The 566,870-nt window shown below is 40.5% G+C and overlaps 1 protein-coding gene across 1 annotated transcript; it reads right to left on the reverse strand.

Annotated features, from left to right (window-relative positions):
- Positions 1–61,545: 61,545 nt before the first annotated feature.
- Positions 61,546–414,175, reverse strand: DCHS2 (dachsous cadherin-related 2). Its single transcript, XM_063458543.1, has 20 exons — positions 411,139–414,175; positions 198,241–198,432; positions 178,841–179,072; positions 141,210–141,446; positions 132,123–133,133; positions 129,382–129,569; positions 128,046–128,142; positions 126,571–126,728; positions 124,016–124,853; positions 119,370–119,609; positions 107,434–107,568; positions 106,189–106,398; positions 104,519–105,379; positions 103,713–103,826; positions 96,022–96,233; positions 92,570–92,721; positions 86,094–86,224; positions 79,855–80,141; positions 68,655–68,793; positions 61,546–66,251 (listed from the first exon to the last, which is right to left on the reverse strand). Exons 1-20 carry the CDS (start codon positions 413,869–413,871, stop codon positions 63,634–63,636), a joined length of 10,785 nt encoding a protein of 3,594 aa, XP_063314613.1. The 5' UTR covers positions 413,872–414,175; the 3' UTR covers positions 61,546–63,633.
- Positions 414,176–566,870: the final 152,695 nt, after the last annotated feature.

Consider the following 566,870-nt stretch of genomic DNA (forward strand, 5'->3'; position numbering starts at 1 on the left):
ATCGAATGGTAAAGCACACCTCCACTGAATCCTGGAGCAGTGGAAACATGTTCTATGGAGTGACAAATCATGCTATTCTTGTTGACAGTCTGATGGGAGAGTCTCAGTTTGGTGTATGTAATTGTAAAGTTTAGTAGAGGAAGGATAATAGTATGAGGTTGTTTTTCAGGGGTTGGACTAGGTCCCTTACTTCCAGTAAAAGGAAATCTTCAGCACACCAAGACATTTTGGAGTTTTGAGAAGGACCTTTTCTATCCCAGCATGATTGTGCTCCAATGCATAAAGCAAGGACCATAAATACAAGGGGGGGTGAGTTGGGGAAGAACTTGACTGGCCCACACACAGCCTGGACCTCAACCCCATCTAACACCTTGCAATAAGCTGGAATGGAGATTGCGAGCCAGGCCTTCTTGTCCAACATCAGTGCCTAACCTCACAAATGCTTTACTGGATGATTGGGCAAACATTCCCACAGAAACACTCCAAATTATGGCGCAAAAAAAAAAAGTGTTTTTTTTTTCCTTTTAGAGCTAGATAGCAGCTACTATAACAAAGAAGCAGTGTGGGTATGAGCATCAAACCTATTAGAAGTACTTAGCATTTGTTGGTGCCCATAGAATGCCATAAAAAGCCTAATAAAAACAAGAAAAATTGACACATTTAAAGGGATATTTGCAACATAATGGCTGCTTAAAAAATTACAATTTCATTTTAACAAGGAGTATTTATACCCCATATGGCATGAATACAAGGCCAAAGTGGTTGGCATGGCTGTTTCATCCAATCACGTGCTCTTTTACTTTTCTATTGATTACTATGCACTTCATATTATTATTATTTTTAAAGGCCATCGTGCCATATATGGATATAGGGAGAACATCACCTGGCTGTCATCCACTGTAGCAAGGGCTTGGACCCTTCTGTATGGGTTTATAATTAATTTCTATTAATTCAGATAAATATGTGCTGACATATCAATCAAATTAAACACTTTTGTCCATGTCCCTCAGTTTAGACTAATTTAGACTACATTAGGTGTATATAACAAGTTAGCACTATGTGAATAGTTGAAACCAAAGTCCTACCCAGTATCTAAAATAACGCTGTCACAGGAAAATAACTTCTAGTTAATGAATAACTTCTAGAAAATGAATTCTTCTAGTCCTGTGTTTTAAAACATACAATGAAAACTAAAACAAGTATATTAAAAATGTTGTAAAAAAAAATGCTCCAAAACTGTCCCAGACTCCATTATTAGCTTCAATCTTGTTACTTCTATAGTTGGATTCCACAACTATCCTACCGTGTGATTGGTCAGTCAACCATTGTAGCTCCACTCCCACAACAACTGAAATTAGCCTCACACCAGTCCCACAACAGTGTAACGCTGTCTCCTTCCAGCCCCAGAACTTTGTTACTTCACCTCCCCAGCCTTCCCTTATCTGCCTCTGCTCCCTCCTTCCAAGATAATGCCTGCAATTCATAAACTGCCAGCCTCTTCTGTTCTGCGTGTGTGTCTATTCTCTGTGTCTACTCCACCTCCTATTACAAACCTCATATTCAGCCTCTTAAATATTTTTTCATGGACCATATTGGCTGTGAGCAGCCCAATTAAGGCTGTTTAAGAGAACAAACAGCTATTGTATGCAATGAAATAAATCTTTGGGAGGATGAATATAGGGGTTGCAACTGGGGTGAATGATCTTGGAAAGAGGGGACAGGGCAGTGAGTGGAAAGCTGGGGAGGCACAGTTACAAATTCATTGTGTGTTTCAAAACACAGAACAAGAATGCATTTTCTGAATATTCTTTGGGGGGGTGAAAGATTGGTTTGACTACACTAACGATAACCACCAGTGTCACACTGCTTATGTGAATGCCAATGTTGCATAGGTAAGCAAGAGAAAGTTAAACTCAAATCAATGACCCAGGAATTCTTCCACTCCCACACATGTACAGCAAGGGTAAAACACACAGTACTACTGCTGGCTGGAAGAATCCTGCTTGGAAGTATAGATTGTTTTCAGGCTTCTCCTTTTTACCTTTATTGGTCAGTTGCCAATAGATGTCTCAAGAAAATTAACATTTGGTGGCTGTCCTCTAACCATCAATCATCTTTTTGTTTTACCTTTTCATTTTACAGGTGATACAGTCCATATGATTGGGCAAACCTTGTGTCCATCATAGCAAACTAAGCTGCCTATTTGCCGCCACCCAACAAAATAAATAAATTACAGCTTCTTCTCCATTCCACTCTCTTTTTTTTTCTGACAAATGGAATGCCACCCTAAATTACTAATCAAAACTAGCATGTTTGGGCTTGCATGAGTCAGCTTCCCAAATTTCTGGCACGTGATCGATGGTCGGAATTTCAGCCGATCATCTGATCAGCCCAAATTCAGCCGAATTGCAGTTCGGTGCAAAATGAATCTCCAGTATATTGTGGCTAGTCTACTATTTCTTAAATCCTACTGCAATTGATACAGCATTAGTACATCTGCACTGTGTTTTTCTTGGTATGAAAAACACTATTCATAAATCTTACACTTATTAAATGGTACTGAAAAAAACAGACTATATGTGCTGAGTTTGCATTTGTGGCCAAATGATGATGATGCAGTGGCCCACACAGATTTTACAATGTCTGCAAACACATGACTGGAAAGCTCAGTTGTTGGTCAATCTGTACATTTCCTACAGTTCATATGGGGAAAATAAATCAAACAAATAGGACCCTGATTTAACCACTTAGCTGACAGATGACCCAATTGCTGAATACACAAATCTTTATAGTTTTTGCATAACATTTGTAAATGTTTTGCAGAATGTTGCACCATAAGCCTGCCTCTTTAGCCACACACCCTCACTCTAGAAAAATACTTCCTTATCAAATGTATGCACACAGCTCAGCCACTGACAGCACTACAAACTAACCTCCATTAGAAGAAGAGGATACCCAGTCAGGCATATAGTAAGGATACAGCATGTAGTTTTTCTAACTATCTGCAGCCAAGTTGTGACTTAAAAGACATTCACTCAGTGATGTTGGTGCTAAAAACTGTGTGTATGTGTGCATACTTCTGATATAGAGAGGCATGGTTAAGGAGGAAAACTTATTACGCAGAATACTGCAAAACATTTTGTTGTGCAAAAACTATATAGCTTTGAGCATGGAAAAAAATTATAAAATCAGCATATCAATGAGGTCAAAATGTATCAAATTATTATATCTTTATTATCATTATAGTTGGTGCACAGAGTGTCCCTTTAAGAAAGGTATTTTAATATTTAGAAACATATGATTCATTTATTTTCTATTCCTATGTCTGATTTGACCACTATATAGGAGGATCTCAAAGCAGTAATATTGATAAATTAATTAACGTCCATGAAATTAATGCATAGTTGTCAAGTTGACAATAATTTGTTAAACATGCATTTGGTTACTAAACAGCATTGTTTAAACAATTGACAGTCTGAAATACAATTATATATATCAAAATCTGCGATATATAATGTAATTGAGTTAAAAGAGAGGATAAAGTAATCCATTGGGATTCTCTTTGGGAATTATGTATTTACTATGAATTAATTATCCCAGGATTGGTATACATAACTAATCGGGAAGTAATAAATATTGGACACTTAATAGATTTTGCAGGGAATATTGCAAATAGTGCATCCTATTTTTAATTATATTTCTTACTTATGTGACATGTGCATGCTGAAGATTGTGCAGACCTAGAAAACTTGGTCTGTACTCATGCAGAAGTAACGTCACTGTGCGGAATGCATGGGAATGAAACAGATGCTTTAATTACAGTAGAATCTGTTAAATTGCAATATGTCTCACAGAGTAGTGACACACCGTACAATTCCATCTTTACTAACTCCAATAGCTACACTAAATGAAATAAACAAAGTTAAGTGTAAATACATATTCCACACATTGACATTTGTGACAGTTTTTCCGATACATTTAAAATGTGAAAATTAACATATATTCAACCAATAAAATCATTGATGCGTTATATCAAAGGATTATAATTGTATTATTAAGATTTCAATTATGTGCTGGAGAAACTCATGCTTGGATAAAGTCTTTATAGAGGAGTATGGCCTTCCATTGGACATTTTATATCAAAATTAGGAGGAAAGCTTGAAAATATAGTAAGTGGGTTATTTTTTTGAATAGCAGGTTTATTTGTACTCATTATGATTACTGTTGGTAATATTGTGTATTAGTGTATTATTGTATTCACATATTACTTGTAAAAATGTAGAGTAGATACATTTTTTAAGGTATATAAAATAGTGATTGATAAAATTGCTAAACAATCGGCATAATCTTTCTTAATTTTCTGACTTTATCTGTTCCTAAGTAATGCATGATTCAATTTGCTTTTTATGATTTTATTGTAAAAATAATATTTTTTTTTAAAATATATACAAAATTGCAATTCTATATCCTATCTACATGATTTTATGAAAACTGTTGATCCTGATTGGACTTTCCAATACAACACAATTTATCATGAATTATACATATTTTACTGCAATGGATTTTTTGGACTATGAACTACAACTTTAAATCTCTAGTGACAAATGATGTTCGCACTAATGTGTTTTCGCACTAATATTATTCAATTTGTTTTCCTGCTAAAATAGATATTTTGTTAAGTGACCTCTTCTTTGATTAGATTAATGAAGATTCTGGTATCTATCGGGAAGGGTGGGGTTATTGACATTTACGTATAAAATGGATCATTTGAGTATAAACATTGTTTGCAGAAGTGCTTTTGGGGTGTGGAGTATCATAGTTTAACCCCAGTTTTTAAAAGTGCTGATTTCTTTGACAAATCAGCAATTTTATAAATTAACTAGGCAACACCACCCCGGCTGTCAATCAAACAGCCAAGGAGGATTCCTTCCTACTTCCATTAGCTCACCAGAGCTAATGAAAATAGCAGGCACACTCTACTTGAGCACACGTGCCTTTTGTCCCTCACAGACAGTGGTGTATCCTGGTTTTGTGCTGCCCTAGGCAGGACAAAACCTATTGCTTTGGTCTTTTAAAACAGTTGCCTTAATTCCAAGAACTAAGAATCTTCCCGTCCTCTGTCAGTGTTACACGTTGCCCCCCTCCTGCTTGCGTTATCCATGGATCCTCTTCTAATTTCTAATTTGAACTCATCCAGCTACAAAGGGTTTTGCCATCAGTGTTGACACCTACATATTGTCAGCCCATCCTGATGATGTCCTAGTGACCCTATGAAGTCATTTTTTCCATTGTTTAAGCTGTTTGCTAATTTCGTTACCCTTTCAGGATATACTGGATAGAAAATTATCCAAAAGAAGATGACTGTTACGCCCATGAATATGCCTGCCAGGACACAGTATAGTTACAGTACCATTTCTTTTAAAGGGACACTCCCCACACACAACGTACTTCAGCTTGCTGAACTATCTATGTCAGAAACGTCTCCTCTTAATTGCAGTTTATCAATGCAGTGATTTTAATTTGAAATCTGCACTTTTCTAACTTATTGCAGAAACACACCACTGGCTATCAATCAGACAACCTGGGTGTTTATCTTCCCGTTCCAAAACATTATTTTTGTGGCACAAATCAGCACATATACACACACACACACACACACACACATATATATGTATATATATATATATATATATATATTATGAAATGTCTCCAAAACCAAACTGCCAGATATTTTCTTTTTGTGATGCACGAATCAGAACAGACGCAACACAAACAAATTTATATATATGTTTTATTCACGTTTTAAAACACAGGGTGCCAACTTCACACAGTTGTAAACTGAGCATATTTTTTATGGTCTTTCAAAGCTATGTTTTGCAGGGGATCCCCTGTTAATTTTGGCTTTCCACATTTTTCATTCTTCGATTTCATTTCTTGGGTTCTTATAGCCTTATGTCTTACTTGGTACCATCCTTCAGTGTAAGCCTACTGGTGCTTTGAGAACCTGTTGTTTTTCTCTTTATAATTTGGGTATAACACCTGTATGTTTCTTACCTTTTATGAAAATGCATACTTTTTCATAAAACTAAATAAAGATTTTGAGAAAAAAAAAAGTCCTGTGTACTATCCCAACTGTAATGGAACTCCTGCGCTTGTGACATCACAGGAAGCGGAACACTAATGAGCTGTACATTGAGGTTCTTGGCCACTTTTAGTTGTGCGGGCTTGGTAATCTCAGTTGTTACTATGGCTCTTTCTGCAGAAACATATGGTTGTGAACCAGAGGAGGTAAATTCACCAACATCTTCAGAACCTGTGACTGTGCAGTATGTTCCTGAATTTTTGTTTGGATACATGTTTATGCAAACATCACAGGCAACTAAAAAGAATATAGACAGTGATGGACCACCCACGGTCAGCATCTTCGATGATCCACTTTATATTCAGACAACATTGAAGAAAAGAAAATCCTTACTTTCTACTGACCACTTGGGTCCCTTCAGCAAGCAGGTCAGCATCTTCGATGATCCACATTATGATCCAACACCATTAAAGAAAAGAAAACCCTGTCTTTCTACTGACCACCTGCATCCTTTCAGCAAGCAGGTCAGCTTCTTCGATGATCCATCTTATGATCCAACACCATTAAAGAAAACAAAATCCTTACTTTCTACTGACCACCTGAGTCCCTTCAGCAACCAGGCTAAAACACAGGTACTGGAGGACACTTGGGGAAAAGTATCTGACCCCACAGGAGTTGTAAATATTAAAGGAAAAGATAGTGCTCCTAAGACCAGAATGCGCAGGCTTGCTGCAGGTTACAGAGCCTCCACCTGTCCATACAGTGTCAAGCAACAGCCACAGATTTGCAAAGAAGGCATCCTCGCAAGGGTGATTACATACCTGTTCCAATTGTAAAAGTTTAGTACATTGTTTAATTAAAATATACACGTGTATTCTTCGTACTGTTTTGGGCGTTTTTCTCACATAAGTGTAGTATGGTATTTAAGATGTTTCCTGCCCTTAGCCCTGAGAAGCTTAGCCCCCACCCTGTTAAATTTAGTAGTTGTATATCCATATAAATATATATGATACGTGTGTGAATGTATGCATGTGTATATATATATGTGCCTCATTCCAGGCCACTATTTAACTTTGCACTGCAGAGAGCCCCAGGAGGAAGTGTAAATCTCATAATAGCAGGCAGGTATAGCGTTGGTAAATATTACATAATACAATTTTTACTCTAAAATGCAATTTGATATGTACCTATTATTTCCCAGATTAAACTATATATGGAGTCTCACTGAGAAATGCTGATTGTTAGAGGATCCCACTAAATTCTGAGCTAATTCCAGAATTCTTTGAGAGTGCATTCAAGCATTGTTCTGTTAGTATTATTGTTTTTTGTTTTTTTTAACCGGTAACATAATGTGCATGCTCCAAACTCACTTAGCTTGGACATTGAAGTTGGTAAAACTATGATTAAGCCTAGACTTGGATCATGAAAGCAAACGTTTGTAGGTCAGATGTTTATGAACTACCCATGATGCCCAGCAAACCTTAAACGCAAATATTTAACCATAACCACCTCAGCAATGTAGATGTTTGATTTACAACATATGAAAATGTAATTCACAAACTCCTGCAGCCTGCATGCAGGCCTTACATCCCCAAGTACAATGCCAAGCATTGGATCGAATGGTAAAGCACACCTCCACTGAATCCTGGAGCAGTGGAAACATGTTCTATGGAGTGACAAATCATGCTATTCTTGTTGACAGTCTGATGGGAGAGTCTCAGTTTGGTGTATGTAATTGTAAAGTTTAGTAGAGGAAGGATAATAGTATGAGGTTGTTTTTCAGGGGTTGGACTAGGTCCCTTACTTCCAGTAAAAGGAAATCTTCAGCACACCAAGACATTTTGGAGTTTTGAGAAGGACCTTTTCTATCCCAGCATGATTGTGCTCCAATGCATAAAGCAAGGACCATAAATACAAGGGGGGGTGAGTTGGGGAAGAACTTGACTGGCCCACACACAGCCTGGACCTCAACCCCATCTAACACCTTGCAATAAGCTGGAATGGAGATTGCGAGCCAGGCCTTCTTGTCCAACATCAGTGCCTAACCTCACAAATGCTTTACTGGATGATTGGGCAAACATTCCCACAGAAACACTCCAAATTATGGCGCAAAAAAAAAAAGTGTTTTTTTTTTCCTTTTAGAGCTAGATAGCAGCTACTATAACAAAGAAGCAGTGTGGGTATGAGCATCAAACCTATTAGAAGTACTTAGCATTTGTTGGTGCCCATAGAATGCCATAAAAAGCCTAATAAAAACAAGAAAAATTGACACATTTAAAGGGATATTTGCAACATAATGGCTGCTTAAAAAATTACAATTTCATTTTAACAAGGAGTATTTATACCCCATATGGCATGAATACAAGGCCAAAGTGGTTGGCATGGCTGTTTCATCCAATCACGTGCTCTTTTACTTTTCTATTGATTACTATGCACTTCATATTATTATTATTTTTAAAGGCCATCGTGCCATATATGGATATAGGGAGAACATCACCTGGCTGTCATCCACTGTAGCAAGGGCTTGGACCCTTCTGTATGGGTTTATAATTAATTTCTATTAATTCAGATAAATATGTGCTGACATATCAATCAAATTAAACACTTTTGTCCATGTCCCTCAGTTTAGACTAATTTAGACTACATTAGGTGTATATAACAAGTTAGCACTATGTGAATAGTTGAAACCAAAGTCCTACCCAGTATCTAAAATAACGCTGTCACAGGAAAATAACTTCTAGTTAATGAATAACTTCTAGAAAATGAATTCTTCTAGTCCTGTGTTTTAAAACATACAATGAAAACTAAAACAAGTATATTAAAAATGTTGTAAAAAAAAATGCTCCAAAACTGTCCCAGACTCCATTATTAGCTTCAATCTTGTTACTTCTATAGTTGGATTCCACAACTATCCTACCGTGTGATTGGTCAGTCAACCATTGTAGCTCCACTCCCACAACAACTGAAATTAGCCTCACACCAGTCCCACAACAGTGTAACGCTGTCTCCTTCCAGCCCCAGAACTTTGTTACTTCACCTCCCCAGCCTTCCCTTATCTGCCTCTGCTCCCTCCTTCCAAGATAATGCCTGCAATTCATAAACTGCCAGCCTCTTCTGTTCTGCGTGTGTGTCTATTCTCTGTGTCTACTCCACCTCCTATTACAAACCTCATATTCAGCCTCTTAAATATTTTTTCATGGACCATATTGGCTGTGAGCAGCCCAATTAAGGCTGTTTAAGAGAACAAACAGCTATTGTATGCAATGAAATAAATCTTTGGGAGGATGAATATAGGGGTTGCAACTGGGGTGAATGATCTTGGAAAGAGGGGACAGGGCAGTGAGTGGAAAGCTGGGGAGGCACAGTTACAAATTCATTGTGTGTTTCAAAACACAGAACAAGAATGCATTTTCTGAATATTCTTTGGGGGGGGTGAAAGATTGGTTTGACTACACTAACGATAACCACCAGTGTCACACTGCTTATGTGAATGCCAATGTTGCATAGGTAAGCAAGAGAAAGTTAAACTCAAATCAATGACCCAGGAATTCTTCCACTCCCACACATGTACAGCAAGGGTAAAACACACAGTACTACTGCTGGCTGGAAGAATCCTGCTTGGAAGTATAGATTGTTTTCAGGCTTCTCCTTTTTACCTTTATTGGTCAGTTGCCAATAGATGTCTCAAGAAAATTAACATTTGGTGGCTGTCCTCTAACCATCAATCATCTTTTTGTTTTACCTTTTCATTTTACAGGTGATACAGTCCATATGATTGGGCAAACCTTGTGTCCATCATAGCAAACTAAGCTGCCTATTTGCCGCCACCCAACAAAATAAATAAATTACAGCTTCTTCTCCATTCCACTCTCTTTTTTTTTCTGACAAATGGAATGCCACCCTAAATTACTAATCAAAACTAGCATGTTTGGGCTTGCATGAGTCAGCTTCCCAAATTTCTGGCACGTGATCGATGGTCGGAATTTCAGCCGATCATCTGATCAGCCCAAATTCAGCCGAATTGCAGTTCGGTGCAAAATGAATCTCCAGTATATTGTGGCTAGTCTACTATTTCTTAAATCCTACTGCAATTGATACAGCATTAGTACATCTGCACTGTGTTTTTCTTGGTATGAAAAACACTATTCATAAATCTTACACTTATTAAATGGTACTGAAAAAATCAGACTATATGTGCTGAGTTTGCATTTGTGGCCAAATGATGATGATGCAGTGGCCCACACAGATTTTACAATGTCTGCAAACACATGACTGGAAAGCTCAGTTGTTGGTCAATCTGTACATTTCCTACAGTTCATATGGGGAAAATAAATCAAACAAATAGGACCCTGATTTAACCACTTAGCTGACAGATGACCCAATTGCTGAATACACAAATCTTTATAGTTTTTGCATAACATTTGTAAATGTTTTGCAGAATGTTGCACCATAAGCCTGCCTCTTTAGCCACACACCCTCACTCTAGAAAAATACTTCCTTATCAAATGTATGCACACAGCTCAGCCACTGACAGCACTACAAACTAACCTCCATTAGAAGAAGAGGATACCCAGTCAGGCATATAGTAAGGATACAGCATGTAGTTTTTCTAACTATCTGCAGCCAAGTTGTGACTTAAAAGACATTCACTCAGTGATGTTGGTGCTAAAAACTGTGTGTATGTGTGCATACTTCTGATATAGAGAGGCATGGTTAAGGAGGCAAACTTATTACGCAGAATACTGCAAAACATTTTGTTGTGCAAAAACTATATAGCTTTGAGCATGGAAAAAAATTATAAAATCAGCATATCAATGAGGTCAAAATGTATCAAATTATTATATCATTATTATCATTATAGTTGGTGCACAGAGTGTCCCTTTAAGAAAGGTATTTTAATATTTAGAAACATATGATTCATTTATTTTCTATTCCTATGTCTGATTTGACCACTATATAGGAGGATCTCAAAGCAGTAATATTGATAAATTAATTAACGTCCATGAAATTAATGCATAGTTGTCAAGTTGACAATAATTTGTTAAACATGCATTTGGTTACTAAACAGCATTGTTTAAACAATTGACAGTCTGAAATACAATTATATATATCAAAATCTGCGATATATAATGTAATTGAGTTAAAAGAGAGGATAAAGTAATCCATTGGGATTCTCTTTGGGAATTATGTATTTACTATGAATTCATTATCCCAGGATTGGTATACATAACTAATCGGGAAGTAATAAATATTGGACACTTAATAGATTTTGCAGGGAATATTGCAAATAGTGCATCCTATTTTTAATTATATTTCTTACTTATGTGACATGTGCATGCTGAAGATTGTGCAGACCTAGAAAACTTGGTCTGTACTCATGCAGAAGTAACGTCACTGTGCGGAATGCATGGGAATGAAACAGATGCTTTAATTACAGTAGAATCTGTTAAATTGCAATATGTCTCACAGAGTAGTGACACACCGTACAATTCCATCTTTACTAACTCCAATAGCTACACTAAATGAAATAAACAAAGTTAAGTGTAAATACATATTCCACACATTGACATTTGTGACAGTTTTTCCGATACATTTAAAATGTGAAAATTAACATATATTCAACCAATAAAATCATTGATGCGTTATATCAAAGGATTATAATTGTATTATTAAGATTTCAATTATGTGCTGGAGAAACTCATGCTTGGATAAAGTCTTTATAGAGGAGTATGGCCTTCCATTGGACATTTTATATCAAAATTAGGAGGAAAGCTTGAAAATATAGTAAGTGGGTTATTTTTTTGAATAGCAGGTTTATTTGTACTCATTATGATTACTGTTGGTAATATTGTGTATTAGTGTATTATTGTATTCACATATTACTTGTAAAAATGTAGAGTAGATACATTTTTTAAGGTATATAAAATAGTGATTGATAAAATTGCTAAACAATCGGCATAATCTTTCTTAATTTTCTGACTTTATCTGTTCCTAAGTAATGCATGATTCAATTTGCTTTTTATGATTTTATTGTAAAAATAATATTTTTTTTTAAAATATATACAAAATTGCAATTCTATATCCTATCTACATGATTTTATGAAAACTGTTGATCCTGATTGGACTTTCCAATACAACACAATTTATCATGAATTATACATATTTTACTGCAATGGATTTTTTGGACTATGAACTACAACTTTAAATCTCTAGTGACAAATGATGTTCGCACTAATGTGTTTTCGCACTAATATTATTCAATTTGTTTTCCTGCTAAAATAGATATTTTGTTAAGTGACCTCTTCTTTGATTAGATTAATGAAGATTCTGGTATCTATCGGGAAGGGTGGGGTTATTGACATTTACGTATAAAATGGATCATTTGAGTATAAACATTGTTTGCAGAAGTGCTTTTGGGGTGTGGAGTATCATAGTTTAACCCCAGTTTTTAAAAGTGCTGATTTCTTTGACAAATCAGCAATTTTATAAATTAACTAGGCAACACCACCCCGGCTGTCAATCAAACAGCCAAGGAGGATTCCTTCCTACTTCCATTAGCTCACCAGAGCTAATGAAAATAGCAGGCACACTCTACTTGAGCACACGTGCCTTTTGTCCCTCACAGACAGTGGTGTATCCTGGTTTTGTGCTGCCCTAGGCAGGACAAAACCTATTGCTTTGGTCTTTTAAAACAGTTGCCTTAATTCCAAGAACTAAGAATCTTCCCGTCCTCTGTCAGTGTTACACGTTGCCCCCCTCCTGCTTGCGTTATCCATGGATCCTCTTCTAATTTCTAATTTGAACTCATCCAGCTACAAAGGGTTTTGCCATCAGTGTTGACACCTACATATTGGCAGCCCATCCTGATGATGTCCTAGTGACCCTATGAAGTCATTTTTTCCATTGTTTAAGCTGTTTGCTAATTTCGTTACCCTTTCAGGATATACTGGATAGAAAATTATCCAAAAGAAGATGACTGTTACGCCCATGAATATGCCTGCCAGGACACAGTATAGTTACAGTACCATTTCTTTTAAAGGGACACTCCCCACACACAACGTACTTCAGCTTGCTGAACTATCTATGTCAGAAACGTCTCCTCTTAATTGCAGTTTATCAATGCAGTGATTTTAATTTGAAATCTGCACTTTTCTAACTTATTGCAGAATCACACCACTGGCTATCAATCAGACAACCTGGGTGTTTATCTTCCCGTTCCAAAACATTATTTTTGTGGCACAAATCAGCACATATACACACACACACACACACACATATATATGTATATATATATATATATATATATATATTATGAAATGTCTCCAAAACCAAACTGCCAGATATTTTCTTTTTGTGATGCACGAATCAGAACAGACGCAACACAAACAAATTTATATATATGTTTTATTCACGTTTTAAAACACAGGGTGCCAACTTCACACAGTTGTAAACTGAGCATATTTTTATGGTCTTTCAAAGCTATGTTTTGCAGGGGATCCCCTGTTAATTTTGGCTTTCCACATTTTTCATTCTTCGATTTCATTTCTTGGGTTCTTATAGCCTTATGTCTTACTTGGTACCATCCTTCAGTGTAAGCCTACTGGTGCTTTGAGAACCTGTTGTTTTTCTCTTTATAATTTGGGTATAACACCTGTATGTTTCTTACCTTTTATGAAAATGCATACTTTTTCATAAAACTAAATAAAGATTTTGAGAAAAAAAAAAGTCCTGTGTACTATCCCAACTGTAATGGAACTCCTGCGCTTGTGACATCACAGGAAGCGGAACACTAATGAGCTGTACATTGAGGTTCTTGGCCACTTTTAGTTGTGCGGGCTTGGTAATCTCAGTTGTTACTATGGCTCTTTCTGCAGAAACATATGGTTGTGAACCAGAGGAGGTAAATTCACCAACATCTTCAGAACCTGTGACTGTGCAGTATGTTCCTGAATTTTTGTTTGGATACATGTTTATGCAAACATCACAGGCAACTAAAAAGAATATAGACAGTGATGGACCACCCACGGTCAGCATCTTCGATGATCCACTTTATATTCAGACAACATTGAAGAAAAGAAAATCCTTACTTTCTACTGACCACTTGGGTCCCTTCAGCAAGCAGGTCAGCATCTTCGATGATCCACATTATGATCCAACACCATTAAAGAAAAGAAAACCCTGTCTTTCTACTGACCACCTGCATCCTTTCAGCAAGCAGGTCAGCTTCTTCGATGATCCATCTTATGATCCAACACCATTAAAGAAAACAAAATCCTTACTTTCTACTGACCACCTGAGTCCCTTCAGCAACCAGGCTAAAACACAGGTACTGGAGGACACTTGGGGAAAAGTATCTGACCCCACAGGAGTTGTAAATATTAAAGGAAAAGATAGTGCTCCTAAGACCAGAATGCGCAGGCTTGCTGCAGGTTACAGAGCCTCCACCTGTCCATACAGTGTCAAGCAACAGCCACAGATTTGCAAAGAAGGCATCCTCGCAAGGGTGATTACATACCTGTTCCAATTGTAAAAGTTTAGTACATTGTTTAATTAAAATATACACGTGTATTCTTCGTACTGTTTTGGGCGTTTTTCTCACATAAGTGTAGTATGGTATTTAAGATGTTTCCTGCCCTTAGCCCTGAGAAGCTTAGCCCCCACCCTGTTAAATTTAGTAGTTGTATATCCATATAAATATATATGATACGTGTGTGAATGTATGCATGTGTATATATATATGTGCCTCATTCCAGGCCACTATTTAACTTTGCACTGCAGAGAGCCCCAGGAGGAAGTGTAAATCTCATAATAGCAGGCAGGTATAGCGTTGGTAAATATTACATAATACAATTTTTACTCTAAAATGCAATTTGATATGTACCTATTATTTCCCAGATTAAACTATATATGGAGTCTCACTGAGAAATGCTGATTGTTAGAGGATCCCACTAAATTCTGAGCTAATTCCAGAATTCTTTGAGAGTGCATTCAAGCATTGTTCTGTTAGTATTATTGTTTTTTGGTTTTTTTAACCGGTAACATAATGTGCATGCTCCAAACTCACTTAGCTTGGACATTGAAGTTGGTAAAACTATGATTAAGCCTAGACTTGGATCATGAAAGCAAACGTTTGTAGGTCAGATGTTTATGAACTACCCATGATGCCCAGCAAACCTTAAACGCAAATATTTAACCATAACCACCTCAGCAATGTAGATGTTTGATTTACAACATATGAAAATGTAATTCACAAACTCCTGCAGCCTGCATGCAGGCCTTACATCCCCAAGTACAATGCCAAGCATTGGATCGAATGGTAAAGCACACCTCCACTGAATCCTGGAGCAGTGGAAACATGTTCTATGGAGTGACAAATCATGCTATTCTTGTTGACAGTCTGATGGGAGAGTCTCAGTTTGGTGTATGTAATTGTAAAGTTTAGTAGAGGAAGGATAATAGTATGAGGTTGTTTTTCAGGGGTTGGACTAGGTCCCTTACTTCCAGTAAAAGGAAATCTTCAGCACACCAAGACATTTTGGAGTTTTGAGAAGGACCTTTTCTATCCCAGCATGATTGTGCTCCAATGCATAAAGCAAGGACCATAAATACAAGGGGGGGTGAGTTGGGGAAGAACTTGACTGGCCCACACACAGCCTGGACCTCAACCCCATCTAACACCTTGCAATAAGCTGGAATGGAGATTGCGAGCCAGGCCTTCTTGTCCAACATCAGTGCCTAACCTCACAAATGCTTTACTGGATGATTGGGCAAACATTCCCACAGAAACACTCCAAATTATGGCGCAAAAAAAAATAAGTGTTTTTTTTTTCCTTTTAGAGCTAGATAGCAGCTACTATAACAAAGAAGCAGTGTGGGTATGAGCATCAAACCTATTAGAAGTACTTAGCATTTGTTGGTGCCCATAGAATGCCATAAAAAGCCTAATAAAAACAAGAAAAATTGACACATTTAAAGGGATATTTGCAACATAATGGCTGCTTAAAAAATTACAATTTCATTTTAACAAGGAGTATTTATACCCCATATGGCATGAATACAAGGCCAAAGTGGTTGGCATGGCTGTTTCATCCAATCACGTGCTCTTTTACTTTTCTATTGATTACTATGCACTTCATATTATTATTATTTTTAAAGGCCATCGTGCCATATATGGATATAGGGAGAACATCACCTGGCTGTCATCCACTGTAGCAAGGGCTTGGACCCTTCTGTATGGGTTTATAATTAATTTCTATTAATTCAGATAAATATGTGCTGACATATCAATCAAATTAAACACTTTTGTCCATGTCCCTCAGTTTAGACTAATTTAGACTACATTAGGTGTATATAACAAGTTAGCACTATGTGAATAGTTGAAACCAAAGTCCTACCCAGTATCTAAAATAACGCTGTCACAGGAAAATAACTTCTAGTTAATGAATAACTTCTAGAAAATGAATTCTTCTAGTCCTGTGTTTTAAAACATACAATGAAAACTAAAACAAGTATATTAAAAATGTTGTAAAAAAAAATGCTCCAAAACTGTCCCAGACTCCATTATTAGCTTCAATCTTGTTACTTCTATAGTTGGATTCCACAACTATCCTACCGTGTGATTGGTCAGTCAACCATTGTAGCTCCACTCCCACAACAACTGAAATTAGCCTCACACCAGTCCCACAACAGTGTAACGCTGTCTCCTTCCAGCCCCAGAACTTTGTTACTTCACCTCCCCAGCCTTCCCTTATCTGCCTCTGCTCCCTCCTTCCAAGATAATGCCTGCAATTCATAAACTGCCAGCCTCTTCTGTTCTGCGTGTGTGTCTATTCTCTGTGTCTACTCCACCTCCTATTACAAACCTCATATTCAGCCTCTTAAATATTTTTTCATGGACCATATTGGCTGTGAGCAGCCCAATTAAGGCTGTTTAAGAGAACAAACAGCTATTGTATGCAATGAAATAAATCTTTGGGAGGATGAATATAGGGGTTGCAACTGGGGTGAATGATCTTGGAAAGAGGGGACAGGGCAGTGAGTGGAAAGCTGGGGAGGCACAGTTACAAATTCATTGTGTGTTTCAAAACACAGAACAAGAATGCATTTTCTGAATATTCTTTGGGGGGGTGAAAGATTGGTTTGACTACACTAACGATAACCACCAGTGTCACACTGCTTATGTGAATGCCAATGTTGCATAGGTAAGCAAGAGAAAGTTAAACTCAAATCAATGACCCAGGAATTCTTCCACTCCCACACATGTACAGCAAGGGTAAAACACACAGTACTACTGCTGGCTGGAAGAATCCTGCTTGGAAGTATAGATTGTTTTCAGGCTTCTCCTTTTTACCTTTATTGGTCAGTTGCCAATAGATGTCTCAAGAAAATTAACATTTGGTGGCTGTCCTCTAACCATCAATCATCTTTTTGTTTTACCTTTTCATTTTACAGGTGATACAGTCCATATGATTGGGCAAACCTTGTGTCCATCATAGCAAACTAAGCTGCCTATTTGCCGCCACCCAACAAAATAAATAAATTACAGCTTCTTCTCCATTCCACTCTCTTTTTTTTTCTGACAAATGGAATGCCACCCTAAATTACTAATCAAAACTAGCATGTTTGGGCTTGCATGAGTCAGCTTCCCAAATTTCTGGCACGTGATCGATGGTCGGAATTTCAGCCGATCATCTGATCAGCCCAAATTCAGCCGAATTGCAGTTCGGTGCAAAATGAATCTCCAGTATATTGTGGCTAGTCTACTATTTCTTAAATCCTACTGCAATTGATACAGCATTAGTACATCTGCACTGTGTTTTTCTTGGTATGAAAAACACTATTCATAAATCTTACACTTATTAAATGGTACTGAAAAAAACAGACAATATGTGCTGAGTTTGCATTTGTGGCCAAATGATGATGATGCAGTGGCCCACACAGATTTTACAATGTCTGCAAACACATGACTGGAAAGCTCAGTTGTTGGTCAATCTGTACATTTCCTACAGTTCATATGGGGAAAATAAATCAAACAAATAGGACCCTGATTTAACCACTTAGCTGACAGATGACCCAATTGCTGAATAAACAAATCTTTATAGTTTTTGCATAACATTTGTAAATGTTTTGCAGAATGTTGCACCATAAGCCTGCCTCTTTAGCCACACACCCTCACTCTAGAAAAATACTTCCTTATCAAATGTATGCACACAGCTCAGCCACTGACAGCACTACAAACTAACCTCCATTAGAAGAAGAGGATACCCAGTCAGGCATATAGTAAGGATACAGCATGTAGTTTTTCTAACTATCTGCAGCCAAGTTGTGACTTAAAAGACATTCACTCAGTGATGTTGGTGCTAAAAACTGTGTGTATGTGTGCATACTTCTGATATAGAGAGGCATGGTTAAGGAGGCAAACTTATTACGCAGAATACTGCAAAACATTTTGTTGTGCAAAAACTATATAGCTTTGAGCATGGAAAAAAATTATAAAATCAGCATATCAATGAGGTCAAAATGTATCAAATTATTATATCATTATTATCATTATAGTTGGTGCACAGAGTGTCCCTTTAAGAAAGGTATTTTAATATTTAGAAACATATGATTCATTTATTTTCTATTCCTATGTCTGATTTGACCACTATATAGGAGGATCTCAAAGCAGTAATATTGATAAATTAATTAACGTCCATGAAATTAATGCATAGTTGTCAAGTTGACAATAATTTGTTAAACATGCATTTGGTTACTAAACAGCATTGTTTAAACAATTGACAGTCTGAAATACAATTATATATATCAAAATCTGCGATATATAATGTAATTGAGTTAAAAGAGAGGATAAAGTAATCCATTGGGATTCTCTTTGGGAATTATGTATTTACTATGAATTCATTATCCCAGGATTGGTATACATAACTAATCGGGAAGTAATAAATATTGGACACTTAATAGATTTTGCAGGGAATATTGCAAATAGTGCATCCTATTTTTAATTATATTTCTTACTTATGTGACATGTGCATGCTGAAGATTGTGCAGACCTAGAAAACTTGGTCTGTACTCATGCAGAAGTAACGTCACTGTGCGGAATGCATGGGAATGAAACAGATGCTTTAATTACAGTAGAATCTGTTAAATTGCAATATGTCTCACAGAGTAGTGACACACCGTACAATTCCATCTTTACTAACTCCAATAGCTACACTAAATGAAATAAACAAAGTTAAGTGTAAATACATATTCCACACATTGACATTTGTGACAGTTTTTCCGATACATTTAAAATGTGAAAATTAACATATATTCAACCAATAAAATCATTGATGCGTTATATCAAAGGATTATAATTGTATTATTAAGATTTCAATTATGTGCTGGAGAAACTCATGCTTGGATAAAGTCTTTATAGAGGAGTATGGCCTTCCATTGGACATTTTATATCAAAATTAGGAGGAAAGCTTGAAAATATAGTAAGTGGGTTATATTTTTGAATAGCAGGTTTATTTGTACTCATTATGATTACTGTTGGTAATATTGTGTATTAGTGTATTATTGTATTCACATATTACTTGTAAAAACGTAGAGTAGATACATTTTTTAAGGTATATAAAATAGTGATTGATAAAATTGCTAAACAATCGGCATAATCTTTCTTAATTTTCTGACTTTATCTGTTCCTAAGTAATGCATGATTCAATTTGCTTTTTATGATTTTATTGTAAAAATAATATTTTTTTTTTAAATATATACAAAATTGCAATTCTATATCCTATCTACATGATTTTATGAAAACTGTTGATCCTGATTGGACTTTCCAATACAACACAATTTATCATGAATTATACATATTTTACTGCAATGGATTTTTTGGACTATGAACTACAACTTTAAATCTCTAGTGACAAATGATGTTCGCACTAATGTGTTTTCGCACTAATATTATTCAATTTGTTTTCCTGCTAAAATAGATATTTTGTTAAGTGACCTCTTCTTTGATTAGATTAATGAAGATTCTGGTATCTATCGGGAAGGGTGGGTTTGCAGAAGTGCTTTTGGGGTGTGGAGTATCATAGTTTAACCCCAGTTTTTAAAAGTGCTGATTTCTTTGACAAATCAGCAATTTTATAAATTAACTAGGCAACACCACCCCGGCTGTCAATCAAACAGCCAAGGAGGATTCCTTCCTACTTCCATTAGCTCACCAGAGCTAATGAAAATAGCAGGCACACTCTACTTGAGCACACGTGCCTTTTGTCCCTCACAGACAGTGGTGTATCCTGGTTTTGTGCTGCCCTAGGCAGGACAAAACCTATTGCTTTGGTCTTTTAAAACAGTTGCCTTAATTCCAAGAACTAAGAATCTTCCCGTCCTCTGTCAGTGTTACACGTTGCCCCCCTCCTGCTTGCGTTATCCATGGATCCTCTTCTAATTTCTAATTTGAACTCATCCAGCTACAAAGGGTTTTGCCATCAGTGTTGACACCTACATATTGTCAGCCCATCCTGATGATGTCCTAGTGACCCTATGAAGTCATTTTTTCCATTGTTTAAGCTGTTTGCTAATTTCGTTACCCTTTCAGGATATACTGGATAGAAAATTATCCAAAAGAAGATGACTGTTACGCCCATGAATATGCCTGCCAGGACACAGTATAGTTACAGTACCATTTCTTTTAAAGGGACACTCCCCACACACAACGTACTTCAGCTTGCTGAACTATCTATGTCAGAAACGTCTCCTCTTAATTGCAGTTTATCAATGCAGTGATTTTAATTTGAAATCTGCACTTTTCTAACTTATTGCAGAAACACACCACTGGCTATCAATCAGACAACCTGGGTGTTTATCTTCCCGTTCCAAAACATTATTTTTGTGGCACAAATCAGCACATATACACACACACACACACACACATATATATGTATATATATATATATATATATATATATATATATTATGAAATGTCTCCAAAACCAAACTGCCAGATATTTTCTTTTTGTGATGCACGAATCAGAACAGACGCAACACAAACAAATTTATATATATGTTTTATTCACGTTTTAAAACACAGGGTGCCAACTTCACACAGTTGTAAACTGAGCATATTTTTTATGGTCTTTCAAAGCTATGTTTTGCAGGGGATCCCCTGTTAATTTTGGCTTTCCACATTTTTCATTCTTCGATTTCATTTCTTGGGTTCTTATAGCCTTATGTCTTACTTGGTACCATCCTTCAGTGTAAGCCTACTGGTGCTTTGAGAACCTGTTGTTTTTCTCTTTATAATTTGGGTATAACACCTGTATGTTTCTTACCTTTTATGAAAATGCATACTTTTTCATAAAACTAAATAAAGATTTTGAGAAAAAAAAAAGTCCTGTGTACTATCCCAACTGTAATGGAACTCCTGCGCTTGTGACATCACAGGAAGCGGAACACTAATGAGCTGTACATTGAGGTTCTTGGCCACTTTTAGTTGTGCGGGCTTGGTAATCTCAGTTGTTACTATGGCTCTTTCTGCAGAAACATATGGTTGTGAACCAGAGGAGGTAAATTCACCAACATCTTCAGAACCTGTGACTGTGCAGTATGTTCCTGAATTTTTGTTTGGATACATGTTTATGCAAACATCACAGGCAACTAAAAAGAATATAGACAGTGATGGACCACCCACGGTCAGCATCTTCGATGATCCACTTTATATTCAGACAACATTGAAGAAAAGAAAATCCTTACTTTCTACTGACCACTTGGGTCCCTTCAGCAAGCAGGTCAGCATCTTCGATGATCCACATTATGATCCAACACCATTAAAGAAAAGAAAACCCTGTCTTTCTACTGACCACCTGCATCCTTTCAGCAAGCAGGTCAGCTTCTTCGATGATCCATCTTATGATCCAACACCATTAAAGAAAACAAAATCCTTACTTTCTACTGACCACCTGAGTCCCTTCAGCAACCAGGCTAAAACACAGGTACTGGAGGACACTTGGGGAAAAGTATCTGACCCCACAGGAGTTGTAAATATTAAAGGAAAAGATAGTGCTCCTAAGACCAGAATGCGCAGGCTTGCTGCAGGTTACAGAGCCTCCACCTGTCCATACAGTGTCAAGCAACAGCCACAGATTTGCAAAGAAGGCATCCTCGCAAGGGTGATTACATACCTGTTCCAATTGTAAAAGTTTAGTACATTGTTTAATTAAAATATACACGTGTATTCTTCGTACTGTTTTGGGCGTTTTTCTCACATAAGTGTAGTATGGTATTTAAGATGTTTCCTGCCCTTAGCCCTGAGAAGCTTAGCCCCCACCCTGTTAAATTTAGTAGTTGTATATCCATATAAATATATATGATACGTGTGTGAATGTATGCATGTGTATATATATATGTGCCTCATTCCAGGCCACTATTTAACTTTGCACTGCAGAGAGCCCCAGGAGGAAGTGTAAATCTCATAATAGCAGGCAGGTATAGCGTTGGTAAATATTACATAATACAATTTTTACTCTAAAATGCAATTTGATATGTACCTATTATTTCCCAGATTAAACTATATATGGAGTCTCACTGAGAAATGCTGATTGTTAGAGGATCCCACTAAATTCTGAGCTAATTCCAGAATTCTTTGAGAGTGCATTCAAGCATTGTTCTGTTAGTATTATTGTTTTTTGTTTTTTTTAACCGGTAACATAATGTGCATGCTCCAAACTCACTTAGCTTGGACATTGAAGTTGGTAAAACTATGATTAAGCCTAGACTTGGATCATGAAAGCAAACGTTTGTAGGTCAGATGTTTATGAACTACCCATGATGCCCAGCAAACCTTAAACGCAAATATTTAACCATAACCACCTCAGCAATGTAGATGTTTGATTTACAACATATGAAAATGTAATTCACAAACTCCTGCAGCCTGCATGCAGGCCTTACATCCCCAAGTACAATGCCAAGCATTGGATCGAATGGTAAAGCACACCTCCACTGAATCCTGGAGCAGTGGAAACATGTTCTATGGAGTGACAAATCATGCTATTCTTGTTGACAGTCTGATGGGAGAGTCTCAGTTTGGTGTATGTAATTGTAAAGTTTAGTAGAGGAAGGATAATAGTATGAGGTTGTTTTTCAGGGGTTGGACTAGGTCCCTTACTTCCAGTAAAAGGAAATCTTCAGCACACCAAGACATTTTGGAGTTTTGAGAAGGACCTTTTCTATCCCAGCATGATTGTGCTCCAATGCATAAAGCAAGGACCATAAATACAAGGGGGGGTGAGTTGGGGAAGAACTTGACTGGCCCACACACAGCCTGGACCTCAACCCCATCTAACACCTTGCAATAAGCTGGAATGGAGATTGCGAGCCAGGCCTTCTTGTCCAACATCAGTGCCTAACCTCACAAATGCTTTACTGGATGATTGGGCAAACATTCCCACAGAAACACTCCAAATTATGGCGCAAAAAAAAAAAAGTGTTTTTTTTTTCCTTTTAGAGCTAGATAGCAGCTACTATAACAAAGAAGCAGTGTGGGTATGAGCATCAAACCTATTAGAAGTACTTAGCATTTGTTGGTGCCCATAGAATGCCATAAAAAGCCTAATAAAAACAAGAAAAATTGACACATTTAAAGGGATATTTGCAACATAATGGCTGCTTAAAAAATTACAATTTCATTTTAACAAGGAGTATTTATACCCCATATGGCATGAATACAAGGCCAAAGTGGTTGGCATGGCTGTTTCATCCAATCACGTGCTCTTTTACTTTTCTATTGATTACTATGCACTTCATATTATTATTATTTTTAAAGGCCATCGTGCCATATATGGATATAGGGAGAACATCACCTGGCTGTCATCCACTGTAGCAAGGGCTTGGACCCTTCTGTATGGGTTTATAATTAATTTCTATTAATTCAGATAAATATGTGCTGACATATCAATCAAATTAAACACTTTTGTCCATGTCCCTCAGTTTAGACTAATTTAGACTACATTAGGTGTATATAACAAGTTAGCACTATGTGAATAGTTGAAACCAAAGTCCTACCCAGTATCTAAAATAACGCTGTCACAGGAAAATAACTTCTAGTTAATGAATAACTTCTAGAAAATGAATTCTTCTAGTCCTGTGTTTTAAAACATACAATGAAAACTAAAACAAGTATATTAAAAATGTTGTAAAAAAAAATGCTCCAAAACTGTCCCAGACTCCATTATTAGCTTCAATCTTGTTACTTCTATAGTTGGATTCCACAACTATCCTACCGTGTGATTGGTCAGTCAACCATTGTAGCTCCACTCCCACAACAACTGAAATTAGCCTCACACCAGTCCCACAACAGTGTAACGCTGTCTCCTTCCAGCCCCAGAACTTTGTTACTTCACCTCCCCAGCCTTCCCTTATCTGCCTCTGCTCCCTCCTTCCAAGATAATGCCTGCAATTCATAAACTGCCAGCCTCTTCTGTTCTGCGTGTGTGTCTATTCTCTGTGTCTACTCCACCTCCTATTACAAACCTCATATTCAGCCTCTTAAATATTTTTTCATGGACCATATTGGCTGTGAGCAGCCCAATTAAGGCTGTTTAAGAGAACAAACAGCTATTGTATGCAATGAAATAAATCTTTGGGAGGATGAATATAGGGGTTGCAACTGGGGTGAATGATCTTGGAAAGAGGGGACAGGGCAGTGAGTGGAAAGCTGGGGAGGCACAGTTACAAATTCATTGTGTGTTTCAAAACACAGAACAAGAATGCATTTTCTGAATATTCTTTGGGGGGGGTGAAAGATTGGTTTGACTACACTAACGATAACCACCAGTGTCACACTGCTTATGTGAATGCCAATGTTGCATAGGTAAGCAAGAGAAAGTTAAACTCAAATCAATGACCCAGGAATTCTTCCACTCCCACACATGTACAGCAAGGGTAAAACACACAGTACTACTGCTGGCTGGAAGAATCCTGCTTGGAAGTATAGATTGTTTTCAGGCTTCTCCTTTTTACCTTTATTGGTCAGTTGCCAATAGATGTCTCAAGAAAATTAACATTTGGTGGCTGTCCTCTAACCATCAATCATCTTTTTGTTTTACCTTTTCATTTTACAGGTGATACAGTCCATATGATTGGGCAAACCTTGTGTCCATCATAGCAAACTAAGCTGACTATTTGCCGCCACCCAACAAAAAAAATAAATTACAGCTTCTTCTCCATTCCACTCTCTTTTTTTTTCTGACAAATGGAATGCCACCCTAAATTACTAATCAAAACTAGCATGTTTGGGCTTGCATGAGTCAGCTTCCCAAATTTCTGGCACGTGATCGATGGTCGGAATTTCAGCCGATCATCTGATCAGCCCAAATTCAGCCGAATTGCAGTTCGGTGCAAAATGAATCTCCAGTATATTGTGGCTAGTCTACTATTTCTTAAATCCTACTGCAATTGATACAGCATTAGTACATCTGCACTGTGTTTTTCTTGGTATGAAAAACACTATTCATAAATCTTACACTTATTAAATGGTACTGAAAAAATCAGACTATATGTGCTGAGTTTGCATTTGTGGCCAAATGATGATGATGCAGTGGCCCACACAGATTTTACAATGTCTGCAAACACATGACTGGAAAGCTCAGTTGTTGGTCAATCTGTACATTTCCTACAGTTCATATGGGGGAAATAAATCAAACAAATAGGACCCTGATTTAACCACTTAGCTGACAGATGACCCAATTGCTGAATACACAAATCTTTATAGTTTTTGCATAACATTTGTAAATGTTTTGCAGAATGTTGCACCATAAGCCTGCCTCTTTAGCCACACACCCTCACTCTAGAAAAATACTTCCTTATCAAATGTATGCACACAGCTCAGCCACTGACAGCACTACAAACTAACCTCCATTAGAAGAAGAGGATACCCAGTCAGGCATATAGTAAGGATACAGCATGTAGTTTTTCTAACTATCTGCAGCCAAGTTGTGACTTAAAAGACATTCACTCAGTGATGTTGGTGCTAAAAACTGTGTGTATGTGTGCATACTTCTGATATAGAGAGGCATGGTTAAGGAGGCAAACTTATTACGCAGAATACTGCAAAACATTTTGTTGTGCAAAAACTATATAGCTTTGAGCATGGAAAAAAATTATAAAATCAGCATATCAATGAGGTCAAAATGTATCAAATTATTATATCATTATTATCATTATAGTTGGTGCACAGAGTGTCCCTTTAAGAAAGGTATTTTAATATTTAGAAACATATGATTCATTTATTTTCTATTCCTATGTCTGATTTGACCACTATATAGGAGGATCTCAAAGCAGTAATATTGATAAATTAATTAACGTCCATGAAATTAATGCATAGTTGTCAAGTTGACAATAATTTGTTAAACATGCATTTGGTTACTAAACAGCATTGTTTAAACAATTGACAGTCTGAAATACAATTATATATATCAAAATCTGCGATATATAATGTAATTGAGTTAAAAGAGAGGATAAAGTAATCCATTGGGATTCTCTTTGGGAATTATGTATTTACTATGAATTCATTATCCCAGGATTGGTATACATAACTAATCGGGAAGTAATAAATATTGGACACTTAATAGATTTTGCAGGGAATATTGCAAATAGTGCATCCTATTTTTAATTATATTTCTTACTTATGTGACATGTGCATGCTGAAGATTGTGCAGACCTAGAAAACTTGGTCTGTACTCATGCAGAAGTAACGTCACTGTGCGGAATGCATGGGAATGAAACAGATGCTTTAATTACAGTAGAATCTGTTAAATTGCAATATGTCTCACAGAGTAGTGACACACCGTACAATTCCATCTTTACTAACTCCAATAGCTACACTAAATGAAATAAACAAAGTTAAGTGTAAATACATATTCCACACATTGACATTTGTGACAGTTTTTCCGATACATTTAAAATGTGAAAATTAACATATATTCAACCAATAAAATCATTGATGCGTTATATCAAAGGATTATAATTGTATTATTAAGATTTCAATTATGTGCTGGAGAAACTCATGCTTGGATAAAGTCTTTATAGAGGAGTATGGCCTTCCATTGGACATTTTATATCAAAATTAGGAGGAAAGCTTGAAAATATAGTAAGTGGGTTATTTTTTTGAATAGCAGGTTTATTTGTACTCATTATGATTACTGTTGGTAATATTGTGTATTAGTGTATTATTGTATTCACATATTACTTGTAAAAATGTAGAGTAGATACATTTTTTAAGGTATATAAAATAGTGATTGATAAAATTGCTAAACAATCGGCATAATCTTTCTTAATTTTCTGACTTTATCTGTTCCTAAGTAATGCATGATTCAATTTGCTTTTTATGATTTTATTGTAAAAATAATATTTTTTTTTAAAATATATACAAAATTGCAATTCTATATCCTATCTACATGATTTTATGAAAACTGTTGATCCTGATTGGACTTTCCAATACAACACAATTTATCATGAATTATACATATTTTACTGCAATGGATTTTTTGGACTATGAACTACAACTTTAAATCTCTAGTGACAAATGATGTTCGCACTAATGTGTTTTCGCACTAATATTATTCAATTTGTTTTCCTGCTAAAATAGATATTTTGTTAAGTGACCTCTTCTTTGATTAGATTAATGAAGATTCTGGTATCTATCGGGAAGGGTGGGGTTATTGACATTTACGTATAAAATGGATCATTTGAGTATAAACATTGTTTGCAGAAGTGCTTTTGGGGTGTGGAGTATCATAGTTTAACCCCAGTTTTTAAAAGTGCTGATTTCTTTGACAAATCAGCAATTTTATAAATTAACTAGGCAACACCACCCCGGCTGTCAATCAAACAGCCAAGGAGGATTCCTTCCTACTTCCATTAGCTCACCAGAGCTAATGAAAATAGCAGGCACACTCTACTTGAGCACACGTGCCTTTTGTCCCTCACAGACAGTGGTGTATCCTGGTTTTGTGCTGCCCTAGGCAGGACAAAACCTATTGCTTTGGTCTTTTAAAACAGTTGCCTTAATTCCAAGAACTAAGAATCTTCCCGTCCTCTGTCAGTGTTACACGTTGCCCCCCTCCTGCTTGCGTTATCCATGGATCCTCTTCTAATTTCTAATTTGAACTCATCCAGCTACAAAGGGTTTTGCCATCAGTGTTGACACCTACATATTGTCAGCCCATCCTGATGATGTCCTAGTGACCCTATGAAGTCATTTTTTCCATTGTTTAAGCTGTTTGCTAATTTCGTTACCCTTTCAGGATATACTGGATAGAAAATTATCCAAAAGAAGATGACTGTTACGCCCATGAATATGCCTGCCAGGACACAGTATAGTTACAGTACCATTTCTTTTAAAGGGACACTCCCCACACACAACGTACTTCAGCTTGCTGAACTATCTATGTCAGAAACGTCTCCTCTTAATTGCAGTTTATCAATGCAGTGATTTTAATTTGAAATCTGCACTTTTCTAACTTATTGCAGAAACACACCACTGGCTATCAATCAGACAACCTGGGTGTTTATCTTCCCGTTCCAAAACATTATTTTTGTGGCACAAATCAGCACATATACACACACACACACACACACATATATATGTATATATATATATATATATATATATATATTATGAAATGTCTCCAAAACCAAACTGCCAGATATTTTCTTTTTGTGATGCACGAATCAGAACAGACGCAACACAAACAAATTTATATATATGTTTTATTCACGTTTTAAAACACAGGGTGCCAACTTCACACAGTTGTAAACTGAGCATATTTTTTATGGTCTTTCAAAGCTATGTTTTGCAGGGGATCCCCTGTTAATTTTGGCTTTCCACATTTTTCATTCTTCGATTTCATTTCTTGGGTTCTTATAGCCTTATGTCTTACTTGGTACCATCCTTCAGTGTAAGCCTACTGGTGCTTTGAGAACCTGTTGTTTTTCTCTTTATAATTTGGGTATAACACCTGTATGTTTCTTACCTTTTATGAAAATGCATACTTTTTCATAAAACTAAATAAAGATTTTGAGAAAAAAAAAAGTCCTGTGTACTATCCCAACTGTAATGGAACTCCTGCGCTTGTGACATCACAGGAAGCGGAACACTAATGAGCTGTACATTGAGGTTCTTGGCCACTTTTAGTTGTGCGGGCTTGGTAATCTCAGTTGTTACTATGGCTCTTTCTGCAGAAACATATGGTTGTGAACCAGAGGAGGTAAATTCACCAACATCTTCAGAACCTGTGACTGTGCAGTATGTTCCTGAATTTTTGTTTGGATACATGTTTATGCAAACATCACAGGCAACTAAAAAGAATATAGACAGTGATGGACCACCCACGGTCAGCATCTTCGATGATCCACTTTATATTCAGACAACATTGAAGAAAAGAAAATCCTTACTTTCTACTGACCACTTGGGTCCCTTCAGCAAGCAGGTCAGCATCTTCGATGATCCACATTATGATCCAACACCATTAAAGAAAAGAAAACCCTGTCTTTCTACTGACCACCTGCATCCTTTCAGCAAGCAGGTCAGCTTCTTCGATGATCCATCTTATGATCCAACACCATTAAAGAAAACAAAATCCTTACTTTCTACTGACCACCTGAGTCCCTTCAGCAACCAGGCTAAAACACAGGTACTGGAGGACACTTGGGGAAAAGTATCTGACCCCACAGGAGTTGTAAATATTAAAGGAAAAGATAGTGCTCCTAAGACCAGAATGCGCAGGCTTGCTGCAGGTTACAGAGCCTCCACCTGTCCATACAGTGTCAAGCAACAGCCACAGATTTGCAAAGAAGGCATCCTCGCAAGGGTGATTACATACCTGTTCCAATTGTAAAAGTTTAGTACATTGTTTAATTAAAATATACACGTGTATTCTTCGTACTGTTTTGGGCGTTTTTCTCACATAAGTGTAGTATGGTATTTAAGATGTTTCCTGCCCTTAGCCCTGAGAAGCTTAGCCCCCACCCTGTTAAATTTAGTAGTTGTATATCCATATAAATATATATGATACGTGTGTGAATGTATGCATGTGTATATATATATGTGCCTCATTCCAGGCCACTATTTAACTTTGCACTGCAGAGAGCCCCAGGAGGAAGTGTAAATCTCATAATAGCAGGCAGGTATAGCGTTGGTAAATATTACATAATACAATTTTTACTCTAAAATGCAATTTGATATGTACCTATTATTTCCCAGATTAAACTATATATGGAGTCTCACTGAGAAATGCTGATTGTTAGAGGATCCCACTAAATTCTGAGCTAATTCCAGAATTCTTTGAGAGTGCATTCAAGCATTGTTCTGTTAGTATTATTGTTTTTTGTTTTTTTTAACCGGTAACATAATGTGCATGCTCCAAACTCACTTAGCTTGGACATTGAAGTTGGTAAAACTATGATTAAGCCTAGACTTGGATCATGAAAGCAAACGTTTGTAGGTCAGATGTTTATGAACTACCCATGATGCCCAGCAAACCTTAAACGCAAATATTTAACCATAACCACCTCAGCAATGTAGATGTTTGATTTACAACATATGAAAATGTAATTCACAAACTCCTGCAGCCTGCATGCAGGCCTTACATCCCCAAGTACAATGCCAAGCATTGGATCGAATGGTAAAGCACACCTCCACTGAATCCTGGAGCAGTGGAAACATGTTCTATGGAGTGACAAATCATGCTATTCTTGTTGACAGTCTGATGGGAGAGTCTCAGTTTGGTGTATGTAATTGTAAAGTTTAGTAGAGGAAGGATAATAGTATGAGGTTGTTTTTCAGGGGTTGGACTAGGTCCCTTACTTCCAGTAAAAGGAAATCTTCAGCACACCAAGACATTTTGGAGTTTTGAGAAGGACCTTTTCTATCCCAGCATGATTGTGCTCCAATGCATAAAGCAAGGACCATAAATACAAGGGGGGGTGAGTTGGGGAAGAACTTGACTGGCCCACACACAGCCTGGACCTCAACCCCATCTAACACCTTGCAATAAGCTGGAATGGAGATTGCGAGCCAGGCCTTCTTGTCCAACATCAGTGCCTAACCTCACAAATGCTTTACTGGATGATTGGGCAAACATTCCCACAGAAACACTCCAAATTATGGCGCAAAAAAAAAAAAGTGTTTTTTTTTTCCTTTTAGAGCTAGATAGCAGCTACTATAACAAAGAAGCAGTGTGGGTATGAGCATCAAACCTATTAGAAGTACTTAGCATTTGTTGGTGCCCATAGAATGCCATAAAAAGCCTAATAAAAACAAGAAAAATTGACACATTTAAAGGGATATTTGCAACATAATGGCTGCTTAAAAAATTACAATTTCATTTTAACAAGGAGTATTTATACCCCATATGGCATGAATACAAGGCCAAAGTGGTTGGCATGGCTGTTTCATCCAATCACGTGCTCTTTTACTTTTCTATTGATTACTATGCACTTCATATTATTATTATTTTTAAAGGCCATCGTGCCATATATGGATATAGGGAGAACATCACCTGGCTGTCATCCACTGTAGCAAGGGCTTGGACCCTTCTGTATGGGTTTATAATTAATTTCTATTAATTCAGATAAATATGTGCTGACATATCAATCAAATTAAACACTTTTGTCCATGTCCCTCAGTTTAGACTAATTTAGACTACATTAGGTGTATATAACAAGTTAGCACTATGTGAATAGTTGAAACCAAAGTCCTACCCAGTATCTAAAATAACGCTGTCACAGGAAAATAACTTCTAGTTAATGAATAACTTCTAGAAAATGAATTCTTCTAGTCCTGTGTTTTAAAACATACAATGAAAACTAAAACAAGTATATTAAAAATGTTGTAAAAAAAAATGCTCCAAAACTGTCCCAGACTCCATTATTAGCTTCAATCTTGTTACTTCTATAGTTGGATTCCACAACTATCCTACCGTGTGATTGGTCAGTCAACCATTGTAGCTCCACTCCCACAACAACTGAAATTAGCCTCACACCAGTCCCACAACAGTGTAACGCTGTCTCCTTCCAGCCCCAGAACTTTGTTACTTCACCTCCCCAGCCTTCCCTTATCTGCCTCTGCTCCCTCCTTCCAAGATAATGCCTGCAATTCATAAACTGCCAGCCTCTTCTGTTCTGCGTGTGTGTCTATTCTCTGTGTCTACTCCACCTCCTATTACAAACCTCATATTCAGCCTCTTAAATATTTTTTCATGGACCATATTGGCTGTGAGCAGCCCAATTAAGGCTGTTTAAGAGAACAAACAGCTATTGTATGCAATGAAATAAATCTTTGGGAGGATGAATATAGGGGTTGCAACTGGGGTGAATGATCTTGGAAAGAGGGGACAGGGCAGTGAGTGGAAAGCTGGGGAGGCACAGTTACAAATTCATTGTGTGTTTCAAAACACAGAACAAGAATGCATTTTCTGAATATTCTTTGGGGGGGGTGAAAGATTGGTTTGACTACACTAACGATAACCACCAGCGTCACACTGCTTATGTGAATGCCAATGTTGCATAGGTAAGCAAGAGTAAGTTAAACTCAAATCAATGACCCAGGAATTCTTCCACTCCCACACATGTACAGCAAGGGTAAAACACACAGTACTACTGCTGGCTGGAAGAATCCTGCTTGGAAGTATAGATTGTTTTCAGGCTTCTCCTTTTTACCTTTATTGGTCAGTTGCCAATAGATGTCTCAAGAAAATTAACATTTGGTGGCTGTCCTCTAACCATCAATCATCTTTTTGTTTTACCTTTTCATTTTACAGGTGATACAGTCCATATGATTGGGCAAACCTTGTGTCCATCATAGCAAACTAAGCTGCCTATTTGCCGCCACCCAACAAAATAAATAAATTACAGCTTCTTCTCCATTCCACTCTCTTTTTTTTTCTGACAAATGGAATGCCACCCTAAATTACTAATCAAAACTAGCATGTTTGGGCTTGCATGAGTCAGCTTCCCAAATTTCTGGCACGTGATCGATGATCGGAATTTCAGCCGATCATCTGATCAGCCCAAATTCAGCCGAATTGCAGTTCGGTGCAAAATGAATCTCCAGTATATTGTGGCTAGTCTACTATTTCTTAAATCCTACTGCAATTGATACAGCATTAGTACATCTGCACTGTGTTTTTCTTGGTATGAAAAACACTATTCATAAATCTTACACTTATTAAATGGTACTGAAAAAAACAGACTATATGTGCTGAGTTTGCATTTGTGGCCAAATGATGATGATGCAGTGGCCCACACAGATTTTACAATGTCTGCAAACACATGACTGGAAAGCTCAGTTGTTGGTCAATCTGTACATTTCCTACAGTTCATATGGGGAAAATAAATCAAACAAATAGGACCCTGATTTAACCACTTAGCTGACAGATGACCCAATTGCTGAATACACAAATCTTTATAGTTTTTGCATAACATTTGTAAATGTTTTGCAGAATGTTGCACCATAAGCCTGCCTCTTTAGCCACACACCCTCACTCTAGAAAAATACTTCCTTATCAAATGTATGCACACAGCTCAGCCACTGACAGCACTACAAACTAACCTCCATTAGAAGAAGAGGATACCCAGTCAGGCATATAGTAAGGATACAGCATATAGTTTTTCTAACTATCTGCAGCCAAGTTGTGACTTAAAAGACATTCACTCAGTGATGTTGGTGCTAAAAACTGTGTGTATGTGTGCATACTTCTGATATAGAGAGGCATGGTTAAGGAGGCAAACTTATTACGCAGAATACTGCAAAACATTTTGTTGTGCAAAAACTATATAGCTTTGAGCATGGAAAAAAATTATAAAATCAGCATATCAATGAGGTCAAAATGTATCAAATTATTATATCATTATTATCATTATAGTTGGTGCACAGAGTGTCCCTTTAAGAAAGGTATTTTAATATTTAGAAACATATGATTCATTTATTTTCTATTCCTATGTCTGATTTGACCACTATATAGGAGGATCTCAAAGCAGTAATATTGATAAATTAATTAACGTCCATGAAATTAATGCATAGTTGTCAAGTTGACAATAATTTGTTAAACATGCATTTGGTTACTAAACAGCATTGTTTAAACAATTGACAGTCTGAAATACAATTATATATATCAAAATCTGCGATATATAATGTAATTGAGTTAAAAGAGAGGATAAAGTAATCCATTGGGATTCTCTTTGGGAATTATGTATTTACTATGAATTCATTATCCCAGGATTGGTATACATAACTAATCGGGAAGTAATAAATATTGGACACTTAATAGATTTTGCAGGGAATATTGCAAATAGTGCATCCTATTTTTAATTATATTTCTTACTTATGTGACATGTGCATGCTGAAGATTGTGCAGACCTAGAAAACTTGGTCTGTACTCATGCAGAAGTAACGTCACTGTGCGGAATGCATGGGAATGAAACAGATGCTTTAATTACAGTAGAATCTGTTAAATTGCAATATGTCTCACAGAGTAGTGACACACCGTACAATTCCATCTTTACTAACTCCAATAGCTACACTAAATGAAATAAACAAAGTTAAGTGTAAATACATATTCCACACATTGACATTTGTGACAGTTTTTCCGATACATTTAAAATGTGAAAATTAACATATATTCAACCAATAAAATCATTGATGCGTTATATCAAAGGATTATAATTGTATTATTAAGATTTCAATTATGTGCTGGAGAAACTCATGCTTGGATAAAGTCTTTATAGAGGAGTATGGCCTTCCATTGGACATTTTATATCAAAATTAGGAGGAAAGCTTGAAAATATAGTAAGTGGGTTATTTTTTTGAATAGCAGGTTTATTTGTACTCATTATGATTACTGTTGGTAATATTGTGTATTAGTGTATTATTGTATTCACATATTACTTGTAAAAATGTAGAGTAGATACATTTTTTAAGGTATATAAAATAGTGATTGATAAAATTGCTAAACAATCGGCATAATCTTTCTTAATTTTCTGACTTTATCTGTTCCTAAGTAATGCATGATTCAATTTGCTTTTTATGATTTTATTGTAAAAATAATATTTTTTTTTAAAATATATACAAAATTGCAATTCTATATCCTATCTACATGATTTTATGAAAACTGTTGATCCTGATTGGACTTTCCAATACAACACAATTTATCATGAATTATACATATTTTACTGCAATGGATTTTTTGGACTATGAACTACAACTTTAAATCTCTAGTGACAAATGATGTTCGCACTAATGTGTTTTCGCACTAATATTATTCAATTTGTTTTCCTGCTAAAATAGATATTTTGTTAAGTGACCTCTTCTTTGATTAGATTAATGAAGATTCTGGTATCTATCGGGAAGGGTGGGGTTATTGACATTTACGTATAAAATGGATCATTTGAGTATAAACATTGTTTGCAGAAGTGCTTTTGGGGTGTGGAGTATCATAGTTTAACCCCAGTTTTTAAAAGTGCTGATTTCTTTGACAAATCAGCAATTTTATAAATTAACTAGGCAACACCACCCCGGCTGTCAATCAAACAGCCAAGGAGGATTCCTTCCTACTTCCATTAGCTCACCAGAGCTAATGAAAATAGCAGGCACACTCTACTTGAGCACACGTGCCTTTTGTCCCTCACAGACAGTGGTGTATCCTGGTTTTGTGCTGCCCTAGGCAGGACAAAACCTATTGCTTTGGTCTTTTAAAACAGTTGCCTTAATTCCAAGAACTAAGAATCTTCCCGTCCTCTGTCAGTGTTACACGTTGCCCCCCTCCTGCTTGCGTTATCCATGGATCCTCTTCTAATTTCTAATTTGAACTCATCCAGCTACAAAGGGTTTTGCCATCAGTGTTGACACCTACATATTGTCAGCCCATCCTGATGATGTCCTAGTGACCCTATGAAGTCATTTTTTCCATTGTTTAAGCTGTTTGCTAATTTCGTTACCCTTTCAGGATATACTGGATAGAAAATTATCCAAAAGAAGATGACTGTTACGCCCATGAATATGCCTGCCAGGACACAGTATAGTTACAGTACCATTTCTTTTAAAGGGACACTCCCCACACACAACGTACTTCAGCTTGCTGAACTATCTATGTCAGAAACGTCTCCTCTTAATTGCAGTTTATCAATGCAGTGATTTTAATTTGAAATCTGCACTTTTCTAACTTATTGCAGAATCACACCACTGGCTATCAATCAGACAACCTGGGTGTTTATCTTCCCGTTCCAAAACATTATTTTTGTGGCACAAATCAGCACATATACACACACACACACACACACATATATATGTATATATATATATATATATATATATTATGAAATGTCTCCAAAACCAAACTGCCAGATATTTTCTTTTTGTGATGCACGAATCAGAACAGACGCAACACAAACAAATTTATATATATGTTTTATTCACGTTTTAAAACACAGGGTGCCAACTTCACACAGTTGTAAACTGAGCATATTTTTTATGGTCTTTCAAAGCTATGTTTTGCAGGGGATCCCCTGTTAATTTTGGCTTTCCACATTTTTCATTCTTCGATTTCATTTCTTGGGTTCTTATAGCCTTATGTCTTACTTGGTACCATCCTTCAGTGTAAGCCTACTGGTGCTTTGAGAACCTGTTGTTTTTCTCTTTATAATTTGGGTATAACACCTGTATGTTTCTTACCTTTTATGAAAATGCATACTTTTTCATAAAACTAAATAAAGATTTTGAGAAAAAAAAAAGTCCTGTGTACTATCCCAACTGTAATGGAACTCCTGCGCTTGTGACATCACAGGAAGCGGAACACTAATGAGCTGTACATTGAGGTTCTTGGCCACTTTTAGTTGTGCGGGCTTGGTAATCTCAGTTGTTACTATGGCTCTTTCTGCAGAAACATATGGTTGTGAACCAGAGGAGGTAAATTCACCAACATCTTCAGAACCTGTGACTGTGCAGTATGTTCCTGAATTTTTGTTTGGATACATGTTTATGCAAACATCACAGGCAACTAAAAAGAATATAGACAGTGATGGACCACCCACGGTCAGCATCTTCGATGATCCACTTTATATTCAGACAACATTGAAGAAAAGAAAATCCTTACTTTCTACTGACCACTTGGGTCCCTTCAGCAAGCAGGTCAGCATCTTCGATGATCCACATTATGATCCAACACCATTAAAGAAAAGAAAACCCTGTCTTTCTACTGACCACCTGCATCCTTTCAGCAAGCAGGTCAGCTTCTTCGATGATCCATCTTATGATCCAACACCATTAAAGAAAACAAAATCCTTACTTTCTACTGACCACCTGAGTCCCTTCAGCAACCAGGCTAAAACACAGGTACTGGAGGACACTTGGGGAAAAGTATCTGACCCCACAGGAGTTGTAAATATTAAAGGAAAAGATAGTGCTCCTAAGACCAGAATGCGCAGGCTTGCTGCAGGTTACAGAGCCTCCACCTGTCCATACAGTGTCAAGCAACAGCCACAGATTTGCAAAGAAGGCATCCTCGCAAGGGTGATTACATACCTGTTCCAATTGTAAAAGTTTAGTACATTGTTTAATTAAAATATACACGTGTATTCTTCGTACTGTTTTGGGCGTTTTTCTCACATAAGTGTAGTATGGTATTTAAGATGTTTCCTGCCCTTAGCCCTGAGAAGCTTAGCCCCCACCCTGTTAAATTTAGTAGTTGTATATCCATATAAATATATATGATACGTGTGTGAATGTATGCATGTGTATATATATATGTGCCTCATTCCAGGCCACTATTTAACTTTGCACTGCAGAGAGCCCCAGGAGGAAGTGTAAATCTCATAATGGCAGGCAGGTATAGCGTTGGTAAATATTACATAATACAATTTTTACTCTAAAATGCAATTTGATATGTACCTATTATTTCCCAGATTAAACTATATATGGAGTCTCACTGAGAAATGCTGATTGTTAGAGGATCCCACTAAATTCTGAGCTAATTCCAGAATTCTTTGAGAGTGCATTCAAGCATTGTTCTGTTAGTATTATTGTTTTTTTGTTTTTTTTAACCGGTAACATAATGTGCATGCTCCAAACTCACTTAGCTTGGACATTGAAGTTGGTAAAACTATGATTAAGCCTAGACTTGGATCATGAAAGCAAACGTTTGTAGGTCAGATGTTTATGAACTACCCATGATGCCCAGCAAACCTTAAACGCAAATATTTAACCATAACCACCTCAGCAATGTAGATGTTTGATTTACAACATATGAAAATGTAATTCACAAACTCCTGCAGCCTGCATGCAGGCCTTACATCCCCAAGTACAATGCCAAGCATTGGATCGAATGGTAAAGCACACCTCCACTGAATCCTGGAGCAGTGGAAACATGTTCTATGGAGTGACAAATCATGCTATTCTTGTTGACAGTCTGATGGGAGAGTCTCAGTTTGGTGTATGTAATTGTAAAGTTTAGTAGAGGAAGGATAATAGTATGAGGTTGTTTTTCAGGGGTTGGACTAGGTCCCTTACTTCCAGTAAAAGGAAATCTTCAGCACACCAAGACATTTTGGAGTTTTGAGAAGGACCTTTTCTATCCCAGCATGATTGTGCTCCAATGCATAAAGCAAGGACCATAAATACAAGGGGGGGTGAGTTGGGGAAGAACTTGACTGGCCCACACACAGCCTGGACCTCAACCCCATCTAACACCTTGCAATAAGCTGGAATGGAGATTGCGAGCCAGGCCTTCTTGTCCAACATCAGTGCCTAACCTCACAAATGCTTTACTGGATGATTGGGCAAACATTCCCACAGAAACACTCCAAATTATGGCGCAAAAAAAAAAAAGTGTTTTTTTTTTCCTTTTAGAGCTAGATAGCAGCTACTATAACAAAGAAGCAGTGTGGGTATGAGCATCAAACCTATTAGAAGTACTTAGCATTTGTTGGTGCCCATAGAATGCCATAAAAAGCCTAATAAAAACAAGAAAAATTGACACATTTAAAGGGATATTTGCAACATAATGGCTGCTTAAAAAATTACAATTTCATTTTAACAAGGAGTATTTATACCCCATATGGCATGAATACAAGGCCAAAGTGGTTGGCATGGCTGTTTCATCCAATCACGTGCTCTTTTACTTTTCTATTGATTACTATGCACTTCATATTATTATTATTTTTAAAGGCCATCGTGCCATATATGGATATAGGGAGAACATCACCTGGCTGTCATCCACTGTAGCAAGGGCTTGGACCCTTCTGTATGGGTTTATAATTAATTTCTATTAATTCAGATAAATATGTGCTGACATATCAATCAAATTAAACACTTTTGTCCATGTCCCTCAGTTTAGACTAATTTAGACTACATTAGGTGTATATAACAAGTTAGCACTATGTGAATAGTTGAAACCAAAGTCCTACCCAGTATCTAAAATAACGCTGTCACAGGAAAATAACTTCTAGTTAATGAATAACTTCTAGAAAATGAATTCTTCTAGTCCTGTGTTTTAAAACATACAATGAAAACTAAAACAAGTATATTAAAAATGTTGTAAAAAAAAATGCTCCAAAACTGTCCCAGACTCCATTATTAGCTTCAATCTTGTTACTTCTATAGTTGGATTCCACAACTATCCTACCGTGTGATTGGTCAGTCAACCATTGTAGCTCCACTCCCACAACAACTGAAATTAGCCTCACACCAGTCCCACAACAGTGTAACGCTGTCTCCTTCCAGCCCCAGAACTTTGTTACTTCACCTCCCCAGCCTTCCCTTATCTGCCTCTGCTCCCTCCTTCCAAGATAATGCCTGCAATTCATAAACTGCCAGCCTCTTCTGTTCTGCGTGTGTGTCTATTCTCTGTGTCTACTCCACCTCCTATTACAAACCTCATATTCAGCCTCTTAAATATTTTTTCATGGACCATATTGGCTGTGAGCAGCCCAATTAAGGCTGTTTAAGAGAACAAACAGCTATTGTATGCAATGAAATAAATCTTTGGGAGGATGAATATAGGGGTTGCAACTGGGGTGAATGATCTTGGAAAGAGGGGACAGGGCAGTGAGTGGAAAGCTGGGGAGGCACAGTTACAAATTCATTGTGTGTTTCAAAACACAGAACAAGAATGCATTTTCTGAATATTCTTTGGGGGGGTGAAAGATTGGTTTGACTACACTAACGATAACCACCAGTGTCACACTGCTTATGTGAATGCCAATGTTGCATAGGTAAGCAAGAGAAAGTTAAACTCAAATCAATGACCCAGGAATTCTTCCACTCCCACACATGTACAGCAAGGGTAAAACACACAGTACTACTGCTGGCTGGAAGAATCCTGCTTGGAAGTATAGATTGTTTTCAGGCTTCTCCTTTTTACCTTTATTGGTCAGTTGCCAATAGATGTCTCAAGAAAATTAACATTTGGTGGCTGTCCTCTAACCATCAATCATCTTTTTGTTTTACCTTTTCATTTTACAGGTGATACAGTCCATATGATTGGGCAAACCTTGTGTCCATCATAGCAAACTAAGCTGCCTATTTGCCGCCACCCAACAAAATAAATAAATTACAGCTTCTTCTCCATTCCACTCTCTTTTTTTTTCTGACAAATGGAATGCCACCCTAAATTACTAATCAAAACTAGCATGTTTGGGCTTGCATGAGTCAGCTTCCCAAATTTCTGGCACGTGATCGATGGTCGGAATTTCAGCCGATCATCTGATCAGCCCAAATTCAGCCGAATTGCAGTTCGGTGCAAAATGAATCTCCAGTATATTGTGGCTAGTCTACTATTTCTTAAATCCTACTGCAATTGATACAGCATTAGTACATCTGCACTGTGTTTTTCTTGGTATGAAAAACACTATTCATAAATCTTACACTTATTAAATGGTACTGAAAAAAACAGACTATATGTGCTGAGTTTGCATTTGTGGCCAAATGATGATGATGCAGTGGCCCACACAGATTTTACAATGTCTGCAAACACATGACTGGAAAGCTCAGTTGTTGGTCAATCTGTACATTTCCTACAGTTCATATGGGGAAAATAAATCAAACAAATAGGACCCTGATTTAACCACTTAGCTGACAGATGACCCAATTGCTGAATACACAAATCTTTATAGTTTTTGCATAACATTTGTAAATGTTTTGCAGAATGTTGCACCATAAGCCTGCCTCTTTAGCCACACACCCTCACTCTAGAAAAATACTTCCTTATCAAATGTATGCACACAGCTCAGCCACTGACAGCACTACAAACTAACCTCCATTAGAAGAAGAGGATACCCAGTCAGGCATATAGTAAGGATACAGCATGTAGTTTTTCTAACTATCTGCAGCCAAGTTGTGACTTAAAAGACATTCACTCAGTGATGTTGGTGCTAAAAACTGTGTGTATGTGTGCATACTTCTGATATAGAGAGGCATGGTTAAGGAGGCAAACTTATTACGCAGAATACTGCAAAACATTTTGTTGTGCAAAAACTATATAGCTTTGAGCATGGAAAAAAATTATAAAATCAGCATATCAATGAGGTCAAAATGTATCAAATTATTATATCATTATTATCATTATAGTTGGTGCACAGAGTGTCCCTTTAAGAAAGGTATTTTAATATTTAGAAACATATGATTCATTTATTTTCTATTCCTATGTCTGATTTGACCACTATATAGGAGGATCTCAAAGCAGTAATATTGATAAATTAATTAACGTCCATGAAATTAATGCATAGTTGTCAAGTTGACAATAATTTGTTAAACATGCATTTGGTTACTAAACAGCATTGTTTAAACAATTGACAGTCTGAAATACAATTATATATATCAAAATCTGCGATATATAATGTAATTGAGTTAAAAGAGAGGATAAAGTAATCCATTGGGATTCTCTTTGGGAATTATGTATTTACTATGAATTCATTATCCCAGGATTGGTATACATAACTAATCGGGAAGTAATAAATATTGGACACTTAATAGATTTTGCAGGGAATATTGCAAATAGTGCATCCTATTTTTAATTATATTTCTTACTTATGTGACATGTGCATGCTGAAGATTGTGCAGACCTAGAAAACTTGGTCTGTACTCATGCAGAAGCAACGTCACTGTGCGGAATGCATGGGAATGAAACAGATGCTTTAATTACAGTAGAATCTGTTAAATTGCAATATGTCTCACAGAGTAGTGACACACCGTACAATTCCATCTTTACTAACTCCAATAGCTACACTAAATGAAATAAACAAAGTTAAGTGTAAATACATATTCCACACATTGACATTTGTGACAGTTTTTCCGATACATTTAAAATGTGAAAATTAACATATATTCAACCAATAAAATCATTGATGCGTTATATCAAAGGATTATAATTGTATTATTAAGATTTCAATTATGTGCTGGAGAAACTCATGCTTGGATAAAGTCTTTATAGAGGAGTATGGCCTTCCATTGGACATTTTATATCAAAATTAGGAGGAAAGCTTGAAAATATAGTAAGTGGGTTATTTTTTTGAATAGCAGGTTTATTTGTACTCATTATGATTACTGTTGGTAATATTGTGTATTAGTGTATTATTGTATTCACATATTACTTGTAAAAATGTAGAGTAGATACATTTTTTAAGGTATATAAAATAGTGATTGATAAAATTGCTAAACAATCGGCATAATCTTTCTTAATTTTCTGACTTTATCTGTTCCTAAGTAATGCATGATTCAATTTGCTTTTTATGATTTTATTGTAAAAATAATATTTTTTTTTAAAATATATACAAAATTGCAATTCTATATCCTATCTACATGATTTTATGAAAACTGTTGATCCTGATTGGACTTTCCAATACAACACAATTTATCATGAATTATACATATTTTACTGCAATGGATTTTTTGGACTATGAACTACAACTTTAAATCTCTAGTGACAAATGATGTTCGCACTAATGTGTTTTCGCACTAATATTATTCAATTTGTTTTCCTGCTAAAATAGATATTTTGTTAAGTGACCTCTTCTTTGATTAGATTAATGAAGATTCTGGTATCTATCGGGAAGGGTGGGGTTATTGACATTTACGTATAAAATGGATCATTTGAGTATAAACATTGTTTGCAGAAGTGCTTTTGGGGTGTGGAGTATCATAGTTTAACCCCAGTTTTTAAAAGTGCTGATTTCTTTGACAAATCAGCAATTTTATAAATTAACTAGGCAACACCACCCCGGCTGTCAATCAAACAGCCAAGGAGGATTCCTTCCTACTTCCATTAGCTCACCAGAGCTAATGAAAATAGCAGGCACACTCTACTTGAGCACACGTGCCTTTTGTCCCTCACAGACAGTGGTGTATCCTGGTTTTGTGCTGCCCTAGGCAGGACAAAACCTATTGCTTTGGTCTTTTAAAACAGTTGCCTTAATTCCAAGAACTAAGAATCTTCCCGTCCTCTGTCAGTGTTACACGTTGCCCCCCTCCTGCTTGCGTTATCCATGGATCCTCTTCTAATTTCTAATTTGAACTCATCCAGCTACAAAGGGTTTTGCCATCAGTGTTGACACCTACATATTGTCAGCCCATCCTGATGATGTCCTAGTGACCCTATGAAGTCATTTTTTCCATTGTTTAAGCTGTTTGCTAATTTCGTTACCCTTTCAGGATATACTGGATAGAAAATTATCCAAAAGAAGATGACTGTTACGCCCATGAATATGCCTGCCAGGACACAGTATAGTTACAGTACCATTTCTTTTAAAGGGACACTCCCCACACACAACGTACTTCAGCTTGCTGAACTATCTATGTCAGAAACGTCTCCTCTTAATTGCAGTTTATCAATGCAGTGATTTTAATTTGAAATCTGCACTTTTCTAACTTATTGCAGAAACACACCACTGGCTATCAATCAGACAACCTGGGTGTTTATCTTCCCGTTCCAAAACATTATTTTTGTGGCACAAATCAGCACATATACACACACACACACACATATATATGTATATATATATATATATATATATATTATGAAATGTCTCCAAAACCAAACTGCCAGATATTTTCTTTTTGTGATGCACGAATCAGAACAGACGCAACACAAACAAATTTATATATATGTTTTATTCACGTTTTAAAACACAGGGTGCCAACTTCACACAGTTGTAAACTGAGCATATTTTTTATGGTCTTTCAAAGCTATGTTTTGCAGGGGATCCCCTGTTAATTTTGGCTTTCCACATTTTTCATTCTTCGATTTCATTTCTTGGGTTCTTATAGCCTTATGTCTTACTTGGTACCATCCTTCAGTGTAAGCCTACTGGTGCTTTGAGAACCTGTTGTTTTTCTCTTTATAATTTGGGTATAACACCTGTATGTTTCTTACCTTTTATGAAAATGCATACTTTTTCATAAAACTAAATAAAGATTTTGAGAAAAAAAAAAGTCCTGTGTACTATCCCAACTGTAATGGAACTCCTGCGCTTGTGACATCACAGGAAGCGGAACACTAATGAGCTGTACATTGAGGTTCTTGGCCACTTTTAGTTGTGCGGGCTTGGTAATCTCAGTTGTTACTATGGCTCTTTCTGCAGAAACATATGGTTGTGAACCAGAGGAGGTAAATTCACCAACATCTTCAGAACCTGTGACTGTGCAGTATGTTCCTGAATTTTTGTTTGGTTACATGTTTATGCAAACATCACAGGCAACTAAAAAGAATATAGACAGTGATGGACCACCCACGGTCAGCATCTTCGATGATCCACTTTATATTCAGACAACATTGAAGAAAAGAAAATCCTTACTTTCTACTGACCACTTGGGTCCCTTCAGCAAGCAGGTCAGCATCTTCGATGATCCACATTATGATCCAACACCATTAAAGAAAAGAAAACCCTGTCTTTCTACTGACCACCTGCATCCTTTCAGCAAGCAGGTCAGCTTCTTCGATGATCCATCTTATGATCCAACACCATTAAAGAAAACAAAATCCTTACTTTCTACTGACCACCTGAGTCCCTTCAGCAACCAGGCTAAAACACAGGTACTGGAGGACACTTGGGGAAAAGTATCTGACCCCACAGGAGTTGTAAATATTAAAGGAAAAGATAGTGCTCCTAAGACCAGAATGCGCAGGCTTGCTGCAGGTTACAGAGCCTCCACCTGTCCATACAGTGTCAAGCAACAGCCACAGATTTGCAAAGAAGGCATCCTCGCAAGGGTGATTACATACCTGTTCCAATTGTAAAAGTTTAGTACATTGTTTAATTAAAATATACACGTGTATTCTTCGTACTGTTTTGGGCGTTTTTCTCACATAAGTGTAGTATGGTATTTAAGATGTTTCCTGCCCTTAGCCCTGAGAAGCTTAGCCCCCACCCTGTTAAATTTAGTAGTTGTATATCCATATAAATATATATGATACGTGTGTGAATGTATGCATGTGTATATATATATGTGCCTCATTCCAGGCCACTATTTAACTTTGCACTGCAGAGAGCCCCAGGAGGAAGTGTAAATCTCATAATAGCAGGCAGGTATAGCGTTGGTAAATATTACATAATACAATTTTTACTCTAAAATGCAATTTGATATGTACCTATTATTTCCCAGATTAAACTATATATGGAGTCTCACTGAGAAATGCTGATTGTTAGAGGATCCCACTAAATTCTGAGCTAATTCCAGAATTCTTTGAGAGTGCATTCAAGCATTGTTCTGTTAGTATTATTGTTTTTTGTTTTTTTTAACCGGTAACATAATGTGCATGCTCCAAACTCACTTAGCTTGGACATTGAAGTTGGTAAAACTATGATTAAGCCTAGACTTGGATCATGAAAGCAAACGTTTGTAGGTCAGATGTTTATGAACTACCCATGATGCCCAGCAAACCTTAAACGCAAATATTTAACCATAACCACCTCAGCAATGTAGATGTTTGATTTACAACATATGAAAATGTAATTCACAAACTCCTGCAGCCTGCATGCAGGCCTTACATCCCCAAGTACAATGCCAAGCATTGGATCGAATGGTAAAGCACACCTCCACTGAATCCTGGAGCAGTGGAAACATGTTCTATGGAGTGACAAATCATGCTATTCTTGTTGACAGTCTGATGGGAGAGTCTCAGTTTGGTGTATGTAATTGTAAAGTTTAGTAGAGGAAGGATAATAGTATGAGGTTGTTTTTCAGGGGTTGGACTAGGTCCCTTACTTCCAGTAAAAGGAAATCTTCAGCACACCAAGACATTTTGGAGTTTTGAGAAGGACCTTTTCTATCCCAGCATGATTGTGCTCCAATGCATAAAGCAAGGACCATAAATACAAGGGGGGGTGAGTTGGGGAAGAACTTGACTGGCCCACACACAGCCTGGACCTCAACCCCATCTAACACCTTGCAATAAGCTGGAATGGAGATTGCGAGCCAGGCCTTCTTGTCCAACATCAGTGCCTAACCTCACAAATGCTTTACTGGATGATTGGGCAAACATTCCCACAGAAACACTCCAAATTATGGCGCAAAAAAAATAAGTGTTTTTTTTTTCCTTTTAGAGCTAGATAGCAGCTACTATAACAAAGAAGCAGTGTGGGTATGAGCATCAAACCTATTAGAAGTACTTAGCATTTGTTGGTGCCCATAGAATGCCATAAAAAGCCTAATAAAAACAAGAAAAATTGACACATTTAAAGGGATATTTGCAACATAATGGCTGCTTAAAAAATTACAATTTCATTTTAACAAGGAGTATTTATACCCCATATGGCATGAATACAAGGCCAAAGTGGTTGGCATGGCTGTTTCATCCAATCACGTGCTCTTTTACTTTTCTATTGATTACTATGCACTTCATATTATTATTATTTTTAAAGGCCATCGTGCCATATATGGATATAGGGAGAACATCACCTGGCTGTCATCCACTGTAGCAAGGGCTTGGACCCTTCTGTATGGGTTTATAATTAATTTCTATTAATTCAGATAAATATGTGCTGACATATCAATCAAATTAAACACTTTTGTCCATGTCCCTCAGTTTAGACTAATTTAGACTACATTAGGTGTATATAACAAGTTAGCACTATGTGAATAGTTGAAACCAAAGTCCTACCCAGTATCTAAAATAACGCTGTCACAGGAAAATAACTTCTAGTTAATGAATAACTTCTAGAAAATGAATTCTTCTAGTCCTGTGTTTTAAAACATACAATGAAAACTAAAACAAGTATATTAAAAATGTTGTAAAAAAAAATGCTCCAAAACTGTCCCAGACTCCATTATTAGCTTCAATCTTGTTACTTCTATAGTTGGATTCCACAACTATCCTACCGTGTGATTGGTCAGTCAACCATTGTAGCTCCACTCCCACAACAACTGAAATTAGCCTCACACCAGTCCCACAACAGTGTAACGCTGTCTCCTTCCAGCCCCAGAACTTTGTTACTTCACCTCCCCAGCCTTCCCTTATCTGCCTCTGCTCCCTCCTTCCAAGATAATGCCTGCAATTCATAAACTGCCAGCCTCTTCTGTTCTGCGTGTGTGTCTATTCTCTGTGTCTACTCCACCTCCTATTACAAACCTCATATTCAGCCTCTTAAATATTTTTTCATGGACCATATTGGCTGTGAGCAGCCCAATTAAGGCTGTTTAAGAGAACAAACAGCTATTGTATGCAATGAAATAAATCTTTGGGAGGATGAATATAGGGGTTGCAACTGGGGTGAATGATCTTGGAAAGAGGGGACAGGGCAGTGAGTGGAAAGCTGGGGAGGCACAGTTACAAATTCATTGTGTGTTTCAAAACACAGAACAAGAATGCATTTTCTGAATATTCTTTGGGGGGGTGAAAGATTGGTTTGACTACACTAACGATAACCACCAGCGTCACACTGCTTATGTGAATGCCAATGTTGCATAGGTAAGCAAGAGAAAGTTAAACTCAAATCAATGACCCAGGAATTCTTCCACTCCCACACATGTACAGCAAGGGTAAAACACACAGTACTACTGCTGGCTGGAAGAATCCTGCTTGGAAGTATAGATTGTTTTCAGGCTTCTCCTTTTTACCTTTATTGGTCAGTTGCCAATAGATGTCTCAAGAAAATTAACATTTGGTGGCTGTCCTCTAACCATCAATCATCTTTTTGTTTTACCTTTTCATTTTACAGGTGATACAGTCCATATGATTGGGCAAACCTTGTGTCCATCATAGCAAACTAAGCTGCCTATTTGCCGCCACCCAACAAAATAAATAAATTACAGCTTCTTCTCCATTCCACTCTCTTTTTTTTTCTGACAAATGGAATGCCACCCTAAATTACTAATCAAAACTAGCATGTTTGGGCTTGCATGAGTCAGCTTCCCAAATTTCTGGCACGTGATCGATGGTCGGAATTTCAGCCGATCATCTGATCAGCCCAAATTCAGCCGAATTGCAGTTCGGTGCAAAATGAATCTCCAGTATATTGTGGCTAGTCTACTATTTCTTAAATCCTACTGCAATTGATACAGCATTAGTACATCTGCACTGTGTTTTTCTTGGTATGAAAAACACTATTCATAAATCTTACACTTATTAAATGGTACTGAAAAAAACAGACTATATGTGCTGAGTTTGCATTTGTGGCCAAATGATGATGATGCAGTGGCCCACACAGATTTTACAATGTCTGCAAACACATGACTGGAAAGCTCAGTTGTTGGTCAATCTGTACATTTCCTACAGTTCATATGGGGAAAATAAATCAAACAAATAGGACCCTGATTTAACCACTTAGCTGACAGATGACCCAATTGCTGAATACACAAATCTTTATAGTTTTTGCATAACATTTGTAAATGTTTTGCAGAATGTTGCACCATAAGCCTGCCTCTTTAGCCACACACCCTCACTCTAGAAAAATACTTCCTTATCAAATGTATGCACACAGCTCAGCCACTGACAGCACTACAAACTAACCTCCATTAGAAGAAGAGGATACCCAGTCAGGCATATAGTAAGGATACAGCATGTAGTTTTTCTAACTATCTGCAGCCAAGTTGTGACTTAAAAGACATTCACTCAGTGATGTTGGTGCTAAAAACTGTGTGTATGTGTGCATACTTCTGATATAGAGAGGCATGGTTAAGGAGGCAAACTTATTACGCAGAATACTGCAAAACATTTTGTTGTGCAAAAACTATATAGCTTTGAGCATGGAAAAAAATTATAAAATCAGCATATCAATGAGGTCAAAATGTATCAAATTATTATATCATTATTATCATTATAGTTGGTGCACAGAGTGTCCCTTTAAGAAAGGTATTTTAATATTTAGAAACATATGATTCATTTATTTTCTATTCCTATGTCTGATTTGACCACTATATAGGAGGATCTCAAAGCAGTAATATTGATAAATTAATTAACGTCCATGAAATTAATGCATAGTTGTCAAGTTGACAATAATTTGTTAAACATGCATTTGGTTACTAAACAGCATTGTTTAAACAATTGACAGTCTGAAATACAATTATATATATCAAAATCTGCGATATATAATGTAATTGAGTTAAAAGAGAGGATAAAGTAATCCATTGGGATTCTCTTTGGGAATTATGTATTTACTATGAATTCATTATCCCAGGATTGGTATACATAACTAATCGGGAAGTAATAAATATTGGCCACTTAATAGATTTTGCAGGGAATATTGCAAATAGTGCATCCTATTTTTAATTATATTTCTTACTTATGTGACATGTGCATGCTGAAGATTGTGCAGACCTAGAAAACTTGGTCTGTACTCATGCAGAAGTAACGTCACTGTGCGGAATGCATGGGAATGAAACAGATGCTTTAATTACAGTAGAATCTGTTAAATTGCAATATGTCTCACAGAGTAGTGACACACCGTACAATTCCATCTTTACTAACTCCAATAGCTACACTAAATGAAATAAACAAAGTTAAGTGTAAATACATATTCCACACATTGACATTTGTGACAGTTTTTCCGATACATTTAAAATGTGAAAATTAACATATATTCAACCAATAAAATCATTGATGCGTTATATCAAAGGATTATAATTGTATTATTAAGATTTCAATTATGTGCTGGAGAAACTCATGCTTGGATAAAGTCTTTATAGAGGAGTATGGCCTTCCATTGGACATTTTATATCAAAATTAGGAGGAAAGCTTGAAAATATAGTAAGTGGGTTATTTTTTTGAATAGCAGGTTTATTTGTACTCATTATGATTACTGTTGGTAATATTGTGTATTAGTGTATTATTGTATTCACATATTACTTGTAAAAATGTAGAGTAGATACATTTTTTAAGGTATATAAAATAGTGATTGATAAAATTGCTAAACAATCGGCATAATCTTTCTTAATTTTCTGACTTTATCTGTTCCTAAGTAATGCATGATTCAATTTGCTTTTTATGATTTTATTGTAAAAATAATATTTTTTTTTAAAATATATACAAAATTGCAATTCTATATCCTATCTACATGATTTTATGAAAACTGTTGATCCTGATTGGACTTTCCAATACAACACAATTTATCATGAATTATACATATTTTACTGCAATGGATTTTTTGGACTATGAACTACAACTTTAAATCTCTAGTGACAAATGATGTTCGCACTAATGTGTTTTCGCACTAATATTATTCAATTTGTTTTCCTGCTAAAATAGATATTTTGTTAAGTGACCTCTTCTTTGATTAGATTAATGAAGATTCTGGTATCTATCGGGAAGGGTGGGGTTATTGACATTTACGTATAAAATGGATCATTTGAGTATAAACATTGTTTGCAGAAGTGCTTTTGGGGTGTGGAGTATCATAGTTTAACCCCAGTTTTTAAAAGTGCTGATTTCTTTGACAAATCAGCAATTTTATAAATTAACTAGGCAACACCACCCCGGCTGTCAATCAAACAGCCAAGGAGGATTCCTTCCTACTTCCATTAGCTCACCAGAGCTAATGAAAATAGCAGGCACACTCTACTTGAGCACACGTGCCTTTTGTCCCTCACAGACAGTGGTGTATCCTGGTTTTGTGCTGCCCTAGGCAGGACAAAACCTATTGCTTTGGTCTTTTAAAACAGTTGCCTTAATTCCAAGAACTAAGAATCTTCCCGTCCTCTGTCAGTGTTACACGTTGCCCCCCTCCTGCTTGCGTTATCCATGGATCCTCTTCTAATTTCTAATTTGAACTCATCCAGCTACAAAGGGTTTTGCCATCAGTGTTGACACCTACATATTGTCAGCCCATCCTGATGATGTCCTAGTGACCCTATGAAGTCATTTTTTCCATTGTTTAAGCTGTTTGCTAATTTCGTTACCCTTTCAGGATATACTGGATAGAAAATTATCCAAAAGAAGATGACTGTTACGCCCATGAATATGCCTGCCAGGACACAGTATAGTTACAGTACCATTTCTTTTAAAGGGACACTCCCCACACACAACGTACTTCAGCTTGCTGAACTATCTATGTCAGAAACGTCTCCTCTTAATTGCAGTTTATCAATGCAGTGATTTTAATTTGAAATCTGCACTTTTCTAACTTATTGCAGAAACACACCACTGGCTATCAATCAGACAACCTGGGTGTTTATCTTCCCGTTCCAAAACATTATTTTTGTGGCACAAATCAGCACATATACACACACACACACACACACATATATATGTATATATATATATATATATATATATATATATTATGAAATGTCTCCAAAACCAAACTGCCAGATATTTTCTTTTTGTGATGCACGAATCAGAACAGACGCAACACAAACAAATTTATATATATGTTTTATTCACGTTTTAAAACACAGGGTGCCAACTTCACACAGTTGTAAACTGAGCATATTTTTTATGGTCTTTCAAAGCTATGTTTTGCAGGGGATCCCCTGTTAATTTTGGCTTTCCACATTTTTCATTCTTCGATTTCATTTCTTGGGTTCTTATAGCCTTATGTCTTACTTGGTACCATCCTTCAGTGTAAGCCTACTGGTGCTTTGAGAACCTGTTGTTTTTCTCTTTATAATTTGGGTATAACACCTGTATGTTTCTTACCTTTTATGAAAATGCATACTTTTTCATAAAACTAAATAAAGATTTTGAGAAAAAAAAAAGTCCTGTGTACTATCCCAACTGTAATGGAACTCCTGCGCTTGTGACATCACAGGAAGCGGAACACTAATGAGCTGTACATTGAGGTTCTTGGCCACTTTTAGTTGTGCGGGCTTGGTTATCTCAGTTGTTACTATGGCTCTTTCTGCAGAAACATATGGTTGTGAACCAGAGGAGGTAAATTCACCAACATCTTCAGAACCTGTGACTGTGCAGTATGTTCCTGAATTTTTGTTTGGATACATGTTTATGCAAACATCACAGGCAACTAAAAAGAATATAGACAGTGATGGACCACCCACGGTCAGCATCTTCGATGATCCACTTTATATTCAGACAACATTGAAGAAAAGAAAATCCTTACTTTCTACTGACCACTTGGGTCCCTTCAGCAAGCAGGTCAGCATCTTCGATGATCCACATTATGATCCAACACCATTAAAGAAAAGAAAACCCTGTCTTTCTACTGACCACCTGCATCCTTTCAGCAAGCAGGTCAGCTTCTTCGATGATCCATCTTATGATCCAACACCATTAAAGAAAACAAAATCCTTACTTTCTACTGACCACCTGAGTCCCTTCAGCAACCAGGCTAAAACACAGGTACTGGAGGACACTTGGGGAAAAGTATCTGACCCCACAGGAGTTGTAAATATTAAAGGAAAAGATAGTGCTCCTAAGACCAGAATGCGCAGGCTTGCTGCAGGTTACAGAGCCTCCACCTGTCCATACAGTGTCAAGCAACAGCCACAGATTTGCAAAGAAGGCATCCTCGCAAGGGTGATTACATACCTGTTCCAATTGTAAAAGTTTAGTACATTGTTTAATTAAAATATACACGTGTATTCTTCGTACTGTTTTGGGCGTTTTTCTCACATAAGTGTAGTATGGTATTTAAGATGTTTCCTGCCCTTAGCCCTGAGAAGCTTAGCCCCCACCCTGTTAAATTTAGTAGTTGTATATCCATATAAATATATATGATACGTGTGTGAATGTATGCATGTGTATATATATATGTGCCTCATTCCAGGCCACTATTTAACTTTGCACTGCAGAGAGCCCCAGGAGGAAGTGTAAATCTCATAATAGCAGGCAGGTATAGCGTTGGTAAATATTACATAATACAATTTTTACTCTAAAATGCAATTTGATATGTACCTATTATTTCCCAGATTAAACTATATATGGAGTCTCACTGAGAAATGCTGATTGTTAGAGGATCCCACTAAATTCTGAGCTAATTCCAGAATTCTTTGTGAGTGCATTCAAGCATTGTTCTGTTAGTATTATTGTTTTTTGTTTTTTTTTAACCGGTAACATAATGTGCATGCTCCAAACTCACTTAGCTTGGACATTGAAGTTGGTAAAACTATGATTAAGCCTAGACTTGGATCATGAAAGCAAACGTTTGTAGGTCAGATGTTTATGAACTACCCATGATGCCCAGCAAACCTTAAACGCAAATATTTAACCATAACCACCTCAGCAATGTAGATGTTTGATTTACAACATATGAAAATGTAATTCACAAACTCCTGCAGCCTGCATGCAGGCCTTACATCCCCAAGTACAATGCCAAGCATTGGATCGAATGGTAAAGCACACCTCCACTGAATCCTGGAGCAGTGGAAACATGTTCTATGGAGTGACAAATCATGCTATTCTTGTTGACAGTCTGATGGGAGAGTCTCAGTTTGGTGTATGTAATTGTAAAGTTTAGTAGAGGAAGGATAATAGTATGAGGTTGTTTTTCAGGGGTTGGACTAGGTCCCTTACTTCCAGTAAAAGGAAATCTTCAGCACACCAAGACATTTTGGCGTTTTGAGAAGGACCTTTTCTATCCCAGCATGATTGTGCTCCAATGCATAAAGCAAGGACCATAAATACAAGGGGGGGTGAGTTGGGGAAGAACTTGACTGGCCCACACACAGCCTGGACCTCAACCCCATCTAACACCTTGCAATAAGCTGGAATGGAGATTGCGAGCCAGGCCTTCTCGTCCAACATCAGTGCCTAACCTCACAAATGCTTTACTGGATGATTGGGCAAACATTCCCACAGAAACACTCCAAATTATGGCGCAAAAAAAAAAAGTGTTTTTTTTTCCTTTTAGAGCTAGATAGCAGCTACTATAACAAAGAAGCAGTGTGGATATGAGCATCAAACCTATTAGAAGTACTTAGCATTTGTTGGTGCTCATAGAATGCCATAAAAAGCCTAATAAAAACAAGAAAAATTGACACATTTAAAGGGATATTTGCAACATAATGGCTGCTTAAAAAATTACAATTTGGGGGCGGGGCCGGGCCGCCGAGCTGGACGGTCACGAGCAGACGCAGCTCCTGCAAGAAATATATGATTTCACCACTAAAATACATCTTTCCCCAAAAAACAGACCTGCAGTGAGGGTGCCCAGGGCAAGGGGACTGCTGGACCCAGGGAGAGGCTGGCTGTCGAGCTTCAGTCCCCTGGGGGAGAGGCTCCCGTCTTCCAAACTGGGGCCTTCTTCGGCAGTGAGTGGGGCGGACGGCCGCTGCCCCACTATCCTGCACCACGGAACCCTACCAGGGGCACAATCTTGGGTGGACCCGGCCCTGTAACCCCCCCCTATGGACCGGGGGGGTGATCCCGGTCCTCACCTCATGGCCTGGAACAAGACCCGAGCGCTATACCCAAAATGGCGGGCGCCATGTGCGCAAGAAGCAGGGGGTCGACCTGCTCCCTCCCCGCAATCAAGGTTGGCAAAGTGGCTCTTGCCCCCCGACCCAGCAATAAATCGCAATGAGGACACGCTCACCTCACCTGAGCATGAAGCTAAGTGGGAGAAACTACTTCACCAGCGCCCTCCACCCAGCCTGTACCAAGCAGTAAACCCACGTGGGTAGCATGAAGCTTACCACTATAGCTGACTTCAACCTCCAGACGGACGAAAGAAGCAGAGCCTACACATCGTGGCTGCAGCTCAGGGGATTCCAACGACGACCTCACTACAAAGCCACAATGGATTATGCCTGGTGACCTGCTAAGCAAGCCCTGCCGGACACACACTCCTATACCACACAGAAACAGCAGAGCAGATGTCGGATGACACTGGGAACCCTCAGGTGGTGTAACCGCAGGACCGCCAAGAAGACACTCTCGCAAAGGGACAGCCCGGGTATTCCCGACCATCAGGGGTGACATTTCTCTTAAAGCGACTTGAAAGTAACCTTATAATTCACAAATCTACTACACATATTAGAGATGTACCCAGATGATGAGACCCCTGCCTGCGTGACAATCTACTAGCTTGACTAATTTGTATTCACTGCATATGCATAGTACTAAAGTCGGCACACAATGTATAGCTAAACTCAAAACGAGCAACATATACTCAGCAGTCTCAGCAACGTTAGGCCTAATGCACCTGTACCTGTACCATGTATGTTTTATACTTAACTATTCAACCTGTAATTACTACTGCACACATGACATTTTGAATAAGCATAATTACAGTTAAACTTAACCAATATACAAGCACGCATACGTAGCCTAATTACGCTCTTATAGTCCTGCTCAAGTATTCCTAGCCTGTTTACTCTCATAAATATAAAAATGTGCTGTTTTACTCTGCTATGACACTGTTTGCTATTGAAATGCCTGTACTAGCTGTCGTGGCGCTACAGGTTCATCTGTTATGTTTTCTTATGCACAAGAAAAATAAAGAATTTTAAAAAAATTACAATTTAATTTTAACAAGGAGTATTTATACCCCATATGGCATGAATACAAGGCCAAAGTGGTTGGCATGGCTGTTTCATCCAATCACGTGCTCTTTTACTTTTCTATTGATTACTATGCACTTCATATTATTATTATTTTTATTTATTATTTTTAAAGGCCATCGTGCCATATATGGATATAGGGAGAACATCACCTGGCTGTCATCCACTGTAGCAAGGGCTTGGACCCTTCTGTATGGGTTTATAATTAATTTCTATTAATTCAGATAAATATGTGCTGACATATCAATCAAATTAAACACTTTTGTCCATGTCCTTCAGTTTAGACTAATTTAGACTACATTAGGTGTATATAACAAGTTAGCACTATGTGAATAGTTGAAACCAAAGTCCTACCCAGTATCTAAAATAACGCTGTCACAGGAAAATAACTTCTAGTTAATGAATAACTTCTAGAAAATGAATTCTTCTAGTCCTGTGTTTTAAAACATACAATGAAAACTAAACCAAGTATATTAAAAATGTTGTAAAAAAAATGCTCCAAAACTGTCCCAGACTCCATTATTAGCTTCAATCTTGTTACTTCTATAGTTGGATTCCACAACTATCCTACCGTGTGATTGGTCAGTCAACCATTGTAGCTCCACTCCCACAACAACTGAAATTAGCCTCACACCAGTCCCACAACAGTGTAACGCTGTCTCCTTCCAGCCCCAGAACTTTGTTACTTCACCTCCCCAGCCTTCCCTTATCTGCCTCTGCTCCCTCCTTCCAAGATAATGCCTGCAATTCATAAACTGCCAGCCTCTTCTGTTCTGCGTGTGTGTCTATTCTCTGTGTCTACTCCACCTCCTGTTACAAACCTCATATTCAGCCTCTTAAATATTTTTTCATGGACCATATTGGCTGTGAGCAGCCCAATTAAGGCTGTTTAAGAGAACAAACAGCTATTGTATGCAATGAAATAAATCTTTGGGAGGATGAATATAGGGGTTGCAACTGGGGTGAATGATCTTGGAAAGAGGGGACAGGGCAGTGAGTGGAAAGCTGGGGAGGCACAGTTACAAATTCATTGTGTGTTTCAAAACACAGAACAAGAATGCATTTTCTGAATATTCTTTGGGGGGGGTGAAAGTTTGGTTTGACTACACTAACGATAACCACCAGTGTCACACTGCTTATGTGAATGCCAATGTTGCATAGGTAAGCAAGAGAAAGTTAAACTCAAATCAATGACCCAGGAATTCTTCCACTCCCACACATGTACAGCAAGGGTAAAACACACAGTACTACTGCTGGCTGGAAGAATCCTGCTTGGAAGTATAGATTGTTTTCAGGCTTCTCCTTTTTACCTTTATTGGTCAGTTGCCAATATATGTCTCAAGAAAATTAACATTTGGTGGCTGTCCTCTAACCATCAATCATCTTTTTGTTTTACCTTTTCATTTTACAGGTGATACAGTCCATATGATTGGGCAAACCTTGTGTCCATCATAGCAAACTAAGCTGCCTATTTGCCGCCACCCAACAAAATAAATAAATTACAGCTTCTTCTCCATTCCACTCTCTTTTTTTTCTGACAAATGGAATGCCACCCTAAATTACTAATCAAAACTAGCATGTTTGGGCTTGCATGAGTCAGCTTCCCAAATTTCTGGCACGTGATCGATGGTCGGAATTTCAGCCGATCATCTGATCAGCCCAAATTCAGCCGAATTGCAGTTCGGTGCAAAATGAATCTCCAGTATATTGTGGCTAGTCTACTATTTCTTAAATCCTACTGCAATTGATACAGCATTAGTACATCTGCACTGTGTTTTTCTTGGTATGAAAAACACTATTCATAAATCTTACACTTATTAAATGGTACTGAAAAAAACAGACTATATGTGCTGAGTTTGCATTTGTGGCCAAATGATGATGATGCAGTGGCCCACACAGATTTTACAATGTCTGCAAACACATGACTGGAAAGCTCAGTTGTTGGTCAATCTGTACATTTCCTACAGTTCATATGGGGAAAATAAATCAAACAAATACGACCCTGATTTAACCACTTAGCTGACAGATGACCCAATTGCTGAATACACTGGAGAACATGCTTTTAGCTATTTTCTTTAATATATAAATACTATTAAACTAAATATTAAGAGATGCCTGTCCCAATAACCTTGTCTTGTTTTTTTAAACAGATGGGTTTCATTAAACGGTGGAAAACCAATTTCGACCAAGGAACATACACACAGTCTCCTGCCAGTGCCCATCCCAAAATTTTACAATAACTAGCATGATTCTTACCTTGGCCCACCTGAGCCAAAAAAAGTGAGATCCTCGAATTCCCTGAGCTATTTTTTTGTGTGTCTGAATCAAATTTCTTTTAGAAAAACCACAGTGGAATATGCGTACCATGACAAATAGCTGTTCATATTGAAATACAGCCATCTTAAAATATGCCTGTAATTCAGCAGTGGCAAATATTTATTTTTTAAAATATATATATATTTATTTAATAATAATTGCCTTTTTATTTCAGTTTCACTGTGCCTTATATGCAAATGTTTACTTTTAATTTGAATGGCTTTGGATATTATACTGGTTTAACACTAAAGCGTTAATATGTTTTACTTACCTTTTTTCCAGCACCAAGATTCCATCAGCACTGCTTACCTCTTCTCCTCCTTTAATGTCACTCCATGACCTCCTCCACAATGGTCCAATACTTGTTAGGGAACATTGTGGGCCTAATGAACCAATGCTAACCTATGGGGGCTTCTATGCCATGTGACCATGAGTTGCTTGATCACTGCAGTGGAAGAGTCTGTAGTTGCTGGCATACTTTCAGCCACCAGAGATGGACTTAACCCTGCAACATAAACACTGCAGTTTCTACAAAACAGCAATGTTTTCCATTGCATGATTAAAATGACAGGGACATTGCATTTAGGCCATTTCATTAAGATTAAGTGGTTTTGGTGGCTACAGTGTCCCTTTAAAGGGCATTACATTCATATGAAAGTTAGATGTAGGTATCTTTATGAAATATGTAGTACCTTCTGTCTCTATTCTATTGAAAAAAAAGTGTAGATACACATGAGGAGCATCTATAAATCCCCACCCATCATGCCAGTCACCAACAGCTACTTGTTAAAACTTACTTACAGAATCTCAATTCTATATCCCTGGGCACATGTCAACCAGCATTGGTTCTTCATTGCCAAAAAAGTGATAGAAAATAACTTGACTCAGATTGTTTACAAGATGCTTATCTACAAGACAGTATATTGAACTGTTTGTTTGCTGTGTGGAGAATAGTTAATTATTGTTTTTAAGGTGTTTTTTTCTGGACAAGTGAGCTTGACAAGTTATAATGTTATGAGATTTTTCTATTCCTTTGTCATTCTACAAATATGTCCTAACCACGAGAGTAAGAATAGGTAGATGTTTTTTTTTTTGCTTTGTTTTTTTTTACCAAATATACACACACACACACATATATATATATATATATATATATATATATATATATATATATAAAAATCACAATTAATGGCACTCACCCTTACTCCTATAAATAAGTAGAAATGCCCTGGTGCAATCCAATGCTGATAGATAATTATATAGAAAAAAGATGCACTCTTGGGTCTTTTTTGTAAATACTGACGATCTTTAATCCATGTACGGTTTACAAGTTGCTTGATCAATGTTTCGACCCATTCAGGTCTTCCTCCTGAGGAAGACCCGAATGGGCCGAAACGTTGATCAAGCAAACTTTTAAACCAATAAATATCCAATAATCTCTCTCTCTCTCTCTCTCTCTCTCTCTCTCTATATATATATATATATATATATATATATATACACACACATATATGGTTGTGTTTATGCAATTTTTCAGACAGTAAGATTATAGTAATCCGTAATTTAGCATGCAAGAGTTGTGAATTTTAATGTCCTATAATGGCTGCCAATTACAGCTGGGAGAGATAAGTACAAGTAACCTGGGCCAGTTAGTGCTGTAGTGTCCAGTCAGCCTCTTAAACCTGATTGCAGAGCTGTCTGAACAGCTAAAGAGAATGTAAAACTCTGCATTGTTTCAGCTCCTCTAGTGTCTGTGTGTGAGGATGGACATAAAGTGGAAAGGATCACTTCTCATCTTTCCACTAACATTCTCTCACATAGGAAATGCTTAGCAAGAGAAACAGGGGAATCTCTGAGTGATGCACACGGTTTGAAAGCTCATGCAGCTCTTCTATCAAACATTAAACTTTAACACATTCCAAACCCAAACAAACTCTTCCCTTAGCCCCAAATGTAAGCACTCAAAGCCTAAACCTAAAAAACAAAACAAAAAAAAAATCTTTTATTTAAGCCATAGGTTTAACTCCTCCTAAAAACTACCCCTCGTGTACCCAGTATGGAATTTATCTTAACTTTAACGTTCAACTCAGTAATCCTCAACACACCCCCTACCAAAATACTAAATGTAACCCTACTCTAACACTAAACTCCATAATTCCAAACGCGTATACCACAACTTTAACCCATCTCAAGATTTGAATCCTCTTAACACTAAATACCCTCTCTCACTTTAACTTCCCATTTACCCTAAAGACTTTTAAAATTATCTGTAACACTGCATGCAACTACTCAGCAGCATACACTCACATATACTCTCACAGATTCAAATCCAGTGCCTAACAAACAAAAATATGCACACGCTTACAAAACATATGCAGTTGTCAAATTGAATGTTTTATACCTGTCCAGGTATCAAGTTACTCAAACTCGATTTGATCAGACTTTTCTTTTTTTTTCTTTTTTGGTGAGGGGAGCAGCAGGGAGTGCCTTAGAATGTCGTGATATTTTAAAAATACTATAAATCTTCCACTAATATGGTTTAAAATTATATTTATAATTTCAGACTACATAGAATATTTAACAGAATATGTCATTAATAAAGTAGTCTAGAATAATTGGTGTATGCAATCTGATGTCATTGTCGTTTTTAAAGACAAAACACATAGCTTGGTTAATAGGATAATTTATACAACCATCATTTATGAAATCTGTTACCTTATCTTGCCCTTCCCTCTTTGTTTTTGTTTTGTTTTTTCTTTATCCAAATTATTGCTTTGTATTTACATGATTACTGCAAGGTTTCAGTATATGTTTGTTTACTTTATATTTTGTATTCTCCTTTCTCCTATTAAAAAAGGATTTTTAAAAGACGGTGTGGATTTAATGAATTTTTAAGTGATCAGTAAAGCAAACCACAGTTTTTTTTAATGCTAACCTTGATATAATAAAATACTTCCAGTACCCATCTGGTATAATAGTTTTAGTGAATGCATCTGGTCAGGAAGGATAACCGTAACTTAAGTGCATAACTATGTATCAATACATTTCACATGGCATATAGTATTCTTGCATGTTTGCTCTGCACAGTCTGTCTTGCAAATAAATAAAATCACATTCCTCCAATACTTAAAGAATATATATTTTCTTGATCATGTGTACACATTAAAAATATAAACGTTTTATACAAATTATTTATTTTGGTTTAAAAGAAAAGTTGCATTGTAAACACATTAGCAAATCGACACTTTTTTATTCACTCAGAATCATTTTTTTTTCCATATTTTTTCATTGGTAAAATTGTTGTTATAGTTTTATGAATGTACTGCAATTATAAAGTATAAAATAATAATGTTCAGTAAACATCACTGAAAGTCAATTTTGCAGCTTTTAATAATCCCTCCGATTTAACACAATAAAATACAACTGCATGGAGCGGGATAGGACAATATTATTTTTACAAAGTTATAGGCATTTGTATAAGCACCATATAAAAGAAATATGGCCACTCTGCCAAAGTATCCATTCTAAAAATACTACACTTTAATTTATATTTATTTAAAAGTCAACCAAGGAGAACATGATATAATTTGTTGTTTTAATTGCTCATGTTCACTTTTTCGAAGCTATTATAACTTGAATTTAGAAACCTTCCCTTTACCATATTCACCCCTAAAAATCACATTTAAATTGCTGCATTGCTGCTTTGTCCTTTATTAATCCTGGACATCATGTCTTTCACATGAACATATAGAAAGTCATTCCATATCAGGTTTTTAGCTTGATACTATGAAACTAACAATAACAAGTTGACCGTACTGGTGTATTGAGTGGTGCAAAAGAACATTCAAACATGTTTGTCTGCAAATCATTTGGACTTGATAAGATATGTTCAAACTATGCTAGTGAACTCTGATGTTAACCAAAGATAAGATTACATTTGTCTTAAGCAGGGATAGGCAACTTTTGGCACTGCAGATGTTCTGGACTGCGGACTGCATCTCCCGTGATGCTTTGCAAGTGTTATGACTGTAAGAGCATTATAGGAAATTTAGTCCACATCTGGAGTGCAGATGGTTGCCTATCCCTTGTCTAAAGCTTTCTTCTTAGAGGCACACCACCTGGAAATAAGGCCCTGTATGTGGCTAGCTTTGTAAGCCAAGGTATCAAAAATATAACCAACAAACAATTGGACAACTATAACTGAACTACTGTCCACAATAAGACATTTTATAACATTAGACAAGACACAAAACAATGGATTCTCAAACTGTGTATTACTAGTTTCTGCACCAATCAGGTCTGTCTCATTCCGGTCTACCGGATACACTGCATTTTTATTTAGTGATTTAATTAGTATTTACTATCCTATGAAAGGTTTTCAGGAAACCTGGTGCACATTGAGATAATACGATTGAACACTTTGTGGAATCTTGCTTCCAAGTTGACAGACATCTAAACTACATATCTGAAACCTCATAAAAATATACAAAGTTGAAAAATATCTAAAGTTTGGCTATTGTGGCCTAGAAACTACATTTGCATGGTCAATTTCCCAACAATTTCTATTAAGTGAGTAACTCTAAGAATGTTTACTTCTTAAAACAGGGGGCTTAATATTAATCTCTTTCTATTACATTATATGCAAGGCATGGAATAGATAAATTGTGATAGTTATAGTAATAACTTTAATTCTAATCAATTTACATTATAAAAGTATGAGTACTTTAGTCATTTTACAATGTGTTTTTCCCAGATAGAAGCTACTTATCTGTGATCTTTGGTGTCTTACTAGTTCTAAATGGTTCATATTAAAACAGTACATCCTTACACGTCTTTATATTGGCTTGTTCTCTGTGTATCAGAATTCTCTGCATACATTTACATTGAACGTGAAACATTATTTTACTCATTGTAATTTACATGGGGATGACATTCTGCATAGGCTATATACAACATATTCATGTGACATTTTAAATTTAACAGTATTAGTTTGTTACATAAATAAATGCTGGTAAATACTGGCCTTTTTACCGCTTGATTTTCTATTGAGCAATGTGCATGCATTTCAGGAGATGATAAATGGGTGTTCAATATTAAAAACTGGTTTGTTTGTGGTTGACACATAAAGGTTTCCATAATGTAAATAACTAGAGCCATAACTGATCGCCATCTCTTTGACTGGGTACAATATCATCTGCACTAATCCATTTAGCTAGTAAGAATATCACACACAAACTGCAAGTCAAATGTATTACTTTACACATGCATCATTTGGTCCCAAGTGATGTCCATTATACGTGTCATGTCTTGCATTTTACACTTGAAACTCTTGTTGTATTAAGAGTTCTTCAGATAAAGTAGGTGCAGATGTTCCTGAAATGATCGTGTCTGGTGGTGATGTTGATGGAGTGTGCACTGTGAGCATAGACAGAGAAGGAGAAAATGTTGGGCTCATTGTTGAGGACTGGCATGCAAGATTGGTGAAGAAAGGGGAACGGGGATATTTTAGAAATGGTTGTCCAGACAATATAGTTGGCATTCGTGGTGGAACTGCCCTTATGCCAGGCTGTGCTACTGATGTAATGAGTGGAGGTGGAAAAATTAAAGGTTTTTTTTGTTTGGGCATGCCATGCCTGTTCATCTTTTCATCTTTTAGCTTTCCAATATCACAGAACACAGAAGAAAGTGTTTGGAACCTGGGTTCCCAACTTAGTAGGTAATCCCAATTATAACTTCCTCTCAGGTCCTCATCAGAGGCTACCAAAGATGCTAGAGATCCATACCTTGAATCATAGGAAGTAGGGATATAGATATAGTCCTGTTTAGTGTCTGGGATTGTGGTATTGTCTTTTTCCAATCTTTCACTATTTAGATGTGCTTTAGGTAATTCCTTTTCACAACTAAATTGTCTGTTGTGTTCCTCTTCTTCGTTTTCATCTTTTATATTCACTATACTCTCTGTGCTTTCGGTTCCAATCACCACATCTGTTTCATCCGACTCACACGACAGTAAATCAGATTCTCTTGGAATACCAGAGTCTGGCACTCGGGATGCTCTTTCACTCAACACAGAGCTGGATTCCTTCCGAAGAGGATATTCGTTGATCATTTGGATTTCTTCATCTTCAGCAGTTTCCCCTTCAGTGGAGCCATGGCCACTTGAGTCTGAATTCCTACATTTGTTTCCTGTATCTTTCTTTTCTCTGATGCCAACTAATCCCAACCACTCTGATGTATCTGGAGCTACAATGCTCTTAATATTTTCATATTTTGGACCCTCATCTGAGATGCAGTCTTTCCCATTGGAATTGGGAAGTGCAGGAATGTCAGTGTCTTTTATTCCACAAGCATTTACAACATCTTTTCGCTTATATCTTAAAATAATTCCAATAAAACTTATAGCCAAAAGCAAGAAAACCACAAAGGAAATGCTGAAACTAATGGAAAGTATGTTTGCTGACATGCCAGGGTAGGTTTCAAGAGCTGAGGAAATGTTGACTTGCACATTGCAGGTTGTTGTCTTAGAGTCAAACTTTGGACTTCGAGCTTGCACAAATAACTCAATAACTTCATCATTTTTCTTTATGCTACTTCTTTGCTTGTGTACACTTCTAGTTAAGTATATTATCCCATTTGTTATGTTAACTGAAAAAAACTGTGAGGGTCTATCAAGGAAATATTCAATTATCCCGTCAAGTCCACTATCATCATCTGATGCTTCGACTTTGCCTACTTCTTGCCCAGGATTATTTTCCTTTGGTAAGTCAAACATATATTGATTTTTGTAGAATACAGGTTGGTATTCATCCTCCCCTTCAATATCAACATACACTAATACAGAAGAAGTGGATTCACTTTTATCTTTCACCTGAACTACAAGACAGTATTTTTTCTGTGTTTCATAGTCAATGCTGTGCTTTGTATAAATATTGCCTGTTAATGAGTCTATGAAAAATGTTTCTTGATTTGTGTGATCATTCAAACATACAGTTTGAATTGAATAACTCAGTACACCAAAAGGCCCTGAATCCAAGTCAATGGCATAAACTGAGCATACAGGTGTGAAGGAAGGCACATTTTCACGTAGACTGCAGCTTAAGCTATGAAAAGGGAACTTTGGAGGAAAATCATTGTCATCTAATACATCGATGAAGAGTTCAGAAAAGGCTACATTTCTTCGGTTTCCCCATCCATCAGTGGCCTGAACAGTTAAGGTAAATCTCATAATTTCTTCATAGTCTAAATCTCTTAATAAAATAATGGTACCATCTTGCTCTCGAATTGTGAAGTAGCCCTCATCATTTCCAGATGCTATGCTGTATGTAATAACTCCATTGTCTCCAGTGTCACAGTCAGTTGCAATAATGGAGGTCACATCACTATTAACTGGATGGTGTTCTCTTATACTAACGTGATGCTCCATGTTGCCAAATATTGGTGGATTGTCATTGGAATCAATAATGGATATAAATACAGTAACACTGGAATTTAATGACGGGAAGCCCTGGTCTGAGGCAACTAAGACCAGTTTGTGATTGGGTGCTATTTCATAGTCCAGAACATTATTTATAATAAGTTTCCCGACCACTACAAAAGGGGTTCTGGAATAAACTCCACTGCTTTCCACGTAAAACAAGTTTTGTGTATTTCCGCTAATAATAGAATAATCAATATATGCATTCTCATGTGTCCAGTCTAGGTCTGTAGCTGTGAAAGTGAGCACTGCATCTCCTACTGGTGTGTCTTCAGTGACACTAATCCGGTAAACCTCTTCAGAAAACTTTGGGGCATAGTTATTCACATCGTGGATCAATATTTCAAGACTTGCAGTGGAAGCCAAAGGGGGATTCCCACTATCTTCAGCTTCTATGAGAATATGAAGCACTGTTCTTTTATCCTTGATTTCCACTGGCATGTTAGTGTGTATAGAACCTTTAAGAAATAAAAAAAAACACAAACTGAAATTAATTATTGCCTTATGTTTGCTTATTTCTATACATATGATATAAATATACTGTTTTAATTTTCAGTTGACTACTTTTGCAGACTCGCTAATTAATTGAGATCTATTTAGATGACTATGTTTAATTTTCAGTCATTTGATAATTTGTTCTCTTAAAATTGGAGTTTACCGTCCTGTACTAAATGGCTAGTCAGATGTCTAGATATGAGATATGTTTCTATTTTTCTCACTATTTATTCTTTAATTACTTGACAGTGTAGTTTGACCTTATAATGACATTGTGCACCAAGGAAATGGAGGGAGGAGTTTAAGATTGCCAACATAACTTTTCTTTTTAAATAACATAAAAAGGCCTCATAAAGCCTTATAAAAAATGACAACACTCATTAAATTATCCAACAGCAACTTAGACTATTTTTTTTGAGTCAAACATTTGCTATTAATCTAAGACCTTCATTTAATATTGTTAGATAAGCTTTCCAAATGATGTACTATTTTAGGATAAACGATTAAAATGTTTTTACAAAATATTAAATTATCAAAAATACATCATTTATGAATAAAATATATAAATATATATAAAAAATTCACAATATTATATTATAACATTATATATAATTATGTTATGTAGTTTAATATTGTTATATTAAATTAAAATATTTTTCATAATATTAAATTATTTTAAAAGTTTATCCAAAAATATTAAATAAATTAGAAAGTTTATCAAGCAATATTAAATAGAGGCCAAAGTTGGTTATCACTTAGATATCGCTCAAAAAAAAAAAAATTAAACTCCCTGAAATGTAGTGCCTTTTGTGCACCTATAGAGTTCTCTGATACCCTTTTTTGCTTAAACTTCTTAAGTAAATAGAAGATAAAATTACAATACTAACTAAAGGGTAGTACGTCTATGTATGCTAGTATAGTGTAAAACCAGTGTAAAAAGATAAAGCTCGAGGAAGAAGGAAAGATGGAACAAAACCACATTGTTCCCTAGTCTACCCTAGTCTCTCAGAATAACTGGCTTGTCCCTGTATGGGGAGGAAAGAAATTAAGCAAAAGGTGAAGCACTCAATGTGTGTTTCACCCGTTACTTGACATCATTAGGATGTATAATCTCATTGTATTTAATTATGATGGATGAGGAAGTAGCTAAAACTTAATATTTATTAATGTCCTTCTAAAAAGTTGTATGTATAAAATAACATGAGAAATAAATCAAAGTATACACATCATATAAAGTAATTGAAAAGAGAAATGAAATAAAAATTGTAAAGATGGAGATTCTTAACAAAAAAATCACCATTAGATATTAGTTACTACCTGTGGGAACACAGTAGAAAATGATTTTATTTCCAAAATTCCAAACAAGGAGTTTGAATATTCTATTGACTCAAATCAACTAGAGTAACCTGTTATTGGTTAAATTATAGCCATTCACTGCAAATATATTGTTACAAGTTTTAAAAAAAAATCATTTAAAAACATTCTATAAACATCATAAAGACTATCTATGTCCCCTGAGGAGCTTTTTAGAAGCAAAATGCACATGGGGAACAGACATGGTGTTTTGATGCATTTAGCATAAAGGCCCTTCAAGTTCTGGATCTCATATGCAATATGTTCAATTATTACTTTTTTGTATACTGCACTATTAAATAGGAGAATTACAAATCAAGCTGTGCTTTTGCTACTTTTATAAATTAGAAACCACAAGAAAATAAACACTTTAACAAGAAAACACACACACACACACACACACACACAGATTCTCAGAATGCATTCCTATTTATTGTGTCTTCTATTGGATCAGGTGTGGTAACCAAGAATGCTACTCCATAGCGGTTACCAAGACAGCTTCTGCTATGCAAGTTCTATGAGTCTCTCCTTAGACATGCAATGAGATATGAACATTTGCAGTAAATTGTGAATTGTAATCCAAGATATAAAACATTTTAAAATATGTAGCTGTTTTGCATTCCACATCTGACAGTTAAAACCTCAAGTTGGGGCAAGTAAACCCACGTTGTGCTAATTGTCCATGTAGATTTAGACTGCATCTCATGTTCTAATGATTAGGCCCACCATTATAGCATGGGATACCTCACTGCACAATAATTGCCCTGCTCTATTTTGAATGTGGCTTAGTTAAAGCAGTGCATTAATGGCGTGCCCAATTTTAAGGTTGATACTTTTACATTGACTGGGTTAAGTAAAGTGTAATTGCGTCAAATAAGTTGACACTTTTACATTGACTGGGTTAAGGAAACTGTCCATAAGTAAATAAACTTCCACTGTACACTGTTAAAAAAATGTTCATAGTGAATCACTTGCCTAGAGGTATTTATTAACACATAAAAATGAAAACTCACCACTTGTTGGATGAATTGTAAATCCCTTTGAGGGTGCAAGAATTCTGTAGGAAATGGGACCAACGAGCATGGAGTCCTTGTCTGTAGCTGATACAGAGATAATAAATGTACCTGGGGCTGTCAATTCAGGCACCGTGACCTTCCATAAAAGAGAAAGATTAAAAGTCAAATGAGGATTCAGCATTCTGAAAATCACTACCCCATTATGGTTTGAGAATGTTTAAACAAAATATACATTATACTTTAAAAATATATTCAAATCCTAGCATGTCTTCGAGATAGATATATGCGTGGTAGGAAAAGACACTTGAAACTGATCCAACACACAGGGTACATTGAGTTTTATTAATATTTCAGTTTGAATAGCAGCATGTTCATAACAGTCTTATGATACTGAGAGTCCCTCGGTGTAACTTTACACTAATAGAACCAATACTTTACACACTATCCTTGCCTATATTGGCTTCCTGGAGAACGAGCTGACAAGCCATTGTAAATACACTAAGTGTTCTAACATCTCAGATACGTTTGACTGACTCTGTACTTATTTATACAGAGGGATTTATGTTGCCTTAAAAGCCCAAATGATGTGCATTGCATTCGATATCGCAAATGAGCTGAATGAATCTCTTTATGGAAACTGGATAAGAGATTTTAATCAGCTAACAGTTTTGCACTTAAAAAACATGAAAATCCAAATACTGAATACATTAGACCCTCTGAGAATATATAGTAAAAAAAATGTTAAACTACTTTTATTAATACAGAGGCTATGGTAGTAATTACCGCAGAGCTATCTATATATCATATATAAAGTGTGTCTTTTACAAAAAATAACATTGGATTGATAAATAAGGCAAAGTTCAACTTCATTTTAAAGCAGATAACATCTGCATCCTTATGTGAACTAGTAAATTATTACTGCTGTGTCTCCATTTCTTTATCTAGTGTGAGGATATCTATTTTTTATAATCTGAACATTTTTCAATATCACTACAGCCCCTTATTTTAAAAGTCAGTCTCAGTTTTGTTTTGTTTTGTTGTTTTTTCTTACTTGTATATGTAATTTGTTTTTGTTTTTTTTATTCTTTATTTTTGGTCACACGGCATAGTATGAGCACCTATACATTGAGGATAATAATAGCACATATATTTGAGGCCCACATGGGCAAAAGGTTATCATGAAAAATGGTATATGCCGTGTAAATTTAGTAAAAGAAAATTATAATAAAACCTAAACATCAATAACTAGCTTGTTTCCCCACTAGAGCATCTATCTATGATACATTGGTTTTGTCACATATTCATCCGCTTATAGAAATGTAGTTAATGACATTTACTGTCCACAAGGGAAACCACGACAGGGCACTGAGCAGGATGAGAACTGGGCCTAAATACTCCTTTAGTTCTGATAGGCTGTAACCGGCCTTTGACCCCAAAGTCAGTTACCAGGTTTCATTTGCATAATTGCTGCTCAGCATTAACCCTTCTGTGGATTAGGTTGCTGCTCGGCACAACTTTTCCTGTGTGGACAGTAAATGTCATTAACCACATTTCGATAAGCGGATGAATATGTGACAGGTTTGTACTTAAGGAGATAGTGATGTTCTTCTGGGGGTTTACCACCCTCCCTGGGACCAAGTTACTTAGGCACTTGCACTGCAAGAGGGACGGAGGTGTGTTATGACAGCTTGGGCATGCAATTCTATCTGAGATGTCTCTAGATGTAGAAAAAACCCTTCGGGATGTAGGACTGCCATGTCTATATTTCGTATAGTGTGTCATTCTACTTCCCCCACTATGTGTGCTTTTCAAGCTGAAGTATAGTAATAAAAATAAGAAACCATAAGGAAACAATACATCTCAACAGGAGGAACATTGGAAACTGATTTAGGCGTAATTAGGAGCATTAGCCAAAAGTGGTTCAGTTCAGAGCTTCAGTTTATGCGACTTCTCCGTTCCAATTATAACAGCATGCGTGCATTGCCCCAACGGCATTCCTTACACTGAATCACAACATTTTCAACATTGGGGTGTTCAGGATTATGTGCACATATTTTTATAGTAATTATGACAAAGGTACTTTTGTTTAAATCATGCGGTTTGCTTGTGGCACAGCTAGTTGTAATTTCAGAAAAAATAATAATTTTTAAATACTTAAGATCGCCAAACTTCCTGGTAATACTGCATATATTAAAAAAAACTATTAAAATCTACTAAAATATTGAAAAATAATCAGCAGCAGAAAAAGGCTTTTTGGAAAGAGAAACAGGTAGAAGGATATCAGTCATTTTAAAAATATACAAACTGCAATTTGGCTTATTGGGTGATCAACCTATTTTTGTAACTCTTACCCACCAAATGGCAGAATCACAAGAGAAACAATTCACTTCCTGCACCCTATCAGACTTCAAGCTACACTGCAAGTCCCACAATGTCAAATCAAAACAACTCTCAACATTCTACAAACTTTCCAAACAGACTATGCCAACCCCTTACCCTCATCATGGAGTCTTGGGTCACAAACCTCAATAAACAACTCCATACATTGCAATGGAAAATAGTTTTTACGCAATACACAAGGCCTCAATCTGCAGCAATGTACAGGAAAGTGGTTATAAAAGAATCTCCAGGTGGTATTACTCCCCATCCAGGCTACACAACCTATTGTCAACACACCAGACGCTTCAAACAAATCAAAACCAAAGAGTCAACGCTATATATGATATGATCAGTTTGAACACCAGACACTTGTTGGTGCTCCCAACCTGGGGCATCCTTAGCACACACCTGGTGGCACTGCCCGCAAATTCAGACTTACTCGACCAACATGGTAAAAATGACCAAAATAATGATGGAATTCAACTCCTGATTTTTCCCGACACCCTCCCCAAGCCACAATGTATTCTTCTTACTCACCTCCTCAGAGCCGCCAACTTACTCATTCTCGTAAAATGGAAGAATTCCAACGCTCCATCCACTGTACCAAGAGGTATGGGAGCGTTTGGTAATATTCATGACAGAGAAAAAAAAATATCTTCCTTGCCTACGATACCATCTGTGCCATACCACCCTCTGACAGGCCTTGAGTCATACAGACTCCCTTCTCCACCGGTCTCCCTGCTGCCTCCTCCTCTTTACCTGCTCCTCCTGCCTGCTTCCTCCTGCCTGCTTCCTCTCATCTACTGGTCTCCCTGATGTCGTGTGGACCACTGTCATCAGAAGCAGTCGTGTTAATCTCGTCGGTGACCAGGGTTGGGGGTCCACCACAACTCACCCTAACGATATGCCATGCATTTAATAAACTCACACCCAACACCAGCGCTGGCTCTTCTACTCCTATACTCCCTATTTACTGTTCCCTGTTTTATAGTTCCAGTGCTCACCTACTGACTTATATTGTTATAACAATAGCATAACAATGATCTAAATATATTCACCCATTAGTGGGCTAAGGCCATCAGCTGAACCCAACCATGAACAATATCCCCACTGCACATTCAGGTACATATGTTCCCCAAATCCACTCAAGGGCTACATATGACATGATACACTAAAACTATGTACAAACTGAAAATGAAAGGTACTTGACTGAATACTAGATGTACTACCCTTTCTGTAATGTAACACCCTACTGTGTAACTATTCTTCATCTATTGTTGACATGTGTCACAAAAATCGAGCCTGCATGACTTGAAAATTTGCCATGGTATTTTACAACTTTTAATTAAAATAAAGCTTTTTTAAAAAAAGAAACAACTCACATAATGAACAAACATGCTCATATTGATTTGTGATTAGCAGTTCTCTTCCTCGAAAGGGAATGAAAAAAAGACAAGAGGTCTGCCCAATCATTTTGGCTGTATCTATTGTCGAAGCAAGTGGTGGAAACAAAGATGATTTATGGTTAGATGGAAGCCACTAAATGTTCTTTTTATTCACAGATCAAGTGACAACTGACCAATATTAGGAAGGAGCAGTAAACAATCTATATGTCCAAGTAAGATTAATTCAGGCACTTTGACTTCAGCTGTTGAGGGAGGCATACCATCAGTGATTGTGTCTGTTTTGCCATTGCTGTGTCTGGGTGGGAGATGGAGATTTCCCATGTCATTGTTCCCAGTATGAGACTATGTTTAGGTTATTGTTTTACCTACTTAGCTAGCTACTGTCAGTGATACTTAAAACAACTTTGATGGAAAATGGGAGATAGCCTGTTTCAGTAATCCTAGTGTGAGACTGTCATTTATGTTAGTGTTGTGTCTACTTCTAGCAATCACTGCCACTTAACACCAACTTTGGTCTTCTTTTGATAAGTGTTTTTAGAAATAACATTATTTTTGGTGAGCGAACCAATAAATCTCACACATCTAGTAAAAACTTAAAAGAAAGAAACATTCCTCTTGCCAAGCTACTACCACAGTAGCACACACACAGACTTTGAGTGAGAGATAGCCTGTATCATTCATCCAAGTGTGAGACTGGTGGTTAAGGTTACTGCTGTGAGTAATGCCAGTAGCCACTACCGCTTAACACAAACTTGGAATCACCAATTTACAGTTTGACAGACTCTTGTTTTTAAGTGTTTGCAGAAAAAAAAATAATTTTGACCTTTTTTTCTGTGTGTGTTCAGTCAAGTGTTTGCTGAGCTAGTTTGTGAGCACTGTGCAGTGCACTGTGTGCTGTGTGCAGTGTCTGGCTTCTTAAAGTCAAACACAATAACATTACAGTTATAAATCCACCAAGCACCAACCCATTTTGCCTAAGAAACAACTATTGTTTTCTGAAGAAAGTTGTATTTGTTTACATAACACACAATTCATATGCTAAATGTATTGTAATTAAAAAAAGAAAAGAAACACCATCATCAATATTACATCCTAATCCCTAAAAGCAATTTAGAGAGGATAGTGGTCAAGTTCCTCAATCAACCATCATCAATAGTGCCAAAGCCTCTGGGAGTCTGAACACCTCTTTGTCAGGAAATTCTGGGATCCTACATGCAGAGCATAATAGAAAAGTAAAGTTTACCAGATGTTAGAATGGCTGTGTTGGCGTCACAAGGACAGAGAATAAACAGGTACAAACCGAGGTCAGGAGAGCCAGAAATCAAGAACAATGAGGGTACACAAGCCGAGTCAAAGGGTAATAGAAATAAGGGTAGTCAAAAAAGCCAAATTTAAAACCAAGAATACATTACTAGAGTACAATGCACTATTGGGACTATAAGAACCACAACAGGGCATTGAGTCATGTCCTGAAGTTCCCTTTTATACTGTGCTTGTTTAATTGGTAGCCACACTCCGAAAATGGTTGAATTTGAACGTTTTAGCAGGCCATGACGGTATCAGCATCATGACGTCAGCGTGCATGCTCCACGTCATAAAAGGAGCAGGGCTTTTGCGGCTGTCGCAAGAATCGTTGGAAACCTTAGGAGGACTTTTTGACAGGTCCTTAACCTCCTGTAAGATGACATTAGTGTGTGGCACAGCCTGTGCCCACACATAAGGTACCCTGACGCTCTTCCTCAGTCGTGCCTTCTCAACCACCACTATTATTAGTATTCAGCCTCAGGATTGTGGGGTTAGCAGAATGTCTGTTACATCAGCAAGGGCAATTGTTTGTTTTTTTCCTTTTCATGTTGCAATAACTTGTGCTTGCACTTCCTGTTGCACTGCAGCTCCTCCTTCAGTGTATGGGACCCACAATGTTTGTCATTATGCCAATATCAATAGTTAAAAACACATTTTTGTGTGACCTTTTATAATCTGTCTGTGTGCAATACCGATTTAGCCCTGTTCATGCTAAATCTCTCTACAGCCTCGAATTCCACTATAGAATGAAAGGTATTCTAACTTTACAGTACAGGTAGAGGATTTTGTATGATAATAAAAACAGGAGCATTATTTAACATAATTTAGAATACTGTTACTTTACAATGTGTAGCACATTGGTAAATCATTGCAAAAAGGTTGCTCTTTTCTTTGCACAAGATAAGAAAATCATGTCTCGTTGAAATATTTCCATTGCACTGGGGAACTTCTGTATTCAATTAAATCATCAAAAGATTATTTAAATACTTGTGTAAAATGCTCTTGAATGACCCATTAGTCAAAGCATGAGGTCTATATGAGTCAGCAAAACGTGCTGTGTATGCCAGACAAGAGAGGGCTAGAACGTGAAATAACACACAATCAAACAAAAGATATTGATGGACATAACATTAAGTTTCAAACTGGGTTCAGGGGTAAAGATAAGCCCTTTCCTTACAATTTAAATATGGTGTTGATTTTATATTGGAAAACCAAACAGATGCAATTCCAAATGTATTGAATGAAGTTTTAATTACTTACTGCTCTGTTCCACTGTCATATTTCCTCACACTCACCCCCTCATACAGTGCTGCATTCTAACAGCCAGCAAATGAGAAGAACAGGGATGTACTCTTGGCAGACCATAGACCTTACTTGCAAGTATTCTATATAGAGTTCAGATGCCTGGTTTTAGACAGACAACTTTATTTGCTATGTACAGACATTTTTACATTCTGCAGATATTATGGGGAATGAGAATTCCTTAAAATGCCAACAGGTTGCTTACCAATACACTTAAAGGGCCACTATAGGGACCCAGAAAACTTAATCACATTGAAGTGCCCCTGTTCTCTTCTGGAGAAGCTGCATTATTTATATTAAAGGGTTAAGACTGCCACTAGTGGCAATGAAATAGTATTTTCCTATAACCTCTCATTCGTAACAGTGTATCTATATTATTATTATTGAACATATTATAGTATGTTTTGCTATTTTATTAATAGAATGACTCACAAATAAAAATTAAACAAAAATACACTAGGCAAAAAAAAAACCCTGCCAAAATTAGCTGTTTAGAATTCTTAGAGAATTTAAAAATACAGACCAAACAGCTAAACTGAAAACAGCCATTTAAGATTAGCCCCTTCCCGACCGGTGACGGAAATTTTCCGTCAACCTTGTCCTTCAGTTAAGGACCGTTGACGGAAAATTTCCGTCATTTACTAAAGTTAACCCCAGATCGCCGCAATCGTGGCGATCGCGGGGTTAACGGTGCTCCGGTCTGCCTCTGCATTAGAGGCAGACCGGGAGCACCCGATCGGGCTGCCCCAGCTCATGTGCCCGCTCTGACAGCATGTCAGAGCGAGCACATGTGCTCAATGTACTTACCTTCCGCCTCCCTGCATTTCCGGGTTCTGTGTGAAGTGCAGGGAGCCGGATCTTCAATGATCCTGCCCCCTAGTGTAAAAAAAAAAAAAAATAAAGTGAAATCCCTCCCCCCCTTTCCCCTGTTTTAATAAAATTAACCCCTTCCCTGCCAATTGATCACTGACTACAGTGATCAATTGGCAGGGTATACATTTTAATGTCATATGATTTTTTTTTTAACCCCTGAGGGTTAATTATTATTTTTTTAACCCTCAGGGGCTACATTTATTGTATTAATTAATTTAAATATTTAAAAAAATTATATATTTAGGTGGCTGGGATGGGTGGAAGTTAGTGGGGAATTGGGGAATTTGGTGTTAGGCTAACTAGGGGTTAACGTTAAATTTTTTTAAAATAAGCTTTAACCCCTTAAGGACCAAACGTCTGGAATAAAAGGGAATCATGACATGTCACACATGTCATGTGTCCTTAAGGGGTTAAAAAGGTCTACAGTGATCAACATACCGATCGCAGTATTATACTGTGATCTAATTTTTTTTAACCCCTGAGGATTAACTTTTATTTATTTTTTTAACCCTCAGGGGTTCAATTTATTTAATTAATTCATTTAAATATTTTATAATTATATATTTTGCTAGCTGGGGTGGGTGGGAGTTATGGGAAAATGGGGAATTTACTGCTGCTTACTGCTAGTTAGGGGTTAACGGTAAAAGAAAAGTTTAGAAAAAAATGTAAAAGTGTAAAAAAAGTTAAGAAAATTTAAAACATTTAATAAGTAAAAAAAAAAGTTTAAAAACGGGTTTTACAAAGTAAAAAACGTTTTACAAAGTAAGAAAAGATTTACAAAGTAAAAAAATACATTAAAAAATGCTCATTACCACTACACTTGGTAAAAGGTAGCGGAAAAATGATCCCACGCTAAGGTTCAAAATATGCCTTTTGAATTACCCTGGGATGTCTTCTTTAAGAAATGGTATGCCTTTATGGAGTAATTGGATTATATAGCCTTGTAAAATACTCTAAAATGGGACATGGACACAGCGTAAAAATTCAAAGTTTGAAAAAAACTGGAATAGCTGTGTCTCACATGTGCCCCTTCAATGTCCACATATACCTGGCAAAGGTACATACGGGGATATTGCTGTACTCAGCCGACATAGCTGAGCAACATATTAAGTATTATACAGTCGTAGTACACATAAGGTTTGAAAAATATACTGCGCAAACTCACTTTGTGTGTCAAAAAGGCAGAAAAAAATGCTTTTTACCACTATACTTGGTACAAGCTAGCGGAAAAAAATTCCCACGCTAAGGTTCAAAAAAATGCCTTTTGAATTGCCCTGGGATGTCTTCTTTAAAGTGCCTTTATAGTGTAGTTGTAATATGTAGCCTGCTCAAGTGCTCCAAAGTGGGACACGGACGCATCAAAACCCTCCATGAAAATTCACACTTAAAAAACTTAACTTGTTATGTCTCTTTTACAGCAGTGTAACTTCACAAAATAGTGTCTAGGTCATACATTGGGCATATTGTTTTACTCAGAAGGCTTAGCTGAGCATAATTTGGGGGGTTTGAACTTAGTGGCCCATATGAAATGTACAAAATGCCCAGCAAAAATGTAATCCATATGTAAAAAATGCCCAAAATTACATTTTACCACATACTTTAGCATATATTGGTGAAAAAATGGGGGCATGTTAAAGCACAATATGCACCATATGAGATACCCTGAGGTGTCTACTTTTACAAATGGTAGGTGTGGCGAAACCGACCTCGCCACGTGTCCTTGGAGGGGGCTGCTTGCCCGCCTCTTGCCTTTGGACTATGGACCAGACTTTATGTGAATGTGTTAACCCAGATAGCTATGCCATGGAGCCTATTCATATAATGAAAGACTAGGGGAAAGACTTTAGCTCCATGGCAATGGAGAATGAATAGGATCTGCGCGCTATTCGGTAGTTTTGTGCGCTCAGATCCCAGCTATCTGGGGATATGTGAAATGTCTGTGTGTTATGTGTAAAAGGTGACTTTCTGTATTTTAAAGTGTTTTATGTCTTTCTGTAACCATGTGGTTAATGGAGTCTGCTTCTAGCCCTGGATAATTTGATTACTTTCCTCTTTGTCTCCAGGATAGAGGCCTATGTAAAACCTGTCTAAACCGGTTTGCCATGCGGCTAGTAAGGGGCAAAATATACTTTTAATAACTTTTGAACCCCTGGTCTGATCCATGCCATTTTTTAATATGTTGTTCCCTTGAATGGATTGATTGTGGATATGTAATTTTGTGTGAATGTGATGTATGGTTTTGAAGTTATAAATATTGTGTAAAAAGTATATTTTAAACTGTATGAATAATGGGATTATGTGTCACACTAAGGGGAGGGGATGTGTGGGAGGTAACATCTATGTCATTGGTTATTTTATGCCTCCCCCTGGGTGTGGCCTGTATGTGTACTCTTGTAATAAAAGCCAGGCTGGATGTGCCAGACCTGAGTTCCTGTTTAACCCTCAAAGTGAAGTGTCGTCTCATTATTGGGGGAGGATTTATTGTATGCTGTTCCAGTTTGACTGCTAGGAGTGCAGACCTATTCGTATGGTTCCTATTCAACTGTCTACAGCATTCAGAGGCTTGAGAGGATTCATATGCTTCTCTGATACGGTGATTGTGGTGTCTGCCAGAGTGCTTGGAGTCCTCAGGAAGCGCTAGGAGCATCCTTCGACGGAGGTACCCAGTCGGGGTGCCAGGCGATCTGTTACAGTAGGCCTTTGTGAGGAATTTTTGAACAGTCAAACTGCTATAATACCCCAAATTGAAGCATAGGCCCATTAAATCCGCCTTTCAAAATTCTACTGTAAATGTTGAAACGGACAGGTCTCCTATATGGCACTGTAGCTTCACGAAATAGTGCCAAAGACATACAATGGGGGTACCGTTGTACTCAGCAGAAGTAACTGAACACATAATAAAACCTTGTACAGGAATAGCACACACCAACTTTACAAAATACACATGAGAAGTTCTTTGTTATAAGTTTGTGTGCCAAAAACCCCAAAATACAAAATTTTACTCCAATATTTAGCAGAGATTGGCAGTGAAATGGCTACTTAGAAAGTGTCAAAACAACCTTAGGACAATAGCCTGTGATGTCTAATTTATATAAATATATACTTTTGTGTGGCAATTTTGTTTTCTTTTATGGCTATTAAGCTTACAAGACAAACATACCAAATTCTAAAATCGCTCCATATTAAAAGTGTATTTTACTGCTTGTGCTTTGTGACCTGTAACTACCAAAAAAAACTGAAAATCCCAGACACATTATATATTCTGTAAATCAGAACAACTAAATGAATTTATTTTTAATTACTTTCTTTAACCTGCACTAATTAGGCACACATTATTATTGCAAAAACTGTACAAAAAACACAAAATGTTTCTTTTTTTTTGCATTTTTCTGCATTTTTTTAATAATAAATAAGCATTTATATATATATATATATATATATATATATATATATATATATATATATATATATATATATGTTACATCAAATTAAAGCCCTTTCTGTCCTCTAAAAAAACAGTATATAATATGCGTCGGTGCAATAAACGAGAGAGATGCAAATTGAAGTTGAACGCATACAGCAAGAAAATGCAAAAATTGCTTGTGTCATTAAGCGTAAGACAAGCTTCTGAAGCTGTGTCCTTAAGGGGTTAAAAGATGAAATGTACACATTTATGAACAACTACTGTGTTACTGTTATGGTTAACTGTGCTTTGATTTTATATACCATGCATTCCTGTACAATATATTTTCAACATGGGTATAGGTGGGATGTTTGGGTTGGGTGGGATTATAGGTGGGATGGGTGGGAAAGGAGGGAGTCCGAAAGGGAAAAGTAAAGAGAGCAAAACAAAAGAAAAATAGGGGGTGATTTTCATAATAGAATCAAAGAACAGAGAACGTTAAATCAGATCCATGGTTAGTAATAGTTACCTTATATGAATCTTGTGTAAATACTGGTGGATTGTCATTTACATCCAAAACCTTGATAGTGAGCTCAGCTTCTGACTGGTGTATCAAATCTGAAGTCTGAATCCTTAGATTATACTGAGATGTTTCCTCATAATCCAACGGATCAATAAGTGTTACCACCCCGGTGTGTCTATCAATAGCAAATTTCTGTCCAGGATTGCCATCTTTTGTAAAACTGTATAGTAACACAGGCTGTAGATCCACATCATTAGCTGACACACGAGTTACAGTGTATCCGGGAGCAACATCTGTGAAATAATATAAATAATAAAAAGACAATAACAGCAGAACATCTGCAATTTTCTTATATTTTCATATAAATAGGTTTAAGCAGCACCTTTAATTACATATTTAAAAATCTTAAATTTAACCAAACTCTAGTTAGAATTCTCATTTAGTGTTGTTTGTGCGGCTGATAGTCTGGCTTACATAGGCCTTGATGTAATAAGCTTTTCAAATCATTCAATACTGTTAGAAAAAAAAATCTGTGTTGGTGTTTGAATGCAAGCATGCATCTATGTGTAGTTTTTTGGGTTTTTTTAATGCTGGGATGTGTTTAGATATATTTTTGGTGTTTAACACAAAGGTGCATTTGTATGTATTGTTGACGTTTAAATGCAGGACTGTGTTTGTATGTAATTCTGAAGTTTGAATGCAGGGGTGTACTTGTGTGTAGTGTTGGCGATTTGAATGATGATGAGATGTATGCATATGCACACATACACTGCCACACACACTGTGATACACATACACACACTGAAACACATGCAGATACACAGATGTAAATACTGACACTCACACTAACACACAGGCATATACAGACTGACAGATACACACACTAACACATACAGACACACAGATACACAACCTGAAACACATACATAGACATATATACAAATACTGACACATATGGATACTCAGACACACTGATGCATTTACGGACACACATGCAGATACACAGATAAAAACACTGACTATATAAAGATGCACACACAGATATATACATGCAGGTACACACACTGACAACATACAGATACACAAATACATACAATGATAACATACAGATACACACATACAGACACGCAGATACACAACCTGACACATCTGCAGATACAGATACACACAGACCACATAGAGAAACATAGATATACTAAATACAGATACACAGATATACACACTGACATAGTGACACACACTGATGCACACACACACTGACAGACATACTGACACGCACAGAGACATACTGACACACACAGAGACACACAGACAAAGTGACACACAGACACCCTGACAGACATAATGACACACACACAGACATAGTGACACACACCGACAGACGCACACACGCACAGACATACTGACACGCACAGAGACATACAGACATAGTAATACACAGACACCCTGACAGACACACACACACACACACAGACAGACATACTGATAAACACAGACAGACATACGGCCACACTGATAAACACAGACAGACATACTACCACACTGACAGACATACTGACACACACACAGACACACCAAGACAGACACAGATATACCAAGACACACACAAACACACACATACATACTGACACACACGCAAAGTTTACATTTTTGGATACAGCCCTACTTTATGGATACAGGAGGGTGGTTTCCTGGGGTCCAGTTGCAGGCTGAGGTAGTTGGGAGTGTAAGGCTCTGACAGCCCCCTCCTGACTGCCTCCTCCTCCTTCCTCCCGCGCGGCTTCACTCTATCTGGGAAGAAGTGAGTCACGGCAGTCACTTCCTCCCAGCCTTCTGCCGTAAAACAAGGGGGCCCGGCCGCGCTTTTAAGAGGCCACAGCGCCCGACTGGGTCCTCTTAGCGTGTGGGCTCCTGGTGCAGCCACAGCACCAGCGGGCCCACGGGGCAAATAAAAATAGCTGCTTTGGACCCCTCAGAAGTAACTGGGCCCGGGGCAGCTGCCCCATTTGCCCCGCTTTAAAGACGGCCCTGCCTGATCGGCATGACATCTTGGGAGGCGGGGAGCCAGCCAGCACCAAGGGAGCCTCAATGCTGGAAATCGGTAAATGTTATAAGGGTTTTTAACCTTTTATTCTATGGTGGTGGACCTAGAGAAATAGGGACAGGGACATTATAGCGTGAGGAATACACATTTGTATTCCTAACACTATGGCATTCCTTTACAGGTGCCCATAGCTAAACTGAAGATGTCTTTCACTAGATACTTTCTAATTGCTGCTAATACCATGTTGCACTGGATCTCCAGGATCAAATATATGTATGGTATGAAAACCATCACAGCTTTCCTTGCTTACCAATCAGAAGCCTTCATTGAGACATGAAGACTTTTGTGAGATGGTGGCACATAAAAAGAGTCTGGGTCATAGATAACAAATAGACTTCCCCCCACCCACTTTTTAAAAAATCATTATGAATAATTCTTACACTACAACTTCCTAGATCCAACTGCAAAGTCAATAGTTATACTCAGACAACAAAAGCATTCAGTATGACTGCATATCAAAAGGTTATAGTCAATTTGCTTCACTTATCAGTATATTCTATTAAATGGACTAATGAGATATGTCATTATAGTTCTTTAATTTTACACAGAATAGCTGTGAGTGACTACTCTTTGGATAGGAAAGACACACACACACACACACACACACTGTATATTTCTACACATGTACAAGTGTCAGCACTAACACTGTGGATAAAATACAGTGGTCTGGTCACTTAATCCACTGGGAAGAAACTACCATGTACAGATAATAGCATGTAAGTCAGAAACACAAGGCTGGGGAAATAGACAGGACATGATGGAAAATGAAGCAAAATGCTTACTTTTGTACACATGGCTTGAGTTAATTACTCTTTCAATAGCACATAATATTAAAAATGAGTGTTGATGGACTAAGGATTCACAGGCCAGGAATAGGTTGTTCTAGTCTAATCATCTCAAATGATTTACTGGAATTTCCTCTTACGAATATCTCAATTAGAAAAATGATCTACCCTTTTCTTCAACAAATAGCATCCCAACTATTCTAACTATGTGTTTCCATTGTTATAACATCCATATAAAACAAAATATTAACAATAGGAAAATATGTGAAATGGGTGTGATTCTGGATGGTATGAAAGGCATTTGGACTGAACCAAATAGCCTTAATTTGACTTTGTGCTAGTTACAGTTCTATTTTCTTTCTTTTATTAGACATGCATTCATATGAGAACATTTACTTTTTACTAGATATAGTAAAATAAATAAATACACGTTATATCCTTTGTGTTCTATGTAACATTTGTACCACAGTACCACAAACAAATATACTGATTGCAAGTCTAAAATGATCGCGTTGTTGATCATTTTCATAAATCTCAATAATTATTCTAGGTCTTTCATGCTACACCATAATATTTTATCAACGTAAAATTGCAGTTTATTTTGAGACATTTTGGTACCTTACCAATTTTAATTTCTTTACAATAACCTTACATTTCCCTTCTGATTACTAAATTTCCTCTTTTCTCTTTCGTATTCGTCCTGTTTTGTACCACTTTGTTTACAGACATGTTGGATTATTCTTGTGCAGGCCATTCTGGAGCTGGTTTCGATTATCACAGAAAGCTCAGCTATGGTGACTGAATATGAATATTTTCATTGTACATGGATATAATCCAGCTACCAGAGATTAATGCATCCCTCGTGACTGAATCCAGACATGGTTCTGGTAAGGAAGTGAATCTCTTCCCTAATGATCGAGACATGTGAGTGGAGATCTGTGCCTCTGAAGCAGTGCTCTCTCTCCCAGTGTGCAAATTAATGAGCCTGCTGGGTTGTGACATCATTGACATTTAAAATAATTGATTTCTTATAGTTTCAAAACAGAAAAATAAAGTTAAGGATGTTAGTCCGCTGCCCAAACAGTGGTCGCGAGACAAAGACCTTAGGAGGTCACCTGAAACTGTTTTTCCAGAAAAAAGGGGGTAACCCTGGTTCAATTAAAGGATACGAAAAAGAACAAGTCTGAAGAGACAGAAAACCTTAAAGGAGGGAAAGCTGTAGTAACAATATTAAAATACCCTTTATTAAATATAGGGGTTAGGGGTACCAATAAGCCTTAGAAAAATGTACCCAAAGACCCAGGGGAGATGGAGGTCCCAAAGAAACTATAATACTAATCCACTTGTAAACAGGGTAGCTACAAGCCACCAGGAAACCTTGTATTAATAAGGACAAGACAAGGGGAAAAGGGGAGATATGGTACCCAACAGGGAGGTAACAGGTATATGATAATCAGTGGTCAGCCCTCTAATTCATTCTTAAAGGGTATAAGAATAGCAATAAACTCTCTCTAGTTCTCTGATTTGTAAACCCATATAGGTCACCATAAGGTAGATAAACCCCTAAAAATGTTGAACATGCCTAGAGTATGGCCCTACCAGAGAGGTCAAGCCATGGAGGACAGAGCAAATAGAACAAAATAAAAAAAGGAGGTCAAGAAAAAGGGGGGGGGGGCAAGGAGAGGACCAAAAAGCAAATACACAGACTATCCCTTGATACCTCAGGAACGTGGTGCCTACCTAAACCATCTAACCATCAGCGCTACGGAATTTGCTGGCGCTATATAAATAATAAAATAATAATAATTAATAATAACAGCTAGTGCTGTTCTAACTCACTTCGTGTGTATTTATCACTAGGGGTAGCACTTTTTTGTTTTGTTGTTAGTTTTAGTTTTATTAGTGACCCTAGGGTTAGATGGTTTAGGTAGGCACTACCTGTTTCTAGGTTTTCTTTCTCTTAAGACTCCTTGTTATTTTTTGTTTCCTTTTCTTATAGTTTCAGTTTGTATTGCTTCCAATCAATGTGTATAATTGATACACATGTTACACTATATAAGGGATACACATTTAATAAAATGTTTAAAAAATGTATTACAATTATGGAGATACTTTATATATGCTTAATTATTCAGCAAATAATGGAATATTATTGGCTATTTATTTGATATTTATCAATGCATTCACAGCTTCTGACAAGCCGTTAATGATGTTGAAGTGATCATAAGAGTTATTATACTTTAACAGAAACTTGAACGCTTTGAAAACACTTTTCTGACAATTATCCAATACCTTAAAATAGTGTTTGGGCATGAGAAAAATTAACACCTAAATCGCATACTCTAGCTTCATGACATGTGCAGTGTATGTAAACTCACCTTAAAGAAACACTAAAGTGCTAGGAATACAGGTTTATTTTCCAAACCCTTTAGAGTCCCTGTCTCTAGGTATATAGGTCCTCCCCCTCCGTGGGTCTCATAAAAGGTAAAAAAACAAACAAAGATTTAAAAGCTCTAGTTTCTTAACTGTTACCCTTATGATATCAGTATATCAAACTCAACATTGTGAAATGACTGTGTATCACAAATTAGGCCCTCTTTAACTTTATCATTTTTAAAAAATGTTTAAAGGACCACTCTAGTGCCAGGAAAACACTCGTTTTCCTGGCACTAGAGTGCCCTGAGGGTGCCCCCACCCTCAGGGACCCCCTCCCGCCCGGCTCTGGAAAGGGGAAAGTGTTTAAAACGTACCTTTTCCAGCGGTGGGCGGAGAGCTCTCCTCCTCCGATCCTCCTCTTCTCCTCCCCGTCGACTGAATGCGCACGCGCGGCAAGAGCTGCGCGCGCATTCAGCCGGTCACATAGGAAAGCATTCATAATGCTTTCCTATGGACGCTTGCATGCTCTCACTGTGATTTTCACAGTGAGAATCACGCAAGCGCCTCTAGCGGCTGTCAATGAGACAGCCACTAGAGGATTTGGGGGAAAGCTTAACCAATTTATAAACATAGCAGTTTCTCTGAAACTGCTATGTTTATGAAAAAATGGGTTAACCCTAGAAGGACCTGGCACCCAGACCACCTCATTAAGCTGAAGTGGTCTGGGTGCCTAGAGTGGTCCTTTAAGTCAGCTGTAAAATGGTCCATGAACTTTTGATTGTTATCTCTTTTTCCTGTACAACATTCTTTGCAATTTCATCCAAATAACACAATGTGTTATAGATTGGTTTTAAAATTACCCCAAAGAACCAAACCATGTTTGTCATTTTAACCTTTTGGGGTCAAAAGAAAGCACAAGCTGCAATTTGTTTAAGCAAATATATGTCATCAAGCTCAAAACATTTGATAATGTTGCTTACCTTCAGCAACTGACACAGTTTCTAAAGGTGGAATTGTTGGAGCATTATCATTAATATCCGAAACTAGTACTAACACTTCACTTGTTGCAGAAAGACTAGGAGACCCTCGGTCAGATGCCTGAAGACCTAACCTGTTAGAAAAAAAATGGTCAGTGCATGTATACAAAAGCATGAATACGACAAGAAACCATCATTTTGTTAATTTAAGTATCAGTTTTTTTATTATTATTAAGAGGCAAACCTATTTGGCATTGTCCTCTGATTCTTCAGTCTTCATCTCTGCTTAAAGAAAATGGCAATATTTATTTGTAAGTCCTTACGGCACAAAATCTGTGTGGATGAATGGCAATATTTATTTGTAAGTCCTTACGGCACAGAATCTGTGTGGATGAATTAAAACTCAAGCACCCGTGTTGTGTTTCATGAGCAGATGAATAATTGCAATATAAAAGCATTAACACTGTCTCAGTTTCAGTGAAACTAAAGGGACACTGTAGGCACCCAGACCACTTCAGCTAATTGGGTGCTGTGACCTCCAGTGTCAGATTTTCCCCATAGGAAAGCATTGAATAATGCTATCCTATGGGGAGGTCTAATGCGCGCGTGGCCATTGCCGCGCATGCACATTCGGTCTCCTCTGTCAATTGACATCAGTGGGGGAGCAGTGTGGGTGGAGCCTGACCCAGCACTGAGAGATATCGGCACTGAATTCAGGTGAGCATCTGAAGGGATTTTAACCCTTTTTTAGTGACGTGGGGTGGGGGGTGGGGGGGCACACCAGGAGCCTATAATGCCAGGAAAACGGGTTTGTTTTAATCCTTTTAATCTAATACAAGAAATCCTCTCCTCTGGCACCTATAGCATTCAATGCCTTCTAAGGTGACACTTGTTATCTGCCAACAAGTTATCCAGCCATCAATCATGAAGCCTCCCAGGAATGCTTTTTACTAAATTTTTATGTCGCAAAATATCACTACAGAAACACATCAGCCCAGGTGACAGCTTTTACCAGCAAATTTAGCAGCAGTTCTAGTACCTTAGAGCGCAGTTCTTCCAGAGCAAGAATAGCAAAAAAGACAGGATGGGAAATTGAGGACATTGAGATAAAAAAAGGGAAAGAGGGGGACTGGAATTAGAGAAAGTTGGCAAAGAAGGGGACTGGAGATTCTCAGATAAGTTAATTAGTTTACTGCAGAAAATTGTCTAGTCAAGTTCAACAGCGAGTTATCAGAGATAAATCTTCCCTCTACCTCTTTAACTGGACACAGTGCATGATGACCAACATAATACGCGCAAGTAATTTTATTTTTTTATTTTCTGATCAGGTTTTGATTAAAAAAATATGTAACTGAACAATAATATGTGTAGACGTTTATGCACTATTTTTTTTCACAAAGCTCATAAACTGTTTTAAAACATATGCTAGCATCTGAATGCCTTATTTAAGATTATTTTGCCAATTATTTATTTGGAAGATGATTGGGAGCTTAATAGAAAAATGTTTCTTCCATTTTATTGCCAAGGGACATATTCAAATTTCTGGGAAACAACATTAATACCTGACAGTTTTCTACAGCTGGAAGTGAGAGGTCACATCAGAACAAATGTTCACCCACTAGTGGGTATCAATATGAAGATCATCCTTGCCAAATTTTATCAACACCAGCTTTCTTTATGTCCCCATTGCCTGCTCTTAAAAATACTTGCATCTCAGTTTGAAACAGAGTCCTGAAAGCAATCTGTGTTCTGTAAAGTAAAAACCCAACACTTGAACATCTTTCTTCCAAAAATAGCTCAGTGTTGTGATTGACGGGCTGCTAACACTAATGGTGCAAAATGTTGTAGTCTAAACCTTGGTGGGAACAATTGATCTTTCATGGAACCCAATCAACAAGAAAATGTGGAAACTTTAGTGTAAAACAACTAGGCTTTAAGACCGTGGTTAGTGGTGCTAACTCATTCTTTAAGTCAGGAACATGCTTTTGTTCTAAAACTTTACTTATGATTTATTGTTATAGCACTGTATGAATATGGATGGAGGCCAAAATGAAGGATCCAATGCTCTCTTAAGTGTTTTTTGAGCACAATAATTAATGACTTGTTATTTCTAGAACAGCACCTCTGAATTTTAAACACATTTCAAAAAATAACAAATGTTGGACAATTTAGTAACGGTTACTAATGGACTGTTGCACATCTTGCAAAGTGTTCATGCTCCCCTTGTGATGAATGGCTGAAGATCCCTTGCTATATTATACATATAATGCTTTCACTTGTAAGCTTTCCTTAATGTTTAAAATGGAGAGTACTGGGAACCAAAGACATATGAACATGATATATCCAAAGCCTTGGTTTGTTTAATTTGTATTTTCTTAAGACATTGGAATACTTTTTATAATCATAAACCTTTTTTTCATATCCTATATTACATTTCTAGTTTGTTCTGGCCATTTGAACACAAGTATGTAACTAGTGTTTATGTAATACATAAAAAGTAAACCCAAAATTGACCCTTTGTTAAGTGTGGTTTTATGTTCCTGACACATATATAGTACATTTAGCCACACAAATTGGGTAACGTTAGTCTTACTATCTATTAAAGTAGGTTATTTGAGGTTATCACAAGATTCCATCATGTAGTTTGGGACAAATATATGTTTAAATTAGGGACAAAAAAAAAACCCCTATAACCTCAGGATTACAAACTAAAGTACAAAAGTGGTGCTTATTAGCAATTTTGCTTGAAATAACCAAATTTCAAACAGATTTTCCATTCACATATTTCCTAGAAACCAATCTGTTTGGAATTCTGTAATTTACACCAAAGTATCATCAAAGGAATATCTCATTCAGGTCCATCCAGTGACTATTTTAACAACAATAATTATCACATGAAAATAAATTCATATATAGGATTTGTATATTTATCAAACAACAAATCTCAAAAGCATTCAGTCTGAACAAAACCAGTACAAATCAAATTCACAAAATAAATTATTCTGCTTTCCAGATTTGTCTCCAAAAATATGCAACATTTACCAATTGTCAAGCAACTAGCTGAAAAATGTTTTAAATAAAACATTGTAAAATAATATACATTTCATAAATAAATTAATAAATACAATTGTGTGAATTTCAGCTTTTTAATGATAGATTGTTTTTAATAGCATTGGAAATTGACTATCTGCAAATTTAATCCAACCAAATGTCCATCATTTCTGGATTTTAGCTGTTTGTTTGCAAAAGGCAGGGTGGAATGAACTTAATTTTTATATTGTTTTGGTAATGTTAAAATATTTTGATAATGTTAAAATAGAAGTACCTCTGTGCACATGCATACTGTAGCTTATTGTGTGCAACTGAACTAGTGCACTGTGTCCTATAATTCACACCTGTGCAAAATCAATGCGTCGTACTGTGCACATCTGCATATGATCAGTATGTTCTATTATGCACCCCTGTACATGCACAATGTGTCTTATTATATACAGAGAGTTATGCCAGTTAAACACAAACAGGCAATTTTTTGTAAGAAGTCCAAGGTGATCAGAACAGTTTTTCCATTATTTAGCAATACATTGAGATGCTACACAGGTATGTCAGATACCTCTATTATAATGTTGTCACAGAAGCAGAGCCAGACTCAGATCTAAGGAACCTGCAGGCGCCTAATTCTTACAAAATATATGTTTGTGTGTACTATGGCAATATGTGTGTATTTAGGTGATACGTTACCATGGTTACCACGTGGACTTCAGTTCGGCTCTTCCCACCCAAATTTTTTTCCAGTACTCACCTTCAGCCACGAGATTCAACTGCTCCGGGCTAACAGCTGACTCTAACGGCATCGGAGTCTCATTTCCGGTCCGATTCCAGCTTCCTGTTTCGCGGTCTTCTCAGCTAACGAGAGGCTTTCTCCCGTACGCCCGCTGTTGGGGTTCTTGCTATTTCGGATCCATACATACCGTGTTCAGCTTATCATAAGAGCTTTTGTGCCTTTATCGGCGTTTTGCTGTAACCAGGCTTTCGTATTACTTTGTATGGTCTCCATATGTTCTAGCAACCGAACGTTCGCATAACTTAATTTACCGAGTATAATTGTTCAGCACTTGGCCGTTAAATTTTGTATGTTTCACAAACTGCTCTGCATTCGCTTGAATTACAGTTAGTCATGTTTCATGTTCAGTTGGCTGGTATTTCATTTGTTCTCCTTGATATTCGAGTGTTTAAACTCTGGTCAATGAGAATTATAGACTGTACCCGGAATATTTACCATTTGGTACTTTATGTCATCTAAGTTCCTCCTGAACGTTCTCACTGCAAGGAATCCCTCTGACTATGGCTAAATTCATATTCTACATCAAAACACTACTACTAAGATTGTGTTTCAACCCGTGCTCTTTTTCAGGTCATTCAATTAGAATAGGGGCAGCTTAAGCCTCTTCCAGCACTGATACTCCAGTGCATATCATTAAAAGATTGGGGAGATGAAAATCCTCAGTCTACAATCTTTCTATACCTCATCCCGAAAAAGAAATGAGGAGAGCTTTTAAAAGTTTGGCATTGTAAATTTGATGCAATAAAGTGTGTTCTACTCTGGTACCTTTTTGCCCTCTTTTATTACAGGCCTACCCTGGTTACGGCACACCCCAACCAACTTTGCATTAACCTGATTTACATATATTACTAATATGTTTCCGACCACAAGTCTTAAGGCCATAGGACTGTATTTGTGGGAGGAGTTTGAATCTATCTTATCCTATAAAAACCCTAATTACCCTCTAATCAGGGCCATTCTCATTCAGGTCATCCCACCCACCTCACACCACATGCTTTACTTATTAATACCTTTATTAACACCTTTTATTACAGGCCTACCCGTACGTTGTCTAGGCCCACCTCAACCAATTTTGCATTAACCCGATATACATATATTACTAATATGTTTCTGACCACAAATATATATATATATATTTAAATTATTCAGTGAGATGAATGTGAATGTGCGTACAGTGTGTCAATGGGTGTATAGGTACACATTTGCTTTTAGTTTTAACATATTTCTAAATGCATGAGTGTACTGTGCAAGTGCATAAATACAGTGTGTACATGCATATACACAGAGTATACAGGCATATATAGTGACATACATTTTGTTTGTGGATGTAGCCTGTTCATTGTCAGTTAATGTTTGTGGTGTGTGAATGCATGTGAAGTGTGGTTTATTTTGTTTTTTATTTCCCCATCCTTTACATGCCAGTTGGATATTCAGCTCTAGATTTCGCCTACAAAAAATAATAAAAAATGAGGCTGCCAAATTTGAGCCGTATGGCAGTTTTGCTCATCTTCATTTTTCTTTAAAAAATAATGATTAAGAAAACAAATCAAACAAACCAGTGTGAAAATGGGTCAATCAGTTATACATATGTTTTGAAGTACAGTGACAGTCTATTCAAGTCTTTCATATAAAATATTAGGTGTTAACCTAATGAATACTTTAATTTCTATTTCTGTAAGCCTCTAATGTTAGATATCAGATTTGTCCTAAACAGACAAACACAAAAATATTTACCAAATAATACAAATGCACCTTTAAATAAATACTAAAGTTTCATTTTGCCAAATAATATAATTTTAAAAGTCTCCGATTAAACAATAAGACTCTTTGTTCTAGAGTTCCTCAGTATGATTCATGCCTTTTGAATTGTCCATTCACACAGAAATCATACTATATTCACTTTTTGAAAATCTAGACTAGCTTTGTGAAATGTGTAAAATGTGTCATTTTCAAGATAGTGGTTCATAAATAATGTACACACTGAGATCCACATGTCATACCTGTAGGCACAAAATCAGAGTAAAGCAATGGCTAATAATCAATAATGACTCAAGGATGTCCCTAAAACATGTTCTGTTTGTCCACTGTGGGAAAATGATCTGGAAAATCTGGATTAAAATATAATAAAATGAATACTAATTTAAATGAACACTCAATTAAAACAAAATCAGCTTTTAATTATACCTTTCAAAGAAAATATGCACTTGATTTGTTTTGAATGTTTTTATTGGGGAATATAACATCTTGGCTATCAGTAGCTGCTGATCTGGTATCTGCAGCTATCACAAGCAGTTCCCTTCTTCCCTACAGTTTGTGTTGCTGTCCAATCACAGACCTCTTGATGTGCTGTATTACAGCTCATTGAGAAGTCTTTGGAAAGCAGGTGCTCTGGGCTCAATAGAGTTAAGCTACCAGGAAGTAAAAGGGCCGGCTATCTGACTGACAGCCGACTGATAGGGAGGTGTAACAACAAGGCTAATTTATAGTACTGATTTCTATTTATATTATCACTTTTATAAAAATGAAAAAAGAAGGTGCACTTTTCTTACATAAAGTACTTGAACAACCTGCAGAGCTCTATATGTCTGAAGTGCTCAATGTATGCAAATATAAATATACAACACATGTTTTGACTTACCTGTAGGAGGATTTAATTTCTCGATCAAGAATTGCATTTGTTGAGAGAATGCCATGCTGTGGATCAATAACGAAAGCTGTATTTTCATTGCCTCCTATGATTGAGTAATCTATCTGTCCATTTATTCCACTGTCTGCGTCTGCAGCAAAAACCTCAAATGGATAAAAACAGATTAAGTTATATCACAATTTAGAATCATTCTAGGAGTATATTTGCCAACACTTGTACACAAATCACAAGAAAGCATACTTAGTGGAATGTATTAGTATATGTTTAATGCATTTGCAAATGCACCAAGGCAGCAGAGTGCATATTGTATCTGAGATTTCAAGCTTTTGAAAGTGATTGTATTGTAACCACACTTTTTTTTTATAATGGTTTGCTCTTTCTGGAAATATATAAATATAAAAGAGAAATTAATAAGTTATCATGTAGTTTAAAACTCAGAGCATTCATAACATTTCTGCCCTTCTAATTCTATAAAACTAGATGTTCTCTGAAATTTATTGGGAACATTTATTTAAAGAACAGTAGTTTATATTTCATCACTTAATAAACGTGAACGTTAAATGTGTATTGAATAAAATAAGCACTGCTCTCTCCAAGAAGCTGGTTAAGAAATAAAGTTTGAGAACAAAGGGAGAGGTAGAAAGGAAGAACGAATTAGAGGGGAAAAAAATAAAACAGAGAGAAATATATTGGAAATAGAGCTGTGAATTGCATATCAGTCCAGGATAATGAGACCATCTTTAGTAAATTGTTTAACCTCTTCTGATGGAAACAGGGTTCATTCATGTAAGTGAACTGAATTCAACTGAAAATTTTTGTCTAAAATAGCAAAGCTACCATACTGACAAAGCTGAAATGTTTTCCAAATCAGTTGTTGCCTAAATCTTAATATTATGTTTTCAGCTCCCTACACTTCTGTGCTTAGTGAATAAAAGCCAGAGAGAGAGGGAGAAATTTATTTAGTCATGTTGATACATGAGAATATTGCCCGTCCATAGCAAGACACAATAAAAATGTGATGTACTGGGTGTACTTTATGTAATATATGTATATAAATATAAGTAAATTAGAAATGTAGGCTGCACTCACGGTCTTTAAATTCAATGGTGTTTTATTCAAATAACAGATCAACCTTCCGGACCGAAACGTCGATCTGCTATTTGAATAAAACACCATTGAATTTAAAGACCGTGAGTGCAGCCTACATTTCTAATTTACTTACATGAATATCCCTACAAGGACTGGCACCCGGCGAGCCTATAGGCTATTTCACAAAGAACATTGAGCTTGAGTGCAAGGAAAGTTGTTCTAAATATATATATATATATATATATATATATATAGAGAGAGAGAGAGAGAGAGAGAGAGAGAGAGAGTTTTCAAGTTTTAGTGAAACACTTTATTTATTTATGAATTTCATATATGTTTCATTAAATGACCACTATAGGCACCCAGACAACTTCAGCTCAATGAAGTGGTCTAGGTGCCAAGTCCATCTAGGATTAACCCTTTCTGCTGTAAACATAGCTATGAGAAACTGCTATGTTTACCTATGGGTTAATACAGCCTCTAGTGGCTGTCTCATTGACAGCCGCTAGAGGCGCTTCCACGCTTCTCACTGTGATTTTCACTGTGATTGAGAATGCTTTCCTAGGAACTGGCTGAATGCGCGAACGGATCTTGCCGCGCATACGCATTCAGCCGATGACGGGCAAAGGAGGCGGAGAGTCCCCACCGCCGAGAAGCCAGGAAAGCATGTTGTGTGAAACATGGTGTGTTTTTTTTTAAATCTCTCATCAGCTGTACAGAAGGTGATGGTGGGAAAGCTGCTGGCCTGGTGGCCTAACCTATAGCACGCAGCTAAGGAGACGTTACATGTTGTTCTACTAAACATAAGATATCCTCCAATAAAAAGGATTTTTATGGCTGGGAAAAATCATCTGTGCAATAGCATTGTGCCTTTTGTGGTTTCCTATGGAGAGTTTTTTCTGCTGACAGGTAACTGGTCAGATATACCAGATGGTACATGTTATTTTGGAGTAGTATTTCTGCGAAAAGCTTCCATTTTATTAAAGGACCACTCTAGTGCCAGGAAAACATACTCGTTTTCCTGGCACTAGAGTGCCCTGAGGTTGCCCCCACCCTCAGGGACCCACTCCCGCCGGGCTCTGGAAAGGGGAAAGTGTTTAAAACTTACCTTTTTCCAGCGGTGGGCGGAGAGCTGTCCTCCTCCGATCCTCCTCTTCTCCTCCCCGTCGGCTGAATGCGCACGCGCGGCACGAGCTGTGCGCGCATTCAGCCGGTCACATAGGAAAGCATTCATAATGCTTTCCTATGGACGCTTGCGTGCTCTCACTGTGAAAATCACAGTGAGAATCACGCAAGCGCCTCTAGCGGCTGTCAATGTGACAGCCACTAGAGGAAATAGGGGAAGGCTTAACCTATTCACAAACATAGCAGTTTCTCTGAAACTGCTATGTTTATGAAAAAATTGGTTAATCCTAGAAGGACCAGGCACCCAGACCACTTCATTAAGCTGAAGTGGTCTGGGTGCCTAGAGTGGTCCTTTAAGCTTAATGTTGAACAAATCAATGTTGTATATGCCCACATACTATGATGTCAGTGCTGGTACTTTCCTACTGGTCAGTTAGCGTTTCTAATACTGATGTCAATGACAGGATGATACTACAATTTTTAAAACTCAGCAACAGTACATTTTAATTTTTTTTTTTTCAGATTTTGATATTGTTTCCGATTTAAATAACATTTAAAAAATATATATTAGTAAAATAAAAAATAATAAGATATAAAACAATGCTCCCAACATGCTGGTACACTCAATCTAAATGCCGTTAGATAAATACAAATTCATCTTAGCTGAAATATAGAAAATTAATATTTAGGTTTATTAATCAAACAATTACAAAACAAACTGCAAATTTCAGGCCAAAATGGCAGCACTGGAAAACTATTTCCAACTCAACTACATTTCTGTCTTGCTATTTCGGCCAATAATTAGCAATTTACCAAAAATCACTGTTTCGTGATGTAACCAAATGTTGCAAGAATGTAGAATTCACTACATGGTTTAGCTAAGGAGAGAAAAATGAGGTAGGGGTCCAAGATAAGAAGTCAAACTGTTCTAAAATGTTTTGGCCATTTAAAATGGGGTTTACTACTGTCACCTTAACCACTTCAGCACAGTAAAATGGTTATGGCATTTCCAGTGTCCCTTTAATCCACAAAACAATTGTGTGAGGCTGCACCCCACAAACCATATATGCTAGTGGCCTAGAGGGCAATTAACACTTGCTCCCATTATAATGTATTCCTCAAACAAAAAACCAAATGACATGAAATATTACAATGTTTTTCTCATTATGGAATGGATATCTTTGAAATACTGTAAAATCAATTCTTAAAATAAAAGCAACAGTTATTACCTGGGTTATAAATATGTTGTATGCTTGGCCTTCCAGCACTGATACTATGTGATGGCTTTTTTCAAATACCGGTGGACTGTCATTAATGTCCTGAATGGAAATTCTCACTCTGCAGTAAGTCACAAATGTACTCGTTTCAGCTGAGACAACCAGATTAATTTTGTTTCTGACTTCAAAGTCAAGAGATGATGGCTCTTTTACCGTTAGTTCCCCTGTTCAAACAACAAAAAAGAATGAAAGATTACATTTATTAGTTGTTTTATAGACAAGATAATGTGCGGTCAGTAGATGAACTCAATTAAAAGTGCAGTATAGTTAAAGTTCACTTTCCTTGTATATATACACACTCTCCGACACACACTTCATTCTCCCCTTAAAGAATTTTAATATATGATGCTTGTTACTTTTATATATTGTTTAGCAATTCCTTGATAATGAACTCCTTTACTTCTAGTGATTTATTGAAAATGGGAATTTTACCACTAAGTAAGCATACTAAAATACTTGATCAGTGAAACATGTTCACGTATTTCTAGCAATGTCCTCAAGTTAATATTTTTGAAAAAAGCTTTTCAAATGATCATAACCTTTTAAAAAAACAAGAGATTTCAAAATGATTTAGCTACAATCACCATTACAGTTTCTGAAAATGTTTGTAGATAAATAATTTTAAACGTCTGTTTTTTTAAACAGATTAGAATAATTTCTGGTGGTGGTTTAAACATATTAAATTGATACTATTATTAGATATTTATTTAGTGTTATATATATATATATATATATATATATAAACTAAATAAATATCCAATAATCTCTCTCTCTTGCTCTCTCTCTCTCTCTCTCTCTCTCTCTCTCTCTCTATATATATATATATATATATATATATATATATATTTAGTTATATGTATTAAGGCAATTTTGCCTGGATTTGTGGGAGGTGCTGGATTGCTACGCCTAGCCTACTTAAAGGACCACTCTAGGCACCCAGACGACTTCAGCTTAATGAAGTGGTCTGGGTGCCAGGTCCCTCTAGGATTAACCCTTTTTTTTATAAACATAGCAGTTTCAGAGAAACTGCTATGTTTATAATGAGGGTTAATCCAGCCTCCAAATCCTCTAGTGGCTGTCTCATTGACAGCCGCTAGAGGCGCTTGCGTGCTTCTCACTGTGAAAATCACAGTGAGAGCACGCAAGCGTCCATAGGAAAGCATTGTAAATGCTTTCCTATGCGACCGGCTGAATGCGAGCGCGGCTCCTGCCGCGCATGCGCATTCAGCCGATGACGTCGCGATCAAGATGGAGAGGAGGAGGAAAGCTCCCCGCCCGGTGCTGGAAAAAGAGGTAAGTTTAACCCCTTCCTCTCTCCAGAGCCCGGCGGGAGGGGGTCCCTGAGGGTGGGGGCACCCTCAGGGTACTCTAGTGCCAGGAAAACGAGTATGTTTTCCTGGCACTAGAGTGGTCCTTTAAGGCACTCCCCTTACCTTGCTCCTTACCGTTCGAGGTCAGCGTTGAATGACCCTCCCACCACACCACATTTTAACATTTATTTATTTCTATCTTTCTATGTCATAATAATATTACAAGTCAAAATGAACATGTCAATAATTATAAAAATATGTCAGAAAGAGATGATTGATGTCTAATGTTCTCTTCCCACACCGCCCATTCATGCTTCAGAAGAGATATATTATCAGAGGGTATGAAGAGTGCTAGCTCACAATTATTACAAAGACTGATTTAAGAACTTTGCTAATAGTTGGTATGGTAGTTGACTTCCAGTGTCAGGGAATTTCAGAGGTGGCAGATATGAGTAGGTGGCCAAACATGATAGTCTTATTTTTTGACAGGTAATCAGGGAATTTCTTAAATATACACAGTTCCGGTGATAGGGGTACAATATGGTTGATTATAGAAATAACCAGTTGATGGATTTCCTTCAAACATTTTTTAGTTTGGGACAGTACCAAAAAATATGATGGAGTGTGCCTACCTGACCTCATTTCCTCCAGCATGCATTAGTATTTGCCAATTTTAGTTTAAACAGTATAGATAGAGTTAAATACCATCTGTAAATTAATTTGAAATGTGATTCCAAATTATTAATACATTGTGTAATCCCTTTCAATGACATTAGAAAATCATGCAATTCCTTGACTGTATATACCCCACCCAATTCACTCTCCCACTTCAACATATAGTCAATTGTAGCACCTCTCTCACCAGCCAGAAAAGGCCTAACACCAGGAGACGTTGCCTTTTCTGCCAGGATCTGAAAGATATAGTTTTTCCAAATTTGATATATCCAATTTTCTTAAATTCAGATTCTGGTCAGAAAACCCCAAATGCTTGCTAATCAACAGCACCATCTCCTTGTGCATGTGGGCATCAGAAATTCTTAACTTAAATTTGTTTTTCAATTGGTCAAAGGCCATAAAATTAGTAGATAAAAATAGGTTATTAATGTGTGTGATTAAATGTGAAGACCAATAATCGACATCCAGCTCAGGTAATGAGGGTTGCAATACTGATAAGGGAGTAGCCCTGGACCAGATAGCAGAAGGACGAATATTCTTATAAAGAATATCCCATGATTTAACAGCCACTTTGGTGGATGGGTACATATCCAAAACCCGCAGTCGTCAAGAAGGGGGCAGCCATAAAATATCTTTAATAGAGTGAGGAGTAATCTTAGCTGCCTCCATCTCGAGCCACAGGGGGCAATCACAATCCAGGTTGAATTTAAGTGTCATTGCCGCATTTGTTGCATGATAGTAATAGACAAAGTTTGGCAAACCCATACCCCCACACCTTCTGAGCTTTTGTAGAATGAGTATTTTGATTCTACATGGCTTTATATTCCAAATAAATGCCAACAGGGCAGAATGGACCTTTCTAAAAAAAGATAAAGGCATAGTAAGGGGGATCGCTCTAATGAAATATAATATTTTGGGAAGGAGAGACATTTTAATCGAATTGATCCTACCTAGCCAAGAAATTGCGAGGCCACGCCACCTTTCTAAGTCGGCTCTAAACTTGGGCCAGACCTTAGCCAGGTTATAAGTATGCATCTTTGACAGGTTCTTGCATAAGTTGATGCCCAAATAGGATATATAAGAATCTCTCAAGTCAAAGTCCAACCGTTCTTTCCAAATATCTAAGTCATGCCACTGAAGAAAAAAAAGACAGAGTCTGAGTTTTGTTAGCGTTTAGTTTATAAAATGAAATTTCTCAGAATTCTTGCAAGATAGACATCAGCGGATCAATGGAGGTTGCAGGATTTTTCAAAGAAAGCAACTGCAAATCGGCCTATTTTGTGTTCTTTATCTCCTATTGCTATGCTCTCGATATCAGTACACTGGCGTATCATTTCTGCCAGGGGCTCCATTGCCAACACAAATAAAAGTGGCAACAACAGGCAACCCTTTCTAGTCCCATTAGACAACATGAAATCTTCAGATACAAATCCAGTCGCTTATACTCTTACAGTTGGATGACTGTACAGAGCAAACACAGCCCTGATGAAAGGATCGGGTATACTAAATCTCAACAAGACCTCCCTCAGGAACTCCCAGTAAATTCTATAAAACGCCTTGTTCTATACGGGGCCTGACAATTCACAACAAAACCCACCTGGTCATTATTAATTAGCAATGGAAGAATTTGAGCAGCCAATATTTTGGAATACATTTTTGTGTCATTATTAATCAAGGAAAGCATTCAACGCTTTACCAGGTTTGGGCAGGTTTGGGCAAAGTAATAATTTGGGCACTAAGGGTTTCCCTCGGCATCTCTCTCGTATTCCAATAATGGTTAAATAGTTGAAACAAATGGTGAGTAAGGATACCCGAGAAAGACTTATAATATGACATTGTGAAACCATCACGTCCTGGAGCCTTACCGGCAGGAATCACCTTAATGGCGTCTAAAATTTCATTTTGGGAAATAGGAGACTTTAGAGTATTCAATTTAATAGGCAAAATTTGTTTTAATGGGACCCTGTCAAGAAACACGCATATTTTTTCAGATGTAGTCTGTACAGTAGTAGGGTCAAAAGCCAAATTATATAACTTCTTATTGTAAGTGGCAAACATGTTACTAGTTTTAACACGGTGGGTAACTTTCACGCCATCATCACCAATTAGATGCTCGATTTTAGCTCAGGACAGCCCATGTCGCAACTTAGAAGCCAACAAAGATGAGGCCCTATTGCCGTTAGCATAAAAAGATTATTTTAGTCTCTTTAACATCAGGGCTGTGTACTCCAACTGAAGAACATTCATTTTATTTTTAATGTCAGAAATCATAGCAGCAAGTGATGAAGAAGGCTACATTTATTTGCCAAATTTAAATTATATAATTATTTTTCCAATTCTTTTAAATATTTAGATCTAATTTTTTTCAAATATGAAGCCTGCTGTATAATATGACCTCGCAAAACAGCTTTGTGGGCATTCCACATTGAACTAATTTGCATATTTGGAGTCAAATTATCACTAAAATAGTTATTTAGAGTAGACTCAGCAAGTGTCTTATTCTCTAGCTCAGTAACCAAGTCATCACTGAGATGCCATAACCTATTTGCATTTGACTGCAAAAAAAGATTCCTCTAGATACATCACCACTGGGGCGTGATCAGATCAATTAATATCTAAAATGTCAGACCTGACATTTTAGATATTAAATCAGGAACCTGTCAATACTAGAATACATATTATAAATGGTCGAATGATAGGTGTGATCTCTCTCTCCTTCATGTTGAATGCGCCAACAGTCAAATAAGCCTTGTGAGAAAATACATTTTGAACTCAAATTAGCCAATTGTTCACCTTGATCATTTTTAACAACGCTAGTAGTTTCTCTAAATATATCCATATCACTATCCAACACAAAATTTGTATCACTCCCTATCACCAACCTGCAGGGACGTATTAGCCGCGAGGCAAACAAGGCATTTGCCTTGGGCGGCAATTTCCAGGGGGTGGCAAAAAACACCGCCCCCAAATGCCTGTAGCAAATGCCTGCACGCCGCAGAGTGATGGCGGGAGCTGGAATATGACGCCATATTCCGGCTCCCGGCATCACTCTGCGGCCAGCAAGGGAGCAGAGCAGAGAGCTCACTAATCACTGCTCCCTCACCAGTGCCGCCCGCCTGCATCCCTTCCTGTGAAAAGCCCCACTGGACCCCAGGTAAAAAAAAATCCACACAGCACTCCCAAAGGTAGGGAGGCTGGGTGGATTTAAACAAAAAAAATAATAATAAAAGTAACCGGTTAATGTTTGGGGAGGGGAAGGGGGCTGTCAGTGCGTGTATGTCTGAGTGATTGTGAGTGTCTGGCTGTCAGTGTGTGTATGTCTGTCAGTGTGTATGTCTGGCTGTCAGTGTGTATGTCTGAGTGATTGTGTGTGTCTGGCTGTCAGTGTGTGTATATATGTCTGTCAGTGTGTATGTGAATGATTGTGTATGTATGTCTGCCAGTGTGTATGTGAGTGATTGTGTGTGTCTTGCTGTCAGTTTGTATGTAAGTGATTGTGTATGTATGTCTGTCAGTGTGTATGTGAGTGATTGTGTGTGTCTGGCTGTCTGTGAGTGAATGTGCGTGTGTCTGTGAGTGAATGTGAGTGTGTATGTGTCGGTCAGTGAGTGCGTGCATTTGTCAGTGTGTGTTCAAGTAACAGTGCGTGTGTGTATGTCATTGTTTGTCAGTGTATATGAGAGTGTGTCTGTCAATGAGTGTATGCGTCTGTCAGTGAGTGAGCGTCTGTCAAAGTGTGGCCTTCACAGGAAGGGGTGGGGAAAATTTAAATTGGGGTGGGGGGGAGGATGCCCGAGCACCGTCCTGCCTAGGGCAGCCCAAATCCTAAATACACCACTGCCAACCTGCCCTTGACATTTGTCAATACTTTATTAACCATTTGTTTCAAAAATGTAAATTGCCCAGAGTTAGGAAAGTATATGTTTGCCAAGGTATAATCCACACTATTTAAAGGACCCTTTCAAATTATACATCTGCCATCATGGTCAGAAAACACATCATTAGTGTTGCAAGCAACATCTTTATGAAAAAAATTGAGACACTTCTTGGCCCAAAACAAAAAGTAGAGTGGAATTGAGTGGGGTAAAGCTTTTGTCTTGTGTTCGGCACTTTATCAGTCTTGAAGTGTGTTTCCTGTATAAACAGGACATCTGACTTAGAACCTTTAGCCTCTCTGAATAATAATCTTCGCTTATGCGGTATGTGGGAAGATGATAAATTAATTTTAATCTGCACTGTTTTATGTCCTATCCCTATGACCAGACAAACAGACAAACAGTTTTACATTTCTGTATTTTCTCTCATTTTCTCACAGTCGTCATCATGAAACTATCCATAGCTATTCTCAAAGTTTTTGGATAATTGATAGATTAGATATAATAATTTATTGAATAAAATAAAATGAGCCAATTTTACATAACTTAGGGTTTTGTGATAAATCTACAGCATAAAAAAGCAGTTCACATGTAATTGCTATGGGCAAACTATAAAAATGGAGAAAGGTTCAGAAATAGATGAGAAATAAGGTCCTTTACTGTAGAGCTATATATGTTGTTAAGGAAACCTAACTGTCATATTAAGAAAAAGAACATTTATTTGAGGTAGTATGGTATGTGGCATCACTTAGGCTTTTTGATTTGTTTTTCTTTTGACTGAATTGATACATTCTTGGAAAAGAGTGGTGTATATGGATGTTAATGTGATATTAATGGTGTAGAAAACCCTAGATGCAATATTAGTGATGTGTGTGGGTGATGATAGTAGTTCGAGTGGTGCAGTAAGATATTGTATCTGGTATTCTCTAGATGCTAGATGTAATATTAGGGCCATATAGCCACTGAGTGCTATTTGGCTGCTGGATGTGATGTGGAGATATTGTAGGGGATAAGTGTGTATTATGAATGACTGATGTGAAGCTATGGTACCATATGGGATGCAATGTCTGACCAGGAGGACGATCCATTCTACACCAAAGTGTCCACTTTTACACCTGATTGAAAAACGTTGAAAAGCATTGGATTATTGTATCCTAAAATGTATCAAGCCCTGACATTGAAATGACTGTCATGTTGTTGACACAATAAGATCAGGAATTATCCAGTGAATGTTGATCTGAATCTTGATCTGAATGTACAGGACTATTTCATAGGTGGAAATAATATCTCTTAGGAGCTAATCTTAGCTAGTACTGGGATACATTTGCTTTTTGTTTTCTTTTTGTAACCATATTTTCATTTTTCCAGGAAGCAGATTGACCTTTGTAACTTAATTTCCTGTTATGTGATTGGCATCAGTCCAAAACATACAGCCGTTCATTTCTCTGTCATCTTACGTAATTACTGAAGTAAAATCGCTACCACTCACTCAGCAGGCCTAACAAGCTACGCTAGCCCCAGGATATATTTGAAAAAAATAAAATAATAATTCATTTTGGAATGGGCAGATTATGCAACAATGAGAAATGAACACAAGCATTTCACTTGATTTTTAAGTCAACCGAATAAAGAGACAAACCTAACTAACAAACATAACAAAATATATGACAGGCACTTAGGTTTGGACAAATAAGGCTATTTATACATTGAGAGTCTGGTACCAAAAGTCATTATTGATTATAACAAGTAGAGTTAAACACATATAAAACAAATCAATATTTACCTGTTACATTATTCAATCTAAATGCTTCTTCTTCATTTCCACTTAAAATGTAGTAATGTATGGCTTCTCCTTTTGGCTTATAATGTTGTGCCCAGACAGTCAGAACTGATGTACCTGTTTAGAAGAGCAAATGATAGGCCTTTGTAACATATTTTACATATTATATTCACAAGTGGCATATTAGGCCTGACACATTGTTTTCTGTCATCACACATCATATTCATGGCCCTCCCTGTAGTCTGGCATTGTGTGTAACGTTTTAGTATACGGGGAAAGCCCAAATATTAAACCATACCCTGGCCATTTTACAATACAATGGTTATGCGTCTAGTATCAAATCACAAAGGAGCCATTATTAGAGTATTTTCTTTTGCAAACCAGGACCTCGGCTAGATCACCATGCATACGTTGTCAGTTGGGGATTTAACATTCATATAGTTAATACTCCTGGTTAGAGATGCCCTACCTAAAACGCAGTCAAACTATTTGCATTACTGAGAAATTACAGTATATAGGTACATGTAAAATATTTGAAAATGAAATTCTCATAGCAAAGACAAAATAATGCATAACTGCATAATCATTAATATAGCACCAAACAACCCAGAGAATGACATGTGCTTTAATACATGTTGTATGTTTTAATATGTTTCTAGACAATGTATATTAAGTCCCACAGCTTAGCCCACTCCATGATAAATATATAGTAATAAACTATTTGCATCTTATGACATAAACATATTTTAATACATTGACTCTGCAACAGATAAACTAGTATAATATGTGCATGAACCTTCAGGACTAACCTGGTACACTGTTCTCAAGTATTGTGGCTTTGTAGAGATTATGACCAAAAACTATTTCCTGTTCCAGGTCTTGTATGTCAATAATTACAAGGCATGTAGCCATCCTTGCTGGGGTTCCTAAATCAGAAGCCTCCACTTTGAGAGCTACACTCTTGAAAGAGTCAGATGGCAAAGGCATTTGAAGTATTATATCTCCAGTTTCTCTGTTAATGTGAAATAAGGAATCCTCTTCTACCAAATTATATACAACTGTTCCATTCAAACCAAGGTCGACATCACTTGCATGTACAGTAGCTACTGTTTGATTGACCAGAATTTCGGGAGAAACAAAAACATGGACAAGGTCATCAGAAAACAAAGGACTGTTATCATTTACATCTTCAACATTTACCAGAACTTTAACAGTAGTACTTTTTGGTCCATGTGTACTGCAGTCACTTGCGACCACCCTAAAGGCAAATTGTTGTTTAAGTTCTCGATCTAAAGCCTTTGTGGTTACAATACTACCAGTGGTACAATTAATAGTAAAGACTCCTTGAGTGTCATCAATTAAAGAGTATATGATTTCACCATTTAAACCTTCATCTATATCTGAAGCTGAAAGGTTGAGAACATATGATCCAATAGTTAAGTCCTCTTTCACAGATGTGCGGTACTGGCTCTTAGAAAATGTAGGTGGATTGTCATTTTGGTCCAAGATTTTAATTTGGAGTTTGGCTGTAGAGCTTCTCTGGGGGCTGCCCAGGTCATAGCACTCCAAGATGATGGTAAAATTGCTGACATCTTCTCTATCTAAACTGCGGGTGGCCCAAAGCTCCCCTGAAGTGTTATTCATAACAAAATATTCACCCGTGTTTCCACCTTCAAAGGAAAATAGAGAGGAATAAAATGTGAGGTGTCCATCGAAAAACATGCAGATGGAAATATATAGCTTGGTAACACCGTATGAAAAATTTGTTAATTCTAATAACATGAAATGTTTCTGCTTGTACAGCTCAAGTGCTTAAGTGCCCTTGGCAAATGATTGCTTTCTGTTTCAATTAAGAGCTGTATTTCATTTAAATCAGTGGGTGGCATGGACAGTAAATACAGAATGTCTTGTCCGTGAAAGAGGAATGACTTTGCCAGATGTGAGCATGTCTTTGAAATCTGCACACCCAATAAAACCAGGCATATCTGAATGTTCCTGTTGCATCTATAAATCTCTGCTACATACATATACTACATGATAAAGACAAGAAATAAATGAGTGCATTGTCTACAGACATTATTACCTTTTATTAAGTATAAAGGTAGCATTGTATACATAACCTTTGACTTCTGACTGACTTATAATTTCAGACTGTTTAATACTAGAGCACATAAGTAGACAATATTTGAGTCTGCAGCTGTTGACGAACTACAGTTCCCAAGATTCTCCAGACAGGCAGAGGATCCTGGGAAATATGATTTGTCAACATCTGGAGAACAGCAAGACGCCTGGTCACAGAGTAGAGCTGGACGCTAAATCTGTTTAAATCTGCTGTGTATACCAAAACAAAAAGTATTTGCTGTGCAGTGTTCCTGGCTCTCTAAATGTATAAACAGACTCACCACAATGCTGGCATTAAAATTAATGTGATGTCGATATAAACAGCTGTTCAGACAGTTTAACAAGCATCAATAATTACCAATTATTTGGAAGTGGACTATCCCATTGTTGCCAGAATCTTTGTCCAGAGCCAAAGATTTGTGAATGATTCCCAGTTCCTGGTTTTCTGGTATATGAATCTCAACACTAGGATGCAAAAACTCTGGGGTAATGTCATTCTCATCCAAGACAGTGCACATAATGGTTGCTGTACTAGATAACGAAGGAGCTCCACCATCTGTCACCACAACTTGAGTTAAAGAAACAACAGTAATAATAAGATATGGGTTATTAATTAAACTCTTATACAAGTAATTTACCACAAAAGTAGTAGAAATATTAGAAATTATTATATTCTTATTTTATGCATTGTTTAAATATATCAGTATAAAATAATAAGAAGATTTCATTTGGTTTGATCCCTATGGCACAGTGTATTTCAGAACATTCTAAGACTTGTCATAATTAGTAGCCTAATCAGTCAATTTATAATTAATGGAGTGATTCTATTCCTTTCCTCCTCATTTTCGTTTTTATTTTATTTTTGGCTGATTAGTATTATTTTGTGCTGCAGTGTGGGTAACAGTATGTGTGTGTGTGTAACAGTGTCCGCAGCAATGTGAGTAGCAGTGCTTGTGTTCATGTAGCACTGTTGGCAGTAGTGTGCATGTAACAGTGTTGGCAGCAATATGAGCAGTTGTGTGTGATTGTACCTGTCATTTCTGAGTAGTAGACCCCAGTCCTCTACCCTCTCTCTCCAGAAAAACACTGTGTTCATTGGGGGCATGGCCAATCACAAATCAGGCTCCCTTGGATTGAACACAGCGATTCCAAAGTCCTGAATCATCAGTTCTGGTCAGCAAACACCAGCAGGAGGTAGGGAGGGGGTTTTAACAGGCAGAGTAGGTGGTCCCCATCAGGCATGCACCTATATGTGTTTAATTTCTCCAATAAAAGTGGAGAATGGGCTTAATAAAATGTATACAAACTCTCTCACTAAATACAAAGAAAATGTAATAAATACAAGACATATATTTGGAAAGAAAACTGAGGGTGAATGTATTGCTAACACCACATATAAAATTAATAAAATTACTCAGAATCCACAGCTCGCAAATGAGAAGTGTCTCAACAAGATGTACAAGCCCTATCTGTAAGCAAAGGTGCAAAGAGGAAAATTGTACCATGACAATGATGTCAACTGTACATTAACTCTCCAAATCTGTTAAAAAGCCATAACAATCATAACGAAGGATTACAGCTATGTTACATAGCTAGAACTTACCTTTAAGGAAGATGTGCTCCTGTTTCTCTCTGTCAAATATTGCAGCTGTTACCAGTTCTCCAGTATGTGGATTTAACCTGAAAAGTCCATGTGCAGGGCCTGGGACAATCTGATATGCCAGCATAGAATTTATCCCTAAAATGTTAGAAAACATTATACATGTTAGATACATTATAAGATTAAAAAATGTGGACTGTGAGTTACAGTCAGAGGCGTAACTAGAAACCACGGGAACCCGGTGTGAAAATTGCCCTGCCCCCCCATATGTCTTCCTCCCGCCACACCCCTATACATCTATCCTTCCCCTCCCATACGTTTCCTCCCCGCCACCCTCCATAAATCTATCCTCCCCCTCCGATACGTTCCCCCCCACACATGCATACAAACAGATACACATGCAGACACACACACACATATACAGAGACACACACACAGACACACAGACACAAACATACAGGCCCACATACATACAGACACACATATACAAACACACACACAGAGACAAACATATAATGACACACAGACAGGCATACACACACATACACACACACACACACACAGACACACATACATACAGAAGCACGTACACACACACAGACATACACACACACACATACACAAACACACACACATACATACAAACACATATACAAAATGTTTTAGTCACCTTCCTGTTTTCTACCTATTAGATGCAGGAGGGTGACTTCCCTGTGGTCCAGTGGTGGCTCAGGCTGATGGGAGTCACTGATCAATTGCTGCCCCATTTTTAAAAGGTTATTCCAACCACAATGACCACTTCAGTGATTTGAAGTGGTCATCATGTTGGTTGGAGTATGTATGTGCAGTGTTTCTGATCGCAACACTGCTCATATGGAATTATTTGACCCTCTCCTTCCTCTGGCGCGGCTCCCAGTAATTGCTGGGGGGAGGTGACCAGGGCAGTCACTTACTCCCAGCATCTGATGTCATCATAGGGGGCCCGGGGCTGCATTACTTAGCCAGTGCGCAACATGGTCGCAGGGGTCCGCAGGGCGGGCGGCCCCCTGGAGTGACGGGCCCGGTTGCAGCTGCGACCCCAGCGCAGCTGCAAACAATATGCAACACGGGTTATTAAATTGAAGATTTTAGTCAACTTATTTATTTTAACCTACATGTAAGTTAGCCTACATGTTATTTTAGCCTACACGTAAGTTATAACAACTCACGGGCTACCACAGTAAAAATAATAAAATAGAGGATTAGAGAAAATCTCCAGAATAAGGAAAAGTGACAGTCAGGTAAGCCAGTTTGAAATATCCAAAAAAAAAAAAATATATATATATATATAAGATACTGCAACATTTCACTATTTTGCAACTCCTTCAATAGGCTTATGCTGCTGCTTAAGAAATGTAATAGTAGAAAAAGATCTACTGATTATACACCAATCATGGGCCTTGATTTAATATTTTTGGACAAGCTTTTCAAATTATTTAATACTTTTGGATACACTCTTCAAATTATTTAATATATTAAAAAAATATTTTGATATATTTTTATATCTGATTTGTTTAATATTTTGAAGAAAAAAAATATTTTACGAATTTATCCAAAAATATTAAATTGGCAATCCACTGCCCAAATACAAACTCAATACAATCCACTGCTTAGTAGATATACCACAATGAAAAAAGTAATATATTTAATGGGGGGATATATACATCTTCCTATCTTCCAGCATAGACTTTCTGTTGCGGTCTAACCACAGACTTCCCTATGCAGCTCAATGAGAAGTCTTTGCAAGGTAGGTGCACTGAGCAATTGCTGTCCCATTTTTAAAAGGTTACTCCAACCACAATGACCACTTCAGCGATTTGAAGTGGTCATCATGTTGGTTGGAGTATGTATTTGCAGTGTTTCTGATGGCAACACTGCTCATATGGAATTATTTGCACTTGTGTGCTGGGTCAAGTAGCATTCCCACCACACGTGTCTTAGGCAGTCCAGAACTCTGTTCTGGCCTGCCTTTTGTCACTTCTGTGCATTACAAATGTCTGTCGTCAACGCACACTACAAGCTGGTAACAGGTGCAGGCAGATTGCATTCAAGGGGAATATATATCTCCCCTCCTACCCACATTGAGTTCCATCCCTTTTCCCTCCATTGAAGTAATGGCAAAAATCCTCCCTCCTTCTGCCCACTCCCCCGCGCTCTGAGATCTGAGCCGGCAAAACAGTCAGATCACATGATTCTCTATGAAAATTGTGATTTTACCTCTCGCAGTTACCCAAACATAAAAAAGAGTTGTGAAAACAACACCAGGAATTTCACCCGTTATTGAATTCAAGGTAAGTAAAACTTCTTTTAAAATGATTTATTAGTGGGTTTTTTTGGGGGGGACTATATAATAGTCAAATAGGACATTATTCACAGATTGAAAAAATGGTTAGAGAAACCCTTTAACTCTACTGAGCAAAACAACAAGTAATAGCCAAGAGGTGTGACAAGATTAATTGATAAAAGTGCCAATTTCTGTTGAAATCTACACTTTTTATAAAATGAAAAAAAAAAGGACACACTCTTCGCACATGACAGTCGAATGTGCTTTAGGGGTCTGAAGTGTCCCTTTAAATCACTTGAAAATGTATCCAAAAATATGAAATCGAGGACATGGGGAGAATAGGCAGACAAATTAGAAAGCTAAAGATAAATAATAATTGAAGCATATGCATTATTGCCAGTCAAATTAACAATAACCAAATATTACTGATAAAGAAATAATACAGTCTGATAGAATCTGCTGTATATTAAAAAAAAAAAGTGTTACAATAAAAGGTAAGAGTAATGGAGTGAGGGAGTTTTACACTACAATATACACAGAGCAAGGTCCACAGACAAAACCACCATAACCACTACATTTCTTATTGGTTAGTTATTGCTGCATAAATTTTGCGATTAATATGTCTCTCTAAGGGCAGAATATAACCCTGCCTTTAAAATAAACATACAGTGAAAATAACAAAGTGCAATCTAAACTGATTCATATATTAAAGAATATATGTTAATTAGGAGGAATTTAGACTTTCAGACACAGCAATTAAGAAGATAACAGACATACTTTACTTGAAGTTCCTGGTAGAAAGGTTTTCAGAATTGCATTGCAGATATTTGTCAAATGGGGCAACAGTGGCCCATAGTGGATAAAACTGATATTACCATTTACATTATCTTTGGCAAGGACATATGAGAAAGTCTGAGATATTTGACTGTAAGTCTAGGTAATAAATACTTTTCAAGCTTACATAAACAAACAGTATACAAAACAACAGCGTCGTTTTAGTTATGTTCTATATACTTTAGTTAGGTTAGATATACTTAAAACTTAAAAAGAGTTGTTTCCTCTCCAAGTACCTCGAAGGGTGATCAAATCAATAACCATGTAACCTTTATAGTAAATTACTTTTTGTTTATTGCAATTAATTTCTTCTCCAAGATATTATTGCTAGAACATATAAGATGTACAAAAATGTTTTTGGAACTTGATGTTCAAGTTTGTCGTGTAAGTTTGCATAATTTAAATTTTTCATTTTTCAATCCATTACTTGCAAACATTTTGGGAATGGCGTGACTATATATTATTATTAATATTATTATTATAAAAATAACTGATTACATTATCAGTTTTTTTTCTGTTAGTCCAATAAAAAAGGTATTTTACATCTACATCACTGGACTAATACGGCTACAATATCTACTATTATTATTATTATTATTATTTATAAAGCGCCAACAAATTTTACAGCTCTTTACAATGGGTGGACTAACAGACACGTAATCGTAAGCAGAAGAGTTGAACATACAGGAACAGAGGGAGTGAGGGCTCTGCTCAATGAGCTTTCATGCTAGAGGGAGTAGGGTATAGTGACACAAAAGGTAAGGGTAGGGTAGAAAAGTAGGTTGCTAGGATAGTATTCATTGAGGGCTTAGTGTTTTGTTTGATGACAATTGCAGGAGAGGAATCAGAATGCGGGGAGGGAAAGCTGTTCACAGTTTAATTGATATGCTTTTCTAAAGAAGTACGTTTTCAAAGATTTTTGGAAGGAGTGGTGAATCGGTGAAAGTCTAACAGAGAGGGGAAGGCTGTTCCATAGGGGGTGCAGCCCTAGAGAAGTCTTTAAGGCAAGCATCAGAGGTAGGAATACAAACAGAGGTTAGGCCTAGGTCTCCAGCAGAGCGTAGGGGCCTAGACGGGACATATTTGTATATTAGTGAAGATAAGTAGGTTGGAGCTGCATTGTGTAGAGATTTGTAAGCAAGTATCAGGATATTAAATTGAGTCCTATATCTTACAGGAAGCCAATGTAGGGACTGACAGAAGGGGGAGGCGTGGGACTGGAAGATAAGCCTCGCCGCTGCATTCATTATAGACTGTAACGGGGAAGAAAATGGATTACAGTAGTCAATGTGAGAGAGGACAGCGGCATGGACAAGCACCTTTGCCGTATTAGGCGTTAAATAGGGTCAGATGCGCGCTATGTTTTTGAGATTGATGGACACATAGAATACACAGCACAATTTTTTTTTTTTTAAATGAGCAAATACTATCTAAGTATTTGTAAGATCTCTTAGGAATGAAAGAACAAACTCCATAATTGAAGGAGTATATATAAGATCAGAAGTCAATGATCAAATGTAATACTTTATTTTAACTAACTAAAAAAAAAAACAAAAAAAAAAACACTCTAAAAGAGATATGGTGTTAGATAACTGTTATTTGTACCTAATACAGCCTAGTAAAGGGTCTAATATAAATCATGAGGCATTTATAATCTTCTATGTTTGAAACGTCCATATTAGATCCAAGATAATTACCCTACTATAAGCAGACAAGGAATTTATTCAATCTAATTAAATGTTAAACCTAAAGGGACCTGGAAGAGCTTTAGCGTCATTTGGCACTATGGTAATATCATAGGGTAGGGTTACAAAGTTGGAAGTTTGCGGCTGAGAAACACAGATTAATAAGAATCCCTTGGTTATTTTTAGAATAATATTTTTTTTTCACCGCTCAACTCTCTGCTGACTTTTTTGAAGATCTTTAAGAATGTCTACAAAATGCAGCGGCTAACTTTCAATAGATGACCTACCCAACCCTGCTTCAGGCAAATCTAAACACTATTATCTTCCAAAAGCTCCTGAACTATTAGCTTGCATGTTCGCAGTGTACTGCTGTACCAAACACATGTTCTGGTGCAGACATGTATATTCACCAGTGACCAAATAAATAATGCCAAAGCATTTTTAAGGAATGTAAAATCCCCCAAATTACAGCAAAACACAAAAATTATGAATGCGTACAGGCTCACATACAGTTAATACCGTTCTATTTAAAAAAAAAAAATATCCAAGCTGTTACAGCCTAAATTACTGTTCTAATAGATATAGTGCTGGCAACCCCCATTTCAATTAGCCACATTTTCTCATTTAATATAGGTAAAGGGGATGTGGAGGCCTTGGTTATCAAACTGTTTAAAGTAACCACCAGTGGGTGTCACCAACTTTCAAGTCACCCAACTCGCAAAATTAACCATATACCTACCTAGTCCCCTCCAACTATTAGGGAGGGTTTCCAGTTAATCACAGTTCACTGTTTGTTGCATTATATATTGAGACTATACCATAGCTAGCTCTGTGGCTATTCTTCACTTCCCAGATTCTCATTCTTTGGCTGGAATCCTAGCTTTTAGGATCAGCTTGCATCACTTCATACTAATGGAACTCTTATGAGGATCAAGTTGTCTTTGAACTTCCATCTATATAAATTGCATTTATATGTTCTTCCATCAGTCATCTTACTGTTTAAATATATGTATCAAACACCTTGCTTGAAGCTATCCTTGAAGTGACCTCTCTAACTTCTCTATGTTATTTGAAAGGTCTACAAGAGCAAGTAACCACGTCCCAAGTTTATGTTCTCATGTAGGACAAGGTGTAAAGTACACGTGAACTGAAGAATATAAAACACTGCAGTCGTAACAATATTTTTATCCTATAGAAGCTTGAATAAATATTCTCAAGTCAAATTTGTTGTCATATATAGATATAATTTCAGAGACATATATTGATCGATACAAACAGGTATAATTTTAGGGCAAATGCAAAATAATGCTATGGTTACCATAGTAACCAATATAATGCTCTCCATGATTAGCACTTTGCTCTGGAGTTGCTCCAGTTTTGCCTTGGTGCAAATGGCACGTACTACTGTAAAATCAGGCTCTGATAAATTGCGAGTAAGCTGTAACCCAGAGCATTAGTAAGGGAGATAGGATAACACTGCAGCATAGCTGGTAAATCACTAAATAGTATGTGTGAAGGGCATGCAGATTTTCATGGCTATATAAAATATTAATTATTTAGGCATTTATCATGCAGTAGCAGTGTATAATGTGCACACTATGAATTATAGCACAAAATAAATTCAGGAGACACGTAGAAAATTAAGCAGTAAATAAGAAAGCTTAATGTGTATAATTTCATTGTATGTATTTGTCTTCCTCTGAAGATGCAAAAACAATGATATGCAAAGATTTTGTACATGATTCTAGTAGTAAAAGCCCTTTTTTTTGTATCTTTCCACTTTTTTTTGCATAGCATCAGTTTAGTCTAGTAGTCTAGATATATTTCCATCGGTTTTCAGAAAAACTAACGCAGCATAAAAACAAATGACACAATAAAATACAATTTAGTCATACGCTGATTCCTAAAAAGAGTAATTGAGCACCTGAAATGCATCGTACTTGACACTAAAAATGTAAACGACAACTGACATAAAAAAAATCTATAAAATGTACTTTTACTTGTGACAGGAGTGGTGTTGGTGTGTATGTATGTAAACACTGATCAGCCACAACATTAACCCCTTCAGGACCGGCCTGTTTTTGCGATGTTTGTACGTTAAGGACCAGAGCAGTTTTAACACTTTTGTGGTGTTTGTGTTTAGCTGTAATTTTCCGCTCTCTCATTTACGGTTCCCATACAAGTTATATATTGTTTTTTTCAGGACAAAAGGGACTTTCTTTACATACCATTATTTGTATTATGTCCAATATTGTATTTAAAAAAAATAATAAAATATGGTGAAAAATTAAAAAAAAAACATGTTTTGGGACTTTTACTTGAAAAATCTTTTACTTATCTACAAAAGCTAATGAAAAAAACTGCTAAATAGATTCAAAATTTTGTCCCGAGTTTAAAAACACCCAGTGTTTACATGCTTTATTGCTTTTTTTTGCAAGTTATAGGCCTATAAATACAAGTAGGAAATTGCTGTTTCAATATATATATATTTTAAATGTATCAATAGTGACCTTGTAACACCGTTATCTGTCATAAATCCCTGAAACACACCTAACATGTACATATTTTTTTAAAGTAGACAACCCAGGGTATTCAAAATTGGGTATGTCCAGTTTTTTTTAGTAGCCACTTAGTCACAAACACTGGCCAAAGTTAGCATTTATATTTGTTTGTGTGTTAAAAATGCAAGAAACGCTAACTTTGGCCGGTGTTTGTGACTAAGTGGCTACTAAAAAAGGCTGAACATACCCCATTTGCAATACCTTGGGTTGTCTTCTTTTGCAAATGGTATGCCATCATGGGGCTAATTCTCATTCCTTGGCTACCATACACTCTCAAAGGCAACCTAACCAATCCGACAAATTTCAATAAAAAAAAAAAGTAAAATCAAGCCTTATATTTGACCCTGTAACTTTCACAAACACTATAAAACCTCTACATGTGGGGTACTGTTATACTCAGGAGACTTCGCTGAACACAAATATTAGTGTATCAGAACAGTAAAATGTATCACAGCAATAATATCCTCAGTGAAAGTGCTGTTTGTGTGTGAAAAATGCAAAAAACTTCACTTTCACTGACAATATCATCGCTGTGATATGTTTTACTGTTTTGAAACACTAATATTTGTGTTCAGCGAAGTCTCCCGAGTAAAACAGTACCCCCATGTACAGGTTTTAGGGTGTCATAGAAAGTTACAGGGTTAAACACAGTGCTAGCAAATTAAATTATCTGGACTTTCGGCCTGGGTTGGCAGGCAGGTCCCTCAAATTGCAATCATTAAAATTACTTAATTAGGTAAAAATATTACATAAATACACATGTAGAATTTTAATATATATACATATTTATATATTTGACGTCTACGTGTATATTTATGAAATTATTTATGTAATTATGTATATGGACATATGTATATTTCGTATTGTTTTTATTTATTTATTTATACATAGATATATATATCATTATATTCTAAGTATATTTTGATATAAATATATATATATATATATATATATCAAAATACTGTTAGAATAAAATTGCATATATAAATATTTTTTTATAATTATTAAAAAAATTTTTTATTTTTTGTTATTTATTTTTATTAACACATTATTTGTATTTTATAATAATATATATATACCATATACCGTATTTTTCGCTCCATAAGACGCACTTTTTTTCCCCTCAAAAGTGAGGGGAAATGTCTGTGCGTCTTATGGAACGAATATGAAGCTTTACTTACCTGTCTTGTAGCGTTGGCCGGCAGCACAGGGCGCACCGCGGTAGTGGAACTTGAATTTCATGTTCCGGTTTCCGGCGGGACTGAAAGGAAGTGTGCACAAGCTGAGTGCGCACTTCCTTTCAGTCCCGCCGGAAACCGGAACATGAAATTCAAGTTCCACTACCGCGGTGCGCCCTGTGCTGCCGGCCAACGCTGCAAGACAGGTAAGTAATTATGGGACAAGGGGAGGGGGACAGTATGGGAGAGAAGAATATGGGGGGGGGAGAGAAGAATATGGGGGGGATGAAGTCTATGGGGAGGGGGGGATGAAGTCTATGGGGAGGGGGGGATGAAGTCTATGGGGAGGGGAGGAGATGAAGTATATGGGGAGGGGGGGAGATGAAGTCTATGGGGAGGGGGGGGAGATGAAGTCTATGGGGAGGGGGGGAGATGAAGTCTATGGGGAGGGGGGGGAGATGAAGTCTATGGGGAGGGGGGGAGATGAAGTCTATGGGGAGGGGGGGGATGAAGTCTATGGGGAGGGGGGATGAAGTCTATGGGGAGGGGGGGAGATGAAGTATATGGGGAGGGGGGGAGATGAAGTCTATGGGGAGGGGGGGGAGATGAAGTCTATGGGGAGGGGGGGGAGATGAAGTCTATGGGGAGGGGGGGAGATGAAGTCTATGGGGAGGGGGGAGATGAAGTCTATGGGGAGGGGGGAGATGAAGTCTATGGGGAGGGGGGGATATGAAGTCTATGGGGAGGGGGGGAGATGAAGTCTATGGGGAGGGGGGAGATGAAGTCTATGGGGAGGGGGGGGAGATGAAGTCTATGGGGAGGGGGGGGGATGAAGTCTATGGGGAGGGGGGGAGATGAAGTCTATGGGGAGGGGGGGAGATGAAGTCTATGGGGAGGGGGGGATGAAGTCTATGGGGAGGGGGGGATGAAGTCTATGGGGAGGGGGGGGATGAAGTCTATGGGGAGGGGGGGAGATGAAGTCTATGGGGAGGGGGGGGAGATGAAGTCTATGGGGAGGGGGGGAGATGAAGTCTATGGGGAGGGGGGAGATGAAGTCTATGGGGAGGGGGGAGATGAAGTCTATGGGGAGGGGGGGAGATGAAGTCTATGGGGAGGGGGGGAGATGAAGTCTATGGGGAGGGGGGGAGATGAAGTCTATGGGGAGGGGGGGAGATGAAGTCTATGGGGAGGGGGGAGATGAAGTCTATGGGGAGGGGGGGAGATGAAGTCTATGGGGATAGTGGGGAGGGGGTGAGTGAAGACTATGGGAGAGAGGAGAAGACTATGGGAGGGGGGGACACTATGGGACAGGGGAGAAAAAAAGATTCTGTACAAACTGTCCTATAGTAAGAAACACTATGGGACAGTTTGTTCAGAATATTTTTTTCTGGGTTTCTTCCTCTAAAAACTAGGTGCGTCTTATGGTGAGGTGCGTCTTATGGAGCGAAAAATACGGTATATAGCAATTATATATATATTGTATATATTCGTGTGTAATTTAAATATAAGTGTATTTTTATATTAATATACGTATATATAAATATAAAAATACACTTATATGACATTATATATATGATACATATACATATATTATATATAGATATAATACATGTATATATATCATATATATATATACACATATTATTTATTTTTTTTTACACTGATTTTACACTGTTTTTTTTTTTTACTTTATTTTTTGGACAGTCCCCCTGCAGGCAGATACACAGACACCTATTGCGGTCATGTGATCGAGTGATCACATGGCCGTGGGGTCCTGATCTGCCGAGGGGGGACTGCCCGGGCAGACAGGCAACCCCCCTGGACCGGGTAGAGCACTGATCGCCGCCGTGGGACCGACGGCGATCAGGTAAGTAGCCCCAGACCGTTATGACGGTTCAGGACCGTCAGCGGTCCAAACGCACGTTTTACCGCTGACGGTCCTGAACCGTCAGCGGTCCTGAAAGGGTTAAAACCACGGACAGGTGAAGTTCATAATGTTGATGAGATCATTACAGTGGCACCTGCCATGTGGTGGGATATATTAAGGAAGTTCTTGAATTCCATGTGTTGGAAACTGGAAAAATGGACAAGCGAAAATATCTCAGTAACTCTGACAAGGACCAAATAATGATGGCTAGATAACTGCGGGTCAGAGCATCCCCAAAACACCAAGTCTTGTGGGGTGTTCCTGGTATGCAGTGGTTAATACTTACCAAAAGTGTTGCAAGGAAGGGCAACTGGTGAGCCAGCGTTATGACCGTTGGCACTCACAGATGTATGTGAAAAGCAAAGGATAGCCTGTCTGATCCGACAGAAGGGCTACTGTAGCATAATTTTCTGAAAAACTTAATACAGTGCATCAAAGTTATCTGTGTATAGGGCTGCGTCTTGTCCACCAGCAAAAGCACCTTCAATGGTGAGGTGATCGTCAGAATCATGGAGCAATAGAAGAAGGTTGCCTGGTCTGATGAATACATTTTCTTTTTGATCAGATGAATGACCGTGTGTGTGTGCATTCTTTACCTGTGGAAGAGATAGCAGCAAGATGCACTATCGAAGAAGGCAGACTGGCGGAGGCAGTGTTATGCTATGGGCAATGCTCTGCAGTAAGACATTGAGTCCTGGTATTCATGGGGATCTTACTTTGACACATACCACCTACCTAGAGATTGTTGCAGACAATGTACACCCTTTCATGGCAATGGTGTTCACTGATGACAATGACCTCTTTCAGGAAGATAATCCACCCTGCCACACTGCAAAAATAGTTCGGGAATTGTTTGAGGAATATGATGGAGAGTTCAAGGTGTTGCCTTGACCTCTAAATTCTCCAGATCTCAATCCCATTGAGCATCTTTGAAATGTGCTGGAACAACAAATCTGATTCATGGAGGCCCTTGCGACCTGCAGGAATTAAAGGATCTGCTGCTAATGACTTGGTGCCAGATACCACCATTCCTTTTTGTGGAGTCCATGCCATGTATAAGAGTTTTGGCAGCAAGAGGAGGACCTACATGATATTACGCAGGTGGTTTTAATGCTGTGGCAGATCAGTGTATCTGTGATCTGTATTATCTGTATTTGGTATGTGCTACCAGAGTGCAGAAATATACATGTTTAAACATGATTGACTCACACACTGGGAATAACTTGCCATGAAAAGTCATTCCATGGCATATTATTATCAATGTATTTAATCAGGAAGCACATATTCAGCTTTTAAGTTTGTTCTCTTCTAGGTGTTAGTGTCAATAGTACACATATTATCTACCTTGGAAGGGTTGAAAACTGAATTGCCAACCTGACATACATTAGCTAGTGACCTCAAATCCCACTCTGAGTGAGCTATTTGAATCACCTGAATCAGAGTCCACTGCGTCTATTCTCATTACATAAAATCCAGGTTCTCGGTTTTCAGGCACTGTAGCTTCATACAAGGGTTTTAGGAATTTTGGAGACTCATCGTTTACATCAATGACTGTGACGGTCATAGTCTGAGTTGTGGAGAGTACTGGAGATCCATCATCGAAAGCAAGAATGGTCAAAACATAAAGGCTTTGCAATTCCCGGTCTATTGGGGAGCATAATGTCAACCATCCTGTCAAAGGCAAAAAGAGAGGACAATCATATATACTTTTCAATACTGATTTGAACTATTAACAATTTAAAGAACATTTCTAGGACATACCCTAACAATCTGGTCCTTAAAGATTCTACTCATTTTAAGTAAGGCATTATTAAGTAAAAATAGTAAATATGTAGGGCATACTATGTTGATGGAATTTACTTCAAGAACCAGGGAAGACCTTGAAGGGACACTGTGCGCAATGTACATGCTTCATTTAACCTCTTAAGGACCAAACTTCTGGACTAAAAGGGAATCATGACATGTCACACATGTCATGTGTCCTTAAGGGGTTAATCAGCTTAATGTAGTTGTTCTGGTGAATATAGTCAGTCCCTGTAGACAATTCCATGTAAACACAGTGTTTACATTATCCCCTAGGGGCACTTCCAGTGGCCAATCCTTGGATGGCCACTGGAGGTGCTTCCTGTGGCAGCGTTGCACAGTTTGCAGCACTGCTGTTCAGCATCTCCACACGCTGCATGGAGACATTGAACTTTCCTCATAGAGATGCATTGATTAATTTGGCCCCGCCCCATCGACAATCTCAGCCAATCCAATGTTTTCCCTATGGGAAAGCATTGGTTTGGCTAAAATCATCAATTTTGTTGATGTTAGCCACCAAGAAGGCGGATCAGGGAGACCAGCCACCAAGAAATAAAGTGAGTTTTTATCACCTTCTAAGGGAGAAAAGGGGAGGCAAGATACCTAAATTGTGGTTTTAACAATATAGGGTCAGGAATACATGTTTGTTATCCTGACCCTATAGTGTTCCTTTAAAGCGAATATTGCATCAGGAGTCCCATGGTGTCTTCCTTCCATTCAGCGTTAAACCATTTTTTATGTTTTAATTATAAATGACAGTCTCCAGCAGTCCATCCTCTATGTGCTGATTGTACATAAGGGAGCATTAGGCTGAGAAACAATGGGCAGCTGTGATTGCCAGCTAGCCACTTTCAGCCTATCACAGCGCCCATTGCTTGTATGTAAAGGTATGGCTAGGTAGAATCGTGTAAACTCTACCTGGGTCAAACCTACTTTAGGGGACAAGGTATGGATGGGCAGGGACCTTATTTTTTGTTAAACTACTCTAAAAAGGTTTAACAATGAAAAGAGCGACAGTACCAGAGGACTCCGGGCACTATAACCAGTTCATTGTCCCTACAGTGTTCATTTTAGTACAATGTAATAAGGGCCAGAATGGTCTTTAATTAGCAAATTGTGTCATGGGATGTAATTTTCCTTCATGGGTTAACAACAGGGAAGATGGACATTTACTAACTATCCTACAATATAAAAAAAGTGTGGCATTGTTAAATACAGTGGATAACTATAAATACTTTAAAAAGCAGGCACTTTTGTACATGTACATATATACATGTAAAAATGCTTTAGACTTGAGAAAGGGAGGTTCTCCAGAAAGCTTGGCATTAAAAAATGCTGTTAGTCCAATAAAAAAGGTATTGCAAGATACTAATTTTATCTGTTTTTTTTTACACACACAGAGTTGTGGTGGGGGAAAACGTGTGGATGAAAACCCCTTCCATCCCTTCCACCTGAAGTTAGTGGATAGTTAATACATTGCTAAACACAAATTCACACACCAGTCAAGCCATAAGACTTGCTTTTCCCACGGAAATCTCACTTCAACAGTGCTCTTACTACTGCATGGGATTCTGGGTAGGCGTATGCAAATGAGCTAAAAAAAACCACATTTTTGCCTCATAATTCCACTTTATAGATGGATTCCTTGGCGTATGTGTCTCTTTTGGTATGTACTTTACAAGTAACGCCACGCCTCCATAGCAAGCCAGTAACCAACCTCATGCTGATGAGTTGCATTAACAATGATCTATAGAATATAGAATGCACACTATAACAATCTCAAAAAACTTAACTTTATTATGTACAAAAAGTACCAAAGTAAAAACATACAAGAAGAATAAACACAATGGCAGAAGCAAGGGCAAATACAATAAAGCAATGGTAAATTACCAAAACAATTCTTACAAGCCACAAGACAGAAACACGAGTCACCAAACCCCCCAATGTTTCGGCACCAACTGGCTGCCTTTATCAAGGGTACCCTTGATAAAGGCAGCCAGTTGGTGCCGAAACGTTGGGGAGTTTGATAAAGGCAGCCAGTTGGTGCCGAAACGTTGGGGGGTTTGGTGACTCGTGTTTCTGTCTTGTGGCTTGTAAGAATTGTTTTGGTAATTTACCATTGCTTTATTGTATTTGCCCTTGCTTCTGTCATTGTGTTTATTCTTCTTGTATGTTTTTACTTTGGTACTTTTTGTACATAATAAAGTTAAGTTTTTTGAGATTGTTATAGTGTGCATTCTATATTCTATAGATATTTGGATATTTGAAACATATGAGGGAGTGTTTATATGGTTTGCACCTGGCTATTGTTATACTATTTTGTCTCTCCATGTGCTGTTGTTTTGCATTAACAATGAAACAGCTGTCCATGAGTGGTTCACTGGCTTTGTTCCTCTTACTGAGTTGTGTTTCAAAGCTGTTGTATGCAGCAGACACATACTCCAAGGAATCCATGTATAAAGTGGAATTATGAGGCAAAACTGTGGTTCTTTGTTGAGCTCATTTGCATACGCCTACCCAGAATCCCTTGCAGTATTGAGAGCACTGTTAAAGTGAGATTTATGTGGGAAAAGCAAGTCTTATGGCTTGCCTGGTATGTGTATTTGTGTTTAGCAATGTACTAACTATTCTAATATTGATTCTAGATCTCTTTGTTAAACGCATGCTTTGGAGTATTTGGTTTGGAAATGCTACACTCATGAGCAAAACATGAATAAAAATGTAACGGCTTGATATTTTAGAATACAATTTTGCCATTATACAATGGTCCCCTGTGACTAGATGACCCGGGAGTCATAACTATTTTTTATCCAAACTATACTTTTTGTGTTATGTTCCAAATTATTGTACTTTTAATCAGGATTTCCAACTCTGAGATCACTTTAAGTATTATCTCTTGAGTCATGCTGTATGTGTTGTTTGGTTTGTTTCTATCTACATTAGAATGGACAGTTACCTGCTGCCCTTAGAACGCATGCTATTCTCTTGTTAACATTGTTAAGTTTAAGGTCTGTTTAAGTGACTTATTATAGTTAAATGTTTCTGCCCTCAGGTCGGATGATGTTAAAGATTATAGATGATGGCTTGCTTATTTGGGCAGATGATTAAGCTTGACATCCTTTATACAGATGATTTGCACATCTGCATTAGACTGTGGCACATCATGGATTGCTCACATTTAAACTTGGAATCCAAATAACTCTCTAGTGATATATTGACTTCAGTTTGCTAGATGACACACTTCCTTTTTGCTGCATTGTATGCATAACTTTTTTATTGTATAGTTAATTTTAACTAAGTCCATTGCCAAGTTAGTGCAATAAGCAGACCGGAAATAATAGACATTCGTTTAGCAGAAATACATTCCTATATTAATACATCAAAAACAGTTATGTACATAGATCCACTCATAGTCAATAATACACAAATCTATAAACACAAATTGCAGTGGAATTATTGTAACACTGTGAAGTTTGATGTATTGATGTCAATGTTCTAACTGCTTCTTGAGCCTACGTAAAGTCCTTCATATCTGGTTCAGCAGCAAACTTAATGACTATTTACAAAAAAAAAAAAGAAAAAAACAGAAACAAAGCAAAAAAAAAAAAAAAAAGACACCACTCATTGCATAAAACATCATAAATATATGTTACAGCACCCCACTTAAGTCTGTTTAATTTAGTAAATAAATCCTATAATGTCATCGTTATTTTACATTTATTTTAAGCACCTAGTTAAATTTTTAAAACTCACAATGAAGAAATCACCGTAAAGACTTTGTGTGTGTCTTTTGTAAAAGAGCAATATATTTCCGTTAAATATTTGCATCTAAGGAATAATTATTACAATAATGACATGAAATAGTTATACATTTATATAGGACATATTATTAGAATTAAAAATGCTAGGAGAAAAAAAAAGAAAGCAACAATTTCTGATCTATTATTCAAAATCAGTAAATTTTATATAACTGACATATTGACAGGTTAAGTATTTTATGTCCATGTAATCTTGGTAAAGCCATGATTTGTCATAGATATAAATCACACTGAGATCCATGTGTTTTATGTGTATATATACATAAATAGCTATACCCTGGTTTTGATAACTCAAACAGAGATGTGAAGAATATTGTTTTTAAATCATGATATACTATAGTGTCTTGGTAAAATCTACTACAAGCGGAAATGAGAAGAGATTTAGAAAAAACATGCACTTTTTTACTGGACTTAGAATGAACGAGTTAAAATGTTGGGAGGCAAATAACAAAATACCTGTTGTTTCATCCAACCAAAATGCTTGTTTTGAATTCCCGTCTAGTATACGAAAAGTAATTTTTCCATTCCTTCCATTATCTGGATCCTCAGCTGCTATGTGATGTATAAGGGAGCCAATTTCAGCATCTTCCATAACAGAGGCAACCGGCAAAGATACAAAGTATGGACTGTTGTCATTGACGTCTTGAATGACAATCCTTGCTGTCAGTGAGCCCAGCCTGCGATGAGTTATGTTTGTAACCTGGTCTGTTGCGATAACTGTGAGAACAAAAGAGTCCATTGTTTCTCTATCTAGCTCTTTGGCTGTAATCAAGGTGCCATCCCATTCATCAATAATAAAAGGATTTATGGAGATCTCATCAGCATTTAACAAATATTTTACTTTGCTGTTCTGTAAACTACCATCACCATCCTTGGCTTTAAATGTATATACATGTGTTCCAACAGGTATATCTTCACGGACACCTATAACTATGAAACTGTCATGAAATAATGGGGAATGATCATTTGTGTCTACAATGTCAAGTTTAATGAAAGATGATTGATTTTGAGGTGGAGACTCGTTGTTGTCCTGTATGCTGATGCTTAAGAAATACTGAGACTTGGTTTCATAATCCAGTTGTTTTGTTAGGTATATATCTCCTGTAGAACTTTCCATAAGAAAATGGCCATGGTCTTCATCATTTATGTGGTAATGCAGTTTCCTGTTAAGTGAGAATGTATGATCATATGGTTTTAAAGAGGCAATTATTTGTCCAGGTTTAACATTTTCTGGGACCTTGTAGGTCTGTAGTTCTGGAAAAAGTTGAGATCTTTCTTTAATGCTTGGAATAACCTAAAATAAAAACATATTATCAGTTATATTAATGATGTAAAAACAAACAAACTATAAAGTCAATCCATGCACCTTTACCCATCTGTCAGAAAAAAAACAGTGTGTTAAATAAATAGATAGCCGATGTTATATAAAGGGACACTGTAAGCACTCTTATTAAAATGGGTTATAGTACATGGAATCCCTTTGCAACATCTGTCAGTTCAATGTTAAACTGTTTTTCATATTTTAATAGCAAACAAAAGCCCCAGCAGCCCATTCACTGTGTGCTGCTTGGGCTAAGGAGGAAGCATTAGTCTGAGCAGTAATGGGTGGCGGTGACTGATGAAGTTGTGGATGGCCTCTTTCAGCCAATCAAAGCTTCACATTGCTGGTATGAATTGGTATGGCAAATGAAGAGTGTAATCTTTGCTTTATCCATAACTACAGTGGAGGCTGGGTCAGTGAGTAGCCAGACAGCCTCATTCCATGCTATTCCACTCAAAACATTTACAAAAGTTTACACTAATCAAGGAACTGTGCCTCAGTGAGGGATTCCAGCAGTATGGTGATGCGAAATAGTTATAGTGACTATATTGTACCTTTACCCAAACACTAGTGATATATAAGCCAAATTGTCAAAGCTGGAAAATAAATTCAGCATGGGTGAATTGGACTTAGTATCCAGCTTGGTTATTTTGGCTATTTTATGTTTCTCAGATTGTTTCATCACAACTCATTATTATTATTTTTTAAGTTTAGCGATTGAACCTATTATGTCATTGCTTACCTACAAAATCTGGTCATATGATTGTGTCTGACAATCAGACGTAACTTACATGTTATTGCCATATGGTGTTAGAAGAACATAATAAGGCATTTGCTTAGATTTCCAGTCCAGGCACAAGAGCAGTAAATGTGATACTTCAATACAAAATTATATTTTAATTATTTATCTATGCTTTTTAAATAAAAGATTGTGACTTTCAAAGATTTGTAATGTTATGTTTTTGAATCCCCTATATTTAACAAATATGTGTTTGTGAGATTTGAGGTATCAAATTAAATGTAGAAATCATTGTGACTGTATCTAGTTCTTTTCTGCCTCCAGCTTGGGTACCTGACAATCACCGTCATAAGCTTTACCCTATCCAATCATTTGACATAGTATGTAGAGGAGAACAGAAACAATGAGTCTGATTATCCTATTCTAGTGTAATGTCTGTGCCTGTGCTGAGCTAAATTGTGGTGTCGATTAATACATCCTTATTATACAATTAAAAGAAGCAGAGCACAGTGGAAAATAAACATATAGATAACATATTTCACAGTTTTAATTAGCAGTGTAATTACCATAAAATGAACAATTCCTCTCTAGCATATGGGTCCAGAGCTACACTTGGACTCCATCCTATTTCTTTTGTGTTCCCATTGGATAGAACAAGCAGATCATATTTCTCAGGCTTTAGGTAATTGCTGACAGTAACTTGCTCATTGAGTAAGTTACCATGGGCAGTTGCCTAAAGCCTGACAGATATAATCTGTCATTTCCACTAATGTAAAACATTACTATAAAATCACAGAGTAATTCTACCTTCATTATTTTTATCCTTGCCAAATAGGGTTACTTTAGAGTAAAACCCTTTAGAGTAAAACATTTCTTCACCTTCATATCCACTATTTTGCTAAATAATACATATAGTTTCCTGATTGTTAAGGTGGCATAATTTCCCTTTACCTCAATATTAAGAATGGCATAATCCTGTAAAGGAGGAGTTCCTAGATCAGTCGCTGTGACCGTCACTTGATAATATGATCTCATGTTCACGGAAAGAGCCTGGGCGGTCCGTATTTCACCACTAGTAGAATTAATAATGAATTGGCCAGAATGGTTGTCTGCAGAATATACATATAATAATAATGATGCATTAACATATTTCTATAACATTAGGGGTAGGCAACCTTTAGCACTCCAGGTGATGTGGACTACATATCCCATAATGCTCTTAAATCCATAATGCTGGCAAAGCATCAGGGGAGATGTAGTCCACAACATCTGGAGTGTTGAAGGTTACCTACGCCTGCCAAATTAAATATATGAACAAAATGCAAAATGTATAGAATGTGTATACATATATATATATATATATATAAATTAACTCTGCACATATCAATCAGCAGATGCCTGTGCAATGGATTTAGCTGCACAATTTATAAACAAACAATGTCAAGTTTTAGAATGCATGCATTCTATTAAACACCATACATAATTTACTCATTCATTTGACTGAGAAGCAATTTTAAGAAGAGCATACTTGGAAAATGAAGACTCTTAACTTAACTGGTAAATGGTAGTCCACAGTGCTTGGGTTCATGGGTAACCTTTATCGGCTTATTTACTAAAGTGAAATGTGTCAGGAATTCAAAGTGACTTTCAAAATAGCTGAATTGGGAAAATCTCAAGCATGCAAAATACAAAGTCAGCTATGCTTCCAGTTTAGCCATTTAGGTCTAAAATATGAAATTAATTTTGAATTCATGACACTTTTCACTGTAGCGGATAACCCTGTTAGTTTCCCTGATAGAAATCTGTGTGAGGTCTAAAAATGGCCGAGTAATGCCACCCATTTCTTGTGAGAAGATACAGTATATCAGTGACAATTAATTAAGTAAAGATATTTCCTCTGTGTGTTTTTGTAGTCATAACATGGTATTACTAAATTAGTTTTTAGTTTTTCACTCAGTGGAATGCCAGTTCTTCCAGTGCAATGTTATATTTACAAAAGAGTACAATTAACTTTGTTTTTCTTTTTTTATAATTTATTATTTTTGTAGTGCATTGATAGGTAAATAACCAAATAAAGACATGGCATTAATAGTTATTTTTTTACAATTTATTATTTTTGTAGTGCATTGATAGGTAAATAAGCAAATAAAGACATGGCATTAATAGTTAATTTTTTTATAATTTAGTATTTTTGTAGTGCATAGATAGGTAAATAAGCAAATAAAGACATGGCATTAATAGGCAATTTCTAATTTAAACTGCAGGTACATCATAGGTCATGGTGTGAGACTTGCACTTTTTGGTTTAAGTCAATCAAGAGTAAACAAATCCTGACTTGAGCAAGAAATGAAACAAAAACAATAGCAAACGTGTTTTATGCATGTCGAGGAGACAATTAACTTTTTTACTGTATTGTTGTTCCTCACCTGAAGTTAATGCATGTACAACTGTCCCATTTCTGCCATCATCAGGATCCTTTGCAAACATATTAGCCACTACTTGTTCTGATTCAGTCTCAAAAACCTTTAAATGAGACACATAATTTCATAAAACACCAATCAGTTAAATGCCTCGATCTCTCTGGTGATCAGTAACATGCTATCATTTACATACTCCACCATACAGATCACATTCCCGGAAAACAGTGAGATTTCTTTCATTTATAGTATTTTTATTTAGAGTGAATCATATGTCATCCTTTACCATTTGAATGGTGCTCTATTAATTTCAAATAATGCAATAGCAATAACACTCACAGTAATGTGTCTTTAAATTACAAAAATGTGTTTGGAAACCAGTCTGTTTTTGTTCTAAATTGCATTTTAGTTACATACATTTTTATTAGTTAGTTGCAAATCATTTCTCAGAACAGCCCCACCAACTGGCCAACCGCACGATTGAAGTTTCCCTTGTTGCACATCTAATATGTTCAGCTTTTACCTGTTGGTAGACTATTGGTTGCTTTGATTGATATAAAATATTTGTAAAGCCTTGTCACTTTATATATATATATATAAAGCCTTGTCACTTTATATATATATATATATATATATATATATATATATATATATATATATAAAGTGACAAGGCTTTACAAATATTTTATATCAATCAAAGCAACCAATAGTCTATATATATATATCTATATATATATATATATTGTGACTTGCAATTTATTGTTTATATTGAACTGGTGTAAACCCTCAATTATAATTATAATAAGAGTGTTTGGTAATTGAGGGAGTAATTTTTTGAGGGTTGCACCCTTGTCTGCAATTTTTGATTTGCTGGCTAGTGTGCCCCTTCACTGTGAGTTGTAGTAGGCATGGCTTCTCCACCAATATTTACATCTATAAAACATGGTAGTAAAACATAAAGTTGCTGAGACTACCCAATTTGTGGTGACGTGAGGTTGAGCATTTTTATTATAATGTCAAGTCAAAATATTTTTCATAAAAGACTTCTACAACATTTCATGATTTACCTACCAAACTATAACGATGACTGACAAAATATAACTCAAACAAGTAGAGCTAAAAATATATATTTAATTCAAAATGTTTTTTAGCTTATCTTAATTGTTTAGTTAATAAAGCCTGCATCATATTTAGTTGTTAATGAAGCCTGTCTGGTATTTAGTTTTTTTTTTTTTTTTTTTAAATATTGAATAAATACAGTTTGTCACTAGATGGCAGTAATGTGTCAAACAGGAAGATAAAAAATTATATTCATAGTTCGCAGATGGCCTAATTGAGAGCAGACCTTGATTCTGAGCTGTTTTCCTGAAGTCACTTGTGGAAAATATGGCTTGTTATCATTAAGATCAGTGACTCTGATGTAGACAATGGTCGTGGCGTTACGGCGTGGACTACCATGGTCAGTCACAAGCACAGTAAGCTGATGATAGCTTTTTTGCTCACGATCTAGTGCAGCACAATTTATAATTTCACCTGTACATGCAAAACAAAAAAAAAAGAAATTAGAATACAGTGTATAACCATAATAAAAAAAAAAAAACACAGCCAATTAAAAAACATTTTTTAAATCTCAGTGCATCCACTGTAAATATTAAAACACCTTTTCTGGGATTGTTAAACAAAGGTTTTCAAAAAAGCTATATTATTTAGATGTTACTGTCACTGAATGGTGATATGGATAGTTTATTACAATTAGCCAAGCTGTGATATGCTTCCTTTCCATATGCTACATATTTGCAGTGATAAACTGCTCATATTAATAGGCTTACGGTTATCATAGATCATGCAGGTCATTTAACTGCACAGTATATTAAATGAAAACTTGCTGGTTACAGCCTGATATCTGTTAAATCTGTGAGCATAAACAGATTGGCAATAATGAAGTGGAGCAGAGTAATTGACATGCCACGGTCTCAAATCAATGCACATTACTCAATATACGCGCGTGTCAATTTTATCTGTACAATTACGGAACGTTGTGTTGAAACGACAATTACAAAACGTATCACAGATTCTAGTCTCACAAAAATTGAAATCAGAGCTGCAGTGATATGCTGATGCAATGTACGGTAATTGAATTGTCCATTATTTTTGTTTACTAAGTCAGTTGTTTAAAATTTTTATGAGATTTAAAGTTTGTTTGGAACTGAATGTGCTATATTTTGTATGTTGTATTAGCTGGTCAAGCAGCATAAATTATGCATGTTTGGGTGAGTTTTCTCTTCTATATATTTGATTTTTAGTGATCTTGGATTGGAATCATCCATTATCCGACCCAAGATCACTCTGGCATACCTGGCTACTACATCCCCTGTAATTGCACTGCAAACAGCCAGGTGGCTTTCACATCAGCCTTTACTTCTCTCAGCTGAATATATGGTACCCACGGCTATTCAGCTTCTACAATGCGTTGCAAAGAATTATGCTGTGATGCCTTTCTTATGCTTCTCTAGACACGTTTGTATTTGTCCGACTGAAATTGTTTTGATTAATCTAGTTTTTCATTATATTTTTATTCACCAGTCTGAGCACTTAGATATCATTTTCTGGCAATTTTGATAGGAAGGGTCACAATATAATTATTACTATTCTACAAAAATGAACATGCATTCTTTTCATTCACCCCCCACTCGTACCTGTCTCCCTATTCATCCATTCCCCCACTTGTGACACAGAAAATAACAGAGAAAGGGCTGCGCCAAGAGGTAGATAGTAATGATAAAATTAATAATAATTCATGTTTTCATCCTGTGTTTATATTCTCTTATTCTATTGGCTGCTGATCTATGAGTTTTTTTTTTTTGGGGGAGGGGGGGTTTTGATGGGGGGCACCAATTTTAGGTAATTAGATTCCTCTATAAACTCAGAATAGCCAGGTCTTAAATCCTATCCTATTTGAAAAAGCCCTGGTGGCGAAACGCGTTATGGTTATTTTAATTGTGTAATTTTCTTAATAAAAAGCTTTTTGGTTACAAGGTTGTGCCAATCTTTTTAATTACACATTTTCAAATTTAAAAAAAAAAAGTTTTTTTTGCCTGGCTTACTCTTACCTGCTTTTACCTTCATGTGACTCCAAGTATATCCTGAGGTGGGGATCATACCACCAACGCTGATACCATAGTGCAGTTTGCCTGCACTCCACTTGTGAGTACATTTTTATTTATGTTCATTGCATATTTTATTCTACTGAGAGCACTATTAGTTGTATTTTATATATCCCTCTTCTGAGTGTTGGACACCACCCCTCTGGAGGACTCCCATCGCATATCCTTCAAAGTGGGGATTATACCGCTGTACGCACTTCACACCAGAGCTGGATATAACTCTTTAAAATGTGAGTTGACTACATAAATCCGTTTATTTTATCTTCACTTGCCTGTACATACTGCACCATTGTTTTTTCTGATTCTTGTTTTACATACGAGCAAGGATGTTGGACCACTAAATAAATTGAGGACACTACACCCAAAATAAGCACCGTATAAAGAAATTGACATCTGAGACCCAATCTTTGAATCTTATTTTATTTTTTGTTTATCTTATTTTTTGGTGATTTTATTAGAACTTTAGTCCCACTGGTTCAGTGAGACCACACATATTGTATTGTCCTAAAAGTAATGTGAATATAATTTTTTTTATTATTACTATCTACCTCTTGGCGCAGCCCTTTCTCTGTTATTTTCTGTGTCACATGTTTTTTCTTCAGAGGGTCACCCTTTGCTGGGCCGCTGCCTATATTCTATTTTATATTAGCGCTGACCCTTCTTTCATTGTTTTCATTACTATTCCGCCACTTGTGTCCATCTAAACTCTCCCAATTTCCCCCCTTTCTCTATTTATGTAATTGTTGGCCCTCCCCAGCTCTCCTTCTTAGCCCTGAACTTGCTCCCTGCTCTAGACTCTGAAATTCAGAGTGTATTTTAAAAGTATTTGTGATATAATATTGCTATTTTTGCATGTTTATATAATACTTCATGAATGACTGATTGTAATGTAGGAAAATGTTAATATGATGTTTTACATTACCTGTTGTGGAACTAATCAAGAAATTAGATCCTTCAGATAAAAGAAAATATGACAATTGTCCATTTTTTCCTGAGTCCATGTCAAATGCACTGATTGTGCCAATCACGCCTTGTGGAACAGGATTTTCCTCAACAGTAAAGAAATGAAAATCTTGGTGAAACGTAGGTGAATTGTCATTTTCATCCAATACGTTGATAATCACAGAAGTAGTTGCAGTTAGCTCTTCACCATGTTCAAAACACTTTGCAAACACTTTAAGATTGTATGTTTTAGTAGTTTCGTAATCCAGCGACCTGCGAAGGAATATCCACCCGGTACTCCTATGCATTCCAAATGTAACTGAATTAATAACGGGGTTTAGTGTGTAAACTATTTTAGAGGAAAGACTTTGGAATCCTTGGATATAGGCTTTGACTTGAATGATTCTGGAATTCACTGGGGATCCTTCATTGACCTCTATGTGATGCACCATGTTCCCGAAGGTTAACACTTTAACCTCCTCCAGTTGTTCCACGCTAATTGTTAAGGTAAGATGAGACCTTAGAGTAGGGTGACCGCTATCCTCAGCCTGTATTAGAAGAATGTGTTCACAGATCATCATTAAAGTGGAGTTGAGATACAGAATCCCAAGGCTTGGGTCAATGCTAAACATGTCTTGCTTTTCACTTGCAATGCTGTACGAAATTAATCCATTAAGTTCACTGTCAGGGTCTTTTGCCTGAGCAACGTATAAAGCAGTGCCTGGTTGGCTATGTTGGTATATGATAATTCTTTCATTCTCCACAGGGAAATGTGGTGCGTTATCATTTACATCAGTTATGCTGATGTTGACTTGAGTGTTGCTGAAGACCGAGGCATTTCCCATTTGAGACTGGACAATAAGAACAACCAGGGGTTGAGTTTCATGGTCTAGCTCCTGTTTGGTTTTGATGATACCAAACTGAGAGGTAATGCTAAACAGCTCATTCAGATTGCCAGATAATATCTTGTATGAAACTGGTTCCACGTAATCTAAAATGTATTAAAACAGAGCCATTTAGTTTCAATAAGTTTATCAGCAGAGAAACATTAAATATTGTAACACAATAAAGTATAAGCTATCACTTTAAAAGAAAACCAAAATTTTTGGAGGGAATAAACCCTAGGTTATAAATAAATAATAAAACAAACATTTTATTTAAATTGGGTATTATAAAAATATATTTTAAAACAAGGGAAAAATATGTAAGTGAATATGACCATGTGTTCTGTGTGAAAGTGCAATGCAATTTTAAAAAAAAAACTAATTTTCCTGTTACATTTTTATAAAAGTAACATTTTAGATATTTTGCTTCATTGTGCGTGTGCCACCAATCTTTTTCTAGCAAGCAAGAAAAAATATTTTCCCTGTGCCACACATATATAACGTTCTCAGTCAGGGCCGTAGGAATTAGAACTGTGCAGACCAGATGATACTGTCAAATTCAGAATTGCAGATTTCAGCTCTGTCAGTCTATGCAAATGTACAGAATAGGAACAACTTACAAGTGACATTAAAAAAATCTATAAAATGTACTTGTACGTGACAGGGGTGGTGTCGGTGTGTGTGTATGTAAACACTGATAAGACACAACATTAAAACCACTGACAAGTGAAGTGAATAACATTGATTATGTTGTTAAAATGGCACCTGTCAAGGGGTTGGATATATTAGGCAGCATGTGAGCAGTCGGTTCTTGGGCAAGCGAAGAGATATGACAAGGGCCAAATAGTGAAGGCTAGACGACTGGGTCAGAGCATCTCCAAAACAGCAAGTCTTGTGGAGTGATCCTGGAATGCAGTAGTTAGTACCTACAAAAAGTGGTGCAAGGAAAGACAACTGGTGAGGCACGGCTGCCCGAGGCTCAGTGATGCAGATGGAGAGTAAAGGCTAGCCCGTGTGGTCCCATCACACAGAAGAGATACTGCAGCTCAAATTACTGAAAAACGTATAGAACGCTGGCCATGATAAAAAAAAGTGTCAGAACATACAGTGCAGTTTGCTGTGTATGGGACTGCGCAGCCACAGACCGGTCAGAGTCTGATTGAGCATGTATGGAATATGCTGGAACAACAAAACTGATCCATGGACAACCCATCTTATAAATTGTAGGACTTAAACAATCTGCTGCTAATGTCTTGGTGCCAGATACCACAAACACTTGTAGACTACATCCCTTGAAGCTGTTTTGGCAGCACAAAGGAGGCCTACACGATATTAGGCAGGTGGTTTTAATGTTGTGGAGCTGATCCGTGTATATCAGCTTCCATGATTACATACTTGTCTCTTGCTCTCTCCTAAAGGGCAGCACTCTACTCTCTCCTCCAGCTCGGCTTCACTCCCACCTTATTTGATTGCGAATTCCTGTCCTATTGTGTTTTACACCCCACCTCCTATAGAATGTAAGCTCGTTTGAGCAGGGTCCTCTTAAACTTATCATTCCTGTAAGTTTTCTTGTCCTATTTATAGTTAAATCCCCCCTCTAATAATATTGTAAAGCAGTACGGAATATGTTGCCACTACATAAATGGCAATAATAATAATATAAGCATCATGGGAGTTGTAGTTCTACAACATTTGAGGATCTACCTTTTGGGCACACCTGGTGTATGTAAACCAATATATTTGGTATAGAAATGGTCTATAAAATCTTTTAAAGCTGTTCATATTCGACATATATCACTTGTATTTTAAAAATCCAGTTAATTAGATAAAATGTTAGAAACAGAGATCTCAAGATCTCTTTCACAGGCATATTGTACATTGGACCCTCCATTACCAGACTTTGTACAAAACATAGAAAGATTCTAAGGACCACAAAATCTTATGTTTGATGCAATATGTACTGGATTATCCATTAAATTGTGAATTATTGAGAAATGGCTAGAAGTGTAAACATTTTAGGCTAAAATAGAGCACAGAACAATTCTCCAACTAAGCTGTTTTACCAGCTCAACTATTTTGGATAAAATTCCAATTCCGATGTCAATAATCTTGAGTTCCTAAGTTCAAAAGTTAATAAAGAAGTATTGCTATGGCCTGGGGGAATGTAAGCTGTGGCTTAAAAAGAGGAATAAAAAGACGCAAAGTGGGAAAACATATTATTGGGGTATATTTCTACATTAGCAGCTTTCAGAGACATGGGCAAAAGTCTGATATGATAGGAAATGGGATAGGTCTCTATTGGAGAGGAAACCAAACATTGCCTTGGGGATTGAAAATGGTAAAAAAGGGCCAGCCATTTTAAAAAATATTTACTACTACATTACTTATGAAGTGCCTTTGCTATATAGATCATGCCCCTGCAGTCAAACTGTTCAATCCTCTGCCGTTTAGAAGTTAAATCACTTTGTTTATACAATAGCCACCTCTCCCCAGTTGTAATACATACAGAATTTCTACACACTACAAACTTCCCTTATTGCACAGTGTTTTTACAATTTACAAGACAGTGATATAAATTCCTGCTCTGTTGATTTACTGTTAGAGCCTACAACAGGACTCCTGTGTGTGAGTAAAGTTCAGTTAGATGAAATCTTCTAAAGTAACATACTGTGCTGTAAAAAATAAACCTTTATTCATGGAGGCTGTGTGAGTCACAGTCAGGCTACAGATGCATATGCAAGGTGATTTAACTTCTAAATGACAGATAACTGAGAAGAGTGACTGCAATGGCATGATCTATACATCAAAACTGCTTTATTATACTAAAGATGTTTTGGTTCTAAGTGTACCTATTTAAGAGGTCACACAATGCTATGGCAACAAGTCTGTTAAAAAAAAAAATAATAATGCTACATAATGAACTTGGTCTTCATTTTTATGTTTACACAACTCTATTACCTACTCAAATCAGGAAGCCATGACATACATTGTATCTATTTATTTATGTTTTCCAGCAATAGTTTTATATTTTCAATGCATAGACTTGCAAACAGGGACAAAGATTGTACCTTACATTGTTCTCTAAATAGACTCTGTACATAAATTGACATAGTCCTATGGAATTTGCAAATATTATTATCTGTACATTGTGCAATAGATATATTATAAAATATTTGATTCCAGTATGGCTTTGGAGTGGACGTTGCCACAGGATGCACTGTGCATGCTGGGACCTCATTGGTTATCCCCTCCAACCTACCTTAGAATACTTTGTTTGGTAGGTTGTTTCAGAGTGGAACCAATCTAAATATCATGTAGGGGTTCTTCTCTACCAGAAGACTAAGAAGGTGTATTTTCCTGATGACCACAGCAGTATGGGCTATTGTATAAATGCCTGTATGGTACTTACAGTGTTAATAAGTCAGAACAGCAAGTACTTGCCATCATTTCTCTATGTTGTCTTCTAGTTTCAAAATAGTAAACTTTTAATGCACATCTGTCTTTTTGTATTTGCTATTCCATCTTTTCTTATTATCATTGAATCTCTCAGCACATGGAATTATTGGAGAAACCTTCCCACAGACATGCCGTATATCTAGATTTAATTATTCAAATGTTGTTTTTGCAGGGCATTAATCTGATATATTGCTTCCATGCTATGAAAACCATTTATCCTTTATGCACTTTGCTGTGTGAGGAAATTATCTTTTTTCAGGAATATATATTTTATTCAAGTTTTTGATTGATGAATATCTTAGGTTGAAAAACACTGATTGTTTTTAATGTTGAGAAAAACAAGATCTTTTATATTCTCTTTATATTCTTTGTATATTCTCTGTGTATGAGTGTCTAAAAAGATAAAAGGTTTTGGGGGCGGAGCTTGCCTGCTGACCGTATCAGACGTGCTCTATCTGAGCTCCAGCATCTGTGTCCGAAAACCGGGGCTAGCTGCGAGCCACATGCTGACACCGACCCACATTGGTGACCTACTTACCAAGCTGCCGACGGTGTACACAGGGATACCTTACATGACCCCATACGGTATCGCAGTAATCCAATCGAGGCCTGAGGCCTACCTGAGCTTGAGCTGGGGTGAGACGGACACTCTCCTAGTTCTGCGACCTGCGCGTATTGCTTCCCTCACCCTCCCCTGGACCGGTCGGGGTTATCCTGGTCCCCACAAGGCGACCGCCTATGACTACAGCTGCACTCAAGCACCCGCATTGCCGCAAATTACAGGCCGTGCAGTTTACCTCAAGATGGCTGACAATCAACAGCCTTGTGCACAGCATCCTGCCGAGACAACGCAGAGCGCAAGTGAGCTCATATTCCAGCACTTGGCTAAGACGTTCAACAGCTTCTGGGCCAAGTTATCTGCCCAACTCGGGACACCAAAGGCTCCGACTGCAGAGGGTAAGTGGAGGGAAGAGAGGCAGGAGAAGAGCGCCCCCCCCCCTTGAGTGCTGCTTCCACATCAGTGTTGCAGACTACCACGATGTGCGTACCCAGGCTGAAGACCAACAGGGATATACTCTCAGTGCATCGGTCACCGACGCGGAGGATCCAACGCCGCAGGGGGCGAATGTCCATCAGGATCCAATGCCGTCCCCTACAAGGGAAGAACTCGGCCTCTCATCTGAGCAACCAAGTTCGTGGTCCATAGATGCAGGCTTTCACGATGGCCTGGGTCTGTGGGCAGTGGTGTATTTTGAATTTGTTCTGCCCTAGGCAGGAAAGTGCTCGGGCACCCCCTCCATATTTACATTTTTCCCACCCCTTCCTGTTAAGGCCGAACTTTCACTGACAGACACTTTCTTACTGATGCATTCAATGACATACACTCACTAAAAGATACAGTCATTGGCACACATACTGTTTAACCAACACACACTTTCACTGACAGACAGACACACACACACTCACTGATAGACACACACTCTCATATACACTGACAAAAAATGACATACACACAGAATCACTGATTTGACACACTCTGACAGACACACACTATTAATCAGACACTCACTGACAGACTCACACTCACTGACAGATGCACACACTGACGGGCGCACACATTTACTGATAGATGTACACACTCACTGACAGACACAGACACGCCCATTGACACATACACACTCACTGACAGACACTCACTGACAGACACACACACATTCACTCACAGACACATACACACATTTCCCCCAACACTCACAAATTATTATTTTATTATTTATTTATTTTTAAATTTAAATCCACCCAGCTTCCCTGGGAGAGCTGGAGTGGATTACTTTTCTGCGGTCCAGTGGGGCTGCTGCATGGGCAGGCATGGGGTGGACAGACAGAGTAGGCAGCGAGGGAGCTCAGATCCCTCTCGCGCCGCTTAGTGATGCCGGAAGCCGGAGTGATGTCATATTCCGGCTCCAGGCTTCATTAAGCGGTGAGCGAGGGAGCTGAGCAGGAAGAGCTCAGGTGAGCATGCTCCCTCGCCGCCTGCTGCGATAGAAGCTGCCATCTGCCTGAGTTGGCTCAAAAGTGGCCAGCCAGCCAGCTTTTGAGCCCCCTAGGACACAAGACAAACAAGGCATCCGCCTGGGCGTTTGGGGCGGTATTTTTTGACGTCCCCTGTAAAGTGCCGCCCAAGGCAAATGCCTTGTTTGCCTTGTGTAAGATACATTGCTGGCTGTGGGTAAGATTTACTCAGACTCTGCCTCTTGAAGTCACGCTACCCCCCCAAGTCTGCCACCAAGCTGAGGCATAGGCTGATTCAGGACTTTCCCCCCTTAAGCACTCAGATAGCCGGCGGTATAGCCCATACGCTCGACTACCCTACTGCTTATAGCACGCAGACCTGCATCTACATTCTTACACATGGTTTCACTCACAGCGAGCACCGTTATCTTTGATTTGATTATTTTGTATGTCCATATGTTATAACTCACCTTATGTTGTACGCTTGTAATTAATAGAAGCAGCTTGCCTACACACAATCTATAAGTTAGTCGCTATGACACTGCCTAATATAGCACAGAGTGCTATACATACCCAAGGCGCACACCTGGCACTAACATACACCAGCTATGACAGACACGTCCAAACACGAAGCACCCACCATCATACCCATCTTGGGAGGAAAGTGCCCGACTCATACAAAGTGCAACCATCCACTAAGAGGTGGAGCCAGTGGTTTGACAAGCCAGTAACTCTAACATGATGTTTATGCGATTATAATACTCTCAAGTATATCTAGCCTGAAACACTCTGTTTTGCTTTTGTACATGCCACCGTAATCTACTCATGAATACCTAGCCTGATATATCATGTTTTTAGCATGGCTACTTTACAACAATCCATTCATGAATATCTAGCCTGATAAAACGTGTCTTCTTACTATTATAAAAAAGTAAAACAGGAAAAAAGAGTAAGTGCTAAATAACAAGTGGGCAGCAACCCTATAAGGGAATCCCTCAAACACCCTTAAAGTATAACAAAAGAAAAAGAATAGGGAATAAGGGCTGCGCCAGAGAGACTTAATATAAAATATTAATAATAAATAGTCCAAATAAAAAAGAGTCTTATCTAGAATGCTCTTATTGGAGACACAGAGTCTTTAGATGCTTGGTCAGGAATAAATGTCCTCGCTGTTCTCCTCCGTGTAGATTCACTCATATGCAAGAGATAAAACAAATAGAGAACCAAATAGTGCAATAAGTCCAATAATAGAATAAATAAAATATAAAAAGCTGGTATAAAACTCACATTTGCAAGAGCTACAACTTGCTCTAGTGTAAAAGGCGTACAGCGGTACAATCCCCGCTTATGGGATATAGGGTGAACTTCCTCCGTCAATGGTATGTTCAACACTCAAAATGAAAGAGAGACAACCAATAGTGCTCACTGGATAAAATACTGGAAATAAAATATATAAAATGGTAATCACAAGGAAGGAGCAGACCAACTGCTCCTTGAAGATAGCGCTGGTGGTATTATCCCCACCTAGGATTACTTGGAGTCCAGGATGATAAAAATATCAGGTAAAAAACAATCTAAAGTGTATCAAAAGATAAATGGCACAAATAAAAAGTGACCAAATAATCTTCAATATATAAAATACACAATAAAATATCCACAAACGCGTTTCGCCAATTCGGCTTTATTGTGTCTCCAATAAGAGCATTCTAGATAAGACTCTTTTTTATTTGGACTATTTATTATTAATATTTTATATTAAGTCTCTCTGGCGCAGCCCTTATTCCCTATTCTTTTTTCTTTTATTATAAAAAAGTGGCTGCCTGGCTTAGGAGTTTCATCTGTTATACGATGATACATCTGTCATAAGCCATTTAACTTACTTAATATTCTGTAAAATGGGATGCAAATGCCACCAAAAAAAAGAAATATTGATCATAAACAAAAAAAATGTAGTCTATAATTGCAAAGTTCCAAATCTGCACTTTTTGCCTAATTTTCACAATTAGTTTTTTGGTTCACAACTATTTATATTGCAGTCACAAAATTTGTTTGAAACTTTCTGTCCACATCACTTTTTACCAACACTCTGTGCTTTAATATGAAGCAGGAAACCGCAAAGGCCTTTTGAACCATCTCAGTTTATACAAAAGATTATTTCACAGCTGAAAACACAGTTTTAAAAGTAGCATTTTATACTAATAAGAAGACTACACTCACATTCTTCCAATATAGTGTTCAATTTATTAAAGTAACATATGGTCCATGGTGATCAACGTGAATGAGGAATATATTCCATCCAGGGGGGGTGAGAATATCATTTTTTTTAAATGTACATATATATTGGAGGGTAAAGGGCACCTCTAGTATTTCCACCATCAGGTATGTAGTATTGTATTTCTTCTGCTATGGCACAACAAATAAAAAAATAAAAAAAGATTGTGGAAAGAGGGAAAATGAGTATGAGAAAGCAATGAGCAAAGTTGTGAAGAGAATGGCAAACTGATTAGAAATGGAGAGAAACTGGAAGTTGGGAGAAACGAATAGAGGTGGGAAGAGCACTGTAAAGGGAAGGGAGAGTGCAGAAAATATATGGAGATAAAGCAGGTTTGACTCTTGGGTGCAATTATGAGAAGGGGACAGTAAGAGGTCATTGGCATTGGCAAGACTAGGTTGGAACATTTCTGCTGATGAACATTTTAATTTGTGATACTTACTTGCAGGCTCCCTGGCCTTTACTGTCCCAACAGCACTACCTTTAGGTGCATCTTCGGCAATAAAAAATGTGTAACGATTCTTTTCAAATATTGCTGGTGCTACAGCAGTCTTAAGGATATTTATTGTCACAGAGGCATTCACAGTAGAGGTAAGACCACCTTTGTCCCGTGCAGAAACAGACAGGAAAATCCTTGCATCTTCCAAGTGGTTGAGTGTGGAGATTAAGTAAATAATACCTAGAAATAATTTTAAAAAGTATTTATTATATAACAAAAAAAACTAACAAATAAAATAAAAGACAGGAGGTGCAATTTTTAATAGCTGATACTAAGTCTAACAAAAGGAATAAACTGATCAGCCACAACATTAAAGTGCCTGTCTAATACCATGTAGGTCCCCCGCATGCTGCCAAAACAGCTTTACAAGTCCATGTTTCTGTGGTATCATGCACCAAGACATTAGCAGAAGATACCTGAAGTCCTGCAAGGTATGAGGTGGGGCCTCCATGGTAACAGCGCATCCTTAAGATGATTAAACGGATTGAAATTTGGTGAATTTGGAGGCCAACACAACATCTTGAAATCTTTTTAATGTTCCTTACACCTCTCCAGAACAATTTTTGCAGTGTGGTAGGGTGCATTATCCTGCTGATAGAGGCCACTGCCATCAGGGAAAACTACTGCCATGAAGGGGTATACGTGGCCTGCAACAAGCTCTAGGTAGGTGGTATGTGTTAAAGTAACAACCACATGAATACCAAGACCCAAGGATTCCTAGCAGAGCATTGCCAGGGTATAACACTGCTTTCGTTGACTCCCTTTCTTCCTATAGTGCATCCTGTTGCCATCTCTTCCCCAGGTTATCAATGCACATACACCCGGTCATCCACCTGATTTAAAAGAAAACTTGATTTATCACCAGGCAACTTTATTCCATGCTCCATGGTCCAATTCTGATGATCTTGCCCCCATTGAAAGCTATTTGGTGGTGTACAGGGGTCATCATGGGGACTCTGACTGGTCTGTGGCTACACAGCCCCATACACTGCAAACTGTGATCCACTGTGTGTTCTCACAACTTTCTATCATGGTGAGCATTTCAGCAATTTGAGCTACAGTAGCTCTTCTATGTGATCAGACCAGGCTGGCTAGCCTTTTATCACCACATTTATCAAAGAGCCGTGGGCACTAATGACCCTGATGCTGGTTTATTGGTTGTCCTTCCTTGCACCACTTTTAGTAGGTACTAACTACTGCATAGAGGGAACACCATACACGACTTGCCATTTTGGAGATGCTTTGACCCATTTATCTAGCTATCACTATTTGTCAAAGTCAGTCGGATCTTTACTCTTGCCCTTTTATCCTGCTCCCAACACATGCAATTCAAGATCTGGCTGTTCACTTGCTGCCCAGTATATCCCACCTATTGACAGGTGCCATTGCAATGATGTAATCAATGTTGTTTATTTAATCTGTCAGTGGATTGAATATTGTGGCTGATCAATGTAAGTGCTAAAAGTTAATTTGATGTAACAAACATCTATAAAGTTATTCTATATCGCACATAATCAGAAAAGTTACTTCTACTGTTTTGTAGATGATCGAAACACGTTAAGGGCCGTGGGTGTGCCAGGGCGATTGATTATGATTTCATGAATTACAAGAATGGTCAAGAGTTTTAGATCCAACATGTAATGCCTAGAGAACCTACATTATGTATTTTAATACTTCAGAAACGGAATATACTTTGGGTTATAATCAATGCAGAATTAATTTAAGAATATGTTAAGTCACTAAGGCTTTAAATTAACAGAACAAAATAGAAGGTAGTATTTTAGAGAAAAGATTTATTACTGTATTGACCAATTTATAATTGACATCACACTGAGCAGGTAAAAAAAAATCAAATATTTTTAGAAAATTACATATCAAATGTATCAAGTTTCAAGTATCTTTCTACCATGGGAAAGTTGATTTTTTTTTTTTATATCAAAGCATAAAAGTAGGCATGTTAGCATTTTGTGTTGTTTTAAAGTAAACCTCTGAACCCATTGACTTAAACTGGGGCCTATAAGTGCTAGCCTCAGATTTCTTCTCGATCCTTGGACCAGCTTCAGGAAGCTGGGATCAGTTGTGTTAAGTTAGCCATTAAGCTAATATTTCTCCACTCACTCTGATCTCTAGTATGGCTAGAAGGGACATAAACTAATTTAAAACTGAGGTACTACTGGGGGGCGGGGCCGGACCGCCGAGCTGAGCGGTCGCAAGTTTGAGCAGCTCCTGAAACTCACCAACTTCTCAAGCCCAAAAACATGAAACCCGAACCAACAGTAGACCGACAGCACTGGCCCTCAATGCTAAGGGCACACTGGATCCAGGGTGAGGCCGGCTCTTCGAGTTTCAGTCCCCTGGAGGTGAGGTCTTCGATGTCCCAGTTGGGGCCCTCGCCGGCGGTGAGTGGGGCGGACGGCCGCTGCCCCGCTATCCTGCCTGACAGCGCCCAGCCAGAGGCCCAACACCAGGTGGATCCGGCCCTGTTCCCCCCCCTTTGGACCGGTGGGGGTGATCCCGGTCCTCACCCAGTGGCAAAGCAAAGCAGGCCCAACGACCCCATCGCCCCGATTGGGGGTGCGGGTGCAGCACACAAGATGGCGGACGCCATGTGCGCCGAAGCAGATGCGAACGGCTGCTCTCCCACAGAGCCCACAGCACTCAGTGAGGCTTCTGAACACCCTACAAAGCAGCCCAACCTTACCTGTCCCATCAACGAGTCAAGCAAACCGAGGCACAGCCGAGCCGTCGACAGCCAGGGCACTAGACGGTCAGAACACCGCAAAGCGACTACTCCCGCCAGGGACTTACGACTATGCCGCCAAGCAAAGTATTCTCACAGCGGGTCCGACCACACACCCACCGTACACACGTCCTGCGGTGCAGCAGCCTCAGAGAGGGGCCCCACGTGGAAACCGGCAACAAGCTTTCCTAGAGCTAAGCTCACTACTCCGACAGACCCTATCCTCCTGATGACCAGAATTGGCTGTCTTGGTCCAACGCGACTTTGGCCCACAGGAAGCCAGCAAATGGACTTCGCCCGGATCCCAACCCTGGTGGACAATCGTTCCCTGCCATACTGAAACGATCAGCTAACCGCAAGTCAGTTCATATCGGCGAGATATCACGCCCGCCATATAAAGGACTCTCAAAGCCTGTACCAGAACGTGCATATTAGCCAGCCAGGGTGACATGCCACAAGCAGCTTACTATTCAGACCCAGCATGCTAACACTTAAAGCTTAGGGGCGTACTATACCAGCATTATCTCTTACCACACACATTAGGCACATCAGGCATATAAGCAGTTAAACTGGTTACCAACAATTGTTTATTGACACAACTTACAAGCTATTAATCTGTGCACATGTGCAAAATGTCAGCCAGCACTGGTTGCTTTTCATGCCTAGCTCTTAGTGTGCCCCACTTTACTTTCCTACATGATACCTAATCTATGAAAAAAAAAAAAAAATGTGTAATGTTTTCTCAATGCCATATCAGAATTGTTGTATGTTTGTATATGTGCTTGCACCAGCTGTTGTGGCAGTGCAGACACAGATGTTCATTTCATGCACAAATAAAATAAAGAATTAAAACTGAGGTACTACTGATGATTGAGGTGTCCATTGAAAGTATAAGCATGCTATTGTTGGCAATTTAAAATATATCTGCGAAGATCAGACCTCCTTCATACTTAAAGTTTAGTAGAGTCTAGCAACGTTAGGCATTAGAGATAATATGATAAAAAGGTTTGAGGATGCATATTTTTGTTTACAAAAAAGAAAAGAAAAAAGATTCATTGGAAAAAAAAGAAAAAGTACGTCATTATTTCCATTAAACATAAAGAGGGAAGTCATTTAAGCATGGCATATCAACAGAAAGCAACAGAAATACAAATTGAATAAAACACATGATAAAAAGACGTGCAATATAACTTTAAATAAAACAGTAGTATTATTATAGCATTCATACCATTCCCCAACTCAAACCTCAAAACCTTTTTATAAAAAGTACTTTTTTGAATGCCATAATAAAATTTAAAAAAACAACACCCTTCCAGACAAATGGGGTCATTAATATGTGTTTAAGAATTTTACACTAATATTGCATTATAATGAAGACCGAAAAAAAACCACATTGTGCAGAATGCTTAAACGATATCCTGTGACGTGGATATATCACTTTTTATTCACTTTATCACTATTTATTCCTACATGTTAGACTTTCATTTTATTATAATAAAGCTACTTTACATTAATGTAATTGTTACGAATTTTGTGTTCCATTTTGTTTAGTTACATTTGAAACTGCTATCATATTGAGTGATACTATTGTCTCTGAAGATTCTGGCTTTAATACGGCATGTGGTGTGGGCTACTTTTCTGATATATATATAACACTGCGTAGCGTGTATCATTCTATTTTCATTATAGATATGTCTTTTCATTATTCTAAATATGAGGGTAACATTTTATTTTATAGTAAAAACAAAGAGAACATTACCTGCACTCTGGCCTAAATCCCTATGTACATTTAAACAAAATGGAGACACTTTAGTTTTATTCCAATGGCCATTTGAATATAAGCTCACCTGCCGCATCAGTTTTATTTTATGTTGTGTGCAAATTCACTTTATTTACTTTTCCAATGTGCTATACTGCTTAAAAGTTTAACCCCTTCATTACCAGGAACTTTTTTGATTGAAAAACATATTTATTTGAAACATGGAAGGTAGCAAACATACAGTAAAACAGCAAATATACATAATTATTGCTGCTCAGACTAACATCAGCATTAAAAGTATGCAAATAGACTTCATTATTATAAGAGATTAAGAGATGGATAAATATTGAGCCGATCATATTGAATCACTTGTGTTTGCCTTCTTTCTGAATTTTAGTATAGACTCCATCAATCAAAGGTTGCCACGGTAATGAGGCACACAGCTTTGTACATACTGTACAGCCCCCCTGACAGCTTTCAAATAGACAATGAGCAGATGGTCAATGGGAGCAATCAGTTCATCACCTAAACTAACCTTAAAATCTAACAGACAAATTATAAAAAAAGTCTTTAAGACAGGACTAAACATCCCAGGCTTAGCAAGCTTATAAATCAGCATATTAATTCATTTGAAACAGTGTTTGCCTTAACACGTATGAAGGTCAAATAAAGTCTTCTACACAAAATTAAAAAAAAAAAACTGTGATATTGTCATATCTAACAGTAAGAAATGTCATATCTAGTTTCAAAAGAAAACTGTGTAAGAATTTATACTTTTATTTAACTTCAGACTTTTTTTTGAGCATATATAGTCCATATCATTGTAGCCTCCTATATGTCTGAGACTTCTTTATATAATATTGCATTGTTATTACTTAGATGTTAAAGAATAATTTCTTTAAACCTAAAAGACACAACTAAGCTGGAAGACAGCAGATAGCATGGTTATTCAGAATTCATATACATTGGAGCTAGATGCACTAAATCTTGCACATTATCAATATATATATGTCCAGAATCTTGCAACAAAGCAGATTTGTATCATATATATATATACAGAGCCGTGGTATTTCTTAATCTACATTTGAAATCCTTTGGGTTTCATTCTTGTTATGTGGATCTCCAATGGTGGTCCTTTGATGTATTGCTGGTCAGCACACTCAGACCTTTTGAAGGGACACAGGGGAACAGTGTTGAGAATTTTTATATAGTAACAATATTCTATATTTTGAAAAGTTAGCCTTTAATGTAACACAACCTTAGGAATAATTGAGAGTGAACAGAGACTAGAAGGCTTTTTTTAGCTCATATATTTCACAGGAGTTTTTTTTTATGTAACAAATCAATTGAATAGTGGTTTATTCCTGCATTATTAACTTTTTTTCTCCTCTTCAACGTGTGTTTTTTTATGGGCATTTCTTATATATTCTTATAATGTTTGAGATTTTACTAATATAGTCTTTATTTTAATTATTATGCAATTGTGTAATTGTAAGTGTTAATGAGTTGCAATAATTGTTTATGTTTTTTAATAATGTTTTTTAGAAGTGTGATGTTTTTAATATTTACTGCAAATGTTTTCTATGAATTGCTGTTCATCTTAAGTGGTATTTGAGTTTTGGGGATTTACATACGTTTAAACAATAGAAGATTTGATAAAAAAAAAAAAAAAAAAAAAAAAAGAGCAGAAAAAAATGGCAGCCTTATCTTGAAAAAACCCATATAACAGGGTAAAACATGTAGATGAAGGAGGCTGCTATGTGCTTGGGGTTACGTAGTTCAGGTGAGGGACTGGTGTCCTGTTGAATTTTATTGTTTGCTCCCAGTTTACATTTGCTGTGATTACATTCAATTTAGAGCAGTTTTTTTATGGTGTATGTGCTTTATTGCTCTTGTGTTCATTTTATGAGATTTTAGACAAATTGTGATTGGGATAAATATTCACTAGGAATTTGTCACCCAAACCGCACTTTCAAAACTGGCTTGGAAAAAAAAACATACCTTTTCCAAGCAAGTTTGTGAATTAGGAGTCACTGAAAGTGAAATTTTAGAAGACGGATGACACCTTGGGGGGAGCTGAGGCCAGCACTGGAGGCAACTTTAGGGTTACACCATTTGAAAACGGTTTAACTTCTGAAGGTAAGAATTCACCCGGGGCCCTCCAGGCACCATAACAATTTAATTTAGGTGAAGTTGTTATGGTGCCCTATGCAGCCTAAACTGTCCCTTTAATTGTAATATAAAGATACATTAAGGTTTTATTGCTGTTGAGCTCAGTTATACACTCAATCACACTATCACACATTTAGAGCTCATAGGAAAAAAAGAGACCATCTCTTCTAGAGGCAAAACATTTATCAGGTTTGTATCATGCAACATGGAAACCACATGTCTTTACACTGTGATATGTTAGTCACTTCTCAACAGTTAATGCAGCTTTGTATATATCATGAATAGTGAGCCAAGCTGAAAATATCCGTTTTACATCATAACCCAGACTGAGAGGAGTTCTGCACAACCATTTCATATTAATTACAGTAAACATTTCTGAAACGTACATTGAATTTGGATCTCTGTTTTTGTAGACATGTAAGCATGGTATCTGTTTACCACATCTGTTAGTGTAAAGACTAAAAGCAGTCCAGATTTTTTAAACACAGCGAGCTTTCCATTTTATAACTATAAGACTTATTATTAAGCTAGAGTTTTAATATACTGACAGGTTAGATAAATAGCTAGATAGACAGCATATTTTCATCATATATTCATATATATACATATATTCATCATCAATCCTGTATAGTAGAGGTGCAAGCTTCCAAGGCTAAAGAATGAAGAAGCCGCAAACAAAGATTTATTCCACCATAAAGTGGACTTAACAACATTTCAACATATACATGGTCTCTGCCAAGCTTGACAATACACTGCATGTGTTGAAACGTTGCTGGGTCCACTTTATGGTGGAAAAAATCTTCATTTGATTAACTTAGTTGAGACACTTAAACTGTGTCAGTATTACAGCGGTACAGTATTACATATCTCTGGGATTGTACAAAATGAGACAGTGTGGTTGAATATGGAAAAATAGGTAATCATCCACTCAATTTTAAATTGTGTTTATTAACTTGTTTATTCAGGGCCATTGCACAGATTGGGCACATTAACTTCAGGGACCAACACCTTACTGGAGAAGTACACAGATACATGTTTTAGCACTCCACTATTAATGGATAATGATGGCTGTTATAGAGTGACTGAGCCAGACTAGGGATAAAAAGCCTGCCTTGGAATAATTTCATAAGTGCCCATTCTCCCCCCAACCTGGCAGATTGCCACCAGGTTTCAGTGGTTTTCTGGTTATTGTCCTAGACCAGGGTTAAGCAAACTTTTAGTAATATTGTGCCAAAACAAGACCCTTGGTGTGCTGGTCCTACTTTTTTTTTTAAATTGAGGTGTGTGTGTGTTGCTGTATTGTGCTTGTGTTATTTATGGCTGCTGCATTTGCTTTGTAATGTTGTATTTGTGTGTATGTGGGCTGTTATAGTGTATATGTCTATGAGGAGTTTGTGGTATTGTGTATGATACCTATGAATGGGGGTTGTGTATGGAGGCTTCTTGTGGAATTGTGTGTTTGTGTGGCTATGTCACGTAGTGTTTGGTGGTGTATGTGTGTGTGGGGGCTACTTTTTGAATTGCACTTGAGAGGCTGCTTGTAGAGTTGTGCACATCTTCCTCTCATCATAAAACTAAAACGTAATCATGTGTTACTAAACAAAGGTATTTAAAAATATATATATATTAGGGTAATTTGTTTTGGATCAATATTCCCATCTATTAAATTTTGAGATAACCGAGAGAAACAGGTAGAAAGCACAAAAAATGTATTAAAAGTCTACAAGCCAAGTCCAGCAGCTGCAAAAAAAAAAAATTCTGTTACAGCAAAAAAATATATATAATTTTCTGTCACCATAAAAAATTACTATAATAAACAGAGTTCATAGAAAATGATTTCCGCAAATTATGTTATAATTAAAACTTTTTTTTTACTTTGTTAAATAGGCGAAGGCTTATTAGAATCATTCCAATGTTCCCTTACTTGCATTAATTAAGACGTTTACTTATGGCAGCTTTTTAATCAGATGTACACACTGATGTAAAAAGCTTCTCCTAATTCAACAATCATGATTACATAGATTATGTTAAGTAAGGTAGCTGAAATTGGAGTGTTGATGTTTCCAAGTACTCAGGGGTACTTGCTTTTATTCTGTGATATCCATTTACCAATCGCTATGCAATAAAAAGATAATTTTACCAAGTAAACAAATATTGTCTCTAATTCTTGTGAAATATTTGTGATGGAAAAAAAAAAACTGGAATGGTTAAAGTGGTACTCTAATCCTTTCTAAAAAAAAAATCACTTAACGGGGCATTCCACTGCCAAAAAAGTTATAAAAGCAGAAATCACTGTTTAGTAGATATACCGACAATGAAAAATGCGTGCATTATTTGCAGTTCTTTTGACCTGCAGTTCTTTGCAAGCTCTCTCTTTTTTCCCCTGAAGAAAACCGTCTCTTCACAGGGAAATCGCCCAACAAAGGCTTGTTATTGAGCATGATTGTGCGTGCGTGCATGCGTGTATGAATGCCTGCTGTGCTCACGCACGCACTTCACAATGCTCTAATCTGAGGTCTGAATAAGAGCTATGCAAGGGGGAAGCAGGGGAGCAATAGGAAAACTCACAAACTTACCTGAAATTTAGTGCCAGGCCATGGCTCTTCTTAAGTGACCCAGGGCCTTGCGTGGTCCAGTCAAAGGATTGCACCATTTTTACAACTTAAAGTGCATGTGTGCACTCTGAGCTGGCAAGAGGAGGGAAGGAGAGAGGGTATTTATTTAAAGAACACCTCCACACATATCAAGCACTTCGGCTTACTGAGGTGCATTATTGGTGAGGAGTATCCTATTAAAAAAGGCACCTTACAAAAGTGCCGATCTCTATGAGAAATTTGCACTTTTATTATGAAGTAAGGGAACATCCCCTGGCTGTCCGTCTAACAGCCAGAGACAATTCCTTCCTACTTCCCCTAAACTAATGGTAGTGCCTCCCCTCGCATTCCTGTTCTCAGACCTCAGATCAGACAAGCATTCTCTTTGAACACTGTGTGCGCACATAAGCCGGCACGTGAACAAGAGCCGACGCGTGCTATCACACATGAAGATAGCTTCAGAAGTTTCTCAATGGTTATTTACTGAAGTGGTCATGGTGGTTGGAGTAACCATTTAAGTACAGCAAACAAATAAATACAGTTTATTTATTCCTTTTGATAAATTAATAACAAAAATAATGTTTTTGGCACAAAGAACTGCAACCAATAAAGGCATGCTGTTATCCTGTGACGTTTTCAGCTGGTTTTGATTAAATACATCATAATTTGCCTAATGGAAAAACAAGCAAGATCAAGGACTAAATGCTGAAGTTAAGTTTAGCTTCAAAAAATTTCCACCACAAAGGTTTATAAATAACTCAAATATTTAAATATGTCATGCTGTGCCAAGGAATCCTATTATAGAATACCATTACCAAAAGTAAAATAAATAAAAAAAGAAGTGGATATGTTTGTTCCAAGATGTTTTTATGCATACAAAGTACAAAACACAACCGGTAATTTTTCCAAAATGGCTTTCCCAAGGTTGGGAACCCAAGTCAGAGGTTTCTGAGTTCAAATCAGATTCTGCTAAAACAGTGATCTAAATTAAATTATTTAATCCCTAAAGGAACACTCAATTTAAAAACTAATAAATAGATTTAACAAAAATAAAAAAAATAAAATTGGAGTGTTCCTTCAAATGTTTTGATTTCTGCCCCCTAATTTCTGAACTAAAGCGGTTAAATTCAATTAAATTCAGCTTTCCAGCATCAGGCAAGTCTCTACAGTAGTGGTTTCCAAACCAGGACTTGGCACTTTGATACATCTACTTAGTCAAACAGACAACAATGAGTGTTTCCTTCTTCACTTGCTTTGGACTATTCAAATCAGAAGTGAGTGCCTCTCTATAAGAAGCATGGTTGGCTTGTCCCAATGCTTCTCACCGTAATGATGCTTTCACAGAAGGAGAGTCTGAATTGTACTGTAGAGCAGTGGTTTCCAAAACCAGTCCCCAAGGCACGCCTACCAGTCCAGAATTTAAGGATTACCCAGTTGTTTTTAGAAAACAAAAAATAAATAAATAAATAAATAAATAACACCTTGACACAAGTGGGTAATCCCTTAATCCTGGACTGGTAGGCATGCCTTGAGGACGGGTTTTGGAAACCACTTCTCTACAGTGCAATTCAGACTCTCCTTCTAGGGCCTAGGGCAGGGGTTGGCAACCTATTGCACGTGTGCCATGCACGGCACTCAATGCTGCTACAGCAAAACAGGCTCTGGCCTATCAGGAGTCCCAGCGAAACTTCAGATATCTGCTAATACGAAAAGGTGGCGAAGGACAGTCCTCAAATTATGCATTGCACCACATAAAGAAAGTTGTAGCAGACTCCATTTCCTTATGTTCGGTTGTCCGTACCCCCTTTTTTCATCTCCCGAATGACTAGTGTGTGGTCCTTTGTTATGCCCCAGTGTACATCGACCTCTCCTTGCTGTTAACCACAAATTAACAACTTTACACCTTCTCTTGAATGCTTTCACTGGGTGGCCACCATTTTGTCTCCCAAACGCAGGCAGAGGTACTTGGTCGTCGAATGCCTGGAACTGTTTTTGGCCCCGCTTCTCCTTGAACCCGGGCAAAGATGGTACCGCTGTCCATTCAATTTCCCGACCATCTAGACCAGGCTTCCCCAAACTCAGGCCTTCCAGATGTTGCTGAACTACAACTCCCATGATTCTATGAATGAATAGATAGGCTGAGAAACATGAAAGTTGTAGTTCAGCAACATCTGGAGGGCCGGAGTTTGGGGAAGCCTGATCTAGACGAACAACATTTGGGAAATTTGATCTATGGAACAGGGTGAGTGCTCACTTCATAGCAGCCAGGGAAACCCCCAAAAGCTGCCCGGCCATCCTTCCCAATTCCCTGGAACTGTTTTGGGCTATCACCTTGTGGCCGGTCGGTCAAAACTTTGTTTTAACGTAACTTTTGTTTTATGAAACTGAGCTGAGCTCTTTTTGGAAATGTTGTGTGCTCAGATCGGGGCAATTCGGTAATATGAATTGTGTGGGGTTCCTGTACTGTTTTCATGTAGTTTTTTGATATGTTAAAATTATATGTAAGTTTTTGTATTTGAGAGATATTGAGTTATCCTAATTTAAAGAAAGAAACCTTTGTGTTTTTGACTTGGAAACCCCATGCTAGGGGCAATGCATAAAAGCCGTGTGTGGCAAAATAAAGTTAGTTGCACTCCCAGAACTGTGTGTCGTCCAGTTGCTGTGGAGGAGGTGGGCTATTTACTTGACATTTTTTTGTTCCTGATTCTACTCTAGGTGATCCAGCGGAGGAAAGTCCCTGTTAGGACTACGGCTCTGCTACCGAGGTGATCTCAGATCACTTCCTCCGAGCACTTGTGAATGGGAATCCACACTGTTGTAGAGCAGCCCATAGCAACTGTTGTAGCTCCTGTCCTTGAGCAGTACCTAGCCAGCCTGGTCCCCACTGCAACCCACCCTCATTGCTAGATATACACAGAAGTGCAGAAAAACCCTCCCCTCATACAAATAATACGAAAAGCCCACACACAAACATATACATAACCCCCACAAACTCAACACCACTGACAATCCACATACATGCACACAACCCCAACATGCAGCCTCTCACATACAATACCCCAAACAGCCCGTCACACTACCAAATAGACAATGTGACATATCCATCCACACACACAATTCCATAAGCAGCCCCCATACACAGCCCACATTCATAAGTACACAATACCACAAACTACTCATGAACATATACAATATAATAGCTCATATACGCACAAATACAACGATACAAAGCAACTGCAGTATCAATAACACAAGCAGAATACAGCAACATACACACCTCAATTTAAAAAAATAGGACCGGCACACAGTGCTGCTAAAAGGTTGCATATCCCTGGCCAAGGGCGTCGGACTGCTGGGGGCGCCAACCGGGTTGTCTTGAGCAACCCCCTTATCCCCCCCCAGCACCGGGTCGATCCTCCAGGCGCCCGAATGTGGGAGCGCTGAGAGGAGCACTGTCACACCTTAGGGCACCTGGCAAACTCGGGGTACCCCCCCAGGCTGTCCTTTTTAGGTATGGCAGTACCTGCTTACCTTGATGGCAGTTGCTCTTCCGATAAATGCCAAGGGAGAAGGCAGGTGGTGAGAGAGGCTGTTCTTGCAGTGTCTCACTTCTCCCTCGCGCACCCTCTGTGATGCCGGGAACCAGAATATGACTCCATACAAAACAGCGGGTGAGAGGAGTGATGAGTTGCTCCACACTGGACCCCAGGGAGGTAGGGAGGCTAAATGGGCCTAAAAAAAAATTGTGTGAGTGTCTGTGTCAGTGAGTGTGTGAGTGTTTGACTGTTAGTGAGTGTGTGTCTGTCTGTCTGTCAGTAAGTGAGTGTATGTATGTCAGTGAGTGTCTGTCTGTGTGTGTGTGTCTGTCTGTCTGTCAGTGAGTGAGTGTATGTCTGTCAGTGAGTGTATATCTGTCAGTAAGTGTGTGTCTGTGAGTGTTTGTGTCTGACAGTGAGTGTGTGTATGTGTGTCTGTCACTCCGTGAGTGTGTGTGTCTGTCAGTGTGTGTGCTCATCTGTCAGTGTGTGTGCTCGTCTGCCAGTGTGTGTGCTCGTCTGCCAGTGTGTGTGCTCACCTGTGCCAGTCTTATTATAAATTAAATTCACCAAATGCATTGAATACATAATTTATCACAGCAATAAATTAAGTATTCAATGTACAATGTGTGTATTAGGCAGTATATGTGTATGGATGTAGATATTAGACAGTGTGCGTGTAAGGATGCATGTATTAGGCAGTGTGTTTATGGATGTAGGTATTGGTCATTATGTGTGTATGGATGCATGTATTAGACAGTATGTACGCATTAAACAGTATGTGTATATGGATGCATGTATTAGACAGTATGTGTGTATGGATGCACGTGTTAGGCAGTATGTGTGTAAGGATGTAGGTATTAACCCCTTAATGACGAGTGACGGACGAGGTCCGTCACTCAGGGGATTGCCATAACGACGATTGACGGACTTTGTCTGTCACCCGTTAAAATTAACCCCAGATCGCCGCAACCCGATAGTGCTGCCCCAGCACATGTGCGAGCTCTGACAGCATGTCAGAGCGAGCACATGTGCTCTGTATACTCACCTTCCGCCTCCCTGCACTTCCGGGTTCACTGTGAAGTGCAGGGAGACGGATCTTCACTGATCCTGCCCCGTGTAAAAATAAAATAAAGTCAAATTTAAAATCCCACCCCCCTTTACCCAGTTTAATAAAAAAAATTAACCCCTTCCCTGCCAATTGATCACTGACTACAGTGATCAATTGGCAGGGATTGCATTTTACTATGATCTGACTTTTTTTAACCCCTGAGGGTTAATTCTTTTTTTTTTAACCCTCAGGGGTTAAATTTATTTAATTAACTAATTTAAATATTTTAAAATTATAAATTTAGCTAGCTGGGGAGGGTGGAAGTTAGTGGGGAATTGGGGGGAATTGGGGGATTTAGTGTTAAGCTAACTAGGGGTTAACGTTAAAAAAAGTTTTAAAATAAGCTTTAAAAAGTTAAAAAAATTAAGTTAAAAAAAGTTTTAATAACGTTTAAGTCAAAAATACAAAAAACACTCCCCTTTACCCAGTCAAAATAAAAATTAACCCCTTCCCTGCCAGTCGAACACTGCCTACAGTGATCAAAATACAGATCACAGTATTATACTGTGATCTCATTTTTTTTAACCTCCGATGATTAACTTTTATTTATTTTTTAACCCTCAGGGGTTAAATTTATTGAATTAACTAATTTTAAATATTGTATAATTAAATATTTTGCTAGCTGGGGTGGGTGGGAGTTATGGAAAAATGGGGAATTTACTGTTAGTGCTGCTTACTTTTAGTTAAGGGTTAATTGTGAAAAAAATCTTAGAAAAATGTTAAATATGTAAAAAAAAGTTTTAAGAAAGTTTAGGAAACTTTAAAAAAATTAATAAGCAAAACAAAAGTTTAAAAAATAGTTTTAAAAACGCTCATTACCACTACACCTGGAACAAACTAGAGAAAAAAATGATCCCACGCCAAGGTTCAAAATATGCCTTTTGAATTACCCCAGGGTGTATTCTTTAATAAATAGTATGTGTTTGTGGGGAAGTTGCAATAACCAACCATCTAAACTAATCCAAATTGGAACATGGACACAGCATAAAACTTCAAAATTAGAAAAAAACGGAATGGCTGTGTCTCAAATGTGCCCCTTCAACATCCAAATATACCTGGCAAAGGTACATACGGGGGTATTGCTGTACTCAGACCACATAGCTGAGCAACATATGAAGTATTATACAGTGGTAGCACACATAAGGTTTGCAAAATATACTGTGCAAACTCACTTTGTGTGTCAAAAAGGCAGAAAAAACGCTTATTACCACTACACCTGGTACAAGCGAGCGAAAAAATGATCCCACGCTAAGGTTCAAAATATGCCTTTTGAAATACCCTGGGATGTCTTCTTTAAGAAATGATGTGGCTTTATGGGGTATTTGGATTATATAGCCTGGTAAAATACTCTAAAATGGGACATGGGCACAGCGTAAAAATTTAAAGTTTGAAAAAAAAATGGAATGGCTGTGTCCCAAATGTGCCCCTCCGATGTCCATATATACCTGGCAAAGGTACATACGGGGGTATTTTTGTACTCAGCAGACATAGCTGAGCAACATATGAAGTATTATACAGTGGTTGCAAAATATACTGTGCAAACTCACTTTGTGTGTCAAAAAGGCAGAAAAAACGCTTATTACCACTACACTTGGTACAAGCTAGCGGAAAAATGATCCCATGCTAAGGTTCAAAATATGCCTGGGGTGTCTACTTTAAGAAATGGTAGGCCTTTGTGGGGTAGTTTGAATTTAAAACCTGTGAAGATGCTTGGAAATTGCACACAGGCCCAGCGTCAAAATTCAAAGTTCGGTAAAAACTGATATGGCTTGGTCTCCTATATGGCACTGTAGCTTCACAAAATAGTGCCAAAGACATTCATTGGGGGTGTCTTTTTACTCAGAAGACTTAGCTGAGCATAATTTGGTGGGTTTGAACTTATTGGCACATATGAAATATACAAAATGCCCAGCAAAAATGCAATCTGTATGTAAAAAATGCACAAAATTATTTTTTATCACATACTTTGGCATATATTGGTGAAATAATGGGGGCATGTTAAGGCACAATACGCACCTTATGAGATACCCTGGAGTGTCTACCTTTACAAATGGTAGGCCTTTGTGGGGGTTTTTTGAACAGTCAAACTACTATAATACCCCAAATGGAAGCATAGGCTCATTAATTCCGTCTCTCATAATTCGACTGTGAATACTAAAAAGGACAGGTCTCCTATATGGCACTGTAGCTTCACAAAATAGTGCCAAAGACATACAATGGGGGTGTCATTTTACTCAGCATATGTAACTGAATACAAAATAAAACTTTGTACAGGAATAGCACACACCAACTTTACAAAATACACATGAGAAGTTCTTTGTTATAAGTTTGTGTGCCAAAACCCCCAAAAAACTAAATGTTACTCCAATATTTAGCAGAGGTTGGCGGTGAAATGGCTACGTAGAAAGTGTCAAAACAACCTTAGGTAAATAGCCTGTGGTGTCTACTTTATATAAATATATACTTTTGTGTGGCAATTTTGTTTTCTTTTATGGCTATTAAGCTTACATGACAAACATACCAAATTCTAAAATCGCTCCACATTAAAAGTTTATTTTACTCCTTGTGCTTTGGGACCTGTAACTACCAAAAAAAAACCTTAAAATCCCAGACACATTATATATTCTGTAAATCAGAACAACTAAATTAATTTATTTTTAAATTCCTCTTGGTGCAGAGCTGAGGTCTCCCCCCTTCGTAGCAAGTTGTCCTGGGAAACCTGTGCTGTTCTTTTTGATTGTGCCGCAAGCTACTGTATCAAAACAGTACAGTAGCTTGAACAAAGGGACACTTGTATAAAAATTTCAGTATACAAGTGGTACCCTTTGTTCATCAGGGGGAATATCAGGTCCCAGACAATCTTGCCACTGGTTCCCATATGTTCTGGGCAACTTGCAGGGTCAAGGTGGCTATCCTTTCCCTCGTACACCCGGAAGGCCTGAGTATACCCAGTCTCGCTATCACAGAGCTTATACATCTTTACACCATACTTAGAGCGCTTGGAAGGAACATACTGCTTGAATCTCAGCCTTCCCTTATACTTCATCACGGATTCATCCACGCATATATATTCCTTTCAGGTGTATAAGCCTCTGCAAACCTGGCAGCGAAGTGGATAATCAGGGGGCGGATTTTATACAGCCTGTCAAACTGGGGATGCTCCCTAGGGGGACACAGGCTGTTGTCGCTGAAGTGCATGAAATACAGAATCATTTCATACCTCTTCCTCGACATACATTGGGAGTAAATGGGGGTAGAGCAGATGGGGCTACTGCTCCAGTATGAGCGGATGGAGGGCTTCTTATAGATGCCCATCAGCATAGTCAATGTCTTTTTGTCAGTATGTATGTGTATGTATGTATGTCAGTATCTATGTATGTATGTCAGTATGTCAGTATGTATGTATGTCTGTGTGTATGCATTTCACTCTGTATGTATGCATGTCTGTGTGTGTGTGTGTGTGTGTGTGTATGCATGTCTGTGTGTATGTATGTGTATTTGACAGAATGTATGTCTGTGTGTATGTATCTGTATGCATGTATGTATGTATGTATGTTAGTCTGTGTGTGTGTGTGTATGTCAGTATGTATCTGTCTGTGTGTATGTATGTGTATGTCTGTGTCTGTCTGTTTATGTATGTATGTCAGTATGTATGTGTGTATTTATGTCCTTATGCGTGTGTGTGTGCAGTGTGCATAGGAATTAGTTAATATTTTTTATAGTCCAGCCCCCAACAGTGTCTGACGGATCGTGAACTGACCCCCTGTTTAAAAAGTTTGAGGACCTCTGGATTAAAGCATATCTATTACATTCATACCACATTCATACTGACACAGGGAGAGCAGATCTGAGTTTTCATTATCTTAACTGACATAGGGGGAAGATTCCCAAAGTGACCACATATTTGAGTAGGAGTCTAACTGGTTAAATAATAGATAGTAACCCTTCCCCATTCTAAATGGATAGTTGATTTGATTCTTTATCTCGAACAACTCTGGTTTACCTTGCTGTTTCCAATTCCTTGCTATACTAATTTTAAAGGCCATCAATAATTGAATCAAAAGATTAAGAAGAGGATTAGTCCACTCTGTTAGGTCCATATGACGAAGGAGGAGCTGGGGGGCTCAAATTCACCGGTCGGGCAAAAATCTTCTCCAGTCGTATAGTAAAATTTAGTTTAAACCTCCACAACTTCCACGATACCTTAACCCCTCCACCCTACCCCACCTCACCCTTTGACGCCCTGACCTCACATTGACTACGACACATGGGACACCCTGAGACCACCCATACCACAGAGACTTTAGACACAGACACCCACACAGTACCTACCAATAGCGAACTGACCCGACGACATGACGCTGCCCCCCGCCCCTCTGCATATTATTACGATAAACGCAAAAGGTCTAAACAAACCAGAGAAGACATCGGGAGCACTGAGAGACTTCCATAAACAAAAGGCCTCCAAAGTCATGCTACAGGAAACACACTTTAAGAAAGGAGCCAGACCCAAATTGACTAACCAACACTACACGCAAGGATACTACAGTGACTTCCAAGGGGGAAAGGCCAGGGGGACAGCAATACTTTTCCATAAGTGGGTGCCGTTCCAGGAGGGGGGATGCCTATCGGACGATGAAGGCAGATATCTCTTCCTCAAGGGGAAGATTGCAGATCGTCAGTACACGTTCGCAACCATATACGCCCCTAACACACGGCACTATCGCTTCATTAAACAGACACTTTGCAAACTCCAGGAGTTCAGGGAAGGAACCCTCATACTGGGGGGGGGGGCGTTAATGTCGCAATAGACCCATCATGGAACACTTCAACAGGCGCCTCCCATATCCCAAACCAACAACTCCAGAGCATTAAATCCCTACTCCGCGACCAACGCCTGGTCGATTGCTGGAGGGCCCATCACCCAGACGTCAGAGACTTCACCTTCTTCTCCCACCCGCACAACTCATACTCCCGAATAGACCACATATACACCACACACTACGACCTCCCACTAGTGACCGACGTAACAATCGGCACAGCCACGTGGTCAGATCACGCCCCAGTATCTCTTAAACTTAAATCACAGCTCTTCCGCCCCACATCTCCGAAATGGAGACTCAACGAATACCTACTCTCCAACCCGGAGGTCACGACCCCCATAGGCGAGAAAATTAGGGAATACCTAACTACCAACAATGCGGAGCAGACATCCCCGACAATTCGGTGGGAAGCACACAAAAGCGTGATGCGGGGTCACTATATACAACAGGGGGCGAGACTAAAGAAACAAACTGAAGCCCGACTGGCAGGCCTCCTGGATGACATACACAAGACGGACAAACAAAACAAATGAGACCCAGACCACACACACCAAGCCCAACTCCTGCAACTGAGGAGGGACCTAGCAACACTGCTACACTCCAAACACCATAGAGACGCACTGAGACATAAGGCCTTCTTCACCCTGCATGGGAACAAGAGTGGCAAGTTCCTTGCCACGATGCTGAAGAAACAGAGACAACACACATACATCGACAAGATTAGAGTTAAGCAGGGGACCCTACACCGTCTCCCGACTGATATCATGAGAACGATTCGCGCTTACTACACAGAGCAATACACACTCCCACAACCAAAAACCCAACTGGCGAAGGCACACCTCCGTAACTCGGTCCGAGAATACCTGACAAAGCACCCGATACCGACCCTAGACGCAGAAGTCGCAGAACTAATCGACGAACCTATCACAATTGAGGAACTAGCGCTGGTGGTCAAACTCACTAAACCAGGCAAAAGCCCAGGGCCGGATGGCCTACCGGCAAAATACTATAAAACCTATGCCGAGGACCTATACCCACCCATGGTGGAAGCATTCAACGCGATAAGAGACGGGAACCACATCCCCACACAAGCCCTAACAGCCCACATCCCCATCATACCCAAAGACGGCAAAGACAGGGAACACTGCGGGAACTACAGGCCAATTTCGCTTATTAATTGCAACATTAAGCTACTGGCCAAGATCCTGGCAACGCGTCTCAAAAAACATATCCAGTCCCTGGTCCACCCTGACCAGGTGGGATTTGTGACGGGACGCGAGGCACGTGACAACACCATCAGGGCGCTCACCCTCATGCACGGAGGTGGGAACACAGGCGGAGGCCTTCTCTTGCTGTCCACGGACGCAGAGAAGGCCTTCGATAGAGTATGCTGGGTGTACCTCTTCGAAACACTAGCTCACGTGGGGCTGGGGCCTCACATACGACATTGGATAGAGCGCTATACCGAGAACCAACAGCCCAGATGCTGGTCAATGGGGCGTTAACTGACGCCTTTACCATACACAACGGCACGAGACAGGGGTGCCCCCTATCCCCGCTCCTGTTTGCTCTCGCTCTGGAAACGTTCCTCACACACATCTGACACAACCCAGACATAACCGGCCTAACGACAGGCCAAGTAAACCACAAAGTAGCAGCGTACGCGGTGACCAACCCCAAAATCACCCTCCCGAACATCCAGAAAGACCTGCGGATATTTGGAGACATATATAACCTGAAAATTAACTACAGTAAATCATACATTCTTAACGTTAGCGTCCCCACCGCGCGCGCGGACCCCGTACGGCGTAGATTCCCCTTTCAATGGGCCGAACACAAAATTAGATACTTAGGACTCTGGCTGACCAAGCAGAGTAGAGACCTGTTTAGAGACAATTTCGCCCACATACTACAAACGTTCCAAAAAGATCTGAGGGAATGGTCATACCCGCACATCTCGTGGCTTGGGAGAGTTCAGGTCATAAAAATGAACTTCCTCCCACGCCTGTTATACCTCCTCCAGGCCATTCCCATCGAGATTCCAGGCACCTTCTTTAACTCACTCAGAAAAGAAATGACTAGATACGTATGGAACAGGGGGAGACCTAGGGTGAAATACTCCACATTAACACGACCGAAAGACAGAGGGGGACTAGCCCTCCCAGACTTCCACCTGTACTACGTGGCCACACACCTACAAAGAGTAATGGAATGGTCTAAGGACAGGGTGCACAAACTATGGAAGGCAGTGGAGGAGACAGAGGCAGGCAGACCGGTCTCAGGACTTCCCTGGGGCCGAGACACGGCCGAATGGGGCGAAATGTCCATATATACGAGACACACCCTGAGAGTGTGGAGGAGGGCCGCGAGGAAAGGGAACATGTCACCATACCCCTCCCCCCTCCTACCATTGACGCACAATGAGGACTTTCCCCCGGGACTAGACCCAAGAGCCCTCAAACACATCCTCCCAGACACGTCCCCACACCTACAACACATCCTTCAAAGAGGAAAATGTAAAACGCTAACAGATATGATAGGGGAAACACCCCCTGACCTTCATGCACCACTTTCGATACGCCCAACTAACCAACTTTGTCCACTCCCTGCCACAGTGACCGGCACTCACCAGAGACCGGACCACAATAGAGGTGGTCAGCTCACACCCGGACCCACTCCCACATGGAGTGTCCTTCCTATACTCCATGCTACAATCAGAAACCCCACCCGAGACGCCCCTGTTCATGGGAAAATGGGAGGCCGCCCTCGGCAACATGCTTACAGAGGCAGAATGGGAATCCATCTGCTACCTCACACACCATTGCTCCACACACAGTAAAACACAGGAAACAGCCTATAAGCTGCTAACACACTGGTATAGGACACCACATCTCCTCCACCACGTAAACCCAGACCACTCCGGGCTATGCTGGAGATGCGAACGAGAAGTAGGCACTATGAAACACATTTGGTGGGATTGCGCTATGATCCAGCCATACTGGAAGAGGATACACAAAATGCTAGAGAAAATCACGGACATGCCCCCCCCCCCCCCCCCCGGAACCAGCAGCGATGCTCCAGCACCACACAACAGTCCCCCACTGTAGGTACAAAAAGTCCATGACTATTAGAATACTTAATGTGGCCAAACGAGTGATCCCCCAATTCTGGAAACAAACCGTGACACCCCCGCTCTTGACCTGGTTTAGCCAAATGGAGGAACTCAGGACAATAGCGGAGCTGACCATGACGGCCAATAATACCACTACGACCTACATGAGCATATGGACGTACTGGATCCTAGAGACAGCAAAGGAGGGATTCCAACTAGAACTCAGAACCAACTCTGACGATTACCACAACACAGACAGATAGGACTCAGAACACACACTACAGACGACAGAAGATGACCGACAGATGACAGGAAAAGAACCCCCCCCCCCCAAAACACACACCCCCTTCCCTAACAACCTGAGTTATACCACTGCCCGAACCCACTCTACCGCACCCACCACAACGAGGGATAGCCGTACCCCGAACGAAAACACTCATAGAACTACACGAACTCCCCCAATCTACAAATGATAGACTATCCACTAGACTTGGGTGCTACCAAAATTTGGTTTTGCCCAAACTGAATTTTGTATTTATGTTCATTCGTTTTCATACAAGATTCAGGCATTATTTTTGTTTCAGAATTTAATTTGGACAAATAAAATTTCTGATCTGTGCCGTGGCTGCATCTTGCAGCTGTTTAGCAAATAACTTCCTAAATTGGTACCCTTGTGGGATTGCCATATATAAGGGTATGAAATTCGATAGCTCCTTTTTGGTATCCTAATGGCTATCCACAAGGATTAGGGAGACATCTTTACTAATACTAAGCAACAAATACTTAGAACAGGTAAATAAGCAAGATGAAATGCTCCCTCCTGCAGCTTACCGCTGGTAGGGTAATGTCTAGTAAACAGCAAGCAGCCACTGGCTGCTCGCTGTCATAAAAAAAGACTAGTGGCTAATACAATAAAGGGGGGCCTGGCAAATGTCCCCCATATCAACATGGTGGGGAAAATAAACTATTAAAAAATGGGGGGGGGGGGGCATAATGTCCCCACCATCTATTTCAACTTATAAAGGCTTTTCCATGCTGTGCCATTTGAGTCAGAGAACTCTGATTGTTTGTTCTCTGACAGGTAAATATTGAGACTTAACTTCTATGAAATATTACAATAAGAGAGCCATCATTAACTTCAGAGGAATACCAATGGACAAGATTAGGTTATATTCTTTGTGAAGTACTTGTATTATCTTGTATGATAACATAAATGATCTCTTTCACATGGGATCTTGGGATATCCTGAAGACCCAGCTCTAATCTGATTCTCCTTAAAAAATAATTGGGATTAGTTTTACCTAACCTTTCAGTGTAGCCATCAATACTCCTTATAAATTATCTCTCTACATCCAATCCTGATATGTATAACCTAATTCTCGATTTAATTCTAAGCCATCTATGTAGCAAAGATTGAATCCAACAGTAAATTGCAAGTTCATAAAATATTAATTACTATTTACAAGGTGTTTTACATTATACACATGATACACACAATGCTACATTTGTCTTTGGAAAGACAGAGCAAATAAACATTCTGTACTTACTGCTATTTTTTTACAGAATGGTACAAGGCCAAACCTGTTAATTTGTTGGAGCTAGATATGTACATTAATATTATATTTTCTTAGGTTGAAAACAAGGCTACAGAGTGAAAATGAGATAAACAGCTAATAAGAGATGTTCTGCTGGGCAATATAAGCCACTCCAAATGATAGAATACATTACAGATGACAGGAATCAAGACGTTAAAGACCCACATGTATGATAGACCTTCATAGGTTCACATAGGTTGGCCTGCACAACTGTCCTGAAATAAGCAGGACAGCCCCAATTTCAAGCTCCTGTCCCATCATTCAGGGTCCCCAGAAAGAATTGCGAGCACTCGGCACACTTGCTTTTACTAAGGGAACAAGAACCATACATAGAGCACTCTAACATGCTCAGCACTTAGTTGGGCCACTATCGACTTTGGGTGGTATCACTGACACAGGTCCATCACTGTCCCACCCTTTTGTCCCACCCTTTCTTCGTAAGAAGTATTTGCAGGGAACCTTGTTGCTATCCCTTAATGAAAGTACAAATTCAAATATTTAAAATCTACTTCTGATTTATCCACCTAAATATCATTCTAAAAAACTGCCAACAGCTTTCCTGATTCATGTACTCTATGTTATGAAAAATGTTCCCACAAAGCTTCTCAAAGCTTGTCCAACTGTCTGGTAAAAGTTGTCATTCACTTCACTGATACCTGAACAACTACAATATGAAAATCCCTACAGTTTTGCAACAGTACCACAAAGTAAGCCATATACATGACCTGATTTCTAAGTTTCACAATTTTCACATGGATGGATCCATAAAAAAGTATTTAAACACACTATTTCACTTTAGGGGCAGAGATAAACAAAACTCTTCAACTGGTTCTAGAGGCCTTATTTTTTTATGTTCTTCTAAGGGTACTTGGCACACAAAAAAAACAAAATGTTTCCGCACGGCACCTGTGAGTGTTATAATGGTGAAATCCATTGCATACCAAAAAGTTCTCTCACTTTACTCTTAAATATATTGGTTTCTGGGTGTAATAGCTCCCTGTTGGAAGATATAATTCAAGCACGATTTAATACACATCTGACATACCATACTTGGGACAAGAATACTTTTGACTCTAGCAAATATAAGTAGCTATTACTCGCTAAGTTTACTTATTATTAGTATTTTTTATTTTATATATATATTTAAATTATTCTAATGAGGTGCAGACAGAGCCTTTAATATAATTTAACATAAATTTCCAAAATTCCCATGACTCTTACACCATCAACAAGACATATTCCCAAAACCAATAGTAGGATACATTTTCTTTGTAGTCTACAACGTTTTGAATAACTTTTTATGTGAATCTCCATAAAGGGATACAATAGGCACTCAAGCCTCTTCATCTCATTGAAGTGGTATGGGTGCAGTGTCCCTGGTCCTTTAACCCTGTAATGTAAAACATTGCAGTTTAGAGAAACCTTGAGTGTTTTTTAGCAGTGTTTACCTCTGTGAAACATCCATAAGGATGTCTAATGTTTTCCACTCCCCCATAAAGCATTGATATAATGTATTTCTATGCGGAAACTCTAATGCGAATGAAGCAATTGCCGCACAAAATCATTACGTTTCCCCACTGACGTGACATCGCGGGAGTTGGAGATCGAGCCACCGTCTATAGACTTCAGCACTGGAAAGATGTATGTGTTAAAGGGGTTTTTAACCCTCTCAACACCAAGGGGGGTGGACCTACAGAAATAGGGATAGAGACACTATAGCAGGCATAGGCAACCTTAGGCACTGCAGATGTTTTGGACGACACCTCCCATGATGCTTTGCCAGCATTATGGGTGTAAGAGCATTATGGGGGGTGTAGTCCACAACATCTGGAGTGCCAAAGGTTGCCTACCCCTGCACTATAGTGTAAAGAATACAGTTTAATGTTCCTTTAAAATCAAGTTGAGCTCATTTCTCCATAAAATTTGATCTTTAGAAAACTAACAAGACTTGCATAAAGAAAATATACATGTTGATCAATGTGACAGTATGCATTACCTGGCTTAGATGGAATAATAACAAATTATATCTATGTCTGTTTCCTATTTGACAAAACATTTTATAGAGCAATAATGGACTCTGGAAAAGATATGCTGTAAAACATCAAAACCGGAACGTGACAGTTCCTCTTTAAGCGCAAAATGAATTGAAGCAGCTTGGATTCTTCACTTTGTAGTTGCTTTGCCTTTTTTTTTTAACTGCACATTTTAAAAACATCTTTATATGTTCAAACAAACTATTCAAAGTACAACTGCTGTTTGTTATGTTTCAGATGTATTTTTTAAAATATGTGTCCTACTCAACTATAAGTCATGCAACAAAACAATTTACAACATGCAATTAACAATCTCATTTTTATTCCACATGTTAGTAATTAAATATAAGTGTTTAAATCATCACAATGGCAATATAAATAGCACAAAATGCCATTAAAACATATTGTTCGACAATACCGTTTAATGTCCTGTTTAACTTGTGTGTGCATCCCCCCTGGGAAAAAATGGTTTCATTTGTCAATCTTTAATGCTGTTCCAGACTGTTTCTATTCATATGTTATTTATTTGTAGATATGTTGTAGATTTTATTTTATTTATTTGTGCTGTATTTTACCAGGAACAATGCATTGAACGATCTCTTATTTTCCAAAACGTTCTACTGAAAGGGAACAATACAGCACAGTTCCAAAGTTAGATATTGAGATAATGTTAAACAAATAATTACATATTTAAATTTTTATTACATGTATGTATGGTGTAATTGGACATATAGAGGGGTCAATCATTTCACAAAAATAAACAGGTAGAAGATTTTATGAGATTATTTCAAAGTTGCAGAGTTCTGCAGACTAGAACCAGCTGTGAACTAGTTTCACATCCATTTTGTTATTGGGAGATCTGCACTGGATTTTATTCTGAGCAGAGTGACTGGTTTAGGAAAAAAAAAACCCAGTTTGAAGCACAATTTTGCAACAAGCTAGGACAAAAAATTCCTTCTTGACCCCAGAATGGCAGTCAGATTTATCCTTGAATCAAGCAGTTATTACCCTACATTGAAAGATTATATCCTTGAATATTCTGTCTTTGCAAGTATGCATCTAGTAGCTGTTTGAACATCTGTATGGACTTTGATAAAACCACTTCTTCAGTGGAGAGTGACTCCGGGCTGAAGGTGAGTTTACAGTAGACATGGGAACGGGAAAAATTTTTAGTTGGTTTTGGATTTGTTTTAATTCAGTAATTCCTAACTTCGGCTCAGACAGTATTCCATAATTACCAAATCAGTTACCCCCTATAGTGTGCTGTTCTCCATTACATAGTTCTCTAATTTGGTACCCTTATGTGGGATTGTCTATTAAAGGATGTTAAATTAGGGAACAGTTTAGTAGATAGCTCCTTAATTCAGTACCTTTATGTGAGATTGCCCTATTTCAGAATAACAAATTAGGGTTATGTTTTGTAGATAGCTCCCTAACTTGGTATCCCCTATGAGGGATTGTCCTATTTAAGGACACCAAAATAAAGTTCTGTTTAGCAGATAGCCCCCTAATTTGGTACCCTTATGTGGGATTGCCTGTTATGAACAGAAAATTAGGTTGCTGTTTGGTAGATACCTCCCTAATTATGTACTATTAAGTGGAATTTCCTATATAAGAATACTAAATTAGGTTGCTGTTTGTTAGATACCCCCTTTTTATATACTATCATGGGGAATTGCCTATATAATAATACTAAATTATTGTGCTGTTTGGTAGATACCTTCCTAATTTGGTACCCTTATGTGTGATTGATTGATTGATTGACAGCCAAGGGGGTGTAACAAGGTTAAATAAACACTATAGTCACCATAACCACTACAGATTAATGTAGTGGTTCTGGTGTCCATAGCTTGTACATGGTATATGCAGCCTATTTACATTGCTGCCTAGGAACACCTCTAGTGGCAGTTACTCAAACGGCCACTAGAGGTGCTTCTAGTCCAGTGCGGCACATTGTGCAGCACTGGTGTTAGTGCCTCTACGCTATGCATGTACATTCACCATAGATATGCATTTATTTGGTGAATCTCTATGAGTAGATGCTGACTGGTGCCGCACAACATTTTCCTGCACATACACAATAGCATTTGTTGAGCTCATCAAGTTTTATGATCTCAGCTATGCATGTGGAGCCAACCGTTGCGAGACCAGCTCCACGTGGGAAAAAGGGGAGTTTAAACTCTTTTTTACTACATTCTAAATGAGCCGGGCACCTAAATAGTTTGCTAACATTATAGTATCAGGGATACATGTTTGTGTTCCTGACACAATAGTGTTAATTTAATTTGTAATGTCTACAACAATCTGCACTTTTTGTAAAATGAAAAAAAGAGGACAGACACTTCACACATAAACAACTTCAGCGAGCTAAAGTGCTTTAGGAGACCGGAAAGTCCCTGTAAAGTGAGACCAATCATTTAAGGGAGTTCATACTAGTGGAAGGGTTAATATTGCTGGGAGATTATTACAGTTTCAGATTTCCATAGGCTATAATTAGCACAATACATTTAGACAAGATTGGTTTCTAAGTAAAGCTTGGGGTTGTAGTTTGGATAGTTGTTTTCAGTAGGTCACATGCCAGTAGGTCACATGCTTACATAATGAAATAAATGAGATTTAACTATATACCAATACTTTATCCGGAAGAATAAAATAAATGTGTTAATTATTGAAAGGTTCCAGGATATATTAGTCAGTGTCTTTGATTTACATACAGAAATAACCTAGAACACAATCAAATCTAAAGAACGTAAAACACTTTCCAGTAATAAGCTCTATATCTGCTTACAACTCCTCTATAGTCTGTTTACGGCTGAACTAAATGTAACCATGTTTGGCAAATGTATAAACACGAAACGCTGTATGGGAACTCTAAATGCACTGTATAGGAGGGGACATATAAGATGGTATGGGGAGTCATTGTTTTGGGACATTCGTAGTAAGAAAAGAATGTGGGAATGCATTCAAATGTTACATCTGGTTTGGAGCTATTTTGACAGTCTGTACTAAATCCTAGAAAATAACTTGCCCGAGGAAACAAGGATACACTTTAAACTATTCTTAACTGTGCAGCACATGCCCTGTGATAATTAAAAGAACACTATTCTAATAAAAAGGTTATGGTCACTGGAAAAAAAGGGAAACATGCAGACAATTATATTTGCAAGCAAATGTTGTTAAAACAATATCTAGTTTTAAAGTAAGTAATTGGTATTACATGAGCACTGCTGTTGTTTAACATGGAATTATTCAATTTCTTCCGAGCGATGTATACATAGTTTATAGTATCATAGTGATATAGGATAAAAAAAACAAACAAAAAAACAAACATTAAAAGCCATATAGGATAAACACACATCTCTGTTATCTGCTTTGACACTCACTTGAAAACCTACTCTCTTTAGTAAATAGGATGAGAATCATGGCTCACTTGAAAAAGTCTTTGCTCCCTGTAGTTTTCTTCTAATAGTTTGGGAACCAATAATCCCTATTTAAATAGAAGCAGAAATTATGTTTTCTTAAGGATGCCAGCAATAGTGATGTACCGAACTGTTCGCCGGCGAATAGTTCCCGGCGAACTTAGCGTGTTCGCGTTCGCCACGGCGGGCGAACATATGCGATGTTCGGTCCGCCCCCTATTAATTTACTAATACTAAGTAAAAATTACTTAGTATTAGTAAATTGTGCCCCTACTTGCAATACCGCGAGTAGGGGCATGTCTATTAAACAGTGAGCAGCCTGTGGCTGCTCACTGTTTAAAAAAAAAAAAGGGTGGGTCCTAAAAATCACAATAAGAGGGGGACCGATTGTCCCCCCCTGGCCCCCACCCCTGAGCGGCGGGTGGGGGCCCTAAAAATAACAATTAGGGGGGGACCTATTGTCCCCCCGGCCCCCACCCCTGAGTGGCGGGTGGGGGCCCTAAAATTAACAATAAGGGGGGGACATATTGTCCCCCCCCCGGCCCCCACCCCTGAGCGGTGGGTGGGGGCCCTAAAATTAATAATAAGGGGGGGCCTATTGTCCCCCCCCGCCCCCACCCCTGAGCGGTGTGTGGGGGCCCTAAAATTAATAATAAGGGGGGGGACCTATTGTCCCCCCCCCCGGCCCCACCCCTGAACGGTGGGTGGGGGCCCTAAAATTAATAATAAGGGGGGGCCTATTGTCCCCCCCCCCCGCCCCCACCCCTGAGCGGTGTGTGGGGGCCCTAAAATTAATAATAAGGGGGGGGACCTATTGTCCCCCCCCCGGCCCCACCCCTGAGCGGTGGGTGGGGGCCCTAAAATTAACAATAAGAGGGGGGACCTATTGTCCCCCCCCAGCCCCCACCCCTGAGCGGTGGGTGGGGGCCCTAAAATTAACAATAAGGGGGGGGACCTATTGTCCCCCCCGGCCCCCACCCCTGAGCGGTGGGTGGGGGCCTTAAAATTAACAATAAGGGGGGGACCTATTGTCCCCCCCCAGCCCCCACCCCTGAGCGGTGGGTGGGGGCCCTAAATACAAAGGGGGGGTGCCCTTGTTAACCCTTCCCCCCCCCCAAAAAAAAAGGATCTATCTACCTACCCCCCTCACCCTAAAAATAATGAGGGGGGAGCTTTAACTAAAACCCTGTAAAAAAAAAAATAGATAAAAACAACTTACCATTTGATGTTTTCTTTCTTCTACAATCTTCTTTTTTCAGCCCCAAAAAAGGCCAAAAAAACCATAATAACCGACGCAATTAAAAAACAAAAAACAAAAAAAAACGACCGCACAAAAAAATAATCCATCTTCACCCATGGAGGGCTCCGCGCAGACTGAGCTCTGCAGGGCGGGGGAAGGCTTATAAAGCCTTGCCACGCCCTGCAATTAGGCTAAGAACACTCTGATTGGCTGGTTTAAGCCAATCAGAGTGCTCTTTGTCATTTTACACAGCGTGGGAAAGATCAATTTTCCCACGCTGTGTAAAATGACACAGAGCACTGTGATTGGATGGATTTCAAGCCATCCAATCACAGTGCTCTGTGTCATTTTACACAGCGTGGGAAAGATCAATTTTCCCACGCTGTGTAAAATGACACAGAGCACTGTGATTGGATGGATTTCAAGCCATCCAATAACAGTGCTCTGTGTCATTTTACACGCGTGGGAAAGTTCTTTGGAATTTCCCCACACTGTGTAAAATGACAAAGAGCACTCTGATTGGCTTAAACCAGCCAATCAGAGTGTTCTTAGCCTAATTGCAGGGCGTGGCAAGGCTTTATAAGCCTTCTCCCGCCCTGCAGAGCTCAGTCTGCACGGAGCCCTCCATGGGTGAAGATGGATTATTTTTTTGTGCGGTCGTTTTTTTTTTGTTTGTTTTTTAATTGCGTCGGTTATTATGGTTTTTTTGGGGCCTTTTTTGGGGCTGAAAAAAGAAGATTGTAGAAGAAAGAAAACATCAAATGGTAAGTTGTTTTTATCTATTTTTTTTTTTACAGGGTTTTAGTTAAAGGTCCCCCCCCTCATTATTTTTAGGGTGAGGGGGGTAGGTAGGTAGATCATTTTTTTTTGGGGGGGGGGGGAGGGTTAACAAGGGCACCCCCCCCCTCCCTTTGTATTTAGGGCCCCCACAATAGGTTAATTTTAGGGCCCCCACCCACCGCTCAGGGGTGGGGGCCGGGGGGGGGGGGACAATAGGTCCCCCCCTTATTGTTAATTTTAGGGCCCCCACCCACCGCTCAGGGATGGGGGCCGGGGGGGGACAATAGGTCCCCCCCTTATTGTTAATTTTAGGGCCCCCACCCACCGCTCAGGGGTGGGGACAATAGGTCCCCCCCTTATTGTTAATTTTAGGGCCCCCACCCACCGCTCAGGGGTGGGGGCCGGGGGGGACAATAGGTCCCCCCCTTATTGTTAATTTTAGGGCCCCCACCCACCGCTCAGGGGTGGGGGCCGGGGGGTACAATAGGTCCCCCCCTATTGTTAATTTTAGGGCCCCCACCCGCCGCACAGGGGTGGGGGCCGGAGAGGGGGAGGACAGTAGGTCCCCCCCTCATTATCTTTATGGCCCCCACCCGCCGCCCAGGGGTGGGGGCCGGGGGGGGGGGGACAGTAGCCCCCCCCCATTAGCATTATGGCCCCCACCCGCCGCACAGGCACATTACTAGGAAAAAAGGCTTTAGTTGTATTGACAGGGGGGCTGCCTTGAAGCAGCTCGGTGGGAGGTCTTGGATTGGAACATAGGCATACGCTTATAAAAAAGATCACTATCCTCTCCCCTTAGAGCATTAAAGGACATTATGGGATTATGATTCCTTAATATATTTTTATTTCTGACTATGTAATTATAATATATCTAATAGATTTGACTCTATGAAGACTTATCTTGGAGAGAAGTCCAAGAGATTTCATGTGAAGTGTCTCTAATGAGTTCTCATCAGTGGCATATATATGGTATCTGTTGGTATATCTGCCAGAGTACGATAAATAAAAATCAACTATTATTGACCTGGATTCTTACTGCAGATTTTTTGCCTCAGACACCCATGATAAGTAAATATAATACACTCCATCCTAATGTTTTTGGTACTGTAATTGTTTATCTGTTAGGTTTCCAGTCATTATATGAGCTTATCTATAATCTTCACACTGACTTGGAGTATACTGCACAATATTTGTTGGCCTTTAGCCCACTGATATTATCCAGATGGGGACTTGCCACCTCAATAAACTCTTTCTATATAGATATAGAGATACAAATGGATAAATATGATATAACCTTTTCTCAAGTAATGGGTTATAATCATTATTTAGACCTACTGGGAGTCACAAGAAATTACAATAGATGCCTCTATCGGTGCATCTAGGTTCCTTTTTAAGTTCTTTTCACGTCACCTTTGTTTTTCACGTTTTTCTAAATAAATTTCAATTAAATTTTTGTATTTACATGTCTTATATGGTGTATTCATATACAAATTAAACACTATTTGAGATTTCTATTCTAGCACTGCCAAAGAAAATAATATTTATTTAGTGGTGATTTTAGTTTGAGATTTTGTCTCCCTGCCATTGGGGTGTGGGGTACTTTCTCTCAAATGTCCTCTTCTGTTTAAGTCTAAATTGAGTTAGGCCCTTATTATCCACTCAGTCCATATTTTCGCTATAAGGATCAGACTTCGGTCTGATACTTGTGGTTGTTTTCTCTGTACATTAGAAATATGCTTAAAGGGACACTATAGTCACCAGAACAATTACAGCAGGCTGTAGTGGTTATGGTGCTTGGAAAGTCTCGTTATACATATTTAACTCTGCTAATGCTTTCTTGTTATCATAAGGTTCTGTTGTTGTTGGGTTTTTTTTTGTTATTGTTGTTGAATAATAGGAAGCTTTGCTGCACTAATCCTTCTTGCTTATAATTCTTAGCAAAAAATCTATGTCCAACTCAAAATTATTCATGGCCAACAGTCTTAACTCTGGAAATAATATTCTACTCACAACTGCAGTAATCTCACCAACAGCAGACATTCAGAGGCACCCGAGAGGCCTAGCTTTCAGCTGTAAGCACTACTATAGGAAAAAATGAAAACAGGTGCATAACTCAGGCAAGAATGCTATTAGCAGCAGGAGAACAGTGTGAGCTATCAGGCACTGGATTGATTTTCGAAGGTGGTAAACAGATATCTCTTAATGTAAGTCACATAGCTCTCTATAGCTGTTAAGCAGGATTCTGGTTATCATTAACTTGTTCTATACTGCAGAATATGTTCCTCTTGTAGATGCCATGAGCTAAAGTCTGATGAGTGGGATGTTGCAGAGTTATTTTGGAAAACACATTGGCACTAGAACACAATCATCAATAAGTGTCAAAATACAAAATACTGCTGCCTAAAGAATGCTAAAGATACAGGCACGATGCTGCTAGCTACGCATAGATAATCTTATTTAACAGAGACATTTTCTGTTTGCTACATTATTTGTATAGGCTATAGAATGGATATATGAATGAAAATATATATATTTGTGGCCGAGGTCAAAGGCCAAATGTATTCAATAAGGTTTGAGCTACACTAGTAAGAGACCAGTAAGACAAACAGGTAGAAAAAAAAGTGTCCACCTACTGAAAGAATATTATAAGGAGATGTTGGTGGGGTTATAATCATTGGCAGAATATTACGATCCCAGTAACTGATATACCAAGGAGCCATAGTACATAACACAAAATGTGGATTTGTGGATAACTTGTGGATATGTTTGGAGCAACTGGGCATTGTCACAGTGAGGCATATGAAAGATATTGAGGACATGTGTAGTGACTGGAATTAACATTTGACATAATATAAAAACATGAATGACAGTCCCCAAACAAAACCTTATTTGATGATTAAGTAGAAAGGTGTGCCTACATGATACCCCTATGCAACGTGCATTCACAGTTTGATCCATTATTGCGAATGAGGTTTAAGGTGTGAGAAAAGTTGTCCTTTATAGACACAGAATTTCTGGCATAGAAAGTTGATATTTAAACTTGGGTACTATGAACATTGCTAAACGTAAACCAGAAGTATAAATGCCAGGGCAGCTTTAAAAGCAAAAACAGTTAATTCCCTGGAAGTGACAGCCTCACATTCCCTAATCCCTATAAACTGTAAGAAGCATTTACTGGGCTCAAAAATGCTTTAAGGTTAAATACACTTTTGCTTCTGCTGCCTTTCTGTGTTCAGGACAGCTTCAACAGACCTGACCATTTTTGCTAGTGTAAATAATGAAAAAGGTAGGTAGCTGGGCAGAGTCAGCAATGGGCACGTCCATGATGCATTTAGTGTCAGAAACAACATGTCCACCCACAAAGGGAGCTCATCATGTCATCATGCTTGCTATGCCACGGTGCCAGGCTGACAATAGCGCTATAGTGTAGTGTATGGACTTAAAATTGCCGGAATTCAATTCCAAATTCGCCATGAATGTGCAGATAAATAGGCGCTCACAGTGCACTTTCCCTCAGTCCTCCCAACACCGTGTGACACTGCTAGGCTTCTGAGGCAAAACTGTGTGTTACACAGAAAGAGAGACCATGTGACATGGCTTTGCTGCTCCATGGTGTCTTGAGTGTGCTCATTTGGGCATTCCTTTAATGGTGCGACTGTGTAACATTCATTAGCAGGGTTTTATATAATTCACTGTACACTGCATACCCGATGGGCCAGGGAGGCAAAAATAAATATAAATCTGGTGAGATTCTAAAAAATAAATAGCACCATCTAACTTTGTGCATATATCTCAGCAGTGGCAATTTTGCTTTAAGCTATTGCTTTATTCCTGTTTTCTTTGCAGAATGTAAAAATCTTCTGTATAACTTTACAGCTGGGAATGTGTGCAATGTACAATAAGTATTTTGCATAACTGCTAACATTTTCCGGGCAATGTAAAATTAGGAATCAATGCACACAGCCAGTGCTACTATACAGATACAATATTTATCATGCCAAGCCATAGATAAAAACATAAACTCCACAGCCCACCACACGTGAACTACAAACCCATCATGTTCAGTCACTCAAAAGGACTTCTAGTTAAAAATAATAATATGTATTTCTGATGGGACATTCATTGAGCTGGCTGAGCTTCACTGGATTTGCATTCTGGAGCAGCTAACATACCAGAACAGTTAGCATTACTAGGCCAGCAAGAGAGGTAGGTGAGCTTTATAGGGTTTGTAAAATACAGCAGCTCATGTACAAAAATATGCGTATTCCTGCTGCAGTCACTGGTTATTGGCTGGCTGATTTAATGCTGTAGCATTGGCATGCATGGCATGTCCTCCTTCAGCCTCTGCAACTCATCATCTGAGTCATAACACTGCACTAGAATGACAGAGGTAAAATGCTAATCAGAACTTGGTACAAAATACGGTCTGTACAAATGCTGGAATCACATCAGGGGGATTAACATGCAGGATATCACCTTATTGGTTCATATACAGAACGAATGAACATGATATACAGGTGATAAAAATTAGAATATCGTGCAAAAGTTAATTTATTTCAGTAATGCAACGTAAAAGGGGAAACTAATATATGAGATAGACGCATTACATGCAAAGCAAGATAGTTCAAGCCGTGATTTGTCATAAGTGCGATGATATATATATATATATATATAGTTATTACGGCTAATCCAATTTACGCTATATATATATCTCAAAATATTAGGAGCACCTAATATTGAATTATGAACACTTGTTACTCTCTCATCAGTTCATCAGGGTATGGACTTTGTAAAGTGTTATGCCACCGATTGTAGGAACTGTACAAATAGCTTGTTATATCCCATTTGTAAAGGCTGGACATTTTCTACCTTTTGTTGAAAAACATGCTATTTTCTTGTCTGTGATTTGTCTGGCAGCAATGACAGCCACCATAATTCATTCACTAATGGCTGTAGCAATTAACTCAAATGAAAGTAATTGAACTCAAAATCAGTGGCCTAATGCACAGTGTATCCACTCATTTAGGCAACAGCAAAATTGCAACTTTACTTTCAAATACACTTTACAACTGTCATTCAGTGACTACTTTGCATTGCACAAGCTATAGCATAGGGATAAGCAGCAGAAAACAGTTACAGGTGAGACAGAATAAAGAGACGCTACACACGAAGATTGTGGGAAATACACAAAACGCCTATGTGTTGAACACACTGCCTTCACATATATTTATATACTTTTACATGTTCACAGGGTCATCGTATCTGGAAAAAGTGCAACTGAGTGCAGATGGGGAATGAGTATAGTGCAGAGAAAGAAAATGGTTGACACAAGGTGGGACTGAGCACTAATTTGTGTGTGATATAGTATATAGAGAAGGGCTGGGCAAACAGTAGAGCCTCAGATGTTGTAGAACTGAAACTTCAATGATGCTTTGCAATTCTAAAGACTGGCAAAGCAATGTGGCAGCTGACGTTCTAGAACATCTGGGGATCTACCTTTTGTCCAGCCCTGGACTAGATTATAGAAAGGTAAGAATAGTCCTCAGAGAGTTTTTATCAGAAAAGTCAGGGGCACCTTTAAAAGATGTGGAGAAATAACTAATCAGCAAGCAGTGGACAGAAGAACTCTCAAAGAAGGGGACCAACATAAATTGTTCATCTGTCATGAGCAAACTAAATGGATACAATTTGCTAGTGGATCTCTACTTCAAATAAATAACTATTTGGAAGCAAATACTTCTTATTCAACTGGCAATTTCTATTTCCCTTCAACTTTCTATGGGTGCCACACAAAGATCATTCATTCAACTAGCCCTTTTTCTCTTGACAACTTTATACAGTTTTTGCAATATGAATACTCCCTAAATACATATGAAACTTGAATGCATATGAAACCCAAATGGAGTTCAGTATTTTGTCTTGATCTCTGTCTGCTGATCCTTCTCGTCTAATGGTTTATAACTCACCTACATCATAGGACCTAGAGATAGACAGGGATGTGGTGATGGTATCCTTATTTTATCCCATCTTACATTTTAATGCATGCCTCCTGCCCCTACCCGTCTCTCTCCCATTTCCAACATTTGGCATGCTTTTAATTCATCTTCTTTATATGTTCTTGACATCAATTGTTCCCCAGGTACAACTTCTTAATTTCTGGACATCTTGCTGCCCGGATTTTACAGTTTTTGACTTACAAAATATTAACATTGATTTTAACTTTGCAAAATATGTTATTTTTTCATATTCTCTGATTTTATTTCCATAGTGATCCACATCACTTTGCATAAACCTTTTTTTGTAATTGTTACTGTTGAAATACTATAGAAATACTATAGAGTTTTTTTTTTAACGTAATTATTTTAGATGGCAGAGTTTCTCGCCTTCATATATTTGTCCTTGGAATTCCCAGCTAATCTCATACCTCATCTCACAATATCTCATTTTCACTTTAATCCAAACATGTAATTTAATTATGTGGTCCTGCAGATGTTCACTTTCCAAGTAAATGTTATATTTTACAAATGAGCTCTGGGGCTCTTTCAAATTATGGAGAACTACTAATACCAATTGTTATATGAGATGTTTGTCTCAACAGCAATCATAGATTCAATAATTACATTTACTGAGTTACAGAGTGGATATGAATACAGGTACCTGTTGATGAGTCCACAGTAAACAAAGAAGACAGGTCACCAGGAATAAGCTCATATGTCACTTCACCAAAGGTTCCTCCATCGCTGTCTGAGGCCATGACATTAAGGATCTCCGTCCCAGGCTGAGCATGACTGCTAATACTTGTCATATATGTTGTAGGCTCAAATGTAGGAGCATTATCATTTATGTCTTCTATTTCAATTCGAACAAAGGCTTGGGCACTTAATCCACCCTGTTGAACAAACAATAGTAGATTCAAAGTATTTTATGTTACTGGGTTGCAGTCATTTATGTTTCATTGTTATAAAAAAAGTTTAAGTGATCAACCATCCTGAGCATCTGAGCATGGAAGCTGTTATAACTTTGGAAGTATCTGGATAACAACATGTTACATTTGTGTTACTTTGAACAATGCCATCATAAACAAAATAGGTTCAATTCTACAATACAAAAACAAACAAACAATGTTTTCAGAAACCTTCAAAAGTGCAGTTTTATTAGTTAAAGTGAGAATTGCAAAAAAGTCAAAGTGAATTTAAGCCAAAATAACCACATTAGAAGAAGTCTTCCATGTCTTTCCAGGTCTGCATGGCTGCATGTCTAAATGCAAGGATGACTTCAGGGAATTAGAAAATAAACTTAAGAATAGGACTTCCAGGGTTGCATTTTGATGTTACCTGTGCCAAGAGTTATAGTGGAAAGTAGTGGGAGGAGGCGATGCGTGGCTGCAGCTGTGGTGTAGGAAGGAAGGTTTGGGATTTTTAGAGCACTGGGCTTGTTTTGCGTTTGGTAGCAATCTAAATGGAAGAGTGTCTGCTGTGCTGGGGAACAAGATGGCTAGAATTTGGAGAAGATGTTAAATTAAAAGTCTAAACAGGGAAGATAGAACAGAAAGGACATGGGATCTAACTCAGGACAAAGGAGGTGTATGCAGGGGAAGAGTAAGTAAAAGCATGTAATAAAATGTTACAAACCTGTATACCTAACACTATATTGTTTGCCCCTTTAATAAAAAAAAAACTGTAATAAAGGGCATTAATGACTTATTTTTCTATCACTGGCATCACACTAACTTTTCCCCTTTGTCCAATCCAGAAAAGGCTGAACCTGATGGATTCAAGTGTTGTTTTGATTTGATCTATGTAACTATATAGCAATATTGCTTTAGTTTCACTATTTTGGCCTGAAATTTGAAATTCACTTTGAGTTCTCTGCAATTCTTATAACCCTGAATAATCTGTTTCAATTTGGAAATACATGTGTGGGTCCAATATTGCAGTCCAATATAAAATGTTTTAGTAACCAGAATCAATTGCACAATTTTATTATTTTAAATGGCACATATTAAGCATTTTCAAATGTAATTTTAAGCAGATGCATGCATTATTATATTAGCCTAACAAATAAATGATTAATCTGTTACATAGTTACAGAGTTACATAGCTGAAAAGAGACTTGCGTCCATTAAGTTCAGCCTTCCTCACATATGGTTTTGCTGTTGATCCAAAAGAAGGCAAAAATCATACAATTTTGCAACAAACTAGGAAAAAATTAATTCTTGACCCCAAAATAGCAGTCAGATGTCTCATTGGATTAAGCAGCTATTACCCCACTAATTAGAAATTATATCCCTGTATGTTATGTTTTTGCAAGTATTTATCCAATTTCAGTTTAAACATCTGTATGGACTCTGATAAAACCACCTCTTCAGGCAGAGAATTCTATATCCTTATAGTGTTTACTGTATAAAAACCTTTTCTTTGCCTTAGATGGAATCTCCTTTCTTCCAACCTAAATGTGTGACCTTGTGTCCTATGTATAGCCCTGTTTATTAATAGATTTCCAGATAATGGTTTGTACTGGCCCCGAATATATTTGCTTAATGTTATCATATCCCCTCTGAGGCGCCGTTTTTCCAACTAGAGACATTTACATTTTTTAACCTTTCTTTGTAACTAAAATGCTGTTAATGCTTTTTACACATGTCTCAAAATGGGACACATCGTAAACATAATACATGGCTAGGGGAATATTTATACAAGAAATTGACTTGGTTCACTCTGCATCAGGGTGAAAAATAAATTTGACTATCTCAACCTGAGTGTGACACTATATAAATATATATATATATATATATATATATATATAAAAATATATATATATATATATATATATATATATATATATATATATATATATATATATATATATATATATATGCTTTTATTTAACAATATTTATAAAACTTTCAAATGTTCCACAATGTTCTGCCATTATTGATACTTTTACTTGTAGGTTGTTATATAATTCTCAAGCTAAATTGATTCACCCTTCTTCAGCTAAATAAATCAAATGTTATATAATCATAAATTATTTTTTGTGAACTCATAAACTTGAAATTGACTTCTACTCCTGGATCCTTTGTGAGCATAGCTCCCTCTCCTCTGCTGGAGCTGACAAATCAGAATGAAAAGAAGAAAAAATACTGCTTCTCTCCTGGACACTGCTGGAAACCTTCTACAAGCTGCCTGAACAGACATCCAGATAGCTCATTGGCTGTAAGTACCTTTTTTTAATTATTATCTTTATGTGCCTTCATTATGTAGTAATAGCAATATGTATTTCTTTATTCGTTATTTTCTTATTAATTATAGAAATCTGCCGACCACAAAATTATCAGCACTGTATTAGAAGCTGCACCAAGATTGACATACCGACTGTATTACATTTACTGTGCGATTGTCTTATCGTTGCAGATATCTTCATGACCCTATTTATGTAATGGCATATTGAGATGTTTGAAAAATGAAAAAAAAAAAGTCATTATATGTTTAATTGTTTCATAAAATTTTTCTTTTATGTACTAATATTTTTTTTATTTTTTTTTTCTCCATAGCGGTCACTCGGCAGTGCAGGACATGAAAGTGTTGCCCTTTGTCACATTTAAAACCATCATAGTCACATTGCATCAATTTTCAATGCCTGCCCATCAGTTATCTAAATAATTTTATTGTGAACAAAGTTCACAATAATAGTGCATGCGCAATATAGTGTTCAGCATTTTATTGGTAGAGCATAGCACTTGATGTGCATGCACTTTACATTCACAATGCTTCTCATTTGATTGTACGGGAATTCATCATGCTTGATGAACAAAAAGGAAGCTTTGAGTAGTATGTCTGGGGACTAATATAAAGGTATGTAAAAGTTTATTTTCCTCGTACCTTTACATTTAAAAAGGGGGTAAGATGGGGTCAACAAGATGCCACAAGCATAAAAAAAAACTAAAAAAAAAAGAATATGTATGTATATAGACTATAGTGTCCCTTTACTGCACAGAGCAATTCCAGAAGAAAACACAATTAAGTTATTTATTGTAATGGGTTTCACATCCAATTTGTTTTATAAAATGCAATAAATCTTTTTAACTAAAAGTAGAATAAACAAACATCTAGTGAATAATAGTGTCTCAGAATAAAGAGCGAAAAGTTAAAGGACCACTATAGTGCCAGGAAAACAAAATCGTTTACCTGCCACTATAGGGTCATTAGGCCCCCCCACCCTCAGGGCCCCCCTCCTACTGGGCTGAAGGGGTTTAAACCCCTTCAGCCACTTACCTTTCTAAAGCACCAGGCTCCCTCAGCGCTGGTGACCTCTCCTCCCCTGCCAACGTCATATCTGAACACGCATGCACGGCGAGAGCCGTGCGCGCATTTAAACCACCCATAGGAAAGCATTACTCAATGCTTTCCTATGGACGCCCAACGTCTTCTCACTGTGATTTTCACAGTGAGAATCGCGTGAGCGCCTCTAGCGGCTGTCAGTGAGACAGCTACTAGAGGCTGGATGAATCCTCAGTGAAACCTGGCACCCAGACCACTTCATTGAGCTGAAGTGGTCTGAGTGCCTATAGTGGTCCTTTAAGCATAAATTATGTAATAAGTAGCAAAAACTACAAGAAATTTCACATATTTATTTCCACATAAAGTCGCTATTTTTTGGTGCATTTCCCCAGTGACATCACTAATAGTTAATTCCCTCTCCAAATTAACATACTACATATTGCCTGACTACGTTCCGCTGATCTATAGCTTAAAAGATGTATTATCTTTGGAATTTATAACTTTGAATAAAACACTGAAAACCACCTATAATTTGTGATAACCTTTTTTTGTGAGATATTATTTTTTGTTTTAAAGGGACACTATAGTCACCAAAACAACTTTAGCTTAATTAAACAGTTTTTGGTGTATAGATCATGCCCCTGCAGTCTCAATGCTCAATTATCTGCCATTTAGGAGTTAATCACTTTGTTTATTAACCCTGGTCACACCTCCCTGCATGTGACTTGCACAGCCTTCCTAAACACTTCCTGTAAAGAGTCATCTAATGTTTATCCTTCCTTTATTGCAAGTTCTATTTAATTTAGATTTTCTTATCCTCTGATATATTAATAGCTTGCTAGACCCTGCAAGAGTCTCCTATATGTGATTGAAGTTCAATTTACAGAGCAAGAGATAAAATTGTTTAAGGTAAATTACATCTGATTGGAAGTGAAACCATTTTTTTTCATGCAGGCTCTGTCAATCATAGCCAGGGAAGGTGTGGCAATGGCTGCATAAACAGAAATAAAGTGATTTAACTCCTAAATGGCAGTGAATTGAGCAGTGAAACCTGAGAGGCACAATCTATACCAGGGGTTCTCAACCCTGTCCAGGATTTAGGGATTACCTGGGTGTGTCTAAGATATTTAGAAAAAGAAAAAAAAAAACACCTTAGCCTTTTTTTCTTTTTCTAAAAACCTTAGACACACCAAGGTAATCCCTAAATCCTGGACTGGTAGAGGGTCCTTGATGACTGGCTTGAGAACCCCTGATCTATACACTAAAACTGCTTCATTAAGCTAAAGTTGTTTAGGTGACTATAGAGTTCCTTTAAATTCATTCACGATTTAGGAAACGACACTATAATCCAGTTCAGTCAAGGCAAATCCAGTGCACACATTGCAAATCAAGGGGAGAAATAGAAACATTCTAGAAACACACTGGGTTTTTATCCACATGGACAAAATCTGGTGAACATGGCTGAATTTTAACTTGAGTGGCTCTTTATTTATGTTAATTCAAGTCAAAATTCAGCCAACCTGACCAAATCTGCAACAATCGTCTGGATGCATTATTCAGTGTCTGATTAAAAATCAGTTCTTTCATACAAAGTATAGGTTTTGGAATATGTATAAAGCTCCAAAAAGTAACTAGGGAGCAAATGCATCCAGCATAAAGCACATCTTCAAATGATCATTTTATGTGTATTTTATTTTTTTTTAATTATAGGGGATACGGACAGTCAATATTAAAAACCTGAGAAACAACATGTGGTCTTTAATTGAATTTGCATTGTGCAGTTTATTGCAGATCCATGCTTTTAGATTATCTTAGTGCTTTGCAGTAATTAATTAGTAAAAAAAAAAAATTGCATCAATGATCAAATATTCACTTAGGATGCACACATAAGATTGATATGCTGGGCGCACAACAGATTTGCATTAAATGTTTTATCAGATTTCCTACATGTAAATGCATTCTTCGTGAAGATTAAGTTTCAATTAATTTGATATAGTGCAGGTGTATAGACACAAAGCAGTGTATCTCTTGGAATGAAGAACTCGTTGCTGAAAATGCTTTCATTATAACCCCATTAGGAAAACGACTTGATAGGAACACAAAACACATTCAAATCACAGGACCAGGGTCACCTTTAATATGTAAACTAGCTGGATCTCTTTGTATGCTCTGAATGTACAGAATGGATTTTGTTACTTTTGTGAGCCTAAAATTCAGTTCAGGTTAAGATTGGCTTTGCAAGATACTCAGTACAAATAAGTCTGGGTAGAAATTAAAATACACACAGAAGGAAGTCAAATGTTAGCTTAGATTTTCTTGAATCTTGGGCTATTCATTTGCGGATTATTAGTCTTCAATTATACACTACCAATCTATTGTGCATAGCAGTTCTATAGTTACTGATATATACAAAAGAATAGCAATGGTAAAGATGTATACACTATGACATTCGGTCTTAATGGACGCTGTGACAGATCCTCTGTCCCTGGATTTTAAAGTTTTTTATTCCCTTCACCTGTCTGTTCGGCCACGTATGGTTATTCCTTATATTAACATTGCCCCGTTTGACTAACCGAACAAAGTACCTAACACAGGGACTACCCAGAACAGTCGAGTGCTGCTAGTTGACCCACTTGACCTCTTTAACACCTCCACAAATCTCAAACACTTGAACATTCTAAGTGGTCGGCTGGGTGGCCGCCGTTCGTATGGACGAACACAAGGTCAGCCATCTTGTTTTGGCGAATGCTTCCAGCGGTGTTTGGACGTTGAGTGCATGGAACTAATATTGGACACTCAATGGCCCGAACACCGCTGAGACTTCCACTCTCACCTATTTTCGTTCCTATTCATCCGAAGAAAGCGGCGTTCGGGGGAAACCAATCACCCGAACGAGGGGCACACGACTAGTTCTTCCACGAACTGTTACCTTTTGTATTTTGTCATATTTGAAGCTCCCGAAAGAGACTGACCGCACAACTTGAATCTATGGAGCTATTTTGGGCAGGAGCCTCGTTTGCGGTCAGTCAAAAAGAAGACTTCCATGAAAATCCTGAACCCCTGAAATTATCTGGGTGATTTTTAGATATGTTGCTCACCCAGATCAGGGCTATCAGGGGATATTCTTGTGGGGTTTATGCAAGTTTTGGGGGTACTTTCGGGTTGCCTGTAAATTGAGTTAATGCAGTACTTGACTCAATTATCTCCCAGGCAGAGGGGAGGGATTGCATGATATGTATGGGAGTGGCATGCATTGTAATACTGTTGTCATTGGTCTGTGACTTTGTAATTCAGTCTTCCATTAGGTACAGTGGGAGTACCCCTTGCATGGGGATTGTCACAAAAGGCCAAGTGTGGTCCCATTAAAATCAGTTCACTTCACCCTCAACACGCAGCCTCGTCTCGTGATTGTAGGGAACAGCTATACTTGCTATAACCACTAGCTCTTATAAGAGCTATACCAGCTATACCGCTCTTCTTATTGCTTGGAGATCAACTTGGGAACACTGCAGCGCTACCCACACTAGGGGAAAAAGACATCTCTAGCGGTGGCTCTAATCTAGAGCAGCTATTGTACTGCCCAACTATTATTTAACATTAAAAAGGGACATTTATTTCAAGGCTACTCTTAACTGTCGAACAGTCATTCAGTAAAGAATACTAGACTTTAATGGAAAATGACGGCTACGCCGTCAGAGGCCTCCTCCGATAGAGGTTGGGAGGCCAGGTCTAGCGGGGTAGAGAGATAGTGCCACAAAGAGGGGGTAAGCGACCCTTTTGGGATCCGTGGCCCTCTGGGAGCTCGAAGCTCTGTGGGTCTTCCCCATGGTCACGCTAGTTTGCAGGGTTTTTGCTAGTAAATATACATATTTTGTTTTGGTTTAGATGGTCTGCACTATTCTTTGTCTTTCTATATTTGCAGATCAGTTTAGCGCACTTTTTTGGTAACTATTTGTCTATATTCTGTGTATAATTCTGTATCACTAGGATTGAGTGCTGCCATACTGTATGTTTTATATCCTATAGCGCTGACACACAGTTGGTCTTTTTTTGCTAGTAAAGGAGACCAAACTCAAGCAACCATCTTGGTTCACCATCAAGCCCCGCCCCCGGACTTCTGCGACCTTAACCTATTGTAAGGCATACTGAAACCCAGAGGGACATGTTAAAAAATAAACAACATAAATAGAAAGTGATCCTCTTGCATCCAGTATGCCAGTGTTGAGCAGCACATTTGCTTGCTCTGGGTATTATTTAGTTATATACAGCGCAGCCACATTTTTTGCAATTTCATTGTACTGCATATTATTTTGCTAATCCTGTTATGTATTTCTGCTTGTCCACCTTTAAGGCTATTTGCCTAGAGTTTTTGTGCAGTATAACTTTATTATATTCATGTTCACAATTACCGGTAATTGCATTGTCAGAATTCTAGCACTACTATGATATATGTTAGTATTTTTACTTTAGTTATACATCTGTTTGGTTAGCTGTTTGAATACATTTTTGTTCTCACTTATTTTATTATATTTTTTAGATTATTTTAACAAATTTCTAATAATATTTTTTTTGCCATACTTTTTGGTGATTTTAGCATTCATACACTGCAAACATTTTCCACAGTGCTTTATACCGTAATTATAGTATGGAGATAATATCCTCATCATTAATTTACACACCACTTATCAATATTCTTCACATCTCATATATCAATTTTTAAGTTTTATGCACATACATTTCAGGAACTCTGAAGTGTATGGATCCAAAGATCATACCCTTTATTTATATGGCAACTTGCACCATTCCAGATATCGTTCTAGATATCGTTGGTTACCAACTCATTACATATTTAGTCTAATTTAGTTGTAATTACATGGCTTTGCCAGCAAATAATTCTCTATGCACTAAATTCATTTAAAAAAAAAAAAAAAAGATACTTTCTTTGGTTCAGTTTTGGTTACATGTTTTTCCAGTAATCCGAGCCTGCCACTCTAACTGGCTACTTGTATTTAATGACATCAGGAACTATTTGAGACTATTTCCTGGTCACGCAATGTTTTCAATGACAAATACGCAAACTCATTTATCATTAAAACTCTACTTCCATGTGCACATGAGCCATTCTACCGTGACCAATATTACATTCTTTAAAATGATAGATTAATGTTTGTGTAAGTTATAGGAAGCAAGCAGCAGCTATTAGAAATCGTTCCGTAATAGTATACCTGCAGACATAGAAGATCCTGGGATGTGTCTAAATCAAGGGTAGGCAACCTTCAGCACACCACATGTAGACTATGTCTCCAAATGCTTTGCCAGCATTATGGCTGTTAAAAGTGTCTAGGTGTTTATGAGAGTAGCAGACAAGGGGCCAGGAGGAAAAGGACTGAAAGGATGTATTGCAGTAGCAGCTAAGGGAGAGTTAAAGGGACACTCTAGACCCATACAGCACTTTATTTATCTGAAAAGCTTTATGTGTGAAAGGTGTGTCCTATTTTTTATTTCGGAACAGTGCAGATTTTAATAGAAATTGACACTTTTGCAAATAATACTGGTTACACTCGTTGGCAGAACTACTGATGGTGCAGCCAGTGAGACTGCAGCAGGGCCCACACACTAAGGGAGCTAGTTGGGTGGCTCCTGCACAAAGGGCCACCCGATGGGTATGTGTCAGCAGGGGCCCAGCCTGACCACTTGCGTATCGGCAGCCTGGCAGGAAGTGACAGCCTGTCACATCCTCACAAAGAGATAGAAACCACATGGGACACAGGAGGAGATGGCAGAAAGGAGGGGGACTGGGTTGAGAGAGCCAGCCCATAACTCCCAACAGCATTAGCCTTCTACTGGACCCCAGTGACATTTTGACCAGTGTGTGTGTGTGTATGTCTGTCAGTGTGTGTCTGTGTATCTCTTTTTCTGTCAGTGTGTGCATCTGTGTATCTGTATGTCAGTTTGTGTGTCTGTCATTGTGTCAGTGTGTATCTGAGTGTTTCAGTTTAACTGGGGTTGTATCCATGTGTATATCTATGAGTGTATCTGTATGTTGTCAGTATGTGTATCTGTGTTTATGTATGTGTGTCAGTGTTTGTATCTGTGTGTCTGTCTATCTGTATGTCTATCAGTGTGTGCATCTGTATGTGTGTAACTGTGCTCGTCTTGTTTTCATGTTTATCTGCATATGTGTCGGCATGTGTATCTGCATATGTGTGTGTGTGTGTGTGTATGTGTGTCTGTATATCTGCATGTGTGTCAGTGTGTGCATCTGTGTATAGCAATGTGTATATGTGCATACAATTCAGCATTTAAACACCAACACTACACACAAACACACCGCTGCCATCAAACATGAACAATACATACAATCACCCGTGCATTCAAACGTCAGCACTAAATACAAACACACCTCTGTACAAAATTATATATAAACACACCACTGCATTCAAAAACCACACTACACACAAATTCCTGCTTGCATTCCAATGTCAACACAAACCTACTCCATATAAAAACATGCTTACATTAACCACACAAAAACTGCTCAGTGCTAAAAACAACTCTGCAAGAATGGGAACATAGTAGAACCCCAGCTGTCACAGTATCTACCTTTGAGCAGCCTTGCGATAAAGGTGCCCCAAAAAAATTCTTAGACCAGGACCCCTCTACATTAGTTCTGCTACTGGTGACACCCCCTGGCTTTTCAAGCAGACAACAGGTCTTGTTAATTGCTTGTTTGGTTAGCTTATGTGTCCTGAACTGTCCAGAGCACCTGCCTTGCAAAGACTTCTGATTGAACTGCATTGGGAAGTCTGTGACTGAACAGTCACATACAGTCTGGGCAGGGTTAGTAGGGTAGGGCTTGCAAAGCAGCAGACAAGAGAACTGCAGTTTTCGCAAGCTGTTTTTAGATATACTCCCACTGAAAAAAATGCTTATTTAATGCATGCAAGTTTTCATTTAAAGTATATCTAGCAAACAGCGATTTATATTTATTTTGTATCTGGGCAGTGGAATGTCCTTTTAACAAGTATAGTATTTCAGCTTGAAAAAGTTCACGGAAAGTATGCATAAAGTGAGTATAGTCTGCTGCAACATTAATTTCATGGATTTATCTTTACTTTCTGCCTAATTGTTATACAGGTCTGACCATTACATACAGAAGCAGACATTGATTTTATTTGCTATACAGACTACACAAGGGCTGTCAAGCTGCGTGAGATCAGTGGTAAAATAACATCAAGAGTATGCTCACTCTAAAAAAAAAACACCACAAGGTGAAGAAGCTACAAGTAATTTTTGGATAATTTGAAGGAAGGGTATTTATCAACTAAATGGGGAATTGTGAAGAATTGAGGAAATTCAAGATAAACACAGAAATATATAAATAGCTGAGAGATTTTATTCCAATTTACTAAAATGGGCTTTCACTTAATCTGACTTTGATTTGAATGGATATATCTTAATGTTGAAGTCATAACTGCATAATGTGACATCATACGTTTCAATGCAGATTAACCTAATTTTAAAACTTGTTATGGCATATGGAATTTATGGAATTGTGGGTCTACATCTCAAGGGCAGCATCATACAGTGCACATTTCACTGGCTTCATGAGTTATATGACTGGGCTGCAGCCACTGTTAACAGGTGCTGTCATTAATTCTATCCTCAGAAAGAAAAACAAAGGATTAGGAATCACACCCCGAACATGCATTTCTCAGTAGTGATGCTGTATTAAAACCAATATCTATACAAAATACAGATTAAGGATCAGTGCACACACAAACAATAAATACAATTTTAAATCTTTCAAGGTTACTTAAACTCTATCTTAGCAAAGAAATATGGTGATTTATTTCCCCCATTTTGTTATATTGTGTTCGTCCACCATTACGTCCCAGTACTGCAATATCGATGAGTGCTTTCTAATTTAAACATGGGAGACAAACTTGAAGAATTTTTCAAAGAAAGTTATTTGACCTTAAATTTGAAATTTGCTTTGAATTCACTTTATTAGGCACGTTTGAGCTATGCTCATTGCGCTAGGACCCTGCAGAGAGCACTGAACATTATCCTGGACAGTGTTTATTTTTTAAAAAGGGTGGCAACCCTACCCCTACATGTATCTCCCCCTAGCTCTGCTACTGACACATCATTAAAGGAATAGGGGTGTACCACTTTTGCGAGGCAAACTAGAACATGTATCTCTCAGAGCTACCTTAAAAATGCTGGTATAACACAGATGTTGAGATAGATAGACAGACAGACAGATAGATAGCACTTATATAGATAATAACCATACATTTTTAAAATGTTATGCTTAATAATATATATATATATATATATATATAAAAATGTGCAAACAAAATATAAACAGAGCGGTAGGTGGCATGATCATGGTCTAACAAAGACATTTGAATAGTGGGCGGGGCTTTAACGCAAATGTTGGATGGAACAGCTCCTGCTCAACAAAGCACATTTTGCAGTATTACAGCCACAAAAAGCCTTTTCTAGACACATATGAGCCACAAGTCAAGAGGTGACCCCACGGTGCACATGCTGATACCGCATAAGAAAACCCACATGGGGGATTAACCCAAGGATTCAGAGTGGCCTACAAGCATGGTCAGCGCAGGGGAGGAGGTCGATCTCAGGACACCATATAAGGTTGGAAACTCGAGTATGGGTCCCCATTCCTCATATTATGGACCAGTGGGGGGTCATCCCGGGTCCAGGAGAATCTCCTTATGTTCCATGTCAGCAATGCCATGTCTTCCTACCCCTATAATGATGGCAACCAACAGCGGGCCTTCTGAAGCAACACACCCACATTCCACTATTCAGCGAATAGATGATATCTTTGAGACTTTTGGCTCTGCTTTACAGAGCAGTGGATGGGCTCATCCCTGCCTCCACAACACTCCTTGCCTAAAGATGGTTGTGTGGAAGTCCCTACCATACTACAGATGACTGAAGCACTGGGCAACCGTGAGGAAACGCAATGGTCCCTCTCAGTAGAGGCTGAAGATCACACTGTCCTACATGGCGTTTCTGCACCTGTGCTGGAGCAGGATATCCACAATTAAAAGGCATGGGACTTTACATCTGACCTTTACTCACCATTCATCTGTTTCGATGGCACTGCTGAGTCAGTGTGGCCCAGAGGATTGCAGCGTAAAAATATAACTCCTGCATTTCTGGATATTGTCCTGATTCTGATTGTGAAGGACTCTCGCACACTGTTCCAGCACCTCTGGAATAGAGCAGGCATCGACTGATTTCAAGCTATACAGGGGGGCTCTCAAGCTTTGTCTCTTAAGTGTCTTGGGGATAACTCTGGTACTCACTCCACTATTGCAAATATCTATTGACATAGTCTACCTGAGCATGTTTCTTCCATCTAAAAATTTGGATAATCTATCAAATGCCATGATGCTGTTTATTCTACATTGTATTCTTTGTCATGTTTATGCTGTTGTGGCTTCACATGCTTGTTTGTAACACATAAAAATAAAGATTGACACAAAAAAAATACATTTGCATAGCCTACAGAGCATGGCAATTTTAGCCCCTGCTGAACTGAGCAAATGTTAAACAGATAGAGATAGTGTTCACAGAACTATCAAATTACAATACACAGTGTGTGACATTAATACATTTAGCTAACTGAATTTAAAAACATTTATCCAACAGGTAATCAGGTTTAACATGTAGTAAGTTACACAATGGAATTTATTATGGGATTTATTCATTATAATATGAATTACAGAGAGCTGAAATCTAAACAGCAACACATGGCTAAAATAACCAAGCTGTGGCTATGTCTGCTTTGGAGAATTGTTCCAAATCCGCTACTTTAGCCTACTTTTGGAATTTGTAGGTAGTTTAGTGAAGAAACCCTAATGTTTGTGATATTTCTAAACAGTATGAACAGGTGAAGTTGTCTTCTTCATCACTGAGAATGTGAAGCTCATTGCACCCTCCTCCTCATTACTAAAGAAATAACGTCTCCCATTGTTGCTAGTGTCAACTTCCGTCCCTATACTATGTTTAATGAAGAAGGCACTCAAAGGCTTTAAGAATAAACACAATAACTTTTATTTAATACAGAAATGTAATACCATGCAGTCAACGTTTGGGTCTCATTAGCAGATTTATCATGGCACATCAAGGTATTCTTTTACATGTCTGCTTAAAATACAGCAGTTTTTCAAGTCCTATGTCCAATTTTAAGTTTTCTTTCCCTATGTATATCTGCTCAATACAAAATGTGGCTGGTATAAACATTTTCCAAAATTGATTTGTATTGCCAGTCTGGCCCTTGTTAAGCAATGTGGCCATAGGCATGTGGCAGTAGGCATTGTCAATGCCTTGAACTGCAAAACCACTGCTGTGCTGGTTTAGGAAAAATATTTGACACAGGCATTGAGGAGCAGAGCAAACAAAAAAAATGTGGTAGGGTTAGGGTGTCTTGTTTCATGCTGATGACATGCATGCCTACCCAAAGTGGGCATGTCAGTTTAATGTCCTTCCAGACAGCCAATGTGCAAAACACCTAAAGTGCTAACTCACAGGGAAAATGGCAAAATAAAATGTAGTAAAAGTATATACATTTATTGACGTGGTTGTGGTTGCTTGAGAGGACTTATCTCTAGTGTCCCCATAAGTGAAACACCAGTGGACAAAGTGGAGCAGGTTTGAAACAGGGTGTTGTATTTTTGCAGAAGGCTGTCTGTGATGTTGTATGTGGGGGGGCATACTGTAATGTTTTGTGTGTAGAGTTTTGTGTTGCTTCATGTCTAAAGGGAAGACTGCTTGTGGTGTTTCTGGTAGGAAGGCCATTTGTAGTGTTGCACGTGTGTACCAGTGTTAATTTTGGCGGCAAATTTCAATTTAGTTTTAGTCATAGTCTTTTCACTAAAAAGCCATTTTAGTTTTAGTCATATTTTAGTCATCTGTTTTAGTTTTAGTCTAGTTTAATTGACTAAATATCCAGTAGATTTTAGCCGACACAACTAAAAGCTAATGGGTTTAGTTAAAGCCTTTATCTGTCTCTTCTGCCCCTTCCCAGCCCCTCCGTGGCTCTTTGTGTCCCCCCAGCCCCTCTTGGTGTCTCTCTCCCAAACAATGTCTGTCTCTCACACAGCCCCTCTGTGTCTCTTTGTGTCCCCGCAACCCCTCTGGGTGTCTCCCCCAGGTCCCTGCCTGTCTCTTTTGTTCCTTCCCCAGCCTCTCTGTGGCTCTTTGCCCTCCCCCCCCCCACCTTGTTGTGTATCTCTTTCTCTTCATAGCCCCATTTGTGTGTCTCATCTCCCTACCCCCCAGCACTTTGTTCTTAGGAGTAACACCAGTGGACTGCACCCTAAAGAAAATGTAGAAGTAATTTGATACCTTAAAGACCTATGTAAAGAGTTCACTGTGATCTCCCCACTCAACTATGGAAAGGCAGAGTGCCCCTGTAATGATATTGATGTTACAAAGTGTTGGAGTTCAGTAGCCAGATCAGCAATGTTTTCTGCCAGAGGTAGCCACTCGTTACCCAGGTGGTTGAGCCCCTGAGCCTTGAGTGGCCTTCTGGTCTTAAGCAGAGATGGGAGACTGGAACAGAGAGATGATAATCGTAGTGAGGCAAGCCGAGGTCAGTGGGAAGGAGAAGCAGCAAAGTCAAAACGGTCCAAAATCAGCAACAGGTAGGAGAAACAGGAACAAGCTTGATTAGAGAGTACAGGAACCACAATAATCTGGCAAAGGTACAGAGACAGGAAGTGGCTTTTATAGGCCAAGAACCAGACACATGACCAGACACAGCTGAAGAGACTTGTCAGTGATACCAATGCTTATAGAGTCAAGGTTACCAGATCTCAGGTACATTTGCAAAAGGCAGGTTGGTGTAGTGGTAAGGAAGAGGTTTAGCAGCATGTAAACCAGGGTTCGAAACCCAGCAGAGTCAGTTCCTCACAGCCCCTTTTAGGATTTATTGCTGGTAGCACGGTCCTTTAATCTACCCAGGTGGCTCATGGCTGTTGCAGATCATTAGCGATACAGGCCCACTGCCATATTCCACTTGCAACTGAAAGCTAGTGGTCCCCGTGGATGGAAGACATTGCACTCCATTTCATGCTTACTAAAACCTCTCATGTAAGGCTTATACAGTATCTCACAAAAGTGAGCACACCCCTCACATTTTTGTAAATATTGTATTATATCTTTTCATGTGACAACACTGAAGAAATTACACTCTGCTACAATGTAAAGTAGTAAGTGTACAGCCTGTGTAACAGTGTAAATTTGCTGTCCCCTCAAAATAACTCAACACACAACCATAAATGTCTAAACCGTTGGAAACAAAGTGAGTACACCCCTAAGTAGAAATGTCCAAATTGGGCCCAAAGTGTCAATATTGTTTGTGGCCACCATTATTTTCCAGCACTGCCTTAACCCTCATGGGCATGTAGTTCACCAGAGTCATTTTCCACTCCTCCATGATGACATCACAAAGCTGGTGGATGTTAGAGACCTTGTGCTCCCCCACCTTCCATTTGAGGTTGTTTCACGGATGCTCAATAGGGTTTAGGTCTAGAGACATGCTTGGCCTATCCATCACCTTTACCTTCAGCTTCTTTAGCAAGGCAGTGGTTGTCTTGGAGGTGTGTTTGGGGTCGCTATCATGTTGGAATACTGCCCTGTGGCCCAGTCTGCAAAGGGAGGGGATCATGCTCTGCTTCAGTATGTCACAGTACATGTTGGCATTTATGGTTCCCTCAATGAACTGTAGCTCCCCTGTGCTGGCAGCACTCATGCAGGCCCAGACCGTGACACTCCTATCACCATGCTTGACTGTACACTAGTCTTTGTACTCCTCACCCAGTTGCTGCCACACACGCTTGACACCATCCGAACCAAATAAGTTTATCTTGGTCTCATCGGACCACAGGATATGGTTCCAGTAATCCATGTCCGTAGTCTGCTTGTCTTCAGCAAACAGTTTGCGAGCTTTCTTGTGCATCATCTTTAGAATAGGCTTCCTTCTGGGATGACAGCCATGCAGACCAATTTGATGCAGTGTGTGGTGTATGGTCTGAGCACTGACAGGCTGACCCCCCACCCCTTCAACCTTTGCAGCAATGCTGACAGCACTCACACGTCTATTTCCACTGGATATGACAATGAGCATGTGCACTCAACTTCTTTGGTCGACGATGGCAAGGCCTGTTCTGAGTGGAACCTGTCCTGTGAAACCACTATATGGTCTATGGCCTAGGCCATCTTTATGTGGAGCAACATTTCTTTTTTTCATCTACTCAGAGAGTTATTTGCCATGAGGTGCCATGTTGAACTTCCAGTGACCAGTATGAGAGAGTGTGAGAGCGATAACATAAAATTTAACACAATTGCTCCCCATTCACACCTGAGACCTTGTATCACTAACGAGTCACATGACACCAGGGAGGCAAAATGGCTAATTGCGCCCAATTTGGACATTTCCACTTAGGGGAGTACTCACTTTTGTTGCCAATGGTTTAGACATAAATGTCTGTGTGTTGAGTTATTTTGAGGGGACAGCAAATTTACACTGTTACGCAGGCTGTACACTTACTATTTTACATTGTAGCAGAGTGTAATTTTTTCAGTGTTGTCACATGAAAAGACAAAATATTTACAAAAATGTGAGGGGTGTACTCACTTTTGTGAGATACTGTATGTGTTATCAGGATTTGTGATAGGAGACCGGGGTCCTTCTTATACCAGGTCTAATACAATTAAATGAATAGAGAGACATATTCAATTTTCAATATAGGTCACTGGCTAGGTGTCTTCTAAAAATAAACGGAACAGCAACAAATGAAACAGAAAGGACAGTTTTCACAAGACACTGCATTTTCTGTGCTGAGGTAAACACTATTTCCAAGACACAGTATCTTAAAATAGAATTTGATTACCTTAGCTGTGTATTAAAACATCTGTCTCTAACTGGTACATAGTTCATAGTGGCAATAGCAATATTATTATCAGCGCAAGTAAGGCAGTAAATGTTTTCACAGCTATTTGCTGTTTCCTGACAAACACCTAATCTGTAAACATTGCAATGACCCATCTAGATGATGAGTAATACCTTGACAACAAAACAATAATGCAACCAAGTGTTGAAGAGTTTCATAGATAAGGCATTGGTATGGTGTGTAGATCATTCTCAAGCTCACCACTTCAAGCTCGTATTATTTGATTATATTTATTCTATGTTGCTATACTGCATTAGTTACTCAATAGTGTTTACTAGCTACTGCAGGATTGGTTGCATTGTTGAAATAAATAACTATTTTTATTTGGTGGCTAGGCATATATAGTGTGGTATGTAACAGACAGCACTGTTGGGTGGCAATGCTGAAGTGCTTCATATCTACCCTTTCAATTTCCTCTAAATGGAGTTATAAGAAGAGGATGTAGAAGTTGTATGCCTCTGTTGAGGTACATGTGACATTCCTGAGGAGATGTGTTGCAAACTGATGCCCAAGAGAAAGAAAAGTACTGTGGCAGCCAAAGGGAAATGCTTCTCAAATTGTACAGTTTGCATAGATGCAAATGGGACAGCAGCCATCTATGAAAATTAAACATTCTATGGTTGAACAGCCAGAAGGAACCCAACACCTAGCAGATCAAATGTTTGCATGTCCAGAAAGAAGACCCATAACAGAATTAGTGGCACCAAATGCTCAAAGTCAAATATTGTCCAAACATGGATCAAATTTGAATTGTAAAATACTGTTCTATTCCATTGGAATGTTGTTGAGTCACGGTGACCTGAAGTGCAAGCGGAATTAGCTTAATTAAAAAAGTATATATTTTGCAGTACAGTTATATGCTCAGCCAAACTGCTGCACCAGTGAAATTCTGTTAAATTGAGTCTTGTGACTGCTAGTGAAGCACTTACTGGAGAGTAAAGACATGCTTATGCACACACAGGCATCTGCCATGCAATATGAGTGCATGTGCACTCGGGGATGCCTTTGTAAGTGCCATACATATGTAGTGAAATTAATTAGCTTGGTATGAACTAACTGAACCATGACAACAAGAAATATAATGTAATTTAAAAAGTAAACAACTAAAAATTAAGCTAAATTAAAATGTCATAACTCAATAGTCATCATTTAGTGAGCTATCAGGTTATACAAAAAGTTAGTTTTTTCTTTAATCATCATTACATTTAACCCCTTAAGGACCAAACTTCTGGAATAAAAGGGAATCATGACATGTCACACATGTCATGTGTCCTTAAGGGGTTAAAGATTACAAAGGACTATATTTCCTGACCTCTCTATAGACAATATGTTAATGTTTTCCATATTTCCCAGGACTGCCGGTTTAGCCCCGGGGCAAACTTCCATATAAAATATGTAAATGAAATTATTTGTATTTGTTCGGCAATCTCTAGTTTACATATTACCTTGCAATGTGTAGAAACAGTATTAATCTAAATTTATGTAAAAAAAAAGTTTAAATTCACAGTTTAAATTTGTGTTTCTCTTTGTATTGATTTGCAAGGAGAAAATGTGATAATGAGAGGAAATTCTGGAAACTAATTTATACACAGCTACAGAACTCACATTGTATCAATTCTCTTTATAATATGTTGTTGTTATTTCCTGAACTTGAATTAGCATAGTTCAGGCATGAGTGTATATTGCCTACTCTATCACTGGAATCCTTCCCCACTCCTGAGTGTTTTGAAGCCAAGATTCAATTATTTGGGACAAGATGCAATTCAATTTAGAAACATACCTCATCCTGTGCTTTAACCAGAAGGTCGTAGCTGCCAGCCTCACCTTCTCTGTTAATATCTTGGCCCACACAGATTTGCCCAGTCTCTCGATCAATACTAAATTTCTGGGATTCCTTGGAGTCGTGAAAGCCATCATAAACAGAATAGCGAATGTGGCCAAACAAGCCAGAATCTGCATCAATAGCTTTGACCTGCAAAGGAACATAAATAAATATTAAATGTAGCCTTGTGATCCTCTAAGTAATTTGGTAATGAATCATATTAATATTTTTACACTAACCTTTGAATTTCTTCAATAGTTTATTGAATAAATTCCATATATTTGTATATGTGATTTGGAATAGATAAGGTCAAAGTATCAGTAGGTCAAAGTATCAAACAGCACAGCAGTTTATCGATTTCCTGTTAACCCCAATCTAAATGCTACAGGGTAACATCTACAGAATTTGCTAAAAGTATGTACGTTTACAATTCAAATAAGCCAACTTGATGTATACAAAAATAATTTAACATCTATTCAATTAAGAGCACTGTTGTTGGTTGATTAGTAGTAGTTTAATTTATTATCTGTACATGTAACATACACACACATTATATACATATAAACTGGGGAGGGCAGCCAATGTTTGTTTTAGGCAAGAAGAATAAATGGTCATTTTATGTTCAACAATCCCACAGATGCCAGTGTGAATTCATATTCATGTTCAATTAAATATATTGTGTTGGAAGCAATTTTGCTAATTATGTTTACCAATAACCAAAACACCTACCCAGCTCGTTGAAAAATATATTATATTTTTGCAATAAACTCACATTCATTTAATTTTCAGTATAAAACTAGAGATCTGGAGGGTTGTCCAGTATGATTGCACTTTTTAACTCAGTTGAAACATTTCCTTCCAGCTTGGTTCAGGCGATGAATAATTAAAAAAATATAGAAATAATCCTCAGAACCTGCTAACTTAAGAGAGACCCCTATGATATAATGAATTGGGAAGTATGAATAAGAGTATAATTAGAAATTTTGGAGTTCAGAGAAATATTGCTGTTTAGAACGCATGTAATCGGCTTCAAATAATGCATTTAGGTTTTTCCCATTCCAAGTATTGCTGCAATTGCAGCCTTTAATAAAAAGATCGCAAATTATTCACAGAATATTTTTTTTGACGAATCAGGATTGGTGATGCATATGCATGGAACTTCAGCAGGATAAAAAAAAGTCACCATTCAAACAGACAAAATATCATCTACCTTTTTTTTTTCTATACTCAGTTTACTGCATGTCAATGTGTTTCTAATCCCTTACTGACAGCACCAGGGACCTTGTGGCAATTCAAAAATATATAACGATATTTTAATAAATGAATAGCACAAGATACAAATGTATCTTAAAGTAGATTAAAGTAAAGTAACATGAGCTTTAAATATGCCATATGGGAGAATGCTTGGCACACATGCAGTTTCATAGCAAAGGTGGAGAAACTACAAAATGCAGCTGGTCAAGTTCTCAAATGATTCATTGGAAAATGTGTAGATATATTTCAAAGTCGCATGTGAAAGAAAACAGATTAAACAATTGCGTTGTACTTGGTTTAAATATAAGCAAGGGCGTACCTTGAGCATTTGGCACCCGGGCGGATCTTATATTTGACACCCCTCTTCACCTTCCGCCCCCAATTTTAAAATGTAAAAGAAAACAACACATTTTAAAAAATAACTTTATTGGGGGCGTGGCCTGACTGCACATGTGAGCGGACGTGCAGAAACGGAGCTCTCCCGGTCCGCGGCAATAAATCGACTTTACAAGCCTGTTAAACCCTGAAAACGGACGGACAGAAACACCCAGATAGCGGTGAACACCCAGCACAGATGGCGTCGAAAAAATTTAAGCAAAAAACCCTAAATTTGCACCTGGAACGGCCCCAAACCGCGGAGCCGAAAATCCAAGATGGCGCCGACGATCGGCACTCTCCTATCCACAGCTCTGAATCAGGAGAATATCAAACTGCACCTGACAGCCCAGCTACAAACGCCTCAATCAGGCTAATCATGCAGGAACTGCAATCTTCATTCAAAGCTGACATCCAAAAAATGACTGCAGACATCAAAGCTGACATCCACAGCATAGGAGAACGCACTGCCTCCTTAGAGGACAAGTCAGAAGAATTAGTGGATGCCCACAACGTGTTGGCTGAGGCCTACACTGAACTTGAACGCAAGCTTAAGTTTCTGGAAGACAAGATGGCCGACCAAGAGGATAGAAGCAGGCGGAATAACATCCGTATAAGGGGTATACCTGAGACCATAACGCAACAGGACCTACCCAGGTATGTTAAAGACCTGTTTAAAATCCTGATCCCATCATTGTCGGAGTTTGACCTCATACTCGACAGAACTCACAGACTCCCCAAGCCTAAGCATCTCCCACCTGAAACTGCAAGAGACACAATCACTAGAGTGCACCATTTCACTGTCAAAGACAGGATCATGCAGACCTCTAGGACCGCGAACAAGTGGCCAGAACAGTACAGAGATATCAAACTATTTACAGATCTCTCTGCGGCGACTATGACCAAAAGACGCACGTTTGCACCAATAACCGAAGCACTAAGAAGCGCAAATATCCCTTACAAATGGGGCTTCCCCACAAAACTGCTCGTTAAAAGGAATGGCATCGACAGACCCATCATGACCCCTGAGGACGGCAAAAAGGCGCTACAAGACTGGGACGTACCCTTCGTAACCACCAGCCCTAAGAAGAAACCTGCCCCGGCCCAAACACCTAAGACACTGCAGAAGGACTGGTCGCGAGTGTCTAGAGCCTCCCAAGCACGCACAGACCCAGGAGAGGCACCGACCTGAGAATATATGACCACTGCCAGGTCACCCTTTCTTAAAGACTTTGAATACAGGTTATACCGTTCATATGTTATGTTTATGTTATAATATGTCCACCGATCACCCTACCAGGGTTTGACTACAGGCCATAAGCCTAGCCGCTCCGGGTGAGTAACACCCGGCTGCACCATGCTCTATGTTATGATATTATAGATCTCACACGCACCGAGACCTTAGTGTTACACCTCGTGTGGTACACCCCCAAGGCCTTAGTAGCCTTTCGTCTCCGTTGCCTTAGGCAACCACATGTCACCAGAATGTGACTTTCGGAATTATGTATATAGTTTAATCCCCTGTTCTGCTTCCCAACCCTATCCCACCCCCCCGATGAGAGTACCGTGCAAACTCAATCTACTTCATGCACAATATTACAAACCGCCTATACCTATCAAGGCTACACAACACGAGAATACCCCCCAGCATGGCCTAAACGAGAAATTGACAGACTGGGCTGCATTTCACGAACCACTGGCGCAGCACGCCACGCACTGGTTAAATGGTAATTAAAATAATGTCCCTCAATGCTAAAGGGCTTAACTCCCCTAATAAACGGCGTCTGGCCATTCAAGAGGCAAGGAGAAGTGGAGCCCAAGTGGCATTTTTCCAAGAAACCCATTTTAAATGGGGCTCTAGACCCAAATTTACCTCCAAGTGGTACCCGCACGATTTTCACTCATGCTACTCGACCAAAAAAAGGGGGGTCTCCATTGTAATTGGCAAAGATGTGGTGTTTTCCTTAGTTAGAAAGATTAGTGATAAGAAGGGCCGTTATCTCATTATCCAATGTATGCTGAACAATGCTCCATATACTCTCGTTAATGTGTATAGTCCTAATGATAACCAAAATGAATTTTTGCTGAGGATTTTAGCGTTAACTGATATGTACAAACATGGGGAGGTGATCATTGGAGGCGACACAAATTTTTTATTAGATAGTACCCTGGACTCCTCCTCGACAGCCCAAGTCAAAAGTTGCACACTCAAAAATAGGCACACACTTACAACAAAGATATGTTCTACACTAGCCGCAGCACGCATAGTAGACCCGTGGCGCATTTTACACCCAACTGATATAGACCACACTTGCTACACGGCAGCCCACAACAGTTATTCCCGGATAGACAGATTCCTTATTCCTTCCGTATCAATGGCCCGAATAGAAGGAGCCAAAATTGGAGTAATGACATGATCAGATCATGCCCCCATCGCACTCAGCATCAACGAGACATTCTCCAACAGGGGCTCAGGCTCCTGGAGGCTCAATGAATCTCTCTTAACAGACCCATCAGTAGTGTCCCAAATAACACAAGATCTACAACACTATATCACTGAAAACAACACTTGTGAATCCTCAATTGAAAATATCTGGTTAGCGCATAAGGCGGTCATCAGAGGCAGCTTCATAAAACATGCTAGCCATGCCAAAAAACGGAGAACGGCTGAATACAACACCCTCTTAGAAAATATCCGCAATCTAACTCACCATAACAAAAGGGACCCAAACCCCACCACAAAATCAGAACTCCTGACCCTTCATAACAAGCTAAACACCCTCGAATTGGCAAAAACGACATACACACTTAGGAAGCTTAAACACAATTTTTTTATGAGTGGCAACAAAGCTGGGGCTATTTTGGCGTCGCAGCTAAAGAAAAGAACGGTCGCCTCCAGGATCGCCTTCCTCCACGATTCAAAGGGTGTGAAAGTGACGAACCCCCAAACTATCGTAGACCAGTTCGCCAAATACTATGGCGACCTATATAACCTGAAAAATGACCCCAACGTCACTAAGCCGACACCAGATATAATAGACGGTTTTCTATCTTCACTCCACCTACCCAAACTGACAGAAGAAGACCTCATACCCTTAACACGACCCTTCTCCTTAGACGAACTCACGAAAGCAATTTCCCGACTCCCAGCACATAAATCGCCAGGCCCAGATGGCCTCACAAACGAATATTACAAGACATTTTCTCCTACCATAGCACCACTACTCCTCCAACTAGTCAATGAGTGCGCCACTAAAGGAGCGCTACCTGACGAAATGCTCCTGGCACACATCTCCACTCTCCCCAAACCCGGCAAACCCCCAACGCACTGCAAAAACTACCGACCCATCTCTCTCCTAAATGGAGACGCCAAATTGTATGCAAAACTGATCAGCAACCGGCTAGCCCCCCTCCTCCATAAAATAATTCATAATGACCAGTCGGGGTTCATCCAGAGTCGACAGGGCTCAGATAATACCAGAAAAATTCTAAATATGATCTCAACGTTAGAATCCAGGAAAGCACCAGGCCTCCTTCTCGCGTTAGACGCGGAGAAGGCCTTTGACCGCCTCAACTGGACCTACATGGCCAAAGTTCTAACACACTTTAACTTCCCGGCACCCGTTGTCACTAGCATTATGGCCCTATACCACCGCCCAGCAGCAAAAGTCTCACATGGTGGATTCCTATCCACTGCTTTTTCGATAACAAATGGTACCCGACAAGGTTGTCCTCTGTCACCCCTTCTGTACATACTCGCTCTAGAGCCCCTAGCCCAGAAGATCCGATCTCACCCCGAAATAATAGGTGTTGATATCCACAACAAAACATACAGCTTGGCCTTGTTCGCCGATGATATATTTATAGCACTGTCGGACCCAAACCGCTCCCTCACCCCCTTGTTAGACCTCCTACATCACTTTGGAGATATATCCTACTACCGCCTTAACCAAGATAAGACCCAAGCCTTACCAATAAACCTACCCAAACCCCTGCTATCCTCGCTCCAAACCTCCCACCAGTTTGATTGGAAGTCTACCTCGATCACGTACCTAGGAGTAAAAATAGCCACCTCAATTTCTACCACCTCACATTTGAATTATAAACCTTTACTGACGTCATGTAAGGTAGAAATGGGCAGGTGGAAACACACTAACATCTCATGGTTAGGGAGAATTAACACGTATAAGATGATGATCCTCCCACGTATCCTGTACATCTTTCGCATGATACCACTGGGGATTACCCCCCAATTTTGTAAAGCCCTACAAAAACTATGTGGCACCTACATATGGAACGGGAAGAAACCAAGGGTATCATTGAGGCTTCTCCAAACAGCACCACGACTGGGAGGGGTGGGTCTCCCCAACCTGCAATTATACCACAAAGCCGCGATACTTTCTGCAGGCGTGCTCTTACATGCACACCCAGGCATGCTACAATGGGTGGACATGGAGAGGGCACAATTCACAGATGCTTCCCTGATAGAATATCTGTGGACACCGAGGAAATTTAGGGCCAAACGCAATGACCTGTTCCCGACCACACAAATCACAATATCCACATGGGATACGTTTATGGACCAAGTGGGACACAGAGACAGACTGCACCCCAAATCCCCACTCTCCGTCTTACGGGCTATAGTGCCCAATATCCCCTTAAAAGTATGGACCACAGCAGGAATCACAACACTGTCACAGCTGTTAGACACTAATGGTACGATCCCATTTCCAATCCTTCAGCAACAGTGGCAACTCCCGAACAAGGCAATATTCTCCTATTTACAAATCAAAAGTGCACTACAAGCACACACGCTCCCACTTCATACCGCACCATCCACAACCAATATTACCCCTTCCATACTTCTGAGTAGGTGCTGGACGGCACCCACGAAACCCAAAACACTCACACTGTGCTACAAAGCTTGGCAAGAGCTCTACTCCACCACGTCATACCCCTACAAGACCCACTGGGAGACAGACTGTGAAACGACACTGACAGACCAAGACTGGCTTCGGGCCCTCAATGGCCTCTCCAAATGGACAAAGTGCTATACGCACATTGAAGCCCACAGAAAGCTCCTATACCGCTGGTACATGACCCCCCAGAGGCTCCACCGCATATACCCCAACACACCACACACTTGCTGGAGGTGCAATGACAAGGTGGGCACTCTGGAGCACCTGTGGTGGTCCTGTAGCGATATCCGGCCCCTTTGGACCGCAGTATCGACGACACTAGACCAACTGCAGATCCCCAAATTCCACCTGACAAAAACCTCCTGTCTCCTACTAATACTCCCTGACGACCTCTCCATCACACAAAAACAAATAACAGCCATCACTATATTGGCAGCAAGAAATCTGCTGACGCAAAACTGGAAATCTCAGATCTGCCCATCCTTGACCCAACTCCAGAATAGAATCTCCCAATATAAGACATACGAGAGAATGGCAATTATGTCCCCACAAAAGAAATTAGCGTTTGACACGAGATGGGGTCAATGGGAAGGGGTACCAAACGACACAAGTAGGATCTCTGGACTCGACTACCGTGTTGACATTAACACGAAGTCACAACCAACCATCTCCCCGGGTCCCCCAACATGCCCCAGGTAAACCAAGACATGCTACCCGAACAATTGTACTCATACAGCGCGTAGAATACTAGGCGCAAGGTTTTCTTAAGGTACTCTCAAGCCCCCCCCCCAACTAATCCATCATCTCCCGATATATCGCCCACCCTCCCCATCCTCCCCCCGACTCATGATTTAACTCTAGCTCGTTCATTACACGAAACGAAGACACGCAGGCACCGAACCGTGACCTAACCACGTGAACAATAGATTCGCTAATCTGTATTGCATCAATGTGGTAACTACCTTTAAGTGTCAACCTCTGTTCCAACGACAATGTTAATATGATCATACGAGAACTGTAAATCAATGTAACCCCCTGTTTACCCTCCCCTTCTTCATTCTGTATCCCGCATCATACTTGCTAAAAAAAATAATAAAATATAAATTTGAAAAAAAAAAAAAAAAAAATTATAACTTTATTTGAGTATGTGGTGTGTTTTTATGTAGTGTTGATATTTGGATGCAGGGGTGTATTTCTGTGTAGTGTTGGTGAAATGCTGAGATGTATGCACATATACACATATACTTAAATATACACACACTGGCACACATGCAGATACATAGACACTCAGATGCACACACTGGCACATACAGATACACAGACACATAGGTATACACATGTAGATACATAGAAACACGGTCATGCAGTGATGCAGACAAACACTGACACACATACAGATAGAGACACACAGATACAAACACACATATAGATGCAAACACACACACTGACACACATGTACAGAGACACATTAGCACAGACACACATACAGATACACACATACACATACACTGACACACAGATAGTGTGCATAGTGTGTATGATGTGTGTGTGTGTATAGTGTGTGTGTATAGTGTGTATGCAGTGTGTGTGTGTAGTGTGTATGGAGTGTGTGTATAGTGTGTATGCAGTGTGTGTGTGTATAGTGTGTATGCTGTGTGTATATAGTGTGTATGCAGTGTGTGTTTAGTGTATGCAGTGTATGCAGTATGTGTGTTTGTATAGTGTGTTTGCGGTGTGTGTGTGTATGCAGTGTGTGTGTGTAGTGTGTATGCAGTGTGTGTGTGTGTGCATAGTGTGTATGCAGTGTGTGTATAGTGTGTATGCAATGTGTGTGTGTGTATCATGAGTGTATAGTGAGCAGTGTGTATTGTTTGTGTGTCCCCTCCCTGACTCTTACCTGTGTCCAGGGAGGGAAGACAGACTACATTCCCTGGTGGTCCGGTGGCAAAGTATGGTTGCCCAGTGAAGAAGGGCCCAGGAGTCTCCACATCCAGCAGCAGTATGTCCTCTGTTCTCACGATCCGCAAGAGCGTTGCAGTGGGTTGCCATGGCAACGCTCCGGCATCCATTGCGTGTGCATCGCGCGGCAACGCTCTCGCCGATCGCAAGAACAGAGGACATGCTGCTGCCGGATGGGAAGCAAACATGGTGACTCCTGCAAGCTGCCTGAAATTGCTCCCCGGGCAACCCCTAGTGAGTGGCACCCGGGGCACCCTCCGCACGCCCCACTGCTGCTGCTGGATGTGGAGACTCCTGGGCCCCTCTTCACTGGGCAACCATACTGCACCACCGGACAACCAGGGAATGTAGTGTTTCCCCCTCCCACACACACACACTGCATACAGTCTATGCACACACACACTACATACACACTATACACACACACACACTATATGCACACACAGTGTATACACAATATGCACACAGACACACACATTGCATACACACTATACACACACACTCCATACACACTATACACACACTATATGCACACACACTGCATACACACTATGCACACAGACACACACACACACTGCATACACACTATACACACACACTGCATACACTACAAACACACATTGCATACACTACACACACAATGCATACACTACACACACTGCATACACTATACACTACACACACACACACTGCATACACTATACACACAAACTGCATACACACAAACTGCATATACTATACACACACATTGCATACAGTACACAAACACATACACTACACAAACACACTGCACACAATAAACACACACACTTATACCTGTGTGTCTGTGTATCCGTATGTGTGTCTGTATATGTATATGTGTATCTGTATGTGTGTCTGTGTATATGTGTGCCTGTTTTTGTATCTGTGTGTCAGTGTATCTGTATGTGTGTATCTGTATGTGTGTCTGTACATACACTGCATACACACTATACACACACACACTACATACACACACATCATACACACTATGCACACACACTGCATACACACTATACACACACACTGCATACAATAAACACACATACTTAAACCTGCATGTCTGTATATCTGTATGTGTGTCTGTATATGTATATGTGTATCTGTATGTGTGTGTGTATATATGTGTGTCTGTGTCTGTATCTGTGTGTCAGTTTATCTGTATGTGTGTATCTTCATGTCTGTGCTAATGTGTCTCTGTACATGTGTGTCAATATGTGTGTTTGCATCTGTGTGTCTCTATCTGTATGTGTATCCTATGTGTCTCTGTACATGTATGTCAGTGTGTGTCTGTAAGTGTATGTGTTTGTATCTATATGTGTGTTTGTATATGTGTGTCTCTATCTGTATGCGTGTCAGTGTTTGTCTGTATCTCTGCATGACTGTGTTTCTATGTATCTGCATGTGTATACCTATGTGTCTGTGTATCTGTATGTGCCAGTGTGTGCATCTGTGTGTCTATGTATCTGCATGTGTGCCAGTGTGTGTATATTTGAGTATATGTGTATATGTGCATACATCTCAGCATTTCGCCAACACTACACACAAATACACCCCTGCATCCAAATATCAACACTACACTAAAACACACCACATACTCAAAAACACTGCTCAATGCTAAATCATTATTTTTTTTAAATGTGTGGGTGTATTTTACATTTTAAAATTGGGGGCGGAGGGTGAAGGGGGGTGCCAAATATAAGATCGGCCCGGGGTGCCAAATGCTCCAGGTCCGCCCTTGCTTATATTTAAACCAAGTACAACACAATTGTTTAATCTGTTTTCTTTGCCATGCGACTTTGAAATATATCTACACATTTTGCATGAAACTGCATGTGTGCCAAGCATTCTCCCATATGGCATATTTAAAGCTCATGTTATCCCTTTGTCTTCATTCTTGAGGATTACAATCCTTATCCTTTAAACATATTAGTTCTTAGGTGATCTTAAGCATCTGTGGTTCAGTAGTGCATAGCGCATAAAACTGTCAAAAAAAGATTAAGTCCCAAGCACTTAGAAACTGGCCTACCTAACCAATTCTGAAAATCTGCAAAAGGTTCAAAGAGGCGTGCGAGGTAACTTTGTGATGTCTGCCATCTTTGGCTTTGTGTGGTATTATGAATGATCAAAGCTTCCAAGACTATTAAACACAGAGTCTGGTGGGAAAACTGAGTCTTATCACATTGAGTGCTGAGGAGTGAGAAATACAACTCGGATTATGAGTATTATAATTTTTTGGCAAAATGAAAAAACACTCAAACTAATTTGCTTTTTATAGTTAGTTAGTGATTCTTTCCTGTAATATGTGAGGACAGATAGATAGATAGATCGATAGATAGATAGATAGATAGATAGATAGATAGATCATTAATATTACATGTATGATACATAAATAAGTGAAGTGTGTGTTGTGGAAAAACAATGAAATTAAACAATTTAGTCATTCTGGAGTCATCATAAAAAACTACCTACCCAAAGGAGCTGGGGCAACAGACTTTTTGTCTCCTACAGCTCACTGTAGTGGTTATGGTGCAAGGAGTTCCCTGGCACCACACCAATGTAGGGAGTCATACCATTTTAGAACAGTTTAACTTCTTACCTGAGTGCCACTTCCTGCCACCACTACTGACAACGAAGAGCTGAAGCTTTCTGCCTAAACTAATCCCTACAGTGCTGTAGTACATAATTGGCTGAGAGTGATCAGCTGACATGCAGGGCCGGACTGGCCCACCGGGATACCGGGAAATTTCCCGGTGGGCCGTCGGCACCTGGGGCCGGGGAGACATGTGGATGTCCTGCGGCCGCATGGAGAGCTTGGATGGCGGCCGCAGGGGAAGCTCTCCTTGCGGCCGCAGGGGAAGCTCTCCTTGCGGCCGCAGGGGAAGCTCTTCTTGCGGCCGCTGGGGGAGCAGGCTGTTCTGTCTCTGCTCCCCCTCCCTCGCGCGCTAGAAAGAGACCGGCGCCGGAATATGACGTCATATTCCGGCCCCGGTCTCATTAAGCTGCTCGCGAGGGAGGGGGAGCAGAGACAGAACAGCCTGCTCCCCCAGCGGCCGCAAGAAGAGCTTCAGGAAGGCTGGCTGGGCTGGAAGGTGAGCACAGGAGGGGAGGGGGAGGGGGAGGGGGTAACAAAGGTCACAGGAAGGGGAGGGTGGGGGGAACAAAGGGCACAGGAGGGGAGGGGGGGTAACAAAGGGCACAGGAGGGGAGGGGGGGTAACAAAGGGCACAGGAGGGGAGGGGGGGTAACAAAGGGGAGGGGGGTAACAAAGGGCACAGGAGGGGAGGGGGGGTAACAAAGGGCACAGGAGGGGAGGGGGGGTAACAAAGGGCACAGGAGGGGGAGAGGGGCCAAAAGATGAGCACAAAAGGGGCTGAAGAGGGTACAAGTCGGAAGGGGGGCTAAAGAGGGCACGGGATGGGGCTAAAGAGGGCACAGGAAGGGAGGTGGCTAAAGAGGGCACGGGAGGGGGCTAAAGAGGGCACAGGAAGGGAGGGTGCTACATAAGGGCACAGGAGGGGAAGGGGCTAAAAAGCACACAGGAGGACAGGGGGCAAAAGAGGGCACAGAAGGGGAGGGGCACCTATCAGTCTGCCCACCCACCCACACAGGTAGCAACAAGTATGTATGTCAGTGGGAGTGTGTCTGTCTGTGTCATGCTGTGTGTGTGTCTGTCTGTGTCATGGTGTGTGTATGTCTGTCATGGTGTGTGTGTGTGTCAGTCGTAGTGTCTGTGTGTGTTTGTAAAAATAGTGTTTTACTCACTTTTTTTTTTTCCAACGTCATGCTGGTCTCTGCCTCTATGACTGAGATCATCAAGCTTGATGATCTCAGCCAATCCGCACTGACACAGGAAGCGCCTCTAGTGACCGTCTGAGTGTCTGTCACTAGAGGTGTCACTAGGAAGCAATGTAAACACTGCCTTTTCTCTGAAAAGTCAGTGTTTACATTCAAAAGCCTGCAGGGACAGGCTATAGACACCAGAACCACTACATTAAGCTGTGTGTGTGTGCGCCTGCTAGTGAGTTTGCTTGCTTGCATGTGTGTGTGTGTCTGCTAGTGAGTGAGCTTGTGTTTTTATGTCAATGAGCTTATGTATATTAGTGAAATTGTTTGTCTATGAGGCTGTGTATCAATGAGCTTGTGTGTGTCAGTGAGATTGTCTGTGTCTGCATGTGAGTATGCTTACTGTATAATTAAATGTTTTACTCTGAAAGGACCAATATATTATATTGGAAAAAGCAATATATATATATATAATTACTCAATCATCTGGGGTGGCAAGACATAGCCTTACATATTACATGCGACAATATATGGCGCAATGACTTATGGGGCTGGCATAGATTTTTTTTCCCAGGGCTGCTTTGTATCCCCAGTCCGGCCCTGCTGACATGAGCTGTAGCTTGAAGCATTCCTTTAAAAATCAAATAGTATATATATAGTGAAGTTCTGGTTCACTGTTATAGCTACCTAAGCCACCAGCATTATACACACTTACATAGCCATGTCTATATGATGCAAAATTTGTCAAAAGCAAAAATTGGGAAAGAACAACAGTCTCTGACAGGTTCTGTGCTTGAGGTCTAAATTAGAAATGTATTGTCTGGGCTATATGCATGTTGTCAGCAATTCGTGTTTTGGTAGTTTGCCCAATTAATTGGCTAGTAAAGGTATTCATAAGAGAGGCATTTTTATAAAATAATAATACTATAAACCCTGTGCGGTCTCTTTGATATACCACATACAGGAAAACTGGTTCACATGAGAAAAATACACTTTATGGCATTTGCAGCAATAGTCCCAAAATGAAAAAAAAAAGTGTATAATTTCGCTTAAAGCCGTGGGATCATTTAATGCGTGAAACCTGAAATGGTTCTGAACACAGATAGGTAATTTTATATGTGGGGGATAAACAATACATGCTTTATTGTCCAAAAACAGGAAAGAATGTCATAGTATAGTATTAATGGCAATACAGGCTTTTCATTAATACCACCCACGCTTACATTAATACCACTGATCTATTTTATGACACATGGCTGGTCTGATGGGTGAACATACTACAGTTGTTTCAAAGGCATGGGAAGCATGATTTATATAAATCAAAAACAATTGGAACCAAACGTATGTTTATTCTGGAATGAAGAAGTGATTTAACCTCATTCTAAATATGAAAGCAATGCTAAGTCTAACTGCAGACATTAAAATGTAGTAAAGACTAGGTAATTATGCAGCTGTGTTCTAATTGTAAATCGGATATGTATATGATAATCTGTGTTTTGCTGGTCTTTTTTTTTTTTTTTAACCAAATTAGTTTTGGTGTGCACTTGTTTACTTGAGGCTAATTTTACTAATTTAGCTGTGAGCAGATGTACATGGTGGAATAATCAAATGCATAGGCTACAGAAATGATAAAATGCAAGTTGACTACACGGCTTGCTTACAAAACAAGCTGTTTATCAGAAAACATAATTTTCACATTCCTAACAAACATGCTGCGCTGTGTTACAGACAATGATAAATGGTGTATAACTGATTCACTCTACGCAGAGTTTAATCTAAACCACAAATGTGCAGATTGCTGTTACGTTTATTAAAAGATGCTTGGATGCTGTGAAGGTTTAACAAAGCAGAACGTGATCTAATGTGATTTATATATATTTGGTGACAAGTTAAAGGTACAGACAACCTTTTGGAAAAAAAAAAGATGTATTGTTTGCAATGTACCGAGATGGTGCTAGGAAGCTTTAGTTTGTATTGAAAATCAAGTTTATAAATGTGATTTGTACATTGGTATTGATTTGTAAGTAAATTGGCAAAAGACTTGACAAGTTTGAGCCAAAATATCAGAGTAGAAAATACCTCTGAGCATTAAAGGAACACTGTAGTGTTAGGAATACAAACAGGAATATTATGCTGTGGGTTAAAAACAGAGATTTACTTACCTTTATTCTCTTGCTGCATTGGTCTTGCAGATTGATAATATCAGCCAATCAAAAGCCTCCCTATTGGGAAGCTAGTGCACATGTGGCAAAGCACCATGCTGCACTAATCAAATGCTCTATACGAGCAGCATTTCATTGAATAACCGAGTTTGACTCAGTTATTCATCAGAAGCGCCTCTAGTGACTGTCAGAAAGACAGCCACTAAATGTCTGGTTAACACTGCAATCCTAACATTTCTGCATGTACTAAATGGCAATGTTTTACACTACAGCAAAAAACTAAAGAGCCACTGTATCCACACCACTTCATTGAGTTAAAGTGGTCTGGATGTACTTAGTATACCTTTTATTCTGCTATTATTGTTTTATATTTAGCAACAAGTTACGATTTAGTGAATATACCACTAAGACATAATTTACTGCATGTTTCATTGGAAGAATCAATGGGAAAATCAAATATACAGAAACTGATTTCTAGTGATTTCTCCATCTATGAGAGAAAACACCTTAAAATAAAATTTTTCTAGCAAGTATTCAAAAAGCTTGGACTTTGTCAAAGATTAAAATACACTTCTGGAGTTTATCATTCCTTTTGTTCAAAGGAGAATTTTCAGGCATTTTGGTCTAGACTGTCATTGTAGACAACATCTGACTGATCTTGTATAGGATATTCCGTCTGTGTGAACAGCATAATTAAGATGAAAGTGACTGTATCCTGAGTGGGATATATGCCCGGAGACAAGCCTTTGAATCTTATTTGTCCTCAGTTGGGTTTCTATGACCTTCATAGGTTTTATGCAAAATACTGTTAGGCTATCTTATTGAGTGGGGTTGGAGAATCCAAATAAAGTAAAAACATCATGATTTAGGAAGTGACTGAATATATAACGAATGAGAGAGAGTTTGTGAATTCAATATTATCCTAAGTCAAAGAGCTTAGAGGAGATGAGTGAGAGCAGTATTATCAAGTAGAAAGATTTTGGGTTATATCCAAAGATTCTGTGTCAAAATTCCAAAAGTGGAGAAATCATCATGGAAACCAATTGGATTTGATTTTTGCTCATCACAAGGGAAAAAAGTGAAAAATCTGTTTTGGAGATATTACGTTTTAGGCAGCTGGAACTGGGAAGTTATCCAATTGGGGTGCAAGAAAAGCAGATGAAACATGAGTACAGGAAGTGTTCTGTCAACAGAGATCAGGTTAGTATTGAGGCCAAAATTGCAAGGGAGAATGTGTTGCTGGGGGCAAGGAGGAGCCTTAAGACTTGCAATAGCAAGTAATAGTTAAATAGAAGAAAAAAATGTAATTAGGTATTTAAAGTACATATGTGAGAAAAATGTAATACTCCCATGTAAAAGAATGAGGACTCCTGAAAATCACAAGCTCTGATTCAGTTAACTTTTAGTTTTTACTCCCGTGTCCCCTTCAATTTGCATAATTTGTGATATTGCCACTTTAATACACCAAATTATAGTTAACTGTACAGATCAGTGTGGATTATTGCTTTTGGTGTATGGTCTTAAAGTGACAGTACTGACACACCAAACCACTTCATCTCATTGAAGGCCAATTTCTATAAATTAAGGGTAGCTTTACAATATATTGACTGGAATAAACTCTTTAGTGAAAAGAACACTGAGGATAAATGGAACATCTTCCAACAAATATTAGAAAGGTACATTTCTCAGTATGTACCATTGGGTAATACATATAAAAGATCTTTCTTAAAAATAGAAAAAGGGCATTTAAAGCATTCAAATTGGAGAAATCAGAGGCATCCTATAAGGAAGCCAATAATGTGTGCAAAATAATTAGATTCGCTAAACTTCAAAATTAAAAAAATGATAGCCAAAGAGAGCAAAACCAACCCCAAAGCATTTTTTAAGTACATAAATTCTAAAAAAACAAAAAATGAAAGTGTAGGTACACTAAAAACTGGGACGGGTTGTTAGTTAATGAAGACCAGGAACAGGCAGAAATTCTAAATAGATATTTCTCCTCCGTATATATTAAGGGAGAACCCCAGGCAATAGCTGTGCAAATGATTGCTGCTAAAAACTTGCAGAAAATTGTAATTGGCTAACTCAAGACAAGGTGCTGCAGCAACTAAAGAAAGTTAATATAAACAAAGCTGCAGGGCCTGACAGTATTCATCCACGAGTACTTAAGGAACTAAGTGTAGAAATAAGTGAACCTCTGTTTTTAATCGTTCAAGATTCTTTCAGGAGGTGTTCTGGAGCATTGGAGGATTGGAGGAAGGCAGATGTGATTCCTATATTCAAAAAGAGTCCAAAATCCTTGCCTGGAAATTATAGACCTGAGTGCTTAACTTATGTGGCTGGAAAAGTATTTGAAAGGTTATTAATGGATAATATTCAATAATTCCTTGAGAAGAACATGGTTATAAGCAAAAATCAGCATGGGTTTATGGAGCAGAGGTAATGTCAAACTAAGATTCTACGGAAAAGTAAGTAAGTAGAAGTATAGATCAGGGTGTTGCAGTGGATGTGATCTATTTGGATTTTGCCAAGGCATTTGATACAGTTCCACACAATAGATTAGTGTTCAAACTCAAAGAAATTGGTCTAGATGAAAATTCGTGTTCTTGGGTAGACCATTGGCTTAAAAATAGAGTACAAAGAGCTGCCATTAATGGTAAATTTTTAAGCTGGACAGAGGTGGTAAGTGGTGTCTTGAAAAAAGTATTGAAAGTCACGTTTCAGTGTTTGCAGGTGACACAAAACTCTGTAAAGTAATACAATGTGAGCAAGATATTACTTTGCTGCAGAGGGATTTAGATAGACTGTTGGACTGGACACTCAAATGGCAGATGAAATTTAATGTTGAAAAATGCAAAGTTATGCACTTTGGCGTAAAGAATACCCAAGCAATGAATACCCTTAATGGAAATGAATTAGAGATAACAACAGCACAAGCAACGTATACCCTTAATGGAAGCAAATTAGAGATAACAACACTCGAAAAGGACTTGGGAATTGTTATAGCCAACAAATTATGCAACAATGTGCAATGTCAACCAGCAGTGGCTAAGACCAGTAAGGTATTGTCATGCATGAAAAAGGGCATTCATTCTCAGAATGAGAATATAATTTTGCCTCTTTATAAATCATTGGTTAGACCACATCTTGAATATGCTGTGCAATTTTGGGCAACTGTTCTAAAGAAGGATATTATGGCACTAGAAAAAGTGCAGAGGCAGGCTACAAAATTAAAAAAGGAATGGCATATATACAAACCATTGTGTGAAAATCTATTCACAAACCGGACTTTACATAGGACACGAGGTCATGCATTTAGACTGGAAGAAAGAAGATTTTGTCTAAGGCAAAGAAAAGGTTTTTTTACTGTAAGAACAATAATGATGTAGAATTCTCTGCCTGAAGAAATGGTTTTATTAGAGTCTATACAGATGTTCACACAGCAACTAGATGCATACTTGCAAAAACAGAATATTCAAGGATATAATTTATCAATGTAGGGTAATATCTCCTTGATCCAAGGATTAATCTGACTGCCATTCTAGGGTCAAGAAGGAATTTTTTTCCTAGTTTGTTGCAAAATTGGAAGTGCTTCAAACTGTTTTTTTTTCCTTCTTTTGGATCAATAGCAAAAAACAAATGTAATGAAGGCTGAACTTAATGGACACAAGTCTCTGTTTAGCTATGTGTGACGACACCAATCTCGCCACTGTGCATTGGAGGAGCCTGGTTGCCCGCCTGCTGCCTTTAGACTATGGCCCCATGTTGAAACGCTTGATTTTCCCCTGCAAAGACACGAAAGCCGGGTCATTCAGTACTTTCCCTATGTGAGCAGTGTTACCCCAGATAGTTATGCCATGGAGCCCATTCGTATAACGAAAGACTATGTGAAAGACTTTGGCTCCATGGCGATTGAACTGTATGTATGTGATCTGAGCGCCATTCAGTAATAATGTGCGCTCAGATCTAAGCTATCTGGGGATATGTTGAATGTACCTGTTTTATGCAATGGCTGCACGGTTATATATTTTTATGTATTTTATTGTCTTTTGCTGCCATGTGTTCAATGGAGTTTTGCCTCTGTCCTTGGAGATAATTTGATTACTTCCCAATTATCTCCAGGATAGAAGACTCTGTGGAACTGGTTTTGGGCAGAAAAGCCATGCTTCATTTGGTCACAAAGGACTATGATCTATCTTTTGAAACATTGGACCAATTTGTATGATTTTGACGTTTGTTTGTATTTGGAGTATGCTGATTCTCTGCTGATTTTATGTGAATGTGATGCATACTTTTAAAGTTATGAATAATGTGGAAAAACTGTATTTCTCTGCCTGTGATAATTACATTACCCATTGTGTAAGATAATTGTATCACAGGCAGAGGGGAGGATTTTGTGTGGGAGTGTCTGAGTGTATTGTATGTGTTTATTGGTTGTTTTCCAAAACCCTGTGGGTGGTACTAATGTGTATATAAGAACAATAAACCCACAGCTCTCTATATGTTCCTGCTTGACCCTCAAAACGGAGCCTTGTCTCGTTCTTGGGGGATTTATTGTATGCTGTTCCAGTTTGACTGCTAGGAGTGTAAACCTATTCGTATGGTTTTTCCTATTTGGCTGTTTACAGCATTCGTATGTTTGAGAGCATTCATATGCTTCTCCGGTTCGGTGGATTGGTGTCTACAGTAGCTGTGCCTGTGTCTCTGGAAGGGGAAGATCTACTAAAAGTCTGTTAACCCCTTTTATGCCTGGGGGTGCCGTTACAATTGGTGGCAAGCGGCAGGATCATTGCCACAGCCCAGAAGGACAGCTACAAGGAAACACTACAAACACTACAAACACTACAAGGAAACACATTCCCTGGATTTACAAATTGAGGGCAACGCATGTCTGAGTACAGCGACCCTGACAGCAGCAGGATGGAACCAGCAGTTTTATACGATGAGGGTGTCATGGACGATCGAGATGCAGTCCGCAAAGGCATCTGGTACCAGGCACTGGATAATATACAGCACCAGCGGGGCGAGGGACTCCCCAGTGAGGAGCAGCAACAGCAGACACGAGTGGCACTGCGGATGCTCCTCCTGGGAGAGCAGCCCGTGGAGGAGTGAATAAAGGAACTGGAGCACCGGGTATGGCAGGAGCTGTGGCTGGAAGATGCCTACCAGAATATCTACTAAACGGCTGTAAACCCCTTTTATGCTTGGGGGTGCCGTTACACTATGTAACTATGTAAATCATTGAAGTGGGCTTGGTGCAGTGTCCCTGTCCTCTTAGCCTTGCAATTGTAATTATTGCAATACTGAAATAATTACCTTGCAGGGTTAACTCCACCTCTAGTGGCTGTCTACCACGGCGCTGGAAACAGGTAAGACAAAAGGGTTTTTAACCCTTTTTCGATCTGGCAGGAGCATAGGAAGAGGAGGTGGGTGAGGTGGGGCGAGAAAAGTCAATGGACACTTCCAGTGGCCACTCCTCCTATGGAAAGCATTGCAATTGGCTTAGATCATCACTTCTGAAGAATGTCATCCAAGGAGGCACAACAGGAGCAGAGCCAACACTGGCAGACTGGAATAAATGGTACATTTTACAATATTCAGGGGGACAAGACGGAGCCGTGGGTAGATATTGTTTTTAACACTATAGGGTCAGGAATACATGTTTGTTTAATTTTAAGTTGTGGATTAATACTTTGGTTGAGTGTTAATGCCTTGGGTAATTCTGAAAGTTTTTGGTTAATGCATTGGGTGAAAGGTTAATACAGCAGGTGTGCAGTTTATAAATATTTGTTTATGAATATAAATAAACAGCAAACACTTTGCAGTGTCATTAACCCCTTAAGGACCGAGGACGGTTCAGGACCGTCATCGGCATTTTTGCATTGTCGACCGAGGACGGTCCTGAACCGTCCTAACGGTCCAATGTACTTACCTGATCGCCGTCGTTCCCCCGGCGGCGATCGGCGGTGCTCCCGGTGTGGGGAGACTGCCTGCAGCCCAGACAGTCTCCCCATGGCGGTTTAGGACCCCTGTGGCCATGTGATCGCCCAACAGGGCGACCACATGGTCACAATAGGTGTCCTAGTCTCTGCCTGCAGGGGGACTGTCTGTGCTGACAGGCAGTCTCCCTGCTTAGTGTAAAATCATAAAAAAAATAAAGTTTAAAGTTAATAAATAAAAATAATAATTATATATGTGTATATATATATGATATATAGACGTATATTATATATATATATAATATACGTCTAAATATCATATATATAATGTCATACTAAGTGTATTTTTATATTAATATGTACATATATTAATATAAAAATACACTTATAATTAAATTACACACGTGTATATATATAATATATATAATAACTATATATATTGTATATTATTATAAACTACAAATAATAAGTCATTTAAATTAAACTAAAAAAATTAAAAATAATAATAAAAATTAAAAAAAAATTATATATCTATACGAAATTTTATTCTAACTGTATTTTGATATTAATATATATATATTTATATCAAAATACACTTAGAATGAAATTGTATATATATCTATGTATATATAAATAAATAAAAAGAATACGAACTATTCATATGTCCATATACAAAATTACATAAATAATTATATAAATATACACGTAGACTTCAAATATATAAATATGCATATATATTTAAATTCTACGTGCGTATTTATGTAATATTTTTACATAATTAAGTTATTTTATTGATTGCAATTTAAGGGACCTGCCTGCCAACACAGGCCGAAAGTCTAGAGAATTTAATTTGCTATCACTGTATTTTACCCTGTAACGTTCTACGACACCCTAAAACCTGTACATGGGGGGTACTGTTTTACTCGGGAGACTTCGCTGAACACAAATATTAGTGATTCAAAACAGTGAAACATATCACAGCGATGATATTGTCAGTGAAAGTGACTTTTTTTGCATTTTTCACACACAAACAGCACTTTTACTGATGATATAATTGTTGTGATACATTTTCCAGTTTTGAAACACTAATATTTGTGTTCAGCAAAGTCTCCTGAGTATAACAGTACCCCCCATGTACAGGTTTTATAGCGTTTTTGAAAGTTACAGGGTCAAATATATGGGTCATATTTTTACATTGAAAATGGCCAGGTTGGTTACGTTGCCTTTGAGAGCGTATGGTAGCCCAGGAATGAGAATTACCCCCATGATGGCATACCATTTACAAAAGTAGACAACCCAAGGTATTGCAAATGGGGTATGTCCAGTCTTTTTTAGTAACCACTTAGTCACAAACACTGGCCAAAATTAGCGTTCAATTTAGTTTTTTACTTTTTTCACACACAAACAAATATGAACGCTAACTTTGGCCAGTGTTTGCGACTAAGTGGCTACTAAAAAAGTCTGGACATACCCCATATTGAATACCCTGGGTTGTCTACTTTAAAAAAAATATGTACATGTGGGGTGTTATTTAGCGATTTATGACAGATAATAGTGTTACAATGTCACTATTGATACATTTTAAAAATATAGGTTTTGAAACCGCAATCCTACTTGTACCTATAGCCCTATAACATGCAAAAAAATAGCAAAAAGCATGTAAACACTGGGTATTTTTAAACTCAGGACAAAATTTGGAATCTATTTAGCAGTTTTTTTCATTCGCTTTTGTAGATGAGTAAAATATTTTTTACATAAAAGTCAAAAAACATGTATTTTTTTCAATTTTTCATCATATTTTTTCATTTTTTAAAAATTAAATTACATGAGATTATATAAATAATGGTATGTAAAGAAAGCCCCTTTTGTCCTGAAAAAAACAATATATAATTTGTATGGGAACAGTAAATGAGAGAGCGGAAAATTACAGCTAAACACAACCACCACAAAAGTGTCAAAAAGATGCCTGGTTGCAAATGTACAACATCGCAAAAAAAGTCCGGTCCTTAAGGGGTTAAATAAACCTACTCAGGGATTGTAAATAACTATAAATTTGTATAAGTCACAACTTTGAAAGTTATTCAACTGTAGGTTCCAGATGGTGATAGAATTCTAGTGGATTATCAATTACATACCATAACTGCAGCACCACTTTGTGATCTAGTAGTTAGATCTGTAGGGAGCCCCACCACCTTGTGTGATCTAGTCGTTAGATCAATGGTTCCCAAACTTTTTAGGTTCAAGGCAACTTTAATATTTCAATATTTTCTCAAGGCACCCCAAGTCAAAATTTCTAGGTTGTATATATTTACAGCACTGTGGCATTTATTGGCGCTATAGTGTAATGTACATTGTTGGTGTTTGAAGGGGTGCTTGTGTATAGTTTTGGTGTTTTGATACAGGGGTGTGTTTGCATGTAATGTTTGATTGCAGGGGTGTGTCTGAATGTAATATTTGCTTTTTAATGCGGATGTACATTGTGGCAGAAATGCCTCTGCCACGTGTTCTTGGAGGGGCCTGCTTGCCAAAAGACTATGGGCCCTTTAAAAACTAATATGATTTATGTACTCCAGAAAGAAAGACCGACCATTGACCATAATTCCCTGGTACTGTTTTGGGCATAGGACCATGTGCACGGTCGGTCAAAATTATGACTTCAATGGAAATCCCGAACCCCTAAACCGATCTGGGTGATTTTTGGATATGTTGGTCCCACAGAAAAGGGCTATCAGGGGATATGACTTTTGTGGGGCTTCCATGTGTTTTGGGGGTACTTGGGGGTTATTGTAAAATATATGTTTTCTGTGCCTGGAAATAATTGAGTTTAGTACAGTTCCTGACTCAATTATCCCTCAGGCACAGAGGAGGGATTGTCCTGTTTTGTGTGGGAGTGTCCTGGACATGAGAGTCAATGTAATAACAGTGTGTACTTTGTCACAGTCCCCTCTCAGGTGCAATGGGGAATGCCCCTGCAATATGTATGGAAAACCCCTTGCATGGGGATTTGCATATTAGGCCAGTTGTGGCTGCCATTAAGCAGTTCAACTTTACCCTCAACACAGAGCCTCGTGATTGTAGGGAACAGCTATACCAGCTACATCACTAGCTTTTGTAAGACCTATCCTGCTATACTTTCTGGAGTAGGAGAGGTCTACCCACTGGAAGCTGGATCCCTGACTTGAGTCCAGGGTGGGTGGAGGACAGCGAGATCTACAGTGCTGATGGTGTCTGGTGGAGTGCTTGGAAGTACTTGGAGATACTAGGAAGCAGTGATTGGTGAAGGCACCCAGTCGGAGTGCCAGGCGGTCCATCACATACATTTGTGTGAAGTATTTGTGTTTGAGTGAAGTGGTATGTTTGTACATCTTTTTGGGAGTTTGAATGCAGGGGTGTGTTTGTATGTAATGTTTGTGTTAGATTGCAGGAGTGTGTTTGTATGTTGTGCTGGTGATTGACTGCTTGGATGTATGCTCACACACTACCACATACATACATACTTACACAGATATACATGCACATTAACACACAGATACATAGATATGCACTGACACATACACACACACACAGATACACACCGACACATACACACACATTTACACACGCATACACCCAGGGGTGTATTTACCCCGAGGCAAACAAGGCATTTGCCTTGGGCGGCACTTTCTGGGGGGTGGTGTGTGTGCGTGTGTGTGTGTGTGTGTCTGTTATTGAGTGAGTGTGTGTGTGTCTGTTAGTGTGTGTGTGTTAGTTTGTGTGTGTATTTTAGTGTGTATGCATGTCTGTTAGTGAGAGTGTATGCGTGTCTGTTAGTGAATGTGTGTGTCTGCTAGTGACTGTATGTGTCTGTTAGTGAGTGTGTATGTCTGTTAGTTAGTGTATGTGTGTCTGACACTGAGTGTATATGTGTCTGTCAGTGAGTGTGTATGTGTATTTAGAAGGCAGGGGGGTGCCTGAGTTTTGTCATGCCTAGGGCAGCACAAAACCAGGATACACCACTACATACACCGACATATACACACAGGCACCCTGACACATACAAACATTGATACATGCACACACCCTGATACACAGATGCACATACACAGATTTGTGCACACACACAGATGTGTGCACACACAGACACACACACTGAAAGAAGCACACTGACATATATGCACACACTCACACACACTCATACACATGCACACACTCATACACACACACACACACACTCTCATACACACACACATACACTCATATACACACACACACTCATATACACACATACACACACTCATTCACACTCATACACACATTCATATAAACACTCATAAACACACACTCATACACTCACACATGTGATTTTTTTTTATATCTCCAGCCACCTTCCTGTTAGCTTACCTTGTATGTCCAGGAGGGTGGCTTGGAGTCCTGCTGGTTGATGCATGTGAGGGGTCTGGAGCAACTCTGGACTGCTCCTATCCCTCATGCTGCGGCTGCCTCCTCTCCCGCTCTTTGCATGATGCTGGGAGGAAGTGACAGGCTGTCACCTCCTCCCAGCCGGCCAACATTACAGGGATCCGGTCGCGGTCTTAAAGGGCCATGGCACCTGACCAGCCCCTGCTTAGCAGTTATGTTTCCCAGTGCTATAATCATAGCACCGGGGAAACATTCCGCGGCACCCCTGTGTGCCTGTCGTGGCACCCACTGTGTTCGATTACAAAAATCTCTCTTTTATTCTACTTTCTGATTACAAGTGAATGGCAGTTGCAATTTCCCTATGCAATTAATCTGGAGTTAAGTAGATAGTTGGTTCTTTCCAATGTTTCAGAATGCTGGTCTGTTTTACAGCATTCCTCTGGGTGTTTTGGTAAATATTAAAAATAGAATCTCTAAATTACTTAGGTGATTTATTTAACATAATGATACATTTGTCTGCAATCCATCCATATCTAAATTATATCTTAGAGTCTAAATTACATTTTAGAGTGAAAAAATATTAAGTAATTACATATAGAATTAAATTCACATGACCTATTTATGTCTAACTAAAAAATAAAAAGCTAAACTACGAGGACAGAATTCCAAATACCATTTTATTTAGGGAACTATGTTTCGATTTAGCAATTACTTGCTCCAAACGAAGGTTATTACTGTAATTAGCTATCATGGAACTCCATACATCAGAATGCAATCGGTGCACTGGTTTGCAATCAAACGATAATATATCTTTCTAATAACTACTGAAACACCATGAATGGAACACTGTTCGATGGAAACGAAAAGATAATTCCCTTGTAGAGACACACTAGGCTCCTGTATGTATTTGGTGGATGAGTAGGTTAGTATATATTTATCCTGGGTGCTTTTTTCGCAATCATATTTTTTTTTTTTAATACTGATTAACACTAATTATTTTGCTTCATTAGCTCACCTGCCCCAACAATCCTTTCATGCTTGCAGTGTTTTCCTTTTGCCCCAAACATTCAACTGTGGTAACATGACAAAGTTGAGTTGCTGGCTTTCTTTAGCAGGAATCTGAGAAGTGAACTTCAACTCCAAAACTCTTGTTGTGCCCTTTCCCACTGCTTATGGGAAAAGCTTAGCAGTGATATTGAAAATATAAGGTAAACATCTGTCACTTCCTGGTTTGGTGAGAACTCATTACAAAACGTGCACAACCTAGAGTTTTACAGGAAATGCAGAAACATCACATGAGACTATCTTTATTATTTATTATTGATTATTTTGTTTGTACTATCTATTGCAGGTGCTCTGAATTTCAACTGTATACATTAGTTTCCATTGCAGGTTTAGTTTGTCTCTTAAATTTGTTATACAAGTACCACCTGTCAAACAGGCTATCCCTAAGGCTGGATTCTTTGGGGAGCAGGAAATGTGGGATGGCCAAATTGATGCAATGATGTTTGATATATTCATGCTACAAGGAGATAACAAGATATAGCATCTATTTCAAGCATGTGTAGCATTATGCCCAACACGCATAATTTTAAATCCTCCAAAGTAATATAGACAGAGAAAGGTCCCTATGCCGGTACTAAAAGTGGCCAGAGTGAAAGAATAAATAAAAGGAAATATAGGAACATCAGAACCATCGAAGGTCAAGGCTAACCAGAAATTAGAAGAATGAGAGTCAGAGCCGAGTCAAGGGAACAAGAAAAACAGAGTAGTCAGAACAAAGCCGGGTCAAAACCAATACAAAAATACCACAAACAGACAAAGGTTTGCACTATTGGGAACACACTAGAAACCTAGGAACCACAACAGGGCAGTGTGTCATGGGCTAAGTGAGTTTTTATACATTTGGGGGGGTGTTTGGTGTAACCATGCCCCCAAAACCTAAGCATACATTGATTTAGGTGTTTAGAGGCCCTCTGGCGTCATGACGGCTCGCGCCACAACAAAAAAAGGATCTTCTTTGAAATCACCAATTAGGTGATAATTTACTTATTTTGTAGATTTTCATACAATTACTTTTTAAACAACTATTGCTTATTTTTAGTTTCACTTGATTCCTTTCTCACTAATCCCATGTAAATGCCCCATGTTCTTTAGGTCTATGGTTTTAGATGCAGTAAGGGGTTATCCCCCATTCTGGAGTGTTTTTGATAATTTAGCTGAATTTGTTCTTTGTTCTTCATACTAAACTTATTTTTGGTATTCTGATTGCAGCCCGTTAGTTGTATCCTTTCTTGCTGCCTTTACCTTGCTATAGAATTGTTTCTTGGTGCTCTGTTCTTGATCAACTACTTTCAATGTTTGTGTCTAGCAGTCTACAAAGCTCAAGGACTGTTAAAACACCATTCTATACATTTCAAGAAATACATTTCTGCATTGTGGGATTCTGTTGTGTGCATCATGACAAAGAAATTAGTTGTAAAGTAACTCACAGTAATTAATCTTATGCAGCTGATTCCGTTGGGGACTCCTGAGCCTATATCCCCCAGCTGTACTTGATGTAGAGTCTGACAAATTTAAAAAACAAAAAGTTGAAAAAAAAATATTGGACAAAGAGCAGTCATTACAATAAGTTGTAAGCGGCACCATAATTATTGAGGTATAGGGATGTTATGGTAATAATTGTAGTGATCAGACCTATAGCTCCTTTGTCCTTAGTAGATTTTATAGTCTAACCTTGAATGTCAGTCTTGGACTCTTATTGGCTCAGTAAAAGTCAGGAAAACTGCAAAAAAAGGAGCACTCCACTGCCCACTTGTAAAAAAAAAACCCCAAGAAAAACAGTATTTAGTATGGATACCTCCAGTGACTACATTTGTATTTATTGGCGGTATATCTTAAAAGATCTCATGAACTGCAGCCTTAGCAAGCCCTCCGCTTTTTTCCCGGAAGAGACTTTCATTGAGAAGCCTCTGACTTGGTGCTCATGTGCATGTGTGTGCCAGCTCATGCACGTGTGTGCACATTTGGTCTGGGTTCTGGAACTGAGGAGCTGGTCTGAGGTCTGTGAGGGAGGGAGGGAGGGAGGGGAGGAGGCAAGCACGCTCAAGTAGAGCATGCATGCAACTTCTATTAACTCAGAGGAGCTAATTTAAGTAGGAAGGAATCCTGCCTGGCTGCTTGATTGACAGCCAGGGTGTTGTTCCCTAGTTAGAAAAAAAAAAATTCTCACAGAAATCAGCACTTTTTTATACTGGGGTTATATACTTTTAAACGACCAGATCCTCTGTTTTAACTGCAGGGCTAAACAAACCTCTAGTGACTGTCTTCTTGAAAGACAGAGGGTCATGTAATGTTCGACATCCACTAGTATTGCATGAGATGAGAACGTTTAACCCCTTAAGGACCGGACTGTTTTTGCGATGTTGTACATTTGCGACCAGGCATCTTTTTACACTTTTGTGGTGTTTGTGTTTAGCTGTAATTTTCCGCTCTCTCATTTACTGTTCCCATACAAATTATATATTGGTTTTTTTTCAGGACAAAAGGGGCTTTCTTTACATACCATTATTTATATAATCTCATGTAATTTAATTTAAAAAAAAATGAAAAAAATATGATGAAAAATTGAAAAAAAAAAAAAAAATTTATGTGAAAAATCTTTTACTCATCTACAAAACCGAATGAAAAAAACTGCTAAATAGATTCAAAATTTTGTCCTGAGTTTTAAAATACCCAGTGTTTACATGCTTTTTGCTATTTTTTTGCATGTTATAGGGCTATAAGTACAAGTAGGATATTGCGGTTTCAAAACATACATTTTTAAAATGTATCAATAGTGACATTGTAACACTATTATCTGTCATAAATCGCTAAATAACACCCCACATGTACATATTTTTTTAAAAGTAGACAACCCAGGGTATTCAATATGGGGTATGTCCAGACTTTTTTAGTAGCCACTTAGTCGCAAACACTGGCCAAAGTTAGCGTTCATATTTGTTTGTGTGTGAAAAAAGTAAAAAACTAAATTGAATGCTAATTTTGGCCAGTGTTTGTGACTAAGTGGTTACTAAAAAAGACTGGACATACCCCATTTGCAATACCTTGGGTTGTCTTCTTTTGCAAATGGTATGCCATCATGAGGGTAATTCTCATTCCTGGGCTACCATACGCTCTCAAAGGCAACGTAACCAGGGCCGGACTGGGGATACAAAGCAGCCCTGGAAAAAAAAAAATCTATGCCAGCCCCATAAGTCATTGCCCCATATATTGCCGTATGTAATATGTAAGGCAATGTCTTGCCACCCCAGATGGTTGAGTAATATATATATATATATATAATATATATATATATATATATATATATATTTCTTTTTCTAATATATAATATTGGTCCTTTTAATTTAATAATACATTACGCATACTCACATGCAGTGTTTACATTGCTTCCTAGTGACACCTCTAGTGACAGCCACTCAGACAGTCCCTAGAGGTGCTTCCTGTGTCAGTGCTGCACAGCGTGATTGCAGAGTGGGCAGCACCTTTGCAGCTAATCCTATGGCAGAGCATTGGATTGGCTCAGATCATCATGCTTGATGATCTCAGCCATAGAGGCAGGGCCAGTCGAGGGGAGACCAGCACGGCGTGGGGAGAAAAAAAAAAGGTGAGTAAAAACACTTTTTAAATACACACAGACACACAGATACACCATGACACAGACACACAATGACACAGACACACACAATGACACAGACACACACACACGATACAGACACACACACACACGATACAGACACACACACACACGATACAGACACACACACACACACGATACAGACACACACACACGATACAGACACACACACACACAATGACACAGACACACACACCATGACACAGACACACACACCATGACACAAACACACATACACACACACCATGACACAGACACACAATGACACAGACACACACACCATGACACAGACACACACACACACACATAATGACACACACACACAATGACACACACACACACACACAATGACACAGACACACACACAATGACACAGACACACACATAATGACACAGACACACACATAATGACAGACACACACATAATGACAGACACACACATAATGACACACACACACACTGACACAGACACACACACAAATTGACACAGACACACACAATGACACAGACACACACACAATGACACAGACACACACATAATGACACACACCATGACACATACACACACACACACACCATGACACAGACACACACACACACATACACTCACACTGACACTAACAGAATTACATATTTTACCTGTTGGTGACCGGCTGGGTGGGCTAGTGGACGCAGTGGGAGGTCTTCTGCTGGCCGCTGGCTGGGGAAGTCTGCTGGCCGGCGGCCGCTGGTTGGGGAGGTCTGCTGGCCGGTGGCCGCTGGCTGGGGAGGTCTGCTGGCCGGCGGCCGCTGGCTGGGGAGGTCTGCTGGCCGGCGGCCGCTGGCTGGGGAGGTCTGCTGGCCGGCGGCCGCTGGCTGGGGAGGTCTGCTGGCGGCCGCAGGGGGAGCAGGCTCTTCTGTCTCTGCTCCCCCGCCCTCGCCCTCGCACGCTAGCAAGAGACCGGCGCCGGAATATGACGTCATATTCCGGCCCCGGTCTCATTAAGCTGCGCGTGAGGGCGGGGGAGCAGAGACAGAAGAGCCTGCTCCCCCTGCGGCCGTCAGCAGACCTCCCCAGCCAGCGGCCGCCGGCCAGCAGACCTCCCCCAGCCAGCGGCCGCCGGCCAGCAGACCCAGCTGTCTGCCCGGCCCCAGGTGCCGGCGGCCCACCGGGAAATTTCCCGGTATCCCGGTGGGCCAGTCCGGCCCTGAACGTAACCAACCTGGCCATTTTCAATGTAAAAATATTTGACCCATATATTTGACCCTGTAACTTTCAAAAACGCTATAAACCTGTACATGGGGGGTCCTGTTCTACTCAGGAGACTTTGCTGAACACAAATATTAGTGTTTCAAAACTGGAAAATGTATCACAACAATTATATCATCAGTAAAAGTGCTGTTTGTGTGTGAAAAATGCAAAAAAAGTCACTTTCACTGACAATATCATCGCTGTGATATGTTTTACTGTTTTGAATCACTAATATTTGTGTTCAGCGAAGTCTCCCGAGTAAAACAGTACCCCCCATGTACAGGTTTTAGGGTGTCGTAGAACGTTACAGGGTAAAATACAGTGATAGCAAATTAAATTCTCTGGACTTTCGGCCTGGGTTGGCAGGCAGGTCCCTTAAGTTGCAATCAATAAAATAACTTAATTATGTAAAAATATTACATAAATACGCACGTAGAATTTAAATATATATGCATATTTGTATATTTGAAGTCTACGTGTATATTTATATAATTATTTATGTAATTTTGTATATGGACATATGAATAGTTCGCATTCTTTTTATTTATTTATATATACATAGATATATATACAATTTCATTCTAAGTGTATTTTGATATAAATATATATATATATTAATATCAAAATACAGTTGGAATAAAATTTCGTATAGATATATAATTTTTTTTAAAATTTTTATTATTATTTTTAATTTTTTTAATTTAATTTAAATTACTTATTATTCGTATTTTATAATAATATATATATATACAATATATATAGTTATTATATATATTATATATATATATGTGTGTGTAATTTAATTATAAGTGTATTTTTATATTAATATATGTACATATTAATATAAAAATACACTTAGCATGACATTATATATATGATATATAGACATATATTATATAGGTATAATATATGTCTATTATATATATGATATATAGACATATATTATATAGGTATAATATATGTCTATATATCATATATATACACATATATAATAATATTTTTTTTTATTAACTTTCACTTTAATTTTTTTTCTGATTTTACACTGGCAGGGAGACTGCCTGTCAGCACAGACAGTCCTTCTGCAGGCAGATACTTGGACACCTATTGTGACCATGTGGTCGCCCTGTTGGGCGATCACATGGCCACAGGGGTCCTAAACCGCCATGGGGAGACTGTCTGGGCTGCAGGCAGTCTCCCCACACCGGGAGCACCGCCGATCGCCGCCGGGGTAACGACTGGCGATCGGGTAAGTACATTGGACGGTTAGGACGGTTCAGGACCGTCACCGGTCGGCAACGCAAAAATGCCGATGACGGTCCTGAACCGTCCTCCGTCCTTAAGGGGTTAATGTCCTCTAATCAGGGCTATCTTAACAACATTATGGGTCTAAAAAAAGAAGCTTCATGTTCCCCCTCAGTGCCCCCACCCTTCTTCTTACCTTTGGTGGGAGGAGGGAAACTCCCAGCCCTGGTGGACCAGTGGTGAGTAATGATCTACAGCCTGCAGCTCCTCTATCTTCACCCCTCCTGCGAGCAGAATGCTGTGTCGGAACGTTGCCATGGTAAAGCGTGGCAACATTCCACATAGCATGCTCGCAGGAGGAACTTCCTCCCAGGTCCTCCCTCCCTTTGATCTTTGATCTTCGATCTCCCCACCAGCCCAAGAGGGTCCAACCCAAGCGAGCAGGGCTGGCTCTCCATGGGCTGGCAGGGGAGATCATAGGATCTCCCCTGTCTGCCCGGTACATGGGCAATGCTGTGGGGCCCCCATGCTTGTGGGCCCCCCAGAAAACTGCCCAGTGTGCCCATGCGGAAAGACGGCCCTGCCTCTAATGCTGATCATAGGGAAGCATTATATTGAATAGGAGTTTACTAACAGCCGTGCTAACAATAGTAAAGAATACATAATTTAACTAGTTTAATGGGTGTACTGAAAATCACAAAAAGAAAAGTACTGTTAGAATGCAATAGACCACAACATGTGCTTTTGAATCTGACATGAAATGATAAACCTTAGATATAATCTCCAGGGGGAAATAATGTTATATATTGATAATTAAAGCCTGGTTTTACATTCTGCCCTCTTTTCCAGTACTAAAACATTTGAAACACGAAATGTTGATCCAAAATTCGACTGCAGTAAAAAATGGTTTGTATTATAATGTTCTGTGTATGCTGTATCAAGGTGATATTTCAAGTTACTTCCAAGAAACTTAGCATAAGAAACATGCAGTGTGGTGGTAACAAATCTGTATATGAATGTGTATGATTATCAATTAACTGTGAATGCTGTGTACCAAGGCTACTGTGGCCATAGCTCATTTAACTGCCAGTTCATATCTCTTGTATCCAGAGTTTCAGTTCTAATTAGTCAGAGTCCCCTTTGGTCACAGCGACACAACATCAGACTTTCTACTTGGCTGCATGCCTGTGCAACAGACGCACAACAAAAGGGTTTCATTAAGATTGTAAAACAAACAAAAATCTCATTGGCTCCAGCTAAACCTCACAGATGGGGATCGGGCATCTGACATTTCACATAAGACAGAATGTTTTCATGAGCTAAAATAACATCAATTTAGAACTAGACTTTTAAAAGTTTTTCTTGTTTTAGAAATATTAAGTGATGTTTGCTGCCTCAGTTAGTTATTTTTATCAAATATGAATATACAAGGCACTGTCATGCCAAACGTACCTTTCCCCAATCAATTTCTCTTCTCTCCCTCTGTCAGGATCTGTTCTTCATTTCTTTAAAACATAAGACAAAGTAGGGACTATTTTGTATTATGGAGGTTTCCTACGCCTGACCATCTCTGACCAGCGGAGGAGCAAAGTGTGCTCGATTTCCTGTGGTCAGAGAAATTTTCCCACAATTCTTACCTTTGCTCCATGATCTCGCGATGCTTCCTGTCACTATTCCCAAACCTCCTGTCATTTAGACAGGACGCCGGTGAAACTACCGAATTTCGTCCTAACAGAATGAGAACAGTTTGTTCATTCATGTTACGACTCAATTCGGGACTTGGTTCGGATTGGAATTTCATTAGAATGTGGCTGCTCACTGTTATAAAAAAACAAAAAAAACAAAAAAATCCTAGTGTCCTCCCTCCCTAGCCCCCAACGTGCCACGTGAGTAGAGGCTATTAAACTAAAGGGGGGACCTATTGTCCTCCTCCCTTGCCCCCACCCATAACCGGCGGGTGGGGGCCCTAAATGAAAATGGGGGGAACCTATTGTCTTCCCTCCTGGCCCCCACCCATTTGAGGTGGGTGGGGGCCCTAAATGAAAATGAGGGGGGACCTATTGTCCTCCCCCCACCCAAAACCCATGAGTGGTGGGTGAGGGCCCTAAATGAAAATGGTGGGACCTATTGTCCTCCCCTCAGTCCCTACCCATGAAAAGCAACTAATCACAGTGTTATGAGTCAAATTACACAGCATGGGAAAATTCCAAAGAACTTTTCCACACTGTGTAAAATGACACAGAGCACTCTGATTGTTTCGATTTCAAGCCAACCAATCAGAGTGCTGTGACAGGTAAATGGAGAGATGGCTTGTTGGCTTGAAATCAACCAATCAGAGTGCTCTAAGTCAAATTGATAAAGCCTTTCCCTGCCCTGCGGAGCTCAGTCTGCGCGTTGCCCTCGCTGGGTGAAGATGGGGTTTTTTTGGGGGGGGGGCATCTGTTTTTTTTTTCTGTCAGGTAGAGTGAGGGAGGACATGGGGGGCTTAGGAAATGCTACCTGTCGCTTCTATTTTTACATATTACAAGGAGGGAGCTGCGTGCCGGTAGCTCCCTCCTTGTCATAAACCAAACGAACGAACGAAGGGTTCTTTGTTCATTCGTTTGAAATTTCTATTCATTTATTCGTCTTTATGACGAATTAATAAATAGATGAAATTCCCGTTCACATGCCCAAGTGTTAGGGAATTTCACAGCGCTATCTAGTGTGGGAAGATGACGTGTCCCACAGGGACTTCATCTACCCACACAAAGATGGCGGCACCCAGGACCTAGATCTGGGCAGAAAATAAAGATTAAAAAATAGGTAATATGGGGGGCATAAGGGCATTGAGGGATGACTAGTGGGACAATTAGATGTAGTGGAGTCGGGAGGGGGGGTTAAAAAAAGACGGGAATCGGCCATGACAGTGCCGCTTTAAGTTTCAAATTAGAATTGCATGCATACATTTAACTGCCTATGTTTGAATGTTGACTAGAGGAACTAACCGATCAGGAGAACCTGACCTTGCTTTACAGTCTACAAAGATCTAATCAAATAAGTCACATTTTACAGTTATTTTTGTGTAGAAACTAGCAGTCTTTTGTAATGTTTGAGTTAATTCTTGCTTAGTCTGGCACTGCATGTGTACAAAATATATGTCACATCTGCATACTATAGCATCGTGTCACTCTTGTGTATGATATGCCCAACTACCTTGCACCAGTTTCAAGCGCTTGTTCGATCAGAAGACACAAAAGAAGGCGTTGTCTTTCCATCATCGTCTCTACAAAAACCAGACCAATTAGTCCTTGCTCAGTTTTTAAGATCCTCTCTTTCTGTTACTAAGGTTATTGTCCTGTCGATCTCTTTTGTATGTCCTCATTGCCCTTTGTCCTGTGTTCCCCAGTTCCAGACTTCCATTTATCCCAGTTGTGATTTGTATTACCTCTTAAGACCATTTCTGCTTGCCCCAACTTATTGTCAAACCTGACTACATATTTGTTCTATCTTTTTTTGTATTTCTCCTTGTTAGCCCTTTTTCCACTATTCATTATCTAGGAGGACTGTTTTATTCTCAGCCTCTTTTAGACAGTGTTCCTCATATAGATATGTTGCTCCCTACAAATAGATTGTTACTACTACTACTACTACTACCAACATGTTACATCAACTTAACAGTTATATAAAGTGAATAAATGAAACACAAAAATAAATGTGACAAAGCAACGTGGGCCCACAGGAAAAAGAAGTCATGAAATTGCAACATTATATCATCACTTATAACGATGATAAACCAGCAGAGTGTGTTAATTTATGTTAAATATATACATACACTATATGGACAAAATATTAGGACACCTGACCATTACACTAAAAGGGACTTTTATAACATTGCATTCCACAGTGCATGTTTCCGCTGCTCTAGAGTCCAGTGGTATGCTTTGCACCACTCCATCTGACGCTTGGCATTGTACTTGGTGATGTGAGGCTTGCATGCAGCTGCTCGACTGTGGAATCCCACCACACAGTTTTTGTGCTCAAATTAATGCCAGTGGAAGTTTGGAACTCATCAGCTATGGAATCAGCAGAGCGTTGGCTACTTTTACGCACCTTGCCCCTCAGCACTCTGTGACCACCTCTGTGACTTTACATGGTCTTCCACTTTGTTGTTGAGTTGCTGTTGTTCCTAAAGACTTCCACTTTCAATAATACCCATTACAGTTGACCGTGGAAGGATGTAATTTTACAAACTTATTGCAAAGATGACATATTATCACGCTACCACATTTGAACTCACTGAGCTTTTCCGAATGACCCATTTTTTCACAAATGTTTGTAAATATAGACTGAATGGCTAGGTGCTTGATTTTATACACCTATGGCAATGGGTCTAAATTCAATGAATAAGATCTGTGTCCCAATTCTTTTGTCCATATAGTGTACTTTTATATAGCATCACAGAACAAGATAGCAAATACAACCAGAAAGTACAAAAAACAACTTTCACATTTTAAATTTTGTTCTGATTATTTTTTATGTCACATTAAAGTAAAAGTTTATCTCATTTGGAAATGAATTCCTAATCTCTTAGCAAGTCCACAGTTAGAAAAACTGCAGACTTCGTATTTGCCATTGAGTTCAGCTTCTGAGACTCTCCACCAAAATATTTACCATAATCACAGTGGGCAAAGGATCACGGGAGCTGTAGTTTAACAACTGCCGGTGGTTATGTGCTGTAAAATTATGTATCCTATTATCTCTTTCGTGGTAAACACTATCATTAGAACCATGAGGACCTTATGAAGTACTTGGCTGCTCTGTTGTTTAATTATGGTAGTTGTAGCCTAACAATAACTGAAGGGGGCATAGTTTGACAAATGCATTATGAGCCAGCTCAGGACTGTATTATCACTAATGTATATCAACTTCCCTGGATAAGGGTGCCATATAAGAAAGGCTCTATAAAATAAATAATCAAATAACTTAGACGATGAACAAAAACAGACCTCCTTGACAGCACGCAAACCCTATTCTTCATAAATGAATATCATTTTCCAATTCACACAAACCACAAAGAGCTCTGCATTTGTACAACATATGTGCCAAAACGGCCAGATTGATTGAGCAACTCTCATATAAACGTCATTCATAAAAAATAAAAAAAAATGCTAAATACAAATACTAAAAACACTAACTAGCCAGCAGCATGAGTAAATCAGGACCACACTGAATTCTAACAAAATATATAATGGGGCTGCAACAAGACCAAAAGAAACAGTTCAAACAAATCCCTGCTTAATTATTAATATCCCGTCTAGATCATTAAATAGCCGCCTACTTTTGCTTAACTTAAACAGACTACAAGTGTTTATTTTTTGTTTCTGGAAAAACAGCAGACGTTTTTCCTCCTTTCCTAATTGTAAAGCTACCAGCACAAGAATTGCGACATATAAAAGGAAGTATACTAAGTAGCTAATAGAAACAAAGCATGATTGTTTTAACTGCAACAACAAACAGACTGCTTGTTTAGTACAACCTATGCCAGTTAGAATTTAATGTAAATTGAATCTAAGTTAATCAAGGTGTGCATCCGGTTGGCTAAACAATAGCTGTATTACCATGAACAAGGACTGCCAGAAGCTGTCAGAGATGTTTAGTGCAGTAACCTTGTTTAAATGTTAAAACTTTAGTAATTAAAAAAAGATGCAAACTGCAATGGGTGAGATGTAGTAAATGGACACTATAGTCACCAGAACAACTACAGCTTATTGCATTTGTTCTGGTGAGTAGAATCATTCCCTTCAGGCTTTTTGCTGTAAACACTGTCTTTTCAGAGAAAATGCAGTGTTTACATTACAGCCTATTAATAACTCCACTGGCCACTACTCATATGGCTGCTAAAGCTGCTTCCTAGAGCAGTACTGCCTAGTGTGCATCACTGCCATTCAATGTCTCCACCCACTGCATGGAGACACTGAACTTTCCTCATAGAGATGCATTGATTCATCTTCGCCACTGTTCACAGGTAGACAGGGACAGAGGTACCAGCTGCAGACTTGAATACAAGCAAGATTTTATTATATTTGGGGTGGCAAGAAGGGGCAGGAGGGCTAGAAGGTGGTTTTAACACTATAGGGTCAGAAATATATGTTCCTGACCCTATAGTGCTCCTTTAAAGTGTTGTGTCTAAAGTCAATGACAATCGCCATGGAAACCGGTGGAAGTAGCAGGAATATTCCATTGTGACATCACCAATCTCCCATTTATGCACCACTTTACGAGGAAAAAAAACATTTTGACAAATCTCTCTCAAAAACTCTCCTTTTCTTATTGTGAAGTAAGTATTCCAGCTTCATCCATTAAATATAATTACATTATTATGTTTACTATGTGTGAACATTTTGTTAAATAAAATGCGCATACAATTAAAGGAACTGTTCTCAAAATAAAAATACATAGTCTTAATGTAGGTTAAAGGAATACTACTATGTCACCATAGTGCTAGAATACATGTTTAGCTCCCCCTCTGTGTGGAGATAAAACATTATTAACTTACCTTCTCTCCACCGCCGCGCCGCTCTCGCCACAGCTTGTCCCACCTCCATGGCTGAGGTCATCAATTTTGCTGATCGCAGCCAATCAGATGCTTTTCCATAGGAAAGCATTGGGAGGCTATTGTGCATGCATGGCAAATTGTTGTGCTGCACCAATCAGCATCTCCTCATAGAATTGCATTGAATCAACACTAGGCAGCACTGAACTAGGAAGCCCATCTAGTCGCTGTCTGAGTGACTGTCACTAGAGGTGTTTCTCTGAAAGTGCAGTGTTTACAGAGCTAAGACTGCAGGGACAGGCTATAGATACCAGAACCACATGCATTAAGCTGTAGTGAATCTGGTGATTATAGTGTCCATTAAACTAAAAAGTGATCAACTCAAATGAATTCAAGTAGTTAATGTAAGATTAAAGGACCACTATAGCGCCAGGAAAACATACTCATTTTCCTGGCACTATAGTGCCCTGAGGGTGCCCCCACCCTCAGGGTCCCCCTCCCGCTGGGCTCTAGGGGGAGGAAGGGGTTAAACTTACCTCTTTCTCCAGCGCCGGGCTCTTATCCTCCCTCTTCTTCCGTCACCGGCTGAATACACATGCGCGGCAAGAGCCGTGCGCGCATTCAGCCAGTCCATAGGAAAGCATTATCAATGCTTTCCTATGGACGCTGGCGTCTTCTCACTGTGAAAATCACAGTGAGAAGCGCGTAAGCCCTCTAGCGGCTGTCTGTAGGCTAATACAGAAAAAAGGGTTAATCCTAGATGGACCTGGCACCCAGACCACTTCATTAAAGTGTGAATTCCAACTGAATAACAAAAATATTAGTTATGCTATTGGCCAATGATTTGTTTTCCTGACAATTCACACTAAACTTAATAACCCCCGATATAAGGAAGTGCTCTCATCAAGTGCACCCATACAGTACACTCCTTCTGCCTTCTGCCATTTTTGAAGTTCTGAATTTTGTGGGACAGTCCTATGTTATGGGAATTTGTCCCAGCAAAAATGAGTCATGACCAGGACCTGTCCCACGTTGCTGGTGAAATAGAAACGTAGCCACCTCAGTTTCAACAAAAGGCTGGTACAAATATTTTTTCTTAATTTTTTTCTGTGTGTATATACTTGCCACACCATTGATTGGATTTTAATAATTAAAATGTTGATAAGTATGTATTTAGAATCTCCTAAAAATATATCCCTAGGTAGAAAAACTAATCATTCAGTTTCTAAACTTATACAATTCAGAAGTACCCAAAACAAATCACATAATAGCTATTTACTTTGCAGAGTCTAGTTCACTGTGTTACACTTATTTTTTTGTATAGTACAATGTTTAATAATTCAGTAAACATTGGTCAACCTTTAAATTCTTGTTGTAAACAACAGCTCTTTGCTGCAGACAGAAATAAATTAGAAAATATCAATTGAGCTGGGAAAATATAGGGGTCTGTTAACTAAATGTCAAATTGCAACAAAACCGCGTAAATCCCAGTTGGATGCAACATTTTGGCTTTTTAAAAAATTATTAAAACAGAATGTGTACTATCCAGCGGATGCAATTTAAATGAAAGAAACTAGGAGAATTGCACCAAAGCAGTAGGAAATGTATGACACTCACCCAAGGAGCATACATATTTCAAAGCAGAAGAAAAGTGGGGTGCAGAGCAGTACTCCAGTCTCTGGTGAGGTGATGTCTGTAGGGCGTAAATTGCAAAGTTGCTTGACATGCATCTGACCCTCTGAGCTAATTTATTCCATGCATTCACAGTAACTCCGGAGTTTGGTGTCTGCAGAGAAGCGGACATGTGTGGACACTGCTTCATGTGCCAGGTAAAAAGAGTTGCAATGTTGAAACACATTTATACACGATTGCAGGGTATACTTGAGTGAATGTGTGAATTGGTTAAGAACTGAATGCTTGATAATTGAGCCTAGTTAAAACAGCTCAATTTCCAAACAAATTTAGCATTTAGTGACTGAATAGATTCATGTAACAAGATTAAGGTGTCTGGTACCCAGACCTGAACCTGCTATTGTGTCTATCTCTATTGTGCCACCAGGCTCTTCTAATTGCTACCACAATTTTTATTTTCATATCTATGCAATTGCTACATTGAAACATAGAAACATAGAATGTGACGGCAGATAAGAACCATTCAACCCATCCAGTGTGCCCAATGTTTTTTAAATACTTCCATTAGTCCCTGGCCTTATCTTATAGTTAGGATAGCCTTATGCATATCCCACGCATGCTTAAACTCCTTTACTGTGTTAACCTCTACCACTTCAGCTGGAAGGCTATTTCATGCATCCACTCAGGGGCGGGCTGGGCCCCCCAGGCCGCCCGAAATTCTTTTAAGACCGGCCGCGGCGGGCCGGCCCTTTAAATGCTGCAGCCGCCGAGCGCTCTGTAAAGAGCGCTCAGACGGCTGCAGCTGCTTCTCCCCTCCCCTGTAGGTGGCCGAGCTGCACTCCGGTCCACGGTCCCGGCCGGAGTGATGGGAAGGTGCACACTGAGTGTGCACTTCCTGTCAGTCCGGCCGGGTACAGGAAACAGAAACTCCTGTTCCGCGCTGTAACTGAGCACCTTCCTATCACTCCGTCCGGGACCGCGGACTGGAGTGCAGCTCGGCCACCTACAGGGGAGGGGGTAAGAAGAAGGGGGGGGGGAGAGAGTAAAAAGAGGGGAGGGGGGAGAGTAAAAAGAGGGGAGGGGGTGGGGAGAGTAAAAAGAGGGGAGGGGGGAGAGTAAAAAGAGGGGGGGGAGAGTAAAAAGAGGGGAGGGGGTGAGTAAAAAGAGGGGAGGGGGAGAGTAAAAAGAGGGGAGGGGGTGGGAGAGTAAAAAGAGGGGAGGGGGGAGAGTAAAAAGAGGGGAGGGGGGAGAGTAAAAAGAGGGGAGGGGAGGGGGAGAGAGTAAAAAGAGGGGAGGGGAGGGGGGAGAGTAAAAAGAGGGGAGGGGGGAGAGTAAAAAGAGGGGAGGGGGAGAGTAAAAAGAGGGGAGGGGGAGAGTAAAAAGAGGGGAGGGGGGAGAGTAAGAAGAGGGGAGGGGGGGAGAATAAGAAGAGGGGAGGGGGGAGAGTAAGAAGAGGGGAGGGAGGGAGAGTAAGAAGAGGGGAGGGGGGGAGAGTAAGAAGAGGGGAGGGGGGGAGAGTAAGAAGAGGGGAGGGGGGAGAGTAAGAAGAGGGGGGGAGTAAGAAGAGGGGAGGGGGGAGAGTAGGAAGAGGGGAGGGGGGAGAGTAAGAAGAGGGGAGGGGGGAGAGTAAGAAGAGGGGATGGGGGAGAGTAAGAAGAGGGGAGGGGGGAGAGTAAGAAGAGGGGAGGGGGAGAGTAAGAAGAAGGGAGGGGGGAGAGTAAGAAGAGGGTTGGGGGGGAGAGTAAGAAGAGGGGAGGGGGGGAGAGTAAGAAGAGGGGAGGGGGAGAGTAAGAAGAGGGGGAGGGGGGAGAGTAAGAAGATGGGAGGGGGAGTAAGAATAGGGGAGGGGGGAGTAAGAAGGGGGGAGTAAGAAGAGGGAAGAGAGGGAGTAAGAAGAGGGAAGAGAGGGAGTAAGAAGAGGGGAGGGGGGATAAGAAGAGGGGGGAGTAAGAAGAAGGAGGGGAAATAAGAAAAAGAGGGGGGTAAGAAGAAGAAGGGGGGTAAGAAGAAGGGGGTAAGAAGAAGTAGGAGGGTTAAGAAGAAGAAGGGGGTAAGCAGAAGGGGGGAGTAATAAGAAGAAGGGGGTAAGAAGAACAAGGGGGGAGTAAGAAGAACACAGGGAGGAGGGGGGTAAGAAGAACACGGGGGGGGTGAGAACACACAGTGGGAGGAGTGAGAAGAACACAGGGAGGGTGGAGGGGGGATGAGAAGAGCACAGGGAGGGTGGGTGAGGGTGAGAAGAGACCGCTAGGGGAGGGTGGGGGAGAGGAGAGACCACTAAGGGGCAGGGGAGAGCTCTAAGGGACAGAAGGGACAGCTCTATAGGACAGGGGGCAAGACAGGGAGCTCTAAAACACTACGCGCACACACACACACACACACACACAATGCATCCCTATACATACACAGAAACACACAATGCACCCCTATACATACACAGAAACACACAATGCATCCCTTACACACAGAGAAACACACAATGCAACCCTTACACACAAAGACAATGCATCATTTGCACACATACACAGAAACATACAATGCAAACCCTTACACACACATGCAAACACACACACTGTTTGTCTTACATACACACAGAAACACAATGCATCTCTTACACTCATGGCACACACATACAGACACACACCTTGCATCCCTTATGCATACAAACACAGATTCACACAATGCATCCCTCACACACAACCAGAAACACATAATACATCCCTCATACACAAATACACACTGCTTCCACTACACACAAACACACTGCATCACCTGCACAAACTGGTATCCCTATACACTACATACCATAAGCACACATATTAGATAACATATAACACATCCCCTACACACTCCACTCCCTGTGAGCGAGCTCATGGGTGGGTGGAACATATAAGTGGACTTATGAGTGGGCCTTATGGGCATACTCACCGTCAGGCACTGGGGCCCAGACCTTGAGCTGTGTAAGAGGCCCCCCAAAAATGGAGCTGCTTCTAATTCTCCCAGAACATTGAATTTTGTGACCACAGTTGCAAACAGCCTCCAGAGGTCCTGTTCTACACCAGACCAGTGGAGCCAAACTGCAGCCCATCATCATCCTCATCTAATTGTAAGTAGGCAATCTAGTATATTATTAGTGACACTAATCTATAATTTACCTCACATTAAAGGGACACTATAGCTTAATGAAGGGGTTCTGGTGTCTATAGCTGGTCCCTGCAGGCTTTTTAATGTACCTCGTGGTTCCGGCGCTCAGTTAGTGAGTCAGAGCACAGGCTCATAGATTCTCAGCCTGTGCTCTGACAACATTGAAAGTCAGAGCCGTGAAGGAGCGGGTATGGCAAAGAGCTACTGATTAGCATAACATCAATATCCGTTATAAAACCAGAAAAAGGTGGGCATGGATGGTGAACTGATTTGGTGGCGCAATGGGCCACTTGACTGGTTTTGCCCCCCAGGCCTAAGGCTGCCAGCCCTCCCCTGCATCCACTACCCTCTCAGTAAAGTAATACTTCTTGATATTATTTTTAAACCTTTGTCCCTCTAATTTAAGACTATGTCCTCTTGTTGTGGTAGTTGTTCTTCTTTTAAATATAGTCTCCTCCTTTGCTGTGTTGATTCCCTTTATGTATTTAAATGTTTCTATCATATCCCCCCTGTCTCGTCTTTCCTCCAAGCTATACATGTTAAGTTCCTTTAACCTTTCCTTGTAAGTTTTATCCTGCAATCCATGAACCAGTGTAGTAGCATTTCTCTGAACTCTCTCTAAAGTATCAATATCCTTCTGGAGATACAGTCTCCAGTACTGCATACAATACTCCAAGTGAGGTCTCACCAGTGTTCTGTACAATGGCATGAGAACTTCCCTCTTTCTACTGCTAATACCTCTCCCTATACAACCAAGCATTCTGCTAGCATTTCCTGCTGCTCTATTACATTGTCTTCCTACCTTTAAGTCATCAGAAATAATCACCCCTAAATCCCTTTCCTCAGATGTTGAGGTTAGGACTATAAAATATTCTCTACTTTGCCCTTAGGTTTTTTCGTCCAATATGCATTATTTTGCAATTGGACGTAAATTAAATGTCAGTTGCCACAACTCTGACCATTTTTCTAGTTTACCTAAATCATTTGCCATTTGGCGTATCCCTCCTGGAACATCAACCATGTTACATATCTTAGTATCATCAGCAAAAAGACATACCTTACCATCAAGACCTTCTGCAATATCACTAATAAAAATATTAAAGAGAATTGGTCCAAGTACAGATCCCTGAGGTACTCCACTGGTGACAAACCCATGCTTCGAATATACTCCATTGACTACAACCCTCTGTTGCCTGTCACTCCGCCACTGCCTTACCCATTCAACAATATTGGAATCCAAACTTAAAGATTGCAGTTTATTGATAAGCCTTCTATGTGCAACAGTGTCAAATGCCTTACTGAAATCTAGGTAAGCAATGTCTACTGCACCACCACGATCTATTATTTTAGTTACCCAATCAAAAAAATCAATAAGATTAGTTTGGCATGATCTCCCTGAAGTAAACCCATGTTGTATCTGATCTTGACATCCATGTGTTTTTAGATGTTCAACAATCCTATCCTTTAACATGGTTTCCATTACTTTTCCCACTACTGAAGTAAGGCTTACTGGCCTATATTTGCCCGACTCCTCCCTACTACCTTTCTTGTGAATGGGCACAACATTTGCTAACCACCAATCTTCTGGGACTACTCCTGTTAACAATGATTGGTTAAATAAATCTGTTAATGGTTTTGCTAGTACACCACTAAGCTCTTTTAATAACTTTGGGTGTATTCCATCAGGTCCCATTGACTTATTTGTCTTTACTTTTGACAGTTGAAATAGAACCTTTTCATCTGTAAACTCACATGTAACAAATTACTCATTTGCCCTTTTTCCAACTTAGGCAACTTTCCTTCATTTTCATCTGTAAATACTGAACAAAAATATTAATTGAGGCAGTCAGCTAGGCCTTTATCCTCTTCTATATACCTTCCTTCTTTTGTTTTTAATCGAAATGTTTTGTCCACTTAATTTACTGACTATGCTATTTTCTCTTCTGTGTGTGATTTGGAAGCCCTGATAACTTGTTTAGCCTCTTTCTACCTAATCTTATAGATCATTCTGTCTTTCTTACTCTGTTTTTTTTATAATTACTAAATGCTAACTTTTAGTTTTTTACTATTTTGGCTATTTTGGCCACATCTGTGGAGTACCACAGTGGTTTCTTGAATTTTTTGCTTTTACTGACAAGCCTAATGCAATTTTCCGTTGCCTTCAGTAGTGCAACTTTTAAATAATCCCATTTCTCTTGGACGCCATTTAAATTGCTCCAGTCTGATAATGACTCCTTAACACATATTCTAATTTTAGAAAAGTCTGTTTTTCTAAAGTCTAAAACTTTTGTTTCTGTGTGGTGTGACTCAGTCACTGTTCTTATATTAAACCACACTGACTGATGATCACGGGATCCTAAACTTTCACCTACAGTAATATCGGATACCAAATCTCCATTTGTTAACACTAAATCTAGTATGGCCTCTTTGCGAGTTTGCTCCTCAACGACTTGTTTTAGAGACAATCCCAGTAGGGAGTTTAGAATATGTGTGCTCCTGGCACAAGCAGCTATTTTGGGTTTCCAATTAAAGTCAACCATGATGATAACTTCCCCCTTCATTGTCATTTTAGCTATTTTCTCAACTAGTAAATTATCTAACTCTTCTATTTGTCCTGGGGGCCTATAAATCACACCTACACAATACTAAATGCTAGCTTTTAGTTTTTTACTATTTTGGCCACAGTGGTTTCTTGAATTTTTTGCTTTTACTGACAAGCCTAATGCAATTTTCTGTTGCCCTCAGCAGTGCAATTTTTAAATAATCCCATTTCTCTTGGACTCCATTTAAATTGCTCCAGTCTGATAATGAGTTCTTTACACATGTTCTAATTTTAGAAAAGTCTGTTTTTCTAAAGTCTAAAACTTGTGTTTTTGTGTGGTGTGACAAAGTCACTGTTCTTTTATTAAACCACACTGACTGATCACTGGATCCTAAACTTTCACCTACAGTAATATCTGATACCAAATCTCCATTTGTTAACACCAAATCTAGTATGGCCTCCTTACAAGTTGGCTCCTCAACGACTTGTTTTAAAGACAATCCCAGTAGGGAGTTTAGAATATGTGTGCTCCTGGCACAAGCAGCTATTTTGGGTTTCCAATTAAAGTCAACCATGATGATAACTTCCCCCTTCATTGTCATTTTAGCTATTTTCTCAACTAGTAAATTATCTAACTCTTCTATTTGTCCTGGGGGCCTATAAATCACACCTACACAAGTTACTGTGTGATTACCAAATTCTAACGTAACCGAAATGGACCCTATGTTCGCCTCACTAACTTTTATAAGGCGAGATGTTATGCTATCCTTCACATATAGGGCCACCCCTCCCCCTTTCTTGCCTGCCCTGTCTTTTCTATATAAAGAGTATCCTGGTATTGCTATGTCCCAGTCATTTTTCTCATTATACCATGTCTCAGTAACAGCGACTAAATCTACACTATCAGTTGCCATTATTGCCACAAGTTCATGGATCTTATTCCCTAAACTGCGAGCATTTGTAGACATGACTCTAAGCTTATCATTTGGCAATTTGCAACTTAAAAATAAAAAAAAAGAACAGTAATTAGAATTCTAATCTATCTATATATCTATATATCAATCACATTGAATTATTTTGTAAATGAATTTTAAAAAATAACAAAAATACACATTTTGCAAATGTTAAAAAAGTTTATAGAAAATTTATTTTTTCATCAAAAGTTTAAAGGGACACTCCAGGCACCCAGACCACTTCTGTCCATTGGAGTGGTCTGGGTGCCAACTCCCACTACCATTAACCTTGGAAGTGTTATTATTGCAGTTTTCATAAACTGCAATATTTACCTTGCAGGGTTAAGTCCTCCTCTAGTGGCTGTCTATCAGACAGCCATTAGAGGGACTTCCGTGTTCTTAGAACACAAAAAGTGTGTTGTTATACGGCGCTGGACGTCCTCAGGCTATGTAAGGACCTCCAGCGTTGCCGAAATCCCCATAGGGACATCGGCGCTGGACTCCGGTAAGTCACTAAAGGGGTTTTAACCCCTTCAGCAATTTGGGATGGGGGGTGGAAGGGGGAGTGGCACTACAGGGTCCTGCAGTGCCAGGAAAACTAATATGTTTTCCTGGCACTGGAGAATCCCTTTAACTACAGAAAACAAGCACATACATAAAATCTTGCAGAAACATATTTAACACAGTGTACCAAAAAGAAGTATAAGACTAATGAGTTGCTAATAGCTGTCCTTAAAATGTCATCCCTCAACCAGAAAATAAGATATTAAAATGTAAAACATGTATTCTAAAGCACTCGACATATTCCACTTTAATGACACTGACTACATACCAATTTATCAAGTAAATACTGATATTGGCATTTTCATGATTTGAGTGTATCATGGTACAATTACCACAGAATTGCACAAACTATTATAAATCACAGCTACATTATAGCCCAATTTACAAAAAAAGTCCTTAAAAAATATAATGCATATGCCCTTCAGGACATTAGTTATGGATAAGGGAACATTATCATTTATAGTGTTTAACTGGAATGTCATAAATGTTGCTTGCCTCTGAGAGCATTGCTTGATTTAAAAGAAAATTATATGCAAAAAGTAAATTTAAGCGTAATTACATTCATAAACTATGCATTGTGTTTGGCCATCAGCCGTTTTGGGCTATATATTTGCAGTTAACTCTTGCACTGGAATAAAATGAACAAAAGCAAACTCAATGTTAAAGGGACCATAACTTCTCATGAATTTTAATATTATGTTTAGTTATTCCCTATAGAAATAAAATGAACTGTCGAATCCACATCTCTGTGTTGAGCTCCATCCTAAAACTGAGCCTATTTAGTGAAGTGAGAATTCAAAGTCAATTTCAAATTGAATGTCAAAATGACTGAAGTGAAATTTTATTTAGGTCAGCAATACTTTGAGGACAGCTACTCTGGCCCTAAATTTGTAATTCTCACTTTAGTAAATAATACTGTAAATCTTTGATAAACATAAAGAAAAAGGAGTGTCACATAAAAATAATATAATGTAAATGCTATCAAGCTATTGCTTATTTTCAATGTTTTATTCAATTACGTTATATTTAGGAAGTGATATTATTGTGCCGGTAAAATAAAATTTCCTGCAATTACAATGATAGAGGACTTTGGAGAAGTTGTGGTGGCCTTAAACTTTACACTGATGGCATTGTATAACTTCCTTTTAATGTTTTTTTACGCTAGGTTAGAAATGCCTGCAAACTTTTTTAAAGGGTTACTCAAACCAAAAAACGTGTTTAATAAAAAAATGTTGTTGTCGTTACCCTGGGTGGCATGGGGAGGGAGGGAGGAAACCACAAGTTCTCCCTGCAGCCCGATCCTCTTCTGGTGACTCCTCTGGTGATGTCCTGGAAGACAAGCTGAGGGGAGGACTTGGATGGCATGAATATGGGCTGTGGCTCCAGATGGGTTGCAGCTGTGCCGCCATTGGTTGTTTTTCACCAGCATGTGGATGACAGATGCTGTTTATACACAAAACTTACATTAACCTGCCGGGAACATTTATTACTACAACAGAATCAAAGTTGCTTATCTATGTATGTGCAGTGCTGATTTCAAGCACCATGACCACTTCATTGTACAGCGCTACAGAATCTGATGGATATACATAATAAAATAATAATATCACTGAAGTGGTCATGGTAATTCGAGTAACCCTGTAAATGTCATAACTAATATTGGATATTATCTGGGTAGTTCTATTTTTTTTAAAAAAATAGCATGAATTTAAAAAGTAACTATTCAGCTTTTTTCAGTTCTTCAGGCAGAGTATGACAAGGATATTCAAATCAATGTAAATTTTTATTAGCAGACTCAAGTAACAAATGCAGCTACAGAGACTTTTGTCATTGTTTTTTTTTTTTTTTTTTTTGCCAGTGTTTTAATTGTTGATAATTACATAAATTATTAAATCTAATAATCTGAGCAATTTTGGAAAAAAGTGGTCACAGGCCAGATCAAACCAGCAGCTTTAAGGTGGTCCATATTCCTTGGACATTGAAATTAAATCACTCCATCTCTCACACAGCAATGATGGAAAAAACAAAAAGATAATCAGACGCATGACACTCTCATTCAATTACAAGTCAGCGATTTTTGTACACTATAACAAAACCGAACAGTTGATATAAGTGATGTATTCCTTTTAGTTAGTTTTAGTTCCGTTGGTGGATAGCTAGTTTTACATATGTATATGAAATCATTGTTTAAATATTTAAAGAACTTCTACTTATTTAACTATTTCTGGTGCTAAAGTGTTCCTATCATGCCCCAGAAGTAAAACAATTCTGATTCTAGATTAAAAGAACTGGATTTTTTTTCTTGCATTAAACTTGGTTATTATTTAACTGAGGTTCCCATGCAATCCTTACAGTTTTTTGGACTCTGTGTGTGTGAATATCCCACCCAGTTTAATATTTTAAGATGTATTTGTTTTGTTATACAGTTAAAATAAAGTGAACATCTGTGTATATGTTTAACTCATATCTAACACAGATTTTCAAGATGTTTGTTAAACGTAAAAAAAATACTACCATTATAAGATTTTTGTTTAAAAAAATGTACTTAAATAGTTTAACATTTTATTCCGATTTAAACATATCAATTGTGTTTATCTTGGATGCTATATACTATGTATATAAAAACATAAATCTAAAACACAGTAAACAAGTAATATTGGACACATTTACCCTTCACTTTCTTCTCTCTGTGTCTACATACCATATGTAGAGATATAGATGGAGAAAGATGTTCATGTTTTATTTTATTGTGTTATGATTGTACAATTGTCTACAGTATACACATATATTGACTGTGTTATGATCAGTGGGCGTTCGACTTTCAAACAGTAGGTCAAAATATTTGATTCAAGTTTGCCAGTAGCTCTTTGCAACTCTTATTATTTTATTTATTTACAGAATTTGATATCACCTGCAAAGATTTAGAGACTGGTTTTAATATGCACCTCAAGGTCATTGATAAATGCATTAAAGAGAAGAGTTTCCATTAATAAACATTGCTTTTTGTCTCTGCTTATTTGAATAATAAAACGAAAAATGTTCCTAATTTCTATTTTTCATATACTAATAGTGATGTCCCGAACTGTTCGCTGGTGAATAGTTCCTGGCGAACATCCCTTGTTCGCGTTCGCCACGGATGGCGAACACATGCGCTGTTAGGTCCACCCCCTATTCGTCATCATTGAGTAAACTTTGACCCTGTACCTCACAGTCAGCAGACACATTCCAGCCAATCAGCAGCAGACCCTCCCTTCCAGACCCTCCCACCTCCTGGACAACATCCATTTTACATTCATTGTGAAGCTGCATTCTTAGTGAGAGTAGGGACAGTGTAGCTGCTGCTGATTTGATAGGGAAATTGATAGCTAGGCTAGTGTATTCAGTGTCCAATACAGTAATGAAGGACTCATCTGATCTCTGCTGTAAGGACAGCACCCCAAAAAGCCCTTTTTAGGGCTAGAACATCAGTCTGCTTTTTTTTTCTGTGTAATGTAATTGCAGTTGCCTGCAAGCCAGCCTGTGTGTCAGGCTCACAGCATATACTGTGCCCACTTGCCCAGTGCCACTACTCACTCACTGGTGTCACAATAGCTTGCATTTAAAAAAACAAAAAACTTTTTTGACTGTAATATAATAGCAGTCAGTTTCCTTCAATAGTGTGCGTTTCAGGGCCTACCAGGGCACAGTGTCACACCAGTGCAACTCATATCTGGTGTAACAGTAGTGTACATTTTTAAAAAAAAAAAAAAAATTAAATTTTGACTGTAATTGATTGAATAGCAGTTAGTTGTCTGCCAGCGTGTGTGTCAGGCTCACAGCGTATACTGTGCCCACTTGCCCAGTGCCACCACTCACTCACTGGTGACCCAATAGCTTGCATTTAAAAAAAACTAAACTTTTTGGACTGTAATATAATAGCAGTCAGTTTCCTTCACGAGTGTGCGTTTCAGGGCCTGCCAGGGCACAGTGTCACACCAGTGCAACTCATATCTGGTGTAACAGTAGTGTACATTTAAAAAAAAAAAATTCAATTTTGACTGTAATAGATTGAATAGCAGTTAGTTGTCTGCCAGCGTGTTTGTCAGGCTCACAGCGTATACTGTGCCCACTTGCCCAGTGCCACCACTCATATCTGGTGTCACAATAGCTTGCATTTAACAAAAAAAAACTGTTTGGACTGTAATATAATAGCAGTCAGTTTCCTTCACTAGTGTCCGTTTCAGGGCCTGCCAGGGCACAGTGTCACACCAGTGCAACTCATATCTGGTGTAACAGTAGTGTACATTTAAAAAAAAAAATAAAAAAAATTTTTTTGACTGTAATAGATTGAATAGCAGTTAGTTGTCTGCCAGCGTGTGCGTCAGACTCACAGCGTATACTGTGCCCACTTGCCCAGTGCCACCACTCACTCACTGGTGTCCCAATAGCTTGCATTTAAAAAAAACTACACTTTTTTGACTGTAATATAATAGCAGTCAGTTTCCTTCACTAGTGTGCGTTTCAGGGCCTCCCCAGTGCCACCACTCAATCACTGGTGTCACAATAGCTTGCATTTTATAAAAACAAAGCTTTTTGGACTGTAATATAATAGCAGTCAGTTTCCTTCACTAGTGTCCATTTCAGGGCCTGCCAGGGCACAGTGTCACACCAGTGCAACTCATATCTGGTGTAACAGTAGTGTACATTTAAAAAAAAAAAAAAAATACAATTTTGACTGTAATAGATTGAATAGCAGTTAGTTGTCTGCCAGCGTGTGTGTCAGGCTCACAGCATATACTGTGCCCACTTGCCCAGTGCCACCACTCACTCACTGGTGTCACAATAGCTTGCCTTTAAAAAAAACTAAACTTTTTGGACTCTAATATAATAGCAGTCAGTTTCCTTCATGAGTGTGCATTTCAGGGCCTGCCAGGGCACAGTGTCACACCAGTGCAACTCATATCTGGTGTAACAGTAGTGTACATTTAAAAAAAAAAAAAAAAAATTGGACTGTAATAGATTGAATAGCAGTTAGTTGTCTGCCAGCGTGTTTGTCAGGCTCACAGCGTATACTATGCCCACTTGCCCAGTGCCACCACTCATATCTGGTGTCACAATAGCTTGCATTTAACAAAAAAAACTGTTTGGACTGTAATATAATAGCAGTCAGTTTCCTTCACTAGTGTCCGTTTCAGGGCCTGCCAGGGCACAGTGTCACACCAGTGCAACTCATATCTGGTGTAACAGTAGTGTACATTTAAAAAAAAAATAAAAAAAATACAATTTTGACTGTAATAGATTGAATATCAGTTAGTTGTCTGCCAGTGTGTGTGTCAGGCTCACAGCGTATACTGTGCCCACTTGCCCAGTGCCACCACTCACTCACTGGTGTCCCAATAGCTTGCATTTAAAAAAAACTAAACTTTTTTGACTGTAATATAATAGTAGTCAGTTTCCTTCAGTAGTGTGCGTTTCAGGGCCTGCCCAGTGCCACCACTCAATCACTGGTGTCACAATAGCTTGCATTTTATAAAAACAAAGCTTTTTGGACTGTAATATAATAGCAGTCAGTTTCCTTCACTAGTGTCCGTTTCAGGGCCTGCCAGGGCACAGTGTCACACCAGTGCAACTCATATCTGGTGCAACAGTAGTGTACATTTAAAAAAAAAAAAAAAAAAAGATTTTGACTGTAATAGATTGAATAGCAGTTAGTTTTCTGCCAGCGTGTGTGTCAGGCTCACAGCGTATACTGTGCCCACTAGCCCAGTGCCACCACTCACTCACTGGTGTCACAATAGCTTGCCTTTAAAAAAAAAAAACTTTTTTGACTGTAATATAATAGCAGTCAGTTTCCTTCAGTAGTGTGCGTTTCAGGGCCTGCCCAGTGCCACCACTCACTCATATCTGGTGTCCCAATAGCTTGCATTTAAAAAAAAACTAAACTTTTTGGACTGTATTATAATAGCAGTCAGTTTCCTTCACGAGTGTGCGTTTCAGGGCCTGCAAGGGCACAGTGTCACACCAGTGCAACTCATATCTGGTGCAACAGTAGTGTACATTTAAAAAAATAAATAAATAAGATTTTGACTGTAATAGATTGAATAGCAGTTAGTTGTCTGCCAGCGTGTGTGTCAGGCTCACAGCGTATACTGTGCCCACTTGCCCAGTGCCACCACTCACTCACTGCTGTCACAATAGCTTGCATTTAACAAAAAAAAACTTTTTGGACTGTAATATAATAGCAGTCAGTTTCCTTCATGAGTGTGCGTTTCAGGGCCTGCCAGGGCACAGTGTCACACCAGTGCCACTCATAACTGTTGTCACAGTAGCTTGCACACATAGTAACACTAATCGAAAAAAAAATGACAGGCAGAGGCAGGCCACCCCGCAGGGGCCGTCGTGGTCGTGGTGCTGTGATTCCCTTTGGCCCTAGAATAATGCCCAGTGTTCAGAGGCCACGTACCATGACCGTGAAAAGTTCTGAGGACATAGTTGACTGGCTAACACAGGACACCCAATATTCTACAGCTTCCGCTCGGAACCTCGACACACCATCCTCCTCCAGCTTAGCTTCGGGCACCTCTCACGTTACCACTCGCCCGCCTGCCGCCACCACCAACACTAGCACCATAGCCGCTTCACTTGGTATGTCAGAGGAGTTATTTACACATCAGTTGGAAGAAATAAGTGATGCGCAACCATTATTGCCAGAGGATGTAGATAACAGGGATATGTCAAAGTCAGGCAGCATTACACACGTACGGTGTGATGATGATGATGTTGTACACACTGCTGCTTCCTTTTCTGAGTTGTCAGATACAAGTGAAGCGGTTGATGATGACGATGCGTCCGTGGATGTCACGTGGGTGCCCGCTAGAAGAGAAGAAGAACAGGGTGAAAGTTCAAATGGGGAGACAGAGAGGAGGAGGAGGAGACGAGTTGGAAGCAGGGGGACGTCGCCGCAAGGAGCTAGTGGCACAGTCAGACAGCATGCATCGGCACCCGGGGTCAGCCAGACAGCACGCCAATCAACGCATGCTGTTGCCACCACCAGAATGCCGTCATTGCAGAGCTCAGCAGTGTGGCATTTTTTTTGTGTGTCTGCCTCTGACAACAGCGATGCCATTTGCAACCTGTGCCAAAAGAAACTGAGTCGTGGGAAGTCCAACACCCACCTAGTTACAACTGCTTTGCGAAGGCACATGATCGCACATCACAAACGCCTATGGGATCAACACATGAGTACAAGCAGCACACAAACTCAAAGCCGCCATCCTCCTCCTGGTCCAGCATCTTCAGACACGTTAACCACTGCTGTCCTCCTTGCCCCCTCTCAACCATCCCCCCCTCCGTCTCTCGCCTTGAGCAGTTCCTGCTCATCTGCCCACAGTCAGGTGTCTGTCAAGGACATGTTTGAGCGTAAGAAGCCAATGTCAGAAAGTCACCCCCTTGCCCGGCGTCTGACAGCTGGCTTGACTGAACTCTTAGCCCACCAGCTTTTACCATACAAGCTGGTGGAGTCTGAGGCGTTCAAAAAATTTGTAGCTATTGGGACACCGCAGTGGAAGGTACCCGGCCGAAATTTCTTTGCACAAAAGGCAATCCCTAACCTGTACTCGATTGTGCAAAAGGAAGTAATGGCATGTCTGGCACACAGTGTTGGGGCAAGGGTCCATCTGACCACTGATACCTGTTCTGCAAAGCATGGTCAGGGCAGGTATATCACCTACACTGCGCATTGGGTAAACCTGCTGACGGCTGCCAAGCATGGAATGCGTGGCTCTGCAGAGGAGTTGGTGACACCGCCACGACTTGCAGGCAGGCCTGCTGCCACCTCCTCTACTCCTCCTACTCCATCCTCTTCCATAACCTCCTTGGCTGAGTCCTCTTCTGCTGCTGTGTCTTGCTCCACATCAACGGCACCCCCCAGCTCCCCAGGTACTGTTCCACATCCCGCAAACGGCAGTGTCACGCCGTCTTGGGGTTGACTTGCCTGAAAGCAGAGAGTCACACCGGACCAGCACTCCTGTCCGCCCTGAACGCACAGGTGGATCAGTGGCTGACTCCTCACCAACTGGAGATCGGCAAAGTGGTTTGTGACAACGGAAGAAATTTATTGGCGGCATTGCATTTGGGCAAGTTGACACATGTGCCGTGCATGGCACATGTGTGTAATCTGATCGTACAACGCTTTGTGCATAAGTACCCAGGCTTACAGGACGTCCTTAAGCAGGCCAGGAAGGTGTGTGGCCATTTCAGGCGTTCCTACACGGCCATGGCGCACTTTTCCGATATCCAGCGGCGAAACAACATGCCAGTGAGGCGCTTGATTTGCGACAGCCCGACACGTTGGAATTCAACACTCCTAATGTTCGACTGCCTGCTCCAACAAGAAAAAGCCGTTAACGAGTATTTGTATGACCGGGGTGCTAGGACAGCCTCTGCGGAGCTGGGAATGTTTTTTGCCATGTTACTGGACGCTCATGCGCAATGCCTGTAGGCTCATGCATCCATTTGAGGAGGTGACAAACCTAGTCAGTCGCACTGAAGGCACCATCAGCGACATCATACCATTTGTTTTCTTCCTGGAGCGTGCCCTGCAAAGAGTGCTGGATCAGGCCGTAGATGAGCGTGAAGAGGAAGAGGTCACCATCACCACCAGAAACAGCCTTATCAGCATCGCTTGCTGGACCTGCGGCAACGCTGTGAGAGGATTATGAGGAAGAGGAGTCAGAGGAGGAATGTGGCTTTGAGGAGGAGGAGGAAGACCAACCACAACAGGCATCCCAGGGTGCTCGTTGTCACCTATCTGGTACCTGTGGTGTTGTACGTGGCTGAGGGGAAGAACATACCTTCAGAGAGATCACTGAGGACGAGGAACAGGACATGAGTAGCTCGGCATCCAACCTTGTGCAAATAGGGTCTTTCATGCTGTCGTGCCTGTTGAGGGACCCTCGTATAAAAAGGCTGAAGGAGAACGACCTGTACTGGGTGTCCACGCTACTAGACCCCCGGTATAAGCAGAAAGTGCCTGAAATGTTACCGAATTACGGAAAGTCGGAAAGGATGCAGCAGTTCCAAAATCAATTAAAAAGTATGCTTTACACAGCGTATAAGGGTGATGTCACAGCACAACGGGAATCTAACAGGGGAAGAGGTGAAAGTAATCCTCCTCCTCCCACGACCACGCCAGTAAGGACAGGACACTTTACAGAAGTGTTGTTGATGGAGGACATGCAGAGCTTTTTAAGTCCTACGCATCGCCACAGCCCTTCAGGGTCCACCCTCAGAGTACGACTCGACCGACAGGTAGCAGACTACCTCGCCTTAACTGCAGATATCGACACTCTGAGGAGCGATGAACCCCTTGACTACTGGGTGTGCAGGCTTGACCTGTGGCCTGAGCTATCCCAATTTGCGATAGAACTTCTGACCTGCCCCGCTTCAAGTGTCCTGTCAGAAAGGACCTTCAGTGCAGCAGGAGGTATTGTCACTGAGAAGAGAAGTCGCCTAGGTCAAAAAAGTCTAGATTACATCACCTTTATTAAGATGAATGAGGGATGGATCACTGACAGTGGGCGATACATTCGACTAAAAAAGGCCTGATGAGGGGGACTACTTAACACACCACTCCTATCTGGTGGCACATTAGATTGCACGCGCAGTGCCCCAAATTTGAAGTAGGAGGACCGACCAAGCATCTTTTTCCATCTCCCGCTTCCTAAAATCGATGCCTTATATACACGTCCCCTGATAGGGGACGTAACAGGGATTAAACTGATAGGAATAGTACTACTTAACACACCACTCCTATCTGGTGGCACATTAGATTGCACGCACAATGCCCCAAATTTGAAGTAGGAGGACCGTCCAAGCATCTTTTTCCATCTCCCGCTTCCTAAAATCGATGCCTTATATACACGTCCCCTGATAGGGGATGTAACAGGGATTAAACTGATAAGAATAGTACTACTTAACACACCACACCTATCTGGTGGCACATTAGATTGCAGGCGCAGCGCCCCAAATTTGAAGTAGGAGGACCGTCCAAGCATCTTTTTTCCATCTCCCGCTTCCTAAAATCGATGCCTTATATACACGTCCCCTGATAGGGGACGTAACAGGGATTAAACTGATAAGAATAGTTCTACTTAACACACCACTCCTATCTGGTGGCACATTTAATTGCACGCGCAGTGCCCCAAATTTGAAGTAGGAGGACCGACCAAGCATCTTTTTCCATCTCCCGCTTCCTAAAATTGATGCCTTATATACACGTCCCCTGATAGGGGACGTAACAGGGATTAAACTGATAAGAATAGTACTACTTAACACACCACTCCTATCTGGTGGCACATTAGATTGCACGCGCAGTGCCCCAAATTTGAAGTAGGAGGACCGACCAAGCATCTTTTTCCATCTCCCGCTTCCTAAAATCGATGCCTTATATACACGTCCCCTGATAGGGGACGTAACAGGGATTAAACTGATAAGAATAGTACTACTTAACACACTACTCCTATCTGGTGGCACATTAGATTGCACGCGCAGTGCCCCAAATTTGAAGTAGGAGGACCGACCAAGCATCTTTTTACATCTCCCGCTTCCTAAAATCGATGCCTTATATACACGTCCCCTGATAGGGGACGTAACATGGATTAAACTGATAGGAATAGTACTACTTAACACACCACTCCTATCTGGTGGCATATTAGATTGCACGCGCAGTGCCCCAAATTTGAAGTAGGAGGACCGACCAAGCATCTTTTTACATCTCCCGCTTCCTAAAATCGATGCCTTATATACACGTCCCCTGATAGGGGACGTAACAGGGATTAAACTGATAGGAATAGTACTACTTAACACACCACTCCTATCGGGTGGCATATTAGATTGCACGCGCAGTGCCCCAAATTTGAAGTAGGAGGACCGTCCAAGCATCTTTTTTCCATCTCCCGCTTCCTAAAATCGATGCCTTATATACACGTCCCCTGATAGGGGACGTAACAGGGATAAAACTGATAAGAATAGTACTACTTAACACACCACTCCTATCTGGTGGCACATTTGATTGCACGCGCAGTGCCCCAAATTTGAAGTAGGAGGACCGACCAAGCATCTTTTTCCGTCTCCCGCTTCCTAAAATCGATGCCTCATATACACGTCCCCTGATAGGGGACTAACAGGGATTAAACTGATAAGAATAGTACTACTGAACACACCACTCCTATCTGGTGGCACATTAGATTGCACGCGCAGTGCCCCAAATTTGAAGTAGGAGGACCGACCAAGCATCTTTTTCCATCTCCCGCTTCCTAAAATCGATGCCTCATATACACGTCCCCTGATAGGGGACTAACAGGGATTAAACTGATAAGAATAGTACTACTTAACACACCACTCCTATCTGGTGGCACATTAGATTGCACGCGCAGTGCCCCAAATTTGAAGTAGGAGGACCGACCAAGCATCTTTTTCCATCTCCCGCTTCCTAAAATCGATGCCTTATATACACGTCCCCTGATAGGGGACGTAACAGAAATTAAACTGATAGGGATAGTACTACTTAACACACTACTCCTATCTGGTGGCACATTAGATTGCACGCGCAGTGCCCCAAATTTGAAGTAGGAAGACCGACCAAGCATCTTTTTCCATCTACCGTTTCCTGGGTGGAGGAAGAGAGACCTTCAATGACATCAGTGAGGACAAGGAACGGAACATGGCTAGCTTGGTATCCAACCTTGTGCAAATGGGGAGTTTGCAGTTGTGCAAATGGACTGTTTGCGGTTGTTTGCCGTGCGTTAAACAGGGAGTTTGGTCTGTGTAATGCTTACATATATTGATATGGAGCACAACCGCAGATCTCTTAGGACTTAGATTGTTGACTAGGATACTTAGAGAATAGAATAGGAACTGAGTATTCAATTATGGATAATACAGGTACTGTATCTTTAATTACTTCGCTGTTTGTTTAAACGGAGTAAGCAGCTTCTGACATACATGCGATATAGCACTTTAGAGTTTGCAAGTTTTATGGAAACGGAGGAAGTTAGAGATGAAGTTGAAGCAGGAGTGATTCGTTTTGGAGTTAGAGATAGCAGGCCTGAGAGCAGGCTGTAACATGAATGCTTAGTGGACTTGAGAGCAGGCTGTAGCAGGAATGCTTAGCGGGCTTGAGAGCAGGTAAGCTCCTATTACGGATATATGACTTAGCTTCCAAGGTTGAAAAATCAGGTTCCCGGAGTTCTCCTCCGGGGAGGGAAGTTTCTCAAACAGGATTAGGAAGGTCCAGATACTAGCCGTGGTCGAGGAGAGGATAAGGAGGGTATGTAGATTTCCAGTCCGGTTCGGTTCACAAGTAGAGGTTGAAGAGAATCTTTAGCCGGTTTGATATCGCGGTAACGCTGTTCAATAATCCAGCGTCTTGTATCTGGCGCGGTCGCATTATGTAGCGTGGGGAGACCGCGTCAGAGAAGGGGGTGTGGCTAAGCTCCGTCAACCCGGAAGAGGCAAGGAATTACCGGTAGTTAAGGCATGACAGTCTGTCACTGTGAAGCGGGCGTAACCCTTACACTACCTGATCGATACAACATCATACCTGATGTTTTAAAGCACGTTATTCCAAACAATTTAGGAATGTTAGGTGATTTATGCCCTTTATGGATTAAAACCAGACTCTGCACCAACTATGTAATTTTCCATGGGAGTTTTGCCATGGATCCCCCTCCGGCATGCCACAGTCCAGGTGTTAGTCCCCTTAAAACAACTTTTCCATCACTATTGTGGCCAGAAAGAGTCCCTGTGGGTTTTAAAATTCGCCTGCCCAATGAAGTCTATGGCGGTTCGCCCGTTCGCGAACATTTGCGGAAGTTCGCGTTCGCCGTTTGCGAACCGAAAATTTTATGTTCGCAACATTACTATATACTAACCAAGAATAAAAAATACTGTTAAGAAAAAAAGTTCACTCCATATAAATACAATGTACAAGATATTATATTATGTATTTCAGCTATATTATACTACATTGGTTTTATATACATTATTTATCTTACCTAAGAAGTGCACCCTTATTCTAACCGTAAAGCTTCCCAAAAGTCCTGAATTTGGTTGGACTTGACCTTTCATGCCAACTTTGTTCCCTGATTTTGGGGAAACCAAGGAATTTTCCCAAAAAAATGCAGGGTGAGGGTATCATTAGAGAGCACGTACAGAGAGCTGAAACAGCATTTTTAAATGTCCTGCCCATAGCTGTCCGCCCTGTGTGTCAAGCATCATAGTGTACCTATTCTTCGAACGGGGCTGATCTGGAACACTAGAGACATGATTTGGGGCTCTAGCCAACCCCATTTTACCCTGCTCACCTATGTCCTGTGAAGATGCTTACCTGTAATGATAGTGGGGTATATGAGCTTTTATTTCTGTATTTATTACTAGACTTGTAAAAAAAATGTGGATGTCCAAGCTCATTTGTCTGAAAAAAAATTAAATTTCTGGACAATTCAAGTTTGTCCATATGATGTTATGTCTGTTCGGACAAATTTCATCCATACAATCATTTCAGGAAAAAAACAAATCAAACTACCCAAAAGAGCATGAAAACTGGCCAGTCTGTGTACTGCAAAACATAAATATTATGTTTATATTTTGTAGTACACTCATAGGTGCATTGTCGCGCCAATTGGTTCATAGATCAAGCGAGAATAAGTAAACAATAGAGTGAAAAAGATGAGGAGCAGTAAATAACATTTATATTTATACATTTGTTAGATGTATAAAATATAAATCTAGGTTTTTTACTGCTCCTCTTTTTTCCCTATATTGTTCTTTTCTAACTGGATCTGTGAATTTAATAGAGATTAAGTGGTTGTCCCTTAACCATCAATTTTTATTTCTATAAATCATCTTTTTTTAGAGGCGTCAGACGCGGAAATCTGAATCACAAAACAAACAAAACAGCAGAACATTGCCCAGAGCATAATGCTGCCTCCACTGGTCTTCCTCCTTCCCATAGTGCATCCTGCTGACATCTCTTCTTCGTGTTAATGACGCACACTCACCCGCCCATCCTACTCATCTAAAAGAAAATGTGATTCATCAGACCAGGCAACCTTCTTCCATTGCATCATGGTCAATTTCTGATGCTCACATTCCCATAGAAGGCACTTTTGTCAGTGGACGGAGGTCATCATGGTCATTCTGATCTGTCTGTCGCTACGCAGCCCTATACACAGCAAACGTGTGATGCATTATGCATTCTGACATCTTTCTAACCTTGTCTGCATCAAGGTTTTTAGCAGTTTGAGCTACAGTAGCACTTTGGTGTGATCAGACCAAATGAGCTAGCCTTCACTTCCCATGTGCATTAATGAGCCTTGGGCACCCATGACCTTGATACCGATTCATCGGTTGACCTTCCTTGCACCACTTTTGGTAGGTATGAACTATTATCTACTGGGAACACCCCACAAGACCTGCCATTTTGGAGGTGCTCTGACCCAGTCGTCTAGCCATCACTATTTGCACCTAGTCAAAGTCACTAAGATCTTTTTATACAAACAAAATACAGTGCTGGAATAAAGTATAATTTGTGTTGCTACTATCATCAGTGTTAAGTCACCCAAAAACACATAAAAATTACAACAACAAATTATATAGATAGGTGAGAGCTAACACTTAACAAGATTAAAATACTACCACTGTAGAATAGTTGGTAGTGTACATACATTCTACAGTGGTAGTATTTTAATCTTGTTAAGTGTTAACTAAGATCTTTTTGCCTACTCATTTTTCCTGCTTACAACACATGGAACTCGTCTTATATATCCCACCCCATTACAAGTGCCACTCTAACAATATAATCAATGTGACTCATTTTAGCTGTCAATGGTTTGAATGTTGTGGCTGACCAGTTATTAAAAAAACAAACACAAAAATTTAAAGGGCTGTCACCAAAATATTTTTAATATACCGTATATACTCGAGTATAAGCCGAGTTTTTCAGCACATTTTTTGTGCTGAAAAACCACAACTCGGCTTATACTCGAGTCAGAGTCTGTATTATGGCAATTTGCATTGCCATAATACAGACCGGGGGAGAGGGGGGCTGGCAGAGCTGTACTTACCTTTCCTGCAGCTCCTGTCAGCTCTCTCCTCCTCCGCGCCGTCTGTTCAGCACCTCGGTCAGCTCCCAGTGTAAGTCTCGCGAGAGCCGCGGCTCTCGCGAGACTTACACTGGGAGCTGACAGAGGGAGCTGCACAGACCGCGCGGAGGAGGAGAGAGCTGACAGGAGCTGCAGGAAAGGTAAGTACAGCTCTGCCAGCCCCCCTCTCACCCCCACTGAACTACCAATGACACTGGACCACCAGGGAAGGAGCCCCCCTCCCTGCTATGTATCAAGCAGGGAGGGGGGACGAAAAAAAAATAATAATAACATTTTTTTTTAATAATAATTCCATTAAATAATAATAATAAAAAATATAATAATATTAAAAAAGAAAATAATTAATAAAATAATTAATAATATATCAAAATGCCCACCCCCACCAACACATACACAAACACACACTGCATCACACACACTCACACTTCATTCATATACACACTGCACTCACACACACTGCACTCACACACACTGCACTCACACACACACTGCACTCACACACACACTGCACTCATACACACACACTGCACTCACACACACACACTGCACTCATACACGCACACTGCACTCATACACGCACACTGCACTCATACACGCACACTGCACTCATACACGCACACTGCACTCATACACGCACTGCACTCATACACACACACTGCATTCATTATATACACACACTGGAAATAAATATTCAATTAATATATACACACACACACACTGCACTCATACGCACACACACTGCACTCACACTGCACTCATACACACACACTGCACTCATATACACACACTGCATTCATATACACACACTGCATTCATACACGCACTGCACTCATACACTGCACTCATACGCACACACTGCATTCATTATATACACACACTGTAAATAAATATTCAATTAATATAATTTTTTTAGGATCTAATTTTATTTAGAAATTTACCAGTAGCTGCTGCATTTCCCACCCTAGTCTTATACTCGAGTCAATAAGTTTTCCCAGTTTTTTGGGGTAAAATTAGGGGTCTCGGCTTATATTCGGGTCGGCTTATACTCGAGTATATACGGTAATCATCCTTTCATCAATTATTGAAATTAAACAAATGTAAATGTAGTATAATAAATAAGTATATGTAAAAAATAAATAGAACAACTCATGCCTGCCTTTAGTATATGACAGGGCCCTTCAGATATAAAGATGCACCTTTTGTGGGTGACAGTGGGATAGCGTTTGAAAACTGTAATTCTGTATGGTCTTCCTGGCTTCTGTGCAGGGAGTGAAGCAGAGAAGACCATCAAGACTGTCAGTTTGCAAACACTACCTGACCAAAGGTATATGTAAATGGCTGAAGGATACTGTCATATACTAAAGGCAGGGATGCGATTTTCCGAATTTGTTTACATGAAAAAACAAAAACATACTAAATGTAAGGATGTTTATTTCTATTTTCCATATACTTCATTTAATATATATATATATGTATGCATTACCTTTTTGATGAAGTGATTATTATATTAAACCATATTTTTGAGCTAACAGTTGTCCTTTAATAGCATGTAAGGTAGACACGTAGATGACCATGTGTGCACTACGTGACTGCAGTACATAGAGAAAGCAGACTGAATGAGCATCAAGATTTAAATTAATGGAAGGAAACAGGGAAATCATTTGAAAGATGCAGAAATGAGAAAGTAATGAGTGGAATAATATGGTGCAATAAGAAAGCGTTGTATGAAATAAAGGAAAAGTACAAATAAGGATCATATTTGGAATTTTAGGAAGTTACAGGGAAATAAGATATTTTGAGGACAGGTTTCAGTGAGTACAGTAGAAAATAGAATTATAGTCAGTGGTGGGAAATTGACAAAGATTTCATTAATGCACATCCATCTAGTGTTGACAGAAACAGACTTCAGTAGTAAAACCTAGTTGTGATTAGAACACATGGTTGATTGTGCTATAATATAGAATAAGGACATTGAGTACCTCTTGAGGGTAGGAAAGTAGAAAGTACTAGGAATGACAGGTATGTCTACCTGCTGGACATGGAGGCTTAATTTAATATTTTTGGGGAAGCTTTTCAAATGATCACAGTTTGTCAAATTTAATTATTATTTCTGAAATATTTATCTTCAGAAGTTACCATTAAAGTCTACTGGACCTTTTGTAAATAAATTGTGTTTTTCTCATGGATTGTGATCATTTGAAAAGTTTCTCCACGTTTAACAAATAAAGCCAGAATGTGCTGTATACTCATCTACTGTACTACATTTTAATTCACAAAAACAATATATTATTTATGTGGAAGTGCTCAACGATGTATATACATTTTACTACTGAATGTTTGAGATGGAAGTAGACCTTTTATTTTTGAATAGCTTTGTTTTTGCTCTGTGCCACCAATAATCTGTCTGCAAACCAATATTCCAGTACTCGTAGTGTATTTGAGGTAGCCTTAGGGCTAGCTAGACTCCTTATAGGAAAATGGGAACCAGGCTATCATCACTTATGAAAAATAGCCCAATAATATATGGTCTGATGTCCAAAACTCCCGAACATTCTTATTACAATAGTTCAAAAAAAGTAAAACAACAAAGATATGGCTCAAGCAAATCCATAGATAAAATATACACATGTATAAACAGATGTACACTGTACATTTACAGTTATTTATATTTATTTTACAAATTATTGTGTTAATTCATAAAGCAAAGAGCCAATATAATCAGAGTACTTAGCAAAACAGAGAAGAAGAGATAGTCAAAATATATTACCCAGGGTTTATATATATATAAAAAGAAAGAAAAAAATTTAATTAAATGAAATCTACATGTCTTTTCAGGCAGATAAGTGTTTTGGACCCAGGACAATACCCAGGACAATACCTACGAGCTTTTGTAAAGCTGAAAACAATTTGTTTGATCTCACAGCACCATGGCAATATAATTCTTCAGATGTCATATCATTCATCTAGATTTATTTTTTTACATATACTTATATATTATACTACATACATTTGTTTAATTTCAATAATTGATGTAAGCATGATTATATTAAAAATATTTTGAGGTGACAGCCCTTTAAGTTATTTTTTGTTTTGACCAATTTACTTTTTTTGCATACTCTATAATGACACAACACTGCTCGTATGTCAATGTAGGCAGTGGTGTAGTAGTTACCATGTTCGCAGGGATCGCGAATGTGCCTTGGCCCCTCACTGACGACTGTGGGTCGCCTGGATACCTTTTGGGCCAGTGTACAGCCGCCCAGCCCAGGTCCGCGGTTCCCAGGTGTCTGGCAGGAGGGGAGAGCTATGCTGCTCCCATTCTGCCTGTGTGTAGGTGACTGAGCAGTCTGAAAGGAAGTGCTCACTGTGAGAGCACTTCCTGTCAGACAAGGAACCACGGCGAGAAGCAATTACAGGAGGGAGGAGAGAGGTAGGAATGGGACATAGGCAAGGGAGGTGGGGAGAGAGTGAGGAATGGGACACATGGAGGAAGGGGAGGGTATGGAACACATGGAGGGAAGGAGGGAAAAAGGCAGAAATGGGACACATGGAGGTAAGGGGTGAGAGAGGGAGGAATTGGACACAGGGAGGTGAGGGGGGGAGTGGGATGGTATGGAACACATGGAAGGGAGGGGGAGGGAGAGAGAGAGAGGGTATGGAACACATGGAGGGGAGAGGGAGGAATGGAACACATATAGGGAACGGGGAAGATAAGGAGGAATGAGACACTTGAAGGGGTTAGGGGGTAGAGAGAACATTTGGAAGGGTATGGGAGGGTATGGGACATATGAAGGGTCTGGGAGGGAGGAATTAGGGAATGAGACACATGGAAGGGCTGGGCACAGGAATGAGACACATGGAGGAGCTGGGAGGAGGGAATGAGATGGGGTGGGAGTGCTGAGAATGAGACACATGGGAGGGGGCCCCCAGGGAAATTATCACACAGGGCCCGGTGGTTTCTAGTTACGTCTCTAAGTGTAGGTGTTACTTTGACTCTTATATTCTTGATATAATGAGAAGTATATGCATTAGAAAGTGTATGTGTACATGGTCCTTGTGAAATCGTTTGCTAAGGGCATGTGTTTGAGGTTCCAGGCTGCAGGCCGACATACAAAGTATCTTTACCTACAGGGACAGCTGTAGGGTTGTTAGAGTTGTTATAAATTACACAAACAACCAGTGACTAGCTTTAAATATAAATAAGCTTTACAGAACTCAGAATAGCATGAAGAATATCTAATAAGCATAACCTGAAATTGCAAAGACAGTGTGCATAAATATTAATTCTTTGATTGGTTGTCCCTTAAAATCACGTGAATTGCACAATATCATCTTCAAATTAATAGAGACAGTAAAATGGTTCCTAATCTATTTATCAGAACATTAAATGCATTTGGCAGCAGGCTTTATAGATCCCTTTAAAGAGTGTGCTAAGCAATGCTCGGTGTTCATTTACATAGAGAGCAATTGTGCTGACAGCCCGCATCCATGTAAAGATATCTCTGAGGTTCAGTTACTGTTCAAATAGACGCAGTCAAGTTTAATTAAACGTTTTCAGCATGGGATGTAGTAGAGATTTTTTTTTTTTTTTTGCAGTTCTTTTTAGAACTAGCAAGTCAAAGATTGTGTATGTTCGACAGCCAGAAGTTGGATGTCATCTCAGAACAAACTTGTATCCTACTTAAAAAGCACATGGGGAACATCCTTCTGGAAGTTGGGAGACCATAACGTTATGCCCTCTGACAAAATTATTATTTCTAAGTCTTTTATGCTTCAAATAGCTTTTCAATGAGTTGTATGTTTCTTCATAGATCACACTGTGCATTCACCCATAAGACAACAGGAACCCTAAATAAATCACCTACTTCCTATTTTCCTTGAGAGTTTAATTAAGGGCTATAAATCACCTTTGCACAGAGGAGCAAGCACCTCCTAATCCTTAAAGACTGGAATAGACACTGCTTTAGATATAAAACACTCATAAAACAAAATGTGGGCACTATATACATAATGTTCTGATATATATATATCATGGTTGTTTACTAAAGTGATAATTATCTGGAATTTTATCTCAAGTGAATAACCCTGTTAGTATAAAGCGACAATAGAAAATGAATTGTGAATTAAATAGAATTGGGTATAAGTATATTTGTAATTGGTTCATGACAATGAGCAAAATGGGTCATTTTGGACTAAACAAAGAGACACTTGAAAGTACTGCATCAATTAACAAACAACTAAACCATTAATTATCTATCAAAGCTAATATATTAAAAACAAAACCAGCAAGTCATAATTTGCCAAATACATGCAGATTGATATCTATAGCTCGACTGTGTGATTACTAGCATTTACATGCCATTGCTTTAAGCATCAATGTCTTGCTCAGATTCAACACTTCCTATGCACATCATGTGCCAAATATCAGCAATTATGGCTAAAAGGTAGATCCCCAGCTGTTGTAAAACTCCCTTAATGCTTTGACAGCTGGACCTGCAGCATTTTCCCATCCTTGCAGGGTTGTATTTAGCACTAAGCAGTGTCTGTGTGGTTGAAAGTAAGTATGTTTTTGTTTGGAATATGTTTGTGTGAATGTAGGGGTGTGTTTGTATGTAGTCTTGGCATTTGGATGCAAGCATGTATTTGTGAATGGGCCACCCAATGGGCCTCCTTAGTATGCGGGCCCCGGTGCAGCCGCATTACCTGCACCGGCAGAAGTTCTGTTACTGTTTGTTAGTAAAAGCATGGATATTAGAAGTATAAGAGTGGTAACAGCATAGGTTTTGTATATAGGAGTTTAGTCTCCTTTCTTTTAGTTTAGCAATCATAGCACATTATTACTTACAATATACATTATAATTAAATAATGTAAAATCAATAGGCAATAAAAAAGGAGGATGATATCATTCAGGCGAAGTATTTGATTTTGTATTTTATCCATGGATGTCAGATTTTGCTGTGTGATGCTAGGTTTCCTTTTGTTGCATCCATTTCTTCCGTATCTTAAATGAAATTCACTTTATTCATTAATATATTTATTGTGGGATCTCGTTTGCACCTCTACACAATACTTAACCTACCGCCAGTGCAAATTTTGTAGCAAAGGGACAATGTGGTTGGGCATACGTGTATGGTCGAGTAGTTGCCATTTAATAGAGTCAAGACAGGATCAGAGGACATGGTTATCTTCAGCGTGTCACTCAATGTGTTGAAAGCCCATCCCAGAAAGCTGATAATCTAAAGCATGCCCAATAGATATGATAAAATGTATAAAAGTGGGTAGGTACTAGCGCTTATAAATCGAGTACAATATATTCAATACATATTAACAATTTTATTAATTTAGCAGCTAAACATACATGTGACTCCTTTCTGTTATCAACAACAATTACAATACAAAAAAGATGATGTAGCGCTTATACAATAGAATAGGACCCACCCCTGCCTTGGATGTATGTTCTTATCCTAGAGGGAAGTGGATAGGGACAAGATAGCATAGTACAGTCTGTAATGTAGTTGTAAGATAAAAAATTCCCAAATGGGTACTTACAAACCGGGAGTCATCTCAGACTCTATGTGCAGGCATGGTGTAGTAAGGGACTACACTCCCATAACAGCATAAGACCGGGAACCAGGTTGTCCAAATTCAAAATAAGGGGGCGTGTCCGGCAGCCGACCAAGATGGCAGTGTGAACCCGGAGCTCCTCGTGGCACCCGCACCGAAACCGCACCAACCAGCTCAACCCGCTCGCAGCACACACCAAATGGGACGCACAAGGAAGCTTACCGACACCGGAGGCACCCCGAGGCCCGCGGGTCCCGGAGGGGACCACACAATCAGGTCCTACATGCAACCCGCTACTCGCGCGCACTCCCCGCAGCCGGAAATGGAGGCCGCAAACCAAGCGCCGGACTCCACTCCATCCACCCCGGCCAGGCACTCACCAGGCTTATCTGCAGCCTCAGAACCCCAGATGCAGCAGGAGGAGGGATGGAGGGAGATACTTCCGAACCTCCTAATGAAAACGGACATTGAGGCCCTCTCAGACCGCCTAGGCCGGGTGGTACGTGAGGAGGTGGCCCAACTCCGGGCAGATATGGCTAACATGGAGGCCCGCATGTCCGTGGCGGAGGCGGAGACAAAGGCCCTCCGGACAGATTTGGAGCACACCAACACGACTGTCACGGGCCAAGAAGCAGACATGGCGTACCTAACCACATGGGTGGACGACCTGGACAACCGCGGCCGCAGGCTGAACTTACGCGTCCGCGGGGTGAGAGAAGGAGGCCCGGCGGAGAATATCCCTGACATCCTGAGACAACTATTTGCACAGGTACTGGGGGGTCAGCAGATACCCAGAATAGGCCTAGTGAGGGCACACAGGGCCCTAAGACCCATACCGGCCCCAGAAGACCAGCCCAGGGACATCATTTGCTGCCTGGACAATTACCAGCTAAAGGAGGAAATACTGCGCACAGCACGCCGCATGGGAACCATACGCCAAGAGGGGCAAAGCATATCCATATACCAAGATCTGTCCCGCTATACACTACAAGCAAGGCGAGCTCTACGCCCTGTGACCTCAGCGCTACAACAAGCAGGAATTCCGTACCGATGGGGCTACCCATTTTCCCTGACAGCCAGACAAGGCCCGGATCAACTAACGCTGAGAAAAGCAGAAGAAGTCCCAAGCTTTCTACGCACCCTAGGCCTCCCACCAATACAGGTACCCGATTGGCTAACAAGGTCATTCCTCCAGCAACCACCAGGACTGCAGCAACCACGCAGACAGGACCAAAACCCTCAAGGGCCCCAGCACCAACGCCGCCGCGACTGGAACCCGGGCCAGGCGAGGCGTGAGCGGTAAACAGACCATCAAACAACCAGGGGGGGACTCAAGGGCGGCAGAGAGGACACACCGAACTGTGAGTACCAACTATAGACGCACACACAAGTACAAGCTAGAAAGATTGGGGCGGGAAAGGGTAACCGGGGGGCCTGAGGGGACTACCGCATAATACCACACACAACTTTGAACTAGAAGGGAGGGAACTGGACTCTTGGGGAGGGGAATGGGAACAAAGGTTGGGCCAGGCCAAGGGGCCAAAGAGGTTATGGACGAACTAACACCTGACGCCCAAGCTCTACGGAACCGCATGGCACACAGGAAGGACACAGAATGCACGCACAAATGGAGCCACACTAGGGACGGGAGGGAGGGCCAGGGGAAAAGGGCAGGGGGGGAAGGGCACGGGCTTCGCGAGCACAAAGTGCAAACACAGACGGCAGTAAGCATACAGAGGGAGGGGAGAGGAAGGAGGGCTGGGGGAAGAAAGGGGGGAAAGGGGAGACAGTGAGAGCATGAAAGGGGCAAGGAGAGGGCGAGGAGGGAGGGAGGGGATCACTACAACCCTAATGCTAGCCGTGGGGCGCCCTAGGAATGGCGAGAGGGGAATGGGAGACCACAGGCAACAAGAGCAGATGAGGGGAGACAAAACGAATTACAAAGCAGTTAAGGGGTTATAATCTATGCATGCTTGCTATTTGTGATATATCTGATGTCTAAGATGCCACACGGCCCCCGCTGGGCACACACAACGCCTCATTGCTCGCAGACGTGGCGCCAGCAGACCCTTTGACTAGTGCTCCCACATACTTGGTAGACAGACATACTACATGATACGAGACAGAGACTCCCTAAGACGCCGCAAAGGCAAAAGCCGCCCTATCACGACCCCAGTTCTCAAAATACCAGTATTAGAGACGCTAAAAGAAGTACGCAGCAGCACCCCCCCAAGGCAGACCCGAGTGACCAGCCGCCCCACGACCCTGACAAATTACTGAGAACAACCAACCCACCACGACACACGACTGTCCACCAAAAACCATGCAAAGCCCACGGATCATGGGCCCCCCCCCCGGTAGGACCGCGCCAGCGCATAGGCTGACAGGGTGACCACCACACCAGAACACCATAAGGCAGCTCAAAAACCAGCACCACCACGCACTAACGCACACCAAACGACCCATCCACGCACCACACCGAGAGAACGAGCGGAAGCTCCGATCACATAGCCACTAGAGAGACGGGAATCCACACACCAAATCATACGTCAAAACACAAACACCCCTACGGACTCGGTAGGGAAAGCTCAGGCACACGGCTAGACTTCCCCGCAGGACCAGGACACACGGCCCCCTTCGCAGGAAGGGACGCACACACCCAAAAGACGACTAGGTCCCACCGACAGGCCGGACACTCAGTCGCACTGACGGGTTAACTGTCCATTACCCTACACGGACACTGACCCCCAGAGGCAGTGCATACACACACAAGGCAGATACACCACCCACACGCACAGACACCTACACGACGCAACCCGCACAAACACCCGCAAACCCAACACCACCCACCTCCTTCAGCCCCCACCCCCAGCCATATCCACAGGTCCCCCTGGGCCGCCCGCGGGATGCCAGCCCCGGGGCCAAACGGATTCGCGCGGGAGGACCTGACTATCGTCTCGTACAACGTGCACGGACTGAACATCAGGGAAAAACGAACAAGACTATTACGAGATCTAAAGCACTACAAGGCGTCAATAGCCTTCCTGCAAGAAACCCACTTTCAGGAGAGTAGAGCACCAGCCCTGAAAGACCGCAATTTCCATGTGGGATACTTCAGTAACAACCCGGACAAGCGCACGCGGGGAGTCGGCATTCTCTTCTCCAGACAAATCCCATACGCAGAAAAAGCTACCATCAGATGCAGCCAAGGTAGGTATGTTTTCACTAAAGGCACAATCCTGGACCAAACATACACGTTTGCCAATATATATGCCCCGAACACTAAGCAACACCAATTCCTCGGACGCGCACTGAATACGCTGATGAACTTCACGGAAGGTACACTAATAATTGGCGGAGACCTAAATCTGGCATTACACCCGGACCAAGATTCCTCGTCCCCACAAAGTGCTACCCCAAATAACAGATATGCGAACACCATGCGCCTCCTCCATCACCACCAACTGGCAGACTGCTGGCGGGCGATGCACCCAACAGACCGCGATTATACTTTCTACTCCAGGACCCACGCAACATACACGAGGCTAGACTACTTCCTCACACCGCACCCGAACCTGACTCTGCTCACCGCTGCAGAGATTCTACCGATGACATGGTCAGACCACTGCCCAATCCGCATACGGCTGAAATCACCGCTGTTCAGGCCCAAACAAATGTCGTGGCGGCTGAACGAATCGCTGCTCTCCGACACAACAGTGGTAGATAAAATCAGCGACTCCATACGAACATACTTTGTGGAAAACGAAACCGACGACGTAACGCCACTGACGTGTTGGGAGGCACACAAAACTGTGATCCGAGGCCAGATCATAGCACTCAGCGCATCACGCAAAAAGAAGGCGATACAAGAGATAACCGACCTCGGCCGAGACATAGCAACCCTAGAGGCGCGACATAAACGCACCCTGGACGCAACAACATACAGAGACCTGATAACCAAACGTGATCAACTCACCACACATCTCAACCGCTCAATACAACGCTCATATCAACACTTCAAACACATGATACATGAACACGGGGACAAATGCGGGAGACTACTTGCAAACCTCCTCAAACAGCGTAGAACCCAACTCTACATCCCGAAAATCAAGGACGCCAGACAACAACTCAGACACAGGCCGGACCACATATCCGCAACATTCCGAGCATACTACCAGAACCTGTATAACCTCCGCCAGACAGCCCCAGGAGCCCCACGGCCAAACATCACTGAAAATATCAGGGACTACCTGGTCTCCGCGAACGTGCCCGACTTAGGCGACATAGCACGGGAAGCGTTAGAAGCACCCATAACACCAGAGGACATAGCATATGCCATCAAGAGGGCGAGAACCGGCAGAGCCCCAGGACCGGACGGCCTCCCCCTCCAATATTACAAAACATTTACGCAGGTAACGACACCGAAACTCCTGGTGGCACTTAATTCCATCCAAGAAGGAGCCACACCGACGGCCCAATTCACCTCGGCCAACATCACCTTACTCCCGAAGGAAGGGAAGGACCCAACACTGTGCCCCAGCTACCGCCCGATATCTGTGTTAAACACAGACCTCAAGCTTCTCGCAAGCATCCTCGCGACCAGACTGGCGCCACTGCTCCCCGCGTCAATCCACCCAGACCAAACGGGATTCATCCCAGGCAGGGAAGTGAGGGACAACACCATCAGAGCCCTAAATATCATAGCCCACGCCAAGACGCTAAAGACGCCGGTACTACTCCTGTCTACAGACGCAGAAAAAGCGTTTGACAGAGTGGACTGGGACATGATGTTCGCAACACTGCGACAGTTCGGCGTCGGGGCGAAGTTCCTCACCTGGGTGATGGCGCTATACACTGACCCGTCAGCAAGGCTCAGGATCAACGGCGCACTATCGGACCCATTCAACATCCTCAACGGAACCAGGCAAGGATGCCCGCTCTCACCCTTACTGTTTGCTATGACGCTGGAGCCTTTTCTTAATAAGATCAGACAGAATGCGGACATACAAGGAATGGAGATCGGAAAAACGCACCACAAAATCATGGCGTACGCGGACGACCTGTTGTTTGTAGTCACGAACCCAGAGACCTCCCTCAGGGCAATACAGACAGAATTCGAACTATATGGCCGACTCTCGAATCTCCAAATCAATCACTCGAAGTCAGAGATCCTAAACCTCACGGTCAACCACGCACTGAAAACAACGATCCAGAGACAACACCCATACCGCTGGTGCGACCACAGAATGAGGTACCTGGGGGTCTGGCTCACACCCAATCCAGCAGACCTGTACGCCCAAAACTACCTCCCACTGTTGAGAAAAGCAACGGAGGAACTGCACAAATGGAGCTCATACTACATATCATGGCTCGGACGGGTGAACGCGGTCAAGATGACGCTGCTTCCCAAGCTACTGTTCATATTCCAAACAGTCCCGATAACAGCTCCACTATCATTTTTTACGGCACTGAAAACGGAAGTCCGCAAATTTATATGGAAAGGCAGGTCCCCCCGGATAGCACATGCCCAACTAATCCTACCCAAACTACGGGGGGGATTGGCACTGCCGGACTTCGAGAAATATCACCACGCGGCACACCTCACGAGGATCATCAGTTGGACGGTAGCAAGCGGCTCGAAACAGTGGACCCAACTAGAATCTGACACGACCAACTGCGATCTCAGGACACTACCGTGGATCCCAAAAGCCACATACAAACACAAGCACATCACCAACCCATTTGTGGCAGCCACCATGCAAGTCTGGCACAAACAGGGCACGAAACAGTACCTGACGACAGACCCCGGCCCACTCCTCCCCTTGAGAGGCAACCCAGACTTCCCGGCAGGAGACATGGGCACAACTCCGCACCCACTAGGACACAAGCCAATCATCCGCATAAAAGACATCCTCCGAAACCCCTTCGACATCCGACCACTACATGAACTATTCCCGGACAAACCACATACCTTCGCACACACACTCCAGAGAGCGCAAATGACACGATACGCCCGATCCATCCCCCAGAAACCATACCTCCTGAGGGAACCAACCACATTCGAACACCTCTGTTTGCAAGACCAAGAACCACCCCGAGCCATATCACAGATATACCAGACCCTAATCACGAGCAGATACCTACTGGCACCCCCATGCATCAGACAATGGGAGGAGGACCTAGACGAGCCCATGACAGAGGCAGACTGGGACACGGCCATCACCTTGATACAAAAGACACCGGGCTCAGCACGTCTACAGGAAAATTCCTACAAGATCCTCACTCGGTGGTACCTGACACCATCAACGCTCCACGCAAGGAACCCAGAGGTGCCAGACACCTGCTGGAGATGCGAGGAGGCAGTAGGCACATTCAAGCACATTTGGTGGTCGTGCCCCAAGATCCGTCCATACTGGGAGATGATTGGGAAGACTATACACGAAGTAACGGATGAATTAATACCAGAGACCCCAGCTGCCTTCCTCCTACACAAAACCACCATGCCAACACCGGCATACGTCAGATCCATCATCCCCAGACTGCTCAACGCGGCCAAGGCAACCATCCCCATCTACTGGAAACAAACAGCTACGCCCCCACTGAAACGATGGGTAGCAGAAGTGGAAGCGACGCGAACATTCGAAGACGTGAAAGCCGTCACCCCGCGACAAAGAGACCAATACACACAACGCTGGTTCTACTGGCTACGCCACACCACGTCCGACCCCTTCCAAAGCCGCCTTGCGGCAGACACCCCCGAGAGGAACGAGCAAGAAAGCGGCAGGCCAGAGCGGGGAGCCGAGGGACCTGGGGGCTGAGCAGAACGGGGCGGCAACGGGGGACTGGATAACAGGCCACCAACCCGCAACCCCCTCGCATACCCCCTCGGGACACCGCCACACACACATACACTCGAAAAACAACCTCAGACGCAAAAGATAGCCACATAATCAGGCGATGAGAAAGGAGACACATAATACGACAATGACCAACCACATGCTGAGGAGACACTAGCAAGACATACCAGCCACACACAACACAGATACCTGAGAATACACCGAGGGGCTACAGCGGCCAATAATAGACAGAACAAGACGAAACAACGCAACACACATAACCCACATTACCGCCTATAACACAGGAGGCACGGGCCACATAACCGAACCCACCAGAAAGTTAGGATGCACACGGGATAACAAACCAGACGCCCGAAACACGCCAAGCAAATATACCACACATCTGAACAACACTGAACCACACACAGCCCTAAGAACATGTTAAGCACGCGCGGCGCTGACAGACTCTACAATAGATACCAGGAATACACACCTCACTCACCGAACAACACCCACACACAACTCAAACCAAACACAGCACACAAACTAAGATCACTATTAAGGATGCAATAGTCATACCCAAAAACAACCTCTGCGCAGGCCCCAAAAGTCATCACTGCAGCTAGGTGAAAGGAACCTCGGCGCAGGCAAAAAAAAACAAAAAAAAAACGCTATGATAGAAGTATTGAGAAACACGCATCAGCGCAGGCAACTAAACGCAATGTTAGCTGCAGGGTATGAAACGCCCCCGCGCAGACGACTGACTGCTTCGAGTAATACAACGAGGAACACACTTTCACACAGGCGACCGACTGCAATGTGCACATGCAGCCGTAAATCACATCCACGACATGACACGGATGATAATACGTGCAACACAATTACATGAGTCACAAATAACCATCCACGGGATAGCCATGCGAAATGTTAAAAGCATAGCACTTTCACTATCCACCTAGGTAACGCACCTACATGGCACAAGCCTTTACATACTCCTTAAGGTACCACTACATCTCCACAAGGGCCAATTTAGAACCACCCTATACAGCTGTATGCAATACACAACTAATGTTGTTCTTCTAGACAAGTATGTTGAAATGTTAATTCAGAATACTGTGGTTAAATGTTAGATTAAAGCCTAGACATAGATTATGTACGATAAAAATGACCTGATAGGTACGCCTCTGCGCAGGCGATAATTAACAACTGTAATTTTATACAGATGCTTAAGCCTCTGCGCAGGCGACTGTTCGCTTTCATGAAACTCTGTTTGAAGTAAGAAAACTTGACATGATACCAATAAACATATTTAAAACAAATTCAAAATAAAATTTATTAAACAATTAAATAAAAATAAAATTATTTTATATAAATAATAAAATAAGACACAATGTCCTCTTGTCACCGGGACGCGTTTCGCCACTACAGTGTGGCTTCTTCAACCGGAAAGTTCAAATAATAAAATGATAAAATGTACTGTGTGCTCTACACCCTCTTGGACAGATAGATATGATAGATGAACTGGGCCTAAGTAATATCTGGATAAGCATATGTATCTGTTTTCCTTGATAGTGGTCCAGATAGACAATTTGTAAAAATTTGTAAATATTTTCGTCCCTATGTTGTTATCTGGGTCTTTTCCTATATCGTATTCCCCTAGTTTTTGGAATCTTGTTTTCTCTATAGGTAAGTTGCTTATTAAGAAGCCATGTAATACTGATAATGATTCAGTGTGCGAAGAATTATATTTATATAAATGTTCAAATTGGGTCAAATGCCATTGACTTACTCTGTGTGATAAAGATTCTAAGCAGATGTTACGTCTTAAATTTGTCAATTCTGATCTAGGCATTTTTTTGGATATGATAAGATTTTCAGTAGTGAGCGACTGGCCCAATTGTGCAAAATCTCCTCTTGTCACTAGTTTTTAAGATGTCCACCAAATAAAATTGTCTGCTGTCTTGCTACAGTTACATTGAAACTTGGGAGTAAATTTTGCTGGAGTCATCGCTAAGTCACGTGAGGTTAGATTGTCTCTATATGATCTAACACAGTAGATGTGTGTAATTGAGGGGAGCAGAGAAGTGATTTTTCACAAGTCTGCACAGTTCTCCCACAATGTCTACCCAACAAAAGACCTCAGACAGATTATCCGTCCTGGAGGTTACCATAGAATCCAGTGGATGTGCCCTCTGATACGACCCTTCTGGGACGAAGTACATTAGATTCTTTCTACACTAACGAATGTGCACTTGGATTTCTCAACAGACACCCATTTATTCCACAAGACCCCAATACCACTCACAAAGTACAAATAATGGTGATATCATACTTGATCAATGCAGCTCGTAGCCTGATCCCATGAGAAAACGGTGCCATTGCTCAGAGAATAGGTAAATAGAGTTGAAGACATAAGAATGATTGAAGAATTGATCTTAGCAGTGGCAGGTAGGGCACAGGTATACCATGCAACATGGTACTACTGTCTACCATGGCTTTCCAAGGATGCATGTCATGATCCAGGGGAGGATGGGATGAGGTTGAGAGATAAAGATTAGGTTCCCTGCAGATGATGCAGAACATTTATGTCTTCTATAATATACTGTAAACTTAATACATGAGGGTGCAACCTTTACTGAACACCCACATATGCATAAGGGCCACAGGGGTCCAGGACATTTATCGCTAGACTCATCATGTGCAGAAGTTTTTTGGGGGGGAGGGGTTAGGTCATGCCTGGTGGTTAGGAAAGGGGCGGGAAGGCTGCCCCTTGTGTATGTGGGCTGGGGGTGTTTCCCACCTCCCTCTTCCTTTTTTTTTACTCTTCTCTTTCCCCTCTTCCCATTCCTTTACAGGCTTATTCTTACTGCCCACACCCTTTTTTATGCTCTCATGTTTTCACAGTTTTTCACTGCACTGCTGCTCATGAGCAAAACCCCACTCCCGTTGACTGACTGTTTTCATATACTATATCAGGTGTGTTAGGCAGGACCTGCAGTTTTGAAACTCACTTGACCTGCAACCATCTCCTTTTGACTTGATTCATTTTTGATTATTCCTTTGGTACAACACTCAATATGCAAACAATGGATAATGTTCTCTGTATATTTACATCTGCTTTGTATGTTCTTGTTCCTTTTCCATTGATATTGAAAAGCACTGTGTAATGCTATTTTCCGATTCAAATAAACTTTAAAAAAAAAATTAAAATGGATGTTTCTACATTATAAGTGGATTTTCTCTTTAAAATTCTCAAATCTGGAATTTCTCATGACATTTTCTATTTTGTTTGTAAGAATTAAAATGGGTCTATTTCACACATGGTGAAATTTAGGAAGCCTACCAAGTTAAATTTCTTGTTTTGCAGTTTTACAAAAATCCTATTGAAGCTTTGGGTGGTTAAGCATTAGTATGACAGATGCTGTTTTCCAGAAGAAAGATAAGAGTTCTATACAGAAGAGGAATACATGTGAGATGTATCACTATTATCTATAATCTTATTTGCTACTGCTCTTCTTAAAATACACTTTTAAAATTGTAAAATTAAGAGACATCCAAGAAGGTTACCAAAGAGGAACACCTACTAATCCTGCTGCTAAGGCTTGAGATTAATCCATATAGTGTCCTTTTTTTTAATACCAAGTGGTTTTTTTCCCCAATCATGAAAATATTAAACACAAATCCTTGACTTTCTAAACATGAACATTGTCACTTCTGTGAAACTGTGGACTGCTTAACTATACCGGGGTATAGTTTAGACCGACCGAACACGAGGCGCCTGCCCAAGAGGGCTCCATGAAATCAGGCTGTGTGGTCAGTCTCTTTCGGGAGTACAAAACATACTAAAACTAACGAATGAGCTGTTCATGCGTAAGCTCATTTCATGTATCTTGTTCAGGAGTATGCTCCCCCCGAATGACACTCTGTTCGTATGGATTCCGCCGAACATAACCGGAGGTGGAAGTCCCAGCGGTGTTCGCGCCATCGAATGTCCGATTTTAATTCAATACACTCGATCAAACACCGCTGTCTCTGTTCATGGTTAAAGATGGCCGCCGCCACATGTTCGCACATACGAATGGCGGCCACCATGCCGACCGCTTAGAATTTTAGTATTATTGAGGTTTATGGAGGTGTTAACCAAGGTTACTGGGGTCAACAAGCAAGTGACATCATTAAGGTGCATTTTTGATTGAAGCAGCATTTCACACTTTACATGCACTCAAAATTATGAACTCACATTTGACTCTTGATATTAGATATGCATCATTACAACTGTACACCACACTGAATCAGTTTTTGAGCTCCAAGTTTCTATCAGTATGTCAATCCAATGTATTTCTTGGCATACACTGTCTGAGAAAGCTCGGCATACATATTTGAGACTCAAGTGGGAAATGATTCCTAGTCTACTTTGTAACTCATTGTACAGGAGTTCATAAACAACACAGTCTAACAATGTTTCTGATCAAGACTATGGACCTGGACAAGCATAACCTAAAAGGACACTATAGTCACCAGAACAACTACAGCTTTATGTATTCGTTCAAGTGAGTATGGTCAGTCCCTGCAGGCTTTTTGCTGCAAACACTATCTTGACCTGCAACCATCTCCTTTTAATTTGATTACTTTTTTATTATTCCATTTGTACAACACTCTATAGGCAAACAATGGGTAAAGATCTCTGTATATTTACATCTTGCTTTGTATTTTGTTCTTGTTCCTTTTGATTTTGCTATATTTGGACAGGTCGTGGGGGGCAGGCTGGGCTAGTGTTTTTAACACTACAAGGTAAGGAATACATATTTGTGTTCCTTACCCTGTAGTGTTCCTTTTACAATCACTTCAACAAAATTATGGTGGATCTACCTTCTCCTGAGCAACCTGATACTGCACATTATTGTCACAGTCATCATCATTTTAGAGAGAAGTAAAAAAACAAAAACAAAAAAAACATCCAAAACAAAATTAAATAAAGTAAATAAAGTCAAATTACTTATCTACTAAAAATTAATTAGTCAGCAGCACATTTTAACTTCTTCTGGTATAATTACTGAAGAACAGTCATTATTTACCTTAGGCATAGTTTTTCCTCCCTCTAAAGCTACATCTGTCCCTGATTCCCTTTGGATCAATAAAACCATCGTAACCTGACGTGCAGTCGCAGTGTCCTGGTGTGCTCTATTCTATGATTCTTACTTTCCTTCACCTGTTACATAAAATCTATAGCTAAATCCTGTCACTTTCACTTTAAAAAAAATTTCTCGAGTCTTTCCTTTCTCTCTCAGTATACAAATAAGACTCTTGTCCATGCCCTTGTTGTTTCCCAACTTAATTATTGTAACCCTCTGCTTGTCGACCTGGAAAGTACCCAGATTGCCCTTTTACAGCTCATGATGAATGCTTATCTCCGAGTCATCTACCTTACGTCCACCAACTCTCCCTTCTTTCAGTCTCTACATTGGCTTCCTGTTTTAAAGTTCCCTTGCTTACTTACACAGCTCTCCATAGCTGTACCCCTGCTTACATTTTCTTACTCATTAACAGATAAGCTCCAGCCTGGCTTTCGTGCTACACTGATGACCTGTTATTGATATGTTATCGCACACCATACTCTTGCCTGCAGGGTTGCTCACTCCTTATGAAATGCTCTCTTATTTGATATTTCTTGTCTCTGCAGTCTTTCATAAAATCCCTAAAAACACATATTTTTAGAAACGTTTATCAGCTCTACCTTTTGACTCCTTTGATTCCCTTTGTGTATTTCTCCCTCATTTCTGTAGATTGTAAGCTCATTCGGGCAGGGCCCTTTCCACCTACTGTTACAGTATGTCAATCACGTTTTGTTAGAATTAAATTATTGCCTTGTTTGCCTACTGTACAGGGCTGCAGCAAACAATTATTTAGTATTTGGTGTTATATAACTGATAATAATTTTAATTGCAATTATGAGACATATGGTTTTAGGTGACTCTCAGGCAGTGCAGACGTATTGGCTAGTGTGTTTCCTTTATAATAAATTTCCCATCAAAATTTATCTTACAGTCATTTGTGTTGCAAGGGTTTCTTTGGTTTCACCAGCACACAGATAATAGTTATATTACTTCCAATAAGGCTGACTAGGCCTGAGACAAAAATGGCAGCCACTAGACTTGGAGATTTGTTTTGCTCTGAACTGCAATTCATACTTATTTGGGATGATCAGATGACCGTCAATTTCCAAACACCAATCCAAAATGTAGCAGAATCACAACCCAAATGAAAAATGCAATGGCCAAGCAAATTGTTTCAATTCATGTTGCAGATGATGATTGATGAGAAAAAAGATGACTAATGTCTAGGGCAGCGATAGGCAACCTTCAGCACTCCAGATGTTTTGGACTACATCTCCCATAATGCTCTTGCACCCATAATGATGGCAAAGCATCATGGGAGGTGTAGTCCAAAACATCTGGAGTGCCGAAGGTTGCCTATGTCTGGTCTAGGGTATAGTCACTAAATGTTGATATTTTTTTTATTTATGCATATATAAAGTGAGCAGTGGGGAAAAAAAGGGAAAAGGGAGTAGCAGTAAAGAAAATGCCATTTCATATCACACGTAAGTCTCAAATATAAATAAACATATATAAAGGAAAATGTATTCCTTAATGTAATTTTTTTTTCCTGGTCATAGGCCATGGCAGCACAACAATGGGTAGCTCCTCCCTATCCCTAATTAGACAGGAGCCTAATTAAAACAGAATGTATAAGTAACCCCTCCTACCCCTCCGACCCTCTTTGTGCTGCCATGGCCTATGACCAGCAAAGAAAAATTACGGTAAGTAGGAATACATGTTCCTTTTTCCTGATCATATCCATGGCAGCACAATCAGTAATACCCAAGCAATAAAATACACAAGACTTCAAAATTATGAATGCAAAGTTAAAACACACACACCTCATAAGGACATTGGAAATACAAAACTGATTGCCCACTATTGCCATATTACCAAATTGGCCTACTCAAATGTGCCAAAGAAAATGTCTGAAAAAAGTATTGGTTGAGGACCAAGCAGGCATTTAACCTATAAGTTCCAGGGAAACTTGGCCACTGATGCTCAAGAGGGAGAAACGTCTCTAGTGGAGAGCTAACAGACCTTCAGGTACTGTAACCTCTAGGGCTTTGTTGCCTGAAAATAGAAAATACTATCCCTCTGCCGATGGCTTATATAGAGGCATGAAGACCTCTCCTGGTGCATTAGTAAAGATAAATAGACTATCAGAAGAAAGCCAGATAGTAACTCTATAGAAATCGATCTTAAGACATCTATATATGACAAGAGAAGAAAGTTTCGGGGTCTTCATTCCAATCATCAGGCTTTTAGAACTGGAAGAATAATTTCTTAATTAATATGGAGAGAATACGCCACTTTATGTCTAAATTCAGGAACAGATTGAGGATTATTCGATATTGTGAAAGACAGTAAAGGGTTTTATGCAAAATAGTGCTTGAAGATCTGATATTCTTCTGCCCAATGCTAATGTCACCGATAGAGTTAACTTAATATTACGCAGATGTGGAGCGATAGAGTCTCATGGTTAAAAGGTTAACTGAGAGATCATATAAATACAGCCGACAGATATTTAGATACCTCCATATCAAAGCCCCTTCACGAAAAGAGAGATCAGAGAGTGCTAAGACATGTACCTCTGAGGTGATGTGGCTAAGTCCTAGATGAGTCCTGGATTGAACAACTTAGAACCTCCTTGGTAGAAGGAATTTGAATTATTACCTAATTAGAAATAGACCAGGAAAAAGGCATCCCAACTCTGTAAAGGTAGCCAAGGATATACGTTTTCCCTGGCCTTCAGGAGGGTATTAATTGCTGCACCTGAAAGACCCTGATATTTAAGCCTTTCTTTTCAATATCAAAACCCTCAGAAAGAGGAGAGTAGTACTGGACCTGGTGGAAGAGGAAAGAACTCTTTTGGGAGATCACATGGAGGTACTGAAGAAGATACACAGAAGTGATATTGATATAAAGTTACCCGGAGATATGTTCAGGTGGAAACCCTATTGTACTTTTATTCGAGCATCTCGGAGCAAAGTAATCAGACCAGAGAGAGATTGATTTAAAAGATTTCTTCCCTTTTTATTGTGTAAGCTTACAGATTATATACTATTTTGTAAAAACAGCTTTGTGACTTGTGCGACAAAAAACGGATGCTTGAAGTCACACTGTACCATAAAAGGAATTTACAGAACTAAGCATATTTCAATGGTTTTATAGAAAAAAAAATATTAGGGCATAAGATGGGGGGCTAAGGGTGAAGCTGCAGAATGTCACATGAAAACCATGTTGATGTTGATGCAAACTATGTAGAAGGGAGGTATTGGGTGTTAAGAATGTCCAAAAAATTTCTCCAGGAAAATTAACATCTTTCCTTGTGCCATCATCGTCCACTTAGATCTATGTGCCATCATCGTCCACTTAGAACTTCCTCTGCTGAGGATATATGACAGTCAACATCCTTTATCTGATAAGCCGTACTGCACTTTCTGAAGAGAGCTGGGAGGGATCAAGGTGATTTCAGCAGACATTTATCTTTCACCATGAAGATGTAAAAATGAAAGTGTTCATCCACTGCAATCTGAGAAACCTCTGGTGATCTGGGGCAATGGGTACATGGGAATAAGCATCCTGCAAATCCCCCACTGACAAATTACTCCCCTGTTATTTTAGACTGGGTTTGCAGCCATTATCAAGGACAACTTGCTCTGTGACACATGGCCCGCAGAGACATGAAGCCTACTCTTTTAGTAATCTTCAGCTCTTGTAGTAGTATACTTCATCGCAGCCACTGCATGCGTCTGGGGGCCTCTTTGGGGAAGAAATCTGTCAATTAATACTCAAACACAGCAGTATGCAAAGTTACTTGGCTGGCAGCAACACATCAATTTTACGTTGTCTGCATTCACATACCAGCCTGTCACAACATAACAACTGAAGCCTTGTCTCAATCCCATTTCATGTATTCCTCCTAACATTCCATGGCTGCTTAACCACATACTAAAACTCCTACATTCCAGGATTTTATTCTGGACTAGCTCATCTCATGGTCATGGTAGATTGCTGGCACACACGTCTCTCTCTGTTTATACCAACCATTTATATACCAGAACTCTGGCCTTTTTAATACATTCACTTCAGAATATCGAATCGTCAATCCGTACTCCATTAATGCCATGGGGACATTCACATCCTTTTGCCACCTCAACCTTAAATTAGCGTACAAACAGTTAAACTTATCTCATAACCACCAGTAGACATAAACCTACATACAATCAACAATAAATGGTGCCAGGTTAACATACTAGACCAATTGTCCAACACTCACATGGCTACACAGGTATATGCTCTCTTTTAAGGTTACACGGTAACCACTCACTACATCAAATTCATCCTGTACAGGACACCATTCCTAAAACTCTGATATGACCCTTTAACATATTTAGGTCACTCTTTTAGAATAAGCACTGTTTCTGCAGCCTTTAGTAAACATCCAAGGGCACATCAAAAAATGGGTCATTGGAATCATCTGCAAACCAGATATCCCTCAAACAGAGAGGGAACTGAGACAGGCATTTAAAGTACTGGTTGTGTAACAACTCGTAAAAAGGATTAAACTGTTAACTTTTTTCCTTCTTTTACAGGCCTACCTGAACGTCGGTTTGCACACCACAACCGACTTATACCAACACTACTATAACTCAGCTTATTGTCCCGACTCCAAATTAGAAAGGCGGACCTTGTAGTTGTGGGAGAGGATTGCCTGGCCTATAAATTCACAGGCCTCCCCTTCCTTTGGGCTGAGACTTCCTGGTTCAGCCCACCCACAGCTCCCTTTATTAAGCATTCACTTAATGGGTCCTCTTTTACAAGCCTACCCGAACGTCAGTTTCGGCACACCACAACCGACTTATATCACCGCTGCTATAACTCAGCTTATTGTCCCGACTACATACTACATATATATATATATATTTATATATATATATATATATATATATATATATATGTGTGTGTGTATATATATATATATATATATATATATATATATGTGTATATATATATATATTTATATATATATATATATATTATGGTGGCAAAATGCTCCTATCAGTGTATTGCAAAATATATACATAAAATTTATATTTTGTGTGCCCTTTTGGTTTGTCTGATTCCATTTGACGTTTGTCCATCTGCCTGAAATCTGTTAATAATATTGCTGGGGAGCTTCTTAGAAATAAAATAAACAGGTACTGGGCAGCTAGTAAATAAATCATTGCCGTCAACCAATGAGCACTGCATGTTCAACCATAAGTAAGGGCCTAGATGTGACATCATATCCTTGTACCTACTTTCTGTTTCAAGTTCAGTCCTCCGAGTTGGAGTAGGAGGGAAGGCTGGTGCACAGCTCTTCTGCTCCCACTATAAAAGATGCCAATGGAAAGAAGCCTTCCTTTCACCTTTTACTGCCGATGAGCAACATGAAGAGGAGAGACTCCTAGCAGGCAAAGTTAGGAGTTCACGTATAATCGAAAAGGCAAGGATACTGACTCCACTTGTTTAACCAGGTTCAGGCAAATAGCTTCAAATCTGGTAGGAGACATACATTTAAAAAACTGACAGGTTATGTTGTATCAAACGTTTCAGTTATAGGTAGTGAAACTGATAAATGTCTGGCAAAGGGTCCATAAGCTGGACTCATCAAGTCTCCTATAAAGAGCTGGGCACTGGGTCCTTTCCAGAGACAAAATGGTATCCACCATAGAGTGGTGTAGGCACAATAGTTTGTGAATGGTGGATGACCAGACAAAGAGGGCCAGGGATTTGTATAACAAAATAAAATCTATATGGGTAAAATAGAAATTTGTATTCCCTATCAGCAAGATAGAGATCTTTAGTGTTGTGGAAGACTATAAAGGAAGTAAGATTGCAATACACGGATGAAATAACTGCAATTTTATCTAAATCATTAGTCAAATTAAAAATGAAGTATAAATTAAATATAAAGTTTGTTCAAAACTTTCACACAAAAAACTTTACTAAGTTTAACTCATTTTGATGAAGTAGTTAATTTTATAACTAAAGAGACAAGATGAATCCAAGACTATTTAATAGTCTTTTCATGAACACCTACAGTCAAGGACCAGTTGGACTGTGCACACAATATAACACAGCTAATGGCCTCTGCTGTTCACAGACATGACTGGAGAATTAAACAGTGTGTGTCTTTTATGTTTTTTCCTCCAGGCTTGATTTTGTGATAACACAAAGGAAAACAGACGAAGGCAGATTTTGAGCATATACATTCTCTGAAGCCCAACTCTTAATTTATAAAGGTTTTTTATATCAAATATGTATGCTTAGAGCCAGAACAATTGCTATGTATTGCCTCCATAGCTTTACTACTTTTTAGTTCATGTCATGCAGTTATGAGACCCCTTAAAAGATCATTAGATCTGTCATTATTGGATGGTTCGGATAATAAGCCCCATTAGCAAGTTACTGCTGAAAGTCTACAGTTGTGGCAAGAGTAACATAAATAAACACTCAAGCACCAAGCATGTCTATGAGGTTCTGGTAGGGCTACTTTAGATCCTCAATAATTAGAAGAAAAAAAAGATTGTTTAGATCTGTTGGGTTCATAATGAAGTTGCATGTGTCCTTGTGGTGCCATTGTCTAAGTAAAGGTTGATGAAAGTAGATCTATCATGCTTGTTTTGGTATGAAAAGCAATAAGAAATTAATTTGTATCTCCTCTTAGAATAATTAGACTCTAAACTAATACATTGAGATTAGATAATGTTTCATATGCCATGTGAACTTGTTGACCCACCTCAATAAGTGATAACCCTTTTACTTTAGAAAAATAGTTCAAATTAATAACTGTGATTCATCTTCTAAAGAGAATATAAGTGTTTAATATAATAAAAGTGCCTGGCACTTGATAAAGAATGTATTCTATAGTGAAAGAAGTAAACTATATACTATAAAATTGACAGTTAAACTAGCTAAAATATTAATCATGTTTCAACAACTTTTTGACACATAGAAATGTATATGGTATATGAGTCCAGGAAGAGAGTCAAATAAAAAGGTAATGCATTGGACAATGTTACTTTATTAAAATTGAAGAATTTGTCGAAGAACTTAACACATGCTGAGAAATTTAAGGTAAAACTGTAAGGTAATTTGTGCTGGGATCTTGGAAGAGTCCACTAAGGGAAGGTGGTGGTGAGGAGAACATGGGGGAGGGAGGAGAATGTGAGATGGGGTGGGAAGCGTCCACTAAGGGAGGAAGGGTGTGTGTGAGAAGAACGTGGGAAGGAGGGGGTGAGGAGAATGTGGGGGGTTGAATGTGGGAGGGGGGAGAGACCACTAATGGAGGGAGGGGGTGGTGGAGAGACCACTAGGGGGGGAGGGGAGGAGGAGAGAGGAGAGACCACTAAGGGAGAGAGGGGGGTGAGAAGAGACCACTAGGGGAGGGTGAGGGGAGAGGAGAGACCACTAAGGGTGGAGGGGAGGGAGAAGAGAGAAGTCTAATGAAAAGGGGGGAGGAGAGACCACTAATGGAAAGGGGGGGCAGAGGAGAGCAGAGACCACTAAGGGGGAGATGAGAGCCCACTAATGGAAAATCGGGGAGAAAAGGAGACTAAGGAAAGGGGTGGGAGGAGAGTAGAGACCACTAAGGGACAGGGGAGGAGAAGAGAGACCACTAAGGGGCAGATGAAAGCACTAAGGGATGGAAGGGAGAGCTCTACAGGACAGGGGGCTGGACAGGGAGCTCTTTCACACTACGTACACACACACACACAATGCATCCCTATACATACACAAACACACAATGCATCCCTACACACACAGAAACCCAACATGCGTCCCTTACACACAGAGAAACACACAATGCATCCATTACACACACACACACACACACACACAATGCAACCCTTACACATAAAGACAATGCATCCGTTGCACACATGCACACAAACACACAATGCATCCCTTACACACAATACATCCCTCATACACAAACACACTGCTTCCACTACACACAAACACACTGCATCCACGGCCGGTGCTAGGATTTTTAGTTACACAGGCGAAGATACATTTTGGCGCCCCCAACCCTCATTAAAAAAATAAAAAAATGCATCTTCACCTGTGTGTCTTTCCTCCCAAGCCACAGGCACACAGGCATCATTTTTCAGTCACACAGTCAAAGTCATACAGGTACACTGGCATACAAAGACAGAAATAATCATACAGAGACATACAGTCAGAGACATACAAGCTGAGACATACATGCATACAGAGACATGCAGGCATATAAAGACATACATGCATACAGAGGCATACCGTCATACAGACACATACATACATACAGAAAAATGCATACAAAGACATACAGGCATACAGAGACACACAGACACACACATACAGAGACATAAAGGCATACAGTTACATGCATGCATACAGAGACATATATACAGACATTCAGAGACAAACATACATCCAGTTACATACATGCATACAGAGACATACAGAAACATATGTACAAGACATACAGGCATGCAGACACATACATACATACAGAGGCATACCGTCATACAGATACATACATACAGGCAGACATACAGAAACATACATACAAAGACATTCAGGCACATACATACAGACACATAAATACATACATACATACAGAAACATAAAGGCATACAGTTACATACATGAATACAGAGACATATATATAGACATTCAGAGACAAACATACAATCAAAATAGATGTGGTTTAGGACTGGAATATTATGATTTTTTAAGCAACAAAAAATCTTAATCATTTTTTTCCACATTATACTATACTTCTAAACCTAACTTGAAGCACTTTCCTATGTGTTTCAATGGTATATATTGTGTTTATTATAAAGGTAATAGTTTAGCTTTATTCACAAATGTATATTGTACAGTAATGTACTTTTTTTTTTACTTTCCTTCAGCAGTATTCAACACATGTTTAAAATGTATCCATAATTTCTCATTCCGAAAATGTAAACCTCTTTTATTTCAACACCATGTTTACACAGTCTTCATTTCCTTTTTTATTACAAAGCAATGTAAAAATACATTTAGCCATTTAAGCCCTAGTTTTCTTCCCCATTACTCTGTATTAGTTACATACAAACAAACATACATGCATGCATACATACAAAATTACATACTTACATCTGTTAAAGCGTGTCCCTGGGGTGCATGCTGTCCGGCTCCTTGGAGTCCTGTCCTGCAGCGCAGCCTCATCACTGTGCGCCAGCCACGCTGTGTGATCCACAGGGAGCAGGGATATGATGTCATATCCCCGCCCCTTCCACACAGCCTGCGGCAGACAGCAGGGTAGGAGGTGGGCGGGCGGAGGCTGGGATCTGCAGGCGGAACGGTAAGGGCTGCGCTCGGCCACGCTACAAGTAGTAGCCGGATAAAGGGGAGCGCAGTGTGCTACCCTCCTTCCGGTCCGCCTGGTTTTGTGCCCCCAGGGCCGGTGCGCCCTAAGGCGGCCGCCTGGGCCGCCTTATGGTAGCGCCGGCCCTGACTGCATCACCTACACAAACTGATATCCCTATACACTACATTCCATAAGCACACACATTAGATCCTCTACAATAACACATAACACATCCCCTACACACTCCACTCCCTGTGAGCGAACTCATGGGTGGAACATGTAGGTGGACTTATGGGTGGGCCTTATGGGCACACTCACCGTCAGGCCCTGGGGCCCAGACCTTCAGCTGTGTAAGGGGCCCCAAAAAATGGAGCTGCTTCCCGTTCTCTCAGAACATTGAATTTTGTGACCACAGTTACAAACAGCCTCTAGAATCCTGTTCTACACTTGACCAGTGGAGCCAAACTGCAGCCAGAGCCCATCACCATCCCTATCTGGTTGTAAGTAGGCAATCTGGTGTATTATTAGTGACACTAATCTCTAATTTACCTCACATTAAAGGGGCACTATAGTCCCCAGAACCACTGCAGCTTAATGAAGTGGTTCTGGTGTCTAAAGCCTCTCCCTGCAGGCTTTTTAATGTAAACACACACTGTGTGCAGCACTGGCATTAGTTCATACTGCAGATCATATGGGTGGGGCATGTGATGTCACATGGGGGAGGGCTTCAAATTTTTATTTTGCCTAAGGCGGCAAAAATCCTTGCACCGGCCCTGTGTAGATCACAAGACTTTGTCTATGGATTCTCCTGCTGTCATGTGTGATCCTCCATTGATATCAGTGTTGTACTCTTGCGAATGAATGACAATGCAGCACTGAGGTGGTTCTTGGTTGATGAATCTCCAGGAGCTGAAAAAAATATGCAAAGATGCCTGAAGGTGACAGAGCAACTTTAAGGTTAACCGTATATGTTAGTAATGATCTTGTAACTCTTGTTGACTTCATAGGGATCCAATGGACTCCTAAATTTTTATTTTATGATGGGAAAATGCACAAGAGGAGCCATCCCACTTACTATTTCTAACCCTAGCCACATCAGTGACATTGACATTGGGCCAGTCAAATGCAGCGTGACAAACTCATCCTTAAGTGCATAGATTTAGGTTTCTATTATTTTTCCTAGTCTGTATACAAAAAGGGAAACCACTAGTTGCTTGTAGCATGGAAAATGATTTAGTAGATAAGAATAGTGCTGATCAGCTCCAGCATAGCCTTTGTATCCTATTCTGTAAACAAAAAATCATCCACATATGTGGGCAGAGGTAATAAGCTGTTTACTAAAGCTTTAGAGCTTGTGAATTCAAGTTAGGAAACATTTACTTAGGGTTGTCATAGAAACCAATGGCATATACATATGTTTTTAGTTATGTCCTTCCGCATTAAGCTCAGAAAGAAATATATATATATATAATCAATCTGAAGATTTACTACAACTTGGATTTATCAAAGTAGCTATTAACCCTGTCGGTGCAAGTGTGTGTGCAAGGCATTGCAATACTTAACCCCTTAAGGACACAACGTCTGGAATAAAAGGGAATCGTGACAGAATAATTCCGTCATGTGTACTTAAGGGGTTAAAGACTAACAGGGGTATATTTAACAATAGGAGTGGGGCAAGGAAAATTATCCAGATTCAATAAAAACAATAAACACAGCCTTATAAGTCATCCAACAGAGACCAAACAAAGTCTAAAGATTGCACAGAAAGGAACTGCAGCCTGAAATCTTAAGGGCACAGACGTCCACTATATCTACTTCTGGAAATTATATAAAATACATGACCTCATTATTTAAATCAGCATATTTTGACACAGACTTTCCAAATATAAACACACTAGGTCAAATAAACTATTTCTAAAACTTATTCAAATGGATTGTCTCATTTAATCTGTCCCAAAGCAACATAACTAAATAATTTTAAAAAGAGAAATCTTCACATCCATTTATAAAATATGAGGAGAATCATTAATTGTTCCCTTCTTAACCAAGATCCTCTTTTACCCACTTTATGTGCATAGGTTTGTGTAGGTCCATCAAACAAGTATGGACTCACTCATCTTACCTTCACCCTAATGGCCAAGGTGTTGGGGGTACATTTAAGGTGGCACTTGCTCATCTCTCCAAACTCTGAGCTTTTGTATTCTAATTAATGCTGTAACAATACAGTCAATCCACATTGGAATATCATGTATGATTCCCATAAAGTTAAAGCAGCCTTTATTCTCTGTTCTAGAGCCACATCGGCCACTCATAGGCTTTAAGGAATCATTCGATATATTTTTCTACTAATGTCAGGAGCTGCCGTAGGAGGTAACAGGGGCTGGAACCTCAAGTGGGCCTCTGAAAAGGAACTTCATTACAAGCTCCAAGTCACATGTAATACTAAGATAGAAATTAGAGAATTATTTTCTTTTTTTGTATTTATGGTGAAAGAAGTATAGTCAAGCAGACGGTGTGACACATAACACATTAAGTACCATAATTAACACAGAGCAAATTAAACAACTAAATGTAGCCCAGGGCATTTGATCTTCTAACCATTTTGCTAGCCTGACCATATCCACCTTTATTTTTATTTCAAAGGTGGCAAAGTGAAATATGGAATATTAAAATACAACTCAGTACATCGGTAAACGGTAAAAAAAAATATAGTAATCTGTGCGTTTTTTCAGCACGTTCCTAGATCATTTATAAATATTGCATCATATTAGAATAATAATCATTGGTAATACTGGATATATGGATTCCTTTGGGATTATCATGTATGTTAACATTACTCTTTTTATGTGTGCTCCAATGAAAATGCATCATCTAAGTGTTGCTTCTAAGTGTGTGTGGTTGGAGATGCTTCACCTAAGTGTTGCTTCTAAGTGTGTGTGGTTGGAGATATTCTGGAGAGTTTTACAGAAGCTTCAACTGTCTAAGATTTGTGCTAAGAGTTTTCTTTTTTACTGTTACAGGTAAGATTCATCTGTAGGAAAAGGTTACTAATTGCACAAGGTTTGATTTTCTGTTGGTAATTATAAGGCATTTGATTTGATTAGTTAGCTACTTGCTATTGATTGCTGTTTAAATTAGCTATTAGCTAGTTTGCAAATAAGCAGAGGCCTACCCAGGTGTTAAACATTCCTAGTGGGTGGTGATTTTAGGAGTATATAAGGGTTGTTGTCATTAGCTTGGCTTAAATAGCTTGGTTGCTTCATCTTAGTGTTGCTTCTAAGTGTGTGTGGTTGGAGATATTCTGGAGATAAACTGGAGGTAATCTGAGGTATTCAGGAGGATAAATAAAAAGTTAAGATTTGTTGGATTTAAATGATTCACCTCATTGGAATGGCAGACTTAGTTCAGTGTAATAGTTGCTATGCATTTGTTTCACGTTCCACTTTTTGGAGGTTTGGTTGTTGTCTAATCTGCAGACAGTTCTCTATCTTGCGGCAGGAGATTGTATTTTTAAAGTCTGAGATTTGCAAATTATCTGGGAAACAAACTCAGGCTGGAACTGCTGCAAAGCCACTGCCGCAGGGACATAATAGGAATGGCATATGGATCACTGTAGGATCTGGTAGACTTAGAGTTGTGGATAAAAGGCATATTGCACAGTCTGTTGCTCTACATAATTCATTTTCTGCACTTTCAGAGTGCAATGGTGTTATGGAGACAGGCACTGGGGCTAGTGGTGTTGTGGAGAGAGGCACTGAGGCTAGTGGTGTTGTGGAGAGAAGCACTGAGGGTAGTGGTGTTGTGGAGAGAAGCACTGAGGCTAGTGGTGTTGGGGAGAAAGGCACTGAGGCTAGTGGTGTTGTGGAGAAAGGCACTGAGGCTAGTGGTGTTGTGGAGAGAGGCACTGAGGCTAGTGATGTTGTGGAGAGAGGCTTGGAGACTATGGTGAGGCCTAATAGAAAGCAGTTGTTGTTGGGGGATTTGGAGATGGACAATGGTGGTCTTGTGAGGTGTCTTCCCGGTGCTACTGCTCACAGACACAGGAGACGTATCTGTAATATTGTTAAGCGAGCAAAGCAGGAAGGGGAATTGGATGTACTTGTCCATCTAGGGACAAATGACTTGGCTTGCAATGAGGTTTCAGAGGTTTAGGAAGTTTTTAGTGTTTTTTGCCAATGATATACGGCAGGTTTCTTCCACACTGTCATTCTCTGAAGTTCTGCCTGTGCATAACACTCAGAACGACAGGCAGGTGCGTATTAGGGACTTTAACTTGTGGCTTGGTGAATGGTGTCAGGAGCAAGGATTGGAAATAAACTGGACAAAAAAGATGGTTTGCATCTTTCTCAAAAGGGAACAAATGTTCTCAGTGAGCAGTTCAGAGGTTTTGCTAGCATGTATTTAACTAGGAGGGGGGGGGGCAAAAGGGTGATAAAACATCAATCCAATTGTCCCCCATAACAAGGACAGAAGGTGCCTGTAGCAAGTGTGTTAAAAAATGATAAGCTTAGAGTCATGTCTACAAATGCTCGCAGTTTAGGGAATAAGATCCATGAACTTGTGACAATAATGGCAACTGATAGTGTAGATTTAGTCGCTGTTACTGAGACATGGTATAATGAGAAAAATGACTGGGACATAGCAATACCAGGGTACTCTTTATATAGAAAAGACAGGGAAGGCAGGAAAGGGGGAGGGGTAGCCCTGTATGTGAAGGATAGCATAAAATCTAGCCTAATAAAAGTTAGTGAGGTGAACATAGAGTCCGTTTGGGTTACGTTACAATTTGGTAATCACACAGTAATTCGTGTAGGTGTGATTTATTGACAAATTGAAGAGTTAGATAATCTACTAGTTGAGGTAATAGCTAAAATGACAATGAAGGGGGAAGTTATCATCATGGGTGACTTCAATCTTCCTGATGTGAATTGGAAAACAAAAATAGCTGCTTGTGCCAGGAGCACACATATTCTAAACTCCCTACTGGCATTGTCTCTAAAACAAGTCGCTGAGGAGCAAACTCGCAAAGAGGCCATACTAGATTTAGTGTTAACAAATGGAGATTTGGTATCCGATATTACTGTAGGTGAAAGTTTAGGATCCAGTGATCATCAGTCAGTGTGGTTTAATATAAGAACAGTGACTGAGTCACACCACACAGAAACAAAAGTTTTAGACTTTAGAAAAACAGACTTTTCTAAAATTAGAATATGTGTTAAGGAGTCATTATTAGACTGGAGCAATTTAAATGGCGTCCAAGAGAAATGGGATTATTTAAAAGTTGCACTACTGAAGGCAACGGAAAATTGCATTAGGCTTGTCAGTAAAAGCAAAGAATTCAAGAAACCACTGTGGTACTCCACAGATGTGGCCAAAATAGCCAAAATAGTAAAAAACAAAAAGTTAGCATTTAGTAATTATAAAAAAAAACAGAGTGAGGAAGACAGAATGATCTATACGATTAGGCAGAAAGAGGCTAAGCAAGCTATAAGAGCTTCCAAATCCACAGAAGAGAAAATAGCACAGTCAGTAAAAAAGGGGGACAGAACTTTTTTAGATACATAAATGAGAAAAGAAAAGTAAAACAAGGATTAGTTAGATTAAAAACAAAAGAAGGAAGGTATGTAGAAGAGGATAAAGGTCTAGCTAACTGCCTCAATGAATATTTTTGTTTGGTATTTACAGATGAAAATGAAGGAGAGGGACCTCAGTTAAGAAAAAGGATAAATGAGTTATTTATTACACGTGAGTTTACAGAGGAAGAGGTTCTATTTCAACTATCAAAAGTAAAGACAAATAAGTCAATGGGACCTGATGGAATACACCCAAAGCTATTAAAAGAACTTAGTGGTGTACTAGCAAAACCATTAACAGATTTATTTAACCAATCATTGTTCACAGGAGTAGTCCCAGAAGATTGGAAGTTGGCGAATGTTGTGCCCATTCACAAGAAAGGTAATAGGGAGGAGTCGGGCAACTATAGGCCAGTAAGCCTTACTTTAGTAGTGGGGAAAGTGATGGAAACCATGTTAAAGGATAGGATTGTTGAACATCTAAAAACACATGGATTTCAAGATCAGAGACAACATGGGTTTACTTCAGGGAGATCATGCCAAACTAATCTTATTGATTTTTTTGATTGGGTAACTAAAATAATAGATCGTGGTGGTGCAGTAGACATTGCTTACCTAGATTTCAGTAAGGCATTTGACACTGTTGCACATACAAGGCTTATCAATAAACTGCAATCTTTAAGTTTGGATTCCAATATTGTTGAATGGGTAAGGCAGTGGCGGAGTGACAGGCAACAGAGGGTTGTAGTCAATGGAGTATATTCGAAGCTTGGGCTTGTCACCAGTTCCCAGGACCCATTCTCTTTAATATTTTTATTAGTGATATTGCAGAAGGTCTTGATGGTAAGGTATGTCTTTTTGCTGATGATACTAAGCAGAGGCGGCTCTCTAATTAGGCGGTTTAGGCGGCCGCCTAAGGCCTCGCGCTGGCGGGGGCCTCGCGGCCGCCTAAACCACCTGTGGGCAGAGTGTGTCAGGTCCTCGGTCAGTGACCGAGGACCTGACACCAGGAGGGGGCCCGGCGGCTTGCCCGGTATGCCGCCGGGTGCGAGGCCCCTCCTGGCTGCCCGGCCACCATCGCAGACACTGGTCTGCAGCTCCGCAGTGTGCAGAGCTGCAGACCATGTGACTCGCGAGAATTGGCCAATCAGAGCGTTGCCGCGGGTTACCACGGCAACGCTCTGAAATCTCGCGAGATTACATGGTCTGCAGCTATGCGGAGCTGCAGACCAGAAGCAGTGGCAACCGGACCAACAGGGAACCCACTGGACCACCAGGGAAAGGTAGGCTTTCCCTCCCCACCACACTCAGCCTCACCCCCCCCACCATCACCCCCACCACCCTCAGCCTCACCCCCCACCACCCTCAGCCTCACCCCCCACCACTCTCACTCCCCACCACCATCACCATCACCCCCCCACCACCCTCAGACTCACCCCCACCCCCACCACCCTCAGCCTCCCCCACCCTCAGCCTCACCCCCCCACCATCCCCCCCACCACTCTCACCATCACCCCCCACCACCCTCAGCCTCACCCCCCACCACCATCACCCCCACCACACTCAGCATCACCCCCACCACCCTCAGCCTCACCCCCCCACCATCACCCCTCCCCACCCTCACCATCACCCCCCAGCACCCTCAGCCTCACCCCCCACCACCATCACCCCTCCCCACCCTCACCATCACCCCCCACCACCCTCAGCCTCACCCCCCACCACCACTATCACCCCCCACCACCATCACCCCCCACCACCCTCAGCCTCACCCCCCACCACCATCACCCACCCCCACCCTCAGCCTCACCCCTCACCACCCTCAGCCTCACCCCCTCCCCACCCTCACCATCACCCACCACCACTCTCACCATCACCCCCCAGCACCCTCAGCCTCACCCCCCACCACCATCACCCCTCCCCACCCTCACCATAACCCCCCACCACCCTCAGCCTCACCCCCCACCACCACCACCCCCACCACCACCACCCCCACCACCCTCAGCCTCACCCCCTACCACCATCACCCCTCCCCACCCTCACCATCACCCCCACCACCATCACCCCCACCACCTTCAGCTTTACCCCCACCACCCTCAGCTTTACCCCCACCACCCTCAGCCTCACCCCCACCACCCTCAGCCTCACCCCCCACCACCCTCAGCTTCACCACCCACCACCCTCAGCCTCACCACCCCCCACCACCCTCATCATCACCACCCCCCCCACCACCCTCATCATCACCACCCCCCACCACCCTCATCATCACCACCTTCCCCCACCACCCTCAGCATCACTCCCCCCACCACCCTCAGCATCACCCCCCTCACCACCCTCAGCCTCACCCCCCACCACCCTCAGCAAAGCCCTCCGTCAACACCCTCAGCCTCACCCCACTCACCATCCCCCCCTCTCACTCTCACATCACCCCCCTCTCACATTACCCCCTCTCACTCTCACATTACCCCCTCACTCTCACATTACCCCCTCACTCTCTCATTAGCCCCCTTACTCTCACATTAGCCCCCCCCACTCTCACATTAGCCCCTCCCCCACTCTCACATTACCCCCCCACTCTCACATTACCCCCCCCACTCTCACATTACCCACCCACTCTCACATTACCCACCCACTCTCACATTATCCCCCCCTCACTCTCACATTACCCCCTCTCACTCTCACATTACCCCCTCTCACTCTCACATTACCCCCTCTCACTCTCACATTACCCCCTCTCACTCTCACATTACCCCACTCTCACATTACCCCCCCTCACTCTCACATTACCCCCCTCACTCTCACATTACCCCCTCACTCTCACATTACCCCCCTCACTCTCACATTACCCCCTCACTTTCACATTACCCCCCTCACTCTCACATTACCCCCCTCACTCTTAAATTACCCCCCTCACTTTTACATTACCCCCCTCACTCTTACATTACCCCCCTCACTTTTACATTACCCCCCTCACTCTCACATTACCATCACCCCCCGCTTATTCTCACCATCACACCCCCCGCTCCCTCTCACCATCACACCCCCCGCTCCCTCTCACCATCACACCCCCCGCTCCCTCTCACCATCACACTACCCGCTCCCTCTCACCATCACCCCCCGCTCCCTCTCACCATCACCCGCCTTTCACCATCACCCGCCTCTCACATCACCCGCCTCTCACATCACCCGCCTCTCACATCACCCGCCTCTCACCATCACCCCCCATACACACAACACACTTCAAGCAGCTACCCCATACACAGGGTCTCAGACAAAAACGCAAACATGCTCACAGAGACATACATTCACACACACAAGGATACTCTCTGTCAGACACACTCTCAGGCACATACACAGGTAGACAGTGCATCAATGTCTATATGTGACACTTTTTTGTTAGTGGGGCCTCATGTTTGCGTTTCGCCTAAGGCCTCATAAAGTCTAGAGCCGCCTCTGATACTAAGATATGTGGCAGGGTTGATGTTCCAGGAGGGATAAGCCAATTGGCTAATGATTTAGGTAAACTAGTAAAATGGTCAGAGTTGTGGCAACTGACATTTAATGTGGATAAGTGCAAGATAATGCATCTTGGACGTAAAGTAAAAACCCAAGGGCAGAGTACAGAATATTTGATACAGTCCTAACCTCAACATCTAAGTAAAGGGATTTAGGGGTGATTATTTCTGATGACTTAAAGGTAGGCAGACAATGTAACAGAGCAGCAGGAAATGCTAGCAGAATGCTTGGTTGTATAGGGAGAGGTATTAGCAGTAGAAAGAGGGAAGTGCTCATGCCATTGTACAGAACACTGGTGAGACCTCACTTGGAGTATTGTACGCAGTACTGGAGACCGTATCTTCAGAAGGATATTGATACCTTAGAGAGAGTTCAGAGAAGGGCTACTAAACTGGTTCATGGATTGCAGGATAAAACTTACCAGGAAAGGTTAAAGGATCTTAACATGTATAGCTTGGAGGAAAGACGAGACAGGGGGGATATGATAGAAACATTTAAATACATAAAGGGAATCAACACAGTAAAGGAGGAGACTATATTTAAAAGAAGAAAAACTACCACAACAAGAGGACATAGTCTTAAATTAGAGGGACAAAGGTTTAAAAATAATACCAGGAAGTATTACTTTACTTAGAGGGTAGTGGATGCATGGAATAGCCTTCCAGCTAAAGTGGTAGAGGTTAACACAGTAAAGGAGTTTAAGCATGCGTGGGATAGGCATAAGGCTATCCTAACTATAAGATAAGGCCAGAGACTAATGAAAGTATTTAGAAAATTGGGCAGACTAGATGGGCCGAATGGTTCTTATCTGCCGTCACATTCTATGTTTCTATGTTTCTATGTTTCTAGGTTGATAGCCTCTTTATCTATCTGCATATTGCAGCTCTTTCAATAAGTTTTAAAGTAGATTTCCACTACGTGTTACTAATTTGCTACTGTCAGTTACATAGACCATTATTTATTGTTGCAGTTCTTAACCCCTGGGAGGTAACCCAAAATTGGTCCCCTTGCTATTTTCAGAGGGATCCCAGTGGTTAGAAAAGGCCTCAGGTGATTAGCCAGAATAAATTGGTAACTGTAGCTGCACTGCCTACCCCAGTGCAATAGAGGCTTTTTGACTCGAGGGAAAGAATTTTTCTAGAATTGACTGTGTTATATATTGCATTACTTTGTAAGGGTCAGTCACAGAACCAATTTTAAAATTGCACAATTTCTCCATGGTGATGCCATGTATGTTAATTGAGTCTCTGTGAAAAAAGTTAAAGAAGCACTTCTTGAATATATCCATTTATTTAATGTCCATATATTATAATTATATGCTGTAAAATCTGGCTGGATCGTCAATGTTAAATCTTGATTTTACATATGCATCCTAAAAACATGTAAGTGTATTACTAAGATTTGGTAGATAACAACAGTGAATGTCAAACATGCACTCTCTATTTAGAGAACATTAAAGGGACACGATAGTCACCAGAACCACTACAGCTTAATGCACTGGTTCTGGTGTCTATAGCATGTCCCTTCAGGCTTTTTAATGTAAACACTGCCTTTTCAGAGACAAGGCAGTGTTTACATTGGTGCTAAGTAACACTTCTAGTGACAGTCATTCAGACAGAGGTGCTTTCTAGTACTGTGTGTAGCACTTACGTTCAGAGTCTCCACAGCCTACATGGAGACGCTGAACGTTCTCCCCAGAGATACACTGATTCATGCATCTCTATGAGGAGATGCTGATTGGCGCACTGCAGAGTTTTGCTGTACATGTGCAATAGCATCCCAATGCTTTCCTATGAGAAAGATTTGGATTGGCTGAGATCATCAAGATTTATAGTTTCAGCCATGGAGGCTGGACCAGCTACAGTAAAACTGGTGCGTAGTGGGAGAAAAGGTGAGTAAAATCACCTTTTCATCACGAGCAGAGCAGGGCAAGTCACCTAAACAGTCACACAAGGACTATACTGTTGGGAATACATGTTTTATTAGAACACTTGGAGATGTTTTTTTTGTTTGTTTTTTCAAACTGCAATTCGTCTGATATCCAAACTACCAAATGCCAGAATCTCAGCACAAACGACTTCTGCAGTGCTCGAACTTGCTCGATTTTGTTTATAATTCAAACTGCCATTCCTGGCACAAGAGAAAAGGGAGGTTGAATGGAGATAGCTTAATTTGCCATGATGGACAAGAGGCTTGTGCAAACATAAGTGCTGTATCTCCTGTCCAAAAAAGAGGTAGCAAAAGATGATTGATAGTTAACCAGTAATTGTTGATTTCATTCACAGATCAGGTGACAACTGACCAATGGAGGAAAAAAAGAAAGGGTAGTAGCATTTCCAAGCAGGATTCTTTCAGACACTTTGACTGGGAAATTGAGGGAGACAGCCCAGGATAGATACTTGTGTGGGAGTGGAAGATAGCCTTGGTGATTGGTTCTAGTATGATAATAGGTTTACCTAACTACTGCAAATGGAACAGAAACACACTTTGAGTGGGAGATAGGAAATCGTCATTGTGTCAATGACCCTATCCGAGAGTAGGTTTAGGGCACTGTTGTATCTATCTACCTAGCAAGGAGCCACTAGTACTTAAAATTACTTTGATTGGGAGATAGTATATTGCCATTGTGCATTGTATAGTATATTGCCATTGTTTTTGCAGAAAGAATATATTTAGGGGTGCATTGTGTTGTTTAGTAATAAACAAAAAAAAGAAAAAAGAGAGAGAAAAAAACAGTTCCTCTTGCCTTGCTACTGTCAAATTGGCATTCACAAAACTTTGAGCTCTAGGTAGTCTGCTGCATTCATTCTTGTGTGACACTGGTGGTTATGGCTAATGCAGTGTGCTACTGCTAGCCAACTTAACACCAACTTGGAATCAGCAATTTACAGTTTAAAACATATATATGTTTTAAGTGTCTGTAGAAAAAAAAAAAACCTTTGGTTCACTGAGTGTGAAAGTAATAGTTTTGTACAACATCAGTATAACTGTGTGATATGCAAGTGTCAGAGCATTGTGCACTGCACTATGAGCTGTGAGCAGTGAAGTCGAACAAAATAACGTTGCATTACAGTAGTAGTATATTTACTAAGAATCAATACATTTTCAGCACATAAATAGGGAAGGGTGAAATCAATACTACATTGAGACATCCCAAGTGTTTTTTTCCACTGATCAGCCACAACATTAAAACCACTGACGGGTGAAGTGAATAACATTCATTATATGGTTACTATGGGACCTGTCAAGAGTGAGATACATAAAACAGCAAGTGAATTTTATGTGTTGAAGGCAGGAAAAATGGGCAAGCAAAAAGATCTGAATCACTATGACAAGGGCCAATTAGTTATGGCTAGACCACTTGGTCAGAGCCAGGCCCGGACTGGCCATCGGGCATACCGGGCAAATGCCCGGTGGGCCGCGATGGCCGTGGGGCCGAGGCCGGCAGGGGAGAGCACAGGATCTCCCCTGCCAGCCCCTGCAGGGCCAGCGCTATCCGAGCGCCAGCCCTGCTGTGTGTCTCCATAGGCCGGTGGGGAGATCAAAGATCTCCCTCACCGGCCCAGAGACACTGACATGCGGCCGCCGGCAGGAGAGGGAGGGAGGCAGGAGAGAGGACCGGCGGAGCTCTATCCAGCAGCTCCGCCGGGTCCTCTCGCGAGGTCTGAGAATTGCCACGGTTACCACGGCAACGCTCAGATCTCGCGAGAGTGAACTCTAGCCTGCAGGCTAGAGTTCACTCTCACCACTGGACCACCAGGGAAGGAAGCATGGTCCCCCCCCCCCTCATGGCAGAACGGCTCCCCCCCTCCCAGGCTAAAGGTAAGAAGGGAGGGGGGATATAACTCTTTTTTTTATTATTAATACAAAAATATATATTTTAATTTAAATACAAAATACATTCACACACACACACAACCCCCAAACACACACAACCCCCAAACACACACAGCACCCCCAGACACACACAGCACCCGCAGACACACACATCACACACAGCACCCAGACACACACATCACCCCCAGACACACACAACACACACAGCACCCCCAGACACACACAGCACACCCAGACACGCACACAGCACACCCAGACACGCACACAGCACACCCAGACACACACAGCACCCCTAGACACACACAACACCCCCAGACACACACAACACCCACAGCAACCCCAGACACACACAACACCCACAGCACCCCCAGACACACACAGCACCCCCAGACACACACAGCACCCCCAGACACACACAGCACCCAAACGCACACAGCACCCAAACGCACACAGCACCCAAACGCACACAGCACCCAGATGCACACAGCACCCCCAGACGCACACAGCACCCCCAGACGCACACAGCACCCCCAGACGCCCACAGCACCCCCAGACGCACACAACACCCAGATGCACACAACACCCAGATGCACACAGCATCCCCAGATGCACACAGCACCCTCAGACACACACAGCACCCAGACACACACAGCACCCAGCCGCACACAGCATCCCCAGACGCACACAGCACCCAGACGCACACACAGCACCCAGACGCACACACAGCACCCAGACGCACACACAGCACCCAGACGCACACACAGCACCCCCAGACGCACACACAGCACCCCCAGATGCGCACACAGCACCCCCAGACGCGCACACAGCACCCCCAGACGCGCACACAGCACCCCCAGACACGCACACAGCACCCCCAGACGCGCACACAGCACCCAGACACACACAGCACCCTCAGACACACACAGCGCACCCTCACTCACACACACAGCACACACATATATATATATATATATATATATAAATAAAATAAACCCTCAGTGAGTTAACAAAGACAATTAGAAACCTAGAATGTGACGGCAGATAAAAATACCCTCACACACAGCACCCCTCTTACATACACACACACTGCGCCCCTCACACATACAATACGTCCAAATATATATATATATATATATATATATATATACACACACACACTACAGCACCCCTCACACTGCACCACTACACACATTACGCTCCAGATACACACTAGATCCCTTACCCTATATGCACTCTTAATCCTCTATACACATACACACACACACACACACACAATCTCCTATACACACTCTGGGTCCTTTACACACTAGAACTCCTATACACACACATACACACACACTGCATTCCCTGTAAGCAAACACATACAACATTCTCTAAACACACCCTCTCTACAACCCCTACACACACTACGTCACCTATACACACACACTGCATTCCTTGTCAGCAAACACATACAACATTCACACCCTCTCTACAACCCCTACACACACTACGTAACCTATACACACACACACACTACAGCCCTTATACACACACTCGCTACATCCCCTATAACACTATGCCCTCTATACACACACTCTCTACAGCCCCTAGCCACACATAATACACCACAAACACAAATTAAATTGACCTATTTACACAATACCACACCACACTGTACACACACGCAATCCGTCAAGCAGGCTCCAAACACATGCACCATACACTTTCCTGGCCCTTTTGTCCTCTAGTATCCCACTTGTGGAGACACCAGAGACAATTTAAAAGCAAACACAGCGCAAGCATGTTATTAAATTTGCTTGCGCTGTGCAGAACAAATTCAGGGCCTTTTCCTAATGCCAGAGCTCTTCAGCACGGCTCTGCGCATTGAACCAACATGCTCACTTTGAGAGGGGGCGTGCTTGTAATTAGTGATGACAAAACACACCCTCTCTGGCCCCGCCCCCTTATGGGGCCGCTCTGATTGAAAAATGTCCGGGCCTAATTTTTTTCCCAGTCCGGCCCTGGTCAGAGCATCTCCAAAACAGCAAGTCTTCTGGGTGTTGCCGTTATTCAGCAGTTAGTGCCTGCCACGAGATAGATTGTTAGATAGACTCGCAGACAGACCTATCCTTTATAATTAATACTACTGTATTAATCTCTCTCTGTGATTATGCAAATCTTAGAAAAAAAAATGCTGGACTTAACACATTATCCCTGAAAGATCATTTTGCAAGCTGTAATGTTGTAGCAACACAGTCTTTCAGATCTGCTGTATTTGAAGCCCATGGAACAACGCAGTGGGAGGAGTGGGCCTTGACAGAGCCAGGGAGTGGGCAGGTGCTAGTGTTTGGGGGTTGGGTTAGGGTAATGGTGCTTGGGGGTGGAGATAGGGAGTATAAAGAGCAGCCTTGTTAGAGTAGGGGCCATTTTAACCAGAGCCTCTCTTACCTGTAAATTGTCCCACCCACCCTCCCTAATTTTAGCAGTTCCGTTTAGTCACAGCGGCGGAACAGGGCGTAGTGAGAATTGGAATTTGGCGTGGAGTTTGAACTGGACAGGCCGAGGTGTAGGCCTGATGGAATTAAGGACTGGTTGGTTCTAGCTCTTCGGTGGCGACGAACCTGGGGGTGTAGGGGTGTCTGAGGTACACCCCTACAGTTAACAGTATGATGTGGGGCCTCTTTGGTAGGCCGTGTTTCAAGTGAATTGTTATTTGGTTATTTATTGTTCAATTGGTAGGGTCATTGTCAGGGGCACTGTGTGGGGGGTATAGTAACTTAATGTATAGTTGGACAATGACCCTAAATTATGTTAATTATGTTAATTTATTATAATTTAATTAATAAAAGCTGTGGACTTTGTACTCCAACAGAATTAACTGTGTCCGTGTCTTATTTAGTATAAGGTTATAGCACATGCCGAATAACGTCTGTGCAAATGTCATGTGTATACATAGTATATTTAGTAAATGAAGCCCATTCTTTAGGCAGACTTTTTTTCAATTTTCATGTCATCTCAGTTTTAGACATTTACATTACAGAATGTTGTGATTTGCAGTCAGACACGTTCGGTCATTCTGCAGTGTGCTTTGCTTCTTCCATTAAATATATATGTTGCAATTCAAGGAAATAGGAGAACCAGTGTAATATGGAAATGCAGATACATAAAGCATAGCCTCTGAATGTTATCCATTCTCTTGAAATGAAAAAACAACATATCCCAGTTTACTGTATAGGACAGATAAACATTTATGCCTATTGTTTCAATCATTCACTATGCAGTAACTTGCAGTACAAAGACACAATGTCATTGAGCTGTTAGTGAAAGAATGCCAAAGTATAGTTTGGTGTCAGTATTAATACAGCACACAGGAGTCACATTCCTCTCTGTAACAGAGCCTTTGTGAGAGTGACGTGGTAGTGCCAGGACCTCAGGACAATGGGATGAAACCGCAATATGGCACTAGAACTCTTACTGTGTTTTTGCAGAAATGCCTGTTTTTATCAGAGAAATAACATATCACTGCTACATCTTCACAGTGACTGGAATAAGAAATCTATCAGGTAGCATTGGTTTATGCCATTACTCTAAATAAATGTTTTGTCTCCACAGGACACGGTCAAGTTCTGAAGTATAATTTAACATATCTTAAAATGACTGAGAATGAACCTCTTTTATATTAAATAAAAAAAATAAAAATATATATATATATTTATATATATATATATTTATATATATATATATATATATATACACATAGGTATTCTTTGAACAAGATATTATTAAAATAAAAAAAATTAAAAAATTGATATGTATTCAAAGGAGAAAGGTACCAGGGCACTCCAGGGATTTTCAAAGTTAAAAAATCCCTGTCTAGATATTTCAAATTTGTATTCTTTGAACAATATATTATTAGAGTAAAAAAAAAAATTATATATATATATATATATATTTGTGTACGGCACATTTCGAGGACGTAAGGAAAGCAAACTTAAAATAAGCAGTTTTTTAAGAGCAAGTCAGTTGAGGTGTGCCGAAACTGACGTGAGGTTAGGCCTGTAAAAGAGGGCCCACCTAGGTAAAATGATAATAAATTGAGGGTGCGGTGGGAGGGGCACTTCCGAGAACGTCGAAGACAGGTAAGCAGGGGCTCACTCGGTTTATATAGGGAACCAAGTGCCTCCCACAATTACAGGCCAAGCCTTCTATTTGTGTACGGCACATTCCGAGGACGTAAGGAAAGCAAACTTAAAATAAGCAGTTTTTTAAGAGCAAGTCAGTTGAGGTGTGCCGAAACTGACGTGAGGTTAGGCCTGTAAAAGAGGTCAAAAAATAAGAAGCGATTAAGTCATATGCGTTTATTAAGCAATACATTATTTAGACATTTCACAGAAAGCCATTCTTATCTCTTTTTCCGGATTGGGGATGTATCTGTTGTATGCAGATGATTTCCACCTCCCCATATTTTTAATGATGTGTGTTGGTACATGATTACCTGAGGCAGCTGTGGCTGCTCCAATGCGAAATGAATGGCCCGAAAATGAATGTGGGTTCTGTCCCAACCGGAGTAATAACATGCGTATGTAAAGCATAAAGTTTTTAGTGGTTAGGGGCTTCCCTTGAATAGCTAGAAGTGGGCAATCAGGGTTGGAAGTAATTTGGGATCCCACTAGTTTATCCAATACTCGGATAGGACACCATTTGGTCGATGTGGGATAAAATTTAATTTCCACTGGTGGACCTGTTTGGCTCGTTTTGGTATGAGTAATAGATAGTATGTAGTGGTCCTGTTTTTTAACTAGGTGTTTCTTTTGGAGGCATGACTTGGAGTCGGAAGCTTTCTCTACAGTAAATTCTCTAGGTCTCAAGAAACCATAAAAGTAAGCCGCGGATTTGATAATTAGGTTTGTGATTTGTTCGAAAGGGGACATGTCGAGTACATCGGAGATATTCTTGAAGAGCTTACTATCTATGGGAAGTCGCTTAGTGGGTATGTGTACTGATAATTTCTGAACGCCTTTGAGGACACTTTTAACTGGGTAGGAAGCTAGGAATGGAGATTTGTTGGGAAAGCAGGTTAACATGTAGTGTTGAATTCCCGTTAAGTAGAGTTTGATTGTGTTGTAAGCTAGATTAAGAGAAAAGTGGCAAAAAGTTGTAAATGCAACCATGGTTTCAATGGAAAAACATTTATTATACAGTAATCACGAACAAATCTTTTAAACAGTTCATATGCTCTGGAATAAGCTTTCCTTGTATTAAGGGATAAACCTGCCTGAGCGAGTGTCCCACTATGGTGTAAGAGAGAGCTTAATGCATTATTAGGTCTGTGAATTTTGGAGGTACCCTGGGTTGCTGGGTTGCTGTTGGATGCAGTCTGAAGAATTCCTGAAAATTAAAGCGTGACAGAGCATCAGCAGCGGTATTTTGTATACCTGGGACGTGAACACAGGTTATGCAGAATTGGAGATTAGCTGCTAGCCAAGTCAGTCTTCTGATCAAGTTCATAACCGTGAGGGACTGAGAGCGGCCTTTGTTAATGATATTACACGTAGCTAAGTTATCACAAAAGCATCTGACTGACTGCCCCCTCCACTCTTTACCCCACGTGTGTGCTGCTGCTACGATAGGGTAAATCTCGAAAAGTGCAGAGGTGGTACTGAAATTTTCGAGCGAGGAGGTCTCAATCGGCCAAGAGTCATATAGCCATTCATTGCCAAAAATGGCCGCATAACCTATGGTACCTGAAGCGTCAGTCCAGAGTACTGGGGAATCGTCAGAAATGGGGGGAACAAATAGCTACCTGCCATTCCAAGAGGATAGGAACAGCTGCCCCATTTTTAGATCAGCTGTAGCTGATTCGTCTATGGGTGTCGTGGAGTCGTCGTCAGGGAGACTGTGCAATAGAGAGAGGATTCTGGAAATGAAAGACCTGCCCAGTGGAATTATTCTCATAGCGAAATTTAGTGAACCGAGTAGTGACTGTAGCTGTTTCCTGGTGCAAGTGCCTTGTGACGTGCAGATGTTTATGTAAGAAAGAATTCTGTCTACTTTCTCTTGGGGCAGGCTGGCTTGCATTGAGACAGAATTGAGCGTAATCCCCAGGAAAGTAATCTCCGTGTTGGGACCTTCAGTTTTGTCCTGGGCTATAGGGACTCCTAAATCTTTGAACAGAGTGAGCATGTGATTAAGGCTGTGTGGAGTGCACTGGTGTGGTTCGATGGTGAGGAAGTCGTCTAAGTAGTGTATGACAACTGGACATCTGCAGAAGTTCAGGAGTAGCCAGGTTAAAGTTTCGGCGAATAGGTCAAATAACTTGGGGCTACTTTTGGAGCCGAAGGTAAGTCTGGTAGCAAAATAGTAGCTGTCTTGCCACTTAACTCCATGCAGATGCCAGAGTGACTGATGAATGGGAAGTAATTTGAAGGCGTTAGTAATATCTGATTTACTTAACCAGGCCGCCTTCCCGGAGTTAATGATAGCTTGTATGGCATCCTCGATTCTGGCGTACTGCAGTGAAAAGTCTTCTGATGGGATTAGTGCATTTAGGCTAGGTGTAGAAGATGAGTGAGGTGCAGAAAAGTCGATAATTAGTCTCTTTTTATTGTTAAACTTCCCTGTGGCGATACCTAGTGGGTTTGTTCTCCAGGAGGAGAAAGGTGGTGTAGTAAAAGGGCCTATCATGAACCCATTGGTGACTTCTTTCTGTAAGAGTTCTTGTAAGGTGTCTGGGTCTGTGAGAGCTGACTGTAGGTTGGGGCATTCCAAGACACCTGTGGGGAGTGACACAAACCCTGTGTGAAACCCGTGAGTGAACCCTGTCGTGAGAAATTCCACCAGATGTAAAGAAGGATGATTAGACAGGTAACGTTGCAAATTAGGTACGTTTATTGGAGTGGAAGCCTTTTATAGGGTACAATCTGTTAGGGCACATCGTTTTGGCATGTGCCCTGAAACAAAGCGAGCACACGTGTAGCAGCCTACAGGCACTATAACTACAACCCCCAGCATTGAAATTATTGCAGACTTGAGCTTTACCCAGAAAAACAATCGGCCTGCCTAATTTGTCTCTTACCTCCCTCTGGGTAGAGGTGGACTGATAATCGGAGTTGGCGCTACTGGTAGAAGGGATTGCTACATTTTCGGGACAGAAATTAACCGAATGAGCTGCTGATGAGCATATGGCGCAGGAAGGAGTTTTGAGACCTGCAAAATGCATCAGAAATAATTCTGTGTCTAACTGTCCCCAGTCTGTGACTGTATTATATTGAGATAGTGATGCGGCTGATCTGGATGAGAATGACTTGTGATAATCGTAAAAGGCAAAGCCCCCATACTTATAAGCTAGCTCTATCACTTTGTGTAGGTATAAGTCTAGCTCCTCTCTGCGGAGGGGAAAAGCTGTACAGATCACGTCTCTGTAAAGACCAAATGCCAAGACAAATTCGGGAATGTTAAGTTTCCTATTTAGTCTAGGATCTCTAGCCTTCATCACTACTGACAGATCCTCAAACGTGTATGCCCTGTTCTCTACAACGTCTTGAGCCGCTATCAGTAGTGAGGCCAAGTTAACGTCCTTGCCCTCTATAATGTCACGTCTCAGAGTCTGCGGTATGAGGTGAATAGGATTGATTACATTAGTAGCTTTTTTAGCTGGTAGAGGGTTATCGTTACCTCTAGGGTTAGGCGCGGGCTGAGCAACAGGCCCGGGAACTTCTGGGATTGTTGGAACATTATTAGCCTCCAGATTATCCAACCTATTATTTATAGTAGCTACTGAGGATACCAGGGAGGCCATCATGGCGTGCAATTCAGCCAGGCTATTTTGTACGTTAACCTCTGAACTAGGGCCAGGCCTTTCGTTATCCTCAGTAGAGTTCAACAAACGAAAAAGCTGTAGCCGGATAAGGGATATTCCTCTTTTTGAGTTCTGCGGTGATTTTAGGGATAGTCCAGGACCGATAGCTGGAAGCTGGACTCGGAGGGATGGGTTGCCTTCTCTGCATGCCTGATCTGAGAGGGGTGCTGGTAACCGACAGATTGTCTTCATGTACAGATGCGTTGGACATGCTAAGGGCGTGAGGCAGACAGGTTGGATTAGTACAGTACTGTATATTACCGCAGGGACCCCGCTTACTAGATTAGTGCCTTCAGGCGAAATTGTATTAACTAGCTTATGTTGGTGGCAGATGAGGCCCTAACTACTTGCCAAGTGGCTATGAGAGGCACTACCTATGGTTTGGCTCGTGGGGCCTTAGTGCCACTGAGGTGGGTGGCAGGGTGTTGGCCTCTCGGTGACACGTAAAAGAATGTACAAACGTTTGGCCGTGACGGGTGAGGCCCTAACTATGAATTGAAGCAAGGCTTTAACTAAGCGTTGGGACGATTGGCCTGAACCTCTGAACGGAAGGGCTGATTTTATGCCTTGCGGGACCACTAAACTTATAGGCAAAGAGGCCTATGGGAACATACCTAAATTGGCGGGAGTTTTACAATTAGTCCTAATCCCCCCCAGGGGCACATAAGTAAACGTACCTGCTGACAGTTTCGTACTAGGTATACTGTAGAGGAAGGAATGATCCTTACTTGAACCTAATATATTTGACTAAAGACAGGAGGATAACGCTTGTCCTGAAGGGAACCAATGGAACTAAAGGGAAAGAAACGTGACCCATTTATGTCAAGTACTTGCTTACCTGAAATAAACATACAAACGAATTGGGTGAATTGGAGGCCTACCTCTTTAATAACGCTGCGAATTCGTATAACCGCGAAGGGCCACTTGCAAGTAGTGTCAGTACTAGTAAGGTCTTTAACAGAAAAAGAGGATATTAACAGCCATCTAATTATCTATTTATTTTCTTTTATTATTTTTTTTTTTTTTATATACCTTTAAGGGGATCATTTAAGTAACTTTAAGAACCCAAACTTTAGAGAAAGGAAGTACGTTTATATTAGACCGGACAAAAAAGAGGAACTAACTTAACACTTTTAGATAGACTGGAGGACTGGGCACTCAAATGGCAGATGAAATTTAATGTTGAAAAATGCAAAGTTATGCACTTCGGCGTAAAGAATACACAAGCAACGTATACCCTTAATGGAAGTGAATTAGGGATAACAACACACGAAAAGGACTTGGGAATTGTTATAGACAACAAACTATGCAACAATGTGCAATGTCAATCAGCAGTGGCCAAGGCCAGTAAGGTATTGTCATGCATGAAAAAGGGCATTCATTCTCGGGACGAGAATATCATTTTGCCTCTCTATAAATCACTGGTAAGACCACATATTGAATATGCTGTGCAATTTTGGGCACCTGTTCTAAAGAAGGATATCATGGCACTTGAAAAAGTGCAGAGGCGGGCTACAAAATTAATAAAAGGAATGGAACATATCAGCTATGAAGAAAGGTTAACAAATTTAAACCTATTTAGTTTAGAAAAACGTCGCCTGAGAGGGGATATGATAACATTATACAAATATATTCGGGGCCAATACAAACCATTGTGTGGAAATCTATTCACAAACCAGACTTTACATAGGACACGAGGCCATGCGTTTAGACTGGAAGAAAGAAGATTTCGTCTAAGGCAAAGGAAAGGTTTTTTTTACTGTAAGAACAATCAGGATGTGGAATTCTCTGCCTGAAGAAGTGGTTTTATCAGAGTCCATACAGATGGTCAAACAGCTACTAGATACATACTTGCAAAGACAGAATATTCAAGGATATAATCTTTCAATGTAGGGTAATAACTGCTTGATTCAAGGATAAATCTGACTGCCATTCTGGGGTCAAGAAGGAATTTTTTGTCCTAGCTTGTTGCAAAATTGTGCTTCAAACTGGGTTTTTTTTTTTGTTTTTTTTTTTTTTTTTGCCTTTTGGATCAACAGCAAAAAACAGGTGTGAGGAAGGCTGAACTTGATGGACGCAAGTCTCTTTTCAGCTATCTAACTATGTAACTATGTAACTATGTAACACTTGTTAGACATAGCTAATTAAAATTATCTATTTATTTGACTGCAATAATGTGACAATTATACATGAAAATGTAACAGTTTGAACGAACCGGCTACACATGTAGCTAAACGTAAGACATCCCTGCCCGGCTGAACATGCGAATCGACATTGCGAGGTGAATGTGTAACCGAACGTGTTACACGAACCGAGAGTTTGCACGGAGCGGAGTTAGACACGAGCCCGCGAGAGTCAGGGCTAAACTTACGTTTTTTGCCGTCTGAGTAGTATAACTCACGAATTCAACAGCAGAGCATTTGAAACCGGGCTGCCGGCGGGCGGGAAACTGACGTCACGGACCCGTGAACCGGAAGTACACTGAAGCACTTCCGAGAACGTCGAAGACAGGTAAGCAGGGGCTCACTCGGTTTATATAGGGAACCAAGTGCCTCCCACAATTACAGGCCAAGCCTTCTATATATATATATACATATAAAATACAAGAAGTCTTGCTGTTGCAAATACAATGACTACCCCCCACCTACATTTAGGACGCCCAATCAATTACTCACCAACCCTAACTGATTGGGCGTCCTATTTGTTGGTTGTGGCTAGTCATTGTATTTTTGTTTGACCTGAAGAAAGTTCATATTTTGAACTGAAACGTCGACCTGAGTTGACACTCTTTCAATAAAAGAAGTTTTTAACTTTGAAAATCCCTGGAGAGCTGGTACCTTTCTCCTTTGGCTATATATAAGTTTGTGCTATCAAGCACTGGGTGGAAGCAACAGTAAGTAGGAGTGCAAGACTTCTAGTATTTTATGTATACATATATTTTTTCTGTTTTATTTTTTACTCTAATAATATCTTGTTCAAAGAATACAAATTTGAAATATCTAGACAAGCCACTTAGCATATTTCTACTTATAGCTGACTGTTCATTTAATTAAATTTATTTAATTAATTTCATGAATTAAACTGCACCTGCTTTCATGTTTGAGTGGTGTCTTTACCGTTATAAACCTACGCATGTATCGAAGATAAAAACCAAGAAATAAAAATTGTGACCTGTTATTACATTTCCCCCACTTGTCCCTCGGGGAGAGGTATCAAAATGCTTTATGGTAAGTCTCATAATATCTCTGTTACCCAACAGAATTGGAACTCATTTCATTACTCTCAGAAGAATAAAAGGCTCTCTGTAAGCCAGTGGCGGATCCAGAGCCTGATCTCGGGAGGGGCACTTGTAGATTATTTTAAAAAAATAATCCTAGCACAATAACCACTACAGCTCAGTGTAGTAGTTATGGTGCCAGTAGTGCCAGGATCCCACCCCGGAGTAAGTAGTCATACCGTTTAAGAACAGTTTGACAACTTACCTGGGGTCTGCTGGGATATAGGGCATAGGAGAAGTGGTGTGTGTTAGGGGTGAAGTGTGTGTGAAAGGTGCAGTGTGTGTGTGAGCGGTGAAGTGAGTGTGAGTGCGTAAGGGTGGCAGTGTGTGTGTTAGGGGGCAGTGTGTGTATGGGGGCACTGTATGTCTGTGTGGGGCAGTGTGTGTATGGGGGGGCACTGTATGTCTGTGTGGGGCAGTGTGTGTATGGGGGGCAGTGTGTGTATGGGGGGGTCGTGTGTGTGTGTTTGGGGCAATGTGTGTATGGGGGGGCAGCAGGGTGTGTAGGGCACTGTGTGTGTATAGGTGTGCAGTGTGTGCGGGGCAGTATGTGTATGGGGCAGTGTTTGTGGGGCAGTGTGTATGGGGACAGTGTTTGTGGGACAGTGTTGTATGGGGACAGTGTTTGTGGGGCAGTGTGTGTATGGATGCAGTGTTTGTGGGGGCAGTGTGTGTATGGGGTCAGTGTGTGTAGTGTTTGTATGTGGGGCAGTGTTTGTGGGTCAGTGTGTGTATGGGGTCAGTGTGTGTAAGGGGGAAGTGTGTGTATGGGGCAGTGTTTGTTGGGCAGTGTGTGTGTGGGGCAGTGTGTGTATGGGGACAGTGTGTATATGGGGACAGTGTGTGTATGGGGACAGTGTGTATATGGGGACAGTGTGTGTATGGGGGCAGTGTTTGTGTGTATGGGGGCAGTGTTTGTGTGTATGGGGGCAGTGTTTGTGTGTATGGGGGCAGTGTGTGTATGTATGGGGGCAGTGTGTGTGGGGTCAGTGTGTGTAGTGTGTGTATGGGGTCAGTGTGTGTATGGGGTCAGTGTGTGTATGGGGTCAATGTGTGTAGTGTGTGTATGGGGTCAGTGTGTGTATGGGGTCAGTGTGTGTAGTGTGTATGGGGACAGTGTGTATATGGGGACAGTGTGTATATAGGGACAGTGTGTGTATGGGGACAGTGTGTGTATGGGGACAGTGTGTGTATGGGGACAGTGTGTGTATGGGGGCAGTGTTTGTGTGTATGGGGCAGTGTGTAGTGTGTATGGGGCAGTGTTTGTGTGTATGGGGCAGTGTTTGTGTGTATGGGGTCAGTGTGTGTATGTATGGGGTCAGTGTGTGTAGTGTGTGTATGGTGTGTGTATGGGGTCAGTGTGTGTATGGGGTCAGTGTGTGTAGTGTGTGTATGGGGTCAGTGTGTGTATGGGGTCAGTGTGTGTAGTGTGTGTATGGGGTCAGTGTTTATATGGGGACAGTGTGTGTATGGGGACAGTGTGTATATGGGGACAGTGTGTATATGGGGACAGTGTGTGTATGGGGACAGTGTGTGTAGTGTGTGTATGGGGACAGTGTGTGTAGTGTGTGTATGGGGACAGTGTGTGTAGTGTGTGTATGGGGACAGTGTGTGTAGTGTGTGTATGGGGTCAGTGTGTGTATGGGGTCAGTGTGTGTATGGGGTCAGTGTGTGTATGGGGTCAGTGTGTGTAGTGTGTGTATGGGGTCAGTGTGTGCATGGGATCAGTGTGTGCATGGGATCAGTGTGTGTATGGGGTCAGTGTGTGTATGGGGTCAGTGTGTGTAGTGTGTGTATGGGGTCAGTGTGTGTATGGGGTCAGTGTGTGTATGGGGGCAGTGTGTATGGGGGCAGTGTGTATGGGGGCAGTGTATGTGGGGCAGTGTGTATGGGGTCAGTGTGTGTATGGGGGCAGTGTATGTTGGGCAGTGTGTATGGGGGCAGTGTGTATGGGGGAGGGGAGGAGGGAAGGGAGGCTTTTTAATAAAAAAATAAAAATGTATTTAATAAAATATATTATGTCCCCCCTCCCTTCTTACCTTTATTGAGGAGGAGGGGGGACATCTCTGGATCCCTGGTGGTCCCAGTGGGGAATCCCTGGTGGTCCAGTGGTTCCAGTGAACTCTAGCCCGCGCTCCAGGGCTAGAGTTCACTCTCGCGTGATTTGGAGCGTTGCCGTGGTAACCGCGGCAACGCTCCAAATCTCGCGAGAGGAGAACCCGGAGGAGCTGCTGGTAACAGCTCCCGGGTCCTCTCTCCCTCCCCTGCCGGTCGGCTGTCAGTAATGTGCCTGCGGACCGGGGAGGGAGATCACTGATCACTGATCTCCCTCCCGGTCTGCAGGCACAATGCAGGGCTGGCACTTGGGCAATGTCAGCCCTGCACTAGCCGGCAGGGGAGAATCTCGGGGGGGGCAATTGCCCCGTTGCCCCCCCCCTGGATCCGCCAATGCTGTAAGCTGTGGCCATCAGATTGCACATAGATTCTACAGTAGTGGCATGCACTGACAGAGGTATCCATACAGTCCATACAGTACATACTACTTATGGAACAATTATAAAGAAAATATATTGCTCACTGCTATACACAACGTGTATAAAATAACATCCTGTATAGAAAGACAAAGGTAGTAAACATGTTTGTGCATTGCAATCTATTTTATGTTTTGTACTGCGTTTTCTTTTTCTGCTATACACATGCGATCAGCATTGTATTGCTGCATTGGTATATGATTCTTGATTGTACTTTTCAAAATGGTCTGATACTAAAATCAAATTAAATAAATTGCTCCCAAATCTCTAGCTTAGAGCACGGTGTATTTGATGTAATTAATCATATTAAACAAAGCTGCCCTAGTTTATACTAAAAACAATGGAAACATTTTTTTTTACAAAATCATATTTGCCATTTTGGATCCATTAATCCCCATCACTTAGAGCATCATCTACAGGACTGAAAGAATGGATTGCTCTCAAGATTGTCTGAAAGATTATCGTCTAAATGGCTTGTTGTACGTACTGCAGCTGTACATTGTGAATTGCATGCCACATAATTTCGGTCGGCCTTGATTTACATGGTACATAAAGCTGTCTTTCCCCATTGGACTTTTAATTCCTATAATGAATTAAAGAGAAAATATAGCTTTTCCTTTTCTCTTTTTAGGTCAAGAAAAAAGAACAATCTCTAGCCAAAAGATCAAATGCAATTATCTGTCTTGTATTTTAACATTCAGGTCATACTCTTTGATGTGTGTTAGTATGACCCAGAAGACGGATATATTTTCACAAATCATTCTTTATGCTCAGTTTGGGAGGAGACTAATTTCAAATTCTACATGTTTCTTTAAAATAAAGACTTTGTCTAATAAACAGAAACAATAGCATGGGTTCATCAGCACCAATGCCTACTAACCGCATGAATACAGTAGCTATCCATTTATACTTATCACACTTAAGCAGCATGTAAAAAAATTAAAAAAATAATCCACAGTTCAGTAACATTTAGGCAAAACAACCACATTTGCAGGATGGCATCATTTCCACTGAAAAATGCAAATGTATTCATAAAAATAAACAGCAATATTTTGATTGAGGCAAATATTTTGTTGTATAGGCAAAAATCCAAGGGATATTTTAGTGGCAAATATTTATTTATATATGATGTGTACATATATAATTTATAAATGTACACATCAATGCTGCACACCAACAAAATGTATTACCTTGATTCTTCTCATGTCAATAGCATGGACTTTTCTAAAGACTTTAAGAGAACCTTTAAGAGCATCTGAAAAAACATGACAGCTATTAATGGAGAAATTCCCAAAATGTCATGAACTAAGTGCAGACAGGACTGTTGACATTGTGAGGCTATGTGCAGTATGGTGCATTCTGACAAAGAACTTGTTCCACCCCTGGCAGGAATAAAGAGTCAAGGGCTATTAAGTCAAGTGAAGTCTCAGTTAAGTGAATGAAGTATTAAATAATGTCTAGAGATGGTTTAGTGGCACTACATGATGAAGATGACACCGAAAACACGGTATCTCATACCCACATAGTAAGGTGGAGAAAAATCAGATGGATATTTATTCACTCCTAAATGTATTTAATCAAATATTCTAAAGGAAATAATGACATAGAAAGATTGTAGTCTCAATGACAATCACAATAATTAAAATGAAATATTGTAAGAGGAGTGCATGATGAAATCTTATTATAAGAATTCTAAAAACCATCAAAACCTATAAATTAACAAATAAAAGTATAACAAGATACATTATAAAAACAATAAAGAAGCTCTTTACAAAATTGCCTGAGCAGAGCAATAAAAGTCTATAGTTATGAAGTCTTTCTTTAGCGAGCTCAAGGTCCCAGTTAATGCAGGTAATATTATACAGTGATGACTGTATACTGAGACTCACCAAACAAATAACCGCCCTGGGTCTCTACATTAGCCAGGGTCAGCATTACCTTTTTATAAGTTGATATCCAAAGGAGCCAGTCGCAGAGAGGAAACAAAACACAACAAGCTCATAACATAATAGCGCAAAAGATGTCTATTGAAACTCGAGAAAATAATGGTGCCCACTGCCCAGTTTTAATGATGTACTATTAAAAGTTATGTTACAATTAATATTTTACAGCAATTTTTAATACTTGTAAATATTGAAATATAACTCTATGTAACCTTTAAAAATCGAATGCGTAATCACGTATTGCTTATAGCAAATGCATGGTTCTCAATTTGATTTGAATTCCTGCAGAATGCTATTACCATACAGCACAGTGTGATTTTAGACACTATATGCTTCAGCACTCAATGCCATCACCTATGAGAATACCACTTCACGCCTTTGTCAGCTCCTAGATGTTTCTACTTCACAACAGTAGCAATTACGATAGTTGGTGCACTTCTAGTAGGGTAGAAACTTCAAAAATTCCCTGGTGGTAAAGGTGGTTCCCTATGGCAGTGCCATGTTTCAGTACGACCATTATAAATATATAATAAGTCAATGGCCGTGTATGGAGATTTCATGGCTGTGTTCGGGATTTTTAGCAATAGGTGTGGCTAAAACACCTGAACTGTAAGTGTCCACATGCTTTTGGCCATATGCAGAGTTATTCACTAAAGGCAGAATTCAAGGTGTATTCAAAGTGAATTTCAAATTTAAAGTCAAAACAGAAGCACTGAAAACTTCTCTAAGTCATTGATGCTTTCAGTTTGGCTTCTCCACTTTGAATTCTCACTTTAGTAAATAATACTGATAGTGTACATCCTGACACTGACAGCTCAGCAAGCAAGGGGGGTTAAATTAAGTGGACACGCATGGCAGACATGCATTAAGTATATATCTACATGCCTGTCTGTCCTGACTCTATGTGTGCCTTCCTGCACATGTCTACTAAACAGCGCTTTAATAGACCAGTGTTACATGTATGCACCAAGATATCAAAGTACTGTTTACGTGCTTTGATGTATGCGGGAGGTATTTATTATTCTAATTAATATATCAACTGCAATTACCAAATAAAATGCTAGTTAAAATCATACGTTTTGTTTCCTTCCCATTTCTTTTTTTCCAGCACCCACTACACCTCCTCCACGTGTCAGTTTTTTTTTTTTTAATTCTTTATTTTTTTGTGCATCAACTCAGTAACATACGTACTTGCAATGCCACGACAGCACGGGCAAGTTAATTATTGACATACATAGTGGAATAAAGCATGGCTTGTATAAACATTGCACATTTTTAACCCCTTAACACCGCAGCCAAATGTACAAGTTGTGAACAGAACAAAACGTAAACAAAACCTGGCATTTGCGCTATATGTCTGTCCAACCGTAATTCACCTCTTTCATATGAAATGCATCCCCCCTTATTATATATCATTTTATTCAGGGGAAACAGGGCTTTCATTTAACATCAAATATTTAGGTATTAAACATAATTTAATATAAAAAATATATTAAAAAAATGGGAGAAAAATTTTTTTTTTTAATTTTTTTTAGTTCTATGTGACATTTTAACTGTGGATGTCAAAATACTGTTTGCTTTTACTGCAATACAATACACATATTTGTATTCAGCGATGTCTCACGTGTAAAACAGTACCCCCTATGTACAGGTTTTATGGTGTTTTGGGAAGTTACAGGGTCAAATATAGCGTGTTACATTTGAAATTGAAATTTGCCAGATTGGTTACGTTGCCTTTGAGACTGTATAGTAGCCCAGGAATTAAATTTACACCCATAAAGGCATACCATTTGCAATAGTAGACAACCCAAGGTATTGCAAATGGGGTATGTCCAGTCTTTTTTAGTAGCCATTTGGTCACAAACACTGGCCAAAGTTAGCGTTAGTATTTGTTTGTGTGTGAAAAATGCAAAAAACGCCAATTTTGGCCAGTGTTTGTGACTAAGTGGCTACTAAAAAAGTCTGGACAAACCCCATTTGCAATACCTTGGGTTGTCTACTATTGCAAATGGTATGCCATCATAGGGGTAATTTTCATTCTTGGGCTACCATAGGGTCACAAAGGCAACGTAAGCAATCTGGCGAATTTTAATGTGAAAAAAATGAAACACAAGCCTTATATTTGACGCTGTAACATTTGAAAACACCATAAAACCTGTACATGTGGGGTACTGTTGTACTCGGGAGACTTCGCTCAACACAAATATTTGTATTTCAAAACAGTAAAAAGTATTGCAGCAATAATATCGTCCGTGTAAGTGCTGTTTGTGCGTGAAAAATGCAGAAAACGTCACTTTTACTGGCGATATCATCGTTGTAATACATTTTACTGTTTTGAAACACTAATATTTGTGTTCAGCAAAGTCTCCCGAGTAAAACAGCACCCCCCATGTACAGGTTTTATGGTGTCTTGGAAAGTTATAGGGTTAAATATAGTGCTAGCAAATTAAATTCCCTATACTTTCGGCATGGGTTGTCAGGCAGGTCCCGCTAATTGTAATTAATTAGGATACCTAATTATGTAAAATTATTACATAAATATATGTGTAGAATTAATATATGTATATATATACATTTGTGTATATATACGTATATATATATATAATTTTTTTGAAATATTTTTATTTATATATAGGTATATATACGTATATATTTATGTATATAGATATATATATTATGATATATATTATTTTGTTCTACGTGTATTTTGATATAAATATATATATATTATTATCACAATACAGTTAGAACGAAATAACACACATCTATATTTTTTTATTATTTATTTTTAAATATTTTTTTAATTTTATTTTTTTACGTATTTACATATATATATTTTTTTATATTATATATAAATATATATATAACAATAATTATATATATATTTAATCAGTATCAGTCTACGTGTAATTTGATATTAATATATATATATATATATTTATTAATATTTAAATACACGTCGTGTATGTGTAAATGTGTGTGTGTGTGTGTGTGTGTATGTGTATATATATATACTTAGATCATATATATATAATACATATGATCTAAGTATATTTTATTTGTAACTGTAATTTTTTTAATTTATTTTTTGAACTAATATTTTATTTTTTTTACAGGACAGGGGGCAGAGACAGTGTCAGCCAGTGATTTCACATCACTGGCTGACACACAGGATCAGTGATCACAGTGACTGCCTGTCACTGTGATCACCTCCTGCAGATTGGGTAATTGACCACAGGGGGGAGTGCCTGGGTGGTACAAGCACTCCCCCCTTCCAATCTGCAGGGGGATCACTGTGCCAGTTACATGTGGCTGACACATGTAACACTGATCGCAGTGACAGGCTGTCACTGCGATCAGAGTGCTTTGAGATCGCAGTGACAGCCTGTCACTGCGATCAGACTTAGCAGATCGCGGTCACTGACCCCAGGGGGACTGCCTGGGGGGCCAGGTAAGTCCCCCGACCGCGATCTGCACAACGGGAAAGCCGCCGGCCGCATGTGTCAGCCGATTTGAAATCGGCTGACACATGTTGAATACTGGTCGCAGTGACAGCCTGTCACTGCGATCAGAGACTGCAGATCGCGGTCACCGGCCACAGGGGGGGTTGCCCGGGGGGCCAGGCATCCCCCCCGACCGCGATCTGCAGCGGGAGAATACCGCCGGCCACGTGGGCGGCAATAAAAGCGAGGACGTACTATTACGCTCGCCGGCGTTTAGAGCCGGTTTCTGCGTGGCGTAATAGTACGTCCTCCGGACTTAAAGGGTTAAATGGTAATTAGTCGTAATAGAGGAGTCAGGAGTGTCTAACCGTTGGACTAAGTGTCAAATTGTTTACCGAGATTAATGTCTAGCGTGAAGGGCTCCCGTGTCTGTATGACGTCTAGGTGTAGTGCCCTCGAGAGGGTGTTATAGTTGAATGTTGGGAGCTAGTCCGGTCTGTCTAGGGCCCGTGTGTCCCTTATGGTCTTCTTATTCTGCTATGGGTTGTGTATGTATTTAGAGAGACATAGTGAATGCGTGTGAACCCGAAACCTATACCCACTGGCAGTATGCATGGGGTTGATGTCAGAGTGCCTTGTAAGGGCATGAGAGTGTGTTCCAGTGCGCATAGGCTTTTGCATGGTGCCTAACCATAGGGGATGTCGTGGGGAGGGAGAGTGTCGTAAAGTCATTCAGCGGTGAACACAGTGAGTGTCGTCGCTAGGGTTTGGACTATCTTTATGCAGAGGTTATTCTGGAGCTCCAGTCAGGTCAGTACGGTCAAGGTGTCGGGAACAGGTGAGAACGAGGTGGCGAGTTAAAAAAAAAAGAAAAAAAATCGGAACATATCAACTTAGCGTAAAGTAAAGTAAGTACAACAAAGAGAAGTGTACAGGCACTCTTCCATCTAAAAGGTGCTGGATATCTGGGTAACCCACTCCTGGTACCTCACAATAATATATACAACATCAAATGATACCGCACTCTATATTAAGTAATACTGTAGAGCTGATTCTTGCAAATATAAATTTATTAAATATGTAAAGATAATGAAATATCTCGAAAAGTATTATTAATGGCAAAACGTATCTACAATCTCACCATGACACCTAAACAATAATAAATATATACAATAAGCCCCCAATAATCCGAAAATGACAATAAAGCAACGTGCACAGAGGCACTAAATGATAGAGAGCCCTCTATCTGCTATACAAAATGTACACAAGAGTCCATCAACAATGTTGAAAAAATGTATGTGAAAAATGGAATATATCCAAAAAAATGAAAAAAGAAGAAAAAAGGAAAAAAAGGGGAAAAAATAAAAATATAAAAGAAAAATATTTACAGTCCAGATATGTGTACACTGATAGTTGTATATAAATGTTGCTCCAATGCTTAATGGTTAGATCTCACCAATATTTGAAGTCAGAGGATCTTTAGCTAAGGGATTATCTCCGGTCTGTAACAGAATAGAGGAACGTCCAGTGAGCCCTCCTATGTCCAATGCGTCCTCCTATGTCTTCCTATGTTTGCTGGATGCTGTAGGGGGTCTCTGTTTGTCATCGGTGGGGTGCTGAAACGTTTTTTTCAACATTGTTGATGGACTCTTGTGTACATTTTGTATAGCAGATAGAGGGCTCTCTATCATTTAATGCCTCTGTGCACGTTGCTTTATTGTCATTTTCGGATTATATTGGGGGCTTATTGTATATATTTATTATTGTTTAGGTGTCATGGTGAGATTGTAGATACGTTTTGCCATTAATAATACTTTTCGAGATATTTCATTATCTTTACATATTTAATAAATTTATATTTGCAAGAATCAGCTCTACAGTATTACTTGATATAGAGTGTGGTATCATTTGATGTTGTAAAGTAAAGTAAGGTGTCACATTATGTCACAGCTCCCTGTCCATTCCGCGGAGTAAAAGGGGTTATATTGTCCACGTCCCAAGTCCCAGAAGTGTTTCGGGCTCTCCGCTCCTGCGGGACATCGTTTATACCAACCGCTGCCAACCGCTGCCAGGAAGATGGCCGCCTCCGCCACGTCTGTAGCCTTGAGTTGTCCTCCTTCTGTGAGTGCTGTAAGGGTTCTGGGTGTATACAAGCGGTATTGTATGCCAGCCTCCTGCAGCCGTTGGGTGATGGGTTTCATAGAATTTCTCCATAGTAGGGTGGAGCGGTGGAGATCCTGTGGTTCTCAAAGTCCAGAGGTGACTGCTTGTACATAGCTCTTAGTAAGGCTTGTTTGTCTTGTCTCGTGTCACAGCGCAATTTTATGTCTCTTGGAGCTGTGGGTGGTGCCCTAGGGGACATGGCGATGCGGTATGCCCCATCTTGTGTGAATTGCTTGGCTAGTTTTGCTGGGAGTAACTTAGACACCATTCTCCTGATGAGGTGTGGTAGTTCCTCGTTTGACACTGTTTCTGCTACTCCCCTGATCTTTAGATTTTTCTGGTGTGTCCTTTCATCAAGTGCACCTATTCTGTGGGAGGTTTCAGAGTGTTGCGTCTGCAGCCGAGCGACGGAATCTCCTACTGCCGCAATTTGCCATTGCAAGTCGGCTATAGTTACGTCTGTTGCCTGGACCCGGGCGGTTACTGCCTGTACTTCAGTCCGCACCGCGGCTATGTCAGCCGCAAAGAGCTTTAGGATGCGGTCAAACAGGTTGTCTATGTCCCGTCTGGTCGCAGGTTCTGAGGTAGTCGGGTATGCATGGTTTGGGTCTCCGCTAGGGGTGACTTTTGTGCAGTGTCACTCACCCCTTCCTTTCCCTGGTGGGCACAGGCCTCTGTCTCGGTCTGCTCCTGCTCTCTGTGTGGCCGTGGACGTTGAAGCAGCATGCCTATGACCTGTGTATCTTGGGGGGCATGTGCCTGTGATTTATGGGATTTTCTGCCCATCCCTCCTGTCCCTTGTACCTCTGTTTGTTGGAGGCCGGGTGTGAGCCAGCCCGGGTCCCACCAGGCTGTGGAGGTGTGCGGTGTGGTTCTCAGGCCGACTGTGTGAGAGGCCTTGGGAGGCCGACGTTTTTGTTTTGTGCCCGTTTGTTGAAAAAAAGGCATCAGAGCGTGCCTCTTGGATTCCTGCAGCCGATGACAGTGTGCCCATCTGTGATATCCCGGTGGGTTAGCGGGTAATTCCCATTTTTCGGTGCGCGGCTCTTGGAGCTCTAGAAATGGCGCCTGTGCTGAGCGCCTGCTAAGCCCTGCCCCCCCTTGACGTGTCAGTTTTGAGTGAAACTTAACTCTCACTTACAGTGTCTCTCTTGCAATTTTTTACCTCATCTTTTTTCCAGTCACCATTTCCTTCTTTGTTATACTTAAATGGACACTGTAGGCACCCAGACCACTTCAGCTCATTGAAGGGGTCTGGGTGCAAACTCCCATCAACCTTAAACCTAGAGTGGTAATTATTGCAGTTTTTACAAACTGCAATAATTACCTGCATAGGTTAACTCCTCCTCTAGCGGACGTCGGGGGGAGGAGCTTGGGCGATGCTGAGCCAGCACCGAGGTACATAAGCACTGGACCCAGGTAAGGGACAGAAAGGGTTAATAACCCCTTCTGCACCACAGGGGTAGGCTTTGACAAAAGGGGAAACTATAGTGCCAGAAAAAAACTAGTTTGTTTTCATGGCACTATAGTTTCTCTTTAAGCTTTTTATGAGTGCCAACATTTCTTTTTCCTACAGTTTAAAATAAATAAATAAGTGAAACAGCATTCATTATCATTAGTGATTACTATCTGTTTCCATGCCACAAATTTTAACATTTTACGAATAGTAATTAGCAGCTGCTTAAAGTTTTAACGTATCTCATAGATGGTAATGTCTCCCATAGATGGTAAAATGTATTACATGTCGTTATTTAACTAAAAATGATGCCCGACTATGTGTGAAGAGAAAAGGGCAAGTTAACAACAGAAAAGTTGAAAAACATCTTATATTAAAAAAAACAGACATTTATTTCATATTTAACTATCTGCACAATTTGGTCAGGTGTATGATGGAAACACTAAGGACAACTTGCTTAGACAATCACAGTGAAGAGGGCATGCTCAGAATGAACCTTTTATAGTACACTACTTTACTTTAGCAATGAAATGGAAAGGTTTTTTTAATGTGTGTCCAGTTTGCAAAATGCTGAATGCTAAGTGTTTGTATGTACCAGTGGAGGCAGATGTGACTAACTTGTAGATTTAAAACACAAAGTGTTGACCATTAAACCATAAATAAACACCAATGATTTGACACATGGCATATTTAGGTAAATTTATCTAATTTAAAATTAGTCTTTAATACAGTACAAGAAAACTGACACTGCTGTACGAGTGCCGCCCTCCCTGGAGTTGATACCACGAAAGGAGAAATTTTCATTAAATCGGTGCATGAAGTAGGCGCTTAACACACAAGTAAATATGACAGACCACTCTTCTACCTTGGATGGAGACTGGGCTAAGGCTGCACACAATAGCAGTCACAATATGTTTATTGAGTTTAGTAAGAACTTTAACTCATCCTATGTGATTAGGGGATAGATGCTGGAGAATAACAATTTGTAAACCTCTGCTGGACAAGACTTTATGGCAGGGGTGCCCAAAGGGTAGATCCCCAGATGTTTTAAAACTACAGCTTCCATGATGCTTTGTCATTGTGAAGGCATGCTATAGGCATGCAAAGCATCATGGGAGTTGTGGTTTATCACCCTCTGGGGATCCACTGTTTGGGCAGCCCTGCTTTATGGACTAAGATCAGACTCCAAATATCAGAATGTGAGACTAATTGACGAGACATCTACCTGATCAGGGAGAGTTATTCTAGCTGCTGCCATTTACTGTGCAAGTGTTGAAGCGCAGAGATCTTGAAAGTTATTTTTTTTTTCATATGCACTAAATTTATTGCATTCAAAATTGGGGAACAAACCCTCATTGAAAACTGAACCTGAAAAAACAACAGAAGCATCGATCAAGAGAACTGTGAACTCCAAAGTTACTGCTAAAGATAAATAATTATGATGAACAATTCCTGAACTACACTGCTAAATTATTGGAATAGCCACCCATATGAGATGACAAGATACTAATGTAAAATGAATCATCAGGATAGCAATTTAGAATACTTGGCAGAATAAGGACAAGCTAAAGGACAGCTAGGTCTTAATACAGATGGAAGATTTGTACATTTGTTAAACAGCACCATTTTGTACCTGGTCATGGTGCGTCTGAATGCACAAGAGGTAGTGACAATATATGTTGTAACTAGCAGGGTTTTTTTTTTGTAAGTTGATGCTGCTGGTTAGCACGTAATACATGGAATGAAGCTTAACGTTTGACTGATGATGCTTTAAAATTGATTGCATTAATAATTACGTTTCACACAGCAGGAATGGATTTAATCAAGGATCTTCTGAACTAAGATATATAGCTCTTAAAATATTCAATTACCCTCAAAGTTAAATTTAAAGAACTTACATTTGGAAAAAGTATTGCAGATTATTATGAGGACTAGGGTCTGAAGTATTTTGTGGTGTAATGATAGTTTTAACCCAAATATTTTGTGGTAAGACCAAACTCAATAAAATGTTCCACAATTTGAAGCAAATAGAAAAATTACTGTTGTACATAATCAATGTATCTTAAGTATGTGATGCCTGGCTGTGCTCATTTGCATGTTAATTTGAGAGTTCTTGGATAGTTGTTGAAACATAATTTCTCTGAATTTAGGTTGATTTCCTAATGTCCATCTTGAATTATACAGATGATGAGCAACTGTAAGTTTTCTATCTGCATCAAACTGTGGATGTTTTGTTTTTGTCCCACCACAACTTTTTTTGCACCTACTTACCACTGATTGTGACAAAATATATAGTAAAGTTAGTAACATGCTTACTGTATGGGGTAAGGAAAAATGGGCCTTTCATTTCCCACTGCTTTACATTTATATATAGGCACAGAAGCTTTTTTTTAGCTTCTTTACAACCTGGCGTTGGACAGTAGCTGTTTGTTAATGCAAACAACTAAATAGTTAATTAGCAGATATTTAAAGCCGCTAAGTTTACTTTGGCAGAAAACAGACTTACCATAATATTAGAAGGTGTTGTAACCAAGAGTAAAAACATCTGTTATCCAGCAACACTGTCAGACTCTGTATTAATATAACAATGCAATACCTGGTATATTAATTAATGTTTTGTAATCCAATTTTCATTGAATTTTAAGAACTTCTATACTTCCTCTCCCCTCTTCTAAAAATAGTGGTTTCCTCCCACCCGTTGGCAGAGATATCGATCAAGATCCCAAGATCCCAAGCTGTCTATTTGAACTGAAGAACAGCAAAACGCACACTGGGTTATTCTGCTGTTTGATATAGTCATGTACCCAATATGTCTGGAATAACCATATTTATAAGAAAACACAACTATGTCCAAAATTGAAATGTGAGTTTTGCCAATAGGAAGAGACCAGGATAGTTGCACAGCTACTGTGTCTCAGTCCAACATAGATCGCCCATAAAAAAGTATAATGTGTTTGCAATATGTAGAGAATTTCCTGTTGAGAAGAGCGTATTACTCCTGTTTTTGTAATAGAAAGAATATTAACAAACAGATTAAAAAACACCACATTCTGCCTTGTTGAGCTCTATGTATTTCCCTAGACACAGCATGCAAAGCACAACTGAGCACCGACTCATTAATGTTATCTACCTGGAATTCTGTGCTTATTATCTGAAGCAATTTGGGGACAGCCACATTGATAAAAATAAAACTTCACCCAATAACATCTGTCACATATATAAAGACACTACTCTAACACAGTATCCCAATAAAACGTTAATATTAATGGCTCAGACCAAAGTAATCATAATAATAAATCCCATTTAGACATTTTACAATAATTAATGTGTATGTTTGTATAAGATTAGGTAACATTTTGGTCCAGAAAAGCAAATAATGTAAAAATAAAATAAAATGCATATGGTGGGAGTAAGATTGTTATCTAGAATAGGTTCAATAACACTGCACCCCCTATATCTCTGTCCTTATCTGATCTTATCTCCAAATACTCTCCTACCTGTTTTCTTTGTTCTGCTCAGGGTCCTAGCGTATCAAGGGACTGGTGGCACTGGTGCCCACCCATAAAGGAGGAATGGTATCCTAGTGTGCATGCACTCCAGGACGACAGGGTTGAAATTAGGGTTTTCCATATAATGAGCACTGCTGAACCACTCGCTCATGGGCTGAAATGTCCTATATTTCATCTCAAGAGTAGCACAAATACTTTGTCCAAGTCTTCCAGATACTGTAAGACTACCCACCAGAAATCATGCTGCAGCATTGATTTCACTTCACTCACTCTTTTTTTTTATAATTGTTTTTCTTATACCTGTTGCAACGTTCATTTTTGGACCCAAGTGCACACACACAACTGATGCAAGGTTACGATGTCAATGCCTGATCCCATTTAAACTCGGACTACCTTTAATTCTAAGCCTTCATATTTGACATTTTGTTATCCCTGACCTAGCTGGTCTTGACTCTTGATATTTTTTGGGTGGGTTTACTTATCCGGCTTGTTGTCTCCATTTGTATACCATGTGACAGAGATGCACTATTAGGTGATAAGGAGGATTGTTTAGAACTTGTGTGTCACATTATGATAATATAATATATCTTGAAGAGTCTGTCTATTTTTAGATTTGTAAATGCTTTATATTTTAAGCAAGTTTGGACTCTGTTACCATTATTTTTATTAGTTAAAGCACTAACAAATTCTTACAGAATGTTATAATGAGGATATTAACAAGAAGAAACAAATGACAGGCGTGTTAAGGCAGCAGGAGGGGAAGATGGCTCTCTAAACAAAAGCTGGCAATCAAATGTACTGTATGAAAACAATACAAGTAGTTTTAATGAAACAAATGTTTGGTTTACAATGGTATTTGCTGGGGATGTTAAACTTTTTCCACATTCCTTGATGACCAGCCCCACAATATGCAAGTCATATGTGTTGCATAAGCAGACCCCTAACTGCACTCACTATGGATCAATGAACTGAAGAATGACAAATGCATACTATCAGAATCCTTGTTAAAATGTAGTGTTCATTTGCCATGCTAGCTAACAGCATTGATGATGGCAATAGTTACCAATCACTCTTAGATAAATATTTGTAATTTTTTTTTAAAGAATTTGAATGGAGTTTGCACTGAATTTCTTAATGTCGTAAGCCTACTGCTATTTGTACTGTTATACGTTAATTTAGACAGTGTGAATTAAAACACAAAAGAGTTCTTTTGTTTGTAGAAAAAGTTGGATGAACTGTAGAAGTGAACTTGAATTTGTTTCTTGGATACAACTTTGGGAATTGTTTGTGATATTTGGGGTATTTTACTGACCCTGAGAGGCTGTTCACAAAACAGTGAGTTGTAGTAAGTTGACAACCAAGTTGAAAATGTAGAAACAATTATGACTTGGTAACATGTCAGGTTGGAATAGTGAGGAGGGGGAGGGGGGTATTAAGGATTATTTTATGCTTAGGGTTATGAGGATTTAGGGTTAAGTGGGACATAGAGACTTGAAGGCACATAGCTCCTAATTACAATTTATTATCTGGAATTAGCTTTTTTGTTTGCCACTGCCTTTTCACAGAAAAATACTATTTACTGGCTAGCAGGGCCGGACTGGGGGAAAAATTCTGCACGGGCATTTTTTATTCCCAGCGGCCCACTGAAAAGGGGGCGTAGAGAGATAGGGTGTGTTTTGTCATCCCCAATGACAAGCACACCCCATCTCAAAGTGAGCATGTTGGTTCAATGCTCTTCCAGGGCATGAGAAAAGGGCCCTGTATTTGTTCTGCACAGCGCAAGCAAATTTAATAACATGCTTGCGCTGTGTTTGCTTGAAACTTGTCTCAGGGGTTTCCATAATTGGGATACTTACTGTATCCCATTTATGGAGACACTATGTGTTTGCTTAAATGGAATCTAGTGTGTGCATAGGGGATCCACAGTGTATATGTCAGAAATGTAGTGTGTGTGTAGGTGGTGCAGCGTCTGTGTGTAGGGGATCTAGTGTGTGTTTGAAGGACTCAGGAGTGCTTATAGGAGATCTAGTGAGTGTGTGTGTGAGTCGTGCAGCGTGTTTGGGGGCTGCTGTGTGTATTTGTGAGGAGTATAGTGTGTGTGGGAGGGTGCTGTGTGTGGGAGGGTGCTGTGTGTGGGAGGGTGCTGTGTGGGGGGGGTGCAGTATGTGTGTGTGAGGGTGCAGTATGTGTGTGTGAGGGCGCTGTGTGTAAGGGTGCTGTGTGTGTGGGCACTGTGTGTTAGGGTGCTATGTGTTAGGGTGCTGTGCGAGAGTGATGTGTGTGTTAGGGTGCTATGTGAGGGTTCTGTGTGTGTGAGGGTTCTGTGTGAGTGAGGGTGATGTGTGAGTGAGGGTGATGTGTGTGTTAGGGTGCTGTGTGAGTGTTAGGGTGCTGTGTGTGTGTTAGGGTGCTGTGTGTGTTAGGATGATGTGTGAGTTAGGGTGCTGTGTGTGTTAGGGTGCTGTGTGAGTGTTAGGGTGCTGTGTGTGTGTTAGAGTGCTGTGTTAGTTAGGGTACTGTGTGTGTTAGGGTGCTGTGTGTATTAGGGTGCTGTGTGAGTTAGGGTGCTGTGTGTGTGTTACGGTGCTGTGTGTGTGTTATGGTGCTGTGTGTAAGTTAGGGTGCTGTGTGAGTTAGGGTGCTGTGTGAGTGTTAGGGTGCTGTGTGAGTTAGGGTGCTGTGTGAGTTAGGGTGCTGTGAGTGTTAGGGTGCTGTGTGAGTGTTGGGCTGCTGTGTGAGTGTTAGGGTGCTGTGTGAGTTAGGGTGCTGTGAGTGTTAGGGTGCTGTGTGAGTGTTAGGGTGCTGTGTGAGTTAGGGTGCTGTGTGAGTATGCTAGGGTGCTGGGTGAGGGTGATGTGTGTGTCTGCAAGGATTGTGTATTGGGGGAGGCAAGTAAATGCCAATATTGATGTATTTTAAAAAAACAATATATATTATAAAAATAAATACATTATACCCCCCCTTCCCTTCTTACCTTTAGCCTGGAAGGAGGGGGGCGTGCTGCTGACATCCATCCCTGGTGGTCCTCGTGATAAGTGAACTCTAGCTTATGGGGCTAGAGTTCACTCTTGCGAGTCCCGGTCGGTTGCCATGGCAATGGTCCGGATCTCGCAAGAGAAACCCGGCGGAGCTGCAAGTTAGAGCTCCGCCTGGTCCTCCTCTCCAGGCTGGCTGTCTCCCTCCCTCTCTCCCGTGTTTGACAGCATGTGGGCCGGTGAGGGATATCTTTGATCTCCCCACCGGCCCTTCATGGAACACAGCGGGGCCGGCGCTCGGATAGCGCCGGCTCTGCATGGATCAGCTGGATCTCCCCGGTCTCGGCCCGTGGCCATCGCGGCCCACCGGGCATTTGCCCGGTTTCCCCGATGGCCAGTCCAGGCCTGCTGGCTAGGATTACTCATACCACTCCATTCAAGAATGTAAACAAACACATTTTCTGCAGTGAATTTCATGACTATAGGGACAATGCATCCCATTTGCTAAGTATTAGCAGTCAAGATATTTAATGTGAATGAATTTTAACCCTTTCAGTGTCACAGTGGAGAACAACTCAATGTGCTCTCTTCTCTGGTGCTGAAAGGGCAAAGCCAGGAGGCTCTCTGACCCCCATGTAGCAATGTGGTCGGGCTTATTATTATAAAAGAGAGTAGTCAGGGGGCTGAGCCAGCAGTAGAACTGATAAGACACGCAATTAGACAGCTCCGGTTTGTGGCCTTATCAAAGCCTATATTTGCAGTAAAATATATTATTTATGACTAATATTTCTATTACCTCTGACACATACCATCATGGGGAAGCGATTGAAGTTGTGAGTTTTGGGCAGTTCCCAAAATATTGGGGATTATCTGGTCTGAGGCCTGTAGAGACTCGCGCCTAAGACAGCGGCCATGACAGCAGAGAAATTTTCATCATTGGAGGAACAGTAGATGGATGCTCCCAATGACTGCACCTCAGAGGGCATATGCAACCCTTCTTCAGAAGGGGAGGACACAATACCCGCTACAAAGGGAGATATCAGAACTCTTCTTATAGACCTGAAGCACCTATTAGCATCAGAGGTGGAGAAGGTCCAAGAAGAGGTGAACACACTTGGGGGACGAGGGGAGGCAGTGGAGAAAGAGGTTTCAGATCTCACCCAGTACCCCACTGAAACTGTCGACAACATATCTAGTCTCCGAGAGTCTTATGAGACTATATAGGCCAAGGTGGATGGAAGTCACTGCAAACATGATATGAGGCATTACGCACACTATATCGGTTGCTGAATTGCCAGCTTACATAGACAGACTCTTTCTAGCCATGTTGAAGAGTAAGTCAACCTCCACCATCACAGTGGATTGGATCTTCAAGGTATTTAACCTGTCTGGAGCAAAGTACAAGGATTCTGCAACTCAGTTGTCCCTCCTGGGTTAAGTTAGCTATAATGAAAGCTTCCAGAAGCGCACCCTCTTATACCTTTGAAGGCAACGCTATGTCCTTCTATCAGGACCTCTCTGAGATGGAGGAATATTAATTGGTCATGTTACCCAGTTGCTCCAAGACAAGGATTTTGCTTAATGATAGGGAAATCCTAGGTCTCTCATAGAGGAGCCAAATGGAGTGGTGCTGAAGAAGGTCCACACAGCAGAAGCATCAGTGTTCTTTCAGGAGTTAGGGCTATCTCCACAGTCTGCCACAACCAGCAGCGATCATAGTTGAGGAGCTGGGAAAGTGGCAGAGATCTCTGCCTTCATTTAAGCTGGAACCAAACCTTGGTCTGAGAGGACTCCTACATGACATGTGCAAGACACCCTATCATTACCTAATACCACAGCCAGTTTAGCCACATTCCCAGCTTATAGTTATATACATACTGCTTCATATACCCGACCATCCAAATGGTTGTTGCATATTAAATACTCTCATGTGACCCAGACTCTAGTGTAGGCAAAGTCATTTCTTTATATAAATGGCACACTTTATATATACAGTTTCACACTAATATGGCATACAGCTACCACTGTTTTTGTCATTGCACTTGCATAACAATAATTAAGATTTTTTTTATTTTTTTTATTTTTTTTAAAGAGAGTAGTCAGAGTCAGGCTGAGGTCAAGGGTTACAGAGAAGCACTAGGTTGGTGAACAAGTCAAGTCAAGGAACCAAAGTAAGCGAGGAACTGAGCTGCGTAAAAAAAAAAAAAAAAACACCAATCACTATAGGAACACACTCTGAGATATAAAAGACCATGACAGGGCAAAGAGGAAACTGAGTCATGGTTTTAAGTAGCCCGAAAAATGACTCAACTGACACGAAAATGTATGGGAGTGATGACATGAACTTTGGTACAAGAAAATGAAACAGGTTCAAGGACGTATAAGACGCCAAGGAGAGAAGTAGTTGAACGTGGCTCCAGTATATTGAAAAGTATCAATTCATGTGCTCTGGTGGTGTCCAGATGAAAAGAGATTTGTGACAGAACCTGGGTGTTCCATCTCTTCCTCTACCCTATGCGTGTTGTGATTGATAAGTCAATAACACCTGTACCCCAATAGCAAATTAATCCTAAAGACCAAAAAAAACTTTCAATTTATCAGAAATAATGTTGGTAGGATGTATTAGTAATATATTACATTTGTGGTACATATCTCATGTTAATTTGTGTAGATGGTTATTATTGTTGACTAAAAGGCTGTTTATTTAATAATTTAACAGCAGTAGGTTATTATTTGTTTTAATGGTATAACAATTCTTAAAATATCTTTTTTGACAATGCCAGCCCCAATTATTTATATGTAGCTCTAACATTCTTGCTAACTAAGGCATCATGTTCAAGAAGACTATTTGTATCCTTGGCACTGTGGGAGAAGAAGAAGACTGCTGTTTTTAGTTTCAAAACTTTTCAAAAACAACATTTGAGCCAGTTAGTGTATTTCTAAGCCACAAATGTAACTGGGAAGTTTTCATTTAGTTACCCATGGAGAGCAATGGGATTGGTTGACTGATTAATGGCAATTCTGAGCTTCCTCAGTGATAAGTTTATTCCCATCCTGTAATATATATATTTCATAAGAGTATAATTCTCATGAGTACTGAATGCACCTTTGAGTAGAAGACCACCCGGTTTGTATACATAAACAGTTTCACTGAACTGTGGAAATTTGTACTTTCAGAGACATTTAATACAACAAAACATAGTAAATTTAAAAGAAGCCTAACATTTTTTTTTTTTATAATTCTTTATTTTTCGTGTTGCACATAGTTAACACAAACTCTTGCACTGCCCCAATAGCAAACACAAGATTGTCAAAATACATTTAAGAACAAATATAGGGCATAGTAGGTTACGGCACACATTTTTTTTTTTTTTTAAGCTATTTCACATGGTATTCAAACATGTCTAGGATATATAACAAAGCTTAAGACGTGGTTGATGTAGGTTACATAGACATGAGTGGGTATGTGAGTGTAATGCTTAAAACATGCTGATGCGTCTTGCGTGTATGCAATAAGCAGTTAATAAGCAAGTAAGTTGGTTGTTCGGCTAGCAGGTATGTCATTGAGAGATTATTTAGTAACAGGCTATCCGATCTGCTGCCTAGTAGGTGCTGTAATTGCTACTTATCACGACACAAAGATAGACAAAAAAAAACATAAGAAAAGCATAGATGAAATCAATGATAAAAACAAGTGAATTACGCAGGCTAGCACGGTTAAGCATGTTTACAGTAGTAATTTAGGTGAGGCTCAGAGGCAACCCTCCTGAGGGGGCCAGACGCTTATGACCGAGCCTATAAAATAATCAACTTATGTCTAAATGTTTAATCTATGCAGGTAAATAGCCTCAGTGTGTAAGTGCTGAGCTGATATAGGTAGGTAAGCTTCACCAAATTGAACAAGCAAGTAACCACTGGAGCTGAGGGGGTTCCTACAGCATAAGATATCATTGTTAGGCATTACAGTGTGAGTTATCACAATATGGCTGCGGTGAATTTCAGAGCATGTTAGGTGGCAAGTGGTACTCGAGAGGCTGTTGCCCCCTGTTGAGTCTATGGGGTTGTGAGAGTCTCTGTGCTGGCATGTAGTGCTCCTTCCCCTGGCGGCCACAGATCTGGCGACCACAGGTACTCATCGTTGTGTGTTAGATCTCCCCTTGTCAGGCCCGGTGGTCCGGTGAGTCCAGCACTTGTCCTCTGTGTAGGTGTACATGTGAGTCTAGTTGGCTGTTACTCGCTTTCATCCCTTGCCTCCTGCTCTCGGCCCCGCCAGGGGACATCCGTTATGGGCAGTAGGTGTTTCTCCAGACAGCGGCAGACCGTGATTTCAGCGGTTATATTTTGTTTGGGGCCCTCCGGCTTGGCAGATGATGTAACTGCGGCTCATAGAGACTCCCTGGTGTAGGAGTGGGTGGCACATGGCTGTGATCCGCCGCCATCTTGCGAGGTGAGTCTTGCGGGTTCCGTGCGCCTCAATCCCCTTGCGGCTCAGGCTTTCCTCAGTGGGGACCGGGATGACCCCCCCGGCCCAAAGGGGGGGGAACGGGGCCGGCAAGCGACTCAGGCATTCGGCATGTGGTAGTCTGGAAGGGATGCCCGGCGGCGGCCGTCCACCTGGCTCCCCTCCCGGGTAGGCCGCAGCCCTCAAAGCTCCGTGCTTCCTGCTGGGGACCAGAACTCCCGATCTTGGGGTCTGCTGCCTCTCCCACAGCCGCGGGTATCTCGTGGGCTCGCTTATCGTGCGAAAGTCCGCGTTAAGTAGCTTAAGAGGCCCGGTTTTGCCGGAGCCTCTCCTGCATGCGACCGGTTAGCATGGCGGTCCGGCCCCGCCCCCCCAGAAGCCTAACATTTTTAATGAACAAAACATATTTATGAAGTAATGGTATAAAATGTTTGTCTTACGTTTTCTTTGTTTACAGTATGTGTTTAACAGATAACGTATCAATTTTTTTTTAATCTATCGTAATAGGTTTATATATTGTCACAGGCTCCTAGGGTCATGCCTTGATACCTTTACACCTACTGCTTTTTGATACAAGTTTGACTGACGCATCTGTGTCTTTTTATGTTTCTGTTGTTTCGTATGCACAACTAAAATAAAGAATTTAAAAAAAAAGAAATACATTTAACTGAAATGTTATAAATTTTGAAACTAAACTATTAGGTATGCCACATTGTACACTTTATGGCAATATATTAAAATAGGCTAACATTATTTAATATGAATATGTTTTTCAAATGATCACAATCTGTTAGCAAGTCTTTTCAAATTAGTTGTCTACAGAATTCATCATTGTCTATGGAATTTTTGTAAATAAATAATTTGAAAAGTAACAGATTGAGATCATTTGAAAAGCTTATTCAAAATAATGAAACCGAGGCAAAACGTGTCACACATTTAGAGGGTTATTCCAACCAAAACCTAGTGTTTTCATAAAACATTAGGCTGCAGTAAACCTTTCTGTGCTGGTCTACCACCAAACATCAAAATATTTTTTTCAAAGGCTTAAACTTATCTTGTTTCCTTTGGTGAGGCCAAGTTTTCCCTCAGCCCGGTCCTCCTTGGCTGACATCACTCCCCCTAGTTGGAAAAGGAGGTATGTCAGTGAGAGCAAACTGAAGAATCACCTGTGGGGCTTGCCTTCATTGGATGTGTGTGCTGGCGTCAGACACAAATTTTGCACATTATTGACATTAGCCAGCCTGGAATTTCAAAGTGAAATGCTGTAAATACAGACTCCAGGTAACATGACCACTTCAAATCAATGTAAAAAAGCTAAAACAAAAGATGAGATCACTAAGAATGAAACTCAGTAGCTTGCTTTTGGTTAGTCAGAGACTAGGCCTCAAACACGTTCCAGCTCATATTAACCTCAGAGGAACCTATACTATTTACATATCAGAAAGTGATTATACTCAGAGCCGTCTTTAACGCGGGGAAAATGGGGCAGCTGTCCCGGGCCCAGTTACTTCTGGGGGGGGCCAAGGCAGCTGCTCCATGGGCTCCTCTGCCCTCAACTACTTACTCCCCCCCCATGGGGCCCCCGGTGCAGCCTGGGGCCCACACACTAAGGAGGCCCACCGGGTGTTTGTAAGCATGGGCCCCCTTGCTTTTTGGCAGCATGGGAGGAAGTGACTGTCGTGAGTCTCTTCCTCACAGAGAGAGACGCGCAGGAGAGACCAGGGAGGCAAAAAGGAGGGGGCAACCCCCAACAACCTCAGCCTCCACTCTGGACACCAGGGAAGCCAGACTTCAAGGTAGGAAATGGGAGGTGGATTTAAAAGTGTAAATTTCGTATGTGTGTGTGTGTGTGTGTGTGTGAATGTGTCAGTATTTCTGTGTGTCTGTCTGTGTGTATGTGTCAGTACGTCTGTCAGTGTATGTCTGTGTGTCTGTCAGTGGATGTGTGTGTGTCAATATGTCTGTGTGTGTGTCAGTAGGTTGTCTGTCAGTGTATGTCAGTATGTCTGTCAGTATATGTATGTGTGTGTCAGTATGTATCTCAGTGTGTGTCTTAATGTGTCAGTGTGTGTGTCAGTATGTCTGTCAGGGTTACATCTGTGTGTATGTCAGTATATGTGTGTTGGTATGGCTGTTAGTATATGTGTGTGTCATTTAGTTGAGTATGTCTGTCAGTGTGTGTATGTCAGTATGTCTGTCAGAGTATGTCTTTCAGTGTGTCTGTGTGTGTGTCATTATGTCTGTCAGTATATGTGTGTCAGTGTGTGTGTCTGTGTATGTGTCTGTATGCCTGTCAGGGTATGTGTCTGTGTGTGTGTCAGTATGTCTGTCAGTGTGTGTCAGTATGTCTGTCAGTGTATGTCTGGGTCAGCATGTCTGTCAGTGTGTGTCGGTATGTATTTTAGTATATGCGTGAGCCTTTTAGTTTAGTATGTCTGTCAGTGTATGTATGTGTCAGTATGTCTGTCAATGTGTGTGTCAGTATGTCTCTCAGTGTATGTCTGTGTGTCTGCCAGTGTATATGTGTGTCAGTATGTGTCAGTATGTCTGTCAGTGTATATGTGTGTGTGTCAGTATATCTGTCAGTGTGTGTCTGTGTGTGTCAGTATGTCTGTCAGTATATGTGTGTCAGTATGTCTATCAATGTGTGTGTCAGTACGTCTGTCTGTGTATGTCTGTGTCAGAATGTCTGTCAGTGTGTGTGTGTGTGTGTGTCTGTCAGTGTATGTCTGTGTCAGAATGTCTGTCAGTGTGTGTGTGTGTGTGAGTGTGTCTGCCAGTATGTCTGCATGTGTGTCTGTCTCCACGCTCAAGCACGGAGCATGGTGGTTTTGTGGAGACAGGCTCAGGCACAGGGTGTAGTGGTATTATGGAGACAGGCTTGGAGACTATGGTGAGGCCTGATAGAAAGTAGTTTTTGTTCAGGGATTCTATCATAAGAGGTGTGAAGCTGGACAATAGTGGTCTTGTGAGATGTCTTCCTGGAGCTACTGCTCACAGAAACAGGAGACGTATTTGTAATATTGTTAAGCGTGCAAAGCAGGAAGGGGAATTGGATTTAGTTCAGAGGTTTTGCTAGGATGTATTTAATCTAGGAGGGGGGCAAAAAGATGATAAAACATTAAGCCAATTGACCCCTAAAACAAGGTCAGAAGGTGTCTGTAGCAAGTGTGTTAAAAAATGATAAGCTTAGAGTCATGTCTACAAATGCTCACAGTTTAGGGAATAAGATTCATGAACTTGTGGCATGAATGGCAACTGATAATGTAGATTTAGTTGCTGTTACTGAGACATGGTATGATGAGAAAAATGATTAGGATATTGGAATACCAGGATACTCTTTATATAGAAAAGACAGGGAAGGCAAGAAAGGGGAAGGGGAGGCCATGCATGTGAAGGATAGCATAAAATCTAGCCTAATAAAGGTTAGTAAGGCGAACACATAGTCCGTTTGGGTTACGTTAGAATTGGGTAATCAAACAGTAACTCGTGTAGGTGTGCTTTATAGGTCCCCAGGACAAATAGAAGAGTTAAATAGAGTTAGAAAATAGCTAAAATGTAAATGAAGGGGATGAAGGTCTAGCTGACTGCCTCAATGAATATTTCTGTTCAGTATTTACAGATGAAAGTGAATGAAAGGGGCCTCAGTTAGGAAAAAGACAAATTAGTCATTTGTTACATGTGAGTTTACAGAGGAAGATGTTCTATTTCAACTGTCAAAAGTAAAGACAAATAAGTCAATAGGGCCTGATGGAATACACCCAAAGTTATTAAAAGAGCTTAGTGGAGTACTAGCAAAACCAGTAACGGATTTATTTAACCAATCATTGTTAACAGGAGTAGTCCCAGAAGATTGGAAGTTAGTGAATGTTGTGCCCATTCACAAGAAAGGTAGTAGGGAGGAGTCGTGCAACTATAGGCCAGTAAGCCTTAGTTCAGTTGTGGGGAAAGTAATGGAAACCATGTTAAATGATAGAATTGTTGAACACCTGAAATCACATGGATTTCAAGATCAGAGACAACATGGGTTTACTTCAAGGAGATCATGCCAAACTAATCTTATTGATTTTTTTGATTGGGTAACTAAATTGGGTGGTGTAGTAGTCATTGCTTACCTAGATTTCAGTAAGGCTTTTGACACTGTTTCACATAGAAGGCTTATCAATAAAATGCAATCTTTAAGTTTGGATTCCAATATTGTTGAATGGGTAAGGCAGTGGCTGAGTGATAGGCAACAGAGGGTTGTAATTAATGGAGTATATTCGAAGCATGGGCTTGTCATCAGTGGGGTACCTCAGGGATCTGTACTTGGACCCATTCTCTTTAATATTTTTATTAGTGATATTGCAGATGGTAAATTATGTCTTTTTGCTGATTATACTAAGATATGTAACAGGGTTGATGTTCCAGGAGGGATAAGCCAAATGGTAAATATAGGTAAACTACAAAAATGGTCAGAGTTGTGGCAGCTGATATTAAATGTGGATAACTGCAAGATAATGAGTATTTGATAGAGTCCTAATCTCAACATCTGAGGAAAGGAATTTAGGGGTAATTATTTCTGATGACTTAAAGGTAGGTAGATAATGTAATAGAGCAGCAGGAAATGCTAGCAGAATGCTTGATTGTATAGGGAGAGGTATTAGCAGTAGAAAGAGGGAAGTTCTCATGCCATTTTACAGAACACTGGTGAGACCTCACTTGGAGTATTGTACGCAGTACTGGAGACCGTATCTCCAGAAGGATATTGATACTTTAGAGAGAGTTTACAGAAGGGCTACTAAACTGGTTCATGGATTGCAGGATAAAACTTACAAGGAAAGGTTAAAGGAACTTAACATGTATAGCTTGGAGGAAAGACGAGACAGGGGGGATATGATAGAAACATTTAAATACATAAAGGGAATCAACACAGTAAAGGTGGAGACTATATTTAAAATAAAAAAAACTACCACAACAAGATGACATAGTCTTAAATGATGCAAAGGTTTAAAAATAATATCAGGAAGTATTAATTTACTGAGAGGGTAGTGGATGCATGGAATAGCCTTCCAGCTGAAGTGGTAGAGGTTAACACAGTAAAGGAGTTTAAGCATAAGGCCAGGGACTAATGAAAGTATTTAGAAAAATGGGCAGACTAGATGGGTCGAACGGTTCTTATTTTCCATCACATGTGTATGTAAGAGTATGTGCATGTGTCAGTATGTCTGTCTGTGTGTGTCAGTATGTCTGTGAATATGTCAGTATATCTTTCAGTGAATATATGTGTGTAAGTATGTATGTGAAAGGTGTGATTGCATGCCAGGGAGTGGATGGGGCAGGGGGTGTGCATGGTCCAGGGGGCCCAAGAAAATACTTCTATTAATATTGTAGACGGCCCTGATCCCACTGACAGCAGTAGTGTCCAGAAATTTAAATTTTCCTCTTCATAAAAAATACAGCAACTCCAGACTATTCTTTCATTCTTATTTGAGCCTCGCCAGTGAAGTTTGTCTGATACCCTTCTAGGTAATAGTGACCAAAACTGCTCTTGTGAGCAGGTTTAATTTGTGTATGGCATAGGTGTCCTCTAGAGTAGAAGTAAGCTAAATCTTGGAGTATCCATCATTAGAAGCCTACCTTGACATGTAAAACAGTCAATTATTTTTTTGAATATGAAGATTATAATTTATGTTTGATAATTATGTTCATTGCCAGATTTAATTATTTGGTTGTTCATTTTAAAGTTTCTGTTATACGCGATAAGCTGTTAATTAAAATGAAATTTAGCTGAGTTTTCAATAAATATTCTCTTTTAAATATCAATACCCAGTTGCACACCCTAATGAAATATGCTGTACATGTCTATGTTTAATTATCCTCTCTGCAATCTGAAAATATTTAAAAATACTTACCGTAAATTGTTAACAGGGGATCGCTGCTTGGGTACATTGTATGCACAAAAGGCTTTGGTTGGAAGAGGATGGGTTTGCCCAAATTACTGGTGGACTTGCGTGAATGCCTGCCAGGCCATCTGACAATCAAATAGGCCAGCCCATGAAGGGCAGGACTTGTAGGAAGCACTGTTTCTCTGCAGGATTCTAGTTCCCTGAGTTCAGCAATCGCTTCTAATGATGCACTTGCGCTATACTTTTTGGGGACAGTTCCCTGGTGTCCCCAAAGGTGAGAGACCAGGGAGCAAAGTATGGACAGTGGGATAGAATCAAAAAACTATCCCTCTGAAATTGGGATGGTGGGAGGTATAGATAAACACAAAAAGAATTCAGCGCTAGTAATCACAAAATTAGTCAAGGTAGGCAGCAACCCAAATGAAGGAAAACCCCTCGGATCCTTCGGTGGATAGATACAAAAAGATATGGAAGGGCTGCGCCAAATAAGGGTAGATAGTCCAGTAAAGTATTGCTAGGGTGCCAATAGATGGTCTAGGATACTTGATAGAGTTCCTCTGTGGATGCGTCTAGTGTAGACCGTTCCGTATATGTAAATACAAGAGAGGTAGAGGCGACTAATGGTATAGTATGAAAGTTCAGGGTGTGATAGGTAACAAAATGTAGAGAACTCACATTCAAGAGAGCTATGGCCAGCTCTGGTGTGGATTGCGTACAGCGGTATACCCTACTTCAATGGAAAACATGTTAAATGTATTTTGTAGCATTCATTCTGTTCATCTGCTTTCTCTGGTCAATATATCTAGTAGATTTATTTTCAAACTGAAAGAAAAAAAAGCAGTTTTTTTCACATGTGTATTTAACAACCATTAAAAGGTTTGTGGGTTTGTCTCTATCTTATATATTATAGGAATGCTACTAGCACCATTACCACTTCAGCCCACTGTAATAGTTATGGTGCCAAGAGAAACCTGGTGCCCTTTATAGTGCAAGTATTCAAACCGTTTTGAATGGTTTGACTTCTCAGCTAGGGTCCGGCATCTCCACTAACTCCAAAGACCTGATCAATAGCTGGGTCATAGCGGAGTCATGTACTGCAGGGGCCAACAGATGTTTCTGCTTAGGAATGTCCAGTAACTCCGGCATTATTAGTGTAGCCAGAGAGCCGCACCCAGCGGAACCCAGGTAAGATGTCAAAATGTTTCTAAATCACTAATACAATGTGGGGGTGTCAGGGCACTCCTTTCTGTAGTGGTTATGGTGCTTGAATTGTTCCTTTAAATACCTTTTTGGATTGGCACATAAAACCATAAATATCAGAATGCTTGGCCAGCGGTAAATGCTGATATTGGTGTGCCAGAGCATCTCTGAAGCCACGGGTACTCCAGTAAATGTTGAACATGTCTGTGGAATAGAAAAGGCTGCTGCCATGACAACTGTTCTAGTCATTTTTGTTATGGCTTATGCTTGTTTCAATATGATTTTTATTGACATTTTTAAGACGTACAAGCTCATTTATATATAATATAATGCATTAAAAAAAACAAAGAGTACAAAAGAAACACAAATAAAATGAAAAACAAAAAGAGAAAAAGAAAGATTGTGGCTTACAAATGAATAGTTTAGGGGGTTGGGTACATCGAAAGCACACACCGATTAATATTGTCCACAAAGTTAAGGTAAGAAAGCATGGAGATTCAAGCATATCCATTACTCTAGGGCAGAAAGGCGTTATAGCTCTCTGTTATGTTAAATTCCTGATCTCTCAGCTAATGAATGTTCAGATATAGTACACATCTCTGTCTAATTGAGGGTTTTGTTAGATGACTGAATATTAATTTGAAATGTCCCTAAGTCGATCTATTTTCATTTGTAGGGTTTAGATGGTATTAGTCATGATGTGGGATATCTCCCAGGTTATACTACCATGAGAATGTTTGATAATCATGAGATCAAATGGGAGTACCAACAAACGACTAGTATTTAACATGAAGTGGTTATGGTACCTGGAATATCCCTGTAACATTTTATTTAACAATAATACTACCACATCTGTTCTTTTACTGCATTTTTGTAGAAAATAACAGGTAGTCTAAAATCTCCAGATCTTTTAAATGCCAAATAGAGAGGGGGGAGACGGGGAGGGATGGAAGATTCAGAACAATGCTTGATAAATTACTCAATTGCTTTCTTTCATGGAATTAGAACAAATTAAGCTAACTTTCTAGAATCCATGAAATATTCCAAGGTGAACTTCTTTTTCGAAATCGCTTCCAAATTGCCATCTGTTAATATACAAGTGGCAATTTTACAATTAAAATGATTTTTTTTAGGTTTAGTGAATGAACACAACTGGTTTAGACATGTGGATTGTGAACATTCTAGTTCCCAACATTTTTTTTTTAAAAATACTTTAAGACATCCTTTGTGTGCAATAGTGAGAATGCAGAGATGATATTACCTGTAAATGTCATGAAGCCATTGACAAACAATCACTCACACAGCATCACACAAAAAATGGTTCTCCCCAATAACCTATAGTGCAGATGTTATAGCCTGAAGCATATATTTCAATAGCTTTCCATTCCACAGCTTTACCTTGACATCTGCTGGGATGGGTATATTTCATTTCAGTTTTGCAAAAGCATGCACAAAGTTTAAATGCATGTATAAGTGCATATACTTCAGACATAATACCATAGAATGCTATTATAATTATAAAGGATTTTAAAATCTACATATATGTGTAAACTAGTAAATTGTGTCATGTAAAATGTACACTCAGAATATACAGTAAATTACTTTTATTATAAACAAAGAGCAGGAATCATGCTATTGCAGTGCTCACCAAGGCAACGAAACGGGCCAATGGTACCCCCTCTCTCTCTCTAGGCATGTCCCAACAACATCTTTACAAAGATGCTTACTGCTCCTGGGACAATTAAAGGAACACTATAGTCACCTAAATTACTTTAGCTAAATAAAGCAGTTTTAGTGTATAGATCATTCCGCTGCAATTTCACTGCTCAATTCACTGTCATTTAGGAGTTAAATCACTTAGTTTCAGTTTATGCAGCCATAGCCACACCTCCCCTGGCTATGATTGACAGCCTGCATTAAAAAAAAAAACTGGTTTCACTTTCAAACAGATGTAATTTACCTTAAATGATTGAATCCCAATCTCTAAATTGAACTTTAATCACATGCAGGAGGCTCTTGCAGGGTCTAGCAAGCTATTAACATGGCAGGGGATAAGAAAATCTTAATTAAACAGAACTTGCAATAAAGAAAGCCTAAATAGGGCTCTCTTTACAGGAAGTGTTTATGGAAGGCTGTGCAAGTCACATGCAGGGAGGTGTGACTAGGATTCATAAACAAAGGGATTTAACTCCTAAATGGCAGAGGATTGAGCAGTGAGGATGCAGGGGCATGTTCTATACACCAAAACTGCTTCATTAAGCTAAAGTTGTTCAGGTGACTATAGTGTCCCTTTAAATCACTTTGTTTCTGTTTATGCAGCCCTAGCCATACCTCCCCTGGCTGTATGAAAAAAAATCTGGTTTCACTTTCAAACAGATGTAATTTACCTTAAATAATTGTATCTCAATCTCTAAATTGAACTTTAATCACATACAGGAGGTTCTTGCAGGGTCTAGCAAGCTATTAACATAACAGGGGATAAGAAAATCTTAATTAAACAGAACTTAATAAAGAAGGGCTCTCTTTACAGGAAGTGTTTATGGAAGGCTGTGCAAGTCACATGCAGGGAGGTGTGACTAGGTTTCATAAACAAAGGGATTTAACTCCTAAATGGCAGAGGATTGAGCAGTGAGGCTGCAGGGGCATGTTCTATACACCAAAACTGCTTCATTAAGCTAAAGTTGTTCAGGTGACTATAGTGTCCCTTTAATTAATTAATGATGAAATAATTCATTTTGCAATATGCAGCGGCCGTAGCATGCCATCTGAGTGACTGCCACTGGAGGTGTTACTAGGCAGCATTGTAATCACTGACTTTTTGCTGTAGTGTTATCGGGCTTAGAATGATCTTGAGCTTTTCAAGAATATAATTTTGTCTCCAACCCCATCTTTTGTAATGTTAAAACAAATTACGAGAAATATTATATGGTCATTAGATTCAAAAACAATCATGGAACTATTTTGGTTTCTTCTTTATATACCTCATATATACAAGAAGGAAGTGGTGGCTAAATGATTAAACAGTTCCTAACACAATGGTTGGGAGTAGCTATCAAGTTCTTTCCGCATAATGTGTGTCTTTATTATAAAGCATAGGACTTGTAGTTTCTGCACACTGCTCCTCTGTGTACTTTGTGAGGCAACAAAAACAGAGCAAACAGAAACCTCCATCTTGCAATTGATGGACACAAAGCTCAAACAGTATGAGAACATAATGCTCAATTACATAAGCAATAGATGAAGATTTCGCTATGTGAAATGAATCCCTTATTCACAAATCACTCTTTATAGTCCTTTATAGTGTTTCTATCTAGACCCTCGTAACATGTCAGAGCCTTTGGTTCTTTTTAACCTGAACGATTTTATGGTGCGTGAGTTATCTTTGATGTGTGCCAACAATTGGCTCCTTGAAACCAGTCGAGGCTCATTTAATTTGCTAGCACACATGGATTTAAGTACAAAGCAATGCACATTAAAAAGAAACCTGGGAACACTTAAAAAAGGAGGGAAAATGTTTTATTTTGCTTTTTATATGTACTCCACAGCTGTGTGCTCAAATAATTGAAGTATCCCCTCCCAAAGTAGTTTAACATTGGGCAACTAATAGAAAAGGCCAATATGTCTTTTAGACCTCCCTGAAAACTATAAACTAATGTTTCAGCAGTACTTCTGTACATTTCACCCCTACTAATAACACTGGACACATTATTGCTGAAATACTGACCAATAAATATCTTCTTTGTAATACTGGAGCTGCGATGTTTCCTTTTTCTTGGCGCAGTCAGAGACATGAGATTTTCTCAGCACCACAAATTTTCTATATGTATGTTAGGGCAGTGTTTTGGATGAAAAACACTACATAAATCTTCATCTATTTTATCTTAGCAGCTTCTAACACGTATTGCAACTTGTATTAAAGAAACTAATGAGAGCTGCTAAACTTAAAAATTGACAATCTTTATGAACAAATCCGGCTTTTATTAAGTAAGCAGCAAGTTAAAAAATTACCGCAGAACAGCTTTTTCTAGTTAAATTCCATAAAATGTTGCTGCTTAGAAGATTATTAACTAGACTTGGAATTATAGCAAAAATAAATATAAAATGATTTTTGTGTGGTGCTGTGTGAGTGATTGCTTGTCATTGCCTTCCTGACATTTACAAAAATAGGGCCAAACATCACAATTACTAAAGATAAGTTTCATGCCAAATGGAGTAACGTTATGTGACATGATGTAGTAACACGTTATTTTATTTTTTTGATTTTTAATCAATATTAAAGAGATTTAGATATGGAGGAAAACATCCCTGGATGAAAATACAATTGTGCCTCTTTATAAATAAATGGTAAGACCACGCTGTGTCCCCACTAACCTTGAATTTGTTGTGTGATTTTGCGCACCTGTTTTAAAGAAGGATATTGTGGCACTAGAAAAAGTGCAGATGCGTGCTACAAAATTAATTAAAGGAATGGAACATTTTAGGTATGAAATAAGCTTAACAAATTTAAATCTGTTTAGTTTAGAAAAACGGCACCCCAAGAGAATATGATAACACAAGATTACACATTTAAACTGGAAGAAATGAGATTTAGTGTAACCCCTTAGTGACCAGGCCATTTTTCAATTGTATTACCGTTAAGGACCAGGGCTCTTTTTACATTTCTGCAGTGGTTGTGTTTAGATGTAATTTGCCTCTTACACATTTACTGTACCCATACATATTATATACCATTTTTCTCGCTATTAAATGTTCATTCTAAAGATACCATCATTTTCATCATAACATATAGTGTACTAGAATAAAAAAAGTAAAATATGATAAAAAAAACAAACAAAAAAAAACACAGCTGGCCATCATGCACCCATGTCCCAGTTGGAACATGTCTGAAGCCGACCAATGTAATTCACCTCAGTCAAACTGTATGTTTTTGAAAAGTACACACCCTAGGGCATTTCACATGGTGGCATTTGAACACTTTACATGCACTAATTCTACCACCAGTCTCTGTCAAACGTTTTTGTGGTGTTATTTTTCACTCACACATTCTACTTTGTGCATAGATTCTAAGCTCCTGTTAGGTGTTACTGCCAAAGGACACCACAATATGTACTTGGCATCATCTCCCGAGTACAGCGATAACACTCATGCATACGTTTGTCGGGTTCACTGGGGGGGTGCAAAGCAAAATGTCTGATATGCGTTTTTCAAATTTTATATATCTTGTTTGCCTATCTTGTTTTGAGGGCCTTATCAGATATCCCAATGTATTTTCTTGCCATGAGCGTGCATATATTTGAAAAGTTTACACCCCACAGTAGTTGAAGAACGTGTGTGGAGGTAACTGTTCAATCCTCAATTTTACAAACGCACACCGCTATTTGACTGTGATTTAGGAGAGCCCGCTGTTGGTTATTGCAAGAACACACCCCGGGTTGTTTTCTGCGAGGCCTCCTAAGGACACCCACGCCCCCCCCCCATGCATAGGTCTGCCAGGATTTGGGGAAGGTACGGTAACAACTGAATGACTTGCCATTTGAGTTGAAATTGAGAGTATGTCTTCTGATAGGCCTATCTTTAGCTTGGGGCTTTACACATACCCCAGTTTTATATATCGCCACAAAAGGGTACATACTTGAAACGTAGACACCCCGAGGTATTGCATGTATGTGGAGTGCTTTGATGCAACTTTTTTTTAGCCAGAAAAAAGATAAAACAAGTTGAAGAACGTGTGTGGAGGTAACTGTTCAATCCTCAATTTTACACACGCACACCGCTATTTGACTGTGATTTAGGAGAGCCCGCTGTTGGTTATTGCAAGAACACACCCCGGGTTGTTTTCTGCGAGGCCTCCTAAGGACACCCATGCCCCCCCCATGCATAGGTCTGCCAGGATTTGGGGAAGGTACGGTAACAACTGAATGACTTGCCATTTGAGTTGAAATTGAGAGTATGTCTTCTGATAGGCCTATCTTTAGCTTGGGGCTTAACACATACCCCAGTTTTATATATCGCCACAAAAGGGTACATACTTGAAACGTAGACACGCACACCGCTTTTTGACTGTGGAACACACCCCGGGTTTATCACGATTCCGGGAACCTAACACGCTAACAGACACACACACACACACACACACAGAAAAGGTGCCGTACCGGACCTTAGAGTGGCCGGGCTAAGCACACACAGAATAGTCAGGGGAACCAGAAAACAGAATAACGAGAAACAAGCCGAGGTCAAAGGGTAGGAGAAAGTCACAAAGTCAGCTTAACAAGCCAGAGAGTACGTAACCACAAATCACAAGTTCAGAATCAATACTATACAGCAAAGACCACAACAGGGCAGGGAGGAACAGGAAAGGTGAGTATAAATACCCTAGGTTAAATTCTGATTGGATAACTTCCAATCAGAATTAACAATCACATGTGGGAGATATCTAAGCCTCCCACTGTGATTGTGGTACTGTTGCTTTAACGCCGGGTCACTCACGTGACCCCGGCGTTTGCATAAATCAACGACCTTTCAGCGTGCAGCGTTATACATGCTGCCGCTGGGAGGCGTGACGGATGCGAGCGGCGGAGAGGAGACGCCGCTCGCCGACAGGTAGGAGGAGGGGAGACCGCGGGCGGCGATGGACTGAGGGTGAGTGCTGCGAGTTGCGAGCAGCCTCCCCTACTAGCCGCCCGCGGACCCCTTACAGGGTTGTTTTCTGCGAGGCCTCCTAAGGACACCCATGCCCCCCATGCACGGGGTAAATGTAACAACCCCCCCCAAAGAAAAAGACACCAAAAAAAAATAACTGAACGGCAAAAAATAAATTAAAAATGGGCCAGCGTGTGGTATCGTTTGAAACAGTCTCCAATGCAGAGTCCAGGCTGCCCAGGGCAATCAGGACAGTAATATACACTGTCTTTTCTCTGCCCCCTCTTAGAACAGACCCTGCATCTTTTTTGGGGACTCTGTTTTGCCGCAGTAGGGGGGATTTTAAAAATAAAATGTGTAGCCCCAACTCTGCTCTCTCCCATCACCGCCCGGGGAGCAGGTGCATCACGGTACAAAATCCCCGAAATGATCTGGAGCTGAAACTGTAAAAATCTCAGTTGCGTCCCGGGGTTTGCTTTTTTGAACAACAAGAAAGCGTTGTGGGTTGCAATCTGCATTAGGTAGATTGCAACCTTTTTGTACCAGGCCCTTGTCTTTCGTATAACTAGGTAGGGCTGCAGCAGCTGATCTGCCAGATCAACCCCACCCATATGACGGTTATAGGCCTTGATGCACACTGGCTTCCTCGTTCTCTCAGCTCTGCCACGTACAGGGACCTCCACAGTCCCCTCAGTGTGGATGGTGGTAAGAAGGTACACATCCTTCTTGTCTCTGTACTTAACTGCCAACAGCTCCTCTTGGCGCAGAGCTGAGGTCTCCCCCCTCCGTAGCCGGGTGCGTGCAAGTTGTCCTGGGAAACCTGTGCTGTTCTTTTTAATTGTGCCGCAAGCTACTGTATCAAAACAGTACAGTAGCTTGAACAAAGGGACACTTGTATAAAAATTGTCAGTATACAAGTGGTACCCTTTGTTCATCAGGGGGAATATCAGGTCCCAGACAATCTTGCCACTGGTTCCCATATGTTCTGGGCAACCTGGAGGGTCAAGGTGGCTATCCTTTCCCTCGTACACCCGGAAGGCCTGAGTATACCCAGTCTCGCTATCACAGAGCTTATACATCTTTACACCATACCTAGAGCGCTTGGAAGGAACATACTGCTTGAATCCCAGCCTTCCCTTATACTTCATCAGGGATTCATCCACGCATATATTCCTTCCAGGTGTATAAGCCTCTGCAAACCTGGCAGCAAAGTGGGTAATCAGGGGGCGGATTTTATACAGCCTGTCAAACTGGGGATGCTCCCTAGGGGGACACAGGCTGTTGTCGCTGAAGTGCATGAAATGCAGAATCATTTCATACCTCTTCCTCGACATACATTGGGAGTAAATGGGGGTAGAGCAGATGGGGCTACTGCTCCAGTAGGAGCGGATGGAGGGCTTCTTTATGATGCCCATCAGCATAGTCAATGCCCAGAATCTTTTAAATTCTGGCACATCGATGGGGGCCCATTGCTGCTTTGCCAAAAAAGAGTCCGGTTTTTTAGCTCGGAATTGATGGGCATATAAATTAGTTTGGGCGACAATGTTCCCCAATACATCATCGCCCAGAAACACCTCCATAAACTGCTGAGGGCTAAATCCTGTGACATCCAAATTAATGCCAGGATTTGCAGTAAAGGATGGGATGTCTGGCCTCTGGTTATGAGGCACTACCCACTCCTCAGCAGTTCTGCCAGCTGGAGCAGCACGTCTCCTTCTGGCAGGGGGACTAGCAGGCACAGATACAACATCACCAGATACATCACTAGCAGTAGACACTGTATCGAGTGATGATGTATCTGAGCACCTGGCAGGGTCAAAATCAGGGTCAGAGTCTGACATAGACGCGTCAGACTCTAGCGCAAGGGTGGCATATGACTGCTCAGCGCGGGTTGTCTTCCGTGACCCGTGTGCCATGATCACAATTGCTTTACTTAGTGACCTGTCACAAAAAAAAAATAAAAATAACCCCTGAAAAAATGAACAGACAGCAAAATAAGTGATGCTGTGCAAGAGCCTGTGATCTGTATAGTGATCACTGGCAGGGCAGGGGTTAATCGTTCTGAAAAGAGCTTTTGGGTCTCAAAAAAGATCACAAAAAAATGAACCCCTAAAAAAAAGGCACAAACAGCAGAAAAGATCTGCTGTGCAAGAGCCAGTGATTATAGTGATCACTGGCAAGACAGGGGTTAATGGCTCTGAAAAGAGCCTTTGGGTCTCAAGATTTTACAAATCCCTACCTATAAATACCTAAATCTCTCTAGCTAAACCACAGATCTCTCTCTCTCTCTCTCACACTAAAACACAAGTGAAGAGAGGGAGGCAGATCCACACTAATCAGAGAAATGGGGAACACACTTGGGATGAAATTGCTAATGGGGCAAGCTGTGATTGTATGACTCCAGCCTGCCCCTTATGATGCGGCATGCTAGGGACGCCCCCAGAAGCCCCATGATTCACTGCCTTTCGAAAAAAAAAGGGGGGGGGAGTTAATATTGATCATTTTCTTTATTTTATATTTATTTTTTTATATATATTATTTTATATGCACGGAGTGCCAGGACCCCTCAAGGCACTCATCACATGCAGTACATCACTGCTATACTATCAGAGCTTCCAGAGCTCAAAATAGGTGCAGACGTACCAGGTACGTCCAAGGTCATTATGGACTGTTTTCTGCCAGACGTACCTGATACGTCCGCGGTCGGGAAGGGGTTAAGGTACATGAAATGTTTTTTTTTTTTTACAATAAGAACAATAAGGATAAGAATGATCTGCCTCAAGAGGTGATTTTATCACAGTATGTACAGATATTTAAACAGCAACAGGATGAATATTTGCAAAAACATAATATTCAGGGATATAATTTTTAATATGTGGGGTAACAGCTTCTTCATCCAAAGAGAGATCTGACTGACATTATGTTTTTAAAAAGCCTTTCATTCTAATGTTTTTTTCCTGCCTGGCTGAGTCTCGTGTTCTGACCACACCTGCTGCCTTCGCAGACACAGTTCATATAAGCTGATAGGATAATATGATTTTTCCACACTGAAGGACAGTCACTCATGCTACAGACTCAATGTGTAGGAAACCTTTTGTACTTCTCAGGATGGAATGGGTGAGAGGAGTTGTCAATTGCCCACTGACCTTTTCATTTATATTTTTTTTTTAATTAAAATACTTCTGCTTACTTCTGATTTGTACCACTTTTTATTAACACAAGCTTGCAAAAGGAAACATCTTAACTTAATATTATTTTATATAATGAATATAACAAGATGGCGAAAATACCTGATATTGCATAGGATTTGGTTAGGCAATGTTTGAGCTGTTTTTGCATTGTAGTACACTTTTTGTGAATTTTGCACCATTTTTAGATTGTCCAAACTGGTTTTCTGAAAGTATTGCATGGACCAAATGCCTTGGATGAATTAGGGTTCATTAAAGTAAAAACATTTTGGACAAATCACTTTGGACAAAGCAAATAATTTTGCCTTACACAGGTCAAGGATTCACAAAGCACTATGTATCGAGTAAACAAGGGAAATTAGTGACATCAATAACATTAGGGTTAGGGTTGTCATTGGGGTTAGCTAGGATTAGGTCTACGTAAGGTTAGGTGGGGTTAGGGTTTATAAATAGCATCAATGTTTAATGCTGTTCAGTATGGTGACACAGATAGTGCCACTATACCAAATAGCACCTCTAAAAAGTAACACATGTGGCGTGTGAAATTACCCATAGAGATAAAACTATGTAAAAACACAAGTAATTAAATATAATGAGCAGATATAATGAGCAGATTAGGCTTGGCATTGGGGTTAGGGTTGTCATTCGGATTAGCGTGAGTTCAGTTTAGGTAGGGTTAGGTTAAAAATAAATATAATGAGCAGATTCTGTACAGGGTGGTCATAAAATGTTAAATGAAAAGTGTCAAAACGCTCTTAGTCTAATAACTTTCTATTCATAAATATTTTAGTATAGTGATTTTGAATTGTGTGACTGCAATTAAAGTTGTACTCTAAACATGCTAATTTTTTAAAGGTTTACCTTTAAAATCATAATTCACTCTTTGCAACATTTTTTGTATAGCTTTCAAAAATGTATAAAAAGCGAATCTTTTCTCTTTAGTTGAACTTGTTTTATAGACATTTTGCTGAGCAAAACTGAAAAAAAATGTTTCTCATTTATTTTCCATATTTCATATTTTTTTGGTACGTAATTGCGTTGTAAACATACTTGTTTTACCTATTGTATAGTATGTCCTATGCAGACATTTCCAAAAAGGGCTCTGGATGTGTGGCTTGTGCTATCCTGTTATTTGTTCAATATATAAAATAAATAGTTTTTTCCTTTCTACTGTAGCTAAATGGTATTTTAATATTTGCTGTACAAGATTACTTCAGATGTCCAGTCCGCTGTTACACAGGTCTAGAACAAAGGAACATCACATGGTACATAATAATAAATGATAGAATGCATTTACGAAGTCAACTGTGATTTGCAAGTCTGTGAATATCACTGATTTTCTCTACTGAGCTACAGGTCCATTACTGAGTATAATTCATCTTTTTGGCACTTACAATAAGGTAACAGTGCAGCTAGCAAAAAAAAATGATCTGTCTGACTCTGTAACAGTTGTTGCATATTAATGTATCACTCAAAATATTGAAATTACTTATGTTGCAGATGCCAGTACTATCCTTAAATTAGTACAGTAAAAAATGATAGTCACAGGACATGGAGTGGGAAGATCTCCACTATTTAAAGGAACACTTCACAGCCAATATTAGAAAAAAATGAAAATAGAAATCACTGTTTAGTAGATACATCCCCAATTAATAAATGCATGCATTTTATGCATGTATCCATTGGAGGTATATCTTAAAACAGTTTGCAAAAGCTGCAGTTCTTATGAACTAAAGCCTTTGCAAGCCCTCTCATTTTCCCTGGAAGAGACTTTTAGTCTCTTAATGGGGAAATAGCCAATCAGAGGCTTCTCATTAAAAAGCCTTGGAATGATCCCCTCCGTGCATGTGCGCATGAATGCTCGTGTGCGTACATCTTCTGTCTGCGCATGTGACGGCTCATGTGCGTGCATGCACTATTAGCATACTAATCTGAGGTCTGGACGCTGGACTAAGGTATCAGGCATGTGGGGGAGAGGCAAGCGCACACCCACAACGTTAGCTCCCCTGAGGAAACCCCCTCAACCCGTTTGATTGACAGTTAGAGGGTGTTTCATTTATTAATTTCTGATAGAAATAAGCACTTTAAATTTCATTATTATGGGATACTTCTCACCCATAAAGCAGTACCCCATAAGAAACAGAAGGCCCAGGCACTATCATCACATTACTGGGCATACGACTTGAGTCGGCATCCATACACGCAAGTTACCACAAGACAAATAGGGAACATTATCAACTACATCAATCACTACCTCCTGCTTAGTACTTACAACTGCAAGGAACTACAATCCCTACCAGGTTCCTTAATTTTGCCATGCCAATCATACCACAAGACCACGCCTCCACATGCAGAGTACTTTCCCCTTTTTTCCACACTTCCAACATGACGATCAGAGGATGTCCCTAGACACCCCAGCAACAGCAGACCTGCACACGGGGAGGAATTTCTTAACCACTTGACATGGTAAAAGCATGTTCCTTCCAGGATGTCTGACACTTCTCCAACCAGATGGTCAGACGCGGCGTCTACCACGGGTTTGGCAGCGATCGCTTTGGAGCGGTTGGCCATGGCATCCAGGTTTGGAATTTTTTTCCACTACCTCAGCCCCTTTGCAGCAGCTGCTGTGGCATGGGGTAAATCATGGTCAGGGTCATCAATCCGTTGTTACTCAGACAACTAAGCACATGTCATATCATCAACAAACGCCACTACTCATCCATAAGATCATGATATTTCTGGGGAACTCACTTGGTTGGCAACTTATCACGTTTCTTTTACTTTCATGTACCAGGTAGGGGTATACACCCCTGCCGACAATTGTCTCATTTATATTCCAGGCATGTTCATCATACGCTTTCTACAGCCGTCCATACAGTCACGGCCACTCTTTCGTTCCAGAGAGACAAAATCATGGATCATGCAGCATAGCATGCACTATCCCACCTAGCACTTTCATCCCATACTTGTAGAACGCATAACACAGCTTCTCACCTGGCTTAAAGAATCTCATTGGAACACGACATAGCTCAACCTGTGTCATAACAATTCTCCTAGGTTTTGCTTCTTTTTGCCACCTTAAACTATCTCACACACCATTAATTATATATTTTACAGGCATTCAACAACACAGGATAACCTATGGCCAAAACTACCATAACTTCATGCTATCATACCAGACAAGAATATACTCAGAAGTTATCAGGAATCCATTCCCCCACGTTCCTCTCAGAGATTACCAACAGCCATCCAACTTTTCATCCTTATCGGACCTATTAGATCTACAACCATTCAATTATACTTCCAAGTCGGCCATTACCAGCCATGCACATTGCCTTTTATGCCTTTTCTCAGGCCAGAGAATCCACTACCATCACCACCACTCAGACAGATCATTGTCTTGAACGATCTCACATACGTAAACACATATATCATTACCTATCGGCTCTACCACATTCCGAAACGAGTCAACACGCACCAACAGTAGAGATAACATACTATCCTACCTTTCGGTCCTAGATTCCTACCTTCAAAATCCTTCCAGGAATTAAATACTGTAATGCATTTAAGGAAATGTCTGGTTAATTTGTATATATTTGTTGACTCTATTAAATCTTTGATTATTCATTTTTGCCCTCTTTATTTACAGGCCTACCGTATCGTCGGTCTCGGCACACCACAACCGACTTGCTCCCTTTATATTATCCTACGCTTATGCTGGATCCTTACTCCATATACGGCTTTTTGCCCCTTACACAAGTATTAAGGCCGTTTGGCCTATATTTATGGGAGGGGCTTAAATTAATTCACTCCCCTATATAAGGGACACCCCTTACCTGACTCCTATCGCTTGAGGTCAGCATCAGAATGACCCTCCCACCCACTCCTCATTTCAACACTTTCTCTTTTCTTTCCATACTTTACTTTCTTACTCCTTGGTGGGCCCTCTTTATTTACAGGCCTACCGTATCGTTGGTCTCGGCACACCACAACCGACTTGCTCCCTTTATACAATCATACGCTTATGCTGGATCCTTACTCCATATACGGCTATTTGCCCCTTACGCAAATATATTTTACTGAGTTATTTACTATTTCCATGGTGGTTTTTTTTCCTTTTACTATATTTAAATCCCTCTTTCTTTTTCATTTGAAACCTTTTCCTCACAATACTTTATCCAACTACTAACCTAGTAAGTTAAATTCCTGCCGGGCCATTTTTATGAACGGCCTGCGGGGTTTCTACCACAATTCTCATTGCATTTAACTAAAAAGCCGCCTCCTTTCTGTTTCCCACCGAGCATTGCGACCGTGGACTCCATGTCCTTTTTAACAGCTTTCCCGGCTCTGTGTCGGCTCTGACACGACCGCAGCGCCCCTATACTCACGGCGATCATTTTGAGTCCATCATTCGTTTTTCCCACACTTATTTTTGGCGCAATTTACAGACAGATCTGTGGGCATAAAATTCAGCTATCCAGATGAGGTAAGCTTTATTACTATTTTCAACTAAACCTTTTAGGTTAATCTGCCCATACCTTTTTCTGAGTTGCTGATTGCCACTATTTATTTTCCTACCGATTGCTGTATGAATTTTCAAGACCTATCTGCTCATTAAGGGTTTTTACTTTGGGTGACCCCCATTTTTTCTCTATTTAAAGGTGTATTCCACCTATGCTGTGATATTTTGTCACTAACCCCACTCATTAAAATTATAATTGTGTGACTGACACCACCTCTGTTCTATTCTGTATGTGGGATCTTGTGGGAACTGCTGTGGGGTCCTGGGGACTGATGGACGGGAGGTCCATGGTAGGCAGTGAGGGAGCTGTATTTATCTTGCTCAGCTCCCTCTCGCACCACCTCATTATAGAATTATACTAAGTGTGGCTAACACCACCTCTTGTTTACTCTGTGGGTGACCCTCACCTCAGTATAAAATTATAAGTTATACTAATATTATATTGCATGGGTGACCCCCACTTCCCTATCTCTTATTTTTATTATTATTAAGGTGAACCCCAATTGTTATGCAGTTTAATCCTGCTTCTACTTATTATTATTAAGTGCATTTATGCTTTATTTTGAGTTCTGTGCACTCCTACACTTGCAATACAATTGAATTTTTTTTATATTCTCTTTTTCATTGCACATGTTTTGTGTCATTTATTAATAACTGTAAAGCCAACATTTCTAAACATCCAGACCCTGCCATCTCCTCAGAATTGTGTGCTTGGCTTTGCTCCACTATTGCGGAGTCAATACCCAAGGCTTTAGCCGCCTTCCATGCACAGGCTTCTACCGAAGGAATCCCTCCTGTACATATACCCTCTGACTCAGAAGACTCTCATACTTCAGATCAGGAAGAAGCCCGGCACAAATGCCCTTAGAAAGGGGATAGTGCTTCTGCAGGCAAGGGCAAAGCTCATGCTTAAATTGTCCCTGCCACTAACTATGCAGGAAATTCTGGATCCTCTAGTCTAGAGGGTTCCACTTCCAATCTTGCTGGTCACGGTTTTGAGGATTATGGTGCTTCTTACTTTGATGAGGAGCTTCCGACGAATATGCTTCAGGACCCCTCCACCTCAGCGTTTGTTAAGGAGACCTTTAATACTAATCCCACTGATTCTGGCTAAGGCCATTCTACTCTTTGACCCAAGGATAATCCAGCACCCACGCTCTGCTGAATGGGCCCCCCCCCCAAACCACATAGCTAATTGATGTAGAATGTGGCTGTGCAAGCACTTAGAGAAGGAGATTAGGGCTTGGTTGAGGGCTGAATGTCCCAGGCCTACTATCCCGGACAAGGTTGCCTCAACACCGGAATTTGACCCTATGTTGGTCACCTTTTTAACTAAATCTGTAAAGGAGTCTCGTAAGGGCATTGAACAAGGGTTGAAAGAAACCCAAGACAAATTTCTAGACATCACAGGCCCTATCATCCAAATTTTCATTTTAGCAGACGAGGCACTCACTAGTGGTGAGTTTGATCCTCATACTGTGCAGGAGTCGGCTCAGAGAGCATTATGCCTTCTAGGCAATGCCAATGTGGCAATCTCCACCGAAACTTGATGCCAAATTGGCAGACCTAAGTTCAGAAAAGTTGGGACCAGAAGCCAACAGATTATTATTTGGAGACAGCGTTATGCGAGACCTCTCTAAGCATGTCTCAGTCTTCACAACATTAAAGGAACACTATAGGGTCAGGAACACAAACATGTATTCCTGACCCTATAGTGTTTAAACCACCATCTAGCCCCCCCTGACCCCCACATGCCTCCCTAAAATCTTACTTGTATTCAAGCATGATGCTGTAGCTCTGCATGCTGTTTGCCTCAGAACAGTAAGCTGCCTGCTGACATCATCAGAAGTGGTGGCCTAATCCAATCACAGTGCTTCTCCATTGGATTGGCTGAGACTGACAAGGAGGCAGATTAGGGGCAGAGCCAGCACAATTCAAACACAGCCCTGGCCAATCAGCATCTCCTCATCTCCTCAAATGAATCTCTATGAAGAAAGTCCAGTGTCTGCATGCAGAGGGTGGAAACACTGAATGTTTTGCTGCATTTTAGGCAGCCATAAATAGAGGATCTATTCGAGGACGTGGCTCTGCCTCTCTACACGGTCACACTGCTTCGGGTAATAAACCTTACTTATTTCAATGTACCAATTGCAGGTCAATTAACACATTAACATTAACAGTGGAAACATATCTCAATATCAATGGATCCTACACAAAGTTCAAGATAGATTTTATCACCCACCCCATGCAATACACTCCTCGCACACAACTATGGATGTCAGAGGCAGACAACCTGGCCTTAAAAGACACTATAGTGCCAGGAAAACAAACTCGTTTTCCTGGCACTATAGGGTCATTAGGTCCCCCCCCCCTCCCCAGCCTCAGGGCCCCCCTCCCACTGGGCTGAAGGGGTTAAAACCCCTTCAGCCACTTACCTTTCTCCAGCGCTGGGTACCCCCTGTGCGCAATGAAGTAAGAGGATCACAGCTCTAGTACATATGTAGTGGTACTGTCCGTGCAATAGAAAGGTGTAGAGAATATGTTTCTTCATTTCTCCTAAAATTATTTGTATGGTCAAATGACAAGTTTCTTTAAATGACATGACAAGCCAAGATGAACTTACAATTTCAAACAAAAAAATCTCAAAAGTTGTTTGTCTAAACGTTTTACAAGATGAGTGTGCATCATTGTGACTTTTAACTCATTTAGTAAGAAAAATACATGCTTACTACAGCTATAATCAGATAAACCACAGTCGTTGCTATGATTAAGAACATGAGAGTAGCCTATAAGATGATTTCTTGCTCTTCCTATCAATGAGTGGGGGCATAGACAACTAATTGACAGGTGAGGAAAAGAACAATATGTTATTTTTTCTATTACAGGGAAATGTATACATTGGCAAGCAATTCAGAAAAAAACAAGGCAAAAATCTAACTTTATGCACTATATTTTAAAATAAAGTTGGTGTACCGTGACATGACAATTTAAAATTTTACAAAACACTAGATTTAAATTGCTGTTTTTAGTAAGCTGCACAAATAAGTCAATCTAATCAGGGCCCTCCTTAGGCCTCTAGGTGCTCTGTGCAAAAATCTTCACAGTGCCCCTTCCTGGTCACAACCCCAAATCCAATACCTCCAGCCATTTAAAAAAAAAATATATAGTTGCTGGGAATTCAAACAAAATTTCAAATTTAAAGGCAAAAAATGTTTTTTTTAAAAATGGCATTTCCAATGTTCCTGCAATTATGCACAATGTTCCATTGTCCCTTTTTTTGTACTTTTGTGCATGCATAGCAACACTGCTTGTGGGATTCTGCAGTGGGTGTAAGTGCTGTACTCTGTGTGCTTAGGATTTGTAGTGTTAGAGGCTGTATTGTGTGTGTGCATGTGGCAGGATAGGTGCTATTGTGTGTATGGGGGTATAATCGGTAATGTGTTTCGTTTCTGGGTAAGGAAGGCTAAATTGTGTGTGATGGGTCTGGTGCAGTAGTATAAGGCTGTAGTGTAGGGGGTAGAGCCAGTAGTGTAACGTGGGATACGGGCTTTAGTGTTGGGGGATGGAGCTGTAAGATAGGAAGTAGATTCTGTAGAATCGATGGAAATAGGGGCTGTAGTGTAAGGGAGCTAGAGGGAATATTGTACAAGGTAGAGGGGGGATAGGGTCTGTAGTGTGGGGGGCAGAGTCTGTAGTTTGTGGAGCTGTAGGGGGGCTTAGGGCCTATAATCCCATTGTACAGCACTGTGAAATTTGTTGGCACTTTATAAATATTAATAAAAAATAACATAGTGGGGAACAGGGATTGTAGGAGCTGTAAATAAATGAGAGGAATTATATAAAATTTTAAAAAACGTATTAAAAAATATATATTTTATTCCCCTTGATTTTGTTAACCTTGAAGGAGATGGCACTGGTGCCAAGGTAACCAGATGCAACACTCTGTTCCACTAATGATATAGTCTCCCATGCCCCCATTGCAGCCCACTGGTCCGCTGGCATCAGAGACCAGCTGTCTATGAAGCCGTCAGGATAAAAAGATTTAGCAGGTATCCAGTGATGCCTCTGCTGGCAGCCTTAGCATGCAGGGCATTTTCAGGGAGCAGTTGTCAATACTGCTCCTTCACAATCTCTCTGACCACTCATCAGCTGGCTATAGCCAGCCTCAAAACAGAGCACGCTGCCTTTGGGATGAGTGAGCTGTGCAGCCACTAAAAGCAGCTCACAGCACAGATCTAGTAGAACCACCTCAACTAGGTGCATACATTTATTGTGTTCAAAATGTTGTGTTGTGCTGTAGGCTTTTGAGTCTTTCAGCACTACAAGGAGCTTTACAATGGAAGGCAAAGTGTGGCAGTCCAGCCATCTCATCTCCTTATATATTATTCAATTTAAATAGAGAGGCCTGACACAAAGCCAACACACATTTTTATCTAGCAGTAACTTTCTGAACAGAATACTGTACTAAGGACATGAAACTTACAGTAAGGATCTGTTAAGGTGCTAAATTCGCAAGAGGTACACTGGGTCTTAAGGGGGAAATAAAATAGAAGCAGTGATCCATTTACTTATAAAATGAAAAAAGGCATGTCCCTATATACTGAAAAGGCTTTTAATAGGTTGCATCTGCCCTTCCTCTTCATGGTATCTGATAACAGCACTTTAAACTAGTCCGGTAAATAGCAGCTTAATTTCCCACCCATTCAAAATGTCCAATGGAACCAGACAGGATTGCTCTCTTTTGCCCTTACTGTATGTGCTCACCCTGGTACCCCTCACTTCACTGATCAGAAAAAATCCAAACATACATGGTATTAAATTAATAACAAAGAATACAAATTAACACAGTCTGCTAATGACATTCTCATGACTTTAGAACAACCACACATCTCCCTACTGCATATAGCAACTGCTCCTATTACAAACCTAATGTCACCAAAACACAAGTCATGGGTTTAAATATCCCACCTCCACTTATGATTGGATGTCACCTCAAATTCTTAGAAGTAGCCTTTACACAGTCAACTAACCATCTCTATACAGCAAATTATATGACAGTACTTAAAGACATAGAAAATTAGCTTCAGGGTTGGAAAGGAAAATCCATCTCATGGATTGGGTAAATTGCAGCAATAAAAAAGATTATACTTCCCAAATTTCAATATTTAGGACCCTCCCCATTCACATGCCATGCAACTACTTCACAGAAGCGTAACATGTTGTTAACACATTCATCTGAGCAGGAACTCGGCCAAGGGTGGACAAAACATCTACTCTGTATAAACTCTTTGTTTTGGGGGTATGGGAATACCCAGCCTGAAAGTCCATTATTACACAGTTCAACTAAGCTTCCTGATATCTGCTCACACCTAATCAAATCCACAACACAGGATACAAATAGAATTTGGACATACAGAGGGGCAATCAATCACTTCCTTAGCATGGCTCCCTAAAACTTAACAACAAAGACATACAGACATGCTTACAACAACGGCCCTTCCTATTCACAATTGGGATACATTTAGATATAAGCACTTCTCAACTACGGCAATATCACTTGCACTACCCATAGCACTTCTGTCCTCGATCATTCCGGACTTCAACCATAAATTCTGGCATAGCTGGTATCACCTCTATATATCATATAACATAAGGAAATACTATCCTAGACTTTCACTCATTACAAAACTCTTTGGCATCACAATTACAACTATGTTCTCATATGTACACAGAAAAAGTATTGGATGCATAAACACTGTGTAACAGTGTCAGGGTACCTGAAGTCTCTAGCTCCGAGAGAGGTAGAGACTTAGACGTCTATCCGTCCGGACGGGCTGTTTCCTCTGTTCCTCGCGGTCCACCCGGTCACGTAAACGCCGGCCGCGAGGGAGTCACTTCCTTTTGTAGCAGGACGTCCGGTAACCGACGTCATGACGCCAGCCCGGAACGACCTGTCACTCAATCCTGTAGAGACTAATCAGATCTCGTCGAAGGCGTGTCTCTCCCTCCGAGCCAAGGTATTTAAACTTGCTTCTCCCATTTGCTCATTGCCCTGTCGTGGTTCTAGCCTGTCTAGTCACACAGTGCTCTGGTATTTTCTGTTATCCCTTTGGTTCCGACCCGGCTTGTTTGACTTACTCTGTTTACCTCTGTTATCCTTGACCCGGCTTGTTCCTCGCTTACCTGTCCTCTCGTTCCCTCGACCTCGGCTTGTCTCTGACCATTCTCTATACTCTCCGTACGTTAGTCCGGCCATTCTAAGGTCCGGTATACGTATCCTGTACCTGTTTGTACTCTGCGTGTTGGATCCCTGTCCTGATCCTGACAAACAGATCCTACAAAGGTGAATGAGCAAAAATCTGATGAACTTTGAAAAAATATGTCTAGGACTCAAGCCTGCCGAGAAGCTCATCCCCATGCTTTATTCCACTGAATATATACAAAGTAATTCTAAAACATTCTTTCGTTCATACATGCTTGGGAAAAGGGATTAACTTGGAAAGTAACAGAACAGTCATGAAGGGAAATATTCATGGCCCATATATAGCTCACAATGTGTGCATCTCATAGAGGACTTACAAGGAAACTATTGAACAGATGGTATACAGTACCAGCTGCGTAACGCATGGGAACCTTGCAATGCTGCTGGAGGTGCCTCAACCATACTGGCACTATGCTACATATATGGTGGTCATGTCATAAGCTGTCACTCTATTGGGTAAATGTAGATAATATGATTCATATAACTAAAAATTACAGAAATAATGGGTAGGCAGACTGGCAGACCCCAAAAATGTTTAAATCCACAGGGAACAAATGGGTTGCATACCTACGAATAGTTCAAACATAAAAAGCAAGCCAACAGATGATAGTCCAACAGCTGTGCTCATAATGAGGATCACGAAAGCTGTAAGCCTAGGGACAACCTGCTCTCGAAATGATGCAGACAATCTAAGAGCTTGTTTCATAAGCCTTGAGAACTGGAATGTACACCTCATGATGACTGGTGAAATATATGCACACACACATTAATAATGAATCTATAAACTTTAAAAAACAGTTCTTGGTAAAAAAAAAAAAACCTTGGGAGCCAGCTACCTTTGTGCTCTACCTTTCTACTCTATTCCCACCTTCCCCATGAGATCTCCTTCCCCCGCCTTTCCCCTTTAGGTACACAAAACTTATTGTTCACCAACATGAAATATTAACATATATGCACCGACCATCACTGTGGAGCATTGTTAATACTCTACAGGCAATCACTTTATGCACTGTAGTTGTAAGTTTGTACAATGTGGAACTGTATTTCTGATATATCCACTGCTTATGATATATGAACTTGAAAAGAAAAAGGATATAACATTGTAAATAAATATGCAAAAATGATGTTGCACAATAAACTGGGAATAGTAATATTCACCGGTTGGAATGTGAGGTCTTCTTTACACATTTAATTTTCAGGCTAAATATTTGCTTATGGTTGTACCAAATCTAGCAGTGAGCTGTGGAGGCTTGACAACTAACTTACAAAATCTGACACCAAATAGTCGAGCTGTATAATTCTTTAATTTCAAGTGAGATTTTATTTCCAATTATTTAGGTCTAAATAATGAAATCTTGTTCTCAGATCACGCAACATGCTTTTGATAGATTCAAATAAGTGGTCTGGTCTTCTGCGAGAAGTTGAGTTATGGAATTCCACACGTCATGCTTTTAAAAAAAAACTATACCATTACCTATAAACCTGCACTAGGTCATTCTCTGGAAATAAAATGTCACACAGTGTTTATAACATTTGTCTATACATGCATCAATATTTTTTATCTCTAGTTTGGTTCTTCAAGATCCACAGAATATTTTTTTCCTTTATCTTTTAATAAGCCAGCCCAGCAGTCCCAGCATGACTGCTGCTATAGCAAAATCCCTGCACAGCTATTTCTCGGCTACCGTCCACAATATCAACTAGCACATGGGTATCCAGTCTGGCTGAATAAGCCTCTCTGATCCAGGTCATAGTGTGCGACAAGAAAGGATGACATGAAAAGAATCTGATAACACACTGACGAGGGTTGATCAGATAGGATCATTTTAAATTAACTAGGATTTATTTTAGATAGATCTAAACTGTATGTTCTGAACAGCACAGATGTTCCTCTATAAAATGTTCTTTTATTACAATATTGTTTTTATATAGTCAGTGATTTTATATAGTTGTTATAGAACATTTTTTCGTTGGGGATGCCATATAACTATTAAACTTTCATTTAGTATTTCTTTAAGAAACACATTGACCGGATTTAGGTTTGGAATTGTTGCTGCATCCTGTTACTGTTGTAATCTATCTTGCTTTAAAGAGATTTTTTAATTAAAAGAATTAAATTAAATACCAATTAACCTTTAGGCGGAAAGCTATGTCATGTTGTGATATTCAAAATTTCATAGGCATCCAGGTTCAGTTACAAATGCCACAGGAAATTATAATCCATTCATTTTCTGGAACCCACCATGTTTGAGGCACAAATATTAACACTTGGTGGTGATCAAAATCTTATGCTTCTGTATTCTGCACCACCATTTTGATGTTTTAATAGAACTGGGAGAGAATAATTGTCAATGAAACTGCACATTTTAGCTCTAAAAGGCAAGATTTTATTATTATCAGGATTATTTGATAAAATGAGAATTGAAGGTGAATTCAAAGTAAATTTCAAATGAAAGGTCAAAATGGCAGAGTTAAAATTAGTCTCTAAGCTATGCTTTCAGTTTGGCTACTATGGCCTTAAACTTTAAAAAAATTACTTTGAATTGTCGGTTTAGTAAATTACCGACATTCTAGGCTTTTAAACTACTGTGGCATAAAATTGGTAATGTCTTTGTCAATTCTCTACAACTACTAATTCAATGCAATATGCAATAAGAAATGCAAACATCAAGATATCCCTGAAATCTCTGATACCCTGCAGTAGGCATGCTTTTTAAGATTTTTTTTATTTCAAATGGCAGATTGGTCAATTTTGTGAGTGAAAGAAATGGGGGAAAAAAACTCAATTTTAAATGGGCCTATAATGAGTTTGTCCATTGAACAATTATATTCATTATTTTCCACCATTTGCTGTTAGCACATTTGTACACATGGTATCCCAGAATATCTAACCTTTGTGCCATTTAAAATAAATGATAGTTTTCAGGAAATTATACCTATTTAATACCAATGAGAACTACATACAACTTGCTTTAACCTTTTTCATGTGTTGTTCTGTTTCTTTTAAATGTAAATTAATTATTAATATTATTAATTATTAGCAAATCATTACCCAGTTCACTCCTGGCACACTCAAGATACACATTGTATTGGAGGAGGCAAAACAAAAGCATAGTTCTGCTTTTCCACTATGCTCTCTATGCTGATTGACAGATTCAAATGGCAAAGCTAATAATGATTGGCCAAGATGGAAGCACTCAGTTACAGGGTAGAGGTACATACAAGTACATATAGTAAAATATAGGTATACTTATTATTATTATCGCCATTTATATAGCGCCAACAGATTCCGTAGCGCTTTACAATATTATGAGAGGGGGGATTTAACTATAAATGGGACAATTACAAGAAAACTCACAGGAACGATAGGTTGAAGAGGACCCTGCTCAAACGAGCTTACAGTCTATAGGAGGTGGGGTATAAGACACGTTAGGACAGGAAATAGCAATCAAATAAGGTGGGAGTGAATCAGAGCTGGAGGAGGGCGTAGAGTGCTGCCCTTTAGGAGAGAGCAAGAGACAGGTATGTAAGGTAGAGGTTACTCTGGGAGGCCATAAGCTTTCCTAAAGAGATGGGTTTAAGGCACTTCTTAAACGATTGAAGACTACTTAACTTTATTTTATTATTGTATTTGTATTTATTTGCTATTTGTTCCAGCACTTTATATGGTACGATCAGCTGATATACCATCTGCATCATTGATCCACCTTGCCATCCTGGTCCACTTGTTAGTGGAGATATGCTTGCTGATTGTTACCTGAATGTAAGTGCAATCAGTGAAATAAATTTTTGATATTTTTATACAGTACTACTCTATGTATATCTCTCTTTTCTGCCCATTTTGAGGATCTTACATTTTGGAGGAAATTTATCGTTTATTCCACACATTGATTCGCTGCAGACACCCTAAAAGGGAGATAAGCGCAGAACATCTATACCTTTTGTAAGTTCTCTACCTCCTGGATATTCACCTAAACTTTTCTTTTGGAATTCTGTTATCTTCATACTTCACCATATATTATTATATTTATGTTCTAGATCTGTTCAAAGATCCCGTCCTGTTTTAAGGTTGTATTCTCTATTGATGTGCTATCCCTCTTCTTTAGCTTATATTGCTTGTATAGCCATATCTGCTATTTTTTGTTTCGGTAGGCAGGCTATTCCATAGGAAGGGAGCCGCCCGCGAGAAGTCCTGCAAGCGTGAGTTGACCATACGGGTGCGAGCAACGGACCAGAGGAGGTCACGGGCAGAGTGGAGAGACTGAGAGGGGGCATACCTATGGATCTGTGAAGAGATAAAAGAGGGGATAGAATTGTTCAGGGCTTTAGAGGTATGGGTTAGCACTTTTGAATTGACTCCTATAGGATACATGAAGCCAATGTAAGGATTGACAAATGAGGTGTGAAAGGACCGACTAGAGAGGAAAATCAGTCTGGCGGCAGCATTCATTACAGACTGTAGAGGGGTAATATGGCTTTTGGGAGGACCAATTAGGAGAGGGTTACAATAATCATTGGTAGCATCTTGCATAAGAAAAGGGCAGATGTGGGCTATGTTTTTAAGATGGAATCTACAGGATTTGGCAACATACTGGATGTGAGGCTCAAAGGTGAGGCCAGAGTCAAGTATGACGCCAAGACAGCACGCGTGCAAGGATGGACTTATGTGGATACCACTAACTTGAAGGGAGAGCGAAAGAGGAGGATCAGTATTTGGAGGAAGAAATACAAGGAGCTCAGTGGTAGAGAGATTGAGTTTCAGAAAGCGGGAGAACGTCCAGTCAGAGATGGAAGAAAGGCAAGCAATAACACGTTGCAGGATGGCAGGGAAGAGGTCCAGGGAGGAGAGATATATCTGGGGGTCATCAGCGTACAGGTGGTAGTGAAATCCAAAAGAGGTAATAAGTTTGGCAAGAGAGACAGTATAAAGAGAAAATAGAAGGGGACCAAGGACAGAGGGGAGGAGGTATCATTAGAAAACGAGACACTGAATGGGCGTTGGGAGAGATTTAAGAAAACCACAAGAGGACAGAGTCACAGAGACCAAGTAATTGAAGAGTTTGAAGAAGGAGAGCAGGATCAACGGTGTCAAAAGCAGCAGGATCAACGGTGTAAAAGGCATCACACGCTTCTGATGAAGTCTGCTTACTAAGACAAAACGTGTTGAGCATCTATACACCCCAGGAAGGACTACAGTAGTGAGAGGCATAAGAACCATTCCATCTTTTTGGCAGCCAGGGAAGAAATTCAGCTGAAGCCCTGAACTGTCCTCTGAAGACTGCTGTATCAAGGGTAACAGCCTATTTGAGGCAAACACGCTTTTGCACATATTGATTCAGTTCAATTGTGCCACGTTATTTGTGAGTGTCAGGTGTTGGCTGCCGCACAAGGGAAAACCCCTCTGATATTCGAGGGAGCCACGCTGTCCCTCTTTCAGGACATAACTAAAAGCACAATGGGTTGGCGCAAGACCATGCAGCCCCTCTTACAACACCTCAGGAAAAAGAACATCCAGTATAAATGGGGGACGCCGAACATGGTCACCTTCACGTATCAGGATACCACTTACCGAGCTCTGAGCTACCCTGAAATGGACTCACAACTGTGCACGGCAGGGCTACTGTCGCCCCCACGGAAAAGCCCAAGCCTCGCCCAACTGGACCCAGCTGCGGTTGCGGACTTCATCCCAGGGGCACCCACCAGACCACCGCACCAACGAAAGACACCCTGAGGGGAATTGCGACAGGGAGGTTCCTCACCAATACCCCAGAGACTGCTGATAATACACTCTCCTGGATATGGCCCTCTGCCCAAGATGGACCCTTGCGAACTCACGTATGATTACCACCCAAGTTCCTCCTCCCCATTTATTTTTGGTTGATCACAATTGACTTTTTACTAGTCCACAAAAGTCCGTATAGGTCTCCCAGGAGCGGACTTCACACACCTGAGACACTCTGGATACACTCAATGCTCCCATTACCGGTGACACAAGCTCTCACGACCGGACGCACGACTGACCACACCTGCACCTGTCTCACTTCCACACACGAACATAGATGACACAACTAGCAACACATCCAGTGTGACAGGCAGGTATCTCCAAGATAGGAAATGCACCGGCCTAGGCCGCTCCATCCAAAACAAGACTCATCCCCGCACACCGGGGACTACACGAACACCCACACTGGGGGACTCACGGACTTCATACCACACATACAAAAATACGCCTCCATAGCTGGTCCCAACAAGGACTCATACGACACAACACATGCCCAAGAGATAGCCCAGCACAGCTGACTCAGCCAGTGTCCCATGGTTCATGGCTCAGTTTGTTGGACAATCCTGGCAAATTTCAGGACTGTACCCGACTACACTGCACCTGTCGCCCGACGGAACACTGGCAACACGGCACGAACTATCTGCACATGTAAGCCTATAGCCCAGCCGGGATAAAGGTCAAATGACTGCCTAGCTGTGCTGGCATATCAAGCCTGCCACCATAACAGATCATAATTTTTTATTTTTTCCTTAATACTCTGTCTTATATATCGCGTCTGTTGCTATGATAAATGTTGAATTATATACAGCAGTGTGTCGCTGGACTAACATGTATAGGCGTGTCTATAACTATAACTCCAGAAGTCTTACGGCTCATGTTATAGGCGTGTTACATTTTTATTTTTGGTTAGTTTGTTTATAATAGTTCTTTACATGTCTCACGTATAGAGAGGCAGCGCATGATATTTAGCCTGGCTACTCTGTACTAAGCACCCACTCTCCATTAGACGAGGTAATGCCAGACAAGCATGTCATACAGTGACCGCTATTAAACCTGTCTCTCACCAGGTCGCCATTGCTCTGACATCTACATGCATATTGACAAAGCTCTAAGCGAGTTAAGTGATTCTCCTTGGGTTGTAATTTTTCTTTAGACCTCTCCTTTAAATTTCCAAAATGACTCTAATGATGCCGAAGCTAGGAGTCTTGTGTTGATATGTATAATGCAGTTATGATCAAATGGGCTAACTGAACTAACCATCCAATATAGCCAGACCACCCGCTTATTTACTTAATATACTTAACTACAACCCTTCAGATCTGCTGTTCCTTATGACTGAAGCACCAGCCTAGTTTCTTAAGCAGACTTGCTTGTCCCAGCACTTCAAACACTGCAGTAGCATACAGCAAAGCAACTTAATCCACACACATGCAAACCTACATTGCAGTAACATTTTACCATTGTTAAGCCTGTTATATTGATCTTTTTTATATGTTTTTTTTTTTTAATGTGCACATACTCTTGCCACTGTTAAGCTTGTATAGATATATGTAAGTACGCTGTTGTGGCGTTGGAAATTGACATGTACCTACCTGCACAATAAAAATAAAGAATTAAAAAAAAAAATAAGGATGTTTGGATAAAGCTGGATAGATGTGAAGTTCAGGTTGGTATTTTGCAGATTGGAAGTCAAGCAGGAATGCAGAGTAGGTCAGGCTGGTATTGAGCAGGGTTGGAAGTAGGTAGTTCAGCTGGTATTGAGCAGGTTTGGAAGTATGTAGTTCAGCTGGTATTAAGCAGGGTTGGAAGTACGTAGTTCAGGCTGGTATTAAGCAGGGTTGGAAGTACGTAGTTCAGCTGATATTAAGCAGGGTTGGAAGTACGTAGTTCAGGCTGGTATTAAGCAGGGTTGGAAGTAAGTAGTTCAGGCTGGTATTAAGCAGGGCTGGAAGTAAGTAGTTCAGGCTGGTATTGAGCAGGGCTGGAAGTATGTAGTTCAGCTGGTATTGAGCAGGGTTGGAAGTAAGTAGTTCAGCTGGTATTAAGCAGGGTTGGAAGTAAGTAGTTCAGGCTGGTATTAAGCAGGTTTGGAAGTAAGTAGTTCAGCTGGTATTGAGCAGGGTTGGAAGTAAGTAGTTCAGCTGGTATTAAGCAGGGTTGGAAGTAAGTAGTTCAGGCTGGTATTGAGCAGGGATTGAAGTAAGTAGTTCAGCTGGTATTAAGCAGGGTTGGAAGTACGTAGTTCAGGCTGGTATTAAGCAGGGTTGGAAGTAAGTAGTTCAACTGATATTAAGCAGGGTTGGAAGTACGTAGTTCAGGCTGGTATTAAGCAGGGTTGGAAGTAAGTAGTTCAGGCTGGTATTAAGCAGGGCTGGAAGTAAGTAGTTCAGGCTGGTATTGAGCAGGGCTGGAAGTAAGTAGTTCAGCTGGTATTGAGCAGGGTTGGAAGTAAGTAGTTCAGCTGGTATTAAGCAGGGTTGGAAGTAAGTAGTTCAGGCTGGTATTAAGCAGGTTTGGAAGTAAGTAGTTCAGCTGGTATTGAGCAGGGTTGGAAGTAAGTAGTTCAGCTGGTATTGAGCAGGGTTGGAAGTAAGTAGTTCAGCTGGTATTGAGTAGGGTTGGAAGTAAGTAGTTCAGCTGGTATTAAGCAGGGTTGGAAGTAAGTAGTTCAGGCTGGTATTGAGCAGGGATTGAAGTAAGTAGTTCAGCTGGTATTAAGCAGGGTTGGAAGTAAGTAGTTCAGGCTGGTATTGAGCAGGTTTGGAAGTAAGTAGTTCAGCTGGTATTGAGCAGGGTTGGAAGTAAGTAGTTCAGCTGGTATTAAGCAGGGTTGGAAGTAAGTAGTTCAGCTGGTATTGAGCAGGGTTGGAAGTAAGTAGTTCAGCTGGTATTAAGCAGGGTTGGAAGTAAGTAGTTCAGCTGGTATTAAGCAGGGTTGTAAGTAAGTAGTTCAGGCTGGTATTAAGCAGGGTTGGAAGTAAGTAGTTCGGGCTGGTATTGAGCAGGGTTGGACGTAAGTAGTTCAGCTGGTATTGAGCAGGGTTGGAAGTAAGTAGTTCAGCTGGTATTAAGCAGGGTTGGAAGTATGTAGTTCAGGCTGGTTTTAAGCAGGGTTGGAAGTAAGTAGTTCAGCTGGTATTGAGTAGGGTTGGAAGTAAGTAGTTCAGGCTGGTATTAAACAGGGTTTGAAGTACGTAGGTCAGCTGGTATTAAGCAGGGTTGGAAGTAAGTAGTTCAGCTGGTATTGAGCAGGGTTGGAAGTAAGTAGTTCAGCTGGTATTGAGCAGGGTTGGAAGTACGTAGTTCAGCTGGTATTGAGCAGGGTTGGAAGTAAGTAGTTCAGCTGGTATTAAGCAGGGTTGGAAGTAAGTAGTTCAGCTGGTATTAAGCAGGGTTGGAAGTACGTAGGTCAGCTGGTATTGAGCAAGGCTGGAAGTAAGTAGTTCAGCTGGTATTGAGCAGGGTTGGAAGTAAGTAGTTCAGCTGGTATTAAGCAGGGTTGGAAGTAAGTAGTTCAGCTGGTATTGAGCAGGGTTGGAAGTAAGTAGTTCAACTGGTATTGAGCAGGGTTGGAAGTAAGTAGTTCAGGCTGGTATTAAGCAGGGTTGGAAGTACGTAGGTCAGCTGGTATTGAGCAAGGCTGGAAGTAAGTAGTTCAGCTGGTATTAAGCAGGGTTGGAAGTAAATAGTTCAGCTGGTATTGAGCAGGGTTCGAAGTACGTAGGTCAGCTGGTATTAAGCAGGGTTGGAAGTAAGTAGTTCAGGCTGGTATTAAGCAGGGTTTGAAGTACGTAGGTCAGCTGGTATTAAGCAGGGTTGGAAGTAAGTAGTTCAGCTGGTATTGAGCAGGGTTGGAAGTAAGTAGTTCAGGCTGGTATTGAGCAGGGTTGGAAGTACGTAGTTCAGCTGGTATTGAGCAGGGTTGGAAGTAAGTAGTTCAGTTGGTATTAAGCAGGGTTGGAAGTAAGTAGTTCAGCTGGTATTAAGCAGGGTTGGAAGTACGTAGGTCAGCTGGTATTGAGCAAGGCTGGAAGTAAGTAGTTCAGCTGGTATTGAGCAGGGTTGGAAGTAAGTAGTTCAGCTGGTATTAAGCAGGGTTGGAAGTATGTAGTTCAGGCTGGTATTAAGCAAGGCTGGAAGTAAGTAGTTCAGCTGGTATTAAGCAGGGTTGGAAGTACGTAGTTCAGCTGGTATTGAGCAGGGCAAGTAAGTAGTTTTGAAGCAAATAAGATAAGTTCACAGGAGCCAGGATCTGAAGTATTTCAGGCAAATCAACAACTTCAATGCAAAGGCGATGAGGTAAGTTGGGTGTTACTTTTTGTAGGAACCTAATTAGGTTAGGGTGAGGATGATAAGGTGAGTTTCCAGGACTAGAGGCAAGGGAGGCCGCTAGTGGTAAAACATAATCCGTGCAGGTTTTTTAACCCCTTAAGGACCAAACTTCTGGAATAAAAGGGAATCATGACATGTCACACATGTCATGTGTCCTTAAGGGGTTAAAGAAACAGTATCAACGGAAAAAAAGTCTTGCTTGTCAGGATAGGATCCTGACACAATGGCAATGCGTGACTTACAGGGATATTGTCTCGAACACCTTGCTTTTGGCCATAGAGGAAAGCTCAACATGGTACACATGACTTGTCATTCAGCCAAAATATCACAGTGCACTGGACTTTAACTTTATATGACCATCTTGACGAGCAACAAACCTATGCTTTGAAGTTCGTGACACTTTTTTTTGCACATAAACAGGAAGATAAAGGCAGTGACAAATATGACCACCACCAAGAGGGCAGGAAGAAAAACAAAAGTAAGTGCCGGATGGGTACTTACACAAAGGGTCTGCCAGAGTCACGTTAAAGGGAAACTCCAGTGCCAGGAAAACAATCAGTTTTCCTGGCACTGGAGGTTCCCTCTCCCACCCCCCAATCCCCAGTTACTGAAGGGGTGAAAACCCCTTCAGTCACTTACCTTCTCCGCGCAGCTCCTCCCTTTGATTCCAATGCTTTCCTATGGGGAAATTAGCAATGCTGGAGGTCCTCACACAACGTGAGGACATCCAGCGACGCTCTAGCAAGGAAAATCCTTGCTATAATCCAGGAAGTGACCTCTAGTGGCTGTCTAGTAGACAGCCACTAGAGGTGGAGTTAACCCTGCAAGGTAATTATTGCAGTTTATAAAAAGGGTTAGGAGTAGTGGGAGTTGGCACCCAGACCACTCCAATGAGCAGAAGTGGTCTGGGTGCCTGGAGTGTCCCTTTAAGGGCTGCTTTTCTTGTTTTTAATGTGTATTATTAAAATAGATTATGTAGTGAAATTCAGTTAACACCTCTGCTCAGTAAAGGTACCATATAACATGTTTAAGCTTGCAGTATAAGAAAGTTCACCTTTGATCAATTTACAGCCAGCAAACGAACATGTTACCACTTGGCTAGAAGATATTAAACCCACAGTCATTAATTAAAAAACATGTGCATCCTTTTACAGATAATTTTATTTCAATATCACTGAGTCACAAGACTGTATTAACCCCTTAAGGACCGGCCTGTTTTTGCGATGTTTGTACGTTAAGGACCAGAGCAGTTTTAACACTTTTGTTGTGTTTGTGTTTAGCTGTAATTTTCCGCTCTCTCATTTACGGTTCCCATACAAGTTATATATTGTTTTTTTCACGACGAGAAGGGCTTTCTTTACATACCATTATTTGTATTATGTCATATATTGTATTAAAAAAAAATAAGAAAATATCGTGAAAAATTTAAAAAAAAAACATGTTTTTGGACTTTTACTTGAAAAATATTTTACTTATCTACAAAAGCTAATGAAAAAAACTGCTAAATAGATTCAAAATTTTGTCCCGAGTTTAAAAACACCCAGTGTTTACATGCTTTATTGCTTTTTTTTGCAAGTTATAGGCCTATAAATACAAGTAGGAAATTGCTGTTTCAATATATATATATTTTAAATGTTTTAATAGTGACATTGTAACACCGTTATCTGTCATAAATGCCCGAATCAAACCTAACATGTACATATTTTTTTAAAGTAGACAAGCCAGGGTATTCAAAATGGGGTATGTCCAGTCTTTTTAGTAGCCACCTAGTCACAAACACTGGCCAAAGTTAGCATTTATATTTGTTTGTGTGTTAAAAATGCAAAAAACGCTAACTTTGGCCAGTGTTTGTGACTAGGTGGCTACTAAAAAAGGCTGAACATACCCCATTTGCAATACCTTGGGTTGTCTTCTTTTGCAAATGGTATGCCATCATGGGGCTAATTCTCATTCCTTGGCTACCATACGCTCTCAAAGGCAACCTAACCAATCTGACAAATTTCAATAAAAAAAAAAAAAGTAAAATCAAGCCTTATATTTGACCCTGTAACTTTCACAAACACTATAAAACCTCTACATGTGGGGTACTGTTATACTCAGGAGACTTCGCTGAACACAAATATTAGTGTATCAGTACAGTAAAATATATCACAGCAATAATATCCTCAGTGAAAGAGCTGTTTCTGTGTGAAAAATTCAAAAAAATGTAACTTTCACTGACAATATCATCGCTGTGATATGTTTTACTGTTTTGAAACACTAATATTTGTGTTCAGCGAAGTCTCCCGAGTAAAACAGTACCTCCATGTACAGGATTTAGGCTGTCATAGAAAGTTACAGGGTTAAACACAGTGCTAGCAAATTAAATTATCTGGACTTTCGGCCTGGGTTGGCAGGCAGGTCCCTCGAATTGCAATCATTAAAATGACTTAATTAGGTAAAAATATTACATAAATATGCACGTATAATTTTAATATATATACATATTTATATATTTGACGTCTACGTGTATATTTATGAAATTATTTATGTAATTATGTATGTGGACATATGTATATTTCGTATTATTTTTATTTATTTATTTATACATAGATATATATATCATTACATTCTAAGTGTATTTTGATATAAATATATATATCAATATCAAAATACTGTTAAAATAAAATTGCATATATATATATAATTTTTTTTTAATTATTAAAAATTATTTTTATTTTTTGTTATTTATTTTTATTAACATATTATTTGTATTTTATAATAATATATATACCATATATATAGTTATTATATATATTGTATATATTCGTGTGTAATTTAAATATAAGTGTATTTTTAGATTAATATACGTATATATAAATATAAAAATACACTTAGTATGACATTATATATATGATATATATACATATATTATATATAGGTATATATAGATATAATACATGTATATATATCATATATATATATACATATTATATTTTTTTTTTTACACTGATTGGTTTTTTTTAAAACTTTATTTTTGATTTTCCACTTGCAGGGAGACTGCCTGTCAGCACAGACAGGCAGATACACAGACACCTATTGCGGTCATGTGATCGAGTGATCACATGGCCGTGGGGTCCTGATCTGCCGAGGGGGGACTGCCCGGGCAGACAGGCAACCCCCCTGGATCGGGAGGAGAGCTGATCGCCGCCGTGGGACTGACGGCGATCAGATAAGTTGCCCAAGACCGTTATGACGGTTCAGGACCGTCAGCGGTCCAAACGCACGTTTTACCGCTGACGGTCCTGAACCGTCAGCGGTCCTTAAGGGGTTAAGTAAATTTTATTTTTTCATTGAGGTCAATGTACTAAGTAGTAGTGAACTACTACCAACATTCAAAATTAATCTGCCCTTTTATAAAACGATACGGTTGTTCACTTGATTCTTTACTTTACTGTATTTGAATCACTGCTCATGCAGCAAACGCACATTTTCTTCAGTATATATTCATTAGTTATGTAATAGCTTATAACTCTGCTCATTTATGTTTACTTGCAATGGATACATGTGCTAAATAAACACCAATGAGATATCAAGGCAAAATGATGGTAACTATGAAAACAATTGATTAGAGGGAACTCCAATGCTAAGAGAAAAATATTTCTAAAAAGGTACAAGAAATAGGAAGACTATCTTGGCATTTGAGTTGATTAGTGTACGTTTTAATATATTTGTATTTTTAAAAGTTCAGAATTTATATTGAAACAAAAAGTGTAGAATATATAGAGAAAGTCAGACTCCTTACTGTTCTGCAGATATGCATAATCCAGCAGGTACCAACATGGCCTCTTATAGTAAATAATAAGACATGATACTTGTAAATATTAAGTGGCTTAACATTTGGCCAACACCACAGGTGATCTGACAACATTTAGTTCTTTTTAGGTCTTTCAAAAAATCTGATGAGACCCAAAATAGCCGAAAGCTTGACACTCACTCATATATGTCAAAGCTTATTTAAGTTTTTTGAGGGGTATTCACTAGCATCTACGGTATATACAGAGTCAGATATTTTAGAATATCTTGACAGATGTTGGATCAACTGGATGTTATCAATAATTGTACAACTCTGATTACAAAGTTATATGTGAGTTTGGTCAGTTGAATTCTATATTTTGACTAGGCATGTTAACACATATGGAATGCGTCTTCTTAAGTTCTGGGAATTCACCCAAAAAAACTTGAAAATTCACTGGAAAAAAAAGAGTAAGAACTGCAAAGCAATCTGACACTGATTTGTAGATATACAACTCAATTCAGCTTCCCATGATGAATTTAAAGCACCTTTTAAAAAAAAAAAAGCAATGCTAAAGAACATTTACGTAATGGAAAGAGCTTTTTGGGTTTTACACACATGCATTCACAATCTAAGACCGGAAAAAAACATTTATTTTTAGATACAGCAAACAGCTAAAAATAGAACTTGAATACTCCTTGCGTGTGGCATTCAAGTAATAGAAATGTGTATACATGTACACATGTAGTTTTATGACATAATCAATTCATCCAAATAAGTTCATTCAGTTGATAAATGACACTAAGTGAGAGCACATGTTAGGATCTTTAAATTAGAACGACTGCCACCAGTGAGATGACTTTTGCAATCACATAAACATCTGAATGGTCTTTAACATTTCATTTATTTCAAACCTCTGACATGGTTACAGAGAACTGAATTTAAAAATGTGTAATTTTTAAATAACCACTAAATTCCCTTTCATCATGATGTGTAGAGCAATGAGAGAATGAAATCGTTTGGGGACCCAATATATAGTTTTCACCCCATTATTCTACTCTTCTGCAAACCTTTTACCACCCTTGCATAGACATACATTTCCCATGCCCTGCTTTCCTTTCTCTCTCACATCTGCTTCCTTACAATTCTTTTTCCCCATAATTGTTATATTGCTATTTATCCCCAATACTTTTTCTCCATTCACGTTTTTCCCCTTTGGCATTTTCTTTGTCCCTCCCCCTATCCTTTAACTTTTTTTTCCCCAATTACTGTGCCTCAGAGATATGTCCCCAGCCAGAGACTATCATGCTTTTCTGAACCCCCATGGTGCCATGCCTTTGGCATCTTGGAGGGAATACCTGAGGGCATATTGAGCAGAGAAGCAGCACGATGGCCAATGTCAGGAGTTACAGTACACTATCACCACTACACCACCAGGGTAAATATATATGCTTCTTACAATGTGTGTCTGTCTGCATGTATATGTGTGTGCATGATAGAGAGTGTTACTGACAGTGTATGTGTGTCAGTGTGTGTGTGTCACCATGTATGTGTCTGACAGTATATGTCCTTGTCTCTGTGAGTGTTTATATATGTGTGTGTTTATGTGTGGCAGCAGTGAGTATCTGTATGTTTGTCTTTCTGAATCTGTACGTGTTTTTGGAATATCTGTGTATATGTGTGTGTGCATGAATGTGTGTATAGGTTTGCATGTATCAGAGGGTGTATATACGTATCAGTGTATATACAGGGAGTGCAGAATTATTAGGCAAGTTGTATTTTTGAGGATTAATTTTATTATTGAACAACAACCATGTTCTCAATGAACCCAAAAAACGCATTAATATCAAAGCTGAATAATTTTGGAAGTAGTTTTTAGTTTGTTTTTAGTTTTAGCTATTTTAGGGGGATATCTGTGTGTGCAGGTGACTATTACTGTGCATAATTATTAGGCAACTTAACAAAAAACAAATATATACTCATTTCAATTATTTATTTTTACCAGTGAAACCAATATAACATCTCAACATTCACAAATATACATTTCTGACATTCAAAAACAAAACAAAAACAAATCAGTGACCAATATAGCCACCTTTCTTTGCAAGGACACTCAAAAGCCTGCCATCCATGGATTCTGTCAGTGTTTTGATCTGTTCACCATCAACATTGCGTGCAGCAGCAACCACAGCCTCCCAGACACTGTTCAGAGAGGTGTACTGTTTTCCCTCCTTGTAAATCTCACATTTGATGATGGACCACAGGCAGAGGCGGCTCTCTAATTAGGCGGTTTAGGCGGCCGCCTAAGGCCTCGCGCTGGATGGGGCCTCACGGCCGCCTAAACCGCCTGTTGGCAGAGTGTGTCAGGTCCTCGGTCAGTGACCGAGGACCTGACACCAGGAGGGGGCCCGGCGGCTTGCCCGGTATGCCGCCGGGTGCGAGGCCCCTCCTGGCTGCCCGGCCAGCCACCGCAGACACTGGTCTGCAGCTCCGCAGTGTGCAGAGCTGCAGACCATGTGACTCGCGAGAATTGGCCAATCAGAGCGTTGCCGTGGGTTACCACGGCAACGCTCTGAAATCTCGTGAGATTACACGGTCTGCAGCTCTGCGGAGCTGCAGACAGGGAGCAGTGGCCACCGGACTACCAGGGAGCCCACTGGACCACCAGGGAAAGGTAGGCTCTCCCTCCCCATCACCCCTCACCACCCTCAGCCTCACCCCGACCACCATCACCCTCAGCTTCACCCACCACCATCACCCCCACCACCCTCAGCCTCACCCCCACCACCCTCAGCTTCACCCCCCACCACCATCACCCCCACCACCCTCAGCCTCACCATCACCCCCACCACCCTCAGCCTCACCCCCCACCACCACCATCACCCCCCACCACCCTCAGCTTCACCCCCCCACCCCATCACCCTCAGCCTCACCCCCACCACCATTACCCCTCCCCACCCTCACCCCCCACCACCATCACCCACCATCACCACCCTCAGCCTCACCACCCACCACCATCACCCCCCACCACCCTCACCATCACCCCTCCCCACTCTCAGCTACACCCACCACCACCATCAGCTTCACCCCCCACCACCGTCACCATCACCCCCACCACCCTCAGCCTCACCCCCCACCACCACCATCACCCCCCACCACCCTCAGCTTCACCCCCCCACCCCATCACCCTCAGCCTCACCCCCACCACCATTACCCCTCCCCACCCTCACCCCCCACCACCATCACCCACCATCACCACCCTCAGCCTCACCACCCACCACCATCACCCCCCACCACCCTCACCATCACCCCTCCCCACTCTCAGCTACACCCACCACCACCATCAGCTTCACCCCCCACCACCGTCACCATCACCCCCCCACCACCCTCAGCCTCACCCCCCACCACCATCACCCCCTGTTACAAATTGCTATTTGTAACTGGCCCTTTAAATGAGAAATTGCCCTGCTTCCCTGGATTGTGGAGAAGCCTGTTTGCCAGCCTCCTTCCTCATGACTATGGCCCCTGGAAGATTGTGCCCCTGAAAACTGATGAACTTTTATTGGGTGTGTATGGCCCTTTAAGAACCGTCTGGGGACATATTGTGACTTTGCTGAACAATACCCCTTTAAGACTATGTCCCCAGACCTGTAAAATAACTTGCCCCTGGATCTCTCCCACTTGGTTCAGTAAATAGGGCTTACTGAACCAAGTACCACACAGGCGGACCACCCAGAAGTTAAAGTGTGCAGGCAATTTACCTCCCAGGCTGTGAGGTTACTGCAGGTTAATTGCACGTGGCGGCGGCCATCTTTGTTCAGTCGAACGCAGTCAGCAGTGTATGCTAAAGATTCTGTGGAACTGAAATCGGCTACACATTTTACCGAACACCGCTGACCCTTACCTTCTCCTACACTTCGTTTTTCAGCTCCAGAGACTAAGTCCCGTTCGAAATGTCGTTTTTTCGCATGAAATTGACCGGCCGCACAGCCCAAATCTATGGAACTGTTTTGGGCAGGAAATTGTGCTTGCGGTCGGTCATAAAGGGACCTCCAGCTAACTTTTGATCCACTGGGGGGATTTGGCTGATTTTTGGAAGTGTTTATGTTTGATGTATGCTGAGTCTGAAAATGGAATTTTTATGGAGATTGAATGTATAGTTTTAAAGCTACAGTGTATGTGTGAAAACTGTATTTTTACTGTATGCTATAATTATGTTATGTGTTTATCTGAGGGGAGGAGACGTGGGGGTGGTACCATGTATGTGATTGGTTAATTTCAACCTCCCCCTGGGAGTGTCCTGTGTGTACCTTTTTGTAATAAAAAGCAGGCTGGGTGTTCCAGTTCTCAGTTCTTCTTGACCCTTCAAAACGTAGCCTTGTCTCGTTATTGGAGGGAATTGCTATATCACACTGGGGATTGCTATGCTCTGCATATTCCCCTGAGCTTAATCACTTAGCTCTTTTAAGAGCTTGTTCCGGATACGCTCTCCTGGAGGAGAGGTCTTCCCCACACGGTCCTGAATGCTGGAGGTTCATTCCAGGGTGGAAGGAAGACGGCGCGGCTCCAGTTAAGCTACGGCGGTTGTGGAGCGTGCGGTGGTTGTGGTGTCGTCTGCAGTGCTTGGAGTCCTCTGAGAGCGCTAGGAGCATCCATCAACGGAGGGTACTCGGTCGGAGTACACGGAGCTCCGTTTCACCCCCCACCACCATCACCCTTCACCACCCTCACCATCACCCCTCCCCACCATCACCCCCCACCACCCTCAGCCTCACCCCCACCACCCTCATCTACACCCACCACCACCGTCACCATCACCCCCCACCACCGTCACCATCACCCCCACCAACCTCAGCTTCACCCCCACCACCCTCACCATCACCCCTCCCCACCCTCAGCCTCACCCCCACCACCCTCACCATTACCCCTTCACCCTCAGCCTCACCCCCACCACCCCCAGCCTCATCATCCCCCATAACCCCCCACCACCCTCAGCCTCACCTCCCACCACCCTCAGCATCACCCCTCACCACCCTCAGCTTCACCACCCACCACCACCCTCAACATCACCACCCTCAGCATCACTCCCCCCACCACCCTCAGCATCACCCCACTCACTCACCCTCAGCATCACCCCCCTCAGCCTCACCCCCAGCACCCTCAGCATCACCCCTCACCATCCTCAGCATTACCCCCACCACCCTCAGCCTCCCCCACTCACCATCAACCCCTCCTTCTCACATCACCCCCCTCTCACTCTCACATTACCCCCTCTCACTCTCACATTACCCCCTCTCACTCTCACATTAGCCCCCCCCACTCTCACATTAGCCCCCCCACACTCTCACATTAGCCCCCCCACACTCTCACATTAGCCCCCCCCACTCTCACATTAGCCCTCCCACTCTCACATTATCCCCCTCTCACTCTCACATTATCCCCCTCTCACTCTCACATTACCCCCTCTCACTCTCACATTACCCCCCTCACTCTCACATTACCCCCTCACTCTCACATTACCCCCTCTCACTCTCACATTAACCCCCCTCACTCTCACATTAACCCCCCTCACTCTCACATTAACCCCCCTCACTCTCACATTAACCCCCCTCACTCTCACATTAACCCCCCTCACTCTCACATTACCCCCTCACTCTCACATTACCCCCTCACTCTCATATCACCCCCCGCTCCCTCTCACATTACCATCAACCCCCCGCTCCCTCTCACATTACCATCAACCCCCCGCTCTCTCTCACCATCAGCTACCCCATACACATTGTCTCAGACAAAAACGCAAACATGCTCACAGAGACATACATTCGCACACACAAGGATACTCTCTGTCAGACACACTCTCAGGCACATACACAGGTAGACAGTGCATCAATGTGTATATGTGACACTTTTTTGTTAGTGGGGCCTCATGTTTGCGTTTCGCCTAAGGCCTCATAAAGTCTAGAGCCGCCCCTGACCACAGGTTCTCAATGGGGTTCAGATCAGGTGAACAAGGAGGCCATGTCATTAGATTTTCTTCTTTTATACCCTTTCTTGCCAGCCACGCTGTGGAGTACTTGGACGCGTGTGATGGAGCATTGTCCTGCATGAAAATCATGTTTTTCTTGAAGGATGCAGACTTCTTCCTGTACCACTGCTTGAAGAAGGTGTCTTCCAGAAACTGTCAGTAGGACTGGGAGTTGAGCTTGACTCCATCCTCAACCCGAAAAGGCCCCACAAGCTCATCTTTGATGATACCAGCCCAAACCAGTACTCCACCTCCACCTTGCTGGCGTCTGAGTCGGACTGGAGCTCTCTGCCCTTTACCAATCCAGCCACGGGCCCATCCATCTGGCCCATCAAGACTCACTCTCATTTCATCAGTCCATAAAACCTTAGAAAAATCAGTCTTGAGATATTTTTTGGCCCAGTCTTGACGTTTCAGCTTGTGTGTCTTGTTCAGTGGTGGTCGTCTTTCAGCCTTTCTTACCTTGGCCATGTCTCTGAGTATTGCACACCTTGTGCTTTTGGGCACTCCAGTGATGTTGCAGCTCTGAAATATGGCCAAACTGGTGGCAAGTGGCATCTTGGCAGCTGCACGTTTGACTTTTCTCAGTTCATGGGCAGTTATTTTGCGCCTTGGTTTTTCCACACGCTTCTTGCGACCCTGTTGACTATTTTGAATGAAACGCTTGATTGTTCAATGATCACGCTTCAGAAGCTTTGCAATTTTAAGAGTGCTGCATCCCTCTGCAAGATATCTCACTATTTTTGACTTTTCTGAGCCTGTCAAGTCCTTCTTTTGACCCATTTTGCCAAAGGAAAGGAAGTTGCCTAATAATTATGCACACCTGATATAGGGTGTTGATGTCATTAGACCACACCCCTTCTCATTACAGAGATGCACATCACCTAATATGCTTAATTGGTAGTAGGCTTTCGAGCCTATACAGCTTGGAGTAAGACAACATGCATAAAGAGGATGATGTGGTCAAAATACTAATTTGCCTAATAATTCTGCACTCCCTGTATGTGTGTGCATTATACAATACATATATATTTATTAACAACACTGTTTCATTGCCTGTTACATCATTATTTGTTAAATTATTTGATTAAATAAATTTTTCTGTCTAAACAAAACTTTCGTTTTTGTTCCCATTTAATAAAGTGCTATGTATCTGCGCTATCTATGTGCACTAAAACAACAAATACATTTAAACATTACTTCCCAGGACAAAATACTTGGATTCTGGATGTGTTTTTTTGCAAACTGTTTGCTAGGTAATGGGGTGAGGGAATAAGGATCTGTAACAGTTACACTTTTAAATGGCATCCTGCTATCAGGGTTATTCACTATAGTGAGAATCCAAAGTAAATGTCAAATCTAAGGCCAGAGCAGCCAAACTGAAAGCACAGCTAACTGTAATTTTTCCAGTTCGACTATTTTGACCTTAAATTTAAAATTAACTTTGTACTCACTCTAAATTCTCACATGGATTAAAAGGGGTGAGGGAATGAGGATCTGTTACTTTTCGAAGGTGATAGTTCCACATTAATTGGGTATCCTACTTTAATACAGTAACATGGATAAAATACGGTAAATGTAATGAATTCATTGGTTGTGGAGATAAAGCCTTTTGTCTGTCTCCTTTGTTCATATAATCTCCTGATTTTTCTGAATGCTGTTTTTTGTTTCCTCTGCCAAAACTACCTTAACGTTCCTGAACAGTTTGATCCCTTTACAACCCTTTCCTTTTCTTTCCATGGAAACAGATCAGTGGTTAAATTTCACTCACCTTTTCGGATGTCAAACGAACTGCAGGGAAACAAAATGCATTTCTACCAGTAGTTTTTTCCCAACATGACTATATATATATATATATATATATATATATATATATATATATATTTAAAAAGCACACTTTTCAGATGTTTTGTAGTACGGCTAAACATTATGAACAGTGGGCAATTTTCCTACTTCTAGAAAGAAACAGATTGTCAAATTAATAATGACAGATCATTGGCAAAGAGAGTAAAATATGCCCTCTGAAATGGCTAACAAATATGTCCAATTTTACAAAGAAACATTTGAAAGGAACTCACCAAGCACCATAACTACTACATCACATTGTAGTGGTTACGGTTGCAGTGATGCCCTCAAAGCCAGTAGTCAAACTGCTTTCTAAACATTAAACGTATTACCTGGCTTCTGCTGGTCTGATAGTCTCATCAGACTATTATCGAATGGTTTACTAACTTACATTGGGGGAATGCCAGGGCACATTAACAGCATACCCACCAAATATGTGTATACATAATTTATAAATGGGTGTCTTTGTCTTGAATTGCATATAAATATACATATATATTGAATTGCATACACATATATACTCTTCTCACTGAAGATCCCACTAAAATCTTCAACTTTGCGACAATCTAAATCTTTATTGATCTTAATTCTACTTGAACAGAACTTTCCAGTAAACTGCTAAAGAGGGTACATACAAATAAGACAACAGAAGAAGAGAGAAGGCAGAGTACTAAGAGGGTAGAGTTGGAAGGGGATGAAGAGCTAATTGGGTTACTTACTAAAAATGAGAATTCAACGTGAATTTCAATGTTTTGGGTAAAATAGATGAACTGGAAAAATTCTCTAAATCAGCTATGCTTTCAGTTTCGCTACTCTGGCCTTAAATTAGGAATTCACTTTGAATTTTAACTTTAGTAAATAACCAAGACTGTCAGACATTTTGTGGATTAGAAGGCTGAGCTTGTCTTCGAATACTATATGCACGGTGCCTGTGAATTTTACCACACACTGTTCCTCTGATAAGTGTCAACGTAGACACATTATTTAATTATTCTGTTGGAACTTTGCGAATCTGTGCTCCTGCGCATATTTGCAGTTTCTTTACAAAAACATCAGAGGCAGCTTTTTGAAGATTTCTATTTATTATTTTACTAGTCTTTATGTGGTTATCATTTTGAGCAAATTGAAAGGAGTGCAAAACAAGAGTTCGATGTACTATCTAATACTTTGTACCCCCATAAATGTATGCAGACTTTGATATTGTGTGGAGCATGGCCAATGTGTACTCATATCCATAGAAAAAGGGGGAAAGGGATCATTTTCTATGTATATTCACAATCCAGACCAGATTCATTTTGGGCTGGGCTGAGCAGCTAGCCAGACAAGGGGAAAATATGTCGACCTGTTATTTTACTGGCCCATCCAGCGACTGGGCAGCAATCTTGTTAATGTTTAGTAGATGTGCCTCTTTAGTAGATCTGATCTCTGTTACACTAATCTAGGGGTCATATTGTCCCCATAGGCTTTTTTTTTTATTAGTATGGCAGCTGACTAGCAACCACAACATTGTTAGCCATCACGCCACGGGATAATACAATTATTTGGTCTAGAAAGTAACAGTCCATTATTTGGTCTAGAAAGTAACAGTCCAGCCAAAATTCAGTGTTAACAAATATTTTGGACTGAAACAACTTTTTAGATTGACTGACTAAACAAAAACAATGTCAATTATGTCCATGCACATGTCTAATATCTACGTCTGTCTGTCTGTCTGTCTGTCTGTCTGTCTGTCTGTCTGTTGCCACAAGCAAGTTTTCTACATCCATTTTTTACATTCTGTTTTCAGAATTGCATTCAGACCATTTATTAGTACTTGACCCCTTTTCTTTGCATTTCCTTTTACTTCTATCTATGTGCAATGCTCAGTAATGTTTCTTGATTCTTTTAAAGAATTAAGGTGCTTTAAGATGTCCTTACCTGCTATTTCTGTTTTTAAAAAGAATGTACACATACATTGGTTTAACTCCAGTGCTGTGTCTTACATTTTAAGAATTTTACCATCTGCCTTTTAACAGTGGAATATATGCAGCCACTTCCAGTGCACCTGCAGTGTGGATCATATGCCCACTTTCTTAGTAGGCATTTGAGAGTGATAATTAAATCTGTACATTACTGGGCTTTCAGACAAGAGTACTTCGCTATATTGTGGTTTTGTTCCTGTTTTTCTATGATTTATCTGCTTTAGTGCATGTACCTCTTAATGTTCCATACTGATGACACCGAACAGAAAAATCTAGATACTTTATAAATCTTTGCTCTTTTATAAATAATAAAATGACACAAACAAGGATCCAGCAAGTTACTTTTGTAAAGTGTATATTTATTTATATGGAGTTGTTAACCTGATGACAGTATTCAACAAATGAGTTACACACTATGTTTTTTATTTAAAAAACAAATATTACTCTAGGTACCATAACTCCTAAATTAGGGGTGGCCAAAAGATAGACCACCAGATGTTCTAGAACTACAACTCCCATGATGTCTTGCATGCTTTCGGAATGCCTTAGATTTAGAATGACAAAGCATCATGAAAACTGTAGTTTTAAAACATCTTGAGATCTACCTTTTGGGCACCCCTGTCCTAAATTATAAATGTATAATAAATAACCCGGGGTTGCAATAATGGCTAACAACACTCGGCTATGCTGTCCCCAGCACCAACAACCTACCATTACTTTTCATTGTAAGATGGCTTGGACAGATATTGCAGAACGGAAACATCTGCTTTATCCTAACGGCGGACAAAGGGCTGGAGCTCGGGTTCCTAGAAAAGACAAACTTTTTGCCAAACTACTCAAAACAGGTTTGACGGAGAACAAGGTGACAGCACAAAAAACCTCATCGTGCATATAATACACTTTACATAAAACACTATAATAGGCTGTAGTAGTTATGGAACTTAGAGTATATCTTTAGTCCTAGAAAGGCTGTGATTAATTGTATTAAAAATATGTTGTTGTTTTTTTTTTTTTTTTTAAGTTTGTTGATTGCATGATCTCCCAAAGCATTTTCAGTCTCAGATATGGAGAACTGCTACTGGATTTCTGAAAATTGAGAAGCAGATGTGAAGCACATAATCAGTTGGGACTGATGAATAGGGAATACAAATTGCAATACAGCTGAAATGGTTTGATTAAATGAGTGAACTAGTGGAAAAAAAGGTTTTAGAATCAGTTTTCCCTATACACATGTCCAACTAACATATTTTGTTGCTTTAGAGATGTATAGCCTTGAGATTTTCATTTCAGATACACATGTTGTATATTCTGCATGATCCCTTGTAAACATGCACTAGTTAGTAATTGCTCTGGCTTTATGAAGTATAATACATCGCAACTTGTTTAGTCATCTATTTTTTTTTCATTTATGCATTTTTTACATGGAATTCTCATTGTGAAGTACATTTAGTAAGATGCAATTTTAACAAACGGAAATAAATGTAAGGTTTTTTTATACTGAGTATTAGCTGAAGTTCTGTTTTGGACAGGTTCAGTTTAAGGAAACGAGCAGCCATACAGTTGGAAATAGTAGAGAGGCAGTCAGAGACACGAGTCAAGAGGGATGGTGAGAAATCAGGGGAGAACAGATAAATTTGCGTGTCATCTGCATAGAAATGATACTGAAAGATGAAGGAGCTGATGAGTTCACCAAGGGAGGCAGTATAGATTGAGAACAACAGGGGTCCAAAGACAGACACTTGGGGTACACCAACAGAGAGGTATTGGGGAGAAGAGGCAGAGCCAGAGAAAGACACACTGAATGAGAGCTGGAAGAGGTAGGAAGAGCACCAGGAGAGAGCGTTATCTCGTAGACTGAGATTACAGAGGATGAGAAGAAGCTGTTGATGATCACCAGTGTCAAAAGCAGCACAAAGATTGAGGAGAATTAGGATAGAGTAGTGGCCATGGGATTTAGCAGTGATAAGATCATTATATACTTTGGTCACAGCTGTTTCAACCGAGTGACAAGCACGGAATCCACAATGAAGCAGAGAGTTGGATTCGAGGAAGTCTGTTATTCTCGAATACACAACTCGCTCAGGGATCTTGGAGAGAAGCGGCAGTAGCGATATAGGGCTGTAGTTGGGGGGGGAATTAGGGTCAAGGTTGGGCTTTTTCAGAATCCGGGTCACAGTTGCATGTTTGAAGGGTAGAGGAAATGTGCCAGAGGAGAGGGAGAGATTGAACATTTTAGTGAGAGGCAGAGCAAGAAAAGGAGACAAAGTACGGATGAGTTACGAGGGAATATGATCGAGGGGACAGGTTGTGGGGCAGGAGGAATGGAGCAGAGCAGAAACCTCTTCTGCTGTAGTGGGTGCAAATGAGCGTAGGACAGCCGAAGGAGTGTGGTTAGGAAAAAAGTTCGTAGTGGATGGAGAGAAATAAGAGATCTCTTCCATTGATTGTAGAAATCTTCTCAGTGAAGTGAGTTGCACTTATATAAATATGCACAGGGACTTGGAATAGTGTGCAAGTAACTTTTTCTTTGCTTCATAAATAAGAAGAATTTTAATAATGATTGATTGCTAGAAGACAGTCACTAAATAAATGCAAAAAAAAAGCAAGAGCCGTCACAAAATGTTTAATATATATATATATATATATATATATATATATATGCCCACACTTTTGCACTCCAACAGTAAAAAAAATAAATACCTGGTGCCCAGTCACAAATTATATCTACAAAAATACTCCAAGGTTTTAATTCAGATAGGTTCTTTATTTGACAAATTCCAGCAAGTCAACATTTCAGTCCCTCTAAGAAACTTTCTGTCCTAATGAAAGTTTCCTAGAGGGACTGAAACGTTGACTTGCTGGAATTCGTCGTGTTATGTATGACTTTGACAGCTGTAGGGTAAATTTAAAAAGTCTTGAAAGCAATTTTGCAGCTGCTAAAAAAAAAACCACAAAGTGAATAGTGACATGTTTATTGAGGTAATCAGGATGTTCAAAACCTAAATCCGACACTAGAGATGTCGCGAACATAACATTTTCCGTTCGCAAACGGTGAACGCGAATTTTTCACAAATGTTCGCGATTGGGCGAACCGGGCGAACCGCCATAGACTTCAAAGGGCAGGCGAATTTTAAAACCCACAGGGACTCTTTCTGGCCACAATAGTGATGGAAAAGTTGTTTCAAGGGGACTAACACCTGGACTGTGGCATGCCGGAGGGGGAACCATGGCAAAACTCCCATGGAAAATTACATAGTTGAGTCTGGTTTTAATCCATGAAGGGCATAAATCCCCTAACATTCCTAAATTGTTTGGAATAACGTGCTTTAAAACATCAGGTATGATGTTGTATCGATCAAGTAGTGTAAGGGTTACGCCCGCTTCACAGTGATAGCCCAAACTCCCCGTTTAACGCACTGCAAACACCGCAAACACCGCAAACTGTTGTCAGAGGCAGACACACCAAAAAAATGCCACACTGCTGAGCTCTGCAATGACGGCATTCTGGTGGTGGCAACAGCATGCGTTGATTAAAGTGCTGTCTGGCTGACCCCGGGTGCCGCCTGACCCCTGGCATGCTGTCTGACTGTGCCACTAGCTCCTTGCGACGACCTCCCCCTGCTTCCAACTCGTCTCCTCCTCCTCTCTGTCTCCCCATCTGAACTTTCCCCCTGTTCTTCTTCTCTTCTAGCGGGCACCCACGTGACATCCACGGACGCATCGTCATCATCAACTGCTTCACTTGTATCTGACAACTCAGCAAAGGAAGCAGCAGCGGGTACAACATCATCATCATCACACCGTAAGTCCATGTGTGTAATGCTGCCTGACTGAGACATATCCCTGTTATCTACATCCTCTGGCAATAATGGTTGCGCATCACTCATTTCTTCCAACTGATGTGTAAATAACTCCTCTGACAGATCAAGTGAAGCGGCTGTGGTGCTAGTGTTGGTGGTGGAGGCAGGCGGGCGAGTGGTAACTTGAGAGGTGCCCGAAGCTAAGCTGGAGGAGGATGGTGCGTTAAGGTTCCGAGCGGAAGCTGTAGAAGATTGGGTGTCCTGTGTTAGCCAGTCAACTATGTCCTCAGAACTTTTCGAGTTCAGGGTACGTGGCCTCTGAACACTGGGCATTATTCTAGGGCCAAAGGGAATCACAGCACCACGACCCCTGCGGGGTGGCCTGCCTCTGCCTGTCATTTTTTTGTTCGATTAGTGGTACTATGCGTGCAAGCTACTGTGACAACAGATATGAGTGGCACTGTGCACTGGCAGAAGTTGGCAGAGTAGACGCTGTAGGCCTGACACACACGCTTGCAGACAACTGCTATTCAATCTATTACAGTCAAAAATGTTTTATTTTTTTTAAATGTACACTACTGTTACACCAGATATGAGTTGCACTGGTGTGACACTGTGCCCTGGCAGGCCCTGAAACGCACACGTGTGAAGGAAACTGACTGCTATTATTTCACAGTCAAATTTCTAGGTTTTTTTTTTTAATGTACACTACTGTTACACCAGATATGAGTTGCACTGGTGTGACACTGTGCCCTGGCAGGCCCTGAAACGCACACGTGTGAAGGAAACTAACTGCTATTATATTACAGTCAAAAAAGATTATTTTTTTTTTAAATGCAAGCTATTGTGACACCAAATATGAGTGGTGGCACTGGGCAAGTGGGCACAGTATACGCTGTGAGCCTGACACACACGCTGGCAGGCAGGCCACTGCAATTAGATTTCACAGAAAAAAAAAAAAAAGCAGACTGATGTTCTAGCCCTAAAAAGGGCTTTTTTAGATCATATGAGTCCTTCAGGACTGTAGTGGTCACTGAATACACTAGCCTAGCTATCGATTTCCCTATTAAATCAGCAGCAGCTACACTGTCCCTCCTCTCACTAAGAATGCAGCTTCCGGGGGGCGGGGCCTAACTGTTATGGAGGAAAGATGCACTTAGTGTGAGCTCCCTCAATATCTCACTTTAAGCAGCTATCAACAAGCGAATTTCACCCCAGAAGGGGATGACCCAGCAATGTTGCTCCTACCTGACCGACATGCTTAATAGCGGTCAGCAACTCGACAGAGTCTTACTTACCTCCGCGTGGCAAGTGTGGCCTGGTGCTCACCGGGCGGAAGAGGCGGCCGATCTCCCGATCCTGGGATGCCCAGGAGCAGCTACTTCCCGGCAGGAGCTCGGTAACCCCTCGGACCGGTGGGGGTTATCCCGGTCCACCCATAAGAGGCTGTCGGGAGCTAATGGACGCACAGAGCACAGCCGCCCAGGCTGACATACTCATCTGCGACTCTCACAATATGGCGGCAGCCACGTGTCCTCCTGGTACCAGCAAAGCATGGCAGGATATTGAGTCTAAGCTGGACAGACTCTTTAATCAATTTTGGAAGCAAATAACAAGCAGGAAGCCCCAACAAGCTCCACCACAGCCCCAACAAGCTCCACCACAGCTAAGCGAAGCAGTCCCCATTAAAATCCACCAACGCAAAAGGCGTTGAAGAGGGGACCGGAGGCACAAACAGAAATGCAGAGCCTGCCCCACGTCAAGCACTCGCCTCCACCTTAAGCCACCACAATCCCGCACCGGACGTGAAGCACCACCGGGACAGATCCGACCACCCGACAAAACAAGCTTCCACCACCTCAAGCCGCGAACCCGGCACCCAGCCAGCAGAGACTTGCCTTTGTTGTTCCAGGTATCAGGGACTCCCAGGGTCTGCACCTGGCACCCAGAAGGGATCGGATGAGCACAAGCAGTAAACAGCAGCCTGCCAACCATGTCCCACTATAGCCGATCCTCCACACCATGCCTTTGATCACATGAACTGCTCTCACATTAACTAATCGAAATGTAGCAAGCGTTTAAACATGTCATTATTTCACCTCCTAAAGAGTTTATTTTCGTGGTTCCTTACATGCCTTTACCTTAACCGTTCATGTATTATGTTATTCACTAGTCTCATCTCATGGGGCGACTCACACTTGATTTATAACTAGTGGTGGAGCTGCTGATATAAATACATAGTTGATAACGTGCAAGCTACACCCTAAACATGACAGCCATCTTTCACAACAATGTACTGCTATATACTCATACCCTCAGTGCAACTAGCCATGATATACGCACGTTCAGCCTAGCATGCTCAAATATAACACACTTCTGTCTAAAAATAAAAATAAAATAAAAAAAAGAAAGAATGCAGCTTCCGAATGAATCTAAAATGGATGCTGTCCAGGAGGTGGTAGGGTCTGGGAGGGAGGGTCTGCTGCTGATTGGCTGGAATGTGTCTGCTGACTGTGAGGTAGAGGCTCAAAGTTTACTCAATGATGACGAATAGGGGGCGGACCGAACATCACATATGTTCGCCGTCCGTGGCGAACGCGAACAAGCTATGTTCGCCAGGAACTATTCGCCAGCGAACTATTCGGGTCATCTCTATCCGACACCTACAATATTCTGAAAATCCTTTGTGGTCTCGTGTACTTTAGATGAAGATTGAAGGACTATTTTACTTAGTTGTCCACTTTAACTAATTTCTGGATTCCACATTTACAGGCAGCTGTTTCAAATCTTTCCCTAATGCGTGTCATTTTAAGAAATTGTTTTTCCAGACGTCTCAGTTATTTTATTTAAAATCTCATCAGAGCCTATATGATTGTTCAGAAGCATGTATTGTGTGTGTGAAAGAGAACCTTTCTTTACATCAATGTCGTGTTCATGTTCATGAAATAGATAACTGTCTTTGCTCTTTTTGTGACAACATGCGCTGAACATATTGTCACCTGCAGTGGTTCACAAATAGATCACCTGGCAGAAGCTCTTTGTTGGAAGACTTGTCTATTGGCATTTCCACATTTGCTTGTCTGTTGAGAATCAGGTCAGAGTCCTATTGATATGCGCACCCATCACACTATACCTAGGTAGTGTGGAACATCAAGCTTACACTCTCGGCTACTCCAATGATGCTCCATTTGAAAATTAAGCACAATACTAATGACACAGCTAGTCAGAGTAACATGAGATTTTGAGTTATAAAAAACTTGGATTCAAATTTTTCATCAAGGTGAGCCCTTGCAATGGCAATATAAATGACAATAAAACATTTAAAATCATTTATAACTTGTGTTTTTTTTTATGGGATACCATTTTTTTCTTTTAAAGTTTTATAAGAAATTTAGCAAATCACATTTATATCCAGTTGAGCTCAATATCCCGGTGGGCTGTTTAGACCTGGTTGCAGGCATGGGGCACAGAGGGCCCACGGGGCAGCTGCCTGGGGCCCCCCAGGTTTAACTGGGCCCGGGGCAGCTGCCACGATTGCCCTGTGTTAAAGATGGCCCTTGATGGGAGCATACTCAATAGACATCCAATATGGTTGTCACACTGACAGAATTCAGTAATATAGAGGACACCGCACTTCACTGGTTCCCAGGGTGCTACTGGGCCTGAGGTGGGCCATTCTCACGTTACATTTTTAGAACATAGACGCTGGTCCAGGCATTCAAGGTGAAACCAAAGATGCAGGTTTATTGGAGCAGTATACAAGCAATGTTTCAGGTACGTACCTTGAAGACCCTTTTGGGGTTGAAACGTTGCTTGTATACTGCGCCAATAAACCTGCATCTTTAGTCACACTGACTGCATCATGTGACCACACTAAAGTCTCTACCTAGCTGGCACCAATGAATTCCTCAGGTTAAAAGAAATAGTCCATTTTGTAAGTAAAGGATCTGCAAAATGTTCAAACTGAACAAGATTGCATAACACCTGACAAAGAGTATAGAAAAATGCTTAAGACCATGAATGAGTAGTACAGATTATTATTTTTTCCCCTCTGCATTTATTTCTACATCAGGCATTTCAACCTTTAATCAAGCTATCTAAGTCTTTATATTAATATCTACCTATAATCTTCTGTTTGCCCAAAAATCCTAAAGGTAATAAAGAATCACTCTTAAATCCAGCAGCAGGAACTTGTAAACAGAAATATATTTAAATAAATTCAGTTTCAAGGTCTAGAAAGTCAATGCCAAAGTCTGAAAGTAAAAAATACCAATATTTTTCAGAGTCCTGAATATTTCTTTCAGGGCTTATTGCCACTCAGGAGCGAACTACCTCAGGCAATTAGACAGAGACACATTGGAGAGCGTTAGCTTAGACATGCCATTTCCCTTAAGTTGTAAAGTTGTTATATACATTAATAAAATTATTTATTTACGGCTATAGTAGTATTTTTAAAAAATGTCCTTGCAGACCTGGTATAATAAACTAATATCTACGGTACACCATCAAACACACTCACACATGAACACACACAACACACACTCACTCACTCTCTCTCTTTCTCTCTTATATGGGTATATTCACTATTCCTGCAAGTGTGGTAATTAAACAAGTACATGTTTCTAAGATAGATATTAATTCCCCATTAGATGTAAATCCAGTACTGATAACATCTATGTACCAAACAGCATCCCCACCCAAACATTGGGAAGTATAAAATAACAACAGGGGGTGGGTCTAAAGGGGCATGCCAGTTATGCCACTCCATCACTGGAGATATCCAAAATAGGTGACGCTGCCCGGAAAGGATGCGGGGCAACCTAGAGAGAGGACATGTTGGTCTAATATGAAGTGTTCTCTGCATGTTTTTAGTGACTTCAGCATGGGCACATCTAATGATGCGTTTGTACTGTGCTGGCAGGGGTCAGACCTGCCCAAAATCTGAACAGCAGGACCGTAGCCCAAAATTATTTCTACTGAAATTAGGACAATTTGAGGTCATAAAACAGGTGTGTTAGTATGCAAGTATTTTAGAAGGCATTTCTGGTTTCATGTTATAATGGGCTCTGGCCTTTGAACTATTACATGCATGGATTGCCTACTCAATGCAAAGGAAGAAAAATGCCAGCCACACATTATAATCGTATTATTAAGAATTTAACATGAATTTAGTGGCATATTCTGAGAGGGAATATGGCTAAATTATGTTAGTAGCATTGTGCTGATATAGACGACTGACGGATAGTGCGAGTAGCTGTGAAAATAATCACTGGGTCAACAGTCCAGCACCCAAATCAATGGGTTTGTCTTCTGCTAAGTGAATCAGATTTCTTTATTTTTTTCATTTGTACTTAGCAATTTTCAACAAACTATACTTTCATCATGTAATGTAACAAAATAAAAAGTACGGTATTTTCCAAGTTAAACTTATAATTTAAGAAATCTTGAATTAGGCTAACCCAGGACCATTTCTTTGTGTAAATAAGTCATTATTAAGGTGGGTGGATGTTTCTTAAGCTCACTTAAGCTTTTTAGTGGAGGAATTTAAAATTTTAGATTGTTCTAAAACAGAACATTATGCTTTATGCTCCCACACAGCTGTTTAAGATTGCACTTCACCATGTGTTATTATAGGGCTTTAGCATTCTCTGCTATTCTTCCATCTTCATGAGAAAATAACTAATTATTTCTTAATTTCTTTTCTCTTTTTCTGTGTTAATTGTTTTCCATGTGTCCTATAATGAGTTGTTCTTCATATGTTTCCAATCTTGCATTTTACAATTTCTTAATATTGCTGTGTTCTCTTGATGTTTTTTAAAGAGGAACTGCCAATTCCTAGGATTTGCAGTGTTATGTTTACCTATTCTCTATATTTAAAGGGACACTATAGTCACCCAGACCACTTCAGCTTAATGAAGTGGTCTGGGTGCCAGGTCCATCTAGGGTTAACCCTGCCTGCTGTAAACATAGCAGTTTCAGAGAAACTGCTATGTTTACATTTGGGGTTAATCCAGCCTCTAGTGGCTGTCTTCCGGACAGCCACTAGAGGCGCATCTGCAACGCTTGAGGCATATTATGCCTCCATCACGCAGAGCGTCTATAGGAAAGCATTGAGAAATGCTTTCCTATGGACACTTTGAATGCGCGTGGGATTGCTGCGCATGCGCTTTCCGCTCCGCTGATGTCAGACGTGGGAGCTGACGTCGGCGGGGGAGGAAAGGTATGGGAGCCTGGCGGGGGAATAAGGTGAGTAGCTGAAGGGGTTTTAACCCCTTCAGCACCACGGGAGGGGGACCCTGAGGGTGGGGGCACCCTCAGGCTACTATAGTGATCCTTTAATAAATATGCATTTCTCAGGTGTGAAAAACAAAATTAAATGTAGAAATCCACACTTCTTTATCCTGTAATTGGGAGCCTCCATCATGGTTCCCTGTCAATCATTGTTCTGTCTTTTGAACCTAACAAACAGCACATAGAAAGCAAACAGTGAAGAGGAGAAATGACTTTGCCATGTCTCAACTGGATTTAAATGCGATTTGCTAAATTTCTTATAAAAATTTAAAAGAAAAAAAATTGCATCCTGTAAACAGTTAACACAAGTTATAAATGATTTTCAATGTTTTATTCAGTGTTGTGAATTCTAGAGAAGTGTCAGTTCCCATTTAAGTTATGGATAATGAGGTGAAATTAAAAGAAAAGGGCCTGATTGATTGCAGTCTCAATACATAGGACTGAACAGTACAAAACACGCAATACAGGTAAACATTATAAAGACCGCATCGAAGCCCAGGCTAAATTCGGAAAAACAATATTAATAGCACAGAAGAAAAAAACACATTCCTCCTGTTCAAGTGATTTATTAGCTTGAAGATTTAAAACACATTTGCAGCTTGGTACACGAAATGACAGCTACATGTTTATGTCCAATACATGAGACTTACAGTAGTGATGGTGCGCACCATCACTGCTGTAAATTATTTTATGTTCAAATCGTTTTACCAGGATTTGTTTTTGTTGGTTGCTGCATGTACTAAGATCCTTCTCTCATTTGCGCCATCCTATTTATAATCATTTTTTCTTTTGACTCAATACATGAGACTGGAAAACAAAATATGTTTTTCATATGCATATTTTTCCATCTCTGAAAATGAACATAACACGGCTATGTTTTACTTATGCTATCACAAAAACGACAGTATTTATTACCTCTAATTAAAGTTCATTAAAACTATTTCAACTTTTTTATGTGTTTTTTATTATAAGTGACTATAAGTGACTATTTCAATTAAAACGACAAAGTTATTTATCAAAGTGTGAAGTCAGATACTCAAAGCAAATTTCACATTTCTGGATAAAAAAGCGGCTATGAAAACATAGCTAACTAGAATTTTTTTTTCTCATTTTGGCTATTATGGCTTAAGAGTATACCCTTTGAATTCTTGATCATTCACATTTTATTGAATAACTTTGCTTCTCTTAAAGATCTGATTTTGCATTTAAGAATATCTGGACAAGTTCAAAATCGTGTCTCTTAAATGACAAAAGAAGACTAAGTCTTTATATGCACAATTGAAATTCAATAGAAACTGAGCAAATGCAAATACATTCATCAAAAGCAGTGCTGTCAGAAGAAATCACAGGATGTGTCAAACGGGAAGTTGCCTCTACTCCATATTTTGAGTATAATTTCTCTGTAAAGTTAAAATGGATTTAACAATCACATTTAACCTTATACATCAATCCCTAGATCCCTTTGTAATTCCGTTGATAAATACATTTTATAGCAGGATGTTATTTGTGTATCTAGTCTACTGCAGACAACAAAGTAAAATATATATGACCATGTGCCAAAATCATCAAACCACGTGCCCCCTGGTGGCTGATCTTTTAAATTGCACACAATAAATGCAAAGTGTAGACAATAATGAAACCTTTTTCAGAGATCTCTCCCATGAGATACTTAATCTGTAAATAGTGAGTTTGAGTTCAGGGCTAAAACTGCTTTTATCTTCTACCATTAGTTGCATAAAGAAAAAAAAAACTGAAACAGTATATTATAAACACTGACATCAAAGTGATTCTGGATGTCATGGCGCAAGCATTAAAAAAAACACACAGAAATAATTAGTTACCCTATTAAACAACTCCTAGCACGTTTTGAAATCTCATGACAAATCGTTTCATTTTGAACTAACATCGATTACGCTAAACGTTGAATTATTAGCATTAATGTCACCAGCACATAAAATCTGGAAATTTATTACATTTTGATTAAGCGAATGCAAGATAGCTTGTGTCCAACAAAAATGTTTTTGATCTCCATTCATACACAAAACATTCAACTAGTGGCTAATAAAGCAGGAGTTTATAAGCTGTCAGACCTTTGTGAAAATGGTGAGGGTTTTTTTTTGTTTTTGGAGGAGAGGTGTTTTGTTTTTTTCTAGAAAATACACAGGGTTATTCACTAAAGTGTGAATTGTCAGGAATTTAAAATGTATTCACAGTGAACTACAGATTTAAGGTCAAAGTAGCCTAACTAGAAACATAGTGGATAATTTTTCCAGTTCACTTTGAATGGCAAAGCATTGCAGATTATATCAAATTATGCATCCTGCAGTTTAGTATACAAGGTGATCTTACCGTGACCCCTTGATTATCAAGATACAGTCATTGTAAGATAAGGATGCTCGATTTGACAGGGCTAAAAACAAAAACAAAACTTGAAAGGTTAAAGGGCACTTCATCTCATTGTAGTGGTTTGGGTGCAGTGTCCCTGTCCCCCTTAATCCTGTAATGTTAAAACTTTATATTAAAGAGTTAAAAATGCCTCAAATTAGAGTTAAGGGATAAGACTGCCTCTAGTATATCTGACAGTCACTAGAGGCACTTCCTGGATTTTCCTTGAGTTTGACTCTGTAAAACGATGGTGGACATCCTCACATTTTGCGTGAGGACGTCGAACATCATATAATCCCCCATAGGAAAGCATTTAATCATTGTCTCATTAGAGATTTTCTTTTGCTTTAAGCTGAAACAAGCAAGGTGAAGTATTAGAGTAGGACCCTAAGAGGTTTGCCTTGACGTGGCAGGTGGGCTTACATTTAATGGCTACTGGAGTGGAACTAAAAACCTCCATGTATACAAATATGCATAGGGATTTGGAATAGTGTGAAAGTGACTTTTTTATTTATTTGGTTTTCCTATGGGGAAGGCCTAATGCGTATTAGATTCCCTCATATAGCCGACATCGATGGAAGACATCAGTGCTCGAATCAGGTAAGTGTTAAAAGATTGTATTTTTACCCCTTTACTTTGTGGGGGGGCAGACAATCATTTTAGTGCATGAGGATCATATAGCGTTATTAATACACTTTTATTTTCCTACAGCTATAGTGTTCCTTTCATATGGTTACTGCTCCAGAAGGCATCATTATATTTCAACAAACAAAAACTTTATACAATAAGGAATTACATTGTTTGTCAAAATATTGTGTGTGTTTCTTTCCAGCTTCACCAAAAAAGTAACACAAATTGTACCATATATAAATATGATACATTGTACACACCAAACAATATGCACACATTTCAAGTTAATATGTATCTTTTATGTCAGTTTCTGATATATGTAGCTCATTTTTCAAATTGAGGAGTGGATAGGACAGGAGTAATAATGGACAGGAGTATACTCGGGTTGCAATAAAGCTGGTATAAAGCTGAGATTGTTCATTTAAAGGTACTCGTATGATGTAATGCTTAGAGTGATAGGAGTTACTCCATCATCCCTATGTTTATTTGCAGAATTATTTACAAAAATAATGTAGCAATAAGGCAGTTTATTGAACACAATTAGCAATTTAGATTCTCAAATGCTGTTCATAAGAAAACACTTGTATAGGAGACAAAATACTCTTAGTACAGGGAAACTGATTTGATTCCATGAATCAATCAACTCGATCGACTTGAATTATCAACTCAAACAAGGACATGCAATGCCCAAAAAAATACCAGGGGGATTACTAGATCCTGCAAAGACCAAATACTTCAAGACTCAAAGGATATTATGATAGAATGAGAGACAAAATCCCAACTAACGTTATAACCCATTCTTCATTAACTGCAGTAGAAGTACAACTAACACAACAGAGCTAAATAAAATTGAAGAAGAAATGTCCCTTGATACACTCAGTGCTCTATGATAGGGCCGGGGACCAAATGAGACTCAAGGCCTAAAATGAGGTTAGAATGTCTAAGCGGAGTTTACACCTGAGAACCACATAAAATGGAAAGTAACTTAGAACTCATTCTAGTTCAATTGGTTTTTTGAACAGTGAACATTCCAGCTATCTTTGGTTTTAACTCGTTAACTGAAAGGCAGGAATACTGGATATTCTTCCACTACTCAATGCTCATGTATCGAGAACAAGTAATTAGTGTGGCATCACATTGTGAAACAAAATAAATAATTTAATCACTAGAATTGTACAGATAATTAGAAGATTATAAATTGATCTTTTGTAGCTAGGGGCACAAACATATCTATTGGAAATGTGTTTTTGTGCTCATCAAAAGTGGGTGAGACAAAATGTCTGGGTTTGGTGTATGGAACCCAAAAATGCAGAACTTGTACTAGCACAAAAAATAAACAAAAGTCCAAGACAAACAAATCCAAAAGGGCAATGCAAAGGCAGAGTCAGTCAATCCAAGGTTGAAAGTCAAAGCAGCAATGGTTCATTAATGGCATGGCAATCCAAGGTCAGGTAACAGACAGTCAGGAAACAGCTAACATAGGTATAGCAGGGATGTAGTACAAAACAACTGAGTAATGAAGGCTCAACTGTTCCAGGTTTAAATAGGGTGCCAGATTGAAAGCCCACCTACTTTAACAAGCCTCCATAACATCATAGGTCCCAGGTCACAGCCTGCCCCCTGCCATCACGCATGAGCTTGTTCGGGACCCAGATATGCTGCCGCAGCAACGAGGGAACGAAGGTAAGTCTTGACACAAGATTCCATAAAAAATGCTAGGGTGAGTTCTTGTAGGACTGTTGATTGAATTATACCATTATAATACCATTATTTCCTAAACATAAAAAGTTTCTTACTTCCAATCCAGCAGTGATACCATCTTCTCACCAGATTATCATCAATCTCTGGTCCTAGAATCTTACTTTAATGGGGTCATTCACTAATTTCCAAATTTTCACTAATTAAATCTAAACATGAAAACATTAAAACTTCAGTTTTGCCATACAGCAGTTTTGTCATTTGGAGTATATTGAATAACCCTGTAAATATGACTCACAGAGAATAGAGGTAGCAGTATTTTGGAAGCTAACTGATTTAAATCATAAAAAGTGACTAAACAAAGATATATATGAAATATATGAAACTTGAATTATTCAAAATTAAAGAGATTCTGTAGAGTTCAGTATACAAAGTCATAATCCTAACACTATAGTGCACTTTGGTCCTCCCCTTCCTCGCACCCCACCTCCCTCACCATGGCCAATAAAGGGTTAAAAAAAATTATTTACTCACACGGTCGTCGCTCCACCTCCTCTGATGTCATCCGACAGGGAGATGTGCGGAGAGCGCATTAGGCCCTCCCTATAGGAAAGTATTGTTTCAATGCATTTCTATGTGGATTTTACTGACGCTGGATGTCCTCATGCAGAGCGAAAGGATGTCTAGCATCAGTTAGGCGACACAAGTCTGGCAAACTTCTGGAAGCTGGTAGACAGCTACTGGAGGCAGTCTCTAAAACTGCAATGTTTTACATTGCAGATCTAAGTGGGACAGGGACACTGCAACAAGACCCCTTCAATGAGATTAGGTGGTCTGTGTGCCTATAGTGTCCAGTTAATGGGGGGGATAAATGAGTATGTTGTTGAACTAAACCTTCCAGTATAGCATTATGGGGATGCAACTAAACAACAGGTGGATTCATACAGTGGCGTACTAAAAGGGATGCAGAGGGGGGTGGTCTGCCCTGAGTGCCACCAGGTCTGGGTGCTGGAGGGGGGATGTGTGTGTGACTGTCTGCCTGTAACTGCATGTATGTGTGTGTAATTGTATGCCTGTAACTGTGTGTATGTGTGTGTAACTGTCTGCCTGTAACTGTGTGTATGTAGGTGTGTGTGTGTATGTGTAACTGTCTCCCTGTAACTGTATGTATGTGTGTGTAACTGTCTGCCTGTAACTTTGTGTATGTGTGTTTGTGACTGCATGCCTGTAACTGTGTGTGTGTGTGTATATAACTGTCTGCCTGTAACTGTGTGTGTGTGTGACTGCATGCCTGTAACTGTGTGTGTGTGTGACTTTGTGTACCTGTCTTCCTGTGACTATGTGATGCTGCCTGTAACTGCGTGCATGTGTGTGTGTGTTTGACTGTGTGTGTGTCACTGTATATGTGACTGTCTGCCTGTAACTGTGTATGTGACTGCCTGTAACTGACTGTATGTGTGTGTGTGTGTGTGTAACTGTCTGCCTATAACTGTGTGTGACTGTCTGCCTATGACTGTGTGTGACTATGTGTGTGGGACTGTCTACCTGTGACTGTGTGATGTTGCCTGTAACCGTGTGTGACTGTCTGTCTGTGACTGTGTGTGTGTTACTGTCTACCTGTGACTGTGTGATGTTGCCTGTAACCGTGTGTGACTGTCTGTCTGTGACTGTGTGTGTGTTACTGTCTGCCTGTGACTGTGTGGTGCTGCCTGTAACTGTGTGTGATTGTCTGTCTGTCTGACTGTGTGCGTGACTGCTTGTAACAGACTGTGTGTGTGTAATTCTATTCCTGTAACTGTGTGTATGACTGCCTGTGACTGGATGTGTGACTGTCTACATGTGACTGTAAGCGTGTGACTGTCTGATTGTAACTGTGTGTGACTGTCTGCCTGTAACTGTGTGTGAGGGGGTGCAGGGATTTTGTAGAAGGGGATAGGGGTTTTGTATTGGGACAGGGGTCTTGTATAATGGGGGCTGAGCAGGGGATTTGTGAAAGGGGAGTGCAGGGATTTGTAGAAGGGGGCAGTACAGGGGTTTTGTAGGAAAGGGGCAGTACAGGGGCTTGTAGAAGGGAGCTGACAGGGGTTTCAATTTTGCAGGTGTTTTTTTTTAATTTGTTTGGAGGGGAGGGGGGGAGGCAGTGCCAAACACAGGAGGATCCGCCCCAGGTGCCACATGCTCTAGGTACGCCCCTGGATACATAGCATTCATGGTCCTGATTTAAATATTCTGAGCATTGAAAGACTGAAGTTGGCAATGAGATGCAATGTTGGCGAATTGTGGCTCTTGCTGTGTGTACCAATGCTTAATTCTCTATGATAAACATCTGATTGGATAAAAGTCATCAGTAATGATGATTTCACAGAAGGTGGATCAGAGCTGCATATACATATACTTATTTTACATCTTGGAGTCACATCTTGGCATTTTTACATTAATATGTGCTTTTTGGTGTGAGGTATGACAATTGTTAAAACACAACTAGCTATCAACATATGTGTTTCAAGTACACCCAAAAATATATATATATAATTCTGCAAAAATAGGTGGATATAAAAAACAGTGAGGTCGGAAACCTGAAGGTGGCTTCCTCCTGTGCTAAGTAAAGAAGTTCAACTATAATGTCAAAATACAAAGGATGTTGGACAGACATAAAAACTAAAATGGAGATTAAATGGCATTATTGTTCTGCCAGATATAGCAAAGCAATGAAATGTGCTGGTTCTAAATTTATCACCCTGGAGACAAGGTTAGTAACACGAAGACTGTTAAAACTACACAAATCCTATTTTACAGCAACGGATAAATAAGAGGAACACAAAGTCTATATAAAATAAATATATTAACCACCTGATGATCAAATATAACACATTGTTGTCATAATGTGGTTCCTATAAACCAAATACGAAAATGGAATGGTTCACTACTTAAGCTTTGGCATAGACTGTTATTCGTCCTCAGGGGGTTAGCATGCTGGGCGAATAAGGACTACTACTGGCACTCTAAAACATAACAAGCTGTTTTTTTCTGGCTGTGCCCCTTTCTGTACTTGGACTGTTAACAAATTGAAAGTTTATATATTTGATTGAACCATGTGAAACTTATTGAGGCATGCGAAACTGGCAGCAGTTGGTGGTTCTGGCTTAAACTACAACTGAACTCACATACAGCTGAGTGTGAACTTTTTAAGTATATGCTTCTCTGAGTGTAAGTTCATCTGACCATAGCCCTCTTTTTACATTTATTTTAAAGCAGCACTGTCACCATCTGGGGAATTTGCCGAATTTGCAAAGACCCCTCACATTGACATCGCTAGTGGAGTCCGGTAGCCGGGGGGAGCAGGTAAAGGTGAGATTTCCTTATCTATACATATCCCTTGCAGGTGCCACTATTTTTTCCCACACGGTCCTCCGACGTCACTGCCGAACCTTCGCACATACATCAGTGTACAGCATTGAGGTCTATGGAGGATCTCGCAAGAACGCAGGATCCTTCATATCCTTCAGGATCCTTACAGCTGTCACTGGTGACGGTTGGGGGAAGTGACACTTCTAGATAGCAGTACCTCCGCCTAGTGTCTAGAAGGGTCAGATACGAAAAATACAGAGACAAAATAGTCCCTACTTTGTCTCAGTATATCTTTTGACTGGTTGGATTTTCAATTAAGACAACTATTGCAACACATCAAAGAGCATACCTGACAGCATGTGTAAATGGATATTAAATAAAAAAAATGCTCATTGCTTCACGTCAATGTGCATAATAGAAACACAGTATTTGATTAAGTATAAGATAGCGAAGCACGACTGTGTCATTTTAAGGGAACACTGATCTACAAATGGTCTTGTCAAAAGGCCACTGTCTGCAATTCATCACAAAGCATTAAACACGACTTGAACCTGTTGTAGAATAAATCAAGATCATTGCAGGATGAGGAAAGAGTTAATGATGTCACTTTAGAACAGTGAAGACTGCACCTGCTATGTATGATGATCTTATGAGCCATATTACGTTACCATTCCAGGTACCCTCTCCATTGCCAGTCTATGTCACCACTCCTGGCATAGCAACATTGTATGTATCATGAAACAAACAGCTAAAATCTTTAGATAAGATCGAATCTGTTAGATTAGATGCTGTTGTATTTAATCTTCTTAACTGAAAAGTCAAATCTTGACTGTAGATGCAACTGTGCATGAGACCGAGGTGTCATTTTTGGACCAAACTTACATACTGCAAGGCACTATTGCACTTCCAAAGCACTACCCACCAGTATGAAGCAGTAATATTTATCCAGAAAAACATTGTGAGTCTGGAAACCCTGATCCCATGTGGTGCTGGCTCACATATGTAAAGTACAGCAAAGCAATAAAGAGGTTCCATGTGCTCTCAGAAGGAAACTAATTAAATAGCACTGGTCACTTCAGGTAAAATCGGTCCTTAATACGGTGCTTGTAGGGGATGTGTTCTGATCCTTTATCTGTAGACAAGAATTAAGATTATGATTTTAATGCCATCTGCAAGAAGCTCCCATATTACTAGAGAAATTACAATAATTCTATATTTGAATTATGTATTTTTCAGGCCACAGCAAAACCTCTGGCATTCTGAAATTGTCCACATTGATGGCATTTGTAGTACCAGCACCTTGGTTAGGAGACGGAGCATAAAAGTTGTAGTAGGAAACAGAATTCTCTATTAAACATTTGCCCACTAGAGGTTTACCTTCTCTATTATTATTATTATTATTATAATTATTATTTTTGCCATTTATATAGCGCCAACAGATTTTGTAGCGACCCCAACTGAAATAAAAGGACTGAACACAGCTCAGAAGTATGGCCCAAAGCAGGGTTTATTGAAGAAATAAAAACATTTTGCCTCACATTAGAGATTTTTTTTAAGCATTTCAAGCTTTGTGTTAAATGTTTGGTTCCTTTGATTGACTTGAGATAATATTCTACCAACGTTAATACATATTCCTATAAACATATAAATGGACATTAATTGCAGTGAACAACATTGTTTTGCACGCACTGGATTGTCATCTTGACATTTAAATCTTTTTTGAGGGCTGCTACAGACTTCTGCAATAAGACATCAGATGACTTCCAGAGATTTTGTCTCTAACACTTTGCCATATGCCATAGAATTGAACAGAAGGTCACTGTGTAGCAAAGCATCAAGTGCATTCTCAAAAGCAGAATCTGCTACTCAGTTTTGACAGTGACTTTTTCAAGCTTTTATGATTTTGGAGCACTGAGTTTAATAGCTGAGGAACTTGTATGACCTTGTTTTGAAAACTAGTGCAATTGAGACTGCTACATTAAAGTATCTGAACTATTTCTGTGACACTGATGACCACCTGTTGCACAAGCCTGATATAAGTCAGAATAATGTAATTATTTTTGACAATAGAAATCAGCACATTTATAATTGAGGCAAGAACACCTCCCAATGCTGACAATTAGATGACCAGGAATTTTTTTTGTGCTTCCCTTAGCCCCACAGAGCAAACATAAGTGGTAGGTCTACTGGGCTGGAATGCAATAGCAATTGTATGATTGCATGCATTTTTGGCTCCATCACAGAGGCTTTTCAAAAAGAAGCCCCTGATTAGTCAGTTCTCTGGCACAAGCTGAAAGTCTGCACCCAGGGCCGGCGCTACCTGTAAGACGGACTAGGCAGCCGCTTCGGGCGCCCCTTGGGAAGGGGCGCCGCCAGGAGCGCCGGCCCCCCTTTCATGCTGCAGCCGCCCAAGCGCTCTGCAGAGAGCCTCAGGCGGCTGCAGCTTTGCTCGGGCTGGTGCGTCCATGAGGGCGCACCGCCCGGGCGCAGCCAGAGGAGAGGGGCTGACAGGAGGGAAGCGCTCAGCGCTCCATCCTGTCACTCCCTCACTGTAGCGTGTCCGAGCCCTGTATGGTCCGCGGGTACAGGGAGGGGGGGAGATGAGAGGGACAAGGGGGGGAGAAGAGAGGGACAAAGGAGGGGGGAGAAGAGAGGGACAAGGGAGGGAGAGGGGGGAGAAGAGAGTGACAAGGGAGGGGGGAGAGATTGACACCCATCACACACACACAATGCACCCCTTACACTCAGAAAAACACACAATACATTACACACACAGATACACACACACAAGCAATGCAACCCTTACACACAATGCATCCCTTGCACACACAGAAACACAAAATGCATTCCTTACACACACTCAATGCACCCCTTACAGACGCACACACTGCATCCCGTACATACACAGAAACATACCTTGCAGCCCTTACACATACAAACACAGATTCACACAATGCATTCCTTACAAACATATCAGGACATCCCCTAAACACTCCAACCCTGTGAACAAACTCATTGGTGGAACATGAAGGTGGACCCTGGGATCCAGACCTTGAGCTGTGTAAAGGGCCCCCCAAAAATTGAGCTGCTCCCAGAACATTGATTTTTGTGACCACAGTTACAAACAGCCTCCAGAGAGCCTGTTCTACACCAGACCAGTGGAGCCAGACTGCAGTTAGAGCCCATCATCATCCTCATCTGGTTGTAAGTAGACAATCTAGTATATTATTCGTGGCACTAATCTCTAATTTACCTCACATTAAAGAAACACTATAGTCCCCAGAACCACTTCAGCTTAATGTAGTGGTTCTGGTTTCTATAGCCTGTCCCTGCAGGCCTTTTAATGTAAACACGGCGGCACTGCAGCACTGGCGTTAGTTAACATGGCAGATCATATGGGTGGGGCATTGTGATGTCACATGGGGGGGGACGGCAAACTTTTCTTTTGCCTAGGGCGGCAAAAATCCTTGCACCGGTCCTGTCTGCACCAGAGATAAAGGGGGGAGGGCTTGAAAAGGCTTCAGATAGCAGTTCTACTGTTTTTGTAAGCTGCTTTACATATACACTACAACATATACAGTAGAAACATTTTGCCTATTGTATGGTATATATTCTACCATATTCCTTCTATTGTTTAGTATTTGCCTATAGTGGCCAACAAATACACTTGCACTTTATATTTTGCACTATTTTTGATCATTTTCACACTTTGCACCTTGACACTATAATCCATTCATCTTTATCCATGCACTCTTTCACTTTTTTTAGGTCTCTATTTACTGATTTTTGATTCCTTCTCTTGGTCCCCCATAGTGGTTTTAGCTTGACACGGTTTGTTCACCTGATACCACCGGTTTACCTGTTGCCTTGTGATGTGTGGGATTTGGCATCATCACTTCTCTACACATATTCTTACTTACGAGTTTGTCACTCTATTGTGCGACACACAAGTCACTGATAAGTGCCTTTTCACTGTATTTGTTTCTATATAAATATATTGAAATTCATTCATGGTTTATATGATCTTGATAAAGGCCTAAATTGGCTGAAACATTGATCTGTTGTTTTTGATGTGATGAACACAATAAATAAAATTGGATAAAGATCTTCGAGCGATACATAATTTACAGAGTATCTGTATACTGTTATATATATATATATAAAACAGTATTGCACAAAGGCATCTGCCTGATTTATCATATTTAGGAAAAGTGCCAAGATGTATTTTTCATATAAATTTATTTGTGATATTTCTTATAAATAAAAGGCTTTATGATTCCTTCAATAGAAATAAAGAGCAAGTTTGAAATAAACACACACACATATATATATATATATATATATATATATATATATAATATATCCTCTGCCATTAATAAACTTACTTTTCCACACCACAAGCCTCACTATTTCTTTGTGGAAATAATATACAACCACACTACGTATTCTTTCTACCACAGTAATTCCTTAGAGAATTTGGTCATCATTCCATTAACAGTCGATGGCCCAAATATTGTAACTGTCACTTGTGAGTGCAAGGTCACTGGCACTGGGAAGAAAGGAAGAGATATTGAAGACTATGCTGCTGTAGTAATAATTGAAATCCCTTCTAGATTAAATGATTGCATACTTATGTAGTTATTCTCACAGTACCCAGTGTGGTTCCTCATTACAAATGTATACTTCTTATTTAAATTCCCTAATAATCTGTCTTCTCTCTCCGAGGGTAACATCAATAATTCTGATCACTATTAAAGCTACCCTAGAACTAAAAATTACATCAAATTGAAGCTTTGTAATAAGAAGCATTTTTAAATGTGCATTTATATTTCAATTGAAACAGTTTGGGATTATATGCATAGCAATGTTCTGTGCTTTGTGTTCTTACATGTGATGGGATTGGTGTGATGCATAGTTAAGTTAGCATGTGCCTTGTGTTTCATTACTGCGTACACTCGGTTAAAGGACCACTCTAGGCACCCAGACCACTTCAGCTTAATGAAGTGGTCTGGGTACCAGGTCCAGCTAGGGTTAACTAATTGTTTTATAAACATAGCAGTTTCAGAGAAACTGCTATGTTTATCAATTAGTTAAGCCTTCCCCTTTTTCCTCTAGTGGCTGTCTCACTGACAGCCACTAGAGGCGCTTGCGTGATTCTCACTGTGAAAATCACAGTGAGAGCACGCAAGCGTCCATAGGAAAGCATTATGAATGCTTTCCTATGTGACCGGCTGAATGCGCGCGCAGCTCTTGCCGCGCGTGCGCATTCAGCCGACGGGGAGGGGAAGAGGCGGATCGGAGGAGGAGAGCAGGAGGAGAGCTCTCCGCCCAGCGCTGGAAAAAGGTAAGATTTAACCCCTTTCCCCTTTCCAGATCCGGGCGGGAGGGGGTCCCTGAGGGTGGGGGCACCCTCAGGGCACTCTAGTGCCAGGAAAACGAGTATGCTTTCCTGGCACTAGAGTGGTCCTTTAATTGCTTTATTAAAGGCCAATGGTCATTGAATACCAAATCATTGAAGAAAAATCATTTTTATATTTTTAAGCTCCTATCACATTACAAAAGACTAAAGGAACACTCCAAGCACCGTAACCACTACAACGTATTGTAACAAATATGGTGCCAGGAGTACACTGGAGCATCCATTGTATGTATTTAAGTTCTTACATGGGGTCCTGGGTATTTGATTTCTTACCGGTTTCCTCCTCCACTACTAATGCTGGAGAGCTATGAGTCCGTTAACTCTCCAGAGCTATACCCTGGAGTGCAAAACTTAGATAATTAATTAAGAGCATTAAATGATTGTCCAATGACCTAAGTCTTGCATTGCGGGGCTTAGAAACTTACATCTCTCTGGCATTACTAGTAGAGACATGGAGCAGTGCCAGGCAAACCCCAGTAAGTTATGAAGTCATTCAAAACTGTAGTTGTTATGGTGCTTGTTCCTCTAACTGTACTAAGCAAGCCATCTTGACTTGATTTACATTACCCCTCCTTGTTAGAATAGGCCACCAATTTGGTGGAAGATAAGTGCTTTTAGCTTCCATAAAAGGCAATGAAATTAAGGTAATCTCAGGGTAGAAAAGTTAATATTCATATAGAAATTTAAAAATGAAGTCATAGGGTTGCATTGTCAAAAAATATATTAAATATTTGGTAAGTCATATTCCGATTTATTCAAAACTATCACACTGTTTGAAACTGAAAATTAGAGCGCCACAAGTCTCGCAAGTAACCGTTCCCCGAAATTCAATACACAATTAAAAGAATCAATGTGGAAATTAATACTATATTCAATAGATATTTTTTTTTTAAATGGTTAGCGTACATCGTACATTCACAAAGCAGAATAAGATGACATAAAATATGTAATATCTGAAAATTACCTGGAGAAAGCACTGTCCTACAGTTGTATGCTCCTGCAGCGTTACATTGTAGAACTGCTGAAAGAAGACTGGTTCATTGTCATTGATATCCTCCACCAGGATAGTAACTTGGGAACTGGAAGATAGTGGTGGGCTCCCATGATCTGTAGCTACCACCACAACATGCAAAACAGATTCTTTCTCGTGATCCAGAACTCGAGTGGTGCTAAGAATCCCAGTATGTGGATCGAGTGAGAAGAATAAAGAGTCGGGGCCTACTTTCAGAGAGTAAGTTATACTCGCATTCGGGCCTTCCTCGTCCATATCTTGGGCATTAACTTTAAGTACACCAGTACCAGGAGAAGCAGCTTCTGAAATGGAGGTCTGATATCCCTCAGGTTGAGTGAAATAGGGGGGCTGGTCATTCAGGTCTGTAATCCTCAAAAGCAGTGTTTTGTGACTTTGTAAGGGAGGGGACCCAGAGTCTGTTGCAAGTAGTTTTAGTTCATAAAGGTCTTTTGTCTCTCTATCCAAAGGAGCTTCTACACATAAGAAATAAAGATGTGGTCCAACAGGGCGAAGAGAGAAGAAACCCTCCCCACCTTCCAGAGTTACAATTACATGTTGTTGCATCTCAGATCTACTAGATATTTGCTGATTCTGCTCCCTGTGCCTCGTAGACATATTCTGATTGCTGTTATCAAGATTTCTCAGAGGGTGCTTTAGTTCTTCATTCCTTCTTCTAATACCCACTATGCTATCTGCCTGTGTCCTGTGAGAACTATTGTGTTGTTCTTCCTGAATACCAGCCTCTATATTTGACACAGGCCTTACACCACCTTTTCTGTCTATATCAGGACTATCTTGCTCTTCAGGTTTCCCCATATTCCCTGTGTCCCCTTTAATTTGATGCCTGTTTATCTTCTGTCTTATGTCTCTAGTGCTGTCTACTTGTCCTTGCCTCGATCCCAAAGATTCTGCCTCCTTATCATAACCCTTTTTCACTTGTCGTACATTATCTTGCATTTTCAGCTCTACATGATCCTTTTGTTCTCTAGGTCCTTCCTCGGACTCCAAGTCAGGATCTGACACAGAAATTCTGGCTAGATACTCTCCAACATGTGCTCCTTCTGAAACCTCTGGCCTTCCATTATCTGTAAGCAGGGTGATATGGATGTGGGGGCTGTTATCATTGACATCTAAGACACGAATAGTGAGCAGAACACTGGACACCTCCGGCTGATCTCCTCCATCACTAGCTTGGACCACCAATTGGTGGAAACCCCTCTGTTCTCTATCCAAGGGGCGACTTACCCTTACTATCCCACTATCCTCTTCTACTATGAAATATCCATCCCCAGAACGCAAACTGTAGCTAACCTCTCCGTTGCTACCAAGATCTGGATCAATGGCATGAACGGTGCATATTGGTGTTCCCAATGGTGCATTCTCCCATGCCCATCCCTGATACTCTGTCTGGTCAAAGGTCGGGGGGTTGTCATTAGCATCCATGACTATAATATCTACAGTAAGCCTTCCAGTCCTTCTTGGGTGACCTCCATCAAATGCTTCCACCTGTAGCTGATAACTGTCCAGCTCTTCTCTATCTAACCACTGTGTCAATACCAGATCTAAGGGATGTAATCTGGAATCAACTCCTGTCCCTTCCATGTGTAGGTCTTCATTTGAGTCTCCTGTGGCGTCCTGTCTCCCAGTATCTCCATATGCCCCATAGTCATATGGCTCTGTGCTGAACTCATATCCCTGCCTATCTGTTGCATACTCTTGCCAAGAAGTAAAACTATTGTCCCTGTGGGCTTGTCGTTCTGCTTGTCCATTCTCCATATCTCCCACTCCAGTGTTATCATTCCTCACAACTCTTGTATGTTTCTTTAATTCATCATTAGTCTGATCACTATAAGGCTGCTCACCTGGCAATATCTCTTTCTCCAACCCATCACTATGTACCCTGAGTGTAGCTTCACTCCCCTCATGTTCCAGGTTCCTTTCACCAATGACCCCCAACTCAGTTTTCTCTTCCCAAACTCTTGGGGGTCTTTCATCTTTTCCAATCCCCTCTTCCCTGCTGTCCTCCAGCTCACTCCAGTCTCTCAGGTGGTCACTGAGTTCCCCAGTCCCTCCATCAGAGCCCTGCTGGGTCCCCCCGTACCTGATGATGAAGGGGGCGCCCCGGCCCCCCATGAGCAGTGAGTAGCCCCTGAGACCGTGCTCCCCAGTGTCCGGGTCCCTGGCTGCGGGCAGTCTGAAGGAAGTGCCGGGAGGGGTGAGCTCGGAGACCTGCAGCCGCAGGGAGCGCAGGGGGAAGGCGGGCGAGTGGTCATTGACATCCCGGACCCTGATGTCCACCTGGACCACCTCCCCCAGCAGGGTGGCCGCCACAAAGCGGTAGCGCTCCCTCCTCTCCCGGTCCAGGGCTCGCAGGGTCCGCACGATCCCGGTCTCCGAGTCCACGGCAAAGTCTCTGAGTACCGGGGACTCCCCGTCCTCTTCCGACAGAAAGAATCCTTCCCCGGGGCTCCCCTCCGGCAGGCCGGCTCGGATATCCCCCACCAAGGTACCAGCGGGCAGACCCTCATCCACGGCCAGGCTGAGGTTGTACACCTGAGCTCTGCAGCAGCATCCCGTGCAGAGCAGCAGCACTATGAGCTGCAATGGGGGCAGACAGCAGCACCCCCTGGCTCTCAAACCTCTACCCCTGCAGGCTGGCACGCCATGCACACTGCTGGGTCCCATCTCTTCTTCCTAGAACTGTCCAAATCAATCCTCCAGGCTCACCCTCTGCCATGCACATGGATAGAGACTCCTGTGCCAGGTTGTGCCAAGGGGAGGGCGGCAGAGAAAGAGAAACAGTCCAGGTGCTGCTTTGCTTACCAGGTCCTGGAGTAACTGCAGTCCATTTTTTATATCCAGAGAGATGGCTTGCTAAGGTCCAAGACGAGGACCTGGCAGACTCTGCTAGTTTGGTGCTGGAGGACCCCCCCTTCCTCTGCTGGAGAAAAAGCTGTATCCTGTCTCTCTTATTGTCCTATATGTGCAGGAGAAAGAAGAAACCTTCAATGTTTCCATTCACATCTGGATTTCTTCTGCTTGGTGTCTTCATTTCCCACCGAATAGATCAGGTGCATTCTCATTTTCTTATTTCTCTATATACGTTTTGGTGGGTTTTTTTTACAGTGAAAAGGAAAATCAATAGAATCCTCTGGAGTGCTGATAAGCGCAAGATAAAAACAAAATATATATATGTATACAATAAAATGAAAAAATGAAAAAAGCAGCAGAAGAAAAGTTGATGTGAATAACAAGTGTTTGTGAGTATGTGAGGCAGCCCAAAGCCTGCAGTGCTGCCTCCTCTGTGCACAGACAATCAGTGCCTCTCTCTCTCTCTCCTCTGTCTGTCTAATGCTGTGGCTGGTATGAAACACGTGATCCCCAGCCAAGGGCAAAGCCTGCTCTCTCTATAGCACTGCAGTACATATCTAATGCTGCTGCTATCACTACTACTACTGCTGCCCCTCACTATAGCCAGACACATGGCTTACTGCACTATAACACAGTCTTCATTTGATGTCTACAGTGTCTGCTAACATCACTATTGTCTTTTTTATTTCTGCATGAGAATAATAGTCTAGCTCTGAAGAAGAAAAAAACCCCAGACATTTTCATTGCAGTCATTACTTTATTTTCTTCGCCAGCATTTTACCATTAAACGGAATAATAAAATAGACAGGGTAAAAACATGTTCTAAAATATTATGCAAATAAAGAAAAAGAAGTAGGAGAAATTTAGAGGTTAGGGGAAAAAAGTTGTCATATGTTTGCTTGCACAAAAAATGATGCCATTTTATAAAACAATTATCATGCAGCATAGAGTAAGCTCTCACTAGGGTTTCTCTGTCGTTCAATATCAGTTATAGTATATAATAAATAACATGTATAAAAGTCTTTGGTCTGATAACAAAGGTGCCCTACTTAGACTTCTATTATACACCAGATAATTGCCTCCTCTTTTTAGTGAAAAGACCCTTTAAATAAAACCTTTTACGCTAAAAAAATGTTTTTTATAAACGTTTATGGTGTTTGTCACAGTAATGCTATAGAAACATATAACAGTAAAATAACAGTTACAAATAATCATAAACTCAGATTATTAGTGTCAACTACTGTACGGAAAATTTAGGTTGTCAAATTGCCCTGCTTATTTAAAGAAGAAATATATTTTTTGTGATGGGACAGTAAATAATATTGAAACACCTCCTAGGGTTAAGGAGTGTAGTTGTGATAAGTAAAAAAAAAAAAAAAAAAACACAAATAAAAAATCAATACTCTTTTTTTTTAATTAACAAAAAGCACAACTTTTACCTAATGCTTAGTTAGCTAATGTTTTGTACAGCAAACCTCCTTACTTAAGAGGATTCCATAAAGTCCTCTTAGCTTGAGGAAAACAATGCTTTCTGAGTAAGCCCATGTTGGCTGTCCACCTACCTGAAGCTGGACTTGTCTAATGCGTGTAGCTCAGGGATCCTTGCTCCATTGGGATTTTGGCCCAGTAACAACCGTACCCACCCAATAGATCTTCCGAAAGGCATGTAAAGACTTTCCATAAACATGAGACTAACCATGTGCCTTCATATTGGCAAGGACAGTCCCTTTATTTGAAAATGTTGAACTTTTATAATGTTCATGACCAGGGCCGGATTAACATAGGAGCTGATGGAGCTGCAGCTCCAGGCCCAGGCCCATGGAATAGGCCCATTAATTAAAAAAAAAAAAAATAATATATATATTTTTTTTTACACACTACTCTTAGGGTTGACAGGTATTTGTCATGTATTTCTTATGGGTGCCAGGTATTTCTCAGAAGTATTTCTCAGGTATTTGAGGCTGTCTAGCCGGTGCCGATATTGCAGTAATACCGGCAATACAAATGTCTGTCTTAGTATAAACAGAGATTATTATGCAATACCAGTGCCGGCCAGTAGGGGTCGCTGTTTGTGTGGAGAGAGGCAGGGATAAGAAGTTATAGCATCTCCCTCCCTGCCTCTCTCTACTCACTGATCTGCTGGGGTGCAGCTCTGCACATAGAGTCCAGACAGCAGTTTCGAGCCTGCGAGACATGGGGACAGTGAGAGACTTGGGGACGCTGAGACATTGGGACACTGGGACACAGCGGCCCCATGTCTCCCACTGGCCCCTAGTCTCTCAGTGTCCCCATGTCTCCCAGCCAGTGTCCCTGTGTCTCCCAGTGTCCCTGGAGTCTCTCAGTGTCCCCATGTCTCTCAGTGTGCCTGGTGTCTCTCAGTGTCCCTACTGTCTGTGTCCCTAGTCTACCAGAGTGCCCTAGTCTCTCAGTGTCCCCATGTATCTCAGTGTCCCCATGTCTCTCCCAGTGTCTCAGTGTCCCTAAGTCTCAGGGCCAGCACCACCTGTAAGGCAACCTAGGCAGCCGCCTAGGGCGCAACTTACCAGGGGGCGCCGGATCCCTGTCCCCGCTGCGCCTCCTCATGCTGCGCCGCCTGAGCGCTTTAACAAGCCCCAGGCGGCGCAGCACTGCTGCATGGAGGGCGGCCGGGTTTCAGTGACCGGCAGGAGGGAAGCGCAGAGCGCTCCCTCCTGCCGGTCTCTCCATGTAGCGTGGCCGGGCGGCGCGGAACTCGGGACAGGAACCTCTGTTTCCTGTACCCGGCCGCCGGCGGACTGAAGGGAAGCGCTCACTGAGTGAGCACTTCCTGTCAGTCCGCCGGCGGCCGAGTACAGGAAACAGAGGTTCCTGTCCCGGGTTCCGCGCCGCCCGGCCAGGCTACATGGGCAGGAGGGCGCTACATGGGCAGGAGGGGAGGGTAAGGACCACTATAGGAGGGGGGGATAACGGACCACTAGGGGGGGGAATAACGGACCACTGGGGGGGGAATAACGGACCACTAGGGGGGGGGGAATAACGGACCACTAGGGGGGGGGAATAACGGACCACTGGGGGGGAAACGGACCATGAGGGGGGGAATAACGGACCACTGGGGGGGGAATAATGGACCACTAGGGGAGGGGGGGGATAACGGACCACTAGTGGGGGGGAGAATAACGGACCACTGGGGGTGGGTAAGGACCACTGGGGGTGGGTAAGGACCACTGGGAGGGGGGGTGAGGACCACGAGGGGGCTTAAGGACCACTAGGGGAGGGAGGGGGGAGGGAGGGGGAGTAAGGACCACTAGGGGAGGGAGGGAGAGGAGGGGATAAGGACCACTAGGGGAGGGAGGGAGAGGGGGATAAGGACCACTGGGGGGGTGGGTAAGGACCAGGGGGGGGTAAGGACCATGAAGGGGGAAAGGACCACTAGGGGAGTGGAGGGAGGATAAGGACCACTGTGGGTGGGAGGGAGAGGGGGGTAAGGATCATGAGGGGGGATAAGGACCACTAGGGGAGGGGAGGGAGGATAAGGACCACAAGGGGAGGGAGGGAGAGGGGGGATAAGGACCACTAGGGGAGGGAAGGGGTGGATAAGGACCACTGGGGGGGTAAGGACCACTGGGGGGGTAAGGACCACTAGGGGGGGGGGTAAGGACCATGAGGGGGCGATAAGGACCACTAGCGGAGGGGAGGGAGGATAAGGACCACTAGGGGAGGGAGAGGGGGGATAAGGACCACTAGGGGAGGGAGGGGGGTGGATAAGGACCACTGGGGGTGGGTAAGGACCAGGGGGGTAAGAACCACTGGGGGGGGAAGGACCACCAAAGGGGGGTAAGGAGAGGGAAGGAGGGTAAGGACCACTAAGGGGGGGGGGAGATTACCACTAAGGGGGTGGTGGGAGTAGGGGAAGGTCTACTAAGGGGTTTGGGAGAAGGAGGACCACTAAGGGGTTTGGGAGAGGGAGGACCACTAAGGGGGGGAGAGGGGAGTGAGAAGACCACCAAGGGGGGACTGCAGAGGGACAGGGGGCCAAGGGAGAGAACTAAGTGACACACACCCACACAGAAACATACAATGCATTCCTACTCACACACAATACATCCCTTACGTTCTCTTACATAATTAATGCACCCCTTACAGACACACACTGCATTCAATTACATACACAGAAACAAACCTTGCACCCCTTACACACACACACACACAGAAACATACAATGCATTCCTTACACGCAAACACACACTACATCCCATATAAACACACTACATCCCTTAAACAAATTGCACACATAAAAAATCCCCAACTCATGGATGGGCCCTGTAGGTGGATTTATGGGTGGGCATTGTAGGCGTATGCCCCCTGGGGGTCCAGGCCTTGAGCTGTGTAAGGGGCCCTAAAAAATGGAGCTGCTTCCTGTTCGTTAATTGTTGTGAGCACTGTTAAAAACAGTCTCCAGAGAGCCTCTTCTACACCAGACCTGTGGAGCCAGACTGAGCCCATCATCAGCCTGGCCATCATCTGGTGGTAAGTAGGCAATCCAATATATTATTAGGGGACACTGGGCGACATGGGGACACTGAGAGACATGGGGACACTGGGCAACTTTAAAACTTGGGAGATATGGGGCACTTCCAGTGTCCCCATGTCTCCCAGCCAGTGTCACTAGCATCTCAGTATCCCCATGTCTCCCAGTGTCCCTGGTGTCTCTCAGTGTCCATAGTGTGCCACTGTCCCTAGTGTCTCAGTGTTTCCTAGTCTCCCAAAGTCCCCTAGTCTCCCAGTGTCTCAGTATCCCAATGTCTCAGTGTCCCCTAGTATAAAAGAAAAAATCTCAGGCACTCACTGTGATAGATTTAAGCAGGATTATTGGACACCACAATGTTTCAACCTGTACCCAGGTCTTTATCAAGTCTTCAGTGCCCCCTATGTATCACAGTGTACTCTATGTATCAGAGTGTCTCAGTGCCCCATGTCTCCCAGTGTCCCTGGTGTCTCTCAGTGTCCATAGTGTCTTAGTGTCCTTAGTATCTTAGTGTCTCAGTGTCCCCTAGTCTCTCAGAATCCCCTAGTCTCCCAGTGTCCCCATGTCTCCCAGTGCCCCCAAGTGTCTCAGTGCCCCCCCCCGCCCCCCCGTATAAAAGAAAAAAAAACTCAGGCACTCACTGTGATAGATTTAAGCAGGTTTATTGGACACCGCAATGTTTTGACCTGTACCCAGGTCTTTATCAAGTTTCCAGTGTCCCCTATATATCACAGTGTTTCCTATTTATCACAGTGTCTCAGTGCCCCATGTCTACCAGTGTCCCCTAATGTCTCAAAGTCACCCAGTGTCCCCATGTCTCCCAGTGCCCCTAAGAGTCTCAGTATCCCTAGGTCTCCCAGTGTTCCCTAGTATTTCAGTGTCCCCATGTCTCGCAGTGTTCCAATGTCTCTCAATGTCCCCTAGTGACATGGGGACACTGGGAGACATGGGGACATAGACACTAAGGGACTGGGAGACATGGGGACACAGACATGCCCCCTTTTTGTGTATGTTCACCACTTTCGGCAGGTCTGGTCTGGACACTGCTGTTAGGGGGTATGGGTTTACTTGACAGATGAAAGCGTGAGATTAGCATAGGGCATGTGTTTTCTCATAGCTACATCCTATGAGTTTCCCTACAGCACCATCTCCATCAGATACATGACGCTTAGGAGGTAGGACTGTTTTAGTGGTTTTGGTCAATAAGATTTTGTAATTAGGCCCATCATAATTGTCAGCACCAGGCCCACTGGGCTCTTAATCTGGCCCTGTTCATGGCCTCATTTTATCTGTGTCGTTACTTTTTACTTGTTTTTTTCTGATCTATATTATCATATATATCAAAATAAAGTTGCAGAAAGCAGGTATCTTACTTTTTGGTAGCTAAGGAGCTTATTGTAATGTCCTAATTAATCCGTTAAAGACAGCAGTAAGACAAAGACTTTCCATTTTATGGTTTCTCAACTTGTTAATAAACACATTACATTATTTACTCTTAAGAAGCTCAGAGATGGCAGTGCAGTAAGGAAGGTGTGAAAATTCAGTTCTACATTCACTGAGTTAATTAACATCTATTTTTTAAAGGTGTTAAATTAATATCTGTTAAAGGTGTAATCAAAAATCTGAATGCCATGCAGGTCTCGATTCATTTTCAATTGTTCACAGTGCTCCAAAGAATATTTACTTGGTACCCAAAAACGTATTACAGACTTATGTTCTTTTAGTATGTACTCATTCAATTAAAGCGTTACTCAAACCCTTTTCTACTAAGGTGTCAGCCTCTTTAGGCTGGCAATGCCCTATTGGGCATTGCTATTAGGTCCTCCACCATGAAAGTGAAAAAAATAAGTAAGGTTTTACTTACCTTGAATCCTGCGTTGGGCAAAGTTCCCAGCGATTAACTCCCTTCTCCGATTCTCCGACACTCTGTTTCGCTGGCTCAGAATGCATGCACACAATCTGAGATAGCAAGGTAATGGAGGAAGGAGGGATTTTGGAAGGGAGGGTGAGATTTTTAATATTAAAAAAAAGAAATAAAGAAATGCTGTGATGTGGGAGGGAGCGCCCACAGTGGGAAGGAGGGAGTAGAAGACTTTCTGCGCTCTGCCTGCAAGGGAGAAGATAATAGTGTCTGTCGCCAGCAGTGTGTACTGACAACCAAAATAAATATGCACAGAATTGGCATTAAGCAACCTGGAACAAGGTTTGGAGCTGCCTAAGTCTTATATGTCAGGGGTGCAACTAGCCCCGTGTACACAATTAAAAAGAACTCTAAATCTGCAGTGTTTCGAGCAGAAACATTACACATCCAGGTTCCTATCACCATGACAGGGTCATGGACCATCAAAGGCTGGTCGCCTCCTATATTCAGGGGACTCCAAATCGGCGCTTGGAGAAGCAATAAACACATGACACAGATGGTTGTGAGTCCAGAATTACTTCTGCTTGTTTATTCAAAGTAGGGTGCATTTATACACAATATTGTTGCAGATTAGCTTAAAGGTAAAAAAAAAAATAATATACAGTATATACTCGAGTATAAGCCGACCCGAATATAAGCCGAGGCCCCTAATTTTACCCCAAAAAACTGGGAAAACTTATTGACTCGAGTATAAGACTAGGGTGGGAAATGCAGTAGCTACTGGTAAATTTCTAAATAAAATTAGATCCTAAAAAATTTATATTAATTGAATATTTATTTACAGTGTGTGTATATAATGAATGCAGTGTGTGTATGAATGCAGTGTGTGTGTATGAGTGCAGCGTGTGTGTATGAGTGCAGTGTGTGTATGAGTGCAGTGTGTGTATGAGTGCAGTGTGTGTATGTATGAATGCAGTGTGTGTGTATATGAGTGATGTGTGTGTATGTATGCAGTGTGTGTGTATTAGTGCAGTGTATGTGTATGAGTGCAGTGTGTGTATGAGTGCAGTGTGTGTGTATGAGTGCAGTGTGTATGAGTGCAGTGTGTGTGTATGAGTGCAGTGTGTGTATGTGTCAGGCCTTAAGCCTCCCGATGTCTCCTCATGCTTCCGGGTTTGACGGAGCTTAGCCACACCCCCATTGACGCGGTCTGCTATTTAATGTGACCGCACCAGCTGATAGACGCTGGATTATTGAAACGCGTACCGCATCTAACTCACCGGCTCACATACCTCGCGGAGACGACCACATGCTACTAGACCGGACTGGAGGAATATTCAAGTCCCCAACATCTCTCCTTATCACCGTCAGGTGCCAGCACTCTCTGCAACCATTCACTGAAGCAACCGCCTCAGAGGAGAGCTGGGGACACAATCCCTCTACTTCTGAAAGTTAAGTAACTTACAGTCTCTGAGATAAGAGCCAACAATGCTAAAGCTTTATTTCAACTTACTAAAGTCTGCTTTCAAGTTATCCAGCAAGCCTGCTACAGCTTTCCTCAAATCAAGTATTATTCAAGTTCAGCTGTACCTGTCTTGCTACAGATAATCTTATTTCTCATACTAATGTCTGCTATCAAGTTGTCCAGCAAGCCTGCTACAGCCTTCCTCAAATCAAGTATTATTCAAGTTCAGCTGTACCTGTCTTGCTACAGATAATCTTATTTCTCATACTAAAGTCTGCTATCGAGTTGTCCAGCAAGCCTGCTACAGCCTTCCTCAAATCAAGTATTATTCAAGTTCAGCTGTACCTGTCTTGCTACAGATAATCTTATTTCTCATACTAAAGTCTGCTATCAAGTTGTCCAGCAAGCCTGCTACAGCCTTCCTCAAATCAAGTATTATTCAAGTACCGCTGTACCTGTCTTGCTACAGATAATCTTATTTCTCATACTAAAGTCTGCTATCAAGTTGTCCAGCAAGCCTGCTACAGCCTTCCTCAAATCAAGTATTATTCAAGTTCAGCTGTACCTGTCTTGCTACTGATAGTCTTATTTCTTAATACTAAAGTCTGCTATCAAGTTGTCCAGCAAGCCTGCTACAGCCTTCCTCAAATCAAGTATTATTCAAGTTCGGCTGTACCTGTCTTGCTACAGATAGTCTTATTTCTTCATACTAAAGTCTGCTATCAAGTTGACCAGCAAGCCTGCTACAGCACCCCTCAAAACAAATACTATTTAAGTATTGCTGCACCAGCCTTGCTACTGATAATTCCAATGTATACAATCTCTTATAATTTGAACTGTTAACAAGAATTACGGACTCTAATGAATTCTGAACCTTGTCGTTGCTAAATGAAGCAAACCGTTTATTATTTAAAGAAACAGTACCTGTAATTCTGGAACTGAAGTCTCAGTTCCATCTAAGTGTCTTAATAAAATATCAAAGTCCTAAGAAATCTGCAGTTGTGTTCCACATCATTTACTGGGAACGTGACAGTATGAATGCAGTGTGTGTGTATGAGTACAGTGTGTGTATGAATGCAGTGTGTGTATGAGTGCAGTGTGTGTATGAGTGCAGTGTGTGTATGAATGCAGTGTGTGTATGAATGCAGTGTGTGTATGAATGCAGTGTGTGTATGAGTGCAGTGTGTGTATGAGTGCAGTGTGTGTATGAATGCAATGTGTGTGTATGAATGCAGTGTGTGTGTGTGTGTGTGTAGCTGAGCCTTGGTGGGGGGTGGCAAATTGTATTATTTTTTTTAATTATTTTAATAATTTTGTATTGTTTTTTATTATTATTTTTGTTTTAATGTAATTATTATTATTTTTATTATATTTAATTTTTTTTCGTCCCCCCTCCCTGCTTGACACATGGCAGGGAGGGGGGCTCTCACTACCTGGTGGTCGAGTGGCATTGGCAGTTCAGTGGGGGGGGTGAGGGGGGCTGTCAGGAAGCACTTACCTCTCCTGCACAAAAAATGTGCTGAAAAACTCGGCTTATACTCGAGTTTATACGGTAGTTAAAGATAGGAAAGTCAAAAGATAAACTTAGTTAATGTGGTTACATATTTCATAAGCTATAAAATTAGTTTACAAAACAGTATGTGGTTACATATTTCATAAGATAGGAAGATCGCAAGAAAAAATTAGTTAGCAAACTGTCACACAATGTACAGTTACCAATAAGTGCTCCGGTGGATGCTAGAGTACACAGACTGGGGGGGCACCGAGAGCCTGCCTGTATCTGTCTTCCCTGTAGTCCATATAGAGTCAAGGACTGAGGTCAAGTCAATGGTAGGTTCTGTCAAAGGGCTGGGCAAAGTGAGAGTCACTAGTACATTGGCAAGGGGTATCAGGCAATTGTCCTCTAGGGCAGGGACAAGGATACTGAATGAATGTTAGCATTAATGGCAGACAAAACATCACTGCCTAGAAGATTAACAGGGGCATTAGGACTGACAAGCAGTCTAGTTACAAGGGAGGTGGAATCATGAAGTTTCAGCTTCATTTTTTGGGTGAGGGGGATGTCACTATGACAATACATCTTCAGATTTTTCATAAGAAAAAAATTATTTTACCTGCACCAGTGTCGAGCAAAAAAGGGAGTATTTTGTCACCTGGTAATCTAACATTAACAGTGGGAGAGGGTCCAGCTATGTCGGGAATAGTTTAAGCATGCCGGGACACTGGATTGTAAGTTTCCTATGGGGAAGCAGCAGTATCTTGTAAAGGAGGGGTAAGCGGGGGGCACTGCTGCATTGTGACAGTCTGGTTTGAGGTGAGAAGGACATTTACAGTTTTGTTTTATGTGTCCCTTTCTGCCACAGTTCCAGCATTCTACTTGCAGGCGGCTATTGGCCTGCCTGGGAGTTGTGAGAGCCATAAGAGTGGGGGTTTTCCTACTTGGTTAACCTCTATGCCCATGGCCACCTTGACTACGTCACTATACGTAAAACTTCTCTATTCAGGGCAAGCTGTCTGTAGGACAGAACGTAAAGGGGTATGCAGACCATTCATGATACAGTTAACAAGACGTCTGATGGACAGGGAGTCGGCTTCGGAAAACCCCAGGGATGCCCATGCAATTTGGAGACGTGCAAATAATTTTTCTACAGATTCATCTCTACCCTGTACAAGTCTGTCAATTTGTGAGCTAATTCATCAACCTTTACTCTAGCCCATTCTTTGAGGGCAATCACATAAGCCTTTCCTGAACTGGACTAGGTTCTAAACCAACTGTCCGGCTTGAGATCGCCTTCATCTCTTAAATCCCCTTCTGCCTTGTCTGTGTACTTGCCTATATTTTTTGCCATAATAGGACCAGCCTTTAAATCAACAATCTGTTTTAAATCGCACCATGTGCATTGGTAGGTGGTCTGGATGGTTTCTATAGCTTGTGCCAGCCTAAGGGTTTTTTTTCTACATCGGGCAGTTGTGTAATAATAGCTAGCTGTTTGCTAGGTGTCCAGGGCTTATATTCTTCCCATGTGTGCATGGTGGGGCGGGGTGCTACCAGTCTTCTGGGGGTGCTAGTTGAAGCAGCACCAGCACCTGCATCTGGTTCTATGGTAATGATGCAAGATTGGTCAGGTCTGGGAGACCAGAGGTGTCAGGTGGACCCAGAGTGGTTCCACTACAGAGAACTATTGGGAATAGTGGATTTGGTGGTACTTTACTCTTTGGGGCAGGAGTGAGGTAGTGAACTGGTGGTCTAGGGAACCCAAAACTTCTACATTTTTCTTCCCACCAAGGGTTAGTCCATTCACATCTGGGGCAAATCCAGTAAGGTTTCTGAGTAACTGGATTAGTAGTAGAGACAGAGGCCCAATGGGTTTGTTTGAGAGACTTAGGGTCACGCTCATCCTTATTTGGGTAAGGGGGTGGCTTGCTGGGGGAGTCTGGCGGATTAATTATTTCCCAGTCTACCAAAACATTGGTAATAAGGTGTACCCTTTCTGGTGGTTTCCCTACATCCAGTCTTAGTTAGTTCAACTGCCGTATCATGCCATTTCTGGGCTTTCTCAACTCAATTATTATCTTCTAACCATTCTCGGTAATTAGCCATAAATTCTCTCCATATCTGGGGGTCCAAGGTGCCTTCGGAAGGCATGCCAGCTTTCTTTAAAAGTTTTTTTTTATGTTCTTAACTGCATCTTTTCCTTTATGATGTTTCACCATAGTTAAAGCAGTGAATTCCTCCCGTGTACTTTGGGAATTACCCATGGTACCTATGAGACTGTAAGGGTTAATTACTCCCTTAACCAAGACAAGACTATACAACACAGTGTTTACACACTTAGGACCACTGCAGTGGAATTTTCACAGTCTTTGTCTTCTTATTGTAAACAGGAGATCTGCCTCGGAGGATTCTGACTTGAATTATAAAACAAATGACAAGGCAAACAATAAAAATAACTTGAAACCCACAGATATATTCCACTATCTCAAGATTCCTTTCACAAGACATAATAACATCCACCTGAATATAATGTAATCCCTTAAGTTCTTTAGGAAGCGACCTTTTTAAATCCTTTCTCACCCGGACAGAGGACAGGGGAACTGACAGAGAGTGAATAAAAAATAGGTAGAAAATAAAAGCTTTTCTTACCCACTGCAACTTTAGGGTTCACCATCTGTGGCTTCAGGTGTCCCAGAGCCTCGTCCGGATGGAATGGATCATCTCTCCCGGGTTTAGGCACCAAATTTTGTCATGGACCATCAAACTCTGGTCACCTAGAATATTCAGGGGACTCCAAATCGGAAGCAATTAACACACGACACAGATAGTTGTGAGACCAGAATTATTTCTACTTGTTTATTCAAAGTAGGGTGCATTTATACACAATATTGTTGCAGCTTAGCTTAAAGTTTACAAAACAAGGTGGTTAAAAGTAGGCGCATTTATACACAATATTATTACAGCTTAGCTTGAAGGTTTAAAAATAAATAGTGTAGTTAAAGATAGGAAAGTCAAAAGATAAAATGAGTTAATGTGGTTACATATATACAATTAGTTTACGAAACAGTATGTGGTTACATATTTCATAAGATAGGAAGGTCGCAAGATAAAATTAGTTAGCAAACAGTCACATAATGTACAGTTTCCAATAAGTGCTCCAATGAGGGCTAGAGTACACAGAGAACTCAACTTATGCTGAAACATATATATCACTTTACAGAGCAAAACGTTTATTACATATAAAGAGCATCAGATGTAGGCCTTAAAGGACCACTATAGTGCCAGGAAAACATACTCGTTTTCCTGGCACTATAGTGCCCTGAGGGTGCCCCCACCCTCAGGATCCCCCTCCCGCCGGGCTCTGGAAAGGGGAAAAGGGGTAAAACTTACCTTTTTCCAGCACTGGGCGGGGAGCTCTCTGCCTCCGATCCTCCTCCGTTCCGCCCCGTCGGCTGAATGCGCACGCGCGGCAAAAGCTGCGCGCGCATTCAGCCAGTCGCATAGGAAAGCATTATCAATGCTTTCCTATGGACGCTTGCGTGCTCTCACTGTGATTTTCACAGTGAGAATCACGCAAGCGCCTCTAGCGGCTGTCAGTGAGACAGTCGCTAGAGGCTTTGGGGGAAGGCTTAACCCATTTATAAACATAGCAGTTTCTCTGAAACTGCTATGTTTATAAAAAAAATGGGTTAGCCCTAGCTGGACCTGGCACCCAGACCACTTCATTAAGCTGAAGTGGTCTGGGTGCCTAGAGTGGTCCTTTAATTACGCTGAACATTGGAATCAAGATATATTCCCTCACAACTGCCATGACCACTTCAAATCACTGAAGTGGTCATGGTGGTTAAGGACACCCTTTAAGGTAACAAACCATATGTGAAATCTCATCTGTAAAATGCTAAACATGAAAAATGGGAAAGAACAAGACGGAAAAACAACTAGCTTTTCAGATGCAAAATATTAAACTATTCTAAGATGGAGTTTTTTTCTTTTAAAAAGTGGAGAGTGGTTCTTTAGGAGAGAGCAAGAGACATATTTGTGACATAGAAGTTTCTATGGGAGACCATAAGCATTTCTAAACAGATAGGTTTTGAGGGACTTCTTAACAGATTGAAGACTAGGGAGAGTATAATTGGGGTAGAAAGGCCATTCCAAAGGACAGGATCCGCCCGTGCGAAGTTCTGCGATTGCAAGTTAGCAGTAAGGATGCAAGCAGCGGACAGGAGGTGGTCCCCGGCAGGATGGAGAGACCAAAAAGGGGCATATCTATGAATCAGTGAGGAAACGTATCAGGGGCTAATGGTTTTTAGGGCTTTATAGGTAATGGTTAGTATTTTGAATTGACATCTATAGAATACAGGAAGCCAGTGAAAGGCGATGAAGACTAGGGCAATTTGGCTATGAATTAGAAAATGTAGAATATGGTTGAGAAATGAATGTGGAATATGGCTATGGGGAGAAATAAATGATAGATTGGTTAATAATGGGGAAGGATTTGGTGGAGTTTTTTTTACTTACTTTTACTTATTACATTACATAGTTGCATAGTTACATAGCTGAAAAGAGACTTGCGTCCATCAAGTTCAACCTTCCTCACATATGTTTTTGCTGTTGATCCAAAAGAAGGCAAAAAACCCAGTCTGAAGCGCTTCCAATTATGCAACAAACTAGTAAACAATTCCTTCTTGACCCCAAAATAGCAGTCAGATATCTCCTTGGATCAAGCAGCTATTATTCGACTACTTAAAAATGATATCCATGTATGTTATGTTTTTGGAAATATTTATCTAGTTGCTGTTTAAACATTTGTATGGACTCTTATAAAACCACCTCTTCAGGCACAGAATTCCATATCCTTATAGTTTTTACTGTAAAAAAAACTTTTCTTTGCCTTAGTTTAAATCTCCTTTCTTCCAGCCTAAATGCGTGACCTTGTGTCCTATGTATAGCCCTGTTTATGAATTATAAGCCGAGTTTTTAGCACATTTTTTGCGCTGAAAAAGCCCCCCCTCGGCTTATACTCGAGTCACTGTCTGTATTATGGCAACTTACATTGCCATAATACAGACTAGGACCACCGGGCTCATTACAAGCCCGGCGGTCCTGTTGGGGGCCGGCAGCAAACGTTTACTTACCTTTGCAGCAGCTCTGTTCACCATCGTTCCGTTCATCTCCCAGTGTAAATCTCACGAGACCCGCGGCCGTCAGAGCGTTGCCACGCGGCATGCAGACCGCAAGATTTACACTGGGAGATGAACGGAACGGAGGTGAATGGAGCTGCTGCAAAGGTAAGTAAACGCTTGCTGCTGGCTCCCCCACTGCACAGCCCATGCCACAGGACCACCAGGGAATCATATAGCCCCCCTCCCTGGCCAGGTAACAAGCAGGGAGGGGAGACAAAAAAGTTACAAAACTAAAAATTTAAAAATATTCAAAATAATAATATTAAAAAAAATATTAAAATAATTATATTAAAAATTTTTTAAAAAAATGTAAATAATAAAAATGCCCTCCTCCCACCCAGTTTACACACACTACACAAATACACACACACTCTGCATTCACACAAACACACACATTCTGCATTCATTATATATACACACTACACACAAACACACACACACACTGCATTCATTATATACCCACTACACAAACACACACACACTCTGCATTCATTATATACACACACTGTAAATAAATATTCAATTAATGTAATTTTTTATTTAGAAATTTACCGGGAGCTGCTGCATTTCCCACCCTAGGCTTATACCCGAGTCAATAAGTTTTCCCATTTTTTTGTGGTAAAATTAGGGGCCTCAGCTTGTACTTGAGTAAGTACGGTAGATTTCCAGATAATGGTTTGTACTGGCCCCGAATATATTTGTATAATGTTATCATATCCCCTCTCAGGTGCCGTTTTTCTAAACTAAAGTGATATAAATTTTTTAGCCTTTCTTCGTAACTAAAATGCTCCATTTCTTTTATCAATTTTGTAGTTCGTCTCTACACTTTTTCTAATGACATGATATCCATATTTAGAACAGTTGCCCAAAATTGCACAGCATATTCAAGGTGTGGTGTTACCAGAAATTTATAAAGAGGCAAAATTATATTTTCATCCCGAGACTTTATGCCCCTATTTATACATGACAAAATCTTACTGGCCTTAGCAACTGCAGTTTGACATTGCATATTGCTGCCTAATTTGTTGTCTATAACAATTCCCTAATCCTTCTCGTGTGTGATTATCCCTAATTAACTACCATTTAGGTTGTAAGTTGCTTGTGCAGTCTTGACCCCGAACTGCATAACTTTGCATTCCCCATGTTAATGTACCCACATAGCTCTCAATGTTGCACTAAGTGTCACATCATATTTCCCATCCCACGTTGCTCCTCTATAAATGGTCAGTTTGCCATTCATTGCCATATATGTTGGCTTATTGCCCCAATATGAGACACACAAAAAGAGATTCACACAAAAAAGGGTGACACTATCACACAGACAAAGATATACAGATAAATGCAAATCCACACACACACACTCAAACATGCACAGGTAGAAGGAGCCTCATCTTTGAGGGTAGAATCTCAATGACACACATTTACTAAAAGAAAAACAACTTTTAGAATAAAGTTGTATAGTTGTAAAACAATATATTTAAGCCAAATACATCAATACATTGGAATGTTAAAAATAAAAACAGTTAGAAAACAGATGCATCACTTGTGCATCACTATTGAACCTACGTGGCTATTTTTAAAGTGGCATTTTGTTGCAAACACAAATATGTATGCAACAATTTCCATACCATTTCAAATGTTCTGCAGCATCTTGAAATAATCAGTTTTCAATGGCAGTTTTAAAGTTACTAGGCTAATGACGGATGAGATCCGATGTCGGTCTTGCTCTTTGGGTGGTCAATTTCAGGAGCATTTCACCAAATTTATAAAATAGACAAAATGAAAAATCAAAGTAATGAAGTGTATGTCTAAAGAAACGTTTGATGTCACCGGATATTGGTGTTCCATAATTATGTGTCTGCATCAGGACAATCACAATGACTACCAAAGTGATCAGCCTAATGAATCCCTTAGACATAGCGGTAAATACATACAGCTTTCTACATCATTTAAAAGAAGTGCAAACTGATAAGTGGACCTATTAACAAAACATAACACAAAAGTCTACAATAGTTTAATAGGTAAAATGTTTCAGTTTTAAAAAAGCATAGCTAAGACCAGTAAAGGGACACTAAGCAACCATATCCACAACCAAGTGAAACTCTGTTCTTAATCAATGTCCTCACACATTGCATGAAGATGTCCAACATTCAGCACTTACTACAGAGAAGCACTGGATTTAATGAAACATTTGATTGGACCAATATACCATGAAGCTTGATTAAATCAGTGGAAGTGAATCGAGAACCCTACACGAGGCAACAACACTCCAGGGCTAAAAAACATTTAAATACATTTTAACACTATAGTGTTCAATGCATTAACAAGTTATCTAGTTCTTAAATAAAGCAGTTCAATAAAGTTTAAAGTACCACTGCCATCTTAAATGTCTGTCATTAAATCAGTTAAGACACAAATGCAAATAGACTAATGTTTTCATATAACTATGCTAAAGTAAGCTTAGCTTGAATTTCCACAAGATCCATCAGTGTTTTGTTGCAAAAGCGTAAAGCTTATTGAATTGCATCAACATTTTCAAACCCTCAGAAAGTCATTAAGATAAAGTCAAAGAGAGCATGTCATATCAGCAACCAACCAAATTCTGTGATTTCCAGCTTTTCACTGTACAAACAGAATTGTTCTTTGAACTGTCTGGTGAGGCTCTCTGCCCAAGGTGAGCTAGAATTTGTTTTATTTGATTAACCCCTTCAATAGTAAGCATTTTGTTTTTTAAATATTAGCATAACATTTATTTCAAACATGGGGTGTATATATATATACATATATATATATATATATATATATATATATATATACATATATATATATATATACATATATATATATATATATATATATATATATATATATATATATATATATATGTGTGTGTGTGTGTGTGTGTATGTATCAGTCTAGGTGCTCTCCAGCAAATCTATGAATACCAATTAATGAATACCAATGAAAGTGTATTTATAACCAATAAAATCACAAAATCAAACATCAATGTTTCACCATTCATCAATATTTCAGCCACTAGGGCCTTTATCAAGATATCAAGAAGTAGAGAATCGATGGTATGGCAGCAATTTCTTAAAAAGATGGCTGTTCAGAAATGTTATTTATAAATTATATAAATTTACATTTTTTTTGTTTATTTATTTTTTAAAGAAACATTATGAAAAGCCAGTTTTCAGTTTCCCATGTCTTTTATTATTTTACACAACATTTTAAATATTTGTGAAAAAGCAAAAATCTAAATTTTCACACATTCAGTAAGTGTAACTAAAATAGATAAATCAAAAATGGTCAAATGCTCTGTTTGTAAGTTTTTACAAGGATCCTGATGGCATGACAGTAGACTTGTGCATTCGGTTTGAAACATTGTGATTTGTCCGTCTTCCACAACACTAAAACACCATATGGCCATATCACAAAACAAACTAAACATGCCATGGATGAACCATTTAATTTCTTGCATTTGAAGTTTCATCCATTGAGGGAATGTAGAAGAAACTGATTTGATTTTGTGTGGGCAAATAAGAAGCTTATTTTGCCATGATGGACTAGAGGTCTGCCCAATGATGTGGGCTGTATCTCCTGTCCAATCGAGAGGTGGAAACAAAATGGTAGAGGCCAATAGAGGGAAAAAAGAACCAAGAGAATTATTTTACTGACTTGTGATTTTTCTTTTTATTTCTTGTGAGAGACTGATTATTTGATATTGCGCCACTGTTTAAGCTTACTTATTTACACACCTTTTTTTTTCCAAAATGATCGCATGGACAAAGTTCGACGAAACCTTAAAGGAACACTACAGTGTCAGGAATAGAGGGCTAAGTGTGCTGTTTAGGTCAACGGCCCCCCATCAGCAAAGTAGAAGGTGAGTATGGGTCTCCTTGCAGCTAGCCCCACCTCCTTGGCTAAGATCATCAAATTTGATTATCTTAGCTATACCAAAGCTTTCCCATAAGAAAGCGTTGGGAGGCTTTTGCGCATGCGCGGCAAAATTTAATCAATGCATCTCTATGATGAAAATGCAGTGCGTGGAGACACTGTACGTCAGTGCTGCACCACATTGTGCAGCATTGACCAGAGAAGCACCTCTAGTAGCCGTCTGAGTGACTAGGTAGTAATATAAACACTGCATTTTCTCTGAAAAAGCAGTGTTTACATTAAAAAAACCTGCAGTAACATGCAATAGACACAAGAACAACTACATTGAGCTGTAGTTGTTCTGGTGACTGAGGTGTCCTGGTAATGCCACACGAACTAAACAATTTTTTTTTTGGATGAAACAATTCAGACAAACCAATTTTTTTTCATGCTCAAGTCCAACAAGGAATGAGTATAATGCCCATATACAATAAGTACAGTTAAAATATATTAAATAGGAAATGTAATAAATAAAAAATATTTAAAAAGTGTTATAGCAATCTGCTTCAATCTCTGTAAAGCTAAAAATGGTATGGAAGGTTCCATTCACTTCTCCCCGCTCTCTGACTGTAGGAATGATATAATTTTTAATGTTTATTTTACTCTTTGGAAGGAGGTGAGCCAACTGACATTTATAGCTCATTTGCAGTCATTATATGGGTGTATAGTGATGTCGCGAACATAAAATTTTCGGTTCGTGAATGGCGAATGCGAACTTCCGCAAATGTTCGCGAACGGGCGAACCGGGCGAACCGCCATAGACTTCAATAGGCAGGCAAATTTTAAAACCCACAGGGACTCTTTCTGGCCACAATAAAGCACGTAAAATAAGGGGGGGACCTACTAAATAACAATAAGGGGGAGGAGCGGTGGGTGGGGGCCCTAAATAAAGATAGGGGGGGGACCTACTGTCCTCCCCCCGGCCCCCACCCCTGAGCGGTGGGTGGGGGTCCTAGATAAGAATGGTGGTGGGGGACCTACCATCCTCCCCCCTGGCCCCCACCCCTGAGCGGTGGGTGGAGGCCCTAAAAAAACAATAAGGGGGGAGACCTACTGTGCCCCCCCGGCCCCCACCCCTGAGCGGTGAGTGGGGGCCCTAAATAAAGAGAGGGGGGGTCTACTGTCCTACTCCCGTCCCCCACCCCTGAGCGGTGGGTGGGGGCCCTAAATAAAGAGAGGGGGGGGACCTACTGTCCTCCCCCCGGCCCCCACCCCTGAGCAGTGGGTGGGGGCCCTAGATAATAATGGTGGGGGGGACCTACCGTCCTCCCGCCGGCCCCCACCCCTGAGCGGTGGGTGGGGGTCCTAAAAAAACAATAAGGGGGGGACCTACTGTCCCCACCGGCACCCACCTCTGAGCGGTTGGTGGGGGCCCTAAATAAAGAATAAGGGGGGGGACCTACTGTCCCCCCCGGCCCCACCCCTGAGTGGTGGGTGGGGGCCCTAAATAAAGAGAGGGGGGGGACCTACTGTCCTCCTCCCGGCCCCCACCCCTGAGCAGTGGGTGGGGGCCCTAGATACTAATGGTGGGGGGGACCTACCGTCCTCCCCCCGGCCCCCACCCCTGAGCGGTGAGTGGGGGCCCTAAATAAAGAGAGGGGGGACCTACTGTCCTCCCCCCGGCCCCCACCCCTGAGCAGTGGGTGGGGGCCCGAAATAAAGAGAGGGGGGGGACCTACTGTCCTCCCCCTGGCCCCCACCCCTGAGCAGTGGGTGGGGGCCCTAGATAATAATGGTGGGGGGGACCTACCGTCCTCCCGCCGGCCCCCACCCCTGAGCGGTGGGTGGGGGTCCTAAAAAACAATAAGGGTAGGACCTACTGTCCCCCCCGGCACCCACCTCTGAGCGGTGGGTGGGGGCCCTAAATAAAGAGAGGGGGGACCTACTGTCCTCCCCCCAGCCCCCACCCCTGAGCAGTGGGTGGGGGCCCTAGATAATAATGGTGGGGGGGACCTACCGTCCTCCACCCCAGCCCCCACCCCTGAGCGGTGGGTGGGGGCCCTAGATACTAATGGTTGGGGGGACCTACCGTCCTCCCCCCGGCCCCCACCCCTGAGCGGTTGGTAGGGGCCCTAAAAAAGCAAAAAGGGGGGGACCTACTGTCCACCCCCAGCCCCCACCCCTGAGCAGGCCCTAAATGAAAATCCCCCCCCCCCAATCAAGGTGACTAGGGGTCCCAAGCCCCTAGTCACCCCCCCCCTCCACCCAAATCAAGCTATCCCCTACCTTCCCCCCCTCACCCTAAAAATAGTGACGGGGGAATAAAATAACTAACCTGTAAAGAAAATTAAACTCACCATTTGACGTCTTCTTTTTTCTAAAATCTTCATTTTTCAGCCCCAAAAAAGGCCAAATAAAAAGCCATCATACCCGACGAACTTAAAATAAAATAAAAAACCCGACCGCAAAAAAAAAAACCTGACAAAAAAAAAAAAACCTGAGTGCAAAAATATAATCCATCTTCACCCATGGAGGGCTCCGCGCAGACTGAGCTACGCAGGGCGAGGGAAGGCTTATAAAGCCTTGCACCGCCCTGTAATTAGGCTAATAACACTCTGATTGGTGGGTTTTACACAGCGTGGGAAAGTTCTTTGGAATTTTACCACGCTGTGTAAAATGACAAAGAGCACTCTGATTGGTGGGCTTGAAATCCATCCAATCACAGTGCTCTGTGTAATTTTACACAGCGTGGGAAAGTTCTTTGGAATTTTCCCACGCTGTGTAAAATGACAAAGTGCACTCTGATTGGCTTAAACCAGCCAATCAGAGTGTTCTTAGCCTAATTGCAGGGTGTGGCAAGGCTTTATAAGCCTTCCCCCGCCCTGCAGAGCTCAGTCTGTGCAGAGCCCTCCATGGGTGAAGATGGATTCATTTTTTTAGCGTCTGTTTTTTTCTTTTTCGTCTGGATTTTTTTTTTGCACTCGGGTTTTTTATTTTATTTTAAATTCGATGGGTATGATGGCAGTAGGTCGCCGCCCTCATAATTTTTATAGCCCCCACCCACCACGCAGGGGTGGGGGCCGGAGGGGAGGACACTAGGTGTCCCCCTCATTATTTTTATCGCCCCCACCCAATGCTCACGGGTGGGGGCGGGGGGGAGGACAGTAGGTCCCCCATTGTGATTTATGGCCCCCACCCACCGTGCAGGGGTGGTTGCCGGGAGGGGAGGACAGTAGGTCCCCCCCTTCATTATTTTTATGGCCCCCACCCACCGTGCAGTGGTGGGGGCCGGGGGGCAGGACAGTAGGTCCCCCCATTGTGATTTATGGCCCCCACCCACCGCGCAGGGGTGGGGGCCAGGAGGGGAAGACAGTAGGTCCCCCCCTTCATTATTTTTATGGCCTCCACCCACCGTGCAGTGGTGGGGGCCGGGGGGAGGACAGTAGGTCCCCCCTCCATTATTTTTATGGCCCCCACCCACCGTGCAGCGGTGGGGGCTGGGGGGGAGGACAGTAGGTCCCCCCCCCTTTTATTTTTATGGCCCCCACCCAACGCTCATGCGTGGGGGTGGGGGGAGCACAGTGGGTCCCCCCATTGTGATTTATGGCCCCCACCCACCGCGCAGAGGTGGGGGCCGGGGGGGAGGACAGTAGGTCTCCCCCCCCTCATTATTTTTATTCCCCTATATAACAATGTTTGGTATTTAGTGAATATTCCCCTATATAACAATGTTTGGTATTTAGCGAATATTCCCCTGTATAACAATGTTTGGCATTTAGTGAATATTCCCCTGTATAACAATGTTTGGTATTTAGTGAATATGCCCCTATATAACAATGTTTGGCATTTAGTGAATATTCCCCTGTATAACAATGTTTGGCATTTAGTGAATATTCCCCTGTATAACAAAGTTTGGTATTTAGTGAATATTCCCCTGTATAACAATGTTTGGCATTTAGTGAATATTCCCCTGTATAACAATGTTTGGTATTTAGTGAATATTCCCCTATATAACAATGTTTGGCATTTAGTGAATATTCCCCTATATAACAATGTTTGGCATTTAGTGAATATTCCCCTATATAACAATGTTTGGTATTTAGTGAATATTCCCCTGTATAACAATGTTTGGCATTTAGTGAATATTCCCCTGTATAACAAAGTTTGGTATTTAGTGAATATTCCCCTGTATAACAATGTTTGGCCTTTAGTGAATATTCCCCTATATAACAATGTTTGGCATTTAGTGAATATTCCCCTATATAACAATGTTTGGTATTTAGTGAATATTCCCCTATATAACAATGTTTGGTATTTAGTGAATATTCCCCTGTATAACAATGTTTGGTATTTAGTGAATATTCCCCTGTATAACAATGTTTCGTATTTAGTGAATATTCCCCTGTATAACAATGTTTGGCATTTAGTGAATATTCCCCTGTATAACAATGTTTCGTATTTAGTGAATATTCCCCTATATATTCCCCTGTGTAACAATGTTTGGTATTTAGTGAATATTCCCCTGTATAACAATGTTTGGTATTTAGTGAATATTCCCCTGTATAACAATGTTTGGTATTTAGTGAATATCCCCCTGTGTAACAATGTTTGGTATTTAGTGAATATTCCTCTGTATAACAATGTTTGGCATTTAGTGAATATCCCCCTATATAACAATGTTTGGTATTTAGTGAATATTCCCCTGTATAAAAATGTTTGGCATTTAGTGAATATTCCCCTGTATAACAATGTTTGGTATTTAGTGAATATTCCCCTGTATAACAATGTTTGGTATTTAGTGAATATCCCCCTGTGTAACAATGTTTGGTATTTAGTGAATATTCCTCTGTATAACAATGTTTGGCATTTAGTGAATATCCCCCTATATAACAATGTTTGGTATTTAGTGAATATTCCCCTGTATAAAAATGTTTGGCATTTAGTGAATATTTCCCTATATAACAATGTTTGGCATTTAGTGAATATTCCCCTGTGTAACAATGTTTGGTATTTAGTGAATATTCCCCTATATAAAAATGTTTGGTATTTAGTGAATATTTCCCTATATAACAATGTTTGGTATTTAGTGAATATTCCCCTGTATAACAATGTTTGGCATTTAGTGAATATTCCCCTGTATAACAATGTTTGGCATTTAGTGAATATTCCCCTATATAACAATGTTTGGCATTTAGTGAATATTCCCCTATATAACAATGTTTGGTATTTAGTGAATATTCCCCTGTATAACAATGTTTTGCATTTAGTGAATATTCCCCTGTATAACAATGTTTGGTATTTAGTGAATATTCCCCTATATAACAATGTTTGGTATTTAGTGAATATTCCCCTGTATAACAATGTTTGGCATTTAGTGAATATTCCCCTGTATAACAATGTTTGGCATTTAGTGAATATTCCCCTGTATAACAATGTTTGGCATTTAGTGAATATTCCCCTATATAACAATGTTTGGTATTTAGTGAATATTCCCCTGTATAACAATGTTTGGTATTTAGTGAATATTCCCCTATATATTCCCGTGTATAACAATGTTTGGTACTTAGTGAATATTCCCCTGTATAACAATGTTTGGCATTTAGTGAATATTCTCCTATATAACAATGTGTGGCATTTAGTGAATATTCCCCTATATAACAATGTTTGGTATTTAGTGAATATCCCCCTGTATAACAATGTTTGGCATTTAGTGAATATTCCCATGTATAACAATGTTTGGTATTTAGTGAATATTCCCCTGTATAACAATGTTTGGTACTTAGTGAATATTCCCCTGTATAACAATGTTTGGCATTTAGTGAATATTCCCCTGTATAACAATGTTTGGCATTTAGTGAATATTCCCCTGTGTAACAATGTTTGGTATTTAGTGAATATTCCCATGTATAACAATGTTTGGTATTTAGTGAATATTCCCCTGTATAACAATGTTTGGTATTTAGTGAATATCCCCCTGTGTAACAATGTTTGGTATTTAGTGAATATTCCCCTGTATAACAATGTTTGGCATTTAGTGAATATTCCCCTGTATAACAATGTTTGGCATTTAGTGAATATTCCCCTGTATAACAATGTTTGGCATTTAGTGAATATCCCCCTATATAACAATGTTTGGTATTTAGTGAATATTCCCCTGTATAAAAATGTTTGGCATTTAGTGAATATTCCCCTGTATAACAATGGTTGGTATTTAGTGAATATTCCCCTGTGTAACAATGTTTGGTATTTAGTGAATATTCCCCTATATAAAAATGTTTGGTATTTAGTGAATATTTCCCTATATAACAATGTTTGGTATTTAGTGAATATTCCCCTGTATAACAATGTTTGGCATTTAGTGAATATTCCCCTGTATAACAATGTTTGGCATTTAGTGAATATTCCCCTATATAACAATGTTTGGCATTTAGTGAATATTCCCCTATATAACAATGTTTGGTATTTAGTGAATATTCCCCTGTATAACAATGTTTTGCATTTAGTGAATATTCCCCTGTATAACAATGTTTGGTATTTAGTGAATATTCCCCTATATAACAATGTTTGGTATTTAGTGAATATTCCCCTGTATAACAATGTTTGGTATTTAGTGAATATTCCCCTATATAACAATGTGTGGCATTTAGTGAATATTCCCCTATATAACAATGTTTGGTATTTAGTGAATATCCCCCTGTATAACAATGTTTGGCATTTAGTGAATATTCCCATGTATAACAATGTTTGGTATTTAGTGAATATTCCCCTATATATTTCCGTGTATAACAATGTTTGGTACTTAGTGAATATTCCCCTGTATAACAATGTTTGGCATTTAGTGAATATTCCCCTGTATAACAATGTTTGGCATTTAGTGAATATTCCCCTATATATTCCCGTGTATAACAATGTTTGGTACTTAGTGAATATTCCCCTGTATAACAATGTTTGGCATTTAGTGAATATTCCCCTATATAACAATGTGTGGCATTTAGTGAATATTCCCCTATATAACAATGTTTGGTATTTAGTGAATATCCCCCTGTATAACAATGTTTGGCATTTAGTGAATATTCCCATGTATAACAATGTTTGGTATTTAGTGAATATTCCCCTATATATTTCCGTGTATAACAATGTTTGGTACTTAGTGAATATTCCCCTGTATAACAATGTTTGGCATTTAGTGAATATTCCCCTGTATAACAATGTTTGGCATTTAGTGAATATTCCCCTGTGTAACAATGTTTGGTATTTAGTGAATATTCCCATGTATAACAATGTTTGGTATTTAGTGAATATTCCCCTGTATAACAATGTTTGGTATTTAGTGAATATCCCCCTGTGTAACAATGTTTGGTATTTAGTGAATATTCCCCTGTATAACAATGTTTGGCATTTAGTGAATATTCCCCTGTATAACAATGTTTGGCATTTAGTGAATATCCCCCTATATAACAATGTTTGGTATTTAGTGAATATTCCCCTGTATAAAAATGTTTGGCATTTAGTGAATATTCCCCTGTATAACAATGTTTGGTATTTAGTGAATATTCCCCTGTGTAACAATGTTTGGTATTTAGTGAATATTCCCCTATATAAAAATGTTTGGTATTTAGTGAATATTTCCCTATATAACAATGTTTGGTATTTAGTGAATATTCCCCTGTATAACAATGTTTGGCATTTAGTGAATATTCCCCTGTATAACAATGTTTGGCATTTAGTGAATATTCCCCTGTATAACAATGTTTGGCATTTAGTGAATATTCCCCTATATAACAATGTTTGGTATTTAGTGAATATTCCCCTGTATAACAATGTTTGGTATTTAGTGAATATTCCCCTATATATTCCCGTGTATAACAATGTTTGGTACTTAGTGAATATTCCCCTGTATAACAATGTTTGGTATTTAGTGAATATTCCCCTGTGTAACAATGTTTGGTATTTAGTGAATATTCCCCTATATAACAATGTTTGGCATTTAGTGAATATTCCCCTATATAACAATGTTTGGTATTTAGTGAATATTCCCCTGTATAACAATGTTTTGCATTTAGTGAATATTCCCCTGTATAACAATGTTTGGTATTTAGTGAATATTCCCCTATATAACAATGTTTGGTATTTAGTGAATATTCCCCTGTATAACAATGTTTGGCATTTAGTGAATATTCCCCTGTATAACAATGTTTGGCATTTAGTGAATATTCCCCTATATAACAATGTTTGGTATTTAGTGAATATTCCCCTGTATAACAATGTTTGGTATTTAGTGAATATTCCCCTATATATTCCCGTGTATAACAATGTTTGGTACTTAGTGAATATTCCCCTGTATAACAATGTTTGGCATTTAGTGAATATTCCCCTGTGTAACAATGTTTGGTATTTAGTGAATATTCCCCTGTATAACAATGCTTGGTATTTAGTGAATATTCCCCTGTATAACAATGTTTGGTATTTAGTGAATATTCCCCTGTATAACAATGTTTGGTATTTAGTGAATATTCCCCTATATAACAATGTGTGGCATTTAGTGAATATTCCCCTATATAACAATGTTTGGTATTTAGTGAATATCCCCCTGTATAACAATGTTTGGCATTTAGTGAATATTCCCATGTATAACAATGTTTGGTATTTAGTGAATATTCCCCTATATATTTCCGTGTATAACAATGTTTGGTACTTAGTGAATATTCCCCTGTATAACAATGTTTGGCATTTAGTGAATATTCCCCTGTATAACAATGTTTGGCATTTAGTGAATATTCCCCTGTATAACAATGTTTGGTATTTAGTGAATATTCCCCTATATAACAATGTTTGGTATTTAGTGAATATTCCCCTGTATAACAATGTTTGGTATTTAGTGAATATTCCCCTATATAACAATGTTTGGTATTTAGTGAATATTCCCCTGTATAACAATGTTTTGCATTTAGAATAAAAAAAAAAAAAAATAATAATAATAATAATAATAATAATAAATGAATGGTGAGGGAGGTGGGAGGGTCTGCTGCTGATTGGCTGGAATGTGTCTGCTGACTGTGAGGTACAGGGTCAAAGTTTACTCAATGATGACGAATAGGGGGCGGACCGAACATCGCATATGTTCGCCCACCATGGCGTCAGTTTTAAAAATAATCAATCTAGGTACAGACAGTTTTAAAATGCTATATAAAGGTTCATAGACTTTTTATGATGACAGAGCAACTTTAAAAAAAAAAAAACAGAGCAAGAAAAAAGGACAGGATTTCAGTTTGTAGGACTAATAGATAGTGAGGGAAAGTATTAATTTACAGAAAATAGGCTAATACCTAGAAAGGTGATTCAGAAAATGCACAGAAAACTGGCTAACACAATTAATAAATAACGTTTTGGGTGTGCATAACTAAAAAAAAAAAAATCAGAACCTATTTAAAGGAACACTCCAAGCACCATCACCACCACAATGCACTGTGCCCCCATTGTAAGTAGTCCAAATCACTTAGAACAGTAAGCAGGACCTTTTGTTGGCTCTACCGATCTTTGCTCTACAGTGTCAGCTGATCTCTCTCAACCAATGAACTATGCCCTACTCCACAGTTGAAGTAACAAAGACTGTGAGAAGCACCCAGAAGATCCCAGGTAAGAAGTCAAAGCATTTGATGTCGTCAAGGTGCCCTGCAGATGTTATGGTGTTTGTAATGTTCCCTTAATAGTGAATGTATGAAATTACAGCCCTGCTTCATATATTCTTTTTGGGTGGTAGGTGGTTATCATTATGTATATATGAAACTGAAGCTATAGTGATGCCCTTGCCATGCATCCCTTACCTTGCATGTATCCACAAAGCATCTGGGGAAATGTCTCTCTGGGTAATTGTGACTTATCTAAAATTCATCCCTTGTTTATGTCTTTATTTCTTACATCAATGCAAATATGCATATAATTGGTTTTGCAAACATATAAGACTTGAATACACAGAAAAATTGACAGGTTTTGAGTTGACTGAAATTTTTTTTATTTTTCCTATGCAGGAAACATTTGTCAAATTCACAATATACTACAGTAAAACAGTTTTGCAATGGGGGCCCCCAGCATGGCCATGGTCCTCCTTTGACAGGTAGAACTCCTGGGCTTGGTGGCAATAGTGACTGTTGAGACCCCGGTAGTTCTGCCACTGGTTCTGGGTCTCTTTGAATTTTTTTTAATTACCTTCCTCTTTCCTTCCTCTCTCCTGTCTTAATGAGCTGGTTTTAATGGGATTAGCATAGTATCTGGTTAGATACAAGGACAGGCTGACAACTCACAGGGCACACAGGCAAAAGGAGAAATGAACTGTATTACATGCCTGCATTGCATTTGCTGGTGGGCTGGTAAAGTGTTGTGCAAGTTTGGGAAGGCTGCATATGGTGTTGTATGTGTTTGGATATGGCTTGTGGGATTGCGTGTGTAGAAGGGTCTGTTTGTGGTGTACTATGTATACATAGAGGGTGTAAAGAGTGTGCGGTTTGTGTATAGGGGTGTAGTGTGTGTGTATAGTGGCAGAGGCAGATCCAGAACCTAATTTCGGGAGGGGAATTGGTATATTATTTAAAGAAACAATCCAGGCACAATAACCACTACAGCCCTCACAGAGTAAACAGTCAAACTGTTTAACCCCTTTAGGACACATGACATGTGTGACATGTCATGATTCCCTTTTATTCCAGAAATTTGGTCCTAAGGGGTTAAGAACTTACCTGGGGTCTGTCGGCATAGTGGTTGTAGTAGGGGATAGAGGCAGTAGTGTGTGTGGTGTAATGTGTTTGAGGGGTGCAATGTGTGCGTGATTGGTGCAGTGGGTGTGTGTATGGGAGGCGCAGTGCATGTGTGATGGGCGCAGTGGTGGACTAAGGGGGGGCGGAGGGGGAAGTCTGCCCTGGGTGCCACCTGGTAGGGGGGTGCCTTGACCCTGGTCTTGGGACTGGAGGGGGCTATGTGAGCTGCGCCCCATGGCAGCTGATGTGTCACACAACTCACACGGAGAGACCCGCAAACTGAACTGGCCGCACGGAAGGAAGAAGGGGGCGGATGCCCTGTAAATGTGTGTGTGTGTGTGTGTGTAACTGTCTGCCTGTAACTGTGTGTACGTGTGTGTAACTGTCTGCCTGTAACTGTGTGTGTGTGTGTGTGTGTGTGTGTGTGTGGGTGTGTGTAACTGTCTACCTGTAACTGTGTGTGTGTAACTGTCTACCTGTAACTGTGTGTGTGTAAAGGTCTGCCTGTAACTGTGTGTTTGTGCGTAACTGTCTACCTGTAAGTGTGTGTGTGTGTGTGTGTGTGAGACTGCATGCCTGTAACTGTGTGTGTGAGACTGCATGCCTGTAACTGTGTGTGTGTGACTGCATGCCTGTAACTGTGTGACAATCTGCCTGTGACTGTGTGATGCTGCCTGTAACTGTGTGTTACTGTCTGCCTGTGTGTGTGTGTGTGTGTGTGTGTGTGTGAGACTGTCTGCATGTAACTTTGTGTGTGACTGCCTGTAACTGACTGTGTGTATAACTGAATGTAACTGTTTGTGTGTGTGTGCCTGTTACTATGTGTATGACTGTCTGCCTGTGACGTGTGTGTGATTGTATATGTGACTGTCTGCCTGTAACAGTGTGCGTGACTGTGTGTGTGTAACTCTCTACCTGTAACTGTGCATATGACTGCCTGTGACTATATGTGTGACTGTCTGCATGTGACTGTGTGCATGTGAATGTCTGCTTGGAACTGTGTGTGACTGTCTGCCTGTAACTGTGTGTGAGGGGGTGCAGGGATTTTGTAGAAAGGGGCAGGGGTTTTAAAAAGTTTACAAATGTATTCAATACATTTTTTAAAAAATGTAAAAAATATAACGCATTTTAAAAATGTAGTAGGTGTTTTTTTGGTTTGTTTCTTTTGGAGACGGGGGGTGGGGGAGAGGTTTCCAAACCCAGGACCCGCCCCGGTGGCCACATGCTCTAGGTACGCCCCTGGATGGGTGAAGTGTGTGTGTATGGAAGGTAGTGTGTGTGAGGGGTGCAGTGTGTGTGTGTGTGTGTGTGTGTATGAAGTTCAGTGTGTGTTTGTAGCATTATGTGTATGGGGCTGAAGTGTTATATCCCCCCTCCCTTCTTACCTTTGCCCACGGAGGCCGGATATCGATTGTGAAGCCCTTGTGGTCCGGTGAAGAATTCCTGGTGTTCCTAGTTGTGAGAGTGAACTCTAGCCTGCAGCTCCTGGGCTAGAGTTCACTCTCGTGAGAACGGAGCGTTGCCATGGTGACCCAGCTGCAGGTTAGAGCTCCCCTAGGTTCTCTCTCCCTCCCCTCCCGGCTGCCCAGCGCAAAGTGCCAGCGGGTAGTAGAGTGTAAAGTATGTTTAGGGATGGGATTTATTAATTTCATTATTATAAAATTAATACCATGACATGCCAATCTCTGGTGGTCCAGTGTGCTGGGTGATGCCATAGGAAGGGAGACTACTAGCTTCGGATATGCACCTATACCTGATGTAGATCATGAATAAGTATATCAGGAGCTGCAGCACTTATGGGGAGAAAATGGTGCTGTGGTAACTAGCGACTACAATTTGATTGGCATGAAGCTCAGGACACAGCCACTGGCGGAGGTGCAGACCCTAGGCATTACGGTGGTGCAGACTGCATGGAAGGAAACCACACCCGGTGGTACACTGGCCAACCACCATGCCCCCCCTTGAGGTTCTCGGTCTATCTCTGAGTGCCTGATGGTTCAGTCTGCCCCTAGTTAGTTAAAAGGTTTAGATTACGTGGGGCATTTGGGGCTTTCAGCTCTAATGCTGGCTGACATTCAGATAGTTTGGTTCCCTTGCACCATCCCAATGCAAGGGAACCTTGTTGCTCTGCTGTTTACAGTTCTGCTGAATATATAGATACATTTCCTGTTTCAAACCCAAAAGCCAGGTTCCTGCAGTCTTGTTGTGTATTCATGAATGGATGATTTAATCTCTTGCCAGTTTTTATAATTTAATCATTTACGTGCTCCTACAAGTAGGCAGAGTTGAGGACACGTTATTAAGTGCATAGCATCCCGATGCCTCTATTATGTGACTGGCATGATGCCGCCAAATGACCTGCAGTTTGCTGGCAGATACTGAGTGAGCTAAGCCCTGAAATCAGCCTTGCTAGCAATATGTAAAAAAAAAAAAAAAGAACTATTCTTTTAGTATAAACATATTCTTGGCAGTATATGAGTAGGTATCTAACTGTGAAATCCTGGCAATGTTCATCTGTAAGGAAGTGTATACAGGTATGTAAATATTAGGATTTCCACCTGTGTATTTCAGCTGGGGTGACTTGTAAAAATCAAGCACACTTCAAAGCTGCATTGGATGAAACTGTGCTTGCTAATTAACCCTATCTCTCCTTACTCCTCCATCTCACTCTCTTATAGGTGATGATGACAGCACAGAGATGGTCAGGATGCTTAATTGCATTGGATTTATGTATGCAGGCAAATGTGCACACCTGCAGGCATAATAAGGAGCTGATTAGACAAAATTTCCATAGCCTTGTCCAAGCCTAAGGGCTTATGCAATATAGATTATCATAAGAAAACATGTATCAGAAACCCATTCCATTTTAGATCATAGCACATCCTGATTACTGATCATTCTCACCAATCTTTGTTTTACATCAATAATTTACAGTTACTATTCTAGAATCCTCTGTTAGCCGATATATACAACCATTTAGCAGTGAAATATAACTCCGTACGTCTGGCACTCTACCTAAAGAGTCACAAAATAAAAATATACCAAGGTGCTGAACAGCGCTGAAATTATATACCAATTGAAAAAATTAACTCACTCACTGGATTCCAAAATATCAAATCTTGTTTATAAGTTGCAAAAAAAGATCAACGTTTCAACCTCTCGGTCTTGTATCTTTATAAAGACCGAGAGGTTGAAACGTTGATCTTTTTTTGCAACTTATAAACAAGATTTGATATTTTGGAATCCAGTGAGTGCGTTAATTTTTTTGCATTGGTGTATATATATATATATATATATATATATATATATATATATATATATGGTAAATTAAAGAACAATCTAAACGTTAATTTCATATACTTTTGAAAAAATCCTTTGGAGTGCTCTTTCATTTACCTTGTAGATGTTTGCGCTTAGAAGCATCCAGGTATTATTGCTTTATGTTTGTTGTTATGGTGAGTACCAGAAACTGAACTTGTTTACATATACAGTTGTGCTCAAAAGTTTGCATACCCTTGGAGAATTGGTAATATATGTACAATTTTTAAAGAAAACATGAGTAAGCAGGCAAAACACATTTCTTTTATTTCTTATGGGATTCATATTCAACTGTAGGTTATAACAAAATGGCGCAATCATAAAGCAAAACATTGTAACAAAGTAAAAAAGGAAATGACTGCTGTTCAAAATTCCGCATACCCTTAGTTCTTAATACTGTGTATTGCCCCCTTTAGCATAAATGACAGCATGCAGTCTTTTGTAATAGTTGTCTATGAAGCCCATAATTTTTGCAGGTGGTATAGCTGCCCATTCATCTTGGTCAAATGCCTTCAGGTGATGCAAAATCTTTGGTCATCTTGCAATAACCGCACGTTTGAGATCTCCCCAGAGTGACTCAATGATATTAAGATCAGGAGACTGTGATGGCCACTCCAGAACCTTCATCTTTTTTCTGCTGTATCCACTGGAGGGTCAACTTGGCCTTATGCTTAGGGTCATTGTCATGCTAGAAAGTCCAAGAACATCCCATGTGCAGTCTTCGTGCAGAAGAATGCAAATAGTCTCCCAGTATTTTCTGACAACATCCTGCATTCATCTTGCTATCAATTATCACATGATTCCCTGTGCCTTTAGAGCTCACACCCCCCCCCCCCCCCAAACATCAGTGAGCCGCCACCATGATTCACAGTGGGGATGGTATTCTTTCACTATAGGCCTTGTTGACCCCTCAAACATAGCGCTTATGGTTGCGGCCATAAAGCTCTATTTTACAAATTACAGTGTGCCAGAAGCCTGTGAGTGCTGTCAAGGTGTTGTCGGGCATATTGGCGCACTAAAGGCTTGTTTTGTTCAAGTATTTTGTTCAAGTATCGTCGGGTTGTACTCCTTGAAACAACCACTTTGATTTTTTTCCAGAGCAGCCTGTATTTCTCCTGAGGTTACTTGTGGGTTTATCTTTGTATCCCGAAAAATTATTCTGGTAGTTGTGGCTAATATCTTTCTTGGTCTATCTGTCTTGGCTTGGTATCAAGAGATCCCCGAATATTCCACTTCTTAATAAGTAATTGGACAATTTCACATCTTTAAATATCTTTTCCATCTCCATAAAGTTCCATTACCTTGTTATGCAGGTCTTTTGACCTGCTCAGTGCATCCACATGTGCGCGAACAAACTCGTTGACTATTTATACACAGACACTAATTGGAATTTAAAAAGCCACAGGTGTGGAAAACTAACCTTTACTTGCCATTTTACCATGTGTGTGTCACCTTGTGTGTCTGTAACAAGGCCAAACATTCAAGGGTATGCAAACTTTTGATCAAGGCCATTTGGGTGATTTCTGATCATTATTATTTAAAAAGGAGCCAAACAACTACATGATATAAACGGCTTCATCTGATCACTATCTTTAAAAAAATATAATTTTTTTGCATGATTAGTCAAACTTTCAAAATCAATGGCAAAATGTCACAATTTCTACAGGGGTATGCAAACTTTTGAGCACAACTGTATATATATATATATATATATATATATATATATATATATATATAGTTAGTCATGAGCTGCATCTATTCAGTGTGATTACTACACAATCCCAAAAATGTTTATGATACAAAATACCTTGGTAGCACTGAGGTCAAATTGTTGAAATACTTAAAGCAACACTTCAAGCACCATAAGAACTACAGCATGTTTTAGGAGAGTTGACGTCTTACCTGGGGTATACCAGGTGCTGCTCTATGCCTCTTCTCCATCTAGAAATTCTCCTTAGAATGCTCGTGCAGTGCAGAGCATAGCTCAGTGGCTTGGAGTGATCGACTGACACTCTCAGGTTATGAGCTGGCACTGAAGGGATCAACACTAGAGAGGAAACTGAAGCTACTAAACATGATCTTCCCACTGTACTGGCTGCTGAAGAAGGCCAGGTAAGAAGTAAAACCATTTTAAAATAGTTTGTTTTTCTATAAAGGTAAATTACAATTTCCAAGTAACATTATTATTATTATTATTATTATTATGATATTTATAGAGCGCTGTCAAATTCTGCTTTACAATGGGTGGACGAACAAACATGTAGTTGTAACCAGACACACAGGAACAGAGGGGTTGAGGGCCCTGCTCAATGAGCATACATGCTAGAGGGAGTGGGGTAAAATGACACAAAAAGGTAAGGATAGTATTAGACTAGTGACAGTTGCAGAAGAGGAATCAGTCAGGAGCTATTAACAGTTTAATTGATATGCTTTTATGAAGAAGTGGGTTTTTAACGATTTTTTTGAAGGAGTGGAGACTGGGTGAGCATCTAACGGAGGAGGGAAGCGAGTTACTCAGGAACATTACTGATGATTCTGAATGGCGTGGTATGGGAGGAGGACCATAGGTTACCATATGTTACTGCATCCAGGTACACCAGTCCTTGTGACTCTACTGATACCTTGCACCGATCACTTTTAAATGTATGTATCCTTTATAAAAGCTGATTTAAAAATATATTGCTTAGATTCCTTTTGGACCCTCAGCATCACTGACTAACTCTCTAAATATTTTTTTCTTTCTTGCACAGTGGATGGCAGAGAGCTATTCAGCAAACTGCAGATTCCAATTGGCTGTCTGAATCTAATGCTTTATGCCGACTTTTTATCAGTAGCTGTCACTGATGGTTTTAATATTGAGGTGATTGTAAGATGGCCACCTCCACACTAGTAACTGCAGAAACACTTTCAATCATTTGTTAAGAAAATATCAATCTCTTTCAAACAAATTTATGGAAAGAAAATTGCAGCATTAGCAGCACTTGGCAAAAACAAAAGGTATAACGTTAAAGGAGTAGCCTAACTTTTCAAATTAAATACATTATTTTTTTTAAATCAGATGTATTATTTCATTATTTTAAATTCAGAGCCCCTGCCCATTTTAATAAAAAAAAAAGAAAAAAAAAAAAAAAGAAAACATTAAACTTACCCTTGATCCAACACAGATGATCGGAGTCTAATCTAGAAAATAAAAAGAATCTCAGGCACTCACTGTCTAATCTAGGAGTCTAATCTAGTGCAGAAGACAAATGCACTCCAGTTCAGAAACATTAGTAGCGGTCTGTGTCACTATGCTGCTCATGATGATATTGAACGTGAAGACCTTCAAACCTCAATGTTCTTTAGTGAGAAAGCACTTCTAGTGGCTTCATGTCTAACAGCCACTAGAGGCATGGTTTGACATAATGACATATTGAAAATGCAGAGAGTGATAGTAAGCCACGCTAAAGGCAATGTTTCTATATTTCCAGTGCTCAAAAAGAGGGCCAGAAATATAGTGCACTACAGTAGATACTGACAACAGCAGAGGAGGAGTGCACCAGTCAAGCACCCTCAAAATATGAAGACTAACGAATGAAATTTGCTCTGCAAGAAAGAGTTTGTTAGTGAAACGTATTAGCAGATTTAAGATCCTATTTTATTGGATTTTTATTTTAATGGCTCTTTTAATATTTCTTTCTGCTGGTATTCTGATCCACAGAGTGTCAGTTGTGGGGACTATACCACCTTTCCTTTAAACTTGAGCCAGTTTGTGCTTATCAATTCGTGAGTAGGATATTTTCCTCTTATCAGCTGCCATATTTAGTATTATTGATCTGTATTTGAATTATTATTTTACATATTCCCAATTCTTTGGGGCTCATCATACCTTGTATTCTTATAATATTAGGAATACAAACATGTATTACTGAGACGATAGTCCTGGAGTGACTGTTTAGGTCACTGGCCCTCAACTCTGTGCAGTAAAAAGGTGCTTAAACTTACCTTCCTTGCCACACCGATCTCGCTGCATCTGGCACTGCCTCCATAATTGAGGTCATCAATCTTGATAATCTCAGCCAATCCAATGCTTTCCTATAGAAAGCAGTGGGAGGCTATTGCATATGCATGGCAAAACACTGTGATGACCCAATCAGCATCAACTCAAAGAGATGAATTGAGTCAATGCATCTCTAAGGGAGCATTTAGCATCTCCAGGAGTAACCCTTTAAGAAATGGTTTAGGTGCTTAGAGTTTACCTTCAAGGCTGTCAGAGGCCACTGGACAAGCAGAAGCAAAATATTATTTGGATAGTTGCATTTTATTAGAGCTTGGTAAGATTAAAGGACCACTATAGGCACCCAGACCACTTCAGCTTAATGAAGTGGTCTGGGTGCCAGGTCCATCTAGGTTTAGCCCTTTCTGCTGTAAACATAGCAGTTACATAGAAACATAGAATGTGACGGCAGATAAGAACCATTCGGCCCATCTAGTCTACCCAATTTTCTAAATACTTTCATTAGTCCCTGGCCCTATCTTAAAGTTAGGATAGCCTTATTCCTATCCCATGCATGCTTAAACTCCTTTACGGTGTTAACCTCTACCACTTCATCTGGAAGGCTATTCCATGTATCCACTACCCTCTCAGTAAAGTAATACTTCCTGATATTATTTTTAAACCTTTGTCCCTCTAATTTAAGACTGTCCTCTTGTTGTGGTAGTTTTTCTTCTTTTAAATATAGTCTCCTCCTTTACTGTGTTGATTCCCTTTATGTATTTAAATGTTTCTATCATATCCCCCCTGTCTCGTCTTTCCTCCAAGCTATACATGTTAAGATCCTTTAACCTTTCCTGGTGAGTTTTATCCTGCAATCCATGAACCAGTTTAGTAGCCCTTCTGTCATTTTACTTCTGTATCTCAATACACCTAAAATTCTAAAACATTTACGTATAGATCATTGAGTTCAGCTCAAGCAATTTCTATTCTCTGTTTTCATAACTCAGTCTCTGAAGTGTTTATTTGTGAAAGGAGATTTAAGAACAGTTGTGTTCCAGATCTTTTGAATGTATGTCTGATGGCTGGGGAATGAAATACAGCAGGAGACAGTACTTTAATGCAGGAGACAGAAACTTATAGTTGAAAGGTAAAAAAACAAAACTTGACATTTGGTATTTTTAGAAAAACGCTGTCGTTGTTTGGTGTTATTTTTTTCTTTAGTCACATCTGAGCTGATTAGACGTGGATATGTGCTGACAACATCACTGGCAGTATCAGCTGATATTAAACTATCACAGAATGTGTTTCCCTAATAGACACACATTCTAACTCAATGACATTAGGAGATATGTTTATTAAAATAATTTTTATTTAAGATATCTAAGATCAATGGGAAAGCAATTAAACAAAATCTGTAACAGTTTTAGATTTGAAATCTTTCTTTTGCACATTAACGTTGTCAGGGAAGACATTAAAGGGACACTATAGTCACCAGAACAACTACAGCTTAATGAAGTTGTTCTTGTGATTATAATCATTCCCTGCAGGCGTTTTCATGTAAACACGGCCTTTCCAGAAAAAAGGCAGTGTTTAAATTGCCCCCTAGGAACACCTCCAGTGGCCACTCATCAGATGAGTGCAGCACTACAGTTCAGCTTCTCCACGCTTTGCATGGAGATGCTGAACTGTCCTGATAGAGATGCATTAATTCAATGTATCTCTACAAGTAGGTGATGATTGGCCAAGCCAAGTCCTGCCTCCTTGCTAATTTCAGCCAATCCAATGCTTTCCTTATGAGAAATTTTCCTAACTTTTAGGGAGGGCAAGCCACCTAAATGGTGGTTTTAGCACTATCGTGTCAGGAATACGTTTGGGTATGGCCTCCTCGACTAGGGGAAACTGTCAATAGCCTTTACATAGGTCTATAATGGTCAGATACCATCCCCTAGCTATCCGGTCCAACAATTCATCTACTTGCGGCATCGGGTAGGCGTCAGACCTACAGGAGAATCCCAAGGACTTTCGGAGTGCTCAATGACCCCTAGTCTAAGCATCTCGGCTATCTCCATCCACATTCCTTCCCTGACTGCCTCCGGAATGCGGTAGGGGGACAATCTCAAGGGGGGCCTGGCCTGGGGTGTCCACCTTGTGGGTCACTAGTAGAGTATACTAAGGCTCCTGGGATTAGGTGGCTTGTTTGGCCACCAGCAGTTAGATCACTTGGGCTCGCTCCTGTGATCAGTTTCACATCCTCTCGCAGCTGGCTACCGTGTACGTGGTGTCACACACCTGCCCAATAACCTTATACGGTCCCTGCCAGGCTGCCTGTAGTTTATCTTGCCAGACCGGTTTGAGTACCACAACCTTTTGTCCGACCTGAAAACTACAGTGCCTGGCCTTCCGGTCGTACCATACCCGCTGGCGCTGCTGGTCCGCCTGGGGGTTCTCTCGCACCGTCTGAGCCAAGGCCTCCATTCGGTCCCTCAACTCCAACAATCGGGGTCCCTGCAGTCTCTGTCGCTCCCTCCCAGTGTTCTTGGAAAAGGTCTACGGGCCCCCTCACTCGCCTTCCCTAAAGCAGCTCAGAGTGCGAAAACCCAGTAGATTCCTGCGGCACTTCCCCATAAGCAAAGAGGAGGTGGGGCAGGAATCACTGCCAGTTTCTCCAAGCGGCAGTGAACATCTTCAGCATTTGCTTAAGAGTCCCATTAAACCACTCGCAAAGGTCGTAAGTCTGGGGGTGATACAGGGAGCTCATCAGGGGTTTTATGACGCAGACCTTCCATAACTGGTGGGTCACCTCCGCAGAGAACTGGGTACCCTGGTCTCATGGGGAAATCTTGACCAGGGCATCAGCCACGGTCTCTGCCTGAATGTTAGACACAACCACGGCCTCTGGGAATCAGGTGGCATAGTCCACTACGGTAAGTATATAGTGCTTACCGGAGCGACTAGGCTGGGCCAATGGTCCTATCAGGTCCACGGCTACCCGACTAAAAGGTTTCTTGATTATAGGCATAAGGACCAATTTAGGCTTATGGTGGTCCCCTCTCTGTTTGCCCTCCCTCCCCCTGCTCTTACCGCTATGGCTGCATTAGTGCAGACAGCCATAGCTTCTTCTGGGTCCCTCTTGCCCTCTTGTCCAACTCGGCGCTGCCAACGCCTCCTTTCAGCATGTTGAGCCACAGAACAGGCCTCCTAGGATCTTCAGGTTCCGACCCAGTCAACACCCAATATGGCGGCACCAGGCCTTCACGTGCTTCTCCCATTCCCCTGCCGGATTTCAGGGCCCCTGTGACATCTAGGTGGGTGCCATTTGAGCCAAGGTCGGGTGTGCTTGTGTCAAGAGGTAAATGGGGAGCTATCAGGAAGGGCAGCGGAATAATTGGGAAACGCTCTGGGAATTTTATCAGTGTCAACCAAGTGGCGGTGATACCAGTATGCTTGCTAGTCCTCCTGTAGTTATTTCTATTAACCCCTTACAGTCTAATTTACACAGCGTTAATTGTACCAGAGCTGTTACGTCTTCTGATCATATTAACCCTATGGTTACCAACAATGCTGCCCCTAGTGTGTCTATTTCAACCCTCCTTCACTTTGTCTGTGTCTGCGCATCTATATTCGCATGCTCCGCTTCTTCAAGTTTACACCGCTGTTCCATGGAGCGAATATTACTTCAACTTTGTGTCGGAGTGGGTCACAGTTTTATTCCACACAAATTCCCAATTTGTTCAGTGCCCTTGATGTTTTTGAGTTATCTTCTATTTTCCAGGCACTCAGCGAGCAAATGTCTTCCTGAGTGCCGCAGAACAAAACTGAGAATACAGCCATTGACTCAGTCCTTCTTCAGCAACCTTGGTGAACGTCTGATGATGCATTCCCTCATCCGTAACCTTTGGATGAATCCCTTCAGATCTTTCTCCTGATAGGACAATGCCTGCTTTCTCCCAGTGAGCCTATGATTGGTGAGTACATGCATACTCTTTCTTCTCTTTCACCTTATGACTCAGTGTCAGAGAATAGAATGCTCAGGAGGGCTGACGCTTGGTCGCCCCTGCTAAGGTTTCTCTCCTGCAGTCCTCCAGTGGTGGATTTAATGATTCAGTGGCATGCAGCAGAAGGCAACAGTCCAAGGTGAGTCTAATCCCTGTTACGTTTATTACCTGCATGTACACTTCAAATCTAAGATTAAGATTGTCGAGTTGATTTCCATGTAAAGGTCCACCACCAGGATGCACCTGGTCAGTACTCCAATGAGATTGGACACAATTGAGTGTTGGATCGATAGGAATCTTGACAGAGCTAGGGTGCTTTTACTGCTTTAAGTTTTCTGGAAAGTTGTCTCACAGTTAGAGATATGGTAGGCAGAATTTCCCTGAGGTGGTCCGGTAGAAACTGGTTAAGGAAATTTCCCTGGGAAGCATTAGTGGCTCCCTTTTAAATTCCATCTACTGAGGTCCTGGTCATGTCCCTTTTAGGGGTGGTGCGTAAGTAGACACCAGATAAATTATGTTGTGATGTTGTGCGATTGCCTGCAGGGTCACTCTGTCGTCTTCTGGATCAACAATCAGTCAATTAGGCATGCTATTAATGGCCTCTCTGACTGTTCTCCATTTGTTGTCCACTTGCTATGTGTCCTAGTTTTACACTGCCTGCAGTTCAACATCTAATTTACAGCCAGGCACGTGCAGTCCTTGAATGATGCCCTGGCTGATTCCTTGTCCAGATTAAATGGACCTTGCTTTCTTTCCTTGGCTCCATTTATCAATATGTCTGGTTCTGAATGTCCGCCCTTCCTCTGGCAGCTACTGGAACATGGTGATTTCTTCTCCTGTCGCAGAGTGCATCCTTGATCCCTAATGCCTGGAAATCATATGTTGGTCAATGCAGGGAGTGGGTAAGTTTTTGCCATGCCACTCATGTTTCTGAGATGGAGGCTCCCCAGTTAATTTTGTTTGACTCTTGAAGTCCAGGAGTCTTTTGAGGGTGATGGTTCAGTCACTTGGCTATGTTCACTTGTTTTTGGAGGCTGACCAGGAAGTCCAACCTTACTGAGCTTTTTCTAGTCAGGCTTAAGGGTTTGGGTAGAGTGGCGCTCAGGGCTCCTCAGTGGGATATCCATGCATTGGCCACTAGTGGTCTCTATAGTATAGGCTGTATGTTAGACCTCTTCCCTCTAGCACAGGCCCTGCTGGCTTCACTTATCTCCCACCCACTCACACATGCACAGACATCTACCTTTGTCTCTGCCCTCTCAACGGATTGGCTGTCTTTGTTTCTGTTTGGGGAGTGTGGTTTGTGGTCCATTCTTTGCAGGTGTCGCTCCATGCTTGTCCAATTTTGCTTGGACATAATTTGGGCTTGGCAACGGAGGTGGTTTATATCCGCTGGCTTGATCGCCAGTGTCTTTGTTGACTGGACCTGCTGGGCATGGCCCATGCTCTCTTGTCTTCTGGTACTGGACTTGGCCTGCATCATGGTTTCCAAAGTCCGGTGGGTCACTTCCTGGCTGCCTGGTGTTCAGGTCAGCTTGTCCAACATTATACCCCATAATTTTTGGGACATCTTTCCTCTATTGGGGCTGCTTCCAGACCCCGTATATAGGTCATCCAATTGGTGGGCAGGGCTGTCTCTGATGTGCATAGTTTTGAACTGAACTGTTACGCCCTGATGGGGTCCATCTGAGTTCAGTGGGTTTGGACCTGGTTTTGCTTGATCTTCTGGCTGCCTTGCTGTCCTAGATTTAATCTCGCCCCTGTTTTCTGGTGGTGGTGAGAGAGTTTCTGTCTCTGGTGGTGAGTGGGTGCGGCTTCAGGGTTATGCAGAGATGGAGGACGGGAGTGTGAGCAGGTTTTTGTTGGGCTGTTTCCCCCTCCAGGTGTTGGCCTGTTCGGGAGCCCTTTCAGTGCCTCTGGGGGAGGTGATGTGGCCAAAGATCTCCCCTGAGGTCTATTATGCCTCTGATTGGGCAGAAGCAATGGGGCTCTGCTGCAGGACTAGGTGTCGCATCTTCTTGTGGTCTGATGCATATAGTTAGGGCATCAGTGCCACCACCTGAGTCAACAGCTTTCTGTATTAGTATTTGTTATTTAATTTTGTTGGTTACATTTTGGATGCTTTAATTATTGTTTATTAAATCAACCAGTGATGGTCTTTTCCTTCCAATCTGTTGTCTGTGTGTCCTTGTTATATTGAAGGTTTGGGAAAAGGTAAGGGTGGAGGGTGGAGGTCAGGTAATGTTATGTTTTTAAACAAAAGAAAGCACAGTGTCACCCCTCTACAAATAGCTTTTAACACAAACTAATGCCTTGGCATTAGACTTTGTCTATACCACTAATTTTGTGGGATAATGAACAAGTGACCAGACAAAAGGACATATAAAATTAAATAAACAATTTATTGATAATGCATCTTAAAAAACGTTGAAGTGATACTAAAAATACGTGCATATGCAGGAATAAAAACAAAAATAAAACTTGACCAAAAACTGTAGGATTAAAAATTAAAAAGAATCCAGAAAGGTAAAAATAATACAGGTAAAAAATGGTTTCAACTTCCCTGTTTAAACAAAAAATCTAAAGCCGACAGAGGCCCCTACAGTCGGGACATAGAAGATTTACTCCAGAACACTCACAAGGCCACATGAGACAAGATGGCAGACAACTACTCATCTTACTCATCGTAAGATTTTTCCACCGATTCAGGTGCGGGGACATCCTCAGGCCCACTACCAGAGCCCACGGCAGTATAGCAAAAAACTGGGGAACCAGTGACAGCTGACCTGCTTGAAAAGATGTTGGCTGACCTACGTAAGAATATTGCTGCAGACATGGCCTACTATAAAGGAGCAATTAAGACTGCTGCCTCTCAAATGACGAGGCTTGAGACCTCCTCATGCAGCCAAGACACTAGGATCTCTGTCATAGAGCAACAACTGGCAGGCATGCAACGCCAGCAGATAGCTACTATGAACAGAATGGCTGCAATAGAGGACTAGTAAAATTTATCAGGAGCCTACCTGAGTCCGTGTAACCCGATGAGGCGCCCCACTTTATTGGATGCCTCTTTGCTACCATAATGTCACCTAAACAGGGGAAAATCCTGAAGCTTGATGGCATGTTTCGGATACCGACACCAGCAACTACAGACCTCATACTCCGCTTTCAGACACTCCAGGATAGGGCTCTGCTCTTTGCTACTACTCTTCAAAGGCTCATTGCTCTCAATCTATCCAGACCTTACCAAGAATACTCTTACTTGGCGGAAGAACATGCAACCAATCCTGCAGCACCTCCGCACTAGAGGAATTCCATATAGATGGGGGAACCCACGAGTGCTTCTCTTCACCTACGGAGGGACAACTACAAAGCGCCAAGCCCTCAGGAGCTAGAATCCCTACGAGGCACCTCAGGTCTCATGCCACCAAAGAATTTGAATGGAACAAGCAAGATGACATTGGACCAGGCCAACATCCCGGAGTATAACCTCCCACCATCCCAGCGAACCATACCGGCCAGAAAACCTACATGAGGGACGTACCCCAGAGGCCACTGACCTTTCCTAAAGGCTTGACTTTCCACCAATACCTAATTATATTACCAACCACTGTTTGAGATAGTTTTCATTTTGTTTCCTGTTTTCCAATTATCAGTAATACTCTTATTTTGTAGTGTTTTGGGAGCTGTCATAACATTATCTTTACCACCAAGGGCTGGGCTTAATGACCTGTTCCCCAGCATTTTCTTCTGATAACCGAGATCCACCTGACGCTAGAAACACTCATTTAGTTAGGGATTTATAGTACATACAATACCAGCGTTTTCAGGCTTCTCCCTTAACCACCCTCCCATCCCCATACTAGTTACCAGACAGCTTTCATCTGACCATCATACAGTTTCCTAAAGAGGGGGTGCACTACTTTAGTGGGCATAGAATAACCAGATCTCAACCTGATCGAGCATGCATTTCACATGCTGTAGACAAATCTTAAGGCAGAAAGACTCACAAACAAACAACAACTGAAGGCAGCTGCAGTAAAGGCCTGGCAAAGAATCACAAGGAGGAAACCCAGCGTTTGGTGATGTCCATGTGTTCCAAACTTCAAGCAGTCTGTATTTCTGATTGTGTTAATTTGTCCAATACATTTGAGCCCCTGAAATAAGGGGACTGTATATGAAAATGGTTGCAATTCCTAAATGTTTCATACAATATTTTTGTTCAATCCCTTGAATTAAAGCTGTAAGTCTGCACTTCAATTGCATCTCAGTTATTTCATTTCAATCACAATACACTTTTAGTGAACACTTCCCTGGTGTGTTCCACCTGTGTATTTCAGCTGGGGTGACTTGTAAAAATCAAGCACACTTCAAAGCTGCATTGGATGAAACTGTGCTTGCTAATTAACCCTATCTCTCCTTACTCCTCCATCTCACTCTCTTATAGGTGATGATGACAGCACAGAGATGGTCAGGATGCTTAATTGCATTGGATTTATGTATGCAGGCAAATGTGCACACCTGCAGGCATAATAAGGAGCTGATTAGACAAAATTTCCATAGCCTTGTCCAAGCCTAAGGGCTTATGCAATATAGATTATCATAAGAAAACATGTATCAGAAACCCATTCCATTTTAGATCATAGCACATCCTGATTACTGATCATTCTCACCAATCTTTGTTTTACATCAATAATTTACAGTTACTATTCTAGAATCCTCTGTTAGCCGATATATACAACCATTTAGCAGTGAAATATAACTCCGTACGTCTGGCACTCTACCTAAAGAGTCACAAAATAAAAATATACCAAGGTGCTGAACAGCGCTGAAATTATATACCAATTGAAAAAATTAACTCACTCACTGGATTCCAAAATATCAAATCTTGTTTATAAGTTGCAAAAAAAGATCAACGTTTCAACCTCTCGGTCTTGTATCTTTATAAAGACCGAGAGGTTGAAACGTTGATCTTTTTTTGCAACTTATAAACAAGATTTGATATTTTGGAATCCAGTGAGTGCGTTAATTTTTTTGCATTGGTGTATATATATATATATATATATATATATATATATATATATATATATGGTAAATTAAAGAACAATCTAAACGTTAATTTCATATACTTTTGAAAAAATCCTTTGGAGTGCTCTTTCATTTACCTTGTAGATGTTTGCGCTTAGAAGCATCCAGGTATTATTGCTTTATGTTTGTTGTTATGGTGAGTACCAGAAACTGAACTTGTTTACATATACAGTTGTGCTCAAAAGTTTGCATACCCTTGGAGAATTGGTAATATATGTACAATTTTTAAAGAAAACATGAGTAAGCAGGCAAAACACATTTCTTTTATTTCTTATGGGATTCATATTCAACTGTAGGTTATAACAAAATGGCGCAATCATAAAGCAAAACATTGTAACAAAGTAAAAAAGGAAATGACTGCTGTTCAAAATTCCGCATACCCTTAGTTCTTAATACTGTGTATTGCCCCCTTTAGCATAAATGACAGCATGCAGTCTTTTGTAATAGTTGTCTATGAAGCCCATAATTTTTGCAGGTGGTATAGCTGCCCATTCATCTTGGTCAAATGCCTTCAGGTGATGCAAAATCTTTGGTCATCTTGCAATAACCGCACGTTTGAGATCTCCCCAGAGTGACTCAATGATATTAAGATCAGGAGACTGTGATGGCCACTCCAGAACCTTCATCTTTTTTCTGCTGTATCCACTGGAGGGTCAACTTGGCCTTATGCTTAGGGTCATTGTCATGCTAGAAAGTCCAAGAACATCCCATGTGCAGTCTTCGTGCAGAAGAATGCAAATAGTCTCCCAGTATTTTCTGACAACATCCTGCATTCATCTTGCTATCAATTATCACATGATTCCCTGTGCCTTTAGAGCTCACACCCCCCCCCCCCCCAAACATCAGTGAGCCGCCACCATGATTCACAGTGGGGATGGTATTCTTTCACTATAGGCCTTGTTGACCCCTCAAACATAGCGCTTATGGTTGCGGCCATAAAGCTCTATTTTACAAATTACAGTGTGCCAGAAGCCTGTGAGTGCTGTCAAGGTGTTGTCGGGCATATTGGCGCACTAAAGGCTTGTTTTGTTCAAGTATTTTGTTCAAGTATCGTCGGGTTGTACTCCTTGAAACAACCACTTTGATTTTTTTCCAGAGCAGCCTGTATTTCTCCTGAGGTTACTTGTGGGTTTATCTTTGTATCCCGAAAAATTATTCTGGTAGTTGTGGCTAATATCTTTCTTGGTCTATCTGTCTTGGCTTGGTATCAAGAGATCCCCGAATATTCCACTTCTTAATAAGTAATTGGACAATTTCACATCTTTAAATATCTTTTCCATCTCCATAAAGTTCCATTACCTTGTTATGCAGGTCTTTTGACCTGCTCAGTGCATCCACATGTGCGCGAACAAACTCGTTGACTATTTATACACAGACACTAATTGGAATTTAAAAAGCCACAGGTGTGGAAAACTAACCTTTACTTGCCATTTTACCATGTGTGTGTCACCTTGTGTGTCTGTAACAAGGCCAAACATTCAAGGGTATGCAAACTTTTGATCAAGGCCATTTGGGTGATTTCTGATCATTATTATTTAAAAAGGAGCCAAACAACTACATGATATAAACGGCTTCATCTGATCACTATCTTTAAAAAAATATAATTTTTTTGCATGATTAGTCAAACTTTCAAAATCAATGGCAAAATGTCACAATTTCTACAGGGGTATGCAAACTTTTGAGCACAACTGTATATATATATATATATATATATATATATATATATATATAGTTAGTCATGAGCTGCATCTATTCAGTGTGATTACTACACAATCCCAAAAATGTTTATGATACAAAATACCTTGGTAGCACTGAGGTCAAATTGTTGAAATACTTAAAGCAACACTTCAAGCACCATAAGAACTACAGCATGTTTTAGGAGAGTTGACGTCTTACCTGGGGTATACCAGGTGCTGCTCTATGCCTCTTCTCCATCTAGAAATTCTCCTTAGAATGCTCGTGCAGTGCAGAGCATAGCTCAGTGGCTTGGAGTGATCGACTGACACTCTCAGGTTATGAGCTGGCACTGAAGGGATCAACACTAGAGAGGAAACTGAAGCTACTAAACATGATCTTCCCACTGTACTGGCTGCTGGGGAAGGCCAGGTAAGAAGTAAAACCATTTTAAAATAGTTTGTTTTTCTATAAAGGTAAATTACAATTTCCAAGTAACATTATTATTATTATTATTATTATTATGATATTTATAGAGCGCTGTCAAATTCTGCTTTACAATGGGTGGACGAACAAACATGTAGTTGTAACCAGACACACAGGAACAGAGGGGTTGAGGGCCCTGCTCAATGAGCATACATGCTAGAGGGAGTGGGGTAAAATGACACAAAAAGGTAAGGATAGTATTAGACTAGTGACAGTTGCAGAAGAGGAATCAGTCAGGAGCTATTAACAGTTTAATTGATATGCTTTTATGAAGAAGTGGGTTTTTAACGATTTTTTTGAAGGAGTGGAGACTGGGTGAGCATCTAACGGAGGAGGGAAGCGAGTTACTCAGGAACATTACTGATGATTCTGAATGGCGTGGTATGGGAGGAGGACCATAGGTTACCATATGTTACTGCATCCAGGTACACCAGTCCTTGTGACTCTACTGATACCTTGCACCGATCACTTTTAAATGTATGTATCCTTTATAAAAGCTGATTTAAAAATATATTGCTTAGATTCCTTTTGGACCCTCAGCATCACTGACTAACTCTCTAAATATTTTTTTCTTTCTTGCACAGTGGATGGCAGAGAGCTATTCAGCAAACTGCAGATTCCAATTGGCTGTCTGAATCTAATGCTTTATGCCGACTTTTTATCAGTAGCTGTCACTGATGGTTTTAATATTGAGGTGATTGTAAGATGGCCACCTCCACACTAGTAACTGCAGAAACACTTTCAATCATTTGTTAAGAAAATATCAATCTCTTTCAAACAAATTTATGGAAAGAAAATTGCAGCATTAGCAGCACTTGGCAAAAACAAAAGGTATAACGTTAAAGGAGTAGCCTAACTTTTCAAATTAAATACATTATTTTTTTTAAATCAGATGTATTATTTCATTATTTTAAATTCAGAGCCCCTGCCCATTTTAATAAAAAAAAAAGAAAAAAAAAAAAAAAGAAAACATTAAACTTACCCTTGATCCAACACAGATGATCGGAGTCTAATCTAGAAAATAAAAAGAATCTCAGGCACTCACTGTCTAATCTAGGAGTCTAATCTAGTGCAGAAGACAAATGCACTCCAGTTCAGAAACATTAGTAGCGGTCTGTGTCACTATGCTGCTCATGATGATATTGAACGTGAAGACCTTCAAACCTCAATGTTCTTTAGTGAGAAAGCACTTCTAGTGGCTTCATGTCTAACAGCCACTAGAGGCATGGTTTGACATAATGACATATTGAAAATGCAGAGAGTGATAGTAAGCCACGCTAAAGGCAATGTTTCTATATTTCCAGTGCTCAAAAAGAGGGCCAGAAATATAGTGCACTACAGTAGATACTGACAACAGCAGAGGAGGAGTGCACCAGTCAAGCACCCTCAAAATATGAAGACTAACGAATGAAATTTGCTCTGCAAGAAAGAGTTTGTTAGTGAAACGTATTAGCAGATTTAAGATCCTATTTTATTGGATTTTTATTTTAATGGCTCTTTTAATATTTCTTTCTGCTGGTATTCTGATCCACAGAGTGTCAGTTGTGGGGACTATACCACCTTTCCTTTAAACTTGAGCCAGTTTGTGCTTATCAATTCGTGAGTAGGATATTTTCCTCTTATCAGCTGCCATATTTAGTATTATTGATCTGTATTTGAATTATTATTTTACATATTCCCAATTCTTTGGGGCTCATCATACCTTGTATTCTTATAATATTAGGAATACAAACATGTATTACTGAGACGATAGTCCTGGAGTGACTGTTTAGGTCACTGGCCCTCAACTCTGTGCAGTAAAAAGGTGCTTAAACTTACCTTCCTTGCCACACCGATCTCGCTGCATCTGGCACTGCCTCCATAATTGAGGTCATCAATCTTGATAATCTCAGCCAATCCAATGCTTTCCTATAGAAAGCAGTGGGAGGCTATTGCATATGCATGGCAAAACACTGTGATGACCCAATCAGCATCAACTCAAAGAGATGAATTGAGTCAATGCATCTCTAAGGGAGCATTTAGCATCTCCAGGAGTAACCCTTTAAGAAATGGTTTAGGTGCTTAGAGTTTACCTTCAAGGCTGTCAGAGGCCACTGGACAAGCAGAAGCAAAATATTATTTGGATAGTTGCATTTTATTAGAGCTTGGTAAGATTAAAGGACCACTATAGGCACCCAGACCACTTCAGCTTAATGAAGTGGTCTGGGTGCCAGGTCCATCTAGGTTTAGCCCTTTCTGCTGTAAACATAGCAGTTACATAGAAACATAGAATGTGACGGCAGATAAGAACCATTCGGCCCATCTAGTCTACCCAATTTTCTAAATACTTTCATTAGTCCCTGGCCCTATCTTAAAGTTAGGATAGCCTTATTCCTATCCCATGCATGCTTAAACTCCTTTACGGTGTTAACCTCTACCACTTCATCTGGAAGGCTATTCCATGTATCCACTACCCTCTCAGTAAAGTAATACTTCCTGATATTATTTTTAAACCTTTGTCCCTCTAATTTAAGACTGTCCTCTTGTTGTGGTAGTTTTTCTTCTTTTAAATATAGTCTCCTCCTTTACTGTGTTGATTCCCTTTATGTATTTAAATGTTTCTATCATATCCCCCCTGTCTCGTCTTTCCTCCAAGCTATACATGTTAAGATCCTTTAACCTTTCCTGGTGAGTTTTATCCTGCAATCCATGAACCAGTTTAGTAGCCCTTCTGTCATTTTACTTCTGTATCTCAATACACCTAAAATTCTAAAACATTTACGTATAGATCATTGAGTTCAGCTCAAGCAATTTCTATTCTCTGTTTTCATAACTCAGTCTCTGAAGTGTTTATTTGTGAAAGGAGATTTAAGAACAGTTGTGTTCCAGATCTTTTGAATGTATGTCTGATGGCTGGGGAATGAAATACAGCAGGAGACAGTACTTTAATGCAGGAGACAGAAACTTATAGTTGAAAGGTAAAAAAACAAAACTTGACATTTGGTATTTTTAGAAAAACGCTGTCGTTTTTTGGTGTTATTTTTTTCTTTAGTCACATCTGAGCTGATTAGACGTGGATATGTGCTGACAACATCACTGGCAGTATCAGCTGATATTAAACTATCACAGAATGTGTTTCCCTAATAGACACACATTCTAACTCAATGACATTAGGAGATATGTTTATTAAAATAATTTTTATTTAAGATATCTAAGATCAATGGGAAAGCAATTAAACAAAATCTGTAACAGTTTTAGATTTGAAATCTTTCTTTTGCACATTAACGTTGTCAGGGAAGACATTAAAGGGACACTATAGTCACCAGAACAACTACAGCTTAATGAAGTTGTTCTTGTGATTATAATCATTCCCTGCAGGCGTTTTCATGTAAACACGGCCTTTCCAGAAAAAAGGCAGTGTTTAAATTGCCCCCTAGGAACACCTCCAGTGGCCACTCATCAGATGAGTGCAGCACTACAGTTCAGCTTCTCCACGCTTTGCATGGAGATGCTGAACTGTCCTGATAGAGATGCATTAATTCAATGTATCTCTACAAGTAGGTGATGATTGGCCAAGCCAAGTCCTGCCTCCTTGCTAATTTCAGCCAATCCAATGCTTTCCTTATGAGAAATTTTCCTAACTTTTAGGGAGGGCAAGCCACCTAAATGGTGGTTTTAGCACTATCGTGTCAGGAATACGTTTGGGTATGGCCTCCTCGACTAGGGGAAACTGTCAATAGCCTTTACATAGGTCTATAATGGTCAGATACCATCCCCTAGCTATCCGGTCCAACAATTCATCTACTTGCGGCATCGGGTAGGCGTCAGACCTACAGGAGAATCCCAAGGACTTTCGGAGTGCTCAATGACCCCTAGTCTAAGCATCTCGGCTATCTCCATCCACATTCCTTCCCTGACTGCCTCCGGAATGCGGTAGGGGGACAATCTCAAGGGGGGCCTGGCCTGGGGTGTCCACCTTGTGGGTCACTAGTAGAGTATACTAAGGCTCCTGGGATTAGGTGGCTTGTTTGGCCACCAGCAGTTAGATCACTTGGGCTCGCTCCTGTGATCAGTTTCACATCCTCTCGCAGCTGGCTACCGTGTACGTGGTGTCACACACCTGCCCAATAACCTTATACGGTCCCTGCCAGGCTGCCTGTAGTTTATCTTGCCAGACCGGTTTGAGTACCACAACCTTTTGTCCGACCTGAAAACTACAGTGCCTGGCCTTCCGGTCGTACCATACCCGCTGGCGCTGCTGGTCCGCCTGGGGGTTCTCTCGCACCGTCTGAGCCAAGGCCTCCATTCGGTCCCTCAACTCCAACAATCGGGGTCCCTGCAGTCTCTGTCGCTCCCTCCCAGTGTTCTTGGAAAAGGTCTACGGGCCCCCTCACTCGCCTTCCCTAAAGCAGCTCAGAGTGCGAAAACCCAGTAGATTCCTGCGGCACTTCCCCATAAGCAAAGAGGAGGTGGGGCAGGAATCACTGCCAGTTTCTCCAAGCGGCAGTGAACATCTTCAGCATTTGCTTAAGAGTCCCATTAAACCACTCGCAAAGGTCGTAAGTCTGGGGGTGATACAGGGAGCTCATCAGGGGTTTTATGACGCAGACCTTCCATAACTGGTGGGTCACCTCCGCAGAGAACTGGGTACCCTGGTCTCATGGGGAAATCTTGACCAGGGCATCAGCCACGGTCTCTGCCTGAATGTTAGACACAACCACGGCCTCTGGGAATCAGGTGGCATAGTCCACTACGGTAAGTATATAGTGCTTACCGGAGCGACTAGGCTGGGCCAATGGTCCTATCAGGTCCACGGCTACCCGACTAAAAGGTTTCTTGATTATAGGCATAAGGACCAATTTAGGCTTATGGTGGTCCCCTCTCTGTTTGCCCTCCCTCCCCCTGCTCTTACCGCTATGGCTGCATTAGTGCAGACAGCCATAGCTTCTTCTGGGTCCCTCTTGCCCTCTTGTCCAACTCGGCGCTGCCAACGCCTCCTTTCAGCATGTTGAGCCACAGAACAGGCCTCCTAGGATCTTCAGGTTCCGACCCAGTCAACACCCAATATGGCGGCACCAGGCCTTCACGTGCTTCTCCCATTCCCCTGCCGGATTTCAGGGCCCCTGTGACATCTAGGTGGGTGCCATTTGAGCCAAGGTCGGGTGTGCTTGTGTCAAGAGGTAAATGGGGAGCTATCAGGAAGGGCAGCGGAATAATTGGGAAACGCTCTGGGAATTTTATCAGTGTCAACCAAGTGGCGGTGATACCAGTATGCTTGCTAGTCCTCCTGTAGTTATTTCTATTAACCCCTTACAGTCTAATTTACACAGCGTTAATTGTACCAGAGCTGTTACGTCTTCTGATCATATTAACCCTATGGTTACCAACAATGCTGCCCCTAGTGTGTCTATTTCAACCCTCCTTCACTTTGTCTGTGTCTGCGCATCTATATTCGCATGCTCCGCTTCTTCAAGTTTACACCGCTGTTCCATGGAGCGAATATTACTTCAACTTTGTGTCGGAGTGGGTCACAGTTTTATTCCACACAAATTCCCAATTTGTTCAGTGCCCTTGATGTTTTTGAGTTATCTTCTATTTTCCAGGCACTCAGCGAGCAAATGTCTTCCTGAGTGCCGCAGAACAAAACTGAGAATACAGCCATTGACTCAGTCCTTCTTCAGCAACCTTGGTGAACGTCTGATGATGCATTCCCTCATCCGTAACCTTTGGATGAATCCCTTCAGATCTTTCTCCTGATAGGACAATGCCTGCTTTCTCCCAGTGAGCCTATGATTGGTGAGTACATGCATACTCTTTCTTCTCTTTCACCTTATGACTCAGTGTCAGAGAATAGAATGCTCAGGAGGGCTGACGCTTGGTCGCCCCTGCTAAGGTTTCTCTCCTGCAGTCCTCCAGTGGTGGATTTAATGATTCAGTGGCATGCAGCAGAAGGCAACAGTCCAAGGTGAGTCTAATCCCTGTTACGTTTATTACCTGCATGTACACTTCAAATCTAAGATTAAGATTGTCGAGTTGATTTCCATGTAAAGGTCCACCACCAGGATGCACCTGGTCAGTACTCCAATGAGATTGGACACAATTGAGTGTTGGATCGATAGGAATCTTGACAGAGCTAGGGTGCTTTTACTGCTTTAAGTTTTCTGGAAAGTTGTCTCACAGTTAGAGATATGGTAGGCAGAATTTCCCTGAGGTGGTCCGGTAGAAACTGGTTAAGGAAATTTCCCTGGGAAGCATTAGTGGCTCCCTTTTAAATTCCATCTACTGAGGTCCTGGTCATGTCCCTTTTAGGGGTGGTGCGTAAGTAGACACCAGATAAATTATGTTGTGATGTTGTGCGATTGCCTGCAGGGTCACTCTGTCGTCTTCTGGATCAACAATCAGTCAATTAGGCATGCTATTAATGGCCTCTCTGACTGTTCTCCATTTGTTGTCCACTTGCTATGTGTCCTAGTTTTACACTGCCTGCAGTTCAACATCTAATTTACAGCCAGGCACGTGCAGTCCTTGAATGATGCCCTGGCTGATTCCTTGTCCAGATTAAATGGACCTTGCTTTCTTTCCTTGGCTCCATTTATCAATATGTCTGGTTCTGAATGTCCGCCCTTCCTCTGGCAGCTACTGGAACATGGTGATTTCTTCTCCTGTCGCAGAGTGCATCCTTGATCCCTAATGCCTGGAAATCATATGTTGGTCAATGCAGGGAGTGGGTAAGTTTTTGCCATGCCACTCATGTTTCTGAGATGGAGGCTCCCCAGTTAATTTTGTTTGACTCTTGAAGTCCAGGAGTCTTTTGAGGGTGATGGTTCAGTCACTTGGCTATGTTCACTTGTTTTTGGAGGCTGACCAGGAAGTCCAACCTTACTGAGCTTTTTCTAGTCAGGCTTAAGGGTTTGGGTAGAGTGGCGCTCAGGGCTCCTCAGTGGGATATCCATGCATTGGCCACTAGTGGTCTCTATAGTATAGGCTGTATGTTAGACCTCTTCCCTCTAGCACAGGCCCTGCTGGCTTCACTTATCTCCCACCCACTCACACATGCACAGACATCTACCTTTGTCTCTGCCCTCTCAACGGATTGGCTGTCTTTGTTTCTGTTTGGGGAGTGTGGTTTGTGGTCCATTCTTTGCAGGTGTCGCTCCATGCTTGTCCAATTTTGCTTGGACATAATTTGGGCTTGGCAACGGAGGTGGTTTATATCCGCTGGCTTGATCGCCAGTGTCTTTGTTGACTGGACCTGCTGGGCATGGCCCATGCTCTCTTGTCTTCTGGTACTGGACTTGGCCTGCATCATGGTTTCCAAAGTCCGGTGGGTCACTTCCTGGCTGCCTGGTGTTCAGGTCAGCTTGTCCAACATTATACCCCATAATTTTTGGGACATCTTTCCTCTATTGGGGCTGCTTCCAGACCCCGTATATAGGTCATCCAATTGGTGGGCAGGGCTGTCTCTGATGTGCATAGTTTTGAACTGAACTGTTACGCCCTGATGGGGTCCATCTGAGTTCAGTGGGTTTGGACCTGGTTTTGCTTGATCTTCTGGCTGCCTTGCTGTCCTAGATTTAATCTCGCCCCTGTTTTCTGGTGGTGGTGAGAGAGTTTCTGTCTCTGGTGGTGAGTGGGTGCGGCTTCAGGGTTATGCAGAGATGGAGGACGGGAGTGTGAGCAGGTTTTTGTTGGGCTGTTTCCCCCTCCAGGTGTTGGCCTGTTCGGGAGCCCTTTCAGTGCCTCTGGGGGAGGTGATGTGGCCAAAGATCTCCCCTGAGGTCTATTATGCCTCTGATTGGGCAGAAGCAATGGGGCTCTGCTGCAGGACTAGGTGTCGCATCTTCTTGTGGTCTGATGCATATAGTTAGGGCATCAGTGCCACCACCTGAGTCAACAGCTTTCTGTATTAGTATTTGTTATTTAATTTTGTTGGTTACATTTTGGATGCTTTAATTATTGTTTATTAAATCAACCAGTGATGGTCTTTTCCTTCCAATCTGTTGTCTGTGTGTCCTTGTTATATTGAAGGTTTGGGAAAAGGTAAGGGTGGAGGGTGGAGGTCAGGTAATGTTATGTTTTTAAACAAAAGAAAGCACAGTGTCACCCCTCTACAAATAGCTTTTAACACAAACTAATGCCTTGGCATTAGACTTTGTCTATACCACTAATTTTGTGGGATAATGAACAAGTGACCAGACAAAAGGACATATAAAATTAAATAAACAATTTATTGATAATGCATCTTAAAAAACGTTGAAGTGATACTAAAAATACGTGCATATGCAGGAATAAAAACAAAAATAAAACTTGACCAAAAACTGTAGGATTAAAAATTAAAAAGAATCCAGAAAGGTAAAAATAATACAGGTAAAAAATGGTTTCAACTTCCCTGTTTAAACAAAAAATCTAAAGCCGACAGAGGCCCCTACAGTCGGGACATAGAAGATTTACTCCAGAACACTCACAAGGCCACATGAGACAAGATGGCAGACAACTACTCATCTTACTCATCGTAAGATTTTTCCACCGATTCAGGTGCGGGGACATCCTCAGGCCCACTACCAGAGCCCACGGCAGTATAGCAAAAAACTGGGGAACCAGTGACAGCTGACCTGCTTGAAAAGATGTTGGCTGACCTACGTAAGAATATTGCTGCAGACATGGCCTACTATAAAGGAGCAATTAAGACTGCTGCCTCTCAAATGACGAGGCTTGAGACCTCCTCATGCAGCCAAGACACTAGGATCTCTGTCATAGAGCAACAACTGGCAGGCATGCAACGCCAGCAGATAGCTACTATGAACAGAATGGCTGCAATAGAGGACTAGTAAAATTTATCAGGAGCCTACCTGAGTCCGTGTAACCCGATGAGGCGCCCCACTTTATTGGATGCCTCTTTGCTACCATAATGTCACCTAAACAGGGGAAAATCCTGAAGCTTGATGGCATGTTTCGGATACCGACACCAGCAACTACAGACCTCATACTCCGCTTTCAGACACTCCAGGATAGGGCTCTGCTCTTTGCTACTACTCTTCAAAGGCTCATTGCTCTCAATCTATCCAGACCTTACCAAGAATACTCTTACTTGGCGGAAGAACATGCAACCAATCCTGCAGCACCTCCGCACTAGAGGAATTCCATATAGATGGGGGAACCCACGAGTGCTTCTCTTCACCTACGGAGGGACAACTACAAAGCGCCAAGCCCTCAGGAGCTAGAATCCCTACGAGGCACCTCAGGTCTCATGCCACCAAAGAATTTGAATGGAACAAGCAAGATGACATTGGACCAGGCCAACATCCCGGAGTATAACCTCCCACCATCCCAGCGAACCATACCGGCCAGAAAACCTACATGAGGGACGTACCCCAGAGGCCACTGACCTTTCCTAAAGGCTTGACTTTCCACCAATACCTAATTATATTACCAACCACTGTTTGAGATAGTTTTCATTTTGTTTCCTGTTTTCCAATTATCAGTAATACTCTTATTTTGTAGTGTTTTGGGAGCTGTCATAACATTATCTTTACCACCAAGGGCTGGGCTTAATGACCTGTTCCCCAGCATTTTCTTCTGATAACCGAGATCCACCTGACGCTAGAAACACTCATTTAGTTAGGGATTTATAGTACATACAATACCAGCGTTTTCAGGCTTCTCCCTTAACCACCCTCCCATCCCCATACTAGTTACCAGACAGCTTTCATCTGACCATCATACAGTTTCCTAAAGAGGGGGTGCACTACTTTAGTGGGCATAGAATAACCAGATCTCAACCTGATCGAGCATGCATTTCACATGCTGTAGACAAATCTTAAGGCAGAAAGACTCACAAACAAACAACAACTGAAGGCAGCTGCAGTAAAGGCCTGGCAAAGAATCACAAGGAGGAAACCCAGCGTTTGGTGATGTCCATGTGTTCCAAACTTCAAGCAGTCTGTATTTCTGATTGTGTTAATTTGTCCAATACATTTGAGCCCCTGAAATAAGGGGACTGTATATGAAAATGGTTGCAATTCCTAAATGTTTCATACAATATTTTTGTTCAATCCCTTGAATTAAAGCTGTAAGTCTGCACTTCAATTGCATCTCAGTTATTTCATTTCAATCACAATACACTTTTAGTGAACACTTCCCTGGTGTGTCCAGAAGAGGGACACCTGGGACAAAAATTGGGGAGGTGGAACAGGACCTTGAATTAGGGATTGTGCCACATTAACTGTTGGGAACCCTACTTTAATAAATACATCTGTTTATTTACGTAGTCTAGAGCAGGGATAGGCAACCTTCGGCACTCAAGATGTTGTGAGCTACATCCCCCATAAAGCTCTTACACCCATAATGCTGGCAAAGCATCATGGGAGTTGTAGTCCAAAACATCTGGAGTACTGAAGGTTGCCTATGCCTGGTCTAGAGCTTTACTTGTTGTTCAGTCTAATAACAGAATGGAAAAAAACATAAAAATCAGGACCTTTGATGGAGATATGAGCTGGATAGGTAAAGAAAAGAAACATGTCACCTTGTCTGACAGATATTAAAAGAACACTCCAAGCACATGTGGTGATTATACTGCCATAAGTCCCCTGGCACTCCCACATAGTAAATAGTCAAAGCATTATTTAACATTTTGACTTCTTACCTGGGGTTTGTCAGGTACTACTCCCTGTCTCCACTACTAACGTTGGAGACACAGAAGTTCCTAAACAAAAAACGTCTTTTAGCTTTCCTGCAGTGCAGGGCCTAGCTCATTGGCTGAGAGTGGTCAGCTGACCACTGTATTTTTCGTGCGTTCATGAAATTGTTAATTTTCTTTAATAAAAATTAATAAATCATGTAAGTGACTTTTACTTCTAATAAAACATACATTTAAAATCATTGAAAAGAGACATTGCATGTTTACCAGTAATGAATACAGTTTGTCTTTACCTAAGTCAGTGTCCCTGAAGCCTGCTAGAACACAAATCAGAAAACACTAACATAGACAAGTATCCTGCATAACTCACAATTTACAAGTAGTGATGTCCCGAACGGTTCGCTGGTGAATAGTTTGTGGCAAACATAGCGTGTTCGCGTTCGCCACGGACGGCGAACATATGCGATGTTCGGTCTGCCCCCTATTCGTCATCATTGAGTAAACTTTGACCCTGTACCTCAGTCAGCAGACACATTCCAGCCAATCAGCAGCAGACCCTCCCACCTCCTAGACGGCATACAATTTAGATTAATTCTGAAGCTGCATTTATTTTTATTTTTTTTTATTTTTTTTTTGTGTTTGTTTATTATACTTTATCCTCCATAGCCAGTAACCTGTGTTTATTATACATTATTCCCCTTAGCCAGTAACCTGTGTTTATTATACATTATCCCCCATAGCCAGTAACCCGTGTTTATTATACATTATCCTCCCATAGACAGTAACCTGTGTTTATTATACATTATCCTCCCATAGACAGTAACCTGTGTTTATTATACATTATCCCTCCCATAGCCAGTAACCTGTGTTTATTATACATTAGCCCCCATAGTCATTTATCGTTGGACCCAGGGCCGGCGCGTCCATAAGGCAGCACAGGTGGCCACCTTAGGGCGCACGGGCTCTGGGGGCGCAATATTTCAGTGGCCACCAGCCAGCCACCATCTGGACCCCGGCGCAGCAGTGCTGTGATGTGATAAGGCGCGGTGAGGGAGCTCTAATCTCACCGCTCTGCTCCCTCGCGGGCTGTCTGCTGATAACGCGGGAGCTGGAATATGACATCATATTCTGGCTCCCGCGGCATCAGCAGAACGCGCGGGGGAGCAGAGCGGTGAGATTAGAGCTCCCTCGCGGCGCCTTATCACAGCACTGCCGCACGCCGCCCAGCTCCACTGGACCACAGGGAATGATCTATCATCCACACCAGCTCTCCAGGTAGGGAGGCTGGGTGGAAAATTTGTATTTATTAAAATAATTAGTGAATGTGTGTCTGTGTCTGTGAGTGACAGTGTGTGTGTCTGTGAGTGACAGTGTGTGTGTCTGTGAGTGACAGTGTGTGTGTCTGTGAGTGACAGTGTGTGTGTCTGTGAGTGACTGTGTGTGTGTGTGTGTGTGAGTGAGTGCGTCTGTGTGTGTCTGTGAGTGATTGTATGAGTGTGTGTGCATGTGAGTGTATGAGTGTGTGTCTGTCAAATCAGTGAGAGTATGTTTGTCATTGAGTCTGTGTGTTACTATCAGTGTGTCTGTCAATGAGTGTCAATCAGTGTGGGTCTGTCAGTGTCAATGAATGAGTGTGTCAGATCAATGAGTCTGTGTCTGTCAGTGACGTCTGTGTGTTTGTCATTGAGTGTGTGACTGTCAGTGTGTACAGAGTGGAGCGGAGTGGAGCGGAGTGGAGCGCGGTACAGGAGCTTCTGTTTCCTGTACCTGGCCAGACTGACAGGAGATGCTCACAGAGAGAGCACTCCCTGTCAGTCCGGCTGGGTACAGAAAACTGAAGCTCCTTTAGGGGATCTGCTCCGCTCGGCAATGCAACAATAGAGGTAGGAGGCACACCAGGAAGGGGAGTGTGACCACTAAAGGGGTGTGGGGTGCACCAAGGGACAGGGAGGGAATGGGAGAGAAACACCAAGAGACAGGGAAAAGAGGGGGGAGGAGAGAAGAACACGAAGGGACCACTAATGGTCGGGGAGGGGAGAGGGGCTGGTTAAGAGGCACATAGGTAAAGATTTTTTTGGGGGGGGGGAGAAGGGGGGTGGAAAAATGCATCTTCGCCTATGTACCTAAAAATCCAAGCACCGGCCCTGGTTGGACCTAGGCAGCATGATGTCTTAGGCTGGCCCAGAGAGTGAGTGAGTGAGTGAATAATATAACATATATGTTCAGGAACATATTAGTAATATATGTAAATCGGGTTCATGCAAAGAGGGTGAAAAGGTATTAAAGAAAAACACACTTATTGCATCAAATTTACAATGCCAAACTTTTAAAAGCTTTCCTCATTTCTTTCTCGGGATGAGGAATATATGGGTTGTAGACTGAGGATTTCCATCTGCCCAATCTTTTAATAATATGCACTGGAGTGTCAGTGTTGAAGGAGACCGAAGCTGCCCCTATTCTAAATGAAAGACCCGAGACATGGATACAACCCAATCTTAGGAGTAGTGTTCTGATGTAGAAGATGAATTTAGCCGTAGTCAGAGGGATTCAGTGAGAGTAGTGTTGAAATGTGTGTGGCATGACTGAGTGTGGGTAAGTAAGAGTCAAGTATTTTAACTGGGCACTAGTTCTAGGTGGGATAAAGTGGTATAGCGGATGGATGAGTAGTTTGGTTCGTTTTAGAGGTTTGTAGACAAAGTATATAGTGATTGTGACGAGAGCAATCTTGCCACATTGCGTTGGAGAAGCCTGGTTGCCCGCCTGCTGCCTTTGGACTATGGACCAGACTTTAAAAGACTTTATTTTCCCTGCAGAAAGGTTTATTCGTGCCTTTCTGCCGGGGTGTTCGGTAGATTTTATCTACCGAACAAACTGCCGAAGGAGCGACCACCTGGGAGCTGGAGTGTGCCGCCAATTTACCTCCCTGAAGCTGCGGTTAACCGCAGCTTAATTGAAGAATACAGGGTGGTCTTTGTTCGTTTACCGAACACGTGGCGGCGGCCATTTTAAAAGTCCCGAGCGGCCAGCGGTGTTCAGCGCTTACACCATGGATCTAAAAACGGACACTTATTTGCACGAACACCGCTGAGCCGTCCGCCGCCTGGTTCTTATTCGTACAGATCTAACGAATACATGTTCATCCGGTACTTTTGTTATGTGAATGTGTTAACCCACATAGCTATGCCATGGAGCCTATCCGTGTAATTAAAGACTTTGGCTCCATGGCAATTGAACTGTGTGAATAGGATCTGAGCGCTATTCTGTAGTTTTTTTTATAATTTTTTTTTTTTATTATTTATTTTTGCAGTGCATGTATAATTGACAAAAACAGTTGTCTGCATCAAATATCGGTATCATACAATATTTTGTAACTATGGTTCTTGTGGTTTTAGGTAGTTTGTCCGCACCATTTTATGTGTGGTGTTATCCGAGAGTAGTCTATCAAGGTCAGTCGGGGTGTAGCTTACGTGAGTTGTATAGTCGTACGGGTGAGTAGTGATCCGAGGGACCTGGCTTGTAGCGCTGGTATGTGGGCTGTAAAGTTGCAGTATATATGGGGTAGTTCCGCACAGTAATGCATGTGTAGGGTCTGTCAGGCGTTCATAGTGAGATAGGGGTGCTCTGTCATGAGTGTGTGTCTGGCTTCTCGTATCTATTCTTCGGTATTGTGGCGTTTTGTCTCATGGCCCCTTTCCCTGCTGAGTGATGTGCCCCTTACCTTGGGGGTGTCGGGGGGGGGGGGGGGGGGCGCACAAAACTATTCGGTAGTTTTGTACGCTCAGATCCCAGCTATCTGGGGATGTGTGACATGTCTGTGTGTTATGTATAAAATATGACTTTGTGTATTTTAAAGTGTTTTTATGTTTTTGTGCTCACCATGTGCATAATGGCGATTTGCCTTTGTCCTGGGAGATAATTGAATTACTTCTCAATTATCTCCAGGGCAGAGGAGAGGAAGCCAGGATGCATTGTGGGAAAGTATTGTGACTGTATGTCCTAAATTGATACCTGTCTGTCTTTTGCTACAGTCTCCCATTTGGTCCCCTAGGGGAGTGTCCACCAAGTGGGAGACCTGAATAAATACTGGGCAGATAGCCCATAATAAACCAGACCACTGCTTGACCCTCAACACGGAGCCTTGTCTCGTCTTTGGGGGGATTCACTGTATGCTGATAGAGACACAGTGTCACACCAGTGCAACTCATATCTGGTGTAACAGTAGTGTACATTAAAAAAAAAACTAGAAATTTGACTGTGAAATAATAGCAGTCAGTTTCCTTCACACGTGTGCGTTTCAGGGCCTGCCAGGGCACAGTGTCACACCAGTGCAACTCATATCTGGTGTAACAGTAGTGTACATTTAAAAAAAAATACAGGGGGCTTGTTGTCACCTTTCGGGGACCCTTGGTGTTGTACATGGCAGTGAGGACAAGGAACGGGACATGGATAGCTTGGTATCCAACCTTGTGCAAATGGGGAGTTTGCGGTTGTGCAAATGGACTGTTTGCGGTTGTTTGCGGTGCGTTAAACGGGCAGTTTGGTCTGTCACTGTGAAGCGGGCGTAACCCTTACACTACCTGATCGATACAACATCATACCTGATGTTTTAAAGCACGTTATTCCAAACAATTTAGGAATGTTAGGGGATTTATGCCCTTTATGGATTAAAACCAGACTCTGCATCAACTATGTAATTTTACATGGGAGTTTTGCCATGGATCCCCCTCCGGCATGCCACAGTCCAGGTGTTAGTCCCCTTGAAACATTTTTTCCATCACTATTGTGGCCAGAAAGATAGGCAGGTTTTAAAATTCGCCTGCCTATTGAAGTCAATGGCGGTTCGCCCGTTCGCGAACATTTGTGGAAATTCACGTTCGCCGTTCGCGAACCGAAAATTTTATGTTCGCAACATCACTATTTACAAGCCTTCATAAAAGTAAAAAATTTCAATAGCTATTGATTGAGAAACTCACCTCACCTTCCTTTCCTTATAAAATCATTTGTTATAATTTGTTAATAAATGTCACAGTTTATCAATATAATATAGACTCTATTTTTTTGCTTTATTTATTATCTTGGCCTCATTGGTCTCTTAAGATTTAGTGAACTATATTTTTGCCTCTGTTTTATTTTGATAGAGAATATTTGTTACAAGAGAATTTACTAATGCCTTATAACATTTTCCAACATGTTACTACAGGAGATCAATGCAACTATAAGGTGTTCTTAAATAAAATCAAGACTCAGACAAGTTAGGACTCAGATGCAGGCAACAGAAGAATACAAAAAAAGAGACCAATCACCTCCCGTGGAAGCAGATTCACTACAAATATTGCTATTATTCATGTATAACTGTGTCTGCATATTTTAATTTTTGTATGTATTATTTGATGCAAGCTTATTCTTTCTTCCATACCATTTCAACACAATTGCAGTAAAAAGTAGGCATGGCCTGACATGAAACATTCACTACCTCTGTGTTTATGAAATCATATTCAGTCGCCCCATAGGGTCAACAACATACCTGGATCAACATTATATAGTGTACTGATTATAAACAATTGCTCCCAAATAACTTAAAACATGGAAAACATTAGACAATCAAACATGACCTAGATTACCATGGTGACATGTCTTCTTGGGATGGGACTGTTCAGAAAAATTTTAGATGACTTCCTAATAACAGCTAGTAGAAAATCTGATAGGACAGGGTAGAACATTCCATAGGAATGGTGTGGGACTTGAGAAATCCTTCAGATTATTACTAGAATTCAAAGAGCGTGAAGATACTAAGCCACTTTAGTAAGAGCCATTGCAGATTAGAACAAAATACAACAGAAATTAAGTTGAGTTTTGGAGAGAGAAGGGTAGATATAATTTCTAATTTGGCCAGTCTTACAGTAAAGTGACATGTAAAGTATCTAACTGTGACGTTTGTGTTCAGAAGGGTTGCAGCAGGACAGGTTAAGGAATTGAAAGTCTTAAAAAGCTGTTTGGGGTTATAAGAGTAAGTGCTGAAGATTGAGATGAAATACTCTTGTTTGGTAATGGAAAGGGTGGAACAATGAGAAACTAGCATGAATTTGAGTTGTAACAGGTTTTTATGTGATGTGAGATTTCCTCCAACAGCATTCTGCTTGATGGGATTATCTTTGGAGATAAATGACTGTCGAAACATTGTATTGAAAATCTGATTTTAGAGAGTTTCAATATGTCACAGTAATCAGAACCCAAATCCAGAAAAATAACACAGCTTTAAGCTCGACTTCACAAAAGACAGAGTAATAGAAACTAGCTCATGTCAAGGAATTCCAGAAAGCAGCAACGAGAAAACTAAGCCAGGTCAAGTTTAACAAAGATCAGAATGGTCAAAAGGATAGCTGGGTCAAAATCACAATAAGGAACACTATAAACGCACTAAAGGGATCCAGGAACCACAAAAGATCATCTATTTAAATGATTTGGCATTGAGAGTAATGCGGATGTGCGTCATTTATGTCATGATGTCAGCACATGGGCATCCCCTCATAAATTGAGACAGAACAGTAGTGTTCACCATTTGAAATGTCAGAAGAGTAGGAAGAGAGAAGGAGGGCTGAGTCCTGACCCAATAATTAAAAAACGGGCATAGCTTAAACACTCAACTGAATAGCATAGAGCAGTGATAGGTAACTGTTGGCATTACGACTGTAAAAGCATTAAGGGTGATGTAGTCCACAACATCTGAAGTGCCAAAGATTGCTTACCACTGGCATAGAGTTAAAGAGATTATAAGAAGTAACACATGACGATCTACATAAGAAGGAAAAAAGGTAAAGGAAAAAAGAAAAAAAAAAGAAAGATCTAACTGTAGATTCAGTAAGGGTCAGAGTTTGGGGACAACATATATATAGGGAAGAAGAGGAAAACAAACTAGGAGTAATTATAGGAATAGATCATGCTACTGCAATTGCACTGCTCAATTCTTTGCCATTTAGGAGTTAAATCACTTTGTATACACAGCCCTAGTCACATCTCCCTGTATGTGACTTACACAGCCTTCCTAAACACTTCCTATAAATAGTGATCTAATCTTTAAACTTTCTTTATTGCGGCACCCCTCAGATGTTCAAGCGGGGGACACTAGCACCTCACAAAACGTCAGTCTGTTAACCTGCGTCCACACTTCGTTTGCCATACCTTATAACTAACATGTTTGACTTAACTATTGTTGAAACTACGTTAAAATATAAAAAGTGCTATGTTTTCGATAAACCACACAACTGTTAATAACTGTAAACCTAAAAACTGGCAATAGCTGTTGTGGCGTTGCTGGTAGCGTTGTATTTATCGTGCACAACAAAATAAAGAATTTAAAAAAAAAAAAAAAAACTTTCTTTATTGCAAACTCTGCTCTGCTAATAGCCTTCTGGGCCCTACAGGACCATGTGTGTGTGATTAAAGTTCATTTTACAGAACATGAGATAAAGACTTCTAAAGCAAGTTAACAGCTGATTTAAAATGACCCTTTTTTCATGTAGGCTGTGTCAGTCACAGCCAGGGAGAGTGTTGCTAGGGCTACATAAAAAGAAAAATGTGATTTAACCCGTAAATTGGCAGAATTGTTTTAATGCCTATAGTATCCCTTTAAATTAACTGTAGTTATGGTACATAATTTACATAAAAAGCATTTTTTTCTGATTGCAGGAAATTGGGAAATATGGCTCACGTTTGGTTAGCATTTTGTTGTAGACTTTTCAAAAGATCTCTAAACTGCAATTAAAACAGTTTGACACAGCAGTTTGAAACAGCAGGGACCCATTTGGCTTAAATTGCTTTCTGTTCAGTTCAAAGTGAGTAATGCAAATTTTATCAGCTGAACTGAATACTATTGAGATTTATGAAAGTCATCAAATGTGCTATTACAAGTTCAGCATTTATAGGTTGTATCCCATACAAGGAGGGCTGGCAAGGGTGGGAGGGGGCAATTTCTCCCTGGTTCACTAGCACAGGATGGCTGCAGCCCCAAACATTATTTTGAAATTAAAATGATGGGAGATGTACTGGAATGTCTGTTTGCATTGTTCTGCAGGAGTGATTCAGCAGGTACAAATTGTGAAGGGACTTTGCTAGCTCAGCTCTGTGTGGGTTTGTACATGTGCTAGTCACTAGCAGTCCTAATGCTCACCAGGCCTGGACTAACTCACTGGAATATTTCATGGTGGACTGTGGTACCAGGGGCTGACCAGGAATACAATGAGAATGTATGATGACCCTGGAGTTGTTTGCAAGTGACCGCAGGATGAAATAAGACAGTGATGATTACATTCATAACACATACCGGTTGTCGTTGTTGGCAAGGTCAGTGGGAAACAGAGTCTATATTACTTAGGTACTCACAGGTTTCTAGTAATACTGTATCATATTGTTAGGCCATACTGATGGAAGATATAGGAATAAATCATAGCATATTTGTCAATATCAGCATTCTCTATCTGTCAAAACTATATCTATTGCATGATACACATGAATACAACCATCCACATTCAGATCCACATTGAGATTGAAGAGCTTTGTGCGCAAAAAATAAGGCCATTCACATACTTGACCCCCAGAAAAAAAGTTGCTAGACCTCCTGATCCCATACATTGTTATTATTTTTACCAATATAAAAAAGGATAGAAAAGACTGAAAAAGTAAATCACTCTTAAATTAGCAGAGATGTTTTCCATATTGTGGGGAAATGTAACTATTCAGTTATATATGTGCTCCTGAACCTGGCTTGTTTATTTATTTTCTGTCTGCTTCACTCACCAAATAATTTGTTTTCATGTGTTTATTTTGACTTCCTGATACATACTCACTACATTTTGTGTGTTGAATTTAATGTTGGATAACATTAAATCAACCCTAACAATGCTGCTCGTGTTTTGAGTAAAACAGGGGCTATTCTACCAGAGAGAATCCAACTTGCTACAGTTAGAAGATCCTACTATCAATAGATTAACCTACATTCTACAAGTATCGGGTCTTTCTTGCTTTGGTCAGCCTTTTACACTGAGACCTAGGAGAAGAAGAGACGGGACATAGTTCTTCTTACTCTATGTATGGAAATGTGGAATTGAGAACTGATTGTGCATATCATGTAGCAGATTATATAGAGTAATCCATGATGGCAACGATCACATCAACATCATCATTGCTTCAATATGTTATAGGCCGCACTCGTGCACTATTCGCGTGTCTTTGCAAATCTCTTGGTATTTTGTTTTCTATGTCTAAGGGTTAGCACACGCTCAGCATTATTTTTTATAGCTCTGATGAACTGTGACAATAACCAACTTTATTTTCTTTGCCATTATACAAACCTTTCATTTCCTCCTCAGATACCTTTTCATAGATTTACATTCCGTACTTCACCAATAGTTCAAAAGTTAACAATTTTCTCCTATTCTCTTCCACCTTTTGAATGAAAATTAGAATGAAGACTGTCCTATCACGACCCCAAGATCCACTGTCAATAAACATTTGTTATTCCTTTTAAGTTTCAATATCCTTGTCAAGCTCTAAATTCTGTCAATTAACAATGGTACGCCTAATTGTGTAAAATGACAATGATGTGCACTAATATTAAAAAGATATTTAAAAAAGCACAGACATTGTTGGCCATGAATAAAAAAAAATAAAATACATTGTTGACGCACACATCCATTTAAGAATATATTTTGGGTCAAGGGAATCTGAGAGCATTAAAAAGACCTAGAATAATGCAAACCACTGATCTTTACTCTTATACCATATCTTCAAATATCTGAACAAATGTTTTGTAAACACACAATATTAGGAACATTTTATATGCTCGTTCAAGCCCAGCAAGGTTTAATATAAATCTATTTAGTGCAAAAGTAAACTGTAGTGTCTCAGGGATTGTAAACTCATCTGGTACCGCTGGGAATTCTGGTCCGTTACCATGCTACAAATGTGAGAATGAAATTTGTCAAATGGAAAACTGAGATGAAGAGTGTGAGAAACACAGGATTTGAGATATTAAAAGTACACTTTTACGCAAATCGCAGCTGCGACTCTAAAATAAAATGTGCTTCACTTGGTTGAAATATTTGATTATGTGTAGGCAACATTTTCGACTGGAATGTTTTGCAGCTTAAAACAGGCAATCTCAAGGACATTGAAAAGGCAGCCAAATATATACAGTCAAAACCACTTTTAGCAGAATATATAAAACATAAGTTACTCTTGATTACATTCCAGCTAGTGTTTGCCATGGTTACTGGTGTACTATACGCATTGGATTGGCCATAAGGGGGCATTGATAGCAGCATATGAAATGAATAATGCTTATTTTGGAATGGGTCTTCATTTCCACAAATGTTTAAATCTCATCTCTTTCATCAAAAACTCTTGTAGTTTCTCGTCAAAACACATAATTCCTTGCCATTGGGATTTAACATATTATCAATTACTGCAAATGAGTTGGATAGAGTTTATCAACACTCCTTTGATGAGGTTCAGAATAGCTAGCAAAATGACTAATTATATTGGTCAACCTATGGCTCAGATCCTTTAATGCTATAAAGCAAGAGAAAGGATTAATTGAAACCAGCCGTAATTGGTAACTGTAGATGTGTGTTGGGGTAGTGGAGGAATTAAGGGTAAGGGACAGTCTAAGCATTAGAGTAGTGTAGAGGTTAACAGGACTTTTTTGCTGTTACAGTCCTGCACAACATCTGTTTCTGCAGCTGCCTTTAATACAGCATCGGAACAAGTGGAATAAAAATGGTGGAAAGCTGGAAGCTGCCATTCGGATTTAGAACTCCCCCTAAACTTGGGCAGATAAAGCATATAAATCGATATTTTTCACACTCGCATCACTTTGGTGTTTCTGTCCTCTGACCACTGCAATCTAAAAACACCACATTGGTACGAAGCTTAAACTAATGAGCACAAAGAAAAAAAAATATGCCTCCCAATGCACTCCCAAATTTTTAATCTTATAGGATGCATTAAGCTGCTTAATGGAGCAAACTATGTTCTAAGGCTAGGTGGTTAATGTTTGTGCTGTATGCAGGAAGTTTCTTGGGCTGGTGATATAGATCGATGCTCTATATTGACCTCAGAGGCCTACTGAGATATATACAAATAATGTAACTAAAAATTACGTTTCTAAGGTGGCTTTTTCATTTGCTCGTCATGCAACGCCACCTCTGATTTCCAATGAAAAATAAAGTTCAGTCATCTCCTGTAGCAGGCAATATGATCAAATTTAATGATTCATGCAAGGCACAGTACTAAAATTAACTGTTCCATGGTCTGTTTTCCTGTACTGCAATTTAGGATAACTAAACATTCACAAAGGTTTGCTCATCCATATAATGACCACTATAAATTACACCGTTCATATCTCCGGCGTCTCTGAAACAGTTGTGGATTACCAATAATGTTATGCTAAACATCTATGAATTACCTTCTTTGTTAAGAGATTGAACTTGAGTTTTATATATATGTCTATATGTGTATGTGTGCGTGCACGTGTGTATTTACATATAGTTATATACAAGGTTTGAAAGTATCATCTTCATACTAGATTTATCACAATTATCTTTGTTTTGAAATTGCATAAACATGGCTATAAACATTCAGTTTTTCATTAAATGATATGTTTACACATACAAGCTGGAGATGATAAGCAAAATAGCAATATGCATTTAAATGTAACCGAAATGGAATACATTTTCAGTGTTAAAAAATTGCACTAAAGTGTCCAAATAATAATAGGAATTCTGACATTTGACAAACAGGAATTTAAATTCTACCCGGCAGAAGCAGCTAGCTGGTACATTGTTAAAAATAAAGTGATAAAAATAAGCAAAAATAAAGCATTATATAAAATATTTAAAATATGGAATGGCCTCTACCATATTTTAACTAGGGGTCTAGAACAATACCCCCATGTGACGGACCTCTTGGCACCCTGACCGGGTGCCTCTGCCAATCGATGTTCCTAGTGCTCACCGAGGACTCCAAGCACTCCACCAGACACTATCAGCACCGTAGTCCCCATGTCCAGCGTTACAGCTTGGCTGGGAACTCACCGTCCTCCACCCAAGACCAGGATCCAGCTTCCAGTGGGTGAACCTCTCCTATTCCAGAGAGTATAGCAGGAACAGCTCCTTTAAAAGCTAGTGATTATAATCCTACAGGAGTATAGTGATATAGCAATCCCGAGGGTAGATACAGCTGTTCCCCCACACATGAGATGAGACTCTATGTTGAGGGTAGGCAGGAACTGATTTTAATGGGGCCACACTTGGCCTTATATGACAATCCCCATGCAAGGGCTACTCCCACATGGACCTGATGGTAGGCTGATTTAGAAAGTCACCAGCCAATGACAACAGTGTTACAATGCATGACACTCCCATACATATCATACAATCCCTCCCCTCTGCCTGGGAAATAATTGAGTCAGATACTGTATTAACTCAATTATCTCCAGGCAAAAAAAACACATATTTTAATAAAACCCCAAAAGTACCCCAAAACACATAAGATCCCCACATCCCCTGATAGCCCTGAGCTAGTTGACCAACATATCCAAAAGTCACCCAGATCAGTTCAAGGGTTCAGGAATTTTATGGAATTGTTATTTCTGACCGACCGCACACGAAATTAGGAAATCAGGCTGTGTGGTTGGTCTACTTCGGGGAATCGAAGTAGAATATAAAATACCGAATGTATAGGATCGGGAGTAGGCTCAATTTATGTCTCTCGTTTGTGAGTTTATTCCCAACGAACACAGTTCGATTCCCATTCGTATAGCCGAACATCATTCCCTCCCCACACATGCAGACAAACAGATACACATACAGACATGCACATAGATACACACACACATACACACACATGCATACAAACACACACACGCATGCACACATACATACATACATACAGACACACATACAAACACAAAGACACATAGACAGACATACACACATACAGACCCACATACATACAGACACACATACAGGCACACAGACAGACATACATAAATACAGACACACATTCATACAGACACACATACAGACATACATACAGACACACATACACAAACACATATACAAAATGTTTTCACTTCCCTGGGGTCCAGTGGTGGCTCAGCCTGATGGGGGACCTCTGACTCCATCCTCCTTCCTCCCGCACAGGCTCTGTTTGATTGCTGGGAGGAGTGACCGGGGCTGTCACTTCCTCCCAGCGGCTGACATCATCTCAGGGGATCTCAGCTAAGATATACATATATATATGAATAAATTGTGGCAAATAGCTAGCCAGCTGGTAATTGAATGGACGAGTATTGTAAATTTATATAATACTTTCTGACAGGTTCAGAGTTTTTTGTGAGCCGTCTTTTTTTTGGGTTGATTGTTGCAGGAATGTTCTGAAATAGCTGAGCACCTATAAAGCATCAAAGGTAATAAAATAAAAACAGTGCTAAAATAGCATTTGTCTAGATTTAAATTAGTTAAACCCTGCGAAGATATATATATATATATATATATATATAGAAGATATATATATATATATATTTAGCCTCATCTCACTTTATTCAGTTATATATATATATATATATATATATATATATATATATATATATGTGAATAAAGTGAGATGAATTGAGACAAAGTGAAAAGGGAAGAAGAAAGAAAGGACAATACAAAGGGATAATAAAAGAAAGAGATCCTGTAAAATCTTAATATACAGATTAATATAATTATATTGCAATCTATATCTTTATATATAAAATAAATTAGATTGCATGGTCAGACCACATCGCGGTTATAATAGAGATTAAGGATTCTTTTTCATTCCTAGACCAGAATGGAGGCTAAATAACTAAATTCTTTCAAATCCAGATAATATAGAATATATTAAAAAACAGACTGAGTATTTATTTAAAGAAAATCAAACTGAAGAGATTTCTCCCTCAGTCACATGGTGTGCATACAAAGTAGTAACCAGCGAACTATTAATTAAATTAGGATACAAAGACAAAGAATTTAGGGGGAAAGATCTAACTGATTTACATTGTTTAATCTCTTAATTGTATAATTTCTCATCCCCTTCTGAGTCGCTGTCAAATAGAATTATTGCCTTACAAAATAAGATAAACGAACTTTTAATAATTAAAACAAGTATCACTAGAAAGATTAAAAGCCACATTCTATTACAAAGGTAAAGGGCAGATAAAATGCTATCTAAAAAACTAAAAAATAAAACTAAACAAAATACAATTTCTAAAATTATATATAAGGATGAGACATGTTTATCCCCAGAAATGATTGGGAAGGCTTTTAATGATTATTATGATTGGTTATACAATATCTAACCTGCACTCAAAGGGACCCTAGGGAATACTTTCCGAATAAGACTCATCTGAAGATTATGGAGATACAACTGAGTGAATTAAACACTCCAATTACTCTAAATGAAATTCATACACGAATACACCTACTGAAAATAGATAAAGCCCCAGGCTCAGACGGTTTCACTGGTATTTTTTACAAATGACTTAAAACTGATATATTATCTTATCTAAAAATTATTTTTAATGAATTAAGAACTACTTAAAGGCAATATAATTCCAATATTAAAAACTGGGAAGAACCCAGAAAGAGTGGAGAGTTAACGACCAATTTCTTTGTTAAACAAAGTTATTAAGATCTGTGTGGGAATATTGGCAGATAGAATGAAGAAGGTTATTGGTTATTTAGTACATAAAGATCAGGTGGGATTAATAGTGGCAATTATGGTCCTATACAGTGACCCACAGGGCAGAATTGTGGGCCCCGGCATTAGTTCTAATTGGTTTAAAATTACTAACCGTACACGACAAGGCTGCCCATTATCATCTTAATTATATATTATTTTGATTGAATCCTGAGCAGGAGATATAAGATCTAACCAAGCAATCATAGGCTTAGGTCATAATAACTCCCAAAAATGTAAACTATATGCCGATGACGTATTCATTACCATCCAGAACCCAGACGAATCCATTGGCTATATTATGGATACTATACAAAATTACAGTTAATATTCCAATTATAAAATTAATACAGAAAAATCCATGGCATTATATTTAAATACATCTAAAACCGATATAGATAACATAGAAGAGAAATACGGATTCAAACAAGTTAAAATCCATTTTACTTATTTGGGTATTCAAAAATTTTAAAAACCAAAGAAATGGATGGAACCTTCTACCTTTAATTAAAGAATTCAATATTAACTTAAAAAATAGAAAAACTTGGAAATTTCATGGCTAGGGAAGATAAATATGTTGAAAGCATATATTGTCCCGAAATGTTCATATATCATGAGAATGATACCTTTAAGAATTCCAGAGAGTTGGCTTGAATTAATGCAATCATCATTCAATACATTTATATGGTCAGGTAAAAAACCTAGGATAAACCATGAAACAATGTCAAGGAAAAAAGACGAAGGAGGTCTAATATTCCAATTATCCAGGATATTGCACAAGCCAATTTATTGGCACATATTTTAATTGTAAATAAGAAAGACTCTAAGAATGAAAACTGGTATATCAGCGAACAGAACTTGACCATAGGTAATAAAGATTATAAGCCCTTTCTATGGTCAGTAGATAAAGAAGATACAAATTATATTAAAACCTCAAATTCACTAACAGTCCAACAAATTTTGACAACTTGGTTTCTTTAAAAAAAATATTATCAAATTTAAGTTAGATTTAAACCTAGAAATTTGGATTTGCAAAGGTCTCTAACCTAATAAGAGGAAATATTTTTACATCTTTCGACCAACTCCAAGAATGTAGTTTACCGTCCACGGAATGGCTCAATGATATAAGAATAATTTATTTTCTAAAAAGTTATTTAAAATTCAACTTTCTTGAGCCCCAAGTTAAGCTCTTAAATTATTTGATTTAAAAAGCAGATTATAAGAACCTAGTCAATAAATGTAAAAAACTAATTTATAAAACATAAGTAAAGCCAAGGCCTCTGGCAATTGCAAAATGTATTGTGCCATTGCCAATATATGATTTTTATATTGTGAGTCTCAATAAATTTGGAGTTAAAACTTTCTACTGACCACTCTACCCTTGCTTATTTGGAATTTATGTTGTTATTTTAAGTGACTGTGGTGCCCTGTTATCTGGATTTATTCAGGTGTGCTGTTTATGTTTTTCTTTTGTTTTGTTTTTTTGTTTTCATAGTTCAAATCTGTATGTCTTAATGATTAATTCAAACTGTAATTAAATTAAATTAACGAAAAAGAAAAAAAAATTGAATAACAAATGATGATTTGGTATTGGATTTTGCTGACATCGAAGTTTAAGGGCAAATACACAATAATAAATACCAATTTCTGATGTGAAAGAAAAAAAAGGGAAAATATAGGATTTTCTTTCTCCAAACAGTTAAAGGAACACTATAGTCACCTAAATTACTTTAGCTAAATAAAGCAGTTTTAGTGTATAGATCGTTCCCCTGCAATTCACTGTCATTTAGGAGTTAAATCACTTTGTTTCTGTTTATGCAGCCCTAGCCACACCTCCCCTGGCTATGATTGACAGAGTCTGCATGAAAAAAAAAACTGGTTTCACTTTCAAACAGATGTAATTTACCTTTAATAATTGTATCTCAATCTCTAAATTGAACTTTAATCACATACAGGAGGCTCTTGCAGGGTCTAGCAAGCTATTAACATAGCAGGGGATAAGAAAATCTTAATTAAACAACTTGCAGTAAAGAAAGCCTAAATAGGGCTCTCTTTACAGGAAGTGTTTATGGAAGGCTGTGCAAGTCACATGCAGGGAGGTGTGACTAGGGTTCATAAACAAAGGGATTTAACTCCTAAATGGCAGCGGATTGAGCAGTGAGGCTGCAGGGGGATGTTCTATACACCAAAACTGCTTAATTAAGCTTAAGTTGTTCAGATGACTATAGTGTCCCTTTAACAACCAAAAACAAACTTTTGGTAAGCTTCAGGTAGTCCCACATTAGGATCAATGACCCAAGCTAGAGAAAAGGATTTTTTAATATTAATTATTTGCTGAAACCACAATCCCCAAAAGAAGGATTTTCTTCCTCCAAACAGTTGTTTAAAAAAATTTAAACTTTTAACAATTGTATATTGGTAAGCTTGTGTCGCAATAGGATCAATGAGCTAGACTAGGCAAAAAGATTTTTTTTGTGACATCACAGTACCCAAAGGAAAGATTTTCTTTTCTCCAAACAGTTAGCAAAAAGCTATTAATAACTGTATATTGGTAAAAGAGTTTCACACTAGGATGAATAAAAAAAATGTTTGCCAAACTCCTATCTCCCACTCAAAAATTAGTCTAGTGTTCCTGACAATACAGCATGAAACTAAACTTTGTTTCAAAGTAGAATTAATAATGACCCTGGATATTTCTCTCTCCAACACACTGCATGACTGCTGGTCTGTCGACCCTCAACAGGCATAGAAGAATCCTGCTTGGAAGTATAGTTGTTTTATTGCTCTTCCTTTTTTACCCTCTGTGACGAAGTGCTCTTCGCCACTTGGTCCTGGAGAGACCTGCTAGCCAGCCTCCTGCCCTGTGACTATGGCCCTGGGTTGTATGGCCCTTTAAGACTATTATTTGGGCTTATGGACTTTCATTGGACTGGTGCTGGCCCTTTAAGCACATTTTTGGGACATAGTGAAAATTGGTATAATGCCCCTTTAAAACTGTGTCCCTAGAGTCCCCAGACTGTGAAAATAACTTGTACATGGCTTTTTCCCTTATGGTTCGGTAAATGGGGCTTGCCGAACCATTTACTGCACAGGCGGACCACACAGAAGTGGAAATGTGCATTCAATTTACCTCACAGGCTGGTGGTTATCCGCAATGTTAATTGCCGACCGCTGGGTGGCCGCCGTTGGTATAGTTGAACACGTGGCGGCGGCCATCTTTATTAGTCGAACGCGGTCAGCTGTGTGTGCAGCTAAATCCATGGAACTTTAATTGGCTACACATTTGCACGAACACCGCTGACCCTTACCTTCTCCTCCACTCAGTTTTCAGCCGCAGCGTCTAAGTCCCGTTCGGCGATTTGAACACACAGGGAGACTAAGCTAATTGCACAAACGGTACCCCATTCGTGCATGCGAATAGGACTTAGTCATTTTTCTGAGTGAAACTGACCGACCGCACAGCCCAAATCTATGGAACTGTTTTGGGCAGGAAAATGTGCTTGCGGTCGGTCACAAAGGACTAACTTTTTAACCACTGGAGGGAATTGCCTGAATTTTGGATATGTTTATATTTGAAGTATGCTGAGTAATAATGGAGATTGGATGTATATTTTTAAAGTTATAGTGAATGTGTAAAAAGTATATTTTTCCTGTCTGTGATAATTACATTAACCCACTGTGTACAGTAATTATATCAAAGGCAGAGGGGAGAACTTTGTGGGAATGAATGGGAGTGTTTTACTGTATATTACATGTTTTATTGGTTGTTCTATAAAACCCTGTGGGCGGTACTGTATGTTTAAAACCTGCATAAAAGAAAGCCCTTTGGTGCTGATTAAAAGATCTTCTTGACCCTCAACACGTAGTCTTGTCTCGTGATTGGAGTGGACAGCTATATTCACACTGGGGATTGCTATACCTTGTATACTCCCTTGAGCTTTAATCACTTACCCCTTCAAGAGCTTGTTCCTGATACGCTCTCCTAGAGGAGTGGTCTTTCCCACACGGTCCTGGAGGACAGAAGCTGATCCAGAGTGAAAGGAAGACGGCAAGACTCCAGTTAAGCTATGGCGGTTGTGGAGTCTGCGGTGGTTGTGGTGTCCGTTGCGGTGCTTATGGTCCTCACCACAAGCTAGGAAGCGTACATCAACGGAAGGTACTCGGTCGGAGTGCGGGTGATGCCGTTACACCCTCTAATGGTCAGTTATCAATTGATCTGTGAATAAAGTCAATTAGAGGTGATTTCTTAACCATCAATCATTTTTGTTTTGCTAGGTCGTGATTGGAGAGGAGATACAGCTCATCATGACAAACTAAACTGCTTATGTGCCCCATCTCAAAAATGCAGCCTCTCCTCCATTCCATCTCCCTTTTTTATGGCAGCAGGAATGGCATACGGGATCACTAAGGAAAACGAGCATATTCGGGCTCACTTGAATTGGTTCCTCTCACACTGTAGCGTGTAGCGAATGAAGCAAACTCCTGAACAAGATACACAGAATAATGTCTGCATGAACAAGTTCCTGCCTGGTGTTTCATATATTTAATACTCCCAAAAGAGACTGAACGCACAGCCTAATTTCATGGAACCTGTTTGGGCAGGCACCTCGTGTGCGGTTGGTCTAAACTATACCCCGTTGATGTTTCAACTGCATTTGTGGGATCTGAGCACTTTTTGGATATCTTGGGCACTCAGACCCAGGCTATCTGGGGATATAGGACCTAAGGGGGTACTTTGTGGGAAACTGTATGTTTTGGGGTGATTAATATTGTACATGTCCTGGACCTGAGATTTAATGTAATTATGTTGTGTACTTTGTCTCAGTCTACTCTCAGGTCCAGTGGGGAATGCCCCTAGAATGTGTATTTGGAATCCCCTTGCATTTGGATTCACATAAAAGACCGTGTGTGGCTCCATTAAAAGCAGTTATACCCCCAGAGCTGAGTGAGGAGAGTCCCTGCAAGGACTAGTGCTCTGCTATGTAGCACATGGCTTGCAGTTCAGAAAGGAAGGAATCTCCAAGTCTAGTGAAGAACAGGAAACTGAATGTGGTTGTGAGTACCACATTTTATAGACATTATTAACCTATCCCAAAGTGTCCATTACTTGGTTTTGAGACCCATGAGACAAATAGTCCTTCAGACCAGGTGCACACGCAACGCTGTTTGACACTCTGTCTTCCTCAGGTGAATATTTTGCTATGTGTAGTCTCCATTTTTAAAGGCTGTTTTTTGCCACCTTAATTGAATACTGGCATACCCTTCATAAGCGCCATGTCATATCCAGTGCTTATTTACACCTCCGAAAGTGCCACGTCATATTGAGCACTTCTTTGGTCGTATCTGACTTATGGTGACCATATTGATTGCTTTGCATCACTTCCAAGTGTTCTAGGTCTGTCGGAACTACTCAGTGGCCATTTTGTGTTTACGAGTTACAATGCAGTTCAGTTCTGCCAGATATATCCCAGCAGCCATTTTTTTTTTAAATTCTTTATTTTTGCGAGTATTGGCAAACAATATAACAGATTTTGTGATCAGCAGGTAAAAAAGTTATACAGTACATGGATACTTTCGCCATCTAGCTTAGTCTACTCAGTTTTTTTTTTTATTAGTATAGGCGGATTCACCCAGGCTTCCCTGTCAGTGGTCCTTGAGCTTGTGACTGGGAGGGCGTTAAACTTGGGCTGTATGTGCCTTGTGGCCAGTGTGTATTACGCCCTGTTACCTAGGCAAGTGTAAGGCACGTAGTTAGGGTACTATTGGGTATAGGAGCTCTCAAAGCCGGGTGTGAGTTCCCGCTTTGTTATGCTGTAACTGGAGACCGGGGTCATGCTCTGGGCACCCGGAGGGCTGCTATTATTGCACAGAGGTGTCGCTTGGTGGCGCTTGGGGGGGATGCTTTGGTACTGAGCTAGATCTAAGGCTTACGGAGCCAGCAACATAAAAACAGATACAAAATATATAAACATATATAAACATAGTCAACATTTAAAAAGGGCAACAGTTATAGGATTTTGTGAGGGGTATCGTGCATAGGGTAGTGCAAAACTCAGTCCCAAAGTTCAGGGTGGCAGTGCCGCTGTCATGGGTGCTCCTCCTCTTGGCACGAATGGGGTGATGTCTGCTACATTCCAGGCTGGGTGGGCCGTAGTTTGTGGCTGTGCTGTCGGTAGGCCGAGGGCTTGCAGGAAGGTTGAGGCTTCAGCAGGGTGCAAAATAGCGGGTGTTTTCCCTGCCTTATTGGCAAGTAGTCTGCAGGGGCCCCACTTGTAGGTAATGGACTTCTCCTGAAGCACTTGGGTTATGGGCTTGAGAGAGCGCTGCCAGGACAGGGTATATCTGGAAAAGTCTTGATAGAATGCCAGCTGATCTCCCTCAAAGGGCACCATGGGAGTACCCCTTACTGCCCCCATAATAATGCCACGGTCAGCATCACATACCAGTGTGAGCAGAACTTCCCTAGGCTTCTCCTGGGTTGCATTAGTCGCTTTATTAATTCTGTAGCAGGAGTCCACCACTATCTGTTTGGAGTGCTTGGGCATTAGAAGGGTGGCAAGGAGCCTCCTGCAGTAGTGGGGGAGTTCTGTGTCTGATATAGTATCCAGAATGCCTTTTATTCGTAGGTTGCGTGCCCTGGCTTTGTCTTCTAAGTTAGCTAGTTGGGCTTGGTGATCTGCGCATGTTTCTGCAGCGCTCCTATGGCAGCGTCTGTGGCTGTCTGTGTGAGCTTGTGGCCTGCCATACCTTCCTACACTGTGTGCATGCGGGTAGTGAGTGTGGATACCTCCTCCCGTATTGGCGCCAAGTCTGCCTTGAACATGGCTTGTATCTCTGCTACCAGGGCTTTAATATCTGCCCTCGTGGCTGGGGCTGAGTCCCCAAGTGCTGTGGTCGCCAGTGGCTCCATTCGCTGCCTCGGTGGAGGGGAGAGGTCGGCGGTGCTGCTATCCTCCTCAGAGGAAAGATGCGTATAAGCATCTGCGGGTGCCATCTTGGTGTGTATTGGCCGCGCTGCAGTCCGCATGTAAGTGCCGATATCTTGAGATCCCGAGCCTGGGTCCGGACACAGCTTCTTGCTTTTTTTCCTCATACCGTCGGGGTTCAGGCAGCTTCCAGTGGAGGTCGAGGTATTCTCGGGTTATGATGACCTTTTCTCAGGCTGAGTAACAGAGCAGCTCCGAGACGCGTCCAGCTTGTTTGGGCGCCGGCTCCGCCCCCCCCAGCAGCCATTTTTAAAATAAAAGTATGGGCATTTGTGTGTTAACTTTAAGTGCAATACAGGCTGCACATTTCCCTCAGTAGTGGAATAAACCCCTCAACACTAGGTAGGAAGCCAAAACATTTACATCTAGAAACATATATGAACCATTAAGGTTGGTAGGACCTCTTTTTGGGGGACACAAAAGAGCGAAGAGTGAGAAGATTACGAGAAAATTAAAAAAAACTGCAGAACCTATAAAAATATTTAATCTTGAGTTCTTAGATGAGTGTTATCACACGGGTATTTAAAAAAATGAATACAAATTTTAAAACTTAAACACTTCTAAAATACCTGTTATTTATGTCCTTCCAAAATTACATACATTTGGAAAATGGCTGTTGGGTTATTTCCAGAAGAAATGTCTTAAGGATAAGGAACTTTGCAGAAGGACTGTTCAGTCATGAAAGATCAACATGGCACCCACGGAACTGCAGGGAGAAGGCATTGAATAAATTGTATTGAATTAAGGAGCCGAAAGCAGTCTTTACAAATGGAGATTTCACATACCGAATTATGCACCAGAGGAAGACAGATTGTCAAAACATGTTGTGTGTGCACCTGGTCTGAAGGACTAATTGTTTGAGGCACCTTACTTGCTACTATGTACGAACTTTTATGTTTTTTATGTAATAAATCTGGATATTTTATTTTAACTTGGTGCTTTCTCACTTTATTCCACATTGGGAAGATCGATTTACAGGGGCTCCATTCCAAGATATTTTCATCACACCCATACAGATATACTTGAGCCAGTAACATACAGTCTCAAGAAAATGTGAGTTTAATGTTTTAAGAAAAAATATTGTATTTATTGAATCATTTATAATGTACAAACTATATTGCCCTATATAAGCATTTATCTCTTACAGCTCCACCTGAACAGCACCTCCATATGGAATATATGTTTTTGCATATATGTGTATCACTGATATACTGTTTACCAACACAGAATTAATATTTATTTTACTGGTTAGTTTTACACTAAGTGCGCTGTCCATTTGATCTGTTTTTATATATTTTGTTTTTTTATGGTGACATTTTGCGATTGATTTTGTGGTGGTGATTAGCGTCACTTTATTCTGTATGTTTACAGCACCATAGTATACATATTTTATATTTAAGTGTTCATGCATTACAGATTATTCTAGATTCAAATCAGTGGAACCTTCTAAACATTTATTCAAGAAAAACAATGTCAATAGTTTGGCAAGAGTGATCCTGGGAACACTGTTTCACAAACTGAAGGCTGGGAGGAAATATTATGCATGTTTAGTGATGATTTTTACAGTGTACTGAAAATCCAAAGAATTACATTTCCAGATTTCAAACTGCAAAATAAATTAGTCATGCGTATTGTCTCAGATCCTGTCCTGCTGCTATGAGACATTGCTTCCTCCTTTAAGAAGCTTGAAATGGGAAATGGAGCAAACCAGCTATAAGTGAAATGGGCTTTCTTCCTCAATCCCTATTGTATATAGCTGTTACATCTTTACTTTCTCCGGGGGATTGCACTATATTGGAAAATTACAAGATCAAAAAGCACTAAACTCTCACGGTAACAAAGGCGTTTATTAATTGCTTTACTAATGCCATAGTTCATTTTCACAAAGGAATCACAATGCTCTATGTGTATCCAACTGTAATGACTTTATTGCTTGCAGTCATAAGAGACTTTAAACATAACAGATACTCAATCAAATCAGTTCAATGGAAATCCTAGAGTGTCTGCACAGCAATTATCTCAGAAATAACTTTCCTGTGCGATATGTTCCAGAAACAGCTAACAATAGGGCTCAGGTTATTTTAGTAATAGGCAATACAACTAAAATGCTGGGAGACTGCTACACATCTGTTTAATCCAATCATATATATATATATATATATATATATATATATATATATATATATATATATATATAATAGATAAATGTTATCAAATCCTTCTTCTGTGCTTCCTATTCTAAATTAAAATGAAGGTACTATATAAACAAATTCTAAAATACTTAAAACACATTCTAAAAATGAATGGGGCGCATAAGCAGAAACTCATCAGACTGTCTAGGCTTGATTGAATACCAAGGAGCTGCCTCAGGTAAGTGACTGAAGGGGTTTTCACCCCTTCAGTAACTGGGGATTGGGGGTGGGAGGGAGAGGGACCATCCAGTGCCAGGAAAACGGATTGTTTTCCTTGCACTGGAGTTTCCCTTTAATAATAGTAATGAAAATAGAAAACTTAAATTCATGATGCTACTGGAAATCAAATTTAAAAAGGCAGCAAAAAAAGCACATGTTGTAGGAAGCATTGAATTTACATCTCAGTTGTCCCACCACTACTGCCCTTCTCAATATCCAGTGTTTTGTCTTGCCCTAGATGTGGAGGACACACAAAAGACCTGGAAAGTATACCTCTCACTCTCTCCCTGTAAATAAAAAATGCTATCCCCTGCAGAAAAAATTAAAAAGTATAACAACAAAAAATATGACAAACCAAATCTAAATAGGATATAATATACATTTGTATTTAGGGTAAGTAGGCTGATAGACAGAAACCTTGTTGCAGCAGCTTACTGTGCCTATGAGCAAACCCCGCCATGAATTCTCCCTCTTTATTGTCAAAAACATACATTAACGTGATAGGTTGAAACGTAATGGTAAGTCACCTCTCTGGTTTCACATTGTCTGAAGTAAAATAAAAAATTCCTCACAAATCTTTAATTGAATATAACAGGTTCTACAGACACAGTGATAAAAAAATACACATAGGGTAATACAATCCAAAAGTGTATGAAAACATGTGGTATTCAATAAACTCAAAAAGAGCAATAAAAAGAAAGAGAATGTCACCCATTCCATTCAGCCTTGACTTGCTCAGCCTTCCTAAACACCTCCTGTAAAAAGAGAGCTAATGTTTACACTTCCTTTAATGCAAATTATGTTTAATTTGGAATTTCTTATCTCCTGCTCTGTTAATAGCTTTCTAAACCCTGCAAAGGCCTCATGTGTGTGATGCAAGTTTCATTTACAGAGAAGAAGTTTAACACTTGAAAAGTTAGTTAACATCTGATTAAAAATGAAAACATTATTTCATGTAGACCAGGTAGGGGAGGTGTGGCTAGGGCTGCATAAACAGAAACAACAGTGATTTAAACTGATGGCAGAGAATTGAGCAGTGAGACTGCAGGGACATGCTCTATACACCAAAACTGCTTCATTAAGCCAAAGTTGTTTTGGTGACTATAGTGTCCCTTTAAAAAGGGGTCTTGGCAAATCCACCTTCATTTTATTTTTTATTCATGTACCCATGGGCAATTACAAAGAGCATTGTGGTGTTTGATATATATACATTTCTATACATTCCATGGAATGCCGAAATATTAACTTCCAGGTTTTTTTAGCAGAGAAGGAACTGCCTGGATGAAAATTAAATCTGAGTTTCACCATTCAATTATATTATAACACAGCATATTTTGTCCACCACTGCATATCCATCCTGTAGCCTAAAATCTATCATTCTATGCTCAGACTTTATTTTAGGACCTATAGTAGCTCTTGAGTTATTTCAAGTGCTGCTGGTGATCCTAGGAAACAGTTTGTTCTCTTCAGAAGAGAAAACATCCAACTGAGTTGATTGAGAGAGAATACACCATGGCCGAGCAGAAAAATTGGTCTTCTTTATTTGATAATAAAAAAGAATAGTATAAATAAAGGCCAGACACACAAGAACACTTAAGTGAGAATTCAATGTGTATTTCAAATTTAAGGTCAAAATAGGCAGACTTGAGAAATTGTCTCGGTCACCTATGCTTTTAGTTCAGCATTTAATTTGAAATTTACTTTGAATTCTCTCTTTTGAATATAGTCTGGTGTATATCTATTTCCTTTCTATATTTTCGGTCTTTCACAGTATATTAGATTGAGGAGTTGACTGAATAGAGGTAAGCGTCTGTCATTAATAAAGGGACTGGAATTTTGGGGCACCTTTTACTTTGTTTATTGTGATAATCAAGAACTAATAAAAACAACTAAAAATCTAGAAATGTTCATGTATTTTTTGTCATATAGGCTTATTTCCCTAATCTTGCACATGTTATGTGTCAAGTGAATAAACAGACTGCCAAACTACCAGTGAGCCTTAAATTAAACCAATTAAAACATGTGAAGGTCAGGGAGAAGGGAGTTTGAGTTTGAACTTTTACTCGTCATTACTTAACTTAATCCAAAATGTCATTTTGTAACGATTTATTTGGAAAAATAAGAAATAGCTTTCATCACATTGCTGTATATGTGAAATCAGAAGGAACGAGAAATAAATATACACACTCATGTTCACTTGGCTGTGAGAATGCAGCTTCCATGTACAAATGGCTAATTTCACGTGAAAGCACATCCTGTGATATCACTAAACTGCTTTCACATGCCCGGGCTGGAGAAAATGAATTTTCGATGAGTTTGTTACCAGCTGTTTAAAGCTGTGCAGTATAAGAAGATGCATCTAGTTTATACAAGTATGTATTTGAATGCTGAGTGCCACTAAATGGAAGATGATTGATCTGATCTGATATGATGCACTGGTACATGTTATTAAAAGTTACGCACTGGGAAAGAGATCCATGTATAGCTGATACATCTACAATGGCCCATTTCCTCCCATTAAAAAAACAACACATGTTTAGAAGAACTTAAAAAATGTTTACATCTGCGTCATATATAGGAAAGCATAGGGTTATGTTAAGTATATAGTAATCTATACATCTGTGAACAATTCAGCTAGTGCAATGTACACATAAAATTAAATTGGGACTTCATTAAAGGCAATACATTGAAAGGTCATTCCAGACACCCACACATACTAGCAGAGGCGTAACTAAAAATCACTGGACCCCGGTGCGAAAATTGCCCTAGGACCCCACCAAAGTCTAATCCCCGCCCCCCTCAGCCCCTCCATGCGTCTCATACCCCCCTCTTTGCCCGCCATGTGTCTCAATCCCCCCCCCACCAGCCCCTCCATGCATCTCATTCCCCCTAGCCCCTCCATGTATGTCATTACCTTCGTACCGGCCCCTCCATATGTGTCATTCCCTCCGTCCCAGTAAGTAGTATCTGTTTCTGTGTGTGTGTAAAGGACACGTTGTGTGTTTCTGTGTGTGTAAGGGATGTATTGTGTGTGTGTGTATCTTCTGTGTGTGTAAGGGATGCATAGTTCATGTGTGTGTGTGTGTTCGTGTGTAGGAATGCCTTGTGTGTTTGTGTGTGTGTGTGGGCAGGGATGCATTGTGTGTGTATGTAGGGATGCATTGTGTGTGTGAGTGTGTGTGGGGGGATGCATTGTGTGTGTGTGTGTGTGTATGTAATGATGCAGCATGCAGTGTGTGTGTGTGTGTAGGGATGCAGTGTGTGTAGGGATGCAATGTGTGTGTGTGTGAGAGTGTGTTTGCTGGGAAGGATAGGGGCTGTGGGGGCTAAAAAGGGAGCATCTTGTATTTAATATTTATTTTGTAATGTAATTTAAGAAAAAAATATTTCATATATCTCCCCCTCCCTGTGTCCTACCAGTATCGAGGGAGGGGATGGCATATTCTCTGGTGGTTCGGTGGTGCTGCAGAGGCTCTCTGCCTCCACCTCTTCGGGATGAAGGCTCTTTCCGCGAATCCCAGCACCACATGTAATCGAGCGTTGCCATAGTTACCACGGCAACACTTGGGGGAAAAAACAGGACTCAGCGCGGAGGTAAAGGCAGAGAGCCTCTTCCCCTTCCTGCTGTCAGGGCTCCGCGGGCAGCGGTGAGGGGAGGCTGCAATCCGCTCGCAGCACTCACCCTAGGTCCGTCGCTCCTCTTACCGGTCGGTGAGCGGCGTCCTCTCCTCTTGACACGCCGCTCGCTTCCTCTCCTCCTCCTCCCCCCAGCGGCAGCATGACTAACGCTGCACGCTGGGAGCCGGCACCCATATCAGTACGCCGGGGTCACTCACGTGACCCGGCGTTAAAGCGACAGTACAAAAATCACAGTGGGGGGTATAGATACCCCCCACGTGTGTTTGTTAATTCTGATTGGAAGTTATCCAATCAGAATTAAGGCTAGGATATTTATACTTACCTTTCCTGCCTCTCTGTGCCCTGTTGTGGTCTTTGCTTTATGTATTGATACTGAACGTGTGCTTTCTGGTTACGTACTCTCTGGCTTGTTATACTGACTTTGTGACTTTCTCCTACCCTTTGACCTCGGCTTGTTTCTCGTTATTCTGTTTTCTGGTTCCCCTTACTCGGCTTATCTCCTGACTATTCTGTGTGTGCTTAGCCCGGCCACTCTAAGGTCCGGTACTGCACACTTTCTGTGTGTGTGTCTGTGTGTGAGTTAGCGTGTTGGGTTCCCCGAATCGTGGCATTACAACAGGGCCATAATGGAACCTGCTGACATACCACAGCTCCTAGTTAATCAGGAGGCTAGAATGGATGGCTTGGACCACCGTATGGATCAGTTTGCTCAAGCTTTGCAGACCATACTGGCTCGTACTGCACACCTGCAGCCTGCCGTCCAGGAGGCGGTTGCTGCTGTGCCCGAACCCATTGCCACTCCAGTACCCCTTCCTGCTCATGTGGTCCATATGACAACGCCACAGCGCTATAGTGGTGACCCAGCATTGTGTCGTGGTTTCCTCAATCAAATTGACATTCATTTGGTGATGAATCCACGTTCTTATCCCACCAACAGATCCAAAATTGACTTTTTGATAAACCACCTGTCTGGGAGAGCTTTAGCATGGGCAAACCCCATGTGAGAAAATATGTCTCCTATGTCCTTTGCAGATTTTTTGTCAGCATTCAAACGCATGTTTGATCAACCCGGTAGGGTTGCCTCTGCTGGCAAAGCTCTGCTTAGGGTTCGACAGGGTAACAGATCTGTAGCGGATTATACTATCGAATTCCGCACTCTAGCAGCTGAAGTGGTTTGGAATAACGACGCCCTCGTAACAGCCTAAGGCCTAGAGAGGGGTCGGCCTCGGGTGTTATGACTTTGTCCCCTCATGTGTCCATCTCCAGACCATTTATTACGGTCTCTCTTTTGGTCAATAAAACCACCATAACAACTAAAGCCTTGATCGATTCAGGTGCGGCTGACAACCTTATGGATGAGACCTTTGCCAGAACCGCGGCCTTGACTTTGATCCAAAAGGCCACACCCTTGGCCGTTGAGGCCATAGATGGTAGACCACTTGAGAGACCTCTGGTGACCCATGAAACCCAAGATATAGTTATGTCTGTGGGTGTTTTACACAAGGAAAGGTTAACCTTCCAAATAATTGACTCCCCTACTGCTTCCATTGTTCTGGGTTTTCCCTGGTTAGTGAAACACAACCCAGTACTTGATTGGGGTTGTTTAGACATACTCTCCTGGGGAGAATCCTGTCAACGAGACTGTATGGCCCAAGTACGTCCCGTTTGCTTACTTAACGTGCCCACGGCTAAACCGCTTTCTGTTTCTGTCCCTTCTGTGTATGCAGACCTTGCTTTGGTTTTCGAAAAAAGGGAGGCAGATAAGCTACCCCCACACCGTGAGTATGACTGTGCCATAAATCTATTACCGGGTACTATGCCTCCTAGGGGTAAGGTCTACCCTCTTTCTGAGAAAGAAAACCTGGTCATGGAGGAGTACATACGGGAGGCCTTAAGTAAAGGTTTTATTAGAAGGTCCTCCTCTCCTGCCGGGGCTGGTTTCTTTTTTGTGGCAAAAAAGGAGGGCGATTTGAGACCGTGTATAGACTACAGAGCCCTAAACAATATAACGATTAAAAATGCCTATCCGATCCCCCTCATTACTGAATTGTTTGATCGTGCCAAAGGTTCTAGATATTTTACTAAACTAGACCTCAGGGGGGCTTATAACCTTGTTCGTATCAAGGAGAACGATGAATGGAAAACGGCGTTCAATACACGTAGTGGGCATTACGAGTATCTGGTCATGCCTTTTGGATTGTGTAATGCTCCTGCCGTTTTTCAGGATCTCATAAACGATGTCCTTAGAGATCTACTGCATGTCTGTGCTGTAGTCTACCTTGATGACATACTTGTATATTCTCCAGATTTGAAGACACATCATACTCATGTTAGGATGGTGCTTAAGAGGTTGTTGCAGAACGGTCTTTATTGTAAATTAGAAAAATGCTTATTCGACCAAACTTCTGTACAATTCCTGGGTTATGTTATTTCTGAACAAGGATTCAGCATGGATCCTTCTAAATTGGAAGCCATATTGTCCTGGCCCCTTCCCCAAGGACTTAAGGCAATACAGCGATTTATAGGGTTTGCCAATTATTATAGAAAGTTCGTTAAAAACTTCTCATCCATTATTTCCCCTATCACTAAACTGACAAAAAAGGGTTTACACCCCAGGGTTTGGAATCCTAATGCTATTGTGGCCTTCGAGACTCTAAATAAGGCATTTGCCACTGCCCCTGTGTTACACCATCCTGATCCTTCCCTTGCCTTTGTACTGGAAGTAGACGCCTCTGAATCAGGTATAGGAGCAGTGTTGTCACAAAGACAATCATATGACGAACCCCTCCTTCCCTGTGGTTACTTTTCTAAAAGCTTGTCAGAGTCTGAAAAGAATTACGACGTCGGGAACAGGGAATTATTGGCTATAGTGATGGCATTTAAGGAATGGAGGTACTTGTTAGAAGGAGCTAGACACAAGATTCTGGTTATAACCGATCATAAAAATCTATCCTATATCGCAGATGCTAAGAGGTTATCCTCCCGTCAGGCTAGATGGTCTTTATTTCTCTCACGTTTTCAGTACATAATCACATACAGGCCTGGTTATCGAAATGTCAAGGCTGATGCTATCTCCCGCCAGTACGAACCTGTGGATTCTGTTACCTCCACTCCTGAGCCCATTGTACCCACAACTAATATAATAGCTACTACCCGTTTGGTTATCTCGTCTCTTTTTCTTGATGGTATCAAGTCATACCAATCCCAAGCACCCTCTGAGACTCCTATTGGTAAGCTGTACGTGAAAGTAAAAGACAGAAAGAAGTTGTTAACTTTATTTCACACCGCCAAAACGGCTGGTCATCCAGGGGTTACCAAGACTTACAAGGGTCTTTTCCAACAGTTTTGGTGGCCCTCACTCAAAAAAGACGTGGTAGATTATGTGCAGGCTTGCCGTGTCTGTACACAGTGTAAGTCCCCTAATGTTAAACCCCTGGGACTCCTTATGCCCCTATCTGTACCCAAGAAACCGTGGACACACTTATCCATGGACTTTATTGTGGATCTTCCTTCATCTGATGGGCAGACAGTAATTTTGACTGTAACGGATAGGTTCTCCAAAATGGCGCACTTCATTTCGCTTAAGAAGCTACCTTCTGCGGTTCAGTTGGCTCAGGTGTTTGCCAAAGAAGTGTTCCGCTTGCATGGTATACCACAAGATATCGTATCTGACAGGGGCCCTCAGTTTGTCTCTCGGTTTTGGAGAGGCTTTTGTGCTGAGATGGGGGTCTCCTTATCGTTTACTTCCTCCTATCATCCGCAATCTAATGGAGCTGCCGAACGAGCAAATCAGTCTGTGGAGTTGTATTTACGCTGTTTCACGAATGCACACCAGGACAACTGGTCCCGTCTCCTTCCCTGGGCTGAGTTTGCCAGGAACACTGTGTCTCATTCTTCTACTGGCGTAAGTCCTTTTATGGTGGCTTATGGGTTCCAACCCGCTGTCCTTCCCGGTGTGTTCTCCGACAAAGGGAATGCCCGCTTTGGACGAGCACCTCGCCTCCTTACGGAAGATGTGGGATCAGGTCCATGCTGCTCTTTGTCATGCTGCTGCTACTCAAAAGAGATTTGCTGATCGTCGTAGGTGTGCGGCTCCTTCTTATGCTCCGGGTGATAGGGTTTGGTTGTCCTCTAGGAATCTCCGCCTTAGGGTTCCCTCGATGAAGTTCGCGCCCAAGTTCCTTGGTCCCTATAAGGTGTTGCGTAGGGTGAATCCTGTATCCTACTCCCTGGCCTTGCCCCCTTCCATGCGCATACCTAACACCTTTCACACCTCCCTTTTGAAGCCCTTGCTCTGTAATCGGTTCTCTGGGTCTCTCAGGCGTTCCGATGCCCTCCGCGCGGTCTCTAGTGACGTATATGAGGTGGCTGCTCTCCTTGATTCTCGTTTCTCTCGAGGTCGGTTGCAGTATCTGGTTGATTGGAAGGTTAACGGCCCGGAGGAGCGGTCGTGGGTTTCTGTCTCTGACTTGGACACGCCCTCTTTGATCCGCTCCTTTCATGCGCGGTTTCCTTTGAAGCCTTCGGCTTCCCGCCCTCTGGGCGGTCCTCGAGGGGGGGGGTTATGTCAGGGCTCCGCGGGGAGCGGTGAGGGGAGGCTGCAATCCGCTCACCCTCGGTCCGTCGCTGCCCGCGGTCCCCCCTCCTCTTACCGGTCGGCGAGCGGCGTCCTCTCCTCTTGACACGTCGCGTCCTCTCCTCCTCCTCCCCCCAGCGGCAGCATGTCTAACGCTGCACGCTGGGAGCTGGCACCCATATCAGAACGCCGGGGTCACTCACGTGACCCGGCGTTAAAGCGACAGTACAAAAATCACAGTGTGTTTGTTAATTCTGATTGGAAGTTATCCAATCAGAATTAAGGCTAGGATATTTATACTTACCTTTCCTGCCTCTCTGTGCCCTGTTGTGGTCTTTGCTTTATGTATTGATACTGAACGTGTGCTTTCTGGTTACGTACTCTCTGGCTTGTTATGCTGACTTTGTGACTTTCTCCTACCCTTTGACCTCGGCTTGTTTCTCGTTATTCTGTTTTCTGGTTCCCCTTACTCGGCTTATCTCCTGACTATTCTGTGTGTGCTTAGCCCGGCCACTCTAAGGTCCGGTACTGCACACTTTCTGTGTGTGTGTCTGTGTGTGTGTTAGCGTGTTGGGTTCCCCAAATCGTGACACCTGCTGTGCAAACTCTGCAAAGACTCAGGGAGGGAGACCAGGTTTGTGTGCTTGTAAGGGGCCCAGGCTCGCGTGAAGTGGCTGTACCCCCCGACTGGCCCACGGTCGCAGGGATCGTAGCGGCGGCTGGGCCCCCTGGAGTGATAATATAATATAATAAATAATATAATAATTTTAAAGGATACTTAACTTATAATTTATCCTGGTTGGGGTTTATTGGTGGCAGCTTCCCAATGAGATCTTCCCAGCTGGTCCACCAAATAGACCAAAAATACAACTAAAGACGATATGGGTATACAGGTTCATCCACTCATGTGTCTTTTCTCCTTAATGGGGTAACCTTGCTTATAATACTTATGCCACAATAATATTACAATGTTATATGTGCATTCTTAAGTAGCTATTTGTTTGTATCTCCATGTTGTCTTTGGTTTTACTTTGCAGATACAGACTGGGGGCAGTACTATTGTTAATAAAACATCCCTGCAGACGGATAAAAGAAATAAACATTAAGAAAATGTCACATTGCTGAATATTTTACAAATGGTTACAAACTGCTTTACATTCTGTTTTCTTCAAGGTAGGCCTTGCCATAGAGAGCTATCACTAGTCACTGCTGGTGCTATGTATTGCTGACATAATCATCTCATTACTGTGAGCTCCGGTGAGAAGTACATCTTGCTTGCGTAGTTCCAACTGAAAATAGCTGCCTGAATACATTTATTTTATTTGTACTTTTTTGAACTAAAGGGCATTATACAGACCGAGACCACAGTACTATAACTCTGACTATACCTCTGTAAGATTGAGCACACGCAGAGTACATATATATATATATATATATATAGAAGGCTTTTGCCTGAAATTGTGGGAGGGATTTACAGCCCTATATAAGCTAACTAGTCCCCACTCACCTGTCTTCGTCGATCCGGAAGTTCTCCCGCTTTCGTTCCGCCTGACGTCATTCCTCCGCGTCGTGCGCCACGCTGCCCGCCGGTTCCTGGCTGTCCCACGCGGCCTTCAGCAATCTCTCATTCGTCTAACCGTAAGTCTTTTCAGTCCGTGCTCGTTCTACTCACCCTTCACGATCTCTATTCGCACATCACCTCGCTTTCCCAATTCATCGCTTTCGTTTCGCTTCAAAACGCTTGCCTTTCCATCCTCGTGTGCATGCCGTTTCGGCTACTTCCTTCCCGGTCTCATTTATTACGCATTCGCATATTTAAATGTTCATTTGAGTATATTCATGTGTGCCACCCTATATATTATAGCTGTGTGGGCAGCTGCACGCTGGCATTAGTAATAACAAGGCTTGATATTTCCTGCGTTGATTAGTTTTTTCTTATATATGGGGTACAAGTGGGGGGGCATGGGGAACGGTTTGTTTGCCATGAATTCACATGAATGCTTCTGGTCACTTAATATTGGTTATATAATTGGCTGGCTCCTTTTGGACTCTAAATTTTTCATGGGGTTACTGACTTCTTGGGTCTCCTCTGCGTTCTCTCCTCCTATACCCCTGGGGGTAATTCTGCCATTATAGTTGCAACATCTTACGGGTATTTTGTTAATATAAAAAATAAAAAAAAAAAAAAAAAATATATATATATATATATATATATAGACATTGTGTGTAATGTATATATGTATGTGTGTGTGTATATATATAGAAGGCCAATTGATTACAGTTAAAGGGCAGTTAAATTTCGTCTAATACGCTGTACCCCTAGCAATGGGTTAGCGATGCATAGGGTTATTTCAGTAATTCATTGGCTGCACCACAAGGATTAGTTCTAATTGTATTAATCATTTAACCCTCCACCACCCAGCCCCCATTATTTAACTCATCCCTGCACACACAGACAAGCTTTTTAAAGGACCAGGGGTGCTCATTATAATATATACAGCCCTCTAGCCGTGTCTTCAATTGCATATGGGCACGTTTTATGAATGTGTTCTGCGCATTGTTTGTGCACTGCATAGATATTCTCCTTTTATACTAACTAATTCCTTATACCAGAGATTTTACACCGGATGCTGTGCTCCTTCAACTCCTATAATCCTCAGCACGCCCACCGCTGGCAGGGAATTCTGGTTAAATTCAATAGCATCTGGTGCGTGCAGCTTGACACCCCCATGTCTTATTAATCTCTCCATTACTGACATGATTCCAGGTAGACACCGAAGCCATTATCGTTGCACTACAGCTCACTTCTGCCTCTACCCAAGTTTACCATTTCGTCCACAGTTTTGATTTTATTTCCCTCTGTCCAGGGCTGCATTACACAAATTGCATAATTAAAGCTCTCTACACACACAAAAAAAATAAAAAAAAAATTATAATAATATAATGATTCCGTGTTTATATTAATACATTATCCCTGACGTTCACGTACGCATTCATACGCAGATATGTACACTGACATACGGATATACAGGGACACGCATTGGCGGTTTCGGACATTTGCCTGCTCGTTTGCTTATGGCTGAATTTTTGGTTAATTGGCTATTCTGACTTGCTTTCACCTGCTCATCGTTGTGAGGGTCTTCTAAGCGATGTGGGTACACAGCACGCGGTGCGTTGTCTCTACCAGCCCTAATTCATCCTCAGTCAGCGCGGCATTCTGCGTTACGTGTAAAACCCGGCGTACTCCTACGCAGACAAGCACTTGCGTTATTGGACAAACGCGTCTACTTTCATATTGCAGTTCTGGGGAGCGAGCCTCGGCTAAGGCACGTACGCATTTAACAATACTACGAACATATATGTATTACGACAACTGATATACACGTTTATTCGTATTGCATTTCGACTCAAGGCCACGGTCTGGCACCACGAGCCCCGAGGGCCATACATACGATCATACACGCATTCTAGTTCATACGTCCCGACCATCCGGACCCCACATCCTCGCTGGGCACTCCAGTTTCGCTCAGAAGTACGATCCTACCTCATCGCTACCCACGTTTCGCTCTGTAGCATGTCCTCTCTCACTACCCGACCTTCCATCTTAGTTAGCAACTGCTGGCTGTTAGGTTCCTAGGTGTCCACTAGTTGTTATTCCCCCTGGCTTCTTCGCCATAGGTTAGTGGTCCCGCGAGGCCAACACCCATCCTCATACTCGGAGGTACTATGCCCCTCGGGCCAAATCATAGTTAGTCGCCTCGCATTGTGGCATAGAGAGGGCCTCATCTGTCACTCCCAGTCTATCTTATGTTAACTGTCACCGAGAGGCCGACACCCCGCCACCTCATTCAGTGGCCACGCTGCCCCCTCGCGCCAACGCATAGGTAGAGCCTCTCAAGCCGCTTGGCAACTAGCAGGGCCTCACCTGTCACCAACCTAGTGTAATCGTTTCGCCGCATCGCGGCACTAGCTAGTCGGCCAGCACACACGCACTCACGCTCGCGCTCCTAGCAAGCTGGGGGGGGGGGGGGGCGCACACCCCAGACCCGTCAAGCAAAATCGCTCTGTTTTAGATCCCATAACCGCTTCAGGTATCCTAGCGCTTTATTTCCCGCATTTGTTTTGTTCGTGCGTTACATGCTCCTACATTGGTGCAAAACGGTATTTCAGAACTATCGTACTCGGCTACTCCGGTGCTTTCAATACGTTATCTCTTACGGGCAATGGGTCTGCTAGACGCTTAGTGCTAGCTGTTCGAGGTTACCTGTGTATATATGGTTGTATATATTTATACATACATATATATTACCCCAACCTGTCGCTCACTGGCGATCCTTAGGTACCACGTACACTACGTGCCCAGTCCAAGCTTGGAAACTCCAAGACCAGCGGTTCCTCCAACAACATGTTTCGGGCATTTCTTGCTTATATTCAGTCGAATTGGTATGTTGGGTCTCACGTTGCCCTCCGCATTGCACGTCGTACAGATTTGGCCTCGTATCGGACCATCGTCGGGTCCTCCAGGCGCGGACATGACGCACAGTGACTGCTTCCGGACTCATGTATCACGGATATACCGTTTATTTCTTCACAACGTTTTGGGGGCGCTTCGGTTCGCTGAGTTCTCAATTACCGTTTATCGACTCATACTATCACTCAGTTTTCACGTCGGCGTAGCTTATACGACCTATGCAGGACAAGCTTTAGCGATCTGATCGGACCGGGTGAACGGAATTCCCACCTGTTTCATATCGAACACCGAGGCATCACTCCGCCTTCTTTTTGGCCAAACAAATACCATTCGGATCCTTAATCTACTAATTAGGGACTTGTCTGCACGCCTGACGTTCACAGGGTCCTCCATGCGCAGTCAATTCATTTATCACGCATTTGTCGTCGTTCACGCTTCTCTTTATGTAAGCTTAAGTAGTCCATAGGGAGTTACTTTCGGTCATGCTGGATGTTTTAATTTAAGGCGTGACACCTTACGCATCCTGTTGTACGATCTTTCACGATCTCATGCCTACCAAGTAGCTGCTATAGGGTACTTGCTATACGAACACATATCGTCTTCAAATTTTGTCAAAGCTCCTCTTCAGGTTCCTCTCTCGTGCAAACATTTCCCTACGGTGGGTCACGGTTTTGCATTCTATTCTTCGATTCACGTCACGGCAGTTTCTTCAGGCGCCTGTTACAGTCCTTTTTCGCTATGGTTTAATGCAGGTAATCGCACGTGTTCGGTCAGGTTAACGCTTTTCCACAAGAGGTTAATACCCTGCCGCGCTTAGATGGTACAAGTCCACATGGCCTAAATCGTAGGTAGGGCTTCTCTCAAACACAGGGCTACTGGCACGGCCTCAACTCTTACGGGATAGTCCTTATCTTCACCTATTGGTTCCCATTAGCTAGCAGCTCTACTACACGAGAAAGCTCAATGAGCCGAGTTTCGCATAATCTAAACCTATTACGTTTCCTTCCTCCTCACAGCATGCTACAAGAACTAGCTCCAGGTATCGTATTATCTTTAATAAACGCTAACCCTGACGTCTCAAGTTCCCCTGCAGTTTCCTCCGCTTTAGCCACTTCCGAAGTCCTGAAGTCGGACATTGCTTAAACGTAACGGTTGAGATAAAGAACACACAGTCCAGATTTCCTCTGCAGGTCAAAAAAGGTATCAATCATGCCTGTAGTTAGAGTCTATGCAGGTAAGATTTGTCCACTAATACTAAGCAAACGTACTCTACGGCTTTCGATATGTGTAATTATTGTATGTGGTTTCAAGATGCTAAATGCGTTCCGATTATAATGGTTGCACGTACAATTTTGCCACATCTCTCAAACAGTTCATGCTATACATTCGCTCCTTGTTTGTTAGTCTTGGCCTCAATCCAAAGTTCCTTCTCGGTACATTCATTCCGTGTTAGGGTCGCCACAGCAGCCTCAAGTCATCCAGTTCCAACTCATCTTGTAGAGAAGATGGGTCGCTGGTAGTCCTCGGCATACAACCGGTTCATTCCAAATCCAGAAAGAAATCAGGCTCGCTTTCTATAATATGTCTAAGTGATTTGTTATGTCTAATAAATGTCACACACTTTTTGGCCCTCTTTTGCAGGCCTAACCTCACGTCGGTTTCGGCACACCTCAACCGACTCTCATATATTTAAATTACACACAGTTTTAATGTGCGCCCCTTCCATAATCCCGTACACAAATAGAAGGCTTTTGCCTGAAATTGTGGGAGGGATTTACAGCCCTATATAAGCTAACTAGTCCCCACTCACCTGTCTTCGTCGATCCGGAAGTTCCCCTCCCACCACACCCTCTTATCAGTTCATCATAACCAGGCGGGCCCTCTTTTGCAGGCCTAACCTCACGTCGGTTTCGGCACACCTCAACCGACTCTCATATATTTAAATTACACACAGTTTTAATGTGCGCCCCTTCCATAATCCCGTACACAAATATATATATAAAAAGGAAAAAACCTTGCACTCCAACTCACATTTGTTTGTAGACCCGGTGCTCGATTGCACTAATTGATATCCGTAAGAAAAAATCAGCACTCCCAGGATTTATACGAAAAAAAGAAATTTGGTCTTTATTCCAGAGGTCGACGTTTCAGTTCCACTGGGGAACTTTCATCAGGACAGAATACAGATACACATACAAACAATCTGGTTTAAATAAGACTAGCAATCATGTAAACTCACGGTTCAGATGTGTTAGGGATCAATCAACCTATCCGTCGAGCGTCCGGGCGGGTGCAGGATGCTTCCGTGTTTCTAATCGCGCGCTCAGCTTACTTCCTGGTTCCCCGCATCCTCCATTGCTATGGAGACGTCGGGCGCATGCGCGTTTACTTCCGGACTCATTTCTACATCGGCCCTTAGCTCGGCGGTAGGATTTAAGCAAAATCAGATTAAAAACATCACGGAAAACTGCTACCTCCATATAAAGAAAAGCAATATAAATAGAACAAATAATTAATAGTTACAAAACGAAAAATATGTGATAGACTGTTAATAGTCATATAATGTGAATAAATTCTTGCAATGTAAAAACATCACTTTATCCTTATTGAAACTCAAGTATTGTGAAATATTCAGATATTCTCAACAATTAATCTATGGTGAAAATCGAGTATATAAATGGCTAATGGGGGAACAAAGACACAGACCCAAACGCTTCCGTAGGAAGATTATAAAACCAGATGTTACTACGATAGATGTAACCTCAGGGGAGTCAGCCTCTGACAATGAAGGAGCCTCTGCATGGAAATCAGTCACTTTTTTAGGGGACAGCGACCAAATGGACACAATGTCCCCCCCACGCAAAGTGACAAGAAGCAGCCGCAGAAACGCAAGAGACACATCACAAGAAGGGGCCAGGGGGGACATCCCCACTGGTCTCAGGGACAAACCACCTCTCAGGAACTAATTCCAGTGTTTAACTTATCAAATAGGCCCCTATCTGCTGAGGAGGTACTACTTTTAAACAAAGGCCTTTCCTTCATTCCGACGTTACTGCCCAATAAATTCCAGTGGGATATAGAACTCTTTAAATTTGGGAGAAGTCTAAGATTGAAAGACTATTTCCACAAATCACAAGGAGATGGAAATATTTACAAGGAGGAGCCCACGAAACATAAATTTAAAGTCTCTAGCAAATTTGATCCTCCCAGTTGCCACCCGACGATTAAGACCTTCCTGATGTCTGTAAAAACTGAAACAGAAGGAATTATGTCAAAGCATCAAATACAACATCCAAATGTCTCGAGGAAACAGAAACAGATCATTCAAGGACTTTCAGAAGATCCCACCATAACGATCCGCCCTGCGGACAAGGGTGGGGGCATAGTCATACAGAATTATGAAGACTATGCTTCAGAAATTTATAAACAACTGGGAGATGAAAGTACCTACCAAATTCTCCAAGGTGATCCAACTAAGGAGATTATTAAGAGAATTGATGATGTTTTGACATTTGGACTAACATCGGGATTTATTGATTTACAATTGTTCCAATTTCTGCATAAGGATAGCCCTCGCACCCCTATAATTTACACGCTCCCGAAGATCCATAAGAATTTGGAGAAACCCCCTGGACGGCCGATAGTCTCAGCAGTGGGAGGTCTACTCGAACCTATCGCTAAGTATCTGGATTTTTTATTCAAATTACCAGTTACCAGAATCCCCACCTGCATTAAAGACTCGGCCAGTTTGATTGAGGAATTGAAAAAAATCGGAAAGGTGGAAGGGACAATAACATTAATGACCCTAGATGTTTCCAGCTTATATACTGTAATACCCCATGATGGGGGTATAGAGGCTATGAGGGAGCTATTAACTGAGACAAAACACTATTGTGGTCCACCTGTTGAGTATACCTTAGAGTTGTTATCACTGGCACTAAAGAACAACTATTTCAGGTTTGAGACAAAGTGGTACTTGCAGAGGGCTGGGACATCCATGGGGGCAGCTATGGCCCCCATGTATGCCAATGCCTATATGTACCAGTTCGAAAGGGAGTATATTCTCAGCAAACATCATGACAAAATAATTAAATATTTCCGTTATATCGACGATATTTTAATTCTGTGGAAAGGGGGCACCCAACAAGCAAGGGAATTCATTGAAGATTTAAATGAATCGCCTACCCCAATAAGAGTGACTTCCAATATCAGTGACCATACCATTCAATTTCTGGATTTAGAAATATCCCATGATCAAGGAAACATAGAATATCAACTCTATACGAAACCCACAGATCGGAACACCTTACTTCACTACGAGAGTGCACATCCCAACCATGTGAAGAGTTCTTTGCCCCTCTCGCAGTTTTTGAGAGTCATAAGAAATAACTCCAGAGAACTACAATGTGAGAAACAACTACAGGAGATGTACAACAAATTCTCACAAAGAGGCTATCCTAAGAAGGTGTTGGACAGCGCTCTAATGAAAGCGAAAGATCGGAGAGGAGAGACGGAAAAGAAATTACAGGAGAAGAACTATAGGATCCCTTTTCCAATGACCTACAATACAGCAACAACAAAATTTTGCCAGACAGTTGTGAAGAACTGGCACATTATGGAGAATGATAGGAGCCTCACAAAGAGTATACACAATAAACCAATGTTCTCGTACAAAAACAACAAGAATTTAAGGGATCTACTGGTCCATACAGACCCAATTAAAAGTTATACATCTACAACACGAAGTGTGGCAAGCCTTGGATGTGTAAGATGCCTAGGCTGTGTGACCTGTGGACATCTTATAGCATGCAAAAGTTTTAATCACCCTAATACAGGTCAGGTGTATAAAATACAACATAGGATTGGTTGCCGTACAGATCATGTGATCTATAAATTATCATGTCCCTGTGGATTAAATTATGTCGGGAAGACGGAAACCGCCTTGTGTGAAAGAATAAGGGGGCACAGGTCTAGCATCAGATTGGCCTATAGGGACAACAAATCTGATAAACCGGTTGCTAGACATTTTTGGGAAAAAAATCATCCATTATCTTCTTTAAAGTGCATCGCGATTGATCATCTTCCAATCTCAAGACGAGGAGGCAACAGACAGGAACAACTATTACAGAAAGAGACATGGTGGATTCAGAAATTGGGGACTATGGCTCCAAATGGCCTTAATGAGAAACTTTCTTATATCCCCTTCTTATGATAGATTACTTGCCAATGAGGCCAAAATAGTGGCACGATATGGAAAGTAACGGGTTACATTAAGAAATAGTGGGGGTCACTAGATCACTAGGGTCACTATATGACAAAATAAACGTTGAATAACTAGGCTACCGATAAAAGGATAATATTTTTTTAAACATAATTTTTTTGGATCATTTCCCAAGAAAATGTCTTAATTTTAAATTTCATTATATGGTTTATATCAAATTCATCTCTATAGCAATCTGTGGGCTCTGGTTAATATATGGGAGAGATTGGGATTCTCTCCTACTCGTGCTCCCCAAAGAATGGGCAAAGGGCATGTAGAGAAGGCAGTTGAGGAGAATCTATCTATAACAAGTCTCTCCTTTATATATAGGGTAGGCATCACGGACATATAGATTTAGCTTACACATAGGAGTAATCAGCAATGCTACATTAGAACACAATGAATAGTCAGTTTGCACACTGTTCAACACTTTTTAAGAGTATGCAGTAACACTTCATTTGAGGATGCATTAACACTTTTCACAGCTTAATACATTGACTACATCACATTAGATTATAAAGTATAGCACATGTAGATGGATATAGTAAGTATCTAATGTCACACACTACATCACATTCTATAGTGACTCCCCTATTAGTGGTAGTAGATCACCTTCCTTTGATTAGATTAATTGTTGAGAATATCTGAATATTTCACAATACTTGAGTTTCAATAAGGATAAAGTGATGTTTTTACATTGCAAGAATTTATTCACATTATATGACTATTAACAGTCTATCACATATTTTTCGTTTTGTAACTATTAATTATTTGTTCTATTTATATTGCTTTTCTTTATATGGAGGTAGCAGTTTTCCGTGATGTTTTTAATCTGATTTTGCTTAAATCCTACCGCCGAGCGAAGGGCCGATGTAGAAATGAGTCCGGAAGTAAACGCGCATGCGCCCGACGTCTCCATAGCAATGGAGGACGCGGGGAACCAGGAAGTAAGCTGAGCGCGCGATTAGAAACACGGAAGCATCCTGCACCCGCCCGGACGCTCGACGGATAGGTTGATTGATCCCTAACACATCTGAACCGTGAGTTTACATGATTGCTAGTCTTATTTAAACCAGATTGTTTGTATGTGTATCTGTATTCTGTCCTGATGAAAGTTCCCCAGTGGAACTGAAACGTCGACCTCTGGAATAAAGACCAAATTTCTTTTTTTCGTATAAATCCTGGGAGTGCTGATTTTTTCTTACGGATATATATATATATACATATTTAGAACTTAAATCACTCTTATTTCTGTTTATACAGCTACAGTCCACATCAGTGATGGCTAACCTTGGCACCATAAATTGTTTCTGGACTACATTTCCCATGATGCTCAGCTAGCTTTTAGAGTCTGCCTAGAAGCTGAGAAGCCGAATATTATTTTTAGAGGAGCACCAAATTTTAAATCTATTTTAACTACTAATTTTACAAGCGAATCCAGCCCTAATAAAAAAAACACAAATTTCTTTTTTTAATGAAGATAAAGGTTTTTATAAATGCAAACACTGCATAGTATGCAAAAGGACTGTTCAGTCTGTACCATCTAAAACCACACATTTTACATCTAAGAGAACAAAAAAAACAACATTAAAGGCTTTATTAGCTGCAGTACAAAAAATTTAATTTGCAGTGCCTTGCAAAGGTATTCATCCCCATTGCCATTTTTCGTGTTTTGTTGCCTCACAACCTGGAATTAACATGGATTGTTTGAAGATTTGCATCATTAAATTTACAGAACATGCCCACAACTTTGAAGATGTTTTTCTTTTTCTTTTTATTGTGAAGCAAACAACAAATAGGACAAAATAACAGAAGAAGTCAATGTGCATAACTATTCACCCCCTAAAGTCAATACTTTGTAGAGCCATCTTTTGCGGCAATCACAGCTCCAAGTTGCTTTGGATAAGTCTCTATGAGCTTGCCACATCTTACCACTGGGATTTTTGCCCATTCCTCCTTGCAAAACTGCTCCAGCTCCTTCAAGTTGGATGGCTTGCGCTTGTGAACAGCAATCTTTAAGTCTGACCACAGATTTTCTGTTCGATTGAGGTCTGAGCTTTGATTAGGCCATTCCAACACATTTACATGTTTCCCCTTAAACCACTCAAGTGTTGCTTTAGCAGTGTGTTTTGGGATCAGGGCCGGCGCTACCTGTAAGGCGGACTAGGCAGCCGCCTAGGGCGCCCCTTGGGAAGGGGCGCCGCCAGGAGCGCCGGCCCCCCTAATGCTGCAGCCGCCCGAGCGCTCTGTAGAGAGCCTCAGGCGGCTGCAGCTTTGCCCGGGCTGGTGCGTCCATGAGGGCGCACCGCCCGGGCACAGCATGAGGAGAGGGAGGGGGCTGACAGGAGGGAAGCGCTCAGCGCTCCCTCCTGTCACTCCCTCTCTGTAGCGTGACCGAGCGCAGTATAGTCCGCCGGTACAGGGAGCATCTGTCTCCTGTACTCGGACGGACTAACAGGAAGTGAACACTGGTGTTCACTTCCTGTTAGTCCGCCGGGTACAGGAAACAAAAGCTCCCTGTACCCGCGGACCATGATACAGAGCTCGGCCACGCTACTATAGAGGTAGGGGAGGGTGGGGGGAATAAATAGAGAGGGGGGGGGGGGAGATAAATAAATGGAGAGGGAGGGGAGGAGGAGAAATCAATGAAGAGGGAGGGGGGGGGGGAGAAATAAATGGAGAGGGAGGGGAGGAGGAGAAATCAATGAAGGGGGGGGGGAGAAATAAATGGACAGGGAGGGGAGGAGGAGAAATAAATGGACAGGGAGGGGGGAGAAATAAATGGACAGGGAGGGGGGAGAAATAAATGGACAGGGAGGGGGGGGATAAATGGACAGGGAGGGGGGGGGATAAATGGACAGGGAGGGGGGGAAATAAATGGACAGGGAGGGGGGGAAATAAATGGACAGGGAGGGGGGGAAATAAATGGACAGGGGGGGGATAAATGGACAGGGAGGGGGGAGGACAGGGAGGGGGGAATAAATGGACAGGCAGGGTGGTGGGAATAAATGGACAGACAGGGAGGGGGGAATAAATGGACAGACAGGGAAGGGGGAATAAATGGACCGGGGGGGATAAATGGACAGGGGGGGGAAATAAATGGACAGGGAGGGGGGGAAATAAATGGACAGGGAGGGGGGGAAATAAATGGACAGGGAGGGGGTAAATAAATGGACAGGGAGGGGGAGGGAATAAATGGACAGGGAGGGGGAGGGAATAAATGGACAGGGAGGGGAGGGAATAAATGGACAGGGAGGGGAGGGAATAAATGGACAGGGAGGGGGGGATAAATGGACGGGGGGGGATAAATGGACAGGGAGGGGGGGAAATGGGCAGGCAGGGTGGGGGAATAAATGGACAGGCAGGGTGGGGGGAATAAATTGAAAGGGGGGGGGATAAATTGACAGGGAGGGGAATTGACGGGATTAGGAGGGGGAATGAGAGTGGGGAGGGGAGAAGAGAGTGACAACGGGGGAGACGAGAGTGACAAGGGAGGGGGAGAAGAGAGGGACACGCAGGGGAGAAGAGAGTGACAAGGGAGGAGGGGGGAGAAGAGAGGGACAAGAGGGGGGAGAAGAGAGGGACATGGGGGGGAGAAGAGAGGGACAAGGGGGGTTGAGAAGAGAGTGACGAGGGAGGGAGAGGGGGAGAAGAGAGTGACAAGGGAGGGGGGAGAGATTGACATCCATCACACACACACAATGCACCCCTTGCACACAGAAAAACACACAATGCATTACACACAGACACACACACACAAGCAATTCAACCCTTACACACAATGCATCCCTTACACACACAGAAACACACAATGCATTCCTTACACACACTCAATGCACCCCTTACAGACGCACACACTGCATCCCGTACATACACAGAAACACTCATTGCAGCCCTTACACATACAAACACAGATTCACACAATGCATTCCTTACACACATATCAGGACATCCCCTACTCCTGTGAACAAACTAATTGGTGGAACATGAAGGTGGACCCTGGGGCCCAGACCTTGAGCTGTGCAAAGGGCCTTAAAAAAAATGGAGCCTTCTTCCTGTTCTCCCAGAACACAAACAGCCTCCAGAGAGCCTGTTCTACACCAGACCAGTGGAGCCAGACTGCAGGTAGAGCCCATCACCATCCTCATCTGATTGTAAGTAGGCAATCTAGTATATTATTCGTGGCACTAATCTCTAATTTACCTCACATTAAAGGGACACTTTAGTCCCCAGAACCACTGCAGCTTAATGTAGTGGTTCTGGTGTCTATAGCCTGTCCCTGCAGGCCTTTTAATGTAAACACGGTGGCACTGCAGCACTTGCGTTAGTTAACATGGGGCATTGTGATGTCATATCGGGGGGGGGGGGGGATGGGGGGCGGCAAACTTTACTTTTGCCTAGGGCGGCAAAAATCCTTGCACCGGCCCTGTTTGGGATCATTGTCCTGCTGGAGAGTGAACCTCCGTCCTAGCCTCAAATGACGCACAGAGTGGTACAGGTTTTGCTCAAGAATATCCCTGTATTTAGCACCATCCATCTTTCCCTCAACTCTGACCAGTTTCCCAGTCCCGGCTGCTGAAAAAAAATCCCCACAGCATGATACTGCCACCACCATGTTTCACTGTGGGGATGGCGTTCTTTGGGTGATGTGATGTGTTGGGTTTGCGCCAGACACAGCATTTTCTTTGATGGCCGAAAAGTTCCATTTTAGTCTCATCAGACCAGAGCACCTTCCTCCATACATTTTGGGAGTCTCCCACATGCCTTTTCACAAACTCAAAATGTGCCATTTTGTTTTTTGCTGAAAGTAATGGCTTTCTTCTGGCCATTCTGCCATAAAGCCCAACTCTATGGAGCGTACGGCTTATTGTCGTCCTATATACAGATACTCCAGTCTCCGCTGTGGAACTCTGCAGCTCCTCCAGGGTTACCTTAGGTCTCTGTGCTGCCTTTCTGATTAATGCCCTCCTTTCCCGGTCCGTGAGTTTTGGTGGGCGGCCGTCTCTTGGCAGGTTTGCTGTTGTGACATGTTCTTTCCATTTGGTTATGATAGATTTGATGGTGCTCCTGGGGATCATCAAAGATTTGGATATTTTTTATAACCTAACCCTGACTTGTACTTCTCAACAACATTGTCCCTTACTTGTTTGGAGAGTTCCTTGGTCTTCATGGCAGTCTTGCTTAGGTGTTGCCGCCTCTGGGGCCTTTGAAAAAAGGTGTGTATATGTAATGGCAGATCATGTGACACTTAGATTGCACACAGGTGGACATCATTTCACTAATTATGTGACTTCTGAAGGTAATTGGTTGCACCAGAGCTTTTTATGGGCTTCATAGCAAAGTGGGTGAATACATACGCACATGCCAATTTCTATTCTATTTCTAAAAAATTGTTTTGTGTATATATTTTTCTCATTTCACTTCACCAACTTCACCGACTATTGTGTTCTGATTGATCACATAAAATTCAGATTAATAAAACATTGAACTTAAGGCTGTAATGTAACAAATAGGTAAAAGTCAAGGGGGGTGAATACTTTTGCAAGGCACTGTATCTGTTGGAGTGCCCATGTGGCCCCCAATATGTTGGGATGACTACAAGAAGTTTAAAAGTAAGATCAGGCGAATGGGTGTTCAATTTACAGACACTTGCTCCCAATGGTTTAAACGTGGTATTTGACTTATTTAATTTTATTTAAACTCCCATCTTGAATATATACCATAGGAAAGCATTGTGTTGGCTGAGATTGTCAATTCTGATGATCTCAGCCATGGGGGTGGGGCAAAACACTGCCCTAGCCAATCATCATCTCTTCATAGAGATGCATTGAAGCAACTGAACTGGGGCCCAGAGCACTAGGCTGGAGCAGCACAAGGCTATGAGTTCCACCACTGATCTATGCTGCAAGGACAATGGGCTGTTTCTGCAAATGGTAATGTCAGGCAGAGGGAGGAGGGTGGTAGCAGTAATTGAGTTCCAGGCTACCTGGCTCAGAGTCCTAGATTCCCTGTGGCCACAAGGGACACTGTGCTGGGAGGAAGTGATAACATTTCACTTTCTACTGGGTCAAAGAGAGCAGCGTGGAGGATAGGGACAGGGAGCGGAGAGGAAGCTCAAATCTGCCCAAAGCATAAGGCATCCAGACAGCTGCTAGTAAATGTAAGCTGTATAAGTAAGTCTGTGTGTGTATGGGTCAGTCTGTGTGTGGTGTGGGTCAGTCCGTGTGTGGGGTCAATCTGTGTGTGTATGAGACAGTTTCTGTGTGTAAGAGACCATCTATGTATGGGTCAGTCTATGTGTGTGTGAGTGTGAGTGTGTGTGTGTGGCTCATTCTGTGTGTTTATATGAGTCAGCCTGGGTGTGTGGGTCAGTCTGTGTGTGTATAAGTTAGTCTGTGTGTGTATGAGTCAGTCTGTGTGTGTATGAGTCAGTCTCTGTGTTTACGAGTCACTCTGTGTATGGGTTGGTCTATGTGTGTGGGTGAGTCTGTGTGTGTATATGAGTCAGCCTGTGTGTTTGTGGAGGGGGGTCAGTCTCCGTGTGTATAAGACAGTTTGTGTGTGTATAAGTCAGTATGTGTGTATATGTGTCAGTCTGTGTGTGTATAAGTCAGTATGTGTGTGTATGGGTCAGTTGGTGTGTGTATAAGTCTGTCTGTGTGTATAAGTCTGTCTGTGTGTTTAGGTCAGTCTGTGTACGTGGTGGTCAGTCTGTGTGAATGGATCAGTCTGTGTATGTGGGGGTCAGTCTGTGTGTGTATGGGTCAGTCTGTTTGCCTGGGTCAGTCTCTGTGTGTGTGTGGTTAAGTCTGTGTGTGTGGGTCAGTCTGTGTGTCTGGGTTAGTCTGTGTGTATGTGGGTCAGTCTGTGTGTGTGTAGGTCAGTCTGTCTGTGTGTGTGTATTGGTCAACTTCGGCTCTTATTTTAATAAGGGCTGAAGTCATAGCATACTTAGTGCATCTTACACTGATCAGCCACAACATTAAAACCACTGACAGGGGAAAACAATAACATTGATTATATATTTTTAATGGCACCTGGCAAGGGGTGGGATATATTAGGCAGTAAGTGAAAAGTCAGTTCTTGAATGTAATGTGCTGGAAGCAGGAAAACATGGCAAATTAAAAGATCTAAGTGAATTTGACAAGGGTCAAATAGTGATGGCTAGACAGGGACGGACTGACAGCTTTCTGGGCCCCCGGGCAAAATTACATCCTGGGCCCTTCAGACCAAATATTAACTATTAAATAGGACACTATAGTCACCAGAACGACTACAGCTTAATATAGTTGTTCTGGTATCCACAGCCAATCCTTGCAGGCTCTTTTATGTAAACACTGCCTTTTCAGGGTTTACATTACTGCCTAGGAACACCTTTAGTGGGAGGCACTGATGTTCAACATTTCCACGCTCTGCCTGTAGACTTGAACACTTCCTATAGAGTTTCATTGATTCAATGCAACTCTATGAGGAGATGCTGATTAGTACAGCGTCGTGTTTTGCTGCGCATGCGCAATTGCCTCTCAATTCTTTCCTATAGGAAAGCATTGGATTGTCTGATATCATGCAATTTGGATGGAACCAGCTGCAACGAGATTGGCGTGGCACTGGAATAAAGGTGAGTAAAAACACCTTTTACTTCTCTGATGGGGGGCTGGCCAGCGAAATTATGTTTTCAAAACTATATAAATACACATTTGTATTCCTGACACTATGTTAAATATAACTTTCAAAAAACACTGTCCGGATTATTCTCTTTAATTTGAATTGCTGGGAAAAGTTAATTTCAAATTATAGGCCTAAATAGTTATATTAGAAAAATTCCCCAAGTCAATTTTGTTGCTCAATTTCATTATGTAGGCATTGAATTTGAAATTCAGTTTCAATTTCAGGCAATTCTTTAGTGAATGACCATGTGTGTATTCCTTGTGTCAAAGTAGGAGAGAGAGAGAGTGTGTGTATTCCTTGTGTCAAATTAGGAGAGAGAGAGTGTGTGTATTCCTTGTGTCAAATTAGGAGAGAGAGAGTGTGTGTATTCCTTGTATCAAAGTAGGAGTGTGTGTGTGTGTGTGTGTATTCCTTGTATCAAAATAGGAGTGTGTGTGTGTGTGTGTGTGTGTGTATTCCTCGTATCAAAGTAGGAGTGTGTGTGTGTGTGTGTGTGTATTCCTCGTATCAAAGTAGGAGTGTGTGTGTGTGTGTGTGTATTCCTCGTATCAAAGTAGGAGTGCGTGTGTGTGTGTATTCCTTGTATCAAAGTAGGAGTGCGTGTGTGTGTGTATTCCTTGTATCAAAGTAGGAGTGTGTGTGTGTGTGTATTCCTTATATCAAAGTAGGAGTGTGTGTGTGTGTGTGTGTGTGTGTATTCCTTGTATCAAAGTAGGAGTGTGTGTGTGTATTCCTTGTATCAAAGTAGGAGAGTGTGTGTGTGTGTGTGTGTGTGTGTGTGTATAAATCCTGCAATATAATTTGTGTAGTGCCAGATAATATAATGCAGGCGTGTATGCAGCGTAAATGTATTGTTCTATGAGTGAGTAGAGCAGATATTTGTAAAAGCAGAAGTGTATTTGTATGCAATGTTTATGTGTGAATGTAAGGGTGTTATATGTTGAATGTGAATGCAGGAGTGTATTTTTGTGGAGGACTTGTGTGTGAACAAAGGGGAGTTTTGGTGTATAAATGCCAGTGTGCATTAGTGTGGTAAGTCTGCATATGAATGCCAGGATAGATTTATATGGATTGTCATCATGTGAACGCAGTATGTTTGAGCAGTGTGTATGTGAATGCTGGAGTGTATTTGTATGTGTGCAGAGTGTAAGCGTGTGTGTGTGTGAATGAGGGGTGTATCTAAAATCTGTGTCAGAGTATGCGGTTGTATTTGAAACTTGTATCAGTGTGTATGTGAATGAGGAGTACATCTGAAATCAGTGTCAGCATGTGTGTAATGAGGTATATTTATATGCTCCAAGTGTTTTTGTTGTCTTTTGACTCTCCATCTTCTTCTGAGTTTGTCTCGCTCGATCTTCACCAATCTGTATGTGTGTCTTCCCACTGACTCCCTCTTTTATATGTCACTCCTTGCCTCCCCTTTTGTTACTCTCTAAAAACAGTTGTCACCCATCTGATCAATTTCTGTCCCCCTCACAACCCACTCAGTTGTGTCTGTGCTACACCTAACACTTCTTCCCAAATAACCCACATTTGTCTTCCATCTCAATTAAAGGGACACTATAGGCACCCAGACCACTTTAGCTTATAGAAGTGGTCTGGGTGCACTGTCCCAGGTCCCTTGAAGGAATCCTATAGTGCCAGGAAAACAAACCCGGAATCCAAAACGGACTTTTAGTCCATTATCTGATGCTGGACATCCTCACAGACCTCCAGTGTCAGATTTTTCCCCATAGAAAAGCATTGAATGTTTTCCTGAGGGGAGGTTTAATGTGCATGGTCGCACGCGCATTAAACCTCCCCTCAGGAAAACATTCAATGCTTTTCTATGGGGAAAATCTGACACTGGAGGTCTGTGAGGATGTCAAGCGTCAGATAATGGACCAAAAGTCTGTTTGGATTCCGGAAGCCCTCTAGTGGCTGGTAGACAGCCACTGAGGGCAGGCTTAGAGCTGCAATGTAAACATTACAGTTCTATGCAATAGGGAGAGAGCACCCAGACCACTTTAATGAGCTGTAGTGGTCTTAGTGCCTACAGTGTCCCTTTAAACCTGTAAAGGTAATTATTGCAGTATTTAGGAAACTGCAATAATAACCTTTGAGGGTTAACTCCACCTCTAGTGTCTGTCTACTAGACAGCCACTAGAGGGACTTCCGTGTTGTTAGGCATCTTTTGGTCGCCTGACACTGGACGTCCTTACTCTATGCATGAGGACATCCAGCAACATGTAAAACCCTATAGAAAAGCATTATACATGCTTTCCTATGGGGAAAGTACTAATGCGAGCGCAGCCATTGCTGCACATGTGCCTTAGGTCCCAAGAGTGGAGGCGGAGCCTGAACTAGCGTCGAGTGACATAGGTGCTGGAATCAGGAAATTACAGGGTTGGAAACCTGGCACTAAAGTTTCCCTTTAAATTTTTAACCCACCCCATTATTTATTTTATTTCATCTTGATTAAATTTTATACATGACACATTTAAATATTCATGAGCATAGGGAATACACTTAAACAGCAAAATAAGGAATATATAAAGGCTTGTACAAAAAATATTCTGTAAACAGGCAAGCAATATCAGGTAATGACACCTTAGTTAAATAATAAAAAAAATCCCCTATAAGTGGAAAACTTCCAAATTTATGATAAAAACACACACAGCACAAAAAATATGAAAACATTAAGAAAAATAACAACAAAATAAATAGACAAAAACAAACAAACCCCTGAGGTGTCTCACCAACATCTTACCCACACCTCTATAAACTCCTGTGTGCCTCTGCCCTGTCTCACCCCTACATCCTACATATGTTTCTGCACTTTTAACCCTTAGCCTGCTTACCTACACCAGCTTGGGAGGATCTGCTGTGCCAGGCTCCTGTTCTCACTCTCCATCCATGCTGTGAGTGCTCCGTGTGAGAGGGGAGCAGGGGGTGTGATGTCACTTCCTGCCCCCTCCCATCCTCACACGGAGCACTAGCTGCAGGGAGAGAGAGAGGAGACCTGGCAGTGAGAGCAGGTAAGCTGCCAGGTCTCATGCTGAATGGGGGCATGGGATTGCAGGGTCGCTGGGGCCCCCTGTATCACCATGGGCCCCTGCAACCTTCCTTCTGACTGTGGAGATCTCTGATCTCCACAGTCAGAAGCATGGCTTTGCTGCCGGGCCCCCTGACTGCCTCGGGCCCTCGGTCCATGACCGATCTGCCCGAGTGGTCAGTCCGCCCCTGTGGCTAGACAATTGATAAAAAATGATAAAATATAGTAGTAACACTCACATTTGGTAGAGCTTATGCCAGCTCTGGTGTGATAAGCATACAGCGGTACAATCCCCGCCTATGGGATATATGATGAGTGTTCTTAAAGATGGTAATATCAGGAGCCTGGAAGGAAGACAATAAAATATTACTGGTATATAAGATATAATAAAATATACTCACAAAGTATAGAGCAGGCTGACTGCTCTATGGCAACAGCATAGGTGGTATAATCCCCACCTGGGATTTATTGGAGTAATGAATAAAAATAAAAATAAATGCCATGTAGTAATAACAATAAAAGTTAAATAATAGATGATGGTACAAAAAAATGAAAGGACCAAAATCTGTTTATTAACAATTAAAAAAAAAAGCAGTACAATATATCAAAACGCGATTCACCATATAGGCTTTATCAATGGAATAAAAACATTCAACCTGGCTTGTTGAGGTAATTTGTAAAACAAATTACAATTGGCGCCAAAATTGCTCTATCCAATCACAGAGCAAAATGTGTTTGCAAATAAATAACAGCTTATTCCTTTAAAATATACTTAGATTTAACATGTAGGGGTCTAAATATATAGGTTCTATATAAAAACTAGTGTTTATAAGAGTATTTTCGGCATTATCTGCCGAGACACGTGACGCTCGTCATAGGCGCGTCATCATGTTGGTAATAGTATCAGCCGACAGGAAAGCCAGCCAGGATAGTGGCACTAGGAAGGGGAGTGGCCATGATTCGGCTGATAGGGCTGTTAAAGTGCAGTGAGATTAGGATTAATGGGTAATGGATGGTCGCAGCAGACATCTTGGGTGGGGAATTGGCTTAAAGAGCCATATTAAGCATAAGTGGCGGCCATATTGTGTGTGGAAGGCCAATTGCATAATAAATAATTAGCATACATTGTAAAATAAAAGGTACCGTAGTTAGAGAACTTAATATTATAAAAAATATACGTTGTGTAAAAGGACTTCGTTAGGAGATGAAAAATGCAACTAAATTAAATAAAGTAAATGACAGATCTGGCTGTTAACAATATATCTCTCAAATTAAACTTATAGGTAAATAAGGGTACAAGGTGACTTAGTAGCAATGAGTACATAAGAACAAAAAAAAATAAAAAAACATATTGCAATAATATAAATACTGAGAGTATGGATATAAGAGCAAATCATATATGTAAAATAATAAAATAATTAAAACATATTGGTATTGGCTTATAATAATAAAAAAGTGAAGGGAGGGACATATATAAGATGTGTAATTGATAATATGAAACTTCATATAAAATTAAATAAATCAAAGTCTGCATTTAAACCATTGGGGATTAGTGTGTTCAAGTTAAAAACCCATTCCATTTCACATTTCCCTAAAATATTCTTAATATTGCCTCCTCTCCATGGGGTAGTGCATTTTTTTATTCCAATACATTTTAATTGGCCCGGATCTTTATTGTGAATGGTAAAATGTTTGATAACAACTATATCAAATGAAAAATTTGTGAAATAAATACAACATAATCTTTTTGCATTATATTTGAGTGCGGTATCACACATTATTACTATATCTATTTAAGGTATTTTTGTGGGCTTCCTTGATACCAGGACCACTACTGAGATGAGAGTGCCAATACATTTGGAATTTTCCATGGAACAATGGAAGAAGGTTTCCTGGTCTAATGAATCACTTGTTTTACTTGGTAAAGAGATGGCAGCTGGGGCCACTATGGGAAGAAGGCAGGCCTGCGGAAGCAGTGTTATGCTCTGGGCAATTTTCTGCTGGAAAACTTTGGGTCCTGGCATTCATGTGGCTGTTACTTTGACATGTACCACCTACCTAGAGATTGCTTCGGACGATGTATCGCCTTCATAACAATGATGTTCCCTGATGGCAGTAGCCCCTTTCAGCATTGCAAAAATTGCAAAAATTGGTTGTTCCTCAAGTTCCTCCAAGAATGGTTTTACAAAGAGTTCAAGATCTTAATTTGATTGAGCATCTGTGGGATGTGCTGGAATCCGATCCATGGAGACCCCATTTTGCACCTTGCAAGACTTAAAGAATCTGCTGCTAATGTTTTGGTGCCAGATACCAAAAGAGATGTTCAGAGTCTTTGTGGAGTCCATGCCTCAATGCTGTTGGCAATACGAGGGGGACCTACATAGGCGTGGGCAGCCTATTACATTTGGGTGTGCATCCTAAAGCACAAACACACACAATGCGTGTATGTATTTATATACATATATATATATATATATATAAAAATGTGGTTCTTTGTTTAGCTCATTTGCATACGCCTACCCAGAATCCCTTGCAGTAGTAAGAGCAGGGCTTGAGTATTGCAGGAACAGCGTTCCTGCACTTTTTCCAAAGCTCTCTCAATATCAGCTGATTGTAAAATGTAAATGTTTAGATGGACTGTCTGAAGCAGATCTCAGTTAGTTATGCTGCAGAAAATGGCAACTGCAAAAAATTATAATAGTGTAGTCTTTACTCAGGCATCCATCTTGTTTAGATGTTTGTAGGTTCATATGAACAATAAAAAAGCGAAGAACAAAAAGTTCAATGTCTCTGAGTGTGCACCTGTACAGACAACCCCAGGTGACCCAAGGAAGTAATGCCAAATGCCTACTCAGAGACTGGTGTACCCATTTGAGACTCCAGATATCTCAAAAAGGGGCATAACCCCATATATACAAAATCAAACAACAAAAATGGACAAATGTGGTCAGATTCAAAAGTCACTTGAAACTAACCGCATCTCTGGAAATATCTATAGCGGTAGTGTCTAAAATTACAATCCTGGCTGTAGGTTGTAGGTGTCACTGTGAACCGCTGAAGGTATCACTATAGACCCATAAACGGAAAAACTCATAAAAATGCTGCTAAATACCAAAATAAAGTATATACAAGTGATACTAGAGTTCTATGCCTGTCCATAGAGGGGTACGTATAGGTAGGGATAAATTATGCCATATGGCATCAACAACTCACCCCTAATTATCAGCTTTAATATAGTGCACTATAAGGAGATGAGTATAAATCCCCAAGTCCCTACCATAAATACCTCCTAAAAAAGTAGTAATAGATACAAAGTGAAAAGAGGCTCCAAATGGAGCTAGTACAGAGATAAAGGGAGATTGAGGAAGGTATACAGTGTTAATAGCAGTCAAATTCGGACTGCTAGTTTTAAATTTAAGAAACCTCTCTCCCTGTTAATCTAGCTAGACAGGCATAGAAAAGAGAAAGTAAATAAAGTATAGATTAGGTGATTAACATGGTGCTAAAACCACCAGTGCCCAGTGCTCATATACATGATATGAGATGAAAAAATTGCCCAACGTACGTTTCGGTGCTAGAGAAGAGCACCTTCGTCAGGGGCCAACATTAGACTGTTAGTGAGTCTCTTTTATATGTTATATGCCAGGAGGCATGAGTACCTTCGACCAATAGGAACTGGGGGAGTGTGGTGTCAGCTGTACTGCATTTCCCTAAGTGTATTCAATCCAATCTACAGGATAAACATTGAGATGTTCCTGGAGGCGGGGCTTAATGCCGGTCACATGGTCCGGCATATCGTGGGACATGTGATGTGACCGGCCCCATGTGGTGTGGGCTAGGCCAATGGTAGGGCTTTTCTACTGATTGTTTCACCCCCATTGTGTGAGTGCGACCTGCCCAAACCAAAAAACTAAGTGGGCGGGCGCACGTCCGGGCGGACCCGCCCGCCAAACATGCAGAAGGAAACGCTTGATGCCGGCACGTGACTCGGCGTGTCACGAGTCACGTGAACTATCCGGCTCTGGAGGGAGCAATTGATGCCGGTCACGTGACTCGGCGCGTCACGAGTCACGTGATGTATCCGGCCTTTCGTCATGGAGGCTGGACCCGTGGTGTAAAGGAGCAGCCATGCCTCTACAATAGACCCCGCCCATCTGAAACCAGTGGGCGGGTCATATGATGCAATGGGCCGGCAAAATTACAGTATAGGGCAACCACGGGATACCACCCATTAGTCCCCATACATTAGTATGACAACTCTCAGGTCTCCCCAGCAGCCCTAAAGCCTCTCAGGTACCGATGTGAGTTATATATAAATACACTGGGGTATGTATAGGGACAAAGATGGAATTAGATATAAATATAAACAATGAATGTAAATATATATAAAAGATGCAGTAAGTGGATGGTCCGATGTGTCCGGACCTGATACAATCAATTCTACGTACCTATGGTCCTATATAAGGTATACATGAAAAAATAATGAAAGTAAGAAAAAATAATAATAATAAATACTGAGTAATAAATAAGGATAAAGAAATTAAAGAAATATGTACATATCTACACTAAACACTACACACGCTATATTACAAAATGTACAAGTGTATCAGGCAAAATAAGCTTGATTAAATATAAATTACGAGTATGTCAGAGACCCATAAAGGTGCGGGGACACAGTGTCCAGCCTGGTTCCCTTAATCTTCAATGAAGGGTGTATACGAAAAACCCTCGTTGAGTCCAGATGGTGACAATGTTTTAAGTTTATAAATCCAGAAACTCTCTCTTTGGAGTAATTTTTTGTCTAGATCTAGAATTGATTGTATCAGGTCCGGACACATCGGACCATCCACTTACTGCATCTTTTATATATATTTACATTCATTGTTTATCCTGTAGATTGGATTGAATACACTTAGGGAAATGCAGTACAGCTGACACCACACTCCCCCAGTTCCTATTGGTCGAAGGTACTCATGCCTCCTGGCATATAACATATAAAAGAGACTCACTAACAGTCTAATGTTGGCCCCTGACGAAGATGCTCTTCTCTAGCACCGAAACGTACGTTGGGCAATTTTTTCATCTCATTTCATGTATATGAGCACTGGGCACTGGGGGTTTTAGCACCATGTTAATCACCTAATCTATACTTTATTTACTTTCTCTTTTCTATGCCTGTCTAGCTAGATTAACAGGGAGAGAGGTTTCTTAAATTTAAAACTAGCAGTCCGAATTTGACTGCTATTAACACTGTATACCTTCCTCAATCTCCCTTTATCTCTGTACTAGCTCCATTTGGAGCCTCTTTTCACTTTGTATCTATTACTACTTTTTTAGGAGGTATTTATGGTAGGGACTTGGGGATTTATACTCATCTCCTTATAGTGCACTATATTAAAGCTGATAATTAGGGGTGAGTTGTTGATGCCATATGGCATAATTTATCCCTACCTATACGTACCCCTCTATGGACAGGCATAGAACTCTAGTATCACTTGTATATACTTTATTTTGGTATTTAGCAGCATTTTTATGAGTTTTTCCGTTTATGGGTCTATAGTGATACCTTCAGCGGTTCACAGTGACACCTACAACCTACAGCCAGGATTGTAATTTTAGACACTACCGCTATAGATATTTCCAGAGATGCGGTTAGTTTCAAGTGACTTTTGAATCTGACCACATTTGTCCATTTTTGTTGTTTGATTTCATATGAACAATATGTGTTTATAAGTCTATATTATATATTTATATTGCAAATATATACATGAACATAAGATATTAACAAAAAAAATAGCATTTATGGTAAACACAGTGATATTTAAATAATATCTTTCTAGATACAGAAATATCAGGGTGGGAACCCCTGCTGTTTCGACATGGAAGGCCTCTTGATAAAGGAATGAGGAAATATCTCTAAATCACAATACAATAATTGTTTTACTTTTTATACTTCTAACTGTGGTTTAGAGGCACTGCTTCAGTCCCAACAGTCGTTGTATTAAAGAAATTATCCAGTGTCTATTTTATCTGCTTTTACCATCGTACATAGTTTCTAAACATCTGGTATAATAATGTCACTGGGAAGGGAACATTTGTCATGGTAATGACTGTTGCTTCGAAAATAAACACCTTGGCTTTTCCTCAATTTATATTTCCTACAAGGAGTGTTATTGCATTACAGGAACTAGGCTTCAGCTCAATTGCTTTATGTTCAGCAGGTTGCATCCATGTGTGCCCAACATGAGTAACTAGCCAAAAGTAAATATATATTAGCCACACTAGAGCTAATGTATATCTATTATATATCTGGCATGGTTATAAAATTTGAGTCCAGTAGCATTTGAATCCAATAGTATAGTACGAATAAAGCAAAACCTAATTCAATATCGTATTGTAAACAATATATTTACAATCTAGAATCCACTTACTGAGAAATATAAAAGCATTTAGTGTATTTAAATTTACCCGCTAAAGGTAAAAAAAGAAAAAACAACAGGTAATAACTGAACATAAAGGAAAAGAAAATAGCAGCACACCTGAAGTTAGAGGGCTCCCTTAAACCCCCTAAACGATAATGTAACATAAAAAACAAGAAACAGGTTGCACCTAATGGTATGGTAGTAAGTTGTAATTAACCAATAAATAATGTATCTATTGTAACACGTAGTACAAAACAGTACATGCCAAAAAAACAAAATAATGATAAATAAGTATTAACAGTGATAATACTATTGAAAACAAAAATATTAGGTATACCAAAAGTAATGATAAAAACAGTACCAGAAAATGTTTCTTTCCTATTAGGGAAACCAAGGCAAAACTAACATTTATAAAACCGAGTATGTATATTGTTAATGTTCGGCATAAACTGTATATAAACTCAGGTTATAAAACTATATTGGAAAATTAACTCAATGGTTAAATATGCAGACAATAGAATCCTCTACATGTCAGAATTATCCCCATACCAAAGTATAACATTGAAAATGTTGTAACATATATTTCTTGAAATAATGATGTATATAACTTGTGCTGACAATAATGCATTTAGCCCATTTAAAGCTGCCAGGTGACACTTTACTGTGCTACATAATTCAATATTATTTCACTTAATAAAACGGCATGATTCTATTTAATGTCTCACAATGGACTTATTGTAGATGGAATGAATGGCATAAATAATTGATTGATGATTTATGTACATAAGGCTGTATGTACAAGGCTGAAAAAAAAAGAATTATTTTTAAAGGATTGTACATATTGCTATGTTCTTTGAAAAGTCATAAAGACTAGTGGCACTATATTACATTCAGGATTCATAAGACTATTTCATTTCATAACTTCAGTTATATTAAAGGAACACTATACGCACCCAGACTACCTATTTTTAATAAATGGTCTGGGTGCCATGTACTTCCGTTTTAACTCTGCAGCAGAAAGCATTCCGGTTCTGCAGGAACAGCAATGTTTTCATTGTCGGGTTAACCTGCCTCTAGTTACTGTCAATATGACAGCTACTAGAGGTGCTTCCGCAAAACAGTCTGTAAACTGTCTTTTGCCGCGCATGCACACTAGTTTCCTAATGCTTTCCTACCTAATGTCCTCCGCCCTGGCCCTCACCCCTGAGCGGCGGGTGGGGGCCCTTAATAAAAAATTAACCCCCCCCTCCCCAGGTGACTAGGGGGTCCCCAAACCCCTAGTCACCCGCTCCCCAAACAAAACTAACCCCTACCTACTAACCCTAAAAATAATGAGGGGGGGACCATTAACTAAGTACCTGTAAAAAAAAACTTACCATTTGATGTTTTCTTTTCTTTCTAAAATCTTGTTTTTTCAGCCCCAAAAAAGACCAAATAAAAAATCCATAATAACCAACACACTTTAAAAAAAACAAAAAAAACTGCGAAAAAAAAAATAATCCATCTTCACCCATGGAGGGCTCCGCGCAGACTGAGCTCTGCAGGGCGGGGTAAGGCTTATAAAGGGGTGCGCCCGTGCGCCCCGTGCGCCGCGTAGTGATGCCGGAGCCAGAATATGATGTCATCTTCCAGCTCCGGTATCAGTGTGGTGCGTGAGGGAGCTGAAGATGGAGCACTCAGGGGAGAGCCCGCCAGCCCGGTGCACCAGGGCCAGCCTCGGGGGCCCTGAGGTGGCCGGCTGCTGGGCCCCAAGGAGAAGAGGCCATACTGTGTACACACTGTGTACATATCCAGGCAGGGAGGGCAGAGCACTTGTGCTGGGTGAAAGCTCTTTTCACAAGCCTGGGCACCATGTGGAATCGGAACGTTGCTGTGGTAACCGTGGCAAAGCTCTAATACCTGGTACTTGCAAAAATAAGAGTCAATGGTAAAGACTGAGAGCCTCCAGCCCCAGTTCATACCGTGCAGGGGGTGCTATGCCGAACTATGCGGCCGTGTGGCAGGACATCTATAAATAAATGTGAACGTGACATCACACCCACTCTTAAAGTGACCACATCATCATTGCAATCCTAACCTGTTTTGGCTATTTATGGGGTGATAAATATAAAAAATTATATTTTCATAAAAATTATCAAAAATGTATTTAATAATTTTTATTATATCAAAAATGTATATATTGCCACTGTTTCCTTTGATTAATTAAAGCAAAGAGCTACCCTTATTTTTAGCTCTTATTGACCCTGGAATTAGTTTATTAGAGGATTTATATTTCACACATTAATCACAAATCATAAAAATATAATTTATTGTAACAATAATAATAATAATATGTAACATGCATGACAATAATCAGTGAATAATTAGGTATAACATAAGTAAACAATATGGCAGTGGTTTAACACAGTTTACAGATAGTTCAATCTAGTAGACATGTGCAATTAGTTTCGGTCTGAATTTAAATTTGGACGGATTTCGGCAATTTGGACATTCAGATGCTTCCAAATGTCCGAATTTCTGAATTGCCAAATTTCTGAATTGACGAAGTGACGAATTTCGGAAGTACGAACCAAACTGAATTGCCAAAGTGCTGAATTTCGGAAGTGACAAAGTGCTTTGGATTTCTGAAAAGTGGCAAAATAGGAGAGGGAGGGTCAATTAAGGGAATGATGACAGGAATCTAACTCTAACCCTACCCCTTACCCTACCTCTAGCCCTAACTGTACCCCTAACCCTACCCCCTAACCCCTAACACTAACCCTAACCTGTACCCCTAACCCTACCCCCTACCCCTAACCCTAACTTATAGAAATAGTAAAGTTTTGAATTTTGATAAGTGTTTAGTTGGGAAAGATACAGAGAGTCAGATGAGAGCTGTTAGATCTTAGATGTTAGATGTTCTATCCCCAGAGAGTGTGTTTCTCTCCGTTGTCCTTAATTTTTAAAGGAGAATTTCTCTATATGTCACTAGTTGACAGTGACCAATAGAGTAAGGTGGGCGTGTCTTCCCTACAGACTATCATCTAGATTTTGGTCAGTAGATGGCACAATTACATCACAGAAAATTCTTGTCAGGCGGTCCATTTACTATTTTGTATAATGGGTTATCTGAATTTCGGGATGCGTTTGACGTCATCTAGGCTATATTTTGGATAACCATTCGTCAAAAACCTGTCAATCTTCAAAGGCTTTTCTCAGTCTGACTGTCTCCTTTTGGACCATAAAATTCGATTTTGACACGTCTTAGACACGTCTAGGTTTCACCCTCTTAATACAATGTAACTTTGTATCATCAGATCCTTAATATTTAAAAGTAAATTAATTACTGTAGTGTTATCTGTGATTGATAATACTGTGTCTGGTTTTCTTGTGTGAAACTGTGTGTAGCACTTAGTAATGTTACAGATGTGATTTATACATGTCTATTACACATATTCCACTAATGTTAGTAAATAATATGACATTTCTTCATTGATATTATATCCATGAATATTCTAATATTGTTAACCATTGCCATTTATATATAATTAAACATAATTATAGTTAGTTATATGTGGATATATGTATGTATATATATATATATATATATATATATATATATATATACAAAATAGGTAAACAAGGCACTCCTCCTATATCAAAATCTTATAGAACAAATGCCTAGGTGCAATCCCGCGTCCAAATATATAACAATAAATCAAAGAAGGGAGCACTCCAGGTCTTCAATCAAGTGGAAAAAATATATTTACAGTATCAAAGCATGATACAAATTCTGTGCAGAGAGAATCAACGTTTCGACCCTGCTGGGGTCTTTATCAAGATCACAGTGAATTAACATTACAGTGCGAAATATATACATACAAACAATGCTGCTTACCAATCAAGAGATCGGAGACCCGATCAGCTACAGAACCCGGAAGTGACAACACCACGTGGGTTGCGCCTAGCATGTGACTAGGTTGCCGTGCAACCTACCAATGTGTGAGAGGATATCAATCCGTGCATCAGACGTCCGGCACCGCCGTCATACCCGGAAGTGCTAAGGCCACGTGGGCGTGATCACGTGATGGACGTGCATTTGATAAGGTTGCTAGGCAACCAATATAACAAAAATAATAAAAAAAAAAACTCCCTCTTTCTAAACAGAGAACGGGAGAATGCATAAAGCACGTCTTATGGAGGACAACAATCAACTAAACATCGCAATTTAAGGAAGGACTAATCGTAGAAAAAGTGCACAGTGCAAAACCCAAATATATCTACTTAGTGAGAAAGTGAAACATAAGTGAAAATAGACCATCAGATAGACCAATTTAAATTGCGAAAAAAGTATAATATATACTATCAATACATAACCAACTCTACTAAATATACAAGCTAAGTTTTAGAAAACTAGTTCCAAACCTATATAAATCAATTATCTTTCTCTGGTTTGCGAAAATCTATTCTAATCTTATATAATACAAGGAGAAGCATTAACAACACTCATCATTTAAGCTGAGTGGGGAGAAAATATTGAGCTTAAGATATCTACTAAGCCACTTCTTTACCAAATCTCTCTACATATACCACATGAGACGGCTGACCCTACATATTGTCTGAACTGAATCATATGAGAAAAATGCAAGAGTAAATCACGAGCAAATATCCAAAAAAAGAGACATAGAAGAAGTGAGCCACATCCATCGATCGTTTGGTGCCTTCCACAGGAACCATCAGACCAATGTAAATTATCAATTAAAGGAACATGGAAAGAACCAAATGTTAATTGAGTCCTTTCGGTGTTACAGTTTTTAGGTGGTAGATCCAATAAGCCTCTCGCTGAAGTAGTAATTTGGATCTGTCACCTCCTCTGGGTGGTGCTGGGACATGATCAATTGCTATGAACTTGAGGGTGGGTAGGTGATGTGATGCTGATAAAAAATGCTTGGCAACCGGTTTATCTGTTCTCTGATCTCTGAAGGCTGTGGTGATTCCAGAGCGGTGTCCTCTGATCCGATCTCTCAGTGTCATATCCGTTTTCCCCACGTAGGACAAGCCACATGGGCAGGTGATCATGTACACCACGTGTGTGGTCATACATGAGATGTAGTGTTTGATAGGAATCCGCTTCCCACTATGTGGATGAGCAAAAGTGGTACCCGTGAGCATGTGGCTGCACGTAACACAGCCACTGCATCTATAGCAGCCCTTCTTTTGAATTTTAGGTGTCCTAGCGTAGCATACTCGGGGGTCGTTCTTCACCAATAGATCCCTCAGATTCCGATTTCTCCTGTAGCTAATGATCGGATTGTTTTTGAATTTATCAGACAGACTATGGTCCACCTGGAACATATTCCAATGTTTCTGGATACATTTCTTCAGATACGGAGTGGCAGTGTTAAATGTAATGGGAAGAAAGATATTGTTTTTCTTCTTACTAGGGCCTGTCTGGTCACTTTGCTTGTATTTCTTCCAAGCTTTATCCTTAGCGGCTTCCAGGGTCCGTGGATGGAAGCCCCTAGCCAGGAAGCGATCCCAAACCTCCTGGAGCTGCTGTTCACAGTACTCTAGATTACTGTTATACCTCATCACGCAGAGAAATTGGGAGATTGGTAACGAATCCTTAACGTGCTGAGGGTGGAAACTAGTGGCAGACAACAGTGTATTTCGATCGGTCGGTTTTCGAAATAATGTGAATCCTAATCTGTTCTCAGTCATATATATCCTTACGTCCAGGAATTCAATGCTGTGTTCACTCCAGTTCAACGTAAGCGTTACTGGAATAGGTAAAACGTTGATCTGTTGGACCATCTCTTGAAGGGTTGTTATAGTACCTTGCCAAATTACAAAAATATCATATCTGACATATTTTAATATATTAGATTGATATTGCTGTAAGATATATTTCCTTTCGAACCAGTACATAAAGCCATTGGCGTAGGCTGGTGCCATGGCCGCACCCATGGCGCTCCCGGATATTTGAAGGTAAAACCTGTCTTCAAATTTGAAGTAATTACATTATAGTGCAATGTCCAGCCACTCCATGAGATAGGGAATAGGTGGTCCGCTGTACATGTCATCGTTGGCTAAAATCTCCGATATAGCCTCTATTCCTTCTTTTTTCGGTATTATAGTGTACAGGCTTTGGACATCCATTGTGGCCAAGATGATCTCTTTGTTCGTCAGGTCCATCTGTTCTACCTGGCTAATAAAGTGTTGTGTGTCTTTCAGACACGTTGGGAGTTTTTGCACACTGTTATTGATGTAATGATCAATGAATTGAGCAATCGGCTCAATTAGTCCGCCTTTAGCGGAGACAATTGGATGGCCTTGTGGTTGTGCCAAGTCCTTATGGATCTTCGGTAGTGTGTACATAACTGGGAGTTTTGGGTATTTTACGAACAAAAATTTGGCAGTTCTTTCATCAAGGTAGCGATGTAGTAGACCTTCACTTCAATCCTTTTTTGGAATTTAGCTACTGGGTCAAAGGTCAGTCTTGAGTAGGTGGTAGTATCCTGTAATTGTCGAAGTATTTCGCCCCTGTAGTCGTCATAAGTTTGTATAACTATTGCACCGCCTTTATCGGCGGGCCGAATTATAATAGTGGGGTCCTGTGTTAGGTCCTTTAGGGCTGCATGTTCCCCTTTCGTGAGGTTGTCTCTATAGTGAGGTGGAGTCATAATAGTAGGGTCCATTTCATGTTTAATAACCTGCATAAAAGTCTGATTGAATGGTTTGGTGTATAGATATCCTTTTTATACCAGTTGGGAAAGGTATATGTTATAGTTGAATATAACATCTTTTTTTACTATGTCGTGACTGTACAGAGTCCTCTGTAATTTATACAGATCAATCGCCATATCAAACTGTTTAGGTTTTGCCACATGTATAAATGTGAGTCCCTTCTGAAGCAAGGATATATGGTTCTGGTCCAGGACCTTATTGGACAAATTGAAAATAGATGTTACTTCCGTTGTCTGGGAGGTTTTCCCATAGCTCCTATATTTCTTGTAACCCTTTTGTCCACGTCTAGGCCGCCTCTTTCTTCCCTTCGGTTTTGCTCGTTGGTATAGGTTGACCGTGGTGGGTCGCTCAGATGTCCTCCATCCTTTAAAAAAGGAACCTGTTTTATTGCTTGAGGGTCAGTCGCCCTTTCTCCATCAGACGCCGATTCTCCCGAGCTAACATCTACTGTTTGTAACGCAGGTTTTCTTATGCGTGTTCTAAATCTCGGCGGAGGATTCCGTATGTTGGAATCTGTCCCACTTAACCAACGGTAAACCTGGTGGTATTTGTAATCGTGGTTAACTTTCTCGACTTTAACTTTTTTTAAACGAATAAGTTCGTTTTGGTATTTCTGGATGTCATCCTGCAACTTCAGCATGAAATCAGTGGATGGTGTGGCTTGCAATGTAGTGACATGGGTCAGTTCAAATTCCTGTCCGATTTCTTCACTTGAAGTAGTTCTATCCCGACTTCAATAACTATTACCATCCAGTCAAGGGAGCATTTATTGGAGATATTCATCCACTTCTTACAAAACATAGGGTTTTGTCTCCCTATCGTTGGAGCATTCTTTATCCGGAAACCCCTCGGGATCCGTTTGGATCTGTAATAGTCAGACAGGAAAACCCCGTGGAGGTCTAAGTCCACTTCTCTCTTTTTTAATCTGGATAAATCGTTGTAAAGGTCTTTCGCCGTGTGTATATGAGGAAGATCTTTGGAGCTCCGTGGCCATAATAATTAATTGGGCTTGCTCTTCCGTAATAGACAGAGTTTCAGCTGTTTCTGCCAATGCTCCAGCTTGATCCAAAAAGTCCTCCATACTGAATGGATCCTGATAGTGATGTAAATCACTCGTGAAATGTCTAGCAATTTTCTAAGTCTTGGGGGTGCTCTTGTAAGTGCCACGCTAGCACTTGGTTAAATATACAAAATAGGTAAACAAGGCACTCCTCCTATATCAAAATCTTATAGAACAAATGCCTAGGTGCAATCCCGCGTCCAAATATATAACAATAAATCAAAGAAGGGAGCACTCCAGGTCTTCAATCAAGTGGAAAAAATATATTTACAGTATCAAAGCATGATACAAATTCTGTGCAGAGAGCATCAACGTTTCGACCCTGCTGGGTATACATACACAAAGATAAAACACTGAGCTTACAGCAGCAGTAGCTTAGTATCCAACAGCTCAAAAAATACATAGTAAAAACAAAGAGAAAGTTACCTGCACTCTGGCCTAAACACCTATGCACATTTAAACAAAATGGAGGCTCTTTAGTTTTATTCCAATGGCCATTTGAATATAAGCTCACCTGCCGCGTCAAGGCAAGCCTTAAAAGGTGTGTCCTACTCTAGCCATTAGATTTGCTGATATCAGCCAAGAATCTCCAAAGAAATTGTGCAAATCAATTGTGCAAGTCGAGTAACCCCTTGGTATGAGTAATGTACAGAGGGAGGAGTGGATAAGAGGGCTGTAAATGAGCTCCTCTAATGTCTTAGAAAGGACAAGCTATATGCTAGTTCCTAATCTCCTCCCAACACCTTCAAGGGTGTTCTAATCTGTAACTCAACCTGCAGAGATAAAGTTACCCCTTATTGCCAGAAGGAGGTATGAATCAGGGGACTGAAAGGAAGCTCTTCCACTATCTGTGAAAAGAGAAGGCTATATGCTAGTCCCTAGTATCCTCCAAACACCTTCAAGGGTGTTCTAGTCTGCAACTTTAATCTATACAGAGATCAATTGCTGCCTAGTATATCGTCACCTTAACTGTATGAACGGCACTGTACAAAGTCAACAAAATTATTAACCTATGAGGGTCTAAATACCCATCGTGAGAGAAGTGTCCCTAAAGTGAAGAAAACAAGTGCTGAGGAAAGGAGTGACGAGCTGATGCCCGACGCGTGTTTCGGTGTATGGCAACACCTTCACCAGGGGCTGAGAAAGCCTCGCCGAAAAGCCGGGACTTTTAAACCCCACTATGGCCAATCAGATGTAGGGATTCCTCCCTCGTCACACGATCACGTGCCCGGGATGCCCAGACGTCATTGATGACGTATCGCCCCTTGTGACTTAACCGTGGGCGGGGCGAGAGGGGCGAATTGGTTGGTTAACTTTGTCAATGTCCTGGCGTCACTGATGACGCTTCGCCCCGCATGACTGGCAGTGAATAAACGGAATAAGTCAGATTGAATGGCAAGCGTCATTTAATTGATGAATCAGGCTTAAAAAATTTGCCGATCACGGGCTGGGGGACATCTATGAGTGAGACACAGGAGTCATGCTGTGTTGAACATTACTATTCTTAGAACCTATTGATTCTTCTAATGTCTATTGGAGTTATCATTTCCAGTAGGGAGGTGGAGCTGTATGTATATAAAAATAAAATCATTTATAGTGACCATACAGTGTACTGTTTTCCTTCCTCTATTTTAATAGCTCCAAAAATTAGGAGCTAATGATGAAACATTGTGGAACAGAAGAGTATGACCCTGCAGTAAATCCTTAAATATTGTCATTATTTGGAAGCTGCATGGACTGTGTAAAGATGGTAAGGGTCATATTCGGTGTTTAATAAAAATAATAATAAGTATATAATGTTCAAGAATATTATTGCCTCAAATGACTTCTAGGGGATTGGCCCAGGGTTTAAATTATGTGACGAATGTAAGTGGTTAACTAAGTTATTTACAGTGAATTTATTTACAGTGCTGGTTAAAATTTACAAGTTGTTATCGTTATGTAGAGATCAAGTGATGAAGGGAGTATAGGTGAATCCTTCATTCAGTCCATTCGGAGACAGAGTTTTCAACCGATAAATCCAATAACATTCCCTTTTCCTGATATGTTGGTCCCAATTACCCTTCCTTTGGTCCTGTCTAATGAGTTCTATGCCCTGAAATTTCAGAACTGTGGGGTCTCCGCTATGTACATTTTTGACATGTCTAGAGATTGGGGTTTCTATATGTCTTGTAGTTTTAGCAGAATTAATGTGCTCAAGAATTCTTCTTCTGAAGGGGCGGAAGGTTTTTCCCACGTACAGCATATGGCATTGACAGGTGATCAAATAGACCAGGCCTTTTGAGCTGCAATTGAAAAAGGAACGTGTGTCAAAATGCTGGTTTTTGCTACTGTCGGTGAAGGTTTTTGAGTCTTTCTTGATAAATTTGCATGCCTTGCACCTGCCACATTTGTAGGTTACTTTAAGGTTATTTGATAACCAATGTGTCGGTGCTGAAGGTCTCTGAAAGTGGCTGTGAACTAAGGAGTCTTTAAGATTCTTTCCTCTTCTTGCTACTAGGGATACCTGTGTCGGGATAATGTCCCTCAGCTGTTCATCCTGTTTTAACAGTGGCCAAAATCTGTGCATGATTGATCTTACACAGTTCCATCCGGCATCGTATGTGGCTATACAGCTGAATTTCTTGTTCTCTTGCCCCACTGTTTTTTTATTGTTTGGAGCGGAGTCCTCTCTTATTAAGCTATCTCTGTCTATTAGTAGGGCTCGACGATAGGCCCTTTTAAGACATTTGTTGGGATACCCCTTTGTTCTGAACATGGTCCTTAGATCCCTGGCCTTAGTTTTAAAATCATCAACATCAGCCAATAGGGATCCCCTTTTTCTGAGGGACTGGGTGGTGACTCTTCCAGTTTAGTAGGCTATTTGTGGCCGTACTCTTCCTAAACAAGTTGCTTTTGATTGTCCCATTCGAGTAGGGAATCAGGTTAAGGTCCAGGAAAGTCAGATTCGGGGTTCCAACCTCCATGGACCTTTAATTGGTGTTATCTTGCAAAATTAGGGCTTAATAAAGACTGATGTCAGTTGATTACTTTGCAACAGCACCAATATACAAGACATTAGGGAGCCCTTCTCTTTTCTCTTTTCCCAGTATACATACATCACATCACTGTAGTTTTTCGTAGGTACAAACCTCCAAGTTGTTCAATATATCACTTTGCCAGCCAAAACTTCTAATCTATAGATTTTCATCCAAGTTGCGATTTTTCCAAAAACTATTGCTCAAGTCTACAACTTACATCAAAGAGGAATATTTTGTTAAATTAGATAGAAAGACACATCAAATTGTATATTTATTATTTATTAATAGATTTTTGTTAATTATGGGAATTGTAGTTCCATATTTAAAAATCAGGGAATCCAATACATATTGCATCTTATTCCCTTGCTGTTCCTAAAAGTTTAATTAATATGTATGTTGATGCAAATCATGGTCCACAGGTGTAGGCAACAAATTACGCATTGCAAAGTTTAACATAATTTGTAATGCCTCAGTGATTTGAGAGAAACCCTTAGAGCTTCACAGAGAACATAGAAAGGGTTATATGTGCAGAACAAAAATGTATTTCAATTGTTATAATATGCTCAATCCACATTACTAACCCATGCAATAATAACACAAAATAAAAAGTCTAAAACAGAAGGGTGGTATGCATTAGAACAAGTTGCGGACAGTATAGACAAGGAACTAGCATGGTTATTTGAGGAACCTCATGAAAATAAAAAGGCTCTAAAAGCAGAAGGAAGTCTAGCCTTACGTAAAATTTTAGCTAACTGGAAGACGACCAGAAAGAAACTTGATATCCAAAGTTCGATTGTATCTTGCCTCCCAGATAGCTACATTACCTACTTAACTGAAGACCTAGACCCAGGGCTGGTGCAAGGATTTTTGCCTAGGCAAACAAAAATTTGCAACCCCCCCATATGGTCTGCCTACCATGTGACATCTCAATGCCCCACCCATATGATCTGCCATATAGGCCAACGCAAGTTCTGCACACAGTGTCTTTTATCTGAAAAGACAGTGTGTTTACATTATAAAGCCTGCAGGGACAGGCTATAGACACCAGAACCACTACATTAAGCTGTAGTGGTTCTGGTAATTATAGTGGCCATTTAATGTGAGGTAAATTAGAGATTGGTGCCACTAATAATATACTGGATTGCCTACTTACCACCAGATGAGGACAAGAGGATGATGATGGGCTCAGGCTGCAGTCTGGCTCCACTGATCTGGTGTAGAAGAGGCTCTCTGGAGGCTGTTTGTAACTCTGCTCGCACAGCAGAGTTACACAGCTCAATGTCTGGGCCCCCAGGACCTGACTGTGAGTATGCCTACAGGGCTCACCTAGTTCGCTCACAGGGTGTGGAGTTTATGTGTGTAGGGGATGTGTTATTGTAGAGGATGTAATGTGTGTGTGTTCTTATAGAATGTAGTGTATAGGGATACCAATTTGTGTAAGGGATGTAGCGTGTGTATAGGGGATGCAGTGTGTGTTTGTGTGTAAGGAATGCATTGTGTGTTTTCCTTGGATCAAGCAGCTATTACCCTACATTGAAAAATTATATCCTTGAATATTCTGTTTTTGCAAGTATGCATCTAGTTGCGGTTTGGACATCTGTATGGACTCTGATAAAAGCACTTCTTCAGGCAGAGAATTCCACATCCTTATTGTTCTTACAGTAAAAAAACCTTTCCTTTGCCTTAGACAAAATCTTCTTTCTTCCAGTCTAAACGCATGACCTCGTGTCCTATGTAAAGTCCAGTTTGTGAATAGATTTCCACACAATGGTTTGTATTGGCCCTGAATATATTTGTATAATGTTATCAAATCCCCTCTCAGACAACGTTTTTATAAACGAGAGGTTAAAATTTGTTAACCTTTCTTTATAGTTGATATGTTCCATTCCTTTTATTAATTTTGTAGCCCGCCTCTGCACTTTTTATAGTGCCATAATATCCTTCTTTAGAACAGGTGCCAAAAATTGCACAGCATATTCAATATGTGGTCTTACCAGCAATTTATAGAGAGGCAAAATGATATTCTCATCCCAAGAATGAATGCCCTTTTTTTTATGCATGACAATACCTTACTGGCCTTAGCCACTGCTGATTGACATTGCACATTGCTGCATAGTTTGTTGTCTATAACAATTATCAAGTCCTTTTCGTGTGTTGTTATCCCTAATTCGCTTCCATTAAGGGTATACGTTGCTTGTGCATTCTTTATGCCGAAGTGCATAACTTTGCATTGTTCAACATTGAATTTAATCTGCCATTTGAGTGCCCAGTCCTCCAGTCTATCTAAATCCCTCTGCAGTAAAGTAAAAGTAATCTTAACCAGCGGGAACAATTAGCCATCAATAGTGATGTCGCGAACATAAAATTTTCTGTTCGCGAATGGCGAACGCGAACTTCCACAAATGTTCGCAAATGGGCGAACCCGGCGAACCGCCATAGACTTCAATAGGCAGGCGAATTTTAAAACCCACAGGGACTCTTTCTGGCCACAATAGTGATGGAAAAGTTGTTTCAAGTGGACTAACACCTGGACTGTGGCATGCCGGAGGGGGATCCATGGCAAAACTCCGATGGAAAATGACATAGTTGATGCAGAGTCTGGTTTTAATCCATAAAGGGCATAAATCACCTAACAATCCTAAATTGTTTGGAATAACGTGCTTTAAAACATCAGGTATCGATCAGGTAGTGTAAGGGTTACGCCCGCTTCACAGTGACAGACCAAACTCCCCGTTTAACGCACCGCGCGGAACAGGAGTTTCTGTTTCCTGTACCCGGCCGGACTGACAGGAATTGCACACTCAGTGTGCACCTTCCCATCACTCCGGCCGGGACCGCGGACCGGAGTGCAGGTCGGCCACCTACAGGGGAGGGGGTAAGAAGAAGGGGGGGGAGAGTAAGAAGAGGGGGGGAGAGTAAAAAGAGGGGAGGGGGGGAGAGTAAAAAGAGGGGAGGGGGGAGAGTAAGAAGAGGGGAGGGGGGAGAGTAAAAAGAGGGGGGAGAGTAAGAAGAGGGGAGGGGGGAGAGTAAGAAGAGGGGGGAGAGTAAGAAGAGGGGAGGGGGGGAGAGTAAGAAGAGGGGAGGGGGGAGAGTAAGAAGAGGGGAGGGGGGTAGAGTAAGAAGAGGGGAGGGGGGAGAGTAAGAAGAGGGGAGGGGGGAGAGTAAGAAGAGGGGGGGAGAGTAAGAAGAGGGGAGGGGGAGAGTAAAAAGAGGGGAGGGGGGATAATAAGAGGGGGGAGTAAGAAGAAGGGGGAAGTAAGAAGGAGGGGAGATAAGAAGAAGGGGGGAGTAAGAACAAGAGTGGGGAGTAATTAGTAGAAGGGGGTAAGAAGAAGAGGGGGGTAAGAAGAAGAAGGGGGAGTAAGAAGAAGAGGGGGGAGTAAGAAGAAGAGGGGGGAGTAAGAAGAAGAAGGGGGGTAAGAAGAAGAAGGGGGGTAAGAAAAAGAATGGGGTAAGAAGAAGGAAGGGGTAAGAAGAAGAAGGAGGGGGTAAGAAGAAGAAGAGGGGGAGTAATAAGAAGAAGGGGGTAAGAAGAACAAGGGGGGGGAGTAAGAAGAACACAGGGAGGAGGGGGGTAAGAATAACACAGGGGGGGTGAGAACACACAGAGGGAGGAGTGAGAAGAACACAGGGAGGGTGGAGGGGGGATGAGAAGAGCACAGGGAGGGTGGGTGAGTGTGAGAAGAGACCGCTAGGGGAGGGTGGGGGAGAGGAGAGACCACTAAGGGGCAGGGGAGAGCTCTATAGGACAGGGGGCAAGACAGGGAGCTCTTTAACACTACGCGCGCACACACACACACACACACACACACAATGCATCCCTATACATACACAGAAACACACAATGCACCCCTATACATACACAGAAACACACAATGCATCCCTATACATACACAGAAACAGAACATGCTTCCCTTACACACAGAGAAACACACAATGCATCCATTACACACACACACAATGCAACCCTTACACACAAAGACAATGCATCATTTGCACACATACACAGAAACATACAATGCAAACCCTTACACACACATGCAAACACACACACTGTTTTTCTTACATACACACAGAAACACAATGCATCTCTTACACTCAATGCACACACATACAGACACACACCTTGCATCCCTTATGCATACAAACACAGATTCACACAATGCATCCCTCACACACAACCAGAAACACATAATACATCCCTTATACACAAATACACACTGCTTCCACTACACACAAACACACTGCATCACCTGCACAAACTGGTATCCCTATACACTACATACCATAAGCACACATATGAGATAACACATAACACATCCCCTACACACTCCACTTCCTGTGAGCGAGCTCATGGGTGGGTGGAACATATAAGTGGACTTATGAGTGGGCCTTATGGGCATACTCACCGTCAGGCACTGGGGCCCAGACCTTGAGCTGTGTAAGAGGCCCCCCAAAAATGGAGCTGCTTCCAATTCTCCCAGAACGTTGAATTTTGTGACCACAGTTGCAAACAGCCTCCAGAGGTCCTGTTCTACACCAGACCAGTGGAGCCAAACTGCAGCCCATCATCATCCTCATCTAATTGTAAGTAGGCAATCTAGTATATTATTAGTGACACTAATCTATAATTTACCTCACATTAAAGGGACACTATAGCTTAATGAAGTGGTTCTGGTGTCTATAGCTTGTCCCTGCAGGCTTTTTAATGTAAACACACACTGTGTGCAGCACTGGCGTTAGTTCATATGGCAGATCATATGGGTGGGGCATTGTGATGTCACATGGGGGGGGGCGGCAAATTTATATTTTGTCTAGGGCGGCAAAAATCCTTGCACTGGCTCTGATCCTGGGCAGGTGCACCAGTCTACTGGTGACCCACAGGAGGGGAGTGCACTGATTGCACTGCACTCTCCTCCTGCCCAGACCCTCAGTCTACAACCCATATATTCCTCATCCAGAGAAAGAAATGAGGAAAGCTTTTAAAAGTTTGGCTTTGTAAATTTGATGCAATAAGTGTGTTTTTCTTTAATACCTTTTCACCCTCTTTGCATGAACCCGATTTACATATATTACTAATATGTTTCTGAACATATATATTATATTATTTACTCACTCACTCACTCACTCTCTGGGCCGGCCTAAGACATCATGCTGCTTAGGTCCAACGATAAATGACTATGGGGGATAATGTATAATAAACACAGGTTACTGGCTATGGGGGGGATAATGTATAATAAACACAGGTTACTGGCTATGGGAGGGATAATGTATAATAAACACAGGTTACTGGCTATGGGAGGATAATGGATAATAAACACAGTTTACTGGCTATGGGAGGATAATGTATAATAAACACATGTTACTGGCTGTGGGAGCATAATGTATAATAAACACAGGTTACTGGCTATGGGGGATAATGTATAATAAACACAGGTTACTGGTTGTGGGGGGATAATGTATAATAAACACAGGTTACTGGTTGTGGGGGGATAATGTATAATAAACACAGGTTACTGGTTGTGGGGGGATAATGTATAATAAACACAGGTTACTGGCTATGGGGGAGATTATGTATAATAAACACAGGTTACTGGCTATGGGAGGATAATGTATAATAAACACAGGTTACTGGCTATGGGAGGATAATTTATAATAAACACAGGTTACTGGCTATGGGGGAGATAATGTATAATAAGCACAGGTTACTGGCTATGGGGGATAATGTATAATAAAAACAGGTTACTGGCTATGGGGGATAATGTATAATAAACACAGGTTACTGGCTATGGAGGATAATGTATAATAATTAGAACTAATAATTAGAATTAATCTAAATTGTATGCTGTCTAGGAGGTGGGAGGGTCTAGGAGGGAGGGTCTGCTGCTGATTGGCTGGAATGTGTCTGCTGACTGTGAGGTACAGGGTCAAAGTTTACTCAATGATGACGAATAGAGGGCAGACCGAACATTGCATATGTTCGCCATCCGTGGCGAACGCAAACACACTATGTTCGCCAGAAACTATTCGCCAGCGAACCGTTTGGTACATCACTAGCCATCAAGAGTTTAAAGAACAACCATGATCTTAATATTAAAGGGGCCGATAAGGGGAGCGGATTTGTCTTATTGAATAGGGAGGATTATATTGAGGAAGCACTTAACATATTGGGGAATAAAGAATACTATCAGGTTTTAAAGAGTGACCCCACCAAGCATTTTGAAAAGGAATTGAGAGTCCTGGTAGAACAAGCCTTTACTTGTGGATGTATTGATAAAAAGGAAAAGGGTTTCTTTTTGGTCACACAGTGCAATATTCCCCATTTCTATCATCTGCCTAAGGTCCATAAATCCCTGACACGGCCGTCCAGCCGCCCTATCATCTCTGGTATAGGTTCCCTTATAGCTATGTTTTGTCCTTGATGGAGGAGGTTGAGTGGTTGGATCATTATTGTTGGATTACTATTGATGTAGTATCTTTATATACTAATATTGACCACTCTCTAGGCCTTAAAGCTATCTCTCATTACCTCTTTTCTGATCCTTTGGTACCAGAAACACAGGCCGTTTTTATTTTGAAGTTTACTGAATTTATTTTGAAGCACAACTATTTTTAATTTAATGAAGATTTTTAAATTTCGCCCCTTCCTATACCAATTTATTCATGGGTCTCTGGGAAAGTACCACGATTCTGGAGGATTCGCATTGGATGGGGCGACTCGCCCTCTATCGCAGGTTCATTGATGATATCCTTATTATTTGGAAGGGGGGCTGGGATGAAATAGAAGATGCCCTTGGACAAGAACAACAAGTCAAGGGATGCCAGTCAAGGGATGCCAGAGGTCAGAGTAAGTGTAGTTAGAAGCCGGGGTCAATAATAAGAAGCAGATGAAACAACAGGAACACTGGTACGAAACACACAACAGGATCAAAGACTTGACACTGAGCACAGGGCGAGGCTGAGTTTAAATACCCTGCTAATGTCTAATCAGGGTCAGGTGAAGCACAGCCAAGTCAAGGTGCAGCCCCCAGTGTAGTAGACATGCCAGGATGAACAGGACCGGATCAGTAGTCACTGTATAAAGGTCCTGTCGCTCATAGGTAAAAAGCAGGACCAGGACTGAGAAGTTCCCCGGTTAAAGTCCCCTGTTGGGAACTCCAGAAGCGACCACGTCTGGCCGTCTGTCTGCCCCGGTGAGAACCGTGATAAGGAGGTGGTTATGTGTGATTTATTGATTGTTCATGCTTTTTATTTATTTTGTATTTTTTACTCCTCTTTTATGATACTACATTACTCTTCATATATATATATATATATGTATTTTGCAGTTTATTTATTATTAGAGATGTCCTGAACAGTTCGCCGGCAAACATAGCTTGTTCGCGGTCGCCGCGGCGGGCGAACATATGCGATGTTCGGTCCGCCCCCTATTCGTCATGGAGGTGGGAGAGTCTGGGAGGGAGGGTCTGCTGCTGATTGGCTGGAATGTGTCTGCTGACTGTGAGGTACAGGGTCAAAGTTTACGAATAGGGGGCGGACCGAACATCGCATATGTTCGCCCGCCGTGGCGACCGCGAACAAGCTATGTTCGATGGCGAATAGTTCCCGACGAACTGTTCGGGACATCTCTATTTATTATGTATTTGGATTCCTCTAATCTCTACCTGATTATGAGTCTTGCTGTCTAATTTAATTAATTTATCTTATACTATTATGTTTATTTAATTGAATATCTAACGGAGTCTTTTCAGCTTGCATTATACCAGAGTTTGGACTTCGTAGGATTATATTTCAAATTTTTTTTATCATAACTTTTATTAACATGTTTATCAAATTGTTAATATTATGAATGCCATTTATTCATTTATTTATGTTTTGATGCTTAATAGGTTTCATTCTGATATTAATTGATTGTCTATAATTATCCACTCCGGTTTCTACCTGCTGGTTTATCCAGAGCAGGTATTTAAACCCTGGGTGGGTTTTACGTAGACGTGCTTATCTTAAGAAAGTCCCACACTTTGGGACGAAACGCGTCGATCTGCTGACTGTTTCCCATCTTTTAGTCCCCCTATGTTTGGCGTTATATTTTTAATTGGCTGATTATCGCGGTCTTTTTTGAAGGCTCCGACCGCGGTTTATCTATATGGGCTCCAGCTACCTGGGCAGTAATTGATCTACCTACACCTTCCTGCACCCATTTATCTTTTTTATCCCTTCTCCACCGCGGTCTTTTTTGAAGATCCTGACCACGGTGTTCCCCTTATTGGGCATATTTGGCTGATCTCAGTTACCGCCCGGTACTAGTTTCATCTTGCCGACCCAGGGAGGTCATCTGGACGATTTAGATGGTAATTGTCAGTGGGTGCACCAATCAGATATTACATGTCTGTCCTATTAATCCTTTATTGGTTGCATCACCCACTTGCTATAGAGGATTTTTTTTAAATGCTACTCTGCACAGGTATGTAGTGTTCCTCATAGAAATTGTAGACGGCTATAATTTATACAGCCAATCAAAAATTAAATTTTTATTTTTTAGGATTATTCACTAAAGTGAGAATTTAAAGTGAATTAAAAAGGAATTTTACGTTTAAGGCCAAACTAAAAGCATAGATAAAAACACACAATTGGGTCAGTACTTAATAACAGAAAATAGTGAAAAATAAGGCAGCAACCCTAAGGAGGGGATCCCTCTCACCCTTCAAATTAACATACAGAAAGAGGAAACAAATAGGGAAAGCATAGCTGATTTTTTAATTTTTTCCCTTAAATCTGAAACTCACCTTTAAATTCTCACTTTAGTAAATAACCATGTTAGCCTGCTATTAGGATCTACTGTGCTTATTACCAGAGGTTTAGCATGCAAATGGTAACCACATATTTCTGTACGTCTATATACCTAAAACAACTTTGAAATAACCTCTTTAAAACAAGGCTGTTTTTAATTTCCTCCACAATGTGACTACTACTCTATCGTAACTTTCACAGCCAACTGATTTAATCTTAGCAAAGGTTATACATATAGAAGGTGTGAGCATAATAATCTAACATCCCTTGCAAAGCAACACTGCCAAACCCATCTCGTTCGTTTTAAGCCAAACTTTAGCTAAAAGTTTTATGTATATCTTCCCCCCCAATCCCACTGGGACTATTGCCAACTCACATGAGTTAATCTTAACAAAACTCCAGATTCATTACTGGTTTACATCCTCTGTTCACCAACTTGAACTAGATTTGTAACTATTCACCGCATTGAACATACAGTGCATTGCCTAGTACTTCTTGTTTTATTTTATTTTTAGCTAATTTCTTGCAGTATATAAAAAAAATTTTAAATTCCCTTTACATTACACTTTTTAATGATCCAGTAGTTATGGTTCCTAAGAAGCTGGATTGGGTCTATACCAATGCCAAGAGCATAGACATTTTCCCTTTAATCTGACTCATAGCAGATTATCATAATTTCATTCACAAAGTTGCCTTGGCAATATTTCAACTGTAATTTACTTTGGTACCCTGGACTCGGCACCAGGTTTGTGTATTATAAATTTGTGTTAGATAGGTCTTTATTAAAAGTGAAAGTGTCATCCTTGTCCTACACAGAGGACATCAATTATATAATAGCACAGCATTTGTGCAGTTGATGCAATTGATACAATCCAATATTTCCATGCTTGACCGCCTCAGGGTTGAGAGCATCCTTTGGTATTTTGCTCACTTTCCCTTGTTTGGTTGAACTTTATAGATTTTGATTTTTGTATTTTTTTTTAATTTTATTTAGTGTTTAATCCAGAAAACATTTTGAGAATAACATGAGAGAACATGGGAAGGTAAATGGAAGGTATATCACATGACATGAAGTAGAAACCGTACGTTATGTGAGGGTATATCCAGACACATCCCCCTCACCAACCCCCGTGTATTATAAATGTGAGTGCTGAAGTTTGGATTATTGCATGTCCACACCCTAATGCAGGTATAATTTGTTCCCCTGTCCCCATTCATAACCAAAATCAACCCTTTTGAAAACATTGTGCTCACGTGTTGTCTGCTCGAAAATAAAAAAAAATAAAAACGTGAAAAAATGAATGTGTAATCCTATTTAGAGTTTAATTTTGTAAGACAATATACATTTTTTTATTGTGTACAAATACTTTTCATACATGATCATTTTCTAGCAATCTACTTTGCTACCCCTACGTCTACCCTTTGTGTTACGTTACCCCATTCCCTCTAGCTTGCAAGCTCATTAAACAGGGCCCTTAACCCCTCTGTTCCTTTGCGTCCAACTTGTCTAGCTGCAATTACGTCTGTAAGTCCACCTACTGTACAGTGCTACGGAATTTGCTGGATCTTTATAAATAATAAAATAATAATCCATTATCCTACAAAGTTCTCTCTTTCTCCCAGCCCGATCAAGTGAGGCTGAATAAATACTGAGAACTGGATGTTTTGTGATTATTTCTCTTTTGCCCTCCAAAAGGGTATTGTACAATAAGGTTATTGCAACAACAGCAAGCGAGTGCGCGCGCACACACACCTCTAAAATGAGGTGGCTGGGATATTAAGCAGTTGTAATTGGCTGTATTCACAATCTGTTAAACAGTCTCCTCAGACATAGTGGTTTAATCTGTTGGTCTTTAGTGAACCCAAGTGGATTCAAAGTTAGGTTCCCACCGTTTAAAGGATGCATATAACACAGATTGCAATTCAATCATACATTGCACTTAATACAAACCTTCCAATAATTCTTTACTCATCCTAAAACATAATGATGAGCTACTGTCTTAATTCATGTTGTATTCAAACATGCATTTGTGAATACATTTAATCTGTTTTTATTAAATATTTTTAATGTTATATTTGGTAATTTGTCTGATAATTTTCCATTTATGTTGTCTTTTTTTCCAGTTTTTATACGAGTATGTTTATATAAAAACAACCCAGATTGCCTTTATATGTAATACCTAATATAAAGACACTTAGTTTTACCATAAGTGAAGATATTTTTAAGGCAAATACATTAAAACATTCCTTTCCACCCACCGAGATCAGATGTAGCCAAGCAAGCCGGGATGTTCCGTTTATGAACAATAAAATGTGATTGTCAGATTGGTAAATTAATTCCAAACTCTTGTAGGTCATCTGTCTGCACTCAGTCTGTATCTCCATTGAAACCCTGCTCAGAGTAAAGTATCCAGTAACAGAACAGCAACAGAGCGTGTTTTATGTGGAAAGATCTTTGGAGAGATGGCAAGAATACGCAGGATATGGCAGGAGAGATGAAAATCCAAGCACATCCGCAATAAAGGAAAAATACATTTTATTTACAAAGCCATCATGCCTTTTGGTGAAATCTAAAATGTGTTTGGACTTACAGTTCTACTTATTACATACTGTAACTTCTTAGTGTGTGCAAACTTGTAAAACTATTTTTTTTTTCCTGAACAGATTTGGAAATGAAGTTTAAAAAAAAAAAAAACTAAAATGAATTAAACTGAACATATTAACCCTTTAGCAAACCCAATGCCTTGCTCATCCCTGTGGAAGGGGAAAAAGGTTATTTTGCAAGTTTGATTTATACTGTTTTTTTATTTTCGTACAGTGCTTCATAAATGTGATTCCCAAAATACTGGGGGCTATCAATTTCACACACTATCATGCGGTCCCTCTGCTGTGAATAATACAGTACTCTGTAGCAGAGTGGGAAGCATTGCATGTACATGCCGACTGTGCAAGATAGTGACGGTGTCTTCAAACACTCCTTTATATTCTTCCACAGGCCCTGCTAAAATTCCATGAACTGTTACCACCAACAGTCATGAGCTCCCTACACCCTTGACTACCTTCATGGCTTCCTAGTGATTGTACTGTCCAGTTCTTTTTAAGAAGCTCCATACACTGTTTAAAGTATTATTTTAGGGGCAGTTATCCTTTTTTTTCTACATCATACTCTATTGACTATGCTATACATCTTGTGTGTTCACCACATCATGTATGTGTTGGTTATGCACAAAAAACACAAACATTTTACTTAAAGGAACACACATTAAACATTTTGCTTTTTTAAATTTGAGTGTTATTTAAACTGTTTCAATTATTTCCCTCTCCCTAAATTAATCATTGAAATTGTAATAATCTAGTAAACACCATTATTTTAGTACTGAGAAAATCGTTACCCAATCCAGTCCTCCTACTGTAAAGTCAACAGGACTGTTGACTTGTGTTCGGTTAGATGCTTCTCATAGAAAAGCATTAGGACACATTGTGCATGCAAAGCAAAGGCAAGCATTTAACCCCTAGAACACTCCAGTAAAGGTCTTAAAGGGAGTGGATTGTTCCTTTAAAAAGTACATACACATTTATATCATAATGAACTGTAACTCATCATGCTCAACCAATGTCTGTACAAAAATGATTGTTGATGAGCTGTAATACACTGCAACACCAGGGAACATGAAGTTTAAAAGGAACTACACTATTACTATTGTAGTGTACTATTACTACCATGGTGTATTATGATTAATGTGTTTTATAGTGAATGATTTATTTCCAGACACATCTAGGAATGGTAATTCCACAGCTATACACAGGTCATCCCACATAGGTAGGTTGTTCGCTGAAATTCAGGGGTAACAAAATATTTTATACTATCAGGAAAAATGCTTTGACCAAGGCGATTTTTTTCACCGTGCCCAAGTCTCATGATTATCAACAAAGTAAACTGGGTCCTTTCACATAAATGATTGATCCTCGTACCACACAGAGTAGCAAATAAAATTAAAGCCCAGTGTCTCCTGGGAATTTGGGAAGCTTGGGAATTTGTGGCTGACATGGTCACTGTTCATTCCACTTTTCCATGAGAATTCTGTCAATTTATATCTTATTGCTGTTAACCAACCAATGCATTACGGGATTAGTACCTGTTGCAACTGATGCCTGGCCCTGGTCCACAACAACTTCATGCTACAGCATTACAATTTCAAAATAATTAGAAATGACAATTAGGTAGCACATAATTATTTCTATACTTGTGCGTCTACGTTTCCTACACATTTTTGTCTGAAATGCATTTTTGTCTGGATATAGGACAATCAGCAGGTTGTCAGAATTCTGTAAGTCCGAAATGCCATATAAACGCATGACAGAATGACTTGCGCAATAGAGATCATGTTTATTTAATCCACGATTCAGAGTTCCATCTGCAGTACCAAAAAAAAAAAAAGATGATTGTGGTTAGTGGACAGCCACTAAATGTTACATTTTATTCACAAATCACGTGAGAATTCACCAACAGATAGAAAAAAAAATGGTCCTGACTTTCTTCACAAGTAAAAATGAGACAGTTCTAAAAAGTTCAGTTTTAACTGTATGGCGTTGTCAATTGGATCAAAATGCTCCAAAGATGAATCGCCTAAAAAGGATAAAACATATGTCTGCCTGTGCGGTTGGTTTAAACCCTAAATCTATCTTGTATGAAAGAAGTAGCTGAACAAAGTTCTTCCAGAAAGTCACCCTACAGAGAAGTTAAGGAATAGATATCAAACTCTATTGCGGAAGGATTTCAATCTAGGTCAACCAAAGCAGTAAAAGGTCCAGACCGACTAAAGTTTCTTTCAAGTCAAGTTCTGATCAGAAGGTCACAGAGTATATTTTTTGGATGACGAAGAAGAGGTGGAAACTTGGATGGAAATCTATTGATTCTAGATCAGTCTTTAGATCTATTTGTTTGAGTATCTAAAATCCAATAAACAATCATTCCCCTTACATGATACTATTAGAGACTTAATTGTTAATGAATAGTCAAATCTGAAAAAAAGGATTGTCCCTCCAAGGGAAACTGCCTAGAATATATCCTTTCAACAACAAAGAATGCAAGAGCTGGAATATGGCTCAAAAAATTGCTGCAGTCATTAGACTAGCAAAAAAAATAAAAGATCACTGCCTATTCATAGCATGGTCAAAGCTTATCTAGCTTTAGGTTTAAGTTTACTTCCAGCAATGGCAATGAATATGGAGATGAAAGCAATGAAGGTATGGATCAAGAACTTGAAGTAAAACGTGGAAATCTGTTGGAGTCTCTGAAAGAAATGCAGACTTGTTTGGAAAATATCCTGAACCAAACTAAGATAGTGGCTAAGGGTATGGCGCTTTCCATAGACTCTAGAAGAGCTGGAACTGCTGCAAAGCCACTGACGCAGAGACATACTAGGAATGGCAGATGGATCACTGTAGGATCTGGTAGACTTAGAGTTGTGGATAAAAGGCATATTGCACAGTCTGTTGCTCTACATAATTCATTTTCTGCACTTTCAGAGTGTAATGGTGTTATGGAGACAGGCAGTGAGGGTAGTGGTGTTGTGGAGAGAGGCATTGAGGCTAGTGGTGTTGTGGAGAGAGGCACTCAGGCTAGTGGTGTTGTGGAGAGAGGCATTGAGGCTAGTGGTGTTGTGGAGAGAGGCATTGAGGCTAGTGGTGTTGTGGAGAGAGGCATTGAGGCTAGTGGTGTTGTGGAGAGAGGCATTGAGGCTAGTGGTGTTGTGCAGAGAGGCATTGAGGCTAGTGGTGTTGTGCAGAGAGGCATTGAGGCTAGTGGTGTTGTGGAAAGAGGAGACTACGGTGAGGCCTAATAGAAAGCAGTTGTTGTTAGGGGATTCCATCATAAGAGGTGTGGAGATGGACAATGGTGGTCTTGTGAGGTGTCTTCCCGGAGCTACTGCTCACAGAGACAGGAGAAGTATCTGTAATATTGTTAAGCGAGCCAAGCAGGAAGGTGAATTGGATGTACTTGTCCATCTAGGGACAAATGACTTGGCTTGCAATGAGGTTTCAGAGGTTAAGGACGTTTTTAGCGTTTTTGCCAATGATATACGGCAGGTTGCTTCCACACTGTCATTCTCTGAAGTTCTGCCTGTGCATAACACTCAGAACGACAGGCAGATGCGTATTAGGGACTTTAACTTGTGGCTTGGTGAATGGTGTCGGGAGCAATGATTTGGCTTTATTTCTCATGGTAGCTCTGTTTGGAATGGAAATAAACTGTACAAAAAATATGGTGTGCATCTTTCTCAAAAGGGAACAAATGTTCTCGGTGAGCAGTTCAGAGGTTTTGCTAGGATGTATTTAAACTAGGAGGAGGGGCAATAGGGTGATAAAACATCAATCCAATTGTCCCCCAAAACAAAGGACAGGAGGTGCCTGTAGCAAGGGTGCTAAAAAATGATAAGCTTAGAGTCATGTCTACAAATGCTCGCAGTTTAGGGAATAAGATCCATGAACTTGTGGCAATAATGGCAACTGATAGTGTAGATTTAGTCGCTGTTACGGAGACATGGTATAATGAGAAAAATGACTGGGACATAGCAATACCAGGGTACTCTTTATATAGAAAAGACAGGGAAGGCAGGTAGGGGGAGGGGTGGCCCTGTATGTGAAGGATAGCATAAAATCTAGCCTAATAAAAGTTAGTGAGGCGAACATAGAGTCAGTTTGGGTTACGTTAGAATTTGGTAATCACACCGTAACTCGTGTAGGTGTGATTTATAGGCCCCCAGGACAAATTGAACAGTAAGATAATCTACTAGTTGAGGAAATAGCTAAAATGACAATCAAGGGGGAAGTTATCATCATGGGTGACTTCAATCTTCCTGATGGGAATTGGAAAACAAAAATAGCTGCTTGTGCCAGGAGCACACATATTCTAGTCTCCCTACTGGGATTGTCTCTTAACAAGTCGTTGAGGAGCCAACTCGTAAAGAGGCCATACTAGATTTAGTGTTAACAAATGGAGATTTGGTATCCGATATTACTGTAGGTCAAAGTTTAGGATCCAGTGATCATAAGTCAGTGTGGTTTAATATAAAAACAGTGACTGAGTCACACCACACAAAAACAAAAGTTTTAGACTTTAGAAAAACACACTTTTCTAAAATTAGAACACGCGTAAAGAACTCATTATCAGACTGGAGCTATTTAAATGGAGTCCAAGAGAAATAGGATTATTTAAAAGTTGCACTACTGAAGGCAACAGAAAATTGCATTAGGCTTGCCAGTAAAAGCAAAAAATCCAAGAAACCACTGTGGTACTCCGCAGATGTGGCCAAAATAGTAAAAAAACAAAAAGTTAGCATTTAGTAATTATAAAAAAAAAAATCAGAGTGAGGAAGACAGAATGATCTATAAGATTAGGCAGAAAGAGGCTAAGCAAGTTATAATAGCTTCCAACTCACACACAGAAGAGAAAATAGCAGTGTCAGTAAAAAAGGGGGACAAAACTTTTTTAGATACATAAATGAGAAAAGAAAAGCAAAACAAGGATTAGTTAGATTAAAAACAAAAGGAAGGTATGTAGAAGAGGATAAAGGTCTAGCTGACTGCCTCAATTACTATTTTTGTTCGGTATTTACAGATGAAAATGAAGGAAAGGGACCTCAGTTAAGAAAAAGGATAAATGAGTCATTTATTACACGTGAGTTTACAGAGGAAGAGATTCTATTTCAACTCTCAAAAGTAAAGACAAATAAGTCAATGGGACCTGATGGAATACACCCAAAGCTATTAAAAGAGCTTAGTGGTGTACAAGCAAAACCATTAACAGATTTATTTAACCAATCATTGATAACAGGAGTAGTCCCAGAAGATTGGAAGTTGGCGAATGTTGTGCCCATTCACAAGAAAGGTAATCGGGAGGAGTCGGGCAACTATAGACCAGTAAGCCTTACTTCAGTAGTGGGGAAAGTGATGGAAACCATGTTAATGGATAGGATTGTTGAACATCTAAAAACACATGGATTTCAAGATCAGAGACAACATGGATTTACTTCAGGGAGATCATGCCAAACTAATCTTATTGATTTTTTTTTTTGATTGGGTAACTAAAATTATAGGTCAGGGTGGTGCAGTAGACATTGCTTACCTAGATTTCAGTAAGGCTTTTGACACTGTTGCACATAGAAGGCTTATCAATAAACTGCAATATTGCAATATTTAAGTTTGGATTCCAATATTGTTGAATGGGTAAGGCAGTGGCTGAGTGACAGGCAACAGAGGGTTGTAGTCAATGGAGTATATTCGAAGCTTGGGCTTGTCACCAGTGGGGTACCTCAGGGATCTGTACTTGGACCCATTCTCGTTAATATTTTTATTAGTGATATTGCAGAAGGTCTTGATGGTAAGGTATGTCTTTTTGCTGATGATACTAAGATATGTAACAGGGTTGATGTTCCAGGAGGGATAAGCCAAATGGCTAATGATTTAGGTAAACTAGAAAAATGGTCAGAGTTGTGGCAACTGACATTTAATGTGGATAAGTGCAAGATAATGCATCTTGGACGTAAAAACCCAAGGGCAGAGTACAGAATATTTGATAGAGTCCTAACCTCAACATCTGAGGAAAGGGATTTAGGGGTGATTATTTCTGATGACTTAAAGGTAGGCAGACAATGTAATAGAGCAGCAGGAAATGCTAGCAGAATGCTTCATTGTATAGGGAGAGGCATTAGCAGTAGAAAGAGGGAAGTGTTCATGCCATTGTACAGAACATTGGTGAGACCTCACTTGGAGTATTGTACGCAGTATTGGAGACCGTATCTTCAGAAGGATATTGATACCTTAGAGAGAGTTCAGAGAAGGGCTACTAAACTGGTTCATGGATTGCAGGATAAAACTTACAAGGAAAGGTTAAAGGATCTTAACATGTATAGATGGAGGAAAGACGAGACGGGGGGATATGATAGAAACATTTAAATACATAAAGGGAATCAACACAGTAAAGGAGGAGACTATATTTAAAAGAAGAAAAACTACCACAACAAGAGGACCTAGTCTTAAATTAGAGGGACAAAGGTTATAATAATATGAAGTATTACTTTACTGAGAGGGTAGTGGATGCATGGAATAGCCTTCCAGCTGAAGTGGTAGAGGTTAACACAGTAAAGGAGTTTAACCCCTTAAGGACCAAACTTCTGGAATAAAAGGGAATCATGACATGTCACACATGTCATGTGTCCTTAAGTTGTTAAGCATGCATGGGATAGGCATAAGGCTATCCTAACTATAAGATAAGGCCAGGGACTAATGAAAGTATTTAGAAAATTGGGCAGACTAGATGGGCCGAATGGTTCTTATCTGCCGTCACATTCTATGTTTCTATGACTACACTCTTGTGTGCAGATTATGCTTTAAAATAAATCTTAAATGCTTTTCCTTTTCTAGTGGATACATTAATTGCCAAAGTGTTTGATAGAGCAATCAAAAAAGCAGCTAAAAGGGAAGGGTTTTTCCACCTCAGGACAGAAAACACCCTCCCTCCTTCATCATGGCAGGATAAAAGCAACAAGTTCACTAGAGGAACGGGACAGAGAACCTCTTCCAAACCTTTATGAAGCTGTGTTGACCAGATAACAGAAGTAGGCATTCATCTAAAAATTTTCTATCACATCTGGGCAGTTTCATACAGTTGTGTTCTTTTGATCCTCAGAGACTGTTACAAACTGGAATTCAAAGAGTTCCCAATTTCAGAGGTATTAATAAGACCAAGGGTGGCCCCAGAATGGAACCTCTACTATAAAGGATTATATAGCGATTTTACTAAGTGAAAGTGTCATAACAGAAATACCTGTGCCAGATCACTTCAAAGGATTTTATCCCACTGTCTTTCTAGCTCCAAAACCTTTTTTAAAGTGGCAACTGATTCTAGATCTTAAGCGTATAAACATTTTCTTCAAGAAGTCATTCAAGATGGAATCACTGGCTAATATCTAATCTTCCCTGCACAAAGGCAATTTGCTATCATCAATTAACCTAAAGGATGCAAACTATCAGACATACATAAATTCCTTTGCTTCCATGTTAAATATCAGTTCCAAGGACTCTCATGGTTTTAATCTGGCCCCAGAAACTCACTCGAAAGTCCCCATTTCCTTAGTGGCAGTCCAGCAAAAAGCAAGGGCTTTAAATATGATACTGTTTAGACAATATCCTGATTTTAGCTCCGATTCGATCCAGAATACACGTTCAGTGAATCAATTTCTAAAAGATTACAGGTGGCTTTTAAACTTGGAAAAAAGCTTAATTATTCCTTCAAACTCAATGATATTCCTAGGAGCAGAGATAAACACCATATCTGCTTCAATTAATCTTTCAGAAAGAAAGCTGCGAAGTAAAGAAAGTAAATCACATCAAAACCCTTGAATAAATTAATTGAGTTTACTAGGATCCCTGACATCGAAGGCAAAAAGGAACTATTTAATCCAGGTTGACACAAAAGATCTGAACTGGGACCTGGAAATATTGATTCCTCTGGAATCTGAAAGTATCTGCAACGTTGGATTGAAAAATTAAATTAATCTCGGCAACAGTTTTCCCCTAAAAACAGGAATGGCTATCCATTACAATAGATGCCAGTTTACTAGGATGGGGAGCCCATGTCCAGGAGCAGATGTCATATGCAGAATAGCCAGAATAAGTAAGACCTCCATTCCAATCTCCTGGAGTTAAGAGCTGTATATAAGGCTTGAGTTTTGTACCTCTGCTGTTATGATACAGCTGGATTATGGTAAAACAGACAAATCGACCAGTAGCCTCATGTACAAATCACCAAGAAGAAACAAAAATTGCAAACTGATAAAAAGAAATAGAGCTAATTATGTTGTGGATCCAAGCTCACCTTCAAGGTCTAAAGGTAGTCTATCTTCCAGGCAATACAGGGAGTGCAGAATTATTAGGCAAGTTGTATTTTTGAGGATTAATTTTATTATTGAACAACAACCAAGTTCTCAATGAACCCAAAAAATTGATTAATATCAAAGCTGAATATTTTTGGTAGTTTTTAGTTTGTTTTTAGTTATAGCTATTTTAGGGGGATATCTGTGTGTGCAGGTGACTATTACTGTGCATAATTATTAGGCAACTTAACAAAAAACAAATATATACCCATTTCAATTATTTATTTTTACCAGTGAAACCAATATAACATCAACATTCACAAATATACATTTCTGAAATTCAAAAACATAACAAAAACAAATCAGTGACCAATATAGCCACCTTTCTTTGCAAGGACACTCAAAAGCCTGCCATCCATGGATTCTGTCAGTGTTTTGATCTGTTCACCATCAACATTGCGTGCAGCAGCAACCACAGCCTCCCAGACACTGTTCAGAGAGGTGTACTGTTTTCCCTCCTTGTAAATCTCACATTTGATGATGGACCACAGGTTCTCAATGGGGTTCAGATCAGGTGAACAAGGAGGCCATGTCATTAGATTTTCTTCTTTTATACCCTTTCTTGCCAGCCACGCTGTGGAGTACTTGGACGCGTGTGATGGAGCATTGTCCTGCATGAAAATCATGTTTTTCTTGAAGGATGCCGACTTCTTCCTGTACCACTGCTTGAAGAAGGTGTCTTCCAGAAACTGGCAGTAGGACTGGGAGTTGAGCTTGACTCCATCCTCAACCCGAAAAGGCCCCACAAGCTCATCTTTGATGATACCAGCCCAAACCAGTACTCCACCTCCACCTTGCTGGTGTCTGAGTCGGACTGGAGGTCTCTGCCCTTTACCAATCCATCCATCTGGCCCATCAAGACTCACTCATTTCATCAGTCCATAAATCCTTAGAAAAATCAGTCTTGAGATATTTCTTGGCCAAGTCTTGACGTTTCAGCTTGTGTGTCTTGTTCAGTGGTGGTCGTCTTTCAGCCTTTCTTACCTTGGCCATGTCTCTGAGTATTGCACACCTTATGCTTTTGGGCACTCCAGTGATGTTGCAGCTCTGAAATATGGCCAAACTGGTGGCAAGTGGCATCTTGGCAGCTGCACGCTTGACTTTTCTCAGTTCATGGGCAGTTATTTTGCGCCTTGGTTTCTCCACACGCTTCTTGCGACCCTGTTGACTATTTTGAATGAAACGCTTGATTGTTCGATGATCACGCTTCAGAAGCTTTGCAATTTTAAGAGTGCTGCATCCCTCTGCAAGATATCTCACTATTTTTGACTTTTCTGAGCCTGTCAAGTCCTTCTTTTGACCCATTTTGCCAAAGGAAAGGAAGTTGCCTAATAATTATGCACACCTGATATAGGGTGTTGATGTCATTAGACCACACCCCTTCTCATTACAGAGATGCACATCACCTAATATGCTTAATTGGTAGTAGGCTTTCGAGCCTATAAAGCTTGGAGTAAGACAACATGCATAAAGAGGATGATGTGGTCAAAATACTCATTTGCCTAATAATTCTGCACTCCCTGTATTATGGCACAGTACTTGAGCAGTTCACATCAGGACCCGGGTGAATATAGTTTAAACAGAACCATCTTGCTAATGTTTACAAGGAAATGGCGCATGCCACAGATGGACCTTATGGCATCCTACAAGAATGCACAAGTCCCAAGATTCTACTCTCAATGGGCAGACCTGCAAGCAAAAGCCCAGGACGCCTTAACTCAGAAGTGGAAATGCGAGGTGGGATACACAACCTTCTTCAATACACAGTCTTGAGAAAGATTTGGGAGGACAAAGTAAAAATCATTGCAATAAGCAGAGGAGACCTTGATTTCCTCTCTTAAGGTCATCCCTGTCTTGGAATCTTCTCTCCTAGGGACCAGACGTACATCCATCTCCATACCATCTCAATCTTGCAGCCTGGCTTTTTAAAATGAGACACTCTAATGAAGGCTGGGTTCTCAATAACCGTAGCAGATACCCTATTAAAGGCCAGACAACCCTCTACTTTTTCCTGTTACCATAAAATGTGGAATGTGTTTAAGGATTGGTCCGATAAGAGTGATAAAAAATTTCAATTATCCTCAATGCAGTGATTTTTGGGAGTTCCTGGAAGAAGGCATGGTTAGTTTTAGCTCTGTCAGCTCCCACAAACATCAGATGGGCTTTGGATCCAGGTATAGCATTTTTCCTAAAGGCAGTAATAAGAAGCTGATCTCCTGCATAACAGTTGTCCCCTACTTAAGTCCCTTCTCAGATTCAAGATGTTTTGTTAACCATTAAAACAGTACTCCTGGTGGCCATTGCTTCAGCAAGACATACTTTGGAATTACACGCTTTACCTTTTGAAGAACCTATCACAGTTTTGCACCAAGATAGGGCTAATCTTCTCTGTAGTTTTTCCCTGGAGAAAAACTTTATTCTTAATTTCATATTCTTTAGGATATTAGTCTACCTCTTTTTTCCCCCCACCACCTCCTACTCCTGAAATAGAATGCTGGAGTAACTGAATGTTAGTGTCTCCAGATTTGTCTGGAGCGTACCATTTACTTTTAAGAAGTCCGTTTTCTAGTTTCGATTTACCGCTTTTTATTCTGAGCTTTTAAGGATAAAACCTCCCCTTCAGAAGGTGAAGCAGGAGATTTCCGTTATCTCAGTATCATTGTTGAGGCTTCTAAATGGAACACGTGGTGTATCTGATAAACTCAAGTCAAGGATCCATAGCTAAAAGATGACAATATCTAGTTAAAATTCAAATATTATGGGGCGTGGCCTAGCAGAGCAGAGAACAAGACGTGTGTGTGGAGCTCCAGCTCTCAACACATTAAACCGCAAGAAATTGCCACAAAAGCAAAGCAGTGAGCTCCCAAAACACAACCGGGACCAGTGCCAAACCCCCCACAGAGAGATGGGGCAAAAAAACAAAAAATTCACCCACCCGGAGGGCTCCCTTCAACCAGACGCGCTCCTTCGAAAGGCCGCAGCGCTCACCGCAGCCTAAAATGGCGCTGGAGAGAACAAGAAGCACCAGCGTATCGGACACATCAAATGAGGAAGAGGATTCCCGACCCGCACGACGGGCCACCGCAGTGTACCGACCAGACGACTGACTCGGATGATTCGCCCTCCACAAAAGGCGACATCAAAAAGCTGCTGTTGGACCTGCGGGAGGTATGGAAATCTGACCTGGCGGGTGTGCAAACGGAGATAACCAGCATAAAGACGCGCCTAGGCGCAGTAGAAACAAGATCACACCATAGAGACTCCTTACTCAGAGACAAAAACAAAGATGGAGAGGCTATCGCACAAAATCCAAAGCCTTACCCGCACGGTCACTTCCATCGAAACACGCCATCGAAGAAGGAATGTGCGCATACGAGGAGCCCCAGAAGAAGTGGGCCCGGAAGCCTTACTAGAGTTCTTGAATGAAGTCGCGGAGACCATGGGGGCAAAGAGAGACGGACAGGCACGGCCGATAACGGCAGCCTTTAGGATCCGAAAGGCACCAACCGCCCCAGCGGATGCCCCTAAAGACATCATCGCCATCACTCGAGATGTATCCGTCAAGGCGACACTTATGGCCCACTCCAGAAAATCGCCCACCACCATCATCAAGAACCACAACATCAGAGTCTTCGACGATCTCCCATTCACCACCCTAATGGAGAGAAGAAAGCTCATACCCATAACCAGCCAACAGAGAGCAAGGTATCCGATAACGCTGGGTTGACAGCGGGCACATTGGTGGTGACCCACAAAGACACTATCCTCTCCCTGGCAGCGGAGGACGACCCCACAAAATTCCTACAGGACCTGCAGCGACTACAGGCATTGCCCTCAGAGCAGGAGAGAAGGGAAACCCTGGGCGCGACCGGAGGAGCGGCATAACAGGAGACCAGCACCGGAGCGGAGAGGAAGCGGGGCAAACTGGGCCAGCAATAACCCCATTAAAACGGTCGGAACGAGAGAGTGAATATCACACGCCGCCGACAGGGGTCCGGCAGAAGCGAACCACCGCATAAGACCCCTAGGGACTTAAAGAACACAACCCTGCTTAAGTGATTGCAAATGTTTAGCTTTATTTTATTTTATGTTTGTTTAACAAATGCTTTCAAACCAAATCCTGCTCCTTTACAACACTCACACAACTACACACTAACAAGCTATTAGACGAGCCATGACCAGGCCCTCCGACGGGGTTACACTGCGCACAATTACACCCACGCTGAGAAGGTGGGCATTTAGGCACAGGGGAAACCTGTAGAGACTAGTGGAGGGAGACGGACGGAGAGGAGCCCTTACTAAACCGACGTAATGGTCCCCACCACCATGCGCAAGACACACAACAAATATCCCAAACACCAACTCAGAAATATCTTTGATAATCTAGAGCAGTGTTCCCCAACCCCCGGGCCGCGGACCGGTACCGGTTCGTGGATCAAACGGTACCGGGCCGCCCAGGGGTGTGCGAGCCTGCCGGCTCAAGCAGGGCCGGCATTGCCCAAGTGCCAGCCCTGCAATGTGCCTGCGGACCGGAGGGGAGATCAGAGATCTCCCTCCCCGGTCCGCAGGCACTGTGCTGACAGCCGGCAGGGGAGGGAGTGAGAGAGGACCCGGAAGCTCTTACCTGCAGCTCCTCCGGGTCCTCCTCTCGCGAGATTTGGAGCGTTGCCCGCGGTAACCACGGCAACGCTACAAATCTCGCGAGAGTGAACTCTAGCCCTGTAACTGGGCTAAAGTTCACCTCACCACCACCGGACCACCAGGGA

This window comes from Pelobates fuscus, chromosome 6 (genome assembly GCF_036172605.1).
Source record: "Pelobates fuscus isolate aPelFus1 chromosome 6, aPelFus1.pri, whole genome shotgun sequence".
Lineage (NCBI taxonomy): Eukaryota > Metazoa > Chordata > Amphibia > Anura > Pelobatidae > Pelobates > Pelobates fuscus.

Coding starts and splice junctions, on each gene's coding strand:
- DCHS2 (XM_063458543.1), bottom strand. CDS start 413,871: ATGGGACCCAGCAGTGTGCATGGCGTGCCAGCCTGCAGGGGTAGAGGT. Junction 106,399..107,433: donor GGAGCACATCTTCCTTAAAG/GTAAGTTCTAGC, acceptor CTTTAACTCAAG/TTGTGGTGACAGATGGTGGA. Junction 66,252..68,654: donor TACAATTCATCCAACAAGTG/GTGAGTTTTCAT, acceptor TATTTCTTAAAG/GTTCTATACACACTAACATG.